This window comes from Capra hircus, chromosome 27 (assembly GCF_001704415.2).
Source record: "Capra hircus breed San Clemente chromosome 27, ASM170441v1, whole genome shotgun sequence".
Taxonomy (NCBI): domain Eukaryota; kingdom Metazoa; phylum Chordata; class Mammalia; order Artiodactyla; family Bovidae; genus Capra; species Capra hircus.
In genome coordinates, this window is record NC_030834.1 from 10,594,589 (window position 1) to 11,124,165 (window position 529,577).

Genomic DNA, 529,577 nt, shown 5'->3' on the forward strand with positions numbered 1-529,577 from the left:
AGCAGATTTTCCCTTCTTGAATCAGGTCGGTTAATGGTGAGTTTCTTGGTATATCTTTTCTCCACCATATGACTTTTGACAATATTGCTTAGCCACAATTCTAAAAGAAACATGGGAAAATTGAAATGCTACATTTTAATTGTTAATAAAAGCTGTGTAAATTTACTACACTGCTACAGGTATTTTAATAAATTAGTATAAGACAGCTTATATTGTCACAATCTATGCCTGTGCTCCACAGTTTCTAAACACAAGTTTTTTGTTTAATTTTTTCCTGAATCATTGGTGATAGCCACATTAAAAGGCAACGCTGTAATATATATATGTCTCATTTACACATGTTTCACATGGGTCAAAGGAAATCATTACAAAAAAAAACAGAGAGGAAAAGAGCAATGCTTTCTGTGATGAAGGAAATAATTACTACTTTCTCTATTTCTATCTACAGAGGAAGAGAACTTCCAACAGTCCTCTGTGCATTTCTGATAGGGTCCTACATACACATGTTCAAAACAAACTTCTTCACCCCCTTCCACTTCAGCACTCCTAAACGAAATTGGTTGTCACCTGCTGTACAATATGTCAGTAGTAAAATGTGTCATTATCCATTGTGTCAGAATGCTTATGTCTTTTATTGTTGCTGTTCAGACACTGAGTCGTGTCCGACACTTTGCCACCTCATGGACTGTAGTATGCAAGGCTTCTCTGTCCTTCACTATCTCCCAAAATGGCGCTTGCCTTTTTTATGGTCCGACTCTCACATCTGTACATGACTACCAAAGAAACCATAACGTTGACTATATGGACCTTTGTTGGTAAAGAGATGTTTTTGCTTTTTAATACACTGGGTAGGTTTGTCATAGCTTTCCTTCCAAGGAGCAGGCTTTTTTTTTTTTTTTTTTTTAATTTTAAGTCTTTGTAGTTCTCTTTTATTCTAACCCAAATACATCTATCCAGTCAGCACTTCAACCTAGCCTATCTCTGTTAGGTCTCTAAAACCTTTTATTCTTTCCTTATCATCCCCTATCCTGTCCTCATCACACTTTTACTGTGCATTCCATTTCATTCATTTCCAGTTCTGCCTGAAAATGACTGCATTTTCTCCTAATTTATCCCTGGGAAATTGGTTAAAAAAAAAAAAAAGTGGACCATATCATGTTAAATCTCTACCTTATCACTTCAAAAATACTTCAATGATGTTTGTATTCATATATGGGAAAATTTAAACTTTCTATCATGGCATATCAGACACCTGTCTTGGCTCATGCCAAGATCTTCTCTTTCATAATCTATAAATTATAAAGTAAATTGTTTAATATATTACGAGCACACATTTAGGAACAGAGAGCTCTGGGTTAACTATGTAGCCTCACTGTCTTCTTGCTCTAAAAGCAATGAACATCACATAAGCACTTTCTTACACTCTGCATCCAAACTGTCAACTCACTCTGTTGGTTCACGTTCGAAATGTATTTCTAAGACCATCTTTACTCTCCCTGGTCTTAGGTAACATCCTTTCTCTCCTGGATCAGTCCTGAGGGTTTTTCGTTAAATCATTCACGTGCTTGTAAATCTCCTACCTGGGTGCATGTATGGATAGCCCTGCCAGCTCAATGCCTGGGTGAGAGAGAGGTGGTCTACAGCTGCAGTGAAGCTGTGAATCTTTACCTGTGGGAAGCTCTCTCTTTACCTGTGGAAAAACCTGAGTACCTGGCTTCTATTTTTGCTGGGATAAGGGCAGTGGGATTAATGATGGGCTATTTAAAATTTAAAATAAAGAACCTCTGACCTTGTGCCTGAGGTGTCTCTCTGGCCCCCAGTGTATGCCTGCATTCCTCTCTTGCTGCCCTGCATCCTTTGTATTTAAATACAAGCCTTCTGTGAGTTGGCTCTGTGATCTCAGGTGACTCCTTTCAGATATATAAACTGGGTAATTATTTGTACCTCTTACAATTCTTTACTGATACATCACTTGCTCAAAGAGGCCTACTCAGCCCTCCATATTTAAAATCGCTCCCCAGTTCCTCCTTCTCTCATCTTTTCCATATAATGAGTTACCATTGTATCGTAACTCATTCAATACATATTGAACGAGCTCAACATCGGAAAATTCAATACACTTTCCAACCAACTTATAAAATATGCATATGGAATGAATGTGTCAAATTCTGGAGGTAAGTCCTTAATATAACTATAAAGTACTGTGGGCAGGAGAAGGCTATGAGAAATAGGGGGAAAAATGCAGATGAAAGCATGAGATTGAAGTTATGACGTAAGAGCTGGAGGGAAAAAACAGGGAGACAGTGTGCTCAGTGTATCACTCTAGGAGAAAATGACTGAAGTTGTGTGGAGCTGAGGAGTGCAGGTGAAGGCACTCAGCATGATGATTCATTGGAAAAGACTCTGACGCTGGGAGGGATTGAGGGCAGGAGGAGAAGGGGATGACAGAGGATGAGATGGCTGGATGGCATCACCAGCTCGATGGACGTGAGTTTGAGTGAATTCTGGGAGATGGTGATGGACAGGGAAACCTGGAGTGCTGCGATTCATGGGGTCGCAAAGTGTTGGACATGACTGAGTGACTGAACTGAACTGAACTGAAGAAATATGAAGGAACTCTGTCTTAAGTATTGGATTGCTGTATGCCCTAAAAGTGAGCCTACCAGGCAAATGGTGTTAGGCACAGACAACCAAGAGAAGGAAGCCCCTCGTGAAGGCTCACCTCCCATGGCTCCTGAGTTGCTTGGTGCTCCTTCATCATATCCAAACATGCCCCCATATCCAGGAGCATCCCCTCCACAAAAGCCAACTCAAGTATATCTCTTAGTTGAAACTGGAAGAGAAATCGGACCAATCCAGGTCAGTAAGCCCTTCTCCCTCTTAGAACTAAGACAGAACAAACAAGACCTGGGAAGCTATACAGATGACCCAGGCAAATATATAGATACATTCCAATACATTAACTTGGCCTTCGACTTGATGTGGAAGGACATCATGGTCATATTTAGTCAAATTTTATCTGATCCTGAGTATGCTAGCGTCTTAAAGGAAGCCTGAAGGTATGCTACAGGGCTTCACATGTCAAGCAATAAATACCCAGTCGGGGAAACTGTGGTCCCTTCCTTAGATCATAATTGGAATTATAATGACTCTGAGCACAACTGGGAAAGGGATCACCTTCTGATCTGTGTAAAGGCAGGACTAAAAGCAGCCCAGCAAAAAGTAATCAGCTATGCCTCGGTCTCACAAATAACTCAGGAGCCCAATAAGAACCCCATTGCCTTTTGGACAGGCTAAAAGAGGACCTCCAAAAGTTCACCATTCTGGACTTAGACTCTTATGAGGGACAGGTGATTTTAAAGGACAAATTCCTGTCTCAATGTATATCAGACATCAGGATAAAGTTACAACAGCTACAGCAGCAGGATCTTGCTGCCTCTTTAGATGAGATGGTCCAGACAGCTACCAATAACTTTTATAACAGAACAGGAGAGGGAGGCCAAAACCCAGGAAAGGGAGAAAAGGAAAGAGAAAAGGCATGTCCAGATGCTAGTCGCCCTCCAGGGATGCCCACAGCAATGCCTACTCTGTAGACAGCAGGGACATTGGGCCAAAGAGTGTCCAAACCATGACAAGTCACTTAAAACAGCTTGATACACATGCCATGAATTGGGACATTGGACAGCACTCTGCCCTGGGAACCCAAGAGCTTCAAGGTCAAGCACCAAGCTTTCTCTCACAATGGTTCAACAGGACTGAAGCAGCCCGCTGCAGCCAGCCAACCTGTCACAGATAACCATTATGGGGCTGAAGCCAAGGGTGCAACTGCATGTGGCAGGTAGGTCCAATAATTTTTCTTGGTTGACACAGGTGCTACCTACTCTGTCCTGACCTCCTACTCCAGAGAATTCTCTTCCCAAACCTGTACCATTTTGGGTGCCACAGGAAAAACAACAAAAAGATTCACCCAAGCACTTCTTTGTTGCTTGGATGGACAAATATTTTCCCACCATTTTTGGTGGTCCCTGAGTGTCTTATTCCTTTATTGGGAAGACATATGCTCACTAAACTGGGGACCACACTTGTGATAGGAAGCTTTTCAGTCCCTGGAGCCCTATCTTTTTAGCTTCTGGTTACTACTGAGAAACCCACTGCACCCTCTCCAATAGGGAGGGACCAAAAACTATGGGAGGCAAAATTAACCCCCAGGTGTGAGACCAGTGGACTCCTGGATGAGCCCACCAATCTGAACTGGTCGTCATTGTCCTCTGAGATCCCACTCGGGTTCCAAACTAGAACCAATACCCACTCAGAAGAGAAGCTCTGGAAGGACTACAACTGCTAATAAATAAATTCATTGCCTGTGGGCTATTGGTTCCCACCAATTAGCCACGTAACACCCCAATCCTCCCTGTAAAGAAATAGGATGGGACCTGGAGAATGGTTCAAGATCTCTGGATCATAAATGAAGCTGTAGTCCCCCTCCATCCCACAGTAACCAATCCCTACGTAATCTTGGGAGAAATCCTGCCCAGTGCCAAGTGGTTTACATTCCTGGATCTCAGGGATGCATTTGTTTGCATATCATTGACTAAAGAATCCCAATATCTTTTTGCCTTTGAGAGAGGATATAAAGTCTCCCATGCTAAGGCACAGATGGTCGAGACAAAGGTCACTCACCTGGGAGTTCAGATTACACACGGGTCCAGAAGGCTGTTCTCCGATCGAGTACAAGGACTCCTCCAGTTTCCCATCCCCATGACTTGAAAACAATTGCGAGCTTTCCTGGGCTAACTGATTATGGTAGAATCTGGTTACCCAACTATGGTCTACTTGACCAACCCTTATATGAAAGCTTGAAGGCATGGGATGATTCAATCCCATTAATGTGGGGGAACTCCTTAAAGAAGGCAGTGGCTACACCAAAAGGTGCTTGCCTTAATTCGCGCACCCACCTTGAGGTTGCCAGACCCAGAAAAAGCATTCCAACTTTATGTCCATGAAAAGGAAGGAATAGCCTTGGGAGTGTTAACTCAAAGATTGGGACCTGAGCCCTAGCCTGTATGTTACTTATCCAAGAGGCTCGACCCAGCTGCCCAAGGCTGGCCACAATGCCTTTGAAATCTTGCAGCTATTGCAGTCCTGGTAGAAGATGCTTTAGAACTCTTTTTTGGGGGACAAATTAACTATTTTTACCAACCACCAAGTGAAACAACTCCTGAAAGGGAGAGGCCATTTATGGATGTCTGATCCAAGGATCCTCAGATATCAAGTAGGGCTGATGGAAAATCCAGACCTGACCTCCCCTTGTGAGGTTCTTAACCCAGCAACCCTCCTTCCTACCCCCGAGGGCTCTCTCCCCTTTCATCTTTGCCTAGAAACTTTGGACCACTGGACAGAACTCTGAGAGGGATTGTCAGAAGATCCTCTGACCAATCCTGAGGAAATTTGGTACACTGATGGAAGAAGCTTTGTCATGGATGGAAAAAGAAGAGCCAGCTATGCAGTAATCTCCAATTTTGAGGCTAAACCTTTGCTACCAGCTACTTCAGCCCAATTAGCTGAGCTCATAGCCCTGACTCAAGCTTTAGAGCTGGGGAAAGGAAAAAGAGTAGCTATTTACATTGACTCCAAGTATGCCTTTCTGGTGCTACTTGAACATGTTGCTATTTGGAAAGAAAGAGGCCACTTGACCACCGAATGCCCCCAATCAAATACAGTGATCAAATCCTTAGGCCTTTAGAGACAGTCCACCTGCCCACTGAGGTTTCAGTCTCCCATTGTAAAGTACACCAAAAAGGGAGCCCGGAAGTGGCATGAGGGAACCAAGCAGCTGATCAGGCGGCTAAGAGAGCAGCATTACAGAACAATGACCTAATAGGGGTTGCCACCTTAGTTCCATAGACTAATTTGCCTGAAACTCCTTCATATATTGAAGGTGAGACTCTTAAAGCGAAAAGTGAGGCTTTCCAGAAGATCACATGGGGTGGTTCCAAAAGAAGGGACTCATTTTCTACCTGGGAACCTCTAATGGAAGTTGGTTAACTCCTTACATGCCACCACTCATCTAGGGGAGAAGGCCCTCCAAAGATTACTTTGAAGGACCTTCCTTTGAAAGGTCCTTCAGAGAAACAGGACTCAAAACTACTATAAGGCAAGTGGTCTCCTCTTGTCCACTTGCCAACTAGGAGTGCAAAGACCCCAGCTGGTCCAGCCCATCCAATGACATGGAACCTGCCTAGGAGAGAACTGGCAGATGGACTTTACCCAGATGCCAGTTTCTCAAGGGTATTAATACCTACTAGTAATGATAGATACATTCACAGAATGGATTGAAGGCTTTCCCACCCAGACTGAGAAGGCTGAGGAGGTGGTAAAAAACCCAAACAAACAAACAAAAAAAAACTGCTTCATGAAATCATTCTGAGATTTGGTCTGTCCAAGTCATTACAAAGTGACAATGGAACACCATTTACTTCTAAGGTTACCCAAGGGGTCTCTAAAGCATTGGGCATTACTTTTTATCTCCATTGTGCTTGGAGGCCTCAGTCTTCAGGAAAAGCAGAAAGAGCCAACCAATTGTTAAAATCAGCGATAAAAATGATAACCCAGGAGACCTCCCTGGGATGGAAGGAGGCTTTACCAATAGCTCTCCTCTGCACCCGTATTACCCCTAAGGAACAGGTTGGTCTTGGTCCTTATGAGATGCTATATGGGAGACCTTTGGTTTATGTCAGTGACCTCTTCCTAGATCAAGAGGCTCAGAACCTCTGGTCCTATACCATGGCCATTGGGCAATTTCAACAGGATATACGCTTGTGAGGTGTCAATCAGGACCCAAAAGATTCTAAAGAGCCACCACTATATGCTCCAAGGACTCAAGTTCTAATTAAGTCTGGAAAGATGGCTCCCCAAATGTTCAACTCCAGCCCATATGGAAGGACCTCTACTCTGTGATACTTTCTACCCCCACAGCAGTCAAGGTACCAAGACACAATTACTGGATTCACTACTCATGAGTCAAACAATGGAAGAAAACAGAAGAGGACACTCAAAACACCTGTCAACAAGCTACAACATGCAGTACCTGTTCGACAAGGATATATAAAACTACACCCGACCACAGAAAATATCACTCACCCTTAGACGGACACTGCTATAAGGACTCTGAGGCTTGATACCAGCAAGAGGGGGAGGCCCAATGCTCCTCATCATCCCAACTCAGCAGAAAGTAGCCAGAGAGACCTTAACACACCTACTCCCAAAGAATTGGACCTCCCGTCTCTTGAGGGGGCAATGTTAGGTGGTTACAATAGGAAAAAGAGTCCAAAATGGCGGTGGCTAAAAGACAAAGAAGGGAAAAGCTTGTGAAAATGGGACAAAGGAGGACCAGAGTGAGAACCTCAGGTGAAACAGCCCACATGGTTAGCACAATTTACACAGGACAGGTTCAGGAAGAAGAGAAAAAGCATATAAAAAGAGAAGCCAAAATTGAACCCCTCTTTTTTGGGTTGGTCCACCCTCATGCCTTGAGGATGTATTTTCCTTTGCTTATAAATAAAACTGAGCTGTAACAGAGCTGTAACACTGGTCCACTGTTTCAAATTTTTGCTGCAGTGAGACAGAACTGAGGAAATCACACACTCCCCTGACACTAAGAAAAGTATAACAAGGAAAATATACGAAAACACAATAAATGAATCATAATGTAATCTTAAAACTGTTCAAGTAAGTCAGTAGAAAGATCCCAGGAAAGTTTCCACATAAATAAGCTATCCTCTCCCAACTTTTTTTTTTTTTAAAGATGCAAGAGCAATTCAGTGCAGAAGAAAAGCACTTCCTATAAATGTTGTCAGAACACTTCTACATCCCCAAGTCAAGTGAGTGAACACTGATGTAAATCTCACACTTCATACAAAATCATCTCAACTGAATACACTTTTAAATGTAAATAAAACTATAAAATTTTTAGGGAAAAAAAAAACACATAGAATCTTCAGGAACTCTAGGGCTACACAGATTTCTTAGGTTTGACAGCCAAGCTACCATTCATAAAAGGAAACACTGATAAATTAATTCCTATTAAAATGGAAATATCAATCATAGAAATTACTATGAGGATGAAAGGACAAACTACAGACTGGGAGCAAATATATGCAAACCACATACCTGGCATAGGATTTATAATACATAAACTCCTCAAAGGTCAATAATGAAAAACCAACCCATCCAATTAAACAATGGGCAACAGACATTAACAGACATTTCACAAAAGGTGATAGACAGGTACAGGAAACTATAGTCAACATTACTCATCAAAGAAATATGAGTCAAAATTATATGAGGTAAATTACACATCTGTCACAATGGCTAAAGTTTACACAGCAAAAAATGGCAAGAATGCAGATACTCCTTTCTCTCTCATTCATTGCCAGAAGAAAGTTAAAATGGTTCCGCCACTATTCAAAAAAGACTGGTGATTTCTGTAAAAAATAAACATGTACTCATCATATAATCTGGCAATGTTATTCCTGGGTATGTATTCCAGAGAAATAAAAATTCACACTTACTCAACAAACTGTACATCAACATTCACAGAAGAAGAATTCTCAGTCGCTTAAAGATGGGAAAGTGCCAAAATACCTCCCAACTGCTGAAGTGAGAACCACAAAACCTGGTGTTTCTTTGTAGGAAAGTGGCTGTTGAGGAATTCAATTTTTAAAAAATATATTTCACGTGACTGAGATTTTTCTATTACTTCTCTCAATTTGGATAGGTTGTAGTTTTCAAGGAAGCTGTCCATTTCAACTAAATAATCAAATTCATTGGTATAAATCTCTGGTAATACTCCAAGCTATCATTTTACTTTCTTCATGACTAGTAATACCTCCTTTCACCCTTAATATTGGTGGAATTTGTTTCTGATCTAGATAAGTCTTATTGGGGGTTAGTAATTTTATTACTCCTTTTCAATAACTAAATTCAGAGCTGTAATTTTTCCATTCTTTCCCCTTATATATATCATTGATTTCTGAACTTCTTGCATTATTTCCTCAGTCTATTACGTTTCAATCCTCTATAGTATATCACAGTTTGTATCTGAAGGCAATGAATGCAATGGAACCTTCCTGCTAGGAAGGAATTCTAGGCTATGAGGTGGGGAGTGTGTTAATGATAGTGTCTCTTAGTCTAGAGCTTGATCCTTCCTTCAAAGACTTAGACTTTCTGCCTTAGCTGAATGCCTGGGGTTTTAGCAATATCACTCTGCACTGCCTGGATGAAAATCCAATATCTCCCAACACTGTTTCATCAGTAGCATTATCTCCAATTAACTCTCTACTCTTTACAATAGAGTCTTGCCTACCACATACGCAGTCTAATCTTCAGGGAAAAAAGGACAACTCCCCTCTCCTAAAAAAATGCACATCGATACATAGCCCTTCTTTATCTCTGGCCCTGTGTCCTTCAAGTTCCAGCTGCTTCAGCAACCCTAACTCTAAAAAACTCCTAAAACCCAAATTTGTAAGGAGTCTTAGTTGATTCAACTCTTGTACTATAGTTAAGACATTATTCCCAGTCAGAGGACAGAGTTCAATGTGAGGCTCACCTTGTCTGCTTTCTTTCTGTCAGAGGAAGAATCCCTGATTTTTTTTTTTTTTTAATTGTCAAATGTCTGAAACAAAGTTTCTCATGGTTTCTGTCCTGCTTTCTACTCGTAGATGGTGAGAAAGACAAATGATGTACCGGTTACTGCATTTTAAATTTCATTCTGTCTGAATTGCAGCACAGCAACAGATTCTGACCAATCACTTACATTTGTTTCTTCCCCATCATCTATTCTGGCAAAGTACATATCTTAAACTGAAGCTAACTTCCTTATATACTTTTAAACATTTCTTGACTCTTATCTGCATTTGAGAATAGAATTCAAATTTCCATGACTTTCATGTAAATATATTCAGATTCTGTACCCAATATGCTTTTGCAAATTTACTTTTCTGTGCTCTTTCTATGAAGTGGTTTTCCACTATTCCTCCCATTCTCAGGTGCTATGACACTTCCATCAAAACTTCTCCTTGTGTTTAGTAGCTTCTCAGTTCCAGTTCCTATTTTTCTCTCCTCTCAAGACTACTACTACTTCCAGAGAATGTAGATGACCTTTGCAGGAAAGTGATTCCTGAGTTCCAAATTTTAAAATACTCATTCTATTCAATATGCTTTCATACCAATTGCCACATTATATTTAGGTTTGGGATCAATTTATTTGCCTAACAATTGGGCTGAGTATAAAGCAGGCCACTTCTTCCCACCAAAGGCACTATAACCACATAAATATAAAAATCTACAAAACATAGAGCAAAACTTACCTGTATAAATGAAGAATCTGAAAGCAACATCCCTGACTTGCTCTATGAATACACCAGGAAATGAGAACCTAAAAATAACCTAATTCAACCAAAATAAAAACACTTTTTTTAACAACAGCATTAATAAAAAAAAACTTCCAGAGTCGTGAAATTAAACAACTTAACCTTCTACTTTATAAGCTTAAACATACAAAAATTAAATGGGTTCATTTTCCCCATTGTCTACATTTCTTTCTGATAGCATATTATGTATATAAGTGAAAACAAGAGCAGAATGACCAGATACAGGTGTGAGCACTGTAATGACACAGATTGATGTCTAATAAAATCCAGAACTTCCAAATTCCCACAGCAAATTTTTAATATAGGTTCAACCATCAATATATCTCATGGCATAAATCCTTTTGTTATAATTTGCTAATAAGTAGACATGGGTTGATAAATCACAAAAAATTCATGCTTATTTCATTAGCTTGTTTTCATGAAGTTCAGTACAGTTCAGTTCAGTCACTCAGTCATGTTTGACTCTTTGCAACCTCATGAACCACAGCACACCAGGCTTCCCTGTCCATCACCAACTCCTGGAGTCCACCCAAACCAATGTCCATTGAGTTGGTGATGCCATCCAGCCATCTCATCCTCTGTTTTCCCCTTCTCCTCCTGCCCTCAATCTTTCCCAGCATCAGGGACATTTCCAATGAGTCAGCTCTTTACATCAGGTGGCCAAAGTATTGGCGTTTCAGTTTCAATATCAGTCCTTTCAATGAACACCCAGGACTGATCTCCTTTCGGATGGACTGGTTGGATTTCCTTGCAGTCCAAAGGACTCTCAAGAGTCTTCTCCAACACCACAGTTCAAAAGCATCAATTCTTCAGCACTCAGCTTTCTTTATAGTCCAACTCTCACATCCATACATGACCACTGGAAAAACCATAGCCTTGACTAGAAGGACCTTTGTTGGCAAAGTAATGTCTCTGCTTTTGAATATACTATCTAGGTTGGTCATAACTTTTCTTCCAAGGAGTAAGCATCTTTTAATTTCATGGCTGCAATCACTATCTGCAGTAATTTTGGAGCCCAGAAAAATAAAGTCAGCCACTGCTTCCACTGTTTCCGCATCTATTTGTCATGAAGTGATGGGACTGGATGCCGTGATCTTAGTTCACGAAGTTATCCTGTGCTAAAAACAACCTCCAAATTCCCAGTGTCTTAAAATTCTTTACAAGGACTGTTTACAAGGTTACTGCAGGTTCAGCTCCACATTGCCTTCATTCTGGAACCTCGGAAATGGCATGGTCCCTCCATGGAAACTGTTTCTCATGTAGCTAAAGGAGAAAAATTGCAGAAACACTATAGATCTTAGAGCCTTTGCTTAGAAGCAGGATTCTAGTCTTTGGTTCAAATATCTTTAAGTTATTTCTATAGACAAATGTGATATAAATGGGGTATGGAGCTATAATCTTCTCATAAGGTGGATGGTGATTATCTTGGAACAATCTAACATCATATTTATGGTAGACATGAGATAGGTTGGAACCTGAACTCTTTACTGAAATGCTTGACCTGGACAAATGTCTCCTCAAGTAACAAGTGACAGAGGAACTATAAAAGACTAAAAGTAACTGCCTGCATGAGCAGTCTGGGCCAGTACGAACAGTAAGACAAAAAGGCCACAACGTGACTTCTGAGGTGCCAGGAGGAAAAACTGTGCGTGATGCAGTACACACCACCACCAAGGGAACCTGCAGACTGTTGCAGAGAAGCCAATTCTGACTTCATGTTGGAACTGTTTCTTTGACTTGCTTTTCATTGCTTTTGTTACTATAATCATACAGAACGGCCTGCCTCAGAGAATCCCACCCCTCTGCCTGACTTTTCCTTAAGTGCCTTTGTTCAGAATCAAGTGATGCAGATGGCAGGAAGGAAGAATTAACACATCCTTTGCCAGAGGCTTGGCATTGTAAGAGTTGTTTGCAAGATTAATGGCCTTTTTACTTTCCTTCCTCCTCTCCCCTCATCTCTGATCTATAAAGAATCTGGCATCCAGACCTCAATAAGACAGTTATTTTGAGGTGCTAGCCTGCCATCTTCTCGATCAGCTGGCTCCCTGAATAAAGTCTCTTCTTTGCCTCAACTCCTCATTTCTCAGATTCATTGGCCTTTTGTGTGGTGAGCAGACTGGGCTTGGACTCACCAATCACCCCTACTTTCACCCCACTTAAGGAACCAGCCCGCCCTCCTCAGAGAGTGAGCAAGGGGTTGGGGGCAGGAGGAGAAGGGGACAACAGAGGATGAGATGGCTGGATGGCATCACTGACTCGATGGATGTGAGTTTGAGTGAACTCCGGGAGTTGGTGATGAACAGTGAGGCCTGGCGTGCTGCAATTCATGGGGTCGCAAAGAGTCAGACACAACTGAGTGACTGAACTGACTGAACTTATCAATAAAAGAATCTGAAAAAAAAAATATATATATATATAAGCAAATTAAGTGGGACAGAGAAAGACATATATTCTATAATATTACCTTTATGTGGAATCTAAAAATGTGATAGAAAGGAACTCATTTACAAAACAGAAACAAACTCACAGAAAGGGAGGGAGGGATACATTATGAGTTTGGGATAAACAGATGCTTCCTATCATAAAACAGATAAACACAAAGGACCTACTGTATAGCACAGGGAACTATATTCAATATCCTACAACAATTTGTTTCTTTTCTTTCTTGAAAACTTTTCTTTAATTCAGATAACAAAACTAGAGAGCTTCTCAAGAGAAAAATTGATATTTGTCAGTTTATATTCCACACAAAAACTCTGAATGCCCTGGTTTAGTTGCAAGCATCTAGAACGTGAATTCTGGAACAACGGTGGAGCTAAGTTTTAATAACTGTGTTCAAATGGAGGTGGTGGAAGTGGGAATCTGAGGTACTTCCCAGAAGAAAGAAATTAGAGGCAAAAGCTTAACAGATATTTGACAAGAATTATTAAAAGGATGAAAACTTAGTTTGTAAGTTTATTCATCCTGGGCTCTTTTTCAATAACATATTTTTCACTTCTTTATGAAACAAGACACCAGTCTGCCTTAATCAGTGACATAAGGAAAATACAAAAAAGCACTGAAAGAAAAACAACATCCAATGAAATAAAAATAAACAACAAAAAATAATGCAACATTTAAATTTTAGTTTCTAATGAAGTAGCAATAAGGGACAAAAATCTTAATCTGAAGAAAAATTAATAAGTTTTCAAGGGAGATCATCCCAAGGGGAAAAAAAAAGATACCCTGAAACTGAAACACATGACAGTTAATATTCAATGACCCAATAAGTGTATCTAAAAGAATCTGCTTACTGGAAAAAGAATTATAGGTCTAGCCGATCAAGGGGAGAGTAAAGAATCTACCATCCAATGCAGGAGATGCAATAAATGCAGGTTTAGTCCCTGGTTTGGGAAGATCTTCTACACAAGGACATGGCAACCCACTCCAGTATTCTTGCCTGGGAAATCCCATGGACAGCTTGGAGGGCTATATAGTCCACAGGGTGCAAAGAGTCAGACACAAGTGAGCACACACACACACATCTCAATAAAGAGGGAAATACCTGGTAAAATGCACATCAAAAATAAATATTTGATCAAATTTATAGAATAAATTATGATATGGAGCACAGAGAAGTAAGACTCAGGATGAAAACACAGATTCCCCATAGAAGGAAAAAATGTGTAGGGGCTGAAATTAAAATGAAAAAATTAAGGCACTTGGGCTATATCAACAGGTATTATTAAAAGTTGGCTTAAAGCTCAACATTCAGAAAACAAAGATCATGGCATCTGGTCCCATCACTTCATGGCAAATAGATGCGGAAACAGTGGAAACAGTGTCAGACTTTATTTTTTGGGCTCCAAAATCACTGCAGATGGTGACTGAAGCCATGAAATTAAAAGATGCTTACTCCTTGGAAGAAAAGTGATGACCAATCTAGATAGTATATTCAAAAGCAGAGACATTACTTTGCCGACTAAGGTCTGTCTAGTCAAGGCTATGGTTTTTCCTGTGGTCATGTAGGATGTGAGAGTTGGACTGTGAAGAAGGCTGAGCGCCGAAGAATTGATGCTTTTGAACTGTGGTGTTGGAGAAGACTCTTGAGAGTCCCTTGGACTGCAAGGAGATCCAACCAGTCCATTCTGAAGGAGATCAACCCTGGGATTTCTTTGGAAGGAATGATGCTAAAGCTGAAACTCCAGTACTTTGGCCACCTCATGCAAAGAGTTGACTCATTGGAAAAGACTCTGATGCTGGGAGGGATTGGGGGCAGGAGGAGAAGGGGACGACCGAGGATGAGATGGCTGGATAGCATCACGGACTCAATGGACGTGAGTCTGAGTGAACTCCGGGAGATGGTGGTGGACACGGAGGCCTGGCGTGCTGCAATTCATGGGGTCTCAAAGAGTCGGACACGACTGAGCAACTGAACTGAACTGAACTATTGTCATACACACACACGAATTTGCACTCACCCACACATGAAAAAAATTAATATGCAATGCATCAATTTGCAAAAAATTAAGAAATATGACATAAATTCTACACATTGATAAAATGCTATTCAATTATGAGAACAGAAGACATCTGCAGATAGGCAATTCGGCCATCTGCACATCTCATCTGAAGAAAATAATCTGAAACTATTCTAACTAAACAATACCTGAGTCAAAATAAAGCTGCAATAAAAAGAAAAAAGCAAAACAGAAGCTTTGAGAAAAGCTGGAAAATGCAATGTGATAGGGCCCACATGGGGTCTCATTGATAAGATGGCTCTTTATGTCAACCTCACAAACAAAGAATAAAATCACAGTGATCTGTGAGACTGACCAAATTGCCCAAATGACATCCTGTTATCTCATTGGTGCCTATCATCTCAAAGACGCAAGACCACCAGATTTCAGACCTCCGGCTGCGTGACCATTCCTTCAGAGAATTTTTCATTGGTGGGGCATAAGAAGGACTCCGTCAGTAAGAGAGGACGCTGGTTCTCCTTAAGAACCAGTCACCCTCTCTTTTCCCTCTAACAAATTTCCCTTTTCTTGCCTGACTGCCTGGCTCACTTTCTTTTTCTCTGCACTCGCCATACACAATGCTGTTGTTGAAGAAACTAAAAGTGGTGTATTTATATCTTAAATGGAAAAAGAATTATAAAAAATATTATAGGATGTTATGCTATCACTGGAGAAGGCAATGGCACCCCACTCCAGTACTCTTGCCTGGAAAATCCCATGGATGAAGGAGCCTGGTAGGCTGCAGTCCATGGGGTCGCTAAGAGTCAGACATGACTGAGTGACTTCACTTTCACTTTTCGCTTTCATGCATTGGAGAAGGAAATGGCAGCCCACTCCAGTGTTCTTGCCTGGAGAATCCCAGGGACGGGGGAGCCTGGTGGGCTGCCGTCTACGGGGTTGCACAGAGTTGGACATGACTGAAGCAAATTAGCTGCAGGAGCAGCAGCAGCAGCAGCATGCTATCACTTCAGGATCTGAGAGACACAAAAGAGGAAGGTGAGAATCTATGAGAGAAAATATGAACAAAATGATTACCTGAAAATTTTGTTGTCTAGCAATGAATCCCAAAAACAAAGGAAGATAACAATCAGTAGTCTATGTAGCATATTTGCAACATATAGAAGCGATAGTGTTAATATCTACAGAAAACAAAATTTCCCACAGACTGATCATGGAACAAGAAACAGAAAAAGAGAAAGATAAAGAAATAGAAAATAAATAGATCAAATGAATGAAAACCAATCTCGCCCCCAAACAGCTTAGCATAAGCCAGTTAATGAGAATGGTCAGCAAACACCGGGAAAGATACTATGTGTTATTAATAACCTGAGAAATGCATATTAAAACAACAATAAAATAGCATTTGTTATCCACTAATTAACAAAAATGAGTGAAATTAACTGTTTTGTTGAGAATGTACAAAACAGAAATGCTTTTAAATTATCGTCATGAGTAAAAATTGGTTATGTGTTTTGAAGAAAAAAACTGCTAGTATATAGCAGTTGAGAATTTTCTTGTTTATAATCATAATTCATCAGTTTCACTGGGACCTGGGAAGTCGTTGCCAGGGATGTCCACAAGACAGCTCTTCTTGCTGTAAATAAGGGAGGATAAATAATTTATGAGATAAATAAATGTGATGACTACATTTTCTTTATCTTTAAAAAACTTCTATTGCACACATCAATATGAATAAATCTCAACAAGTGAAATTAGGCAAAATGTTGCATGACAGTTCAGTTCAGTTCAATCTTAGTTTTCTGAATGTTGAGCTTTAAGCCAACTTTTTCACTCTCCTTTTTCACTTTTATTAAGAGGCTCTTTAGTTCTTCACTTTCTGCCGTAAGGGATGACAAAAAACCACAAAACCAAAACCACATAAAATAAAACAGTTACGTATCTATTGCTCACATTTTCATGTGCCAGTAGCCATGACAACTCTGCTAACTGTAGCCAGGCTTGCTCAGTGGAATAGGATTCAGCTGAATATTGGCCGATGTAGGGATAAATAAAGCACTGTGGCTGTGATCCATATGTCTTTAACCTTCCAGCAAGCTAAGCTCAAGCATATTCTCGTGGGGATGACAGGCAAACAAGATGGAAAGTAGAAAAGCAGGAGAGCTCTTTTAAGCCTCTGTTGACATCAAGCCAGTCAACATCACTCTGCCCAAAATAAGTGGCATAGCCCCAAACTTGGCTAGTAATTTGCCAGGCACTTAGGTAAAATGAAAATGTGAGGTCTCTCATTCAAAAGTATTAAGAACCTCAGGTCAGCATCAGTAGAGCATGGATCCAAGCAAGGCCCTTCTAACCTTGGGCTCTTCACACCCATGATATTGGCCTTGTGTAGATAAACTCAGACCCACAAGACTGAGTGTGATGTGGACGTTGAATTTTACACACTCCACTTCTTGATGAGAGGAAATCAAAGTTATATGGCAAAGAGTGGAGACACAGGGAAAGATAAAAAAGTTGATGTCACTTTCAAGCTTCATCATATTAAGGAGCACGTTTTCTTAGCCTTCTGAACCATGAGTGCATGCATGTTAAATCGTTTTGGTCGTGTACGACTCTGGAACCCTGCCAGGCAGCTTTGTCCACGGGACTCTCCAGGCAAGAACACTGGCTTGGGTTGCCATGCCTTCCTCCAGGGCATCTTCCCAGCCCAGGGATCAAACCTACTTCTCTTATGTCTCCTGCATTGGCATGAGGATTCTTTACTACTAGTGCCACCTGGGAAGCTCTTTCTGAACCATAAAGAACTGTTAAAAGACTGTACAATACTGTGCCATTTATATCTATTTAAACAAATCATCAGAACATGATTTGTATTGATCTTTAGACATATGGATGAAAGACGTTTAAAATGTGGCAGAAGAATATGTATCAATATCATAATTGTAATTAGCACTGAGGATGGAGAGTGCTGAAGAGGTCTGTGCATGGAAATAAAAGATCTCACTATTGTGGCCATATACACTTTCTTTAACATGTAGGAAAAATGCTTATATGAGCATCATTCATGGCAAGAACTTGATTGTTTATATTATCCTCAGAAGTTTCCTTTTTAATTTTTATTCATTCATAGAAAAAAAACCACCAATATAAAAAACAGCATGATATAAACTATGGACTCTGGGTGATAATGAATGATTTGTCAATGTAGGATCCTCAATTACAGCAAGTATATAACTCTGGTGGGGAATGTTGATAATGGAGGAAGCGATGCTTGTGCTGGGGCTGAGGATATATAGACATCTCTGTGCCTTCCCACTCAGGAGTTGAAAACTGCTCTAAAAAATAAAGTATATTAAAATGATAATAAGGAATATTAAGAAAAGTAGGTGAAGAGCCAAACCAGATATAGGAAAACACAGTCAATCAATATTCAGAAAAATCATTTAGGGAAATACAACCTGACCTTAAGATGAGATACACTATATTAGCAGATCATGTATGCTTTTGAAAATCTAAAGTGCTAGTGTCTTTTTAGAAAGTAACTCCCAATATCTCTCAAAATCTTTACATGCTATAAAATGTTGGTAATAAAGAAGGCCTACGTTAGAGGTGGTTGTGAAAATTAACTGGTTACTAGGTACAAATTAGGTGCCTAGAAATACGTCTGGGAAATGGTACCTGCTCAATAAATGGCACAATGTTACTGTTGTCATTATTATTATTACTACTAATACTACTACTATTATCAACAACCATCCTTCTTGATCCAGAAGCTCATTTATTGATATCAAGTCTATGAAACAAAATCTCTATTATATAAGAATACAGAGATAAGGATATATATTGTCAGAGTTTATAGTGACAATCCCTGGAAATAAACTCATTTCCCGTCAATGGTACATACTATGAGATTTCGTCTATTAGAAATGAGTAAAAATATATACATAAAATAAGAAAATAAATGCTGTTATTAAATAAGACACTTGCAGAACACAATTTCCTTTTGTGAAAAGACACCCTTTTTTGGGGTAGGTTTCTAATGTTTTATTTCAGGTAAGGATGCAATTTAGAATAGAAAACAATAGAATGATAAACACGGGTTATTCATATTGGTTTCCTCAGAGTGAAAATAGAAATTGGAAGACATAAAAATATATACTATAGCAAAACAAGATCAAACAAGAATGTAATACCAAGTAAAATGCTTAAAGTAATAAAATTCTGTTAAATGACATGAAACAAACAAACTGAATTATAGGCAGATAAAACTAGTCCCTGAATAACTGCAGTTGTAGATATATTTTAAGGAGCTACATAAAATGATTTTCATGGATCTGATATTCTTTAACATTTACATCATTAAATTACAGTTGAGTATGAATATTAGAATGAAAGTCTCAAGATAAAGACTGGAAAATCTAGTCTGACATTTACATCATGAAATCTAGTCTTTAACATTTACATCGTTAAAGTACAGTTGAGTATGAATATTAGACTGAAAATCTCAAGATAAAGACTGGAAAATCTAGTCTGACATGAATCACCAAGACTTAACGTATTACATATAATCCTCATGCTCTTCAACATTTAGGCTCTAAATGTAGGCTCAGTCATTAAGAAACTAAAAGCAACTCTATGAAAAGAAGAATGGCCACTTACTGTTTTTCAAGCTGGACAGTGTATGTTTTCCTGCCAATTTTGATGGAATAGATAACCTATAGCAAAATATTCAGAGAGAAAGTAATGATTAGATATTTCAAAACCCTAAAAATACATCTCTTCCTTCTTTTCCTTTTCCTTAGTCTATCTCACCAAATGTTCTGGTTTTTTTACATTCTTCTCAGAAATCAGCTTTTGACAATGGGAAGCCAGGCTGCTTCAGCTTAATTTCTCTTTCATTAATTCTACTTCTTAAGCAGCATCATTAAGAATTTTAAGGTTACAATTATTTTTCTAATTTTTAAACTTCGACCCTTTTTTAGTACCAAATATCTGTGACTATGAATTATGCTCCTATACCATTTTCAGAGTGCAATTCAAATTTTTCTATGTAATTTCTTCATTCTAGTTCATTGTTTAATTATTTAGCATCCATTATGATTTATGATTTCTCCTTCAGCTCATGAACCATGTTCATTATTAAATTTCCAAATACATTTTTCAGTCTTTCTCTTAAGTTTAAACCTAATTGTATTATTCCCAAATAATGAGCTCTGTACGATCACTATATGCTTTTCATTTATTTTTCCTTTTTCATTTATTATGTGTGCATGCATGCTCAGCTGTGTCTGAGTCTTTGTGACCCTGTGGACTGTAGCCCACAAGAGTCTTCTGTCCATGGGATTATCTGGGCAACAATATTGGAGTGGGTTGCCATTTCCTCCTCCAGAGGACCTTCCCAACCTAGGGATCAAACCAGTGTCTCCTCTGTCTCCTGAGTTGGCAGGTGATTACCACTGAGCCACTTGGGAAGCCCCTTATTTTCCTTGTTGTGCTCAATTTTGTTGAGTGACACTGTATATACTTCAGAAGTATGAGAAGCATTCTTCAGAAGCATTATTTACAGTAGAGACAGAGCATAGTACATCTTGATTACAAAAGCTTTCTCTGTTTCTGGGGATGCTGACAAGTCTGGTTGTTTCTGATTCTTATCTAAGACAAGGACAGTAACACCCTGTTTAGGGTTCAAAACTTCCCTGGTCAAGGTTAGTTCTGTTGTTTTTCCCCAACTAGTTCAATGAGGCTGGCTTGGCTTCTTAAAACTTCACTGAAAACTTTGTAAGAAGTTCTCCCAAAGCCAAGATTCCTCCTATAAATCTTGTGATTTTTAGCCAGAGACTCAACATATTCCCAGAGCAGAGAGATTGGGTTCATGTGGAACTAGCTCATTGGGGATGCTTCACGGATTCTTGATATTTTCTTGAATTCTTTCTCTTGCTGCAATATAGGTTGTATCATTAAATAAAAACCTCCTATGTGACATCCATAGAATCAAGTGAGTCAAAACAAAGAGCAGAAAGAGAAAAACAATGCATAAGCTTCATTTGGTTCAATTTATTCATTGACAGAATGCTTATTTTTGTTGTTCAAATGTTTCTTAAAAATTTTATGATTGGCCAATCAACATTTGAGATAACCATTTACATATCTTTCTATGGAAATGATCTGAAAATTTCTCCTTGTCATGTTATTGGTTTTCATGTTATATATGCTGAGGATGTTTTATTAAATTCATACAAATTGGAATTTTTATCTGTTTCATTTGAACTGAATATTTTAAAGTAATGAGACTTTCTCATGTTGGGTGTGTGTGTCTGTGTGTATGTGTGTGTACCAAATGCTGTCTTTTTCCTGCTATTTTCATGGGTCCTCATGTTTTCTTTGTTAGCATTTCCCAGTGTACATTTGTTATACTCTCTTAAACATTTCAGCATCTCCAGCTATTCAATGGACGGGGGCTGTGATAGCTTTTATGAATACACAATTGCTGGTGTTTCTTGGTGCCACAAAGTGAGCCAGTCAGAAGTTGATGTATGGCAAAACCAATACAATATTGTAAAGTAATTAGCCTCCAATTAAAATAAATTTTTTTAAAAAGTAGACCATTCAGTCTATAAAACCTGCCCCAGTGTCTAACATAATTTTTCAGTTGACAATTGCAGATGTTCCTCTCAGAGCTTGCTGCTGCCGCTGCTGCTGCTAAGTCTCTTCAGTCGTGTCCGACTCTGTGCGACCCCATAGACGGCAGCCCACCAGGCTCCACCGTCCCTGGGATTCTCCAGGCAAGAACATTGGAGTGGGTTGCCATTTCCTTCTCCAATGCATGAAAGTGAAAAGTGAAAGTGAAGTCGCTCAGTCGTGTCCGACTCTTTGTGATCCCATGGACTGCAGCCTACCAGGCTCCTCCATCCATGGGATTTTCCAGGCAAGAGTACTGGAGTGGGGTGCCATTGCCTTCTCCATCAGAGCTTGCTACTGGGATTCTAATTGTTGGATTCTTATCCAATCCCTGTGCTTCTTTACATCAATATTTCTTTCCTCTTGAAAACAAAGTGTCCTATCCAAAGTTGCTAACTCTTATTAAAACAGAAGTCGAAACCAGAAAAAGACTGACAACTAACAAAATGATTCCAAGTCAACATGCAGAAAGGCATCTCTTGTTAAGGCTTAACCAGAAAATACCTGTTCGAACTGAAGTGTTCATTTAGGATGTTCACAGGAGCAGAAGAGGAGAAGCCTGACGAGGAGACATGGAGAAGCCTCAGGAAGACAGGCATCACTATTTTTGTGAATGGGAGTCAAATATAATGCAACTTTTCTGGTAGACCTTTTCAATATTTATCAATTGGTTTTTTTCTTTTTTTATAGTGGCTTGCCTGTTGATCCTACCAAGATGACTATTCAAGAAGGTTTATGAAACTATCTGCTGTGCTTAATCGCTCAGCTGTGTCCGAGTCTTTGCGATCCCCTGGACTCTAGCCTGCCAGACACCTCTGTCCATAGGAATTTTCTAGGCACGAATACTGGAGTGGGTTGCCATGCCCTCCTCCAGGGCATCTTCCTAACCTAGGGATCAAACCCAGGTCTCCAGTATTGGAGGCAGATTCTTTACTGTCTAGCCATCAAGGAAGCCCATGAAACTATCTACATGTCTAAAATGTGTTACACTATGTTACATATAAGATATCCAACAGTAAGGGAAAATAATGTCAGAGCTATATTATCATAAAAATAATCCTAACTCTACCCATAAGAGATAAAGTCAATTACAACTCTAATACATGCTCATTAAAAATATGTGTGCTTGTGTGTATGCCTGGCTCTAAACCTTCAGTCTCCTTCAAATTTACTGTCTTTAGAAAGTGAGGTGGCCATTCACCTTCTTAACAAGTCTCTGTACGGTCTACATTTCATTTTACAATGTACATCATGCACAGGTTTTACTATGTTAACCAAATAAAAAATAACGTTACAAAGATTTATATATGCTGCTGCTGCTGCTAAGTCACTTCAGTCGTGTCTGACTCTGTGTGACCCCATAGACGGCAGCCCACCAGGCTCCCCCGTCCCTGGGATTCTCCAGGCAAGAACACGGGAGTGGGTTGCCATTTCCTTCTCCAATGCGTGAAAGTGAAGTCACTCAGTCGTGTCCGACTCTTGGCGACCTCATGGACTGCAGCCTACCAGGCTCCTTCATCCATGGGATTTTCCAGGCAAGAGTACTGGAGTGGGGTGCCATTGCCTTGTCTAAATACAGGCATGAAGATATTCTTTGTATATTTTCATTTTAGAATCATGCTACAACATAAATATTGGTATGGTTTCTCTTACATAGAAGACATTTTTAAATGTACATCTTTTACAGAAAACAATCTGGTAGACTGTAGATGCCTTTTTGTGTGACAAGAACTCAAGGCATCTTTTCTCTCTGAGTCTATTTCATAACGTTCATCTATTACTTAAGAAATGAAAACAATAACACTGTCATTAGAACACAAAATTTCAACAAGGGATATGCATGCATTGATTTGGGTCTTGCACTCCAGTAAAAAATATATATTTTTTAAAAGTTATTTCTTAATTACATCCGTTTTTGAAATTCCACTGTCAATATCTGTCCCAGTCTTCTGTGGCACTGTAATGTGTAGAACCGATGTTTGAGTCAGCTGTAAAGAAGAGAGGAACGTGCATCCCCCAGTCCAGGGCAGCATTCATTCTTATTTGTCCTTTCCTATCACATAACTTGTGGATCGTCCAAGCCCCAGTGGGTGCGCGCACACACACACACACACACACAAATCATACTGTGTAGAGTTTTAAGAAGAGGTCCCCAGGACCCCATCCAGGATCCTCTCCCTACCCCCACCCCCACCCCATCTCCCTGGAAGACCTGTGTTCCCGTCAACTATCCCAGTCCTGCTCTGAGCCCTCCAACCAGCTGGCCTGGCAGAACCATGAAACTGGGCAGGACTCCAACCAAACCCGGGCTCCCTCAGCCTGACCTGGGCTTCTGGGGCCAGGAGAGCAACCCCCTTCACCCCTGCGCCAAGGGACACTGTGATGATGGGCCCCCCTCTTATCTGGCAGGGTCCTCACTTACTATGGCCCGCAGAGGCCAGCCGGCCCAGCCCTGTGAGGAGTAGCAGGAGAGACAACATTGCGTGACTGGCCTTGCCTCAGGGAGGGCGGTCGACTGGAAATGGCTTGCGCGGTTCACCAAGTGCGGGGAGGGGAGGGGGATTGGGAGTAGGACCTGGGAGGGGCGTGGCTGGGGCTGAGGGGCGTGGCTGGGGCTGAGGGGAGGGATGAAAGTAGGGGGAGGGGCGGGACTGAAAAGAGGAGGGGAGGGGCTGAGGCAGGGTGAGACTGGAGGGAGGAACAGGAGAAGGGAGGAGCATGCCTGAGGGACTGGCCTGGGGCAAGCTGGGCAGTCAGGTGGAGAGGCAGGTCTGTTGCAGGGTTGAGCAGAGTGAGGGATGGAAGTGCAGCTGTGCATTGGGCCTCTCCCCAGCTTGGGAACCAGGATTTGTGGCCCTCTGGAGGGGTTCACCAGCGGCTAGGTGTATTTGGGAGTCACAAGGGAGACGTTTTTGAACTGTGGTGTTGGAGAAGACTCTTGAGAGTCCCTTGGACTGCAAGGAGATCCAACCAGCCCATCCTAAAGGAAGTCAGTCCTGAATATTCATTGGAAGGACCAATGCTGACTCTGAAACTCCAATACTTTGGCCACCTGATGCAAAGAACTGACTCCTTGGAAAACACCTTGATGCTGAGAAAGATTGAAGGCAGGAAGACAAGGGGACGACAGAGGATGAGATGGCTGGATAGCATCACCAACGTGATGGACCTGAGTTTGAGTAAACTCCAGGAGTTGGTGATGGACAGGGATGCCTGGCATGCTGTAGTCCATGGAGTCGCAAAGAGTTGGACACAACTGAGCGACTGAACTGAACTGAAGGAAGACTTCCTCCTGCCCAAGTGCACTTTATTTTCGAAAATTTGACATTTTAAGTGTATTTAGGGATAGCATAAGGGTTACAAAACACTTTCTCCTCTTCACGTAAGCATTTTGTTGGCGAAGTGCTTAGCTATATTAGTTGTCCATGTCATAGCGTTCTGGTACAATGGCTGAATGACTAGGGAAAGAAAAAGAAAACACAAATTTACAATCTGTTTAGTAGTACACAGTTTCATACTTTAACTATATCTACTGTCAGATTTCTTTTTGAAGTCTCAGATCAAAATAGGCACTCAAAGGAACAGAGAGAGTGAAAAATAAAGAATCAGTGGATTCCAGATGTACAAGTTATACTTAGAAAATGCAGAGGAGCCAGAGATAACATCAGTTGTATCATAGAAAAAGCAAGAGAATTCCAGAAAAACATCTACTTCTGCTTCAGTGACTACCCTAAACCCTTTGACTGTGTGGATCACAACAAACTGTAGAAATTCTTAAACAGATGGAAATACTAGGCCGCTTTACGTGCCTCCTGAGAAACCTATGCAGGTCAAGAAGCAACAGTTAGAAATGGACATGGAACAACAGACTGATTCAAAATTGGGAAAAGAGTACATCAAAGCTGTATGTTGTCACCCTGCTTCTTTAACTTATGCAGAGTACATCATGAGAAGTACCAGGCTGGATGAATCAAAGCTGGAATCAAGATTGCCAGGAGAAATATCAATAACCTCAGATATGCAGATAACACCACCCTTATGGCAGGAAGCGAAGAACTAAAAAGCCTCTTGATTAGGGTGAAAGAAGAAAGCGTAAAAGCTGACTTAAAACTCAACATTCAAAAAACTAAGCTTATGGCAGCCGGCCTCATTACTTCTTGGAAAATAGGTGGGAAAAATGTGAAAAAAGTGGCAGATTTTATTTTCTTGGGCTCCAAAATCACTGCAGACAGAGACTGCAGCCACAAAATTATAAAAAGCTTTCTCCTTGGAAGGAAAGCTATGAGAAACCTAGACAGCATAGTAAAAAGCAGAGACATTACTTTGCTGACAAAGGTTATATAATCGAAACTATGCTTTTTCCGGTTGTCATGTACAGATGTAAGAGTTGGACCATAAAGAAGGCTGTTTTTTGCAGCCACTCAGTCATGTCCACCTCTTTGTGATGCTGTGGCCTGCAGCACACCAGGCTTCCCTGTCCTTCGCCATCTCCTGGAGCTTGCTCAAACTCATGTCCATTGAGCCAGTGATGCCATCCAACCATCTCATCCTCTGTCATCCCCTTCTCCTCCTGCCTTCAATCTTTCCCAGCATCAGGGTCTTTTCTAATGAATCAACTCTTCAAATCAGGTGGCCAAAGTATTGGAGCTTCAGCTCCAATTGGAGAATCCCAGGGACTGGGCAGCCTGGTGGGCTGCCATCTCTGGGGTCGCACAGAGTCAGACACAACTGAAGTGACTTAGCAGCAGCAGCATATATGAATACATATTTATATGTATAAATATATAGCTTTAGATTTATTACTTTACTGTTAATTTATCATTTAAGTATGAGGCAAAATAATTACAGCTATGAAATGATTGAAAATAATGAAAATTTGTTTATTTAGTATTGTATACTTTCGGTTCTTTGAAAAATCCATGGTTTAGAAAGACTAAAGTGAAAGGCTAAATAGAATATTTCCAGTCACTACAGAGAAAAGAATATGTCTGCCAATACAGGAGATGTGGGTTCCATCCCTGGGTCAGGAAGATCCCCTGGAGAAGGAAATGGCTACCCATTTCATTATTTTTGCCTGAGAAATCCTATGGACAAAAGTGCTTGGTGGGCCACAGTCCATGGGGTTGCAAAAGAGTCAGACATGACATAGCGTATTTAATCCGTGGCATGTGGAAAAGATAACATATCTTTCTTTTAGGCAAACTTATTTGCAAATGTGGATAAAGAGAATCATATTCTAGTATTTGAAACTTGGAAAAAGATATATTGCAGAAAAAAAAAACTTTACCCTATAAATAAGAAGATGCACTTAATATTAACAAGAAAATAAGAAATATCTAATTTCCTTCATTCAATATTAGACCTACATATATATGTTCAAGATTTTCAATGAAGGTGCAAAGGCATTTCGATGAATATAGTTCTTTCAACAAATGACACTGGACTATTTGGCATACATTTGCAAAAATACAAACTTTATCACATAAGTCATACTTTAAAATTTTACTTCAAATTTTGAACAAAAACTGCCTCAAAATGAATCATAGGTCTAAATGTACATTGCAAAGCTATAAATCTTTAAGATGAAAGCATAGGAGAAAATCTGAGTGACCTTGGGTTTGGTGGTGAGTTTTTAAATATAACAGCAAAAGCATAATCCAAGAAGGAAAACAATGATAAAGTTGAAAAATGTTTCCTCAGCAAAAAATACCGTGATTTGAATGAAAATATGACACATATCTGAATTAAAAAAAAAAAAAACTCAGTTTTTATCTGATAAAAGAAGAGGGCAACAGAGAATGAGATGGTTAGATGGCATCACCAACTCAATGGAAATGAAGTTCAGCAAACTCCAGGAGTTAGTGGGGAACAGAGGAAACCAGGCTTTGCTACATTTTGCTGTAGCAAACTTTGCTACAGTTTGCTACAGTTGGTTTGCTACAGTTTATAGGGTTGCAAAAATTCAGACCACCCAGCTACAACACATATGTGATAAAGGACTTATCTGCAGGATATCTAAGGACAATTGTGTGTATACGTGTGTTGTATACACATATCAGATTCATATATCTGTCTGTTATGAGGTTCTAGAAGCAATGAAACCCAAATAGCAAGGTGCAAACCTAGCATCTGGGTCTGTAATATTGTTTTCCAATAAAAGAAACCAACAATCCTTGTAGAAAAGGCTGCTTCTAGGGCTGTGACAGGAACGGTTGTGGTAAGGAGATACCCCTCATCCAAGGTAAGGAGCAGAGGCAGTGAAGAGATAACCCACAACCAAGGTAAGAGAAACCCAAGTAAGATGGTAGGTGTTGTAAGAGGGCATGAGAGGGCAGACACACTGAAACCATACTCAGAGAAAACTAGTCAATCTAATCACACTAGGACCACAGCCTTGTCTAACTCAATGAAACCAAGCCATGCCTGCGAGGCAATCCAAGACGGGCGGGTCATGGTGGAGAGGTCTGATAGAGCGTGGTCCACTGGAGAAGGGAATGGCAAACCACTTCAGTATTCTTGCCTTGAGAACCCAATGGACAGTATGAAAAGGCAAAATGATAGGACACCAAAAGAGGAACTCCCCAGGTCATTAGGTGCCCAATATGCTACTGGAGATCAGTGGAGAAATAACTCCAGAAAGAATGAAGGGATGAAGCCAAAGTAAAAACAATACCCAGTTGTGGATGTGACTGGTGATAGAAGCAAGATCCGATGCTGTAAAGAGCAATATTGCATAGGAACCTGGAATGTCAGGTCCATGAATCAAGGCAAATTGGAAGTGGTCAAACAAGAGATGGCAAGGGTGAACATCAACATTCTAGGAATCAGCAAACTAAAATGGACAGGAATGGGTGAATTTAACTCAGATGACCATTATATCTACTACTGTGGGCAGGAATCCCTCAGAAGAAATGGAGTAGCCATCATGGTCAACAAAAGAGTCCGAAATGCAGTACTTGGATGCAATCTCAAAAACGACAGAATGATCTCTGTTCATCTCCAAGGCAAACCATTCAGTATCACAGTTATCCAAGTCTATGCCCCAACCAGTAACGCTGAAGAAGCTGAAGTTGAATAGTTCTATGAAGACCTACAAGACCTTTTAGAACTAACACCCAAAAAAGATGTCCTTTTCATTACAGGGAACTGGAATGCAAAAGTAGAAGTCAAGAAACACCTGGAGTAACAGGGAAATTTGGCCTTGGAATACCGAATGAGGCAGGGCAAAGGCTAATAGAGTTTTGCCAAGAAAATGCACTGGTCATAGCAAACACCCTCTTCCAACAACACAAGAGAAGACTCTACACATGGACATCACCAGATGGTCAACACTGAAATCAGATTGATTATATTCTATGCAGCCAAAGATGGAGAAGCTCTATACAGCCAACAAAAACAAGACCAGGAGCTGACTGTGGCTCAGACCATGAACTCCTTATTACCAAATTCAGATTCAAATTGAAGAAAGTAGGGAAAACCGCTAGACCACTCAGGTATGACCTAAATCAAATCCCTTATGATTATACAGTACAAGTGAGAAATAGATTTAAGAGTCTAGATCTGATAGATAGAGTGCCTGATGAACTATGGAATGAGGTTCGTGACATTGTACAGGAGACAGGGATCAAGACCATCCCCATGGAAAAGAAATGCAAAAAAGCAAAATGGCTGTCTGGGGAGGCCTTACAAATAGCTGTGAAAAGAAGAGAGGTGAAAAGCAAAGGAGTAAAGGAAAGATAGAAGCATCTGAATGCAGAGTTCCAAAGAATAGCAAGAAGAGATAAGAAAGCCTTCTTCAGTGACCAATGCAAAGAAATAGAGGAAAACAACACAATGGGAAAGACTAGAGATCTCTTCAAGAAAATTAGAGATACCAAGGGAACACTTTATGCAAAGATGGGCTTCATAAAGGACAGAAATGGTATGGACCTAACAGAAGCAGAAGATATTAAGAAGAGGTGGCAAGAATACATGGAAGAACTGTACAAAAAAGATCTTCACGACCCAGATAATCATGATGATGTGATCACTAATGTAGAGACAGACATCTTGGAATGTGAAGTCAAGTGGGCCTTAGAAAGCATCCCTACGAACAAAGCTAGTGGAGGTGATGGAATTCCAGTTGAGCTATTTCAAATCCTGAAAGATGATGCTGTGAAAGTGCTGCACTCAATATGCCAGCAAATTTGGAAAACTCAGCAGTGGCCACAGGACTGGAAAAGGTCAGTTTTCATTCCAATCCCAAAGAAAGGCAATGCCAAAGAATGCTCAAACTACCACACAATTGCACTCATCTCACACGCTAGTAAAGTAATGCTCAAAATTCTCCAAGCCAGGCTTCAGCAATAAGTGAACCATGAACTTCCTGATGTTCAAGCTGGTTTTAGAACAGGCAGAGGAACCAGAGATCAAATTGCCAACATCCGCTGGATCATGGAAAAAGCAAGAGAGTTCCAGAAAAACATCTATTTCTACTTTATTGACTATGCCAAAGCCTTTGACTGTGTGGATCACAATCAACTGTGGAAAATTCTTCAAGAGATGGGAATACCAGACCACCTGACCTGCCTCTTGAGAAATCTGTATGCAGGTCAGGAAGCAACAGTTAGAACTGGACCTGAAACAACAGACTGGTTCCAAATAGGAAAAGGAGTACATCAAGGCTGTATATTGTCACCCTGCTTATTTAACTTATATACAGAGGACATCATGAGAAACGCCAGACTGGAAGAAACACAAGCTGGAATCAAGACTGCCGGGAGAAATATCAATTACCTCAGATATGCAGATGACACCACCCTTATGGCAGAAAGTGAAGAGGAGCTAAAAAGCTTCTTGATGAAAGTGAAAGAGGAGAGTGAACAAGTTGGCTTAAAGCTCAACATTCAGAAAACGAATCTCATGGCATCTGGTCCCATCACTTCATGGGAAATAGATGGGGAAACAGTGGAAACAGTGTCAGACTTTATATTTTGGGCTCCAAAATCACGGCAGATGGTGACTGCAGCCATGAAATTAGAAGACGCTTACTCCTTGGAAGAAAAGTTATGACCAACCTAGATAGTATATTCAAAAGCAGAGGCATTACTTTGCCGACTAAGTCTGTCTAGTCAAGGCTATTGGCTTTCCTGTGGTCATGTATGGATGTGAGAGTTGGACTGTGAAGAAGGCTGAGCGCCGAAGAACTGATGCTTTTGAACTGTGGTGTAGGAGAAGACTCTTGAGAGTCCCTTGGACTGCAAGGAGATCCAACCAGTCATTTTGAAGGAGATCAGCCCTGGGATTTCTTTGGAAGGAATGATGCTAAAGCTGAAACTCCAGTACTTTGGCCACCTCATGCGAAGTGTTGACTCATTGGAAAAGACTCTGATGCTGGGAGGGATTGGGGGCAGGAGGAGAAGGGGCTGACCAAGGATGAGATGGCTGGATGGCATCACTGACTTGAGGGATGTGAGTCTGTGTGAACTCCGGGAGTTGGTGATGGACAAGGAGGCCTGGAGTGCTCCTATTCATGGGGTCGCAAAGAGTCAGACACGTCTGAGCGACTGAACTGAACTGATGGCTGTGACAAAGAATATACAAGATAATTCTGAAACACCTTTTATAGAGCCTGAAAGTGAAGAACTACTCAAAATCAAAAACATATGGGGTACATTTAGCTGCTTTTTTAAATATAGATTTAAGTATAAAAAGAGAGAAATAATCTAACGGGTGTTTTCATGTTGTCAGGAAATACCTGACAAACACTACTTCCTCCAAGTTATCAAGATTGATATTAAGTTATCAGTTCATAGCATTTGTCTTTGATGTGATTTGATGAGAATGATGCTCCAGCTCTGTGAACTTATTAACTAAACCCAGAGCCCTAGCCTAATGCATGTTGGAAATAAATACAAGGCTATAAGATAACACAATTTTTTCCTATCTGGTAAAAATTATGTATTGAAAAGCTCCAGTATATACTTATAGCATAAACAAAGATGGAAAGCTTAATGGTACACATCCCAGGTGTGGTGGGAGAGTTTGTAAAGGAACAGTCATTAAGGCTGGGACAGCATGATTTTTTAGATATAGAGCTGTATTCAGCATGTACATTATTCAGGTTCCCTCAACAACATTTCCTGTCAGGGCTTTCTTTGAATTCTCTTCTTTTCTTTTCCTCTGTAAAGTCTCATGATGGCCAATTAAGTCACTTTCTCTTTCAGTGAATATGATCCAACATTTCCCTAAATGATATACATGTGATGTGTGTATAACTGAATATGTCTTCATAAAATGGGCTTCCCTGGTGGCTCAGATGGTAAAGAATCTGCCTGCAATGTGGGGGATCTGGGTACAATCCCTAGGTCAGGAAGAGCCCCTGGAGGAGGGCATGACAACCCACTCCAATATTCTTGTCTGGAGAATCCTATGGACAGAGGGGCCTGGCAGACTATAGCCCACAGGGTCACAAAGAGTCAGACAGGACTGAGCGACTAAGCACAACACACAATAATAGTTTTCAAAGAAAATGTCACATTGAGGCTAAAATCCTCATTCATGCTGTCACATATTGGGATTGATATAAAGGTTTCTTGCCTTCAATGAGTTAAAGAGTTAGGTCATCAGAAAGGAAGACGCACAAAAGTAAGAATATCATGCACAAGTTTGTAAGAAACAGTATCTAATTTCAGAGGAATTCTGCAGAGATTTTTTAACAACATTTGAGACTACTAAAGAGATAGGAATATTTTGAGGTTCAAGGATTTATTAATGACATTTTTGACATAAATTCTAAATTGGATAAAAAGGATTTCTCTGAAGGAAAGAAACAGTGCTACTTAATTTAGATCCACTTAGAAACTTAAAATGATATACCAAATATAGTTTTCTCATATTAAGTCCCTAGTACACTGTGGAATATTCATCAGGAAAACAGTTCTAGAGCAGTCAAAATTTTGATTTGTCTTAATATACTAATAGTGAACTATTGGGAAAACAGAATGGATAAAAGGACATTTGTTTAGATTTTAAAATAGCACACATTTCAAATAAACATAACAAATATATAATTATGAATTTATGACACTGGTTAATGACCAGCACAATTTAAGATACTAAATTATTTGTAAAATCTTACTTACCCCTCATATTCCACACTCTCTTTGTTGCATGATTTTCTCATTTCATTTCGCTTCATTATCATAATGGTGCAAGTTATGAAAAAGGGCAGAAAAATGTAGAAACTTAAAATAAGCCAGTTTTGATGTGTATTGTAGCCTTTTTTAGTAAACATTGTATCTGGAAGTGAAACACAGAAATAAGTGGATATTCACTGAATGTTTGAATAAATTTCTATTTATCTCACTTTAATCATATGCATCCTGGAGGAGGGAATGGCAGCTCACTGCAGTATTCTTGCCTGGAAAATTCCATGGGCAGAGGAACCTGGCGGGCTTAAGTCCATGGGGTCGCAAAGAGTTGGACAGCAGTCATATGCATACATGTAAAATCATATACATAATTGAAAGTTTAAGACCTTGCAAACTGTCATATATGAGGAAATAAAAGGGCATTTAAGCTCATACCCAAAACTACAATTGCATGGTTTTCATAGGCTTACTCAGTTCAGTCAGTTCAGTCTTTCAGTCATGTCCGACTCTTTGCAACCCCATGGACTGCAGCATGCCAGGCCTTGCTGTCCCTCACCAACTCCTGGAGCTTGCTCAAACTCATATCCATCGAGTCAGTGATGCCATTCAACCATCTTATCCTCTGTCGTCCCCTTCTCCTCCTGCCTTCTATCTTTCCCAGCATCAGGGTTTTTTCCCAATGAGTCAGTTCTTCACATCAGGTGATCAAAGTATTGGAGGCTTACTAGTCATCTTTTATGCATATTTTTAAAGTATTATAATACTGTATATACAGTTTGAAGTCTGTTTACTACATTCATCTTATTTATTTATTTTAAAGGTGACATATTAGTGGAGCTTAAGTTAAAAATTTAGCAATATGCTGTGAAAATCCCCCATCCACTACCTTGCCAAGTCACATAGTTTTGCTCCTCAAAGGAAACCATTTTTAAATGACTATGTTTCTCCATCCAGTATTTATATTTTATACATGTGAGTAAAATCCATTTCTATACCCATACTTGTGTCTGTGTCTACCTATCTGTAAAATGTGTGTTGTGTGTATTTTTTCTCTCTTGTTGACAGCCAACAATATAGTATGTCCTTTGCTGTCTTAAAAAATTCAAATATTACACAATTCCCAAAAGGAGACATGGAGAAGGCAATGGCACCCCACTCCAGTACTCTTGCCTGGAGAATCCCATGGATGGAGGAGCCTGGCAGGCTGCAGTCCATGGGGTCACTGAGGGTCGGACACAACTGAGTGACTTCACTTTCACTTTTCACTTTCATGCACTGGAGAAGGAAATGGCAACCCACTCCAATGTTCTTGCCTGGAGAATCCCAGGGATGAGGGAGCCTGGTGGGCTGCCGTCTATGGGGTCGCACAGAGTCGGACACGACTGAAGCGACTTAGCAGCAGCAGCAGCAAAAGTACACAATAAATAAATATATTGGCAAAGAATTAGAAAAATAATCCAGATCTCAAAACATACTCTGCTAGAGTCTCAAAAGCACACACAAGGACATTTTCTAATCATAATTCTCTTCTCCAGTTAAAATAAATAAATTTATATTAAAACAAAACAAAACAAAAGATATTGCTTCCCTCCATTACTATTTAGTTAGTAGATTTTTTACAGAAATGTAACAATACTAACAGATATGCATTCACTTCATCATTTTATAGCTCAAAGAATTTTCTAAATTGAACACATCTATGCAACCAGCACCAGATCCAGGAAAAGTAACTTTACCAGCATCTCACTACCTCCAATCTACTTTCTTTCAGCCACCATCCATGGAAAATCACTAATCCATGGATCATTTTTGACAGATTATAACGGAGAAGGAAATGGCAACCTCCAGTGTTCTTGGCTGGAGAATCCCAGGGATGGGGGAGCCTGGTGGACTGCTGTCTATGGGGTTGCACAGAGTTGGACACCACTGAAGGGACTTAGCAGCAGCAGCAGCAGCAGCAACCTTTATATAGAGTTATGTTGTATGTATTTATATCCTATCCGATTTTTTGGCTCAATATTCCTTATTTGGGGATTTGGCCAAATTATTGTTTATAATTGTAAAATATTCATTCTCATCACTGCATACAATATCTTTATATAGAAATAACAGCTATAAATATATTGCTTCTTATGAGCACTTGGGTAACTTGCAGTTATGAGTGTTATGAATAGTGTTGCTATGGATATTATACTACATGTCTCTTAGTCAATGTATGTGTGCATATCTCACAGGTATATGCCCTTGGGAATGTGATGCTTACTTATAGTGTGTGCCTAAACCAAACATTTGTAACTTTTCCAGTGATTTTCCTAAGTGGTTGTAGGAATCACATTCACATTAGCAATGGATGAGAGTCTTGGTATAACTGGTATTTTCCTTCTTTTATTATATAGTTATTCTTGCGAAGAACTGACTCATTTGAAAAGACCCTGATGTTGGGAAAGATTGAAGGCAGGAGGAGAAGCGGATGACAGAGGATGAGACAGTTGGATGGCATCACCGACTGAATGTACATGAGTTTGAGTAAACTTCAGGAGTTGGTGATGGACAGGGAGGGCTGGCGTGTTGCAGTCCATGGGGTAGCAAAGAGTCAGACACGACTCAGCAACTGAACTGAACTGAACTGATTCTTCGTATATGATGAAATGTGAACACTGTAACTGCACAATGGATAAGATATAGCAAATGAGGCATATACTTAAAAGATTATTTTTTGTTTTGATAGTTATGGATTTTCTTCAGTTAATGCAAAATTCTTATCAGTATTGGTAAGGAAAATAAGTTTAATGTCTGAGATTTGAGGATAAAATAGTGTGACTCTTGTCTTTGATGTCATTTCAATTTTATGATTTTAACAGATTTACTCTTATTTTAGATGCATAATACATGAATCTATTTGAGATGTATATTATATGTTGTATATGTATATATATATATGTTTATATCTATAAAACCACCACATCAGTCAAAAGACAGTCGACTCCTGAACATTGCAGGGTTGGGGGATCCACTCCAAGCAGTCTGAACACTCATGTTTAACTTGAGCATTGGTCCTCCATATCTGCGGTCTCTCTGTAGCGCAGGCTCCACCATATCTGCAGCTGCTCTCCCATGGATTTAGTCTGCTTCTGGTGCTATAGTACTGTGGTATTTATTGAAATACAATCTGTGTACAAGTGGAGGCACGTGTTCAATTGCCAAGTTGTGTCTGAGTCTTTGCAACCTCATGGACTGCAGCATGCCAGACGTCCTTGTTAATGCACAGAGCAGTTCAAATCCATGTCGTCCAAGGCTCAACTGGAGTGAATACATCCATCACCCACAAGTTTCTTCTAGCCCATATAATGCTGCTCTGCTGCCACTCCCAACACAAGCAACCACTGATCTGATCAGCATTCTCTATCAATTAGTTTAGGTGTTCTACAATTTAATATAAATAAAGTCATACAGTCTCTATTCATTTTAATCTTTTTTTTTTCACAGAGCATAAATGTTAACATCCATCCACATTTGTATTTTTAACAGTAGCTCATTCCTTTTTATTGTTCAATAGTATGCTGTGTTTTGAATATACCACACTTTGTTGATCCATCACCTGCTGATTTGTCTTTTGGTTGTTTTCATATCAATTACATGTACAGCTGTTATGAATGTTTATGTACAAAGTTTTGTAGGGGTGAAGGCATTCTATTCTCTTGGGCAAACAGTAAAGTGGCTGCATTACATGATAGGTGAAAGAAGCTAAAGGGCTTCCCTGGAGGCTCAGTGATAAAGAATTCACCTGCCACTGCAGGAGACACGGGTTCCAGCCCTGATCCAGGAAATCCCATATCCCAAGGAGCAAGTTAGCCCATGTGCTCTAGAGCTGGGGAGCCGCAGCTACTGAAGCCCTCATGCCCAGAGCTTGTGCTCTGCAGCGAGAAGTCGCTGCAGTGAGAAGCCCTCACACCGCACCTACTGAGGAGCCCCTGCTCCCTCCGGCTAGAAACGTGCAGCAACAAAGACCCGGCACAGCCAAAGATAAATACTAAATAAATGAGATTCTTTTAAGAAGCTGAAACTGTACAGTTTTCAACAATAGTGTACGAGACACTATCCTCCCATTTTGGCAAAACTTCATGTTTAAATAAATTTTAAAAGAATGTTAACAGTAACTGATTGTGATTTTAGTGTGCATTTCTTTGATGAACAATGATATTGGGCATCTTTACATGTGCTTATCTATCGCCTATATATTTTCTTTGATAAAGTATCCATATTTTGTCCGTCTTTATCGGGCTGTTTGTTTTCCATTATTAATTGTCAAAGATTATATTGTGAATATAAAATTTGTGTATATTCAGAATATAATTTATTAGTTATATACCTAACTCTGCTGCTGCTAAGTTGCTGCAGTCTTGTCTGACTCTGTGCGACCCCATAGACGGCTGCCCACCAGGCTCCCCCATCCCTGGGATTCTCCAGGCAAGAACACTGGAGTGGGTTGCCATTTCCTTCTCCAATGCATAAAAGTGAAAAGTGAAAGTGAAATCGATCAGTCGTGTCCGACCCTCAGCGACCCCATGGACTGCAGCCTTCCAGACTCCTCCATCCATGGGATTCTCCAGGCAAGAGTACTGGAGTGGGGTGCCATTGCCTTCTCCATATACCTAACTCTAGTTATATACAAAACTCTTCAAATGAGTTTTGAAGAGCAAAATCTTTTCATTGTGATGATGTCCAAATTTTCACCTTTCCCCCTTAGATTGTGCTTTTGGTATCACATGTTATAAAAATAATCCTTATTTAATCCAAAGGCACTTTAGGTTTTCTCATATATTCTCTTCTGGAAGTTTTATAAGTTTAGGCTTCACATTTTGGTCTGTGATCCACTCTGAGTGAATTTTTACACATGATGTCAAAACATGTACAGAATTCTTCTTTTCTGCATGTGAGTATATAATTGTTCCAGCATTTTTTGTTGAAAAAAGCTATCCATTATTCACTGATTTGCTTTGCACTTTATGGAAAATTAGTTTTCCATGCATCTGTGGCTCTACTTCCAGTGATTTATTATGTTCCATTGATTTACATGTCTATGTTAACATCAATGTTACACTGCACTGATTATTGTAACTTTATAGAAAGTTCTGGAATTGGGTGGTATATTTTCTCTAACATCACTCTGTTTCAAAGTTATTTTAACAACACTAGTCCCTTTGAAATTCTGTATAGTTTATAATCAGCTTGTCGATTTCTGCAAATGAACCTGATGGATGACTTGCAACGGGATTTTCCTGAGTGTATAGATAAATCTGGGGAGAATTGACCTTGTAACAAGTGTTTTCCAAACTCTGAACATAACTGTCTCTTCAGTTACTTAAATTTTCTTTAATTTATCTCAGCAATGGTTTGAAGTTTTCAGTGTACAAATCACATACTTTTCCACTGAATTTATTTCTAAGTAGTTTATTTTTATTCTGTCATGAATAAAATTGCTTCCTTAATGTCATTGTTGGATTGTCTCTTTCTAGTTTGTAGATGTACAATTGCTTTTTGTATATTGATCTCATTTTCTGCCACCTTACGCTTTAGGTTTTGGTGACTCGTTAGGATTTTCTGCATATAGGATCATATTACCTGTACAGAAACACTGATTTTCTTTTTACTTTTTAATCTGTATGCTTTGGGGGGAAGGATATACTGACTAGACCCTCGATATAATAAGTGGAAGTAATCTGCAGCAGGCTTCCCTGGTAGCAAAGTGTAAAGAATCTGCCTGCCAACGCAGGAGACACAGGTTCTATTCCTGGGTGGGGAAGATCCCCTGAAGAAGGAAATGGCAACCCATTCCAGTATTCTTGCCCAGGAAATCTCATGGGCAGAGAAGTTTGGTGGGCCACAGTCCATGGGGTCACAAATAGTCAGACACGACTTAACAACTGAATGATAAAACAACAACCTATAGCCACAGGTGAATGTATAGCCAGCCAGCCTTTCCTTTCTGCTGCTTTCCTTCCTGGCCACACACTGCAGTTTGTGGACAGTCAGGTCCTGTCTTCCATCACTGGCCAGTGTCACCATGTCCACCTGTGAATAGCCCCTGCAGTCATGCACTTGTATGTTCCCAGCCTGACTCTTGTCTCTGGCTTCCACTGCATGTCCTGGGGTGAGCGTCCAGCCACAGAAGAGCATATCAACACCCATGGCATCTGTAGCTGTTTGTCAGATCCCAATCAGGTTCTGCCTCTCTGACCGGCCCACACCACCGTGCCTACTTGTAACCAGCCCCTGCCTTCAGCTCTGAACCTGCACACCCCCAGCAAGACCTGACCTGCAAGAAAGTGCACACATCCAGGGGAGGAAGAGAACGGCTACAGGAGAGCATAATCTAGCTGTTTGTTGGATCCAGATCACAATTGGACTTCTGACAGTGGTGGGCATCACTGTGCCTACCTGGAGCTAGCCTGTCCGGTTGTGTACCAGCATGCCCCAGAAATTCCCTTGCCGTATGCATTTGCAGAAGAAGAGTGTGAAGCACTAGGAAAGCGTACTGACATTCACGGCCACTGGAGCAGCCAGTGAGCCTATAGTTGGCTCCAGCCATTGCCACCTACCCCAGCCCTGATCACTACAAACACAGCTTCAGCTGACATCTGCCACCACCTGGACACCTGCACTTGGGCCCCACAGCCAAGTGTATGCATACCGCTGTCTCCAGTCACTACTGTTGCCTGAGCTTGTCCTTAGCTATACTTTTAGACTTTAGGACTAGGAGCCATTTTGAGTTAATATTTGAAAGTTGTGAGGTCTGTGACTAGGATAATTCTTTTGCTTATGGGTGTCCAGCTGTTCCAGTGAAATGACACAAATACAAGAAAAATTTTACAAATGGATATAAATGAAACAATTTGGGCTTCGTAGTCCAATAAGAACAAAATGCTCTTCTCCGATTAAAAATAAATTAATTAATTAAAATGCCAACAAAAGTGTTGATATAGGCAGAAACCAACACAATATTGTAAAGCAATTATCCTCCAATAAAAATAAATAAGCTAATTTTTTTACAAAGAAAACACTTACCAAATACAACTAGAATCTAGGATTTATTTTATTTATTCATTTTTGTTTAATTGCTGTGACTAGGACTTTCAATTCTGTGTTGCAAAAAGTAGTGGCATAGGCATCCTTGTCTTATTCCTGATCTTAGAGGAAAAGCTTTCAGCTTTTAACTGTTGCATATGATGTTAGTTTGGAGTTTGCCATATGTGGACTCCACCTTGGTGAGGTATAGTCACTCTATACCCACACTGTTGACAGTTTTATTTTTTTAAGATTTATTTATCTGTTTTATTTTTGGCTGTGGTGGGTCTTCATTGCTGAGTGCAGGCTTTCCCTAGTTTGTAATGAGTAGTGGCTCCTCTCGGTCGCAGTGTGCAAGTTTCTCACTGAGTTGGCTTCTTTTGTTGTGGAGCTCAGGCTCTAGGGCATACCGACTCAATAACTGCAGTGAGTGGACTTAGTTGTCCTGTGGCATGTAGAATCCTCCCCGACTAGGGATCGAGCCCATGTCCTCTGCATTGGCAGGTGGATTCTTAAGCACTAGACCACAAAGGAAGCCCTATTGAGAGTTTTTTTAATCATAAATAGATGTTGAATCAATGAGCAACTTGCCTTCATTCATGGAAATGAGAGAAAGTATAAACTTGTACTTCATCACTCAAAATGTGATTTACTATTATTTCCTAGTAAATACGTATACTTATATTTTGTCATACATTTTTAATCTAAATTTCGTTCAAAATAAACACCTTATCCTACATGTGTTTTTTAATAACCTGCAAGTTTTTAATAACATGGAATGCAAATAATTTGCATGATGTTCATCCATCCATATTTATTTTTCATTCATGCTATGATGTTTATTAGGGTTTCACAAGTAGCATTAGTGGTAAAGAACCTGCCTGCCAATGCAGGACATATAAGAGACTTGGGTTCAATCCCTGGGTTGGGAAGATCCCCTGGAGAAGGAACTGGCAATCCACTCCACTATTTTTGCTTGGAGAATCCCATGAACAGTGGAGCCTGCTGGGCCACAGTCGATAGGGTCACAAAGAGACAGACATGACTGAGGCAACTGAGCATGCATGATGTTTATTGAAACTTGAGTATTATATTTTAGTAACTGAGTTGATTAAAACTGGGTGCCTCTGTGGAAAGCACATTGCAAATATTATTTAACATTAATTTAATGAAAGCCACTATTCAAAGTAACTCTTTTAGTCACTTGGGAGATCATGAAAGATTTTAGTTAGTAGTGTATTTCTTTATTTCATAAAGCATCCTATTTTGATACTTTATTTTAAAACATCCTAGAATTTAAAATTTTAATTTCTACTCACAAGATTTATGATCATTTCCATCATCAATACTTCCTCCTGGTGAACCAATTTGTAATTCACAATCTGGAGGTGTATAGTCAGGAATGCAATGGCAATTGCCTAAATTATTACATATCTGAAATAGAAAAATATGTAATTACTATGAATCATGATAGTCTCTGTATGTCATATATACTTACATTCAAAAGAATAAAATCCCTGATGTTCTAAGTTTGCTGTTGTTCAGTTGCTAAGCTGTTTCCAACTCTTTGCCACCCATGAACTGTAGCACAACAGACTTCTCTGTCCTTCATTATCTCCCTGAGTTTGCTCAAACTCAGGCCCATTGAATTAGTGATGCCATCCAACCATCTCATCCTGTTGCTCCCTTCTCCTCTTGCCCTCAATTTATCCCAGCATCAGGGTCTTTTCCGATGAGTCTGCTCTCCCCATCAGGTGGCCAAAATATTGGAACTTCAGCTTCAACATCAGTCTTTCCAATGAATGTTCATGGTTTGATCTCCTTGCTGTCCAAGGGACTCTCAAAAGTCTTCTCCAGCACCACAGTTCAAAGGCATCAATTCTTTGGGATTCAGCCTTCTTTATGGTCAACTCTCACATCTGTACATGACTACTGGAAAAACCAGAGCTTTGACTACATGGACTTTTGTAGGCAAAGTGATGTCTCTGATTTTTAATATGCTATCTAGAGTTGTCATATTCTTTTCCAAGAAGCAAGCATATTTTAATTTTGTGGTTGCAGTCACTATTCTCAGTGATTGTCCAAGAAAATGAAATCTGCCACTGTTTCTACCTTTTTCCCAGTGATTTGCCATGAAGTGATGGGACCAGATGCCATGATCTTAATTTTTTGAATGCTGAGTTTTAAGCCAGCTTTTTCATTCTCCTCTTTCATCCTTATCAAGAGTCTCTTCAGTTCCTCTTCACTTTCTGCCATTGGAGTGCTATCATTTGCACACCTGAGGTTGTTGATAGTTCTCCCAGCAATCCCGATTCCAGCTTGTGAGTCATCCAGTCTGTCATTTTGCAGGGTATGCTCTGCATATAAGTTAAGTAAGCAGGATGGCAATATACATTTTTGACATACTCCTTTCTCAATTTGGAACCAGTCTGTTGCTTCATGTTCAGTTCTGACTGGCCTTTCTTGATCTGCATACAGGTTCTCAGGAGGCAGATAAGGTATTCCACAGTTTGTTGTGATTCACACAGAAAAAGTGTTTAAGATAGTCACTGAAGCAAAAGGAGAATTTTTTTTCTGGAATTTTCTTGCTTTTTCTATGATCCAATGGATGTTGGCAATTTTACCTCTGGTTCCTCTGCCTTTTCTAAATACAACTCGCACATCTGAAGTTCTCGGTTCATGTACTTCTGAAGACGAGCTTGAAGGATTTTGAGCATAATCTTGTTAGCATGTGAAGTGAGTGCAATTATATGGTAATTTGAACATTCTTTGGCATTGTCTTTCTTTGGGACTGAAATGAAAACTCACCTTTTCCAGTCCTGTGGCCACTACTGAGTTTCCCAGACTTGCTGGTGTATTGAATGCAGCACTTCAACACAATCATCTTTTAGGATTTGAAACAGCTCAGCTGGAGTTCCATCACCTCCATTAGCTTTGTTCATAGGTATGCTTCCTAAGGCTCACTTGACTTCACACTCCAGGATGTCTGGCTCTAGGTGAGTGACCACACCATCATGGTTATCCAGGACATTAAGACTTTCTTCTACAGTTCTTCTGTGTATTCTTGCTACCTCTTCTTAATCTCTTCTGCTTCTATTAGGTCCTTGCCATTTCTGTCTTTTACTGTGCTTATCCTTGCATGAAATGTTCCCTTGGTATCACTAATTTTCTTGAAGAGCGCTCTAGTCTTCCTCATTCCATTGTTTTCTTCTACTTCTTTACATTGTCCACTTAAAAAGGCTTTCTCTCCTTGCTGTTCTCTGGAACTCTGCATTCAGTTGGGTTTATATTTACCTTTCTCCTTTTAGGCCATTCAGGAATGACATAAATCAAATCCCTTATGATTTACAGGGGAAGGGATGAATAGTTTCAAGGGACTAGATCTGGTATACAGAATGGCTACAGAACTATGGACTGAGGTTTGTAACATTGTTCAGGAGGTTTTGACCAAAGCCATCTCCAAGAAAAAGAAATGCAAGAAGGAAAAATGTTTATTATCTTATCTTTTAAGTTTATTAAAGACTATATAATTGATACATAGGGCTGCCCTCAGGCTTGACTGTAAATAATCTGCCTGTAATGCAGGAGACTCAGGTTTGATCCCTGGGTCAAGAAGATCCTCTGGAGAAGGGAATGGCTACCCACTCCAGTATTCTTGCCTGGAGAATTCCATGGACAGAGGAGCCTGGCAGTGATACTCCATGGGGTCACAAAGAGTTGGACCTGACTGAGTGACTAACACACAAAAGAAGGCCTTCATCCACTAATTAAGTCCCTCTCCACTGCTAAGCGCTTTCTGTTTTACATATATTCACAGACACCCACATCCACAAACATCACTAATGATATATTATGAATTTATTCCCATACCTGAAGGTATAAATATAGGGCTAGCACATTTTAAGAAATAGACATTTTTGGTTATTTCCTATCATTATATTGCAGACATTGTGTTTTGTCCACGTATGCTGATAATGATAAATTTGGGGGGTTTAAAGATAAAGCTGGGCTGGTGCCAGGAGCCAGCGTGAGGAAGTCTGCCCATGGTAAAGGTCATGAAGAAGGAGGCTCAACATACGCAAAGGTGGGATCGAGCCTCAGGAGTCCCCCTGGAAATTCTCGAGCATCTTCTCCTAAAACCAGAGTCTGCCTACTTTATTGCTTTATGCTTTCACTTACACTTTTGACATTTTGGGGGGCTGTCCCCCCCCAATCTCTCTCTGAGAAAGAGTTAACTTAAAGCTCCAGCTAATAAAATTCCTGGGCATGACAAGAGTGTTTCAGTTCACAAACTCCTCTGAAAGTTCTCTAGCCTGCCTGACAGGCTCGTCCGGCCACATGTGATTGTTCACAGCCTCCCAGCTGTGAGAGGCACAAGATGCTTTAAACTTTCTAAATACAGATTCTTTTGAGAAGTCAGAAAATTATTAGTATAGTATAGTGGGTTGATTAGGAATTATATTGGTGAAGGATTTTTTTATTTATTGGGCCAATGTTTGCTGCTAAGTCTCCATATCCCCTGCCCTTATACACATTAATGAATATAACTAGCATATAAGAGAAATAAGTATTAACCTTTGATATTAATTCATGTTAAACCTTAGGCTAAGTAAATTCCTTTCTTAATTGTAACCCACTGCACCTTCACCCTATAGGAATGCAACTTTATCTCATGCCTTCGGAGGGTGGCACTTGGTTTAAGAAAATTCACCCCAGGAAGAATAAGTTTTATGGTTGACTGACCGTTACCAGAAAGGGCCATAAAATTTCAGCAGGCCTCATGGCCAGAAGATGATGTAAAGCCCCCAAGACATTTGTATAAAGCACCTGATTTTGATAAGGGTCAGGTCTGTTGAACCCGTGTGACTCTGTATTCCATCTCTATGTGTAACAAAAGTATATAAGCGGATCTGAAAAATAAAGAGATGGACCAGTTCCTGGAAAGACTGGTTTCCCCCATGTGGTCTCTTTTCATTCTCTTTTTTTCTGGCTGAATTCCGATCTGGAGCGTGGAGGCTCACCATATCTACTTACTTGCCCTGGCTTCTAAGACCCACGCGAGAGGGAGCCCAAGGTGGGGCATCCTCCGCTATTCACGTGGATGCTGGTGGCCTACGTAGGTGGTGCAAACTCCTTGTCTTGGAGTTTTATTGGTTTTCTGCATAAACCAAGTTATTCAGCCTCTTTTCTCCACTAATTTTCCTACTACACTATTCTTTCCCAATCTCTCTTTATATCTCTAATCAAATAATTCTTTCCTAAGACACCGACTCTGTCCCCACTTCAAATTCCCTGGATCCACTGGGGCTGGACCCGGGCAGGCTGGAGGAAGCACAAGCTGGAATCAAGATTGGCGGGGAAAATATCAATAACCTCAGATATGCAGATGACACCAGCCTTAGCGCAGAAAGCAAAGAGGAACTAAAAAGCCTCTTGAGGAAAGTGAAAGTGGAGAGTGAAAAAGTTGGCTTGGCTTAAAGTTCAACATTCAGAAAATGAAGATCATGGGCATCTGGTCCCATCACTGCATGGCAGGTAGATGGGGAAACAGTAGAAACAGTGTCAGACTTAATTTTGGGGGGCTCCAAAATCACTGCAGATGTTGATTGCAGCCATGAAATTAAAAGATGCTTACTCCTTGGAAGGAAAGTTATGACCAACCTAGATAGCATATTCAAAAGCAGAGACATTACTTTGCCAACAAAGGTCCATCTAGTCAAGGCTACGGTTTTTCCAGTGATCATATATGGATGTGAGAGTTGGATTGTGAAGAGAGCTGAGCACTGAAGAATTGATGCTTTTCTTTAAAAAATTTTTATTTTTACTTTATTTTACTTTACAATACTGTATTGGTTTTGCCATACATTGACATGAATCCACCATGGGTGTACATGAGTTCCCAAACATGAACCCCGTTCCCACCTCCCACCCCATATCATCTCTCTGGATGAAACTGGAGAATTGATGCTTTTGAACTGTGGTGTTGGAGAAGACTCTTGAGAGTCCCTTGGACTGCAAGGAGATCCAACCAGTCCATCCTCAAGGAGATCAGTCCTGAGTGTTCATTGGAAGGACTGATGTTGAAGCTGAAACTCCAATATTTTGGCCACCTGATGCGAAGAGTTGACTCACTGGAAAAGACCCTGATGTTAGGAGGGATTGGGGGCAGGAGGAGAAGGGGACGACAGAGGATGAGATGGCTGGATGGCATCACCAACTCGATGGACATGAGTTTGAGTGAACTCTGGGAGTTGGTGTTGGACAGGGAGGCCTGGCATGCTGTGATTCATGGGGTCGCAAAGAGTCAGACATGACTGAGTGACTGAACTGAACTAAAAGATTATTGAAATATTAAATTTCTTTTCCCTACATATCAAAAGTGATTTCAATGAGTTTTATTTATAATACTGAAATCTGAAAGTGTTGTTCTAATTTACACATCAATATTTCTTCTTCTTCTTCTTTTTTTTTTTTTTTTTTTTTGATATTTAGTGTAGCCCAACTTCCCAGGTGGCCTTAGTGGTAAAGAATCTGCCTGCCAATGCAGCAGGCACAAGAGATGTGGGTTCAGCCTTGGTCTGGGAAGATCCCTTGGATTAGGAAATGGCAATCCACTCCAGAATTCTGGCTTGGAAAATCCCATAGACAAAGGAGGCTGGCTGGTTATGGTCCATGGGGTTGTAGAGTTGGACACAGCTGAGCACACATATACACACACAACGCACTGGTGATAAATATTTTAATGTAAAATTTTGAAATTAGGAGTAAAATATCACTTATTTCATATTTAAAATCTAATCCCCCAAATTTCCACTATCCTGATTTAACATAAATAACAGAGGTTACCATCATTACATTTTTACTAATGTAGTGAAAGAAAAAAGATGGCCAGCTAGAGCAGAAGCAATAAACAAATAAATATTATTAAATTTTATTAAGTGAAGAATGACTTGCTATTTCAGACTGGATATATAATTTGACTTTCTAGTGTTTAGTCTCTAAATTGTGTTTGACTTTTTGCAACCCCATGACTATAGCCCACCAGGCTCCTCTGTCCATGTCATTTCCCATGTAAAAATACTGGAGTGGATTGCCATTTCCTTCTTCAGGGGATCTTTCTAACCCAAGGAATTCTTAGCAGAAAAAATGAAATGAAAACATATACCTCAGCCACTTGTCAGTAATATTTTTAATGTCAGAAAATGAAGAAAAGTAATCTCACAACATTCAGCACAAATACAATGGAATTAAACTACCATCACATTTCTCTTTGACAGGACTGAAGGAAACAGAACAGCCCAACTGAGCTTACAAAGTTTTGGGAGAGCAGAACTAAAACTTAATAATTTTGTGCCAACAGAGTGAGCGGTTTTTTTTTTTTTTTAATGTGGAAAGACAACATTTTTGCATTGTTGATATGCTAGAACTCTAAATGCATACCGCACAAGATATATTTCTCTCTACTTTAAAGTGGTATTCCAGCACCCTATCTCTCCCATTAAAATAGATGAACAATGTCATGTCAGAAACAACATTTATCTAGAATATAAAATCTAAATAAATAAATTCCTTATAAAGTTTAGAAAAAAGTTAACATAATAGACCAAATCTCTTAGGAACATCAAAGTATTTTTAAAATAAAACTTTTTACTATAAAATAGAATATACATAAACCTAGTCTTACTGGAATGTTAATTTCATAATGTGTAAAATATCAAATTATGACAAAGGTCCTTCTAGTCAAAGCTATCATTTTTCAGCAGTCATATATGGATGAAAGAGTTGGACTAAGAAGAAAATTGAGCCCTGAAGAATTGATGCTTTTGAACTGTGGTGTTGGAGAAGACTCTTGAGATTCCTTAGACTGCAAGGAGATCCAACCAGGCCATCCTAAAAGAAACCAGTCCAGAATATGCATTGGAAGGACTGATGCTGAGGCTGAAACTCCAATACTCTAGACACCTGATATGAAGAACTGACTCATTTGTAAAGACCCTGATGCTGGGAAAGATTGAAGGCAGGAGGAGCAGGGGACGACAGACGATACAATGGTTGGATGGCATCACCGACTCAATGGACATGAGTTTGAGTAAACTCCGGGAGTTGGTGACAGGGTCTGGTGTGCTGCAATCCATGGGGTCCCAAAAAGTCGGACACAACTGAGTGACTGAACTGAACTGACACTTGAAACTAATATGATATTGTATGTTAATTACAGCTAAACAAAATCTATCAATAAACATCAACCTTTAAGTTTGGTTTGAGATTTTACAAAAAATATTGAGGCTGAAGGCTTAAAGCAGAGAATTGAACAAAGAAAAGCAAAAGATCAGACAAAAAATGATAACAATTAAAACGAACAACAATGAACGTAAAAAACAAAACATGAAAATGTAGCTAACCTTGTTTACAGAGAAGTTTCATAGAAAATTCAAGACAAAGCATCAGCATTCTATATCTTCTAAAACCAATCAAGTAAATTGTAATACTGAATATTCAGTTCAGTTCAGTTGCTCAGTCATGTCCGACTCTTTGCGACCCCATGAATCGCAGCACACCAGGCCTCTCTGTTCATCACCATCTCCCGGAGTTCACTCAGACCCATGTCCATCGAGTCTGTGATGCCATCCAGCCATCTCATCCTTGGTCGTCCCCTTCTTGTCCTGCCCCCAATCCCTCCCAGCATCAGAGTCTTTTCCAATGAGTCAACTCTTTGCATGATGTGGCCAAAGTACTGGAGTTTCAGCTTTAGCATCATTCCTTCCAATGAAATCCCAGGGCTGATCTCCTTCAGAATGGACTGATTGGATCTCCTTGCAGTCCAAGGGACTCTCAAGAGTCTTCTCCAACACCACAGTTCAAAAGCATCAATTCTTCGGTGCTCAGCCTTCTTCACAGTCCAACTCTCACATCCATACATGACTACAGGAAAAACCATAGCCTTGACTAGACGGATATTAGTCGGCCAAGTAATGTCTCTGCTTTTGAATATGCTATCTAGGTTGGTCATAAATTTTCTTCCAAGGAGTAAGCGTCTTTTAATTTCATGGCTGCAATCACCATCTGCAGTGATTTTGGAGCCCCCAAAAATAAAGTCTGACACTGTTTCCACTGTTTCCCCATCTGTTTCCCATGAAGTGATGGGACCAGATGCCATGATCTTCATTTTCTGAATGTTGAGCTTTAGGCCAACTTTTTCGCTCTCCTCTTTCACTTTCATCAAGAGGCTTTTTAGCTCCTCTTCACTTTCTGCCATAAGGGTGGTGTCATCTGCATATCTGAGGTGATTGATATTTCTCCCAGCAATCTTGATTCCAGCTTGTGGTTCTTCTAGTCCAGCGTTTCTCATGATGTGCTCTGCATAGAAGTTAAATAAGCAGGGGGACAATATAGAGCCTTGATGTACTCCTTTTCCTGTTTGGAACCAGTCTGTTGTTCCATGTCCAGTTCTAACTGTTGCTTCCTGACCTGCATACAGATTTCTCAAGAGGCAGGTCAGATGGTCTGGTATTCCCATCTCTTGAAGAATTTTCCACAGTTTATTGTGATCCACACAGTCAAAGGCTTTGGCATAGCCAATAAAGCAGAAATAGATGTTTTTCTGGAACTCTCTTGAATATTACAAAACTGAATACTGATAAATTTGATTTCATTTCTATAATGTTGACCAAATCATACACTGATTTTCTTTTTGGAAAGTAGTGAAACAAGGGACCCAAATTTTACATTTTTAAGAAGTAAATATTGAATGCAAAAGTAACTACAAATCTGTATTGCCAGATTAAAATGGATAAACAGTTGAGAAAAAGAATGTTTTTTGCATAAATATACTTTCTTATAGAAGCCTCTTCATAGAAACTTCAGAAATTCTCTAACATGTCTTTAAGAATATCTTCTGTAAAATACTATATAGCTTTAAATTTTAATTATTAAGAGTATGAAGAAGACATATGTTCACAATATAGTAAAATATGCATTTATTTGCATGAGAAAATGATTTTTTTAAATTTAAATGTGTTACCAATTCATAAGTTTTGAGTGCTTACAATAAATTCAGTACACATATAGTACAGTTCACTAAATAGTGTTTTGATTGGTTGGTAATCAGCTGATTTTCTTTGTGTTAGTTAGCTATTCCTAGGCAAGACTGGATAAAAGAGGAACATAGATTTTCATTTCTCCTAAACAGGATAGATTTTTTGCTTTGAATTACTCAAAAAATAACATAAAATTTAGAATTACCAAAACAAAAGTAGCTTACCCCATTTCCTCTGCATTTTATAGTGGCATTACAATTATATCCCATTAAAGGAACTTCTTTGCAGGTTTTATTTATACAATACTAAAACAAAAAAAGCAATATTTCATAGTTATTTACAAATCTGACACAAGGAAAGAATTAACTTTATCATGTGTATACAAAAGAAAAAAAGACATACTTGCTGAGACTTTATATTATGCATCACTCTGATTTTGGAACAAAGATTCTATCAATCCAATACAAAAAACTAAACAATAGTAAGAGTTAAAGCCAGAAAGAAAAACACCAATACAGTATACTAACACATATATATGGAATTTAGGAAGATGGCAATGACGACCCTGTATGCAAGACAGGAAAAAAGACACAGATGTGTATAACAGACTTTTGGACTCAGAGGGAGAGGGAGAGGGTGGGATGATTTGGGAGAATGGGAATTCTAACATGTATACTGTCATGTAAGAATTGAATCGCCAGTCCATGTCTGACGTAGGGTGCAGCATGCTTGGGGCTGGTGCATGGGGATGACCCAGAGAGATGTTGTGGGGAGGGAGGTGGGAGGGGGGTTCATGTTTGGGAACGCATGTAAGAATTAAAGATTTTAAAATTTAAAAAATAAAAAAAATTAAAAAATTAAAAAAATAATAATAAAATGCTGCAAGAAAAAAAAAATAAAATAAAATCTGAGCATGTTTGCCTTAACAGTTTATGCAGTGATGCCATATAATTTTGGTTTTAATACTTACAATTGGGAACTGAAATGAGAATCGCCATTATGGGAGTTAATGTTCTGCTATGAATAATTGGTTAGATTAATATTAATGATTTGTCTGCTCAAAAACTGGAAAATAATTTATTATTTTAGTTTCAGTGTAAATATAAATTACTATTTTGGATGGTAAATTATCATAAATCCTTGTTATAATACCAATTATAATAGTTCATCAAGAGAAATATTTTAACCTAATATATATGCATTGCAAAACGCTAGTTATGTTGAAGTGGTTAATCAGGGGTTAAATTAGTCATTTTTTCCCCTCATTTACTTTTCTCTATTTTTTAAGCTAAGGTTGTAACATATAGTCTCTTGGCATCTTTAAATATATCAGTGTAACACATGATGAAATCATTGAAAAGAAGAATGAAATTCAGCATTTTCCAATTATTTCCTGAAAATTAACATATAGCCAATGAGTAAATAATGCTGTGCAAACCATCTATCTTTGCTCTTTCTCTTGGATAAAATATTGGAAGTGTTAGCCAGAGCAATCAGGCAAGAAAATATGAAAAGTACACACATTATAAATAAACAAGTAAAATGATCTCTTTGCAGGTGATATAATCTTGTATGTCAACTCTAAAGACTCCACATACACAAAAGTTTGTTAGAACTAATCAACAATTCAGTAAAATTTCAGGATAAAATATTAACATAAAAAACTAAAGACATTTCTGTAACAATGGACATTCTAAAAAGGAAATTAAGAATATAGTTCTATAAAGAATAGCATCCACTATTATCAGACAATTAAAATTAACCAAGAAGCATAAACTAAAAACTGAAAGAAATACTAAAAAAATTTAAAACCAGAAAAATAAAATTTATCCTGTGTATATGGGCTGGAAGACATAATATTATTAATACATCAATACTATCCAAAGCTTCTATAAATTCAATGCAATCTGTCAAAATTTCAAGACAGATAGCTTTTTCATAAATAGAAAAACTCATCATAAAATGTGCATGGAATCACAAGAGATTCTATATAGCTAAAACAGTCTTTAAAAAGAACAAAATTGGAGGACTCACACTTCTTTATTTCAAAACTTACTGTAGTGTTCACTTCAGCTGCACATGTACTAAAATTGGAATGACACAGAGAAGATCAACATGGCTCCATGGTCAAAGCTATGGTTTTTCCAGTGGTCATGTATGGATGTGAGAGCTGGCCTGTGAAGAAGGCTGAGTGCCAAAGAATTGATGCCTTTGAACTGTGGTGTTGGAGAAGACTCTTGAGAGTCCCTTGGACTGCAAGGAGATCCAACCAGTCCATCCTGAAGGAGATCAGTCCTGGGTGTTCATTGGAAGGACTGCTGCTGAAGCTCAAACTCCAATACGTTGGACACCTCACGTGAAGAGCTGACTCACTGGAAAAGACTCTGATGCTGGGAGGGATTGGGGGCAGGAGGAGAAGGGGACGACCTAGGATGAGATGGCTGGATGGCATCACCGACTCAATGGACATGAGTTTGGGTGAACTCCAGGAAATGGTGATGGACAGGGGGGCCTGGCATGCTGTGATTCATGGGGTCGGCAAGAATCGGACACGATTGAGTGACTGAACTGACTGACTGACTGACTGATGCAAGAGTGACACTGAAATACATGAAGTGTTCCATATTTAAACAACAACAACAACAACATCAACTTTTGCACAGTGAGTCAACTCTTCACATGAGGTGGCCAAAGTACTGGAGTTTCAGCTTTAGCATTATTCCTTCCAAAGAACACCCAGGACTGATCTCCTTTAGAATGGACTGGTTGGGTCTCCTTGCAGTCCAAGGGACTCTCAACAGTATTATCCAACACCACAATTCAAAAGCATCAATTCTTCGGCACTCAGCTTTCTTCACAGTCCAACTCTCACATCCATACATGACTACTGGAAAAACCATAGCCTTGACTAGATGGATCTTAGTCGGCAAAGTAATGTCTCTGCTTTTGAATATGCTATGTATGTTGGTCATAACTTCTTCCAAGGAGTAAGCATCTTCTAATTTCATGGCTGCAGTCACCATCTGCAGTGATTTTGGAGCCCCCCAAAATAAAGTCTGATACTGTTTCTACTGTTTTCCCATCTATTTCCCATGAAGTGATGGGACCAGATGCCATGATCTTCGTTTTCTGAACGTTGAGCTTTAAGCCAACTTGTTCACTCTCCTCTTTCACTTTCATCAAGAAGCTTTTTAGCTCCTCTTCAATTTCTGCCATAAGGGTGGTGTCATCTGCATATCTGAGGTTATTGAGATTTCTCCTGGCAATCTTGATTCCAACTTGTGTTTCTTCCAGTCTGGTGTTTCTCATGATGTACTCTGCATATAAGTTAAATAAGCAGGGGGACAATATACAGCCTTGATGTACTCCTTTTCCTGTTTGGAACCAGTCTGTTGTTCCATGTCCAGTTCTAACTGTTGCTTCCTGACCTGCATATAGGTTTCTCAAGAGGCAGGTCAGATGGTCTGGTATTCCCATCTCTTGAAGAATTTTCCAGTTTATTGTGGTCCACACAGTCAAAGACTTTGGTATAGTCAATAAAGCAGAAATAGATATTTTTCTGGAACTCTCTTGCTTTTTTGATGATCCAGCAGATGTTGGCAATTTGATCTCTGGTTCCTCTGCCTTTTCTATAACCAGCTTGAACAACAGGAAGTTCATGTTTCACTTATTGCTGAAGCCTGGCTTGGAGAATTTTGAGCATTACTTTACTAGCATGTGAGATGAGTGTAATTGTGCGGTAGTTTGAGCATTCTTTGGCATTGCCTTTCTTTGGGATTGGAATGAAAACTGACCTTTTCCAGTCCTGTGGCCACTGCTGAGTTTTCCAAATGTGCTGGCATATTGAGTGCAGCACTTTCACAGCATCATCTTTCAGGATTTGAAATAGCTCTACTGGAATTCCATCACCTCCACTAGCTTTGTTCATAGTAATGCTTTCTAAGGCCCACTTGACTTCACATTCCAAGATGTCTGGCTCTAGATGAGTGATCACACCATCGTGATTATCCGGGTTGTGAAGATCTTTTTTGTACAGTTCTTCTGTGTATTCTTGCCACCTCTTAATATCTTCTGGTTCTGTTAGGTCCATACCATTTCTGTTCTTTATAGAGCCCATTTTGCATGAAATGTTCCCTTGGTATCTCTAATTTTCTTGAAGAGATCTTTAGTCTTTCCCATTGTGTTCTTTTCCTCTATTTCTTTGCATTGATCACTGAAGAAGGCCTTTTTTGCACAGTAAAAGAAACTATAAATGTGACAAAATGTCTACCCTCAGAATAGTTGAAAATATTTGCAAATGAAGCAACTGACAATTAATCTTCAAAATATACAAAAAGTTCATTAAGCTCAGTATAAAAAAAAAGTAATAAAAAAGTAAGACCTAAATGGATATTTCTCCAAATATAGATGACCAACAAATACATGAAAATATGTTCAACATCACTAAAAAATCAGTGAAATGCAAATCAAAACTACAGCAGGATATCACCTCACACAGGTCAGGATGGCCACCATCAAAAACCCAACAAACAATAAACGATGGAGACCTTTTGGAGAAAAGGAAACCTCTATACACATTGATGAGAATGTAAATTTATGGGGCAACTATGGAGAACAGTATGGAGGTTCCTAAAAAAACTAAAAATAGAATTGGCATATGATCCACCAATCCCACTCTTTTATATATATTCAGAGAAAACCATAATTTGAAAAGACATATACAATGTTCATAGCAGCACTCTTTACAATAGCCAGAACATGGAAGCAACTAAAATGTTGATCAACAGAGAAATGGATAAAGAAGATGTGATACATACATACAATGGAATATTATTCAAACATAAAAATGAACAAAATTCTCATTTGCAGAGACATGGATGGACCTCAAGAGCATCATGCAGAGTGAAGTAAATCAGAAAGAAAAAAAAAATCATATATCAAAGCATATATCTGGAATCTAGAAAAATGGTATAGATGATCTTATTTGCAAAGCAGTAAGAGAGACACTAGCATAGAAAACAAATGCATAAGTACCAAGGGTGAGGAGGGGTGGGATGTGTTGGGAGATTGGGATGGACACATAATACACTATGGATACTATACATAAAATAGAAAGCCAATGAGAACCTACTGTATAGCACAGGGAACTCTGCTCAGTGCCCTGTCGTGACCTAGATGGGAAGGAAATCCAAAAAAGAGAGGGTATATGTGTACATATGGCTGGTTCCCTTTGCTGTACAGCAGAAACTGACACAGCAGTGTAAAGCAACTATACTGCAGTTTAAAAAAAAAAAAGGTAAGCACTATATGAAAACCACGTTGTTCTGGCATAAATTCAGACAAACTGACTAGTGAAACAGATTATATATGGTCAAGCGAATGCACTTAACGCCACTGAATGGATACTTGAAAATGGTTAAAAGTGTGAATTTTATGCTATGTACGTGTTATCCAATTTAAAAAGTTAAGAGAAAAACTTGCACAGAGGTGTTTGGCACCCTTAAGTCTCCTAGATAACAGTCATGATCAAAGTCTCTGGCAATCTTGATCCATTTTCCAAAATTCTCCATGTGAATTTAATCACCTATGCTTCCTCATTTTTGTCAAACTACCTAACTAACCTATAATAAGGGAAAATGCCCTATCTTTACAAATTCCAATCTTTCTTAGGAATCTAGATTTCTCAAATACCATTAGTATTGCTTTTCAGATCATCTGGATGAAACAGAACTATAAAAAGAGTACAAGTCACATAGTTATATCAATTGACAAAGCAAAAGTATTTGACAACATTTAACATCTATTTGCAATTGCTAAGGGTCATATTCAAACCTACACCTAGTAAAATAACTGACTGTAAACGACAATGTTTTCCCCTTAATGAGGAAGAAAGCAAGTGTGTCTATTCTCAAGACTTTCATTAAACATAGTACATGAAGTTTTAGCCAGTGCAATAAGCAAGGAAACAAATAAAAGTTATGTGGAGAAGGCAATGGCACCACACTCCAGTACTCTTGCCTGGAAAATCCCATGGACGGAGGAGCCTGGTGGGCTGCTGTCCATGAGGTTGCTAAGAGTCGGACACGACTGAGATTTCACTTTCACTTTTCACTTTCATGCATTGGAGAAGGAAATGGCAACCCACTCCAGTGTTCTTGCCTGGAGAATCCCAGGGACGGGGGAGCCTGGTGGGAGGTTATCTATGGGGTCACACAGAGTCAGACAAGACTGAAGCAACTTAGCAGCAGCAGCAGCAGCAGAAAAAACAAACAAACAAAAAACAAAATAAACAAAAAAACCTGTCTTTATTTGAAAATGAAGTGATTGTCTACATACAAAATTCTAAGGATTCTACAAAAATGTTCTAGAAATAACAAAATAATTCAGCGAGGTTTTGGGTGCACGTTGAACATATTGAAAATTACATTTATATAAACACGTGAAAGATGAAATTAAAAACACAATGTCAGTTATACTTACTCCAAAGTGAATAAAATGTTGACATGCAGTCAAATAGAAGATACACAACATCTATACCTTAAAAATTATAAAATGCTGATGAAAGAAATCAATGACTACTTAAATAATTGAGGCAACTTACCATTTTCATGCATTGAAAAATTCAACATAATAAAGATATTCACTCTTCCCAAATTAAACTACAGTTTTAACATAATTCTTATTAAATTTCTGAAGAGTTTTATGTTGTCTCATAAAAGTTCATTTGAGCTTCCCCAGTGGCTCAGAGGTAAAGAATCCACCTACAATGAGGAAGCCGTAGGAGACATGGGTTCGATCCCTGGTTCAGGAAGATTCCCCTAAAGGAGGGTAGGGCAACTCACTCCAGTATTCTTGCCTGGAGAAATCCATGGACAGAGGAGCCTGGCTGGCTACAGTCCATGGCATCACAAAGAGTTAGACATGACTGAACAACTAATAGGGCTTCTCTGATAGCTCAGTTGGCAAAGAACCCGCCTGCAAAGCAGGAGACCTTGGTTGGATTCTTGAATGCGGAAGTCCGCTGGAGAAGGGATATGCTACCCACTCCAGCATTCTTTTGCCACCCACTTTAAGCAGTGCTAGCAGAAAAGAACCTGCCTGTCAATGCAAGAGACATAGACCCAGGTTCAAACCCTGGGTCAGGAAGATCCCCTGGAGGAGGGCATGGCAACCCACTCCAGAATTCTTGCCTGGAGAATCCCATGGATGGAGAAACCTGGCAGACTGCAGTCCACAGGGTCGCAAGAGTCAGACAAGACTGAAGCAACTTAGCATGGCATGGCATAAGTTTATTTTACAGTTTATATTGAAAAGTGCAGGGCCTAGAATAACCAAAACTATATTTTGAAAGAAAAGTAAAATGAGAAGAATCACTCTGCTTATTATTAAAGCTTACTAAGTCAAGTGGGCCTTAGAAAGCATCATTATGAACAATGCTAGTGGAGGTGATGGAATTACAATTGAGCTATTTCAAATCCTGAAAAATGATGCTGTGAAAGTGCTGCACTCAATATGTCAGCAAATTTGGAAAACTCAGCAGTAGCCACAGGACTGGAAAAGGTCTGTTTTCATTCCAATCCCAAAGAAAGGCAATGCCAAAGAATGCTCAAACTACCGCACAATTACACTCATCTCACACGCTAGCAAAGTAAATTATCCAAGCGAGGCTTCAGCAATATATGAATTGTGAAATTCTAGATGTTCAAGCTGGCTTTAGAAAAGGCAGAAGAACCAGAGATCAAATTGCCAACATCTGCTGGATCATCGAAAAGCAAGAGGGTTCCAGAAAAACATCTATTTCTGCTTTATTGACTATGCCAAAGCCTTTGACTGTGTGGATCACAAGAAACTGTGGAAAATTCTTCAAGAGATGGGAATACCAGACCATCTGACCTGCCTCTTGAGAAACCTATATGCAGGTCAGGAAGCAACAGTTAGAACTGGACATGGAACAACAGACTGGTTCCAAATAGGAAAAGGAGTACATCAAGGCTGTATATTGTCACCTTGCTTGTTTAACTTATATGCAGACTACATGGTGAGAAACGCTGGGCTGGAAGAAGCACAAGCTGGAATCAAGATTGCTGGGAGAAATATCAATAACTTCAGATATGCAGATGACACCACCCTTATGGCAGAAAGTGAAGAGGAACTAAAAAGTCTCTTGATGAAAGCGAAAGAGGAGAGTGAAAAAGTTGGCTTAAAGCTCAACGTTCAGAAAACAAAGATCATGGCATCTGGTCCCATCACTTCATGCGAAACAGATGGGGAAACAGTGGAAACAGTGTCAGACTTTATTTTTTGGGGCTCCAAAATCACTGCAGATGGTGATTGCAGCCATGAAATTAAAAGACGCTTACTGCTTGGAAGGAAAGTTATGACCAACTTAGACAGTGTATTGAAAACAGAGACATTACTTTGTCAGCAAAGGCCTGTCTAGTCAAGGTTATAGTTTTTCCAGTAGTCATGTATAGATGTGAGAGTTGGACTGTAAAGAAAGCTGAGCATCAAAGAATTGATGCTTTGAACTGTGGTTTTGGAGAATACTGTTGAGAGTCCCTTGGACTGCAAGGAGATCCAACCAGTCCATTCTAAAGGAGATCAGTCCTGGGATTTCTTTGGAAGGAATGATGCTAAAGCTGAAACTCCAGTACTTTGGCCACCTCATGCGAAGAGTTGACTCATTGGAAAAGACTCTGATGCTGGGAGAGATTGGGGGCAGAAGGAGAAGGGGACGACAGAGGATGAGATGGCTGGATGGCATCACCGACTCGATGGACGTGAGTTTGAGTGAACTTTGGAAGTTGGTGATGTACAGGGAGGCCGGGAGTGCTGCAATTCATGGGGTCGCAAAGAGTCGGACACGACTGAGCTGCTGAAGTGAACTGAACTGAAACTGCTAAAGTAATTAAGAGGACATGATATTTGTAGATATATAGACCTGCAGATTAATATAACAATCTAGACAATCCAAAAACAGACTCACAAATATACACTCAATTCATTTTTGACAAAAGTAAAAAAAAAAAAAGAACTTCAACCTAAATCTCAGGTTAAAGTAAATTAACTGAAAATAAACCAAATGTAAACAAACATAAATGTAAAACACAATATTACACATTTTTAGAAAAAAAAAATCTGTGAGACTATCTTCATGACCCAGGGTTTATAACTATAACTTATAACTAGGCTTATTAGACTTGACACAAAACACATGTTCTATGAAAGGAAAAATTGACAAATTGAAATGCTTTTCTATATGAGTTTCTCCACCATGTAAATTGCTTTAGCAAAGCAAGCAAGCTGAGAAGGTGAGAGAAAGAAAGTGTGCGTGCCAAACAGAAGTCACTGTCTTTTTTAAAACTAATCTTATAAATGACATTCCATAACTTTCACCATCTTCTCCTTCTTAGAAGCCAGTCAGTATATCCAGTGCACACACAGACGAAGAGCATTACATGGGGTGTGAATATCAGGAAGTGGGAGCATTGGAGCCATGTTAAAGATGCTGACCATAAGAGGCAAGTTCCCAAGGGGATAGGACTGCTCAACGCAGACAGAAAAACTGGCTGTTTGATTAACCGTCTTAAGCTTTTGTTTTATTTTTAATACATAAGGACTAAATGTCATTTACATAAAACACTGATTTACAACTGCTGCCTTATATTTTCTGGAATGTGTGCACTCATATTTCAGACTGACTCTCTGAGCTTCTGAATCACTTTTCTTCTCCCTTTATTTTTTAGCTACATAAATAGTACTACATGTACATCACAACATGAGCTCATACATCGCTATAGCTGTGCTCTCCCAGTGCAGACTTCTGCTTTGGGTCCTCTAAATTTCTCACACTTATATTTTGACAATACAGATAAAATATGCATACTCAATTATGATTTTTCTGAAGTACGAAAAATTAAAAACACAAAATTAGAATTTTATGATTTAAAGCCATCAGAATTCAAAGATCTAAAAAGAATCAACTGTCAGTAGACTCTTGTGCTTAAAAATGCATCTTCTCCCGTGAGGACTGATGACAGATTAATCCAAAAAGTCAGTGTGATTTGATAACCGAGGCTTGGTTTAATGATCTTTTCAATATCACACGGGAACTAAATGGCAGCGCCAGGTTCAAATCCTTTCTGTGTGATTGGGATAGTCATCGTGGAATACAGTGTCTGATAATTACATAATTTAACACAGGTAAATACAAGTGAATATGCTTGTTACCATCTGTGCACCACACGCGGTGCCATCAGCCACATAGGTATAATCTCCTCCACCTGATCTCACTGATGACGCAGTAGTTATGCACAGAAGTCCTTGGGAATATGAATAAACTGCAGATCGAACATCACTTCTATAAGTACTATTTTGTGGCCAAACACAAGCTAACTTTCCACAAAGAACATCCCTGGAGAGGGGGAAACAAAACTATGTCTTATCATTCTGTCCTTTAATGAAACTTAAGTTTTAAATAAGTATTGTATCACATCAATGCTAACATACATGTTGTTTAACCAATAGTAAAAAAAAAAATCAGAAAAATGCCAAATGTCACTGTACGCTAGGGTGCACATCTGAATGTGGTACGATTAATTGGCACAGCAGCAGCAGAACTGAAATCTACACAATGAACTGAGATGTTCAGACATGCCTTTGTTGCCCATTTAAGTACTCAGTTTTGTTATCTAGTCCATTACGCCGATCACACTCAGAAAATTCCCACTTTGATAAAGCTTGAGCAGTCTGCTGGTTTGTTGAGAGTGGCTGACTGCATTTATTTATACTTTGTGCATATTTTGAGACCCTTCTAATTATGCTCACTGTAATGGTCATGATCTTTAGTCAGTAAATCAATCTAATATACAGACTGTTCCTTTTGATCCCAAGATTCTTTGAATATGTTGCTATTTCCAGTCATTCTGTATTCCTTTCCTGAGAATCCAGAAACTTTTAGACCCCATATTTGGCATAAGCCCTACCAGAGTTTATCCCATAAATAGTTTATTTACTTATCAATGGGTAGAATACTGGCTTCTCTAAGAGACTTCCAATATTCCTAGTTTATGCCCTGGAAAATAATCGATGTCACTTCTTGCTCTTGGAATCACTCAAATCTACCAACTCTCATCCTCAACTGAAAAAGCAATTCTTAGTTATTGATATGTGTTTGTTGAGCATGTCACTGTTATCTCTTTAAATGTCTTTCATTTGAAAATTTATTAGATCAGTTAGACCTAATTGATATCTATAGGACATTTCACCCCAAAACAATGAATTTCACCTTTTTTTCAAGTGCTCATGGAACCTTCTCCAGGATAGATCACATCCTGGGCCATAAATCTAAATTTGATAAATTCAAAAAAATCGAAATCATTCCAAGCATCTTTTCTGACCATAATGCATTAAGATTAGATCTCAATTACAGGAGAAAAACTATTAAAAATCCCTTTGTTCTAAAAGACCATGGGGAGGCTTTTTTTTTTTTTTAATTGATCTATTTATTTGGCCTTGTGGTTTGCAGGATCTTAGGTCCCTTGACCAGGGATTAAGTCTATACTCTCGGCAGTGAAAGCATGGAGTTCTAACTATTGAACTCCTGGGGAATTCTCCATGGGAGGTCCTTTTAAAATAACAGATTAGTTTAATGGTATCAAGAAGTGAGGGCTTCTCAGGTGACACAGTGGCAAAGAATCTGCCTGCTAAGATGTGGGTTCAGTTCTTGGGTTAGGAATATCCCCTGGAGTAGGAATCTCAACCCACTCCAGTATTCTTGTATGTATAATTTCATGGACAGAGGAGCCTGGTGAGCTACAGTCCATGGGGTTGCAAAAGAGTCGGACATGACTGAGCAAGAATGCATCAAGACGTGAAGATTGAAATGAGAGTGGGATTCCATTTCCAAATCTTTTTCCAAGTTTCTCTCCTTCCAGTCTCATTTTTCTTGTTTCTCAGATTGAAATAACTTCTGTTTATTGTTGCTCTATTCTCTTTGTATAGAATGTATCTCAAAATATCTTAAACCAACTTTACATGATAGATCTTTTTTTAGTCTGGCTATTGAAATCCTCTTCCAAAGTACATTCTTTCAAAATTTACATTTATGGTTGAATTCTTGGAACTGGCAATCTGCTTGAATTCCTGGAATCTGCTGAAAGCAGATGAATTGAGCTATTGAATTCCAATCTCATCTAGTATATTTTGGGAGAATTCATTTACTACCATCATCTCAGATGAAGTCCGCTTAAGTCATGCTTGCTAACTTTCACAGTTCCTTCCACCTTTGCTTTTCCTTCTTCTGTATCTTAGACCAAGATATGTATGTATGGTGCACACATACCTCTGGTCATCAGAGAGAAATTGAGGCTGACTTACCACCACCTCCTGCCTCTGTGGGCATCCTCTGCGGTGTAACTCAGTCTGCTCTCAATTGCTTTCTAATATGGTGTGGCTGATTATATTCCATCTTTTAGAGATTATCAGCCTCTCTTCATGAGATCTCCCTTCATCAGCATTCACTTCATGATTCCAGACTTCCTCTTTTAATCTGTTAATTTTCCGGTGTTGGGGCACGTAGGAATTTCTGCATTCTCTACACATCATAATTAATCCGTAGCAGACTCATGTGGAGGCAGATGGTGCAGGATACTGTCTTAGTCCCATTGAACTAAACACCTTCTTCAGCCATTTGTATTTTTCATAAAGGAACCAAGTTGCTTTTTAGCCATGCTGAGTGTGGTACTTTCCTAAGGGTTTTACAAATTTTTTTCTGATTTTTTCCTAGGAGTTAAAGAAAGTCCTACTTCCCTCTGGAGCATTTGACTTTATCTCAGTTTTTTTTTAACATGTTCTTCCCACTTTCTGTCCTTTTTTTTTTTTTTTTTTTTTTAATCAACATTGTCTTTATGTCCTCTCTTAGTTCTTGAATGTGGCTCTGTTACTATTCTTTAAGGCATCTTAAGGTATCAGTCCAGTTCAGTTCAGTCACTCAGTCATGTCTGACTCTTTATAGCCACCACCAAAAAACTATACCTATGTGTAAAACTTGAATTTGGAGATAAGGACATGCCCACGAAATTATTAGCATCATCAAGGACATAGACATATCCATCACTTCCCAAAGTTTCCTCTTGCCCTTTGTATTATAATCATTTTTTTATGGATGTGGTGAGAACAGTTAATAAAAGGTTTAACTCTGGGGAAAAGTTTTAGTATACAATAACATGTTTTTAAAAGCTATAGGAATTAAGCTGTATAGTAGATTTCCAGAACTTATCTGCTGCTATCATTTTCTAGCTTTATTGAGGTATAGTTGACAAGATTATAAAGTATGTAAGTATACAAATTGATGATGTGATACATGTATACATTTTGAGGGTCTTCCCTGATAGCTCAGTTGGTAAAGAATTTGCCTGCAATGCAGGAGTGAAAGTGAAGTCCTGTCTGACTCCTTGCAACCCCATGAATGCAGGAGACCCCAGTTCAATTTCTGGGTTGGGAAGATCCACTGGAGAAGGGATAGGCTACCCACTCCAGTATTCCTGGGCTTCCCGTGTAGCTCAGCTGGTAAAGAATACACCTGCAATACGGGAGACCTGGATTCGATCCCAGGGTTGGGAAGATCTCCTGGATAAGGGAAAGGCTACCCACTCCAATATTCTAGTCTGGAAAATTCCACGGACTGTATAATCCATGGGGTTGCAAAGAATAGGACACAACTGAGTGACTTTCACTTTCACTTTACATTGTGAAATGATTCACCCTGTTAGGTGAATTAATACATTCAACATTTCACTTTTTATCCTATTTTTGTTATAAAAATCCTATTTTGAATACATTTAAGCTCTACTCTCAGCAAATTTCACTTATATAATAATTATATAATTCTATTGCCTAATTATATAATAATTATATAGTGTTTTCACCATGTTATACATTAGATCTTCAGATCTTATTCATCTTACAACTGAAAGCATGTATCATTTTACCAATTTTTGTTTTCCACTGGCAATTACTTTTCTACTCTCTGTTTCTATGAGTTCATTTTTATTATTACAGCAGTATTATAGCAAACAGAAGTGACAAGAGAAGGCATTATTGCCATGATCTTGATCTCAGGGGTAATACTACCAGCTATTATTTTTAAGTGTAGTGTTAATTGTGGGTTTTCATTTATTGCTTTCATTATGTTGAGGTACAGTCCTTCTACACTAATATGAAGAGAGTTATTATAATGAAAGGATGTTGAATTTTGTCAAATGCTTTTTCTATACCCACTGAGATGATCATATGATTCTTATCCCTTTATTTATTAATATGGTGTATCACATCGATTGATTTGTGGATATGAAACCATCCTTATACCTCTGGAATATTACCCACTGGATCATGGTTTATGCTCCTTTTAAAGTTTTGTTAAATTTGCTTTTTTGTCAATATTTTCATCTATGTTCATCAAGGATATTGGCCTCTTATTTCACTTCTGGTAATGCCCTTGTCTGTCTATGGTATTAGGGAAATGCTAGCATTAAAAAATGATTTTGGAAGTGTTCTCTTCCAAATTTTGGAAGATAAGAGATGGCAGGGAAGGTGTCTCTCAGTTTAGGAGATGAGTGATTCCATCTGTTCCCTCTGCACTGAGCCCACTTTCTACCTTCAGTAATAAACACCAAACTTCTCTTAGTCTCCTTATTAACAGGGAAAAAAAGATAAGTAAAAAAGAGTTAAATTGCATAAAAGGAAAATATACATAATGTTATTTGAAACTATTCTCCAGATACACAATTTATTGTCCATTACTATTTAGTGTCACTTGACAAGAAATAGAGACATTTTATAACTCAATGAAACAGTCATTTTCTATATACATACTTTTGCTCACAAGGTAATGGTTGGGAATTTTTAAAACCACAGTTTCCAAAACTGTTATGCAAAGAGTTAACTTCTTCAAAACAGGCAAATGGAGCACCTTGAGCACCTTAAAATGAAAAACATGTTCATTAAATTATTATTCTTGATGCAAATAAAATATTTCTCAATAAAAAGCTAATGAAACTCATGGCATAAATAAAAATATTGTGGTCTTGGTCATGCTTTTTTTTTTTTTTTTATTCCTATGTGTATCTTGTTGATGGGTTTCCCAGGTAGCTCTAATGGTAAAGAAACTTCCTGCCAACACAAGAGAGATAAGAGACAGCAGATTTGATAACTGGGTCAGGAAGACTGCCTGGAGGAGGACATGGAAACCCACACCAGTATTCTTGCCTGGAGAATCCCATGGGCAGAGAAGTCTGGAGGGCTACAGTCCATGGGGTCGAACAGAGTTGGATATCACTGAAGAGACTTAGCACACACCCTGTCAATGCAAGTATAAAGAAATGATTGTCTTATCTGATAGAAAATAGAAAATGATTATCTATATCATAGCAAAGTATCTTATAGTTAAAAACAATTTCCTGACCCCTCCCTGTGGGAATGCCTCTTTCCTAGTCCAATGTACATCAGGCTTGACCTTGTAACTTGCTCTACTTAATGAAATGAGAGATTTGAAACATCAGTTGCGGTAAAACCTTCAGAATTAGTAGATGGGGTGCCATATTCTTATCTTGCTTAATGCAAGATAAGCAAGGCTTTAAGTAGATGCTCTTTAATCAGTTTGAGTGTCTTAGTGAAGACAGAGCAGAATATAGCAGAGTAATTGTATTAGATATGTAAATCTCAGAGATTTGAGGTTCATTTCCATTTCAATAAACAGAAAGACAGGTACCTAGATGTGGAATTCTACTGTGAAATGCACCTAAAATGTGGCATTGCAATTGAAGCCTGCCAGTAGATGGCAAGAAAGAGAGTAATGCCCTGCATGCAATTTTGAAACTTCTTGAGAAACTATCTTCTCAATAATTTAAAGGTAAATAATGTCTTTAGTGAGCTTACTTCCCTGTGCAAGGTGGTCAGGAAACAGAATGTGTCTTAATTACTCTTGACTGAATTTAACCAAATGGTGCAAGTAGTCAAGAAAGAGATAAGGCAAACTCAGAAAAAAAATCAGTTATTTCAGAAACAGGAATAAAAGAAAATAAAGTTCATCCTACAGGTACTCGGGTGGATGATGACAGGTGCTAACTGATATAAACTAGAAAGTCATTATGTCCAGTTGGTTGTTCTGTGCCTAAACCATGGTGAGTAGGTTTTTGTTTGTTTTTTAATGACTATTAACCTGATTGATTAATACAAAGATCACATTCTTGTTCATGCCCATGTGTCTATCCCAGAATTCTTGTCTATAATCTAATCTCTCTGCATCCAGGTTCACCACCAACCACCTTGGCCCTTTGTCACTGTCCATAAATACATCTATAATCCAATCTCTGAACATTTCTTCTTCATAGGAAATGAATGATCACATGATCAAAATCTTTTAAGGCATCCTCCCAAGTGAGACTGCAGCGTGGCTACTATCTTTTTTCAACTTATAACCAGTTACTGAGCCAACACACCTATAAAACTAGCCTAGGCTTATTCCTTCTGCATCCACCAGTCATAATGAAATCCCATGTATCCATTGGTAAGAGCCAAGGAGAAGCAAAGGTATAAGAGGGTAGAAAGACAAACTGTTCTAGATTTCCTGTTCGTGAATTTTTCTTCTGCCTCTCTTTTTATTGAGCTTGAATCTGGATGAATGTATGACTTCTATCTATTGAGCCATCTGACTTAAGGGATCTGATATAACTGAGTTTATGATGAGTAGTTCTCAGCATACTGGATATCTGAAAGCCAGATTGTTTATCTCTACAGGGGCAAATAGTGTGCCCAGAGTTGTTTGTCAAGTTAGTGCAGTTTTCCAAAATGCAGCTAGAATGGGCTTCCCCAGTGGTTCAGAAGGTTGTTCAGCACAGCTTTGCTTCAGGAACCCCAGGGAACTACCCTGCTATTTTCCTAAGAAGCTTGGTAGAAACACCACATGGCATTTATTTTTCTCATAACCCACACCTCTAGTAATGGGTCTTCTGTGTTTTATGATTCAAAATGCAGGGCTGTTTGCATTGCAGCTTAGATATGCTGCAGGGGCTTATTCTGTTTTTTTTTTTTTTTTTTTTTTTTAACCTCCCTCGATATTAGCAACATTTCATGTCACCTGGTAAATGGAATCAAGCAGCACTTCCCCATCTACTGCCTCTGGAACCCAAAGAAGACCACCTTTGGTTTCCGTACTTGTTTCTTTTCATATGAAATGCAAGATACGTAGGGTTTGTCTTTTACTTTGCAGCGGGTGTCAGGTCATGCCCCTGATCACGGGACTCCTAAAACTTTGCTGATATGACAGGGTCCTGAATATTCCTTCAGTGTATCTCCTGCCCTTTTGTAGCACATGTATTTTACTTAGTCCTCCTACATTCTAGCTTGTTCTCGTTTAGTCACTAAGTGGTGATTGACTCTTTTGTGACCCCATGAACTATATACTATATACTAGCCAACCAGGCTTGTCTGTCCATGAGATTTCCCAGGCAAGAATACTGGAGTGGGTTTCCTTCTGCAAGGGCTTTTCCCAACCCAGTGATTGAACCTGCATCTCCTGCATTGGCAGGCAAGTTCTCTACCACTGAGTCACGAGGGAAGCCCATTCTAGCTACATTTTGCTTATCTAGCCAGGTTAGTACAAAATCAGTGACAGTGTGGATCAACATGACCTTTTCTGGGATGTCCAAATCTCTTCAACTACATGTGGCTGAATGCAGCTATATTTTAACCCTAAATTAATACCATCATCCATTCCATGTGAATGCAAGCTGCTTCTCTTTCTCTTTTCAGGTAGGAATAGAAAAGAATATATATATTTGCCAAATCAATGGCTGCACTCCTACTACATATCTAAGGTCATGTTGATCTGCTCTAGTATAGTCACCACACTGGCAGAGCAGGTGCAGTTACTTAATCTACTACTTGCTGATATTGGCAATAGATAGTTATCTTCCAGGGACCCTCTGGTTTCTGCAAGGGTCCAGTTGGTCATTCAGTGCAGATATTGTATAGCCAACAAGTCTGCATCCTTTACACCTTTAAGCAAAGCACTAATTTCTGGAAGGACTTTCTCTATGGCCTCCCCAAACTAACCAAGGAACTAATGATGCCATTGCACAAACTACCATGATGTGAACTCCAAGAATACACTCTAGGATGGAGAAAGAACTACCAAATGGACTTTTGAATCTAGGGGACCCATTATAAACTGAAACTTGGCAAGGGTTCTTAATCATTTCCTGACCCCTCTAAGTGCCCACTCTCATGGAGAGACCATGGTGAAACTGGGTTTCTGAAAGTTGCTTAGAATTTGAACAGGGAATATGATATTCAGTAAGGTAATCCTTTTTAGTCTCTCAGTCATCCATTCTTTATTTTCTTTGGTGGTACAAAGAAGACTATACCTTTGTAGGCTGCCCATATCACACAACAGAATAGAAACTATATTCTATAATATTAGCCATCTTTCTGACAGTTGGTAAATCAGGTATCCACATCTGCTACTCTGTCCCGTGCTTATTATAATAATTTTATCCAGCTGTTTCAGGCACTACTATCTGATTTTGATTTTTTCAAGAGCTTATCATGCCAATTACCATCAGTGAACCTCCTTCTATATTATCCCCTCCTACCATTATTGCCTTGGCCTACAGAGAAGGCCGTTATTGAAATTTATGGTGATTCTGATACCCTTCTCACCAGCACATCCCAAGGCCATGGTCCTTCCTGTTGGGCTTAATTATTTGGCCTTACATAAGTAGCATGTACATTACAGAATATCCACTTCCCTGAGCCTTTCCTTCCTTTACTCCACTAAGTGGTACAGCAATTCTTTCATTTAAAATTCACTTAGAATGGGCCACCATATCGTCACCGTGCTTATTTAACTTATATGCAGAGTACATCATGAGAAATGCTGGGCTGGATGAAGCACAAGCTGGAATCAAGACTGCAGGGAGAATTATCAATAACCTCAGATTTGCAGATGACACTACCCTTATGGCAGAAAGTGAAGAAGAACTTAAGAGCCTCTTGATGAAAGTGAAAGAGGAGAGTGAAAAAGTTGGCTTAAAGCTCAACATTCAGAAAACAAAGATCATGGCATCCAGTCCCATCACTTCAGGGCAAATAGATGGAGAAACAGTGGAAATAGTGGCAGACTTTATTTTTTGGAATCCAAAATCACTGCAGATGGTGACTGCACTCATGAATTAAAAGACAGTTACTCCTTGGAAGAAAAGTTATGACCAACTTAGACAGCATATTAAGAAGCAGAGACATTACTTTGCCAACAAAGGTCCATCTAGTCAAAGCTATGTTTTTTCCAGTAGTCATGTATGGATGTGAGAGTTGGGCTATAAAGAAAGCTGAGCACAGAAGAATTGATGCTTTTGAACTGTGGTGTTGGAGAAGACTCTTGAGAGTCCCTTGGACTGCAAGGAGATCCATCCAGTTCATCCCAAAGGAAATCAGTCCTGAATGTTCATTGGAAGGACTGATGTTGAAGCTGAAACTCCAATACTTTGACCACCTGGTATGAAGAGCTGACTCATTTGAAAAGACCCTGAGGCTGGGAAAGATTGAAGGTGAGAGGAGAAGAGGAGAACAGAGGATAAGATGGTTGGATGGTATCACTGAGTCAAGGGATGTGAGTTTGCATCAACTCCGGGAGTTGGTGACGGACAGGGAGGCCTGGCGTGCTGCAGTCCACGGGGTTGCAAAGAGTCGAACAGGCTGAGCAGCTGAACTAAACTGAACTGAAGTCACCTAGAATGGGCCATCATGTTATTTTCAATGTTTTTGAAAACAATCCCAGCAAAAATGTTTACTATCTTCTAGTATCCATACAGAATGTTGATTCCTCAACTTTGGGAGAATGATTCCTTAACAATAAACTCTCTCCTACCAAGTCTTATGGCCCTGATCCAGTCTTATTACAAAGGACTCTCAGAATCCAGTTCCATGCATATCCCTTGGTTTCAGCTGTAACTGCTAACTAGGACCTACAGCTCTGTTGGTGTAGATCCCTGCTGTTGTTCAGTCACTAAGCAGTGTCTGACTCTTTGTGACCCCATGGACTGCAGCACAGGCTTCCCTGTCCTCTGGAGATCCTGTAGTCTGCTCAGATTCATATGCATTGAGTCTGTGATGCTTTCCAGCCATCTCTTCCTCTGCTGCCCTCTCCTCCTTTTGCTTTCCATTTTTCCCAGCATCAGGTCTTTTCCAATGAGAGCTCTGTTACTCCCGTATAAGCTCCAGGACATCTGGGCTCTAGTTTAAAAGAGCTCTGTGTCTTAACTCTATCTTAAGTTAGTGCCCAAAATGTAGGGGCAGAAACTCAGGGGGATACATTTTGTGTGACAGGTGTCAACTACAACTTGGTGCTTGCCGAGAGCATTTGCCATCTGCCTCTGCATAGATGGAATCTTCTGCAGCTGCAGCTGTTGACCTTTGACCTGCTCTGAAGGGCGTTCAGGGTGGAGAATGAGGCACTCTCTGCTCCAGGAAAACTGATGGAACAGGTCTTTAGATAGTTAGATATTTTCAGGATTTGATTTCATGATCCCAAACCTTACATCTCCTCATATCTAGAAAAGTATGAAATCCCTTCATGGTGACATCAGCTCCTCATGATTAGCAGAAAACCTCTTGTAAAATATGCACTTGATTTCATGTACTCCACCTTTGCCATAATCATATGCATTAGCCTTCTTCCACTACATCTTTGGAGCAGTTTCTCAGAGCTATCTGAGGGGCTGTCTCCCAGGCTGCAGTCCCAATCTTGCCCCAGATAAAATAACTTGCACGCCCACATTGTTCATCTTTTCTTTAGCCAACACAGACTTCTGTATATTTTCAAGCAAGGGGAACATCCCTATGCCAGATTGGATGCAGGTGTTGGTATGACACGGGGCAGTTTGATATTTTATAGATTCAAAAGTTTCAGAGAAGTCTGGATGCTCAAAAGTTTAGGGGACATATCTTTAATTCCTCCCATCCTCAATGCAAAATTCTCATTTTCTTCCCAACCAGATCTTTAACATGGCAAAATAGATTTGATTGACAATTTAACCTTTTCTGGAGTTCCTTCAACTTGGGAAGTCTTCAACTTTCTCTATCCTCTGATTTTAACTATATAAGTTAATAGGGAGGCCCTTCCACTCAGTCTGAATTCAAATCATCCTATTGCAGGGAAGAGCCAATTCTGACTCCATGTTGGAACAGTTTCTTTGACTTGCTTTTCATTGTTTTGGCTATTATGAGTATACATAATGGTCTGCATCACAGAACCCTGCTACTCTGCCTGATTGTTAAACTAAAATGCCTTTGTTCAGCTCATAGACAACTAACATGACCCTACCCTCCTGTGAATGGCTGTGATAAAGAAGAGATTAATACATTCCTTCCACAAGCTTGTCATTCCTGGAGATGTTTTGGAAGACTGGTGGCCTTTTCTACTTTATTTCCTCACCACCTCTCTCTCTCCCATTCTACTTTTTTATTTCCTCACCTCCTCCATCTCTGTTCTATAAAAGAACCTGATAAGATGGTTATTCTGAAACATTAGTCTGCTACCTTCTTGGCTGGCTGGCTTTCTGAATAAAGTCATAGTCCTTACCTCAACACCTTGTCTCTGGATTGTTGGCCTGTTGTGTGGCAAACAGAGCAAGCTTAGACTCTGTACCAATATCTTTTTGCTATCTTTTCCCAGATTCCAATGTTGCTTTTTAATATTATTCAGTTCCATTGCCCCGGCAATTACTATTTCCGCATACAGTTCACTCATACCAGCTGATACAAGGTATACCCTGTCACTAGCATCCTATCCCTGTTCATTCTGTGAGCACATTGTCAGTTTCCACCAGTGATGAGGTGTTCATCAATTGCCTGTTAGTGAGTGATGTCATTCTGAAAATGTATCTTGTATTTTCTCGCACTGCTGTCAGTAACGAGAGTTAATGGCTGACCAGAAGTCAGCCTCTGGATGAGGTACAATATGTAAACTATTAGTGATCAGATCATCCAGACCATCAGGAAGTGAGAGGAAAGCAACAGGAGGGAGCAGAGAAGAAATCAAATTAAGATGCAGGCCCAGCAAAGATTTGACCCACTACAATTAGCTAGCCTTGGAGATCAAGGGGGTGAGTTGACAGCTGGAGGCTCTCTGATGACACACAGCAGTATTCTTCTTGTCCTCTACAACTCATTTTCCTTTCAACATTCTATTTTCTTTCCTTTAACTGCACTTTGTACAATTAGGAGCTTTATGTTTCTTTGGTGCATATGTATTTACTGTCTTTGTCTCTTGACTCTAAGCTCTGTGAGTACAGTAAGCATGCACATGTGTCCAACTTGAATATTATCAGCCCTGTGCACATACATTCTCACTATATATATATATTTAATGGACAAACATGATGACTATGATTGACTCTACAGATGCTTTAAAAGTTTAAGTTTACTTAAAGAAATAATGCAGAATGTAAGCAATTTTTGTTAATTTGTATGTCTCATATAGTAGGCTACTACAAGAACTGCTTTTTGCCCATAGTTTTGGCAACAACAACAAGAAAAAAAAAAATGCCTGCTTGAGATAAGAATCGAGTGAATGAATCAGCTCAGTTCAGTTCAGTGGCTCAGTCGTGTCCGACTCTTTGTGATCCCATGGAATGCAGCATGCCAGGCCTCCCTGTCCATCACCAACTCCTGGAGTTCACTCAAACGCATGAACATTAAGTTGATTATGTCATTCAACCATCTCACCCTCTGTCGTCCCCTTGTCCTCCTGCCTTCAATCTTTCCCAGCATCAGGGTCATTTCAAATGAGTCAGTTCTTCACATCAGGTGGCCAAATTATTGGAGTTTCAGTTTTAGCATCAGTCCTTCCAATGCATATTCAGGACTGATTTCCTTTAGGATGGACTGGCTAGATCTCCTTGCAGTCCAAGGGACTCTCAAGAGTCTTCTCCAACACCACAGTTCAAAAGCATCAATTCTTCTGCGCTCAGCTTTCTTTATAGTCCAACTCTCACATCCATACATGACTACTGGAAAAACCATAGCTTTGACTAGATGGACCTTTGTTGGCAAAGTAATGTCTCTGCTTTTTAATAAGCTTTCTAGTTTGGTCATAACTTTTCTTCCAAGGAGCAAGCATCTTTTAATTCATGACTGCACCATCTGCAGTGATTTTGGATTCCAAAAAATAAAGTTTGTCACTGTTTCCACTGTTTCCCCATCTAATTCCCATGAAGTGATGGGACCAGATGCCATGAGATTCGTTTTCTGAATGTTAAGCTTTAAGCCAACTTTTTCACTCTCTTCTCTCACTTTCATCAAGAGGCTGTTTAGTTCTTCACTTTCTGCCATAAGGGTAGTGTCATCTGCATATCTGAGGTTGTTGATATTTCTCCCGGCAATCTTGATTCCAGCTTGTTTTTCCTCCAGCCCAGCATTTCTCATGATGTCCTCTGCATATAAGCTAAATAAGCAGGGTGACAATATACAGCCTTGGCATACTTCTTTCCCTATTTGGAACCAGTCTGTTCCATGTCCAATTCTAACTGTTGCTTCCTGACCTGGATACAGGTTTCTCAAGAGGCAGGTCAGGTGGTCTGGCATTCCCATCTCTTTCAGAATTTTCCACAGTTTATTGTAATCCACACAGTCAAAGGCTTTGGCATAGTCAATAAAGCAGAAGTAGATATTTTTCTGGAACTCTCTTGCTTTTTCCATGATCCAGCAGATGTTGGCAATTTGATCTCTGGTTCCTCTGCCTTTTCTAAATCCAGCTTGAACATCTGGAATTTCATGGTTCACGTATTGCTGAAGCCTGGCTTGGAGAATTTTTAGCATTACTTTACTAGTGTGTGAGATGAGTGCAATTGTGTGGTAGTTTGAGCATTCTTTGCCGTTACCTTTCTTAGGGATTGGAATGAAAACTGACCTTTTCCAGTCCTGTGGCCACTGCTGAGTTTTCCAAATTTGCTGGCATATTGAGTGCAACACTATCACAGCATCATCTTTTAGGATTTGAAATAGCTCAACAGGCTGGAATTACATCACCTCCACCAGCTTCGTTCATAGTGATGCTTCCTAAGCCCATTTAACTTTGTATTCTAGGATGTCTGTTCTAGGTGAGTGATCATTGTGATTATCTGAGTTGTGAAGATATTTTTGTATAGTTCTGTGAATTCTTGCCACCTCTTCTTAACATCTTCTGCTTTCTTTATTTCATACTATTTCTGTCCTTTATTGTGCCCACCTTTGCATAAAATATTCCCTTGGTATCTCTAATTTTCTTAAAGAGATCTCTAGTCTTTCCCATTCTATTGTTTACCTTTATTTCTTTGCACTGATCACTGACTAAGGCTTTCTTATCTCTGCTTGCTATTCTTTGGAACTCTGCATTCAAATGGGAATATCTTTCCTTTTTCCTTTTCCTTTCACTTCTCTTCTATTCACAGCTATTTGTAAGGCTTCCTCAGACAACCATTTTGCCTCTTTGCATTTCTTTTCCTTGGGGATGGTCTTGATCCCTGCCTCCTATACAATGTCACAAACCTCTGTCCATAGTTCTTCAGGTACTTTGTCTATCAGATCTAGTCCCTTGAATCTATTTCTCACTTCCACTGTACAATCATAAGGAATTTGATTTAGGTCATACCTGAATGGTGTAATGGTTTTTCCTATTTTTTTCAATTTAAGTCTGAATTAAATGAATATTTTTGTATGAAGAAATTAATAAACTACATCAAAAGATTGATTTTGACCTATTTGAATAAGTTTTGTGGAGATATTAGAGTGTATATTCCAAGAGGAAATTCACGAGTGGTTACATCTTTACTAAGCATCCTTATTTTCATTAGAACTCAAGAAGATGTCAAATGTTAAGTAACTCGGTTTGGTGTTAAAGGTTCATTTAATTAAAAAGAGTGTGGGAAGGACTCTTTCAGTCCAAAGAGTATGGCAGCCAGTCCCCCATTTCTGCTTTGTGGAGACGGAGCCAAGCTTTTGAGGTAAGGGTTGCAGGGGTCTGATGGATAATCAAAGTTGATGCTGAAATTGCAAAACAATCTATGACTATCATTTGTATTGGAAGTCGCTGTTCATCAAGTACATGTTGAAAGAAAACTATGTTATGGTCACTAATAAAAAGAGTGTGAAAGCTATCCAAGTGCCATTAAAGGCGGATTTGGGAATAGACGATGAAAGAGATGATAATCCTGTCCCTTTGTCAAATGTTAACGCAGTAGTATTTTAAAAAACAAACAAACAAACAAAAAATGGTCATTCTGTGGTGCACCCATCACAAAGACAATCCTCATCATCCTGAGGACAATGAGAACAAAGAAAAATGGACAGATGATATCTCTGAATATCTGAACAACTTCCTGAAAGTTCACCAAGGAACATGATTTGATCTTACACTGGCAGCAAACTACTTAGAAATCAAAGATTTGCTTGATGTTACCTGCAAGGCTGTTGTCAATATGATCAAGGGGGAAAGTAAGGAGATTTGAAAGACATTCAATATCAAAAGTGATTTTACTGAAGAAGGGGAAACCCAGGTATGCAAAGAGAACCAGCCATGTGACGAGAAGTGAAATTGTGTGCCAGATGCTGCAACAGTGCAGCAATTATTCCAAATATTAGCTGCCCTGTTTTGTTTATAATTGTAATATTAGAGACACAGACAACAAAAGCAGCAGCAAGTCAATTGTATTGGCAGAATTTTGTCCTCATTGCATGTGTAGTTTCAGTAGAGATTCCAAACTTATGGCTCAGTTTCTTCTAGTATGGTTAAAAGTTTCCTTTTTCTTTGCTCTGAATAAAATTGCACTGTTGGTTCTCTATAGAAAAAGTTTTAAAAACATAAAAGGATTGTGTCCTAGATTCAACTTATTGGATCTTACAGAGAGTAAATAAGTAATAAGTAAATTATTTAATTTAAAAGTGATGCATTAAACATTGGTCAAAACTTACTGTGGCAAAGACAAATAATATTTTCAAATGCAAATGAGCATTGTAAAAATAACAACAAAGAACCAAGTAAAAAGCAACATCTTGAAAACATAGCATAGAGAAAATAGCACTGATCTGTGATTCATGAAAGATGAAAGCTCTGTAGCTCTGGAGTTTTGGTTGTCACCTAACCTGAAACTTGTTACTAAAGATGAGTTTCAAATAATTAGGAAGATTAAAAAAAACTTACAGGAAATTTTAAAAAAATAATAATTAGGAAGACAACATAAAGCAGGTACTGTGTAATTTGGTACAAACTATAAACCTTGTGTTACAGCTGGGCAAATAACTGAAATTTGGTGTTCTGCTACCTTTACTCAGTTAGCAAATGATTTTATTTGTATGTCACTGAGTAATTTTGATTTATTCTAAACTTAATTTACTTCTTTAAAAATATAAAATTATATTGAGGTATTATGAATAATCACTGTCTGGAAAGGAGGGATATATGTATTAGTCATGTGAATTATTCTCAAAAATTGTTTAAAAAGTGAAGTATAAAAACAAATTTTAATCAATTGCCTGAGACTACTGTTATCCTATCAGTTCTTCAGTGAGGAAATATAATTCTATACTTTCAGAATGAAGTTCATTCTGAACATTTAAAGTTTCAGGCCACTAAAATTAGGTTATGAATGGTAAAGTTAGAAGTTCAGTAAAATTATGGAATCTACTAACTTGCTATTCCAATCTCTATATACATATATATAGCTCCTAATTTGAGCTGTAAATATGGATCTTTTTGATGAGAAAGTTAAGATCCAAACCAAAAACCAAACCGTAAGAAAAGGAATGTACAATACTATCCTCAAAGTTTGAAACACTCCTACAAAAACTAATTTTCCTTCATTCAAATTTAATCTTTACTGACCTTGTGATTCAGTTCTTCCAATTCTAGAGTTGTGTGATATCTATTATATCTTAGAGAGGGATCTAAATTTAAGATAAATATATAAGACAGGAACCTCCAGCCCCTGCCCAGGTGCCCTGGGACCCAGCACCTCCCAGCAGTGGGCCCAGACCAGACCCAGGACCCTGCAGGCCCTGCAGTCCACATCAAGAGTACCCTTTGAGCACACAGCTCTGGAGAATGGAGAGCAGTGTGCTGCTGGGTTCCATAGAAAGTGTGCTATAAAATGAAATCAACCCACCTGAAGTGTGCTGCATGCTAAGTTGTGTCCAAATCTTTGCAAATATGGACTGTAGCCCACCAGGCTCCTCTGTCCATGAGATTCACCAGGCAAGAATACTGGAGTGGGTTACCATGCCCTCTCACCCAGGGATTGAACTTGTATCTCTTATGTCTCATGCATTGGCAGTTGGATTCTTTACCACTAGTGCCACTTGGGAAGCCCCCAACCCACCTAATACATAGAAATGTAAATAAAGAATCAGGCAAAATGAGGCAAAGGAGGAATATGTTCCCCAGAAGTAAAAGGAAACAAAATGGAGATAAGCAATCTACTTATAAAGAGTTCAGGTAACGATCATATTAATACTAATATTGTGTATGTTAGTCACTCAGTTGTCCCTGACTCTTTGCCATATCATTTACTGTAGCCCACCAGGCTCTTCCGTCCATGGGATTATCCAGGCAAGAATACTGGAGTGGGTTGCCATGTTCTACTCCAGGGCACCTTCCTCACCCAGGGATCAAACCTGGGTCTCCTGCATTGCAGGCAGATTCTTTACCATCTGAGCTACCAGAGAAACCCCAATACTAATGTTAATTTTAATTTAAATTTTTACACTTAACTTTAAGTGTGTGGGGAAGCTGTCAAGTCACAGAGGCAGATAATGTTTCTAAAACCCAAAGTTTTAGTTGAAAAGTTTTGAGTTTTATCCTTAGCAACAGATTCGGCCAGTTATTTTCCTTGAAATGACATGCTCACTTCATTCATTTGTGATGTCTTCCAAATACCCAACTCTTAATCAACATCATTTGTCTCAATCATTATCTTAAGTAAAAATGGTGTTCCATGTCAAAGGTGGCTAGTTCAGTTCACAAATCAACCAGTTGCAGAAGTGCTTTACTGTGTCCTCTGGTATGAAAGTGCTTTAAATATCCACCCCAAGGATCATGCAGGATATTAAGAAGATATGTACCCTGATATTGAGGCTTAATAAAAGTATTAATTTTCTCTGCTTCATCAAAGACAAGAAAAAGAGAAATATATATAAAAAAAGCAATACCTTTTCCAAATACCTCGGCACACTGGTTGTCAGTAGTTTGGCATCGTCCGTTGTAACAATATGCATTCCCCAACCTGCACAACTGGCCATTCATGGCATATGTGTCAGGAACGCAATTACTGGAAGTCCCATTGCAATACTCGGTAAAATCACACTCTGGATCCACACTCTTTCTACAGGGAGTGCCTGCTACTGATATCTAGGAGGAAAATGAAAATCATGTCCCATGAGTGACTATTCTCAATTTCTTACTGAAGAGAAAGTGAGATGTGCCTGATTACAGCAAGTCCCCTACATATCAATGCATTCTACTCCATTTGGAAATTCTATTTGTTCATAAATCCAACAAAGTTAGCCTAGGCACTTAACTAACACAATTGGCTGTACAGTACCATACTGTAACAGATGTATTGTCCTTTTCACACAAATAATACTTAAAAAAAAATATTTTAAATCTTATAATATCTTGAAAAGTACATTAGTACAGCACAATAGCTGGTATCCAGGGGCTGGCATTGAGTGAACAGGCAAGAATTACTGACTGGAGGAGGAAGACCAGGTGAGAGATGGTAGAGCTGAAAGATCATCAGGAATAGGAGATGGAGGATGATGTTTCGATCATGCTTGATGTTAATAGCACGGGTTCTGGTTCCTTGGGGAAGCAAATGCACATTTGCCATATTTGACAGTTTGTGAGTTGAAGGTTCATAGGTAGGGAACTTACCATATTGATACTAGAGAGGATTACAGAGCCCTATTGCTGAGTTCTCCGAAGGAAAGGGCAGGCAGAGTATTCATCATGAAGCCTGAGGAAAAGTAACTATCTCAAAGGCTAAAAGGATCCTCCACCAGAGTTTTGTGTTTTACATCAAAAGACCACCAGACTAACCAGCATTTGGATGGAGACAGATCAAACAGATGAAGCATACTTGCTCCTCAAAATTGGAGAAACACTGCCTCTACCATTTTCTTCTTGGAGATACCCAGGAGACAAACTCCCTGGTTTCATATACTCCATTATATTTAAAATAGATAACCTAATTTAATCTACTTAAAATAGATAGCAAAGACCTACTGTATAGCACAAGGAACTCTCCTCAATATTCTGTAATAACCTAAATGGGAAAAGAATTATGCATATATAATTTGTATAACTGAATCTCTTAGCTGTACACCCAAAACTAGTACAACATCGTAAATTAACTATAGTCTGATATAAAAGAAAAATTTTTTTTAAAAAGCTTCCTGGTTTTAATATCTTGCTTGGACTTTTACTAATTTACTTGTGTGAGTGAGACACATAATTCCTCATTTGTAAACTTGGGATAATAATCATTCTCTTGTAAGGTTCTTGTTAGTATTAAACTGAATTAATGTAACATGTGCTTGAACAACATATGGTAAACAATATGTGGAGTAGCCATTACCATTGCTGTCATCATCACCATTATATTTATCATTTGTGAGCTAAAATCCCCTTTTCATAGCTCAGATAAAGAGTACATTTATGATCATATCTTTAGTCCCTGTTGACTTAATCAGGCATCGTTGCCTTCTATGATGAAGTTCACCATGGCCAGAAGCTGACATTCTATGCATGTCGAAGTAACACACACACTCTACAATCCAGTTCCATTGACCTAATATTTAACAGACTGAGGCAAATGTGAGCAATACATGAATGAAATGCCATCTTATAAAGGACTGTATGAAGAAGAAACTCTTTCAACCTAGAATTCCATTCTTAGGAAATATATATTTCAATAATGACTGTGAAATAAAGACTTGCCCAGGAAAACAATAATTAAGACAATTGATTTCAGCAGATAGAAATTACAAGGAATAGTAAAGGAAGTCTTCAGATATAAGGAGTATGGTACTGAGCAGAAATTTACAGAAGGAAATAAAGAGACCCAGAAATGGAATAAATGATGCTAATTGCAAAATTCTGTTTTCTTCCTTTTACTTGTTCTAAAAAATAAGACTATATAAAGCAAAACAAGTAACAAAATATTTTGTGTTTATAATATGTGAGAAATGTTCTTTTATATAAGGTCCATCTCCATATATGAAGTGGTGTATTGTATGAAACCAAACTTTGATTGATCAAAGATCTGTAAACTCAGAGAAACTATTAATAGTAAAATGATTTTTTAAGGTTAAATAATAAACAAGTAGCAATGACAAAATCAAATCATGTTGTGCAGTTTTAGAGTCTATATTTAGTTTGCAGACCAATTGCAAGGCTCATTAATAGCTACTGGGAATTCAAAGTAGTACAGCCAGTTTAGAATTTGGGTTTACAGTTTCCTATAAAACTCCATATACACTTACTGTACAAACCAACAATTTCATTTATAGTTATCTAAGTGAAAAAAACCCTAATATTCATGCAAAATCTGCTTATGAATAATTTTATAGCAGCTGTATTTTCACCACCCCAAATGGAAAATGAACCAAATATCCCGCAACTGGGAACTGTATTAACAAACTGTGGTACATCCTTAAATTGCTTTCAATACTATTCAGCAATAAAAAAGGAATGAAATACTGATAAACACAACATAAATGAAGCTCAAATGCATAATGCTAAGAATTGTGGTGTTGGGGAAGACTTTTGAGAGTCCCTTGGACTGCAAGTAAATCAAACTAGTCAATCCTAAAGGAAATCAATCCTGAATAGTCATTGGGAGGACTGGTGCTGAAACTGAAGCTCCAATACTTTAGCCACCTGATGTGAAGAACTGATTCCTTAGAAAAGACCCTGATGCTGGGAAAGATTGTAGGCAGGAGAAGAACAGGACAACAGAGGATGAGATGTTGGATGGCATCACTGACTCAATGGACATGAGTTTGAGCAAGCTCTGGGGGTTGGTGATGGACAAGGAGGCCTGGCATGCCGCAGTTCATGGGATTGCAAAGAGTCGGATATCACTGTGTGACTGAATTGAGGATGCCTATTTATAATGTTTACACACATGAGATTCAATAAAATGCAATTTGCTTTTGCAAAACCAGAAATGCAGAAAACAGATCTGTAGTTACTAAGGCCTGTGGGTGGAGGTGTGAACTATCTACAAAGGGGCATGGAGGTAGGGGGGTTTGAGAGACCTGGTAATGAAATTGCCTATCCTTTGATTGTGGGGCTTGTTATAAGGTTGAATATGTTTGTCATAATACTCAGAAGCAGTCACTAAAATAATTTTACTCTAATGAATTATACTCTAATTGAAAAAAAATGAGCAAAAAGAATATATGGAATATTTGTGTGTATATAACTTACCAGAGTTGGAATTAAAGTATTTTGCATTATGAAACTTGCTTTCTAAGTGCATGCATATTGAGCCTGCACTTATTAACTCTTGTACTATATTCAATAATTTATGTAACCATTCCAACAACAGTAAACATTAAATTTGCCTTTAAGATTTGCTACTGCAAATTTTCCTGTAATTAATACTTTTTTTTCCTGAGCTTTCCACACATGGTCATGTTTCTAGGGTACATATGTAAGACATAAACTCATAATAATCAATTAACATAATAATTTATACTCTATTCGGAATATGCAAAAATTGCTCAGGAAAGGGATTAAAGTAATTCAAATTTCCAAAAACACCATGAAACAAAGATCTTTAGTCCCATTCCTTAGATAATATCTGGCATTGTTTTTAAAACTGCTATTTGGATAACTGCTCTATAATGTTATATTATCATTTTATTTGTGTTTATCTTAATTACTGCAGATGATCAGTGCACACACTGAACAATTATACTTTTCATTGTTGTAAATTGCTTGGGTACTCCATTTGCCAGTGTGTGTGGTGTGTGACTCAACTTTGATTTATTAATGTGTGAGGATTCTTTGTATTTTCACTACCCTACACTTTTGGACTTCACTTGTGGCTAAGCTGGTAAAGAATCCGCCTGCAGTGTGGAGGACCTGGGTTCGATCCCTGGGTTGGGAAGATCTCTTGAAGAAGGGAAAGACTACCTACCCACTCTTGCATTCTGGCCTGGAGAATTCCATGGAATATACAGGGCCTGGTGCACACAAGGTTCAGTATTCTTGCCTTGAGAACTCCATGAACAGTATGAAAAGGCAAAAAGATAGGACACTGAAAGACGAATTCCCCAAGTAGGTAGGTGCTAAATATGCTACTGGAGAACAGTGGAGAAATAACTCCAGAAACAAAGAAGAGACGGAGCCAAGCAAAAACAGCACCCAGCTGTGGATGCGACTGGTGATGGAAGTAAAGTCTTATGCTGTAAAGAGCAATATTCCATAGGAACCTGGAATGTTAGGTCCATGAATCGAGGCAACTTGGAAGTGGTCAAACAGGAGATGGCAAGAGTGAACATCGATATTTTAGGAATCAGAGAAAAAAAACAGACTGGAATGGGTGAATTTAAATGACCTATTATTACTGTGGGCAAGAATCCCTTAGAAGAAATGAAGTAGCCAACATAGTCAAAAAGAGTCTGAAATTCAGTACTTGGATGCAATCTCAAAAATGACAGAATGATCTCTATTCATTTCCAAGGCAAACCATTCAGTATTACAGTAATCCAAGTCTATGCCCTGACCAGTAATGCTGAAGAAGCTGAAGTTGAACAGGTTTATGAAGACCTACAAGATCTTCTAGAACTAACACCCAAAAAAGATGTCCTTTTCATTATAAGGGACTGGAATGCAAAAGTAGGAAGTCAAAAATACCTGGCTGCTGCTGCTGCTGCTGCTGCTGCTGCTGCTGCTGCTGCTGCTGCTGCTGCTCAGTTGCTTCAGTCATGTCCGACTCTGTGCGACCCCATAGACGACAGCCCACCAGGCTCCCCCATCCCTGGGATTCTCCAAGCAAGAACACTGGAGTGGGTTGCCATGTCCTTCTCCAATGCATGAAAGTGAAAAGTGAAAAGTGAAAGTGAAGTCTCTCAGTTGTGTCCGACCCACTGCGACCCCATGGACTGCAGCCTTCCAGGCTCCTCCGTCCATGCAAATCTGGCTTTGGAGTACAGAATGAAGCAGGGCAAAGGCTAATAAGAGTTTTGCCAAGAGAACGCACTGGTCATAGCAAACACCCTCTTCCAACAACACAAGAGAAGGCTTAACACATGGATATCACTAGACGGTCAATACTGAAATCAGATTGATTATATTCTATGCAGCCAAAGATGTAGAAGCTCTATACAGTCAGCAAAAACAAGACTGGGAGCTGACTGTGGCACAGACCATGAACTCCTTATTGCCAAATTCAGACTTAAGTTGAAGAAAGTAGGGAAAACCATTAGTCCATTCAGGTGTGACCTAAGTCATATTCCTTATGATTATACAGTGGAAGTGCCGGGAGCCAGTGTGAGGAATTCCACCCATGACAAGGTCATGCGGCAGAGCTCTGATGGCAAGGCTAATCAGACCTCAGGTTTTCCCCCTGGAATTTCCTGAGCATCCACCCCCCAAAAAATAATAATCTGCCTGCTTTTCCACTCTTCTGACATTCTCTGGAAAAAGTCAATTCAGGGCTTTAGTCTTCTGCATTTGAAAGAGTGTTTCAATCCAAAAACCCCTCTGATGGCTTTCTAGCCTGCCTGCAGGACTGGCACAGCTGCGCATGTGATTGTTTGAGGCCTCCTGACCACAGGAGGCACAGGAAGCTTAAAACATCCTAGGAATGTAGGGGCTTCCGAGGAGTCAAAATCATTAGAATAGGACTGATTAAAAGTTCCACTTGTTGAGCCAATACTTGCTGCCAAATTTTCATATGCTTTACTTTTAGATATAGTTGGTATATAGAAAAATAAGTAGTAGACCTGGTATTAGCAACATTAGATCTTTGAGTTAAGTACCTTCTTTGTTATAACCCACTGCACCTTTGTTCTATAGAGATGTAACTTTAGCACTTTAAGGAGATGCAGATTAAAGAAAAACACTTCAGGGGAAACAAAATTAACATTCATTAAGGAAGAGAGCCAAAAAATGTTAACAAGCCTCTTGGCCAGAAGATAATGTAAATCACCTGAGACCTTTTGTATACAAAAAGATATACAGAAAGAGTCTGGGCTGCTAACGCTACATAATTTTGTATTACCCATTGATCCCTCTGTATAATCAAAAGTATAAAAGGCATTGAAGGACAATAGAAGGAGAGCAAGTTGCTGGACTGGTTTCCCCCATGTCTCCTCTTTACTCTAATTTCAGGCTGAATTCCCATCTGGGACGTGGAGGCTCACTATGTCTACTTACTTGTCCCGGCTTTTAAGATTCGTAAGAGAGCCCAAGGCGGGGCACTCTCCGATATTCAAACAGGCGCAAGCTCCTTGTCTGGAACTTTATTGGTTTTCCACGTAACCCAAGTTAATCAGCCTCTTCTCTCCACTTAATTTTCTTACTCCACTATTTCTTCCTAATCTAATCTTATATTAATAAATAAAAAAAGTTTTCTTCGCCGACTCCGTCCACCCTTCGAATTCCCTGGATCCACCGGGGCTGGATCCCGGCAGAAGTGACAAATGATTCAAGAGATTAGATATGTTAGACAGAGTACCTGAAGATCTATGGATGGAGGTTCATGACATTGTACAGCAGGCAGGGATCAAGACCATCCCCAAGGAAAAGAAATGCAAAAAGGCAAAATGGTTGTCTGAGGAGGCCTGACAAATTGCTGTGAATAGAAGAGAAGTGAAAAGCAGAGTAGAAAAAGAAAGATATACCCATTTGAATGCAGAGTTCTAAAGAATAGCAAGGAGAGATAAGAAAGCCTTCCTCAGTGATCAATGCAAAGAAATAGAGGTAAACAATAGAATAGGAAAGACTAGAGATCTCTTCAAGAAAATTAGAGATACCAAGGGAACATTTCAGGCAAAGATGGGCACAAAAAAGGACAGCAATGGTATGGACCTGACAGAAGCAGAAGATATTAAGAGGAGGTGGCAAGAATATACAGATGAACTGTACAAAGAAAGATCTTCATGACCCAGATAATCACGATGGTGTGATCACTCACCTAGAGCCAGACATCCTGGAATGTGAAGTCAAGTGGGCCTTAGGAAACATCACTACAAACAAAGCTAGTGGAGGTGATGGAATTCCAGTTGAGCTATTTCAGATCTTAAGACGACGCTGTGAAAGTGCTCCACTCAATATGCCAACAAATTTGGAAAATGCAGCAGTGGCCACAGGGCTGGAAAAGGTCAGTTTCCATTCCATCCCAAAGAAAGGTAATGCCAAAGAATGCTCAAACTACCACACAATTGCACTCATCTCACATGCTAGCAAAGTGATGCTCAAAATTCTCCAAGCCAGGCTTCAACAGTACGTGAACTGTGAGCTTCCAGATGTCACACTGGATTTAGAAAAGGCAGAGGAATCAGATATCAAGTTCTAACATTCGTTGTATCATGAAAAAAGCAAACGAGTTTCAGAAAAACAACTACTTTTGCTTTATTGACTATGCCAAAGCCTTTGACTGTGTGGATCACAATAAAATGTGGAAAATTCTTAAAGAGATGGGAATATACGACTACCTGACCTGCCTCTTGAGAAATCTGTATGCAGGTCAGGAAGCAACATTTAGAACTGGACATGGAACAATAGACTGTTTCCAAATCAGGAAAGGAGTACATCAAGGCTGTATAATGTCACCCTGCTTATTTTACTTATAGGCAGAGTACATCATGAGAAATGCTGGGCTGGATGAAGCACAAGCTGGAGTCAAGGTAGCCAGGAAAAATATCAATAAATCTCAGATATGCAGATGATAACACCTTTATGGCAGAAAGCAAAGAAGAACTAAAGAGCCTCTTGATGAAAGTGAAAGAAGAGAGTGGAAAAAGTTGGCTTAAAGCTCAACATTCAGAAAACTAAGATCGTGGCATCTGGTCCCATCACTTCATGGCAAATAGATGGAGAAACAGTGGAAACAGAGACAGACTTTATTTTTGGTGGCATTGAAACATGTATACTATCATGTAAGAAATGAATGGCCAGTCTATGTCCGATTCAGGATACAGCATGCTTGGGGCTGGTGCACAGGGATGACCCATAGAGATGTAATGGGGAGGGAAGTGGGAGGGGGGTTCATGTTTGGGAACACATGTACACCCGTGGTGGATTCATGTCAATGTATGGCAAAACCAATACAGTATTGTAAAGTAAAATAAAGTAAAAATCAAAATTTAAAAAAATAGAATAAAAATTAAAAGCAGTGGAAGCACTGAGGAAAAAAAAAAAATCACTGCAGGTGGTGGCTGCAGCCATGAATTAAGACACCTGCTCCTTGGAAGAAAAGTTATGACCAACCTAGACAGCATATTCAATAGCAGAGACATTAATCTGCTGATAAATGTCCATCTAGTCAAAGCTATGTTTTTTCCAGTAGTCATGCATTGATGTGAGGTTGGATTATAAAGAAAGCTGAGCACCAAAGAATTGATGCTTTTTTTCTTTCTTTTTAATTTAAATTTATTTATTTTAATTGGAGGCTAATTGCTTTATAATATTGTATTGATTTTGCCATACATCAATATAAATCTGCCATCAGTGTACACGTGTTCCCCATCCAGAATCCCCCTCCCACCTCCCTCCCCGTACCATCCCTCTGGGTCATCCCAGTGCACCAGCCCCAAGCATCCTGTATCTTGCATTGAACCTGGACTGGCGATTCATTTCTTATATGATATTATACATGTTTTGAACTGTGGTGTTGGAGAGTCCCTTGGACTGCAAGGAGATCCAACCAGTCCATCCTAAAGGAAATCAGCCCTAACTATGCATTGGAAAGACTGATGCTGAAGCTGAAACTCCAATGCTTTGGCCAACTGATTCAAAGAACTGACTCACTGGAAAAGACCCAGATGCTGGGAAAGATTGAAGGTAGGATGAGAAGGGGACAACAGATGGAACGATGGTTGGATGGCATCACCGACTCAATGGGCATGAGTTCAAGTAAACTCTGGGAGTTGATGATGGACAGAGAGGCCTGGCGTGGTGCAGTCCATAGGGTTGAAAGGACATGCCTGAGCGACTGACCTGAACTGAACTGAACTGATACAGGGGCTATACATGGTCACAAAAAGTTTGACACGACTCAGTGCCTTTCACTTTCACACATTGTGTTTCACATTTGTCTGCTATTTCTGTTATATTTTTTTTGTTAGTCATTTGACTTTACAATTGCTTTAAGAGCTGATTATTATTATTATTTTTTGTACAGGACGGTACATGTTTCTTCTACTCTTTATCAGATAAATTAGAAGATGGTGAACTGAGGTTTCAGCATAATGAAAGAATCAGTACTAATCTTAAATGTCTTCTTTATCTCACCATATTTGTCCTTAATGCCCATGGTTGTTTATGTACTCTCTACTTTGTTCCACTGAATTTTTTCTGAAGTCTATCAATTCTACATTAATTCAATTTATATAGCATTCTATTATCACAATTCAATCATCAACATAAATGTTGGAAACTCACCTCACATTTTGACGTACAGCATGATCCAGAAGCACACTGTACTGGGCCTTTCAGTTTACATGTATTATAATCACAGCAATTCTTAAACTGACATTCCTAAAATTTCATAAGAAGAAATACCATTTTAGTTCCACCACTTAATAGTTCTTGTTTCTCAGCTTCTACTTAGCACTCTATTGTGTTCAACTTTTCAACTATATAATATACTTATGTTTAGTGAAACTTTATTATTTTACTATTTCTGGAATTCTCAAAGGCACATGCAACTATAAAAACTAAGTCAATAATATCTAAAAGAAAGTTGATCATTTGCATTCAATATTTAAAATATGTGGTAATTAATTAATCAGTTGGAATTATAACATGGAAATTATAATTAATTTGGATATAACTTGGACATAAATATAACATGAAAATGGAAATGTAACATTTGAATTTCTAAGAGAAAACTTTTCCCGGCCCTCTTTTTAGTGACTTGTTTACTAAAATTTCCTTTTATGAATAAAGCTAAAGAAAAGTTAGGCTATATATATATAACAAAAATATATTTAATATAGGAGTCATGTGCCACATTTTACTATAATGGAAATACATTGAAAAAAGGATATTTTGACATATATATTTTTACAAGGTAAATGGCAGTCAACTATTATTCAAATTAGATGATAATTTAAATAATGTTAACCAAATATTTTTCAAGTAAATGCATTGCATTTATATAATTTGTATATTCTTTAATATTTTTATATTCTTAAGAATTTCTAAAATTAAATATCTTCCATTTACTAAAAAATCAAGTTTTAAAGATTTTGTCCTTAATAAGATTCTTCTTCATTTAAAATTTTTTAAATGTTTCCAATTTTTCTTATGTTTATGTGAGTGGATATATATTTGTAAATATTCCCATCATAGAAATAAAATAGAAAATATGGAGTAAACTCTGAAGTTGTGATCATATCCTGCAGTTTCCTCAGGGTCTCACTGGGTATCTTATCCTTAAAAAATGAATTAGAGCGTATAACTTTTCTCTGTATTCTATTTCAGTGTTTAATGTTCCAAAGTTCAATATCATTACATGAGTGTATCTGCATGTATATATTCTTTCATGCAAAGGAAATAAGGATGCATGACCAAACAACGTTTGTCAAAACTAATTAGGAGCAATCACTTTAATTTATAACAAGGTAACTTGCAAATGGTGCCTTATTCTTATTATTAGTTCTCTGATTGCTAGTGTGTTTGAAAATGATTTTGCATTTTGTAAAATTTGGTTTATGAATAATCATTCCTTCTCACAATTTTCACCATTTTGCATAAGGATTTTTGTTTATTCATTTTCCTTTTTCCCCATCTAAATAGGAGTGGCTTTTTAAAAAATATATAAATTTATTTATTTTAATTGGAGGTTAATTACTTTACAATATTGTATTGGTTTTGGCATACATCAACATGAATCCGCCACAGGTATACATGTGTTCCCCATCCTGAACCCCCCTCCCTCCTCCCTCCCTGTACCATCCCTCTGGGTCATCTCAGTGCACCAGCCCCAAGCATCCAGTATCATGCATCGAACCTGGACTGGCGATTTGTTTCATATATGATATTATACATGTTTCAATGCCATTTTCTCAAATCATCCCACCCTCTCCCTCTCCCACAGGGTCCAAAAGACTGTTCTATACATCTGTGTCTCTTTTGCTGTCTTGCATATAGGGTTATCGTTACCATCTTTCTAAATTACATATATATGTGTTAGTATACTGTATTGGTGTTTTTCTTTCTGGCTTACTTCACTCTGTATAGTAGGCAACAGTTTCATCCACCTCATTAGAACTGATTCAAATACATTCTTTTTAATGCTGAGTAATACTTCATTGTGTATATGTACCACAGCTTTCCTATCCATTCATCTGCTGATGGACATCTAGGTTGCTTCCATGAGTGGCTTTTAAAAAATCTCTGATTACCCTTTTTTTCCTCTCTATGTTAATAACTTTTCCTTGAAGTTTATTATTTGTCTTATTAATGGTGTCTGTCCTTTCTTGTAACTTGCAACTTTCTTCTTCCTTTATGACTATTGCATTTTATATCTCATCACCAAGCCCTCCAACATGCCAAGACTATCAAATATTATCAATATTTTACTGATATTTTGTTGTTTTTTAAAACTTACAGATTTTTTTCTAGAAATATACCCCTCCATATTTTGTGGGATATTTACTCTAGTATTTATTACTCATCAATGTATTTGTGAATACGGGAATAAATAAATGCACATACCTGCACGTGTGTGTGTCAGTGCAAAAACAGAGCTTACACTTGTATAAAGTGGGGGATACTTATGAAGATATAGGTGCCAATGCCATTCTCCCAAAATCTACCTGGGACACATCTGAGTTGAACAAGCTGGATTTATTAATAGTTTCTGCAAAGGAAAACAAATGCCATGGGGAACTGCATATACCTCCATGAGAGTATGTAGTTAGAGGATTGAGGCTTAGCTAATTTGGGGAGGGTTTAAAGAGACTGGACTTTGCAAGACTAGATGCTGTCAGAAACCAGGAGTTCATCTATGATTGGGTATTTTAATAATTCTTATCTAGAAGAAGAAAGGGGCTTCCCAGGGGGCACAGTGGTAAAGAATTTTTCTGTCAAATGCAGGAGACACAGGTTTGATCCTTGGGTCAGGAAGATCCCCTGGAGTAGGAAATGGCAACCCATTCCAGTATCCTTGCCTGAGAAATTTCATGGACAGAGGAGCCTGGCAGGCTACAGTCCATGCGGTCACAAAAAGTCAGACACGACTGAGGGAATGGGCACACACAAACACAAGAATAAAGACAGTATTAATGCCAGGGTTGAAACTGGTAAAGAAGCAAGAATTACTCATTGGCCAGGAAAAGGGGGTGTTTGGTTACTATTATAACTTGGAAAATTTTCAGGTTTTACCCTTCTCAGAAATAAAGTGGAGGGCCTTGCTTAAAGAGTGGCTTTACTCTTTTTCCTTCATCCATTTTGATTACAGATGTTGATCTTGTATAAAATCATTCATTTTCAACAGGGGAACACTGCAGCCTGTCTGTGAGCATCAGGCCAGCTCCTAGCAACATGGAGGCTCAGCTGATAATAGTTCAGATTCTGCATTTTCAGGGCTTGTTTCTCCCTTCCTAGTAGGGAATGCATTGAATTGATAACTCTTATGACATTAACTATTTTCACCCTGGAAATTAAATGTTATATATCTATATAATTTTTTTCATATTTAGAAAATTATATCAGTTGATAGACATAAATGCTGACATATAAGTAGATACAGATGTATAGATGTCAACTTTCATTTCTTAAGCCAATGGCCCAATATCACAGTGAGCTGAATTTAATAGCCTCGTAGAATGTTTTGATATTTTGTAAGGCAAAATTGGAGAAGACAATGGCATCCCACTCCAGTACTCTTGCCTGGAAAATCCCATGGATGGAGGAGCCTGGTAGGCTGTGGTCCCTGGGATCGCTAGGAGTCGGACACGACTGAGTGACTTCACTTTCACTTTTCACTCTCATGCATTGGAGAAGGACATGGCAACCCACTCCAGCGTTCTTGCCTGGAGAATCCCAGGGACTGGGGAGCCTGGTGGGCTGCTGTCTATGGGGTCGCACAGAATCAGAAACGACTGAAGGGACTTAGCAGCAGCAGCAGCAGCAAAGCAAAATTACCCCAAAATGAACTCATTTTCTAAAATGTTCCTTTGTAGTTGTCATTCATATGCAAAATCTAAGAGAAAACAAATAATAGACATAACAAAACTGAAACATACAGCTAGGGGTGGTTGTTTAGTCACTAAGTCCTATCCAACTCTTTTGTTACCCCATGGACTGTCAGCCCTCTAGGTTTCTCTGTCCTTGGGATTTCCCAGGCAAGAGTATTGAAATGGGTTGCCATTTTCTTCTCCAGGGGATCTTCCCAACCCAGGGATCAAAGTCACCTCTCCTGCATTGGCAGGCAGATTCTTTACCACTGAGCCACCAGGGAAGCCCACAGCTAGTGGTTACCAGGTAGAAAAGGGAAGAGAGGTAAGGGTAAGATAAATAAACAACAAGGATATATTATATAGCACAGAGAAATATAGCCATTATTTTAAAATAACTTTAATGGAGTAGTCTATGAAAATGTTTAAAACATCAAAAGTCCCTTTTGTATTCTTCCCTAGTTCTCTTTAAGAAAAACTTTGGAATAAACCTTCCAAGTAACACTGTTCCTAATGGGATATTTCAAATGTATCAAAGAGTCACTCCTCACCCACTTGCACACATCCTATGTTATTATAATGAGAATTACATTATCCATGCATTCACTCAATCAACATGTTTGTTGAGCCTGGAATATATATCAGATACTATTCTGTGTGCTGGTGATGCAGCAATAATCAAGCCATGAACCATCTATTCCCTTTAATGTTATTTTGTTGGCATTCTTTTCCCATTATCACCTTGTGTATATGTGTGTATGTATATTTAATTTCCTATGGCCATTGCTCCAAAATATTAAAATAGATTCATGCACTTGTTTAACTTATATTTCTAGATTAAATTTTGGAATTGCTTTTGCAGAAGGGTAGTTCAATTCAGGTTAAAAGGGGTGTGTTGATTGGGATTTAATAAAGATTAAATTGAATGCAATTTGACTTTAAAAGAAACAGTTATCTATTTATTGCAATTTCTGTGTGTCTTTCAGTTTTGTTAAATCACTTAGACTTTCAATGTACTAGAAAGAGCTCATTAACTTTACACCAATTTGTTACATAGTTTGTTTTTTTTTAAGAGTGTAGTAAACACGTCTTTGTTATTTCATTCTCTAATTATTTATTGACTTTTAAAAACTAAAGACTATTACTTTTTGTCTCAGGTATTCCACTATTGTACCCTAACAGCAATAACACTTTTTTATTATCAAATATAATGGATCTGCTTCTAATGAGTCACTATTATATATTAAATTTATTGTAAATTACTGCTAGAAAGTTTCTTAAACCTGATACTAAATTTTATTCTGAAGTACATTTTTGAAGAAGGAGTATTTAGTGTTAAAGATTCTTCCTCAATTAGTTGTGATATGTTTTTATTTCTTTGTTTAGTATAATAATCACATGGATAAATTTAGTTTGTGTTCTTCCAAATAAACCTCAACTGGGTAGACTTTTCTTTTGATTATGTATGCAAGTCGTGTCCGACTCTGTGACCCCATGGATTCTAGCCTACCAGGCTCCTTTGTCCATGGGGATTCTCTAGGCAAGAATACTGGTGTGGGTTGCCATGCCCTCCTCCAGGGGATCTTCCCAACCCAGGGATCGAACCCAGGTCTCCCACACTGCAGGCAGATTCTTTACCATGAATTTATTTGTCAATATTTATCATAGAAAACTCGCATCTATGTTTGTTACACTAGGCTATAGTGTGTTTGTGTGTGTGACTTCGTAATACTGAATTTTTCTTTACTATTAAAATTAGTCAAAAATTTTATGTTTATTATCTGCCAACTAGCTCAAACTATAAGCTCTCCAAATGCAGTTGGCAGATCTTGGGAGATCTTTAAAATATGTTTAATGGTGTCTATAAGGCCAACAAATTCTTAATAATAATTAGACTTTGTCTTTTATATTGTGTTGATATTTGCATTGATCAGGTAAAAGCAATTTCATATGAAACTGCTGGAGGTCTAGTTTAAATCAAAGCTTTTGGTCATTGTATCATTCACCATCATGTACTCAACAGCTTCATTTAAGGAGGTCTTTGGTAAAGAAGTAAAAAACTACTAAATTTGCTGAATTTTAACCTTTGAACATTCTTCTAATATTGTGTGACAAATGGAGAGCATTCATAAGCGCCTTTTTTTTTTTTTCAGTTTAACACTGACACAGTTTTATATATATAGCTCATTAGAAGGGATTCAGTGATCTGGAATACACATGTACACATATATATTCATATATGATTGTAGTGTTGGAGCAGATATTGTTCCTGGCTTAACCAGCATCCAATACCCTCTTCTTACTGCCAAACAGAACCTGACTTTGTTCAACACTATATGCACATCCACACCTCCCCCATTCAGTTTATGCATAATCACAATATATTCTCCATTACTATAGATTCTCAAGGAAAACACTTTTATGATTTTTTGCATTACAGATTGACTAGTCACATTTACCATAGAAAGCATTTTTACTTGCGAGAACAACTGATGGACAAACCAGTTTTTCAGTCTTGGGTATTTGGCAGACATTTTCTTTCTTTCTTTCTTTCTTTTTTTTTAGATTTTTGAATTTTGAGTTCTTTTTTTTTTTATTGAAGGCTAATTACTTTACAATATTGTATTCGTTTTGGCAGATATTTTCTTAAAAGTGAATGAAATATGCCTGTTACTCCAAGGAAAACAACTGAATTTGAATCTTTCAAGTGAAAATTAGAATTTTGGAAAATTTTACCATCCACAGAGGCTTCATTTTTCATTACTTTTCTGATGATATTAGTGATGATATTAATGAATTAAGGTTGTAGTCTTTTATAATGAAAAGTGTCAATATTTAGAAACTGCATAATTCAGTGAAACAGCATTAGAAATTAGAAAGTTATATGCATGCAAAAGGTACACTTGAAGTGTGATATAGATCAGTGAGTTTTAGCATAATAGGATATAAATGATCCACTAATTTTGGTTTTACAATTAACAATGCAACTATTAGAAATTTTCACTTTTCAAGTTTGGTGTGCTGCTGCTAACTCGCTTCAGTCGTGTCTGACTCTGTGCAACCCTATAGACGGCAGCCCACCAGCCTCCCCCGTCCCTGGGGTTCTCCAGGCAAGAACACTGGAGTGGGTTGCCATTTCCTTCTCCAGTGCATAAAAGTGAAAAGTGAAAGTGAAGTTGCTTAGTCGTGTCCGACTCCTAGCGACCCCATGGACTGCAGCCTACCAGGCTCCTCCATCCATGGGATTTGCCAGGCAAAAGGACTGGATTGAGTTGCCATTGCCCTCTCCGATCAAAAGTAGAATATATACAATTTTCTGAAAAGCTAGTAAAATCCCCTTCTATTTTATAACTCTATATTTGTTTGAATTTATACACATTGGGATTGCATCTAGAGATGATAAATTTGAAGAGAAATCACAATCTCATCAATATCAATTCCTCCAATCTTACAATAAGGATTCTTTTTGAATTTGTTAAATATTTCCATGATTCTTCCTAGCAATGCTTTGCAGTTTTTTTTATTCCATGGTCCTGTACATATTTTACTGGACACATTCTTAAACATTTCGTTTGTTAGTTCTGTTGTAAATGGTGTCTTAAAACTTCTTTTTCTGATTTATTGCTGATATAAAGAAGTCTCTTTATTTTTGTGAACTATGTAAACAATGACCTTGATACATGCACTTATATAGACAAATTATAATTTATTTCTGGATTATTTCAGGTCTTAATTTTACACAATCAAATTATTAGGAATGAAGTTACACTTCCAATTGTTAAATATTTTCCTGCTTTGCTTTGCTGGCTGGTGCATCACATTCAAAATCAAGTATAAAAGATAATAGGGGCCTCATGCCTCATTATGGACTTCAGGGAGAAAGACCATCATGTATATGATGTTAATGATAAGATTTTATAGACACCTTCCCTTATAATGCAGTAAGTTCCCTTTTAATAGACGATTATTATCTCTCCACTGAGATAATCACTCTTTAAAATTCCTTAAATAAACCAATACAGTCTGTAATGTGTGTGCTAGTGCATGTGTGTGCAGGTTTCATTGCATTCAGTTTATAACTTTTACTGAGAATTCTGTGATCATAATTAGCCTCCAATTAAAATAAATAAATTTATATTAAAACATAAAAGTGAAAGGTAAAAAAAAGAAATATGAGCATACATAAATCCATCCTTGAAATAGTCTCATTAGATATTGTATCAAGGTTTTGTGCGTGCGTGTGTGTGTGTGTGTGTGTGTGTGTGTGTGTGTGTTTAGTTCTGTCCTACTGTTTTCCACCCCATGGACTGTAACATAACAGGCTCCCCTGTCCATGGGATTCCTCAGGCAATAATACAGGAGTAGCTTGCCATTTCCTACTCTAGGGAATCTTCTGGACACAGAGATAGAAGCTCCATGTCTTGCAACTCCTGCATTGGCAGGCAGATTCTTTACTACTGTGCCAGGGAAGCCCTTTAATTAAGGTTCTTTTATCCTTAAAAATGAATTACAGCACATAGCTTTGTTCTATACTCTAGGTAATGTTGCACAAAATCAGTATAATTTCTTAATTTTTAAATTTTACCAGTAAAGACAACTGGTATGAACTTTTCTAAGTTTTAAAATTATGCACATTATTTCCTTAAAATATATTATGCTATTCACATATTTATTTCTACTCATGTTGTTCTTTGTTCAGTTCAGTTACTCAGTTACTCAGTTACTCAGTCATGTCCAACTCCTTCGAGTTGAACTGCAGCATGTCCAACTCCTTGGACTGCAGCACACCAGGCTTCCCTATCCATCACCAATTCCGGGAGCTTGTTCAAACTCATATCCGTCAAGTCAGTGATGCCATCCAACCATCTCATCCTCTGTTGTCCCCTTCTCCTCTTGCCTTCAATTTTTCCCAGCATCAGGATATTTTTAATGAGTCAGTTCTTCACATCAGGTGGTCAAAGTATTGGAGCTTCAGCTTCAATATCAGTCCTTCTGATGAATATTCAGGACTGACTTCCCTTAGGATGGACTGGTTTTATCTCCTTGCAGTCCAAGGGACTCTCAAGAGTCTTCCTCAACACCACAGTTTAAAAGCAGCAAGTCTTCTGTGCCCAGCTTTCTTTATGGTCCAACACTCACATCCATACCTGACTACTGGAAAAACCATAGCTTTGACTAGTCAGACCTTTGTTGGCAAAGTAATGTCTCTGCTTTTTAATATGCTGTCTAGGTTGGTCTGAAGAAGGAAATGGCAACCCACTCCAGTATTCTTGCCTGGAAAATCCCATAGATGGAGGAACCTGGTAGGCTTCAGTTCATGGGGTCGCAAAGAGTCGAACACGACTTCACTTTCTTTTTCTAGACTATTGTCACAGAGGGAAATGGCAACCCACTCCAGTATTCTTGCCTAGAGAATCCCGTGGACAGAGGAGCCTGGTGGCCTGCTGTCCATAGGGTCACACAAGGTTACACAAAGTTGCTGCAGCAGCAGCAGCTTGGTTGGTCATAGCTTTTCTTCCAAGAAGCAAGCATCTTTGAATTTCATGGCTGCAGTCACCATCTGCAATGATTTTGGAGTCCACAAAAATAAAGTCAGTCACTGTTTCCCCATCAATTTTTCATGAAATGATGGGACCAGAGCCCTTGATCTTCATTTTGTGAATGTTGAGTTTTAAGTCAGCTTTTTCACTCTCCTCTTTCACTTTCATCAAGAGGTTCTTTAGTTTCTCTTTGCTTTCTGCCATAAGGGTGGTGTCATCTGCATATCCAGGATTATTGATATTTCTCCCGGAAATCTTGATTCCAACCTATGCTTCATCCATCCTGACATTTCACATGATATACTCTGCATATAAGTTAAATGAGCAGGGTAACAATACACAGCCTTGACATACTTCTTTCCCAATTTGGAACCAGTTCATTGTTCCATGTCCAGTTCTATCTGTTGCTTCTTGACCTGCATACAGATTTCTCAGGAGGCAGGTAAGGTGGTCTGGTATTCCCATCTCTTGAAGACTGTTCCACAGTTTGTTGTGAACCACACAGTCAAATGCTTTAGCATAGTCAATGAAGACACTTATCTGGAATTCTCTTGATTTTTCTATGGATGTTGGCAGTTCGGTCTCTGCTTCCTCTGCCTTTTCTAAATCCAGGTTGAACATGTGGAAGTTATCTGTTCATAGACTGTTGAAGCCTAGGCTGGAGAATTTTGAGCATTACTTTGTTAGTGTTTGAGATCAGTGCAATTGTAAATGCTGTTCATTTGTTTTTTCCTTGTTGTTAAATCAATGGTTTTGATGCCACACAGTGTTGTCTCATCTTTAAGTACTGTTATCCCTGATTTGTTTCTTTACTAATGCTAGTAGAGTCTCACCCATTTTATTTATTTATAACAAGAACTTGCACTTGGGTGTAGGATGCTTGGATACAGAAGCTATATTGACCATGAAGGTGTTTTGGGTCTTCTGATGTCAGCCCTGTTAGATCTGCTAACTAATCCTTTTGCAATGGTCTTGGTGTTCATTACATTCCATTGTAATCTGATTCAAATTACTTTCTACTTTGCCTATTGATTTCTTCATCCAGAATACATTCTGCTTGCTAATTTCTATTCTGGTAATTCCAGGTGTTTATATTTATCCTTTCCTATTCTTGTAGCTGTTACTCCACATATTGGGGAACCCAGGTGAGTATCTGTCACCTTCTCATTGTCACCTCAATGTGTCACAGAAGAACTAGCAACATGACCACAGGTTAGGCTAAGGAATCTACTGGATCTACTCTAAGATGGATTTTACCAAAGATGCCAGGTACCACTTGGATTCTCTACATGCCCATGCTACCCATGATGGTGTTTTGGGTCCTCTTTGTAAGCCTCTGGAGTAAAGATGCTCTGTTCATCATCCTATAATGATCTGGGTCTTCCCCAGTGAACAGCTACAGCAAACAGCTGGAGGTCACTATGGGGGGGGGAAATCACTGAGGAAACTGCTGCTTTATATCCTTACTGGGGCTACTGTAGGATCTCAACCTCAACTTCAACAATGAGCTCTGGCTCTGAAACTGGCTTGGTTGCATAAATTAGCAAGGAATTGTGAATTTCCATTAGAAATTTTTGACAACAGCCCTTTGTTCCCCTCTTGTTAGCTTTCAGCTACATACATCAAGGACTCTCATCATTGACCACCCAGATCTCTCTTAACCACAGCTGCTTGGCCTCAGCTATTTTGGAATTCAGCAATCCCTAGTGACACTGAATGCCCAAGTCCATAATGGTACTTCCAACCATCAATCCTAGTCTATAGAAGAAAGCTACCACTGAGATTTTCAGCAATGTTGCAATCTCCTTGGAAATGCATTTCTTCATTGCTTTAGTGAAAGGGGTGCACTCTGGGCCACTCAAATAATTAGGCGCTAGTTTTTGTATTAAAATATGGCCACTACTTAACTTTTGACTCTTCCTGTATTACTCCATTAAGGCAGTTCTGACATAACAACCTCATTTATTATAGCCCAGATTGTTTCCCATCTTCAAGGCTCCACCCAACAGCAAATCAAGGCTGGCCCTAGGTTATCTTGGATGAAAGAATGCTCGTGTTCACTCAGTCATGTCCAACCCTTTGCAGTCACATGGACTGTAGCCCACCAGGCTCCTCTGTCCATGACGTTTTCCAGGCAAGAACACTGCAGTGGGTTACCATTCGCTTCTCCACGGGATCCTCCCAACCAAGGGATCGAACTTGCTTCTCTTGCACCTCCTGCATTACAGGAAGATTCTTGACCAATGAGCCACCTGGGAAGTCCCCTAGTATGAAAGTTGCTCAGTCGTGTCCGACTCTTTGTGACCCCATGGACTGTATAGTCCATGGAACTCTCCAGACCAGAATACTGGAGTGGATAGCCTTTCCCTTCTCCAGGAGATCTTCCCAACCCAGGGGTCGAACCCAGGTCTCCTTCATTGCAGGCAATGAAGATTCTTTACCAGCTGAGCAACAAGGGAAGTCCCCTACCAAGGCATTAAATCCTAGTTCACTAGACAACATCCCCCTATCAATACCTTCAGTTCAGTTCAGTTCAGTTCAGTTCAGTTCAGTCGCTCAGTCATGTCTGACTCTTTGCGACACCATGAATCCCAGCACGCTAGGCCTCCCTGTCCATCACCAACTCCCGGAGTTCATTCAGACTCACGTCCACCGAGTCAGTGATGCCATCCAGCCATCTCATCCTCGTCGTCCCTTTCTCCTCCTGCCCGCAATCCCTCTGGGCTTATATTTCAGTATCTTGGGGCCAACATCCTTGATATCTCCCCCTGGCATGTTCTCCATGTTCTTGCCCATATGTATTAGCAAATTCTACAATTCATAGAAATAATCTCTTTATTCCAATATTCACTTGGGCTGCATTTAGACTTGACACTAACTGGTAGTCTGGTACCAACAAGGAAAGGCAGAGACAGATCTTGAGAAGAATAGGCATCCTCATGTAAGTCTCTGTGGTCCACACGCAATGTGATGCTCAGCTCCACCAGGAGGCGGGCAGTAACTTCACAGCCCAGGGGCTTCTGAGGAATCTGGAGGTTTAAGTTTCTCAAGTGCATCTATTCAAATGTGCCAAGTCCAGAAATGAGTACATGAGTACCTATTACTATGTGGCCAGCATGAAATACACTTTCAGAATCATATCTATATATCATTTTTCCTATTATCTTTGGCTTCGCTGGGTCTTCATTGCTGCACGTGGGCTTTCTCTAGTTGTGGCACACAGGCTTCTCATGTGGCGGCACCTAATGTGGCGGCATCTCTTGTTGCAGAGCTCAGGCTCTAGAGTCTTCGGGCTTTGGTGGTTGGGGCTACCGGGCTCTAGAGCACAGGCTCAGTAGTTGTGGTTCACAGGCTTAGTTGCCCTGTGGCATGTGGATTCTTTCTGAACCAGTGATGGAAACTCTTTTGCATTGGCAAGGGGATTCTTCACCACTGAGCCACCAGGGAAGCTCCAGAATCCTGAGTATCTGCTTCCCAGGACAATTTCTGATTCAGCTAATGTGCTTTGAGTTTCCCCAGAAAGAGACTCTGAAACAAGGATTGTTGTGGTGGTGGTTTAGTCGCTAAATTGTGTTCAACTCTTTTGCGACTGTAGCCCACCAGGCTCCTCCGTCCATGGGATTTCCCAGGCAAGCCTATCGGAGTGGGTTGCCACTTCCTTCTCCAGGGGATCTTTCCAACTCAGGGATCAAACGCACATCTTCTGTATTGGCAGGCAGATTCTTACCACTGAGCAACCTGGAAAGCCTGCAATAAGGATGTATATTAGTAATTTATTTGGAAAGTGTATTATTTCCCTACTGATGCTGTTACAAATGACCACAAACTTAGTGGTCAAACTTAAAATTATACAAGCTAATTTTCTCATACTTTCTATAGGTCAGAATTTCAGATAGGTAAACTAGGTCAGGTTATTTGCTTACAGTCTCACAAGTGTAAAACCACAATTTGGAGAAAAAGCATCCTGTTGCTTTGGCAGCCATTGGCCAAGGACTAGTCATTTCTCCAAGAAAATACCAACATTTCTTCTTATTCTTCCATGTGTCTTCCTCCAGCAGTAGCAGTTTGAGTCCCTCTCACTTTCCAAGGCTTTTTGAGCCCCTTTCTGTAACAGCTCTCTGATTTCACCTGGAGAATATTTTGTTTTTGAGGGCTCATATGTTTAGACTTGGCCCATGCAGATAATCCAGAATAATACCCCTTCTTTAAGGCCCATAAGCTTAATTACTTCTGCAAATTACCTTCTGCCATGTAATATGCACACCCACAAATTCCAGGGATTTGAGAGCAGATGTATTTGAAGGTCCATTCTGTTTAAACCAAAGAACTGGCATGGGATATTAGGGAAGGGAAGCAAGCCAACACATGCAAATTTGTGAGCTGGTTATGGCTCCTGTAAGATAAAGCTAAATCTCACAAGTATCATTCCATTGTGTCTATATACCACATTTTTTTTAATCCATTTCTCTGTTGATGGACATGTACATTGTTCCATGCCTTGGCTATTGTAAACAGGGCTACAATAAACGTTGGAGTACATATATCTTTTTAAATTATAATTTTCCCTGGATATATGCCCAGCAGTGGGATTGTAATGCCATGGAATATTACTTATCCATTAAAAAGAATGAAATAATGCCATTTGCAGCAACATGCATAGACCTAGAGATTGTAATGCTGAGTGAAGTAAGTCAAACAGAAGATGAAATATCATATGAAACATGATATGAAATATCCTGATATGTAGACCCTAAAAAGAAATGATACAAATGAACTTACATACAAAAGAGAAAGAGACTCACAGACTTAGAGAACCAACTTGTGGCTGTCAGTGCACACCACTATATTTAAAATGAATAACCAACAAGAACCTACTGTATAGCCCATGGAACTTTGCTCAATGTTATGTGGCACCTTGGAAGGGAGGGGAGTTTGGGGAGAATTAATATATATATACACACACATATCAGTTCAGTTCAGTCACTCAGTTGTGTCCGACTCTTTGCGACCCCATGAACTGCAGCACGCCAGGTCTCCCTGTCCATCACCATCTCCCGGAGTTCACTCAAACTCATGTCCATTGAGCTGGTGATGCCATCCAGCCATCTCATCCTCTGTTGTCCCCTTCTCCTCTCATTCCCAATCCCTCCCAGCATCAGAGTCTTTTCCAATGAGTCAACTCTTCGCATGAGGTGGCCAAAGTATTGGAGTTTCAGCTTTAGCATCAGTCCTTCCAATGAACACCCAGGACTTATCTCCTTTAGAATGGACCAGTTGGATCTCCTTGCAGTCCAAGGGAGATATATATATATATATATATATATATATATATATATATATATATAACTGAATCTTTTCACTGTTCACCTGAAACTATCACAATATTGCTAATTGGCTATAATCCAATGCAAAATGAAAAGTTAAAATCAAAAATATCCCACAAGTACCTCTGGGAAATGATACAGAGTTGGGGACAGAAAACATTTTTTGTAAAGGATGAAACAGCAAATAGTTTCAGTTTTGTAGAAATGCTATGCCATATGGTCTCTGTTGCAACCATTCAACTCCACTGTTATAGCACAAAAACAGTCATAGACAACATGCTAACATATAAGCATGGCTGCATTCCAATATAGTACCATTTACAAAAGTGTAGTCCATTGGCTACAGTTCATAGAACTCTGATGTAGAGCATGCTTTAGAAAATTTCCTCATGCAGAGCAAACAATTGGGGACATTATCCACAATCCTAATTATCTGAGGGCTGATTGCTAGTCCTGAGTACATTAAGTTCTCCTTGATAACTGCCCAAGTATTCTACTCTATTGGGGACAGAACAAACACTACAACACAAAGTATCAGGTACATGAAGCAAAAACATGCTGCAGGAATAATCAGTGCCAAGGAAATATGGCAGAGCACTGTCAGCATGTGCTATAGTTACCAGTCTATCTGTAGCCTGCAGTTGTGGAAACTCACACTGTGTAGATTTAGCCCTGGATTATGCTGCTTCATTTTATCTTTCATTAAAAATAATCAGATTTGTTAAGTAACTGGCACATATTCAGGGGTAGGTCAATGCAAGATGTGAATAGTGCTATTTGGCAAAAAACTAAGATGACAGTTCAAAATCTGAGATAGTCAGAAAACATATACATACATATGCACACACATATTCATACATACATACATACATACATATAAGGAAATGGTAGATGGTTAAGAGAATTTGTAAGGATTTAAGTTACATAAATGAGTAGTGGTTAGCTATTATGTTGGTGGATGAGAAAGTCATATAGCTGCAGGGGAGTAATCATGAAGAAATTTTATTTTATTTAAATAGGGGGGATTGTTAAATATTAGAGAATAATGATACTATAACAAACTAAATATTTGGTCCTATCAGTTGAGAATAGTGTTAATTGTACATTTGGTTGATGGAGATATAGTATAAGAGATTCTATATTTATCTTTAGAAGGATTATAAAGAACAAATTTTGATCATCCTGAAACCTGAAAATACACAAGTATTTGAGAATAATTAAGAAAAACACATTATAGTGCTTAGACAGTCTCACAATGACAAAAGACAGAAAAACGCCGGAACAAATTCATAAGTTTATAAAGAAAACAGAGACTGAAGTCATAAGATTTAGGTTAAAAGAGATTTCATTTAGTATACATACTCAAAAATTCTCTGCTGGCATAATTGGGAATGGTGTGTACAAATCCAGATTTCATGACTACTCACCTTCTCAATTGAAGAGGTATGTGGAAGTGATTCATACATCTTAATTTATCCTCATTTTTATATCTTAATTCTACTGAAGACTTAGTTGCATATAGTATTCCATATACACCATGGTTGCTTATTAGAAACATACAAAATTGTGCTCAGATTTCAGTCTTAATCACTCACCTGTTCACTGCCACAGTCACATTCTTCATGAGTTTCCAAAATTCCATTACCGCACACTGATTGATTTTGGTAGAATGGTTTCAATATTGAAAACTTCTGAAGACACTGAGCTTCAAATGTTGAAACAAAAGATCTATATTCATGCATGCTACAGTTGCTAAAAATCCTTACACCACTGGAAACTCTAAAATGAAATAATCCTCAGGTTAAATAAACCTATCTAATAAAACCACATCTAAACAATGCACCATATATAATGTGAATATTATATATATATATGAACCATATATCATATGCACCATATATAATATGAATTGTTAGATGCTCCAAACGAAAAACTCATGCTTTTTGGTGGAGACAATGTAAATCATGACTAATTTTTTAAAATTTTGTTTCTAATTGGAGGATAATTACTTTACAATATGGTGATAATTTCTGTCATACATCAACACAAATGAGCCACAAGCACACACATGTCCCCTCCTCTTAAACCTCCCTCCCAGTTCCCTCCCCAACCCACCCCTCTAGGTTGTCACAGAGCACCAGCTTTTGATTTTTCATTAATACAGCAAATTCCCACTGGCTGTCTTTTTTACAGATGGTAATGTGTATGTTTCAATCTACTTACTCCTAACATTGTATTACAATAACTGAATTTATCCAGCTCTATTAAAATCAGCCCCTCTACTTAAGCACTGGATCCTACATTCTCTCCTACATTACTCCGTGATTTTGCTCCTGTGTTCCTTATATCCAACATCATCATTTTTTCCTCCTCTTCTCTTTATTTTGTTCAGTCTATAGATATGTCATATGTCCCATCAATAAAATCTCTCCTTTGATTATAAATTCCACTCTATAATCACGAAAAGGTCATTTATGTCTATTATCTCCATTTTATGCCTTCCACAGAGTTCATCCAATTCCTTAAAAATAATCTAAAATGCATGGGGATGACCCAGAGAGATGTTGTGGGGAGGGAGGTGGGAGGGGGGTTCATGTTTGGGAACGCATGTAAGAATTAAAGATTTTAAAATTTAAAAAAAATAAAAAATTATTAAAAAAAAATAGAAAAAAAATAATCTAAAATGTTGACTGGAATTGTACTGAATGTATGAACTTCTGGAAAAATTAGACATTTTATAGTAAGTTATCTATTTCCTTAGTGCTGGTACACAGACTAGTTTTCAAGATTGATCACCCTGACGAATTTTCTGATGTTATTGTTCTGATGGTACGCTGACTGATTCTGCTGCCTTTGCATAGGTAGTCAATCATAATATCTGCAAATAAGGACATCTACATTTTTCTTCAAATATTTTCTTATTTTTTGTTCCCTTCAAAATAATAGCCAAAGGGACTAGTACTATGTTACATCACCAAAGGTGATTTTGCTTTGAACAACAGATACAACAACAATATAAACAGCAAAACTATCTGTGTGAATACAATATTTCATAGTCCTCATAAATCTACATTTTTCCTTGAATTCCCTTTAGTGAATATTTCATTGTTATGGGATCCACTACTTTCTGGAGTCTTGTGTCACATGGACAAACTCACTAGTGTGATTTCTCCTCTTGCACAACATTCCTTCCCAATTTTTGATGTGGGATTGAGTATAAAAAATAAATTCTTCATGTCTTGTAACCAACTGCACAAATATGTGCATGGCATTAATTTGAGAGGAAAAACAATGCTTACACTGCTTCATGGTTCATTATGCACTTAGCTGTTGGACAGGAACACTCCTGGATGTCATCATATGCTAACCCTATTTTAAGGCCAAGTAGTTGAGCTATAATAACTGAAAATCCCTCCAATGTTATTGTGCCTGGATACTGAAATAAAGAAAGTTGAAGAGAAAACCAACATATGAGAAGAAAATGAAAGCAAGAAATATATCAAAAGAGCTTTGTTCCTATAAAATTTTATATTTTAATACTTTTCCATGTTGCCCAGATTTCTACTTCATTTTGATAAATCATCAATCTGAATATCCATACTAGTTAATTTAATAAAGAGCATGAGATAAGGTAAAATGTAATCAAACACATTTAACTTTCTTATTAAATCAATACTTTCCATTAACAAATATAGTTCAATATAGACATAGGCCAGGCACTATGATTAAAAAAAAAAAGATGAGAATATAGTGGCATGTATGAAAAGAAGGGACTTTGTCCACACTTGGAGCATATTTTACAGAAGAGGGGAAAGAAAATTACTTGGAAAGTAACAACAAACCTACCAGATATAAAGAAAGCATGAAAAGTGCTCTAAAGAAATGGAATTCTTCAACAGAGAATTCTGAGGAGGGGTATAACTGTATAGATCAGATAGTTAGAAAAGTCTATTTTTGGCATTGATGCTTAAGATGAGATACAAAGTTTGGGAAATGACCCACCGTTATGAATAGTGGTAGCAAGCTTGTTTGGGAACCTGTTCAAGGGCTGTAGTATAATGAATGAAGTAAAGAAATGACAGGATGGAAGTTCAAGACACAGGCAAGGCCATGGTAAAGAATCTCGAGTGAGATGTCAGCACAAAAAGACTGACAATAGTGAAGAGTAGCATTTCATATGAATGAAATTTCATTCATTTCATAAATAAATGTGTATATTACATTTATTTAATAATTACATAATTTTTAGAACTTACAAATTACAAACAAAAAATTTTTAGAACTTCCTAGTTTTTCTATATCCAAAAAAATTATCATGAGTAAAATTTAATCCATACCCTAAATAAAGATATTGTGTGTGAATGTGTATGTGTATGGTATAAAGCATGGTGACTACAGTTGATGAGATGGCAATATATACTTGAAAACTGTCAAGAAAGTGGGTCTTAAGCACTTTCATAAATAAAGTGGATTGATGGATATATTGATTAATTTTTGGAACCATTCCATAACTAGTATCAAATTATCACACTGTTCAGTTCAGTTCAGTTGCTCAGTCGTGTCTGACTCTTTGTGACCCCATGAACTGCAGCGCACCAGGCCTCCCTGTCCATCACCAACTCCCATAGCCTACCCAAACTCATGTCCATTGAGTCGGTGATGCCATCTAACCATCTCATCCTCTGTCATCCCCTTTTCTTCCTGCCCTCAATCTTTCCCAGCATCAGGGTCTTTTCTAATGAATCAGCTCTTCACATCAGGTGGCCAAAGTATTGGAGTTTCAGCTTCAACATCAGTCCTTCCAATGAACACCCAGGACTGATCTCCTGTAGGATGGACTGGTTGGATCTCCTTGCAGTCCAAGGGACTCTCAAGAGTCTTCTCCAACACCACAGTTCAAAAGCATCAATTCTTCAGTGCTCAGCTTTCCTTATAGTCCAACTCTCACATCCATACATGACCACTGGAAAAACCATAGCCTTGATTAGATGGACATTTGTTGGCAAAATATAGTCTCTGCTTTTGAATATGCTATCTAAGTTGGTCATAACTTTCCTTCCAAGGAGTAAGTGTCTTTTAATTTCATGGCTTCAATCACCATCTGCAGTGATTTTGGATTCCAAAAAATAAAGTCTCTCACTGTTTCCACTGTTTCCCCATCTATTTGTTATGAAGTGATGGGACCGGATGCCATGATCTTTGTTTTCTGAATATTGAGCTTTAAGCCAACTTTTTTCACTCTCCTCTTTCACTTTCATCAAGAGGCTCTTTAGTTCTTCTTTACTTTCTTCCATAAGATTGGTGTCATCTGAACATCTGAGGTTATGGATATTTCTCCTGGCAATCTTGATTCCAGCTTGTGCTTCCTCCAGCCCAGCATTTTTCATGATGTACTCTGCATATAAGTTAAATAAGCAGGGTGACAATATACAGCCTTGACTACTCCTTTTCCTATTTGGAACCAGTCTGTTTCATGACCAATTCTAACTGTTTCTTCCTGACCTGCCTACAGGTTTCTCAAGAGGCAGATCAGGTGGTCTAGTATTTCCATCTCTTTCAGAATTTTTCACAGTACACTTTAGTTATATAAATATTTTATTTGTCAATTATGTCTCAATAAAGCTAGAAAGTGAAAGTGAAAGTCATTCACCTGTGTCTGACTCTTTACAACCCCATGGATTATACGGTCCATGGCATTTTCCAGGCCAGAGTACTGGAGTGGCTACCTTTCCCTTCTCCAGGGGACCTTCCCAACCCAGGGATAGAACCCAGGGCTCCCTCATTGCAGGTGGATTCTTTACCAGCTGAGCCACAAGGGAAGTCCAAGAATACTGGAACGGGTAGCCTATCCCTTCTCCAGGGAATCTTCCCTATCCAGGAATCGAACAGAGGTCTCCTGCATTGCAGGAGGATTCTTTATCAGCTGAGCTATCAGAGAAGCCAATAAAGCTGGGGGTGGGCAGGAAGAGTTGTGTGGTGTGTGTGTTTGTACATGCACATGTATTTGTGCATGTACACAAATACAGGAAAAAAATGGAGAAGAACAATGAATATGGTACAGTTTCAATAGAGACTTAGCATCTATAATATAGAATATAATAGATACTTCAGGTGGTGAAGAAGTTGGAGTCCACCTGGCATTAACAGAAGGTTTTAGCATTGGTTGGGAGTCTATGCTCAAAAGAAACTAAAAAGAGAAAGTTTGTATGACTTTTAGACTGAGGACAAGTATAACAGACATGGGATGTGGGTTCACAGGGCAACTCAGGGCAAAATATTTACTATTTCTAGCCTGGAAATATAAAATGTGAATATCAGGAAATTATGACTGCCAAATACACAAGCAGAAAACTTCAGAAAGAAGATAATCCGAATTCTGTCTCCCACATTTCTCGCTGATTCCTGAGACACTCGTACAATTAGCAGCCTCAAACTGAAGAGCTCAGCTGAGGCCAGAGCTGCCGTCTGTGAGGCTGAGTTGCTGTTCTGACTTTAATCAAGAGCACTGAACGACAAAACAAGCAAACAAAAATCAACCCTCGTCAGAGAAAAGCAGCAGAATCCACACTTCCTCTGAATGCTATAATGTCCAAGGTTTCAAAGAATATCATTAAAAAGGCCATGGAAACTAAACCAGGATGTGAGCAACAGTCCATAAAACTAGCCTAAAATGTGTATTTTAGAAAATGAACTGTCTTCAGAAATGGAAAATATAAAGAGAAATCAGTGCCTGATGACAATTCTCAAAAATATTCCAAATATAGCCCCAAATTACTCAAATACCAAGAACCAGGAATATCTTGACTGCAGTCAGAAATGGCAATCAACAGAAAGCAAAACCAAGATGCATTTCCTGACAAGCATTTTAAAGCAACCACCATAAAAATGCTTCAATGAGCTATTACAAAAACTCTTAAAGGAAATTAAGAAATAGAAAATGTGATCAAATAAATAGATGATATAAAAAGAACCAAATTAAAACTTCAGAAGAGAAAAAATACAGTAATAAGAAAATAAACTTCAATAGATGAATTTAGTAAAAAAAAAGAGATGACAGAAGGGAGTATCAGTGAACTTAAAATTCATTAGTATAAATTACCCAATCTCAAGACAGAGAGGGAATAGCTTTTGAAAAAATTAACAAAAATACAGAAGCAGTAGGACAATGATGACAACAACAAAAACCTAACATTAATATCATTAGTGGCCCAGAATAAAAGTGCACAGCTGAAATATATTTGAAGACAAAAATGGCTGAAAATCTCCTCAATTTGGCAAAAGACACAAATCTACATATTTAATAGATTCACAAAACTTCTAACAATAAACTCGAAATAATGCATGATCAGACACATCATAATTAGATGGCCAGAGAAAACTTCTAAATGTCTTGAAGTCAACCAAAGGAAAACAACAGATTGCTTACGGAAGAACAATGATTAATAAGAGTTCTCATCAGAAATAATGTCAGACAGAGAATGTAACACAATAGTTTTGAAGTGCTGAAAATGACTTTCATCCAGCAAAAATATCCTTAAATAATGAAGATGAAATAAAGACATTCTAAAATGAAGGAAAATTAAGAGACATATTGCCAGTAACCAAGTTTTAAAAAAATGACTAAAGGAAGCTCTTCAGACAAGAAAGAAAATGATAGTAAAAGAAAACCTGTAACATCAGTAGTGAAGAAAGAGGAACAGAAAATGTACTTTCATGGGTAGATAAAATAGACCATTTTTCATTTGATTTTTTAAAATTATGTTTAAAATTATAATTTAGTGTGTATACTTATTAATATGCTTAGAAGTAGTATTTAAGCAAACTATACTATAAAATTTCCCATTTTATGATTACACACATAATTTCAGATCTAAAATAAATATGGTATTAACATTCCCATATTCTACTTGAAATACTAAAATGCTGGTAAACAAATGTGTGTATGTGATTGTGTCAGTGTGTGTGTGTGTAATCTCACTACAGAACATATGAAAAATGTTTTACAAAGAGAAATATTGAAAAACACTAAAAAGAGATTGATAGTTTATATAAAGAGACAGGATATATTTGTGTGCTATACAGTATTTGTCACAACTATAATTACCTAGACACAGTGGGTTAATGTGTGGATAAAACTGTAAATAGAACTTTATTTACAATATAGCTGGTTGGCCAGATTTGGCCAATGGGTCATGCTTGCTTATTATGTCTATGATGAATAAATCAAAATAGAATACAAAAAATTGTTCTAGAAAAAATGAGAACTGTAAATGGCAACAGAGGACCAAAAAAAAGATAGATAAAACAGAAAACATATACTAAGTTGACAAACTGAAATATAGATGCATCAACAATTAGATTCAGTGCAAATTGTCTAAACATATTAGTTAAACAGATCGGTGAAACAGAGGAAAAAACACATGGTCCAGCTGCTGACTGCAAGTTCACATAATATATAAAGACCAAACCAGTTAAGAAAAGAGATATAACATAGGAACATTCATCATAAGAAAGCTGGAGAGGCTATATTGATAACAGATGAAGCTAGCTTCAGAACAAAGATTATCATGGACAAAGGATATTGCAGTAATAAAAAGTTCAATAATAATCTTAAATGTTTGCATATCAAACATAAGAGCTTCAAAAATATGAAACTAAAATAAATATAATTGAAAGAATAAACACACACATACATAATTTAGTTGGAGACGGCGACAACTCTCATAATTGACAAAAGCACTAGACAATAGGAAATTATTTAAAAGACATGAAAAATATTATCACACAATGTCTATAAAACTAGCATATATAGAACACTCAACTACAGCATGATATATGTCTTATGCAGTTTGTAACATATGTTGCTTAAACCAAGGTGTTCATGGACTTCAATAATTGCAAGGCTTCCCTGGTGGCTCAGTGGTAAAGAATTCACCTGCAATGCAGGAGACCCAGCTTTGATCCCTGGGTGGAAAAGATCCCCTGGAGAAGGAAATGCCAACCCACTCAATTATTCTTGCTTGGGAAATCCCATGGACAGAGGAGCCTGGTGGGCTACACACAGTGAATGGGGTCATAAGAGTCAGACATTACTTACCAACTAAACCACCACCACCCATGACATGGAGTAGCACAATTTTATGCCCTGGGAAAAGTTAAGCCAATTGCTCAAGGTTGGGAAAAAGGATTAAAAAGAAAAGGAAAAATTTAAAAAGAGAAAAAAAAAATAGATGATGAGTCAAAATGCTCTCACACATATTTAACAAAGTTTTACAAAGAAAAGGGAAACAAAAATATGATCAAGTAAACAATACAATAAAGCTTCTCGGGACAGATGTAAATTAGTGCCCAGACTGAAAGTGCTTTAATATAACAAGCATGTTGCATGATAAAAGATACCATGGAAGGATAAAAAGATCTTAAATGTTTCCATGAAGAAATCAGCTATTAGGATGTTGAATCCTGACTTCAATATAGGAAATCAATCAGTTCAGTTCAGTTCAGTCGCTCAGTTGTGTCCGACTCTTTGTGACCCCATGAATCGCAGCATGCCAGGCCTCCCTGTCCATCACCAACTCCAGGAGGTCACTCACATCCATCGAGTCAGTGATGTCATCCAGCCATCTCATCCTCTGTCGTCCCCTTCTCCTCCTGCCCCCAACCCCTCCCAGCATCAGTCTTTTCCAATGAGTCAACTCTTCGCATGAGGTGGCCAAAGTACTGGAGTTTCAGCTTTAGCATCATTCCTTCCAAAGAAATCCCAGGGTTGATCTCCTTCAGAATGGACTGGTTGGATCTCCTTGCAGTCCAAGGGACTCTCAAGAGTCTTCTCCATAGATAATGCCTAATTTTGAAGCATCACTATGAACAAAGCTAGTGGAGGTGATGGAATTCCAGTTGAACGACTTCAAATCCTAAAAGATGATACTGTGAAAGTGCTGCACTCAATATGCCAGCAAATTTGGAAAACTCAACAGTGGCCACAGGACTGGAAATGATCAGTTTTCATTCCAATCCCAAAGAAAAGCAATGCCAAAGAATGCTCAAATTACCACAAAATTGCACTCATCTCACATGCTAGCAAAGTAAATGCTCAAACGTCTCCAAGCCAGGCTTCAATAGTACATGAACAGTGAACTTCCAGATGTTCAACCTGGATTTAGAAAAAGCAGAGGAACCAGAGATCAAATTGCCAACATCCGTTGAATCATCAAAAAAGCAACAGAGTTTCAGAAAAACATCTACTTCTACTTTATTAACTGTGCCAAAGCCTTTGACTGTGTGGATCACAATAAATTGGGGAAAACTCTTCAAGTGATGGGAATACCAGACCACCTGACCTGCCTCCTGAGAAATCTGTATGCAGATTAAGAAGCAACAGAACTGGAAACAGAACAACAGACTGGTTCCAAATTGGGGAAGGAGTATGTCAAGGCTGTATATTATTATCCTTCTTATTTAACTTATATGCAGAGTATGTCATGAGAAATGCTGGGCTGGATGAATCACAAGAAGAAATCAAGATTGCTGGGAGAAATCTCAATAACCTCAGATATGCAGATGACACCACCCTTATGGCAAAAAGTGAAGAACTAAAGAGCCTCTTGATGAAAGTGAAAGAGGAGAGTGGAAAAGTTGGCTTAAAGCTCAACATTCAGAAAACGAAGATCATGGCATCTGGTCTCATCACTTCACGGCAAATAGAAGGGGAAACAATGGAAACTGTGACAGACTTTATTTTGGGGAGCTCCAAAATCATTGCAGATGGTGACTATAACCATGAAACTAAAAGACACTTGTTCACTGGAAGAAAAGTTATGACCAACCTAAACAGCTTATTAAAAAGCAGAGACATTACTTTGCCAACATAGGTCCATCTAGTCAAGGCTAAGGTTTTTTTCAGTAATCATATATGGATGTGAGAGTTGGACTATACAGAAAGATGAGTGCATAAGAATTCATGCTTTTGAGCTGTGGTGTTGGAGAGGACTCTTGAGAGTCCCTTGGACAGCTAGGAGATCGAACCAGTCCATCCTAAAGCAGATCAGTCCTGAATATTCGTTGGAAGAACTGATGCTGAAGCTGAAATTCCAATACTTTGGCCACCTGATTGAAGAGCTGACTCATTTGAAAATACCCTGATGCTGGGTGGGATTTGGGGGCAGGAGGAGAAGGGGATGACAGAGGATGATATGGTTGGATGGCATCACCTACTCAATGGACACGAGTTTGAGTAAACTCTGAGAGTTGGTGTTGGATAGTGAGGTCTGGCATGCTGCAGTCCATGGGGTTGCAAAGAATAGTACACAACTGCATGACTGAACTGAACTGCACTGAAATTTGAATACTCAAGGAATTCATTGGGCATATTACTCAGAAATATAGAGCAAAAGAATGAACAAACTATTTCTACACATATAAACATGAATCACCATCAAAGATGTAGTTTTGAGCAAATATGTTGTAAATACACACATTGAGAACACATACTCTGTTATTTACAGAAAGCTCAAAGAAAGATCAAGTTAACCAGTGAGTAAGTGTCAAGATAGTGGGAAGGAGGATTTATGAGTCTTCTGATTCTGGAGGAAGCACAAGCTGGAATCAAGATTGCCAGGAGAAATATCAATAACCTCAGATATGCAGATGACACCACCCTTATGGCAGAAAGTGAAGAGGAGCTAAAAAGCCTCTTGATGAAAGTGAAAGAGGAGAGTGAAAAAGTTGGCTTAAAGCTCAACATTCAGAAAATGAAGATCATGGCATCTGGTCCCATCACTTCATGGCAAATAGATGGGGAAACAGTGGACACAGTGTCAGACATTATTTTTGGGGGCTCCAAAATCACTGCAGATGGTGATTGCAGCCATGAAATTAAAAGACACTTACTCCTTGGAAGGAAAGTTATGACCCACCTAGACAGCATATTGAAAAGCAGAGACATTACTTTGCCAACAAAGATCCGTCTAGTCAAGGCTATGGTTTTTCCAGTGGTCATGTATGGATGTGAAAGTTGGACTGTGAAGAAGGCTGAGTGCTGAAGAATTGATGCTTTTGAACTGTGGTGTTGGAGAAGACTCTTGAGAGTTCCATGGACTGTAAGGAGATCCAACCAGTCCATTCTGAAGGAGATCAATCCTTCTTTGGAAGGAATGATGCTACAGTACTCCAGTACTTTGGCCGCCTCATGCGATGTGTTGACTCATTGGAAAAGACTCTGATGCTGGGAGGGATTTGGGGCAGGAGGAGAAGGGGACGACAGAGGATAAGATGGTTGGATGGCATCACCGACTCGATGAACATGAGTTTGAGTGAACTCCAGGAGTTGGAGATAGACAGGGAGGCCTGGCATGCTGCAATTCATAGGGTCGCAAAGAGTCAGACACGACTGAGGGACTGAACTGAACTGATCTGATCTATTGATAAGATTTTATTTCTTGACCTTTGTGATACTTATATCTATGTATAACTTGGCCAAAAACTAGTGTGCTGTACGCTTATGACTTGTGCAATATTCTCTATACATGATGCACATCAATAAAACTTTAATTTAAAAGGAAATATACACTATGTTATATGCCAGGAAGGAAAGTTTAAAAACAAAAGGAAAAGGATTAAAAAGTGTAGATTATGCAAAGAATTTATTTAGTGTTTTCAGTAGTCTCGTAAAACCATTTTTATTTGTAATAAGAATATTTGCTTTATTTGATAAGATGCAGTTTTGAAAGAAAAAGCAAGTAGTAGTATGTTTCAACTCGTATACACCTTTTAACAAGCTATTCAAAATGGTTCTGAAATGATATATAAAGAAAGAACAAAACAAAACATTAATACATAGTTAATGGTTACATGTATTTGTAACAATAGTATAAAATATGCAAAAACTAGCAAATATGAAGTCATGCCTTCTGTTATTTTCTGAATTTGAAGGAGACATAACAGAAGGCTTTGATTTTTCCCTAAGGTTATGTTCTTAGGAAATCTGATACAATGTTATCATCTTTTATGCCAGGCTGGTGAAGAGGTATAGTCATATCTCTTCGTATAATTTCCCTATATTTGAAATTTATAGTTAAATAACTGTCTGAGATTAAAATCCTGTTGTCCAAACAAAATAATAATACATACAGATATAGGGAAAAAAATCAAGTTTACTTCACTATGTAAAATAATATTTATAAAACACAATATAAAGTTTAGAAAAAAATATTCACAGAGAGGACACAAATTACATACCACAGCAACATCTGCATCATAGCTTCTATTGCATATTGTGCCAGGAAATGTTGCTCCCACATATTTAGGCTGTTTCCTGTAACTACATCATTTTAATGTTTCCTTTTGTATTAGCATGGTCATTCAGAACGATTCACAAGCTTATTTATTAATTTAAATCTCCCATAAAATTTAAAATAAGTTTTCAAACATACTATTTTCAATCTGAATAATACCTAATATATTATACAAAATGCTCAAATTTTTGAAAACTATAATTCACCTTAATATCAATTTTTTTTCTTAACCTAAGTCCTTGACTTGATATAATTTTATTATATCAAATTCTCCTCAATTTCCCTTATACAGCAACTTATTGTTTTGGTCACTAAAAATTAAAAGGAATTTTTAATTTATGGAAAATATTTCTTTTTTGATGATTAATTTTATTTATTTATTTTTATTTCTTGGCATCTAAATATAAGCAGTTTTTAAAATTATAGACAGGCATTTCTTCAGTCATGTCCTACTCTTTGTGACCCCATAGGCTGTAGCCCACCAGGCTCCTCCGTCCATGGAATTTTCCACAAGAATACTGGAGTGGGCAGCCATTCCCTTCTCCAAAGATCTTCCCAACTCAAGGATCAAACCTGAGTTTCCCAACTGCAGGAAGATTCTTATCATCTGAGCCACCAGGGAAGCCCTAACCATATTACCAAAAACCTAAATGTTTCTTTATCGAACAGTAGACATGAAATGCATTCACAAATCGTAGGTAATATTTATTAACTGAATAGTATCAGTTTTACATCATTAATAAGTTGGAGTTTGTATGTATTCTGTCATATAGCTGATATTATAAAAGCTCATGAAAGACAGATTTTTTTAATATAAATTATATTCCAAAATATTTTGGTCATATAAGTGATTCAGATTGTTTTTATTTTTATGTTTCCTACTACACTATCATCTCGATGGCAACATCTATATTTTACTTAACATTTTCAAAGGGGCCTACAGCAAACTGAAAAACACTATAAATGTTTTATAATATTGTTTATAATAAATGTTTAATAATATTATAAAATTAATGAAATTATTTATGTATATCTCTGTATTAATGCAGAATATTGTGCTTACATAAGTAAGAATGTTACATCGTGGGGCCGAAGGATAAGATAGTCCTGTTTCCATGCCAAAAATCTTTGTAATAAATCATCAGCCTCTCCAATGGTGGAAATTCGGTTTTTATCTGACCACAATTCCAAGGAGGATAATATCACAGTCAATTTGAACCGACTAAACATCTAAAAATAAGATTTATATTGTATATATTCAAATAAAATAAATCATTACATCAAAACAGTACATAAAAAATAAAGTTTACTTGATTACTTTGGATATTAACCCAAATAAAGGACTTGAGGTCATTAATCTGTCATGATATAATGAAAAGATTTTCAATGACTTTTCATAAATTTACACATGCAAAAATGTTAAAACTTACTGCATTGACAAGGCCAATAATCTGGATAATTTTCTGTGTTACAGCCACCATTTCTGATCCCATATAATCATACTGAAAAAGAAATTTTTTATGACTTTTATTTTCTATTTTTTAAAATTTTTATTTCTACTTTATTTTACTTTACAATACTGTATTGGTTTTGCCATACATTGACATGAATCCACCACGGGTGTACATAAGTTCCTAAACATGACTCTTTTAAAAATGTGACAGCAATTTTTCTTGTATGATGAATATCTCTTGATGATAGCAAGTAGGAAAACCATAGGACTTGTGAGATGAATTAAAATATACTAACATAAAGATAATAATATTTACCATAATGAAAACAAACAACAATAAAAAAAATCATACTTAGGCATTCAAAATAGATTCTCACTTGTTATATATTTTAAAGACACTGTCCAGCAGAAACAACTGAAATCATCGAGAGGTACTAAAATAACTTCACAGATCTGTCTATATTATAAAGGGATTTCTTGAAGTAGATATTTTCTAAAACAGAAGAAATTAGCCACAACATTTCCCATTGCATGCTTAGCAATTAAAGAAGAGTAAATAAATATTAAAAATCATCAACATGCTCAAATAAATCTTGAGGAAGAGAGAAATGTCAATGATGTAAAGTGAAAATTATGTGGCATGACTGATTCAAAAAGGTTTGATAAAGAACAAACTGAAATAGGGTAAAGGTGAAAAGAAAGAAAATATTTTTTTCTCTGAAGCTGATAAAAATATATTTTTAAAAACTACAGTCAATTTACAATATTACATTAGTTTCAGGTGTACACCGTGGTGATTCAATATTTTCATAGATTATACTCCATTTAAAGTTGAAAAAGGCTATCAATACCAATCACTTATGAGAAGATGGAAGAGGAAACTGCTACAGTCACTTCTGAAAGTTATCAATATCCTCTAACAGTAATTTACATTAACCTAATGTCAGTGTTCTTGCCTGGAGAATCCCAGGGACGGGGGAGCCTGGTGGGCTACCGTCTATGGGGTTGCATAGATTCGGACACGACTGAAGCGACTTAGCAGCAGCAGCAGCAATGACATAATAATTTCACTCTTATCTAGATACTCAAAAGACACTATGTTTACCAAACGGATATTTTTCCAAAAAAAAACTGCAAGTGACCAACAGGTACACAACAGGTTTTCAACATTACTAATCATCAGGGAAATGAAAACAAAATCCACAGTGAGATTTCACCTCACACTGGTCAGATGGCTGTCATCAAAAACAAACCAAAAAAAAAAAAAAAAACAGCTTACATATGCCTAAGAAATCTGTATGCAAGTCAAGAAGCAAAAATTAGAACCAGACATGGAACAACAGACTTTTTTCAAATCCAGAAAGGAGTACGTCAAGGCTGTATATTGTCACCTTGCTTATTTAACTTACATGCAGAGTACATCATGTGAAATGCTGGGCTGGATGAAGCACAAGATGGAATCAATATTTCCAGGAGAAATATCAATAACCTCAGATATGCAGATGATACCACCCTTATGGCAGAAAGCGAAGAGGAACTAAAGAGCCTCTTGATGAAAGTGAAAGAGGAGAGTGGAAAAGTTGGCTTAAAACTCAACATTCAAAAAACTAACCAGTCCCATCACTTCATGGCAAATAGATGAGGAAACAATGGAAACAGTGACAGACTTTTTCTTTCCAAAATCATTGCAGATGGTGACAGCAGCCATGAAATTAAAAGATGCTTGCTCCTTGGAAGAAAAGTCTTGACCAACCTAGTCTGCATAATAAAAAGCTGACATTACTTTGCCAACAAAGGTCCATCTAGTCAAAGCTATGGTTTTTCCAGTAGTCATATATGGATATGAGAGTTGGACTATAAAGAACGCTGAACACTGAAGAACTGATGCTTTAGAACTGTGGTGTTAAAGACTCTTGAGAGTCCCTTGGACTGCAAGGAGATCCAACCAGTCATACCTATAGGAAATCAGTCCTGAATATGCATTGAAAGCACTGATACTGAAGCTGAAGCTCCAGCATTTTGGCCACCTGATGTGACAAACTGACTCACTGGGAAAGACCCTGATGCTGGGAAAGGTTGAAGGCAGGAGGAGAAGGGGATGACGGAGGATGAGATGATTGGATGGCATCACCAACTCAATGGACATGAGTTTGAGCAAGCTTTGGGAGTTGGTGATGAACAGGTAAGCCTGGTTCACTGCAGTACATGGGGTTACAAAGAGTCGGACATGACTGAGTGACTGAACTGAACTGACAAATGCTGGTGAACATGTTGAGAAAAGGAAACCCTTGTACTCTGTGGGATTGGAAAACAGCATTATTCAAAACAATATAACAGTTCCTTAAAAATTAAAAAAAGAACTGCCATATGAATGACAATCCCACTTCTCAGTGTAGAGCCGAAGAAAGTGAAGTCAGTATCTCACAGAAATATCTGTATTCCCATGTTTGAAACATTATTCACAATAGCCTAGATTTGAAAACAACTTTAAGTGTCATCAACAGATGAAAGAACAGAAAAAAGTGGTATATATGTACAATGGGCAGAGAGGGCAATGGCAACCTACTCCAGCACTCTTGCCTGGAGTATCCCAGGGATGGCGGGGCCTGGTGGGCTGCCATCTGCGGGGTCGCACAGAGTCAGACATGACTAAAGTGACTTAGCAGCAGCAGCAGCAGCATGTACAATGGGAGGAAGGCCTGGCAATCCATCCAGTGTTCTTACCTGGAGAATCCTATGGACAGAGGAACCTGGTGGGCTAAAATCCATAGGGTTGCAAAGAGTCAGACACAACTAAAGTGACTTAGTATGGTACATGTACAATGGCATAGTATTCAGTCACAAAAAGGAGGAAATTCTCTCGTTTGCAACAACATGATAAACCTGGAGGGCATTGTGCTAAGTGTGCCAACCCAAGAAAGACAGAAACTGTGTTGTGTCATGGTATCACTAACATGTAGAATCTAAAACAAACAAAGAAAACCAGTCCAATTTCATAGAAACAAAGAATAGACTTTTGGTTGCCAGAGGAAGTAATGCAGAAATGTAAGTCAAAGGGTACAAACTTTTCAGTTATAGGTTCTGAGTATCTAATGTGCAGGACAGTGACTATAGTTAATGATATGGTATTGTATACTTGAAAGTTGATGAGTTCTCTTAAGTGTTCTTACCACACACACACACACGGAAAATAGTGTTAATGCTGTGAGGCAGTGAATATGTTAATTATCTTGGTCTTGGTAAACAATCTGCAATGTACATAGCCATCAAATCTTCACATTGTACAATTTAGCCATATACAATCATATTTATCAATTATTCCCCCCAAAATTGGAAAAAAATATTAAGCCAATTGGTCAGCTGGCAAATATCTATCACAGTTCAAAGAAAACACTGTGACTGGAGAGGGTACAGCAGGTTAAGGAGAGGGCAAGGCAGTTAGGAAGTGTGATCAGAGACCCCGGCCTGATCTGAGGATGAGAGGGAGGGTAGATAGTATTGTGTGTCCTAGGCTAGTTTGGGATGCTAATTACATACATTTGTTGTTTGATGTTCAGTCACTCAGTCCTGTCTGACTCTTCTGTGGCCATATGGACAGTAGCCCTCCAGGCTCCTCTGTCCACAGGATTTTCCAGCCAAGAATTCTGGAGTGGGCTGCCATTTCCTTCTCCAGGGGATCTTCCTGACTCAAGGATCCAATCCACGCCTCCTGCATTGCAGGCGGATTCTTTACCAGTGAGCCATGGGGGAAGCTTCTTAACCATATCCAAGTCACACCTAAAATTAAACCTTTTTACTTGGAAATAATCAGAAAACTGCATACATTATGTCTTTAAGGATGTTTTTCATAATGTTTAAAGAGAGAAGGCAAATAAAGCACAAGGTCCCAATTTATAGCACAGGGAACTGTATTCAATACCCTGTGATAAACCATAATGGAAAAGAATACTAAAGAGGAATGTTTATATGTATATAACTGATTCACTTTACTGTACAGCAGATATTGGCACAACATTGTAAATCAGTTATACTTCAATAAAAAATGAATTAATTAAAAATAAAATAAAAAATGTCTGGACTCTGACAGATAAATTGGTCCAAATTGGCAGTTCCATGTTTTAATTTTTCTATAAACATTTAGCAAAAAAAAGTGTAGCTACCATTCCATAATCATTAGAAATATTAATTTTGAAACCCTTTGTAAGAGAGCTAACAATATAAAAAATTTCCATAAACTGATTTCATAAATTTAATACTCAGAAATGATTAAACATTTTTGCTGATGTTCTCTAGGTGATAGCAATAAAACACTAAACTTTAAGAAAGGGGAAAAAAATGGGAAAGAAGAGAGAGAGCAAAGGAAGGAGGGGAAAGTTTGACTTACCAAAGCTTTTTCCACTATAATGTGCATTTCTAGATATTGGGGCAATAGTTCTGAAAAAGTTTTTTCCTGAAAAGAGAATTTATCAAATGTTAATATGTTTTGAATTTATTAAACACAGACAGTGGCATGTAAAGGAGGCAAGTTACCTCATAAAACCCTCATGAGGTCTTAACTATAAAAATTAATTGCAAATCAGAAAATTAACTTGAAAACAAACTCCAAGTTTAAAGGAATCCCAGTGAGCCTGCTAGAGTAAGGTAGAAGTCTAGGTATTCACTATTAATACTGAATAAGAGAAAGTGAATAATTCCATAGCTCCAGAGCATAGGCTCTGTGTCCCATTTGATACAATGCAATAATCCTTGATTGTGTCAAGTTCAGTTCAGTTCAGTTCAGTTTAGTTGCTCAGTCGTGTCCGACTCTTTGTGACCCCATGAATCACAGCACGCCAGGCCTCCCTGTCCATCACCAACTCCCGGAGTTCACTCAAACTCACGTCCATCAAGTCAGTGATGCCATCCAGCCATCTCATCCTCTGTTGTCCCTTTCTCCTCTTGCCCCCAATCCCTCCCAGCATCAGAGTCTTTTCAAATGAGTCAACTCTTCACACGAGGTGGCCAAAGTACTGGAGTTTCAGCTTTAGCATCATTCCCTCCAAAGAACTCCCAGGGCTGATCTCCTTCAGAATGGACTGGTTGGATCTCCTTGCAGTCCAAGGGACTCTCAAGAGTCTTCTCCAACACCACAGTTCAAAAGCATCAATTCTTCGGTGCTCAGCCTTCTTCACAGTCCAACTCTCACATCCATACATGACCACAGGAAAAACCAGAGCCTTGACTAGGCGGACCTTAGTCGGCAAAGTAATGTCTCTGCTTTTGAATATACTATCTAGGTTGGTCATAACTTTTCTTCCAAGGAGTCAGCGTCTTTTAATTTCATGGCTGCAGTCACCATCTGCAGTGATTTTGGAGCCCCCAAAAATAATGTCTGACACTGTTTCCACTGTTTACCCATCTACTTCCCATGAAGTGATGGGACTGGATGCCATGATCTTAGTTTTTGGGACATTGAGCTTTAAGCCAACTTTTTCACTCTCCACTTTCACTTTCATCAAGAGGCTTTTTAGTTCCTCTTCATTTTCTGCCATAAAGGTGTTGTCATCTGCATATCAGGTTATTGATATTTCTCCCAGCAATCTTGATTCCAGCTTGTGTTCCTTCCAGTCTAGCGTTTCTCATGATGTACTCTGCATATAAGTTAAATAAGCAGGGTGACAATATACAGCCTAGACGTACTCCTTTTCCAATTTGGAACCAGTCTGTTGTTCCATGTCCAGTTCTAACTATTGCTTCCTGACCTAGTCAGCTATAAATCATCAATTTATTACATCATTTAGTACTCTAATGGTAATTTTTACAAGAGATGTATATCTAACATGCTGAAATACCATTTCACACATGGATACTTTAAAGGACCTACAATTTCTTCCTTGACCCAAGTGCACTGGTAACTAAATCTAAGTGTAAGGAGGGAACAAAGATGGCATCTGTCATAAAACAGCTTTTTGTTGTTGCAATTGTTTAGCCACTATGTCAGGTCTGACTCTGCGACCCCATGGATTACAGCCCACCAGTCTTCTCTGTCCATGGAATTCTCCAGGCAAGAATACTGGAGTGGGTTGCCATTTCCTTCTCCAGGGGATCTCCCTGACCCAGAGATCAAACTCGTGTCTCCTGCATTGGCAGGTGAAGTCTTTACCACTGAGCCACCAGGGAAGCCTCACAAAATAGCATAGCTTACTATAAACAAACAAACAAACAAAGAAACTGGATTCAACTGGTAGAGCCTAGGTTTACATTTTCACAGGGAAGTAAACTGCATGCATCTTAAATGTGTATATACTGAGATGCTGATTTCTTTTCTTGGTGTTCAAAATTAACTTCAAAAATATTTTGTATTTTGGTTGCTCTTACTGTGCTTGTATAAAAATGTAAGCCACTGTTGACAACCATGGATTCTGAATTGCAGCCTGGTTGAATATAATCACAAATTATGTACACACCATAACCGATTTTCAGTATGTTTCTACACAGCAGATTTCATATTTTAATAACAGCTTTTTTTCCCCATTTTCCATTTCAAATTTATATTCTAATTTTCAAAATAATAAAACTGTATCTTTAATACCTGTGTTTTAAAATGAACTTATAGTACCGTTCATCATAACGTCACATGTCATTTTCAGTAACTGAACTTCAAAATCCATTCATTTCAATGGGTTACTTTTATTCTCTTCTTTAAAGTCTTTTGTTCAGTTTTTTAAAAATATGTATTGAATGATAGAATATTCCCAAAATAGATCACAGATCTCTTGTAATTCTCCCTGGTGGTTACATCCTACAAACTTACAGTACATTTTCAAAACTAGGGTATTCACCTGGTACAATGTGTATGTGTATAGCTCTACATCATTTTCTCATGTGTATGTTTATATAACCACAACTCCAATCAAGATACAAAACTATTTTGTCACCACGAAGATGTCCTTTCTTGTACCTCTTTAAAGTCAATTGAGATTATACAGTCTGAGGAAGAGAAAGAAATCAGAATGGATTTCAGAATGAACAGAACCTGTTCTTTTCCTGTGGGGCATTTTCAAGCAGACCAACATGTATACAATGGAGGTAATAGGGAGGAGATAGATAAAAGGGCAAAAAGGAGCTGCAAAGAACTAATGGCCAAAATGTTCCTAAATCTCATGAAAAAATTAATTTAAACATCCAAGAAGCTTAATGAACTCCAAGTAAGATAAACTCAAAAGGATCCAATCAAAGACACATCATAAGAAAACTGTCATATGGCAAAGACAGAGACTCTTGAAAGAATCAACAAAAAAGGGACACCGTGCACAAGGAATCCTCAATAAGACGACTAACATCTGATTCTTCATCAGAGACTATGGAGTCCAAAAGATAGTGAACTGAAATATCCAAGTGATTAAAGAAAAACACCTGTCAACTAAGAATTCTATATTCAGCCCACAAATTAAAAGCTTAATAATATACAAATGATACAGTATTTTAGAAAGACATGTCCCAGTAGTATGTAAACCTATATATCAAAATATTAAAAGCAATTTTACCAGGGAAGTGGTAACTAGTGTTTCTATATTCCTAACTTTATTAAATAATAAGCACTTTTGCTTGAATAAAAGTGAAAAACAAAAAATATTACATAAGACAACATACAACAACAAGCTTGAAATACATTATTGCATATTTCCATGTATTTTAGATGGAATATGGATGTTTTATATACCCATGAAGAAAAAAGATATCAAATGTTACATTGCTACTCAGCAGCTAGGTACCTCCTTTCCCTGATTAACATAATTCTATAGAGGTAATTTTATAGCGTGTCATGACATCAGAATTGTCTCAGTTACCTGTGAGCTTAAATGGATTGTATAGGACTGATCTTTCTGCCAAATATTGCTGTAATTTTCTGCCAACATTGGTTTATCTGTATGGTCATTTTTCACTTGATAAATTATGTGCTGAAATCTCGCTGAAGATTCCAAAGGCTCAATGCCATAGCTTATATTTTCAAACTGAAGGAATCCCCTGAATATTTAGAAAACAATGACATAAAAATACTGCAAATAATCCCATCATCCTGCAAATGATTCCATCAGATATATAATTCAAAATGCCATAAGAAATGAGCAACCATAGTGAGGAACATGTTTTAAAGTCACTCTCTTTTCCTACTTGTTTTTCAGCTACCACTAGTAACTGAGTAACCACATCTGCCTCAGTTTTTCTCATGTATTAAAGAACTAAGTAAACTGAGAAGTTTTTTTTTTTTTTTTCTCCCCCATATAGCAGTCACATTCATTCAAGGTGTAATAAGGCCATGCATGGGGTTGCAAAGAGTCGGACACGACTGAGCAACTGAATTGAACTGATTTGCTGGAAACCAAGGCATTTGTTGAGAATTTCCAAGAATAAAAAGTTCCTGTTCTTACAGAGGGACAGTGGATATATAGGGTGGAGGTCTAAAAAGGCTGATATGTAGGAAAGCCACATTCAGAAAATGTCAAGTTTCTGAATCAACAAATTCTGGTCATCAGGAGATGAAAAACAAAGGGAAGGTGGGAAGAATCTTTTTGCTCTTCTCTGGTCCTGTATCTTATAAACTGACCACCTTCTTCCTGCCACATCAATAATGAAAATCATCACCCTTGGCCTTTTACATCTGAGGTACCTTCTTAGCTCGTCGTCTTTCATCTGATACAAAGCACACCTACACTGAGAATGTACAGCTTGTGCTTAGTTAAGTAACTATTTAATGTAATTTTCCATAACTATTCCAGACAGCTGATACAAAATACAACAATAACATCCAGGAAGATGTTCTAAAGGATTTGGGGGGTGGGTGTGTTTGAATTTTTTCTTTAATGCATCTGTCTCTTTCTCTTCAATATCTTGAACATATCTTCAGTTAGGATTCCCTTGAGTGATTTGACTTCAATGGTTACTGCAAAGGCCCATTTATTAATATTAAAAACTAAGGCCATCATGAAGAAAACGTTCTGATTAGAATTCTCCTTAAATATCCCAGATTTGTGTTTTGCAGCCACTAAATTTTGTTTCAAAGTATATCCTAACTTTTCATGTATAAATAATCTCAAAGATTCTGTTGTGTGTTACTCGCTCAGTCATGTCTGACTCTTTGTGACCCCATGGATTGTAGCTCACCAGACTCCTTTGTCCATGGAATTCTCCAGGCAAGAATACTAGAGTGGGTTGCCATTTCCTTCTCCAGGGAATCTTTCCAACCCAGGGACTGAACGTGGGTCTCCTGCACTGCAGGCAGATTCTTTACTTTTTGAGCCAACAGGGATGGGCTGTAACCTGCCAGGCTCCTCTCTCCATTGGATTTTTTCCAGCAAGAATACTGGAGTGGGTTGTCATGCCCTCTTACAGGGGATCTTCCTGACCTAGGGATTGAACCCACTTCTCCTGTGTCTCTTGTATTGCAAGAAGATTCTTTACCCACTGAGTTATGGGGAAGCCCCAAGATTCTGTTACCTGAGTCCAGAACAGATGCTGAGTGTCACGACTGAATTTGGGAAACCTGCAATGTATCCTTGATAATGGCAATGCATCTGAAAAACAGTACAGTGAGGCCAATAAATAAATTATTTATGCATTAACTATATTGGCAAATGTTATATTCAAAACATTAAAAAAGTTGAAAGAAATACGTTTGTGTATCATAAAGATTTATTAAAAGTGGTTTTCAACTCAAACTCTTCCACAAAATTGCAGAGGAAGGTAAACTTTCAAACTCATTCTATGAGACCACCATAATCCTAATACCAAAACCTGACACAGATGTCACAAAAAAGGAAAACTACAGGTCAATATCACTGATGAACATAGATGCAAATATCCTTAACAAAATTCTAGCAATCAGAATCCAACAACACATTAGAAAGGTCATACATCATGACCAACTGGGCTTTATCCCAGGGATGCAAGGATTCTTCAGTATCCACAAATCAATCAATGTAATACACCACATTAACAAACTGAAAAATAAAAGCCATATGATTATCTCAATAGATGCAGAGAAAGCCTTTGACAAAATTCAACATCCATTTATGATAAAAACTCTCCAGAAAGCAGGAATAGAAGGAACATACCTCAACATAATAAAAGTTATATATGACAAACCCACAGCAAACATTATCCTCAATGGTGAAAAATTGAAAGCATTTCCCCTAAAGTCAGAAACAAGACAAAGGTGCCCACTTTCACCACTACTATTCAACATAGTTTTGGAAGTTTTGGTCACAGCAATCAGAAAAGAAAAAGAAACAAAAGGAATCCAAATTGGAAAACAAGAAGTAAAACTCTCACTGTTTGCAGACGACATGATCCTCTACATGGAAAACCCTAAAGACTCCATCAGAAAATTACTAGAGCTAATCAATGAATATAGTAAAGTTGCAGGGTATAAAATCAACACACAGAAATCCCTTGCATTCCTATACACTAAAAATGAGAAAATAGAAAGAGAAATTAAGGAAACAATTCCATTCACCATTGCAATGAAAAGAATAAAATACTTAAGAATATATCTACCTAAAGAAACAAAAGACCTATATATAGAAAACTGTAAAACACTGGTGAAGGAAATCAAAGAGGACACTAATAGATGGAGGAATATACCGTGTTCATTGATTGGAAGAATCAATATAGTGAAAATGAGTATACTACCCAAAGCAATCTATAGATTCAATGCAATCCTTATCAAGCTCCATTCTGTATATGTACCACAGCTTTCTTAGCCATTCGTCTACTGATGGACATCTAGGTTGCTTCCATGTCCTGGCTATTATAAATAGTGCTGTGATGAACATTGCGTTACAAGTGTCTCTTTCAATTCTGGTTTCCTTGGTGTGTATGCCCAGAAGTGGGATTTCTGGGTCATATGGCAGTTTTGGTATTTTTCAGAGCTAGAACAAATAATTTCACAATTTATATGGAAATACAAAAAAACTCAAATAGCCAGAGCAATCTTGAGAAAGAAGAATGGAACTGGAGGAATCAACCTGCCTGACTTCAGTCATCAAGACAGTACGGTACTGGCACAAAGACAGAAATATAGATCAATAGAACAAAATAGAAAGCTCACAGATAAATCCATGCACCTATGGACACCTTATCTTGGACAAAGGAGGCAAGAATATACAATGGAGAAAAGACAATCTCTTTAACAAGTGGTGCTGGGAAAACTGGTCAACCACTTGTAAAAGAATGAAACTAGAACACTTTCTAACACCATACACAAAAATAAACTCAAAATGGATTAAAGATCTAAACGTAAGACCAGAAACTATAAAACTCCTAGAGAAGAACATAGGCAAAACACTCCAACATAAATCACAGCAGGATCCTCTATGACCCACCTCCCAGAATATTGGAAATCAAAGCAAAAATAAACAAATGGGACCTAATTAAAATTAAAAGCTTCTGCACAACAAAGGAAACTATAAGCAAGGTGAACAGACAGCTTTCAGAATGGGAGAAAACAATAGCAAAGGAAGCAAATGACAAAGAATGAATCCCAAAAATATACAAGCAACTCCTGCAGCTCAATTCCAGAAAAATAAATGACCCAATCAAAAAATGGGCCAAAGAACTAAACAGACATTTCTCCAAAGACATACAGATGGCTAACAAACACATGAAAAGATGCTCAACGTCACTCATTATCAGACAAATGTAAATCAAAACCACAATGAGGTACCATTTCACACCAGTCAGAATGGCTGCTATCCAAAAGTCTACAAGCAATAAATGCTGGAGAGGGTGTAGAGAAAAGGGAATCCTCTTGCACTGTTGGTGGGAATGCAAACTAGTACAGCCACTATGGAGAACAGTGTGGAGATTCCTTAAAAAACTGGAAACAGAACTGCCTGATGACCCAGCAATCCCTCTGCTGGGCAAACACACCGAGGAAACCAGAATTGAAAGAGACACTTGTAAGCCAATGTTCATCACAGCACTGTTTATAATAGCCAGGACATGGAAGCAACCTAGATGTCCATCAGTAGACGAATGGCTATGAAAGCTGTGGTACATACAGAATGGAGTATTACTCAGCCATTAAAAAGAATACATTTGAATCAATTCTAATGAGGTGGATGAAACTGGAGCTGATTACACAGAGTGAAGTAGGCCAGAAAGAAAAACACCAGTGCAGTATACTAATGCATATATATGGAATTTAGAAAGATGTTAATGATAACCCTGTATGCAAGACAGCAAAAGAGACACAGATTTATAGAACAGTCTTTTGGACTCTGTGGGAGAGGGCGAGGGTGGGATGATTTGGGAGGATGGCATTGAAACATGCATAATATCATATGTGAAACAAATCACCAGACCAGGTTCAATGCATGATACAGGATGCTCAGGGCTGGTGCACTGGGATGACCCAGAGGGATGGTATGGGGACGGAGGTGGGAGGGGGGTTCAGGATGGGGAACGTGTGTACACCTGTGACAGATTCCTGTTGCTGTATGGCAAAACCAATACAATACTGTAAAGTGATTAGCCTCCAATTAAAATAAGTAAAATTATATTTTAAAAAATAAAAAATAAAAGTGGTTTTCAAGGAAAATAAGTTTTTGACACATTTCTTTATTTTATACCAATGAGGTGCCCTGACATGTTCTCTGGATCTGGATTTCATCCCTATGATACATGGAATATGAAATAAAATATTTGTATGAAACCACCAACATGGAACAAGCTTATCCCAATGGTAACGGTAAGCCCACTTTAATAAGGAAATATGTGGTAATGAATGTCTACAACATCTGGGTCTTACCTTAAAATATGAAGACTCAGAATGCAAAGATCCAGTTTCATTATAGGTATAAACCAAAAAGTTCTGGGATACAAATGAGCTAAGGAAAACAAAAACTAAAAGTGGTTGAGTCATGAATTTACTATGAACATAAACATTAAAATAATAAAAGTATGAGTAAAATATATAGGATTCATATAAGTGTATTCTTTAATTAGAGTCATTTTAGCATGCCACCACAGTGTAAATTCACTGACCTGGCATCTCAGAGAGTTTGGGCTTTCTTAACACCAGAATAGACTTTGAATCCTCCATATCAGATATTTGTGTGTGTGCCTACAAATGTCTTCATTCAACAGTATTTGCTGAGTGCCAACAATCTGACAGGTTCAATTCAAGGCACTGGGGTACAGCAATATAGAAAAGACAAAACCACAGTCTTCCTCACAATGAGAGACACATACTGCTAGAATGTTGAAAGTGAAAGTAAAAGTGAAGTCACTCAGTCGTGTCCGAATCTGCGACACCACGGTCAGTAGCCTGCACCAGGCTCCTCCGTCCATGGGATTTTCTAGGCAAGAGTACCGGAGTGGGTTGCTATTTCCTTATTCAGGGAATCTTCCCGACCTAGGGATCAAACCTAGGTCTCCCACATTGTAGACAGAAGCTTTACCATCTGAGCCAAGTTAGGTGATAATAAATAAGGCCCGAATGTTGGTTGCAAATGTAGACAGGATGGCAAGGAAAGGCTAAGTGATTTGATTACTGAAGACCTGAAAAACAAGCCACTTGGATCTGCACAGATCTAGGAGGAAACGCAAATATCCTGAGGCAGAGATAGGTTTTGTATCTATGAAGACCATCTAGAGGACAAAGTACCTGTGGTGAATTGTGGAGACAAGACAAGAGACAATAGTAAGAGGTGGTGTCCTAGAAATGAGAAGCCACCACTGGGAGATTCTGAGCAGGAAGAGTGCAGGATCAGACCAACATTTTAATAGAATCAGACTGAACGTCCTGTTGAGAACCTACTGTAGGACGATAAGCACAAACAAAGTGATCAGCTAGGCTGCAATAGCTGGATGATAGGCTATTATCCAGTAAAGACATGATGGTAGCTTGAACTAGGATTGTAGCAGTGGTGGAGGTCCAATTGCTGAATGCATTTTTTAAAAATATTTATTTTTAATTGATTAGTGATTACTTTAAAATATTGGTTTGATTTCTGTTGAATGCATTTTGAATGTAGATCACATGGGATTTAGTAATCCACTGGATGTGGAGGAAAACAAAAGAAAAACATAAGACGTCAAGAGCGACTCCAACATTTTTGTTCTGAGAAACTGAAAAAGTAGACATGCCATTTACTAAAATTCCTGAGGAAAAGACAAATTTTGAAAAATGACCAGAAGTATATTTTAGGCACATTAAATATGAGAATCACAGTAAACTTTGGTTATCAAATAAGAAGTCAAATACACAAATGTGGCATTCGTTAAAGAGAAATAAAGTAAAGATATAATAAGTTTGGGAGTAATCAATACACCCATAGAAGCAGATGAAAGAACCAGGTGATTGAGTATAGGTAGGGAGAAAAGGGGGACTGAAGAATAGCACCATGGAGTACTCCTAAGATGAGAGAGATAAGGTGGAATCAGAAAAAAAAAAAAAAAATCTGAGAAAGACTGAATACACTGATAAGAGACAAACCAAGAGACCTGCTGTGTCCTGGAAGCCAAATGAAGAAACTGTTAAAAGGAGGAGATGCTGCTCAGCTATACAAAATGCCACTGAATGATCAAGAAAAATGAAGAATAAAAAGTAACGGGCATTTAGAAACATGAGGATCATTGATGACCTTACCAAAGAATATTTTTAAATGGAATGGTAGTGACCCTAAAGACCAACATGAGTTTAATGATCATGAGTTAGATGAGAATCGTCATGAATTAAGTAAAGAAAATTTTCTCAGGCCTTACTCAACCACAAAAATACAGGCAGACAAAATACAGTTGTTGAAAATACATATTTTCAAAGATGTAGGCAAAGAAGAGGCTATTTGAGTATATAAAATGTTGAAAAACACAGATTGAGACAGAAAACAGATTGCTTGTTTTCCAGAGTAGTGGCTGATAACAGACATTAAATGTGAAATGGTATGACAGGTCTAATGTGGAGAACGAAATGTTTTAAAACTGATTTATGGTTGAAAATTGTGATACTATATTAAACTTTTAGTTATACAGTTGAGAGTTTTATGATTATATGTATATACACATAATTTACCAAATAAAGTTGTTAAAAATAAATACATATATAATTAAAACCTCCACACAAAGTATGCAACTAGTTTAATTTTCTGCCAATAACCACATAATATACACATGTTTGATTGTATACTGGATATACTTGATACATAACTTGCAGTTCTTGAGTCGTGGATTTAAATGCTTACTTATTTATGCATAGATTTATTTGAAACTAACAAGCTGGAAAATAAAAATTCAAAGTTCTCATAGACTTAATATTCAGGAACTAATGAATCCAAAACTGAAAAACTAATTAAACAACCTACATTTTGCTGCATTCTTAAATTTAAATAGTGTACAAAAACATTTTTTTAAAAAGTAAGTTCTTAGCTTTAAGGGAAAATTATTTCTTACTGTTTTCTGAGATGCAGAGTGTATGGTTTGTTATCAATGGTAATGATATAAGTCACCTAAAATAAAGCAAATAAAGGTAATTAAGTAAATCAAAAATAAATAAAAGAGTATTTTTCACTAAAGTCAAAAAAGACTCACCCAATCCATTTTTAAAAAGCATATATCCTTCAGAATATTTTGTTCTAACTATCAAGAATTTTAAATTTTTAAATAAATTCAGGATGAGGGTGATAAATGTAGGGAATGGCTTTTGAAAACAAGAGATGAAAGCTATATTTTGAAGAAATATAACTTTACTATGTATTAATGCTAGATTTTACTGTTTATGTGTATAAAAAACATACTCATTTTTAGCCAAAATGAATGAGGCATGACTGTAGGCTTACATGCTACACCAAATACAAGGAAACAGTAACATGTTTATAAATACATAAATACACACTCTCAAACACTAGAGCCGCTTTGCAATGCTTCACATATAAGCTAAAGACAGAGCTAAGAGAAGGAAGCAAGGGAAGAATGCTGCAGCTCCAGCAATACGAGCTGTGAGAGTCCAGGGACTAAGCTATAATGGTCCTCATCACCTTGACGGGAAGGGGTCCAGGAGCAGATGTGCACAGTACACAGTACGGCAGGCTGCTTTTAAGACACCATCCAGAGGGTGAGAGAATGTTTAGCAAAACATGTTTTATGTAAAAGAACAATACAGGCACGAAATCCAATCTTTGTCCTTTAACAAATATGACCCTCAGAGGTACCTCCATCTACTGGGCCATATCCTATTGGTTGGAAGGAAGCCACAGGTTTTTCCCATATTCACAGGTAGAGTTTGTTTAATGGTCTGAACACTAGATGGTAGGAATCACTTTGTGAATTTCGGGTCTGTCCAACACCATGGGCAAAGAACTGAGGAGCTGAGGAATAAAACCCACAGCTCATATAGTGCTGGGAGACATTCAAGGTCTGACCAACCAGAGGAGAAAAATGTCACTGAACATGCTCATGACATTCAGTAAAGATCACAGAAGGGTCAAATTTTAGTGTTAAGGAGAAACTAACCTAGAAATCCAGAAACTAGAGTCAGGGTTACTCGAGACATTCATCCTAAAGACATTGTGGTTTAGTCGCTCAGTCGTGTCTCATTCTTTACAACCCCATAGACTGTAGCCCGCTAGGCTTCTCTGTCCATGGGATTTCCCAGGCAAGAATACCAGAACAGTTTGTTATTTCCTTCTCAAGGGTATCTTCCTGACCCAGGTATTAAATCCGAATCTCCTGCACTGCAAGCAGATTCTTCACCACTGAGCCACCAAGGAAGCCTCGCCAAAGACATTACAAGCACATTTTCAATCTGGTTAGGTAACCAATAGGTAACCTAACTGCCTGCCAAAACAAAGTATAATACATTTTAAAGGAAAATCACAAAGTTAAGCAATCAACCAAATGGAATTAGCAGTGTTAATCCAATCAAAAATAAATATACCCAGGAACATGAAATAAACCTGATGACAGGATAAGAGGCTCTGGTCTTATCTTCCTCCCACAGGTATATCAAATATAAGCTTTGCATGGGTCAATTGCCTCTGAGAGAAATCCAGGAAGTAGCAGAGTGGCTCCTCAATACTGGGTGACTGAGAAAATATCCACCACGCAAAAGGGCAGGAAAGGCTGAACACACACACCATAAAACCCAGCCCTGGCAAAATAGGCTCCAACAAGGAGAGACGCCCCAATTTTCAGTATCTCCCTCAGCACCAAAAGGTTTGGACCAGGCATCCAGCAGCACAACTTTTTTTTTTTTTTTAACTTTTTATTTTATATTGGAGTATAGCCAATTAGGGCTTCCCTGGTAGTTCAGATGGCAAAGAATCCGCCTGCTGTGCAGGAGACCCAGGTTTGATCCATGGGTCAAGAAGATCCTCTAGAAAAGGTAATGGAAATAAACTCCAGGATTCTTGCCTAGGAAATCCCATGGACAGAGGAGCCTGGCAGGCTACAGCCCATGGGGTTGCAAAGAGTCAGATGCAACAAGCAACAAAGCAGGCATAGCTGATTAACAATGTTGTGGTAGTTTCAGGTGCACATCAAAGGGAATCAACCTTATATATACATGTATCCATTCTCCTGCAAACTCACCTGCCATCCAGGTTGCCACAGAACATTAAGCAGAGTACCATGTGCTATACAGTAGATCCTTGTTGGTTATCCATTTTAAATATAGCAGTGTGTACAGCCTATCCCAAACTCCCTAACTATCCCTTCCCCTCATCCTTATCCCTGTCCTTATCTCTCAGTCTGTGAGTCTCTTTCTGCTTTGCAAGTTCATTTGTATTGTTTCTTTTTAGATTCCACATATAAGGGGTGTCATACGATGTTTCTTCTCTGTCTGACTTACTTCTCTCAGTATGACAATCTCTAGGTCCACTCAGCAGCACAACTTTTAAGGCTGCCACCCAAGGGACTGGTTTCCAAGTAGCCTAGTTCAGACAGCCACTGGGACTTGGCATCCATGAGTCTCCCATTAGACAAAGAAGCAGATTTTTCATGTACCCATGAGCACATCTCATGGTTATTCCCAGGTGCATTATAGATGGAGCAGGCCAAAGAACCCAGCTCTCACTTTCTTCCTGGAAGGGGTTTGACTACTCACATTCTCAGCTGGAGCTTGAAGGTCCAGCTTCAAATCAGACTACACCTGTGCACTATTAGGGATACTGCCAGGATACTGCTATTAGGGATACCAGCCTGAAAGAGCTGGTGGGCGCTTCCCCTGACTACCCTCCCCCACTCTTTGCTCAATTCAACAAGAAAATCAAGTCTCCAGTTTCTTCCTAATAGGAGCTTCTCTATACAATGAGAATCTCATTTTTTTTTAATTGAAGTATACTGATGTCCCTGGTGGCTCAGCAGTAAAGAATCCACCTGCAATGCAGGAGATCCGAGGTTGATCCCTGGGTTGGGAAGATTCCCTGAAGAAGGAAATGGCAACCCGCTCCAGTATTCTTGCCTGGAGAATCCCATGGACAGAGGAGCCTACTGGTGGGCTAGTCCATGGGGTCACAAAGACTCAGACATGACTGAGTGACTCACACACACACTCACACATACTAATGTATAATATTATATGTTATGGATATATAATATAGCAATTCACAATTTTTAGAGTCTATATTCCATTTCTACTTAGAAAATATTGGCAATGCAACCTCAATTTTTAAGGCTGCCACCTGAATGTTTGGATCCCATATAACCCAAATCTGAAATCTGACAGGGTCAGTATTTATAGGTTCCCACTAGACCATTCAGGTATGACCTAAATCAAATCCCTTATGATTATATAGTGGAAGTGAGAAATAGATTTAAGGGACTAGATCTGATAGATAGAGTGCCTGATGAACTATGAAATGAGGTTTGTGACATTGTACAGGAGACAGGGATCAAGACCATCCCCATGGAAAAGAAATGCAAAAAAGCAAAACGGCTGTCTGGGGAGGCCTTACAAATAAGTGTGAAAAGAAGACAAGTGAAAAGCAAAGGAGAAAAGGAAAGATATAAGCATCTGAATGCAGAGTTCCAAAGAATAGCAAGAAGAGATAAGAAAGTTTTCCTCAGCCATCAATGCAAAGAAATAGAGGAAAACAACAAAATGGGAAAGACTGGAGATCTCTTCAAGAAAATTAGAGATACCAAGGGAATATTTCATGCAAAGATGGGCTTGATAAAGGACAGAAATGGTATAGAACTAACAGAAGCAAAAGATATTAAGAAGAGATGGCAAGAATACACAGAAGAACTGTACAAAAAAGATCTTCATGACTGAGACAATCACGATGGTGTGATCACTCACCTAAAGCCAGACATCCTGGAATATGAAGTCAAGTGGGCCTTAGGAAACATCACTATGAACAAAGCTAGTGGAGGTGATGGAATTCCAGTTCAGCTATTTCAAATCCTAGAAGATGATGCTGTGAAAGTGCTGCACTCAATATGCCAGCAAATTTGGAAAACTCAGCAGTTGCCACAACACTGGGAAAGGTCCATTTTCATTCCAATTCCAAAGAAAGGCAATGCCAAAGAATGCTCAAACTACCACACAATTGCACTCATCTCACATGCTAGTAAAGCAATGCTCAAAATTCTCCAAGCCAGGCTTCAGCAATATGGGAATGGTGAACTTCCTGATGTTCAAGCTGGTTTTAGAAAAGGCAGAGGAACCAGAGATCAAATTGCGAACTTCCGCTGGATCATTAAAAAAGCAAGAGAGTTCCAGAAAAATATCTATTTCTGCTTTATTGACTATGCCAAAGCCTTTGACTGTGTGGATCACAATAAACTGTGGAAAATTCTGAAAGTGATGGGAATACCAGACCACCTGACCTGCCTCTTGAAAACCTATATGCAGGTCAGGAAGCAACAGTTAGAACTGGACATGGAACTTAAGACTGATTCCAAATAGGAAAAGGAGTACATCAAGGCTGTAAATCGTCACCCTGCTTATTTATCTTATACACAGAGTATATCATGAGAAACGCTGGGCTGGAATAAACACAAGCTGGAATCAATCAGTTGCTGGGAGAAATCTCAGTAACCTCAGATATGCAGATGACACCACCCTTATGGCAGAAAGTGAAGAGGAACTAAAAAGCCTCTTGATGAAAGTGAAAGAGGAGAGTGAAAAAGTTGGCTTAAAGCTCAACATTCAGAAAATGAAGATCATGTCATCTGGTCCCATCACTTCATGGGAAACAGATGGGGAAACAGTGGAAACAGTGTCGGACTTTACTTTTGGGGGCTCCAAAACCACTGCAGATGGTGATTGTAGCCATGAAATTAAAAGACACTCCTTGGAAGAAAAGTTATGACCAACCTAGATAGCATATTCAAAAACAGAGACATTACTTTACCAGCAAAGGTCCATCTAGTCAAGGCTATGGTTTATCCAGTAGTCATGTATGTATGTGAGAGTTGGACTGTGAAGAAAGCTGAGTGTTGAAGTACTGATGCTTTTGAACTATGGTGTTGGATAAGACTGTTGAGAGTTCCTTGGACTGCAAGGAGATCCAGCCAGTCCACTCTAAAGGAGATCAGCCCTGGGTGTTCTTTGGAAGGAATGATGCTAAAGCTGAAACTCTAGTACTTTGGCTACCTCGTGTGAAGAGTTGACTCATTGGAAAAGACTCTGATGCTGGGAGGGATTGGGGTCAGGAGGAAAAGGGGATGACAGAGGATGAGATGGCTGGATGGCATCACTGACTCGATGGATGCGAGTCTGTGTGAACTCCGGGAGATGGTGATGGACAGGGAGGCCTGGCGTGCTGTGATTCATGGGGTCGCAAAGAGTTGGACATGACTGAACGACTGAACTGACTGACTGAGAATCTTCTTAAGAGAAGATGTTTATACAGAAATGCAAGCACATCCCAGGATTATTTTCCTGGGCTCAAGGCAGATGGGACAGGAAAAAACATAAAAGTCCCAAGTTCTCTGTGAAAAGGATTTGAGTACATACTTCCCAGGCTGCTGCCTGGGGGCTGAGCTTCTAAATAACTTGTACTTGGCAACTGACTGGGTACATAAAGAGTCGTCATCTGGGAACTTGGACAGATGTGAAGGCATTCCCTGTGCTTTCTTGCTCTGATTCATTCCAATGATCATTATAAAACTAACTCTCCAATTCTCCCTCAATGGTATTTGTCCACACATATTGCCCCACTTTATACAGAGGCACTGGAAGAAAGGCTAGGAAATCACCTAGTTACAGGAGCTTCCCTTAAAGAGAGAAAACAAAAGGGGTGAAAGAAGTAACATTGTGTCTGCAGATGACATGATCACATGTACAAAAATTCCTAAAGACGATGCCAAAAAGCTATCAGAATACATGAACTCAGAAAAGTTTTAAGACATAAGGCCAAAATACAAAAATAAGTGTTGTCTATATACACTTAACAATGGCACCCCAGTCCAGTACTCTTGCCTGGAAAATCCCATGGATGGAGGAGCCTGGTAGGCTGCAGTCCATGGTGTTGCAAAGAGTCGGACACGACTAAGTGACTTCTTTCACTTTTCACTTTCATGCATTGGAGAAGGAAATGGCAACACACTCCAGTGTTCTTGCCTGGAGAATCCCAGGGACAGCGGAGCCTGGTGGGTGGCCATCTCTGGGGTCGCACAGGGTCGGACACGACTGAAGTGACTTGGCAGCAGCAACAATGAACTACTAGAAAGAAAAATAGGAAACCAATCCCATTTGCAATAAGAACAAAAGAATAAAAGGAGATGAAAAACGTACATACTGAAAACTAAAAAGCAATCATGAATAAAATTAGAGAAGAAACAGATAATCTATGTCTACGAGTTGAAGGAAATAATACTTTTCCATACCACTCAAACTGATTTATAGAGTCAATGCATCCTTATGAGAATTCCAATGTCATTTTTCACAGAAATAGAGAAAACAATCCTATAACAGAACATTAATAGCTATAACAATCTTGAAAAAGCAAAGCAAAGCCAGAGACATCACACTCGGTGATTTCAAACAATATTACAAGGCTATAGTAAGACTCATCAAAAAAAAAAAAAAAGAATAGAAAGAGGGCCCAAATTAATAAAATTAGAAATGAAAAAGAAATGAAAACTGACATCACAGAAATATAGATGACCATAAGTTAGAACTGGACATGGAACAACAGACTGGTTCCAAAAAGGAAAAGGAGTACATCAAGGCTGTATATTGTCACCCTGCTTATTTAACTTATATGCAGAGTACATCATGAGAAACACTGGACTGAAGGAAGTACTAGCTGGAATCAAGATTGCTGGGAGATATATCAATAACCTCAGATATTCAGATGACACCACCCTTAGGGCAGAGAGTGAAGAGGAACTAAAAAGCCTCTTGATGAAAGTGAAAGTGGAGAGTGAAAGAGTTGGCTTAAAGCTCAATGTCCGAAAAACTAAGATCATGGCATCTGGTCCCATCACTTCATGGGAAATAGATGGGAAAACAGTGGAAATAGTGTCAGACTTAATTTTAGGGGGCTCCAAAATCACTGCAGATGGTGATTGCAGCCATGAAATTAAAAGATGCTTACTCCTTGGAAAGAAAGATGCTTTCCTTGGAAGGAAAGTTATGACCAACCTAGATAGCATCTTAAAAAACAGAGACATTACTTTACCAACAAAGGTCTGTCTAGTCACGGCTATGGTTTTTCCAGTGGTCATGTATGGATGTGAGAGTTGGACCGTGAAGAAAGCTGAGCACCAAAGAATTGATGCTTCTGAACTGTGGTGTTGGAGAAGACTCTTGAGAGTCCCTTGGACTGCAAGGAGATCCAACCAGTCCATCCTAAAGATCAGTCCTGGGTGTTCTTTGGAAGGACTGATGCTAAAGCTGAAACTCCAGTACTTTGGCCACCTCATGCAAAGAGTTGACTCATTGGAAAAGACCCTGATGCTGGGAGGGATTTAGGGGAAGGAGGAGAAGGAGACGACAGAGGATGAGATGGCTGGATGGCATCACCGACTCGATGGACATGAGTTTGAGTGAACTCCGGGAGTCGGTGATGGACAGGGAAGCCTAGCATGCTGTGATTCATGCTGTCGCAGAGAGTTGGACATGACTGAGCGACTGAACTGAAGAGACTACTGTTGTTGTTTAGTTGCTAAGTCATGTCAATCTCCTTTGCTCCTCAATCCATGGGATTCCCCAGGCGAGAATACTGGAATGGGTTGTTATCTCCTTCTCCAGAGGATCTTCCTGACCCAGGGATTGAATTGGCAGGAGGGTTCTTTACCACTGAGCCACCAGGGAAGACCATAAAAGACTATCAACAGCTATAAGTTAAGAAAATGGACAACCTAGATGAAATGGATTAATTCTTCAGTTCAGTTCAGTTCAGTCCCTCAGTCGTGTCAGACTCTTTGCGACCCCATGAATCGCAGCATGCCAGGATTCCATCACCAACTCCCGGAGTTCACTCAGACTCACGTCCATCGAGTCAGTGACGCCATCCAGCCATCTCATCCTCGGTTGTCCCTTTCTTCTCCTGCCCCCAATCCCTCCCAGCATCAGAGTCTTTTCCAACGAGTCAACTCTTCGCATGAGGTGGCCAAAGTACTGGAGTTTCAGCTTTAGCATCATTCCTTCCAAAGAAATCCCGGGGCTGGTCTCCTTTTGAATGGACTGGTTGGATCTCCTTGCAGTCCAAGGGACTCTCAAGAGTCTTCTCCAACACCACAGTTCAAAAGCATCAATTCTTCAGTGCTCAGCCTTCTTCACAGTCCAACTTTAACATCCATACATGACTACTGGAAAACCCATAGCCTTGACTAGACGGACCTTAGTTGGCAAAGTAATGTCTCTGCTTTTGAATATGCTATCTAGGTTGGTCATAACTTTTCTTCCAAGGAGTAAGCATCTTTTAATTTCATGGCTACAATCACCATCTGCAGTGATTTTGGAGCCCCCCAAAATAAAGTCTGACACTGTTTCCACTGTTTCCCCATCTGTTTCCCATGAAGTGATGGGACCAGATGCCATGATCTTTGTTTTCTGAATGTTGAGCTTTAAGCCAACTTTTTCACTCTCCTCTTTCACTTTCATCAAGAGGCTTTTTAGTTCCTCTTCACTTTCTGCCATAAGGGTGGTGTCATCTGCATATCTGAGGTTTTGAGATTTCTCCCAGCAATCTTGACTCCAGCTTGTGTTTCTTCCAGTTTAGCGTTTCTCATGATGTACTCTGCATATAAATTCTTAGAAAGGTACAAATCCCAAGGCTGAACCAGGAAAAAATAGAAAATGCGAACAGACCGATTACCAGTAATGAAACATAGATAGATTTAAAAACATGTAGACAGACACTGCACATTTCACATCCTGCATCGTCGCTATATACTTTGACATAACTGTGGAACAAGTGAACAACTTGAAGTTTAAAGTGATCATGCAATGACAATATACATACAAATGGAAGCAAATCAGAAAAAAAAAGCTTAAATCCAAATATTTTTTCAACAGTATGTAGTTTACTCTTAATGGAAAAATATTCATAAATTAAAGTCATGACTCCATGTCCTAAAACTGATAACTCTGACTACTTTAACATCTGTAATCCTTTCTCACATATATATATGAAAATACATATAAAATATTTCAAAAGGTTAATGTGAGAATTAAATGAGAGTAGTATAAAAAAAATACTTCTCTAAAGGAAATTTTATTATGATTTTCAAGTACAATTTTATACATTTAGTTTTTATTATAATTTTTCAGTAGTAGAACATAATCATAATATATTCTAATACTGTATGTCAAAATAGAGTTATTGGAGTCTAAATTTTTTTACTTAGCTCATTTCAAAAATTGTTCCTTGAAACTGAAAGCATTTTCTCAGGGTTTCTACATATTGACCCCATTTATTAACCATATGGAAATCTAAACCCCTGTATTATGACTTCTAGTTTCTGGTCTGCAATCTAAAACAGCATAACTATGCCAATTTAAAATATTTTAATCAGGAAAATATTCAAGATGGAATGTCTTCAACTTAATCAGTTTTTAGTAGTAGTGCACATTTTTCAACTTCTTTTTCCAATTAATATTTACTGACATGCTTTCATCATCAATAAATGTAATATCTATCACTTTAAACTTCAAGTTGTTTACTTCAGTTATTTAAATATCACATTTCAGGCAAATGTGATATTTTTAATTTTCTTTTTCTTTGGCCATTATTTCTAATAAGTCTGATGCTTCTGGGTCAAATTTGCAGGTCTAAATTTTGCTCAAAACCATTTGTTCTATCACTTTAACTGTGGCCATTAATAATGTTTTCTTTCCATACATTGCAGTCTGAACCATTGTCACACTTAATTAATGTTGTTTATTTCTACCAGTATGATTCATCAATAGTATTTAATATTTCTTGAAAATTGTGAACAAGTGCTTCAGAAGAGCCTGAGAGATGAAGGGAAGGGCCTAGGAATTAGCAATAAAAATATGTGGCTTTGCAAGCAAATACAAATCAGTATGATCTGATTCAATGCAAAGGTAAATAAAAAGAGTCTTAAACTTTTAAATTATAAAACTGATACTCTTTAACTTTTTATTTTATATTGCAGCATAGCCAATTAACAATGTTGTGAGAGTTTCATGATGGACAGCAAAGGGATTCAGTCATATATATATATATATATATATATACCTGTATCCATTCTCCCCCAAACTCCCCTCCCATCCAGGCTGCCACAAAATATTGAGCAGAGTTTCCTGTGCCATACATACCGTAGGTCCTTGTTGCTTATCCATTTTAAATAGAGCAGTGTGTACATGTCCATCCCACACTCCTAAATTATTCCTTCACTCCATCTTTAAAAGTAATATTCTTGATCATTTACCTGCTTCTCCCAATCTTCACTCTCATTTGACCTTATCTTCTGTGGAACTGTGACATATAGGAACATTCCCTCAGAATCTGCAGTAAGAAAACGGGATTATTTTTTGCAGCCGTCCTCTAAGACAAGCATGGATTCTTAAGCTTTGAGTCCATGGTGGGGGTCTACAATTGTAAATCTATCTACGTGTGTCCACCCTCCTTCTTGGTCCACAGATTTCAACAGATTTTCAATGGCCCACTGAAAATGGCTAGGAAACAAACAAATGAACAGAGAACAGATATAATGCTGCAGGACCATCCTGTTGGTTTCCAGAACCACGCTGAAGCCTTTCCCTGGGGTCTCTGAGGAATAAAGACAGGGCAGTACCGAACCTAGCTAAGTCCTCTGGCTACAGAGTGGGTGACCCAGAAAGACCTTCAGCAGCTGAGACATTGCATCCTTGGCTAACATCTTCCATCCCCTATCCTGGTCCGGGGGTGGCTGAGGGTGGAAGGAAGGCACCATCAGAGAATCCCAGGAAGGGGTGGCAGGTATCCTAGAGCTACAGAAATTGCTCCCCAGGAAGATCCCAGCTCTGCTCAGTACCCAGAGAGGGAGAAGGAAGTTGAGGCTCCGAAGTCTTACCCTGGCTGGCGAGCAGCCCTCCAAGCGCAGCAAGCCCTGCGAGGAGTAGGAACATGGCTGGGCCGGGGCGCAGGAAGCAGAGCCAGGTGAGAGACCGTTGGGTATACCTGAGGCTCGCGGGCAGAAGCCCTTCGGAGTACAGCATTCTGCCCCGAGCCCTGGGGGTGATGACCAGGGCCTCGAATTAGCTTTCAGCTGCACGGGCTCATCCTTAGGCATCCTGAGTGGTTGGGCGCTCAGGGCCGAAAGAAGGAACGGCAGACAAATGCTTGCGCCTGCGTACAGCAGGTCTGTGATGACAACGTGGACATCCTTCAAACCCTTCAGTAGGGATAAAGGGACAAATACACATACTGTCCATGAGGTCTTAGAGTCAGACACAACTGAAGCAAATTAGCAGGCACGCTCTTCTGGAGGAAGTTCCTGGTAATTTCCATTCTCCATGTGATGGTTTTCTAACAACTTTTATTTGCTATGGTGGCAGAGAAAGAGAAAACTAGCAATATTAACTATATTTTTTACAAGAAATTTTCTTCTTAAATTGTGCTACTGCCGACTTCATAATCTTTTTTAAAAAGTCTTTTCAAACAAGGAAAAAAATCAAGAATATGGAACTTGATCCTGGATACGACAATAGAAAGCACTTTTTTCAACTGTGTCCCATTCTTAAATACAGTGTTACGTTATAATCTGCTGAGGAAAGGGAAAGGAAACTTTGAAATGGAATCTAAGTGTGGTTTGTTAAAATTCCTTTTAGAACCATACAAAGGAAGCTGTAGAAATGAGACAGTCAGCAAGACAAACTAAGAGAAGAGAAGGGGCATCAGGGCAGAAGACAGAACACACAATTGTCTTTGAGTCTTCTGACAAATATCTTAATCTGCTCGGGCTCAAAAGCTAACTCACCTGCCCGCCACTCATCCTCATCTTCCTTTATCCCAGGACACTCCACAGCAAGGATGTATTGTACCAAAATTACAAAAATAAACTCTGATCAGGTCCAAAACTTGGACCTAGGAGGCAATAGTACTCCTGGGAAACTGATCCTGAGAAATTAGTTTTAAATAAGGCAGGACATGAATCATAATGGGTCAAAATAAGGTAGTGGCAAAGGGGGTGAGGGAAAGGTCCAATAGAATCATCCTGATGTGTATGATTTTTACCACAGAGTTCACCCACTGCAAGCACATAGGTGAATGACTGTAGGATTTTCAATATATTCACAGATATATGCAACCGTTACCACAGTAAAAGTTTCCGTTCTCTCATCTCAAAAGCAAGTCATTTCCTACCCATTTTTTATACCCCTCTCTCCCACACCCCCCACCCCACAAGCAGTTAATAATCACTATTCTTGGTCTCTCTAGATGTTCCTGTTCTGTATGTTCCATACAAATGCATAATATATGGTTTCTGTGACTGGCTTTATTCACAGAGACCATGAATAGCATAATGGTTTCAAGATTCATCCGCTTGTCACATATCAGTGCTTCCTTCTTTGTGGCTGAATACTATCCTATTGTATGGATGGACTACCTCTTGTGTAACCATCATCAGCTAGCTGCTCATTTGGAAAAGGAAACTCTTGGCCTTTGTGATTAGCTCCTCCCACAGCCCAGGATCACTTTCATTTATATTGATGGAAACTCTGCAGATCCTAGTTAGATTCCAGGTAAGATGATGGATCCCTAAACCACAAATAACACTTTGAAATGTGCAGAAGCACATCCGTCAAGAGAGACAGTAAGTCTGGGTCCTTCAAGAGAAAGATATATTCTAGAACTCAATTTTCCATGAGGCCGGGGAAGTATCACCTGGAGATAGAATAGCTACCTATGACCAGGAACTCAGTTTAATTCCTTGAAGGTAGAATGGAGGCCAGGGTCTCTCTGAGGGCACTGAGGCTGTCCTGACCTACAACACTCAATATCCTCTTAATCTTCCAAAGCTTGGAATGGGTAGCGCATGAGAATCACAAGCTACTGGAGACAGTGGACCCAGATGTCCTTTCTTGAGATGGGAGTGATTAGCAGGGCTGTGGGCATCTGAGCTCAGGCAGTCAGTAGCAGAGTGCATGATGGAATGTGTCTTTGGGACGGAACAACCTCCCAGGACCAACTAGACTGAAGCTGAGCAGGACTCTGTGAGGCCCTCCTGGACACCAGAGTCTTTCCATGTGTCCCATTTCTTATTTGAAGGAAAAAAGCTTGCAGCTTCCTCGACCTTCCACGAGTTCCAAAGGGCATATTCAAACAGCTGCTAACCGGGGAAGGGAGGGGAGGCAGGAGGAGACACTGCTGCAGCACGGGGCCTGGTGCTGGGTCCCTCCTCGGGTGATGGGCTAGCAGTCTGTGCGTGCCTTGGAGTTCTTCAGCAGGAACTAGGGCCCCCTCAACCCAGACAGAGGAGGTCACTGCAGGCTGAGCACAAGCAAGTAGACCCACACTGATTGGGAAGGCTGATGACTGAGATGGCTGGAACACGGCCCTGTTATCTCACCACCAGCCAGTCAGAGGGAAGTTCCACACGCTGCAGCTCTTGCCCCAAATTTTACCTATAACTCTTCCGCAAAACCCATTAGGGAGTTTGGGTTCTTTGAATATTAGCCTCCTGTTCTCCTTGGTTGGTCCCTACAATAAAACTTTCTCTGCTCCAAATACTGTGATTTCCATTTGTTTGGCCTCAGTGTGCATCAGGCACATGAACTTGGGTTTGAGAACAGAATCAAATGAGACAAGCCTACATGGTTTCACTCACAGCATTTATTTTGGCTTGTGAAATTGAAAACTTTAAGCCATCACAAAAGGAGAGAAAAGCAGATTTTTTTTCATTCTTGAATCAGGCCAGATAATGTTTTGTTTCTTGATAATATCTTTTCTCCAAGCTGTGTTTTTTTGAAATATTGTTTAGCAACTGTTGTAAAAGAAATATAGAAAAATAAAAATGTTACATTTTATAAACTAACATAAGCTAATTTTACTACAAAGTTATATCATTTAATTAGTATAATAAGAAAATTTATACTGTCACAATCTATGCCTGTGCCCCACAGATTATGTAAACCCAAGTTTTTTTGTTTATCTTTTTTTCTAGAAATGTCTGTGATAGTCACTAAGGATTGGGAACTCAGGTACACCCATGGCGGATTCATATCAATGTATGGCAAAACCAATACAGTATTGTAAAGTAAAATAAAAAATAAATGAATAAATAATAAAATTTTAAATAATAATAATAAAAAATTTTAAAAAATAAAATAAAAGGAAATGCTATAAACTGTATTTATGTATGTCTCTATAACATGAGTCAAAGAAAATCATGAACAAGGAAACAGAGAGGCAAAGAGCAATAAGTATGTGAAGAAGGAAATAATGACTATTTTCTCTATTTTTATCTATAGAGGAAGAGAACTTCTAGTCTCCTGTGCATTTCTGACAGGTGTCCCACATACACGTGTTCAAAACAAACTCCTTTTTCACTCCCCTCTGCTTCATCACTCCAATACCAAATGGGTTTTCACCAACTGTACAGTATATCCATAGTAAAAGGTATCATTATCCATTGAGTCAGAATATTTAAGTCTTCATAGTCCTCTTTTATTCTAACCCTAATACATCCACTCCATCACCACTTCAACCAAGTCTACCCCTTAGGTCTCAAAACTTGCTGTCCTTTCCGTATCATCCAATCCTACCTTCATAACACTTTTACTGTTCATTCCATTTTACTTGTCTCCAGTTCTGCCTGAATCTGACCACATTTTCTGCTAATATATCCCCACGAAATCTTCTAAAGGTGGACATTATCATGCTAAATCCCTCTCTTTACCACTTCAAAATTAGTTAATACTTCAACTGCATTCCTATTTGGGTTTCCCCAGTGGCTCAGCAGGTAAAGAATCTGCCTGCAATACAGCAGACACGGGAGATGTGGGTTCAATCCCTGGGTCGGGAAAAATCCCCTAGAGGAGGAAATGGCAACCCACTCCAGTATTCTTGCTTGGAGAATCCCATGGAATAGAGGAGCTTGGCAAGCTACAGTCCAAACAGTTGCAAACTGAGCAAGCATGTTCCTACTCATAAATGAGAAACTTTAACCTTTATATCATGGCATGTCAGATATCTGTCTTGGTTCATGATTACCTATGCAGATTCTCCTTTTTCATCATCCATAAATTTTCAAATAAAAATTTAAATATATTAAGAGCACACATTTAGGAACAGAGAGCTCTGGGTTAACTTTGTAGCCTCACTGCCTCTCTGCTCTAATAGAAATGAACATCACTTAAGCACTGTTTCTTATACTCTACAGCCAAACTCTTAACTCACTCTGTTGGTTCACATTCAAAATGTATTCCTAAGACCATCTTTACTACCCCTGGTATGAGGTAACATCCTTTCTCTCCTGGATCAGACCTGAGGTTTTTTTCATTGGATCTTTCATGTGCTTGAAAAGCTCCTGCCCAGATGCAAATAGGGATAGCTCTGCCAGCTTGATGCCTGTGAGATAGGAGTGGTTTACAGCTGCAGTGGAGCTGTGAGTCTTAACCTGTGGGAAAGCCTGAATATCTGGCTTCTATTTTGGTGAGATAAGGGCAGTGGGATTAATGATGGGATGGGCTGTTTAAAATTTAAAATAGGAAACCTCTGACCTTGTGCCGGAGGTGTCTCTCTGGCCCCCAGAGTATGCCTGTATTCCTCTCTTACTGCCCTGCAACCTTTGCATTTAAATACAAGCCTTCTGTGAGTTGGCTCTGTGATGCCAGGTGATTCCTTTCAAATATCTAAACTGCATAATTATTTGTACCTCCTCCAAGTCTTGGCTAACACATCACTTGCTCAACATGGCCTACTTAGTCGGCCATATTTAAAATTGCTCCTCAGTCCCTCCTTCTCTCATCTTTTCCATATAATGAGTTACCTTTCAGCACACTTTACAATCAACTTATAAAATATGTTTATGAATGAATGCGTCAAATTCTGGAGGCAAGTTCTTAATATAACCCTAAAGTAATGCTGGTGGGAAATGACTGTGAAAAATGGAAAAAAAAATGTAAATGAAAGCTATGATATTGAAGTTATGACTTAGAGCTGGGAAAAAAACAAAACAAAACAAAACAAAACAGGGAGATGGAAAGCTCAGTGTATCACTCTAGGAGAAAATGACTGAAGTTGTGTGGAGGTGAGGAGTGCAGGTGAAGGCACCCAGCATGATGACAAAACTATGATTGTAGGACATGAGAAAAAGCCAAGGGCCAAAATCTTCACCTAAGATGTGGGCTTTTAATAACATGATCTGAGAAGAGGTGGAGATTGCTCTAGGCATAAATAAGACTACTTTACATTGAGGAAGCGAGTTATAAACGTGTTCTTCACTGGAGAAAAGGAAATAGACATCCATTGATTTCACTCTCCATCACAGTTATATATGGCAGATAAGTAGAGAGATGAACTCACAATCTCATTCTTAGATGAGTTTCTCATTTTTTTCCCTATACTCCCAGTGATAAGTCTATTATGTGAAATATCATGATTTCTTTACACATTTGAGTTAGAAATTTGAACAACATATACAGAAGCCTTTGGTATCCCATCTTATAATAAAGAATGGTTTTTCTGCCCTACAGGGTGAGTGCACTTGACATTTGCCTGGCCTCTACTAGATCCTCAATAAATGTAAATTCCATTCCCCAGTCTTATATCAGAAAATATGTGGGAAAATTGTGGAATTTTTAAAGGTTTCAACCCTGGAGTCCGATTATCTTAAACTTGAACTCAAAAACTCCTTAACATTCTATACATGTGGGGAATAATTTACTCTCTTTGTCTGTTTCCTAATATCTAAAATAAGGAGAACTATTAGGTCTCCTAACTCTCCAGGGAGTTAGTGAGTAATAATACAAGTGTTGGGAGAAAATTTGCATAAACCTCTCAGTTAGAATCTTAAATCTACCGATCAAATGCATGATTGCTCACAAATATTTTAAGAACACATTTAAAATCTCTTTAAAGTCATTTCTTTTTACAAAAATGTTTGTTAATAAAACTGTGGCTAATGAGAGTAACATTAAATCTTTCCAGATAAATATAAAATAAAATTAAATCAAATACTTTGTTTTGATTTCTGACTTAGTATGTGAGAGTAACAAATAAAAATCAAAATGATGAAATCTGGAAATGATTAACTGAGGTAATGTTAAAAGTATTTTTTAAGTATTTAATGAATTATATCATATTGTCAATAACCTGATTCTTTTACTTTACCTTTAACTTGACTGGGTGCTGTTACTACTGCTGACTTCTGAGAAAGAACTATATGAAAGAAACAGAATTATTTCTAAGATTAGGAAATACTGTAATCTTAAAGTTACAAAACCCCAAAGAGCTAGATTTGTACTGATTATTCAATTAATAAGTAACAATATCCGCTTTGCTTCCTATATTCCATTCAGGGATCACATATTCTACTGTTTGGCTTTTTCCTAATGTTAGCCTAACTTTTACATATGTTAAGTATTTTTCAAATTTCAAACTTAAAATCTATCTATTACTTTTCTATATTTTGTCTGTTTGGAAAATAGGATAAAAATCTATGATGATGATATTTTTCATTTATCTATATTAAATGATAGATTTATCTGTGATTTAAATGATAAATCATATCATTTGTCTATGATAAATCATATTTTAATCATTTATCTGTCATTTATCATTTATCTATCATTTATCATTTATCTATCTATATTTTTACCATTTATCAATTATCTATGATAATGCTTCTCCAAAGTTAAGCAGATAATTTACATGTGAATTCTTAAGTTATCATAGCTTCAATTATATTACTTCTATAAAATAAATATGTAAATAGTTATTAGTTCAATTCTGTTAATGAGGTCTTTAATGAGGCCTCTCTTTCATTTATGCTTAATTACAAATTTTGGTATTTACACAATCTCCATTTTTTCCTTTGACTCCAATACACACTCAGTTCCTGTTGAAAGAGAATGTCATGGTATAAAAGTTTCTCCTAAATTCTTTGGCTACATGATTAAATCAGGCTTGAACACCTAGCTTGTGATTATAAATCCTGAGAGAACACTGGCTGAAACTAGAGACACTAGCACAGCTATTTACTTCTGTCTCTTGATAAAATGGGAGCTCTTTAATGGTTCAGCAGGTAAAGAATTGGCCTGCAATGCAGGAGACTGAGATGCCATCTCTGGGTCAGAAGATCCCCTGGAGGAGGAAATGGAAACCTACTCCAGTATTCTTGCCTGGGAAATCCCATGGACAGAGGAGCCTGGTGGGCTACAGTCCAAACAGCCACAAAGATTTAGATGCAACTGAGCATGCATGCACTTGATAAAATGAACTAATAGGCACTGGTTTTGAGAAATGGAGGTTTTTATTTGAAAATGAAACTAGGAAGGGTTGAGAGAGGTGCTCTGGGCATGTGTAACCCAATTAGTTATTTTGGACAGGGTAGTCATAGAGAAGAAGTATAAAAGTGTATATAAAGTGTATTAGTAATACTCCATTGTGTATATGTACCACAGCTTTCTTATCCATTCATCTGCTGATGGACATCTAGGTTGTTTCCATGTCCTGGCTATTATAAACAGTGCTGCGATGAACATTGGGGTACATGTGTCTCTTTCAATTCTGGTTGACTCATTTGAATCAGTTCTGATGAGATGGATGAAACTGGAGCCAATTATACAGAGTGAAGTAAGCCAGAAAGAAAAACACCAATACAGTATACTAACACATATATATGGAATTTAGGAAGATGGCAATGACGACCCTGTATGCAAGACAGGAAAAAAGACACAGATGTGTATAACGGACTTTTGGACTCAGAGGGAGAGGGAGAGGGTGGGATGATTTGGGAGAATAGGAATTCTAACATGTATACTGTCATGTAAGAATTGAATCGCCAGTCCATGTCTGACGTAGGGTGCAGCTTGCTTGGGGCTGGTGCATGGGGATGACCCAGAGAGATGTTGTGGGGAGGGAGGTGGGAGGGGGGTTCATGTTTGGGAACGCATGTAAGAATTAAAGATTTTAAAATTTAAAAATAAATAAATAAATAAATAAAAATAAAGTGTATTAGTAGCTTAGTCGTGTCCGACTCTTTGTGAACCCATGGACTATAGCCCATAAAGCTCTTCTATCCATGGCATTCTCCAGGTAAGAATACTGGTGTAGGTCTCCATTCCCTTCTCCAGGGGATCTTCCTGATCCAAGGATTGAACCTGGGTCTCCTGCATCACAGGTAGGCTCTCTACCATCTGAACCACTATAGAAAAGAAGAGATGATATCAATCATAAAGCCTTTGGGTGATAGAGAGAATGACTGAGTTCATAACTATAGAGTTCCTTACTGCCATTTTGGTTTCAGCTCTACATCATTTCTTGCCCTTGAAGACCTGAAACCACTCACTGATGCTCTAAAATTTAGGCTGTTGTGAGCACTATTCAGATTTTTCTAAGGTGTCTTAAGTAAGAGCCCAGGAAGACTTATGTTAGATATAATTCAATTAAGTCAGCTTGTAACAATTGAATGATTATGTAAATGTCCATATGAATCATGCAGAATACTACCCTGAATTTACTGGTTGCTGCTAACCTGTTCATAAAACTAAGTTGAAATGTAATGTTGATAGAAATTGTATATTATTATCTCTGATAAACAAATGAGGAATAGGAATTATTTCCTTTACAATGAAGAAATGAGACCCACTTCTTTACCCTTAACACTGCATTCTCAACTTGCTAATATTCACTGAGCAAATTGTGGCTTTTATTGGTATTACAGTGAAGAAAAAAGCATATGACAGTGAAATAAATCAGATAGACAGAAGTATGATACACCTATATGTGGAATGTAAAGATAAAAAGTAAAACACAACCCTCATGGATACAGAGATGAGATTGGTGGTTGCCAGGTATAAGAAACTTATATCTCATTTAAAAATTTTAAAAAAGACCTAAATAGGCTCTTATCTACACACACACAAAAGAAGGAAAAGCTGAATAAGTGCCTTAATTCTAATTTTAGAGACACATGAGCAATATTAATTTTGTGTAACATACACGTGTGCTCTCCCTCATTGTAACCATCTTATATTTTCTCATCTGTCCTGTATTCTATGCTGCCTTGTCTCTATTCATCTTCACTGGCTCCATATTCTATGTTTGTGTTCTTGCTTAGTCGTTCAGTCAAGTTCAACTCTCTGTGACCTTTTGGACAGGCTCCTCTGCCCATGGAACTCTCCAGATATGAATACTGGAGTGGGTTGCTGTTTCCTCCCCTGGGAATCTTCCCAACCCAGGGATCGAACCAGTGTTTCCTGTGCCTCCTCTATTGCAGGTGGAGTCCTTATCTGCTGAGCCATGGAGAAGCTGCCCTGTATCTATTCATCATCACTAGCCCCATATTCTGTGCTTCCTGGTCTCTGCTAATCTTGTCAAAACTGAATGTCACCACAAGATAATAGCATTGCTTAGGAAGTAGACAGAACTTTCTAGAGTAATTACAGCCAACTTGACTTTCTATTTGAAAGGTACTGAGGGTTTACTGTGTAACTTCCGTTGCTCTTAGATCTATATAGACATAAAGGATACCTATTTGCCTGAAATCGGAAAAAAATCTGGTACATTTCTAAACATTTGGTAGATATCTAAAGGTTAACTCAATCCATCTAAGAGTCCCCAATCATAATATTCTGAATAATATTTTAATTTTTCCATAGAGCATCTTCATTTATTAAATATAAAATATTGAGTTTACTTACTGTATCCTCTCTGTTCAGAAATATCTTTGATTTATTCCTCTTAAAAGCAATAATGGCACCAATAATGAGGAAAGGTAGGAAGACATAGGAACTGATCACAAGACCATTATTTCAAGAAGTATCATGTTGTTTTATCAAGAAGTCTGCACTTTTAACCAAAACATAACAGTACATTTTAACTCTTTCAACTATGATATTCAAAGCATTTTCATAATTCAAATCGTAAAAATTTGGGATACAAATAATATAATCATAGAATGAATAAATTTAAATTTATTCAAAAAATTCCCAAAATTCTGTGACTATGCCCCAAAGTGCGTTATGTATTTCTGTCAAATACATATATAAATATGTATGTATAGTGAAGTCGCTCAGCCGTGTCTGACTCATTGTGACCCCACAGACTGTAGCCTACCAAGCTCCTCTGTCCATGGGATTTTCCAGGCAATAGTCCTGGAGTGGATTGCCATTTCCTTCTCCAGGGGATCTTCCTAACATAGGGATCGAACCTGGGTCTCCTGCATTGTAGACAGATGCTTTACCATCTGAGCCAACAGGGAAGTCTATGTATGTATATGTATATATATATATATATATATTATTTTCAATGTTTATCCATATATTTAATGCTTATATGCTACACTCTCATCTATCGCATCCGCTTCTATGAACTGCCACTTAGAATAGATTAGATTGATATTATCATCTAACAGGTTTCTACAATTAAAAAAGCAAAATAAAGAATTTTAAAAAAATTATTTAGCAAAAATTATTGCTATATCAAGGTCAATTTATTTTTAATATAAATTTATTTTAATTGGAGGTTAATTACTTTGCAATACTGTATTTGTTTTGCCATACATCAACATGAATCCACCACGGCTATACACGTGTTCCCCATCCTGAACCCTCCTCCCTTCTCCATCCCAGTACCATCCCTCTGGGTCATCCCAGTGCACCAGCCCCGAGCATCCTGTATCATGCATCGAACCTGGTCTGGCAATTCATTTCACATATGACATTATACATGTATCAATGCCATTTTCCCAAATCATCCCACCCTCTCCCTCTCCCACAGAGTCCAAAAGAGCGTTCTATACATCTGTGTCTCTTTTGCTGTCTTGCATACAGGATTTCGTTACCATCTTTCTAAATTCCATATATATGCATTAGTATACTGCACTGGTGTTTTTCTTTCTGGCTTACTTCACTCTGTATAATAGGCTCCAGTTTCATCCACCTCATTAGAACTGATTCAAATGTATTCTTTTTAATGGCTGAGTAATACTCCATTGTGTATATATACCACAGCTTTCTTAGCCATTCATCTGCTGATGGACATCTAGGTTGCTTCCATGCCCTGGCTATTATAAACAGCGCTGCGATGAACATTGGGGTACATGTGTCTCTTTCAATTCTGGTTTCCTCAGTGTGTATGCCCAGCAGAGGGATTGCTGGGTCATCAGGCAGTTCTGTTTCCAGTTTTTTAAGGAATCTCCACACTGTTCTCCATAGTGGCTGTACTAGTTTGCATTCCCACCAACAGTGCAAGAGGGTTCCCTTTTCTCTACACCCTCTCCAGCATTTATTGCTTGTAGACTTTTGGATAGCAGCCATTCTGACTGGTGTGAAATGGTACCTCATTGTGGTTTTGATTTGCATTTATCTGATAATGAGTGACGTTGAGCATCTTTTCATGTGTTTGTTAGCCATCTCTATGTCTTCTTTGGAAAAAATGTCTGTTTAGTTCTTTGGCCCATTTTTTGATTGGGTCGTTTATTTTTCTGGAATTGAGCTGCAGGAGTTGCTTGTATATTTTTGAAATTCATTCTTTGTCAGTTGCTTCATTTGCTATTATTTTCTCCCATTCTGAAAGCTGTTTTTTCACCTATAGTTTCCTTTGTTATGCAGAAGCTTTTAATTTTAATTAGGTCCCATTTGTTTATTTTTGCTTTTATTTCCAGGATTCTTGGAGGTGGATCATAGAAGATCCTGCTGTGATTTATGTTGGAGAGTGTTTTGCCTATATTCTCTAGGAGTTTATAGTTTCTGGTCTTACGTTTAGATCTTTAATCTATTTTGAGTTTATTTTTGTGTATGGTGTTAGAAAGTGTTCTAGTTTCATTCTTTTACAAGTGGTTGACCAGTTTTTCCATCACCACTTGTTAAAGAGATTGTCTTTTCTCCATTGTATATTCTTGCCTCTTTTGTCAAAGATAAGGTGTCCATAGGTGCATGGATTTATCACTGGGCTTTCTATTTTGTTCTATTGATCTATATTTCTGTCTTTTTGCCAGTACCATACTGTCTTGATGACTGTGGCTTTGTAGTAGAGCCTGAAGTCAGGCAGGTTGATTCCTCCAGTTCCATTCTTCTTTCTCAAGATTGCTTTGGATATTCAAAGTTTTTTGTATTTCCATACAAATTGTGAAATTATTTGTTCTAGCTCTGTGAAAAATACCATTGGTAGCTTGATAGGGATTGCACTGAATCTATAGATTACTTTGGGTAGTATACTCATTTTCACTATATTGATTCTTCCGATCATGAACACGGTATATTCCTCCATCTATTAGTGTCCTCTTTGGTTTCTTTCACCAGTGTTTTATAGTTTTCTATATATAGGTCTTTTGTTTCTTTAGGTAGATATATTCTTAAGTATTATTCTTTTCATTGCAATGGTGAATGGAATTATTTCTCTTTCTATTTTCTCATTAGTGTATAGGAATACCAGGGATTTCTGTGTGTTGATTTTATATCCTACAACTTTATTATATTCATTGATTAGTAAGTTTCTGGTGGAGTCTTTAGGGTTTTCCATGTAGAGGATCTTGTTATCTGCAAACGGTGAGAGTTTTATTTCTTCTTTTCCAGTTTGGGTTCCTTTTATTTCTTTTTCTGCTCTGATTGCTGTGGCCAAAACTTCCAGAACTATGTTGAATAGTAGCGGTGAAAGTGGGCACCCTTGTCTTGTTCCTGACTTTAGGGGAAATGCTTTCAGTTTTTCACCATTGAGGATAATGTTTGCTGTGGGTTTGTCATATATAACTTTTATTATGTTGAGGTATGTTCCTTCTATTCCTGCTTTCTGGAGAGTTTTTATCATAAATGGATGTTGAATTTTGTCACAGGCTTTCGCTGCATCTATTGAGATAATCATACGGCTTTTATTTTTCAATTTGTTAATGTGGTGTATTACATTGATTGATTTGTGGATATTGAAGAATCCTCTCAAGGCCAATTTAAAATAAAACAGTAATAGCACATTAGGTTAAATTTACATAACAGATGTATAAAGTGATATTATTTAAATTAGAAAAAAAGATATTCCTCTTGGCGTTCTAAACATTACATAAAACTAGAAAGCTAAATCTATGGAAATGGTGCAATTAAGCAAAACCAATAAATCAGACAATTAAAATACAAAGAGCTTATATTAAGCAAGCAGAATTACCACCATAGCAATTATGATGATATTATGTGTAAGCAAATTTAATGCCCCCTCCAAAAGACAGAAGAATTGGTTATGTTGAAACATATACACAGTCCAATTATATGTCGATTAGAAGTAATTTACCCAAAAGATAGTGGTTTAGGAAGTTTTGTGTTTTCTAATAAATAAGTTAACATATATGCAAAAGTATTGGAAGTAATCGAACATGAAGCAATCTCACACTGCAATAGAACTCAACACTTTAAAGCTCTCCTTTCTTGGCCTCATCCATCAGAAAAGTTCAACTGCCCTTTGACACAGATGTATAGAACAGTCTTTTGGACTCCTGGAAGAAGGAGAGGGTGGGATGATTTGAGGGAATGGCATTGAAACATGTATAATATCATATATGAAACGAATCGCCAGTCCAGTTTTGATGCATGATACTGGATGCTTGGGGCTGGTGCACTGCGACGACCCAGAGGGATGGTATGGGGAGGGAGGAGGGAGGGGGGTTCAGGAGAACACGTGTATACCTGTGGCAGATTCATGTTGATGTATGGCAAAACCAATACAATATTGTAAAATAATTAACCTCCAATTAAAATAAATAAATTTATATTAAAAAATCATCGCATTACAAGTGGAGCTTCCTTCCCCTGTGCTTACTTACTTCAAAGACTGATTAAAGAAATTATTATTAGATGAATTGGGAGACATCCATTATTCTATGGAAGAGAGATAGGGAGTTTCCACTCTGGGGCATGGTAAAATTTTTCCATTAATTGTGTCAAATAATAAAAATATAAAACAGGACAAAAATATGAGGGAAATGGTTTCTGAAGGTCAATGGGAAATACAGAAATATAATATCTGAAGGAAAGGAAACATGATGTTGATTTCATGGAAATAGAGTGCTACCTATGGATAACTTGCTGATATCAGCACAGAGAATTGGAATCCTAGGCAAAGTACAGCATTCTCATGGAGGACAGAATTCACAGCAGAATTGCAGGACATAAAGGGTGGAGCACTAAACAGAGAGTTGCTCTGTAGATTAAGGGTTCTAAAAGTGTGAAGGGAGTCGTCCTAGGTGTCCTTGGCAGAAGAATAAGAAACATATAGATGTATGCGTATAGTATGAGACAACGTGAAGCTAATTAGACAGCAGTTCCTACTGGAGTAAGAGTGGAAAAAGAGATACTAGAATTTGAGTAGTGCTGGTATAAAGAACACCAAGAAGATCCCAGGTGCTTCATATCCTCACTGTGTTTTTTATTATAGCAGTCATCCCAATGAATGTGAAGTACTACCTCATCGGGGTTTTGATTTGCATTTTCCTAAGACGTTGAACATCGTATCGTGGGCTTTTTGTCCATCAGTCTATCTTCTGTGGAGATGAGCTTATTTAAATCCCTTCCCATTTTGAATTGGGTTATTTGTCTTTTTATTGTGGGCTTATAAATGTTCTTTATAGATTCTGGATACAAGTTCCATACAAGATAGAATATTTACAAACATTTTCTCCTGCTCTTTAGTTTGTTCTTCACTTTCTTGGTTGCTTCATTTGCAGCACAAAAGTTCTTAATTTTGATGGAATTCAATCAGTCTGCTAAAATCCTCATTTTAGCTCTACATTTAGATCTATGGTTCATTTTCAGTTAATTTTTGTGAATATTATTATGCAGTCATTTAGCTTCATTCTAACGTGGATATATATTTGCTCCAGCACTATTGTTTTAAAAAGATCATCTTTTTGCTTTGATGAGTTTCAATATCTTTGTCAAAAACCAATGGCTAAGCGTGTAGCTTTGTTTAGCACTCTCTCTTCTATTCCACTGAACTAAATGTCTATCCTTATTCCTGGGACAGTATTACACTGCCTTGATTATTTTAGTGTTGTAACATGTTTTGGAATTGTGTTTTATTTTTTTCAGTTTCAAGTTTTCTTGAAAATTATGGCTCCAAGATTGATTTTACTGTTCTGTGTTGCCGTAATTTCTGTAAGACTTTTAAGATTAGCTTGTCAGTTTCTGCAAAAGAGGCAGTTTGGATTTGTTAAGGATTGTGTTGAATTTGCAGATCAATTTGGAGAGTATTTCTGTTTTAACAGTATTGAATCTTTGAATACACTTGTTGGAGATGTCTTTACATTTATGTAGATCACTCGTTTAATAATGCAGTTTTAGCATTCAGTGTATAACTTACACTTCTTTTCATCAAATTATGTTTAAATATTGTATTATTTTTGTGGTGTAATAAAATGGAAAATTTGCCTGACAATTATGCTTTATTGTCATAAAATAATCAACACATAAAACTGATTACTTTAACATTTTTTTGTGTGTATAAAGTTGGTGGCATTAAGTACATTCACATCTTTGTGCAGCTATTATATTATCATTATCAAACTTTAGAACTTTTCTGAAAGTTGCTCAGTCATGTCCGAATCTTTGTGACCCCAAGGACTGTATAGTCCATGGAATTCTCTAGGCCAGAATACTGGAGTGAGTAGCATTTCCCTTCTCCAGGGGTCTTCCCAACCCAGGGATCGAACCCAGGTCTCCCACATTGCAGGCAGATTCTTTACCAGCTGAGCATCCTCTCCAAAAGAAACTATCCTTTAAACAGTGACTTATCATCCCCTCTCCCTCCAGTCCCTACCTTTCTACTGGGTCCCTATGAGTTGGTATCTGCAGGTACCTCATAAAAGCAGAATCATCCAATACTTGTCCCATGTGACTGGCTCATTTTATTTAGTATAAGGTTTTCAAGTTTCATGCCTATTGTACTGTTTGTCAGAATTTCAATTCTTTTTTAAAGCTACATAATTTTCCATTGTATGTATATATCATTGTATGTTCATACTGTTGATGGACACTCCAGTGTTCTCAGCTTTCGGCTATTTGTGAATAATTCTGCTAAGACCATGAGTGTATAAACATTTCTTTGAGTCAGTGCTATCAATGCTCTGGGGTATATACCTAGATGTGGAATTTGAGGATAATATAGTATTATATATTTTTGAGGAATCACCATACAGTTTTCCACATGGACTGTAGCACTTGTACATTTCCACCTGCAATGCACAGGTATTCCAATTTTTCTATATTCTCATTAATGCTTGATATTTTCTGAGTTTTTTCAATAATAGGCATCCCAATAGATGTGAATTGGTATCTAGTTGGAGTTTCAACCTGCAATAGCCTAAGAGTAATGTTGAGCAACATTCACGTGTTTATTGACCATTGATGTATCTTTTTCGAAGAAATGTCCATTCAAGTCTTTTGCCATTTTTAAATTGGATTATGTGTTTCTTTGTACCTGAGCTGTAGGAGTATTTTAAATGTTCTACATACAAATTCTTCATCAGATATATGATTTGTTAACATTTTCCTTTATTTTGTGGCTTAGCTTTTTACTTTACTGATAGTGTCCTTTGATGCACAATAGTTTTTAATTATGATAAATTCAAACTTATCTACTTTTTCTTCTGTTGCCTAGGATTTCAGTGTTATATTCAAGAAACCATTCCAAAATCAAGTGTTATGAATACTGCCGCCTTGTTTTCCTCTAAGAATTGTATAGTTTTAGTGCTTGATGTATAAATATTTGATTCATTTGGAGTTAATCTTCATATGGTATAAGTAAGAGTCCATCTTTGTTCTTTTGCCTGTTGACATCCAGTTGTCTCAATATAATTTGCTAAAAAAAAAACTGTCCTTCCTTCCCTTGAGTAGTCATGCATCCTAATTGAAAATCATTAGACAACATATATGAGAGTTTATTTCTGGACTCACTTTTTCCATTGGCATATTTCAATTTTCTAACTTTGTAGTCCAATGCATTGTTTTTAATTTTGGTTCCCTATATATCAACTTTCAGAGAAGGCGATGGCACCCCACTCCAGTACTCTTGCCTGGAAAATCCCATGGATGGAGGAGCCTGGTAGGCTGCAGTCCATGGGGTTGCAAAGAGTCGGACACGACTGAATCACTTCCCTTTCACTTTTCACTTTCATGCATTGGAGAAGGAAATGGCAACCCACTCCAGTGTTCTGGCCTGGAGAATCCCAGGGACTAGGGAGTCTGGGGGGCTGCCGTCTGTGGGGTCGCAGAGAGTTGGACACGACTGAAGTGACTTAGCAACAGCAGCAGCAGCAGCAACAGCAGCAGCAGCAGCAGCAGCAGCAGCAGCAACTATGAAAATTACTGGTATTTAATATGTTAAGATTGATTATGCTGCTTTTAAGGTATAGTGACTTCCTGATTGTCCATAACCTGGTCAAATTTTTTAAGTTGTTGAAAGCAAGATACACATGAAAATGTTGTTCTTGGTATAACTAAAAATCTGTGTTGTCAGTCAAATAACTTAGTGGTGAAATTATATTTGTTATTTAAATGCCTTCCTGTATTCATGTGATTGATATTAACTGCTCATTTTTTTTTTTTTCTTGTTCTGGTCCACCTAATAAATTTTATTTTTTTTGTTTGTTTTTTTAATTTTTATTTTTACTTTATTTTACTTTACAATACTGTATTGGTTTTGCCATACATTGACATGAATCCACCACGGGTGTACATGCGATCCCAAATATGAACCCCCCTCCCACCTCCCTCCCCACAACATCCCTCGAACATGATGGACTTCCCTGGTGGCTCAGATGGTAAAGCGTCTGTCTACAATGCGGGAGACCTGAGTTCAATTGTTGGGTTGGGAAGATCTGAAAAGGCAATCCACCCCAGTACTATTTCCTGGAAAATCCCATGGACAGAGGAGCCTGGTAGGCTATAGTCCATGGGATCGCAAAGAGTTGGACACGACTGAGCTACTTAACTTTCTTTCACTTTTCACTTTTAGTGAACATGGCTATGGACATCCAGATCATTTGTATTTAATTCAACAATTATTTTATATGCATATTGAAAATCTGAAACTAGGTCAATATTAAAATGTTTATGACACCATCCCTCTCTCCCACAGAAAAGTGGATATGGACAAGAGACGTCTTGGATAGAAAGGAAAAATTCTTCCTTAGTGGGATGTTCCAAATTCTCCAGGCATTCTGTAAAGATAATTTTGTTTTCTTTATAGATGTCAATTGAAGTTTAAAAGTGGATGTGAATCTGAGATCTCAGCCATAGAGTGACTTATATGGTTTACAACTTTATGCTTAATTTAAAATCATCAACAAAATTTAGCAAAAAATAATGAATTTTTCTGTTAGAATGATTTCTTGTAATAGCCTGGTTGTGGTGGTATTGAAATAAGAAGACCTGGAAGCAATAAATTCATTAAGGGGAATTTTACATAGGTTGAGAAAAAAAAAATTATCTACATACTCAGGATTAGAGGGTGGAAAGATAAACTAAATAATTAAAGATATCTCATGTATTTAGGAAGAAGGTAGGTTTGTTGAATAATTCAATATGAAGATTAACATGGAAGTTGATGAAATTGTTACGTTGGTTAAGCCACTGTGATGAGAGGGGTACCAATATTAGGAGAAGCAGATTTGAAAAGGGAATGGGAGCTAATGAGTTCATTTTAAATATATGTTTACCTGGAGGTGGTTGTGGAATAGCAGGTATATGTACTGAATGGGTAGTTAGAAATAAGAGTCTGGTGCCCCAGAGTTTGAGGTGAAATATATAGATTTATGAAGACATAAAAAAAGGAAATTCCAAGGAAAAATAGTGAATAAGATCAACTAAGAGATGCATATGAGGAAAAAGGTGATTCAAAATAGAATTGAACGTGACACAAATTATCTGGGGATTAGGAGAAAATAATTCAAATAGAAAATAAAACTGAAGTATAAGGTAAGTAGAAGATTATATAGTTATACTGATCAAAATAGAAATTCAGAGTGGACTATTAGTCAGCAATTTTAATACTACTCAGAGATCAGGTTGAATAAGAACAGAGAAAGAGATTACTGTGTTGGCAGTAATGAGTCAATTGTGAACATCTCTATTGTATTCTCCAAGAAGAAGAAGCTGAGGAAGAGCCAGAGTGTCTAAATGATTTTAGGTAGCAAAATGTGTGAAATGAAGAAGGAAGTAGCATTGAATAACAGAAGGTTGGGATCATAATGAAGACCTGACAAAGTTTCTGCCAACTCCAAAAAGTTGCTCCAGAGCAAAGGAGTTGGTGAGCAAAGATTGCACATTAAAGGAGACAAAGATTAGGTCTTTTTATCACCGTTTGCTTGGTAATTGATCTGCTAACATTTCCAAAAGTTCATGTAGTTGGCTCAAAAATACACAGACCTTAAATCAGCTAAGAATTTGAGGCTGCCATGTGGTTGCCCTCCTCCCTTGGGAAGCCAATCCTTTCTTTTTTTTCTTTTCTTTTTTTTTTTTAATTGAAGTATAGTTGATACATAGTGTTGTAACTGTTGCTTCCTGACCTGCATACAGGTTTCTCAAGAGGCAGGTCAGGTGGTCTGGTATTCCCATCTCTTTCAGAATTTTCCACAGTTTATTGTGATCCACACAGTCAACAGACTGGTTCCAAACAGGAAAAGGAGTACATCAAGCCTGTATATTGTCATCCTGCTTATTTATCTTATATGCAGAATACATTGTGAGAAACGCTGGGCTGGAAGAAACACAAGCTGGAATCAAGATTGCCACGAGAAATATCAATGACCTCAGATATGCAGATGACACCACCCTTATGGCAGAAAGTGAAGAGGAACTAAAAAGCCTCTTGATGAAAGTGAAAGAGGAGAGTTAAAAAGTTGGCTTAAAGCTCAACATTCAGAAAACAAAGATCATGGCATCTGGTCCCATCACTTCATGGCAAATAGATGGGAAAACAGTGGAAACAGTGTCAGACATTATTTTTTGGGCCCCAAAATAACTGCAGATGGTGATTGCATCCATGAAATTAAAAGACGCTTACTCCTTGGAAGGAAAGTTATGACCAACCTAGATAACATCTTGAAAAGCAGAGACATTACGTTGCCAACAAAGGTCCGTCTAGTCAAGGCTATGGTTTTTCCAGTAGTCGTGTATGGATGTGAGAGTTGGACTATGAAGAAGGCTGAGCACCGAAGAATTGATGCTTTCGAACTGTGGTGTTGGAGAAGACTCTTGAGAGTCCCCTGGACTGCAAGGAGATCCAACCAGTCAATTCTAAAGGAGATCAGTCCTGGGTGTTCTTTGGAAGGACTGATGCTAAAGCTGAAATCCCAGTACTTTGGCCACTTCGTGTGAAGAGCTGACTCATTGGAAAAGACTCTGATGCTGGGAGGGATTGGAGGCAGGAGGAGAAGGGGACGACAGAGGATGAGATGGCTGGATGATATCACCGACTCTATGGACATGAGTTTCAGTGAACTCTGGGAGTTGGTGATGGACAGGAAGGCCTGGTGTGCTGCATTTCATGGGGTCGCAAAGAGTTGGACACGACTGAGTGACTGAACTGAACTGAGATATATTGTTAGATTCAGGTGTACAGCAGCGTAATTAAGTTAAACATATATTCATATGCAAATTATATATATGTATATATATTTCAGATTGTTTTACCTTATATGTTGTTACAAAACAGTGAGTATAGTTTCATGGACTATACTGTAGGTCCTTGTTGGTTATCTGTTTTATATACACTAGTCTGTGTATGTTAGTCCCAAACTCCTACTCACTTTTTCCCTTTGGTAACCATAACTTTGCTGTTTATGTTTGTGGGTCTATTTCTGTTTTGTATGTTAATTCACTTGTATCATTTCCTTTAGGATCCACACATAAGTGGTATTATATATTTGTCTTTGTCTGACTTACTTCACTTACTATGATAATCTCTAGTTACACCTCTGTTGCTGTAAAAAGCATTATTTTATTCTAGTCTATGGCTGAGTGATATTCCATTGTATACATATATCACTTCTTTATCCATTCATCTGTCAGTGGGCCTTTCGGTTGCTTCCATATCTTGAAAAGGCTGTCTTTTCTCCGTTGTACATTCTCATCTCCTTTGTCATAGATTTGTTCATCTCCGGTGTGCACGGTTTATCTCTTGGCTGTCAATCTTGTTCCATTGACCTGTGTTTCTGTTTTTGTGCCAGTACCATACTGTTTTCATTACTGTAGCTTTGTATAGTCTGAACTCAAGGACTCCGATCTTCTAAATATACTTTTCTTTCTCAAGATTGCTTTGGCTATTTAGGGGTCCTTCGTGTGTCCATACAAATTAAAAGAAATTTATTACAGATATGTGAAAAATGCCATTGGTAATATGATAGGGATTGCATTGAATTTGTACATCGTCTTGGGTAGTATAGTCCTTTTAACAATGCTGATTCTTCCAATACAAGAACATGCTATCTCTTTCCAAACATCTGTGTCATCTTCAATTTCTTTCATCAGTGTCATATAGTTTTCAGAGTACAGGTCTGTTTGTCTCCTTAGGTAGTTTATCCCAAGGTATTTTATTCTTTTTAATGCAGTGGTATATAGAATTGTTTCCTTCATTTCTGTTTTATTGTTAGTGTTTAGAAAAGCAAAGATTTCTGTGCATTAATTTTGTATCCTGGGACTCTACCAAATTCATCGATGAGTTCTAGTAATTTTTTAGTAGCATCTTTAGCATTCTCCATGTATAGTATTGGTATCTATTGTCATCTGAGAACATATGTGTTGAGCTCAAATTCTGGGGATCCAGAATTTCATTCCATAAATACTTTCTAGTCTGAATACTTCCTGGCCCATACTGAAAGCAATGAAGCTTCAACCCAACATATTATCTCCCAGTTCAGTTCAGCTGCTCAGTCGTGTCCGACTCTTTGCAACCCCATGAATAGCAGCATGCCAGGCCTCCCTGTCCATCACCAACTCCCAGAGTTCACTCAGACTCACGTCCATCGAGTCAGCGATGCCATCCAGCCATCTCATCCTCTGTTGTCCCCTTTTCCTCCTGCCCCCAATCCCTCCCAGCATCAGAGTCTTTTCCAATGAGTCGACTCTTCACATGAGGTGGCCAAAGTACTGGAGTTTCAGCTTTAGCATCATTCCTTCCGAAGAAATCCCAGGGCTGATCTTCAGAATGGACTGGTTGGATCTCCTTGCAGTCCAAGGGACTCTCAAGAGTCTTCTCCAACACCACAGTTCAAAAGCATCAATTCTTCGGCACTCAGCCTTCTTCACAGTCCAACTTTCACATCCATACATGACTACTGGAAAAACCATAGCCTTGACTAGACGGACCTTAGTCGGCAAGGTAATGTCTCTGCGTTTCAATATGCTATCTAGGTTGGACATAACTTTTCTTCCAAGGAGTAAGTGTCTTTTAATTTCATGGCTGCAGTCACCATCTGCAGTGATTTTGGAACCCCAAATAATAAAGTCTGACACTGTTTCCACTGTTTCCCCATCTATTTGCCATGAAGTGATGGGACCAGATGCCATGATCTTCGTTTTCTGAATGTTGAGCTGTAAGCCAACTTTTCAACTCTCCTCTTTCAATTCCATCAAGAGGCTTTTTAGTTCCTCTTCACTTTCTGCCGTAAGGGTAGTGTCATCTGTATATCTGACGTTATTGATATTTCTCCCAGCAATCTTGGTTCCAGCTTGTGCTTCTTCCATGCAACTCTTTTTGAGAATACATTGTAACCCTTGCCAGTTTCACATTCCAGGGATGTTTTGCTTATCGGCTTTGTAGCCATCTATTTCAATCATAGGCTTCAAAGTTGATTCAGTGGTAAAGAATCCGTCTGCCAATGCAGAAGACCTGGGCTCTGTCCCTGGGTCCCATAAGATGCTCTGGACAGGGAAATGGCAATCCGCTCCAGTATTCTTGCCAGGGAAATCCATGGATGGAGGAGCTTACCAGGCTATACTCCATGAAGTCCGAGAAGAGTTCAAGGGAACTCAGAGACAAAATAAATTCTGCCTCAGACCCCACTTTGCCTGCCTTCTAGCCTCAACCGTCCGAAAGCTGTCCCATCCCTCCCCCTAAACCTCCCCTTGCAGCTCTAGACCCGCCTCTCCTCTCTGCCCTCCAGCCTCCCCCTTCTCCAGCCCCGCCCTTCTCCAGCCCCGCCCTTCTCCAGCCCCGCCCTTCTCAGCCCCGCCCTTCTCCAGCCCCGTCCCTTCTCTCCGCCTTCTAACCTTCCCCCTCAGCCCCAGCCCAGCCACGCCCCTCTGAGACCGAGTGCCCAATCCCCGCCTCTCTCGGCAAATCCCGCGAGCCATATCCAGTCAACCGCCTTCCCTGAGGCGAGGCCGGCCAGGCAATGTTATCTCTCCTGCTACTCCTCACAGGGTTGGGCCAGCTGGCCTCCGCCGGCCATCGTAAGTGAGGATCTGCTGGAGAGGAGGGGGCCCCATCATCACAGTGTCCCTTGGTGCGGTGGTGGAGGGCATTGCCCTCCTGGCCCCAGAAGCCCAGGTCAGGCTGGGGGAGCCAGGATTTGGCTGGAGTCCTGCCCAGTTTCAGGGTTCTGCCAGGCCCGTTGGTTGGAGGGCTCAGAGCAGGACTGGGATAGTTGTCCCTCACTCCCAGACGGGGACACAGGTTTTCTAGGGAGACAGCGTGGGGGTGGAGGTAGGGAGAGGATCCTGGATGGGGTCCAGTGGACCTCTTCTTAAAACCCTACACAGTATGATATTTTGGGGTGTGTGTGTGTGTGTGTGCGCGCGTGCTCACGTGCGCATATGTGTGCACGAGCGCACATGAGTGCAGACACGCCCACTGGGGTTTGGAATATCCACAAGTGATGTGATAGGAGAGGACAAGTAAGAAAGGATGCGGTCATGCCCTGGGGAATGTTCACTCTTGTTTTCCTTACTGCAGACTCTGAAACAGCACGTCTACAAATTACAGTGCCACGGAAGATTGAGACAAACACCAAAGATGGCAGTATTTCAGAAACGCATGTAATTAACAAATCACTTTAAAATAGAGAGTTTTATTTTTAATGGAGTGCAAGACCCCAACTGATGCATGCCTTCATGACATTTTGTATTCTACCAAGATTGTGTTCAAGAGACCTTTTGTCTGAGGAGAACAAGTGCTTTCTTTTCATTTCTCAAGTAAATGTAAACCTTATGGAACAATTTTAAAATACAGATACAAAGAAAAGAGATGCCTTGAATTCGTATCACACAAAAAGGAATCTATGATCTACTAAATTTTCTATTTAAATATATCTTGTATGTAAATGAAGCCATACAAATATTTAACTTGTAGCATGATTTTAAGATAACAGTATATAAATAATATCTTCATGCCTGTACTTAACATATATGTGCATATGTGTATCTTTGCAAAAATGAAAGTAATGTTATTTTTTTTCTGACTAACATGGTAAAGGGTGTCCCTTATGTACTTTGTAAAATGAAATCTAGGCAGTGCAGAGACTTGTTAAGAAAGTGAATGGCTATCTCACTTTCTAAAGGCAGTAAATTTGAAGGAAGTTTTAGAGATATGCATACACACACGCACATAAATTTTTAATGAGCATGTATGAGAGTTGTAGTTGGCTTTTCCTTTCATGGGTAGAGTTAGGAGTTAATTTTATGATAATTACTAACAGCCCAGTCATTATTTTTCTTATATGTAACATCATAAAATGTTTCAAATTATAGACGGCTAAATAGTGTCATTTCTTTTTTTTCTTGGAGGTGGTCTTGATCCCTGTCTCCCTGTCTCCCAGTGTCACAAACCTCCGTCCATAGTTCATTAGGCACTCTGTCTATCAAATCTAGTCCCTTAAATCTATTTTTCACTTCCACTCTGTAATCATAAAGGATTTGATTTAGGTCATACCTGGATGGTCTAGTGGTTTCCCCCACTTTCTTCAATTTAGGTCTGAATTTGTAAATAAGGAGTTCATGATCTGAGCCATAGTCAGCTCACAGTCTTGTTTTTGCTGATGTTATAGAGCTTCTGCATCTGTGGCTGCAAAGAATATAATCAGTCTGATGTCGCTGTTGGCCATCTGGTGATGTCCATGTGTAGAGTCTTCTCTTGTTGGAAGAGGGTATTTGCTATGACCAGTGCATTCTCTTGGCAAAACTCAGTTAGCCTTTGCCCTGCTTCATTCTCTACTCCAAGGCCAAATTTGCCTGTTACTTCAGGTGTTTCTTGAATTACTACTTTTGCATTCCAGTCCCCTATAATGAAAAGGACATCTTTTTTGGGTGTTAGTTTTAAATGGTCTTGTACATCTTCATAGAACTGTTCAACTTCAGCTTCTTCAGCGTTACTGGTCGGGGCATAGACTTGGATCACTGTGATATTGCTGATATTGTTTGCCATGTAAACGAACAGAGATCGTTCTGTCGTTTATGAGAGTGCATCCAAGTACTGCATTCCAGACTCTTGCTGACTATGATGGCTACTCCATTTCTTCCAAGGGATTCCTGCCCACAGTTGTAGATATAATGGTCTTCTGAGTTAAATACATCCATTCCAGTCCATTTTAGTTTGATGATTCCTAGAATGTCATTCCAATCCCAAAGAGAGGCAATGCCAAAGAATGCTCAAACTACTGCACAATTGCACTCATCTCACATATTAGTAAAGTAATGCCAAAAATTCTCCAAGCCAGGCTTCAGCAATATGTGAACTGTGAACTTCCAGATGTTCAAGCTGGTTTTAGAAAAGGCAGAGGAACCAGAGATCAAATTGCCAACATCTGCTGGATCATGGAAAAAGCAAGAGAGTTCCAGAAAAACATCTATTTCTGCTTTATTGACCATGACAAAGCCTTTGACCGTGTGGATCACAATAAACTGTAGAAAATTCTGAGAGAGATGGGAATACAGGACCACCTGACCTGCCTCTTGAGAAATCTGTATGCAGGTCAGGAAGCAACAGTTAGAACTGGACATGGAACAACAGACTGGTTCCAAATAGGAAAAGGAGTACGACAAGGCTGTAAGTTGTCACTCTCCTTATTTAACTTCTATGCAGAGTACATCATGAGAAACGCTGGGCTGGAAGAAACACAGGCTGGAATCAAGATTGCTGGGAGAAATATCAATAACCTCAGATATACAGATGACACTACCCTTAGGGCAGAAAGTTAAGAGGAACTAAAAAGCCTCTTGATGAAAGTAAAAGAGGAAAGTGAAAAAGTTGGCTTACAGTTCAGCATTCAGAAAATGAAGATCATGGCATCTGGTCCCAGCACTTCATGGCAAATAGATGGGGAAACAGTGGAAACAGTGTCAGACTTTATTATTTGGGGTTCCAAAATCACTGCAGATGGTGACTGCAGCCATGAAATTAAAAGACACTTACTCCTGGAAGAAAAGTTATGACCAACCTAGATAGCATATTCAAAAGCAGAGACATTACCCTGCCTACTAAGGTCCGTTTAGTCAAGGCTATGGTTTTTCCAGTAGTCATGTATGGATGTGAGAGTTGGACTGTGAAGAAGGCTGAGCACTGAAGAATTGATGCTTTTGAACTGTGGTGTTGGAGAAGACTCTTGAGAGTCCCTTGGACTGCAAGGAGATCTAGCCAGTCCATTCTGAAGATCACCCTGGGATTTCATTGGAAGGAATGATGCTAAAGCTGAAACTCCAGTACTTTGGCCACCTCATGTGAAGAGTCGACTCATTGGAAAAGACTCTGATGCTGGGATGGATTGGGGGCAGGAGGAGAAGGGGACGACAGAGGATGAGATGGCTGGATGGCATCACTGACTCGATGGACGTGAGTCTGAGTGAACTCTGGGAGTTGGTGATGGACAGGGAGGCCTGGCATGCTGCAATATATGGGGTTGCAAAGAGTCAGATGCGAGTGAGCGAGTGAACTGAACTGAACTGAGAAGGTCAACATTCACTCTTGGATCTCCTGTTTGACCACTTCCAACTTGCCTTGATTCATGGACCTAACATTCCAGGTTCATATGCAGTGTTGCTCTTTACGGCATTGGACCTTCTCTCCATCACCAGTTACATACACAACTGGGTGTTGTTTTTGGTATGCCTCCACCCCTTCATTCTTTCTGAAAAAGAAATGCAGAAAGGCAAAATGGCTGTCTGAGGAGGCCTTACAAATAGCTGTGAGAAGAAGAGAAGTGAAAAGCAAAGGAGAAAAGGAAAAATATAAGCATCTTAATACAGAGTTTCAAAGATTAGCAAAGAAAGATAAGAAAGTCATCCTCAGCAACCAATGCAAAGAAATAGAGGAAAACAATAGAATGGGAAAGAATGGAGATCTCTTCAAGAAAATTAGAGATAGCAAGGGAACGTTTCAGGCAAAGATGGGCTCAATAAAGGACCGAAATAGTATGGGCCTAGCAGAAGTAGAAGATATTAAGAGGTGACAAGAATACACAGAAGAACTGTGCAAAAAAGATCTTCATGACCCAGATAATCATGATGGTGTGATCATTTACCTAGAGCCAGACATCCTGGAATGTGAAGTCAAGTGGGCCTTAAGAAGCATCACTACGAACAAAGCTACTGGAGGTGATGAAATTCCAGTAGAGCTATTTCAAATCTTGAAAGATGATGCTGTGAAAGTGCTGCACTCAATATGCCAGCAAATTTGGAAAACCCAGCCATGGCCACAGCACTGGGAAAGTCAGTTTCCATTCGAATCTCAAAGAAAGGCAATGTCAAAGAATGCTCAAACTACTGCACAATTGCACTCATCTCGCATGCTGGTAGGTTAATGCTCAAAATTCTCCAAGCCAGGCTTCAGCAGTATGTGAACCGTGAACTTCCAGATTTTTAAGCAGTTTTTAGAAAACGCAGAGGAACCAAAATGAAGTTGCCAACATCCGTTGGATCATCGAAAAAGGAAGAGAGTTCCAGAAAAACATCTATTTCTGCTTTATTGACTATGCCAAAGCCTTTGATTATGGGATCACAATAAACTGGAAAATTCTGAAAGAGATGGGAATACCAGACCACCTGACCTGCCTCTTGAGAAACCTGTATGTGGGTCAAGAAGCAACAGGTAGAACTGGACATGGAACAGTGGACTATTTCCCAATAGGAAAAGGAGTACGTCAAGGCTGTATATTGTCCCCCTGCTTATTTAACGTATATGCAGAGTACATCATGAGAACACTGGGCTGGATGAAGCTCAAGTAGGAATCAAGATTGCCAGGAGAAATCAATAACCTCAGATATTCAGATGACACCGCCCTTATGGCAGAAAGTGAAGAAGAACTAAAATGCCTCTTGATGACAGTGACAGAGGAGAGTGAAAAAGTTGGCTTAAAGCTCAACATTCATAAAACTAAGACGATGGCATTTGGTCCCATCACTTCATAGGAAATAGATGGGGAAAGAGTGGAAACAGTGGCTGGCCCTGTTTTGGGGGGCTCCAAAATCACTGCAGATGGTGATTGCAGCCATGAAATTAAAAGACAATTAGTCCTTCGAAGGAAAGTTATGACCAACTTAGACAACAAATTAAAAAACAGAGACATTACTTTGTCAATAAAAGTACATCTAGTCAAGGCTATGGTTTTTCCAATGGTCATGTATGTATGTGAGAGTTGGACTATAAAGAAAGCTGAGAGCTGTAGAATTGATGCTTTTGAACTGCGGTTTTGGAGAAGACTCTTGAGAGTCCCTTGGACTGCAAGGAGATCCAGCCAGTCCATCCTAAAGGATATCAGTCCTGGGTGTTCTTTGGAAGGACTAATGTGAACCTTAACTCCAGAACTTTACCCACCTAATGTGAAGAGTTGACTCATTTGAAAAGACCCTGATGCTGGAAGATGAGGGCAGGAGGAGAAAAGGACGACAGAGGATGAAATGGCTGGATGGCATCACCAACTCAATGGACATGTGTTTGGGTGAACTCTGGGAGTTGGTGATGGACAGGGAGGCCTGGAGTGCAGTTCATTGGGTCTCGAAGAGTCGGACACGACTCAGTGACTGAACTGAAAATAGTTTCATAAACCTTCCTCAATAGAATCAAGGGTCAAGCCACTGTAAAAAATTGTTGATAAATACTGCAAAATGTCTACCAGAATAGTTGCATTATGTTTGACTCTTCTTCACAAAAATAGTGATACCTATCAACCTGAGGCCTCTCCAGGTCTCCTCTTCAATCTTCTTATCTTTGCTCTAGTGAACATCCTCAGTGAATGCTTCACGTCTAACGGGTATTTTTCAGCTAAGCCTTAACAAGAGATTGTGCATCTGTATATCAACTGTTTGAATCATTTTGATTTGTTGTCAGTCTTTTTCTGGTTTTGACTTCTCTTCTAATAAGAATTAACTGCTTTGGATAGGACACTTTGTTTTCCAGAAGGCAAAAGTTTTGATGTAAAAACACAGGGATGGGATAGAAATCAGATTACAAACCCAGTAGCATGATCTGAGAGGAAGGTATTCAAAATTTTGTTAAATTAAAAACTGTGTTAGACATTGGGGTAGGTTTTATAGACTGGGTGGTTTACTTCTGACTGGCTCACTTTGTGGCACCAAGAAACACCAGAGATTATATATGTATAAAAGCTATTGCATCCCCAAAATGATCATCAGGAGACACTGAAATGTTCAGGAGAGTATAATGTACACTGGGAACACGCTTCCAAAAGAAAGCATGAGGCTCCATGATAACAGCAGGAAAAAGAGAGCATTTGCTACACACACACGCATGCACACACACACACACACACACACACCCAATATTATGAGATAAACATCCGTTACTTTAAAATATTCATTTCTCAAGGAACATATAACGTTTCTAAATTTCTATGAATTTAATACAATGTCATACCATATATAATATGAAAACTGATGGCACAGCAGAGAGAAACTTTCTAATGCATTTCCATAGACAGACCTTTCTCACATGTTGATTGGCCAATGTTAAAATTCTTCATGTGGGGAAGGAACATTTGAGCAAGAAAAAAAAAAAATTGAAGAATAAAGTGACCCCAATGAAGTTTTCCCCTTTCTGCTCTTTGTTTAGACACACTGGACTTTATGGATATCACATATGAGGGTTTTATATAAAGATAAAATCTATGTTGCAGAAAGAAAAAGAGGATTCAAGTAAGTATCAGGAATCCAGGAAGCTTCCCCTGTGAGCTAGCTCCATGTGAGCCTGTGCTCTGGGAATACATTGAGACTCTGGCTTTAAAATCACAAGATTTATAGGAGGAATCCTGGCTTTGGGAGACCTCCTTACAAAGCTTTCAGTGACCTCTTAAGTAACCAAGTCAGCCTGTTTGAACTAGTTAGGGAAACACAACAGAAGCTAACCTTGGCCAGGGGGGTTTTGTACTGTCAACTGCATCAATTTTTTATTATTATTATATTTTTTTACTTTATTTTGCTTTACAATACTGTATTGGTTTTGCCATATATTAACATGAATCCGCCATGAATCCGTACATGAGTTCCCAAACCTGAACCCGCCTCCCACCTCCCACCCCATATCATCTCTCTGGATCATCCCCGTGCACCAGCATCAATTTTAAGTCTCAATGCCCTTGTTTTAGCCAAGAGTCAGAAACATCCAAACTTGTCACTATTTCCAGAAACAGAACTTAAAAAAATTTTAATCTAAATGTATTCATTTTAATTGGAGGCTAATCTCTTTACAATATTGCATTGGTTTTGTCATACATCGACATGAATCTGCCACAGGTGTACACGTGTTCCCCATCCTGAACCCCCCTCCCACCTCCCTCCCCAGGAACTTTTCTAACCAAGCTGCACGTATGCTCTGTGTCCATTTTAAATAATGCTTCTGAAGAAGACTTCTTATACTTTTCAAGAATATATGATGTCATTAAATGAAATACCACAGCAAGGAAAATAAATAGATGAAAAACATATAGGGATAGAATAGCACTGATTATCTGGGAACAGCACAGTTAGGTTAAAACTTAACAAAAAGACTGAGAAATGTATTTGAAAATTTAAAAATATATTTGTATGTGGTTCATGAGTTGATGGAGAGATCATAAACTGTAACCAATATTAAATAATAAACAATGAATGAGAATGAAAAAATTGCAGAGAAAAACTTAAATCATGTTCTGAAGTTCATATAATAGCATAATATATACTCCTATCCCCTAATAAATAGGTGACAATAAATGGTTGGAAATTTAAAAATAGAGAAATAACTATATCCTTAAAATTCTTACAGATTCTCCTTCAATGAAGAGGTAGAATTAATGAAAAATTACATAAACTGAAGTAGCTCAGATTCCCAATGTCAAAAGTTGATTTCTGAGAAGCAGGTAAAACAAAACATTTGGTGAGACAGACTAAGGAAAATGAGAAGGACGAGATGTACTGTTAGAAGTGAGACTCACACAAATGTGAACTGGCCAATAGGATATGAATTCCAGATATCATCCTTTAGTAGAACTGCCTTTTAGCTTTCTGAATGGTGCCTTTAGGTGGACATCAGATTTTAGTGTAATTTTAGTTTTATCTTAGAAAGAAACTTGCTTTGTATTCTTTAATTTTCCTTTTATTTTCTCTGGCAACTGCAAAGTAAGGAAAGATCAGAAAACTCAAATTTCTTCAAAGTTTACTCAACATTTCTAAATCTAACATTTTAAGTGAAAATTTGTTTATGAGACTTTAATGCTAATAACTAATGCTCTTACATTTGCGGTAGATTTATAATCCTAGATTTTATGTAACTTGGATTATGATTAACCCTGTCAGATGTTCCAAGATTGAAGAAAAATAACTGTAATTGTATATCTATGTAGAAGTGGAGATAATATAGTTTGTTTTTGTTGTTTTTAGTCTCTTAGACATTTCTGACTGTTTTCAGACTCCATGGACTGTGGCCTGCCAGGTTCCTGTCCATGTGATTTCACAGACAAGAGTACTGGATTTGGTTGTCATTTCCTTCTCCAGTATACATAATTTTGATACATGATATCACCCCTGTTTATATGAAAGAGTACATTTTTTTTAAAATTGGACTTTTGACTTTCAGAGATTTGAAATATCTAATAATTACTTTTTCTCTGAATCCTTTGCTATAGGTCTCCTATTCCATCCAAATTGACAAGAAAACATACACTTTCCCACTTGAAAAACAGTAAGTGGACATTCTTCTTTTCATAGAGTTGTTTTTAGTTTCTTAAGTTTTTAATGGCTTCCTATAACTGAGTCTACATTAAAGCCTAAACATTCAAAAGCATGAGTATTTTATTTAACATGTTAAGTCTTCTTGTTAAATCATGTCAGATTAGACTTTTGAGTCATTATCATTAGACCTTAAGTCTAATATTCAGATTCAACTATAATGATATAAATATTAGAGCATATGAAATACATGCACATCATTTTATGTAACTCCTTACATTTAATTACATTACAATTGTAAATGAACTAATGTTATCTGCCCATAATTCAGTTTGTTTGTTTCATGTCATTTTACATAATTATGTGACTTTATGCATTTTGTTTAATGTTACACTCTCAGTTTGTCTCATTTTGCTATAGTGTATACTTTAAATGTCTTCAGATTTCTGCTTTCATTCTATGAGGAAACCAACATCAATAACCTGTGTGTATCACTCCATGATTTTCAAATCTAAATTTCATCTTTATCTGAAATAAAACATACAGAAACCTACCCAAAAAAGGATTTCTTTGCTCAAATGCAAATTGTCTTCTGCAAGTGTCTTATTTAATAACAGCATATATATTCTTTCTCTGTATGTATATTTTCACTCATTTTTAGTAGTGAGAATGCATGGTATATAGTATTGATGGGTAATGCGGTTATTTCCAGGGATTGTCACTATAGACTCTGACAAGAAGCATCCTCATCCACCTATTTTTATATCATTGAGATTTTGTTATATAACAGACTTGGTATAAATTAATGGACTTCTGTATCAAGAAGGATGAATGCTAAAAATAGTCATCAGTTCAGTTCAGTTCAGTCGCTCAGTCTTGTCCGACTCTTTGTGACCCCATGAGTCGCAGCACGCCAGGCCTCCCTGTCCATAACCAACTCCCGGAGTTCACTCAGACTCACATCCATCGAGTCAGTGATGCCATCCAGCCATCTCATCCTCCATCGTCCCCTTCTCCTCCTGCCTCCAATCCCTCCCAGCATCAGAGTCTTTACCAGTGAGTCAACTCTTCGCATGAGTTGGCCAAAGTACTGGAGTTTCAGCTCCAGCATCATTCCCTCCAAAGAAATCCCAGGGCTGACCTCCTTCAGAATGGACTGGTTGGATCTCCTTGCAGTCCAAGGGACTCTCAAGAGTCTTCTCCAACACCACAGTTCAAAAGCATCTATTCTTTGGCAATCAGCTTTCTTCACAGTCCAACTCTCACATCCATACATGACCACTGGAAAAACCATAGTCCTGACTAAGACGGACCTTTGTTGGCAAAGTGATGTCTCTGCTGTTCAATATGCTATCTAGTTTGGTCATAACTTTTCTTCCAAGGAGTAAGTGTCTTTTAATTTCATGGCTGCAGTCACCATCTGCAGTGATTTTGGAGCCCCCCAAAAATAAAGTCTGACACTGTTTCCACTGTTTCCCCATCTATTTCCCATGAAGTGATGGGACCAGATAACAGTAATAATAATAAAGACAAGAACAACAGTAACTGACATTTACTGAGCAAGTACCATTTTCCAAGTGCATTTCTAGCGATTTGCATGTTGCTGAGTCACGTATGACTCTTTGGTACTTCATAGACTGCAGCATCAATCTGTGTCATTACAGTGCCCACACCTGTGTCTGGTCATTCTGGTTCTTGTTTTCTCTTATATACATAACACGCTATCAGAAAGAAAGGTAGACAGTGGAGAGATGAACCCACTTCAGGTCAGTTCAGTCCCTCAGTCTTGTCTGACTCTTTGCAACCCCGTGGACTGCAGAACGCCAGGCCTCCCTGTCCATCATCAACTCCCAGAACTTACTCACACTCATGCCATCCAACCATCTTATCATCTGTCACCCCCTTCTCCTCCTGCCTTCCATCTTCCCCAGCATCAGGGTCTTCTCCAATGAATCCATTCTTTGCATCAGGTGGCCAAAGTATTGGAGCTTCAGCTTCAGCATCAGTCCTTCCAGTCAATATTCAGGACTGATTTCCTTTAGGATTGAATGGGTTGATCTTCTTGCAGTCCAAGGAAGCCATTTCGTTTTTGCATATTTAAGCTTATAAAGTGGAAAGTAATGTTTTTCTTAAATGTCATAACTCTGGAAGTTACTTTTATTAATGCTGTTATTAAAACAAAGTTTATTGTTTTGGTTGAATTAGGTCATTTTTAGACTCTAATCTCCTGGTGTATTCATACAACAAATCGGGGGTGTTATATCCAGATTCTTCATTTATAAAGGTAAATTTTACTTTATGTTTTGTAGATTTTTATCCTTTTGTGGTAAAGGTATCATTGGTGGGAAGAATGAGCCTCCCTTATGCTCAGCTAGATTGTTGGGCAAGCAGATTGATCACAAACCCAAACATAATGTGGCTGTTGCTATGAAAACATGTTGAATAGAATGAGCATTTTAGAATGTGAAACTCAGGAATCACTTAATTGAAAAGGTCATTTACATTCACTGGAAGTAGTTGTAGGAATTTGAGAGGAGAAAGAAGTGGGGAAAGGAACTCAGAAGCCTCTAAACACAGGGAGAATTTTTGTTGACGGTGTCATAGGAGCTGAGCAGTGGAGGGAACAGTGGAAACCACTTCACAGAAAGAGCACAGAAAAATAAAGCTGCTATAGCATATGGAGTACTAAATCCTAATATGTTTACATGAAAACCATGGAAATTTGAATTATATCCCCCAATGCAGATAAGAGTCCAAAAAGTTTAAAAGAATATGAAGAAGTTAGCTTTAGTCTAAGATATGTAGTTTGCCAGAATAGATGATGAAGATACGAATGCAAGTGTTTGTTCAAATTCTGTTGCTGTGCTACGATTCAGAGAGAATGATATTTAAAATATGGTAACCGGTACAACATTTCTCTTTCTCACCATCTGCAAGTAGAAAGTAGGACAGAATTCATGAGACACTTGGTTTCAGACATTAGACAGTTAAAAGAAAAATCAGGAATTCTTCCTCTGACATAAAGGAAGCACAGAGGGTGAGTCTCACATTGAACTTGGTCCTCTGACCAGGAATAATGTCTTAACTATGGTACAAGAGTTGAATCAAATAGGACTTCTTATGAGTTTGGATTTTCTGAATTGTAGGGTAACGTATTCAGTCATTCACCACTAAGGATAATGTTAGAAATAGGTTTGGGTTTTTTGTTTTTTTTTTAATATGGTCTTTACAAAGTTAAGGAAATTCACTGTTCCTAGATTGGTAAGAATCTGTTTGTTTTTCTGCCCCATGATGGGGAATGTAATTAATTGTATAAGATGTCTTTTCTGTATTAGTTGATATGATCATATGATGTTGAGATAGTGTGTTGCTTTGACTGATTTTCAAATATTGATACAATACCTAGAAAATACCTTTCATACCTATAAAAATCCAAACTTGGTTTTGTTGTATGAAATTTTTATTCATGCCTGGATTTGACTTGCTAACAATTTCTTGAGAATTTTTGGGGCCTAATTTCATGAAAAATATTGGTCTATGATTTTCTTTTTTTGTAGTGACTTTGTCTAATTTTTAGATTAGAGTAATACTGTCTGTCATGAAGTCACTCAGTCGTGTCCGACTCTTTGCAACCCCATAGACTATAGCCTGTCAGGCTCCTCTGTCCATGGGATTTTCCAGGTAAGAGTGCTGGAGTGGATTGCCATTTCTTTCTCCAGGGGATCTTCCCGACCCAGGAATCGAATCCGGGTCTCCCACATTGCAGGCAGATACTTTACCATCTCTCATTCCTTTATTATTCTTTAAATGTACATGAGGCTATAGTTAAGATACTTCTTTTATACTACTGATATCAGTAATTAGTATCATCTCTCTTAGCACACCTGGAAAGAGGTTTATCAATTCTAAATATTTCTTTTCTGTTGCTTACTTTGGATTTAACTTGCTTTTCTTTTTTTCTAGTTTCCAAATTGGAAACTTTAATTACTATCCCATAACTCCTGTAAGATTTGATCACTTTCTACTGTCTTCCTTTGCTCCTTTGATCTGTTGGAGTTGAATTGAGTCTTTCTTCTGTCTGATGTAATCTGCTGCTGAAGACTTCTACTGAATTTTTTCAGTTCAGTCATTATGGCTTCCCTGGTGGCTTAGTGGTAAAGAACCTGCCAATGCAGGGGACGGGTTCAATTTATGAGTTAAGAAAACTCCTTGCAGAAGGAAATGGCAATCCACTCCAGTATTCTCATCTGGAAAGTCCCATGGGCAGAAGAGTCAGGTGGGCTACAGTCCTTGGGGTAGTGAAAGAGTTTGACATGACTTGGCAACTAAACAACAACAGCAATTATTCTACAGCTCCATGATTTCTGTTTGATACTTTTAATATTTTATCTGGTTGTGTTTTTTTTTTTTCAAACTCTCACTTGGTTCATGCATTGTTCTCCTAACTTCAATGAGCATCTTTATGGGAACATCTTTATTTTTAATTTTTTATTAGGTACATTAATTTTATTCCTCTAGTGTCAATTCAGCCTATACCTTTTTCCTTTGTTTGAGATAGCATTTCCTTATTCCTCATTTTACTTAACACTCTACTTTGGTGTCTGCTTATTAGGAAAGCAGTCCCCTCACAGGGTTTTCATGAGTGGCCGTGTCCAGAAGGACACCCCCACAAACCAGCCCGGCCAGTGATTCGGGGGTCCTCTACCAGCTGTTCTTCTCTTCAGGTAGAAGTAGACCTCGGGGGGGGTTTCCTTGCACTGGCTCTGTCTCAGAAGGGATGCTCACTGTTCTCTGTCATCCCAGGTCAGTGCCTCTGTTCTCCCACAGACTGTACCGTGGCTATAGTGCTGCAAGATCTGAGAAGCCAGATGCTGGTCCTTGGGGCAGTATTGGTGAAGTGGGAGCACTGCATTCAATCCGTCCACTATTGTCTCCTGCCATTTTTCTTCTTCTCACTCTGTAATGAGTGTGGACAAGCAGGGAAGGGAGTCAGTGGTGTCAAGTAACCCAAGCCACCATCTCCATTGTGCTCTGGGTGACTAGACTGCCCAGGTTTGGTGACCCTGTTGCTTGGGTCTTCTCCTCAAAAACACTGGGGTACTGTTTGCTTGAACAACACCTTCTCCTGCCCTGGTCAATCTGGAAGCTAGATTATCTCTTTCTAATCTAATCAAATCTCTGGGGCGGACTCTCTGGTGAACAGGCATCCCAAATCTCCCTACTGGCTTTGGTGCATCTGATGTTGCATTCACCAAAAGATGTGCACGAGCCAGTCTGTTATTTCATGGTCTCTCACAGATGGAATTGGTGCATTAATTGCTACTCACTTGGTGTATTTGTTGAAGGATGGCAGATCCAGGGATTTCTAAATCACTGTCTTTTGACCAGGATTAAGCCTTTATTTCTTTGAATATTTTTTCTACTCTGCTAATTCTTTCTGGTACTCCTTCATGGATTCTGACATATATTTTTAATAATTGGTAATGTTCCATGTGTTCTTGAAACTCTATTTATTTTCTTTATTTTCCTGTGATTTATATATTGGGTAAATTTTTTTCTTTTCTGTCTTTTTTTTTGTTTGTTTCATAGGTGATATTATACATCTTTCAATGCTATCCTCCCAAATCATCCCATCCTCTCCCTCTCCCACAGAGTCCAAAAGACTGTTCTATGCATCTGTATCTCTTTTATTTACGCATCTGTCTCAGGTTCACTGATTCCGTCCCTTGCCATCTGCACTCTGCGTTTGTTCCTACCCAGTTTGGGTTGTTTTCTTTGTTTGGGTTTTTTTTTTAATTATATTATTTGGTTCTAATTTCTTAGTTGTTATTTTTAATAGCTTCTATTTCATTTCCGAAATTTCCTTATTCTTTCAGTTGTTTCAGGATGCTTTTAAAATGTTCATTGAATGAGTATTTTTACAGCTGCTTTAAAATCCATTGAATCATTCCAGTATGTGGATAATCTCAATATGCAGCATCTGGTGTCTTTTCACATTTTGTTGTGATATTCTTGGTTCTTGATATAATATATAGTTTTAGATTGTATCCTTGTCATTGAAATCTTCTATTGTTGAAGGCAATCACCCTGTTTAAGTTCAAATTTAGTGTGGTTGTTGCTCCAGTGACCATTTAGCTTTCTTGGAACGGAGCTCACTGGATCTCTGCCAGGGCAGCCCATGGCAGGAAACATTTCTTTCTTGGGCCACCCTCTGTTACTTGGTAATGTTGGTTGATGAGGGAACCATATAATGGAGAACATTTCCTCCAGCTGTATGTCAGTCACCGGCTATCAATATGCTTCTCAGTCTGTCTCTGCTAGTGCCCCTGAGAGAGGAAAGTTTTTCATCTAGGCCACTCTTTGCTGCTTTGAGTTTGGAGTGTTGAGAGTTATCTCACGAGGATCATTTTCTCTTATTGGGCATGCAAGGCCAGGAGATGCATAAACTGTGACGCTGTCTTCTGCTGGGTAAAATGTTGGGACCTGGTTTGCATTCTACGTCCTTGTGAAGGTTTGTGGCATAGTTTACTGACACCACTGTGGGCAGAATTGGCTGCTACTGTTATCTGACAGTAGAGTGTGTATGCTCTGCCACTATCAGTGGGAGATAGGAGTTAAGTCAAGTATTGAGATGAGTGAATGCTTACTGATGGGTTTGTATGTCTGGACACTAATGCCATAGAATCATATTCGTACATGAGAATGTGATGATAATAGTGTGTTCATAGTCCGGGATTAACTGAAGAACAAGGCTGATTCTAGATATCACTACACTTCTTAAGGAAGAGGAAATATCCAGTAAAAGACTGTATCAGTGGAGAACATAGGAAGAGTAATGTTTTAAATGTCCATTGAGAAGAGACTTTCAAGTAAAGATGATCAACATGGTGAGATATGAAAAAATAGTGAAGAAATGTCAGTTAAGATATTTTGATCTTACTTAGAATAAAACAAATGAAATGCCCAGAGTGGAAGTCAAATTAATACCAGTGATTACCTGAGGTAGAATTTTTAGACTATATATTCAAAATGTAGACTGAGAATGACAAGATATAGATCAGAATGTTATTTATGGAAAGTTCAGATTTACAGCAAAAATCCTTTGGGAAAGAATAGGAGTTGTGAATATTCAAAGTCAGAAGAGTGTCAAGGGGAAAAGACTGTAGAAAGATAAAAAGGAAAGGAAATGTCTGTTGAACTGTATAATGGAATGCTTAAATTTGATCTTTGATGATGTCTAGAATGAGAGTTATCAATAAAATCAAACTCTTTGTTTGCTAATCATTACCGATGTATCTTTATATTACTCCTGTGCAGGGCCATTGCTTTTATCAAGGATATGCCACAGAGATTCCAAATTCAGCTGCGACACTTAGTACCTGCTCTGGACTCAGGTAATGACATATTCCAGAGATGTACCATAGTCGATATCTAGTGCACCCTTTAACTTTTAGAAACTTCTTGAAGGGTAGATGGAAGACAAAGAAAATAGGCACTTACACTGTGTTTCTCCTCATCTACTTTCTGTGCCTGCTTGTCTTATCTTTTCCACTATACTCTTTGTCTCTGCCAGGCTTGCAATTATAAATTCATTCAGAAATAGCTGTCATCAGAATGGGAAATATCCGTATTACTGAGCCACTCTGGAACTGCAATGACTCTTAAATGCTATAATAGAGGGAGGTAGAAAATTGGGTTTACACATTGATGGAAGTAGGTTGGGGCTATTATTAGATATTAGGGGACAAACTCATTATCAAATTTCTACTTAATGTTTTCTTTTAATATTTATGTTTATTATTGAGAAATCCATATTTTTAATTTCTTTTTCATGTGTTTCAATATTCAGGGGATTATTACAGTTTGAGAATGTCAGTTATGGAATTGAACCACTGGAATCGTCAACTACATACGAGCATGTGATTTATCCGTTCAGGGATAAAAAAAGTGATTTTTCTCCCATATCAGAGAACAGTTCTACCACTCAATTTGCAGATCAATCCTACAAAATTCTTGTGAAATCAAATGTAAGTAACTCGTGTATACAAATTGTGATAAACATATTCACATTGATATCTGTTACATTTGGAAAACAAATTTAAAGTGATACTGGTTATAATAAAGCCTTCTCTTATAAGGTATTTAGTTTAAATATATTTTGATTAGTCATATAATATTAAAAAACTTAACAGCTGTAAATATGTAATTAAAAATTCTCACATATACCTAATTTTAAGTATTTTATGCAGATATGCCTTTTTTTTTACCTTTTTAAAAAAATTTTATTTTTACTTTATTTTACTTTACAATACTGTATTGGTTTTGCCATACATTGACATGAATCCACCACGGGTGTACATGAGTTCCCAAACATGAACCCCCCTACCACCTCCCACCCCATATCATCTCTCTGGATCATCCCCGTGCACCAGCCCCAAGCAGCCTTTTAAGTATTTTTATGCAAATATACACAAATGTTAAATGAAAGCATTAAGTAGAAATTTGATCATGACCTTTGTCATTTCCACCAGGACTTTTCTGGTGGCTTATACGGTAAAGCATCTGTCTACAATGAGGGAGACCTGGGTTCGATCCCTGGGTTGGGAAGATCACCTGGAGAAGGAAATGGCAATCCACTCCAGTACTATTGCCTGGAAAATCCCATGGACAGAGAAGCCTGGTAGGCTACAGTCCATGGGGTCGCAAAGAGTCAGACACGACTGAGTGACCTCACTCTCCATTGTCATTTCATATCTAAGAATAGTTCCATCTTGCTTGATTAACATGTAAATCCAGTTTTCTACCTTCTTCTATCTATTATTGCATTTAGGAGTCATTGCGGTTCTAGGGTAGCACAGTTCCACTTTTACTGAATTTTCATCCTAAAAATATAGAGGTACTCAAATTTGCTGATTGTAAGTGTCATGCATTTTGCCATTTAGTAAGTTTATTAACTTTGCAAAAATAAATGTTAATTTTGATAGAAAATACAAAAGTACAAACGAGGCAAGAATTGTTCCATATCTCATTGTCTAGACATAGTGTTCTTAGAACTTTGAGGCATTAGTTCTAATTATTTTACTCTTTCGAGTTATAAAAATGATTTATAAAGGAAGAATTAAGAAAAAAAATTACCTTATCATGTATTTTTCTTTGAAATTTGATTTGTGTTATTAAAAGGATAAGTTTTCACTTATCATTAAGTTACATTGCATTTATTATCATTTTAAATTAATGTTAGTTAATATTATTAAAAATTTAAATATAAGCAGAAGGATAATAAAAATTGACCATAATACTATTCTCTAGACAAAAGGCTATTGTGAAATCCAGGACAATCATTTCGATATATTGTTTTTCATATACTTGGCAACCCACTCCAGTACACTTGCCTGGAAAATTCCATGGACAGAGAAGCCTTGAGGGTACAGTCCATGGGGTCACAAAGAGTCGGACACGACTGAGCAACTTCAATGTATTATATATATATATAAATTTAAAACATATGCTTTCATTATGGTATATTTTGCATATTTATGTTTTTAACTTCAAGCAAGAAATACTGCATGAATGTATCAGATTTTTGAACAGTCACACTTTTCTTAAAATTGGTTTTATCTAGAAATAGGCATATTTCCAAGATTTTTAGATATATATATTCTAACTTCCTCCTTAAGAATGTTTGCACAACTTTACATTTTGCCATCAAAAGTTAAGAAAATGAAACTGTGTCCACATATTCATAGCAAAATTGGATATCTTGTTTAGAGAGGCAAACCAAAATTATAATATAAAATGTGAATTTAATTTTTTATGATCTCCCATCTCATTGTTGCTTTAACATTTTTTATTTTGCCAAAAATATTGGTATAAATGCAGATTTTTTAAATGACCCTTTCAGAGTATCATAAAAATATAAAATATAGTTTTGTATAGAAATGAAAATTTCCTTTTTAATAGAACTGAGATGTGACTCCCAACCCTATGCCATTTGCCTGTTGCAGTACAACCCTGACACAATTGAAGACCATTTCAAAACTGAAGCAGAGCATTGTCATATAAAATAACTTTAAAGGTTTCCATGAACCCTCTTCTATGGCAGTGAGAAAACCCAAATGGATTGACATGTTATGGCAAAGACAAATAGCCCTGCCCTTGAAACCCCCAACTTGACTTGAAGAGTCAGCAATAAGAGAGGGGTTGATAGAGGCAAAGGCAACATACAGTTCCAGCCCCATAGCTTGAAGTTCTAGTCAATTAGGCTGTAGCCACAAGTATTTGGCTGAGTAATAAGGCAATGGCACCCCCACTCCAGTATTCATGCCTGGAAAATCCCATGGACAGAGGAACCTGGTAGGCTGCAGTCCATGGGGTTGCTATGAGTAGGGCACGACTGAGCGATTTCACTTTCTCTTTTCACTTTCATGCATTGGAGAAGGAAATAACACCCCACTCCAGTACTCTTGCCTGGAGAATCCCAGGGACGGGGGGGGCCTGGTGAGCTGCCATCTATGGGGTCTCACAGAGTTGGATGCGACTGAAGTGCCTTAGCAGCGGCAGCATATCATCTTTTTATATTTAAATCTTCTCATCTGTAAAAATCCAATAATAAAAATAATACCCAAGTCACACAGGTACTCTAGAGTTTCCATAAATTTGTAATTGAAAATTACTTAGCATAGTATGTCAGAAATGTAAGTGATTGATGAATATCAATAAATATTGCTCCTACTACTACTATTTGTATTTGCTATCAATAGTTTCTCATGTACTGAAGCAAGGTAATTGGAACTAAATATGGAAAATTTGGACACAGAATAGAATGCAATATGAAATAAAAGACACTAAAATTTCAGAACTAAGAAGAAACCAGGGATATCACTGCTGTTACTGATTGGTGGCCCAAGACTGGGGACCCTTGCACAAGGGAACTACTGAAATGTCTTTTTAACTGTGAGTCCAAATACCAAAGGAAATGATATTAAGGGTGGGTTTAGGGAGACAGGTGGTTGAAAATCAGTTTAAAAATATGTATAAAACCTAATTTCCTCTCCTAAACAATTGTTTCTGCTGTAAACTCACAACTGGTCTAGGACTCTTCTTGGGTGGAATGTGTGAAGTGGGGTCACCAGGCATAGATGTCTTTGTAAATCATAATAGAAGGTGGTTATGATACCAAAATTAGTGTGAATATATTAAACTTGACACACTAGATGTTGGGAAATGAGTTTAAACATTCTAAGATGTTCATGAGAATCCAGGAGGGAATTGAACCACCCCAAAGAATCAAAACCAAGCATGTTGACAGCAAGGTTTTCCCATTAATCATTCCAGATAATTTACACTCTCTGAAGACAGCAGACCATAAGCTCCATATGTGTTCATAGATGTTGCAATATGCTATCAATGCCTAATATGAAGAAGCACTAGACATAGGATGAAACAATGTAATATGGTAGATGTTGTCATGGAAAAATTCAAAGTGTTTAACAATACAGGTGATATGGTATGAGTTCTAATACAGATGAAATTGAGAATCAAAATGATTTAAGCAGGGGTTCTGAACCAATATTTTTAAACATCTGATTTCTTCTGTATAAACACAATATAGAATGGCATGAAACTATTTAGCACCAATATTGAAGATTGAAAGGCAACACAAAAATTACTTAAAATAAGGTAAGGTAGTTTTCAGCCTGTAATTATTTACCCAGTCAGAACTATATAACTGATATTTTTCATTAAAACCAGTTCTTTCCTGCCTATTTTGTATACCTTTCCTAATGAGTAAAACAAACCACACTTAGAATAACAGAGAGAGACTCACCAGGAATGAGAAGATTAGCAGACCACAACACAACCAAATTTCTAAGGAGTAGTTGCCAAATACACTGAATTTTCTGTCAAATCAAGAGATGGAACAACTTTGTAAGCTGTTATCCTCAAACTGTATTCTGCATGAGTAAACACTATTAGGTCAAATACCACGAGATTTTGAGGTGAGGAATTCCTGTCAGTGGTTTACCATGATGTGTGGGCTTTGCTCATGCAAAGACCAAGGTAGATGAAAATGCTAGCTGTTTCCTTTTCCAGCTTCAACTCAGGGCCTCAAAGTGTCCCCAATAGTATTGGAATTCAGATAGGAGTAAAGGGAGGAGAGTGTCTGAATCCCCATCTTGATAAACCTGAGCTGAACAGGTATCTCTCATGAACTTCTTTTCTCTCAGAGAAGGAGCAATATCATTCTTGAAAAATTGGTCATTTCTTATGAACCACATAGAGTGTAAGTCACTTGTCCCCACCATTTGTTCCACAAAAGTTTCACATGAAAGAAATGAATGTATTCTGAAAGAAGAATACAAAAGTAATAAACATGGGACATAAAAACAAATATAAATATAAAATATAATGCAAATTACATGACCCAAAATGAGTTAAAAACAATATTGATATTGTTATATATTTATGTACTAGGTGACAAGACTTGTTGTAAGACCTTGACAGTATTCCCTGTCTTTCCAATTCTTTCTACAATTCTGAGTGAGGGCAATTATTCCTCTCTTCAGAAGGAAGCAGAGACCTAGAGAGTTTAAATTATTCTTGTAAGTTACAGCATTAAAATAATAATACATAAATAAAATTCTAATCTAAATAATACAACCCCAGAGAACCATTCTTTAGTACTCACAAGTCTACCCTTTCCGTCTGTTAAAGATCCTGGAAGGACTCAAGAAATAGACATAATAGAAAAACAAAGCCATTTTGAAAATGAAGGACGTTGACAATAGAACTGGTAAATAACAGAATAGACATTATCATAAAACACTAAGGTAACTAAAATGGGCTGGAGTGGGTGAGTTTAATCAGATGACCATTATATCTACTACTGTGGGCAAGAATCCCTTAGAAGAAATGGAGTAGCCATCATGGTCAACAAAAGAGTCTGAAATGCAGTACTTGGATGCAATCTCAAAAACGACAGAATGATCTCTGTTCGTTTCCAAGGCAAACCATTCAATATCACAGTAATTCAAGTCTATGCTCCAACCAGTAACGCTGAAGAATCTGAACGGTTCTATGAAGACCTACAAGACCTTTTAGAACTAACACCCAAAAAAGATGTCCTTTTCATTATAGGGGACTGGAATGCAAAAGTAGGAAGTCAAGAAACACTTGGAGTGACAGGCAAATTTGGCCTTGGAATATGGAATGAAGCAAGAGAAGGTACTGGTCAAAGCAAACACCCTCTTCCAACAACACAAAAGAAGACTTTACACACGGACATCATCAGACGGTCAACAATGAAATCAGATTATATTCTTTGCAGCCAAAGATGGAGAAGTACTATACAGTCAGCAAAAACAAGAATGGGAGCTGACTGGCTCAGATCATGAACTCCTTATTGCCAAATTTAGACTTAAGTTGAAGAAAGTAGGGAAAACCACTAGACCATTCAGGTATGACTTAACAAATCCCTTATGATTATACAGTAGAAGTGAGAAATAGATTTAAGGGACTAGATCTGATAGAGTGCCTGATGATATATGGACGGAGGTTCATGACATTGTACAGGAGACAGGGATCAAGACCATCCCCATGGAAAAAAAATGCAAGAAAGCAAAATGGCTGTCTAGGGAGGTCTTACAAATAGCTGTCAAAAGAAGAGAAGCGAAAAGCAAAGGAGAAATGGAAACATTTACGAGTATCTGAATGCAGAGTTCCCTAGAATAGCAGGAAGAGATAAGAAAGCCTTCTTCAGCGATCAATGCAAAGAAATCGAGGAAAACAACAGAATGGGAAAGACTAGAGATCTCTTCAAGAAAATTAGAGATACCAAGGGAACATTTCATGCAAAGATGGGCTCGATAAAGGACAGAAATGGTATTGACCTAACAGAAGCAGAAGATATTAAGAAGAGGTGGCAAGAAAGAATACACAGAAGAACTGTACAAAAAAGATCTTCACAACCAAGATAATTACAATGCTGTCATCACTCACCTAGCCCCAGACATCCTGGAATGTGAAGTCAAATGAGCCTTAGAAAGCATCACTGCAAACAATGCTAGTGGATGTGAAGGAATTCCAGTTGAGCTATTTCAAATCCTGAAAGATGATGCTGTGAAAGTGCTGCACTCAATATGCCAGCAAATTTGGAAAACTCAGCAGTGGCCACAGGACTGGAAAAGGTCCGTTTGCATTCCAATCCCAAAGAAAGGCATTGCCAAAGAATGCTCAAACTACCGCACAATTGCACTCATCTCACATGCTAGTAAAGTAATACTCAAAATTCTCCAAGCCAGGCTTCAGCAATACATGAACTGTGAATTTTCAGATGTTGAAACTGGTTTTAGAAAAGCAGAGGAATCAGAGATCAAATTGCCAACATCTGCTGGCAAGTGAGTGAGTTCCAGAAAAATATCTATTTCTGCTTTATTGACTATGCCAAAACCTTTGACCTTGTGGATTACAATAAACTGTGGAAAATTCTGAAAGAGATGGGAATACCAGACCACCTGACCTGCCTCTTGAGAAACCTATATGCAGGTCAGGAAGCAACAGTTGGAACTGGACATGGAACAACAGACTGATTCCAAACAGGAAAAGGAGTACGTCAAGGCTCTATATTGTCACCCTGCTCATTTAACTTGTATGCAGGGTACATCATGAGAAACGCTGGGCTAGAAGAAACACAAGCTGGAATCAGATTGCCGGGAGAAATATCAGTAACCTCAGATATGCAGATGACACAACCCTTATGACAGAAAGTGAAGAGGAACTAAAAGGCCCTTTGATGAAAGTGAAAGAGGAGTGTGAAAAAGTAGGTTTAAAATTCAACAGTCAGAAAACTAAGATTATGGCATCTTGTCCCATCATTTCCTGGCAAATAGATGGGAAACAGTGTCAGATTTTATTTTGGGGGTCTCCAAAATCACTGTAGATGGTAATAGCAGCCATGAAACTAAAAGACACTCACTCCTTGGAAAGAAAGTTATGACCAACCTAGATAGCATATTGAAAAGCAGAGACATTACTTTGCCAACAAAGGTCTGTCTAGTCAAGACTATGGTTTTTCCAGTGGTCCTGTATGGATGTGAGAGTTGGACTGTGAAGAAAGCTAATTGCTGAAGAATTGATGCTTTTGAACTGTGGTGTTGGAGAAGACTCTTGAGAGTCCCTTGGACTGCAAAGAGTTCCAACCAGTCCATTCTAAAGATCAGTCCTGGGTGTTCTTTGGAATGACTGATGTTGAAGCTGAAACTCCAATACTTTAGCCACCTCATACGAAGAGCTGACTCATTGGGGAAGACTGATGCTGGGAGGGATTGGGGGCAGTAGGAGAAGGGGACAACAGAGGATGAGATGGCTAGATGGCATCACCAACTCAATGGACATGAGTTTGGGTGAACTCCGGAAGTTGGTGATGGACAGGAAGGCCTGGCATGATGCAATTCATGAGGTCGCAAAGAGTCAGACATGACTTAGCGACCAAACTGAACTGAATGTTATATTCAACGCTGAGCATGGCAGGATTGATGCTTTTGAACTGTGGTGTTGGAGTAGACTCTTGAGAGTCCCTTGGACTGCAAGGACATCCAGCCAGTTAATCCTAAAGGAAATCGGTCCTGCGTGTTCATTGGAAGGACTGATGTTGAAGCTGAAACTCCAATACTTTGGCCACCTGTTGCAAAGAGCTGACTCATTAGAAAAGACCCCGAAACTGGGAAAGATTGAAGGCAGGATGAGAAGGGGATGACAGAGGATAAGATGGTTGGATGGCAGCACTGACTCAATGGACATGAATTTGGGTAAACTCCAGGAGTTGGTTGTGGACAGGGAGGACTGTCGTGCTGCAGTTCATGGGGTCCAAAGGGTCGGACACGACTGAGGAACTGAACTGAACTGAGGAGGGTATACCATAGGCTATAGTTTGCTGACCTCTGCTCTGGAGATACATGCTGTGGTATTGGTTTATTTTTTTTTTAATGTTTTATTTTTTATTTATTTATTTTTTTAATTTTAAAATCTTTAATTCTTACATGCGTTCCCAAACATGAACCCCCCTCCCACCTCCCTCCCCATAACATCTCTCTGGGTCATCCCCATGCACCAGCTCCAAGCATGCTGTATCCTGCATCAGACATAGACTGGCGATTCAATTCTTACATGATAGTATACATGTTAGAATGTCATTCTCCCAAATCATCCCACCCTCTCCCTCTGAGTCCAAAAGTCCATTATACACATCTGTCTCTCTTTCCCTGTCTTGCATACAGGGTCGTCATTGCCATCTTCCTAAATTCCATATATATGTGTTAGTATACTTTATTGGTGTTTTTCTTTCTGGCTTACTTCACTCTGTATAATCGGCTCCAGTTTCATCCATCTCATCAGAACTGATTCAAATGAATTCTTTTTAACGGCTGAGTAATACTCCATTGTGTATATGTACCACCGCTTTCTTATCCATTCATCTGCTGATGGACATCTAGGTTGTTTCCATGTCCTAGCTATTATAAACAGTGCTGCGATGAACATTGGGGTACATGTGTCTCTTTCAATTCTGGTTTCCTCGGTGTGTATGCCCAGCAGTGGGATTGCTGGGTCATAAGGTAGTTCTATTTGCAATTTTTTAAGGAATCTCCACACTGTTCTCCATAGTGGCTGTACTAGTTTGCATTCCCACCAACAGTGTAGGAGGGTTCCCTTTTCTCCACACCCTCTCCAGCATTTATTGCTTGCAGATTTTTGGATCGCAGCCATTCTGACTGGTGTGAAGTGGTACCTCATTGTGGTTTTGATTTGCATTTCTCTAATAATGAGTGATGTTGAGCATCTTTTCATGTGTTTGTTAGCCATCCGTATGTCTTCTTTGGAGAAATGTCTATTTAGTTCTTCGGCCCATTTTTTGATTGGGTCGTTTATTTTTCTGGAATTGAGCTGCAGGAGTTGCTTGTATATTTTTGAGATTAGTTGTTTGTCAGTTGCTTCATTTGCTATTATTTTCTCCCATTTAGAAGGCTGTCTTTTCACCTTGCTTATATTTTCCTTTGTTGTGCAGAAGCTTTTAATTTTAATTAGATCCCATTTGTTTATTTTTGCTTTTATTTCCAGAATTCTGGGAGGTGGATCATAGAGGATCCTGCTGTGATTTATGTCTGAGAGTGTTTTGCCTATGTGTGGAACAGTGGAATACCATAGAGGAGAGGTATAGCCATGGGCTCTTGCCCAAACGGTTATGAGCAAAGATGCTAAGGTCTTTGGAAAGTAAAAAATGACATCTTCGTCAAATATGTAAGAAGATTGGATTTCCACATGGAAATCCTTATTCTAGATGATTGAATTAGAGGGTAAACTTAAGTGTCAAACCAAACAAAATTTCTAGTAGGGGATTAATGAGCCATAAGACTGTGAAAAGATGTTCAACATCATTAATCATACAGGAACTGCAAATGAAAATCTCAATGAGTTCTCAGCACATACTGACAGGAATGGATGCAATGCAAAAGAATGACAATACCAAATGAAAGAAAGAGTGTGGAACAGTTGACATTAGTTCTTGGCAAAAAATGCAGAATGATCAAACTATTGAGTTGGCCAAAAGATCTGTTCAGATTTTTCTATTTGATGTAATGAAAAGACCTGAACAAACATTTTAACCAACCTAATAACTTTAGAAAACTATCAAATTTTTATATTTCTATATACATATACAAGTATCGTGAATCAGATTTTCCAGTTCTAAACATTGAACCGAGAAAAATGAAAGACTATAACTATTCAAAAACCTGTACATGGATATTCACATCTACATCATTTACAACAGCTAAGATGTTTAAACAATCCAAATGGTCATCAAAGGTTAAATATATTAACAAATTATTCTATGTTTCTAAAATCTCACACTTGGTAACAACAAAAACAAATGAATTACCAATAATCACAGCAACACGGACAAGTGCTGAGTTAAAGAAACCAGATATAGAAGAAGACATATCATACGATTTCACTTATATAAACTTCTAGGGTAAATTATTGTAACCTATGGTGAGAGAAAGTAGGTCACTGGTTACCTTGAACCTTATAGGCTATTAACTTTATAAGGTAATGGAAACATTCTTTATTTTACTGATAGTAATGGATGCATGGTTGTATACATTGCTACCAGTTCGTGTAACTGTGTTCTTAAAATACATGCATTTTATTGAGAGTAGGCCATGGTAAATAATTTCAAGTACAAAAATGATGATAAAATAGACCGACATTTGGGGGTAAGTTGATGGGAATTTGTTTAGCTTGAAGGTTAAATTAGGGACCTAGAAGAAGTTTTTGAGGGGAAAGAAACAAGAATCCTCCCTCATTTCAGTAACTTTTTTTGAGGATTCTAATTATCAAGAGTATAAGGCAAAAGCTTCTGATTTGTCCTCAAGATGGTTATGCAACATCTCCCAGATTATTTACTCAATGGGCATTGATCCTTATATTTCTTGTAATTATATCTCTACATGTTTGCATCTGTACCTATAATCTATCTATCTACCTAGCTACATAGCTATACCTGTGTGTGTGTGTATCTATATATAAAATTATATAATGTACCTGATAATTGCAAACAAGATAAGATTTTTTTAATGTTTTATTCAATTCTTGTCCTCTGTTTTGCAGAAAGATTCAGGTGTGCTGTTGAAAAGAGTTCTGAAAATACGTGTCATTATTGATAAAGCTTTGGTAAGCATTATTGATACATTTTCCTTATACTCTTTTATTTAAATTGAAAAGGAATATAAAGATAATCTTTGCAATGCAGAAATACATTAATCTGTTCAAAATATATGTATCAGTGTGACAGGACATAAAGACACATTATCAGTTGGCTTTCCAACGACATAAGAGGATCAGTAACAATATTTATTAGAACTAATGTAAAATTTTATATTTAAGGGGAGATCCAGTAATCTATTGGATTATAACTAGTTGCATATATTTCTGGTTCACCCCCAAATTGTGGCAAAACACTGCCTTAAGTCAATTTTCATTTTAAAGTGTTTTATTATTAAATTGAAGAAGATCCTTCTATTAAACATAATCTTTTATAAGAATATTTTGTGTTGTGTAATTGCTTGGGTATTCTGGTGGAAATACTCATTTTGTAAATGTCTATAGTAGTTTTATTCATATTTATAAAACTTGGAAAGAACATAGATTTTCTTTAATAAGTGAGGGGATAAGTTGTGGTACATACAGACTGGGACATTATTTAATGCTAAAAAGTTTACTGCTAATTAACTATGAAAAACGTAATGTTGCTGAGAGGGAGGCTATAATTTGAAGGTAAACATTCTGTAGGACACACTGGGTAAATATCTAGTAAATTGTAAAGGGAGAAGAAGAATACATAGGAACACATTTGATTTTTGAACTTTTCATTTAAACAATTAGTTTTAGCAAAAACTTACAGGCAATAAGTTTTTGTTTTTTTTTTTAAAAAAACCTGTTTTGTCCATTATTACAAGTAATTTTGTATAAGCCAGTAAGTGTCATGATGTTCTAAAATTTTTGCATAAAATGAAATTTTCAAATCTTTAAATAATTTTTATAAAAGCAATAATAGAAAATGATGACATCAGTTCTGGGATCCCTGGGCCCTACAACCAGGCTCCAGGCCCCAGCTCTGCCTATCAATAGCTAGGCACTAGCCCCAGGACCAGGCTTCACTCAGCAGTGGAAGTGCTATAGCCTTGGAATGTTCTGCATCTTTACTCCATACAGCACTGAGCCAGCACTATCCCAGAGCTCCCTGGAGTTTCACAGTCAGCTGCCTTACGACCTTGTCCTGCCAACCAGCACCTGGCAGCAAATGCATGAGGCAGAACTGCCAACCAACTGGACCAGGGGCCAAACAAGACTAACAGATGTCTCACCTACTCAGCCTTCAGCAACAGAAAGACCCACACAGCCACACAGGGGAAGCCACTAGAGTATACACCAAAGGTGATGAAAGTTGAGTCAGCTGCTGAAACACATAGTGCCTGCAAAAGGCCACATTTCCAGCATTAAGAAGCACAACCAATCTACCAGGTACATACAAATGCCAATACTTAGGCAGACATGTTCCAGATGAAGCAATAAGTAAAAAGCCGAAAAGAATGTTTAAGTGAAATGGAGATAGGCAACCTACTCGAGAAAGAGGTTAGGGTAGTGCTTGTAAAGACAATCAAAAACCTCAGAAGAAGAATGCATACACAGAGCAAGAAAATATTAATATGAAGAATGACCAAACAAAGATGAAGAATACAACACTGAAATGAAAAATACACGTGGAGGTACCAATAGTAGACTAGATGATACAGAAGGATGGATCAGTGAGCTGGAAGGCAGTGTGATGGCAAGTACTGATGTTGAACAGAAAACAGAAAGAATGACAAGAAATGAGAACCTTGAAAGAGAGCTCTGGGACAACATTAAGCACATTAATATGTACATTATAGGCCCCCCAGAAGGAGAAGAGAGAGAGAGTAATTAAAATGACAAAAGTTAAAGATGAAAAGAGGACAGTGAAGGCAGGAAAAGAAAACAGCAAAAGGAATATCCTTAGAGCTATCAGCTGACTTTTCAGCAGAAACTCTGCAGTCCAGAAGGGAGAGGCACCCTGTATTTAACATGTTGAAAGTGAAAAATCTACAGCCAAGAATACTCTATCCAGCAAGGCTCTTCAAATTTGATTTAGAGATCAAAATCTTTATAGGCAAGTAAAACTCAAAAGAGTTCAGGAACTAGCATTACAAGAAATGTTAAAGCAGTTTTACTAAGAAACAAAAAGTCCAAAACTGGAAATACAAAAATTAAGAAAGGAAAAGATCACTAGTAGGAGCAAACATACAGTAAATGTAGGAAATCATCTCGTATGCAAAGCTAGAAGGAAGGTAGGAAGAATGTTGTCTTTTAACAAAAGCATCTATATCTACAATAAGGGGTTAGGAGATACTTAAATTAGATGTAAAATAAGATATTAAAAGCAGTAATTGTGAGGGGAGAAGAATATACATACATGGTTGTTAAAAATGTATTTGAAATTAAGAGATCAGCAACTTAATCATATATAAATACGTATGTGTATGTATAGATTGATACATAAAAACATCATGGTAACTGCAAAAGAAAAATGTATACTATATACACACAAGAAAAGTAAAAGATACCCAAATATAATATTAAGGTAGCCATCAAATCATATGAGAAGGGAACAAAAGAAAAAGAAAGGAACAAAAAGGACATACAGAAAGAAATCCAAAGCAATGCACAAAATGGAAATGTGAACGCACATATCAACAATTGCTTTAAACGGAAATGAACTAAATGCTCCAAGAAAAAAGAAATAGAGTAGTTAAATGGATACATAACAAGACTCATATATGCACTGCCAAAAAACAACTCACTTCAGATCTAAAGACTCACAGACAGAAAGTGAGGGAATGGAAAAAGGTATCCCATGCAAAAGGAAATCGAAAAAAAGTCAGAGTACCAATACTTATATCTAACAAAATAGGTTTGAAAAACAGGTTGTTACAAGAGACAAGGACACTACATAATGATAGGCATCAACCCAATAAGAAGGTATAACAAATGTAAATATCTGTGCACCCAGCATAGAAGCATCCAGAACCATAAAGTAAATATTAATGGACATAAAAGGGGAAATTAACAGTAACTCAATAACAGTAGGCAATTTAGCACCTCACTTACATCAATGGACAGATCATCCAGACAGAAAATCATTAAGAAACCAAAAGCCTTACATGACACATTCTATGTATATGGAACATTCCATCTGAAAAATGCAGGTTGCAGATGTTTCCAGCTGCACATGGCACAGTCTACAGAGCAGGTCACATGCCAGCCTATAAAGCCAGCCTTGGTGAATTTCAGAAATCATGACAAGCATCGTTTCTGAACACGTACAATGAGACTAGAAATGAACTACAAGAAATATATTCCAAAAAAAAAAAAAAAAAACTAAACACATAGAGGCTAAGCAATGTACTGCTTAATAGTCAGTGGGTCACCACAAAATCTAATCTCTGCCTGGAGACAAATGAAAAGAAAACACAACCATCCGTAAATCTTAGATACAACAAAAGCATTTCTAAGAGAGAAGTTTTTGACACAGGTTTTGATACAGGCTTATCTCAGGAAACAAGAAAAGTCTCAGATAAACGACCTAACCTTACACCTAAGGGAATTAGTAAAAAAACAAATAAAACTCAAAATTAGTAGAAGGATAGAAATCATAAATAACAGAACTGAAACTAATGAAATAGGTACTAAGAGAAGAATAGAAAAGAGGCAGACTAATAAGGAAAAAGAAGAGAGGTCCCAAGTGAATACAACCAGAAATGAAAGAGCAGATGTTACAACAAACACCAAGAAATATAAAAGATCATGAGAGACTACTCTGAACAACTATACACCAATAACATGTACAACTTGGAAGACGTAGGAAAATTCATAAAAATGTACAATCTCCCAAGACTGAACCAAGAAGAAATACAAAATGTGAACAGAATAATCACAAGTAATGAAATTGAATCTGCAATTATAGAACTCCCCAAAATCAAACGTTCATGGCTTTATGAATTTGGGTGAATTTCCCCAAATATTTAAGAGTAGAGTTAGCATCTATCCTACTCAAACTATTCCAAAAAATTGCAGAGGATGGAACGATTCTGAACTTATTCTCTGGGGACAGCATCAACCTGACAGGAAAGTCAGGAAAAGATATCCTAAAAAGAAAACGAAATTGCAGGGACTCCCTGGTAATTCAGTTCAGTTCAGTTCAGTTCAGTCACTCAGTCATGTCCAAATCTTTGTGACATTATGGACTACAGAACTCCAGGCTTCCCTGTCCATCACCAATGACCGAAGCTTACTCAAACTCATGTCCATCTAGTCAGTGATGCCATCCAACCATCTCATCCCCTATCGTGCCCTTCTCCTCCCATCTTCAATCTTTCCCAGCATCAGGGTCTTTTCTAGTGAGTCAGTTCTTCACATCAGGTGGCCAAAGATTTGGAGTTTCAGCTTCAGCATCAGTCCTTCCAATAAATATTCAGGGCTGATCTCCTTCAGAATAGACTGGTTGGATCTCCTTGCAGTCCAAGGGACTTTCAAGAGTCTTTTCCAGCACCACAGTTCAAAAGCATCAATTCTTTGGCACTCAGCTTTCTTTCTAGTCCAACTTTCACCTCCATTGATGACTATTGGAAAAACCATAGCTTTGACTAAATGGACTTTGCTAGTAATGCCTCTGGTTTTTAATACACTGTCTAGGTTGATCATAGCTTTCCTTCCAATGAGCAAGCATCTTAATTTCATGGCTGCAGTCACCATCTGCAGTGATTTTGGAGCCCAAACCGATAAAGTCTTTCACTGTTTCCATTGTTTCCCATCTATTTGCCAAGAGTGATGGGACTGGAAGCCATGCTCTTAGTTTTTTGAATGTTGAGTTTCAAACCAACTTTTTTGCTCTCCTCTTTCACTTTCATCAGGAGGCTCTTTAGTTCTTCTTCGCTTTCTGCCATTAGGGTAGTTTTATCTGCATATCTGAGATTATTGATATTTCCCCTGGCAATCTTGATTCCAGCTTGTGCTTCATCCAGGCTGGCATTTCACAAGAAGGAAATGGTAACCCACTCCAGTATTCTTGCCTGGAGAATCCCATGGACAGAGGAGCCTGGCAGGCTACAGTCCACGGGGTCGCAAAGAGTCAGACATGACTGAGCAACTTCACTTACTTACTTAGTCTGCATATAAGTTAAATAAGCAGGGTGACAATATGCAACCTTGATGTACTCCTTTCCTGATTTGGAACCAGTCTGTTGTTCCAAGTCCAGTTCTAATTGTTGCACCTTAAGTTGCATACAGATTTCTCAGGAGGCAAGTCAGGTGGCCTGGTAATCCCATCTCTTTCAGAATTTTCCACAGTTTATTGTGATCCACACAGTCAAAGGCTTTGGCATAGTCAATAAAGCAGAAATAGATGTTTTTCCGGAACTCTTGCTTTTTCGATGATCAGCGGATGTTGGTAGTTTGATCTCTGGTTCCTCTGCCTTCTCTAAAACCAGCTTGAACCTCTGGAAGTTCATGGTTCATGTACTGTTGAAGCCTGGCCTGGAGAATTTTGAGCTTTACTTTACTAGTGTGAGAGATGAGTACAATTGTGCGGTAGTCTCAGCATTCTTTGGCATTGGCTTTCTTTGGGATTGGAATGAAAACGGGCCTTTTCCAGTCCTGTGGCCACTGCTGAGTTTTCCAAATTTGCTGGCGTATTGAGTGTAGCACTTTCACAGCATCATCTTTTAGGACTTGAAGTAGCTCAACTGGAATTCCATCACCTCCACTAGCTTTGTTCATAGTGATGCTTTCTAAAGCCCACTTGACTTCACATTCCAGGATTTCTGGCTCTAGGTGAGTGATCACACCATCGTGATTATCTTGGTCATGAAGATCTGTTTAGTAGAGTTCTTCTGTGTATTCTTGCCACCTCTTCTTAATATCTCTGCTTCTCTTAGGTCCATACCATTGCTGTCCTTTATTATGCCCATCTTTGCATGAAATGTTCCCTTGGTATCTCTAATTTTCAAGAAGAGACCTCTATCTAGTCTTTCCCATTCTGTTGTTTTCCTCTTTTTTCTTTGCATTGATCACTGAGGAAGGTTTTCTTATCTCTCCTTGCTATTCTTTTTGGAACTCTGCATTCAAATGGGTATATCTTTCCTTTTCTCCTTTGCTTTTTGCTTCTCTTCTTTTCATAGCTATTTGTAAGGCCTTCTCAGACAACCATTTGCCTTTTTGCATTTCTTCTTCTTGGGGATGGTCTTAATCACTGCTTCCTGTCCGATTTCACAAGCCTCTATCCCTAGTTCTCTAGGCACTTTCTCTATCAGATATAATCCCTTGAATCTATTTGTCACTTCCACTGTATAATCATAAGAGATTTGATTTAGGTCATACATGAATGGTCTGGTGGTTTTCCCTACTTTCTAAAATTTAAGTCTGAATTTGGCAACAAGGAGTTCATGATCTGAGCCACAGTCAGCTCCCAGTCTTGTTTTTTCTGACTGTATAGAGCTTCTCCATGTTTGGCTGCATAGAATATAATCAATCTGATTTTGGTATTGACCATCTGGTGATGTCCATGTGTTGATTCTTCTTTTATGTTGGAAGAGGGTATTTGCTATGACCTGTGTGTTCTTTGGCAAAACTCTGTTAGCCTTTGCCCTACTTTGTTTTGTACTCCAAGTCCAAATTTGCCTGTTACTCCAGCTATCTCTTAACTTCCTACTTTTACATTCCAGTCTCCTATAATGAAAAGGATATCATTTTGGGGTGTCAGTTGTAGAAGGTCTTGTAGGTCTTCAACTTCAGCTTCTTCAGCATTATTGGTTGGGGCATAGGCTTGGATTACTGTGATATTGAATGGTTACTGGTACTTCATGGATAAGAATTCACCTGCCAATGCAGGGAACATGTGTTCAGTCCCTGCTCTGGGACCATCCCATGTCTTGGAGCAACTAAGCCAGCAAGCCTCACCTACTGAGCCCACATCCTGCAACTACTGAAGCCTGCTGGCTGAGAGCCTATGCTCTGTAACAAGAGAAGCCACCATAATCAGAAGCCTATGCACTGCAGAGAAACTCCATACATAGCAATGAAGATTCAACATAACCACAAATAAATCTTTTTTAACAAAGGAAAGAGCAAGCCAATACCACTGATAAACATAGATACAAAAATTCTCAACAAAATGTTAGCAAACCAGTTTCAACAGTATATTAAAAGGATCATACACCACAGTTTAGTGGAATTTATCCCAGAGATGCAACAGTTTTTCAGTATCCACAAAAAAATTAATGTGGTACACCTACAGATGGCCAACAGGCACATAATAACCATCTGATCATCTCAGTAGATACTGAAAAAGATTTTTACAAAATTCATCTTCCCTTTATGATAAAAACTCTACAGAAAAGAGGCATAAAGAGAATGGTCCTCAACATAATATAGCTCATATATGACAAACCCACACCTAATATCATACTTAATGGTGAAAAGCTGAAAGCACTTCCTTGAAGATAAGGAACAATACAAGAATGTCCTCGCCTGCAAATTTTATTCAACATAGTGCTGGAAATCCTTGCCTTAGTAATCAGTAAAGAAAAGGAAATAGAATCCAACTTGGGAAGGAAGAAACATAATAGTCAATGTTTTCAGATGATATGATACTATACATAGAAAATCCTAAAGTGAAAAGAAGTCAAGTTGTTCAGTCATGTCCAACTCTTTGTGCCCCTATGAACTGTAGCCTACCAGGCTCCTCCGTCCATGGGATTTTCCAGGCAAGAGTACTGGAGGGGGTTACCATTTCCTTCTCCAGAAAATCCTAAAGACAACACCAAAAACTACTAGAACTAATCAATGTATTCGTAAAGATGCTGGATGCAAAATTAACACACAGAAACTTGTTGCATTTCTGTCTCCTAACAATGAACTGTCAGAAGGAGAAATTAAGAAGACTATCTCCTTTACTATTGCATCAAAAAGAATAATACCTAGGAAAAAATCTAAAGAAGTAAAAGACTTGTACCTAAACAGATGGAAAGACACACTGTTTTCATAGATCTCAGGAATTCCTGTTGTTGAAGTGCCCATACTCCCAAGGCTATTTAAGGATTAAGTGTAATCCGTGTCAAAATACCAATGGCATTTTTCATGAAACTAGAACAAGTAACCCTAAAATTTGTATGGAAACATGAAAGACCCCCAAATAGCCAACTCAATATTGAGAAATAATAGAAGAAAGTATCACAGTCTATGACTTTAGACTATACCACTAAGCTGCAGTAATCAAAATTGTATGATACAAGAATAAACACAGACACACAGGTCTATGGAATTGAATAAAGAGCCCAGATATAAAAGCATGCACTTATGGTCAATTAATCTACAACAAAGGAGGTAAGACTATACATTGAAGCAAAAAGCAGTCCTGAAAATAAGTGATGCTGGGAAAACAAGACACCTATGTATGTGGGACTGAAAGTAGAACATTTTCTCACACCATATACAAAAATAAATTCAAAATGAAGTAAAGACTTAATGTAAGACAGGAAACCATATTACTCCTGGAAGAAAATATAGGCAGAACACTCTCAGTCACTAATCATAACAGTGTGATTTTATCTGTCTCCTCAGGCAAAGAAAGTGAAAGGAAAAATAAGCAAATAGTAACTACTTAAAAGCTTTTGCACAGCAAAGGAAACCATAAACAAATGAAAAGACAGCCTGTAGAATGGGAAAAGAGTAGTTGCCAATTACGACTGATAAAGGGTTAATATCCAAACTATATAAACAGTTAATACAACTGAATATCAAAAACAACCCAATTTAAAAGTGTGCAATATTGTAAAGTAATTAGCCTCCATTTAAAATAAATGAATTTTAAAGAAATATAAAAGGACGTATATACAAAATAAATAAATAAAAGCGTGCAAGAGAACGGAACAGTTTTTCAAGGAAGACCTACAGATGGTTAATAAGCACAGAAAAGATGTTCAACATCTCTGAAATGCAATCAGAACTACTAAAAGATATCACTTCACACTTATCAGAATGGGTATAGTCAAATAAGCCACAAATAACAATTGATGCCAAGGATGTGAATAAAAAGGAACCCTTATTAATTATGCAATCTTGGAATCGTAACTTTTGATCCTAAATAACTGCATGTGTAAAGAGGAATATAATCATCACCATTCATTTTAATATTGTTATTGTTGTTTAGTCAGTCACTAAGTCATATCCAACTGTTTTGCAACCCCGTGGACCGTAGCCTCCTCAGGCTCCTCTGTCCTTGGGATTTCCCAGGCAGGAATGCTGGGATGAGTTGCCATTTCCCTCTGCAGGGGATCTTCCTGACCCAGGGATTAAACCCACATCTCTTGCATTGGCAGGTGGATTCTTTAGTACTGAGCCAGTTGGGAAGCCTTATTTTATATTATTGGTTGCTATATAATGTCCCTATGGAAGAATGGAGAGGGAAATGGCAACCCACTCCAGTATTCTTGCCTGGAGAATCCCATGGATGGAGGAGCCTGGTGGGCTACAGTCCATGGGGTCGAGCCTGGTGGGCTACAGTCCATGGGGTGGCAAAGAGTTGAACACGACTGAGTGACATAAAGTCTAAAATATAAAGTCCCTAGGTTTAAGTCTAGAACTTATTAGTACTCATTAAGTCTTAATTATAATTTTGTCTTTTTGTTTGCATGCTGCATTATTTTAACATTTTTATATCCATTGAAATGTGGTAGTTTAGTCATTTTCACTGATGATTAAAATATAAAATTTGCCTTTCAGTATGATTATATGGGTTCTGAAGTGACACTTGCATCTGAGAAGATTATCTATGTTTTTAGTCTAATCAACACTGTGAGTATTTATGTTTGATTTAAATAAGAAGCATTCATGTAAATATAGTAGCATTGTTTGAATAACTAGCATGTGCACTTTTGAAAATGCTCATGTACTTACTTGGCTGCAATGGTCCTCAGTTGTGGCACGTGGGTTTATCCCTTGTGCCTCTCTGGCTCAATAGTTGCCATGCATGGTCTTTGTTCCTCTGCGGCATGTGGGATCTTCCTGGACCAGAAATGGAATCCACGACCCCTGCAGGGAAAAGTAGATTCTTAACTACAGCCCACCAGTGAAGTCCAGCATGTGCAACTTTATAAAATGTATACTCCTTGAAACTAACTTCTTCCACCAGTGAATTTCATCTGAAAAAAAAATTTAGTTAATCAGAAAATTGGCATTGCATATAAATGTATAGTATTATATTTATGATTACTTATAGCCATATATCATGAATCTCCTATTTTTAGATGTATTCTCAGCTTCAAGTGTCTGTTATATTAACTTCTCTGGAGATCTGGTCAGATCTAAATAAGATTTCAACTGATGGGGATGCACATGAAGTGCTACAAAGATTTGTGTCCTGGAGAGAAAAAAACTTATTACAAAGCTCCCATGATTTGGCATACTTATTAATGTAAGTAATTTATTTTCATTGGTATAAAGTTTATCAAACTATTTGTAAGTGAACTATCAAAATTGTACACAAAATTTATTATTTAGAATAACAAAGATAGCTCAAAAAATGACTATGAGAGTACTGTGTTGGCAGAATGAAAGCTATAAAAATCTGATGATTCAATGTAAGACACTAAACCATGGTAGGCCATTATCCTGAGTGGTCTGCTTACTTCTGAGTTTAAAGAACTGAAAATATGTAAAGCCATGGGACAACATAGGGCCTCTATTGTTTTAAAGAATTCCGCAGAGGTAAATAACCAAGACCAGCATTTTAACATTAAATAAAGCATACATTGGTTGACAGAATGCAACAAATCCATATAAATCTGCTTACATTAGAAAACATAAGTATGGTAATGTGATGATCTTATGAAATGTCTTTCCTGACCTAAGGATGTAGCTATTTAGCTGCTTCCACTGTAACTTTCAAGAGTCTTTCTATATGCTGATTTGATTATTTTGGATGGAAAAAAACAAAAACATGATTCCAAAAGGCCTTAAGTAATATGGATATATCTATAAATCTCTGATGTCTCTGTGAAATTTAAGGTCAGGTATGGAGGTTCAGGAGCAGCTTTAACTAAGGATTAACGTGTGTGTGGACATTTAATGCATCCCATCTCTGTTTTTCCTGATGACTGTGCTGCATACATTCTCTCTTTTGTCCTCCAATTCAACACTTTTTCTGCCATCTGAGCTTTTCAGTTCAGTTCAGTTCAATCGCTCAGTCGTGTCTGACTCTTTGCGACCCCATGAATTGCAGCACGCCAGGCCTCCCTGTCCATCACTAACTCCCGGAGTTCACTCAAACTCAACGTCCATCGAGTAGGTGATACCATCCAGCCATCTCATCCTCTGTCGTCCCCTTCTCTTCCTGCCCCCAATCCCTCCCAGCATCAGAATCTTTTCCAATGAGTCAACTCTTCACATGAGGTGGCCAAAGTACTGGAGTTTCAGCTTTAGCATCATTCCTTCCAAAGAACACCCATGGCTGATCTCCTTTTGAATGGACTGGTTGGATTTCCTTGCAGTCCAAGGGACTCTCCAGAGTCTTCTCCAACACCACAGTTCAAAAGCATCAGTTCTTCAGCACTCCTCTTTCTTCACAGTCCATCTCTCACATCCATACATGACCACTGGAAAAACCATAGCCTGACTAGATAGGCCTTTATTGGCAAAGTAAAGTCTCTGCTTTTCAATATTCTATCTAGGTTGGTCACAAGTTTTCTTCCAAGGAGTAAGCGTCTTTTAATTTCACAGCTGCAATCACCATCTGCAGTGATTTTGGATCCCCCCAAAATAAAGTCTGACATTGTTTCCACTGTTTCCCCATCTATTTCCCATGAAGTGTTGGGACCAGATGCCATGATCTTCGTTTTTTAAGCCAACTTTTTCGCCCTCCTCTTTCACTTTCATCAAGAGGCTTCTTAGTTCTTCTTCACTTTCTGCCCTAAGGGTGGTGTCATCTGCATATCTGAGATTATTGATATTTCTCCCGGCAATCTTGATTCCAGCTTGTGCTTCTTCCAGCCCAGAGTTTCTCAGGATGTACTCTGCATATAAGGTACATAAGCAGGTTAAATAAGCATTCTGTCAGATCATGAACTCCTTATTGCCAAATTCAGACTTAAATTGAAGAAAGTAGGGAAAACCACTAGACCATTCAGGTATGACCTAAATCAAATCCCTTATGATTATACAGTGGAAGTGAGAAATAGATTAAGGGACTAGATCTGAGGTTTTACTACATTCAAATTCATGGCAGTAATCTATCTTGACTTTTATGTCTTAGAACCTTGTCCATCCAGTGTTGACAGCAGTGGTGATTAATTTCTGGAAGGATGAGGCACTGCTGGATTTTAAGCTGTGCATCATACAATGTTAAAGTTGACTTTTGAACTTAATTTGGACGCACCAGGGGAGACTACCCAACTACAAAATGGCTGAGGCATTAGACATGATACACAATATTCATGTATTAAAGAAAGCAGCTTTATTGAGGAATCTAATTCTTAAACATCATTAAGTTATTGATAATTTAAAGTGCATTTATCCACAAGGAAAATGTTATTCTTTAGTTACAGGGACCATCCTAATTATGTAGGAGCAACATACCATAGAATGGCATGTGATCCAAAGTTTGCTGCAGGACTTGCTCTGGTATGTCCCTTCTCTTCAGTAATTATATCATTTTATTCCTTTCTCTTCAGTAATTATATCATGTTTTGAAAGTTAATATCTTCTTTAAGAACAAAAGTGTGTATAGTATATCTAACAACTTATTAAATTAATATTTTAATACAGTCCTTTATTTTTTACTTTTAACCTCACATTGTCATTTTAAAAATTTTTTATGTTGTTAAAATACACATTGTGTGAAACTGACCATCTTAAGCATTATATGTTCACTGTGCAGTAGTGTTAAGTCTGTCTGCATTGTTGTGATGTAGATGTATAGAATCTTTATCTTGCTTTAATGAAACTTCATACACATTGGCCAATAAGGCCTCACTTTCCGTACCTCCACCCCCTGGCAACCACGATTCTCCTCTCTGCTTCTGTGAGTATAATATGGTAGACCATACAATATTTGTCTTTCTGTGTCTGGCTTATTTCCCTTTGAATAATACATCCAGCTTCATCCATGTTTTTGAAAATGGCAGGATTTCATTCTTTTATGGCTGAATAATATTTCATGTTACTCATATACATATATAAATCATATCATATTATCCATTTGTATATATAGACACTTTCTTTATGCATTCATATGTTAGCAACCACTTAGTTTGGTTCCATATCTTGGTGATTGTGAATAATGCTACAACTAACATGAGAGATGAGAATGCAGATATCTATGTGAGATAGTAGCTTCAGTTATTTTGGAGATATACCTAGAAGTGGGTTTGCTGGATCATATGGTATTTCTATTTTTAATATTATGAAGACTCATAATACTGAGGTCCAGAGTGGTTGCACCATTTTATAATCCCACCAGCATTTCACATTTCATATTTTATTCATCCCACCCTCATTAACAGCTGTTATTCTTTGTGGTTGGTAATTATTTTAAGGGGTATGCTGTGATATCACATTTTGGTTTTGACTGTAGCTTTACAATCACTAGTGATAATTGAGCCACCTTTTCATATCCTTTTTGGTGTTTTGTACATCATCTCTGGAGAAATAGATGTTTATTCAAGACCTTAAGCCATTTTTTACCTGCATTACTTGATTTTCATATTTAGTTAAAGCAGTTCTTCTTCTGAGTATCAACACCTTTGGATATCCTTCATCCAGTTCCCCTCCTCTCAAGCTCTGCCCCCCGTATCCATAAATCTAATCCCTGTTTTTAGTTTATTTGTTTTGAATTATAATTGACCTATATCCCTATGTAGACTTCCCTGGTGGCTCAGTTCATAAAGAGTCTGCCTGCAACGTGGGAGACCTGGGTTTGATCCCTGGGTTGGGAAGATGCCCTGGAGAAGGAAATGACAACCCGCTCCAGTATTCTTGCCTGGAGAATTCCATGGACAGAGGAGCCTGGTGAGCTACAGTTCACGGGTTCACAAAGAGTCAGACATGACTAAGTGACTAACTTCACCCCATGTTAGTTTCTGTTATACAAAATATTAATTTAATATTTCTATACTATTCAAAATGATTATCACAATAAGTCTAGAAATGATATATCATTATACAAAGATTGTTTCTCAGTCACTCAGTCGTATCTGACTCTGCAAACCCATGGAACTGCAGCATGCCAGGCTTCCCTGTCCTTCACCATCTCCCAGAATTTGCTCAAACTCATTTCCATGGAATCAGTGATGCCATCCAACCATCTCATCTTCTTTTGTCCCCTTCTCCTCCTGCCTACTATCTTTCCCAGGGTCAGAGTCTTTTCTAATGAGTTGACTCTTTGCATCAGGTGGCCAAAGTGTTGGAACTTCAACTTCACACTCAGACCTTCCAATGACCATTCAGAATTTATTTCCTTTAGGATTAACTGTTTTGACTTCCTTGCTGTACAAGGGACTTTCTTTTTTGTTTTACCATTTACCATTTATTTATTTTTTTTCTTACTTTACAATATTATATTGGTTTTGCCATACATCAACATGAATCCACCACAGGTGTACACGTGTTCCCCATCCTGAACCCCCCTCCCACCTCCCTCGTCGTACCATCCCTCAGGTTCATCCCAGTGCACCAGACCCAAGCATCCTGTATCCTATATCGATCCTGGTGATTCGTTTCTTATATGATATTATGCATGTTTCAATGCCATTTTCCCAAATCATCCCACGTTCTCCCTCTCCCACAGAATCCAAAAGTCTGTTCTATACATCTGTCTCTTTTGCTGTCTCACAAACAGGGTTATCGTTACCATCTTTCTAAATTCCATATATATGCGTTAGTATACTGTATTGGTGTTTTTCATTCTGGCTTACTTCACTCTGTATAATCGGCTCCAGTTTCATCTACCTCATTAGAACTGATTCAAATGTATTCTTTTTAATGGCTGAGTAATACTCCATTGTGTATATGTACCACAGCTTTCTTATCCATTCATCTGCTGATGGACATCTAGGTTGTTTCCATGTGCTGGCTATTATAAACTGTGCTGCGATGAACATTGGTGTACATGTGTCTCTTTCAATTCTGGTTTCCTCAGTGTGTATGCCCAGCAGTGGGATTGCTGGGTCATATGGCAATTCTATTTGCAATTTTTTAAGGAATCTGCACACTGTTTTCCATAGTGGTTGTACTAGTTTGCATTTCCACCAACAGTGTAAGAGGGTTCCCTTTTCTCCACACCTTCTCCAGCATTTATTGCTTGCAGATTTTTGGATCGCAGCCATTCTGACTGGTGTGAAGTGGTACCTCATTTTGGTTTTGATAAATGCATAGAAACTAATGAAAATGAAAATACAACAACCCAAAAAATGTGGAACACTATAAAAGCGGTGCTAAGAGGAAAGTTCGTAGCACTACAGGCATACCTCAAGAAACATGAAAAAAGTCAAATAAATAACCTAACTCTACACCTAAAGCAACTAGAAAAGGAAGAATTGGAGAACCCCAGAGTTAGTAGAAGGAAGGAAATCTTAAAAATTAGGGCAGAAATAAATGCAAAAGAAACAAAAGAGACCATAGCAAAAATCAACAAAGCCAAAAGCTGGTTCTTTGAATGGATAGATAAAATTGACAAACTATTAGCCAGACTCATCAAGAAGCAAAGAGAGAAAAATCAAATCAATAAAATTAGAAATTAAAGTGGAGAGATCACAACAGACAACACAGAAATACAAAGGATCATAAGAGACTACTATCAGCAATTATATGCCAAGAAAATGGACAATGTGGAAGAAATGGACAAATTCTTAGAAAAGTACAACTTTCCAAAACTGAACCAGGAAGAAATAGAAAATCTTAACAGACCCATCACAAGCACGAAAACTGAAACTGTAATCAGAAATCTTCCAGCAAACAAAAGCCCAGGTCCAGACGGCTTCACAGCTGAATTCTACCAAAAATTTTGAGAAGAGCTAACACCTATCCTACTCAAAGTCTTCCAGAAAATTGCAGCGGAAGGTAAACTTCCAAACTCATTCTATGAGGCCACCATCACCCTAATACCAAAACCTGACAAAGATACTACAAAAAAAGAAAACTACAGGCCAATATCACTGATGAACATAGATGCAAAAGTCCTCAACAAAATTCTGGCAATCAGAATCCAACAACACATTAAAAAGATCGTACACCATGACCAAGTGGGCTTTATCCCAGGGATGCAAGGATTCTTCAATATCCGCAAATCAATCAATGTAATTCACCACATTAACAACCGAAAAATAAAAGCCATATGATTATATGAATAGATGCAGAGAAGGCCTTTGACAAAATTCAACACCCATTTATGATAAAAACTCTCCAGAAATCAGGAATAGGAGGAACATACCTCAACATAATAAAAGCTATATATGACAAACCCGCAGCAAACATTGTCCTCAATGGTGAAAAATTGAAAGCATTTCCCCTAAAGTCAGGAACAAGACAAGGGTGCCCACTTTCACCGCTACTATTCAACATAGTTCTGGATGTTTTGGCCACAGCAATCAGAGCAGAAAAAGAAATAAAAGGAATCCAAATTGGAAATGAAGAAGTAAAACTCTCACTGTTTGCAGATGACATGATCCTCGACATAGAAAACCCTAAAGACTCCACCAGAAACTTACTAGAGCTAATCAATGAATATAGTAAAGTTGCAGGATATAAAATCAACACACAGAAATCCCTTGCATTACTATACATGAATAATGAGAAAGTAGAAAGAGAAATTAAGGAAACAATTCCATTCACCATTGCAATGAAAATAATAAAATACTTAGGAATATATCTACCTAAAGAAACTAAAGACCTATATATAGAAAACTATAAAACACTGATGAAAGAAATCAAAGAGGACACTAATAGATGGAGAAATATACCATGTTCATGGATCAGAAGAATAAATATAGTGAAAATGAGTATACTACCCAAAGCAATTTACAACTTCAATGCAATCCCTATCAAGCTACCGGCGATATTTTTCACAGAACTTGAACAAAAGTTTCTTTAGTTCCTCTTCGATTTCTGCCATAAGCGTGGTGTCGTCTGCACCTCTGAGGTTATTGTTTTTTCTCCCAGCAATCTTGATTTCAGTTTGTGCTTCATCCAGCCCGACATTTCATGTGATGTACACTGCATATAAGTTAGATAAGCAGAGTGACAATATGCAACCTTGACATATTCCTGTCCCAATTGTGAATAAGTGTGTTGTTCTGTGTTCAGTTCTAACTGGAGGCAGGTAAGGCGGACTGGCACTCACGTCTATTGAAGAATTTTCCACAGTTGGTTGTGATACACACAGTCAAGGGTTTTAGAATAGACAATGAAGCATAAGTAGAGGTTTTTCTGGAATATTGCTTTTTCTATGGTCTAATGGATGTTCGTTAATTTGATCTCTGGTTCCTCTGCCTTTCTAAATCGAGGTTGAACTTTTGGAAGTTCACAGTTCATGTACTGTTGAAGCCTGGCTTGGAAAATTTTGAGCATTACTTTGCTAGGGTGTGAGATGAGTTCACTTGTGTGGTAGTTTGAACATTCTTTGGCATTGCCCTTCTTTGGTATTGGAATGAAAACTGACCTTTTCCAGTTCTGTGGCCACTGCTGAGCTTTCCAAATTTGCTGGCATATTGAGTGTAGCACTTTCACAGCATCATCTTTTAGGATTTGAAATAACTCAACTGGAATCCATCACCTCCACCAGCATTGTTCATCATGATGCTTCCTAAGGCCCCCTTGACTCCGCATTCCAGGATGCCTGGCTCTAGGTGAGTGATCATACCATCGTGGTTATCTGGGTCATGATGATCTTTTTTGTATAGTTCTTCTGTGTATTCTTGCCACCTCTTCTTAATATTTTCTGCTTCTGTGAGGTCCATACCATTTCTGTCCTTTATTGTGCCCATCTTTGCATGAAACAGTCCCTTGATATTTCTAATTTTCTTGATTCCAAATATACTAAATAAGTATTGATTAGATTCCCCACATCTTGCATTTCATACCCATGACTCATTTATTTTGCAATTGGAAGTTGTATCTTTTCATCTTTTTCACCTATTTCTTTCCTTCCCCAGATGCCTTCATTCTGGAAGCCACCTGTTTCTTCTCTATATTTATAACTCTTGTTTCTGTTGTATGCTTTTTCATTTGTTTTTGGATTCCACATATAAGAAAAATTATAAGGTATTTGTGTTTCTCTGTCTGACATATTGTGTGTGTGTGTGTGTGTGTGTGTGTGTGTGTGTGCTGACTTGTGTCCAGCCCTTTACAACCTCATGGACAGTAGCCTGCCAGGCTCCTCTACCTATGGAATTTGCCAAGTAAGAATAGCGCAGTGAGTTGCCATTTCTTTCTCCAGGGGATCTTTCCAACTGAGGGGTCTAACCTACATCACTTGTTTTCCCTGCATCAGCAGACATTTTCTTTACATGAGAAGCCCATTTGACATATTATACTTCGCCAAGGGACTCTCAAGAGTCTTCTCCAGAACCAAATTTGAAGGCATCAGTTCTTCAGCATTCACCCTTCTTTATGGTCCAACTCTTACATCCATACATGACTACTGGAAAAACCATAGCTTCGACTATACAGACCTTTGTAGGCAAAGTGATGTCTCTGATTTTTAAGATGCTGTCCAGGTTTGTCATAGCTTTTCTTCCAAAGAGCAAGCATCTTATAATGTTGTGACTGCGGTCACCATCTGGAGTGATTTTGGAGCCCCCCAAAATAAAATCTCTCACTGTTTATACTTTTCCCCCATCTATTTGCCATGAAGTGATGGGACAAGATGTCAAGATCTTACTTTCTTTAATGTTGAGTTTTAAAAAAGTTTTTTCACTCTTCTCTTTCATCTTCACCAATAAGTTCTTTCGTTCCTCTTCGTTTCCTGCCATTAGAGTGGTATCATCTTCGTATCTAAAGTTGTTGAGTTTTCTCCTGACAACCCTGATTCCAGCTTGTGTTTCATTGAGCCTGACGTTTTGCATGATGAATTTTCCACAGAAATTAAAGAAACAGGGTGACTATATACAGCCTTGACATACTTATTTTGAATCGGTCTGTTGTTCCATGTTCAATTCTGATTCTGTTGCTTCTTGCCCTGCCGTGGAATTCCTCAGAATTCCACAGCAAGAATACTGCAGTGGGTAGCCATTCTCTTATCCAGGGGATCGTCCTCACCCAGGGATTGATCCCAGGTCTCCTCCACTGCAGGCAGATTCTTTACCATCTGAGCTACCAGCGAAGCCCTTGGTGGTCTTATTCCTATGTATTTCATTCTTTTCGATGTGATAATCCATGAAACTTCTTCTTAAATTTCTCTTTCTCATTTTCACTGCTAATGTATAGAAGTGCAACAAATTTATCCATATTAATTTTGTAGCCTGCAACTTAACCAAATTCATTGATGATTTCTAGTAGTTTTCTGAAACCATCGTTAGGATCCTACATGTACAATATCATGTCATCTGCAACCAGTGACAGTTTAACTTCTTCTTTTCCAGTTCGGATTCCCTTTACCTTATTTTCTTTTCTTATACCTGTAGTTAGGACTATCATGGCATCATGTCCCATGACTTCATGGCAAATAGATGGGGAAACGCTGGAAATAGTGCCATGCTTTATTTTGGGGGGCTCCAAAATCACTGCAGATGGTGATTGCAGCCATGAAATTAAAAGACACTTACTCCTTGGAAGGAAAGTTACGACCAACCTAGATAGCATATTGAAAAACAGAGCCATTACTTTGCCAACTAAGGTCCGTCTAGTCAAGTCTATGGTTTTTCCAGGGGTCATGTATGGATGTGAGAGTTGGACTGTGAAGAAAGCTGATTGCTGAAGAATTGATGCTTTTGTACTGTGGTGTTGGAGAAGACTCTTGAGAGTCTCTTGGACTGCAAGGAGATCCAACCAGTCCATTCTGAAGGAGATCAGCCCTGGGTGTTATTTGGAAGGAATGATGCTAAAGCTGAAACTCCAGTACTTTGGCCACCTCATGCGAAGAGCTGACTCACTGGAAAAGACTCAGATGCTGGGAGGGATTGCAGGCAGGAGGAAAAGGGGATGACAGAGGATGAGATGGCTGGATGGCATCACCGACTCGATGGACATGAGTCTGAGTGAACTCCGGGAGATGGTGATGGACAGGGAGGCCTGGTGTGCTGCAATTCATGGGGTCACAAAGAGTCAGACGCGACTGAGAGAAAGAAATGAACTGAACTGAACTGAGGACTTCCAAAGCTATGTTGAATATATATGGTGAGAATGGACATCCTTGTCTTTTTCCTGATTGTAGAGGAAATGCTTTCAGCTTTTCACAATTAAGTATGATGTTAGCTGTAGGTTTGTCATATATGGTCATTATTATGTTGAGGTACGTTCCCACTCTGCCCACGTTCTGGAGAGCTGTTATCATAAATATTGCTAAATTTTATCAAAAGGTTTTTGCATTTATTGAGATTATCATCGGTCTTTATTCTTCAATTTGTTGATGTGATATATCACATTGATTAATCTGTATATATTGAAAAATCCTTCCATCCCTTGGATGAATCCCACTTGATCATGGTGAATGATCTTTCTAATGTATTAGTTGGATTTGAACTGATAGTATTTTGTTGAGCATTTTTGCATCTGTACTCATCAGTGATATTGGCCTGTAATTTTGTTTTTTGTGATATCTTTGTCTGGTATCAGTGTGATAGTGGCCTCATAGAAAGAGTTTGGAAGTTTTCCTTCCTCTACAATTTTTGGAACTGTTTCAGAGGATAAGTGTTAACTTCTCTAAATGTTTGATAGAATTTACCTGTGAAGCCATCAGGTCATGGACTTTTGTTTGTTGGAAGTTTTTAATCGTAGTTCCAATTTCAGTGCTTGTGATTCATCTGTTCATATTTTCTGTTTCTTCCTGGTTCAGTCTTGGGAAACTGTATCTAAGAATTTGTCATTTCATCCAGGTTTTCCATTTATGATCCTTTGTATTCCTGTGGAGTCAGTTGTATCTTCCCTTTTTTCATTTCTAATTGTATTGTTTTGAGTCCTCTCACTTTTTTCTTTTTTTTAATTTTTATTTTTACTTTATTTTACTTTACAATACTGTATTGGTTTTGCCATACATTGACATGAATCCACCACGGGTGTACATGCATTCACAAACATGAACCCCCTCCCACCTCCCTCCCCATAACATCCCTCTGGGTCATCCCCGTGCACCAGCCCCAAGCATGCTGTATCCTGCATCGGACATAGACTGGTGATTTGATTCTTACATGATAGTATACATGTTTCAATGCCATTCTCCCAAATCATCTCACCCTCTCCCTCTCCCTCTGAGTCCAAAAGTCCGCTATACACATCTGCTTCTTTTTTGCTGTCTTGCATACAGGGTCATCATTGCCATCTTTATAAATTCCATATATATGTGTTAGTATACTGTACTGGTGTTTTTCTTTCTGGCTTACTTCACTCTGTATAATAGGCTCGAGTTTCATCCATCTCATCAGAACTGACTCAAATGTATTCTTTTTAACGGCTGAGTAATGCTCCATTGTGTATATGTACCACCGCTTTCTTATCCATTCATCTGCTGATGGACATCTAGGTTGTTTCCATGTCTTGGCTATTATAAACAGTGCTGCGATGAATATTGGGGTACATGTGTCTCTTTCAATTCTGGTTTCCTCAGTGTGTATGCCCAGCAGTGGGATTGCTGGGTATATGGCAGTTCTTTTTGCAATTTTTTAAGGAATCTCCACACTGTTCTCCATAGTGGCTGTACTAGTTTGCATTCCCACCAACAGTGTAGGAGGGTTCCCTTTTCTCCACACCTTCTCCAGCATTTATTGCTTGCAGATTTTTGGATCGCAGCCATTCTGACTGGTGTGAAGTGGTACCTCATTGTGGTTTTGATTTGCATTTCTCTAATAATGAGTGATGTTGAGCATCTTTTCATGTGTTTGTTAGCCATCCATATGTCTTCTTTGGAGAAATGTCTATTTAGTTCTTTGGCCCATTTTTTGATTGGGTCGTTTATTTTTCTGGAATTGAACTGCATAAGTTGCTTGTATATTTTTGAGATTAGTTGTTTGTCAGTTGTTTCATTTGCTATTATTTTCTCCCATTCAGAAGGCTGTCTTTTCACCTTTCCTGATGTGTCTGGTTTAAGATTTTTTCAATTTAGTTTTATCTTTTCAAATCAGCAGCTTTTAGTTTCATTAATATTCACAGTTGTTTCCTTTGTCTATATCTCATTTATTTCTGCTGTTTTCTTCATGATTCTCTTCCTTCTACTAAATTTAGGTTCCATTTCTTCTTCTTTCTCTATTTGTTTTAGGTTTAAGCTTACATTGTTTTTTTCTTTTTCTTTTTTTTTTTTTTTTTTTTGAGGTAGAATTTCTATAAACTTACCTCTCAGAACTGCTTGTAACTGATCCCATAGGTTTTGGACCATTGTGCTTTCATTTTCATTTGTCCCTAGGTAACTTTTTATTTTGTCTTTGATTTTTTTAGTGATCCATTGGTTGTTTAGTAGCATATTGTTTAGCTGTCGTATGTTTCTGTTTTTTTTAATAGATTTTTATTGTAGCTAACTTCTAATCTCATAGCATTGTGATCAGAAAAGATGCTTGATGTGATATCAGTTTTTTATATTTACCAAAGCTCACCTTATGGCCCAGCATGTGGTTGTTCCTGGAAGATGTTCCCTGTGCACTTGGGAGGAATGTGTAGTCTGTTGCTTTTGGATGGGATGTTCTAGAAATATCAATTAAGTCCTACTGATTTAATGTGTATTAGAATTGGAAGCCTTTGTTTCCTTATTAGTTTTCTATAGGCATTATCTGTCCACTGAAGAAAGAGGGGTGTTAAAGCCCCCCACTATTATTTTGTTACTGTCAATTTCTTCCTTTATGATTGTTTTTATTTGCCTTACATGTTCAGGTGCTCCTAAGTTGGGTGGGTACATATTTATAATTGTGTCTTTTTTTTTTTGAAATCGAACTCTTGATTATTGTATAAGGTTCTTCTTTGTCTCTTATAACAGTCTTGATTTTAAAGTCTATTTTTCTGAAAATATCATTCCTTCCCCAGCTTTTTTTAAATTCCTATTTGTGTGGAATACCATTCCCTTACTTTCAGTCTGTAAGTTTCCCTAGCTCTGACAAGGGTCTCCTGTAGATAGCATATATACAAGTCTTATTTTTGTATCCACTCAGGCAATCTTTGTCTTTTGGTTGATGCATTTGATCCATTTACATTTAAGGTAATTATCAACATGTATTATCCTATTGCCATTTGGGCTTATCTTTTCTAGATCTTTTCCTTCCCTTGTGTTTCCTGCCTAGAGAAGTTCCTTTAGCATTTATTGTAAAGCTGGTTTTGTGGTGCTGAATTATCTTATGTTTTCCTTGGCTGTAAACCTTTTGATTTCTCCATCTAACCTGAACCTAGAGTCTTGCTAGGTAGAGGATTCTTGGTTGTAGTTTTTTCCTCTTCATCACTTTAAATATACTTTTCCATTGACTTTTGGCTTGTAGAGTTTCTGTTCAGAAATCAGCTGATAACCATAAGGGAGTTTGCTTGTATGTTATTTGTCACTTTCCATAGTTGCTTTTAATATATTATCTTTGTTAGTTTGATTATTATGTGTCTCAGTGTATTCCTCTTTGGGTTTATCCTGCCTGGGGCTCTCTTTGCCTCTTTGACTTGGGTAACTGTTTCCTTTCCTATGTTAGGAAAATTTTCAGCTACTATCTCTTCAAATGTTTTCTTAGGTAGCTTTTTCTTTTCTCCTGTGATCCCTGTAACATGATGTTGGTGCATTTGATGTTGCCCCAGAGGACTCTTTAGGCTGTCTGCATTTCTTTTCATTCTTTTTTCCTATGTTCTGATTTGCATCACTGATTTCCACCATTTTGTCTTCCAGAGCCCTAATCCGATCTTCTGTCTCAGTTAATTCTGCTGTTGATTGCTTCTATGGCATTGTTCATCTTTGTTTATTCTTTAGTTCTTCTAGGTAGGTCTTTGGTAAACATTTCTTGCATATTCTTCATTCTTTTTTCTGAGATCTTGAGTCATCTTCAATATAGTTGTCCTGAATTCTTTTTCTGTAAGGTTATCTATCTCTACTTCATTTAGTTGTTTTTCTGGGATTTCATCTTTTCCTTCATCTGGAGATGTAATCCTCAGCATTTTCATTTTGATTAACTTTCTGTGATTGTGATTTTTCTTCTGGAAGCTGTGGGATTGCAGTTCTACTTTCTTCTTCTGGCTGCCTTCAGGTTGTTGAGGAAGGAACTGATGGGAGGAACTGGTGGTGTGAAAAACTGAGTCTTGCTCTGATGGGTAGGGCCTGCTTGGTTACACTTGATCCCGTTGTCTTCTGAAGGATGAGCCTGTGCTCCCTCTTTGCTAGTTGTTTGGCCTGAAGTGATGTAGGCCAGGAACCTACAGGCTCTATGGTAGGGCAAATGGTGACCTCCAAGAAGGCTCTTGCCAAGGGGCACCTCCTAGAACTGCTGCTTCAAATGTCCCTTTCCTGGCAATGAGCCACTGCCAACCCATATCTCAGCAGAAACTTTCCAAACCTAGCTGGTAGGTCCGATTCAATCTCCTATGTGGTCACTGCTCCTCTCCCCTGGGTCTTGTTGCACACAAGGTTTTGTTTGTGCCCTGTAAGAGTAGAGTCTCTGTTTGCCCCAGTCCTGTGCAAGTCCTGCAGTCAAATCCTGCTCTCCTTCAAAGTCAGATTTCTTGGGGATTCCTAGTCACTTGGCTAGATCCCTGGGTTGTGAAGCTTGACAGAACAAGGTTCACAAGGGGCTCAGAACCTTCACAGCAATGGGAGAACTTCTTTGGTATTGTTGCTCTCCAGTTTGTGGGTCACCAAGCATCAGCTGGATATGGGATTTCATTTTGTCATGATTGAGCTCTTCCTAACATCTTGTTTGAAAAATCAAAACAAACAAAACACAACAATCAACAAGAGAAAACTCCTTTGTCTCTGGACATGGAGTATCCATTTTTGTTGGTTCCATCATCCTCCTGTTGATGTTTGTTCAACAGCTAGTTGTGATTTTCTTTGTAGGGTCCCTTTGGATTTTCCTAGTTTGAGTTCCTTAAGCTTCTTAAATCTGCATGTGTTCAGATTCCTAACATTTGTGACACTGATTTTCTTGAATAAGCTCTCTATCCCTTTCTCTCTTCACTTTCTGAGACACCCATAGTGCATATGGTGGTTATTTGGTCACAGTCTTCTTTTCTACATTTTGTTTTTGTTTTTCACTTCTGTGAAAAAAAATGTTTCATTTGACTTGTCTTCATTTCTGATTGCTTCCTTTGCCTGAAAAAGTGTCATTTTAATTACCCTCAGTAAATTTTTAAGTTTATAGTTTGCATTGTTATGTAATCAGGATTATTTTTTTAATATTTTATTACTCTATCGATATTTATTTCGGATATTTTCAGATACTTCAGTTCAGTTTGCTCACTCAGTCATGTCCGACTATTTGCGACCCCATGAATCGCAGCACGCCAGGCCTCCCTGTCCATCACCAACTTCCAGAGTTCACTCAGACTCCTGCCATCGAGTCGGTGATGCCATCCAGCCATCTCATCCTCTGTCGTCCCCTTCTCCTCCTGCCCCCAATCCCTGCCAGCATCAGAGTCTTTTCCAGTGAGTCAGCTCTTCATGTGAGGTAGCCAAAGTACTGGAGTTTCAACTTTAGCATCATGCCTTCCAAAGAAATCCCAGGGCTGATCGCCTTCAGAATGGACTGGTTGGATCTCCTTGCAGTCCAAGGGACTCTCAAGAATCTTCTCCAACACCACAGTTCAAAAGCATCAATTCTTCGGCACTCAGCCTTCTTCACAATCCAACTCTCACATCCATACATGACCACTGGAAAAACCATAGCTTTGACTAGACGGACCTTTGTTGGCAAAGTAATGGCTTGCTTTTCAATATGCTATCTAGGTTGGTCATAACTTTCCTTCCAAGGAGTAAACGTCTTTAATTTCGTAGCTGAAATAACCATCTGCAGTGATTTTGGAGCCCCAAAAATAACATCTGACACTGTTTCCACTGTTTCCCCAACTATTTCCCATGAAGTGATGGGACCAGATGCCATGATCTTCATTTTCTGAATGTTGAGCTTTAAGCCAACTTTTTCACCCTCCTCTTTCACTATCATCAAGAGGCTTTTTGGTTCCTCTTCACTTTCTGCCCTAAGGGTGGTGTTATCTGCTTATCTGAGCTTATTGATATTTCTCCCAGCAATCTTGATTCCAGCTTGTGCTTCTTCCAGCCCAGTGTTTCTCATGATGTACTCTGCATATAAGTTAAATGAGCAGGGTGACAGTATACAGCCTTGATGCACTCCTGAGGCTTGACACGCCTTGGCATTGCCGGGGACCAGCGTGAGGAACTCCGCCCATGGCACACTCCTTTTCCTATTTGGAACCAGTCTGTTGTTCTATGTCCAGTTCTAACTGTTGCTTCCTGACCTGCATATAGGTTTCTCAACAGGCAGGTCAGGTGGTCTGGTATTCCCATCTCTTTCAGAACTTTCCACAGTTTATTGTGATCCACATAGTCAAAGGCTTTGGCATAGTCAATAAAGCAGAAAGAGATGCTTTTCTGGAACTCTTTTGCTTTTTTGATGATTCAGCAGATGTTGGCAATTTGATTCTTGGTTCCTCTGTCTTTCTAAAACCAGCTTGAACATCTGGAATTTCACGGTTCACATAATGCTGAAGCCTGGCTTGGAAAATTTTGAGCATTACTTTACTAGCATGTGAGATGAGTGCAATTGTGCAGTAGTTGGAGCATTCTTTGGCACTGCCTTTCTTTGGGATTGTAATGCAAACGGACCTTTTCCAGTCCTGTGGCCATTGCTGAGTTTTCCAAATTTGCTGGCATATTGAGTGCAGCACTTTCACAGCATCATCTTTCAGGATTTGAAATAGCTCTACTGGAATTCCATCACTCCACTAGCTTTGTTCGCAGTGATGCTTTCTAAGGCCCACTTGACTTCACATTCCTGGATGTCTGGCTCTAGGTGAGTGATCACACCATCGTGATTATCTTGGTCAAGAAGGTCTTTTTTGTACAGTTCTTCCATGTATTCTTGCCACCTCTTCTTAATATCTTCTGTTTCTGTAAGGTCCATACCATTTCTGTCCTTTATCAAGCCCATCTTTGCATGAAATGTTCCCTTGGTATCCCTAATTTTCTTGAAGAGATCTCTCGTCTTTCCCATTCTGTTGTTTTCCTCTATTTCTTTGCATTGAACACTGAGGAAGGCTTTCTTATCTCTTCCTGCTATGCTTGGGAACTCTGCATTCAGATGCTTATATCTTTCCTTTGCTCCTTTGCTTTTCACGTCTCTTCTTTTCACAGGCATCTGTAAGGCCTTCTCAAACTGCCATTTTGCTTTTTTGCATTTCTTTCCCATGGGTATGGTCTTGATCCCTGTCTCCTGTACAATGTCACGAACCTCATTCCATAGTTCATCAGGCACTCTATCTATCAGATCTAAGCCCTTAAATCTATTTCTCACTTCTATTGTATAATCATAAGGAATTTGATTTAGGTCATACCTGAATGGTCTAGTGGTTTTCCCTACTTTCTTCAATTTAAGTCTAAATTTGGCAATAAAGAGCTCATGATGTGAGCCACAGTCAGCTCCCATTCTTGTTTTTGCTGACTGTCTAGAGCTTCTCCATCTTTGGCTACAAAGAATATAATCAATCTGATTTCAGTGTTGACCATCTGGTGATGTCCATGTGTAAAGTCTTCTCTTGTGTTGATGGAAGTGGGTGTTTGCTATGACCAGTGCGTTCTTTTGGCAAAACTCTATTAGCCTTTGCCATGCTTCATTCTGCATTCCAAGGCCAAATTTGCCTGTTACTCCAGGTATTTCTTAAGTTCCTTCTTTGCACTCCAGTCCCCTATAATGAAAGGGTCATCTTTTGGGGGTGTTAGTTCTAAAAGGTCTTGTAAGTCTTCATAGAACCATTCAACTTCAGCTTCTTCAGCTTTACTGGTTGGGGCATAGACTTGGATAACTGTGATATTGGATGGTTTGCCTTGGAACCAAACAGAGATCATTCTGTCGTTTTTGAGATTGCATCCAAGTACTGCATTTTGGACTCTTTTGTTGACCCTGATGGCTACTCCATTTCTTCTAAGGGATTCCTGCCCACAGTGGTAGATATAATGGTTTCAAGATACTTCAGATACTTAAGGATAGGTAATTATGTAAAGCCAATTAAGTTAGTTGATTCTATCATTACACTAAAATGGAAAATTATTTTATTATATCAATAGATGCAGAAAATGCATTTGGCAATTTTAAGACCTTTTATGATTAAACTCACCAAAATTGTAAGAGCAGCACACTAGAACTTCACAAAGATCATTTAGAAAAAAATAGAATGTACATCAAATTTAATGTTTAGAGATGAAGTGCTTCCCACTAAGATTTGGAACAAGGCAAGAATTTAACTTGCTGTTCTTATTCAGTTTTGTGCCCATGTGCAAACCTGATGATACCAAATATTGTGAGGACTTGGAGCAATAGGAACTGTCATTCATGTTGATGAATTAGAGTTTAGACAGTTTGGTGATCTCTTATAAAATTCAACATTGCCTTACTTCATGATCTAGTAGTTATCCCCTATAACATGTAGAAAATTTCGCTGAAAACTTGTATCCATAGAAAGTTGGGCCTGATTGCATATAGCAACTCTATTTATAATTGCCAGAAATTAAAAGCACACAACATGTTCTTTAATACATGAGTGGATAAAGAAACAAGTTGAGACACAAAGAGAAATTTTATTCAGTATTCAAACAATTAGTCATCAAGCAATATAAAGACATGGAGGAATTTTCAATGCATAGTGGTTAGTAAAAGAAGCCAGTTTGAAAAGTCTACACACTGTATCATTTCAAATCTATTACACTCTGGAAAAGGCAAAACTATGGAGATAGTTAAAAACATCATTGATTACCAACCAGGGCTTTGCGTGTTGCTTTCATCACTACTCGTTTTATTTTTTAATGCTAGTATTTTTCCTTTAGGAAAACATTGATTTTATCCTACAACAATTTCTGACATTAAAACTGACTGTCAGTTAAACTCTTAAGAATCTGTGTATTTTCAAAGTGTTTAAATAAAAGTGTTGTAGTTACTGAAACAATGATGAATCTTCGAATCTTCTCAGAATATTTTTTCAGTTTATTATAATTAAATCAGTAACATGTAATGAAAACATATATTATTAATAGTATTGTTTATATATGAATGCTATTTGTATTGAAAGTACTATTATCCTAAAAGAATAACAAAATCTAACTTTGCCAATGTTCTTAAGAAAATAATGAGCTTTATATAAAAGTTTATTAAATTAGTATTTGCATTTAGATAATATAGCCACAATTACATGAAAAAACAGGGATTGAAAAAAATAACTTGAACAACCATTCTGTTTTTTATTTCATTTAGTATTCAAAGATGATAACTTTAGAGGCATTTTCAGTTCTTTTCGCACAATTACTTGGAATTATGCTGGGATTAAAGTATAATAATAACATCTATGAATGTTCCTGTCCAGGAATTGCATGCATAATGAATCCTGAAGCAATGTAAGATGTGACTTTTATCAAAACTTTGTCTTCTTTTGGGAGATATTTATAGCATTTCTTGATGTACGATATCTTTGATATAACGTAGATAAAAGCATTTTTACTAAATACCTATGAATTATTTTAATGTTTATTAAAAGGAATGAGTATTTGATATTGTAGAAAATGTGCTTCTTGTTTCTATGTTCAGCGCTGTAGTATCAAGTCTTTGATGATGAGTTCTTGTGAAGCACTGGAATCTTGATGTGAGATTTATTCATCCTATCAAAAAAATTTTAGCATGTACAGTTACAAGAATTGTGTTAGTCTATCATGTGAATGATTAACAAGATAGAAAAGTGTTATATATTTTATATTAGTCTATCAGGGACAGAATTTTAAAGTCAACATGAGAATCAGCAAAATTTAAATGATTTACATTAAGTGCCTAGAGAAAATAAATAGGGAATACATGGAGAAGAGAAACTTTATGATAAAAAAGGAGGGTCTAGGAAGCTTGTTTGGAGAAAGCAATGGCACCCCACTGCAGTACTCTTACCTGGAAAATCCCATGGATGGAGGAGCCTGGTAGGCTGCAGTCCATGAGGTCACTAAGAGTCGGACACGACTGAGCGACTTCCCTTTCACTTTTCACTTTCATGCATTGGAGAAGGAAATGTTAACCCACTCCAGTGTTCTTGCCTGGAGAATCCCAGGAACGGGGGAGCCTGTTGGGCTGCCGTCTATGGGGTTGCAGAGTTGGACACGACTGAAGCGACTTAGCAGCAGCAGCAGCAGGAAGATTTCTATGAGACAAACTCATGTTGGAGCCTGAAAGAGAAGAAAGAAGTCTGGTCACATGATGAACTTCTGGAAAACTTTTCAGGGAAAGACAGTGAAGTGATACATGGATATGAAGAAATGTCTCAAAAGACTGGAAAGGATAAAACAAACCAAAAGAAATGACTGAAATTATATGGAAGAATGTTAAAAGCATAGAATATTTTTTTTAAGATGGTAAAATACAATCAGGTTAACGAATCATGATTCAGAGAAAGAGGTCCAGGAAGGACTAGAAAATGTAGGAAAGGAGCTAAGCAAGCAATCATGATGCAGTGATGCCATGATCTTCGTTTTCTGAATGTTGAGCTTTAAGCCAACTTTTTCACTCTCCTCTTTCACTTTTGTCAAGAGGCTTTTTAGTTCCTATTCACTTTCTGCCCTAAGGATGGTGTCATCTGCATATCTGAGGTGATTGATATTTCTCCTGGCAATCTTGATTCCAGCTTGTGCTTCTTCCATCCTGGCGTTTCTCATGATGTCCTCTTCATATAAGTTAAATAAGCAGGGTGACAATATACAGCCTTGATGTACTCCTTTTCCTATTTGGAACCAGTCTGTTGTTCCATGTCCAGTTCTAACTTTTTCTTCCTCGCCTGCATATAGGTTTCTCTAAAGGACTCTACCAAAAACTGTCAGAAGTAATAAGCATATTCAGGGAAGTTACAGCATGCAAAGTTAATATATAAAATACTTTGTATTGCTATATACTAAAAACAAATTATCAGTAGTAGAGATTAAGAATGCAATCCCATTTACAATAGCATCAAAAAGAATAAATTACTTAGAATAAATTTAAAAGCCAAGAAAGTGAAAGATGTGTATGGAGAAATATAAGACATTGAGGAAAGGAATTAAATAATATGCTAGGAAACAAAAAATACTTCATGCTCATTTATTGGAAGAATTAACATTGTTAAAGTATCCATATAAGGACTGGAAAAGGTAAATCCTTACCCCAAATTCCAAGAAGGGTAGTACTAAAGAATGTTCCAACCATAGAATAATTGCACTCATCTCCCATTCTAGTAAGGTCATGCTTAAAATCTAGCATGCTAGGCTTCAGTATTATACAAACTAGGAACTCTCAGATATTCAAGCTGGGTTTAGGAAAGGCAGAGGAACCAGAGATCAAATTGTTAACATTCGCTGGATCAGAGAGAAAACAAGGGAATTCCAGAAAAATATTAACCTCTGTTTCATCAATTGGGCCAAAGCCTTTGACTGTGTGGATCATAATAAACTGTGGAAAGCTCTTAAAGAGACAAGGATACTAGACCATCTTACCTGCCTCCTGAGAAACCTTATGCGGGTCCAGAGGCAATAGTTAGAACCCTGTATGGAACAACTGATTGGTTCAAGGTGGAGAAAGGAGAATGACAAGACTGATTGCTGTCACCCTGTTTGTTTAAACTATAGGCTTAGCACATCATGAGAAATGCCAGGCTGAATGAGTCACAAGCTGGATCAAGATAGGCAGGAGAAACATCAACCGCCTCAGATATATGGATGATACCACTCTAATGGCAGAAAGTGAAGAGGAACTAAGGAACTAAAGAGCCTCTTGTTGAGGGTGAAGGAGGACAGTGAAAGAGCCAGCTTAAAATTAAATATTAAAAAAACTAAGATCATGGCATCTGGCTCCGTGACTTCATGGCAAATACAAGGGGGAAAAGTGGAAGTAGTGACAGATATCCTCTTCTTGGGCCCTAAGATCTTTGTGGACAATTGCTTCTAGGCAGGGAAAAAGTGAAGTCAGTCAGTCGTGTTCAACTCTTTGGAACCTCATGGACTGGGGCTTACCAGGCTCCTCTGTCCATGGGATTTTCCAGGAAAGGGTAACTGGAGTGGGTTGCCATTTCCTTCTCCAGAGGATCTTCCCAACGCAGGGATCGAACCCAGGTCTCCCACATTGCAGGCAGATGCTTTACCGTCTGAGCCACCAGGGAAGCTATGTCAAACCTAGACAGTGTGTTGAAAGCAGAGACATTACTCTGCTGACAAAGGTCTGTATAGACAGGACTATGGTCTTCCCAGTGGTCATCTACACTTGTGAGAGCTGGGCCTTAAAGAAGGCAGAGCACCAAAGAATCGATGCCTTCAAACTGTGGTGCTGAAGAGTCCGTTGGACAGCTAGGAGATCAAACCAGTCAATATTAGGGGAAATCAACCCTGAATAGTCATTGTAAGGACTGAAACTGAAGCTGACGCTCCAGTATGTTGGGCATCTGATGCACATATCCAGCTCATTGAAAAAGTCCCTCATGCTGGGAAAGATTGAGGGCAGAAGGAGAAGAGGGCATCAGAAGATGAGATGGCTGGATGGCATCACCAATACAGGGGACATGAACTTGGGCAAATTTCGGGAGATGGTGAGGTACAGGGAGGCCTGGCATTTTGCAGTTCACAAAGAATTGGACACAACTGGCTGACTGAACAGCAAAAATCTATATTATCCAAATCAGTCTGTACATTCAATATAATTCCTATTCAAATTGCAATGATACCTTTCCCAGATATAAAATCAGTTCAGTTCAGTCGCTCAGTAATGTCTGACTCTCTGCAACCCCATGAACCACAGCACACCAGGCCTCCTTGTCCATCACCAACTCCCGGAGTTCACTCAAACTCACGTCCATCAAGTCGCTGATGCCACCCAGCCATCTCATCTTCTGTCGTCCCCTTTTCCTCCTGCCCCCAATCCCTCCCAGCATCAGAGTCTTTTCCAATGAGTCAACTCTTCGCATGAGGTGGCCAAAGTACTGGAGTTTCAGCTTTAGCATCATTCCTTCCAAAGAACACCCAGGGCTGATCTCCTTTAGAATGGACTGGTTGGATCTTCCTGCAGTCCAAGGGACTCTCAAGAGTCTTCTCCAACACCACAGTTCAAAAGCATCAATTCTATTGTGCTCAGCTTTCTTCACAGTCCAACTCTCACATCCATACATGACTACTGGAAAAATCATAGCCTTGACTAGACGGACCTTTGTTGGCAAAGTAATGGCTCTGTTTTTCAATATGCTATCTAGGTTGGTCATAACTTTCCTTCCAAGGAGTGTCTTTTAATTTCATGGCTGCAGTCACCATCTGCAGTGATTCAATCCTAAAATTTAATAGACCCTGAATAGCTATGGTAACCTTGAGAAAGAACAAAGTTGGAGACACCACATGCCTGATTCCAGGACTAAGATAGACAGGATACAAATGATCAGTGAGCATTTGTGTCAGAATATAAAAAGATGTTCAAAGAATTTGGATATACACTTATGGAAACAAAACAGTTTGAAGGAGTCTTCCAACAGGCAAATCTAGGACAATCTGAAAGTCATATGTAATGTTCAGTTCAGTTCAGTTCAGTTGCTCAGACGTGTCCGACTCTTTGCAACCCCATGAATCTCAGCACGCCAGGCCTCCCTGTCCATCACCAGCTCCTGGAGTTCACTCAGACTCACGTCGATCGAGTCGGTGAAGCCATCCAGCCATCTCATCCTCTGTCATCCCCTTCTTCTCCTGCCCCCAATCTCTCCTAGCATCAAAGTCTTTTCCAATGAGTAAACTCTTCCCATGAGGTGGCCAAAATACTGGAGTTTCAGCTTCAGCGTCATTCCTTCCAAAGAAATCCCAGGGCTGATCTCCTTCAGAATGGACTGGTTGGATCTCCTTGCAGTCCAAGGGACTCTCCAGTCTACTCAAACACCACAGTTCAAAAGCATCAATTCTTCGGCGCTCAGCCTTCTTCACAGTCCAACTCTCACATCCATACATGACTACTGGAAAAACCCTCGCCTTGACTAGACGGACATTAGTCGGCAAAGTAATATCTCTGCTTTTCAATATGCTATCTAGGTTGGTCATAACTTTTCTTCCAAGGAGTAAGCGTCTTTTAATTTCATGGCTGCAATCACCATCTGCAGTGATTTTGGAGCCCCCCAAAATTAAGTCTGACACTGTTTCCACTGTTTCTCCATCTATTTCCCATGTAATGTCAATTAAGGTTTAAAACACCTTTTAGTGTACTAGGAAAATTTGAGTCCATATTCATATAAATACATGAAAATATTATTTTGAAGTGAATAAATATATTGAATGGATATATTAAAATAAGGTTATAAGAGATATATATACATAGTGAATATATTGAAAATAGAACTAGAAAGGTTATATGTACATAAAACTTCTGCCCAAATAATTATTAAGAGATAAGTAGAGAAAGAGATATTAAAGTATAGACTTTAATCACCTAATCAAAATGACTTTTTTCAAAAACATAACAAGTTAGAATCATGTGCTGTTAGGATGCAATGGAGCACACAGACTCAGCAATATTTCTGTGGTGCGTTTAACAAGATACATAACCTCAGTCTAAGCATTGGGAAACATTACATAAACCTAAACTGAGGCACATTTTCCCAAATAATTAGCCTGAGACTATAAAACTTTTGAATGTCAAAAATGACACCAAAAAAATGTAGTCAATTAAACTAAGGAGATAGGAGTACTAAAGGCAGTGGTTGGTTCTGAATTGGATCTTTTTGCTGTAGAGTGCCAGTACCGTGATGAAGGGGAAATTGGAACCTGATAAAAGAATTAGATGTTAACAACATATCTTTGTTTCATGTTATTGAAGGTCTGTTTTAAGAGAATTCAGTTTTCTGTAAGAGTTATACATTGAAATTATTATTATTCAACTGGTTTAGGAAACAAAATTTGTTTCTCATGTCATTTCTCTAAGTATGAGTTTGTTACTAATTTAAACAAAAACCCATTAGACAGTGTACTAGAAATATGAAAATATCAAACTAGAGAGAATCTAGAGTTTATGTATTCTATATGCTTCATGTTGAGCTGTTTTAAGTTTGTTACCAAAGTAAAAACAATTCTGACTTTTAATTAACTCAATCAACCATTGTGTTTATTCTTTCAGTTTTCTATATTATCCCTAGTATGTATCATTTTCTTAATAATAATTAGTTGTTCTTATTATAATGATTATAATCTTGACAGTGCTGTAAATAATAAGGATAGTAATAAAGAGTAAGTTGTACTTAAATAGAGCCTTTTTGTCAACAAGCACTCTTTTGTTTATTATATTCTCAATCATGCAACCTCCTTAACATCCTCTACTTATTAGATGTCTGTTATACTGAATTTGTGGAGAAGGCAATGGCACCCCACTCTAGTACTCTTGCCTGGAAAATCCAATGGACGGAGGAGCCTGGTGGCCTGCAGTCCATGGGGTCGCTAAGAGTCGGACACGACTGAGCGACTTCACTTTCACTTTTCACTTTCATGCATTGGAGAACAAAATGGCAACCCACTCCAGTATTCTTGCCTGGAGAATCCCAGGGATGGGGGAGTCCGGTGAGCTGCCGTCTCTGGGGTCGCACAGACTTGGACACGACTGAAGCGAATTAGCAGCAGCATGCTGAATTTGAATAGAAATGGGCTTATTCTTTTATTACTAACTGAATTAAAAATAGAGCACTCTCCACTTTATAGCCACTTGACAATAGCCAAGCACTCTTCATGGCTATTCTGTAAGTGAAGAAGTAAATAATTCACAGCATGTTATCGAAGAGTGTTACTTTGATACTGATTTTATTCCTTTTAACTAAGAAATACAATATTATTTCAGACGTTCCCATGGCATAAAGTTTTTTAGCAGTTGCAGCATAGATGAATTTAAACATACAACTTCACAGCCTAAATTGGAATGTCTTCAGAATCAAACAGTTCCAAAAGTGTTTCCACAAGGAAGATCATCAATTTGCGGCAATGGAGTTTTGGAACCATCTGAACAATGTGACTGTGGTTCCAGGCAGGTTAGTGAAAAAGACTGATATTTGTTTTTGTGTTTGTCACATAATCTTACAAATGTAGATGTGACATAATTTTTTTAATTGTTCCATATAGTCAAACATCTAAGATGGGAAGCTGTGGGGCATGTGATAACTGGCTCATCCAAAATTTGAAGTTGAATAATTTAAGAATAGGGTAAATGCAGCATGGGTTGAATGAAGATTTTCCTTACTGCACAAATATTACCCATCTTTCCATATCATAAACATCAGTTCCAACAGGAGTATAATTATCACCTAAATTATCCATGAATTCCTTTAAAGTGACTGATTTAAATCACTGAGTTATTAAATGTATGCCGTTGTTCACATCTTCATCTTCTAATTCCAGTCCTTGCATTGGGGGAACTTCATTTATTTTAGCTTGGTTTCAAATTGAATTAAAGAACAGAGACATCACTGTGCCCACAAAGAATCATATAGTCAAAGCCTTGGATTTCCCAGTAGTCGTGTATGGATGTGAGAGCTGGACCATAAAGAAGACTGAATACCAAAGAATTTATACTCTCGAATTATAAAGTTGGAGAAGACTCTTGAGAGTCCTTTGAACTGCAAGGAGATCAAACCAGTCAATTCGAAAGAAAATCAACTCTGAATAGTCATTGGAAAGACTGACACTAAAGCTGAAGTTCCAATACTTTGGCCACCTGATGCAAAAAAACCAACTCGCTGACAAATACCCTAATGCTGGGAAAGATTGAATGCAGGAGGAGAGGGGGACAACAGAGGATTAGATGGTTGGATGGCATCACCAACTCACTGGATATGAGTTTGAGCAAGCTCTGGGAGATGGTGAAGGACAGGGAAGCCTGGCGTGCTGCAGTCCATGGGGCTGCAAAGAGTCGGACACGACTGAGCAACTGAACTGAACTGATAGGTTAATGGATTATAATAAATGCACCACCACATCTGTTACATTCCAGTGTCATGTTATTTTTGGTCAACTCTCATCTCTCATTTTGGAGTCACTTTTTATGAACATTCTTGAGCATATTAACCACCTCAGTCAGTTCAGTCACTCAGTTGTGTCCGACTCTTTGAGACCCCATGGACTGCAGCACACCAGGCTTCCCTGTCCATCATCAACTGCAGGAGCTTGCTGAGACTCATGTCTATCGAGTCGTGATGCCATCCAACCATCTCATCCTCTGTTGTCCCCTTCTCCTCCAGCCTTCAATCTTTCCCAGCATCAGGGACTTTTCCAATGACTCATTTCTTTGCATCAAGTGGCCAAAGTATTGGGGTTTCAGCTTCAGCATCAGTCCTTCCAATGAGTATTCAAGACTGATCTCCTTTAGGATGGACTGGTTGGATCTCCTTGCAGTCCAAGGAACCCTCAAGAGTCTTCTCCAGCACCACAGTTCAAAAGCATCAAATCTTCGGTGCTCAGCTTTCCTTTTTTTTAATATAAATTTATTTATTTTAATTGGAGGTTAAAATTACTTTACAATATTGTATTGGTTTCTTTTGGACTCTGTGGGAGAGGGAGAGGGTGGGATGATTTGGGAGAATGGCATTGAAACATGTATAATATCATATATGAAATGAATTGCCAGTCCTGGTTTGATGCATGATACTGGATGCTTAGGGCTGGTGCACTGGGATGACCCAGAGGTGCTATGGGGAGGGAGGACGGAAGGGGGGTTCAGGATGGGGAACACGTGTATACCTGTGGTGCTCAGCTTTCTCTATAGTCCAACTCTCACATCCATACATGACTACTGGAAAAACCATAGAGTTGACTACATAGGCCTTTATCAGCAAAGTAATATCTCTGCTTTTTAATATGCTGTCCAGGTTGATCATAGCGTTTTTTCCAAGGAGCAAGAGTCTTTTAATTTCATGGCTACAGTCACCATCTGCAATGATTTTGGAGCCCAAAACTGTAAAGTCTTTCATTGTTTCCATTGTTTCCCCCATCTATTTGTCATGAAGTGATGGGACAAGATGCCATGATCTTAGTTTTCTGAATGCTGAGTTTTAAGCCTACTTTTTCACTCTCCTCTTTCACTTTCATCAAGAGGCTCTTTAGTTCTTCTTCTCTTTCTGCCATAAGGGTGGTGTCATCTGCATATCTGAGGTTATTGATATTTGTCCCGGCAATCTTGATTCCAGCTTGTGCTTCATCCAGCCCAGCATTTCTCATGATGTACTCTGCATAGAAGTTCAATAAGCAGGGTGACAGTATAAAGCCTTAACGTACTCCTTTCCCAATTTTGAGCCAGTCTGTTGTTCCGTGGTTGGTTCTAAGTGTTGCCTCTTGACCTGCATACAGATTTCTCAGGAATCAGGACAGGTAGTCCAATATTCCCATCTCTTTCAGAATTTTCCACAGTTTGTTGTGATCCACATAGTCAAAGGCTTTAGCGTAGTAAATGAAGCAGAAGTAGATGTTTTTCTGGAGTTCTTGCTTTTTCTATGATCCAGTGGATGTTGGCAAATCTAGGTCTTTAGTCTAGATTTCCATTATACATTGAGTGCTGTCAAAATATACTGTCTACTGCAGGCTCTCTCCTTGATTCTAGATTTTCGATATTAGGCTATCACATCACTGATTTTGTTTTATTTTCCCCAATATTAATATTTAGTGCGGGTTTAATATTCCATCTTCAGTAAATTCACTTGCTGTTTTTCATTAACATGTTTATATGTGAAGCATAACACATTCTTCTTGATGAAACATGAAAAAGAAAAAATGATTATTATCTGATTCTTATAGATTTACAAGTGTTAAATAAGAATAGAATCTGGAATATACTTTAGTAATATGCCATTAGTGTAACTGCATTATGTTTCCTTTTATAAATGACATTATACAAGTATCCAGGTATAATAAAATATCAGTAATAAATTACTATTCTATAAGAAAATAAAAACTTAATTAATTTTGGCAGAAGACATATATTCCCCTTATAGTTACATTTACAACATACTGCTCAAAATACTTAATGTAAAATAAAAATACATATATGTAGATATATATTTATATATATAACAGAAACATTTTACCCCTTCACGTATTTACTGGGATTAATGTGGAAGAAAATATTATACAGAAGCTCTTGGAACAAAATCATGAAAGAAAAGTGGCAATTTTCAGATTTCAGAATATCACAGTAATAAAAATATTTTTTAAAACCTGCCAAAATAGAAATAAGTTGTCATGACAAACTGCAAAACAATATAAAATATATTAGTGGCTAGGGGCTAATATTATTAATACAAAAGTGCTTAGCAATAAAAAAATAATAGAATATCTCAAAGAAAAGTATGCATAAACATATAAAATAAACTAAATTGTGAAGATACATGAAATTGAAACAGATATAAACATGTAGTTCTTTGTGCCTATTCACTTTATTCATTTTAAAATATTACTTATCAATATTGTATTGGTTTAACCTCCAATTAAAATAAATAAATTTATTTTTAAAAATAAAATAAATTTTTTTAAATATATTACTTATCAGTCTTATATCACTCTTACACTACTAGACAACTCTATAAAGAGAAGGAAATAAATGTGTATTATGAAAGAGTTCTTAATATTTTTTAATTCTTAGAACTAATAACTTTTAGAATCAATCTTTAATATTCAAGGGCTAAAAAGTGAAAAAAAATTTCTTTGAAAAGACACAACCACAATATGCTGTTGTTATTTGGAAACCTCTATTTTGTCACATCCAAAAACATTTAATAGTCACAGAATATCTTGAGGAGAATTGATAAGACAGATAAGTAGTTTACTAGTGGCTCAGACGGTAAAGAATCTGCCTGCAATGTGGGAGATCCAGGTTCGAAACTGGGTTAGGAAGATCCCTTGGAGAAGGGAATGGCTACCCACTCCAGTACTCTGGCCTGGAGAATTCCATGAACAGAGGAACCTGGCAAGGCTACAGCCCATGGGGTCACAAAGAGTTGGACACGACTACACACACACACACACACACACACACACACAAATGAGAAAAATCTCAAAATATATTGTCCATATATTTATGAACTCAAAAAGATTGAAGTAAATTGCATTACATTTTTAACAGTCAAATTCTTGAACATAGAATCATGAATGATTTCATTACCACATTTTTCTATATCAAAATACACTGTCTAGGTGAAGTGGTGTTAAAAATAGATAGACATAAAAATTATACTGCGATTGTAATTAGAGACATGGCTTAAGATATTATAACAATAAGTAAAATGATTTAGTTCAAAATTACTTAACTTGATTACCTTTGCTTTCAGACATGTGAGCATTTTAAATGCTGTGATCCTTTAAACTGTGTACTGAAAGGAAAGGCAAACTGTGGTTCTGGACCATGTTGTGGAAAAAACACTTGTAAGGTAAGTTTTCGAATATCACCTTATTTTCTTCCATGAAATTCCTGCTTTTATGGGCTTTTTAGCTTTTTTTCACACAATTTTTACTCATCTTTCAAATATGTAACCATATGTTCCTGATTCATCCACTGTTGAGTTCAGAATTGAGAAGTCTTTAGGTCTTTTCCAATCAAATTTTTAGCCCTACCTCTAACCTTATTGTTTCAATCCCTACTCAGAACTCATCCTATTATGCCATTTAATAACAACTTCAGGTAATCTGGGTGTTGTGAGTTCCTCTTGGTCATAATTGAATGTAGCTCCTCACAATCTACTTATGACAAAATTATGAATAAGCCACCCCACACACACTTGAGATACAATATTTGAATAAATAGACAATTATAATTGTATACAATTATACAATTATAAGTAACCCCTCGCTTTGGAAGTAGCAGAAAAAAGGAATCCATAGGGAATAGTCAGCAATATGTAGCATATCTAATACTGAAGATTAACTTTGTGAATCACTCACTGAATCCTTGACTTCCCTTGGGAAGTTTTCCCTCAATTTGCCTTCATAACCACCTCTGATAGGACCCTGGATAAGAGCTCTGTTCTATGGAGGGCTTCATTTCAGCAACTCGCCTTTTTGCGTGTTACTTTTAGGAGGCTAAGACACACATGAACGCTGATTGACGAGAGGTTTTGTCATCAGGTCTGTTTTTCCACTGTCAATGAAAATCTCTCCCCACACCATTTCACCCTGTTCCCTGCATGCTCTTCTTCACTCAGTGGGCTAGTTCTTAAGCCAATGTTCATTTGTTTCAAGGCATATTAATGTAGAGGCCAAGCTAGGATTTCCACTTCTTAGCAATAAACTGTGTTGTTCTTTCCTTCCCCAGAACTCACATCTTTGTCTTTGTCTCCAAATCAGTGAGACAGAGCAGTTGAATTTTCTAAACAGTCCATTTCCATCTGGACTCCCCAGGTGGTGCTGAAGAGCCTGCCTGCCAGGAGAATCCCATGGACAGAAGAGCCTGGCCCCTGCAATCCGCAGGGTTACAGAGGGTTGGAGATGACTGAAGTGACTTAGTACACACCCACCATTGCCCTCTATCTGCATCTCAAAGGATAATTCTTTGCAACAGAGACAATTCCTGTATTTGGTCCAGTGAAAATTCATAGTATAAGTTTCTAGGGAGAGATTTGGGGTAACAGCATTGAATTCTGTAAAGAAGTTCCAACTAAAACCTGTAACTTCAGCTATCATCTTTTGTTTTTAACATCCAGGACTGCATTTATTGGTCTGTAGAAGGTAGCCCTGGACAGCCATTTCATTTTTCACACTTGAAGGCACCTGTGACTCAATTCTAGTTCTGGGAATATGCCCACTGCCACCATCTGCCCAGGACCTCTCCTTCTCACTGTTGAAGCATGCTTCAATGTCCTATGTTAGTTCCCATTAACTTTCTTACATATTATAGTATAAAATCTAGCTTTTGCTGTCTTTTGAAGGGTCACAGGTGCCTCTCTTATTACTGACCATAAGCTTAAAAGGCTTCTTATTTTTTTCTGTCTACTTTCCATTCTACTTTCCACTGACATGGTCTGAAATGTACTGCTTTGAACCAGCGTTTTTTTCTTATAAATTTTCTGTTTAGATGGACAGAAGTCCAAGTACAAAGATATTGAAGACCAATACTCTAACCTGCTATTATCTGACACATAACAGGGACTAACATGTTTTAGCCAGTACCCAGACTTTCCTCTCTGAAGTTTTAAGGAGCTGTGTCTGGTACTGCACACCAGCAATTATCATGGGTCAGTTGTACTTGATGATGAACACACAAGCAAAGAATAAGAAACAAGCACTCAGGAAGCTTACATATGACATGAGTTCAGCGTCATGCTCAAGTGAATCTTTGTTTAAAACTGGAGCAACAAGTTTCTTATGCTACACATCAGTTGGATACCCTTGCTTTTCCTTGGCAGTTCTCAGACAAGCTTTTCCTGTGTGCAGGACTGATAGCTCAGTGCAGATCCTGGCTTTTCTAGTCTATACTGTATGGTATATCAGAAGAGCAGAGGGATCCCCTCTTTCCTGGCACCTATGTCCACCCCTGGTAGTGGCAGAAGCTCTGACTCAGCACTACATTCTAAGTTAAATTTCCCACCACTGTGTCTAGGGAGAAGTGTTCCGATTGTCATCCTGGGTCAGAAGCAGTTTCGTAGTAGAAGTGGAGTTCATCCTGAAAAGAAAACTACTTGAAGGGCAAAAAGGACAAGGGTGTCCACTAAGAAACATTTTAGAAACCTGGAAAGACCAGCATCTGAGTTAGTTAAAATATTTCAGGAGTGCAATGGATTAGTTCTCAAGAATCAAAAGTTGAAAAACAGATATGCATAGTATCATCTCAGATATTTTCTGTTTATCTTGAAGTGAATATTCAGGATAACCAAAGCATTGTAACTACAAAACATTCACTAGGGCCATTTTTATTATATATATATATTTTTTGTTTGGTTGGTTTTTTAATATAAATTTATTTATTTTAATTGGAGGCTAATTACAATATTGTATTGGTTTTGCCATACATCAACATGAATCCGCTATGGGCCATTTTTAAGTTGAAGTTTAAGTCACACAGTGGAAGTTAGCCGTTGTCAAGGGCTTTAGTGCGCCGAGCAGCATTTAGAGCATTCACAGTGCTGTGCAGCCGCCGCCTTGACCTGGTTCCACAGCCGCTTCCTCAGCCAAACAGGAGACCCCGACCCATGATGCACCTGCTCTCCTCTCTATGGATTTCCCTACTCTGGACATTCCATAGAACTAGAACCATACAGTGGGAAACCTTGTGTCTGGTTTCGTCACTAAATACAGTGTTTCCGAGTTTCAGTCGCCTTGCAGCATACATCAGTACTCCATTCCTTTATGTGGCTGACACATTCCATTGTCCACACCACAGTTTGTTTACGCATTAGTAGGCATTTGTCTTCTTTCCAAACTCTTTCACTGGAACTTTAAGCAAATTTAGAGTTTAAACACTTACAAACGTCACAGTAATGAAAATGATAGCTACAAATTCAATGCTGTTATTTAATGTTTTTACATTTGTTATACTACTTCAAAGCAAATATGTGTTTTTCCTTTTGTCACAGATATTTGAAAGAGGAAGAGTGTGTAGGAAAAGCACTGATCCATGTGATTTTCCAGAATTTTGCAATGGGGTGTCTGAATTTTGTGCACCTGATATGAAAGCTGCCGACTTACAAACGTGCAATAATAAATCTTCCTATTGCTTTAGAGGAATATGCCGAGATAGAACAAGGCAGTGCATCGGTTTGTTTGGAAAATGTAACAATTTATTTTTTCTTCTGAGCTTTATTTTTAAGCTATTGTTTTTCTAAAGTCAGTAAAACACCAAAAGAAAAAGGACTGTTTGTTAAATCCAAATTTGAACATAAAATTGAAATCATTGTAACTTTGAACAATGTCAAGAGGTAAAACAGACCCAATAAGAACAGGAGAAAATGAATAGGATATTAGTGAAATCTGAGGTGGTTGGGAGAAAGTGAGTAGAATTTAGAATTGAAGATGAGAGAGTGCAGAAGACTGTAGAATTTCTCAATTATTTCTGCTCTGACATGCCAGCTCTCCTGTTTTTAAGTGGGTAGTTTTCAGTGTTTCTTTTTCTTGTATATCCAGTAGACAATACTGAAATTTGTAATAAATGACATTGACTAGGCATTGTTGTTTAGACATTTCAATATTAATTTACCACAGTTTTAGTTTTTAATTTTTTAAAGATGAGTAATTGGAAATTTGTTTATGTTTTTAGTTGCTAAAGAAGCTAGTTATCAGTGTACAGAAGAAGTGAATTTTCAATCTGATGTGTTTGGAAACTGTCAAGGAAAAGGTTGTTCTTTTCGGTATGTATTTAGAAATTTTTACATTTTTCAAATGCCTGCGTGAGTGTTTGTGTGTTTGTATACTGTCAAGAGTAACTTAGTGCAAATGAAAAATTAGCCTGGTTTATATAGATGAATTTATATGTTGCACTTTATTAGTTGGTGTACATTCTGAATAGCTTTATGATCTCAGTAACATTTTGAATTATCCTCATATTTGGTACTGTTTTTTTTTTATCTAATCTCTTGTGTCTATAAGAGACCTCTGGGCATTAAGAGATTTTTTTTTAATATATTGATAGCCAACTCCTTTGTGGAAAGTTAGTTTGCCACTGGACACATTCAGGTATAGCATTACACAATGACGTTCAGATTCAATATACCTACCTTGGAGGCCATATATGTATGTCAGCAACTTTAAGACGTGAAAGATATGCGGACCCTACTGTGACGGCTGATGGAACCATGTGTGATGAAAATAAGGTAAATAAAATTTTACTTGCTTCTGTATAGGGTGTATGGATGTCTCAGTGTGTGTGTGTGTGTGAGAGAGAGAGAGAGAGAGAGAGCTTAAGGTTTTTAAATTTGTAATTAATGGTACAAATTTTGGTTACTATATCATCGTAAAATTAAAAGGTCACTTTCTATTGGCTAAAGTAGCCTTTACTTCACTGTCTATCATTTTACTGTGAATTTTGCTATAGTTAGTTGAATTTGTTTTGTCACATTTGAGAATCTAATCTTGTCCAGTAGGCAAGGATCTGGCCTGTGACAGTTTGTGTAATCAAAGAACAGAAAATATCAAATAATACATGGAAAAAAATAGGTCAGAACAAACTAAATAATGAGAAAAACAAGGAAAACCAAAAAAAAAAAAAGTACAATGTGGTTTAACATGCACAAGAAAATTAATTTGGCCTTTTCTCTTGGTTTCTGGCCCTGAGCTCCTAAACCTTAGAATTTCCTGACAGGAATATTTGGTGTTATTCATAATGAGATTCATCCAGAGAAACCTAGGTTTATGCTAATGAGGTAATAGGGTGATGCCTCTTGATGCTTCAGAGTATACTGGTCACCAGAAAGACCTATTGATTAGTGGAGTGGAGCTTTAAGCTCCACTCACAGCATCAATGAAGGGAATGATATGGCTGGAGACTGGACTCTGTAAAAATTTTTCAGTGATCAGACTCAAGATAGTTTGTAAGTTGGTGAACACAATGTGTTGTAACGAGGATGTGCCTGGAGAGGACATGGAGACAATGTCACTTCCTCTTGCCCGACAACATAACTTGACCTGTGCATCTCTTCCATTTGGCTGTTCCTGAGTTATATTCTTTCCCATAAATTAGTAAACATAAGTGAGGTCTTTCCCTGAGTTCTGTGAGCCAATTTAGGAAATTATCAAACCTGAGAGGGAGCCATGGGAACCTCCAATTTGTAGCCAGTTGGTCAGAAGGATAAAGACTTGAATCTGGTGTCTGAAATGGGAAGAGTCTTGTGGGACTGAGCCTTTTAACTTTTGGAATTTGATTCTAACTGCAGATAGATTGTGTCAGAATGAGTTGAATTGAATTCTTGGACACTCGGTTGGTATAAGAGTAATAGGTATAAGGTTATCATAGTGGGTATACCCCCACTATGTATGTGTGTATATGTATGTGTGTATATATATAAATATACACATATATGTGTATGTATATATATATATATATATATATATATATATATATATATATATATATATATATATATGTCGGAGAAGGCAATGGCAGCCTCTCCAGTACTCTTGCCTGGAGAATCCCAGGGATGGAGGAGCCTAGTAGGCTGCCGTCTATGGGGTCACACAGAGTCGGACACGACTGAAGCGACTTAGCAGCATATATATATATATATATATATGTATATATATGTGCACATCTATGTGTACCCCAGTATATATGTACATGTGCATACACACGTACCTCAATATACATATACATATGTGGACACACATATCCCAATATGCATGTACATGTGCACACAAACACATATCCCAATATATATGTACCTGTGCACACACACACACGTACCGCAGTATATATGTACCTGTGCACATACACACGCGTACCCAGGTTTATATGTACCTGTGCACATACAGATACCCCAGTATATATATACATGTGTACACACACATATCCCAGTATACATGTACCTGTGCACACACACACATACCCCAGTGAATATATACATGTGTACACACACATATCCCAGCATACATGTATATATGCGCACACACACATACTCTAGTGTTTATCTGTACAAAAAAAATCATGAAATTGAACACATGACTAAGAAACATGAAAATGTTCTAACTTAACCTGTGATTAAATGAATTCAAAATAAGTGAATATTCAGCTATTTTTTCTGTTATCATTTTGACATCAAAAATAACATTTGATGGAGAAAAGATGAAGATGTCATCATAGGAAGATGTTAAACTCACCTCTCCCCAGGAACACATTAAAAAATACAACTACATGTGAAGCAATTCTCCCTGAAAACAAACTGGATACTTGTCAGGTAGGCAGGGAGGACAAACAATCACTACGGCACCTGTGCCTCTAGGAGGGAGCATAGAGGAAGGGTGAGGGGTGTGTGTGTGTGTATGGTTCAGAGATCCTCCCTGGGGAGTGAGTGGTTTAAACTGATTACTGGATACCCCAGGCCTGGGATCTGACACTGGGATTTGATCCCTTATCAAGTTTGAAAATCAGTGGGGCTTACAAGTGTCAGTGCAAGTCGCTCAGTCGTGTCTGACTCTGCGATCCCATGGACTATACAGTCCATGGAATTGTCCAGGTCAGAATCCTGGAGTGGGTAGCCTTTCCTTTCTCCAGGGGATCTTCCCCACCCAGGGATCGAACCCAGGTCTCCCCCATTGCAGGCGGATTCTTTACCAACTGAGCTATCAGAAGCTGAGCCACAAGGGAACCCCAAGAATACTGGAGTGGGTAGCCTATCCCTTCTCTAGAGGATCTTCCCAACCCAGGAATTGAACCAGAGTCTCCTGCATTGCAGGCAGATTCTTTACCAACTGAGCTATCACAAGCTGAGCCACAAGGGAACCCCAAGAATACTGGAGTGGGTAGCCTATCCCTTCTCTAGAGGATCTTCCCAACCCAGGAATTGAACCAGAGTCTCCTGCATTGCAGGTGAATTCTTTACCAACTGAGCTATCACCAGGAGGCTGTGAAGAAAAAAACAAAAAAAAACAAGACTCTGCTTGTAAAGAACTGGCTTTACTCCAGGGAACAAGGCAGAGGAAGCTGATTGAACCTGCCTAGAGCTCTGGCTCTTTTCCTGAAACCATGCAAGGTGCACCCCAGGCCATGCTGAATATCTGCCCTGGCCTCACTAGCTGCAGCACTGCTTTGCAGTAGGGCAAAGTCTGTCATTGCTGAGGAGAGTGTGCACTTGGGAAGGATGGAGCTGAATGGGGCGAGGGCAGCTATTTCTGCTGCTTATAGAGGGAGTGGATCAGGAAGTGTCTAGAATTCTGGCTGACATTCCAGAGTCATACCAGGGCACATGCCCCAACCACATCAGGCACCCACTCCAGCACCCTCTTGCTTCAGGGATCATACCCTCTGGGGCAGAAGTGCCCTTCCCAGGATGGAGGGGGAAGGTGCATACTTAAAATGAACTGGACCAACTTGGACCCAAGCTTATACCATAAGGTTGTCCTTATCCATTCACCATCAGCAGCTTGGGACCTGATGCCATCTCCTCAGTAGGGTGGTGATAGCCACGGATCATAGGAGAAGTCTCAGCTCACACCTGGTGCTGGCTCTATCCCTTTGTCATCAGTCCTGCGTCTCACCAAAGTGACAGCAGGCAGCACACCCTGGGACAGGATGCGACCCATGATCATGTCAGATCTAGCTCTCCCACAAAAACCACTGGGTACACACAGACAGTATAGGGATGCTGGGACACAAAGACGTTCCCTCAAGGCTAGGATAGCTAACTCTTTCACTTAATTTCATAGAGACGAAGTCAAACAAAATGAGAAGAGAAAAGAATTATTTCAAATGAAAGAAAAAAAACTGAAAAAACAAAAAAAGATAATTTACCAGATAAAAAGTTTAAAGCATAAGCAATAAGAATGTTATCTGAACTTGGGAAAAGAAGAAAAGAACACTGAGAATTCTAGTGAAAAACTAGAAATATAAAAAATAACTAGTCAGAGGTGAAGAATACAATAACTAAAAGAGGTTCATAGATACAGAGAACAAGTTAGTGATTACCAGTGGGACGAGGTTAGCAGGGAGAGATTAAGAGATACAAAGTGCTGCTGCTGCTGCTGCTATGTCACTTCAGTCGTGTCCAACTCTGTGCAGCCCCATAGACAGCAGCCCACCAGGGTCCCACGTCCCTGGGATTCTCCAGGTAAAAACACTGCCATTTCCTTCTCCAATACATGAAAGTGAAGAGTGAAAGTGAAGTCACTCAGTCGTGTCCGACTCTTAGCAACCCCATGGACTGCAGCCCACCAGGCTCCTCGGTCCATGGGTTTTCCAGGCAAGAATACTGGAATAGGGTGCCATTGCCTTCTCTGAAGAGATACAAACTAATATATATATAATAAATAAGCTATAAGAATATATCGCACAGCACAGAGAACATAGCCAATATTTTATGCTAACTTTATTATTTTAATTTTTAATTTATATTGGAGTACAGTTAATTAACAATATTGTATTAGTTTCAGGTGTACAGCAAAGTGATTAAGTTTTATATATCCACTTTTTTCAGATTCTTTTCCCATTTAGGTTATTACAGAATATTGAACAGAGATCCCTGTGCTATATAGTTAGTCCTTGTTGGTTATCTGTTTTAAATATAACAGTTTGTGCATGTCAATCCCAAACACCCAATCTATCCTTCCCCCTCAACCCTTCACCCTTAGTAGCCATAAGTTCATTTTCTAAGTCTATGAGTCAGTTTCTATTTTGTAAATAACTTCATTTCAATCATTTTTCTTTAGGAATACACATATAAGTGATATCCTGTGATACTTATCTTTCTCTGTCTGACTTACTTCACTTAGTTTGATAATCTCCAGGTCCATTTATGTTGCTACAAATGATATTAATTCATTCTTTTTAGTGGCTAATATCCCATTGTATATATGTACCACTTATCCTTTATCCCTTCATCTGCTGAGGGACATTTAATCTGCTTCTGTGTCTTGGCTATTTTGAATAGTGCTGCAGTGAACATTGGGGTGCATGTATGCTTTTGAATCAAGATTTTTCTCTGGTTATATACCCAGGAGTGGGACTGCTAGATCATACGGTATTTCCATTTTTAAGGAATTGTTCTCCGAAGTGGCTGCACCAATTTACATCCCCACAAACCTCATAGGAGAGTTCCTTTCTCTGCACACCCTCTCTAGCATTTACTGTTTGTAGATATTTGGATGATGGCCATCCTGACCATATGAGATGATACCACATTGCAGTTTTGGTTCACATTTCTCTGATAATTTGATGGGCTTCCCTGGTGTCTCAGATGGTTAAAAATCTGCTGGCAATGCAGGAGACCTGGGTTTGATCTCTGGATTGGGAAGATCTCCTGAAGAAGGGAATGGCTGCCCACTCTAGGATTCTTTGCCTGGAGAAATTCCACGGACAGAGGAGCCTTGTTGTTGTTCAGTCAGTAAGTCCTGTTCAACTCTTTGTGACCCCAAGGACTACAGCATGCCCGGCTTCCCTATCCTTCACCATCTCCTGGAGTCTGCTCAGACTCATGTCCTTTGAGTCAGTGATGCCATTCAACCATCTCATCTTGTTGTCTCTTTCTCCTCCTACCTTTAATCCTTTCCACCATCTGGGTCTTTTCCAGTGAGTTGACTCTTCCCATCAGGTGGCCAAAGTATTAGAGATTCAGCTTTAGCATCAATCCTTCCAATGAATGTTCAGGGTTGATTTCACTTAGGATTGACTGGTTTGGTCTCCTTGCAGTCCAAGGGACTCTCAAGAGTCTTCTCCAGCACCACGGTTTGAAAGCATCAATTCTTCAGTGCTCAGTCTTCCTTATGGTCCAACTCCCATCCATACATGACTACTGGAAAAACCATAGCATTGACTAGACAGACCTTTGTCAGCAAAGTGCTGTCTCTGTTTCTTAATACACTGTCCATATTTTTCATAGCCTTTCTTTCAAGAAGCAAGTGTCTTTTAATTTCATGGCCTCAGTCTCCACAGTGATTTTGAAGCCCAAGAAGATAAAATCTGTCACATTTCCATTGTTTCCCATCTATTTGCCATAAAGTGATGAGATTGGATGCCATGATCTTAGTTCTCTGACAGTCCACGGGGTTGTAAAGAGTCAGACACAGCTAATTGCCTAACACTTTCATTTTCAATAATTAACTATGTTGAACATCTTCTCATAGGTCACTTACCCATCTGTATGTCTTCTCTAGAGCATTGTCTCTCTTTAGGTCTTTTGCCCATGTTTTGACTGGGTTGTGTGTTTTTATGATGTTGAGCTGGATGAAATGTTTGAAAATTTAAAAGGCTAATTCTTTGTCAGTTGCATCATTTGCAAATATCTTCTCCCATCCTGTGAGTTGTCTTTTTGTTTTTGTATATAATTCCCTTTGCTGTGCAACAGCTTTTGATTTTATTTAGGTACCATTCATTTTTGTTTTTATTTCCATTACTCTGGGAGATGGGTCAAAAAAGATATCGCTGCAATTTATGTTAGGGAATGTTTGGTCTTTTTTTCCTCCAGTCTTACATTTAAGTCTTTAATTCATTTTGAGCTTATTTTTGTGTATGGTGTTAGAGTTTTCTAACTTCTTTTTGTTTTTTTTTTTAACATGTAGCTGTCCAGTTTCCCAGCACTGCTTATTGAAGAGGCTGTCTTTCCTCCATTGTATAGTCTTGCCTGCTTTGTCATAGATTAGGTGACCATAGGTGTATGGGTTTATCATGAGCTTTGTGTCCTAGTCCACTGATCTATATGTGTTTTTGTGCCAGTACCTTCCTGTTTTGATGACTGTAGCTTTGTAGTGTAGTCTTAAGTCCAGGAGCCTGATTCTTCAGCTTCATTTTGCTTTAGATTCCTTTGGTTACTCAGGGTCTTTTGTGTCTGTTTACAAATTTCATGATTTTTTTTCTAGCTCTGTGAAAAATTCCATTGGTAATTTGATATGAATTTCATTAAATCTGGAAATTTTCTTGGACAATGTAGTCCTTTGGACAGTACTGATTCTGCCTGTTCAAGAATGTGGTGTGTCTTTCTGTCTGTGTTGTCTTCCAAATAAGCTACAAGAATATATTACACAGCTCAGAGAATATAGCCAATATTTTATATTAATTTTAAATGGAGTATAATATATAAAAATATTGAATCAATATGTAGTATATCCGAAACTAATATAATATTGTAAACCAGCTATACTTCAAGTAAAAAGAAAATTTGATGGTGAGAAGCATAACTTATAACCTTCCTAAAAATAAGTATAAATCAACAGATACTTTATGGAAAGTGATTTTGAAATGTTTAGGAGTCAAATTTATCATCACACTTTTTATCTATTTCTGATGTAATTAAGTTTAATTTTCAAATATTATGAAATAGACATTGATATAGAGCAATTATGATGTGAGTTATAATAGATCAAATAAACAAGACAAACTAAATGCCAATTATAGGTTGATCAGATAAGTTAAGCACAGTGAAGTGAAAGTGAATGTCACTCAGTCATGTCCGACTCTACAACCCCATGGACTCTAGCCTATCATTTTTCTCTGTCCATGGGGGTTCTCCAGGCCAGAATACTGGAGTGGGCAGCCATTACCTCCTCCAGGGGATCTTTCCAACCCAGGAACTGAACATAGGTCTCCCACATTGCAAGTGGATTCTTTACCGTCTGAGCCACCAGGAAATCCCATACCCAATACAAATAATTTTTAATGACATAGAGATATGTAATATTATGGTGATAGAGAAATCAGGGTTAAACCTGCAAGACATTATTTCTACCTTTTAATTTTTTTTAATTGAATATAGTTGAGTTACGGGGCTGTGTTAGTGTCTTGTGTACAACAAAGTGATTCAGTTATATATATTCTTTTCCATTGTGGTGTATTACAAGATATTGAATATCGTTTCATGTGCTATACTGTAGGACCTTCTCATTTATCTATTTTGTATATAGTGGTTTTTATCTGCTAATCCTAACTCCTAATTTATCCATCTCCCATCCCCTTCAGCTCTACTTTTTTGACTACACATGAAAATTATGTGGGTTGTTATCACTATTTAAGCATAGATTGTGTCTTTGACTTGGAAGGCAATATTGTTAAAATGGTACTGTTCTCAAAATCAATTAATGAATATGATCCAAAAGAATCCAGAAGAATCATGATTCCATCAGGTTTCTTTTCTGTGGTGGGGGGCAGGGAATGAGTTGCTGGTGGAAATTGAAAAACTAATTTAAAAGTTATATTAAAATGCAAAGAGCTAAATGTACAAAATAGCCAATGCAATTTGAAATAAAATGGAAATTGGGAATTCATCTTACTAAATAACAAGACAGAAGATAAAGTTGAAATAATTAAAATAAAAGCCAATAGGTACAAGGATAAATTAGCCTATAGACAAAGGTATAAAATATTATTTCAAAGGAATTATAGATCAAAATGCTTTAATAAAAACTCAAGGAAAACTTAGGGATAGTATCTGTGAGTATCCAAGTATCTCAGAGTTATCTCCAATGGTACAAAGTCAGTTACAGATAAGGGGAAATATTGATAAATATATTATATCATGGTTAAAACTACTGGATAGAGATTTGAAGTTCCAGGGCAGACTAGATATACTTTTCTCTATTCTTCTGATTAATTGTAGCTAGGAGACCTGGATATTAAATGTAAAATAAACATAAGAAGATTCCAAAACCTGAAAGATTCTTTCAGCAGATCAGCTAGGCACCTCAGTACCTGTGGAGAAACATAACAATGTGATCTCTTTGCTTTTAGCCTTATATCTCCCAAACTGAGTGCCAGAGAAGCCAGAAACTCAGAAATGTCAAATGAAACAGACAGAAACAAGTCATAAAGGAAAGCCTGACTTTAGCCAAGTGAACAGCTTAGCAAGATGGTACACTTTTAAACAATGGATTCTCTACTGCAGCCAAAGGATATAGATAAAATTGTAGCTACACTTCTACTCTCACCAGGGTGGTAGAACAGAGGATTTGTGGAGAGCCTGTTCTCCCCAGCCACTTGCAGTAATAAGGAGCCCTTCTCATTCCAGATATTAGTGGATTCTGTACTTCCAATGCTGAGTGAATGATAGTCGCTCAGTCTTGCACAACTCTTTGTGACTCCTTGTACTGTAGCCCACCAGACTCCTTTGTCCATGGCATTGTCCAGGCAAGAATACTGGAGTGAATTGCCATTCCCTTCTCCAACCTTCAGTATTACCTGGCAAAAATGAGGCAGTGTTCCTTTCCCCTACTTCAGAGTTGTAACAGAGGAGAACTGCTGAACCAGAAGGTTTAACCAGGTTTAACCACAAGGTTTAACCAGAATCTCATAACACAGTAATCAGAATTGAGGTTTCAATCAAAAATCACACACTTCATACCATGAACCAGGAAAATCTCAATTCCAAAGAAAAGAAAAGAAAATCAATAAGCATTAACAACAAAATTATATTGCTGTTAGAAATAGCCAGGGGTCTCCAACCCTTAATAGGAACCAGGTCACACAGCAGTAAGTAACTGCCAAGAAAGCAAGCAAAGCTTTGCCTGCCACTCCCCATCGCTCCCCATCACTCACATTACCTGTCCCTGGTGCCAAAAATATTGGGGATCACTGCTTTAAGCAATATGAAGCAGCCATCAGAATAGTTTATCTAACTGATTCTAGTCCCCATAGGAATATGAAGGATGATAACCACATCTCAGCACATTCGTTTCAAACTTGAAAAGGAATGTGTTTGGGGCATGTGCCTGTCCAAAAGTAGATAAGTTAATCAATGAAAAAGTAAATGAAATTTCTCCCTTTTTCTCACCCATTCTTACCTCAGATCAGTTCAGTCTCTCAGTCATGTCCATTACCAACTACCAAAGTTCACCCAAACTCACGTGCATCTAGTCGGTGATGCCATCCAGCCATCTCATTGTCTGTTGTCCACTTCTCCTGCCCACAATCCCTCCCAGTCCTGAATATTCATTGGAAGGGCTGATGTTGAAGCTGAAACTCAAATACTTTGGCCACCGGAATGAAGAGCTGATCCATTTGAAAAGACCCTGATGCTGGGAAAGATTGAAGGCAGGAGGAGAAGGGGACGACAGAGGATGAGATGGTTGGATGGCATCACCGACTCAATGGACATGGGTTTGGGTGGACTCCAGGAGTTGGTGATGGACAAGGAGGCCTGGCGTGCTGCAGTTCATGTGGTCGCAAAGAGTCGCACATGACTGAGTGACTGAACTGAACACATCCTACATGACTGCAGGAAAAACCATAACTTTGACTAGACGGACCTTTGTCCATATATTTACTTACCAATAGTGATAGAAAATAATGAATGTTTTAGACTTCATCATCCGTTGGATATTCTATCAGATAACTTGAGAAAAGTGGGCAGATAATCTTAGAACATGTCCCCCAGAGTGTTCAAATTAAATTAATATTTTGATAGAGGAATATTAACATGCAGTCTACATCAAAATCAGGTTAAATAAATAAAAACACAAATTTGCATTTAGTGAGCATTTACTATGTCCCAAACTATTTTTGTTCCTTTTTGTGTAATAAATTATTTCATCCTTATAACCTATGACTTGGGTATAATTTCTCTTTCAAACTCAAAGATAGATAAAGCTAGGTATGAAGGAGAACATTGCTTTTGTGAAAGACAAGGGATACTGTTATAAAGTTAGGAGAATGTAAAAATGACTGGTTGAAGCACTGGTATTGAGCACTGATCAATGGGCTCTATGATTAAAGTAGTTCTTGCACTGAATATTGGCTCTGTCAGTCAGTGGTGACATGACCTAAAAAGCGTACATTTAATTCTCATCAAATGAAAAATGTGGATAAAAATATCTCCCTCTCAAGGTCAATGTGAGCATATATATAGAAATGCATAGAAAGTTCAAAGGCCCATTTCAAATGCTCGTAAAATTTGGCTTGCTTTGTTCTTATACCAGTTATAATTTTTAACTTCATAATTTCTATGCCTTGTAGAAAAGACGTTGAAAAGTTTGATGTTTTCTGGTATATCAAGAATGTTGTCTACTTTTATTGAGGAGACAAATTAGAGAAAATCTCTATGGCACTTGAAAAGCACTGAATGGACTTTTTCTCGTATTTTATTTTTAAAATCCTTTTCCACATTAAAATAAAACCCTCTGTAACATACCAAATTACAATACTTTAATAATTTTCATTGGCTATTAGTAAACTCACAAGCCTCCTCCTTCAATGGAAGCAATGCTGCTGCTACTGCTGCTACGTCACTTCAGTTGTGTCTGACACTATGCGACCCCATAGACTGCAGCCCACCAGGCTCCCCTGTCCCTGGGATTTTCAAGGCAAGAACACTGGAGTGGGTTGCCATTTCCTTCTCCAATGCATGAAAGTGAAGAGTGAAAGTAAAGCCGCTCAGTCATGTCCGACTCATAGCGACCCCATGGACTGCAGCCTACCAGGGCTCCTCGGTCCATGGGATTTTCCAGGCAAGAGTACTGGAATGGGGTGCCATTGCCTTCTCCGAATGGAAGCAATATCTTATTGTAAAAACTTGATGTTTGATAAAGTAATAATGTACCATTTTGACTTCAAGTTTTTTATCAGAATGAGTAGATGTTATGAAATTCAAGTTCATCCTAAGTATATATCATTATTGTGTATCTAATTTCTTATACTAAGTACAGTTAATGAATTCCTGACTTTAAAGTTGATGGTTGTTTCATCATTTTAGTTTTGTCAGCGAGGAGCTTGCAAAGTTACTTCATGAATACGATCAGTTACTTCATGAATACGATCAGTATCAACATTGTGACCCACTTGCCAAATGTAAAGGACATGGGGTATGTAATTGTTACTCTATTTTATGTATAGTTTTAAAATACATATCATAACATTTTACAAGATAATAATAAGCTTCAGATTTATGGATGTGGAAATTTCTTTGGAGAATTTCAGTTAAATGTAGAAACCAAATTTCATTATTTATACATGTGTACATGTTCTATGTATTCTATCAGATCATTGCACACTTCATGAGTTAAAAACTTTTAAACTTTGTACAAAAATGCAATATGAAACATAAGCTATTATAATGTTTGGATAGAGACTGCATACTTTTGGAAATAGATATATTTAGTGTTACATCTATATCAGTTCAGTTCAGATCAGTCACCTCAGTCATGTCCAACTCTTTGTGACCCCAAGGGACTGCAGTATGCCAGGCCCTCCATGTCCATCACGACTCCCAGAGTTTACTCAAACTCATATCCATTGAGTCAGTGATGCCATGCAACCATCTCACCCTCTGTCATCCCTTCACCTCCCCGTTCAATCCTTGTTAGCATCTGGGTCTTCTCCAGTGAATCAGTTTCTTCGCATTAGGTGGCCAAAGTATTGGAGTTTCAGCTTCAACATCAGTTNNTTCTTTTAATTTCATGGCTGCAGTCACCATCTGCAGTGATTTTGGAGCCCCAAATAATAAAGTCTGACACTGTTTCCACTGTTTCCCATCTATTTGCCATGAAGTGATGGACCAGATGCCATGATCTTCGTTTTCTGAATGTTGAGCTTAAGCCAACTTTTTCACGAATATGCTATCTAGGTTGGTCATAACTTTTCTTCCAAGGAGTAAGCGTCTTTTAATTTCATGGCCTGCAGTCACCATCTGCAGTGATTTTGGAGCCCCAAATAATAAATCTGACACTGTTTCCACTGTTTCCCCATCTATTTGCCATGAAGTGATGGACCAGATGCCATGATCTTCGTTTTCTGAATGTTGAGCTTTAAAGCCAAACTTTTTCACTCTCCTCTTTTACTTTCATCAAGAGGCTTTTTAGTTCCTCTTCACTTTCTGCCCTAAGGCGTGTCATCTGCATATCTGAGGTTATTGATATATTCTCCCCAGCAATCTTGGTTCCAGCTTGTGCTTCTTCCATGCAACTCCATTTGAGAATACAGTACAAGCCTTGCCAGTTTCACATTCCAGGGATGTTTTACTTAACGCTTTGTAGCCATCTGTTCCAATCATAGGCTTCCAAAGTTGATTCAGTGGTAAAGAAATCCGTCTGCCAATGCAGAAGACCTGGGCTCCATCCTGCGTGTAAGATGCTCTGAACAAGGAAATGGCAATCCACTGCAGTATTCTTGCCAGGGAAATCCATGGACAGAGGAGCTTAGCAGGCTATACTCCATGAAGTCCGAAAAGAGTTCAAGGGAACTCAGAGACAAAATAAAATTCTGCCTCAGACCCCCACTTTGCCTGCCTTCTAGCCTCAACCGTCCGAAAGCTGTCCCATCCCTCCCCTAAACCTCCGCTTGCAGCTCTAGACCCGCCTCTCCTTCTGCCTCCAGCCTCCCCCTTCTCCAGCCCCGCCCTTCTCCAGCCCCGCCCCTTCTCTCCGCCTTCTAACCTTCCCCCTCAGCCCCAGCCCAGCCACGCCCCTCTGAGACCTAGTGCCCAATCCCGCCTCTCTCAGCGAATCCCCCGAGCCATGTCCAGTTAACCGCCTTCCCTGAGGCGAGCGGCCACGCAATGTTCTCTCTCCTGCTACTCCTCACAGGGTTGGGCCAGCTGGCCTCCGCAGGCCATCGTAAGTGAGGACCCTGCCGATAGAAGGGGCCCCATCATCACAGTGTCCCAAGCTGGCGTGTGGTGGACGCGTTGCCCTCCTGGCCCCAGAAGCCCAGGTCAGGCTGGGGGAGCCAGGGTTTGGTTGGAGTCCTGCCCAGTTTCAGGGTTCCGCCAGGCCCGTTGGCGGAGGCTCAGAGCAGGACTGGGATAGTTGTCCCTCACTCCCAGACGGGGACACAGGTCTTCTAGGGAGATGGTGTGGGGTGGGGGAAGGGAGAGGATCCTGGATGGGGTTTCTTAAAAACCTACACAGTATTGATATTTTGGTGTGGTGGGTGTTGTGTGTGTGTCGTGCACATGAGTGCAGACACGCCCACTGGGGCTTTGAATATCCACAAGTGATGTGATAGGAGAGGACAAGTAAGAAAGGATGCGGTCATGCCCTGGGGAATGTTCACTCTTGTTTTCCTTACTGCAGAGTTTGAAACAGCACGTCTGCAAATTACAGTGCCACGGAAGATTGAGACAAACACCAAAGATGGCAGTATTTCAGAAACGCATGTAATTAACAAATCACTTTAAAATGAAGTTTTATTTTTAATGGAGTGCAAGCCCCCAACTGATGCATGCCTTCATGACATTTTTGTATTCTACCACGATTGTGTTCAAGAGACCTTTTGTCTGAGGAGAACAAGTGCTCTTTCTTTTCATTTCTCAAGTAAATGTAAACCTTATGGAACAATTTTAAAATACAGATGCAAAGAAAAGAGATGCCTTGAATTCGTATCACACAAAAAGGAATCTATGATCTACTAAATTTTCTTTTTAAATATATCTTATATGTAAATGAAGCCCATACAAATATTTAACTTGTAGCATGATTTTAAGATAACAAAGGCAGTAAATTTGAAGGAAGTTTTAGAGATATGCATACACACACACACATAAATTTTAATGAGCGTGTATGAGAGTTGTAGTTGGCTTTTCCTTTCATGGGTAGAGTTAGGAGTTAATTTTATGATAATTACTAACAGCCCAGTCATTATTTTTCTTATATGTAACATCATAAAATGTTCAATTATAGACGGCTAAATAGTGTCATTTCTTTTTTTTCTTGAGAGGTCTTGATCCCTGTCTCCCTGTCTCCCAGTGTCACAAAACCTCCGTCCATAGTTCATTAGGCACTCTGTCTATCAAATCTAGTCCCTTAAATCTATTTTTCACTTCCACTGTGTAATCATAAAGGATTTTATTTAGATCAAAACCTGGATGGTCTAGTGGTTTCCCCCACTTTCTTCAATTTAGGTCTGATTTTGTGATAAGGAGTTCATGATCTGAGCCATAGTCAGCTCACAGTCTTGTTTTTGCTGATGTTATAGAGCTTCTGCATCTGTGGCTGCAAAGAATATAATCAGTCTGATGTCACTGTTGGCCATCTGGTGATGTCCATGTGTAGAGTCTTCTCTTGTTATTGGAAGAGGGTGTTTGCTATGACCAGTGCATTCTCTTGGCAAAACTCAGTTAGCCTTTGCCCTGCTTCATTCTCTACTCCAAGGCCAAAAATTTGTCTGTTACTTCAGGTGTTTCTTAATTACTACTTTTGCATTCCAGTCCCCTATAATGAAAAGGACATCTTTTTGGGGTGTGTTAGTTTTAAATGGTCTTGTACATCTTCATAGAACTGTTCAACTTCAGCTTTTCAGCGTTACTGGTCGGGGGAATAGACTTGGATCACCGTGATATTGCTGATATTTTTGCCATGAAAACGAACAGAGATCAACGCCTGCCCACAGTTGTAGACATAATGGTTTTCTGAGTTAAATACACCCATCCATCCATTTAGTTTGATGATTCTAGAATGTATTCCAATCCCAAAGAGAGGCAATGCCAAAGAATGCTCAAACTACCGCACAATTGTACTCATCTCACATATAGTAAAGTAATGCCGAAAATTCTCCAAGCCAGGCTTCAGCAATACGTGAACCATGAACTTCCAGATGTTCAAGCTGGTTTTAGAAAGGCAGAGGAACCAGAGATCAAATTGCCAACATCTGCTGGATCATGGAAAAAGCAAGAGAGTTCCAGAAAAACATCTATTTCTGCTTTATTGACTAGGCCAAAGCCTTTGACTGTGTGGATCACAATAAACTGTAGAAAATTCTGAGAGAGATGGGAATACCAGACCACCTGACCTGCCTCTTGAGAAATCTGTATGCAGGTCGGGAAGCAACAGTTAGAACTGGACATGGAACAACAGACTGGCTCCAAATAGGAAGAGGAGTACGTCAAGGCTGTATGTTGTCACCCTGCTTGTTTAACTTATATGCAGAGTACATCATGAGAAACGCTGGGCTGGAAAAACACAGGCTGGAATCAAGATTGTCGGGAGAAATATCAATAACCTCAGATATGCAGATGACATCACCCTTAGGGCAGAAAAGTGAAGAGGAACTAAAAAGCCTCTTGATGAAAGTAAAAGAGGAGAGTGAAAAAGTTGGCTTAAAGCTCAACATTCAGAAAACAGAGATCATGGTATCTGGTCCCATCACTTCATGGCAAATAGATGAGGAAACAGTGGAAACAGTGTCAGACTTTATTATTTGGGGCTCCAAAAATCACTGCAGATGGTGACTGCAGCCATGAAATTAAAAGACGCTTACTCCTTGGAAGAAAAGTTATGACCAACCTAGATAGCATATTCAAAAGCAGAGACATTACCTTGCCGACTAAGGTCCGTCTAGTCAAGGCTATGGTTTTTCCAGTAGTCATGTATGGATGTGATACCTTGCCGACTAAGGTCCGTCTAGTCAAGGCTATGGTTTTTCCAGTAGTCATGTATGGATGTGAAAGTTGGACTGTGAAGAAGGCTGAGCGCCGAAGAATTGATGCTTTTGAACTGTGATGTTGGAGAAGACTCTTGAGAGTCCCTTGGACTGCAAGGAGATCCAACCAGTCCATTCTGAAGATCAGCCCTGGGATTTCTTGGAAGGAACGATGCTAAAGCTGAAACTCCAGTACTTTGGCCACCTCATGCGAAGAGTTGACTCATTGGGAAAGACTCTGATGCTGGGAGGGATTGGGGGCAGGAGGAAAGGGACGACAGAGGATGAGATGGCTGGATGGCATCACTGACTCGATGGACATGAGTCTGAGTGAACTCCAGGAGTTGTGTGAGCGACTGACCTGAACTGAGAATGTCAACATTCACTCTTGGATCTCCTGTTTGACCACTTCCAATTTGCCTTGATTCATGGACCTAACATTCCATATTCATATGCAGTGTTGCTCTTTACGGCATTGGACCTTCTCTCCATCACCAGTCACATACACAACAAGGTGTTGTTTTTGGTATGGCTCCATCCCTTCATTCTTTCTGAAAAAGAAATGCAGAAAGGCAAAACGGCTGCCTGAGGGGGCCTTACAAATAGCTGTGAGAAGAAGAAAAGTGAAAAGCAAAGGAGAAAAAGGAAAAATATAAGCAGCTTAATACAGAGTTTCAAAGATTAGCAAGGAAAGATAAGAAAGTCATCCTCAGCAACCAATGCAAAGAAATAGAGGAAAACCATAGAATGGGAAAGAATGGAGATCTCTTCAAGAAAATTAAAGATAGCAAGGGAACATTTCAGGCAAAGATGGGCTCAATAAAGGACTGAAATAGTATGGGCCTAGCAGAAGTAGAAGATACTAAGAGGTGACAAGAATACACAGAAGAACTGTGCAAAAAAGATCTTCATGACCCAGATAATCATGATTGGTGTGATCACTTACCTAGAGCCAGACATCCTGGAATGTGAAGTCAAGCGGGCCTTAGGAAGCATCACTACGAACAAAGCTAGTGGAGGTGATGGAATTCCAGCTGAGCTATTTCAAATCCTGAAAGACAGTGCTGTGAAAGTGCTGCACTCAATATGCCAGCAAATTTGGAAACCCAGCCATGGCCACAGCACTGGGAAAGTCAGTTTTCATTCCAATCTCAAAGAAAGACAATGTCAAAGAATGCTCAAACTACTGCACAATTGCACCCGTCTCACATGCTAGTAGAATAATGCTCAAAATTTTCCAAGCCAGGCTTCAGCAGTACGTGAACCATGAACTTCTAGATTTTTAAGCCTGTTTTTAGAAAACGCAGAAGGAACCAAAATGAAGTTGCCAACATCCGTTGGATCATCGAAAAAGGAAGAGAGTTCCAGAAAAACATCTATTTCTGCTTTATTAACTATGCCAAAGCCTTTGACTATGGGATCACAAAAACTGGAAAATTCTGAAAGAGATGGGAATACCAGACCACCTGACCTGCCTCTTGAGAAACCTGTATGTGGGTCCAAGAAGCAACAGGTAGAACTGGACATGGAACAGTGGACTATTTCCCAATAGGAAAAGGAGTATGTCAAGGCTGTATATTGTCCCCCTGCTTATTTAACTTATATGGCAGAGTACATCATGAGAACACTGGGCTGGATGAAGCACAAGTTGGAATCAAGATTGCCAGGAGAAATATCAATAACCTCAGATATTCAGATGACACCACCCTTATGGCAGAAAGTGAAGAAGAACTTAAAATGCCTCTTGAGGACAGTGACAGAGGAGAGTGAAAAAAGTTGGCTTAAAGCTCAACATTCATAAAACTAAGACGATGGCATCTGTCCCATCACTTCATAGGAAATAGATGGAGAAACAGTGGAAACAGTGGCTGGCCCTGTTTTGGGGGGCCTCCAAAAATCACTGCAGATGGTGATTGCAGCCATGAAATTAAAAGACAATTACTCATTGGAAGGAAAGTTATGACCAACTTAGACAAACAAATTAAAAAGCAGAGACATTACTTTGTCAATAAAAGTCCATCCAGTCAAGGCTATGGTTTTTCCAGTGGTCATGTATGTATGTGAGAGTTGGACTATAAAGAAAGCTGAGAGTTGAAGAATTAATGCTTTTGAACTGTGGTTTTGGAGAAGACTCTTGAGAGTCCCTTGGACTGCAAGGAGATCCAACCAGTCCATCCTAAAGGTATCAGTCCTGGGTGTTCATTGGAAGGACTAATGTGAACCTTAACTCCAGTACTTTATCCACCTAATGTGAAGAGTTGACTCATTTGAAAAGACCCTGATGCTGGGGAAGATGAAGGCAGGAGTGGAAAAAGACGACAGAGGTGAAATGGCTGGACGGCATCACTGACTCAAATGGACATGTGTTGGATGAACTCTGGGAGTTGGTGATGGGACAGGGAGGCCTGGCGTGCAGTTCATTGGGTCTTGAAGAGTCAGACACGACTCAGTGGCTGAGCTGGAAAATAGTTTCATAAACCTTCCTGAATAGTCATCTCAATAGAATCAAGGGTCAAGCCACTGTAAAAAATTGTTGATAAATAATGCAAAATGTCTACCAGAATAGTTGCATTATGTTTGACTCTTCTTCACAAAAATAGTGATACCTATCAACCTGAGGCCTCTCCAGGTCTCCTCTTCAATCTTCTTATGTTTGCTCTAGTGAACATCCTCAATGAATGTTTCACGTCTAACGGGTGTTTTTCAGCTAAGCCTTAACAAGAGATTGTGCATCTGTATATCAACTGTTTGAATCATTTTGATTAGCTGTCAGTCTTTTCTGGTTTTTGACTTCTCTTTTAATAAGAATTAACTGCTTTGGATAGGACACTTTGTTTTCCAGAAGGCAAAAGTTTTGATGTAAAAACACAGGGATGGGATAGAAATCAGATTACAAACCCAGTAGCATGATCTGAGAGGAAGGTACTCAAAATTTTGTTAAATTAAAAACTGTGTTAGACATTGGGGTAGGTTTTATAGACTGGGTGGTTTACTTCTGACTGGCTCACTTTGTGGCACCAAGAAACACCAGAGATTATATATGTATAAAAGCTATTGCATCCCCAAAATGATCATCAGGAGACACTGAAATGTTCAGGAGAGTATAATGTACACTGGGAAAACGCTTCCAAAAGAAAGCATGAGGCTCCATGATAACAGCAGGAAAAAGAGAGCATTTGCTACACACACACGCATGCACACACACACACACACACACACACACCCAATATTATGAGATAAACATCCCTTGCTTTAAAATATTCATTTCTCAAGGAACATATAACGTTTCTAAATTTCTATGAATTTAATACAATGTCATCACCACATATAATATGAAAACTGATGGCACAGCAGAGAGAAACTTTCTAATGCATTTCCATAGACAGACCTTTAAATTTTTTCTCACATGTTGATTGGCCAATGTTAAAATTCTTCATGTGGGGAAGGAACATTTGAGCAAGAAAAAAAAATTGAAGAATAAAGTGACCCCAATGAAGTTTTCCCCTTTCTGCTCTTTGTTTAGACACACAGGACTTTATGGATATCCCATATGAGGGTTTTATGTAAAGATAAAAGCTTTGTTGCAGCAAGAAAAAGAGGATTCAAGTAAGTTATCAGGAATCCAGGAAGCTTCCCCTGTGAGCTAGCTCCATGTGAGCCTGTGCTCTGGGAATATGTGGAGACTCTGGCTTAAAAATCACAAGATTTATAGGAGGAATCTTGGCTTTGGGAGACCTCCTTACAAAGCTTTCAGTGACCTCTTAAGTAACCAAGCCAGCCTTTTTGAACTAGTTAGGGAAACACAACAGAAGCTAACCTTGGCCGGGGCGGGGTGGGGGGGTTGTACTGTAAACTGCACCAATTTATTATTATTATTATTATTTTTACTTTATTTTGCTTTACAATACTGTATTGGTTTTGCCATATATTGACATGAATCCACCACAGGTGTACGTGAGTTCCCAATCCTGAACTCCCTTCCCACCTCCCACCCCATATCATCTCTCTGGATCATCCCCGTGCACCAGCATCAATTTTAAGTCTCAATAGAGTCAGAAACATCCAAACTTGTCACTATTTCCAGAAACAGAACTTAAAATTTTTTAAATCTAAATGTATTCATTTTATTTTTTTTTTAATTTTATTTATTTATTTTTTTTTTAATTTTTTATTTTTTTTTTAAATTTTAAAATCTTCAATTCTTACATGCGTTCCCAAACATGAACCCCCCTCCCACCTCCCTCCCCACAGCATCTCTCTGTATTCATTTTAATTGGAGGCTAATCTCTTTACAATATTGCATTGGTTTTGCCATACATCGACATGAATCTGCCACAGGTGTACACGTGTTCCCCATCCTGAACCCCCCTCCCACCTCCCTCCCCAGGAACTTTTCTAACCAAGCTGCACGTATGCTCTGTGTCCATTTTAAATAATGCTTCTGAAGAAGACTTCTTATACTTTTCAAGAATATATGATGTCATTTAATGAAATACCACAGCAAGGAAAATAAATAGATGAAAAACATATAGGGATAGAATAGCACTGATTATCTGGGAACAGTACAGTTAGGTTAAAACTTAACAAAAAGACTGAGAAATGTATTTGAAAATTTAAAAATATATTTGTATGTGGTTCATGAGTTGATGGAGAGATCATAAACTGTAACCAATATTAAATAATAAACAATGAATGAGAATGAAAAAATTGCAGAGAAAAACTTAAATCATGCTCTGAAGTTCATATAATAGCATAATATATACTCCTATCCCCTAATAAATAGGTGACAATAAATGGTTGGAAATTTAAAAATAGAAAAATAACTATATCCTTAAAATTCTTACAGATTCTCCTTCAATGAAGAGGTAGAATTAATGAAAAAATACATAAACTGAAGTAGCTCAGATTCCCAATGTCAAAAGTTGATTTCTGAGAAGCAGGTAAAACAAAACATTTGGTGAGATAGACTAAGGAAAATGAGAAGGACGAGATGTACTGTTAGAAGTGAGACTCACACAAATGTGAACTGGCCAATAGGATATGAATTCCAGATATCATCCTTTAGTAGAACTGCCTTTTAGCTTTCTGAATGGTGCCTTTAGGTGAACATCAGATTTTAGTGTAATTTTAGTTTTATCTTAGAAAGAAACTTGCTTTGTATTCTTTAATTTTCCTTTTGTTTTCTCTGGCAACTGCAAAGTAAGGAAAGATCAGAAAACTCAAATTTCTTCAAAGTTTACTCAACATTTCTAAATCTAACCATTTTAAGTGAAAATTTGTTTATGAGACTTTAATGCTAATAACTAATGCTCTTACTTTTGCGGTAGATTTATAATCCTAGATTTTATGTAAGTTGGATTATGATTAATTCTGTCAGACTTTCCAAGATTGAAGAAAGATAACTGTAATGGTATATCTATGTAGAAGTGGAGATAATATAGTTTGTTTTTGTTGTTTTTAGTCTCTTAGACATTTCTGACTGTTTTCAGACTCCATGGACTGTGGCCTGCCAGGTTCCTTGTCCATGTGATTTCACAGACAAGAGTACTGGATTTGGTTGTCATCTCCTTCTCCAGTATACATAGTTTTGATACATGATATCACCCCTGTTTATATGAAAGAGTACATTTTTTTTAAAATTGGACTTTTGACTTTCAGAGATTTGAAATATCTAATAATTACTTTTTCTCTGAATCCTTTGCTATAGGTCTCCTATTCCATCCAAATTGACAAGAAAACATACACTTTCCCACTTGAAAAACAGTAAGTGGACATTCTTCTTTTCATAGAGTTGTTTTTAGTTTCTTAAGTTTTTAATGGCTTCCTATAACTGAGTCTACATTAAAGCCTAAACATTCAAAAGCATGAGTATTTTATTTAACATGTTAAGTCTTCTTGTTAAATCATGTCAGATTAGACTTTTGAGTCATTATCATTAGACCTTAAGTCTAATATTCAGATTCAACTATAATGATATAAATATTAGAGCATATGAAATACATGCACATCATTTTATGTAACTCCTTACATTTAATTACATTACAATTGTAAATGAACTAATGTTATCTGCCCATAATTCAGTTTGTTTGTTTCATGTCATTTTACATAATTATGTGACTTTATGCATTTTGTTTAATGTTACACTCTCAGTTTGTCTCATTTTGCTATAGTGTATACTTTAAATGTCTTCAGATTTCTGCTTTCATTCTGTGAGGAAACCAACATCAATAATCTGTGTGTAGCACTCCATGACTTTCAAATCTAAATTTCATCTTTGTCTAAAATAAAACATACAGAAACCTACCCAAAAAAGGATTTCTTTGCTCAAATGCAAATTGTCTTCTGCAAGTGTCTTATTTAATAACAGCATATATATTCTTTCTCTGTATGTATATTTTCACTCATTTTTAGTAGTGAGAATGCATGGTATATAGTATTGATGGGTAATGCGGTTATTTCCAGGGATTGTCACTATAGACTCTGACAAGAAGCATCCTCATCCATGCATTTTTATATCATTGAGATGTTGTTATACAACAGACTTGGTATAAATTAATGGACTTCTGTATCAAGAAGGATGAATGCTAAAGATAGTCATCAGTTCAGTTCAGTTCAGTCGCTCAGTCGTGTCCGACTCTTTGTGGCCCCATGAGTCACAGCATGCCGGGCCTCCCTGTCCATAACCAACTCCCGGAGTTCACTCAGACTCACATCCATCGAGTCAGTGATGCCATCCAGCCATCTCATCCTCCATCGTCCCCTTCTCCTCCTGCCTCCAATCCCTCCCAGCATCAGAGTCTTTACCAGTGAGTCAACTCTTCGCATGAGTTGGCCAAAGTACTGGAGTTTCAGCTCCAGCATCATTCCCTCCAAAGAAATCCCAGGGCTGACCTCCTTCAGAATGGACTGGTTGGATCTCCTTGAAGTCCAAGGGACTCTCAAGAGTCTTCTCCAACACCACAGTTCAAAAGCATCTATTCTTCGGCGCTCAGCTTTCTTCACAGTCCAACTCTCACATCCATACAAGACCACTGGAAAAACCATAGTCCTGACTAGGTGGACCTTTGTTGGCAAAGTAATGTCTCTGCTGTTCAATATGCTATCTAGGTTGGTCATAACTTTTCTTCCAAGGAGTAAGCATCTTTTAATTTCATGGCTGCAATCATCATCTGCAGTGATTTTGGAGCCCCCCCAAAATAAAGTCTGACACTGTTTCCACTGTTTCCCCATCTATTTCCCATGAAGTGATGGGACCAGATAACAGTAATAATAATAAAGACAAGAACAACAGTAACTGACATTTACTGAGCAAGTACCATTTTCCAAGTGCATTTCTAGCAATTTTCATGTTGCTGAGTCACGTATGACTCTTTGGTGCTTCATAGACTGCAGCATGCCAGGCTCTCCTGTCCTCCATTTATCTAACCATCTCCTCTTCCATCACCCTCATCTCCTTTTGCCTTCAATCTTTCCCAGCATCAGTGTCTTTCCAATGAGCAGATTCTTCACACCAGCTGGCCAAAGTATTGGAGCTTCAGCTTCAGCATCAGTCCTTCCACTGATTATTCAGGTTTGATTGCCTTTAGGATAAACTGGCTTGATCTCATTGCAGTCCGCAGGACTCTCAAGTGTCTTCTCCAGAACCACAGTTCAGTGACATCAGTTCCTCAGCACTCAGCCTTCTCATGGGCCTATTCTCAAATCTGTACATGACTACTGGAAAAAGAATGACTTTGACTATACAGACCTTTGTCGGTGAAGTGGTATCTCTGCTTTCTAGTACACTGGCTATGTTTGTCGTAGCTTTACTTTGAAGAAGCAAGTGTCTTTTAATGCCACGTCTGCAGTCACTGTCTTCAGTGATTATGGAAACCAAGAAAATAAAATCTGTCACTGATTTTGCTTTTTCCACATCTATTTGCTATGAAGAGAGGGGACCAGAAGCTATGATCTTAGTTTTTTGAATGTTGAATTTTAAGCCAGCTTTTTCACTCTCCTCTTTCACTCTCATTGGGAGGCTTTTAGTTCCTCTTCACTTTCTGCCATTAGAATGTTATTATCTGCACATGTCAGGTTGTTGATATTTCTCCAACAGTCTTCATTCAAGCTTCTGCTTCATCCAGCCCATCATTCCACATGACGTACTCTGCTCATAAGTTTAATAAGCAGGGTAACAATATACAGCCTCTTACTCCTTTCCCTATTTGCACCAGTCAGTTGTTCCATGTCTGATTCTAACTGTTGCTTCTTGACACACATATAGGTTTCTCAGAAGAGAGGTAAGGTGTTCTGGTATAAGCATTTCTTTGAGAAATTTTCCACAATTTATCGTGATCCATAGTCAAAGGCTTTAGCGTAGTCAATGAAGGAGAAGTAGATGTTTTTCTGTTTCTCCCTTGCTTTCTTCATGATCTAACGAATGTTGGAAATTTGATCTCTGTCTTCTCTACTTCTTCTAAACTGAGCTTGTACATCTGGAATTACATAGCTCTTGCACTTCTGAAGTCTAACTTGAAGGTTTTGAGCATAGCCTTGCTAGCATGTAAAATTAGCACAATGATAAGGTTGTTTGAGCATTCTTTGGCATTGCCCTTTTTGGAGGTTGGAATAAAAACTGACATTTTCCACCCCTGTGACCACTGCTGGGTTTTCCAAATTTGTTGATTTACTGAGTGCAGCACTCTAACAGCATCATCTTTTAGAATTTTGAATAATTCAGCTGTAATTCTTTTACTTCCATTAACTTTGTTCATAATAGTGCTTCCTAAGGCCCACTTGATTTCACATTCCAGCATGTCTGGTGCTAGGTGAGTGACGACACTATCGTGGTATTTTGGGTCATTAAAACCTTTCTGGTATAGTTCCTCTGCATATTCTTGCCACCTCTTCTTAATATCTTTTTGCTTCAGTTAGATCTTCAGTGTTTCTGTCCTTTTATCAGGCCCATCTTTGCTTGAAATATTCCCTTATCTCCAGTTTTCTTGAAGAGATCTTTAGTCTTTCCCTTTCTATTATTTTTCTGTTTTTGTTTGTTTGTTTTTTTTTTTTTCATTGCTCAAGTAGTCTTTCTCATCTCTCCTTGCTATTCTCTGGTACTCTGCATTCAGTTGAGTATATCTTTTCCTTTCAGCCTTGCCTTTCACTTCTCTTCTTTCCTCAGCTATTTTTAGCACATCCTCAGACAACCACTTTGCCTTCTTGCATTTCTTCTTCTTTGGGATGGTTTTGGTCATTGCCTCCTATACAGTGTTACAAACTTCCATCCATAGTTCTTCAGGCACTCTTCTACCAGGTCTAATCCCTCGAGTCTATTTGTCACCTCTACTGTATAATCATAAGGGATGTGATTTATATCATACCTGAATGGCCTAGTGGCTTTCCTTGCTGTCTTCAACTTTAGCCTGAATTTTGCAATAAGGAGCTCATGATCTATGCCACAGTCAGCCCCAGGTTTTGTTATTACTGACTGTATACAGCTTCTCCATCTTTGGCAACAAAGAACATAATCAATCTGACTTCGGTATTGATCATCCTTTGATGACCATTTGTAGACTGATCCACTGGATTGTTTGGAAAGAGTGTTTACTATGACCAGTGTGTTCTCTTGACAAGACTCTGTTAGCCTTTGCCCGCTTTCATTTTGTACTTCAAGGCCAAGCTTGTCTGTTATTCCAGGTTTTTCTTGACTTCCTTCTTTTGCCTTCTAATCCTCTATGATGAAAAGGGCATTTTTAAAAATCTTTGTTCTAGAAGCTGTCCTAGGTCTTCATAGAACCAGTCAACTTCACTGTCTTTAACATCAGCCATTGGGGTGTAGACTTGGGTTACTGTGATGTTGAGTGGTTTGCCTCAGAAACGAACTGAGATCATTCTGTCATTTTTGAGATTGACCCAATTACTGCATTTTGAACTCTTTTGTTGACTATGAGGGCTACTCCGTTTCTTCTAAGGGATTCTTGCCCAAAACAGTGGATATAATGGTCATCTGAATTAAATACACTCTTTCCCATCCATTTTAGTTCACTGATTCCTAAGATGTTGATGTTCAATCTTACCATCTCTTGCTTGACCACTTCCAGTTTACCTTAATTCATGGAGCTAACATCCCAGGTTCCTATGCAATATTGTTCTTTACAGTATTGGACTTTCATCACCAGACACATCCACAACTTAGCTTTGTTCCTGCTTTGGCCAAACTGCTTCTTTCTTACTGTGCAAAAGTGCAGTCGCTCAGTCGTGACTGACTCTTTGCGACCCCATGGACAGTAGCCTACCAGCCTCCTCTGTCCATGGGATTTTCCAGGCAAGAGTATTGGAGTGGGTTGCCATTTCCTTCTCCAGGGGATCTTCCCGGCCCAGGGATTGAACTTGAGTCTCCTGCATTTCCAGCAGATACTTTAACATCTGAGCCACATTATTAATTGCCATCCATTCTTCCTGAGTAGCATATTGGATACCTTCAATCTGAGGGGCTCATCTTCCAGTGTCATATCTTTTTGCTTTTTTCATATGGTCTGTGGGGTTTTCCAGGCAAGAATACTGGAGTGGGTTGCCATTTCCTTCTCCAGTGTACTACATTTTGCCAGAACTCTCCACTGTGACCCATCCATCTCGGGTGCCCCCTCACGGCATGGCTCATAGCTTCATGTAGTGACACAAGCATCTCTGCCAAGGCAAGGCTGGAATCCACGAAGGGGATTTTACCTGGGGGTCTGGCAAATTACCAGCCCAGTTTGAGACTATGCCACTTGTTTTGCTGGGGCCTTTCCAGGTGGCTCAGTGGTAAAGAATCCTCCTGCCAAAGCAGGAGATGCAAGAGACTCATGTTCAGTTCCTGAGTGGGGAAGATATCCTGGAGGAGGCAGTGGCAACCCACTCCAGTATTCTTGCCTGGAGAATAGCGTGGACAGAGGAGCCTGGTGGGTTACAGTTCATGGGGTTTCAGTATCGGAAACACGAGTGAGTGACTGAGCACCACTGCACACTTACTTTTGCCAAAGTGATGTTGGGTGAATTGATTTCAACAGAGGCTTCAAAAGGCTCTCCTGGGTTTCTGCTGTCCATCTTTACCTGTCATCCCCACGAAAACATGTTTTGGCTAAGCTTGCGGAAAGATTAAAGACATGTGGATCATAGCCAAGGTGTTCTATTTATCCCTACATCAGCCAATATTCAGCTGATTCCTGTACCACTGAGCAAGCCTGGCCAGTTAGCAGAGTTGTCATGGCTACTGGCACATGACCCAAAAGTGTGAGCCGTAGGTACATTTGTTTTCCTGTATGTGGTTGTGGTCGTTCATAATGCAACATTGTGCATAATATTATTTGTTGAGATTCATTCATATTGATGTGTGCAAAATGATTTTTAATGCATATGTCACCATCAAATTAATATATCTCATAAATTATCTATCCTCCCTTATTGCAGCAAGAAAGCTCTCTAGTTGACATCCCTGGACATGACTTCCCAGGCCTCAGTGTAGCTATTGAATTATAAATAAGAAAATTCTCAAGTGTTATATACTGCCAGGTTTTTTTCTTCAAAACCCTTATAACTAACTTTTATGACAATAAATTAAAGGATATTTGTTTTCTACATTCTCAACCAAATGCACATATTCACTCATTTTTGTTAATTAGTGGATAACAAATACTATTTTATTGTTGCTTTAATATGCAGTTCCCTGGTTATTAATAACATGTAGAGTCTTTCCAAGTGAAAATGTACAGTTCTCATTGACTTGCTTCCCTTAGGATTTTAAGGTAATTAGTTTTTATTCAGATTAGTCACTCAGTAGTGTCCGACTCTTTGCGATCCCATAGACCACAGCATGCCAGGCCTCCCTGTCCATCACCAACTCCAGGAGTTTCTCCAAACTCATATCCATTGAGTTGGTGATGCCATCCAACCACCTCTGTCATCGTCTCTGTCATCGTCTTCTTCCGCCTTCAATCTTTCCCAGCATCAGGGTCTTCTCTAATGAGTCAGCTCTTCGCATCAGGAGCCGATTATACAGAGTGAAGTAAGCCAGAAAGAAAAACACCAATACAGTATACTAACACATATATATGGAATTTAGAAAGATGGTAATGATAACCCTCTATGCAAGACAGCAAAAGAGACACAGATGTATAGAACGGACTTTTGGACTCTGAGGGAGAGGGAGAGGGAGAGGGTAGGATGATTTGGGAGAATGGCACTGAAACATGTATACTATCATGTAAGAAACGAATTGCCAGTCTATGTTCGATACAGGATACAGCATGCTTGGGGCTGGTGCACAGGGATGATCCAGAGAGATGATATGGGATGGGAGGTCGGAGGGGGGTTCAGGATTGGGAACTCATGTACACCCGTGGTTGATTCATGTCAATGTATGGCAAAACCAATACAGTATTGTAAAGTAAAATAAAGTAAAAATAAAAATTAAAGAAAAAAAATAATGAGTCAGCTCTTCACATCAGGTGGCCAAAGTATTGTCTTTTATTCATTAGTTTTAAGTTATTTATATTCTAGGTATGGCTTTATCTCTCTGTTTTTATACTTTTGCTCCATCATCAATTTGTGAGAAGTTTTGTTTTCTCTGGCTATTACCACTTTATCTTTTCTGTAGTTGTGAAAATAGCATGTTGAATATTGATGTTTTCTTCCTATATTTTGGGGGTTTATTGCTTTAAAAAAGAATTTTCAAATAATCCTTATATTCATATTTTTTCTCATAGATTCTCATGTTCTCATGTTCTTCTTAAAGATCCGAAAGTGATACCATAACATCTTATATTTTTAAAAATTCTCTTTCCATTTGAGATGTAAATCCACTACTTTCAGTTTCTTTATTGGCTCTATTTGCATTTTCCCTCTTTTTTGAAGCTTTTTTTTTTTACTTGCAGTTTTCTGCTGACTCAGGTATTATTTAGTTAGAATATTTTCTTCAGAAGGAATATGTAAATACTATGCGTCCCTAATCACAGATCTGTGGATGTCTTTTTGTTCTCATAATTAAATAACATTTTGGCAATGTGTAGAATTTTGAGTCGTATTTCTTTTCTATACATTTTTGTAATTTGATATGGTATATTTTAAGTTTTCCAGTATATTTTCTTTGTATGGGTGAGTGTGAGTTTCTATCTATATGTCTGTATACTACATTAATATTCCCTGAAATATCCAAAGTCCCTTAATGTTTTCTTTTTAATTTTCAGCCCGTATACCTTATTTTCTTCCATGGGGAATCTATGCTTTCATCCTGCATCTTATTTCTCTGTGCTGTATATCATATTCTATAACTATGATCAAATCTTTATTTTTGATGTGCATTCTGCCAACATCTTTCTTCTTTATTGGCTAAACCTTTAATTATGTTTACAGCAAGCAAATTTTCTTGGATACATTTATTCGATTCTTTAATATTAACTGCCTGCCAATGCAGGAGACAGAAGAGATGTGGATTTGATTCCTGAGTCGAGACTGTCCCCTGGAGGAAGGCATGGCAGCCCACTCAAGTAATGTTGCTTTCAAAATTTCATGGACACTGGGGTACACATGTCTCTTTCAATTCTGGTTTCCTTGGTGTGTATGCCCAGCAGAGGGATTGCTGGGTCATAAGGCAGTTCTATTTCCAGTTTTTTAAGGAATCTCCACACTGTTCTCCGTAGTGGCTGTACTAGTTTGCATTCCCACCAACAGTGTAAGAGCGTTTCCTTTTCTCCACACCCTCTCCAGCATTTATTGCTTGTAGACTTTTGGATCGCAGCCATTCTGACTGGCGTGAAATGGTACCTCATTGTGGGCTGGTGCACTGAGACAACCCAGAGGGATGGTACAGGGAGGGAGGAGGGAGAGGGGTTCAGGATGGGGAACACATGTATACCTGTGGCAGATTCATGTTGATGTATGGCAAAACCAATACAATATTGTAAAGTAATTAACCTCCAATTAAAATAAATAAATTTATATTTTTAAAAAATCTCATGGACACAGGAGACCAGTGGACTATAGTCCATAGAGTCAAAGAGTGGAACACAACTGAAGGGATATAGCATTCACATGTCGTGTATTTTAATTTCATAGTATCTTTTTTTTTTTTTCTCCTTCTCCAAATGGTCTGCTTGGAAAGCTTATTAATTTTTCTTGAACTTAAGATTGTTCTTGTCCATCAACGCTACTTCATTAGAAGCTAGCTTTTAAATTTTGCCTTTGATTTGTTTTTCATTTCCTTTCGTTGGATATTGTTTTTCTTTCAGTGCTCACTTGTATTTCCCTTATGTGCTTAGTTGCTCAATCATGTCCGACTCTTTGCAACCCCATAGGCTATAACCCAGCAACCTCCTCTGTCCATGGGATTCTCCAGGCAAGAATACTGGGGTGTGTTGCCATTCCCTCCTCCAGGGAGACTTCCCAACCCAACGATCAAACCCAAGGCTCCTGCATTGCAGGTGGATTCTTCACCATCTGAATTACCAAGGAAGCCTGATTTTCCTTATATCACTGATAAAGGCAGACTGGTGTGTTGTCTCATATAAAAAAGTAAAAGGTGTGGTTTTGATAAAGAGCCTAGGATGAATAAACTTACAAACTAATTTTTTCTCATTTTAATAATTCTTGTCAAATATCTGTGAAGGTTTTTACTTCTAATTTCTTTTTTCCAGAAATTACTGTTGGATTCCCACTCTGCAACCTCCATTTAAATTCTTACAGTTATAAAATGTAGCTCTGTCCTTGTTCCAGAATTCATGTTTTAGATGCTTTTGCCTAAACCCATCTGGGCCATTCAGATTCTTTAATCATTATATACACTGATATATAAAGATATACATAGTATATCACTATATGTATATGTGTGTGTATATATATATAATATATTTGAATCTTTTTGTCTTAGACATCCTTAAAAATTAACTATACTTCACTAACAATTATTTTTTCAAAAAAAGAATGAGAGCAAATAAAGCAGATATGAATAGAAAAGTAGTGACGAATAAACACTCTGTTAATGCTTTAGTTTCTCTCTATCGTGGTGTTCAGAGGCTTCTTGATGTTTGGAATCCTTGAGAAATCTAGGGTCCTTGGACTCTTTAGTCAGTAGAAATTGTTAAGTGGCCAGACAGGAATTCAGGCAAGGCTTTGTTGAGACTGGTGCTGCAGCAGGAGGGAGTGAAAACAAGCGACAGGTTCCCTTGCTCACTCTCTGAGGAGGATGGGCTAGTTCCTCATGTGAGGTAAAAGTCAGGGTGGATTGGTGGTCCAAGGCCACTCTGCTCACCACAGGAGAGGCCAATGAATCCGAGAGACGAGGGATTGAGACTTTATTTGGGGAGGCAGCTGACCGAGAAGATGGCAGACTAGCGCCTCAAAATAACTGTGTTATTGGGGTCTGAATGCCAGATTCTTTTATCGATCAGAGATGAGGGGAGGTGAGGTAGCAAAGTAAAAAGACCTTGACTCTTGCAAACATCTCCTAGAATGCCAAGTCTCAGGCAGAGGATGTGTTAATTTCTTCCTTCCTGCCATCTACAGCTCGTGGTTCTGAACAAAGGCACTCCAGTTTACAGTCAGGCAGAGGGGCAGGATTCTCTGAGGCAAGCCATTCAATTATAGTAACAAAAGCAACAAAGAGCAAGTCAAAGAAACTGTTCCAACATGGAGTCAGAGCTGGCTTCTCTGCAACAGTCTGCAGGTTCCCTTGGTGGTGCTGTGTACAGCATCACACACAGTGCCTTGCTGTGAGAAAATTCCTGGCACCTCAGAAGTGGTAGAGTCACTCTGTGGCCTTTTTGTGTCTTATTTGTTCATACTTACCCAGACTGCTCATGCAGGCAGTTATTTTTAGTCACTTATAGTTCCTTTATCATTTGTTACACAAGGAGACACTGGCCTAGGTCAAGCACTCGGTAAAGAGTTCAGGTCCCACCCTATCTCATCCCTACCTAAACATGTTAGATTGTTCCAAGATAATCAACATCCACCTAGTAAGAAGCTTATAGTGTTAAACTCTATTTATATCGCATTTATGTAAAAATAACATATGATATTTGAGCCAAAGACTAGAATCCTTCTTCCAAGCAAAGACTTTGAGATGTATTGTGTGGTTCTACAATTTTTCTCCTACTGCTTCAAGAGAAGCAGTTTCCATAGAAGGACCATGTCTTTTCCTAGGTTCCAGAAGGAAAGCGTTGTGGAGTTGAATCTGCAGTTACCTTGTAAACCACATTTGTTTTAATTTTAAAACACCTGGAATTTGTAGGTTGTTTTTTAGCCTAGGATACATTATGAAAAAACTTAATGAAATAAGCATGAATTTTTTCTCATTTATCAACCCATGGCTGCTTATTAGCAAATTATAACAAAAGCATTTATGCCATGAGATGTATAGATGGTTGAATCTATAAAAACTTTGCTTTGGGGTATTGGAAGTCCTGGATTTTATTAGACATCAATCTGTGTCATTACAGTGCCCACACCTGTGTCTGGTCATTCTGGTTCTTGTTTTCTCTTATATACATAACACGCTATCAGAAAGAAAGGTAGACAGTGGAGAGATGAACCCACTTCAGGTCAGTTCAGTCCCTCAGTCTTGTCTGACTCTTTGCAACCCCATGGACTGCGGAACGCCAGGCCTCCCTGTCCATCATCAACTCCCAGAACTTACTCACACTCATGCCATCCAACCATCTTATCATCTGTCACCCCCTTCTCCTCCTGCCTTCGATCTTCCCCAGCATCAGGGTCTTCTCCAATGAATCCATTCTTTGCATCAGGTGGCCAAAGTATTGGAGCTTCAGCTTCAGCATCAGTCCTTCCAGTCAATATTCAGGACCGATTTCCTTTAGCATTGAATGGGTTGATCTTCTTGCAGTCCAAGGAAGCCATTTCGTTTTTGCATATTTAAGCTTATAAAGTGGAAAGTAATGTTTTTCTTAAATGTCATAACTCTGGAAGTTACTTTTATTAATGCTGTTATTAAAACAAAGTTTATTGTTTTGGTTGAATTAGGTCATTTTTAGACTCTAATCTCCTGGTGTACTCATACAACAAATCGGGGGTGTTATATCCAGATTCTTCATTTATAAAGGTAAATTTTACTTTATGTTTTGTAGATTTTTATCCTTTTGTGGTAAAGGTATCATTGGTGGGAAGAATGAGCCTCCCTTATGCTCAGCCAGATTGTTGGGCAAGCAGATTGATCACAAACCCAAACATAATGTGGCTGTTGCTATGAAAACATGTTGAATAGAATGAGCATTTTAGAAAGTGAAACTCAGGAATCACTTAATTGAAAAGGTCATTTACATTCACTGGAAGTAGTTGTAGGAATTTGAGAGGAGAAAGAAGTGGGGAAAGGAACTCAGAAGCCTCTAAACACAGGGTGAATTTTTGTTGACGGTGTCATAGGAGCTGAGCAGTGAAGGGAACGGTGGAAACCACTTCACAGAAAGAGCACAGAAAAATAAAGCTGCTATAGCATATGGAGTACTAAATCCTAATATGTTTACATGAAAACCACAGAAATTTGAATTATATCCCCCAATGCAGATAAGAGTCCAAAAAGGTTTAAAAGAATATGAAGAAGTTAGCTTTAGTCTAAGATATGTAGTTTGCCAGAATAGATGATGAAGATACGAATGCAAGTGTTTGTTCAAATTCTGTTGCTGTGCTACGATTCAGAGAGAATGATATTTAAAATATGGTAACCGGTACAACATTTCTCTTTCTCACCATCTGCAAGTAGAAAGTAGGACAGAATTCATGAGACACTTGGTTTCAGACATTAGACAGTTAAAAGAAAAATCGGGAATTCTTCCTCTGACATAAAGGAAGCACAGAGGGTGAGTCTCACATTGAACTTGGTCCTCTGACCAGGAATAATGTCTTAACTATGGTACAAGAGTTGAATCAAATAGGACTTCTTATGAGTTTGGATTTTCTGAATTGTAGGGTAACGTATTCAGTCATTCACCACTAAGGATAATGTTAGAAATAGGTTTGGGGTTTTTTTTTTTTTTAATATGGTCTTTACAAAGTTAAGGAAATTCACTGTTCCTAGATTGGTAAGAATCTGTTTGTTTTTCTGCCCCATGATGGGGAATGTAATTAATTGCATAAGATGTCTTTTCTGTATTAGTTGATATGATCATATGATGTTGAGATAGTGTATTGCTTTGACTGATTTTCAAATATTGATACAATACCTAGAAAATACCTTTCATACCTATAAAAATCCAAACTTGGTCTTGTTGTATGAAATTTTTATTTGTGCCTGGATTTGACTTGCTAACAATTTCTTGAGAATTTTTGGGGTCAAATTTCATGAAAAATATTGGTCTATGATTTTCTTTTTTTGCAGTGACTTTGTCTAATTTTTAGATCAGAGTAATACTGTCTGTCTGTGAAGTCGCTCAGTCGTGTCCGACTCTTTGCGACCCCATAGACTATAGCCTGTCAGGCTCCTCTGTCCATGGGATTTTCCAGGCAAGAATGCTGGAGTGGATTGCCATTTCCTTCTCCAGGAGATCTTCCCGACCCAGGAATCGAATCCGGGTCTCCCACATTGCAGGCAGGCGCTTTACCATCTGAGCCACCAGGGAAGCCCAAATACATCAAAAAGGAATGCATTCTTTCTTGTTTTTCAGGAGGACATTGTATAAATACTTGTTAATTCTTAAGGTACTTGGTAAAATTCTACAGTGAAATCCCTGGGCTTTGGGATTTTGCATGTGTGTGTGTTGAGAGCTATTAAATTAGCAATTCAATTTGTTTAATAGTCATAGGCAATTTTATTTGTCTTTTTTTTTTTTTGGATTGCTTTGGTAGGTTCTAGTGTTTTAAGTAATTGGTCTGTTTCATCTCAGGGGCATTTCTGCATGGAATTTTGTAATAGTCTTTATTATTCTTTTAATGACTTACAGGAGCTTTAGTGATGTGTTGGTTCATTTCAGTCATTGATGATATGTGACTCCTCTTTTCTAACTGTCAGTCTTACTAGAGATTTTTCAATTTATTGCACATATCAAAGAACCGACTGTTTCTTGCTTTGATTTTCTTTGCTGTTATCTTCTTTTCAATGTCACATCTTTTTCTGTATTTCTTTTCTCCCTGATACCTTGCTGCAGGTTTATTTTGCTCTTCTTATTCTAATATGTTAAGGACAAAACTTAATAGGTGACCATTCTTCTGGAAAAGATTGAGGGAAAGAGAAGGCTTAATGTCATTTGAATCAGGAAATGTGATACCTCAGCCTTATCAAGATTATGGCCTATTTGGATTTGTGTGTGTGTGTTTGTGTGTGGATACATAAGAATTTCAGGATCATTTTTTCTGGTTCTGTGAAAAATGCTGTTGGATATTGTGTAGGAAGCACATTGAATTTGTAGATTGCTTTAGGTGGTATGGGAATTATGACCATAAGAATTCCCCCAATCCATGATCATTGGATCTCTTTCCATTGTGTCATATTTCTTTCATCAGTGTACTATAGGTTTAGAGTACAGGTCTTTCTCTTCCTTGGTTTAATTTAATCAAAAATATTTTATTCTTTTGGATGCTATTGTAAGTGGAATTGTTTTGTTAATTTCTCTTTCTGACAGTTTGTTAGTTTGTAGAAACACAAATGATTTTTGTATGTTAACTTTATACTCTGTAGCCTTGTTCAATTTACTAATATTTTTCTTCTTTAACCTATGTAGTAATTGCTTTTATTACTTGAATTTTGAATGTGGAACCTCCTTTGCATATCTGGGATAAATCCCACTTGGTTTTGGTTTACAATTTTTAAATTTATTGTTGATTTTTATTTCCTAATATGATGTTGAGAATTTTTGCATATATGTTCATGAGAGATTTTAATGTGTACCTCTTTTGTTTTTTTAAGTGTCATTGGTTGTTTTGGTTTTAGTATAATATTGGCCCACATAGCATGCATTAGAAGAATTTGTTCTGTTTCTATATTTTGAAGGAATGTATAGAGATTTGATATGGTTTTACGCAAATGTTTGGCAGAATTCAACAGTGACAACATCTGGGCCTGCTTGCTGCTTTGCAATTTGGCCGGTGATCAATATTATTCAACTTCTTTAAGAGAATCAGACTAGTCAGATTGTCTATTTCCTCTTACATGAGGTTTGACAAATAGTGTGTTTCAAATAGTTGGACCATTTTATCCAGGATTTAAAATTGGTAGACATAGAGTTGTTTATCTCATTCCTTTGTTATTCTTTTAATGTACATGAGGCTATAGTTAAGATACTTCTTTTATACTACTGATATCAGTAATTAGTGTCATCTCTCTTAGCACACCTGGAAAGAGGTTTATCAATTCTAAATATTTCTTTTCTGTTACTTACTTTGGCTTTAACTTGCTTTTCTTTTTTTCTAGTTTCCAAAGTGGAAACTTTAATTACTATCCCATAACTCCTGTAAGATTTGAGCACTTTCTACTGTCTTCCTTTGCTCCTTTGATCTGTTGGAGTTGAATTGAGTCTTTCTTCTGTCTGATGTAATCTGCTGCTGAAGACTTCTACTGAATTTTTTCAGTTCAGTCATTATTCTATGGCTTCCCTGGTGGCTTAGTGGTAAAGAACCTGCCAATGCAGGGGACAGGTTCAATTTATGAGTTAAGAAAACTCCTTGCAGAAGGAAATGGCAATCCACTCCAGTATTCTCATCTGGAAAGTCCCATGGGCAGAAGAGTCAGGTGGGCTACAGTCCTTGGGGTAGTGAAAGAATTGGACACGACTTGGCAGCTAAACAACAGCAGCAATTATTCTACAGCTCCATGATTTCTGTTTGATACTTTTAATATTTTATCTGGTTGTGTTTTTTTTTCAAACTCTCACTTGGTTCATGCATTGTTCTCCTAACCTCAATGAGCATCTTTATAGGAACATCTTTATTTTTAATTTTTTATTAGGTACATTAAGTTTATTTCACTAGTGTCAATTCAGCCTGTACCTTGTTCCTTTGTTTGAAATATCATTTCCTTATTCCTCATTTTACTTAACACTCTACTTTGGTGTCTGCTTATTAGGAAAGCAGTCCCCTCACAGGGTCTTCATGAGTGGCCTTGTCCAGAAGGACACCCCCACAAACCAGCCTGGCCAGTGATTCAGGGGTCCTCTACCAGCTGTTCCTCTCTTCGGGTAGAAGCAGACCTCCGTGGGGTTTCCCTGCCCTGGCTCTGTCTCAGAAGGGATGTTCACTGTTCTGTCATCCCAGGTCGGTGCCTCTGTTCTCCCACAGACTGTACCGTGGCTATAGTGCTGCAAGATCTGAGAGTCAGATGCTGGTTCTTGGGGCAGTATTGGTGAAGTGGGAGCACTGCATTCAATCCGTCCACTATTGTCTCCTGCCGTGGAGGCAGAGAGGTGGGATTTTTCTTCTTCTCACTCTGTAATGAGTGTGGACAAGCAGGGAAGGGAGTCAGTGGTGTCAAGTAACCCAAGCCACCATCTCCATTGTGCTCTGGGTGACTAGACTGCCCAGGTTTGGTGACCCTATTGCTTGGGTCTTCTCCTCAAAAACACTGGGGTACTGTTTGCTTGAACAACACCTTCTCCTGCCCTGGTCAATCTGGAAGCTAGATTATCTCTTTCTAATCTAATCGAATCTCTGGGGCGGATTCTCTGGTGAACAGGCATCCCAAATCTCCCTACTGGCTTTGGTGCATCTGATGTTGCATTCACCAAAAGATGTGCACGAGCCAGTCTGTTATTTCATGGTCTCTCACAGATGGAATTGGTGCATTAATTGCTACTCACTTGGTGTATTTGTTGAAGGATGGCAGATCCAGGGATTTCTAAACCACTGTCTTTTGACCAGGATTAAGTCTTTATTTCTTTGAATATTTTTTCTACTCTGCTAATTCTTTCTGGTACTCCTTCATGGATTCTGACATATATTTTTAAAAGTTGGTAATGTTCCATGTGTTCTTGAAACTCCATTTATTTTCTTAATTAATTTTCCTGTGATTTATATATTAGGTAAATTTTTTCTTTTCTGTCTTTTTTTTTGTTTCATATGTGATATTATACATGTTTCAATGCCATCCTCACAAATCATCCCATCCTCTCCCTCTCCCACAGAGTCCAAAAGACTGTTCTATGCATCTGTGTCTCTTTTATTTACGCATCTGTCTCAGGTTCACTGATTCTGTCCCTTGCCATCTGCACACTGCATTTGTTCCTACCCAGTTTGGGTTGTTTTCTTTGTTTGGGTTTTTTGTTTTTTGTGTTTTTTTTTTTTTGGTTCTAATTTCTTAGTTATTATTTTTAATAGCTTCTATTTCATTTCTGAAATTTCCTTATTCTTTCAGTTGTTTCAGGATGCTTTTAAAATGTTCATTGAATGAGTATTTTTACAGCTGCTTTAAAATCCATTGAATCATTCCAGTATGTGGCTAATCTCAATATGCAGCATCTGGTGTCTTCTCACATTTTGTTGTGATATTCTTGGTTCTTGATATATAGTTTTAGATTGTATCCTTGTCATTGAAATCTTCTATTGTTGTTGGCAATCACCCTGTTTAAGTTCAAATTTAGTGTGGTTGTTGCTCCAGTGACCATTTAGCTTTCTTGGAACGGAGCTCACTGGATCTCTGCCAGGGCAGCCCATGGCAGGAAACATTTCTTTCTTGGGCCACCCTCTGTTACTTGGTAATGTTGGTTGATGAGGGAACCATATAATGGAGAACATTTCCTCCAGCTGTATGTCAGTCACTGGCTATCAATATGCTTCTCAGTCTGTCTCTGCTAGTGCCCCTGAGAAAGGGAGGTTTTTTATCTAGGCCACTCTTTGCTGCTTTGAGTTTGGAGTGTTGAGAGTTATCTCAAGAGGATCATTTTATCTTATTGGGCATGCAAGGCCAGGAGATGCATAAACTGTGATGCTGTCTTCTGCTGGGTAAAATGTTGGGACCTGGTTTGCATTCTACATCTTTGTGAAGGTTTGTGGCATAGTTTACTGACACCACTGTGGGCAGAATTGGCTGCTACTGTTATCTGACAGTGGAGTGTGTATGCTCTGCCACTATCAGTTGGAGATAGGAGTTAAGTTGAGTATTGAGATGAGTGAATGCTTACTGATGGGTTTGTATGTCTGGACACTAATGCCATAGAATCATATTCGTACATGAGAATGTGATGATAATAGTGTGTTCATAGTCCAGGATTAACTGAAGAACAAGGCTGATTCTAGATATCACTACACTTCTTAAGGAAGAGGAAATATCCAGTAAAAGACTGTATCAGTCGAGAACATAGGAAGAGTAATGTTTTAAATGTCCATTGAGAAGAGACTTTCAAGTAAAGATGATCAACATGGTGAGATATGAAAAAATAGTGAAGAAATGTCAGTTAAGATATTTTGGTCTTACTTAGAATAAAACAAATGAAATGCTCACAGTGGAAGTCAAATTAATGCCAGTGATTACCTGAGGTAGAATTTTTAGACTATGTATTCAAAATGTAGACTGAGAATGACAAGATATAGATCAGAATGTTATTTATGGAAAGTTCAGATTTACAGCAAAAATCCTTTGGGAAAGAATAGGAGCTGTGAATATTCAAAGTCAGAAGAGTGTCAAGGGGAAAAGACTGTAGAAAGATAAAAAGGAAAGGAAATGTCTGTTGAACTGTATAATGGGATGCTTAAATTTGATCTTTGATGATGTCTAGAATGAGAGTTATCAATAAAATCAAACTCTTTGTTTGCTAATCATTACCGATGTATCTTTATATTACTCCTGTGCAGGGCCATTGCTTTTACCAAGGATATGCCACAGAGATTCCAAATTCAGCTGCGACACTTAGTACCTGCTCTGGACTCAGGTAATGACATATTCCAGAGATGTACCATAGTCGATATCTAGTGTGCCCTTTAACTTTTAGAAACTTCTTGAAGGGTAGATGGAAGACAAAGAAAATAGACACTTACACTGTGTTTCTTCTCATCTACTTTCTGTGCCTGCTTGTCTTATCTTTTCCACTATACTCTTTGTCTCTGCCAGGCTTGCAATTATAAAATTCATTCAGAAATAGCTGTCATCAGAATGAGAAATATCCGTATTACTGAGCCACTCTGGAACTGCAATGACTCTTAAATGCTATAATAGAAGGAGGTAGAAAATTGGGTTTACACATTGATGGAAGTAGGTTGGGGCTATTATTAGATATTAGGGGACAAACTCATTATCAAATTTCTACTTAATGTTTTCTTTTAATATTTATGTTTATTATTGAGAAATCCATATTTTTAATTTCTTTTTCATGTGTTTCAATATTCAGGGGATTATTGCAGTTTGAGAATGTCAGTTATGGAATTGAACCACTGGAATCGTCAACTACATATGAGCATGTGATTTATCCGTTCAGGGATAAAAAAAGTGATTTTTCTCCCATATCAGAGAACAGTTCTACCACTCAATTTGCAGATCAATCCTACAAAATTCTTGTGAAATCAAATGTAAGTAACTCATGTATACAAATTGTGATAAACATATTCACATTGATATCTGTTACATTTGGAAAACAAATTTAAAGTGATACTGGTTATAATAAAGCCTTCTCTTATAAAGTATTTAGTTTAAATATATTTTGATTAGTCATATAATATTAAAAAATTTAACAGCTGTAAATATGTAATTCAAAATTCTCACATATACCTAATTTTAAGTATTTTATGCAGATGTGCCTCTTTTTTTTACCTTTTTTTAATTTTTATTTTTACTTTATTTTACTTTACAATACTGTATTGGTTTTGCCATACATTGACATGAATCCACCACGGGTGTACATGAGTTCCCAAACATAAACCCCCCTCCCACCTCCCACCCCACATCATCTCTCTGGATCATCCCCGTGCACCAGCCCCAAGCAGCCTTTTAAGTATTTTTATGCAAATATACACAAATATTAAATGAAAACATTAAGTAGAAATTTGATCATGACCTTTGTCATTTCCACCAGGACTTTTCTGGTGGCTTATACGGTAAAGCATCTGTCTACAATGAGGGAGACCTAGGTTCGATCCCTGGGTTGGGAAGATCACCTGGAGAAGGAAATGGCAATCCACTCCAGTACTATTGTCTGGAAAATCCCATGGACAGAGAAGCCTGGTAGGCTACAGTCCATGGGGTCGCAAAGAGTCAGACATGACTGAGTGACTTCACTTTCCTTTGTCATTTCATATCTAAGGATAGTTCCATCTTGCTTGATTAACATGTAAATCCAGTTTTCTACCTTCTTCTATCTATTATTGCATTTTAGGAGTCATTGTGGTTCTAGGGTAGCACAGTTCCACTTTTACTGAATTTTCATCCTAAAAATATAAAGGTACTCAAATTTGCTCATTGTAAGTGTCATGCATTTTGCCATTTAGTAACTTTATTAGCTTTGTAAAAATAAATGTTAATTTTGATAGAAAATGCAAAAGTACAAATGAGGCAAGAACTGTTCCATATCTCATTGTCTAGACATAGTGTTCTTAGAACTTTGAGGCATTAGTTCTAATTATTTTACTCTTTCAAGTTATAAAGATGATTTAAAAAGGAAGAATTAAGAAAAAAATTACCTTATCATGTATTTTTCTTTGAAATTTGATTTGTGCTATTAAAAGGATAAGTTTTCACTTATCATTAAGTTGCATTAAATTTATTATCATTTTAAATTAATGTTAGTTAATATTATTAAAAATTTAAATATAAGCAGAAGGATAATAAAAATTGACCATAATACTATTCTCTAGACAAAAGGCTATTGTGAAATCCAGGACAATCATTTTGATATATTGTTTTTCATATACATGGCAACCCACTCCAGTACTCTTGCCTGGAAAATTCCATGGACAGAGAAGCCTTGTAGGCTACAGTCCATGGGGTCGCAAAGAGTCGGACACGACTGAGCAACTTCACTTCAATGTATTATATATATATATATATAAATTTAAAACATATGCTTTCATTATGGTATATTTTGCATATTTATATTTTTCACTTCAAGCAAGAAATACTGCATGAATGTACCAGATTTTTGAACAGTCACACTTTTCTTAAAATTGTTTTTATCTAGAAATAGGCATATTTCCAAGATTTTTAGATATATGTATTCTAACTTCCTCCTTAAGAATGTTTGCACAACTTTACATTTTGCCATCAAAAGTTAAGAAAATGAAACTGTGTCCACATATTCATAGCAAAATTGGGTACCTTGTTTAGAGAGGCAAACCAAAATTATAATATAAAATGTGAATTTAATTTTTTATGATCTCCCATCTCATTGTTGCTTTAATATTTTTTATTTTGCCAAAAATATTGGTGTAAATGCAGATTTTTAAAATTACCCTTTCAGAATGTCATAAAAATGATAAAATATAGTTTTATATAGAAATGAAAATTTCCTTTTTAATAGAACTGAGATGTGACTCCCAACCCTATGCCATCTGCCTGTTGCAGTACAATACTGACACAATTGAAGACCATTTCAAAACTGAAGCAGAGCATTGTCACATAAAATAACTTTAAAGGTTTCCATGAACCTTCTTCTATGGCAGTGGGAAAACCCAAATGGATTGACATGTTATGGCAAAGACAAATAGCCCTGCCCTTGAAACCCCCAACTTGAAGAGTCAGCAATAAGATAGGGGTTGATAGAGGCAAAGGCAACATACAGTTCCAGCTCCCATAGCTTGAAGTTCTAGTCATTAGGCTGTAGCCACAAGTATTTGGCTGAGTAATAAGGCAATGGCACCCCACTCCAGTATTCATGCCTGGAAAATCCCATGGACGGAGGAACCTGGTAGGCTGCAGTCCATGGGGTTGCTACAAGTAGGGCACGACTGAGCGACTTCACTTTCTCTTTTCACTTTCATGCATTGGAGAAGGAAATAACACCCCACTCCAGTACTCTTGCCTGGAGAATCCCAGGGACAGGGGGGCCTGGTGAGCTGCCATCTATGGGGTCTCACAGAGTTGGACGCGACTGAAGTGCCTTAGCAGCGGCAGCATATCATCTTTTTATATTTAAATCTTCTCATCTGTAAAAATCCAATAATAAAAATAATACCCAAGTCACACAGGTACTTTAAAGTTTCCATAAATTTGTAATTGAAAATTACTTAGCATAGTATGTCAGAAATGTAAGTGATTGATGAATATCAATAAATATTGCTCCTACTACTACTATTTGTATTTGCTATCAATAGTTTCTCATGTACTGAAGCAAGGTAATTGGAACTAAATATGGAAAATTTGGACACAGAATAGAATGCAATATGAAATAAAAGACACTAAAATTTCAGAACTAAGAAGAAACCAGGGATATCACTGCTGTTACTGATTGGTGGCCCAAGACTGGGGACCCTTGCACAAGGGAACTACTGAAATATCTTTTTAACTGTGAGTCCAAATACCTAAGGAAATGATATTAATGGTGGGTTTAGGAAGAAAAGTGGTTGAAAATCAGTTTAAAAATATGTATAAAACCTAATTTCCTCTCCTAAACAATTGTTTCTGCTGTAAACTCACAGCTGGTCTAAGACTCTTCTTGGGTGGAATGTGTGAAGTGGGGTCACCAGGCATAGATGTCTTTGTAAATCATAATAGAAGGTGGTTATGATACCAAAATTAGTGTGAATATATTAAACTTGACACACTAGATGTTGGGAAATGGGTTTAAACATTCTAAGATGTTCATGAGAATCCAAGAGGGAATTGAACCACCCCAAAGAATCAAAACCAAGCATGTTGACAGAAAGGTTTTCCCATTAAGCATTCCAGATAATTTACACTCTCTGAAGACAGCAGGCCATAAGCTCCATATGTGTTCATAGATGTTGCAATATGCTGTCAATGCCTAATATGAAGAAGCACTAGACATAGGATGAAACAATGTAATATGGTAGATGTTGTCATGGAAAAATTCAAAGTGTTTAATCTTGAGGCACTAAGGAATGGAGAGAGAGAGTGAAGAAAGCAATATGACAATCTACTCAGAGAGGTGTGCTATGCTTAATCTCTCAGTCATGTCCGACTCTTTGTGACCCCATGGACTGCAGCCAGTCAGGCTCCTCTGTCCATGGGATTCTCCAGGCAACAACACTGGAATGGGTTGCCATGTCCTCCTCCAGGGGATTTTTCCAACCCAGGGATCGAACCCCGGTCTCCCACATTGCAGGCAGATTGTGTACTGACTAAGCCCCTAGGGAAGCCCATACTCAAAAAGGGTGAAGAAAATATTTCATCCACAAATTAAGAACAGAGCACTGTTTAAAAAATGAAATTCAGCAGACAACAGTTCTTGGGAATTAAAAGCATGCCACACATGTGTAAAACCTCAAAAGTTCATCACACAAAAGTCCAGAAATAACACACAACTAAACTATAAACAAAAATGACAAGAAAATTTGAGAGATAAATATGCATTTAAAATAACAATACAGGTGATGTGGTATGAGTTCTAATACAGATGAAATTGAGAATCAAAATGATTTAAGCAGGGGTTCTGAACCAATATTTTTAAACATCTGATTTCTTCTGTATAAACACAATATGGAATGGCATGAAACTATTTAGCACCAATATTGAAGATTGAAAGGCAACACAAAAATTACTTAAAATAAGGTAAGGTAGTTTTCAGCCTGTAATTATTTACCCAGTCGGAACTATATAACTGATATTTTTCATTAAAACCATTTCTTTCCTGCCTATTCTGTATACCTTTTCTAATGTGTAAAACAAACCACACTTAGAATAACAGAGAGAGACTCACCAGGAATGAGAAAATTAGCAGACTACAACACAACCAAATTTCTAAGGAGTAGTTGCCAAATACACTGAATTTTCTGTCAAATCAAGAGATGGAACAACTTTGTAAGCTGTTATCCTCAAACTGTATTCTGCATGAGTAAACACTATTAGGTCAAATACCACGAGATTTTGAGGTGAGGAATTCCTGTCAGTGGTTTAACATGATGTGTGGGCTTTGCTCATGCAAAGACCAAGGTAGATGAAAATGCTAGCTGTTTCCTTTTCCAGCTTCAACTCAGGGCCTCAAAGTGTCCCCAATAGTATTGGAATTCAGATAGGAGTAAAGGGAGGAGAGTGTCTGAATCCCCATCTTGATAAACCTGAGCTGAACAGGTATCTGTCACGGACTTCTTTTCTCTCAGAGAAGGAGCAATATCATTCTTGAAAAATCGGTCATTTCTTATGAACCACATATAGTGTAAGTCACTTGTCCCCACCATTTGTTCCACAAAAGTTTCACATGAAAGAAATGAATGTATTCTGAAAGAAGAATACAAAAGTAATAAACATGGGACATAAAAATAAATATAAATATAAAATATAACACAAATTACATGATGCAAAATGAGTTAAAAACAATATTGATACTGTTATATATTTATGTACTAGGTGACAAGAGTTGTTATAAGACCTTGACAGTATTCTCTGTCTTTCCAATTCTTTCTATAGTTCTGAGTGAGGGCAATTATCCCTCTCTTTAGAAGGAAGCAGAGACCTAGAGAGTTTAAATTATTATTGTAAGTTACAGCATTAAAAAAATAATACATAAATAAAATTCTAATCTAAATAATACAACCCCAGAGAACCATTCTTTAGTACTCACAAGTCTACCCTTTCACTGTCTGTTTAAAGATCCTGGAAGGGCTCAAGAAATAGACATAATAGAAAAACAAAGCCATTTTGAAAATGAAGGACATTGACAATAGAACTGGTAAATAACAGAATAGACATTATCATAAAACACTAAAGTAACTAAAATGGGCTGGAGTGGGTGAATTTAACTCAGATGACCATTACATTTACTACTGTGGGCAAGAATCCCTTAGAAGAAATGGAGTAGCCATCATGGTCAACAAAAGAGTCTGAAATGCAGTACTTGGATGCAATCTCAAAAACGACAGAATGATCTCTGTTCGTTTCCAAGGAAAACCATTCAATATCACAGTAATTCAAGTCTATGCTGCAACCAGTAACGCTGAAGAAGCTGAAGTTGAACGGTTTTATGAAGACCTACAAGACCTTTTAGAACTAACACCCCAAAAAGATGTCCTTTTCATTATATTGGAATGCAAAAGTAGGAAGTCAAGAAACACTTGGAGTGACAGGCAAATTTGGCCTTGGAATGCATAATGAAGCAGGGCAAAGGCTAATAGAGTGTTGCCAAGAGAACGTACTGGTCAAAACAAATACCCTCTTCCAACAACACAAGAGAAGACTTTACACATGGACATCATCAGATGGTCAACACTGAAATCAGATTATATTCTTTGCAGCCAAAGATGGAGAAGCACTATACAGTCAGCAAAAACAAGAATGGGAGCTGACTGGCTCAGATCATGAACTCCTTATTGCCAAATTTAGACTTAAATTGAAGAAAGTGGGGAAAACCACTAGACCATTCAGGTATGACTTAACAAATCCCTTATGATTATACAGTAGAAGTGAGAAATAGATTTAAGGGGCTAGATCTGATAGATAGAGTGCCTGATGATATATGGACGGAGGTTCATGACATTGTACAGGAGACAGGGATCAAGACCAAACCCATGGGAAAGAAATGCAGAAAAGCAAAATGGCTGTCTAAGGAGGTCTTACAAATAGCTGTGAAAAGAAGAGAAGTGAAAAGCAGGAGAAATGGAAAAATTTATGAGTATCTGAATGCAGAGTTCCCTAGAATAGCAGGAAGAGATAAGAAAGGCTTCCTCAGTGATCAATGCAAAGAAATAGAGGAAAACAACAGAATAGGAAAGACTAGAGATCTCTTTAAGAAAATTAGAGATACCAAGGGAACATTTCATGCAAAGATGGGCTCGATAAAGGACAGAAATGGTATGGACCTAACAGAAGCAGAAGATATTAAGAAGAGGTGGAAAGAAAGAATACACAGAAGAACTGTACAAAAAAGATCTTCACAACCAAGATAATTACAATGGTGTGATCACTCACCTAGCGCCAGACATCCTGGAATGTGAAGTCAATGGGCCTTAGAAAGTATCACTGCGAACAATGCTAGGGGAGGTGAAGGGATTCCAGTTGAGCTATTTCAAATCCTGAAAGATGACGCTGTGAAAGTTCTGCACTCAATATGCCAGCAAATTTGGAAAACTCAGCAGTGGCCACCGGACTGGAAAAGGTCCGATTTCATTCCAATCCCAAAGAAAGGCAATGCCAAAGAATGCTCCAACTACCACACAATTGTACTCATCTCACATGTTAGTAAAGTAATACTCAAAATTCTCCAAGCCAGGCTTCAGCAATACATGAACCGTGAACTTCCAGATGTTGAAACTGGTTTTAGAAAAGCAGAGGAAACAGAGATCAAATTGCCAACGTCTGCTGGATCATGGAAAAAGCAAGAGAGTTCCAGAAAAACATCTATTTCTGCTTTATTGACTATGCCAAAGCCTTTGACTCGGGGATCACAATAAACTGTGGAAAATTCTGAAAGAGATGGGAATACCAGACCACCTGACCTGCCTGTTGAGAAACCTGTATGCAGGTCAGGAAGCAACAGTTGGAACTGGACATGGAACAACATACTGGTTCCAAACAGGAAAAGGAGTACGTCAAGGTTGTATATTGTCACCCTGCTTATTTAACTTATATGCAGGGTACATCATGAGAAACGCTGGGCTGGAAGAACACAAGCTGGAATCAAGATTGCCGGGAGAAATATCAGTAACCTCAGATATGCAGATGACACAACCCTTATGACAGAAAGTGAAGAGGAACTAAAAGGCCCTTTGATGAAAGTGAAAGAGGAGAGTGAAAAAGTAGGCTTAAAACTCAATATTCAGAAAACTGAGATCATGGCATGTGGTCCCATCATTTCCTGGCAAATGGATGGGAAACAGTGGAAACAGTGTCAGATTTTATTTTGGGGGTCTCCAAAATCACTGTAGATGGTAATAGCAGCCATGAAATTAAAAGACACTCACTCCTTGGAAGGAAAGTTATGACCAATCTAGATAGCATATTGAAAAGCAGAGACATTATTTTGACAACAAAGGTCTGTCTAGTCAAGACTATGGTTTTTCCAGTGGTCCTGTATGGATGTGAGAGTTGGACTGTGAAGAAAGCTGATTGCCGAAGAATCGATGCTTTTGAACTGTGGTGTTGGAGAAGACTCTTGAGAGTCCCTTGGACTGCAAAGAGTTCCAACCAGTCCATTCTAAAGGAGATCAGTCCTGGGTGTTCTTTGGAAGGACTAATGTTGAATCTCAAACTCCAATACTTTGGCCACCTCATGCGAAGAGCTGACTCATTGGGAAAGACTCTGATGCTGGAAGCGATTGGGGGCAGTAGGAGAAGGGGACAACAGAGGATGAGATGGCTAGATGGCATCACCGACTCAATGGACATGAGTTTGAGTGAACTCCGGGAGTTGGTGATGGACAAGAAGGCCTGGCATGCTGCAATTCATGAGGTCGCAAAGAATCAGACACGACTTAGTGACTGAACTGAACTGAATGTGACATTCAACGCTGAGCATGGCAGGATTGATGCTTTTGAACTGTGGTGTTGGAGTAGACTCTTGAGAGTCCCTTGGACTGCAAGGACCTCCAACCAGTCAATCCTAAAGGAAATCAGTCCTGCGTGTTCACTGGAAGGACTGATGTTGAAGCTGAAACTCCAATACTTTGGCCACCTGTTGCAAAGAGCTGACTCATTAGAAAAGACCCCGAAACTGGGAAACGTTGAAGGCAGGATGAGAAGGGGATGACAGAGGATGAGATGGTTGGATGGCATCACTGTCTCAATGGACATGAATTTGGGTAATCTCCAGGAGTTGGTTGTGGACAGGGAGGACTGGCGTGCTGCAGTTCATGAGGTCCAAAGGGTCGGACACGACTGAGCAACTGAACCGAACTGAGGAGGGTATACCATAGGCTATAGTTTGCTGACCTCGCTCTCAAGATTCATGCTGTGGTATTGGTTTATGTGTGGAACAGTGGAATACCGTAGAGTAGAGGTATAGCCATGTGCTCTTGCCCAAATGGTTATACGCAAAGATGCTAAGGTCTTTGGAAAGTAAAAAATGACATCTTCGTCAAATATGTAAGAAGATTGGATTTCCACATGGAAATCCTTATTCTAGAAAATTGAATTAGAGGGTAAACTTAAGTGTCAAACCAAACGAAATTTCTAGTAGGGGATTTAGGAGAAACCAAATTAATGAGCCATAAGACTGTGAAAAGATGTTCAACATCATTAATCATACAGGAACTGCAAATGAAAATCTCAATGAGTTCTCAACACATACTGACAGGAATGGATGCAATGCAAAAGAATGACAACACCAAATGAAAGAAAGAGTGTGGAGCAGTTGACATTAGTTCTTGGCAAAAAATGCAGAATTATCAAACTATTGAGTTGGCCAAAAGATCTGTTCAGATTTTTCTATTTGATGTAATGAAAAGACCTGAACAAACATTTTAGCCAACCTAATAACTTTAGAAAACTATATCAAATTTTTATTTCTATATACATATACAAGTATCATGTGAATCAGATTTTCCCGTTCTAAACATTGAACCAAGAAAAATGAAAGACTATAACTATCCAAAAACCTGTACATGGATATTCACATCTACATCATTTACAACAGCTAAAATGTTTAAACAATCCAAATGGTCATCAACAGTTAAATATATTAACAAATTGTTCTATGTTTCTAAAATCTCACACTTGGTAACAACAAAAACAAATGAATTACCAATAATCACAGCAACACGGACAAGTGCTGAGTTAAAGAAACCAGATATAGAAGAAGACATATCATACGATCTCACTTATATAAACTTCTAGGGTAAATTATTGTAACCTATGGTGAGAGAAAGTAGGTCACTGGTTACCTTGAACCTTATAGGCTATTAACTTTATAGGGTAATGGAAACATTCTTTATTTTACTGATAGTAATGGATGCATGGTTGTATACATTGCTACCAGTTCGTGTAACTGTGTTCTTAAAATACATGCATTTTATTGAGAGTAGGCCATGGTAAATAATTTCAAGTACAAAAATGATGATAAAATAGACCAACATTTGGGGGTAAGTTGATGGGAATTTGTTTAGCTTGAAGGTTAAATTAGGGACCTAGAAGAAGTTTTGGAGGGGAAAGAAACAAGAATCCTCCCTCATTTCAGTAACTTTTTTTGAGGATTCTAATTATCAAGAGTATAAGGCAAAAGCTTCTGATTTGTCCTCAAAATGTTTATGCAACATCTCCCAGATTATTTACTCAATGGGCATTGATCCTCATATTTCTTGTAATTATATCTTTACATGTTTGCATCTGTAGCTATAATCTATCTATCTAGCTAGCTAGCTAGCTAGCCATACCTGTGTATGAGAGTGTGTGTGTATAATTATATAATGTACATGATAATTACAAGCAAGATAAGATTTTTTAAATCTTATCAATTCATGTCGTCTGTTTTGCAGAAAGATTCAGGTGTGCTGTTGAAAAGGGTTCTGAAAATACGTGTCATCATTGATAAAGCTTTGGTAAGCATTATTGATACATTTTCCTTATACTCTTTTCTTTAAATTGAAAAGGAATATAAAGATAATCTTTGCAATGCAGAAATACATTAATCTGTTCAAAATATATGTTTCAGTGTGACAGGACATAAAGACACATTATCAGTTGGCTTTCCAACCACATAAGAGATCAGTAACAATATTTATTAGAACTAATGTAAAATTTTGTATGTAAGGGGAGATCCAGTAATCTATTGGATTATAACTAGTTGCATATATTTCTGGGTTCACCCCCAAATTGTGGCGAAACACTGCCTTAAGTCAATTTTCATTTTAAAGTGTTTTATTATTAAATTGAAGAAGATCCTTCTATTAAACATAATCTTTTATAAGAATACTTTGTGCTGTGTAATTGCTTGGGTATTCTGGTGGAAATAATCATTTTTTAAATGTCTATAGTAGTTTTATTCATATTTATAAAACTTGGAAAGAACATAGATTTTCTTTAATAAGTGAGGGGATAAGTTGTGGTACATACAGACTGGGATATTATTTAATGCTAAAAATTTACTGCTAATTAACTATGAAAAACGTAATGTTGCTGAGAGGGAGGCTATAATTTGAAGGTAAACATTCTGTAGGACACACTGGGTAAATATCTAGTAAATTGTAAAGGGAGAAGAATACATAGGAACACATTTGATTTTTGAACTTTTCATTTATACAATTAGTTTTAGCAAACACTTACAGGCAATAAGTTTTTTTTTTTTTTTTTTAAAAAAAACCTGTTTTGTCCATTATTACAAGTAATTTTGTATAAGCCAGTAAGTGTCATGATGTTCTAGAATTTTTGCATAAAATGAAATTTTCAAATCTTTAAATAAATTTCATAAAAGCAATAATAGAAAATAATGACATCAGCTCTGGGATCCCTGGACCCTACAACCAGGCTCCAGGCCCCAGCTCTGCCTATCAATAGCTAGGCACTAGCCCCAGGACCAGGCTTCACCCAGCAGTGGAAGTGCTATAGCCTTGGAATGTTCTGCACCTTTACTCCATACAGCACTGAGCCAGCACTATCCCAGAGCTCCCTGGAGTTTCACAGTCAGCTGCCTTATGACCTTGTCCTGCCAACCAGCACCTGGCAGCAAATGCATGAGGCAGAACTGCCAACCAACTGGACCAGGAGCCAAACAAGACTAACAGACGTCTCACCTAGTCAGCCTTCAGCAACAGAAAGACCCACACAGCCACACAGGGGAAGCCACTAGAGTATACACCAAAGTTGAGTCAGCTGCTGAAACACATAGTGCCTGCAAAAGGCCACATCTCCAGCATTAAGAAGCGCAACCAATCTACCAGGTACATACAAATGCCAATACTTAGGCAGACATGTTCCAGATGAAGCAATAAGTAAAAAGCCAAAAAGAATGTTTAAGTGAAATGGAGATAGGCAACCTACTCGAGAAAGAGGTTAGGGTAGTGCTTGTAAAGACAATCAAAAACCTCAGAAGAAGAATGCATACACAGAGCAAGAAAATATTAACATGAAGAACGACCAAACAAAGATGAAGAATACAACACTGAAATGAAAAATACACGTGGAGGTACCAATAGTAGACTAGATGATACAGAAGGATGGATCAGTGAGCTGGAAGGCAGTGTGATGGAAATTACTGATGGTGAACAGAAAACAGAAAGAATGACAAGAAATGAGAACCTTGAAAGAGAACTCTGGGACAACATTAAGCACATTAATATGTACATTATAGGCCCCCCAGAAGGAGAAGAGAGAGATAGTAATTAAAATGACAAAAGTTAAAGATGAAAAGAGGACAGTGAAGGCAGGAAAAGAAAAACAACAAAAGGAATATTCATAGAGCTATCAGCTGACTTTTCAGCAGAAACTCTGCAGTCCAGAAGGGAGAGGCACCCTGTATTTAACATGTTGAAAGTGAAAAATCTACAGCCAAGAATACTCTATCCAGCAAGGCTCTTCAAATTTGATTTAGAGATCAAAATCTTTATAGGCAAGTAAAACTCAAAAGAGTTCAGGAACTAGCATTACAAGAAATGTTAAAGCAGTTTTACTAAGAAACAAAAAGTCCAAAACTGGAAATACAAAAATTAAGAAAGGAAAAGATCACTAGTAGGAGCAAACATACAGTAAATGTAGGAAATCATCTCACATGCAAAGCTAGAAGGAAGGTAGGAAGAATGTTGTCTTTTAACAAAAGCATCTATATCTACAATAAGGGGTTAGGAGATACTTAAATTAGATGTAAAATAAGATATTAAAAGCAGTAATTGTGAGGGGAAGAGAATATACATACATGGTTGTTAAAAATGTATTTGAAATTAAGAGATCAGCAACTTAATCATATGTAAATACGTATGTGTATGTATAGATTGATACATAAAAACATCATGGTAACTGCAAAAGAAAAATGTATACTATATACACACAAGAAAAGTAACAGATACCCAAATATAATATTAAGGTAGCCATCAAATCATATGAGAAGGGAACAAAAGAAAAAGAAAGGAACAGAAAGGACATACAGAAAGATCCAAAACAATGCACAAAATGGAAATGTGAACACACATATCAACAATTGCTTTAAATGGAAATGAACTAAATGCTCCAAGAAAAAAGAAATAGAGTAGTTAAATGGATACATAACAAGACTCATATATGCACTGCCAAAAAGCAACTCACTTCAGATCTAAAGACTCACAGACAGAAAGTGAGGGAATGGAAAAAGGTATTCCATGCAAAAGGAAATCGAAAAAAAGTCAGAGTACCAATACTTATATCTAACAAGACAGGGTTGAAAAACAGGTTGTCACAAGAGACAAGGACACTACATAATGATAGGCATCAACCCAATAAGAAGGTATAACAAATGTAAATATCTGTGCACCCAGCATAGAAGCATCCAAATCCATAAAGTAAATATTAATGGACATAAAAGGGGAAATTAACAGTAACTCAATAACAGTAGGCAATTTAGCACCTCACTTACATCAAGGGACAGATCATCCAGACAGAAAATCATTAAGAAACCAAAAGCCTTACATGACACAGTCTATGTATATGGAACATTCCATCTGAAAAATGCAGGTTGCAGATGTTTCCAGCTGCACATGGCACAGTCTACAGAGCAGGTCACATGCCAGCCTATAAAGCCAGCCTTGGTGAATTTCAGAAATCATGACAAGCATCGTTTCTGAACATGTACAATGAGACTAGAAATGAACTACAAGAAAAATACTCAAAAAAAAACTAAACACATAGAGGCTAAGCAATGTACTGCTTAATAGTCAATGGGTCACCACAAAATCCAATCTCTGCCTGGAGACAAATGAAAAGAAAACACAACCATCCGTAAATCTTAGATACAACAAAAACATTTCTAAGAGAGAAGTTTTTGACACAGGTTTTGATACAGGCTTATCTCAGGAAACAAGAAAAGTCTCAGATGAGCAAGCATCTTAATTTCATGGCTGCAGTCACCATCTGCAGTGATTTTGGAGCCCAAGCCAATAAAGTCTTTTACTGTTTCCTACTTTTACATTCCAGTCTCCTATAATGAAAAGGATATCATTTTGGGGTGTTAGTTGTAGAAGGTCTTGTAGGTCTTCAACTTCAGCTACTTCAGCATTATTGGTTGGGGCATAGGCTTGAATTACTGTGATATTGAATGGTTACTGGTACTTCAGTGGATAAGAATTCACCTGCCAATGCAGGGAACATGTGTTCAGTCCCTGCTCTGGGACCATCCCATGTCTTGGAGCAACTAAGCCAGCAAGCCTCACCTACTGAGCCCACATCCTGCAACTACTGAAGCCTGCTGGCCGAGAGTCTGTGCTCTGCAACAAAAGAAGCCACCACAATCAGAAGCCTATGCACTGCAGAGAAACTCCGTGCATAGCAATGAGATTCAACATAGCCACAAATAAATCTTTTTAACAAAGGAAAGAGCAAGCCAATACCACTGATAAACATAGATGCAGAAATTCTCCACACAATGTTAGCAAACCAGTTTCAACAGTATATTAAAAGGATCATACACCACAGTTTAGTGGAATTTATCCCAGAGATGCAACAGTTTTTCAGTATCCACAAAAAAATTAATGTGGTACACCTACAGATGGCCAACAGGCACACAATAACCATCTGATCATCTCAGTAGATACTGAAAAAGATTTTTACAAAATTCATCTTCCATTTATGATAAAAACTCTACAGAAAAGAGGCATAAAGAGAATGGTCCTCAACATAATATAGCTCATATATGACAAACCCACACCTAATATCATACTTAATGGTGAAAAGCTGAAAGCACTTCCTTGAAGATAAGGAACAATACAAGAATGTCCTCGCCTGCAAATTTTATTCAACATAGTGCTGGAAATCCTTGCCTTAGTAATCAGTAAAGAAAAGGAAATAGAATCCAACTTGGGAAGGAAGAAACATAATAGTCAATGTTTTCAGATGACATGATACTATACATAGAAAATCCTAAAGTGAAAAGAAGTCAAGTTGTTCAGTCATGTCCAACTCTTTGTGCCCCTATGGACTGTAGCCTACCAGGCTCCCCTGTCCATGGGATTTTCCAGGCAAGAGTACTGGCGTGGGTTACCATTTCCTTCTCCAGAAAATCCTAAAAACAACACCAAAAACTACTAGAGCTAATCAATGTATTCATAAAGATGCTGGATGTAAAATTAACACACAGAAACTTGTTCCATTTCTGTCTACTAACAATGAACTGTCAGAAGGAGAAATTAAGAAGACTATCTCTTTTACTGTTGCATCAAAAAGAATAATACCTAGGGAAAAAATCTAAAGAAGTAAAAGACTTGTACATAAACAGATGGAAAGACACACTGTTTTCATAGATCTCAGGAATTCCTGTTGTTGGAGTGCCCATACTCCCAAGGCTATTTAAGGATTAAGTGTAATCCCTGTCAAAATACCAATAGCATTTTTCATGAAACTAGAACAAGTAACCCTAAAATTTGTATGGAAACATGAAAGACCCCCAAATAGCCAACTCAATATTGAGAAATAACAGAAGAAAGTATCACAGTCTATGACTTTAGACTATACCACTAAGCTGCAGTAATCAAAATTGTATGATACAAGAATAAACACAGACACACAGGTCTATGGAATTGAATAAAGAGCCCAGATATAAAAGCATGCACTTATGGTCAATTAATGTTCAACAAAGGAGGTAAGACTATACATTGAAGCAAAAAGCAGTCCTAAAAATAAGTGATGCTGGGAAAACAAGACACCTATGTATGTGGGACTGAAAGTAGAACATTTTCTCACACCATATACAAAAATAAATTCAAAATGAAATAAAGACTTAATGTAAGACAGTGATACCATATTACTCCTGGAAGAAAATATAGGCAGAACACTCAGTCACTAATCATAACAGTGTTATTTTATCTGTCTCCTCAGGCAAAGAAAGTGAAAGGAAAAATAAGCAAATAGTAACTACTTAAAAGCTTTTGCACAGCAAAGGAAACCATAAACAAATGAAAAGACAGCCTGTAGAATGGGAAAAGAGTAGTTGCCAATTATGACTGATAAAGGGTTAATATCTAAACTATATAAACAGTTCATACAACTGAATATCAAAAACAACCCAATTTAAAAGTGTGCAATATTGTAAAGTAATTAACCTCCAATTAAAATAAATAAATTTTAAAGAAACATAAAAGGACGTATATACAAAATAAATAAATAAAAGTGTGCAAGAGAACTGAACAGTTTTTCAAGGAAGACCTACAGATGGTTAATAAGCACAGAAAAGATGTTCAACATCTCTGAAATGCAAATCAGAACTACTAAAAGATATCACTTCACACTTATCAGAATGGCTATAATCAAATAAGCCACAAATAACAATTGATGCCAAGGATGTGAATAAAAAGGAACCCTTATTAATTATGCAATCTTGGAATCTTAACTTTTGATCCTAAATAACTACATGTGTAAAGAGGAATATAATCATCACCATCTCATTTTAATATTGTTATTGTTGTTTAGTCAGTCACTAAGTCATATCCAACTGTTTTGCAGCCCCGTGGACTGTAGCCTCCTCAGGCTCCTCTGTCCTTGGAATTTCCCAGGCAGGAATGCTGGGATGAGTTGCCATTTCCCTGACCCAGGGATCAAACCCACATCTCCTGCATTGGCAGGTGGATTCTTTAGTACTGAGCCAGTTGGGAAGCCCTATTTTATATTATTGGTTGCTATATAATGTCCCTATGGAAGAATGGAGAGGGAAATGGCAACCCACTCCAGTATTCTTGCCTGGAGAATCCCATGGATGGAGGAGCCTGGTGGGCTGCAGTCCATGGGGTCGAGCCTGGTGGGCTACAGAACATGGGGTCGCAAAGAGTCGAACACGACTGAGTGACTTAAAATAAAATCTAAAATATAAAGTCCCTAGGTTTAAGTCTAGAACTTATTAGTACTCGTTAAGTCTTAATTATAATTTTGTCTTTTTGTGTGCATGCTGCATTATTTTAACATTTTTATATCCATTGAAATGTGGTAGTTTAGTCATTTTCACTGATGATTAAAAAATAAAATTTGCCTTTCAGTATGATTATATGGGTTCTGAAGTGACACTTGCATCTGAGAAGATTATCTATGTTTTTAGTCTAATCAACACTGTGAGTATTTATGTTTGATATTTAAATAAGAAGCATTCATGTAAATATAGTAGCATTGTTTGAATAACTAGCATGTGCACTTTTGAAAATGCTCATGTACTTACTTGGCTGCAATGGTCCTCAGTTGTGGCACGTGGGTTTATCCCTTGTGCCTCGCTGGCTCAATAGTTGCCATGCATGGTCTTTGTTCCTCTGCGGCATGTGGGATCTTCCTGGACCAGAAATGGAATCCACGACCCCTGCAGGGAAAAGCAGATTCTTAACTACAGCCCACCAGTGAAGTCCAACATGTGCAACTTTATAAAATGTATACTCCCTGAAACTAACTTATTCCACCAGTGAATTTCATCTGAAAAAAAATATAGTTAATCAGAAAATTGGCATTGCATATAAATGTATAGTATTATATTTATGATTACTTATAGCCATATATCATGAATCTCCTATTTTTAGATGTATTCTCAGCTTCAAGTGTCTGTTATATTAACTTCTCTGGAGATCTGGTCAGATCTAAATAAGATTTCAACTGATGGGGATGCACATGAAGTACTACAAAGATTTGTGTCCTGGAGAGAAAAAAATTTATTACAAAGCTCCCATGATTTGACATACTTATTAATGTAAGTAATTTATTTTCATTGGTATAAAGTTTATCAAACTATTTGTAAGTGAACTATTAAAATTGTACACAAAATTTATTATTTAGAATAACAAAGATAGCTCAAAAAATGACTATGTGAGTACTGTGTTGGCAGAATGAAAGCTATAAAAATCTGATGATTCAATGTAAGACACTAAAGCATGGTAGGCCATTATCCTGAGTGGTCTGCTTACTTCTGAGTTTAAAGAATTGAAAATATGGAAAGCCTTGGGACAACATAGGGCCTCTATTGTTTTTAAGAATTCCGCAGAGGTAAATAACCAAGACCAGCATTTTAACATTAAATAAAGCATACATTGGTTGACAGAATGCAACAAATCCATATAAACCTGCTTACATTAGAAAACATAAGTATGGTAATGTGATGATCTTATGGAATGTCTTTCCTGACCTAAGGATGTAGCTATTTAGCTGCTTCCACTGTAACTTTCAAGAGTCTTTCTATATGCTGATTTGATTATTTTGGATGGAAAAAAACCAAAAACATGATTCCAAAAGGCCTTAAGTAATATGGATATATCTATAAATCTCTGATGTCTCTGTGAAATTTAAGGTCAGGTATGGAGGTTCAGGAGCAGCTTTAACTAAGGATTAACGTGTGTGTGGACATTTAATGCATCCCATCTCTGTTTTTCCTGATGACTGTGCTGCATATATTCTCTCTTTTGTCCTCCAATTCAACACTTTTTCTGCTATCTGAGCTTTTCAGTTCAGTTCAGTTCAATCGCTCAGTCGTGTCTGACTGTTTGCGACCCCATGAATTGCAGCACGCCAGGCCTCCCTGTCCATCACCAACTCCCGGAGTTCACTCAAACTCGCATCCATCGAGTAGGTGATGCCATCCAGCCATCTCATCCTCTGTTGTCCCCTTCTCTTCCTGCCCCCAATCCCTCCCAGCATCAGAATCTTTTCCAATGAGTTAACTCTTCGCATGAGGTGGCCAAAGTACTGGAGTTTCAGCTTTAGCATCATTCCTTCCAAAGAACACCCATGGCTGATCTCCTTTTGAATGGACTGGTTGAATTTCCTTGCAGTCCAAGGGACTCTCCAGAGTCTTCTCCAATACCACAGTTCAAAAGCATCAATTCTTCAGCACTCCTCTTTCTTCACAGTCCATCTCTCACATCCATACATGACCACTGGAAAAACCATAGCCTGACTAGATAGACCTTTGTTGGCAAAGTAGTGTCTCTGCTTTTCAATATTCTATCTAGGTCGGTGACAAGTTTTCTTCCAAGGAGTAAGCATCTTTTAATTTCACGGCTGCAATCACCATCTGCAGTGATTTTGGAGCCCCCCAAAATAAAGTCTAACACTGTTTCCACTGTTTCCCCATCTATTTCCCATGAAGTGATAGGACCAGATGCCATGATCTTCATTTTCTGAATGTTGAGCTTTAAGCCAACTTTTTCACCCTCCTCTTTCACTTTCATCAAGAGGCTTTTTAGCTCCTCTTCACTTTCTGCCCTCAGGGTGGTGTCATCTGCATATCTGAGGTTATTGATATTTCTCCTGGCAATCTTGATTCCAGCTTGTGCTTCTTCCAGCCCAGAGTTTCTCAGGATGTACTCTGCATATAAGGTACATAAGCAGGTTAAATAAGCATTCTGTCAGATCATGAACTCCTTATTGCCAAATTCAGACTTAAATTGAAGAAAGTAGGGAAAACCACTAGACCATTCAGGTATGACCTAAATCAAATCCCTTATGATTATACAGTGGAAGTGAGAAATAGATTAAGGGACTAGATCTGAGGTTTTACTACATTCAAATTCATGGCAGTAATCTATCCTGACTTTTATGTCTTAGAACCTAGTCCATCCAGTGTTGACAGCAGTGGTGATTAATTTCTGGAAGGATGAGGCACTGCTGGATTTTAAGCTGTGCATCATACAATGTTAAAGTTGACTTTTGAACTTAATTTGGACACACCAGGGGAGACTACCCAACTACAAAATGATTGAGAGCATTAGACATGATACACAATATTCATGTATTAAAGAAAGCAGCTTTATTGAGGAATCTAATTCTTAAACATCATTAAGTTATTGATAACTTAAAGTGCATTTATCCACAATGAAAATGTTATTATTTAGTTACAGGGACCATCCTAATTATGTAGGAGCAACATACCATGGAATGGCATGTGATCCAAAGTTTGCTGCAGGACTTGCTCTGGTATGTCCCTTCTCTTCAGTAATTATATCATTTTATTCCTTTCTCTTCAGTAATTATATCATGTTTTGAAAGTTAATATCTTCTTTAAGAACAAAAGTGTGTATAGTATATCTAACAACTTATTAAATTAATATTTTAATACAGTCCTTTATTTTTTACTTTTAACCTCACATTGTCATTTTTAAAAATTTTTTATGTTGTTAAAATACACATTGTGTGAAACTGACCATCTTAAGCATTATATGTTCACTGTGCAGTAGTGTTCAGTCTGTCTGCATTGTTGTGAAGTACATGTGTAGAATCTTTATCTTGCTTTAATGAAACTTCATACACATTGGCCAACAAGGCCTCATTTTCCGTACCTCCACCCCCTGGCAACCACGATTCTCCTCTCTGCTTCTGTGAGTATGATATATTTTAGATCCCACATATAAGGTAGACCATACAATATTTGTCTTTCTGTGTCTGGCTTATTTCTCTTTGAATAATACATCCAGCTTCATCCATGTTTTTGAAAATGGCAGGATTTCATTCTTTTTATGGCTGAATAATATTTCATGTTACTCATATACATATATAAATCATATCATATTATCCATTTGTCTATATAGACACTTTCTTTATGCATTCATATATTAGCAACCACTTAGTTTGGTTCCATATCTTGGTGATTTTGAATAATGCTACAACTAACATGAGAGATGGGAATGCAGATATCTCTGTGAGATAGAAGCTTCAGTTATTTTGGAGATATACCTAGAAGTGGGTTTGCTGGATCATATGGTATTTCTATTTTTAATATTATGAAGACTCATAATACTGAGGTCCAGTTGGTTGCACCATTTTATAATCCCACCAGCATTTCACATTTCATATTTTATTCATCCCACCCTCATTAACAGCTGTTATTCTTTGTGGTTGGTAATTATTTTAAGGGGTATGCTGTGAGATCACATTTTGTTTTTGACTGTAGCTTTACAATCACTAGTGATAATTGAGCCACCTTTTCATATCCTTTTTGGTGTTTTGTACATCATCTCTGGAGAAATAGATGTTTATTCAAGACCTTAAGCCATTTTTTACCTGCATTACTTGATTTTCATGTTTAGTTAAAGCAGTTCTTCTTCTGAGTATCAACACCTTTGGATATCCTTCATCCAGTTCCCCTCCTCTCAAGCTCTGCCCCCCGTATCCATAAATCTAATCCCTGTTTTTAGTTTGTTTGTTTTGAATTATAATTGACCTATATCCCTATGTAGACTTCCCTGGTGGCTCAGTTCGTAAAGAGTCTGCCTGCAACGTGGGAGACCTGGGTTTGATCCCTGGGTTGGGAAGATGCCCTGGAGAAGGAAATGGCAACCCACTCCAGTATTCTTGCCTGGAGAATTCCATGGACAGAGGAGCCTGGTGAGCTACAGTTCACGGGTTCACAAAGAGTCAGACATGACTAAGTGACTAACTTCACCCCATGTTAGTTTCTGTTATACAAAATATTAATTTAATATTTCTATACTATTCAAAATGATTATCACAATAAGTCTAGAAATGATATATCATTATACAAAGATTGTTTCTCAGTCACTCAGTCGTATCTGACTCTGCAAACCCATGGAACTGCAGCATGCGAGGCTTCCCTCTCCTTCACCATCTCCCAGAATTTGCTCAAACTCATTTCCATGGAATCAGTGATGCCATCCAACCATCTCATCTTCTTTTGTCCCCTTCTCCTCCTGCCTACTATCTTTCCCAGGGTCAGAGTCTTTTCTAATGAGTTGACTCTTTGCATCAGGTGGCCAAAGTGTTGGAACTTCAACTTCACACTCAGACCTTCCAATGACCATTCAGAATTTATTTCCTTTAGGATTAACTGTTTTGACCTCCTTGCTGTACAAGGAACTTTCTTTTTTGTTTTACCATTTACCATTTATTTATTTTTTTTCTTACTTTACAATATTGTATTGGTTTTGCAATACATCAACATGAATCCACCATGGGTATACACATGTTCCCCATCCTGAACCCCCCTCCCACCTCCCTCCTCGTACCGTCCCTCTGGTTCATCCCAGTGCACCAGACCCAAGCATCCTGTATCCTATATCAAACCTGGTGATTCGTTTCTTATATGATATTATGCATGTTTCAATGCCATTTTCCCAAATCATCCCACCTTCTCCCTCTCCCACAGAATGCAAAAGACTGTTCTATACATCTGTCTCTTTTGCTGTCTCTCATACAGGGTTATCGTTACCATCTTTCTAAATTCCATATATATGCGTTAGTATACTGTATTGGTGTTTTTCTTTCTGGCTTACTTCACTCTGTATAATAGGCTCCAGTTTCATCTACCTCATTAGAACTGATTCAAATGTATTCTTTTTAATGGCTGAATAATATACATTGTGTATATGTAGTGCAGCTTTCTTATCCACTCATCTGCTGATGGACATCTAGGTTGTTTCCATGTCCTGGCTATTATAAACAGTGCTGCGATGAACATTAGGGTACATGTGTCTCCTTCTATTCTGGTTTCCTCTGTGTGTGTGCCCAGCAGAGGGATTTCTGGGTCATAAGGCAGTTCTATTTGCAGTTTTTTAAGGAATCTCTACACTGTTCTCCATAGTGACTGTACTAGTTTGCATTCCCACCAACAGTGTAAGAGGGATCCCTTTTCTCCACACCCTCTCCAGCATTTATTGCTTGTAGATTTTTGGATCACAACCATTCTGACTGGCATGAAATGGTACCTCATTGTGGTTTTGATTTGCATTTCTCTGATAATGAGTGATGTTGAGCATCTTTTCATGTGTTTGTTAGCCATCTGTACGTCTTCTTTGGAGAAATGTCTATTTAGTTCTTTGGCCCATGTTTTGATTGGGTAGTTAATTTTTCTGGAATTGAGCTGCAGGTGTTGCTTGTATGTTTTTGAGATTAGTTGTTTGTCAGTTGCTTCATTTGCTATTATCTTCTCCCATTCTGGAGGCTGTCTTTTCAGCTTGCTTATAGTTTCCTTTGTTGAGCAGAAGCTTTTAATTTTAATTAGGCCACATTTGTTTATTTTTGCTTTTATTTCCAGTATTCTGGGAGGTGAGTCATAGAAAATCCTGCTGTGATTTATGTCAGAGAATGTTTTGCCTATATTTTCCTCTAGAAGTTTTATAGTTTCTGGTGTTACGTTTAGACCTTTAATCCATTTTTAGTTTATGTTTGTGTATGGTATTAGAAAACGTTCTCGTTTCATTCTTTTCCAAGTGGTTGACCAGTTTTCCCAGCACCGCTTATTAAAGAGATTGTCTTTTCTCCATTGTATATTCTTGCCTCCTTTGTCAAAGATAAGGTGTCGATAGGTGCATGGATTTATCTCTGGGCTTTCTATTTTGTTCCATTGATCTATATTTCTGTCTTTGTGCCAGTACCATTCAACAGTCTTCTCCAACACCACAGCTCAAAAGCATCAGTTCTTTGGCATTCAGGCTCCTTTATGGTCCAACTCTCACATCCATACATAACTACTGGAAAAACCACAGTTTTGACTCTACAGACCTTTGTCAGCAAATTAATGTCTCTGCTTTTTAATACGCTGTCTTGGTTTGTCATAGCTTTTCTTCCAAGGAGCAAGCGTCTTTTAATTTCATGGCTGCAATCACCATCTGCTGTGATTTTGTAGCCCAAGAAAATAAAGTCTCTCACTGTTTCCATTGTTTCACCATCTATTTGCCATGAAGTGATGGAATTGGATGCCATGATCTGTTTTTTGAATGTTCAGTTTTAAACCAACTTTTTTACTACTCGCCTCTTTGACTGTCATCAAAAGGTTCTTTAGTTCCTCTTCGATTTCTGCCATAAGCGTGGTGTCGTCTGCATCTCTGAGGTTATTGTTTTTTCTCCCAGCAATCTTAATTTCAGTTTGTGCTTCATCCAGCCCGACATTTCATGTGATGTACACTGCATATAAGTTAAATAAGCAGAGTGACAATATGCAGCCTTGACATATTCCTGTCCCAATTGTGAATGAGTGTGTTGTTCTGTGTTCAGTTCTAACTGGAGGCAGGTAAGGCGGACGGGCACTCACGTCTATTGAAGAATTTTCCACAGTTGGTTGTGATCCACACAGTCAAGGGTTTTAGAATAGACAATGAAGCATAAGTAGAGGTTTTTCTGGAATATTGCTTTTTCTATGGTCTAATGGATGTTCGTTAATTTGATCTCTGGTTCCTCTGCCTTTCTAAATCGAGGTTGAACTTTTGGAAGTTCACAGTTCATGTACTGTTGAAGCCTGGCTTGGAAAATTTTGAGCATTACTTTGCTAGGGTGTGAGATGAGTTCACTTGTGTGGTAGTTTGAACATTCTTTGGCATTGCCCTTCTTTGGTATTGGAATGAAAACTGACCTTTTCCAGTTCTGTGGCCACTGCTGAGCTTTCCAAATTTGCTGGCATATTGAGTGTAGCACTTTCACAGCATCATCTTTTAGGATTTGAAATAACTCAACTGGAATCCATCACCTCCACTAGCATTGTTCATCGTGATGCTTCCTAAGGCCCCCTTGACTTCACATTCCAGGATGTCTGGCTCTAGATGAGTGATCATACCATCGTGGTTATCTGGGTCATGATGATCTCTTTTGTATAGTTCTTCTATGTATTCTTGCCACCTCTTCTTAATATTTTCTGCTTCTGTGAGGTCCATACCATTTCTGTCCTTTATGGTGCCCATCTTTGCATGAAATGGTCCCTTGATATCTCTAATTTTCTTGATTGCAAGTTTACTAAATAGGTATTGATTAGATTCCCCACACCTGCATTTCATACCCATGACTCATTTATTTTGCAATTGGAAGTTGTATCTTTTCATCTTTTTCACCTATTTCTTTCCTTCCCCAGATGCCTCCATTCTGGAAGCCACCTGTTTCTTCTCTATATTTATAACTCTGTTTCTGTTTTATGCTTTTTCATTTGTTTTTGGATTCCACATATAAGAAAAATTATAAGGCATTTGTGTTTCTCTGTCTGACATATTGTGTGTGTGTGTGTGTGTGTGTGTGTGTGTGTGTGTGTGTGCTGACTTGTGTCCAGCTCTTTGCAACCCCATGGACAGTAGCCTGCCAGGCTCCTCTACCTATGGAATTTGCCAGGTAAAAATAGCGCAGTGAGTTGCCATTTCTTTCTCCAGGGGATCTTTCCAACTGAGGGGTCTAACCTACATCACTTGTTTTCCCTGTATCAGCAGACATTTTCTTTACATGAGAAGCCCATTTGACATATTATACTTCGCCAAGGGACTCTCAAGAGTCTTCTCCAGAACCAAATTTGAAGGCATCAGTTCTTCAGCATTCACCCTTCTTTATGGTCCAACTCTTACATCCATACATGACTACTGGAAAAACCATAGCTTTGACTATACAGACCTTTGTAGGCAAAGTGATGTCTCTGATTTTTAAGATGCTGTCCAGGTTTGTCATAGCTTTTCTTCCAAAGAGCAAGCATCTTACAATGTTGTGACTGTGGTCACCATCTGGAGTGATTTTGGAGCCCCCCAAAATAAAATCTCTCACTGTTTATACTTTTCCCCCATCTATTTGCCATGAAGTGATGGGACAAGATGCCAAGATCTTAGTATTTTTAATGTTGAGTTTTAAGAAAGTTTTTTCACTCTTCTCTTTCATCTTCATCAAGAAGTTCTTTAGTTCCTCTTCGTTTCCTGCTGTTAGAGTGGTATCATCTTCATATCTGAAGTAGTTGATTTTTCTCCTGACAACCCTGATTCCAGCTTGTGATTCATTGAACCTGACGTTTTGCATAATGAATTCTCCACAGAAATTAAAGAAACAGGGTGACTATATACAGCCTTGACATACTCATTTTGAATCGGTCTGTTGTTCCATGTTCAATTCTGATTCTGTTGCTTCTTGCCCTGCCGTGGAATTCCTCAGAATTACACAGCAAGAACACTGCAGTGGGTAGCCATTCTCTTATCCAGGGGATCGTCCTCACCCAGGGATTGATCCCAGGTCTCCTCCACTGCAGGCAGATTCTTTACCATCTGAGCTACCAGCGAAGCCCTTGGTGGTCTTATTCCTATGTATTTCATTCTTTTCGATGTGATAATCCATGAAACTTCTTCTTAAATTTCTCTTTCTCATTTTCACTGCTAATGTATAGAAGTGCAACAAATTTATCCATATTAATTTTGTAGCCTGCAACTTAACCAAATTCATTGATGATTTCTAGTAGTTTTCTGAAACCATCGTTAGGATCCTACATGTACAATATCATGTCATCTGCAACCAGTGACAGTTTAACTTCTTCTTTTCCAGTTCGGATTCCCTTTACCTTATTTTCTTTTCTTATACCTGTAGTTAGGACTATCATGGCATCATGTCCCATGACTTCATGGCAAATAGATGGGGAAACGCTGGAAATAGTGTCATGCTTTACTTTGGGGGGCCCCAAAATCACTGCAGATGGTGATTGCAGCCGTGAAATTAAAAGACACTTACTCCTTGGAAGGAAAGTTATGACCGACCTAGACAGCATATTCAAAAGCAGAGCCATTACTTTGCCAACTAAGGTCCGTCTAGTCAAGGTATGGTTTTTCCAGTGGTCATGTATGGATGTGAGAGTTGGACTGTGAAGAAAGCTGATTGCTGAAGAATTGATGCTTTTGAACTGTGGTGTTGGAGAATACTCTTGAAAGTCTCTTGGACTGCAAGAAGATCCAACCAGTCCATTCTGAAGGAGATCAGTCCTGGGTGTTATTTGGGAGGAATGATGCTAAAGCTGAAACTCCAGTACTTTGGCCACCTCATGCGAAGAGCTGACTCACTGGAAAAGACTGATGCTGGGAGGGATTTCAGGCAGGAGGAAAAGGGGACGACAGAGGATGAGATGGCTGGATGGCATCATGGACTCGATGGACGTGAGTCTGAGTGAACTCCGGGAGATGGTGATGGACAGGGAGGCCTGGTGTGCTGCAATTCATGGGGTCACAAAGAGTCAGACACGACTGAGAGACAGAACTGAACTGAACTGAGGACTTCCAAAGCTATGTTGAATATATATGGTGAGAGTGGACATCCTTGTCTTTTCCCTGATCATAGAGGAAATGCTTTCAGCTTTTCACAATTAAGTATGATGTTAGCTGTAGGTTTGTCATATATGGTCATTATTATGTTGAGGTACGTCCCCACTCTGCCCAGGTTCTGGAGAGCTGTATTCATAAATATTGCTAAATTTTATCAAAAGATTTTTTGCATGTATTGGATTATCATTGGTCTTTATTCTTCAATTTGTTGATGTGATGTATCACATTGATTAATTTGTATATATTGAAAAATCCTTCCATCCCTTGGGTGAATCCCACTTGATCATGGTGAATGATCTTTCTAATGTATTGCTGGATTTGAACTGATAGTATTTTGGAGGATTTTTGAATCTGTACTCATCAGTGATATTGGCCTGTAATTTTGTTTTTTGTGATATCTTTGTCCGGCATCAGGGTGATAGGGGCCTCATAGAGTGAGTTTGGAAGTTTTCCTTCCTCTACAATTTTTGGAACGGTTTCAGGGGATAAGTGTTAACTTCTCTAAATGTTTGATAGAATTCACCTGTGAAGCCATCAGATCATGTACTTTTGTTTGTTGGAAGTTTTTAATCATAGTTTCAATTTCAGTGCTTGTGATTCATCTGTTCATATTTTCTGTTGCTTCCTGGTTCAGTGTTAGGGAACTATCTAAGAATTTGTCATTTCATCCATGTTTTCCATTTATGATCCTTTGTATTCCTGTGGAGTCAGTTGTATCTTCCCTTTTTTCATTTCTAATTATATCGTTTTGAGTCCTCTCACTTTTTTTCCTGATGTGTCTGGTTTAAGATTTTTCAATTTAGTTTTATCTTTTCAAATCAGCAGCTTTTAGTTTCATTGATATTCACAGTTGTTTTCTTTGTCTATATCTCATTTATTTCTGCTGTTATCTTCATGATTCTCTTCCTTCTACTAAATTTAGGTTCCATTTCTTCTTCTTTATCTATTTGTTTTAGGTTTAAGCTTACATTGTTTTATCTTATTTTTTGAGGTAGAATTTCTATAAACTTCCCTCTCAGAACTGCTTGTAACTGATCCCATAGGTTTTGGACCATTGTGCTTTCATTTTCATTTGTCCCTAGGTAACTTTTTATTTTGTCTTTGATTTTTTTAGTGATCCATTGGTTGTTTAGTAGCATATTGTTTAGCTGTCACATGTTGCTGTATTTTTTAATAGATTTATATTGTAGATTAATTCTAATCTCATAGCATTGTGATCAGAAAAGATGCTTAATGTGACATCAGTTTTTTTATATTTACCAAAGCTCACCTTATGGCCCAGCATGTGGTTGTTCCTGGAGGATGTTCCCTGTGCACTCGGGAGGAATGTGTAGTCTGTTGCTTTTGGATGGGATGTTCTAGAAATATCAGTTAAGTTCTACTGATCTAATGTGTATTGGAATTGAAAGCCTTTGTTTCCTTATTAGTTTGCTATAGGCGTTATCTGTCCCCTGAGGAAAGAAGGGTGTAAAAGCCCCCCACAATTATTTTGTTGCAGTCAACTTCTTCCTTTATGGTTGTTTTTATTTGCCTTACATGTTCAGGTGCTCCTAAGTTGGGTGGGTACATATTTATAATTGTTATATCTTTTTTTGGAATTGAACGCTTGATTATTGTATAAGGTCCTTCTTTGTCTCTTATAACAGTCTTGATTTTAAAGTCTATTTTTCTGAAAATATCATTCCTTCCCCAGCTTTTTTTTAATTTCTATTTGTGTGGAATACCATTCCCTTACTTTGAGTCTTTAAGTTTCCCTAGCTCTGACAAGGGTCTCCTGTAGATAGCATATATACAAGTCTTATTTTTGTATCCACTCAGGCAATCTTTGTCTTTTGGTTGATGCATTTGATCCATTTACATTTAAGGTAATTATCAACATGTATTATCCTATTACCATTTGGGCTTATCTTTTCTAGATCTTTCCTTCCCTTGTGTTTCCTGCCTAGAGAAGTTCCTTTAGCATTTATTGTAAAGCTGGTTTTGTGGTGCTGAATTATCCTATGTTTTCCTTGGCTGTAAACCTTTTGATTTCTCCATCTAACCTGAACCTAGAGTCTTGCTAGGTAGAGGATTCTTGGTTGTAGTTTTTTCCTCTTCATCACTTTCAATATACTTTTCCATTGACTTTTGGCTTGTAGAGTTTCTGTTCAGAAATCAGCTGATAACCATCAGGGAGTGTGCTTGTATGTTATTTGTCACTTTCCATAGTTGCTTTTAATATATTATCTTTGTTAGTTTGATTATTATGTGTCTCAGTGTATTCCTCTTTGGGTTTATCCTGCCTGGGGCTCTCTTTGCTTCTTTGACTTGGGTAACTGTTTCCTTTCCTATGTTAGGAAAATTTTCAGCTACTATCTCTTCAAATGTTTTCTTAGGTAGCTTTTTCTTTTCTCCTTCTGTGATCCCTGTAACATGATGTTGGTGCATTTGATGTTGCCCCAGAGGACTCTTTAGGCTGTCTGCATTTCTTTTCATTCTTTTTTTCTATGTTCTGATTTGCATCACTGATTTCCACCATTTTGTCTTCCAGAGCCCTAATCCGATCTTCTGTCTCAGTTAATTCTGCTGTTGATTGCTTCTACGGCATTGTTCATCTTTGTTTATTCTTTAGTTCTTCTAGGTAGGTCTTTGGTAAACATTTCTTGCATATTCTTCATTCTTTTTTCTGAGATCTTGAGTCATCTTCAATATAGTTGTCCTGAATTCTTTTTCTGGAAGGTTACCTATCTCTACTTCATTTAGTTGTGTTTCTGGGATTTCATCTTTTCCTTCATCTGGAGATGTAATCCTCAGCATTTTCATTTTTATTCTTTCTGTGATTGTGACTTTTCTTCTGGAAGCTGTAGGATTACAGTTCTACTCTCTTCTTCTGTCTGCCCTCAGGTTGTTGAGGAAGGAACTGATGGGAGGAATTGGTGGTGTGAAAAACTGAGTCTTGCTGTGATGGGTAGGGCCGTGCTTGGTTACACTTTGATCCCGTTGTCTTCTGATGGATGAGCCTGTGCTCCCTCTTTGCTAGTTGTTTGGCCTGAGGTGATGTAGGCCAGGAACCTACAGGCTCTATGGTAGGGCAAATGGTGACCTCCAAGAAGGCTCTTGCCAAGGGGCACCTCCTAGAATTGCTGCTTCAAATGTCCCTGTCCCAGCAATGAGCCACTGCCAACCCATATCTCAGCAGAAAACTTTCCAAACCCAGCTGGTAGGTCTGATTCAGTCTCCTATGTGGTCACTGCTCCTCTCCCCTGGGTCTTGTTGCACACAAGGTTTTGTTTGTGCCCTGCAAGAATAGAGTCTCTGTTTGCCCCAGTCCTGTGCAAGTCCTGCAGTCAAATCCTGCTCTCCTTCAAAGTCAGATTTCTTGGGGATTCCTAGTCACTTGGCTAGATCCCTGGGTTGTGAAGCTTGACAGAACAAGGTTCACAAGGGGCTCAGAACCTTCACAGCAATGGGAGAACTTCTTTGGTATTGTTGCTCTCCAGTTTGTGGGTCACCAAGCATCAGCTGGATATGGGATTTCATTTTGTCATGATTGAGCTCTTCCTAACATCTTGTTTGAAAAATCAAAACAAACAAAACACAACAATCAACAAGAGAAAACTCCTTTGTCTCTGGACATGGAGTATCCATTTTTGTTGGTTCCATATCCTCCTGTTGATGTTTGTTCAACAGCTAGTTGTGATTTTCTTTGTAGGGACCCTTTGGATTTTCCTAGTTTGAGTTCCTTAAGCTTCTTAAATCTGCATGTGCTCAGATTCCTAAGGTTTGTGACACTGATTTTCTTGAATAAGCTCTCTATCCCTTTCTCTCTTCACTTTCTGAGACACCCATAGTGCATATGGTGGTTATTTGGTCACAGTCTTCTTTTCTACATTTTGTTTTTGTTTTTCACTTCTGTGAAAAAAAATGTTTCATTTGACTTGTCTTCATTTCTGATTGCTTCCTTTGCCTGAAAAAGTGTCATTTTAATTACCCTCAGTAAATATTAAAGTTTATAGTTTGCATTGATATGTAATCAGGATTATTTTTAATATTTTATTACTCTATCGATATTTATTTCGGATATTTTCAGATACTTCAGTTCAGTTTGCTCACTCAGTCGTGTCCGACCCTTTGCAACCCCATGAATTGCAGCACACCAGGCCTCCCTGTCCAACACCAACTCCCAGAGTTCACTCAGACTCCTGCCATCGAGTCGGTGATGCCATCCAGCCATCTCATCTTCTGTTGTCCCCTTTTCCTCCTGCCCCCAATCCCTGCCAGCATCAGAGTCTTTTCCAGTGAGTCAGCTCTTCATGTGAGGTAGCCAAAGTACTGGAGTTTCTGCTTTAGCATCATACCTTCCAAAGAAATCCCAGGGCTGATCTCCTTCAGAATGGACTGTTTGGATCTCCTTGCAGTCCAAGGGACTCTCAAGAGTATTCTCCAACACCACAGTTCAAAAGCATCAATTCTTCAGCACTCAGCCTTCTTCACAATCCAACTCTCACATCCATACATGACCACTGGAAAAACCATAGCTTTGACTAGACGGACCTTTGTTGGCAAAGTAATGCCTTGCTTTTCAATATGCTATCTAAGTTGGTCATAACTTTCCTTCCAAGGAGTAAACGTCTTTAATTTCATGGCTGAAATAAACATCTGCAGTGATTTTGGAGCCCCAAAAATAACATCTGACACTGTTCCCACTGTTTCCCCAACTATTTCCCATGAAGTGATGGGACCAGATGCCATGATCTTCATTTTCTGAATGTTGAGTTTTAAGCCAACTTTTTCACTTTCCTCTTTCACTATCATCAAGAGGCTTTTTGGTTCCTCTTCACTTTCTGCCCTAAGGGTGGTGTTATCTGCTTATCTGAGCTTATTGATATTTCTCCCAGCAATCTTGATTCCAGCTTGTGCTTCTTCCAGCCCAGTGTTTCTCATGATGTACTCTGCATATAAGTTAAATGAGCAGGGTGACAGTATACAGCCTTGATGCACTCCTGAGGCTTGATCATGCCTTGGCATTGCCGGGACCAGCGTGAGGAACTCCACCCATGGCACACTCCTTTTCCTATTTGGAACCAGTCTGTTGTTCTATGTCCAGTTCTAACTGTTGCTTCCTGACCTGCATACAGGTTTCTCAACAAGCAGGTCAGGTGGTCTGGTATTCCCATCTCTTTCAGAACTTTCCACAGTTTATTGTGATCCACATAGTCAAAGGCTTTTGCATAGTCAATAAAGCAGAAAGAGATGCTTTTCTGGAACTCTTTTGCTTTTTTGATGATTCAGCAGATGTTGGCAATTTGATTCTTGGTTCCTCTGTCTTTCTGAAACCAGCTTGAACATCTGGAAGTCCACGGTTCACATATTGTTGAAGCCTGGCTTGGAAAATTTTGAGCATTACTTTACTAGCATGTGAGATGAGTGCAATTGTGCAGTAGTTGGAGCATTCTTTGGCATTGCCTTTCTTTGGGATTGTAATGCAAACGGACCTTTTCCAGTCCTGTGGCCATTGCTGAGTTTTCCAAATTTGCTGGCATATTGAGTGCAGCACTTTCACAGCATCATCTTTCAGGATTTGAAATAGCTCTACTGGAATTCCATCACTACACTAGCTTTGTTTGCAGTGATGCTTTCTAAGGCCCACTTGACTTCACATTCCAGGATGTCTGGCTCTAGATGAGTGATCACACCATCGGGATTATCTTGGTCAAGAAGGTCTTTTTTGTTCAGTTCTTCTGTGTATTCTTGCCGACTCTTCTTAATATCTTCTGTTTCTGTAAGGTCCATACCATTTCTGTCCTTTATCGAGCCCATCTTTGCATGAAATGTTCCCTTGGTATCTCTAATTTTCTTGAAGAGATCTCTAGTCTTTCCCATTCTGTTATTTTCCTCTATTTCTTTGCATTGATCACTGAGGAAGGCTTTCTTATCTCTTCCTGCTATGCTTGGGAACTCTGCATTCAGATGCTTATATCTTTCCTTTGCTCCTTTGCTTTTCACTTCTCTTCTTTTCACAGCCTTCTCAGACAGCCATTTTGCTTTTTTGCATTTCTTTCCCATGGGTATGGTCTTGATCCCTGTCTCCTGTACAGTGTCACGAACCTCATTCCATAGTTCATCAGGCACTCTATCTATCAGATCTAGGCCCTTAAATCTATTTCTCAATTCTACTGTATAATCGTAAGGAATTTGATTTAGGTCATACCTGAATGGTCTAGTGGTTTTCCCTACTTTCTTCAATTTAAGTCTAAATTTGGCAATAAAGAGCTCATGATGTGAGTCACAGTCGGCTACCGTTCTTGTTTTTGCTGAGTGTATAGAGCTTCTCCATCTTTGGCTACAAAGAAAATAATCCATCTGATTTCAGTGTTGACCATCTGGTGATGTCCATGTGTAGAGTCTTCTCTTGTGTTGTTGGAAGAGGGTGTTTGCCATGACCAGTGTGTTCTCTTGGCAAATCTCTATTAGCCTTTGCCATGCTTCATTCTGCATTCCAAAGCCAAATTTGCCTGTTACTCCAGGTGTTTCTTGACTTCCTACTTTTGCATTCCAGTCCCCTATAATGAAAGGGTCATCTTTTGGGGGTGTTTGTTCTAAAAGATCTTGTAAGTCTTCATAGAACCATTCAACTTCAGCTTCTTCAGCTTTATTGGTTGGGGCATAGACTTTGATAACTGTGATATTAGATGGTTTGCCTTGGAAATGAACAGAGATCATTCTGTCATTTTTGAGATTGCATCCAAGTACTGCATTTCAGACTCTTTTGTTGACCATGATGGCTACTCCGTTTCTTCTAAGGGATTCCTGCCTACAGTGGTTGATATAATGGTTTTAAGATACTTCAGATACTTAAGGATAGGTAATTATGTAAAGCCAATTAAGTTAGTTGATTCTATCATTACACTAAAATGGAAAATTATTTTATTATATCAATAGATGCAGAAAATGCATTTGGCAATTTTAAGACCTTTTATGATTAAACTCACCAAAATTGTAAGAGCAGCACACTAGAACTTCACAAAGATCATTTAGAAAAAAATAGAATGTACATCAAATTTAATGTTTAGAGATGAAGTGCTTCCCACTAAGATTTGGAACAAGGCAAGAATTTAACTTGCTGTTCTTATTCAGTTTTGTGCCCATGTGCAAAACTGATGATACCAAATACTGTGAGGACTTATAGCAATAGGAACTGTCATGCATGTTGATGAATTAGGCTTTAGACAGTTTGGTGATCTCTTATAAAATTCACATTGCCTTACTTCATGATCCATTAGTTATCCCCTATACCATGTAGAAAATTTCACTGAAAACTTGTATCCATAGAAAGTTGGGCCTGATTGCATATAGCAACTCTATTTATAATTGCCAGAAATTAAAAGCACACAACATGTTCTTTAATACATGAGAGGATAAAGAAACAAGTTGAGACACAAAGAGAAATTTTATTCAGTATTCAAACAATTAGTCATCAAGCAATATAAAGACATGGAGGAATTTTCAATGCATAGTGGTTAGTAAAAGAAGCCAGTTTGAAAAGTCTACACACTGTATCATTTCAAATCTATTACACTCTGGGAAAGGCAAAACTATGGAGATAGTTAAAAACATCATTGATTACCAACCAGGGCTTTGTGTGTTGCTTTCATCACTACTCAAGTTTTATTTTTTAATGCTAATATTTTTCCTTTAGGAAAACATTGATTTTATCCTACAACTATTTCTGACATTAAAACTGACTGCCAACCTCTACTCTAGATTTTTAATCTTTGCTCTTAGGTTTTTGTTGTCAATTTTGTACATTTAAAAACCCAAACTTCACTACCCAAGTTTACCTGAGAGCGAGATTACAGGCTTGACCACTCTCTCTTCCTCTGGACTCTCCTTTTTCTCCACCAGGTGGCCTCTGTCTCTTTTCTCCCCCATCTCTTCTCTATCCAACTCTGTGAATCTCTGTGTTCCAGACGGTGGAGAACACCTAAGGAACTGGTTACTGGCAGGATTTGTCTCTCTCCTTCTCATTCCTCTCTCTTATCCTCCTGGTCACCTCTGTCTACTTCCTCCCTCTCCTCTGCCCCGTATAACTCTGTAAATACCTCTGAGTGGTCCAGACTATAGAGCGCACATAAGGAAGTGACTACTGGCTAGCTTGCTCTCTCCTCTTTTGATCTCACCGCATCTCATTCCAGTCACCTCTAACTACCCCCTCCCTCTTCTCTTCTCCTTGTAACTCAGTGAACCTCTCTGAGTGTCCCTCAATGTGGAGAAACTTTTCATCTTTAACCTAGATGTTTTATCATCGGTGCTGTATAGATGGAGAAGCCTAGAGGCTACTGTAAAAATAAAACTGAAAACCAGAAGCAGGAGGCTTAAATCCAAAGCCTGAAAACATTAGAGAACTCTTGAATTCAGGGAACTTTAAGCAATAGGAGCTCATCAAATGCCTTCATACCTACACCGAAACCAAGCTCCACCCAAGGGCCAACAAGTTCCAAAACAAGACATACCACGCAAATTCTCCAGCAACACAGGAACACCCCCCTGAGCTTCAATATACAGGCAGCTCAAAATTATCCCAAAACCTTTGATGTCTCATAACCCATTACGGGTCACTCTACTGCACTCCAGAGAGAAGAAACCCAGCTCCACCCACCAGAACTCCAACACAAGCCTCCCTAACCAGGAAACCTTGACAAGCCACTGATAGAACCCCACCCACAGTGAGGAAGCTCCATAATAAAGAGAACTCCACAAATTACCAGAATATAAAAAGGCCACCCCAAACGCAGCAATATAACCAAGATGAAGAGACAGAGGAATACTCAGCAGGTAAAGGAACAGGAGAGTTGCCCACCAAACCAAACAAAAGAGGAAGAAGTAGGGAATCTACCTGAGAAGGAATTCTGAATATTGATAGTGAAAATGATCCAAAATCTTGAAATCAAAATGGAATCACAGATAAATAGCCTAGAGACAAGGATTGAGAAGATGCAAGAAAGGTTTAACAAGGACCTAGAAGAAATAAAAGAGTCAAAACATAATGAATAATGCAATAAATGAGATCAGAAACACTCTGGGGGCAACAAATAGTAGAATAACGGAGGCAGAAGATAGGATTAGTGAAATAGAAGATAGAATGGTAGAAATAAATGAATCAGAGAGGAAACAAGAAAAACGAATTAAAAGAAATGAGGACAATCTCAGAGACCTCCAGGAAATATGAAACGCTCCAACATTCAAATTATAGGAGTCCCAGAAGAAGAAGACAGAAAGAAAGATCATGAGAAAATCCTTGAGGAGATAATAGTTGAAAACTTCCCTAAAATGGGGAAGGAAATAATCACCCAAGTCCAAGAAACACAGAGAGTTCCAAATAGGATAAACCCAAGCCAAAACACCCCAAGACACATATTAATCAAATTAACAAAGATCAAACACAAAGAACAACTATTAAAAGCAGCAAGGGAAAAACAACAAATAACACCCAAGGGGATTCCCATAAGGATAACAGCTGATCTTTCAATAGAAACTCTTCAGGCCAGGAGGGAATGGCAAGACATACTTAAAGTGATGAAAGACAATAACCTACAGCCCAGAATACTGTACCCAGCAAGGATCTCATTCAAATACGAAGGAGAAATCAAAAGCTTTACAGACAAGCAAAAGCTGAGAGAATTCAGCACCACCAAACCAGCTCTCCAACAAATTCTAAAGGATATTCTCTAGACAGGAAACACGAAAAGGGTGTATAAACCTGAACCCCAAACAATAAAGTAAATGGTAACGGGATCATACTTATCAATAATTACCTTAAACGTAAATGGGTTGAACGCCCCAAACAAAAGACAAAGACTGGCCAAATGGATACAAAAACAAGACCCCTCTATATGCTGCTTACAAGAGACCCACCTCAAAACAAGGGACACATACAGACTGAAAGTGAAGGGCTGGAAAAAGATATACCACACAAATAGAGACCAAAAGAAAGCAGGAGTGGCAATACTCATATCTGATAAAATAGACTTTAAAACAAAGGCTGTGAAAAGAGACAAAGAAGGCCACTACATAATGATCAAAGGAACAATCCAAGAAGAAGATATAACAATTATAAATATATATGCACCCAATATAGGAGCACCGCAATATGTAAGACAAATGCTAACAAGTATGAAAGGGGAAATCGACAATAACACAATAATAGTGGGAGACTTTAATACCCCACTCACACCTATGGACAGATCAACTAAACAGAAAATCAACAAAGAAATGCAAACTTTAAATGATACATTAGATCAGTTAGACCTAATTGATATCTATAGGACATTTCACCCCAAAACAATGAATTTCACCTTTTTCTCAAGTGCTCATGGAACCTTCTCCAGGATAGATCACATCCTGGGCCATAAATCTAAACTTGATAAATTCAAAAAAATCAAAATCATTCCAAGCATCTTTTCTGACCATAATGCAGTAAGATTAGATCTCAATTACAGGAGAAAAACTATTAAAAATTCCAACATATGGAGGTTGAACAACTCACTTCTGAATAACCAACAAATCACAGAAGAAATCAAAAAAGAAATCAAAATATGCATAGAAACTAATGAAAATGAAAACACAACAACCCAAAACCTGTGGGACACTATAAAAGCAGTGCTAAGAGGAAAGTTCATAGCAATACAGGCACACCTCAAGAAACAAGAAAAAAGTCAAATAAGTAACCTAACTCTACAACTAAAGCAACTAGAAAAGGAAGAATTGGAGAACCCCAGAGTTAGTAGAAGGAAAGAAATCTTAAAAATTAGGGCAGAAATAAATGCAAAAGAAACAAAAGAGACCATAGCAAAAATCAACAAAGCCAAAAGCTGGTTCTTTGAAAGGATAAATAAAATTGACAAACCATTAGCCAGACTCATCAAGAAGCAAAGAGAGAAAAATCAAATCAATAAAATTAGAAATGAAAATGGAGAGATCACAACAGACAACACAGAAATACAAAGGATCATAAGAGACTACTATCAGCAGTTGTATGCCAACAAAATGGACAATGTGGAAGAAATGGACAAATTCTTAGAAAAGTACAATTTTCCAAAACTGAACCAGGAAGAAATAGAAAATCTTAACAGACCCATCACAAGCACGGGAATTGAAACTGTAATCAGAAATCTTCCAGCAAACAAAAGCCCAGCTCCAGACGGCTTCACAGCTGAATTCTACCAAAAATTTCGAGAAGAGCTAACACCTATCCTCCTCAAACTCTTCCAGAAAATTGCAGAGGAAGGTAGACTTCCAAACTCATTCTATGAGGCCACCATCACCCTAATACCAAAACCTGACAAAGATGTCACAAAAAAAGAAAACTACAGGCCAATATCACTGATGAACATAGATGCAAAAATCCTCAACAAAATTCTAGCAATCAGAATCCAACAACACATTAAAAAGATCATACACCATGACCAAGTGGGCTTTATCCCAGGGATGCAAGGATTCTTCAATATCCGCAAATCAATCAATGTAATTCACCGCATTAACAAACTGAAAAATAAAAACCATATGATTATCTCAATAGATGCAGAGAAGGCCTTTGACAAAATTCAACATCCATTTATGATAAAAACTCTCCTGAAAGCAGGAATAGAAGGAACATACCTCAACATAATAAAAGCTATATATGACAAACCCACAGCAAACATTATCCTCAATGGTGAAAAATTGAAAGCATGTCCCCTAAAGTCAGGAACAAGACAAGGGTGTCCACTTTCACCGCTACTATTCAACATAGTTCTGGAAGTTTTGGCCACAGCAATCAGAGCAGAAAAAGAAATAAAAGGAATCCAAATTGGAAAAGAAGAAGTAAAACTCTCACTGTTTGCAGATGACATGATCCTCTACATGGAAAACCCTAAAGACTCCACCAGAAAATTACTAGAGCTAATCAATGAATATAGTAAAGTTGCAGGATATAAAATCAACACACAGAAATCCCTTGCATTCCTATACACGGATAACGAGAAAGTAGAAAAAGAAATTAAGGAAACAATTCCATTCACCATTGCAACGAAAAGAATAAAATACTTAGGAACATATCTACCTAAAGAAACTAAAGACCTATATATAGAAAACTATAAAACACTGATGAAAGAAATCAAAGAGGACACTAATAGATGGAGAAATATACCATGTTCATGGATTGGAAGAATCAATATAGTGAAAATGAGTATACTACCCAAAGCAAATTACAACTTCAATGCAATCCCTATCAAGCTACCAGCCATATTTTTCACAGAACTAGAACAAATAATTTCAAGATTTGTATGGAAATACAAAAAACCTCGAATAGCCAAAGCAATCTTGAGAAAGAAGAATGGAACTGGAGGAATCAACTTGCCGGACTTCAGGCTCTACTACAAAGCCACAGTCATCAAGACAGTATGGTCCTGGCACAAAGACAGACATATAGATCAATGGAACAAAATAGAAAGCCCAGAGATAAATCCACACACATATGGACACCTTATCTTTGACAAAGGAGGCAAGAATATACAATGGAGTAAAGACAATCTCTTTAACAAGTGGTGCTGGGAAAACTGGTCAACCACTTGTAAAAGAATGAAACTAGATCACTTTCTAACACCGCACACAAAAATAAACTCAAAATGGATTAAAGATCTAAATGTAAGATCAGAAACTATAAAACTCCTAGAGGAGAACATAGGCAAAACACTCTCCGACAAAAATCACAGCAGGATCCTCTATGATCCACCTCCCAGAATTCTGGAAATAAAAGCAAAAATAAACAAATGGGATCTAATTAAAATTAAAAGCTTCTGCACAACAAAGGAAAATATAAGCAAGGTGAAAAGACAGTCTTCTGAATGGGAGAAAATAATAGCAAATGAAGCAACTGACAAACAACTAATCTCAAAAATATACAAGCAACTAAGGTAGCTCAATTCCAGAAAAATAAATGACCCAATCAAAAAATGGGCCAAAGAACTAAATAGACATTTCTCCAAAGAAGACATACGGATGGCTAACAAACACATGAAAAGATGCTCAGCATCACTCATTATTAGAGAAATGCAAATCAAAACCACAATGAGGTACCACTTCACACCAGTGAGAATGGCTGCGATCCAAAAATCTGCAAGCAATAAATGCTGGAGAGGGTGTGGAGAAAAGGGAACCCTCTTACACTGTTGGTGGGAATGCAAACTAGTACAGCCACTATGGAGAACAGTCTGGAGATTCCTTAAATAAATTGCAAATAGAACTACCTTATGACCCAGCATCCCATTACTGGGCATACACACCAAGGAAACCAGAATTGAAAGAGACACATGTACCCCATTGTTCATCGCAGCACTGTTTATAATAGCCAGGACGTGGAAACAACCTAGATGTCCATCAGCAGATGAATGGATAAGAAAGCTGTGGTACATATACACAATGGAGCATTACTCAGCCGTTAAAAAGAATACATTTGAGTCAGTTCTGATGAGATGGATGAAACTGGAGCCGATTATACAGAGTGAAGTAAGCCAGAAAGAAAAACACCAATACAGTATACTAACACATATATATGGAATTTAGGAAGATGGCAATGACGACCCTGTATGCAAGACAGGAAAAAAGACACAGCTGTGTATAACAGACTTTTGGACTCAGAGGGAGAGGGAAAGGGTGGGATGATTTGGGAGAATGGCATTCTAACATGTATACTATCATGTAAGAATTGAATCGCCAGTCTATGTCTGACGCAGGATACAGCATGCATGGGGCTGGTGCATGGGGATGACCCAGAGAGATGTTGTGGGGAGGGAAGTTGGAGGGGGGTTCATGTTTGGGAACGCATGTAAGAATTAAAGATTTTAAAATTTTAAAAATAAAAAACTAAAAAAAAATAAAAATAAAGATAAAACTGACTGCCAGTTGAACTCTTAAGAATCTGTGTATTTTCAAAGTGTTTAAATAAAAGTATTGTAGCTACTGAAACGATGATGAATCTTCTCAGAATATTTTTCTGGTTTATTATAATTAAATCAGTAACATGTATGAAAACATATATTATTAATAGTATTGTTTATATATGAATGCCATTTGTATTGAGAGTACTATTATCCTAAAAGAATAACAAAATCTAACTTTGCCAATGTTCTTAAGAAAATAATGAGCTTTATATAAAAGTTTATTAAATTAGTATTTGCATTTAGATAATATAGCCACAATTACATGAAAAAACAAGGATTGAAAAAAATAACTTGAACAACCATTCTGTTTTTTATTTCATTTAGTATTCAAAGATGATAACTTTAGAGGCATTTTCAGTTCTTTTCGCGCAATTACTTGGAATTATGCTGGGATTAAAGTATAATAATAACATCTACGAATGTTCCTGTCCAGGAATTGCATGCATAATGAATCCTGAAGCAATGTAAGATGTGACTTTTATCAAAACTTTGTCTTCTTTTGGGAGATATTTATAGCATTTCTTGATGTACGATATCTTTGATATAACATAGATAAAAGCATTTTTACTAAATACCTATGAATTATTTTAATGTTTATTAAAAGGAATGAGTATTTGATATTATAGAAAATGTGCTTCTTGTTTCTATGTTCAGCGCTGTATGTAGTATCAAGTCTTTGATGATGAGTTCTTGTGAAGCACTGGAATCTTGATGTGAGATTTATTCACCCTATCAAAAAAACTTTTAGCATGTACAGTTACAAGAATTGTGTTAGTCTATCATGTGAATGATTAACAAGATAGAAAAGTGTTATATATTTTATATTAGTCTATCAGGGACAGAATTTTAAAGTCAACATGAGAATCAGCAAAATTTAAATGATTTACATTAAGTGCCTAGAGAAAATAAATAGGGAATACATGGAGAAGAGAAACTTTATGATAAAAAAGGAGGGTCTAGGAATCTTTGTTGGAGAAGGCAATGGCACCCTACTCCAGTACTCTTGCCTGGAAAATCCCAGGCGGAGCAGCCTGGTAGGCTACAGTCCATGAGGTCGCTAAGAGTCAGACACGACTGAGCGACTTCCTTTTCACTTTTCACGCATTGGAGAAGGAAATGTCAACCCACTCCAGTGTTCTTGCCTGGAGAATCCCAGGGACGGGGGAGCCTGTTGGGCTGCTGTCTATGGGGTTGCAGAGTCGGACACGACTGAAGCGACTTAGCAGCAGCAGCAGCAGGAAGCTTTCTATGAGACAAACTCATGTTGGAACCTGAAAGAGAAGAAAGAAGTCTGGTCACATGAAGAACTTGTGGAAAACTTTTCAGGGAAAGACAGTAAAGTGATACATGGATATGAAGAAATGTTTAAAACTCAAAAGACTGGAAAGGATAAAACAAACCAAAAGAAATGACTGAAATTATATGGAAGAATATTAAAAGCATAGAACATTTTTTTAAAGATGGTAAAATACAATCAGGTTAACGAATCATGATTCAGAGAAAGAGGTCCAGGAAGGACTAGAAAATGTAGGAAAGGAGCTAAGCAAGCAATCGTGATGCAGAAATTGGGATTTTATGATAAATGTAACAAAATACATTTGAATAGATTTATGCAGCATGGATAATAAAATATGTTTTGTAACATGAATGTTAAAAATTTCACATAGAATAACAATAAGGTAATACAGTTACTGAATTAAGTCCTATGGACCCTAGCTTCTCTGCCTGGACAGGGGACGGTTCTTGTTTTGCTTTATTCAAGAAGCAGAGTAATGAAACGGAAGCTGAGATACCTCAACAGATAAAATTTCTTCAATGGACAAAGAATGAGGAAGTTCACAGATGAACTTCTCACCCACGTGGTGATAGGGATTTACTCTTAAAAAGTAAAGACGAAGGAAGGAAGAGTGAGGCTAGTGATACAGAAGCATATGCATTAGTCCTCCAGGGAAGGGGCAGGGCTTTTTCAAAGGAGTGGGGTGCCTACATTTATCAATCCTTTTTGAACAATAATGCCCATTTATGGGCACTGGTAGGTGTGTCATTTAACACTCTAGGTAGTAAATAAACATACAATGAGACTCACAGTCTCTTGGAGTTCTGATTGCTCACCATCTTGGACCCAGCTATTTCTTTCTTTCTTTTATTATTTTTGTTTGTTTACTTTTTTTCATTTCTTTGTTGCTTCCTTTCTTATCTCTGGACCCTTTACTTTAGAGATTTATGGTAACTCTTGCTAAATGTGCAGGGTGATAGGTTTTGAGCAAAGACTGGAGCAAATTTTGAGCAAAGATTGGGGCAGCTTTGCCAATGGTATTTGGTAAATGATGATTCTCATAGTATACAGCAGTTTTGTAAGTTTGAGAGAAAGGGAGATGAGAAAGCTCTGGTCAGAGGGACTTGCTTGCTGGGTCCCATGGGACTCTAATAATCACAATTGAAGAGGTAAGTTCTTGGCCAGCTGTCTCCCCAGGACACTGCACAGAGAGGAGATTGAAACACACACCAGACTTCCTGTGCAAGTGGCCTATTACCATGTCCAGGGGATTTTGTCTGAAAGGGAAATTTCCTGTTTGGCACACATCTTACAGCCTTTGGTGATTCTCTCAACAAACAGAGCCCAGTGTCCCTAATGTCACCCTCCCATTTGCTTTCTCCAGTTCCTGAAGAAAGCACCCCAAATTTTGAGAATGCCACCCATCATTCTTCTCTATCTTGTCTTCCTCTGTTGACCTGCAGAACATGCGCTTGCACTCAGAGGCGTCTGTAATTTGCATACTTTAAAGGCTGCTAACTGAAGGTCGGGTTTCCAATCATCTCAATCTTAGGTGCTAAGTCAGGTCCTTCATTTTAGGACATTGACAGATCTGATCATACGCTTAACAACTCAAAGACACTGATAATGAAATTTGCTGATGCTTGGACAATATGAAAATTTTCAAAGAAAAGCAAAATCTAGGATCGTCTTAAAATGACTAGATTCATCTTGTTTATCACCACTCTTTCAAGACTGGGAGAGATGACTGTTTTGTCTAGAGTTAGATAAACAAGAGACAATTAAGTTAAATGCAGAAACAACAGAATAGATTCCAAACAAAAGAATAAGATAATATATCATAAAATGACCATAATCAAATGGATATAAATTAATTACCCAGTAAAGAATTCAAAATAATATACTGAAAGATGCTCACCAAGATAAGGAGAAGACTGGATGAACAATGTGAGAACATAAAACCACAGGAAGTATAAAGAAATACTGCATGGAAGTCAGAGGACTGAAGAATGCAAAACTGAACTGAAATATACAATAGACTATTGTAGTGATAAACTAAAAAGAGCATAGAAACGATTAACAAACTCAGCAAAAGCAAAAATGACTGCACAAACATTAAGGTAAGGGAATTATAAGACAACATCATGTGGACCAATAATCACATTATATAGGTTCCAGAAGAGTGAGAAAGGGACAGAAAACTTTTTTGAAGAAATAATGGCTAAATTGTTCCCTAACTTGGGAAAGGAGACAGACATCCAGATTTAAAGAGCCCAGAATTGTAAATAAAATTAATTCAATGAGACCCACACCAAGAAACATAATTAAAACATCAAACGTTAAAGACAGGAAGCGTCTTAGGAGCAGCAGCTTGTTACATACAAAGGAACCTGTTATAAGAACAGGAGGAGCTTTGACAACGGTCACATTGCAGGCCAGTAGGTAGTGATATGGTAAATTCACAATGCTGAAAGAAAAAGACTACTTTTACCAAGCAAAGCTGTCATTCAGAATTGAAGAGATGAGAGTTTTACAGACATGCAAAATCTAAAGGAGTTTAACACCATTAGTCCAACCTTAGTATAAATAGTAAATGGAGTTCTTTACAGTTTAGAAGAGGTACTAATTAGGAAAAGGAAAACATAATAAGTATAAGTCTCAATGGTAAAAGTAAATATATACTGAAATTCAGAATAATTGAATAAACAAAGTAGGCAATTGGGCTTCCCTTGTGTCTAAACTGGTAAAGAATCTGCCTACAATGTGAGAGACCTGGGTTTGATCCCTGGGTTGGGAAGATCCCCTGGAGAAGGGAATGGCTACCCACTCCAGTATTCTGACCTGGAGAATTGCATGGACTATATAGTCCACGGCGTTGCAAAGAGACAGACATGAATGAGTGGCTTTCACTTTCACTTTCAGAGCAGGTAATTAAAGATAACATGGTTTGCATAAAAGTCAAGAGTCATGAAAATTACAACTATAATATTGTGATAAGCTATATGTAACATTAAAAGTTATCAAATGTCATACAAAGCATAAAACCTGTTGAGGAAAATAAAGTCAAAATATAGAGTGCATTCAAATCTTTGTTATCTACTTAGACTGTGAGAGATATATATTGTTATGTGCAAGCCTCATGGTAACCATAAAACAAAAACAAAACAAAAATCAAACCAAATCCATAACCAAATAAAAAAGTGGAAGCACAAAAGAGAAAAACAGAAAAGAAGGAATTCAGGAAGAGAGCAAGAGCAGAGCAAAGCATCAGAGGAACTACAAAGTGGCCAGAAAAGAAGGAGCAGAATGACCATAAGTCCATGCATCAATAATCACTTTTAAAGCAAATGTATCAAATTTTCCACTCAAAAGACAGGATGGATGATGAATGAAAAGCAAGACCCACCACTCTCATACCTACAAGTGATTCCAGGCAGGTGTAAGGACACACAAACTAAAAGTGAAAGATGGAAAAAGATATTCCATGTAAATAGAAACCCAAAGAAAGCTGGAGTGACTATACTAATATCAGATAAAATGGACTTTAAAACAAATACTGATAGTAAGAGATAAAGAAGGGTACTGCTTATTGATATCAGGAAAAATACAGTAAGAAGAAATAACATTTATTAATATGTATACACTCAACATTTGTTGTTTTTATTGTTTCATTGTTTAGTTGCAAACTCATGTCCAACTCTTTTGCAGCCTCATAGACTATAGCCCACCAGGCTCCTCTGTCCATGGGATTTCCCAGACTAGAATACTGGAATAGGTTGCCATTTCCTTCTCCAGGGTATCCTCCTGACCCAGGGATCAAATCCACGTCTCCTGCTTGGCAGACAGATTCTTTACCAATGAGTCACAGGGAAGCCTCCACTCAACACAGAATCAACTAAATACTTTAAGCAAATATGGACAGGAATAAAAGGAGAAACAGACAGTAATATAATAATAGTAGGAAACTTTAAGTACCTATGTATTTCATCAGATAGACCATCCAGGCAGAATGTCAAAAAAGAAACATTGGCTGTAATGAAACCTCAGGCCTGATAGATTGACCCATATTACAGAACATTCCACCCAACAGAAATAGAACTCACATTCTTCTCAAATGTATTTGAAGCATTCTCCTGAATAGATCATATATTACACCACAAAACAAGTTTCAACCAATTAAAGAATTTCAAAACCATATTCAACATCTTTACTAAACCAAATAATATTAACCTGGACATAAATTAAAAGAAGAAAATGGGAAAAAATCAATAATATGTGAAGACTAAACAAGGTACCACTAAATAACCGTGTGCCAACAAAGAAATAAAACTCAAAAAGGACCTTGAGAGCAACAAAAATGGAAATACAACATACTGAAATTTATGCCATGCAGACAAAGCAGTTGTAAGTAGAAGTTTATGGTGATAAATCACGATTTCAAGGAAAAGCTAAAAAACAAAAACAAAAAAGAAGGACAAGTGAAGTCCAAGTTAGTAGATGAAAGGAAGTATCAAAAGTCACAGTGAAAATAAATGAAATAGAGACTAAAAAGGTAATAGAAAAAGATCAGTGAAGCCAAGAAATCGTCCTCTGAGAAAATAAACAAGATTGACAGACTTTTAGTTCAAAACTCTTCAAAAAAAGAGCAAAAAGATTCCAATTTTAAAAATTAAAAATTAAAGACAATATGTTGCAGCTAATACTACATAAAACAAAAGATTATAAGAGACTATTATAAACAAGTATACATGAACAATTTGGAAAATCTAAGAGAAATGAATAATAATCTAAGAACATAGAACCTTCCAATACTGAATCATAAAGAAATACAAAACTTGAAGACTGAATCAGGAATCAAAAAGCTTCCAGCAACCAAAAGTCCAAGACCACTAGTTTCCCTGGTGAGCTATACAAAACATTCAAGAAGAATTCCTATAAATCTTCAAACTCTTCTGAAAAATAGAAGAGGAGGGAAATTTTTCAATCATTTTATGAGGTCAGCACTGTTTTCATACTGAAACAAACAAGAATAGCACAAAGAAAAATAAATGTTATGGTTTTGATGAATTTTGATGCAAAAGTCTTCAGCAAAATATTAGCAAGCCAAATTCAACAGTACACAGCCATAGGTAAGGTGTTGGAGGAGTAGGTGGGTGTGGAGTACATCTGTCTCCATGGATGATGCATCAGGAATACATCTTCAGTTGCAGAAGTTCTCTCAGAACACCAGTTGAAAGTGGGCAGGAGTCCCTGACCACTGAAAAGGAATGTATAGACTGATGCAAAACTTGGCAGGACAAAAGAAAGAGGAGAGTGATAAAGACTGAGCCTGCATCCAGAGCATAAGGGAACTGAAGCATCAGTCAGATCCTCACAGCAGGGCAGTATGTTGGGACAGTGGAGGCTGCAGGAGAATGCAGCAGCTGATCTATGACAGTCTGAATGGAATGAGAACCACACAGACAATCCTTGGGGCAGCCCCTCCCTTCCCTGGACAAGGACACAAGTCTCCTGGAATGTGTGGCAGCTGGGAGCTGGAGCCTATAGACTGGAGAGCAGTCTCAGGGTAAGGTCTGTTGTTGACTATGGGGAAACAACTTGACGGGACGTCAGGGAGGAGATTGTGGTGGAAAAGGCCAGACAGCTGTGGAGGCAAGGCGATACTGCTGAGTCATGGGCAAGGGGTGGAAGCCATCACTGTGGCCACTCTCCCCACATGCCAGCACCAGCAGCTGACCAGTTGGGGAAGACCCAGGGAGGGTGGCCTTTTAAGTACCTCATGCAGTGAGCAATAGAGAAGGACCCCAGCCAGGGGAGCCCTTTAAGTACCTGGTACACCAATAGAGAAAGGACCCCAGTCAGGGGAGGCACTTAAGTGCCTGACATGCTGAACAACAGAGAAGGACCAGCCAGAAAGTCTCTTTGAGCGCCAGCTGCCTGAGGCTAGAAAAAGTCTATAAGTGCCAAAGCTCCTGCTCCTGAGTCTGCCAGGGCCCCTGCACACTTGGCACTGCCAGAGTCCCTGCAATCCAAGCAGCTGCACCACCTCCATTCTTAATTCTCAGTGAGGCAGAAGTGCCAGAGGCTTGAAAAAATCCTAGTAGCACCATATCTCCTGTACCAATGGCTTCTGGCTCCCCTGGGTACCTGGCACTGTTAGAGGCCCTGTGTTCCAAGCTGCCACACCACTGCCACAGTAGATTCCCACTGCTGCAGAGCTGCCAGAGGCTAGAGAAAACCCAAAGAGAACCGTGTCTCCTACTCCCCTGACCTCCAGCTCCCCTGCACACCTGGAGCTGCCAGAGCACCTGCGATCCAAGCAGCTGCACCACTTCCACACCTGGGCCTCCCTGGAGCAGAACCCAATCCTCCAGGGCAGCCTCGGGAGCAAACTCCTGAGGACAACCCACATGTGGAGGTGGAGATAAAACCACAATTGAACCCCAGGGGCAGTGTGGCTAGGGAAGTGGATTGAAAACTCTTCTATCAACTGTACAAGCTGCAGATTAAAGCCAAAAATTCAACTAGGCAAACTCTGTGTCTTTGAAATGTATAAAGGGACAATGAGAATTCCCACAGAACAGAAGACACTAACTCTGGCAGCTGTGGACATTGGAGGCAAGAATACGCAGCTATAGGGCCAGAATCTGAGCTGTCCTGATAGCAGTTTCAGAGACCAGCTCAGTATTGGAGGGCATCCTAGGGATGCAGAGGTGGACTGTAACTCACAGCAAGGAAAAGGACACTTGACAACCAAGATCAGAGAAAAACTATTATTATTATTATATTTTGATTTGTTCTCCAAAGAAGACATACAGATTGCTAATAAACACATGAAAAGATGCTCAACATCACTCATTATGAGAAAACTGCAAATCACAACTATAGTGAGATATCACCTCACACTAGTCAGAAGGACCGTCATCAAAAATCTACAAATATTATAAATGGATGTTGAATTTTGTCAAAGGCCTTCTCTGCATCTATTGAGATAATCATATGGCTTTTATTTTTCAATTTGTTAATGTGGTGAATTGCGTTGATTGATTTGCGGATATTGAAGAATCCTTGCATCCCTCGGATAAAGCCCACTTGGTCATGGTGTATGGTCTTTTTAATGTGTTGTTGGATTCTGATTGCCAGAATTTTGTTGAGGATTTTTGCATCTATGTTCATCAGTGATATTGGCCTGTAGTTTTCTTTATTTGTAGTATCTTTGTCAGGTTTTGGTATTAGGGTGATGGTGGTCTCATAGAATGAGTTTGGAAGTTTACCTTCCTCTGCAATTTGCTGGAAGACTTTGAGTAGGATAGGTGTTAGCTCCTCTCGAAATTTTTGGTAGAATTCAGCTGTGAAGCCGTCTGGACCTGGGCTTTTATTTGCTGGAAGATTTCTGATTACAGTTTCAATTCCCGTGCTTGTGATGGGTCTGTTAAGATTTTCTATTTCTTCCTGGTTCAGTTTTGGAAAGTTGTACTTTTCTAAGAATTTGTCCATTTCTTCCACATTGTCCATTTTATTGGCATATAATTGCTGATAGTGGTCTCTTATGATCCTTTGTATTTCTGTGTTGTCTGTTGTGATCTCTCCATTTTCATTTCTAATTTTATTGATTTGATTTTTCTACCTTTGTTTCTTGATGAGTCTGGCTAATGGTTTGTCAATTTTATTTATCCTTTCAAAGAACCAGCTTTTGACTTTGTTGATTTTTGCTATGGTCTCTTTTGTTTCTTTTGCATTTATTTCTGTCCTAATTTTTAAGATTTCTTTCCTTCTACTAACTCTGGGGTTCTCCATTTCTTCCTTTTCTAGTTGCTTTAGGTGTAGAGTTAGGTTATTTATTTGACTTTTTTCTTGTTTCTTGAGGTATGCCTGTATTGCTATGAACTTATACCTCAACATAATAAAAGCTATATATGACAAACCCACAGCAAACATTGTCCTCAATGGTGAAAAGTTGAAAGCATTTCCCCTAAAGTCAGGAGCAAGACAAGGGTGCCCACTTTCACCGCTACTATTCAACATAGTTCTGGAAGTTTTGGCCACAGCAATCAGAGCAGAAAAAGAAATGAATCCAAATTGGAAAAGAAGTAAAACTGTCACTGTTTGCAGATGACATGATCCTCTACATAGAAAACCCTAAAGACTCCACCAGAAAATTATGAGAGCTAATCAATGAATATAGTAAAGTTGCAGGGTATAAAATCAACACAGAGAAATCCCTTGCATTCCTATACACTAACAATGAGAAAGTAGAAAAAGATATTAAGGAAACAATTCCATTCACCATTGCAGTGAAAAGAATAAAATACTTAGGAATATATCTACCTAAAGAAACTAAAGACCTATATGTAGAAAACTATAAAACACTGATGAAAGAAATCAAGAGGACACTAATAGATGGAGAAACATACCATGTTCATGGATCAGAAGAATCAATATAGTGAAAATGAGTATACTACCCAAAGCAATCTACAGATTCAATGCAATCCCTATCAAGCTACCAGCCGTATTTTTCACAGAACTAGAACAAATAATTTCAAGATTTGTATGGAAATACAAAAAACCTCGAATTGCCAAAGCAATCTTGAGAAAGAAGAATGGAACTGGAGGAATCAACTTGCCGGACTTCAGGCTCTACTACAAAGCCACAGTCATCAAGACAGTATGGTCCTGGCACAAAGACAGAAATATAGATCAATGCAACAAAATAGAAAGCCCAGAGATAAATCCACACACATATGAACACCATATCTTTGACAAAGGAGGCAAGAATATACAATGGAGTAAAGACAAACTCTTTAACAAGTGGTGCTGGGAAAACTGGTCAACCACTTGTAAAAGAATGAAACTAGATCACTTTCTAACACCATACACAAAAATAAACTCAGAATGAATTAAAGATCTAAATGTAAGACCAGAAACTGTAAAACTCCTAGAGGAGAACATAGGCAAAACACTCTCCGACAAAAATCACAGCAGGATCCTCTATGATCCACCTCCCAGAATTCTGGAAATAAAAGCAAAAATAAACAAATGGGATTGAATTAAAATTAAAAGCTTCTGCACAACAAAAGAAACTATAAGCAAGGTGAAAAGACAGCCTTCTGAATGATAGAAAATAATAGCAAATGAAGCAACTGACAAGCAACTAATCTTAAAAATATACAAGCAACTTATGCAGCTCAATTCCAGAAGAATAAACGACCCAATCAAAAAATGGGCCAAAGAACTAAATAGACATTTCTCCAAAGAAGACGTACAGATGGTTAACAAACACATGAAAAGATGCTCAACATCACTCATTATTAGAGAAATGCAAATCAAGACCACAATGAGGTATCACTTCACACCAGTCAGAATGGCTGTGACCCAAAAATCTACAAGCAATAAATGCTGGAGAGGGTGTGGAGAAAAGGGAATCCTCTTACACTGTTGATGGGAATGCAAACTAGTACAGCCACTATGGAGAACAGTGTAGAGATTCCTTAAAAAACTGCAAATAGAACTGCCTTATGACCCAGCAATCCCACTTCTGGGCATACACACCAAGGAAACCAGAATAGAAAGAGACACGTGTACCCCAATGTTCATCGCAGCGCTGTTTATAATAGCCAGGACATGGAAACAACCTAGATGCCCATCAGCCGATAAATGGATAAAAAAGCTGTGGTACATATACACAATGGAGTATTATTCAGCCATTAAAAAGAATACATTTGAATCAGTTCTAATGAGGTAGATGAAACTGGAGCCTGTTATACAGAGTGAAGTAAGCCAGAAAGAAAAACACCAATACAGTATACTAACGCATATATATGGAATTTAGAAAGATGGTCATGATGACCTTGTATGCGAGACAGCAAAAGAGACACAGATGTGTAGAGTGGACTTTTGGACTCTGAGGGAGAGGGAGAGGGTGGGATGATTTGGGAGAATGGCATTGAAACATATGTATACTATTTTGTAAGAAATGAATTGCCAGTCTATGTTCGATGCAGGATACAGGATGCTTGGGGCTGGTTCATGGGGATGATCCAGAGAGATCTGGGGTGGGAGGTTGGAGGGGGTTCATGTTTGGGAACTCATGTACACCCGTGGTGGATTCATGTCAATGTATGGCAAAACCAATACAGTATTGTAAAGTAAAATAAAGTAAAAAGAAAAATTTTTAAAAATAATAAACAAAAATTAAAAATAAATTAATTAATTAAAAATTAAATGAAATTTTATAACACACACAAAAAAATATCTACAAATAATAACTGCTAGAGAGGGCATGGAGAAAAGAGAAGCCTCTTCCACTGTTGGTGGGAATGGAAATAGATACAGCTGCTATAGAAGGCATTATGGAGATTCCTTAAAAAGCTAGGAATTAAACTACCATATGACCCAACAATCCCACTACTGCGCATATACCTTGAGAGAGCCATAATTGAAATCGACCCATGTACCCCAATGTTCACTGAAGCACTATTTCTGATAGCTGGGACATGGAAGCAACCTAGATGCCCATTGACAGATGAACAGATAAAGAAGCTGTGATACATATATACAAATGAATATTACTCAACCATAAAATGGAATGCATATGAGTCAGTGCTATTGAGGTGGATGAACATAGAGCCATTAAAACAAAGTGAATTAAGTCAGAGAAAATGAAGTATCATACATTAACATATATATATGGAATCTAGAAAGATGGTACTGATGAACCTATTTGCAGAGCAGCAATGGAGACACAGACATAGAGAACAGAATTATGGTCTCAGGGAACAGGGACGAGGAGAGGGTGGGACAAATGGAGAGAGTAGCAAGGAAACATATTCACTACTATATGTCAAAGAGCCAGCCAGTGGGAATTTGCTGTATGACTCAGGGAGCTCAAACCAGGGCTCTGTGACAACCTAGAAATGTGAGATGGGGTGGGAGGTGGGAAGGAGGTTCAAGACGGAGGGGACACATATATATGTGGCTGATTCATGTTAATATATGGCAGAAACCAACATAATATTGTAAAGCAATTATCTTTCAACTAAAAATAAGTAAACTTAAAAAAATTCAACAGCACATTAAAATGATCATGTATCATGATAAGGGCTTCCATGGCAGTGCTAGGTGTAAAGAATCCATCTATCAGTGCAGGAGACTTATGAGATGAGAGTTTGATTCAGGGTCAGGAAGATCGCCTGGAGAAAGGCATAGCAACCCGCTCCAGTATTCTTGCCTGGAGAATCCCATGGATGGATAAGCCTGGTGGGCTTCAGTCCTTGAGGTCACAAAGGGTCAGCCAAGATCGAAGTGACTTGGCATGCACACACACATAACATGAAGAGAGGGATTTGTTTCAAGGGTGCAGGACTGAGTCAACATCTGTTACTCAATATGTTACACCCCATTTACAAAAAATGATAAAAATATATTCATCTCAATAAATTTAAAAATATTTGAAAAAATTCAAATTCATTTATGATAAATACTCTTAACAAAGTAGACATGGTGGAACGTACTTCAACTTAATATGGTTATATATGACAAACCACAGTTAACATCCTACTCAACAGTGCAGGGACTTCCCTGGCAGTCCAGTGGTTAAGATTCTGAGCTTCTAGTATAGAAATCATGGGTTCAGTTCTGGTCAGGAAACTAGGATCCTGCATGCTGCATGGTGTGCCCAAAAACAAAAAATATGCAAAACAAAAAAAAGCAAAGTAAAGACGAATGATTTCCTTCTAACATCTGGCAAGAAGACAAGGTTGCAAATCTTGCCACTTTTATTCCAAATAGTATTGAAAGTCCTAGGCAGAGCAGTTAGGTGGTAGAGATAAGTTATCTAAATCAGAAAGGAAAAGTCACTATATGCAGAAGACATGATTTTGCACATAGTAGAAAACCGTGAAGTTCAGTTCAGTTAGTTCACTCACTCAGTCGTATCTGACTCTTTGCGACCCCATGAATCCCAGCACACCAGGCCTCCCTGTCCATCACCAACTCCCAGAGTTCATTCAGACTCAAGTCCATTGAGTCAGTGATGCCATCCAGCCATCTCATCCTCTGTCGTCTCCTTCTCCTCCGCCTCCAATCCCTCCCAGCATCAGTCTTTTCCAATGAGCCAACTCTTCGGATGAGGTGGCCAAATTACTGGAGTTTCAGCTTTAGCATCATTCCCTCCAAAGAAATCCCAGGGCTGATCTCCTTCAGAATAGACTGATTGGATATCCTTGCAGTCCAAGGGACTCTCAAGAGTCTTCTCCAGCACCACAGTTCAAAAGCATCAATTCTATTGTGCTCAGCTTTCTTCACAGTCCAACTCTCACATCCATACATGACTACTGGAAAAACCATAGCCTTGACTACATGGACCTTTGTTGGCAAAGTAATGTATCTGCTTTTCAATATGCTATCTAGGTTGGTCATAACTTTCCTTCCAAGGAGTAAGCGTCTTTTAATTTCATGGCTGCACCATCTGCAGTGAATCAATCCTAAAATTTGAATAGACTGTGAATAGCCACGGTAACCTTGAGAAAGAACAAAGTTGGAGACACCATATGGCCAATTCCAGAACTAAGATGGACAAGATACAAATGAGCAGTGAGCATTTGTGTCAGAACATAAAAACATGTTCAAAGAATTTGCATATATGCTTATGGAAACAAAACAGTTTGAAGGAGTCCTCCAACAGGCAAATCTAGGACAATCTGAAAGTCATATGTAATGTTCAGTTCAGTTCAGTCGCTCAGTCGTGTCCAACTCTTTGCGAACCCATGAATCGCAGCACGCCAGGCCTCCCCGTTCGTCACCAACTCCCAGAGTTCACTCAGACTCAAGTCCATTGAGTCCGTGATGCCATCCAGCCATCTCATCCTCGGTCGTCCGCTTCTTCTCCTGCCCCCAATTCTTCCCAGCATCAAAGTATTTTCCAATAAGTCAACTCTTCGCATGAGGTGGCCAAAGTACTGGAGTTTCAGCTTCAGCATCATCCCCTCCAAAGAAATTCCAGGGTTGATCTCCTTCAGAATGGACTGGTTGGATCTCCTTGCAGTCCAAGGGACTCTCGAGTCTTCTCGAACACCACAGTTCAAAAGCATCAATTCTTCGGTGCTCAGCCTTCTTCACAGTCCAACTCTCACATCCATACATGACTACTGGAAAAATCAGCCTTGACTAGACGGACCTTGGTCGGCAAAGTAATATCTCTGCTTTTCAATATGCTGTCTAGGTTGGTCATAACTTTTCTTCCAAGGAGTAAGCATCTTTTAATTTCATGGCTGCAATCACCATCTGCAGTGATTTTGGAGCCCCAAAAAATAAAGTCTGACACTGTTTCCACTGTTTCTCCATCTATTTCCCATGTAATGTTAATTAAGGATTAAAACACCTTTTAGTGTACTAGGGAATTTTGAGTCCATATTCATATAAATACATGAAAATATTATTTTGAAGTGAATAAATATATTGAATGGATCTATTAAAATAAGGTTATAAAAGATATATATACATAGTGAATATATTGAAAATAGAACTAGAAAGGTTATGTATACATAAAACTTCTCCCCAAATAATTATTGAGATAAGTAGAGAAAGATATATTATAGACTTTAATCACCTAATCAAAATGACTTTTTTCAAAAACACAACAAGTTGGAATCATGTGCTGTTAGGATGCAATAGAGCACACAGACTCAACAATATTTCTGTGGTGCATTTAACAAGATACATAACCTCAGTCTAAGCATTGGGAAACATTACATAAACCTAAACTGAGGCACATCTTCCAAAATAATCAGCCTGAGACTATAAAACTTTTGAATGTCAAAAATGCCACACACAAAAATGTAGTCAATTAAACTAAGGAGATAGGAGTACTAAAGGCAGTGGTTGGTTCTGAATTGGATCTTTTTGCTGTAGAGTGCCAGTACCGTGATGAAGGGGAAATTGGAACCTGATAAAAGAATTAGATGTTAACAACATATCTTTGTTTCATGTTATTGAAGGTCTGTTTTAAGAGAATTCAGTTTTCTGTAAGAGTTATACATTGAAATTATTATTATTCAACTGGTTTAGGAAACAAAATTTGTTTCTCATGTCATTTCTCTAAGTATGAGTTTGTTACTAATTTAAACAAAAACCCATTAGACAGTGTACTAGAAATATGAAAATATCAAACTAGAGAGAATCTAGAGTTTATGTATTCTATATGCTTCATGTTGAGCTGTTTTAAATTTGTTACCAAAGTAAACACAATTCTGACTTTTAATTAACTCAATCAACCATTGTGTTTATTCTTTCAGTTTTCTATATTATCCCTAGTATGTATCATTTTCTTAATAATAATTAGTTCTTCTTACTATAATGATTATAATCTTGACAGTGTTGTAAATAATAAGGATAGTAATAAAGAGTAAGTTGTACTTAAATAGAGCCTTTTTGTCAACAAGCACTGTTTTGTTTAATATATTCTCAATCATGCAACCCTCTTAACATACCCTATTTATTAGATGTCTGTTTTACTGAGTCTGTGGAGAAGGCAATGGCACCCCACTCTAGTACTCTTGTCTGGAAAATCCAATGGATGGAGGAGCCTGGTGGCCTGCAGTCCATGGGGTCGCTAAGAGTCGGACACAACTGAGCGACTTCACTTTCACTTTTCACTTTCATGCATTGGAGAAGGAAATGGCAACCTACTCCAGTATTCTTGCCTGGAGAATCCCAGGGATGGGGAAGCCCGGTGGGCTGCCGTCTCTGGGGTCGCACAGAGTTGGACACGACTGAAGCGAATTAGCAGCAGCATGCTGAATTTGAATAGAAATGGGCTTATTCTTTTATTACTAACTGAATTAAAAATAGAGCACTCTCCACTTTATAGCCACTTGGCAATAGCCAAGCACTCTTCTTGGCTATTCTGTAAGTGAAGAAGTAAATAATTCACAGCAAGTTATCGAAGAGTGTTACTTTGATACTGATTTTATTCCTTTTAACTAAGAAATACAGTTTAATTTCAGACGTTCCCATGGCATAAAGTATTTTAGCAGTTGCAGCATAGATGAATTTAAACATATGACTTCACAGCCTAAATTGGAATGTCTTCAGAATCAAACAGTTCCAAAAGTGTTTCCACAAGGAAGACAATCAATTTGTGGCAATGGAATTTTGGAACCACCTGAACAATGTGACTGTGGTGCCAAGGAGGTTAGTGAAAAAGACTGATATTTGGTTTTGTGTTTGTCACGTAATCTTACAAATGTAGATGTGACATAATTTTTTTAATTGTTCCATATAGTCAAACATCCAAGATGGGAAGCTGTGGGGCATATGATAACTGGCTCATCCAGAATTTGAAGTTGAACAATCTAAGAATAGGGTAAATGCAGCATGGGTTGAATGAAGATTTTCCTTACTGCGCAAATATTACCCATCTTTCTGTATCATAAACATCAGTTCCAACAGGAGTATAATTATCACCTAAATTATCCATGAATTCCTTTAAAGTGACTGATTTAAATCACTGAGTTATTAAATGTATGCTGTTGTTCACATCTTCATCTTCTAATTCCAGTCCTTGCATCGGGGGAACTTCATTTATTTTAGCTTGGTTTCAAATTGAATTAAAGAACAGAGACATCACTCTGCCCACAAAGAACCATATAGTCAAAGCCTTGGATTTCCCAGTAGTCGTGTATGGATATGAGAGCTGGACCATAAAGAAGACTGAATACCAAAGAATTTATACTCTCGAATTATAAAGTTGGAGAAGACTCTTGAGAATCCTTTGAACTGCAAGGAGATCAAACCAGTCAATTCGAAAGAAAATCAACTCTGAATAGTCATTGGAAAGACTGACGCTAAAGCTGAAGTTCCAATACTTTGGCCACCTGATGCAAAAAAACCAACTCGCTGACAAATACCCTGATGCTGGGAAAGATTGAAGACAGGAGGAGAGGGGGACAACAGAGTATTAGATGGCTGGATGGCATCACCAACTCACTGGATATGAGTTTGAGCAAGCTCTGGGAGATGGTGAAGGACAGGGAAGCCTGGCATGCTGCAGTCCATGGGGCTGCAAAGAGTCGGACACGACTGAGCAACTGAACTGAACTGACAGGTTAATGGATTATGATAAATGCACCACCACATCTGTTACATTCCAGTGTTGTGTTATTTTTGGTCAACTCTCATCTCTCATTTTGGAGTTGCTTTTTATGAACATTCTTGAGCATATTAACCACCTCAGTCAGTTCAGCCACTCAGTGTGTCCGACTCTTTGAGACCCCATGGACTGCAGCACACCAGGCTTCCCTGTCCATCATCAACTGCAGGAGCTTGCTGAGACTCATGTCTATCGAGTCGTGATGCCATCCAACCATCTCATCCTCTGTTGTCCCCTTCTCCTCCAGCCTTCAATCTTCCCAGCATCAGGGTCTTTTCCAATAACTCATTTCTTTGCATCAAGTGGCCAAAATATTGGGGTTTCAGCTTCAGCATCAGTCCTTCCAATGAGTATTCAAGACTGATTTCCTTTAGGATGGACTGGTTGGAACTCCTTGCAGTCCAAGGAACCCTCAAGAGTCTTCTCCAACACCACAGTTCAAAAGCATCAAATCTTTGGTGCTCAGCTTTCTTTTTTTTTTTAATATAAATTTATTTATTTTAATTGGAGGTTAAAATTACTTTACAATATTGTATTGGTTTCTTTTGGACTCTGTGGGAGAGGGAGAGGGTGGGATGATTTGGGAGAATGGCATTGAAACATGTATAATATCATATGTGAAATGAATCGCCAGTCCCGGTTTCATGCATGATACTGGATGCTTGGGGCTGGTGCACTGGGATGACCCAGAGGGATGCTATGGGGAGGGAGGAGGGAGGGGGAAGGGGGGTTCAGGATGGGGAACACGTGTATACCTGTGGTGCTCAGCTTTCTCTATAGTCCAACTCTCACATCCATACATGACTACTAGAAAAACCATAGAGTTGACTAGACAAGCCTTCATCAGCAAAGTAATATCTCTGCTTTTTAATATGCTGTCCAGGTTGATCATAGCGTTTTTTCCAAGGAGCAAGAGTCTTTTAATTTCATGGCTACAGTCACCATCTGCAATGATTTTGGAGCCCAAAACTGTAAAGTCTTTCATTGTTTCCATTGTTTCCCCCATCTATTTGTCATGAAGTGATGGGACAAGATGCCATGATCTTAGTTTTCTGAATGTTGAGTTTTAAGCCTACTTTTTCACTCTCCTCTTTCACTTTCATCAAGAGGCTCTTTAGTTCTTCTTCTCTTTCTGCCATAAGGGTGGTGTCGTCTGCATATCTGAGGTTATTGATATTTGTCCCAGCAATCTTTATTCCAGCTTGTGCTTCATCCAGCCCAGCATTTCTCATGATGTACTCTGCATAGAAGTTCAATAAGCAGGGTGACAGTATAAAGCCTTAACGTACTCCTTTCCCAATTTTGAACCAGTCTGTTGTTCCGTGGTTGGTTCTAAGTGTTGCCTCTTGACCTGCATACAGATTTCTCAGGAGGCAGGACAGGTAGTCCAGTATTCCCATCTCTTTCAGAATTTTCCACAGTTTGTTGTGATCCACATAGTCAAAGGCTTTAGTGTAGTAAATGAAGCAGAAGTAGAAGTTTTTCTGGAGTTCTTGCTTTTTCTATGATCCAGTGGATGTTGGCAAATCTAGGTCTTTAGTCTAGATTTCCATTATACATTGAGTGCTGTCAAAATATACTGTCTACTGCAGGCTCTCTCCTTGATTGTAGATTTTCGATATTAGGCTATCACATCACTGATTTTTGTTTTATTTTCCCCAATATTTATATTTAGTGAGGGTTTAATATTCTATCTTCAGTAAATTCACTTGCTGTTTTTCATTAACATGTTTATATGTGAAGCATAACACATTCTTCTTGATGAAACATGAAAAAGAAAAAATTATTATTATCTGATTCTTATAGATTTACAAGTGTTAAATAAGAATAGAATCTGGAATATACTTTAGTAATATGCCATTAGTGTAACTGCATTTTTTTTTTTTTGCATTTCTTTTCCATGGGGATAGTCTTGATCCCTGTCTCCTGTACAATGTCACGAACCTCATTGCATAGTTCGTCAGGCACTCTATCTATCAGATCTAGGCCCTTAAATCTATTTCTCATTTCCACTGTATAATTATAAGGGATTTGATTTAGGTCATACCTGAATGGTCTAGCGGGTTTCCCTACTTCCTTCAATTTCAGTCTGAACTTGGTAATAAGGAGTTCATGATCTGAGCCGCAGTCAGCTCCTGGTCTTGTTTTTGTTGACTGTATAGAGCTTCTCCATCTTTAGCTGCAAAGAATATAATCAATCTGATTTCAGTGTTGACCATCTGGTGATGTCCAGATGTGTAGAGTTTTCTCTTGTGTTGTTAGAAGAGGGTGTTTGCTATGACCAGTGCGTTCTCTTGGCAAAACTCTATTAGTCTTTGCCCCGCTTCATTCCTCATTCCAAGGCCAAATTTGCCTGTTACTCCAGGTGTTTCTTGACTTCCTACTTTTGCATTCCAGTACCCTATAATGAAAAGGACATCTTTTTTGGGTGTTAGTTCTGAAAGGTCTTGTAGGTCTTCATAAAACCATTCAACTTCAGCTTCTTCAGCATTACTGGTTAGGGCATAGACTTGGATAACTGTGATATTGACTAGTTTGCCTTGGAGACGAACAGAGATCATTCTGTCGTTTTTGAGATTGCATCCAAGTACTGCATTTCAGACTCTTTTGTTGACCATGATGGCTACTCCATTTCTTCTGAGGGATTCCTGCCCACAGTAGTAGATGTAATGGTCATCTGAGTTAAATTCACCCATTCCAGTCCATTTTAGTTCGCTGATTCCTAGAATGTCGATGTTCACCCTTGCCATCTCTTGTTTGTCCACTTCCAATTTGACTTGATTCATGGACCTGACATTCCAGGTTCCTATGCAATATTGCTCTTTACAGCATTGGATCTTGCTTCTATCACCAGTCACATGCACAACTGGGTATTGTTTTTGTTTTGGCTCCATCCCTTCCTTCTTTCTGGAGTTACTTCTCCACTGATCTCCAGTAGCATATTGGGCACCTACTGACCTGGGGAGTTCCTCTTTCAGTATCCTATCATTTTGCCTTTTCATGCTGTTCGTGGGGTTCTCAAGGCAAGAATACTGACGTGGCTTGCCATTCCCTTCTCCAGTGGGCCACGTTCTGTCAGACCTCTCCACCATGACCCGCCTAACTTGGGTTGCCCCGCAGGCATGGCTTGGTTTCATTGAAGGCTGTGGTCCTAGTGTGATTAGATTGACTAGTTTTCTGTGAGTATGATTTCAGTGTGTCTGCCCTTTGATGCCCTCTTGCAACACCTACCATCTTACTTGGGTTTCTCTTACCTTGGGTGTGGGGTATCTTTTCACAGCTGCTCCAGCAAAGCACAGCCGCTGCTCCTTACCTTGGACGAGGGGTATCTCCTTACCGCTGCCATTCCTGACCTTCAACGTGGGCTAGCTCCTCTAGGCCTTTCTGTGCCTGTGCAGCCACCGCTCCAGGGTTGCTCCTCCCAGCCGCCAGCCCTGGCCTCCGGTGTGGGTAGTTCCTCCCAGCGGCTGCCCTGGCCTTGGGCTTGAGGTGGCTCCTCAGGGTCACCGCCCCAGGCCTCTTGCGAGAGGTGGCTTCTCCCGGCCGCCCCTGACCTCAGACGCGGGGTGTCTCCTCCCAGCCACCACTGGCCTCTGACACGGGGTAGCTCCTCCCAGCCGCCCCTGACCTCGGACGCAAGGTGTCTCCTCCAGGCCGCCACTGGCCTCAGACACAGGGTAGCTCCTCCCTGCAAAATGGCTGTCTGGGGAGGCCTTACAAATGGCTGTGAAAAGGAGAGAGGCAAAAAGCAATGGAGAAAAGGAAAGATATAAGCATGTGAATGCAGATTTCCAAAGAATAGCAAGAAGAGATAAGAAAGCCGCCTTCAGCGATCATGCAAAGAAATCGAGGAAAACAACAGAATGGGAAAACTAGAGATCTTTTCAAGAAAATTAGAGATACCAAGGGAACATTTCATGCAAAGATGGGCTTGATAAAGGACAGAAATGGTATGGACCTAACAGAAGCAGAAGATATTAAGAAGAGGTGGCAAGAATACACAGAAGAACTGTACAAAAAAGATCTTCACGACCCAGATAATCATGATGATGTGATCACTCATCTAGAGCCAGACATCCTGGAACGTGAAGTCAAGTGGGCCTTAGAAAGCATCAGTATGAACAAAGCTAGTGGAGGTGATGGAATTCCAGTTGAGCTGTTTCAAATCCTGAAAGATGATGCTATGAAAGTGCTGCACTCAATATGCCAACAAATTTGGAAAACTCAGCAGTGGCCACCGGACTGGAAAAGGTCCATTTTCATTCCAATCCCAAAGAAAGGCAAAGCCAAAGAATGCTCAAACTACAGCACAATTGCACTCATCTCACATGCTAGTAAAGTAATGCTCAAAATTCTCCAAGCCAGGGTTCAGCAATACGTTAACCGTGAACTTCCTGATGTTCAAGCTGGTTTTAGAAAAGGCAGAGGAACCAGAGATCAAATTGCCAACATCCACTGGATCATGGAAAAAGCAAGAGAGTTCCAGAAAAACATCTATTTCTGCTTTATTGACTATGCCAAAGCCTTTGACTGTGTGGATCACAATAAACTGTGGAAAATTCTGAAAGAGATGGGAAAACAGACCACCTAACCTGCCTCTTGAGAAATCTGTATGCGGGTCAGGAAGCAACAGTTAGAATTGGACGTGGAACAAGAGACTGGTTCCAAATAGGAAAAGGTGTACGTCAAGGCTGTATATTGTCACCCTCCTTATTTAACTTATATGCAGAGGACATCATGAGAAGCTCTGGAATGGAAGAAACACAAGCTGGAATCAAGATTGCCAGGAGAAATATCAATCACCTCAGATATGCAGATGACACCACCCTTATGGCAGAAAGTAAAGAGGAACTAAAAAGCCTCTTGATGAAAGTGAAAGAGGAGAGTGAAACATTTGGCTTAAAGCTCAACATTCAGAAAACAAAGATCATGGCATCCGGTCCCATCACTTCATGGGAAATAGACGGGGAAACAGTGGAAACAGTGTCAGACTTTATTTTGGGGGGCTCCAAAATCACTGCAGATGATGACTGCAGCCATGAAATTAAAAGACGCTTACTCTTTGGAAGAACAGTTATGACCAACCTAGATAGTGTATTCAAAAGCAGAGACATTCCTTTGCCAACTAAGGTTCGTCTAGTCAAGGCTATGGTTTTTCCTGTGGTCATGTATGGATGTGAGAATTGGACTGAGAAGAAGGCTGAGCGCCGAAGAATTGATGCTTTTGAACTGTGGTGTTGGAGAAGACTCTTGAGAGTCCCTTGGACGGCAAGGAGATCCAACCAGTCCATTCTGAAGGAGATTAACCTTGGGATTTCTTTGGAGGGAATGATGCTAAAGCTGAAACTCCAGTACTTTGGCCACCTCATGCAAAGAGTTGACTCATTGGAAAAGACTCTGATGCTGGGAGGGATTGGGGGCAGTAGGAGAAAGGGACGACAGAGGATGAGATGGCTGGATGGCATCACGGACTCGATGGACATGAGTCTGAGTGAATTCTGGGAGTTGGTGATGGACAGGGAGGCCTGGCATGTGGCAATTCATGGGGTCGCAAAGAGTCGGACACGACTGTGTGACTGAACTGAACTGAACTGTAACTGCATTATGTTTCATTTTATAAATGACATTATACAAGTATTCAGTATAATAAAATATCAGTAATAAATTACTATTCTATAAGAAAATAATAATTAATTTTGGCAGAAGAGATATATTCCCCTTATAGTTATATTTACAACATACTGCTCAAAATACTTAATGTAAAATAAAAATACATATAGGTAGATATATATTTATATATATAACAGAAACATTTTACACCATCACATATTTACTGGGATTAATGTGGAAGAAAATATTATACAGAAGCTCTTGGAACAAATCACAAAAGAAAAGTGGCAATTTTCAGATTTCAGAATATCACAGTAATAAAAATATTTTTTAAAACCTGCCAAAATAGAAATAAGTTGTCATGACAAACTGCAAAACAATATAAAATATATTAGTGCCTGGGGCTAGTATTATTAATACAAAAGTGCTTAGCAATAAAAAAATAAATAGAATATCTCAACAAAAAGTATGCATAAACATATAAACTAAATTGTGAAAATATATGAAATTGAAACAGATATAAACACGTAGTTATTTGTCCCTATTCACTTCATTCATTTTAAAATATTACTTATCAATATTGTATTGGTTTAATCTCCAATTAAGATAAATAAATTTATATTAAAAACCAAATAAAATAAATTTTTTTAAAATATATTACTCATCAGTCTTATATCACTCTTACACTACTAGACAACTCTATAAAGAGAAGGAAATAAATGTGTATTATGAAAGAGTTCTTAATATTTTTTAATTCTTTGAACTAATAACTTTTAGAATCAATCTTTAGTACACAAGAGCTAAAAAGTGAAAAAAAAATTTCTTTGAAATGACACAACCACAATATGCTGTTGTTATTTGGAAACCTCTATTTTGTCACATCCAAAAACATTTAATAGTCACAGAATATCTTGAGGAGAATTGATAAGACAGATAAGTAGTTTACTAGTGGCTCAGACGGTAAAGAATCTGCCTGCAATGTGGGAGACCCAGGTTTGATCCTGGGTTAGGAAGATCCCTTGGAGAAGGGAATGGCTACCCACTCCAGTTTCTGGCCTGGAGAATTCCATGAACAGAGGAACCTGGCAAGGCTACAGCCCATGGGGTCACAAAGAGTTGGACACGACTACACACACACACACACACACACACACAAATGAGAAAAATCTCAAAATATATTGTCCATATATTTATGAACTCAAAAAGATTGAAGTAAATTGCATTACATTTTTAACAGTCAAATTCTTGAACATAGAATCATGAATGATTTCATTACCACATTTTTCTATATCAAAATACACTGTCTAGGTGAAGTGGTGTTAAAAATAGATAGACATAAAAATTATACTGCGATTGTAATTAGAGACATGGCTTAAGATATTATAACAATAAGTAAAATGATTTAGTTCAAAATTGCTTAACTTGATTACCTTTGCTTTCAGACATGTGAGCATTCTAAATGCTGTGATCCTTTAAACTGTGTACTGAAAGGAAAGGCAGACTGTGGTTCTGGACCATGTTGTGGAAAAAACACTTGTAAGGTAAGTTTTCGAATATTACCTTATTTTCTTCCATGAAATTCCTGCTTTTGTGGGCTTTTTAGCTTTTTTTCACACAATTTTTACTCATCTTTCAAATATATAACCGTATATTCCTGATTCATCCACTGTTGAGTTCAGAATTGAGAAGTCTTTAGATCTTTTCCAATCAAATTTTTAGCCCTACCTCTAACCTTATTGTTTCAGTCCCTACTCAGAACTCATCCTATTATGCCATTTAATAACAACTTCAGGTAATCTGGGTGTTGTGAGTTCCTCTTGATCATAATTGAATGTAGCTCCTCACAATCTACTTATGACAAAATTATGAATAAGCCACCCCACACACACTTGAGATACAATATTTGAATAAACAGACAATTATAATTGTATACAATTATACAATTATAAGTAACCCCTCGCTTTGGAAGTAGCAGAAAAAAGGAATCCATAGGGAATAGTCAGCAATATGTAGCATATCTAATACTGAAGATTAACTTTGTGAATCACTCACTGAATCCTTGACTTCCCTTGGGAAGTTTTCCCTCAAGTTTCCTTCATAGCTACCTCTAATAGGACCCTGGGTAAGAGCTCTGTTCTAGGGAGGGCTTCATTTCAGCAACTCGCCTTTTTGCGTATTACTTTTAGGAGGCTAAGACACACATGAACGCTGATTGACGAGAGGTTTTGTCATCAGGTCTGTTTTTCCACTGTCAATGAAAATCTCTCCCCACACCATTTCACCCTGTTCCCTGCATGCTCTTCTTCACTCAGTGGGCTAGTTCTTAAAGCCAATGTTCATTTGTTTCAAGGCACATTAATGTAGAGGCCAGGCTAGGGTTTCCACTTCTTAGAAATAAACTGTGTTGTTCTTTCCTTCCCCAGAACTCTCATCTATGTCTTGTCTCCAAATCAGTGAGACTGAGCAGTTGAATTTTCTAAACAGTCCATCTGGACTCCCCAGGTGGTGTTAAAGAGCCTGCCTGCCAGGAGAATCCCATGGACAGAAGAGCCTGGCCCCTGCAATCCGCAGGGTTACAGAGGGTTGGAGATGACTGAAGTGACTTAGTACACACCCACCATTGCCCTCTATCTGCATCTCAAAGGATAATTCTTTGCAACAGAGATAATTCCTGCATTTGGTCCAGTGAAAATTCATAGTATAAGTTTCTAGGGAGAGATTCGGGGTAACAGCATTGAATTCTGTAAAGAAGTTCCAACTAAAACCTGTAACTTCAGCTATCATCTTTTGTTTTTAACATCCAGGACTGCATTTATTGGTCTGTAGAAGGTAGCCCTGGACAGCCATTTCATTTTTCACACTTGAAGGCACCTGTGACTCAATTCTAGTTCTGGGAATATGCCCACTGCCACCATCTGCCCAGGACCTCTCCTTCTCACTGTTGAAGCATGCTTCAATGTCCTATGTTAGTTCCCATTAACTTTCTTACATATTATAGCAAAAAAATCTAGCTTTTGCTGTCTTTTGAAGGGTCACAGGTGCCTCTCTTATTACTGACCATAAGCTTAAAAGGCTTCTTATTTTTTTTCTGTCTACTTTCCATTCTACTTTCCACTGACATGGTCTGAAATGTACTGCTTTGAACCAGCATTTTTTTCTTATAAATTTTCAGTTTAGATGGACACAAGTCCAAGTACAAAGATATGGAAGACCAATACTTTAACCTGCTATTATCTGACACATAACAGGGACTAACATGTTTTAGCCAGTACCCAGACTTTCCTCTCTGAAGTTTTAAGGAGCTGTGTCTGGTACTGCACACCAGCAATTATCATGGGTCAGTTGTACTTGATGATGAACACACAAGCAAAGAATAAGAAACAAGCACTCAGGAAGCTTACATATGACATGAGTTCAGCGTCATGCTCAAGTGAATCTTTGTTTAAAACTGGAGCAACAAGTTTCTTATGCTACACATCAGTTGGATACCCTTGCTTTTCCTTGGCAGTTCTCAGACAAGCTTTTCCTGTGTGCAGGACTGATAGCTCAGTGCAGATCCTGGCTTTTCTAGTCTATACTGTATGGTATATCAGAAGAGCAGAGGGATCCCCTCTTTCCTGGCACCTATGTCCACCCCTGGTAGTGGCAGAAGCTCTGACCCAGCACTACATTCTAAGTTAAATTTCCCACCACTGTGTCTAGGGAGAAGTGTTCCGATTGTCATCCTGGGTCAGAAGCAGTTTCATAGTAGAAGTGGAGTTCATCCTGAAAAGAAAATTACTTGAAGGGCAAAAAGGACAAGGGTGTCCACTAAGAAACATTTTAGAAACCTGGAAAGACCAGCATCTGAGTTAGTTAAAATATTTCAGGAGTGCAATGGATTAGTTCCCAAGAATCAAAAGTTGAAAAACAGATATGCGTAGTGTCATCTCAGATATTTTCTGTTTATCTTGACGTGAATATTCAGGATAACCAAAGCATTGTAACTACAAAACATTCACTAGGGCCATTTTTATTATATATATATTTTTTGTTTGGTTGGTTTTTTAATATAAATTTATTTATTTTAATTGGAGGCTAATTACAATATTGTATTGGTTTTGCCATACATCAACATGAATCCGCTATGGGCCATTTTTAAGTTGAAGTTTAAGTCACACAGTGGAAGTTAGCCGTTGTCAAGGGCTTTAGTGCGCCGAGCAGCATTTAGAGCATTCACAGTGCTGTGCAGCCGCCGCCTTGACCTGGTTCCACAGCCGCTTCCTCAGCCAAACAGGAGACCCCGACCCATGATGCACCTGCTCTCCTCTCTATGGATTTCCCTACTCTGGACATTCCATAGAACTAGAACCATACAGTGGGAAACCTTGTGTCTGGTTTCGTCACTAAATACAGTGTTTCCGAGTTTCAGTCGCCTTGCAGCATATATCAGTACTCCATTCCTTTATGTGGCTGACACATTGCATTGTCCACACCACAGTTTGTTTACACATTAGTAGGCATTTGTCTTCTTTCCAAACTCTTTCACCGGAACTTTAAGCAAATTTAGAGTTTAAACACTTACAAACATCACAGTAATGAAAATGATAGCTACAAATTCAATGCAGTTATTTAATGTTTTTACACTTGTTATACTACTTCAAAGCAAATATGTGTTTTTCCTTTTGTCACAGATATTTGAAAGAGGAAGAGAGTGTAGGAAAAGCACTGATCCATGTGATTTTCCAGAATTTTGCAATGGGGTGTCTGAATTTTGTGCACCTGATATGAGAGCTGCTGACTTACAAACGTGCAATAATAAATCTTCCTATTGCTTTGGAGGAATATGCCAAGATAGAACAATGCAGTGCATCAATTTGTTTGGAAAATGTAATAATTTATCTTTTCTTCTGAGCTTTATTTTTAAGCTATATTTTTTCTAAAGTCAGTAAAACACCAAAATAAAAAGGACTGTTTGTTAAATCCAAATTTGAACATAAAATTGAAATCATTGTAACTTTGAACAATGTCAAGAGGTAAAACAGACCCAATAAGAACAGGAGAAAATGAATAGGATATTAGTGAAATCTGAGATGGTTGGGAGAAAGTGAGTAGAATTTAGAATTGAAGATGAGAGAGTGCAGAAGACTGTAAGATTTCTCAATTATTTCTGCTCTGACATGCCAGCTCTCCTGTTCTTAAGTGGGTAGTTTTCAGTGTTTCTTTTTCGTGTATATCCAATAGACAATACTGAAATTTGTAATAAATGACATTGACTAGGCATTGTTGTTTAGACATTTCAATATTAATTTACCACAGTTTTAGTTTTTAAGTTTTTAAAGATGAGTAATTGGAAATTTGTTTATGTTTTTAGTTGCTGAAGAATCTAGTTATCAGTGTACAGAAGAAGTGAATTATCAAGATGATGTGTTTGGAAACTGTAGAGGAAAAGTTTGTTATTTTCGGTATGTATTTAAAAATTTATATATTTTTCAAATGCCTGTGTGAGTGTCTGTGTGTTTGTATACTGTCAAGAATCACTTAATGCAAATGAAAGATTAACCTAGTTTATATAGATGAATTTATATGTTGCACTTTATTAGTTGGTGTACGTTCTGAATAGCTTTATGATCTCAGTAACATTTTGAATTATCCTCATATTTGGTACTGTTTTTTTATCTAATCTCTTGTATCTCTAAGAGACCTCTGGGCATTAAGAGATTTTTTTTTAATATATTGATAGTCAACTCCTTTGTGGAAAGTTAGTTTGCCACTGGACACATTCAGCTATAGTATCAAGGAATGACATTCATGTTCAGTATACCTTCCTTGGAGGCCATATATGTATGTCAGCAGATTTAAGAGCTCATAGATATCCAGACCCTACTGTGACGGCTAATGGAACCATGTGTGATGAAAATAAGGTAAATAAAATTTTACTTGCTTCTGTATAGGGTGTATGGATGTCTCAGTGTGTGTGTGGGGGCGGGGGGAGAGAGAGAGAGAGAGAGCTTAAGGTTTTTAAATTTGTAATTAATGGTACAAATTTTGGTTACTATATCATCGTAAAATTAAAAGGTCACTTTCTATTGGCTAAAGGAGACTTTACTTCACTGTCTATCATTTTACTGTGAATTTTGCTATAGTTAGTTGAATTTCTTTTGTCACATTTGAGAATCTAATCTTGTCCAGTAGGCAAGGATCTTGCCTGTGACAGTTTGTGTAATCAAAGAACAAAAAATATCAAATAATACATGAAAAAAATGGGTGAGAACAAACTAAATAATGAGAAAAACAAGGAAAACCAAAAAAAAAAAAGCCAACATATAGCATTGCAGTATTTGACTAGAATTAAATTGCAATGAAACTAAAACATTTTCTCATTAGCCTACTCCCCTAGTTCTTTCTTCAAAAACATAACATGCTTGTTTAAAATTGGACCTTTCTACAAGATACAATAATAAAACAGAGTTTAAATTTTACGTATTTTTCTTAAATACTTTGATAAACATAAAGAATTTTTAAAAACAGTGCCATTAAAGCTAGTACATGAAAGTAAAAAGGGAAACAATTATTTCACATTTTAATTAAAATAATTATATTGATACAGTATTTTTAAAAAGTGAAGAATAGAGGAAATTGGAAGTGGATAGTAACCTTACCTCAGAATGGCAAAAGACAGTCTCACATAAATATAATGGCTTCCCTGGTAGCTCAGCTTGTAAAGAATCCAACTACAATGCAGGAGACCCCAGTTCAATTCCTGGGTTGGGAAGATCCCCTAGAAAAAGGGATAGGCTACCCATTCCAGTATTCTTGCCTGAAGAATTCCATGGACAGAGGAGTCTGGAAGGCTACAGTTGACCTCTGGGTTGGGAAGATCCCCTGTAGAAGGGAACAGCTCTCCGCTCCAGTATTCTTGCCTGAATTCCATGGACAGAGGAGTCTGGAGGCTGCAGTCCATGTAGTTGGCAAAGAGTTGGACAAGACCGAGCAACTTTCACTTTCAATCATAAAGGAACATACTGATGCTGACTGCATTACGAAGTAATATGTTATCCCTCTAAGCATCATTTAAAACAAAATGCAATCATGTTTACCATAAATATGGCAGAGTAAATATGTAAAATTATGAACTAATTCAATTATTCATTAATTAGAAAAAAAGTAATATAATGGTATAATAGTACAATGTGGTTTAACATGCACAAGAAAATTAATTTGGCCTTTTCCCTTGGTTTCTGGCCCTGAGCTACTAAACCTTACAATTTCCTGACAGGAATACTTGGTGCTATTCATAATGAGATTCATCCAGAGAAACCTAGGTTTATGCTAATGAGGTAATATGGTGGTGCCTCTTGATGCTTCAGAGTATGCTGGTCACCAGAAAGACCAATTGATTAATGGAGTGGAGCTTTAAGCTCCACTCACAGCATCAATAAAGGGAATGATATGGCTGGAGACTGGACTCTGTAAAAATTTTTGAATGATTACACTCAAGATAGTTTGTAAGTTGGTGAACACAATGTGTTGTAATGAGGATGTGCCTGGAGAGGACATGGAGACAATGGTACTTCCTCTTGCCCGACAACATAACTTGACCTGTGCATCTCTTCCATTTGGCTGTTCCTGAGTTATATTCTTTCCCATAAATTAGTAAACGTAAGTGAGGTCTTTCCCTGAGTTCTGTGAGCCAAATTAGGAAATTATCAAACCTGAGAGGGAGCCATGGGAACCTCCAATTTGTAGCCAGTTGGTCAGAAGGATAAAGACTTGAATCTGGTGTCTGAAATGGGAAGAGTCTTGTGGGACTGAGCCTTTTATCTTTTGGAGTTTGATTCTAACTGCAGATAGATTGTGTCAGAATGAGTTGAATTGAATTCTTGGACACTCGGTTGGTATCAGAGTAATAGGTATCAGGTTATCATAGTGGGTATACCCCCGCTACATATGTGTGTATGTGTGTATACATATATATATATATATATATATATATATATATATACATGTGTCAGAGAAGGCAATGGCAACCCACTCCAGTACTCTTGCCTGGAGAATCCCAGGGTGGAGGAGCCTAGTAGGCTGCCGTCTATGGGGTCATACAGAGTTGGACACGACTGAAGTGACTTAGCAGCATATATATACACATATATATATGTATATATATATGCATATCTATGTGTACCCCAGTATATATGTACATGTGCACACACATCCATACCCCAGTGTATATATACATGTGTACACATACATATATCAGTACACATGTACATGTGTGCGCATACACACATACCCCAGTATATATGTACATGTGCACACACATGTACCCCAATGTACATATACATGTGTAGACACACATATCCAAGTATGCACGTACATGTGCACACAAACACATATCCCAGTATATATGTACCTGTGCACACACACACATACCCCAGTGAATATATACATGTGTACACACACATATCCCAGTATACATTTATATATGCACACACACACATACTCTAGTGTTTATCTGTACAAAAAAATCATGAAATTGAACACATGACTAAGAAACATGAAAATGTTCTAACTTAACCTGTGATTAAATAAATTCAAATAAGTGAATATTCAGCTATTTTTTCTGTTATCATTTTGACATCAAAAATAACATTTGATGGAGAAAAGATGAAGATGTCATCATAGAAAGATGTTAAACTCACCTCTCCCCAGGAACACATCAACAATACAACTACATGTGAAGCAATTCTCCCTGAAAACAAATTGGATACTTGTCAGGTAGGCAGGGAGGACAAACAATCACTACAGCACCTGTGCCTCTAGGAGGGAGCATAGAGGAAAGGTGAGGGGTGTGTGTGTGTGTGTATGGTTCAGAGATCCTCCCTGGGGAGTGAGTGGTTTAAACTGATTACTGGATATCCCAGGCCTGGGATCTGACACTGGGATTTGATCCCTTAACAAGTTTGAAAATCAGTGGGGCTTACAAGTGTCAGTGCAAGTCACTCAGTCATGTCTGACTCTGCGATCCCATGGACTATACAGTCCATGGAATAGTCCAGGTCAGAATACTGGAGTGGGTAGCCTTTCCTTTCTCCAGGGGATCTTCCCCACCCAGGGACTGAACCCAGGTCTCCCGCATTGCAGGCGGATTCTTTACCAACTGAGCTATCACAAGCTGAGCCACAAGGGAACCCCAAGAATACTGGAGTGGGTAGCCTATCCCTTCTCTAGAGGATCTTCCCAACCCAGGAATTGAACCAGAGTCTCCTGCATTGCAGGCGGATTCTTTACCAACTGAGCTATCACCAGGAGGCTGTGAAGAAAAAAAAAAACAAAAACAAGACTCTGCTTGTAAAGAACTGGCTTTACTCCAGGGAACAAGGCAGAGGAAGCTGATTGAACCTGCCTAGAGCTCTGGCTCTTTTCCTGAAACCATGCAAGGTGCACCCCAGGCCATGCTGAATATCTGCCCTGGCCTCACTAGCTGCAGCACTGCTTTGCAGTAGGGCAAAGTCTGTCATTGCTGAGGAGAGTGTGCACTTGGGAAGGATGGAGCTGAATGGGGCGAGGGCAGCTATTTCTGCTGCTCTTAGAGGGAGTGGATCAGGAAGTGTCTAGAATTCTGGCTGACATTCCAGAGTCATACCAGGGCACATGCCCCAACCACATCAGGCACCCACTCCAGCACCCTCTTGCTTCAGGGATCATACCCTCTGGGGCAGAGGTGCCCTTCCCAGGATGGAGGGGGAAGGTGCATACTTAAAATGAATTGGACCAACTTGGACCCAAGCTTATACCATAAGGTTGACCTTATCCATTCACCATCAGCAGCTTGGGACCTGATGCCATCTCCCTAGTAGGGTGGTGATAGCCACGGATCATAGGAGAAGTCTCAGCTCACACCTGGCGCTGGCTCTATCCCTTTGTCATCAATCCTGCGTCTCACCAAAGTGACAGCAGGCAGCACACCCTGGGACAGGATGCGACCCATGATCATGTCAGATCTAGCTCTCCCACAAAAACCACTGGGTACACACAGACAGTATAGGGATGCTGGGACACAAAGACATTCCCTCAAGGCTAGGATAGTTAAGTCTTTCACTTAATTTCATAGAGATGAAGTCAAACAAAATGAGAAGAGAAAAGAATTATTTCAAATGAAAGAAAAAATAACTGAGAAAACAAAAAAAGATAATTTACCAGATAAAAAGTTTAAAGCATAAGCAATAAGAATGTTATCTGAACTTGGGAAAAGAAGAAATGAACACAGTGAGAATTTTAGTGAAAAACTAGAAATATTAAAAATAACTAGTCAGAGGTGAAGAATACAATAACTAAAAGAGGCTAATAGATACAGAGAACAAGTTAGTGATTACCAGTGGAAAGAGGTTAGCAGGGAGAGATTAAGAGATACAAACTGCTGCTGCTGCTGCTGCTATGTCACTTAGGTCGTGTCCGACTCTGTGCAGCCCCATAGACAGCAGCCCACCAGGGTCCCACGTCCCTGGGATTCTCCAGGCAAGAACACTGGAGTGAGTTGCCATTTCCTTCTCCAATGCATGAAAGTGAAGAGTGAAAGTGAAGTCGCTCAGTCATGTCAGACTCTTAGCAACCCCATGGACTGCAGCCCACCAGGCTTCTCTGTCCATGGGATTTTCCAGGCAAGAGTACTGGAATAGGGTGCCATTGCCTTCTCTGAAGAGATACAAACTAATACATATAAAATAAATAAGCTATAAGAATATATTGCACAGCACAGAGAACATAGCCAATATTTTGCTAACTTTATTATTTTAATTTTTAATTTATATTGGAGTACAGTTAATTAACAATATTGTATTAGTTTCAGGTGTACAGCAAAGTGATTAAGTTTTATATATCCACTTTTTTCAGATTCTTTTCCCATTTAGGTTATTACAGGATACTGAACAGAGTTCCCTGTGCTATATAGTTAGTCCTTGTTGGTTATCTGTTTTAAATATAACAGTGTGTGCATGTCAATCCCAAACACCCAATCTATCCTTCCCCCTCAACCCTTCACCCTTAGTAGCCATAAGTTCATTTTCTAAGTCTATGAGTCAGTTTCTATTTTGTAAATAACTTCATTTCAATCATTTTTCTTTAGGAATACACATATAAGTGATATCCTGTGATACTTATCTTTCTCTGTCTGACTTACTTCACTTAGTTTGATAATCTCCAGGTCCATTTATGTTGCTACAAATGACATTAATTCATTCTTTTTAGTGGCTAATATCCCATTGTATATATGTACCACTTATCCTTTATCCCTTCATCTGCTGAGGGACATTTAGTCTGCTTCTGTGTCTTGGCTATTTTGAATAGTGCTGCAGTGAACATTGGGGTGCATGTATGCTTTTGAATCAAGATTTTTCTCTGGTTATATACCCAGGAGTGGGACTGCTAGATCATACCGTATTTCCATTTTTAAAGAATTGTTCTCCGTAGTGGCTGCACCAATTTACATCCCAACAAACCTCATAGGAGAGTTCCCTTCTCTGCATACCCTCTCTAGCATTTACTGTTTGTAGATATTTGGATGATGGCCATCCTGACCATATGAGATGATACCACATTGCAGTTTTGGTTCACATTTCTCTGATAATTTGATGGGCTTCCCTGGTGTCTCAGATGGTTAAAAAATCTGCCGGCAATGCAGGAGACCTGGGTTTGATCTCTGGATTGGGAAGATCTCCTGAAGAAGGGAATGGCTGCCCACTCTAGGATTCTTTGCCTGGAGAAATTCCACGGACAGAGGAGCCTTGTTGTTGTTCAGTCAGTAAGTCCTGTTCAACTCTTTGTGACCCCAAGGACTACAGCATGCCCGGCTTCCCTATCCTTCACCATCTCCTGGAGTCTGCTCAGACTCATGTCCTTTGAGTCAGTGATGCCATCCAACCATCTCATCTTGTTGTCCCTTTCTCCTCCTGCCTTCAATCCTTCCCACCATCTGGGTCTTTTCCAGTGAGTTGACTCTTCCCATCAGGTGGCCAAAGGATTAGAGATTCAGCTTTAGCATCAATCCTTCCAATGAATGTTCAGGGTTGATTTCACTTAGGATTGACTGGTTTGATCTCCTTGCAGTCCAAGGGACTCTCAAGAGTCTTCTCCAGTGCCACGGTTTGAAAGCATCAATTCTTCAGTGCTCAGTCTTCCTTATGGTCCAACTCCCATCCATACATGACTACTGGAAAAACCATAGCATTGACTAGACAGACCTTTGTCAGCAAAGTGCTGTCTCTGTTTCTTAATACACTGTCCATGTTTTTCATAGCCTTTCTTTCAAGAAGCAAGTGTCTTTTAATTTCATGGCCTCAGTCTCCACAGTGATTTTGAAGCCCAAGAAGATAAAATCTGTCACGTTTCCATTGTTTCCCATCTATTTGCCATAAAGTGATGAGATTGGATGCCATGATCTTAGTTCTCTGACAGTCCACGGGGTTGCAAAGAGTCAGACACAGCTAATTGCCTAACACTTTCATTTTCAATAATTAACTATGTTGAACATCTTCTCATAGGTCACTTACCCATCTGTATGTCTTCTCTAGAGCGTTGTCTCTCTTTAGGTCTTTTGCCCATGTTTTGACTGGGTTGTGTGTTTTCATGATGTTGAGCTGCATGAGCTGCTTGAAATTTTTAAAGGCTAATTCTTTGTCAGTTGCATCATTTGCAAATATCTTCTTCCATCCTGTGAGTTGTCTTTTTGTTTTTGTATATGATTCCCTTTGCTGTGCAACAGCTTTTGATTTTAATTAGGTACCATTTATTTTTGTTTTTATTTCCATTACTCTGGGAGATGGGTCAAAAAAGATATTGCTGCAATTTATGTTAGGGAATGTTTGGTCTTTTTTTCCTCTTCAATCTTACATTAAGTCTTTAATTCATTTTGAGCTTATTTTTGTGTATGGTGTTAGAGTTTTCTAATTTCTTTTTGTTTTTTTAACATGTAGCTGTCCAGTTTCCCAGGACTGCTTATTGAAGAGACTGTCTTTCTCCATTGTATAGTCTTGCCTGCTTTGTCATAGATTAGGTGACCATAGGTGTATGGGTTTATCATGAGCTTTGTGTCCTAGTCCACTGATCTATATGTGTTTTTGTGCCAGTACCTTCCTGTTTTGATGACTGTAGCTTTGTAGTGTAGTCTTACGTCTGGGAGCCTGATTCTTCAGCTTCATTTTGCTTTAGATTCCTTTGGTTATTCGGGGTCTTTGTGTCTCTTTACAAATTTTATGATTTTTGTTCTAGCTCTGTGAAAACTTCCATTGGTAATTTGATATGAATTTCATTAAATCTGGAAATTCCCTTGGAAAGTGTAGTCCTTTGGACAGTATTGATTCTGCCTGTTTAAGAATGTGGTGTGTCTTTCTGTCTGTTTGTGTTGTCTTCCAAATAAACTACAAGAATATATTACACAGCTCAGAGAATATAGCCAATATTTTATATTTATTTTAAATGGAGTATACTATAATAAAATACTGAATCAATATGTAGTATATCCGAAACTAATATATTGTAAACCAGCTATACTTCAAGTAAAAAGAAAATTTGATGGTGAGAAGCCTAACTTATAACCTTCCTAAAAATAAGTATAAATCAACAGATACTTTATGGAAAGTGATTTTGAAATGTTTAGGAGTCAAATTTATCATCACACTTTTTATCTATTTCTGGTGTAATTGAGTTTAATTTTCAAATATTATGAAATAGACATTGATATAGAGCAATTATGATGTGAGTTATAATAGATCAAATAAACAAGACATACTAAATGCCAATTATAGGTTTATCAGACAAGTTAAGCACAGTGAAGTGAAAGTGAATGTCACTCAGTCATGTCCGACTCTACAACCCCATGGACTCTAGCCTATCATTTTTCTCTGTCCATGGGGGTTCTCCAGGCCAGAATACTGGAGTGGGCAGCCATTACCTCCTCCAGGGGATCTTTCCAACCCAGGTATTGAACACAGGTCTCCCACATTGCAAGTGGATTCTTTACTGTCTGAGCCACCAGGAAAGCCCATACCCAATACAAATAATTTTTAATGACATAGAGATATGTAATATTATGGTGATAGAGAAATCAAGGTAAAACCTGCAAGACATTATTTCTACCTTTTAAATTTTTTTAATTGAATATAGTTGAGTTACAGGGCTGTGTTAGTGTCTTGTGTACAACAAAGTGATTCAGTTATATATATTCTTTTCCATTGTGGTGTATTACAAGATATTGAATATCGTTTCATGTGCTATACTGTAGGACCTTCTCATTTATCTATTTTGTATATAGTGGTTTTTATCTGCTAATCCTAACTCCTAATTTAGCCATCTCCCATCCCCTTCAGCTCTACTTTTTTGACTACACATGAAAATTATGTGGGTTGTTATCACTATTTAAGCATAGATTGTGTCTTTGACTTGGAAGGCAATATTGTTAAAATGGTACTGTTCTCAAAATCAATTAATGAATATGATCCAAAAGAATCCAGAAGAATCATGATTCCATCAGGTTTCTTTTCTGAGGTGGGGGGCAGGGAATGTGTTGCTGGTGGAAATTGAAAAACTAATTTAAAAGTTATATTAAAATGCAAAGAGCTAAATGTACAAAATAGCCAATGCAATTTGAAATAAAATGGAAATTGGGAATTCATCTTACTAAATAACAAGACTTACGATATTAAGTTGAAATAATTAAAATAAAAGCCAATAGGTACAAGGATAAATTAGCCTATAGTCTAAGGTATAAAATATTATTTCAAAGGAATTATAGATCAAAATGCTTTAATAAAAACTTAGGGATAGTATCTGTGAGTATCCAAGTATCTCAGAGTTATCTTAAATGGTACAGTCAGTTACAGCTAAGGGGAAATATTGATAAATATATTATATCATGGTTAAAACTACTGGATAGATTTGAAGTTCCAGGACAGACTAGACATAATTTCTTCTATTCTTATGATTAATTGTAGCTAAGAGTCCTGGATATTAAATGTAAAATAAACATAAGAAGATTCCAAAACCTGAAAGATTCTTTCAGCAGATCAGCTAGGCACCTCAGTACCTGTGGAAAAACATAAATAACAATGTGATCTCTTTGCTTTTAGCCTTATATCTCCCAAACTGAGTGCCAGAGAAGCCAGAAACTCAGAAATGAAACAGACAGAAACAAGTCATAAAGGAAAGCCTGACTTTAGCCAAGTGAACAGCTTAGCAAGATGGTACACTTTTAAACAATGGATTCTCTACTGCAGCCAAAGGATATAGATAAAATTGTAGCTACACTTCTACTCTCACCAGGGTGGTAGAACAGAGGATTTGTGGAGAGCCTGTTCTCCCCAGCCACTTGCAGTAATAAGGAGCCCTTCTCATTCTGGATTCTGTACTTCCAATGCTGACTGAATGATAGCCGCTCAGTCTTGCACAACTCTTTGTGACTCCTTGTACTGTAGCCCACCAGACTCCTTTGTCCATGGCATTGTCCAGGCAAGGATACTGGAGTGCATTGCCATTCCCTTCTCCAACTTTCAGCATTACCTGGCAAAAATGAGGCAGTGTTCCTTTCCCCTACTTCAGAGTTGTAACAGAGGAGAACTGCTGAACCAGAAGGTTTAACCAGGTTTAACCACAAGGTTTAACCAGAATCTCATAACACAGTAATCAAAATCGAGGTTTCAATCAAAAATCACACTCTTCATACCATGAACCAGGAAAATCTCAATTCCAAAGAAAAGAAAATCAATAAGCATTAACAACAAAATTATATTGCTGTTAGAAATAGCCAGGAATAGCCACCCCAACCCTTAATAGGAACCAGGCCACACAGCAGTAAGTAACTGCCAAGAAAGCAAGCAAAGCTTTGCCTGCCACTCCCCATCGCTCCCCATCACTCACATTACCTGTCCCTGGTGCCAAAAATATTGGGGACCACTGCTTTAAGCAATATGAAACAGCCATCAGAATAGTTTATCTAACTGATTCTAGTCCCCATAGGAATATGAAGGATGATAACCACATCTCAGCACATTCGTTTCAAACTTGAAAAGGAATGTGTTTGGGGCATGTGCCTGTCCAAAAGTAGATAAGCTAATCAATGAAAAAGTAAATGAAATTTCTCCCTTTTTCTCACCCATTCTTACCTCAGTTCAGTTCAGTCTCTCCGTCATGTCCATTACCAACTACCGAAGTTCACCCAAACTCATGTGCATCAAGTCGGTGATGCCATCCAGCCATCTCATTGTCTGTTGTCGCCTTTTCCTGCCCACAATCCCTCCCAGTCCTGAATATTCATTGGAAGGACTGATGTTGAAGCTGAAACTCAAATACTTTGGCCACTGGAGTGAAGAGCTGACTCATTTGAAAAGACCATGATGCTGGGAAAGATTGAAGGCAGGAGGAGAAGGGGACGACAGAGGATGAGATGGTTGGATGGCATCACCGACTCAATGGACATGGGTTTGGGTGGACTCCGGAAGTTGGTGATGGACAAGGAGGCCTGGCGTGCTGCAGTTCATGTGGTCGCAAAGAGTCGCACATGACTGAGTGACTGAACTGAACACATCCTACAAGACTGCAGGAAAAATCATAGCTTTGACTAGATGCACCTTTGTCCGTATATTTACTTACCAATAGTGATAGAAAATAACATGTTTTAGACTTCATCATCTGTTGGATATTCTATCAGATAACTTGAGAAAAGTGGGCAGATAATCTTAGAACATGTCCTCCAAAGTATTCAAATTAAATTAATATTTTGATAGAGGAATATTAACATGCAGTCTACATCAAAATCAGGTTAAATAAATAAAACACATATTTGTATTTAGTGAGCATTTACTATGTCCCAAACTATTTTTGTTCCTTTTTGTGTAATAAATTATTTCATCCTTATAACCTATGACTTGGGTATAATTTCTCTTTCAAACTCAAAGATAGATAAAGCTAGGTATGAAGGAGAACATTGCTTTTGTGAAAGACAAGGGATACTGTTATAAAGTTAGGAGAATGTAAAAATGACTGGTTGAAGCACTGGTATTGAGCACTGATCAATGGGCTCTATGATTAAAGTAGTTCTTGCACTGAATATTGGCTCTGTCAGTCAGTGGTGACATGACCTAAAAAGTGTACATTTAATTCTCATCAAATGTAAAATGTGGATAAAAATATCTCCCTCTCAAGGTCAATGTGAGCATATATATAGAAATGCATAGAAAGTTCAAAGGCCCATTTCAAATGCTCGTTAAAATTTGGCTTGCTTTGTTCTTATACCAGTTATAATTTTTAGCTTCATAATTTCTATGCCTTGTAGAAAAGACATAGAAAAGTTTGATGTTTTCTGGTATATCAAGAATGTTGTCTACTTTTATTGAGGAGACAAATTAGAGAAAATCTCTATGACACTTGAAAAGCACTGAATGGACTTTTCTCGTATTTTATTTTTAAAATCCTTTCCACATTAAAATAAAACCCTCCTGTAACATACCAAATTACAATACTTTAATAATTTTCATTGGCTATTAGTAAACTCACAAGCCTCCTCCTTCAATGGAAGCAATGCTGCTGCTACTGCTGCTACGTCACTTCAGTTGTGTCTGACACTATGCGACCCCATAGACAGCAGCCCACCAGGCTCCCCTGTCCCTGGGATTCTCAAGGCAAGAACACTGGAGTGGGTTGCCATTTCCTTCTCCAATGCATGAAAGTGAAGAGTGAAAGTGAAGCCGCTCAGTCGTGTCCGACTCTGTGCGACCCCACAGACGGCAGCCCACCAGGCTCCGCCGTCCATGGGATTTTCCAGGCAAGAGTACTGGAGTGGGGTGCCATTGCCTTCTCCGAATGGAAGCAATATCTTATTGTAAAAACTTGATGTTTGATAAAGTAATAATGTACCATTTTGACTTCAAGTTTTTTATTAGAATGAATGAGTAGATGTTACGAAATTCAAGTTCATCCTAAGTATATATCATATTGTGTATCTAATTTCTTATACTAAGTACAGTTAATGAATTCCTGACTTTAAAGTTGATGGTTGTTTCATCATTTTAGTTTTGTCAGCGAGGAGCTTGCACGTTACTTCATGAATACGATCAGTATCAACATTGTGACCCACTTGCCAAATGTAAAGGACATGGGGTATGTAATTGTTACTCTATTTTATGTATAGTTTTAAAATACATATCATAACATTTTACAAGATAATAATAAGCTTCAGATTTATGGATGTGGAAATTTCTTTGGAGAATTTCAGTTAAATGTAGAAACCAAATTTCATTATTTATACATGTGTACATGTTCTATGTATTCTATCAGATCATTGCACAATTCATGAGCTAAAAACTTTTAAACTTTGTACAAAAATGCAATATGAAACATAAGCTATTATAATCTTGGATAGAGACTGCATACTTTTGGAAATAGATATATTTAGTGTTACATCTATATCAGTTCAGTTCAGATCAGTCACTCAGTCATGTCCAACTCTTTGTGACCCCAAGGATTGCAGCATGCCAGGCCTCCCTATCCATCACCAACTCCCAGAGTTTACTCATACTCATATCCATTGAGTCAGTGATGCCATGCAACCATCTCACCCTCTGTCATCCCCTTCACCTCCCACGTTCAATCCTTGCTAGCATCTGGGTCTTCTCCAGTGAATCAGTTCTTCGCATTAGGTGGCCAAAGTATTGGAGTTTCAGCTTCAACATCAGTTCTTCCAATGAACATTCAGTACTGATTTCTTTTAGGATGAACTGGATCCCCTTGCAGTCTAAAGGACTCTCAAGAGTCTTCTCCAACACCACAGTTCAAAAGCATCAATTCTTCTGCCCTCAGCTTTCTTTATAGTCCAACTCTCATATCCATACATGACTACTACTAAAATCATAGCTTTGACTAGATGCTCCTTTGTTGGCAAAGTAATGTCTCTGCTTTTGAATATGCTGTCTAAGATGGTCATAACTTTTCTTCCAAGGAGCAAGAGTCTTTTAATTTCATGGCTGCAATCACCATCTGCAGTGATTTTGGAGCCCCAAAAAATAAAGTCTGACACTTTCCACTGTTTCCCCATCTGCTTGCCATGAAGTGATGGGACCAGATGCCATGATCTTCATTTCGGAATGTTAAGCTTTAAGCCAACTTTTTCACTCTCCTCTTTCACTTTCATCAAGAGAATTTTTAGTTCCTCTTCACTTTCTGCCATAAGGGTGGTATCATCTGCATATCTGAGGTTATTGATATTTCTCCTGGTGATATTGACTCCAGCTTGCGCTTCATCAAGTCCAGCATTTCTCATGAGGTATACTGCGTATAAGTTAAATAAGCATGGTGACAATATACAGCATTGACATACTCCTTTCCCAACTTGGAACCTGTGTGTTGTTCCATGTCCGTTTCTAACTGTTGCTGTCTTGACCTGTATACAAATTTCTCGGGAGGCAGGTCAGCTGTTCTGGTTTCCCCATCTCTTGAAGAATTTTCCACAATTTATTGTGATTTACACAGTCAAAGGCTTTGGCATAGTCAATAAAGCAGAAATAGATGTTTTTCTGGAACACTCTTGCTTTGTCAGTGATCCAACGAATGTTGGTAATTTGATCTCTGGTTCCTCTGCCTTTCTAAATCGAGGTTGAACTTTGGAAGTTCACAGTTCATGTACTGCTGAAGCCTGGCTTAGAGAATTTTGAGTATTACTTTGCTAGGGTGTGCTGCTACTGCTAAGTCGCTTCAGTCGTGTCTGACTCTGTGCGACCCCATAGATGGCAGCCCACCAGGCTCCCCTGTCCTTGGAATTCTCCAGGCAAGAACACTGGAGTGGGTTGCCATTTCCTTCTCCAATGCATGAAAGTGAAAAGTGAAAGTGAAGTCACTCCTTCGTGTCTGACCCTTAGAGACCTCATGGACTGTAGCCCAGCAGGTTCCTCCATCCATGGGATTTTCCAGGCAAGAGTACTGGAGTGGGGTGCCGTTGCTCTTGCTAAGGTGTGAGATGAGTTCAATTTTGTGGTAGTTTGAGCATTCTTTGGCATTGCCTTTCTTTGGAACTGGAGTGAAAACTCACCTTTTCCATTCTTGTGGCCACCGCTGAGTTTTCCAAATTTGCTGGCATATTGAGTGCAGCACTTTCACAGCATCATCTTTTAGGATTTGAAATAGCTCAACTGGAATTCCATCACCTCCACTAGCTTTGTTCATAGTGATGCTTCCTAAGGCCCACTTGACTTCACATTCCAGGATGTCTGGCTCTAGGTGAGTGATCACACCATCGTGATTATCTCAGTCGTAAAGAACTTTTTCGTATAGTTCTTCTGTGTTTTCTTGCCACTTTTTTTTTTTTTTAACTACAAGGCCTCCAGGTTGGTCCTCTCCAGCTTCATCTCCGGCACCCTGCAGCTATGCGTCCGGCACACTGAACTAGTTGCCGCTCCTCTCTCCGCTTTTCTTAATATCTTCTGCTTCTGTCAGGTCCATACCATTTCTGTCCTTTATGGAGCCCATCTTTACATGAAATGTTCTCTTAGCATCTCTAATTTTCTTGAAAAGATCTCTAGTCTTTCCCATTCTGTTGTTTTCCTCTATTTCTTTGCACTGATCACTGAGGAAGGCTCTCTTACTTCTCCTTGTTATTCTTTGGCACTCTGTATTCAAATGGGTATATCTTTCCCTTTCTCCTTTGACTTTAGCTTTTCTTCTTTTCTCAGATACTTGTAAGGCCTCCTCAGACAATCATTGTGCATTTTTCCATTTCTTTTTCTTCGGGATTGTCTTGATCACTGCCTCCTGTACAATGTAAGGAGCCTTCATCTATAGTTCTTCGGGCACTCTTGTCTCTCAGTCTAATCCCCTGAATCTATTTGTCTCTTCCCTTGTACAGTCATAAGGGATTTGATTTAGGTCATACCTGAATGGTCTAGTGGTTTTCTCCACTTTCTTCAATTTCAGTCTGAATTTAGCAATAAGGAGCTCATGATCCCAGCCACAGTCAGCTCCCCGTCTTGTTTTTGCTGAGTGTATAGAGCTTCTCCACCTTTGTATGCAAAGAATATAATCAATCTGGTCTTGGTATTGACCATCTGGTGATGCCCATGTGTAGAGTCTTCTCTTGTGTTGTTGGAAGAGGGTGTTTGCTATGACCTGTGCAATCTCTTGGCAAAACTCTCTTAGCCTTTGCCCTGCTTCATTCTGCTTCATTCCAAGGCCAAATTTTCCCATTACTCCAGGTATTTCTTGACTCCTTTCTTTTGCATTCCAGTCCCCTATAATGAAAAGGACATCTTTTTTCAGTGTTAGTTCTAGAAGGTCTTGTAGGTTTTCATAGAACTGTTCAACTTAAGCTTCTTCAGCATTACTCTTTGGGGCATAGACTTGGATTACTGTGGTACTGAACGGTTCACCTTGGAAACAAACAGAGATCATCTTGTCATTCTTGAGACTGCATCCAAGTACTGCATTTCAGACTCTTTGTTGACTATGATGGCTACTCCATTTCTTCTAAGTGATTCTTGCCCACGGTAATAGGTATAATGGTCATCTGGGTTAAATTCACCCATTCCAGTCTATTTTAGTTCAGTGATTCTTAAAATGTCAACGTTCTCTCTTGCCATCTCCTATTTGACTTCTTCCAAGTTGCCTTGATTCATGGACCTAATATTCCAAGTTCTTATGCAATATTACTCTTTATAGCATCAGACTTTACTTCCATCACAAATCACATCCACAACTGGGTGTTGTTTTTGCTTTGGCTCCATCTTTTCATTCTTTTTGGAGTTAGTATATACATATATTTATATATGTATACAGAAATATAAATACTGCTTATAATTGAGTGCATGACTCTGATGCTGGGAAAGATTGAAGGCAGAAGAAGGGGATGACAGAGGATGAGAGGGTTGGAAGGCATCACCAACTCGATGGACATGAGTTTGAGCAAGCTCCAGGTATTGGTGAAGGACAGAGAAGCCTGGTGTGTTGCAGTCCATGGGGTTGAACATGGCTGAGTGATTGAACTGAACTGAATTGAACTGATAACTGATATATACAAAACACTCACAAACTTTATTTCTATTACACATTACTCATAATCTAATACATTTTTAACAGCAGAGATCTCTGTCCATTGAAATCTGTCTCAGATCAGTGACTTCAGTTTTTTTTCTCTATGGTTCTTTCTGTATTTGAAGTCATTCACTGATGGACTTTTGTATAATACTGAATTTTTATTTAACTGTTGTAAATAGTGGTACAGTGGACGCTGCTGTACATTCACTTTGCAGAGTTATTTGATTTCATAAATTGATTGCATTGATATCTGATGGGCCAAATATATGCATAATTTGAATTTTAATAAATATTGCCTGTCTTCAGGAAATATTATATGTTTTTCTGCACCTATCAGGAATGAAAACATTTCTTCAAATTCAGGCCAGATGGGCTTCTTAGTTTACTAATATCTTCTAACATGCTGAATTTATTGCTAATTTTCATTTTTTTAATTAATAATAGCATTTCAGTGTGTCTGGTCACATTTTCCATTTGCGCTTTTATTTGTCTAGCCATTGTGAAATCATCACCTGAATTATAGAAATTCTGTGCCCTATTTAGGATTTTCTAAATATGTGTTTAGCTTTAAAAGGGTAGTTAGTATCTCCCATTATCTTGATGCTTCATATTTTCTATAGCAATCCTGGAAAAATTGATCTGTGTGTCTTGTATCAAAATTTACTTCCTATTTACACATCCTGTTATTTACAGTTTCTTTTATGTTCCATTCCTTTATTGTTTAATTTCAATTTAATTTTGCTTGAACTTATCCCTAGATTCCTTATTCTGCTTCTGACCCATCTTTTGATTCATCCATAAGGTCATATTTATAAATATATTCTAGCCTTCCTGTGCTGTGCTGTGCTTAGTCGCTCAGTCGTGTCCGACTCTTTGCGACCCCATGGACCATAGCCTGCCAGGCTCCTCTGTCCTTGGGGCTTATCCAGGCAAGAATACTGGAGTGAGTTGCCATGACCTCCTCCAGAGGATCTTCCCAACCCAGGGACTGAACCCAGGTCTGCCGCATTGCAGGCCAAATTCTTTACCATCTGAGCTACCAGGGAAGCCCAAGAATACTAGAGTGGATAGCCTATCCCTTCTCCAGGGGATCCCCTCAACCTAAAAAATTGAACCAGGATCTCCTGCATTGCAGGTGGATTCTTTATCAGCTGAGCTACCAGGGAAGCCACCTAGCCTTCCTATTTTCTAGCAAAATCAATTTTTCCAACTGTACCTGAATAAGTAAGCTTCACCCTTTAGATTTCTCCCCATGTTTTGTAAAAGCTGACTCTTACAACAGTTTTATAAAATATCTGGCACAGTTCACAATAAATTTCAACTTCTGCTATAACTTTTAGCTTCATAATTTCTATGCCTTTTTAGAAGAGACAGTTACATATTTTCAGGTGTATCAAGAATGTTGTCTACTTTTATTGAAGAGATAAATTAGAGAAACCCTCTAGGCAAAACCAATACACTATTGTAAAGTAATTAACCTCCAATTAAAATAAATAAATTTATATTTTAAAAAATAAAATAAAAAGCATTGAATTGACATTTCTTGCATTGCATTTTATCTTTATAATTATTTTCCACGTTAAAGTAAAAACAGCCTGTAACATAACATTGCATTACTTTAATTATTTGCTTTGGCTCACAATCAATACTAATCCATTTAATTTTTATATGACATATAAAATGGTCTTCTTTATCTTTGTTTCATTCAAGATTTGCAATTCTCGCCTACATTGTCAATGTGATGCTGGATATGTGCCCCCAAATTGTGCGGAATTCAACTCATCACCAGGAGGAAGTATCGATGATGGATTTTGGGATATACAGGAGATGGAGGAGGAATGTTAGTAACTCTCCAACACTGCTCCAACAGAGCCTTCTGTATCCTTACAGCCCCACTGTCTATGTGGCTATTAAGCACTGGACATGTGGAGAATGCAATTAAGGAACCAACATTTTCATTTTATTTTACCTAATTAAATGTAAACGGTCACTTTGTAGTGCTATTATAAATAGCACACCTATAGATTATGTTATCAATCAAAATGTTGTATGTGCTTTTAACTCAAATCTAGCCATGAACATTTAATGTGTCATCTTAATCTTAACCATGGTTTCCCAAATTTTTCGATTTATACAGCGGTTTTCTAGCTTTGTTGCTGTTCAGTCACTAAATTACATTTGACTCACGTGATCCCATGAACTGCATCACTGCCAGGCTTCCCTGTCCTTCACTATCTCCTAGCGTTTGCTCACATTCATGTCCACTGAGTCAGTAATGGCATCCAACCATCTCTTCTTGTGTTGCCCCCTTCTCCTTTTGCCTTCAATCTTTCCCAGCATCAGAGTCTTTTCCAATGAGTAGGTGCTTCACATCAGGTGGCCAAAGTATTGGAACTTCAGCATCAGTCCTTCCAGTGAATATTCAGGGTTGATTTCCTTTAGGATTGACTGATTTGATCTCCTTGCTGTCCAAGGGGCTCTCAAGAGTCTCCTCCAGCACCACAACTTGAAAGCATCAATTCTTCAGCACTCAGCCATCTTTATGGTCCAACTCTCATATCTGTACATGACAACTGGAAAAACAATTGTCTTGACTAGATGTACATTTGTCAGCAAATTGATGTCTCTGCTTTTTAATACCCTGTCTAGGTGTGTCATAACTTTCCTTCCAAGGATCAAGTATCTTTCAATTTCATGGCTGCTGTCACCATCCCCAGTGATTTTGGAGTCAAAGAAAGAAAATCTGTCACTGTTACCACTTTTTCCCCTTCTGTTTGGCATGAAGTGATAGGACCAGATGCCATGATCTTTGTTTTCTGAATGTTGAGCTTTAAGCCAACCTTTTCACTCTCCTTTTTCACTCTCATCAAGAGGCTCTTTAGTTCCTCTTCACTTTCTGCTGTTGGAGTGGTATCATCTGCATAGGTGCGCTTGTTGATATTTCTCCCAGTTAGAGAGATTCTTGATTCCAACTTGTGATTCATCCAGCCCAGCATTTTGCATGATGTACTCTGCATATACGTTAAAAGTTGTTTGTTTTTTTTTCACTTGTTTTAATATTGCAAGGTATTTAAAATGTCATGCTACACACGGGAAAATAAAATTTGGATTCATATACAAAAGTTATTGAAAACCAGATGTTTTTTAATTCATTTTTTAACTGGAGTATAATTGCTTTCCAATGTTGCGTTAGTTTCTGCTGTACAACCATATGAGTCAGTATACATATATCTCTTCCCTCTTGAGCTTCCCTCTCATCTCCACCCTTCTAGGTCATCACAGAGGCCCGAGCTGAGCTCTCTGTGATATACAGCAGCTTGGTAAATTACTTTGAATAAACATATAATTGGACTGTACCTGTGTTTCAGTGGCACAGATTCTCTTGTTGTTTTGAGAGGGCATTAAATTTGTTTACGCTTAATATCATGAGATGGTGCAGTGGTAAAGAATCCACCTGCCAGTGCAGGAGATGCAAGAGATGCGGGTTCGATCCACGAGAGGGGAAGATCCACTGAGAAGGGAATGGCAACCCACTCCAGTATTCTTGCCTGAAAAATTCAATGGACAAAAGAACCTGGCAGGCTACAGTCCATGGGTTCACAAAGATTTAGACAATTGAATATGTCCATGAAAATACACAATATCATCATAATTGGTTTGGTGGTAATTCTGATTGCTTGATTTATATTTTTTTTAATTTTAATTTTCTGGTTTGTTCCTTTCGCTTATTTGGACCAATTGGCCATAGATTTACTTTTCTAGTTTTATGCAATATCTTTATAATACCAATGGGAATATCAACTTTTTAAATTAATGCAATCAAAATTAAAACAATATCACTTTTTACATTTGTTATGTAAATTTAACCTCATCTACTATTACTGTTTCTTTTTAATTAGCCTCAGTTATATCTGTAATTTTCACTAAATAATTTTTTAAATAATTTTTTTTGGTCTTAAGTACTAGTCTTTATTTTTACACAAAGCAGTGCAAAATGAGGCAGTTCCCCAAAGGGTGACTTGAAACTAGAAAATCCACGCTGAGAGCGAGAGTGTTAGTTTTAGCTGCTGAGTCGTGTCTGACTTTTTGCAACACCATGGAGCTTGCCAGGCTCCTGTGTCCATGGGATTTCCCAGGCAAGAGTACTGAAGCGGGTAGCCATTCCTTTCTCCAGGGGAGCTTTTTTTTTTTTTTTTTTTTTTTGCTCTTTTTTTAAATAGAAAAATCTGTTAGATGGTAATATCAACCTAATATATTCTAAGTAGCAGTGCAGTATGACAGGAATATGATAGTAGGATAGAATGAAATAAGTTAGAATGTAACACATAAATATTAAATATACATATAAAGATTAAATTATATATATTTAAAAGAAATATATAATGCACTTTGGGGTATAGACAAAGAAGTTTGGGAAGCACTTTTAAGTTTAAATGTATTTATTCTATGATTATATTATTTGAATTGCAAATTTTTATAATTCAAATTACTAAAATGATATCTATCATTTTTAAAAAGTTAAAAGATATTGTTATGTCTTCAGCTAAAACTGCAGCCTTGATAAAACGACGTCGTGCCTCTCAAAAAAATAACCTGATGATAAGTTTCTATGTCTTCTTACCTTTCTTCATTTTAATGGCTATCGTTGCTCTTAAATGGAATAAAATGAAGATATTTTGGAACAAAGAGGGAACACTAAGTGGGGAGTAAGTAAACACATTGTTTTTTATATTCAATATTTGAAAGGCTTTATGAGAAAATTCAAATGTTATTCAGAATATTTTAAATAGGGACTCGTATAGATTGGTGTAATGTGTGTGTGTGTGTGTGTGTGTGTGCATTCTTAGTCTCTCAGTCGTGTCAGACTCTTTGGACCCCATGGACTGTAGCCCGCCAGGCTCCTCTTTCCATAGGGATTCTCCTGGCAGGAATACTGGAGTGATTTGCCATGCCCTCCTCCAGGGGATCTTCACAACCCAGGGAACTGAACAGGCATCTCCAGCACCAAGGGCTTCCCTTGTGGCTCAGCTAGTAAAGAATTCGCCTGCAATGCTGGAGACCTGGATTCGATCCCTGGGTTGGGAAGACCCCCTGGAGAAGGGAAAGGCTACCCACACCAGTACTCTGGCCTGGAAAATTCCATGAACTCTCTCAGAGTCAGACATGACTGAGCGACTTTCACTTTCACTCCTGCACTGCAGGCAGATTCTTTACCCTTTGAGCCACCTAATGGAGGCTTATAAGTCACTGATAATGCTTATAATTCTACCAAATGTTTACAAATATACCAGATTTTTTTTTCAAACTTAAGGCACATGGGTATCCCTCATGCCCATATACGCCCAGGAACAACTGAATTTACTCAGTAAATCCTCAGTATCTTTCTAGTAGAACATCATGTTGGCTATAATTGCTTTAGACGGCGCTGTCTACTTCCTAAGCAAACCCATTTGCCTTGTCTTGACATTTGGTGGTGCGAAGAAGCTAGAATATGCTGGAAGGTAAAAGAGTTCCAGAAAAATATCTGTTTCTGTTTTATTGACTATGCCAAAGCCTTTGACTGTGTGGATCACAAGAAACTGTGGAAAATTCTGAAAGAGATGGGAATACCAGACCACCTGACCTGCCTCTTGAGAAACCTGTATGCAGGTCAGGAAGCAACAGTTAGAACTGGACATGGAACAGCAGACTGGTTCCTAATAGGAAAAGGAGTACGTCAAGGCTGTATATTGTCAACCTCCTTATTTAACTTATATGCAGAGTACATCATGAGAAACGCTGGGCTGGAAGAAGCACAAGCTGGAATCAAGATTGCTGGGAGAAATATCAATAAGCCCAGATATGCAGATGACACCTCCCTTATGAGTGAAGAGGAACTAAAGAGCTTCTTGATGAAAGTGAAAGAGGAGAGTGAAAAAGTTGGCTTAAGCTCAACATTCAGAAAACTTAGATCATGGCATCCTGTCCCATGACTTCATGGCAATAGATGGGGAAACAGTGGCTGACATTATTTTGCGGGGGGTGCACTCCAAAATCACTGCAGATGGTGATTGCAGCCATGAAATTAAAAGACCTTACATCTTGGAAGGAACGTTATGACCAACTTAGAGAGCATATTAAAAAGCAGAGACATTACTTTGTCAAGAAAGGTCCATCTAGTTAAGGCTGTGATTTTTTCAGTAGTCATGTATGGATGTGAGAGTTGGACTGTGAAGAAAGCTGAGCACAATAGAATTGATGCTTTTGAACTGTGGTGTTGGAGAAGACTCTTGAGAGACCCTTGCTCTGCAAGGAGATCCAACCAGTCCATCCTAAAGGAGATCAGTCCTGGGCGTTCATTGGAGGGACTGATGTTGAAGCTGAAACTCCAATACTTTGGCCACTTAATGTAAAGAGCTGACTCATTTGAAAAGACCCTGATGCTGGGAAAGATTGGGGGTGGAAGGAGAAGGGGACGACAGAGGATGGGATGGCTGGATGGCTTCACCAACTCAATGGACATGAGTTTGGGTAAACCTGGGGAATTGATGATGGACAGAGAGGCTTGGCATGCTGCAGTTCATGGGGTCGCAAAGATTCGGACATGACTGAGCAGCTGAACTGAATTGAACGATGAATAGAGATGGGGCAGCACAGAATATGGGGCCAGAGACGAGAAATAGAGATGGGGCAGCATAGAATACATGGGGCCAGTGACAATGAATTGGAATTGGTGATGGACAGGGAAGCCTGAAGTCCATGAGGTCGCAAAGATTCGGACATGACTGAGAGGCTGAACTAAACTGAATGACGCCGAATAGAGACGGGGCAGCATAGAATACGGGGAAGGTGAGAAAATATAAGATCACAAAGAGTGAGGGAAAGCACATATAAAGGACTTGGCCTATGTTACATGAAATTAATATTGCTCATGTGTTTCTGAAATTAGAGTTAAGGTACTTGCTCAGTTTTTTCTTTTTCTGGAACAAAATTTAATTGCTTCTTTTTAAAAAATGAGGTATAAATACCTTATATGATATTAGTTTCTTGTGTATAATACTTTGTATATAATGTAAAATGATCATAGTAAGTCTAGTTAACATTTGTTATACATAGTTGCAAATTTTTTGTTTTCCTCCTGATGAGGACTTTTAAGATCTACTCCTTTAGAAAGTTTCATATATGCAGTTAGTTATTACTGACTATAGTCAGCATGCTGTCCATTACATCCCCATGACATTTATTTTTTTATATAGAAGTTGTCCCTTTTGAACTTACTTACCCGTTTTGCTCATCCTCACTCCAACCCATTACATATGGCAACACCAATTTGTTCTCTGTATCTATGAGGTTTTTGTTTGTTTGGTTTGGTTTTTTCGATCTACATATAAATGGGATCATACATTGTCTTTCTCTGTCTGACCTTATTTCACATTCATACAGCTTTTTCTTTACTGTAGCACAAATATTGTTCACAATTTGCTTAGTAAATATTTAGGACGACGAGAATGCAGAAGTAAGTGTAAAGATTGGGTCTCGTTCCTTCATTGTAAAGTAAATCATTTTTGTTTCTCATATGTTTATTGGAGATAAAATGATATAAAATTTCTATCAGCACCTCTGCTTACCAAGTAAGTTAATCTTAGTTATGAACAAGTTAGCAGCAACCAGTAAATTCAGGGCAGTATTCTGCATGATTCACATGGACATTTATATAATCATTCAATTGTTATAAATGATTTAATTGAATGATATTTGGCATAAGTCTTCCTGGGCTCTTATTTAAGACACGTTTGAAAAATCTGAATACTTGCAAAGCTGAACCTGACTTCTGGAAGAAATGGTATACTTAGATATCACTGACCATAAATAACAAAATCTGCCTAAGTTTTAAAAGCATCAGTCAATTGTTTCAGGGCTACAAGGGCAATAAATGATGTAGGGCTGAAACGCAAAAGGGTAGTAAGGAACTGGATGGCTGTGAACTTGGTCATTCTCTCCATCACCCAAAGGCTTTTATGATTGACATCATCTCTTTTTGTCTATGTTCATTCTCTCCAAAAGAACTGCTCTGCTTACACACGGCCCAGAGTACCTCTCTCAACCATTCTAGTTTCATTTTCAAGTAAAAATTCTAATAATCTCTCAAAACCAGTATCTGTTAGTTAAGAGACATCAACAGACAGAAATAGCTGTGCAAGTGTATCTAGTTTAAACAAGTGTCCTGTCAGGATTTATAATCCCAAATTGGATGTTCAAACCTGATTTTTACCATCTGTAGCCAAAGAACTATAGCCATTACAAGGAAACTACACCATAATATTACTCTTCAACAAGAACTGAGTGTGTATAGGAGCCAAAGGGAAAATGGAGGCTGTGTGAATACCACAAAGTGTAAACAGACATAACTGAAAGAGAGGCCTCATTAAGGAGCTCATTAACAGAATGGAGATGACTATTCACATAGTTATTTGATAGAAATAATATAATCAAAGTCATGATAATTTAAGAATTCATGTGTAAATTGTCTTTAACTTTGGAGAAGCATTATCATAGATATTTTAATATTTCACCCTGTCTTCTATGTAGATAACATAGAGAAAAGTAATAGATGGATTTAACTTTGAAATTTTTAAAAAACTTAACATATTAGTTTTTAACTTTTTATTTTATGTTGGAATATAGCAGATTAACAATGTTGTAATAGTTTCAGCTAGACAGCAAAGGGACTCGGCCATACATATGTATGTGTCTATTCGCCCCCAAACTCCCCTCCCATCCAGGCTGCCACATAACATTGAGCAGAGCTCAGTGTGCTATACAGTAGGACCTAGTTGGTTATCCATATTAAATATGTGTGTACACATCCATATCCAGTGTGTACATATTCATCCCAAACTCCCTATCTAAGCTTCCCCCTCATCCTTCCCCCTGGAAGCCATAAGTTCACTCTCTGAGTCTGTAAGTCTGTTTCTGTTTGTAAATAAGTTCATTTAGATACTGAACTTAAAAGATGTCGTACAATATTTTTCCTTCTCTGTCTGACTTACTTCACATAAGATGACAATCTCTAGGTCCATCCAAAATGCAGCAAATTGCTTTATTTCTTTCTTTTTGATGGCTGAGTAAAATATTCCGTTGTATATATGTTCCACATTTTCTTTATCCATTTTTCTGTTGATGGATATTTAGGTTGTATTCATATCTTTGCTGTTGTAAATAGTGCTATAGGGAAAGTCTCCCGCATTGCAGGCAGATGCTTTAACCTCTGAGCCACCAGGGAAGCCCACTATAAGGAAAAATATCTGCAAATCAATCAGTGTGATGTACCATAGTAACAAAGCAAAGAATAAAAGCCATATGCTCATCTCAATATATGCCACAAAAGCTTTTGACAAACTCAACACCATTTATGATAAAAACTCTCCAGAAAGTGGGGATAGGGGGAACATATCTCAAAATAATAAAGGCCATATATGACAAACTTACAGCTAACATCATACTCAGTGGTTAAAAGCTGAAAGCCTTTCCTCTACGATCAGGAGGAAGACAAGGATGTCCACTGTCACCACTTTTATTTAACAGTTTTGGAAGTTCTAGCTACGGCAATCAGAGAAGAAAAAGAAATAAAGGGAATCCTAGTTGGAGAAGGCTATGGCACTCCACTCCAGTACTCTTGCCTGGAAAATCCCATGGGTGGAGGCATTCCATGGGGTCGCGAAGAGTCGGACTCAACTGAGCGACTTCACTTTTACTTGTCACTTTCATGCATTAGAGAAGGAAATGCAACCCACTCCAGTGTTCTTGCCTGGAAAATCCCTGGGACGAGGGAGCCTGGTGGGCTGCCGTCTATGGGGTCACACAGAGTCGGACATGACTGAAGTGATTTAGCAATTGGAAAGCAAGAAGTTAAATCGTCACTGTTTGCAGATGACCTGATACTCTACATAGATTTTAAAGATGCCACCAGAAAACTACTGGAGCTCATCAATGAATCTATTAAATCTGCAAGTTACAAAATTAATACACAGAAATCTCTTGCATTTATATACACTAACAATGAAAGATCAGAAAGAAAAATTCAAGAAGCAATTTCATTTACTATCACATCACAAACATAAAATACCTAAGAATAAACCTATTTAAGGAGACAAATGACCTATACTGAAACTATGAGATGCTAATGAAAGAAATTGAAGAAAACAGAAACAGATGTAAAAACATACCATGTTTATGAATTGGGAAAGTCAATATTGTCAAAATTATACTAAAGCAGCCTATAGATTCTGTGCAATCTCTATCAAATTTTCTGTGGCATTTTTCACAGAACTAAAACAAGAAAACCTTAAAATTTTTATGGTGACACAAAAGACCCCAAATAGCCAAAACAATCTTGAGAAGGAAAAATAGAGCTGGAGAAATCAGGCTTCCTGACTTCAGATTATACTACAAAGCTATAGTCAGCAAAACAGTATGGTACTGGCACAAAAATAGAAATATAGATCAGTGGAACAGGATACAAAGCCTTGTAATAAACCCATGCACCTATGATCAAGTAATCTACAACAAAAGAAGCAAGAATATACAATGGAGAAAAGACAGTCTCTTCAACAAATGGTGCTAGGAAAACTGGGAAGCTGCATGTAAAAAGCAAATAAGATTTTAGATAATTCTTTAAATCATTCACAAAATTAAGTTTAACATATTTTAAAGTTAGGCTACCATTGGTAAATATACCCCAGTAGGATATGTGATTCTTTAATGGGATATAGGAAGAAAAGTGGATATTGGTACATATTAACTAGTAATTAGTAAAAGACTAGCTGTTTTTGTCTTCTTGAGTTCATTGAAGATTACAGTGTTTCCTAACCTTAAAACAATCTATTTCTTTCATACAGATCTCCATCAGAAAACAGCAATAGTAACAGCAGTCAGTCGCACAGGTAAAGGTGAAGTAAAATAATCAAATTAGTGACAAAATTATATAATTCATTAAATATTTTTCAAAATATTTTAACAGTACTTCAGTATAGGAAATATATTATTTCCATTTATTGTTTCCAATTATTTCATCATTTTGATATCTAGTCATTACTATCATATACTAAAAGAAAGACTAAAACAAAGTATTTGGTGTTGATATTACTTTATACTTCTATAGAAACGTTTCATGTTAACTAACATTATCCAGATTTATTAGCCACAATGTTTGTAAAAAGAAATTGTTTTAAAGGGGTTTTAAATGCATTCTTAAAATATTTATGAGCAATCATGTATTTGTTTGGTGTACTTAAGACACCAATCTGCGTTAACAGATTGTCTAAATGAGAGTTTTATACACATTGCCTCCCAACACTTGTATTTCTTCCTCATTGACTCCCTGGTAATTGGTCTCCTTATTTTAGATTTAAGAAAACAGAACCCAGGGAACTGAACAGGCATCTCCAGCACCAAGGGCTTCCCTTGTGGCTCAGCTAGTAAAGAATTCGCCTGCAATGCTGGAGACCTGGATTCGATCCCTGGGTTGGGAAGACCCCCTGGAGAAGGGAAAGGCTACCCACACCAGTACTCTGGCCTGGAAAATTCCATGAACTCTCTCAGAGTCAGACATGACTGAGCAACTTTCACTTTCACTCCTGCACTGCAGGCAGATTCTTTACCCTTTGAGCCGCCTAATGGAGGCTTATAAGTCACTGATAATGCTTATAATTCTACCAAATGTTTACAAATATACCAGATTTTTTTCAAACTTTAGGCACATGGGTATCCTTCATGCCCATATACGCCCAGGAACAACTGAATTTACTCAGTAAATCCTCAGTATCTTTCTAGTAGAACGTCATATTGGCTATAATTGCTTTAGACAGCACTGTCTACTTCCTAAGCAACCCCATTTGCCTTGTCATGATATTTGGTGGTGCGAAGAAGCTAGAATATGCTGGAAGGTAAAAGAGTTCCAGAAAAATATCTATTTCTGCTTTATTGATTATGCCAAAGCCTTTGACAGTATGCAGCACAAGAAACTGTGGAAAATTCTGAAAGAGATGGGAATACCAGACCACCTGACCTGCCTCTTGAGAAACCTGTATGCAGGTCAGGAAGCAACAGTTAGAACTGGACATGGAACAGCAGACTGGTTCCTAATAGGAAAAGGAGTATGTCAAGGCTGTATATTGTCAACCTCCTTATTTAACTTATATGCAGTGTACATCATGAGAAACGCTGGGCTAGAGGAAGCACAAGCTGGAATCAAGATTGCTGGGGGAAATATCAATAATCTCAGATATGCAGATTTCACCACCCTTATGGCAGAGAGTGAAGAACTAATGAGCCTCTTGATGAGAATGAAAGAGGAGAATGAAAAAGTTGGCTTAAGCTCAACATTCAGAAAACTTAGATCATGGGATCGGGTTCCATCACTTCATGGCAAATAGATGGGGAAACAGTGGCTGACATTATTTTGGGAGGAGGGGGGCACTCCAAAATTGCTGCAGATGGTGATTGCAGCCATGAAATTAAAAGACGCTTACTTCTTGGAAAGAACGTTATGACCAACTTAGAGAGCATATTAAAAAGCAGAGACATTACTTGTCAAGAAAGGTCCATCTAGTTAAGGCTGTGATTTTTTCAGTAGTCATGTATGGATGTGAGAGTTGGACTCTGAAGAAAGTACCTCTTCTCTATTGGACTGAGCACAATAGAATTGATGCTTTTGAACTGTGGTGTTGGAGAAGACTCTTGAGAGACCCTAGGACTCAAGGAGACCCAACCAGTCCATCCTAAAGGAGATCAGTCCTGGGTGTTCATTGGAAGGACTGATGTTGAAGCTGAAACTCCAATACTTTGGCCACCTAATGCAAAGAGCTGACTCATTTGAAAAGACTCTAATGCTGGGAAAGATTAGGGGAGGGAGAAAAAGAGGATGGCAGAGGATGAGATGGTTGGATGGCATCACCAACTCAATGGACATGAGTTTAGGTAAACCCCAGGAGTTCGTGATGGACAGGGAGGCCTGGTGTGCTGCAGTTCATGGGGTCGCAAAGAGTCGGACATGACTGAGTGACTGAACTGAACTGAATTGAACGATGAATAGAGATGGGGCAGCACGGAATATGGGGCCGGAGACATTATCCAGATTCATTGGCGACAATTTTTGTAAAAAGAAATGACTTTAAAGGGATTTTAAATGCATTCTTAAAATATTTATGAGCAATCATGTATTTGTTTGGTGTATTTAAAACACTCATCTTCATTAACAGATTGTCTAAATGAGAATTTTATACACATTGTCTCCCAACACTTGTATTTCTTCCTCATTGATTCCCTGGTTATTGGTCTCCTTGTTTTAGAAATAAGAAAACAGATATAAAGCATGTAAGTAATTCCCCATGTGTATAGAATGGTAGGAAGTTTTTGAGTTTGAGACTAAGATAATCATATTCCAGGGCTGAAACTCTTAAAAGTGAAAGTGTTAGTCTCTCAGTTGTGTCCGACTCTTTGCGACCCCATGGACTGTAGCCTGCCAGGCTCTTCTGTCCTTGGAAATCTCCAGGCAAGAATACTGGAGGGCTAGCCATTCCCCTCTCCAGGGTGTTCCCTACCCAGGGATCAAGCCCAGGTCTCCTGCATTACAGGTGGATTATTTACCATTTAAGCCACCAGAAAAGTCCTGAATCTCTTAAGAACTCCACAGTTTTGCCACATATTTTCTGATATAAGACTGGGGATGGGAATGATATGTACATTTATTGAGGACCTAGTAGATGCCAGGCAAATGCTAAAAGGCACTCACCCTCCAAGGCAGAAGAATAATTCTTCACAATAAGATGAGATAAAGAAGGCTTCTGTATATACTGTTCATATTCCTATACCAAATGCATATAGAAATCATGATATATGATATTTCACATATTAGACATCACTGGGAGTAAAGGAAAAGAATCAGAAACTCATCTAAGAATGAGATCACAAGTTCATCTCTTTACTTACCTGCCATATGTGACCATGATGGAGCATAAAGTCATTGGATCTCTATTTCCTTTTCTGCCACCAAAGAAAATATTCATAACTCGTAGCCTCAAAGTAAAGTAGTCTTATTTCTGCCTAGAGTAGCCTCTACCTCTTCTGTCAGCAAGTTATATTAAAAGCCCACATCTTAGGTGAAGACTCTGGCCTGTGGCTGTCCTTCTCATCTCCTACAATCATAGTTTTGTCATCATGCTGAGTGCCTTCACCCACACTCCTCACCTCCACACAACTTTGCTCATTTTCTCCTAGAGCAATACACTGAGCTCTCCATCTCTCAGATATTTTTTTTCCAACTCTTAAGTCATAGCTTCAATCTCATGCTTTCTTTTGCTTTTTTTTTTCCTGTTTCTCATAGCCTTCTCCTGCCAGCAATACTTTATGATCATATTAAACACTTGCATCCAGAATGTGACACATTCATTCCATAAACATATTTTATAAGTTGATTGTAAAGGGTGCTGAAAGGTAATTCATTATATGGAAAAGATGAGAGAAGGAGGAACTGAGTAGGCCCTGTTGAGCAAGTGATGGGTCAGCGATGAATTGAAGGGAGGTACAAATAATTATGCAGTTTAGATGTTTGAAAGGAGTCACCTGAGTCAACTCACAGAAGGCTTTTATTTGGATGCAGGGCAACAAGAGAGGAATACAGGCATACACTGGGGGCCAGAGAGACACCTCCGACAAAAAGTTCCTTATTTTAAAAAAAACAGTCCAGCATAAATCCAACTGCCCTTATCTCAGCAAAAAGAGAAGCCAGGTATTCATACTTTCCCAAAGGTAAAGAGAGAGCTTCCCACAGGTAGATTCACAGCTCCACTGCAGCCGTAAACCACCTCTCTCTCACCCAGGCATCGAGCTGGCAGGGCTATCAATGCATGAACCCAGGTAGGAGCTTTTCAAGCACATGAATGATCTAACAAAAAAAAAAAAAAAAGAACCTTCAGGACTGATCCAGGAGAGAAAGTATGTTACCTCATACCAGGGATAGTAAAGATGGACGTAGGAATATATTTTGAATGTGAACCAATAGAGTGAGTTGACAGTTTGGATATAGAGTGTAATAAACAGTACTTCAGTGATGTTCCTTGCTGGAAGACAGCAAGGCTACATAGTTAACCCAGAGCTCTCTGTTCCTAAATGTGTGCTCTTAAAATATTTTAAAAAATTTACTCTACAGCTTACGGATGATGAAAGAGAAGGTCTGCATAGGTAATCATGAGCTAAGTCTGATATGCCATGATCCCGAGGTTACATTTTCTCATTTATCTGAATAGGAATGTAGTTGAAGTATTTTTGAAGTGGTGAAGGAGGATTTAGCATGATATGGTCTGCTTTTTACAAGTTTCACTGGGATAAATTAGAAAATGCAGTCAGATTTAGTCAGAATGGAGACTAGTGAAACGAAATGAACAGTAAAATTGTGAAGAGGGCAGGACTGGATAAGACGGAAAGAATAACAAAGAGAGACCTAACAGGAGTAGACTTGGCTGAAGCGCTGACTGGCTCGATGTATTTGGTTTAGAATAAGAGAGATCGGCAAAGACTTAAACAGTCCGACACAATGGATAGTGATACTTTTTACTATTGACATACTGTATAGCTGGTGAGAACCAGTTTGGTGTTGGAGTGAGGAAGTAGAAGGGAGTAAAAAAGGAGTTTGTTTTGAAGATATGTACGTGGGACACCTGTCGGAGAGGCACAGAGGACTATTGGAAGTTCTCTTCCTCTGTATATAAAAATTGAGAAAATAATCATTATTAATAATAATGATTATTATTCCCTCTTCCCATGATGTATTCCTCATGATTTTCTTCAACCCATATAAAACTTGTGTAAATGAGACATATATTAACACTAGTTTAACCATTGCCTTTTAATGTGGCTATTACAGATGACTTAGGGGAAAAAGTTAAAAGAACTTTGGGTTTGCAAACTGTATGGAGCACAGACATAAATTGTGACAGTATAAATTGTCTTTGTATACTATTTAATGGATATGCATGTAGCTGTGAAGTGAAATGAGAAAGCCTTTATTAACAACTTATAAAATGTAGCATTTCTATTTTTCCATATTTCTTTTACAGCAATGACTAAACAAACAAACAAACAAACAAAAAACGAAACAAAGCTTGGAGAAAAGATATTAGCAAGAAACTGGTATGATTCAAGAACGAAAAAAAATAATCTTCTCTTCTCCCTGTTGTGATGACCCCAAAGCTTTCAGTTTCACAAAACAAAGTAAATCCTGTGAGTGAAAGTATGCAGGCTTGTGTCTATTGATTCTGTTCTCGAACCCAACTTCATGTATCCGACTCAGAGTAGAAACTTAAGAGCTTGGAGCAGAGAAAGGTTTATTGTAAGGGGCAAGGAGAACCTTCAGCTGATGTTCAAAACCCCAAGCTCACTGATATATTTAGGGGAAGAGTTTTTTCTTTTTTTTTCTTGTCTTTTTTATTTATTTCTTTTTAATTTTTATTTTTACTTTATTTTACTTTACAATACTGTATTGGTTTTGCCATACACTGACATGAATCCGCCATGGGTGTACATGAGTTCCCAATCCTGAACCCCCTTCCCACCTCCCACCCCATATCATCTCTCTGGATCATCCCCGTACACCAGCCCCAAGCATCCTGTATCCTGCATCAAACATAGACTGGCGATTCGTTTCTTACATGATAGTATACGAGTTTTAATAGGTAAAATCTGGGGCAAGGGCTGCAGCGTGCGGAACTTCCCTCTGACTGGCTGGTGGTGAGTTAACAGGGCCGTATTCCAGCCATCTCAGTCATCAGCCTTTCCAATCAGTGTGGGTCCACTTGCTTGTGCTCAGCCTGCAGTGACCTCCTCCATCTGGGTTGAGGGGGCCCTAGTTCCTGCTGAAGAACTCCAAGGCATGCGCTGACTGCTAGCCCATCACCCGAGGAGGGACCAGCACCAGGCCCCTTGCTGCAGCAGTGTCTCCTCCTGCCTCCCCTCCCTTCGCCAGTTAGCAACTGTTTGAATATGCCCTTTGGAACTCGTGGAAGGTCGAGGAAGCTGAAAGCCTTTTTCCTTCAAATAAGAAATGGGACACACGGAAACACTTCTGTGTCCAGGAGGGCCCCACAGGGTCCTGCTCAGCTTCAGTCCTTCTACCTCCATAATCCTCTAGTAGGAGACAAGAAAGTTGGTCTCTTTCGAACCTGGAAGGTTGTTCCATCCCAAACCTTCCATCATGCACTCCTGCCACTGACTGCCTTCAGATTCCCAAAGCTCTGGGACTCACTCCCATCTCAAGAGGGGACCCCTGCGTCCGCTCTCTGCAATAGCTCATGATTCTCACACGCTCTCCTTCCAAGTTCTGGGATATTCCGGGGAAGGCTCTACAACTTCTACACAACTTAAAAGGATGATATGGGAGAAGGGTCTTTGCACAACTCTGGCCAATAAAACCAACATCTTAGAAGAAGTGGACCATTTCCATTAGAAACATAATTTTTCCTAGTAAATATAAAGACAATATCCAAGTATTGGTAAAGGAAGGAGATGTATAAGTAAAAATCAAAACATAGCAAGAACGCAACAGTAAAAATCTGTCTCATAAAGAAAATCCTAAATCCAAATCACTCTACTTCTGGAAAGCAGCTTATATGTATAAGAAGGTTGTTTTAAGTTGCTCGTCTCTTTCCTGCCTAGAGAAGTTTCTTCAGTGTTTGTTGCAAACCTAATCTGCTGCTGCTGTTGCTGCTACATTGCTTCAGTCGTGTCCGACTCTGTGCGACCCCAGAGACGGCAGCCCACCAGGCTCCCCTGTCCCTGGGATTCTCCAGGCAAGAACACTGGAGTGGGTTGCCATTTCCTTCTCCAATGCATGAAAGTGAAAAGTGAAAGTGAAGTCGTTCACTCGCGTCCGACTCTTTGAGATCCCACAGACTGCAGCCTACCAGGCTCCTCCATCCATGGGATTTTCCAGGCAAGAGTACTGGAGTGGGGTGTCATTGCCTTCTCCTAAAGCTAATCTGGTGGTGCTGAATTCTCTTATTTATATTTTGCTCGTCTGTACAGCCTTTGATTCCTCCATCAAATCTGAATGAGAGCTTTGCTGGGAAGAATATTCTTGGTCATATGTTCTCCAATAACCCTCCAATAATTCCAATATTCTTGCCTAGAGAATCCCTCAGACAGAGGAGCCTGGTGGGCTACAGTCCATGGGATCATAAAGAACTGGACATGATGGAAGCAACTTGGCATGGCACAGCACAGGTTCTTCCCTATCCTCCCCTTTTTTTTTTTTTTTTTCTTTATGCCATACATTGACATGAATCCACCACGGGTGTACATGCGTTCCCAGACATGAACCCCCCCTTCCACCTCCCTCCCCATAACATCTCTCTGAGTCATCACCGTGCACCAGCCCCAAGCATGCTGTATCCTGCGTTGGACATAGACTGGCGATTCGATCTTACATGATAGTATACATGTTACAATGCAATTCTCCCACATCATCCCACCCTCTCCCTCTCCCTCTGAGTCCAAAAGTCCGTTATACACATCTGTGTCTTTTTTTCTGTCTTGCATACAGGGTCGTCATTGCCATCTTTCCAAATTCCATATATATGTGTTAGTATATTGTATTGGTGTTTATCTTACTGGCTTACTTCACTCTGTATAATCGGCTCCAGTTTCATCCATCTCATCAGAACTGATTCAAATGAATTCTTTTTAACAGCTGAGTAACACTCCATTGTGTATATGTACCACAGCTTTCTTATCCATTCATCTGCTGATGGACATCTAGGTTGTTTCCATGTCCTGGCTATTGTAAACAGTGCTGTGATGAACATTGGGGTACATGTGTCTCTTTCAGTTCTGGTTTCCTCGGTGTGTATGCCCAGCATTGGGATTGCTGGGTCATAAGGTAGTTCTATTTGCAATTTTTTAAGGAATCTCCACACTGTTCTCCAAAGTGGCTGTACTAGTTTGCATTCCCACCAACAGTGTAGGAGGGTTCCCTTTTCTCCACACCCTCTCCAGCATTTATTGCTTGCAGATTTTTGGATCACAGACATTCTGGCTGGTGTGAAGTGGTACCTCATTGTGGTTTTCATTTGCATTTCTCTAATAATGAGTGATGTTGAGCATCTTTTCATGTGTTTGTTAGCCATCCATATGTCTTCTTTGGAGAAATGTCTATTTAGTTCTTTGGCCCATTTTCTGATTGGGTCATTTATTTTTCTGGAATTGAGCTGCAGGAGTTGCTTGTATATTTTTGAGATTAGTTGTTTGTCAGTTGCTTCATTTGCTATTATTTTCTCCCATTCAGAGGCTGTCTTTTCACCTGGCTTATATTTTCCTTTGTTGTGCAGAAGTTTTTAATTTTAATTAGATCCCATTTGTTTATTTTTGCTTCTATTTCCAGAATTCTGGGAGGTGGATCATAGAGGATCCTGCTGTGATTTATGTCGGAGAGTGTTTTGCCTATGTTCTCCTCTAGGAGTTTTATAGTTTCTGGTCTTACATTTAGATCTTTAATCCATTTTGAGTTTATTTTTGTGTGCGGTGTTAGAAAGTGATCTAGTTTCATTCTTTTACAAGTGGTTGACCAGTTTTCCCAGCACCACTTGTTAAAGAGATTGTCTTTACTCCATTGTATATTCTTGCCTCCTTTGTCAAAGATAAGGTGTCCATATGTGTGTGGATTTATCTCTGGGCTTTCTATTTTGTTCCATTGATCTATATTTGTGTCTTTGTGCCAGGACCATACTGTCTTGATGACTGTGGCTTTGTAGTAGAGCCTGAAGTCCGGCAAGTTGATTCCTCCAGTTCCAGTCTTATTTCTCAAGATTGCTTTGGCAATTCGAGGTTTTTTGTATTTCCATACAAATCTTGAAATTATTTGTTCTAGTTCTGTGAAAAATACGGCTGGTAGCTTGATAGGGATTGCATTGAATTTGTAAATTGCTTTGGGTAGTATACTCATTTTCACTATATTGATTCTTCTGATCCATGAACGTGGTATATTTCTCCATCTATTAGTGTCCTCTTTGATTTCTTTCACAGTGTTTTATAGTTTTCTATATATAGGTCTTTAGTTTCTTTAGGTAGATATATTCCTAAGTATTTTATTCTTTTCGTTGCAATGGTGAATGGAATTGTTTCCTTAATATCTTTTTCTACTTTCTCATTATTAGTGTATAGGAATGCAAGGGATTTCTGTGTGTTGATTTTATATCCTGCAACTTTACTATATTCATTGATGAGCTCTAGTAATTTTCTGGTGGAGTCTTTAGGGTTTTCTATGTAGAGGATCATGTCATCTGCCAACTGTGAAAGTTTTACTTCTTCTTTTCCAATTTGGATTCCTTTTATTTCTTTTTCTGCTCTGATTGCTGTGGCCAAAACTTCCAGAACTATGTTGAATAGTAGCGGTGAAAGTGGGCACCCTTGTCTTGTTCCTGACTTTAGGGGAAATGCTTTCAATTTTTCACCATTGAGGATAATGTTTGCTGTGGGTTTGTCATATATAGCTTTTATTATGTTGAGGTATGTTCCTTCTATTCCTGCTTTCTGGAGAGTTTTTATCATAAATGGATGTTGAATTTTGTCAAAGGCCTTCTCTGCATCTATTCATATAATCATATGGCTTTTATTTTTCAGTTTGTTAATGCGGTAAATTACATTGATTGATTTGCGGATATTGACGAATCCTTGCATCCCTGGGATAAAGCCCACTTGGTCATGGTGTATGATCTTTTTAATGTGTTGTTGGATTCTGATTGCTAGAATTTTGTTGAGGATTTTTGCATCTATGTTCATCAGTGATATTGGCCTGTAGTTTTCTTTTTTTGTGACATCTTTGTCAGGTTTTGGTATTAGGGTGATGGTGGCCTCATAGAATGAGTTTGGAAGTTTACCTTCCTCTGCAATTTTCTGGAAGAGTTTGAGGAGGATAGGTGTTAGCTCTTCTCGAAATTTTTGGTAGAATTCAGCTGTGAAGCCGTCTGGACCTGGGCTTTTGTTTGCTGGAAGATTTCTGATTACAGCTTCAATTTCCATGCTTGTGATGGGTCTGTTAAGATTTTCTATTTCTTCCTGGTTCAGTTTTGGAAAATTGTACTTTTCTGAGAATTTGTCCATTTCTTCCACATTGTCCATTTTATTGGCATACAACTGCTGATAGTAGTCTCTTATGATCCTTTGTATTTCTGTGTTGTCTGTTGTGATCTCTCCATTTTCATTTCTAATTTTATTGATTTGATTTTTCTCTCTTTGCTTCTTGATGAGTCTGGCTAATGGATTGTCAATTTTATTTTTCCTTTCAAAACCAGCTTTTGGCTTTGCTGATTTTTGCTATGGTCGCTTTTGTTTCTTTTGCATTTATTTCTGCCCTAATTTTTAAGATTTCTTTCTTTCTACTAGCTCTGGGGTTCTCCAATTCTTCCTTTTCTAGTTGCTTTAGTTGTAGAGTTAGGTTATTTATTTGACTTTTTTCTTGTTTCTTGAGGTGTGCCTGTATTGCTATGAACTTTCCTCTTAGCACTGCCTTTATAGTGTCCCACAGGTTTTGGGCTGTTGTGTTTTCATTTTCATTAGTTTCTATGCATATTTTAATTTCTTTTTTGATTTCCTCTGTGATTTGTTGGTTATTCAGAAGTGAGTTGTTCAACCTCCATATGTTGGAATTTTTAATAGTTTTTCTCCTGTAATTGAGATCTAATCTTAATGCATTATGGTCAGAAAAGATGCTTGGAATGATTTCGATTTTTTTGAATTTATCAAGTTTAGATTTATGGCCCAGGATGTGATCTATCCTGGAGAACGTTCCATGAGCACTTGAGAAAAAGGTGAAATTCATTGTTTTGGGGTGAAATGTCCTATAGATATCAATTAGGTCTAACTGGTCTAATGTATCATTTAAAGTTTGCGTTTCTTTGTTGATTTTCTGTTTAGTTAATCTGTCCATAGGTGTGAGTGGGGTATTAAAGTCTCCCACTATTATTGTGTTATTGTTGATTTCCCCTTTCATACTTGTTAGCATTTGTCTTACATATTGCGGTGCTCCTATATTGGGTGCATATATATTTATAATTGTTATATCTTCTTCTTGGATTGTTCCTTTGATCATTATGTAGTGGCCTTCTTTGTCTCTTTTCACAGCCTTTGTTTTAAAGTCTATTTTATCGGATGAGTATTGCCACTCCTGCTTTCTTTTGGTCTCTATTTGTGTGGTATATCTTTTTCCAGCCCTTCACTTTCAGTCTGTATGTGTCCCTTGTTTTGAGGTGGGTCTCTTGTAAGCAGCATATAGAGGGGTCTTGTTTTTGTATCCATTTGGCCAGTCTTTGTCTTTTGTTTGGGGCATTCAACCCATATATGTTTAAGGTAATTATTGATAAGTATGATCCCGTTACCATTTACTTTATTGTTTTGGGTTCGGGTTTTACACCCTTTTTGTGTTTCCTGTCTAGAGAATATCCTTTAGAATTTGTTGGAGAGCTGGTTTGGTGGTGCTGAATTCTCTCAGCTTTTGCTTGTCTGTAAAGATTTTGATTTCTCTTTCGTATTTGAATGAGATCCTTGCTGGGTACAGTAATCTGGGCTGTAGGTTATTGTCTTTCATCACTTTAAGTATATCTTGCCATTCCCTCCTGGCCTGAAGAGTTTCTATTGAAAGATCAGCTGTTATCCTTATGGGAATCCCCTTGTGTGTTATTTGTTGTTTTTCCCTTGCTGCTTTTAATATTTGTTCTTTGTGTTTGATCTTTGTTAATTTGATTAATATGTGTCTTGGGGTGTTTCGCCTTGGGTTTATCCTATTTGGAACTCTCCGTGTTTCTTGGACTTGGGTGATTATTTCCTTCCCCATTTTAGGGAAGTTTTCAACTATTATCTCCTCAAGGATTTTCTCATGGTCTTTCTTTTTGTCTTCTTCTTCTGGGACTCCTATAATTCGAATGTTGGAGCATTTCATATCATCCTGGAGGTTTCTGAGATTGTCCTCGTTTCTTTTAATTTGTTTTTCTTGTTTCCTCTCTGATTCATTTATTTCTACCATTCTATCTTCTATTTCACTAATCCTATCTTCTGCCTCCGTTATTCTGCTATTTGTTGCTTCCAGGGTGTTTCTGATCTCATTTATTGCGTTATTCATTTTATATTGACTCTTTTTTATTTCTTATAGGTCCTTGTTAAACCTTCTTGCATCTTCTCAATCCTTGTCTCTAGGCTATTTATCTGTGATTCCATTTTGATTTCAAGATTTTGGATCATTTTCACTATCAATATTCGGAATTCTTTCTCAGGTAGATTCCCTACCTCTTCCTCTTTTGTTTGGTTTGGTGGGCAACCCTCCTGTTCCTTTACCTGCTGAGTACTCCTCTGTCTCTTCATCTTGATTATATTGCTGCATTTAGGGTGACCTTTTTATATTCTGGTAATTTGTGGAGTTATCTTTATTATTGAGCTTCCTCACTGTGGGTGGGGTTGTATCAGTGGCTTGTCTAGGTTTCCTGGTTAGGGAGGCTTGTGGTGGAGTTCTGGTGGGTGGAGCTGGGTTTCTTCTCTCTGGAGTGCAGTGGAGTGATCAGTAATGGGTTATGAGATGTCAAAGGTTTTGGAGTAACTTTGAGCTACCTGTATATTGAAGCTCAGGGGAGTGTTCCTGTGTTGCTGGAGAATTTGTGTGGTATGTCTTGTTCTGGAACTTGTTGGTCCTTGGGAGGAGCTTGGTTTCAGTGTAGGTATGGAGGCATTTGATGAGCTCCTGTTGCTTAATGTTCCCTGAATTCAGGAGTTCTCTGATGTTTTCAGGCTTTGGACTTAAGCCTCCTGCTTCTGGTTTTCAGTTTTATTTTTATAGTAGCCTCTAGACTTCTCCATCTATATAGCACCAATGATAAAACATCTAGGTTAAAGATGAAAAGTTTCTCCACATTGAGGGACACCCAGAGAGGTTCACTGAGTTACAAGGAGAAGAGAAGAGGGAGGGGGTAGTTAGAGGTGACTGGAATGAGATGCGGTGAGATCCAAAGAGGAGAGAGCAAGCTAGCCAGTAGTACTTCCTTATATGTGCTCCATAGTCTGGACCGCTCAGAGGTATTTACGGAGTTATACAGGGAAGAGGAGAGGGAGGAAGTAGACAGAGGTGGCCAGGAGGATAAGAGAGAGGAAGGAGGAGAGAGACAAATCCTGTCAGTAACCAGTTCCTTAGGTGTTCTCCACCGTCTGGAACACACAGAGATTCACAGAGTTGGATAGAGAAGAGATGGGGGAGAAAAGAGACAGAGGCCACCTGGTGGAGAAAAAGGAGAGTCCAAAGGAGGAGAGAGTGGTCAAGCCAGTAATCTCGCTCTCAGGTAAACTTGGGTAGTGAAGTTTGCGTTTTTAATTGTACAAAATTGACAACGAAAACTGAAGAGCAAAGATTAAAAATCTAGAGAAGAGGTTGGATTTTCAAAAATACAATGTTAAAAAAAAGAAGCAGAAGGAAAAAGGAAAAAAGAAAAAAAAAGCCACAAGAATTATTAAAAACAAACAAACAAACAAACACCAATAACCACCCAAAGACTATATATGGTGTTTGCCTTTAAAAAAAAGTCTTTTTTTTAATATTAATAATAGGTTATAGAAATAAAAATTAGAGGAGAAATAGAAGAGTTAACTATTAAAAAAAAAGTCAGAAAAAAGAAAAAAAAAAAGGAATGATTTTAAAAATAGTAAAAATATCTGGCCCTTCTCTGATGTTGTGGGCATTGTGGGGTCACTTCCAAGGCGGTTCCCTCTGTTTAACTTCTTCTTTATGCTGGTTTTTTAGGCTCACTAGTTTAGTCGCGCTGTGGGGAGGGGGGATGCTGCAAACAAATAGCTCTGTCGTGTGCACACAGTGTCTCAGCCCTGCTGGACCTGTCCCTTCTCGCGGCGTACAAACTGCTCCGGCTCTACGATGCTCAGCCGGGAACCGTCTGAGGCCGGCCCTAGGCTGCGTGCACTTCCCCGGTCTAAGCTGCTCAGGTTGGGCGCTCAGGTAGCCCTCAGAGGCACAGATTCGGCTGGGACTGCGCTTTGTGCCCTTCCCAGGTCCGAGTAGCTCAGGAGTTTGGCGAGCGTGATCGCCGCGGCTTGTCACCTTTTCTGCCTCTGCTGCTCAGCTTTCTGGGTGGACCGCTGGTGCCCCCCGTGAGGCAGATGGTGACTGTCCAGCACCCCCAGAAGTCTTAGCAAAGAAGCCTGCTTATAGTTTGGTAAGTGAAGTCTCTCCGGGTCTGCAATTGCCCCTTTCCAGCCCTTACGGCTCTGGCTGCCTGTCCCCGGCAGGGGATGATCTGCAGCCAGCTTTTTCCGCTCCGTCCTTTGTTCTGTGCTCGGTCCTGGCGGTGTCTTATGTTCGAGCTTTTCGCGTGGTAGCTATCCCACAGTCTGGTTTGCTAGCCCAAGTTAGATCGTTCTGGTTGTGCGTGGGGCGTTCCTGCCCGATTCTTACAAAGCACTGCAGCCCGCGCCTCCCACGCGTCCCTGCCCTGCCCCCACTTCCCAATGGCGGATGCAGGCATCTGTGCTGCTTTTCCGCTGGGGGAGTTACTGTTGGGCTTGTAATCTCTTGGTTTTAATTATTTATTTATTTTTCCCTTCCTGTTATGTTGCCCTCTGTGTTTCCAAGGCTCGCCACAGACTCGGCAGGGAGAGTGTTTCCTGGTGTTTGGAAACCTCTCTTCTTAAAATTCCCTTCCCAGGACGGGCTTCCCTTCCCTGGACAGAGCTCCCTCCCCACCTCCTTTGTCTCCTTTTTCGTCTTTTATATTTTTTCCTACCTGTTTTGAAGACAATGGTCTGCTTTTCTGGTTGCCTGATGTCCTCTGCCAGCCTACAGAAGTTGTTTTGTGGAGTTTGCTCAGTGTTGAAATGTTCTTTTGAGGAATTTGTGAGGGAGAAAGTGGTCTTCACGTCCTATTCCTCTGCCATCTTAGGACCGCCCCCCCTTTCCTCACTTTAAATACATCATGCCACTCCATCAGGCCTGCAGTTTCTGCTCAGAGATCATCTGACGACCTTATGGGAATTCCCTTGTATATTATCATTTTTTACCTTGTTGCTTTTAATGTATCTTGGCATGTTCCTCCTTGGGTTTGTCCTGCCTGAAACTCTACACATCCTGTACTTGGGTGCCTATTTCCTTTCTCATGTGAGGAAAGTTTTCAGCTGTTATCTCTTCAAATATCAGGGATGTGTGTAATATGAATACTGATGCCTTTAATGCTGTCCCAGAGATCTCTTTAAAAAGTCTTCATTTATTTTCATTCTTTTTGCTTTATTTTGTTCTGTAGCAGTAATTTCCACCATTCTGTCTTCCAGGTTACTTATCCATTCTTCTGCCTCATTTGTTCTGCTATTTATTCCTCTATTTTTTAATTATTTCAGTTATTGTATTGTTCATATCTGTTTGCTTGCTCTTTAGTTCCTCTACATCTTTGTTAAATAATTTTTGCATCTTCTCAGTCCTTGCCTTCGCTCTTTTTCTGAAATCTTGATCATCTTCACTATCATCATTCTGAATTCTTTCCCTGCAAGTTGGCTAGCTTCACTTCACTTTGCTGTTCTTCTGCAGTTTCATCTTGTTCCTTCATCTAGGACCCATTCCTCTGCCAATTTTCACTTAACTTTCTCTGATCGCAGTTTCCATTCTGCAGGCTCAGGGTGGTAGTTGTTGCTTTGGCTGTCTGCCCTCTCATGGATGAGGCTAAGATGCTAGAACAGGGTTCTTGATGAGAGCAACTGATTCCTGCTCAGTGATGGGTATAGCTCTGTTTTGTCCCTCTTGTAGGTAGGGCTGTGCTCAGGGAAAGTCTAAGCCACTTGTCTGCTGATAGGTGGCGCTGTATTCCCACCCTGTTGGTTGGTTGACCCAAAGCAACCCAGCACTGGAGACCACAGGCTGCTTGATGGGCTCATGGCAGCCTCTTGGAGGGCTCACATCAATAGATTCTTTCCCAAACTCCTGCTGCCAGTGTCTTCCCTGCAGTGAGCCACAGCGGCTCCCACCTCTGCAGGAGACCCTCCAATACCAGCAGCTAGGTCTGGCTTGGTGTTTTATGGGGTCACTGCTTTTTCCCCTGGGTCCTAGTACAGATGAGAGTTGTGAGCACCCTCCAATAGCGGAGTTTCTGTTTCCCTCAGTCCTGTGGAAGTCCCGGGATCAAACCCCATTGGCCTTCAAAGCCATATTCTCTGGGGACTTTTCCTCCCATTGCCAGAACCCCCAAGCTGGGAAGCCTGATATGGGACTCAGGAATTTCGCTGCTGTGGTATAACTTCCGTGGTGCTATTGTTTTCTGGTTTGTGGGGCGCCCACCTCGCTGATACAGGATTTAATTTCACTGTGATTGCTCCACTCTTGCCATCTTGCTGTGGTTTCTTTTTTTCTTTGGATGCAGGGGACCCTTTTTTGGTGGATTCCAGAGTTTCGGGAGGAGTTTCCAGGTGGTCAATCTGCCTGCCACTGCAGGAGCTACAGGAGATGGGGATTTGATCCCTAGGTTGGGAAGATCCCCTCGGGGAGGAAATGTCAACCCACTCCAATATTCTTGCTGGGAAAATCCCATACATAGAGGAGCCTGCCAGGCTACATTCTGTAAGGCCACAGAGTCTGACATGACTGAGTGACGGAACACACACAGAATATTTTGACAATGATTGTTCAGTAGTTTGTTGTGATCTGGGTGTTTTTTTAAGAAAGAGGTGACATCACATCCTTCTTTCTACCATTTTGAGCTAATTATCCAAATCACTCCATTCCTAAGTTTCAAGAAATATTAAAAGAAAAAAAATCATAACATTACACTAACTCAAAGACTAAAGGGATAATATAGCCCAATTTATTTTATAACTCCAGCACATCTCTGATACCAAAGACAATAGCTTCATTAAAGTGAAAATTACAGGCAAATATTTATGAATTTGAATGCAAAAATTCTAAACAAAATGATGGCAAATCAATCCAGAAAAATATAAAAAGGATAATGTATCATGACAAAATAGGATGTATTCTAGGAATACAAGTCTGTTCAACACTGGAAAATCAGTAAGTTTAATTCACAACATAAATAGAATATGGAAAAAAATTTATGATCAATTTACACAAAATGAAGCTTTAGATAAAATCCAACTTCCCTGATAAGATATTTATCATGCAAATCCCAGAAAATTGGGGAAAAGTAAATTTCTGATCTCGAATGGGTATCTACAAAAGTCCAATGATACAAACTCCAGTGAAGAAGATATTTGTGACTATTATATCCAATGAAGGCATCATATCTAGAATCTATTAATAAGATCTACATATAATAAATAAGATCTATATGGCCACTTAATTGGAAAATAGACCAAGTTTTCAAACAGGCATTTACCAAAACTATATAAATAGCAAATAAACATACAAACTTGTGCTAAAACTCACTAACAACCATGAAAATAAAACTTAAAACAAAAATGTACAACATCTACAGGTCCTCCAAAATGACTAAAATGAAATGAGCATTAAAACAAAAACAAATGTAAGCATTGATATGACATGTAATTCTTGTACATTTCTGGTGGGAATACAAATTAGTACAGTAATCTTAGAAAACTTTTTGAATGTACCTACTAACATATACACTGTGATCCAGCAACTTTACTCTAGAAATACACCCATTGTAAATCACCAAATGGCATATACCTAAGTAAAAAGTGGTATTTGTAATGATAAAGCTCAATTTATCAAGAAGACAAAATATCCCTAAATGGGCATATTAAAAAATGATACATCTTCAAAATATAAGAATCAAAAATTGACAGACCTCAATGAAATAGAAGGGCCAAACATAGTTTGTTTTGGTTTTGGTTTTGATTTTGGATTTTGGTTATTTTCACTTATCCAAAATATTTTTTTAATTGGAATATAGTTGATTTACAATATTATATTAGTTTGAGGTGTAAAACATAGTGATTCAAGAATTTTTATAGATTATACTCAATTTAAAGTTATTATAAAATATTGGCTATATTCTCTCTGCTGTGCATTATATCCCTGTAGCTCATTTATTTTATACAAAGGAGTCTATACCTCTTAATCCTCATACCCCATTCACTCTCTTCCCCCTTTCTTCTCCCCACTTTACATTTTGCTTGCTATATCTGTGAGTTTGCTTCTTTATACTCATTTGTTTGTTTTATTTCTTAGACTTCAAATATAAGTGACAACATACAGTATTGTATTTTTCTGTCTGACTTATTTCAGCAAGCATAATATCATTTGCAACAACAGATATGGACCTGGAAGGTATTATGCCAAATATGTTTTCTAATAGCTGCAACTATAATGAATAAAATTATAATCAATAGTAAAATAGAAAAAAAAACAGATAAACATATTCATTCAATGTGTGATATACAGCAACAAGAGAAAAAAATAGCTATTACTATTCACAATATGTATGGATCTCCTAATAATGTTGAAAGAACTTAAAGATAAAAAGAATACATGATGATTAGCTCCATTTATATAAGTTCAAAAACAGACAAAACTATTGTGTTAGAAGTAGTGATTGTCAGGGGCTGCTGACAGTTGTCACAGTCTGGCAGCTTTAGTATTTCTATATTTTACTTTTTGATCTGGATCTAAGTATTAATTATACTGGTCTGTTCACTTGAATATTGAGCTGTATGTAAATATATTATTTATTATGTATATAATATGATTATTTATAAATATATATATTTGTACACAATATATTGGACTTCCCTGGTGGCTCAGATGGTAAAGTGTCTGTCTACAATGTGGGAGACCCGAGTTCAATCCCTGGGTTGGGAAGATCCCCTGGAGAGGGAAATGGCAATCCACTCCAGTACTATTGCCTGGAAAATCCCATGAACAGAGGAGCCTGGTAGGCTACATACAGTCCATGGGGTCGCAAAGAGTCGGACATGACTGAGCGACTTCACTCACTCACTCACTCAGTCACACAATATATTATGTATAAAAGTTCAGTTAAGGTACAAATGAACCTTTCTGTTCATTAGCTCTTCAACCTTCTATTTCAAAACGGATGCTACACTTTCTTAACCAGAAGGCAGAGTCACGCTGGGTTGCAGCCTCCTGCATAGGCTTAGGGGCCCAGGTCGCCCTTATTGAAGAGCACACAGCATCCGGAGTCTGGACCCAGGGCTCTCCCAGCCACCCGCCTCCTGCAGTGTGCGTGGCCCTGAGGCGCCTCCTCGCGCTCCCCAACCGTCCTGCAGGCAAGCCAACGGCCGTCATTCGGCCGCCATCCAGGACATTAAGCCATGTTGTGCCTTCTGTCTCTGCTCCTGGGGCTCACAGGGCTTCAGACAGAGGACAGTAAGTACAAAATCCCTCTTCTGACCTGTTGGGAATGTCAGGGCTCTCTTCCGTTTCCCTCTTAAGAGGCCGGCTGTCTGTGAAAATGCTTTCTTGACGGGAGCTCCAACTATGTAAGTCTGAAAACACTCTCGCATTGCCTCCTTCCCCAGTCAAAATCCACTTTGGTTGCGAGGGTCTTGACCACTCGTCTTGAGACCGTAGTAAATATGTGCGATGCCGATGCCAGGGCTGGAGCACATGCCTTAAGATGATCTCTGGGTTCTGTTTTTGGAAAGTCCGAAGGATCTGACTTTCTTTGTTCTAATAATGCTTGGACTTATTGCCTCAGGGTTACCGGAACCTGCCCACAGGGCAATATTCCTAAAGCAGCATACTTATTTCTCTTGAAAAGATTTGTAATTCTAGAAAAAGTGGATATTGAGGGTATTTGAAAAGAGAGCAGAAATGAGGGGTAGCATGTAGAATATTATGGGTTTAGATGAGGAAATAAATAATGAGGGAAGCTGTGAGGTGATGGAGGTTGCCCCAGTAAAACATTTTGAACCTTGCAGATTCTGAAAGACTACGTGTGCAGTTTACAGTTCCGGAGAAAATACGGTCAACATCAAGTGGAGGAGTAGAAACACATGTAATTAAAGCACTAACATTTTCCACGAACTAAAAAAAAAAAAGCATGTGAATATTTTGTTCCTAATAAGTAAACCTGGTGTTTTTCATCCTTGCACACTTCCTGAATTTATGTATCCCTAATTTTTCTTAAGCGAAAAAGCCCTTTTGAAAATGAACCAAGATTAATGGTGTTTCATAGAAATATGGTGAAGTGATGCTTATATTAAAGTCCCAAGGCCCATCTTCTAAATGTTTCCCTTTTGAGTGTCTGAATAATCTCTGACTTGATCCATTTAGAGTCTCTTGACCCTCACTCACCATGCAAGATTTGGAGGATTTTTAGTTGTTGTTTAGTAAACCTATGGCATCCTTATATGGAATGATAAGCATTTGATTTAATGAAATGTTACATGAATAATTTTTACATCTTGATTGCAAACATGTTAATCATTAAGAATTTTTTTCATGCCATCTTAGTTTGTCTTGGTTCAGGTATTAGTTTTCTCTTTTTTATTCTTTGAATCAATTAGAAAGATTCTTATCTTTTTTTTTTATTAATTTCCAGAATAATTTCTAAAGAAATGAAGTATGATTTTTGAAACACTACCCCTGAATCTTCTTTTTGATTGAGTAGTAAATGTTTAATTTGAATGCACATACTTACTTAGTAACTACTTACTGCTCACCCTAACAAATATTATAAGCTTAAAATTGTCAATATATAATTTATAAGGGAATATGTATTTAATGAAAACTTTAAATTATTTAAATAGAAAACAAGACATTTAACAGCATTTAAAGAGTGTTTTATCTTTTATGAAAAAAATCTGTGGGATTACTTGGTCATATTAGAAAATATACCCAGAATCTACTTAAGAGGGAACTGTCTTTAACCAGGTTTCACCAGATTCTATGACAGTAATTCCCATAAGAGAAGCAGAAAAAAAATCTTTCCTCAACTGTCACATTCATGAGGGAAAATTTTTGACTATTTTGTTAATATATCTAATTCCAATGCCTAGAACAGTAATGAATACATAACAAGGGATTAAAAGTATTTTTGAACTGATGAGGTTATCATACCTACTGATTTCAAAAATGCTACAAACACAGTATTCAATGTGTTACATTTATAATTATTATAATTAAGACATTATCATAAGAGAATATTTAGTCTTAAAAAGACTAAAAGATTTTTAAAATAACTGAGTGGAATTTCTATGTGAAAGATATGTGTGTAAAATCAAGAATTAACGCAATCCCATGGACTGTAGCCTACCAGGCTCCTCTGTCCATGGGATTTTCCAGGCAAGAATACTGGAGTGGGTCGCCATTTCCTTCTCCAGGATCATAAGAGAATATTCAACTTAAAAAGACTAAAAGATTTTAAAAATAACTGAGTGGAATTTCTATGTGAAAGATATGTGTGTAAAATCGAGAATTAACAGTAGACCAGAAACAGCAGAAGAAATAAACAGATACAACATATAAATGGCTAAACAAAAAAGGGAGAATTAGAGGCTTATAGATACAGAATAATTAGAATTCCTGGAAAAGAGAGAGAAAAAGTCTGGAGAAGAAGATACATTAAACATAGATGAACTGAGATCAGGTATCACAACACAGAATAAATGCAGTTTATTAGAAATTAGATTACATTAACACTTTCAGATTACAAGAGAAGAAAATATTTTAAATAATGTACTTTAGCAGGTAGACATTGAAACTGAGACAAGAACAACATAAAAGCAGGAACTGGTGAAAAGTATGAATATGTATAACTCAAAATAAATTGAATATACAATTGTAATTGTAACAAATAAAAGAATACAAAGCATACATATGTCTTGATACAATGGTGAATTAAATTTTAAATTAAACTTTATAATTTGATTAAGTTTATCAGAAATCACATACATTTCAAATTGGATTTTAAAATATATACCTACAAGAGGAACACCTAAATCACAAGGGAGCAGAAAGGTCTAGCACAAAAATAAGAAAAATTGTACAAAGCAAATAATAAAGTTAGCATTTACTATACAACCATTATTTATCAGGCAAAATTTATCAGTATTAACAAACTCAATGAATATTGCATCCAAACTTGGAACAGATTTTTATAAAATCTGTAAATATTAAATATGTGCAGTTAATTCTTTGCTATACTACATAAATTTTCAATTGAGTAGTTATATTATTTTAAGTACAAATTTTGCAATGACTTCATTATTAAACAAACACACTATGGATTAAAATGATCAGTGTTTTAGGTTCTATCTTATTGGCTAAACATTAAACATTTTAAAAAAAACTATACAAATGAAGCAAATATTTTAATGTTTGATTCCATTGGAATAAGTCAATATAAATTATAAATTGTCCTCTTTTTATGTTATTAGTGTGCTTTAGGATGTGATTATTGGTAGCATAAAAGGTAGTTTTCCTTTATAACATTTTTCTCACTTTTCTTTTGCCTTTTTAATCCACTCTCCTGCCAGGTATCTTACAACATTTTAATTGAAGGGAAAACGTACACTGTGAACCTAATGCAAAAGTAGGTGACCTACATTATTTTATCACCTTTTCTTTGTTCTATTTATAATTACTATTTATATTTATTCAGAAAGTAATTAGTTTTCATTCTTTAATATTTTCAGTTGCTGGATATTTGTCTCTTATTTTATGCTTCAGGACAATCTTTTAAACATATATATTAATTATCTTGAACTTTTCATTAATACATAAATATGACTTGTTTTCAAGTTATCATATTCAACTATACTTGAAAGAACATAGTGGATTTTTGAGTGGAAAGAACAGTGATTTTTAAATTATAGATCAGAATGTATTAAGGACTTGGAATGTAACTGTAATTACCCAAACTCAATCCCATACAAGCTGAGGAAATTAGTTTTAAAAAAAGCACACCATATTTGGGAATAAGGAAAAATCAAAACTGTAGTGTTCTTTTTTTCTATGGGTCCTTAAAAGTTTTAGTCAGTCTGTCTCTTTATATTATCTTCATCAAGAATATTCTGGCTTTTCTTACCACTTTCATTTTCATATATTTTACAAAAAACTCTTCCACAAAGAAATGTCCATAGATATTGATTGTGACTTCATTGAATCTACATAGTACTTTCAGAGGAATTTTTCCTGTCATTCCCTTTCAATTTTTTATTCAGTCAGGAATTTTTTTAATTGAGTCTGAAACTCTTTTAATGCAATTCAAATTATTATTTTGTTTGTAGGTATTATTATTTTCATATTTTAAAAGAAATCTTTGTCTCCATAAAGTCATGAATTCAAGCTGCCACTTTTGTCTAATAGTTTTTATTGTTTTCACTTTCATACTCAACTCTAGGATTCATCCAGAATTGATGTTTGTGTGTTTTATGAGCATGGGAATCCAGATTTGAATTTTTTTTGTATTAGCCTCCAATGAATCCAGCACATGCTACTGAAAAAATAATTTTCCCATTTCAGTGTAATGAAATGTTTGTCATAATTCAAAAGAGTGTTTATGATGGGGATCTCTTCCTGGACTATTTTCTCTAATTTTAGGTTTACTCCCGACCCCTATTTATCTGTACAGATATCACACAGTATTAAGTACTGTACTAAGTCTAGCTGTGTTCAACAGTTTTAAGATGCTGTTGTTTTCCTTGATCCTTTGATTTTCCATATTACGTCTGAAGTCATTTTTGTCTTTTGTACATTTTATTTTATATTCCTTTTTCATTTGTTGTCTCCACTTTAATGAATCTATTGTTTTATATGATACCATTTTCTCTCAGTTAAATTCTTGTTATATATCTTTTTACTATTCTTTAGTAGTTTCTCTAGACTATCATATTAGTTCCTGAATTATTGAATCTAATATAAATTATTCCTTTTACAAGTTACTCTATATTGCTGGTGGCTTCCTTGGTGTCTCAGATGGTAAAGAATCTGCCTGCAATGCAGGAGACCCTGGTTCAATCTTTGGGTTGCAAAGACCCCCTGGGAAAAAGTGGCTACCCACTCCAGTGTTCTTGCCTGGAGAATTCCATGGACAGAGGAGCCTAAGTGGGCTGCAGTCTGTGGAATCAAAGAGTCAGACACAACTGAGGAACTAACATACATACATTGTTAGATCATTAAGCCACTTTCATTTCACTTGTCTTCTACTTTTTCATTATTTTTCTCCTATGCTTTTAAGCCCCAATGTACTATTAGAATTATTCTTGTACAGTCAATGTCCCTTTATAATTAAGCATGAATTTACCCATTCTGGTGCTCTTCGTTTTTCCTACATTTGTTTCTATCTGCAGTTAGTTTCTTTATGTCTCAGGAATTCTCTTCACTTCTATTGTAGGTCTGCTTGTTTTTGATTAGCTTGCATTCAGTGTTAAACATTAGCTTTATTCTTTTTCTTACTTTAAATATTTCAATTTATTGTATATCAAATTTACTTAAGTTGAAAATATACAAAAATGATTTTATATATATATATATTAAGTAAAAGATTTAGAAAGAAGTTCACAAAAAAAGTTCACAGTAAAATTCCTGAGCAGTGAGATTGCAAGTGATTTTTTGTTCTATGTACATTTACGCATTTTTCTAAATTTTCTAGAACACATACATACAGTTTCCTGTGTCACTTGTAACTAATCACCACAAATGAAGTGGATTACAACAACAGAAATTTATGGCCTCACATGTTTGGAGGCCAGAATTCTGAAATTAGTATCGCTGAGACAAAATGAAGATGTCAGCAGGACTAGGCTCCCTGGGCGTTATGAGGCATAGCGTGTCTTCCACGCCTCCCTGCTTCTGATGGTTGCCAGCTTTCCTTGGCCTGTGACCTTATCATTTGAATCTTCAGGATCAGCATCTTTCAGACCGCTGCTCCATCTTCACCTCACCTTTCCCTTTGTGGGCAAAAGGGAAAAAAAAAATAGATGAATTGAGAGAGTAGCAGTGAAACTTATGCACTACCATGTGTGAAACAGATAGCTAGTGGGAAGCTGCCGTGTAGCACAGAGAGCTCAGCCTGGTGCTCTGTGACGACCTGGATAATGGGCTGGAAGGGGCTCAAGGGGGGCTTTCAGGAGGGAGAGGGATATATGTGTCCTTATGGCTGATTCACATTGTACATCAGAAGCCAACCCAACATTGTAAAGTAATTATCCTCCAATTAAAAATAAATCTTAAAAAATCAAAAAATGAAAGAAGATAATTTTTATGTGAGTATAGTTGGTTTACAATATTGTGTTAGTTTCTATTGTACGACGAAGTGAATCAGCCATACATATACATATATCCCCTCTTTTTCAGATTTCCTTCCCGTGTAGGCCACCACAGAGCACTGAGTAGTTAGTTCCCTGGGCTATACAGTAGGTTCTCATCAGTTATCTATTTTATACATGGTGTCAACAGTGTATGTACATCCATCCCAGTCTCCTAAATCATTCCACCCCTCTCTTTTCCCTCTTGGTGTTCATATGTACATTTTTCTTTTTTTTTTTTTTTCAACTGTGTCTAACCTTATTCTTAAAAACTTTTTTGCTGAAATAACTTCTGGGATGACCTTTTTAAAATGACTTTTGTCCTTTAAAAGTATTTCATTGTCTCCTGGCTTTCTTTCTTCATTTGTATTGACAACGTAAGCTCTCAGTCTTACTGCCCCTTAGTTTGGTTTAAAACCTTTAAAACCTGAGCCTCCATGCTCCAGATGGGAATTTAGCCTGAAAAGGAGAGGGAAGGAGAGGCAGAAAGAGAGAGAGAGATTTGACACGAGGGAAACCAGTCTTTCCAGTGGTTCTACAGCCTTTAAAACTAGTAATGTAGGTGTAATTTTCTTTGCTTTTATCATGCTTAAATAAAATAGGATTTATTGAGTCTATACCATCAATTTTGAAAAAAAAAATTGGTCTTATTTTCAGAGATTTAAATTTAGCTCCTTGGCTACTCTGTGCAACTTCAAAATTTGGCAACTGATTTTACAGGGAAAGAAGCTATGTGTTTGATACAACTTAAATATTCATATGTTTATTCCAGAACTGCATGGCCACCAAAAGTTCTGCTGGTTTCTAGATTCCTCAGTAATAGCTTCCTCCCTCGGCCAAGCATAGATATATGACTTCTTTCTTTGCCAAAAAGATAAAACAGTACCTGCATATCACTAGCTAAGTCTCTTCATAGGGCTTTCAACCCAGAATCTGTGCATTCCCTAGAACTCCCCTCCATTATGTGTTACTTTCTTTTTTTGATACAGGAAAGAGAAAAATTTTGTCCTGCTTGTCAGTCCTTTGGCTCTTTGAACTTTTGCTTTAACAAATCCAGACTGCCGTGACAGTCACCAATCTTTATACTATACATATTCAAAATGAAATACCTACACCTACCTTTTCTTTCTATAGAGACTTTTAACATCCTCTTCCCATGTCTACAAATAATGCATTTTAAAGTGACTTCATGTCATGTTAGTTCAATATTTGTTGGCTGTTATTTTCCAGATATTTTTAAAGAGCTTGAATTACATGAGTAAACAAAATGCAGATGAATTTTATATTATCAGATGAGACTAATAATAATGTGATTTTAAAAGGGGGATTAGAAAGAATATTACAAAGTGACACATGCTTAAGCAAAATTATAGAGCGAAGTAAGAAGTGTCATCTGAAAACCATATGCTTCGATAATTGGGAAAGTTGTCGAGTTTTATAAACTTGTCAAGAGAAGCCTCAGGGAGAGGAGATGAGGGTATATAAGCAAAGACTCGAAGTAGGTGAGACAACCAGCTATGTTGAAAAACATCCCAGGAAGAGGCAACAGCTAGTGCAAATACCCTGAGATGAAAGTTTTCCCATTGTGTTTAAAAAACAGCAGGGAGGACAGTGTGACAGTAAGGTGAATGAGGAGAGGTCTGAAGACTAGAAATTTTGAGCCAAATTAGAACTGTGTGTGTGTCTGTGTCTGTGTCTGTGTTGTGTTTGTGTGTGTGTGTGTTAGTCACTCAGTTGTGTCCGACTCTCTGTGACCCCATGGACTGCAGCCCACCAGGCTCCTCTGTCCATGGAATTCTCCAGGCAAGAACGCTGGAGTGGCTTGCCACTTCCTTCTCCAAAATTAGAACTAAATTCTTGTATTCAGAGAATCTGTCTCCTTTCTCTCCCTTTCTCTCTCTCTGTCTCCTCTTCCTATCTATAATAAATATAATGAAAGAAATATCTTTTCAAAATAAAATCTAGGAAACACATTTTCCCTTAGATACATATTTAACTTCCCATGAAAATCTTCTTTTACAGAGCTTTCTTACCTCATAATTTTAGAGTTTATGGTTACAGTGGCACAGGAAGTATGAAACCTCTTGAACAACAGTTCCAGGTATGTTTCATTGTCTTTTTTGCCTTTATTATGTGAGCTTCTGTGACCATCTTACTTAGGGTCCACACAGTGCTAGAATGTGAAGGGCTGGAGTTTTGTTTTGGCATAAATATAACCATTTCCTTTTGATGATGTATTTTCCGTTAGCTTTGTGACACAGGTGGTTAAACAAACCGCTTATGACCGTGATGCGTTTAAGCTACTGTTTCATGATGCTGCACATGGATGTGGTAAAAGGGTTGAATATGGAGTGAGATACTTACAATGAGAGAACATGACATGAGTCAAAAAAGCTAACTCTGGAAGAAAAGGAGAATGCAAAGACTTATCTGAAGTATGTTCAGGGACCAAAGAAGTACACACATTACATTTCATGCACATTAAGGAATATACTAAGTGTTCATCTATTTGCAATATTCAGAGCTTCATTTAATAAAGCTTGTGATTTGTTCTAAAAATAATGTAGAAGGATGCATAGAATTTCAGGGATTACCCATTCCTGAAATGCTGTTTTTCTGTTTTCCATTTACCATGCCTCACCAATACCTGAAACATATGGTGATATCTAGTCTCAGAGAAATCCACACAGAAATGGTTTTGAGCCAAGCCTTCAGTAGAAGAAGGTGGCCCAGGAAATGGGTTTTAAGATGGCAGGAGGCATATCTCCATTCCCCATGGGGAATGGGTCTAGGACCAGTGACTCTGAGATAGCTAAGTATGTCCATAGTGTGAAACACCTGGGCAGGAACACAGCAAGCAGGAGAAGAATATGAGTGGGCCAGGTCATGAAAGATATGCTGCGCCATGGAAATCCATGTGGACTCCATCCCTGCTGACACAGGGAGCTGCTGGGGAAATATCAGCCAGAACTAGCCTAGCCATGTTCACACTCGCCAGTGGCTGTTTCTGTTAGCAGTATAGAGGGTGAACCAGGGAAAGAAGTGGAAGGCCTTGCTAGCCTGGGAAAGCAGAAAAGAGATGACCACAAGTGCTGTGCACATGTGGCAACCGGGGAATGAAGAGGCTCGTCCAGTGCACCTCTAACACCCGCACCAGAAGGTCTGGTTAACTAAGGTGGTGACTGGTAAGACTGGATGAGCACCATCATCCTTAATCACTGCTTTCTCTTTCCCTGGTTTCAGTTACTTGCTGTCAGCCAGGTGGCACTAGTGGTAAAGAACCCGCCTATCAGTTTAGGAGATGCTGAAGATGTGGGTTCGATCCCTTGGTCGGGAAGACCTCCTGGAGATGTTCATGGCAACCCACTCCAGTATTCTTGCCTGAGAATCCCATGGACAGAGGAGCCTGGCGGGCTACATAGACCATGGGGTCACAAAGAGTCAAACACGACTGAGCGACTTAGCATGCACCAATACCTCTTTGATTTTTTTGTATGCAATCCTGATTTCTGTGTAGCAAATTATACCACTATGTTGAAGTGAAAGCATTTTTATAGACTAAGCTCTTAACAGGGAAAATAATAAATATGGTGTGTTCTTTAACTTTTGCCAAACAGAGTAGACAAATACATGTGAATCATCTATGGAGTTGGCTATACAAATGTATAAATAATGCATACTGTCTAGAAGTCTTGTGATATATACACTTATGCATATATACATATATAATAGACATACTGTGTGGCATTTTGTGTGTGTGCATGTGTGTGTCAGTGTGGTAAAGGAGAGTGTGTGCATGCTCAATTATGTCCAACTCTTTGTGACCCCATCAACTGTAGCCCGCCTGGCTCCTCTGTCCATGGGATTCTCCAGGCAAGAATACTGGAGTGGGCTGCCATTTCCTTCTCCAGGGATCGAACCCACATCTTTGCTGTCTCCTGCACTGGCAGGTATATTCTTTACCACTGAGCTACCTGGGAAACCTCGAGAGGGAGAGAGACACATCTAAAAAGAAAAAAATAGAAACAATAATACGCACGTGGCCACAATGTCCCACACCTACTTTTTATGTGATTCTATATACCAGACTATCCTAGTGGCTCAGATGGTAAAGCATCTGTCTACAATGTGGGAGACCTGGGTTCGACCCCTGGGTCGGGAAGATTCCCTGGGGAAGGAAACGGCACCCCACTCCAGTACTCTTGCCTAGAAAATCCCATGGATGGAGGAGCTTGGTGCAGCTACTGTCCATGGGGTCGCAAAGAGTCAAGCATGACTGAGCGACTTCACTTCACTTCATATACCTAACACCTAACTCTATTTCCTCCCTCCCCAGGAGATAGTCATGAAAGACAAATGTGTAATTAAGAAGACAAATCAAAAACTGTTTTAGTAATAACCTGAATGTAGTAAGTTATTGAATGCTGGCCTCAAATGCCATGTTGGCAAAGTATGTTTGCCAAAGCTTCAAGCCTATCTTCAGTGTAAGAAAAATCAGGAGAGTTTATTAAATTAAGTTAGAAGCATATAAATCTGTTTTTCATGAATTCCACAAATGATTTTCATCCCTTAAATCTTGCTAATTAAAGGCTTATCTACAAGAAACCAAATCAACCTATCAGACACAGAATTTGTTCCCTGATCATTTCAGTTCAGTTACTCAGTCATGTCCAACACTTTGTGACCTCATGGACTGCAGCATTCCAGGCTTCCCTGTCCGTCACCAACTCCCAGAGCCTACTCAAACTGGTGTCCATTGAGTGGGTGATGCCATCCAACCATCTCATCCTCTGTCGTCCCCTTCTCCTCCCACCTTCAATCTTTCCCAGCATCAGGATCTTTTCCAATGAGTCAGTTCTTTGCATCAGGTAGCCAAAGTATTGGTGTTTCAGCTTTAACATCAGTCCTTCCAATGAATATTCAGGACTGATCTCCTTTAGGATAGACTGGTTTGATCTCTTTGCAGTCTAAGGGACTCTCATGAGTCTTCTCCAACACCACAATACAAAAGCATCAATTCTTCAGTGCTCAGCTTTCTTTATAATCCAACTCTCACATCCATACATGACTACTGGAAAAACCATAGCTTTGGCTAGACAGACCTTTGTCAGCAAAATAATGTCACTGCTTTTTAATATGCTGTCTAAGTTGGTCATCACAGGGTTGTTCCCCATGTCTGCAGCTTACTTTATGATCTCTTCAGGACAGAGAGATACTCATACTGGTTAAAAATAAAATTACAAGATGGCATAACAATCTGAAATATGTGTGCATGTAAAAATAGATGTCAAACTATAGGAGGCAGAAATGGACAGAAATGAAAAAATAAATAATTAAATTATTATTATTGAAGATTTAGACTTTTCTCTCTATGGTGCCAATGATAAAGAATCCACTTACCAATGCAGGAGACCCAAGAGACGAGGGTTTGATCCGTGAGTCGGAAAGATCCCTGAAGTAGGAAATGGCAATCTGCTCCAGTGGTCTTACCTGGAGAATCCCCTGAACAGAGGAGCCTGACAGGCTACAGTCCATAGAGTCACAAAGAGTCAGACACAACTGAATACACGTGCCCACACAAACACACATACACACACACACTCTCTCTCGATAATCAATAGGTGAAGTAGGAAGAAACTCAGCAAATATGTTGATGACTTGAGCAGAACTATAAATCAACTTGATCAAATCAAAATTTGTAGGAGACACACACAACAGCAACATTCTTACTGTTGCTAAGTTTATACACATTCATTTTGAGTGCTATTAGAAGACCAAACAAGGTATGGTAAAGGAAAACAGTGCAGAAAAATGACAATGAAAAAATTATGAAAAAACTGGGAAAGGAAATTGTATAAAAATAATAAACTTTTGATTACTCTATCAAAATTTCATTCTCTGCTGACATAAAATGATTTATTTATTGTTTTTCAATCAACTTATGTATAAGATTGATATAATTTACTGATAATTTTGGAGAATTAGATATGTTATCAGTCTGGACCATATAAACCACATTTGCAGGAAAGTAGTCAAAACCTGGAGGAAAGGAAGAGATATTTTCTCTTGATTGTATAAAGTATGATTTATGTAGATGAAGCTGTATATGAACCCACAGTCAAGAAATACAAATATGATGATAAATCAATGAAGTATCTGAAGAATGTAAGAAACTGTGTTAGTCTATGTCTAAAGAAATCACTCAAAAATTTGCACATAGAAAGCTTAATATAGAGAATTATTAACTGTAACAGGGATTAGAGTAAAAAATAAGAAGTAAAGAGAACTTTAAAGGACATAGGAATATCAGATACAAGAAGCAGTTGGCAACCTTAGGATGGGTTCAAGAAGCCTGTTTCTTTACCGAGAGTTGGGATTGCTGAAAGTGGCATGACCGTGGATCTTCGAATAGCAGAAGTCACTGTGGTGCTGTTCCAGATGCTGCTGCTGTGAAATTTCTTTTCAGAACCATCCAAGGGAAATCTGCCCTTTGGGTAGCCAGGAGAGCTGCTCACGAGATATCTCACCAAAGTCACTTTACTGTGGAAGGAGAGGGGCCTGGACAGATGGAAACTACTTGCTGAAGGGTGTTAGTGACCACCAGTCACTGAAGCATCCTGGCTTTGCCACAGCTGTACTGTCTGTAGGAGCCTACCAAGCTAGCACCCTGGAACCAGACAGCAAAGCTGTCTTCCCATGCTCACCAGCACCCCTTACTAGCAAAGCTTGCTCTGTAGCAAAGGAAAAAATAATTAAGGGACCCATATTCATTTGCACAAAGCAGGCAAAAGGTTAATTTGAAACTGAGTTGCAACGCATTGATAATAAACAGAGCCTTACAACTTAGACTATTCAGTTTCCATATGCACTCATTTAAAAAAAAATCTTTTTTTTTTGGCTGTGCCAGGTCTTCGTTGCTGTGCAGGCTTTTCCCTAGTTGTGGCGAGAGAGGGCTACTCTTTGTGGTGGTGTGCAGGCTTCTCACTACTGTAGCTTCTCTTGTTGAGGAGCACAGGCTCTAGGGCACAGGCTCAATAGTTGTGGCACGCAAGCTTAGTTGTTCTATGGCGTGTGGGGTCTTCCCATACCAGAGACTGAACCCGTGTCTCCTGTATTGGCAGGCAGATTCCTTACCACTGAGCCACCAGGGAAGCCCCCCATATGTATGCATTTGAACTCTGAAAAAAACACCAGAATCATCTATTTCTAGTTAACAACATTTAAACAAACTTTTCACAATCAAAGCGATTTTCTTTCTTCCACAAATTGATGAGACACACGATCACGTGTCATTGTGTCCGTTGGTAGCAATATTAAGCTCTCCACAAATTGTCACAGTCCTGCTGAATACTGTGTTAACATGAGGTTAAATTAACTTGTAAAGTTAACCTCCAACCACTTGTATGTAAGCCGATAATAGGAAGAGGGGGGAAAGAAGAAAATGGTTGGTACATACAAATAAAGATACATACGCATGTGACAAGCCAAAAGAACATATGCAAAGCTGCTAGAGTCTTCGCTTCTGTGATCAGTTATGATTGCTGTGTATGACTTCTTTTTCCCACCACCTGCTCCCCATTTGCATTGCTCTCAACAGGACCTACCTAAGCTTCTTATGGATGTTTACCTAGCAGAATAGCACAAATCTTCATTCCCAGAGGGTCTGGATCCTTAATCATATCTTATTTTGGTTACTGTTATATTCAAGTGGATTGAAGACATAGCACTTCTTTAAGCAACAGTTTTCCCTACTGTGTTCAGAGTCAGTCACTCCAGCCACTGGATTAGCCTGCTCATTTGTACAGTGTCAGAAGTGGCTCAAAATATCCAGGTGGAAGTTTCATCTTCCAAAGTAGTAGAATCATTATTGTGTCCCCTGGTGAACAAATCCCCCACTGGTGGCTGGGGGCTAAAAGTTACTATGGTAGAAAGCAAAAAAGCTACAAAATAGTTATTAGGTATAATGTTGGGAAGGTGAGACTCCCATTTCAACACCTTATATCTGGACAAATGTATTGAGGCTCTCAGTGAAACTTGCCACATACTGGTCTCTGATGCAAACAGAACCCCAGCCTTTCAGAGTAATGTCTCCCAACTACCATGGTAAAAGAGTGTTCAGTAAGCTAGTCTACCTTTAAATTAGATCAGCCACTTCCAGATGATAGAATATATGGTTAGATATGTACATAAACCAATGGTGGTGATGGTAGTTTAGTTACTAAGTCATGTCCGACTCTTGCAACCCCAGGGACTGTACTGGCCAGGCTTTTCTGTCCATGAGATTCCCCAAGTAAAAATACTGGAGTGGGTGGCCATTCGTTCTCCAAAGGATCTTCCTGACCCAGGGATCAAACCCAGGTCTCCAGCATTGCAGGCAGATTCCTTACTGACTGGGCTATGAGGGAAGCCGACATAAACCAATGGCTACACTTAATTCACTGAAAAATAAGTTTCTGTGTGAGACACAACACTGTGTAGAATCCACAGCAGTGGATAAGGCTCTCTGTGAGTTCGTGAGTGCTGATGCTAGAAGAGGCACCATGGACAGAGAAGGTAGTTTGTGCTTTTCTATAGATATATTGATTTACCAACATCATGTAATGTTGGTGTATGATGATTCTTAGCACTCCCTAAATAATCCTGCTATAAGGGTGGTAGTAACACCCCACTTTTATTTCTGATTTAGTAATTTGGTTCTTTTAGTAGTCGATGTAGCTTAAGAATTGTCAATTTTAAATTTTCAAAGAACCACGTTTTGCTTTCATTGATCTATTTATTCCTATTTAATTTCACTCTAATCCTCATTAGTTCCTTTCTTCTGCTTAATTTAGATTTAACTTGTTCTTCCTTTTCCTGAGTTATAGGTGGTTGGATTGGTGTTACTTTATCTTTTTTCATTATTAATGTATGTGTCAATCTATATACATTTATCAAAAGCACTAGCTTTCGCCACATCCTATACTTTTTAAGTATGGAGTTTCTTCATTTTTATTTTCCTCAAATATCTCCTGGTTTCATATTTGATTTCTCCCTTAATCCATAGGTTATTTAGAGATACGATGCTTGATTTCCACATGTCTGTGAGTTCATCCAAATGTTTTCTGTCAGTTATTTCTAAAAAATGTCATTCTTATCAGAAAGCATACTTTTACTAGTTCTGTATTTTTAAATTGAGGCTTTTTTAATGCATGAGCATATCATCTATCCTGGAAAATATGTATAGACTAAGAAGAATGCTTGCCTTGTTTTTCTTTGGTGGAGCATTTTACAGATGTCTGCTAGGTTTACTTTTTTTTCAGATTTTATTTTATTTTATTTTTTACTTTACAATATTGTATTGGTTTTGCCATACATCAACATGAATTTGCCACAGGTGTACAGCTTTACTTTTGTTGTTCAGTTACTCAGTAGTGTCTGACTCTTTGTGACCCCATGGACTGCAGCACACCAAGGCATCTCTGTCCTTCACCATCTCCCTGCATTTTCTCACATTCATGTCCATTGCGTGGATGATGCCATCCAGCCATCTCACCCTCTGATGCCCCCTTCTCCTCCTGCCTTCAATCTTTCCTAGCATCAGGTCTTTTCCAATGAGTCAGCTCTTCACATCTGGTGGCCAAAGTACTGGAGCTTTAGCTTCAGCATCAATCCTTCCAGTGATTATTCAGAATTGATTTCCTTTAGGATTGACTGGTTTGCTCTCCTTGCTGTCCTAGGGACTCTCAAGGGTCTTATCCAACATCACAGCTGAAAAGCATCAATTCTTTGACACTCAGCTTTATGGTCCAACACTCGCATCCATTCATGACTACTGGAAAAACCATAGCTTTGACTATACAGACCTTTGCTGACAAAGTGATGTTTCTGCTTTTTAATACACTGTCTAGGTTTGTCTTAGGTTTTCTTCCAAGGAGCAAGTATCATTGAATTTCATGGCTGCAGTCACCATCTGCAGTGATTTTGGAGCCCAAGAAAATAAAGTCTTTGACCGTTTCCTTTGTTTCCCCATCTATTTGTCATGAAGTGGTGGGACCCGATGGCCTGATCTTCCTTTTGTGAATGTTGAGTTCTAAGCCAGCTTTTTCACTCTCCCCTTTCATCTTCATCAAGAGGCTCTTTAGTTATTCTTCACTTTATGCCATAAAGGTGATGTCTTCTGCATATCTGAGGTTATTGATATTTCTCCTGGCAAGCTTGATTTCAGCTTGAGCTTCATCCGTTTCACATGAGGTACTCTGCATAAAAGTACTCCGCATAAAAGCAGAGAGATAATATAAAGCCTGACATACTCCCTTCCCAATTTGGAACCAATTCATTGTTCCATATCCAGTTCAAACTGTTGCTTCTTGACCTGCATATAGGTTTCTCAGGAGGCGGGTAAGGTGATCTGGTATTCCCATTTCTTTAAGAATTTTCCATAGTTTGTTGGATCCACATAGTCAAAGCCTTTATTGTACTTAAAGAAGAAGAAGTAGCTGTTTTTCTGGAATTTTCTTGCTTTTTCTATGATCCAATTGATGTTGGTATAAATTAACTGGGTTCTCTTAATTTATTTTTTAAAATCTTGTATTCTCTTGCTAATCTTCTACCTAGTTGTTCCATGGATCACCGAAAGTGGAATAGAAAGAAAAAGAAAGTCTTCAGCTATAAGTGTTGAACTATTTCTCCCTTCATATCTACCAATTTTTAATGTACTATGGTGCTGTTACCTGTGTTTACAAGTGTTATATCTTCCTGATGTGTTGAACTTTTTATCATTATAAAATATTGCTCATTATCTACTAACATGTTTTTTTGTTTTTAAAGTCTGTTTTGTCTGATATACACTATAGTGTTAGGTCACTAGTTGCATACAACTCTTTGTGATCCCATGGACCAGTTTCCTCTGTCCTTGGATTTCCCAGGCAAGAATACTGGATAGGTTGCCATTTCCTCCTCCAGGGGATCTTTGACCCCAGGAGATCCAGGAATTGAACCCATGTCTCCTGTACTGGCAGGCAGATTCTTTACCATCTGAGTCACCACCAGAATAACTTGGTATAAATGTAGTCAATTCCATTTGCTCAAGATTGCTATTCACATGATACTCTTTTATATTCCTTTAATCAGCCTATGTCTTTGAACTTAAAGCCAGTTATCTAGTAACAGTTTACAGTTGTGTCTTTCTTTTTAACCTAATAAGACAATCTTTACATTTATTTATTGGTGTTTATCATCTGAGCCACCAGGGAAGTCTCATGAACTCCTTATTGTCAAATTCAGACTTATATTGAAGTAGGGAAAACCACGAGACCATTCAGGTATGACCTAAATCAAATCCCTTATGATTATACAGTGGAAGTGAGAAATAGATTTAAGGGACTAGATCTGATAGGCAGAGTATCTGATGAACTATGGATGGAGGTTCATGACATTGTACAGGAGACAGGGATCAAGATCATCCCCATGGAAAAGAAATGCAAAAAAGCAAAATGGCTGTCTGGGGAGGCCTTACAAATAGCTGTGAAAAGAAGAGAAGCGAAAAGCAAAGGAGAAAAGGAAAAATATAAGCATCTGAATGCAGAGTTCCAAAGAATAGCAAGGAGAGATAAGAAAGCCTTCCTCAGCAATCAATGCAAAGAAACAGAGGAAAACAACAGAATGGGAAAGACTAGAGATCTCTTCAAGATACCAAGGGAACATTTCATGCAAAGATGGGCTCGATAAAGGACAGAAATGGTATGGACCTAACAGAAGCAGAAGATATTAAGAAGAGATAGCAAGAATACACAGAAGAACTGTACAAAAAAGATCTTCATGACCCAGATAATCACGATGGTGTGATCACTCACCTAGAGCCAGACATCCTGGAATGAGAAGTCATGTGGGCCTTAGAAAGCATCACTATGCACAAAGCTAGTGGAGGTGATGGAATTCCAGTTGAGCTAGTTCAAATCCTGAAAAATAATGCTGTGAAAATGTCGTACTCAATATGCCAGCAAATTTGGAAAACTCAGCAGTGGCCACAGGACTGGAAATGGTCAGTTTTCATTCCAATCCCAGGGAAAGGCAATGCCAAAAAATGCTCAAACTACTGCACAATTGCACTCATCTCACACGCTAGTTAAGTAATGCTCGAAATTCTCCAAGCCAGGCTTCAGCAATATGTGAACCATGAACTTCCAGATGTTCAAGCTGGTTTTAGAAAAGGCAGAGGAACCAGAGATCAAATTGCCAACATCCGCTGGATCATTCGAAAAGCAAGAGAGTTCCAGAAAAACATCTATTTCTGCTTTATTGACTATTTCATGGGAAACAGATGGGAAAACAATGGAAACAGTGGCTGCCTTTATCTTTGGGGGGCTCCAAAATCACTGCAGATGGTGATTGAAGCCATGAAATTAAAAGACATTTACTCCTTGGAAAGAAAGTTATGACCAACTTAGATAGCATATTGAAAAGCAGAGACATTACTTTGCCAACAAAGCTCCGTCTAATCAAGGCTATGGTTTTTCCAGTGGTCATGTATGGATGTGAGAGTTGGACTATAAGGAAAGCTGAGCACTGAAGAATTGATGCTTCTGAACTGTGGTCTTGGAGAAGACTCTTGAGAGTCCCTTGGACTGCAAGGAGATCCAACCAGTCCATCCAAAAGGAGATCAGTCCTGGTTGTTTGTTGGAAGGACTGATGCTGAAGCTGAAACTCTAATACTTTGGCCACCTGATGCAAAAATTTGACTCATTGGAAAAGACCCTGACGCTGGGAAGGATTGAGGGCAGGAAGAGGAGGGGACGACAGAGGACGAGATGGCTGGATGGCATCACCGACTCAATGGCCATGGGTTTGGCTGGACTCTGGGATCTGGTGATGGACAGGGAGATCTGGCATGCTGAGGTTCATGGAGTCGCAAAGAGTCGGACACAACTGAGTGACTGAACTGAACTGATGCAATTTTATATTTATATTACCTTAATTCCAGTGAGACACATGGACATTTTTCCTATAAAACTGTTTATTTCCCTCTCTTCTATGGTATTATTGTTGTACATATTACATCTATTAATGTACAATCCCAACAGTTCACTGTTACAGTTACTTTACTATCTGCAGTCCTTTCCTTAACCTAGTACTTCATTGTTTCCACTCACCTTCTATATGCTGTTATCGGCAAATATATTCTATTTCTTGGACCAGATAATATGCTATATACATTTAGTGGTTCAGTCACTAAGTGGTGTCCAACTCTTGTGACCTCACGGACTATAGCTGCCAGGCTCCTCTGTCCATGGATTTCCCAGGCAAGAATACTGGGGTGGATTGCCCTTTCCTTCTCCAGGGGATCTTCCCAACTCAGGGATCAAACCTGGGTCTCCTGCATTGTAGGCAATATCCTGCATTCAGGCAAAGGCAGGGAAGCATACATACATATTACTTTACTCAATTGATTTTTAAATCGGTTAAGAGAATGAAAGGGAAAATATGCCCTTATACTATGCTTTTTAAATTACATAGTAACCTTCTTGAGCTCTCTTTGAAATTTTATGTGGATTTGAATTACTATCTGAAATCACTTACTTTCAACCTGAAGAATTTCCTTAAGTGTTCCATGTAAGGCCGGGCAAGTGATAACAAATTCTCAAAGTTTCTGTTCATATGGAAATAAATTTATTTTATTTTATTTTTAAACATTGCCTTGCTTGATATAGAACTCCTGAGTAATTTTTTTTTCTTTAAGTACATTATGTTAGCCTCTGCTTCCTAAACTTTGTAGTTTCTACAGCGAAGTCTGATGCAAATATCACTGGAGTACTCTTTTAAGGTAATTAGTTTTCTCATGCTGCTTTCAAGATGTGATTCTTTGATTTTTAATGTTTTTGCTTATATGTCTATTTATGGATCTCTTTGTGTTTGTACTCTGAATTCACTGAGCTTTCAAAATGTGTGAATTAGTTTTTCAGTAAATTTGGGAGTTTATAATCCAATATAATCTACTCTGCCATTATAATAAAGTAATTTTTAATTTGATAAATTTGGAAGTTTTTGGATTTATTTATATTTTTATATCTACCTTTAAAAAATAAGTCAGAAGAATTAGAAAAAATAAGTTTTGATGATTTTTGCCTTGATCCTAATGATAGGGGCTCTCATGTTTAATTTATAATAGAAAAGATCATGGAAGTACACTTATTCTTAGAAACTTTGAGGCACAGTTTTGGAAAACTGAGGTTAAATGTCCATCTAATAATCTTATACATCTGTCTCGGAAATAGTAAGAGTTTGATGCATACACTATATGTATATATGTTTTAAATATTTGAGGATAATGTATTTAACATGAAGTATTCTAATAAAAATATGTTTTTCTTTATTTTTCAGAATTTTTGCTACTACCAAGGGTATATTGAAGGTTATCCAAATTCAGTGGCGATCATTAGCACGTGTAGTGGACTGAGGTTGTGATATATAATTTTACAGTTGCAAAATGGAATTTTTAAGAAATAATTTTCAAATTTAGAAATTATATTCAGAAGTTTTACTTTTATTTTTAATTAATTTTTATTGAAATACAATTATTTACAAAGTTATGTTAGATTCTACTGTACAACAAAGTGAGTCAGGTACATGTGTGTGTGTGTGTGTGTGTGTGTGTGTGGCTCAGAGGTTAAAGCATCTGCCTGAAATGTGGGAGACCCGGGTTCAATCCCTGGGTCAGGAAGATCCCCTGGAGAAGAAAATGGCAACCCACTCCAGTATTCTTTCCTGGAGAATCCCATGGAGGGAGGAGCCTGGTAATTCCATGGAGGGAGAAGCCTGGTAGGCTACAGTCTACGGGGTCGCAAAGAGTCGGACACGACTGAGCTACTTCACTTCGCTTCAATCTTCTTTAGATTATTCTCTCATATAGATATTACGGAATATTGAGTGAAGTTTCTTGTGCTTTTCAGGAGATTCTTATTGGTTATTTATTTTATATATAGTAGTGTATATATGTCAATTCACATATACCAATTTAATCCCTCCCTCCACCCATCCCCATTGGTAACCCTAAGTTTGCTTTCTACATCTGTGACTCTACTTCTATTTGGTAAATATGCTCACTTGTAACATTTTTTAAAATTCCACATATAAGTGGTATCAGATAATATTTGTCTTTCTCTGACCAACTTCGATCAGTATAACAATCTGTAGGTCCATCCATGTTGCTACAAATGGCATTATTTCATCCTTTTAAGGCTTTTATGGCCTTTATATCCTTTTTATCTACATCTTTCAATGTAGATATGTAGCACATATTCTTTATTCATTCCTCTGTTAGTAGACATTCTGGTAGCTTCCATGTCCTGGCTGTTATACATAGTGCTGCAATGAATATTGGGGCAGAAGTATCTTTTCAAATTATGCTTTTCTCCAGATATATACCAAAGGATCAGATTGCTATACCCCACTCCAGTACTCTTGCCTGGAAAATCCCATGGACAGAGGAGCCTGGTAGGCTACAGTCCATGGGGTTGCTACTAGTCAGACACGACTGAGCGACTTCACTTTCACTCTTCACTTTCATGCACTGGAGAAGGAAATGGCAACCCACTCCAGTGTTCTTGCCTGGAGAATCCCAGGGACGGGGGAGCCTAGTGGGCTGCCGTCTATGGGGTCGCACAGAGTTGGACACGACTGAAGCGACTTAGCAGCAGCAGCAGCAGATTGCTATGTCACATTGCTCTATTTTTAGTTTTTTAAGGAGCTACCATACTATTCTCCATAGTGGCTGTACCAATTTATAATTTGACCAACAATGTAGGAGGGTTCCCTTTTCTTCACACCCTCACCAGCATTATTTATTTGTACGCTTTTTAATTATGGCCATTCTGAATAGTGTGAGGTGGTTCCTCATTGTAGTTTTGATCTGCATTTCTCTAATAATTAGTGATATTAAACATTTTTTAGTTTGAGTGAACTCCGGAAGTTGGTGATGGACAGGGAGGCCTGGAGTGCTGCAATTCATGGGATTGCAAAGAGCTGGACATGACTGATCAACTGAACTGAACTGAACTGAATAATTAGTGATATTAAACATTTTTTCATGTGCTATATGTATATCGTCTTTGGAAAAATGTCTGTTTAGATTTTCCATCCCTGTTTTTGATTAGTTTGTTGTGTTTTTTTATATTAAGCTGCATGCACTATTTATATATTTAGAAGATTAATCCCTTACAGATATTTTCTCCTATTTTGTGAGCTTATATTTTTGTTTTGTTGATGGTTTCTTTTGCTGTGCAAAATTTTTAAGTTATATTATGTTCCATATATTTTTGGTTTTATTTTCATTACTCTGAGAGGTGGATCAAAAAAGATCTTGCTTCAATTTATGCCAGAAAGTGTTTCTCCTGTGTTTTCCTTTAAGAGTATTATAGAATCCAGTTTTATATTCAGGTCTTTAACTCATTTTGAGTTTATTTTTGTGTATGGTATTAAAAAATGGTCTAGTTTTATTCTTTTACATATAGCTGTCCAGTTTTCTTTTCCCCAGCACCAGTTATTGAAGACATTATCTTTTCTCCATTGTATATCTTGCCTCCTTTTCATAGATTAGGTGACCATAGGTCATAGGTTTAGCTCTGAAATTTCTATCCAGTTTCAATATTTCTATTATTGTGCCAATGCCATACTGTTTTGATGAATGTAGCTTTTCAGTATACTCTGAAGTCAGGTAGCCTGATTTCTCCAGCTCCAGGTTTCTTTCTCAAGATTGCTTAGGCCATTCAAGGTCTTTTGTGTTTTCATACAAATTTTAAATTTTTTTGGTTCTAATTCTGTGAAAAATGCCACTGGAATTTGATAGTGATTGCATTTAATCAGTAGATTACTTTGGATAGTATAGTCATTTTGACAATATTGATTCTTCAAATCTGAGAACATGATATATCTCTACATCTGTTTGTGTCATCTTTGCTTGGGTCATCTTTGCTTTCTCATCAATATCTTAGAGCTTTCTGAGTACAGGTCTTTTGCCTCCTTAAATAGGTTTATTGCTAGTTACTTGGTTATTTTTTATATGATGGTAAGTAGATTTTTTCATTAATTTCTCTTTTGGATCTTGCATTGCTAATGTATAGAAGTGCAAGAGATTTTAGTGTATTAATTTTGTATCCTACAACTTTACCAAGTTCATTAATGAGTTCCAGTAGTTTTCTGGTGGTATCTTTAAGGATTTTCTGTGTATAGTAACATTAATCTGCAAACAGGACAAATTCACTTTTTTTCCAGTTTCTACTCCTTTTATTTCTTTTTCTTCTCTGATTGTCCTGGCTAGGACTTCCAAAACTGTGTTGAATAAAAGTGGTGACAGTGGATATCCTTGTCTTGTTCCTGACCTTAGAGGAAATGCTTTCAGTTTTTCACTGTTGAGAATGATGTTTGCTGTGGGTTTGTCATATATGGCCTTTATTATGTTGAAGTATGTTCCCTCTATTTTCACTTTTTGGAGTGTTTTTATCATAAATAGGTGCTGAGTTTTGTCAAAGCTTTTTCTGTGTGTGTTGAAATGATCATATGACTTTCCCTCTTCAGTTTGTTAATATGGCATATCATAGTGATCAATTTACATATATTCAGGAATCCTTCCATCCCTGTGATAAATCCCACTTGCTCATGAAGTGAAAGTGAAAGTGAAGTCGCTCAGTCATGTCTGACTCTTTGCGACCCTGTGGACTATAGCCCACCAGGCTCCTCATGGTGTATGATTATTTTAATGTGTTGTTGGATTCTGTTTGCTAGTATTTTGTTGACGATTTCTGCATCCATGTTCATCAGTGATATAGGCCTTTAATATTCTTTATTTGTGACATCATTGTCTGGCTTTGGTGTCATGGTCGTGATGGCCTCATAGAATGAACTTGGGAGTGTTCCTCCTTCTGCATTTTTTTGGAATGATTTGGGAAGAATAGGCATTAACTCTTCTCTAAATGCTTGAAATAATTCACCTGCTAAGTTTCCATCCCTAGCTTTTTGTTTGAAAGTTTTAATCACAGTTTCAATTTCAGTACTTGTCATTATTCTGTTCATATGTTCCATTTCTTTCTGGTTCACTCTTAGAAGCCTGTATCCTTCTAAGAATTTGTCCACTTCTGAGTTGTCCATTTTATTGGCATATAGTTGTTTGTAGCAACTTGTAGTGTCAGCTATAACTTCTTTTTCATTTCTAATTGTATTGATTTGAGTCCTCTTTTTTTTGTTGTTGATGAGTCTGGATAAAGGTTTATTAATTTTGTTTATCCTCTGAATGAATCAGCATTTAGTTTTATTGACCTTTGCTAAGTTTTAAAGTGAGGCATGGCTTATTATGGGAAGCTGTCATTAGAAAAGCATGGTATGAAAACTCTTGCAATGTCTCCTACTCCCCTCCTGAATTAAGGGTTTATTTTTAGTATATGTGGAAACCATTAGTATTAATTATAGCTAGATAAATGCCAATAGCATTACTACTGCTCATTCCACTTAGTAAATTTGTGGATTATTGGTAATGTTTTCCTACTTCACCACCCAAGGCTAAGACTGAAAATAATCTACATACTATTAAAAACTAATTGTTTCATTTTATTGACTTTGAGAAAAATGAATTATTTTATTTATTTGCTTTTTTTTTGAATTTGTAGGGGCTTACTACAGTTTGAAAATGTAAGTTATGGAATTGAGCCCTTGGAGCCTTCAATTGGTTTTGAACATATGGTTTATCAAGTAAAACCTAGGGATTCAAGTTCTTCTGTGTATACTGAGAAAGAAATTGAGCCAAGAGAAAAGCCCTATAAGATACAAAATGTAGAGGTGAGTGATCAGTTGAGTAAACTATGTGGTTATTACTATGCAGCCATATTAACAATGTATTTTTATTATAAACCAGTTGCTTACAAATTATTGAGAGAGAGCAAGACATACCAGATACTTCAGAGCTTGTGTTGTAAGCCTCAAAATTAGTCACTCAGTTTTCCAGAACTCCAGGCTGGCATTTTCTACCATTAATGGCATTTTCCCCTGTGATCCAGACCTTTGTTGTCTGCAGATGCACTCCTTTCTCCATATCCATTATGTCTGAATTTTGATAAAATAAGCATGAGTGACATCCACATAAATACTGAAGACACCCTGAAGACACCTATCTAGGATCCTGAGAAGAATCCCAAGTGTCTTTTATGGCAACTGCCTTAGGGTAGGCCATTATACTTTCCTTATATCCTTATCCAGAGATGGAGAGACTGCTTCAATCAACAAAGACTCGCCAGAGTTTAGAAGGTTAATGACTCCAGCTTCATCAGAGTTTCTCATACACCCACATTCCAATTTTTAGGATCTTACTTCTTTCAGCAGACACCCTGTGAGGGTAGAAGTTCAACCTGTGTTGCAGTCCATTCACTTACAAAGTGAGATTCTGTGTTTGGTTTTCAACAATCTCAGCTCCACAGCTACCATAGTGAAAATGGTGTCTTTCATGACAAACATTTCTCTAGAAAAGCAGAACCAACAAGATATATGTGTGTGTGTGTGTGTGTGTGTGTGCGCGCATGCGTGTATACACACATGTACATATATTTGATATAAATACACACAGAGAGAATGAGAAAATTTAAAGTAGACTGCAGACTGGCAGACTGGCAGGCTGGAGACCATGGAAAAGTTGTGTTCAAGTCTGAAGGCAGTCAGTTGGAAGGAATTTTTTTTTAACTTTTTATTGTGTATTGGAGTATAGCTGATTAATATGTTGTGATAGTTTCAGGAGGATAAGCAACGGGACTCAACCATACTTACATATGTTACCATTCTCTCCAAAACTTCCGCCCTCTGGCTGTCCAAGCTGCCACATAACATTGAGCAGAGTTTCCTGTGCTGTACAGTAGGTCCTTGTTGGTTATCCATTTTAAATACAGCAGTGTGTACATTCTTGCTTACAAGGTAGTCCTTGTTCTGTTAATACTTTCAACTGACCAGATGAGGTGCATACATATTATGAAGGATAATCTACTCCACTGAAAGTCCACCAATTTAAATGTTTATCTTATCCAAAATTATTTTCACATAAATATCCAGAATAGTTTTTGGACGAATACCTGGGCATTTGTGGCTGAGTCAAGTTCATGGATAAAATTAACTATCACACTAGATTTACAAAATTTATTTCATATTTCCTCTAAAAGTTTTATTCTTTAATCTCTTACATTTCAATATATGATCCAACTTAATTTTTTGTAAAAAGGGAGGAAGGGCTCTAAATCCATCATTTTTCATGTGCATATCTAGTTTTCCCAACACCATTTGTTGAAGAGACTCATCTTTTATTCACTGAATTTTCATGGCCCAGCCCTTTTCCTTCAAAATCAGTTGACTATAGATTTAGGGATTACTTCTGCACATGCAATAATATTCCATTGATCTTTATGTCTATTCTTATGACAGAGTCACTTTTTATTCACTGCAATATTTTTGAAATAAGTTCTGAAATTAGTAAGTGTACATCCTTCAGTACTATTGTTTTTTGGGTTTTTTTTTTAGTTTTTTATTTTTTAAATTTTAAAATCTTTAATTCTTACATGCGTTCCCAAACATGAACCCCCCTCCCACCTCCCTCCCCATAACATCTCTCTGGGTCATCCCCATGCACCAGCCCCAAGCATGCTGTATCCTGAGTCAGACATAGACTGGCGATTCAATTCTTACATGATAGTATACATGTTAGAATGCCATTCTCCCAAATCATCCCACCCTCTCCCTCTCCCTCTGAGTCCAAAAGTCCGTTATACACATCTGTGTCTTTTTTCCTGTCTTGCATACAGGGTTGTCATTGCCATCTTTCTAAATTCCATATATATGTGTTAGTATACTGTATTGGTGTTTTTCTTTCTGGCTTACTTCACTCTGTATAATCGGCTCCAGTTTCATCCATCTCATCAGAACTGATTCAAATGAATTCTTTTTAACGGCTGAGTAATACTCCATTGTGTATATGTACCACAGCTTTCTTATCCATTCATCTGCTGATGGACATCTAGGTTGTTTCCATGTCCTGGCTATTATAAACAGTGCTGCGATGAACATTGGGGTACATGTGTCTCTTTCAATTCTGGTTTCCTCGGTGTGTATGCCCAGAAGTGGGATTGCTGGGTCATAAGGTAGTTCTATTTGCAATTTTTTAAGGAATCTCCACACTGTTCTCCATAGTGGCTGTACTAGTTTGCATTCCCACCAACAGTGTAGGAGGGTTCCCTTTTCTCCACACCCTCTCCACCTCCCAAAATTCTGGAAATAAAAGCAAAAATAAACAAATGGGATCTAATTAAAATTAAAAGCTTCTGCACAACAAAGGAAAATATAAGCAAGGTGAAAAGACAGCCTTCTGAATGGGAGAAAATAATAGCAAATGAAGCAACTGACAAACAACTAATCTCAAAAATATACAAGCAACTTATGCAGCTCATTTCCAGAAAAATAAACGACCCAATCAAAAAATGGGCCAAAGAACTAAATAGACATTTCTCCAAAGAAGACATATGGATGGCTAACAAACACATGAAAAGATGCTCAACATCACTCATTATTAGAGAAATGCAAATCAAAACCACAATGAGGTACCACTTCACACCAGTCAGAATGGCTGCGATCCAAAAATCTGCAAACAATAAATGCTGGAGTACTATTGTTTTTCAAGATTGTTTTGGCTATTCTTGATGCTGTCAATTTCCAAATAAATGTTAGCATTCATTTATTTTCATTTCCCAAAAATGAAAGCTGAGATTATGTTGAGTCTGTGTTGTTTCAGTCCACTACCATGGAGTAAAATGTTAAGGGTGAAATAACATAAAAACTCCCCGGAATTTTCGACTCACTTTACCCTCTGATAAAATTCTCCTGCCTCTCTCTGTGTATCACCTTCTCTCTCTTTTCTTTATACACTCATACTCTACATAATGATATTTACTGTGTTGTGCTCAGTTGCTTAGTCGTGTCCAACTTTTTGTGACCCCAGTAACTGTAGCCTGCCAGGCTCCTCTGTCCATGGGATTTTCCAGGCAAGAAGAGTGGAGTGGGTTGCCATTTCCTTCTCCAGTATTTCCTGTGTAAAGTCTCAGGTTTTTGTTTGTCTTATATATTATTTTGTATATTTTTTCATGGTTTTATCTACTGTAATTTATAGATCTCCCACTCTCATTCTTTTTTTTCTTAGTTATTGAGCTGATGTAGCACATGATAATTGCCCAAGTTAAACAAAATACACACACACACACATTAACTATCTACCTACTTACATGTTTTTCTATCTGTATTGTCTGTCTGTCATCTATCAACATCTTCATGTCCCTTCTCACTCCCTGAATATTCTTACCAGTGATCTTTGTCATTTTCTAATTTTAATTTTTCACTCCAACTATATTGCAATTGGATTACTTAGCAGTGTTCTCTAGTCTTCTTCCCTAGATCCAATTCTTTAGTGATTCCTTTACCAAAGTAAATTTTCAGGAAATTGGTGTCAACCTCATATAACACGTATCCAAGAAATTGGTTTTATTTATTGACTGCTTTCTTTCACTAAATAAAATAGCTTTTGAGGTCTTCTGAACTCTTAGCACCTACCCACCTTTCCAATACACATTTCTTGGCATTATTTTATGCACCTTTGTCTTAAATTTTGATTGTTTTTCTAAAATAGACTATCTTATCTTAAAGATACTTATGTATCTTTTCTCTTGAAAGTTTATTGTCCAGCAAATAAATGAATAAATTATTATCAACTAAGTATCATCAGTCCTTATCTCAAAGATGAAAATAAATAAGGATTACTTCAGGAAATGTAAGTCAGCTAACCCTTATGTTGGGCTTCCGAGGTGGTGCAATGGTAAAGAACCCGCCTGCCAATGCAAGTGACGCAGGAGACACAGTTCAAACCCTGAGTCAGGAAAGTCCCCTGGAGAAGGAAATGGCAGTCCATACCAGTATTCTTGCCTAGGAAGTCCCATGGACTGAGGAGCCTGGCAGGCTGCAGTCCATGGGGTCACAAAAGAGTCGGACACGACTTAGCAACTAAGCAGCAGCATCAGTAGCAACTTACGTTGATTAAAACAAAGAAATAACTTTGAATCCTTCAAATCATTAATATAACCCTAACATAATTAATATAAATGCTTGTGTTTATCCTCCAGTAAAGTAGTGTCTTTTCCTTGTTTCATCTTAAATGAAAGGATGGAGTCCTATAAGCAAAACTATCATGAAACATTTCGTGCTTACCTTTGGATGGAAATTATAATAAATCAGTTAGACTGTAAGGGGATTTCATTTGCATTGTTTTGAAAAAAAAAAAACCCAAGTCTTCAAGGCTTTAAAAGAATTTTTAAAGGTGGAAAAAATGAATGATCATGCAGCCCTGAATTTGTCTTAATGACCTTATTAACTTTTTCTCTTTAAATTACTATAGTCTTCATTCTTCTCATCTTTGCTAAGTCCCAGATTAGTTTTTCCGTCTTTATTGCTCCTCCTTATGTTAAGGAAAATGGTTTAAGTAAAATGTGATAGTTTTGAACTTTCAAGGATTTAAATGTCAATGTAAAAAGAAAAAAAATGCAGACTTCAAACATAATAAACGTTTTCTCAATTTTTGAAATTTGATTCTCCTTTTCTGCTTCTATATATTTGTTCATTGCTTGTTGATGGTATTAGTAACTATTTTGAGTTAAATACACTACAATCTTAGCATGTCCACAAAGACTGTCTCATAAGTTTTCCTTAGAATATTCCTCCTAGGTTAAATTCATATAAAAATAATGATGGAAACAAGTAATATTTTACTGATGGTAGTTAAAACAAGTATTACTTTGTCCCTAGAAAGTGGCAGGGTGTAAATCACACAGATCATAAGCCCACTGGGCCTCACATTTGTGCCTAAGTTATCCACTGTAGTCTGTGATGACACTGTAATCAGATTCCACATCCTGAGATATCTATGGCGCAGTTTAAGAAACTCAGTCATTTTGTTTCTCTGTTGCTCACATTTTTCTGAGGTCATTTATACAAGGATTAGCTTTATCTTCAGATGAAATTCCACCCCTCCAAACAGAGAGGTGCCCTTACTCTTTCAAGGTCACAAATAAAATCATAACACATAATAATGTATGTGTGATGTATGATGGAATCATTATGTATGATGGAATCAAATGAGTAGCCCTGTACCAATGGAAGGTAAAGTTATTTTCTGAGTAAATTAGTTGATTGTTTTCTGAGTAAATTAATTGATTGAACAGATGCAAAAGAGGCTACAAAGACAATAGTCTGAAAATGACTTCTATTTTCATATATAAAATTGAATTTCTAACATTGAATTTGTGAAGTAGTGATATTACTTAAAATATTTAAATAGCTCTTCAATTTTTACCTAAGTTTGTGATTTTTTTAGCCTCTTCCAGACTTCTCTCAGTATATAGAAATGCATATTGTAGTTGAAAAAGACTTGGTAAGTATACTCTCATTTATTTGTCTCATGTTAATTTATATTAGCAATGGGAGGTTATAAAAAATGTTGGGATAAATTTTTAACACGGAACAATAAATAATAACTTCTGCTTTAATGAATTTAAATTTTTGGTATTGGTAGTAAACAGAAAATCATATCTCTATTAGTTTATTTTTCATTTTATATAATTAATATAAATGAAAACATCTGTTACATACACAATAGTTTCTGAGTAATTTTTATTCACCATTCTCATACTCATAACCAGAGACGGAATGGCAACCCACTCCAGTACTCTTGCCTGGAGAATCCCATGGATGGAGAAGCCTGGGATTCTTCCCATGGATGGAGGAGTCCATGGGGTCGCTCAGAGTCAGACACGACTGAGCGACTTCACTTTCACTTTTCACTTTTCACTTTCATGAATTGAAAAAGGAAATGGCAACCCACTCCAGTGTTCTTGCCTGGAGAATCCCAGGGATTGGGGAGCCTGGTGGGCTTCCGTCTATGGGGTCACACAGAGTTGGACATGGCTGAAGTGACTTAGCAGCAGCAGCAGCAGCATACACGTAACATCTAGTAACCTTTGATCTTTTTACTGTCTCCATAATTTTGCCTTTTTGAGACTGTCACATAGTTGAAATGTGAGGTTTATAGCCACGACAGATTGTCTTCTTTGCCTTGGTAGCATGCATTTAACTTTACTATGTGCCTTATCATGGACTTAATTTCTAATTTCTTTTTACAACTCAATAACATTGTATTGTCTGTATATACCACAGTTTGTTTATCCATTCACCTTCTAAAGGGCATCCTGGTTGCCTCCACATTCTGGCAGTTATGAATCAAGCTGCTGTAAATATCCCTGCCCAACTTTTTTCAAGGACGTATGTTATCTCCTTTGGGTAAACATCTAGCAGCATGATTGCTACATCATACGATAACAGTCTTTTTTTTCTTGTTTGGTGGTTTGTGTGTGTGAGAAATTGCCAAGCTGTCTTCCAAGGTGCCTTTTCCATTTTGTGTTCAGTACTTTAAATATAATATCTTCTGGCCCCTGAAGTTTTTGCTAAGAAATTGGCTAGTAATCTTATTATCATCCCTTTTACATGGTTAGTTGCTTTTTTCTTATTGTCTTCAATATTAGTATTCTTTTTGTTTTTAGCTTTAGATAATTTGATTATAATGTGTCTTGGTGTGAGTCCCTTTGGTTTTATCCTTCTTAGAATTTCTTAAGCTTCCAGGATTTGTGGGTTCATGTGTTTAATCAAATTTGACAAGCTTTTGGCCATTATTTAGATAATTTCTCTTTTTTTTCTGAGATTCTCTTTATTTGTATATTGTACTACATAATGGTATCCCAGAAGTTCCTCCCTTTCTTTTTTCTTTTTTGTTCTCAGACTCAACAATTTCAATTATCCTTTTCTCAAGTTTACTGATTCTTTTTTATGCACCTTTAAATCTGCTGTTGAATCCTTCCACTCAACTTTTAATTCAGTTATTGCGTTTTCAATGCCAGAATTCTGTTTGATTTCTTTTATAATTCTATATCTTTGTTGATATGCTCGTTTTATTCATACATCATTTTCCTGACTTCCCTTCATTCTTTTCATCCTTTAGCTTTTTTAAAACAACTTTTTATTTTGGAGTATAAGCAATTAACAATATTGTGATAGTTTCAGGTGCAGCAGATCGACTCAGTCATACATGCACATGTATCCATTCTACCCCAAGCTCCCCTCCCATCCAGGCTGCCACATGACATTGAGCAGAGTTCCCTGTGCTGTACAGTAATCCCCTGTTGGTTATCCATTCAAAATAAAGCTCTGTGTACATGTCCATCTCCTTTAGCTCTTTGACCATATTTTAGATAGTTGTGTTAAGCCCTTTGTCTAGTAAGTCTCCAAGTTCTAAGGACTGGTTTCTGCCCATTTATTTCATTCCCTTGAGCTATGCTTTTGTTTTTGTTTACTAGTTTGCCTTATAATATAGATGGAATGTTCATTTTCTGTTCAAATGTATACTGATGAATAATGATGGTGGGGCTTCCCCAGGGGCTCAGCAGTAAAGAATTTGCCTGCAATGCAGAAGCTGCAGGAGACATGGGTTCTGTCCCTGGGTGGGGAAGATATCCTGGAGGAGGGCATGGCAGCCCACTCCAGTATTCTTGCCTGGAGAATCCCATGGACAGAGGAGCCTGGTGGGCTACAGTCCATAGGGTTACAAAGAGTCTGACATGACCGAAGCAACTGAGCAAGAAGCAAGAACATGCACATAGTGATGTTATTTGTCAGTGGAGCCTTTGGGAATGGCTTAGGTCATGAAAGTGGAGCCCTCATGAATGGGATTAGTGCCCTTATGAAAGAAAGGCCACCTGTTCTACCCTGTGAGGACATAGCATGTTCTCATCAACACAGAATTGATGTCTGTGGCTAGGGACTTAACCTTTAAACTTTCCAGCCTTCAGAACTGTGAGAAACAAATGGTTGTTGTTTGAAACCAAGTTTTATGGTGTTTTTGTTATAGTAGCCCAAACTGACTAAGGTATCTTGTGATTTTTGTTGAAAATTCAGCATTTAAAAAAATAACCACTTTTTAAACCATTTTGGGGGACTGGCTCTATGTCAGGGTAGCCTTTCACTGATTAGCTGGGTTACCTCTTAGTCCATGTGGTGAAAGTTTAAGATGTTCTCAGGTCTCTCTGACCATATGTCTTGCCTGGGCTTGTGGGATTCACTATATATATATATATATACATGGCTACTTTTCAATATCTCAATTTCCAAAAAGTCTCACCCCAGCTTCTTTTTAGGGCTTTATATGTATATATTTCCACCTGTAATCTCTTGCTCCTATATTTCCAGCTGTAATCTCTTGTTCCAAGTATCTGTGGGTCTGTCATAACCTTGAAGTTTTAACAAGCAGTGACCACCCCTATCTGCTACCTGAAAACTGAGTTAAGTAACACAGAAATCAGTCATTTGGACACTTTCCAGATACATTAGAAAATTGCAAATAAGGTCTTCCCTGCTCCACCTGGTATAAGAGAGGAAACTGGGAAACAGATGGGCCTTTCCTCCAGACTAAACCATGCTATGCTGGGGAGGAAGTAGGGCATAGGAGAGTAAATACCACACAATTTCCTGTCATTTTCAAGGTGGGTTTTTCTTGGTTGGACATTGACTTGGCTGCTGTAGACCTTTGGATGTTTGCCAGAGGTTTGCCAGAGGCTCCAATGGGTTATTATATCAACCATTTTCTGATTGTCTTTTGATATTTCCAGAAAAAAACAAAGGCTTGGTGTTTTCTGGTTCTCCCTTTTGCTGATTTCACTTCCATGAAGAATATTTTTAATTATTTTACCAAGGCTGCTTCAAAATCTTTGTCATATATATTTCTAATAAATGATGTACTTCGGTGTTGACATGTATTGACTGACTTTTGTTCCTCACCATAATTCAAAGTATCAATTCTTCAACACTCAGCCTTCTCTATGGTCCAGTCTCACATCTCTACATGACTATTAGAATAACCACAGCTTTGACTATATGGACCTGTGTCAGAAAAATGATATCCCTTCCTTTGAATATACTGTTTAGGCTTGCATTAGTTTGTCATAGCTTCCCTTCCAAGGAGCAAGCATCTTTTAATTTCATGGCTGATTATTGGTTGTATGCCTGTGTGTGTGTGCTAAGTCACTTTAGTTGTGTCTGACTCTGTTTTGGCCTTTTTCCCACACTTTGATTAGGTTGTTTGCTTTTCTGGTATTGAGTTGTATGAGCTGCTTGTGTATTTTGGAAAGTAATCCTTTGTCAGTTGTTTCATTCCCTATTATTTTCTCCCTTTCTGAGGGTTGTCTTTTCACCTTGCTTACAGTTTCCTTTTCTGTGCAAAAGTTTTTAAGTTTAATCGGGCCTCACTTGTTTACTTTTATTTTCATTTCCATTACTCTAGTGGGTGGGTCATAGAGGAACTTGCTTTGATTTATATCATCGAGTATTCTGCCTATATTTTCCTCTAAGAGTTTTATAGTTTCTGGTCTTACATTTAGGTCTTTAATCAATTTTGAGTTTATCTTCGTGTATGGTGTTTCATTCTTTTACAGGTAGCTGTCCAGTTTTCCCAGCACCATTTATCGAAGAGGCTGTTTTTGCTCCATTGCATATTCTTGCCTCCTTTGTCAAAAATAAGGTACCCATAGGTACATGGGTATATTTCTGGGCTTTCTATCTTGTTCCATTGGTCTATATTTCTGTTTATGCACTAGTACCATACTGTCTTGATGAATGTAGCTTTGTAGTATAATCTGAAGTCAGGAAGGTTGATTCCTCCAGCTCCATTCTTCTTTCTCAAGACTGTTTTGGCTATTCAGGGTCTTTTGTGTTTCCATGAATTGTGAAATTTTTTGTTCTAGTTCTGTGAAAAGTGCCATTGGTAATTTGATAGACATCGCATTGAATCTGTAGATTGTGTTTGGTAGTATTGTCATTTTCTCAATATTGATTCTTCAAACTCTGCAACATTGAATATCTCTCCATCTGTTTATTTCATCTTCAACTTCTTTCATTAGTGTCTTATAATTTTCTGTGTACAGTTCTTTTGTCTCCTTAGGTAAGTTTATTCCTAAATGCTTAATTATTTTGTTGCAATGGTGAATGGGATTGATTGCTTAATTTCCCTTTCTGATTTTTTGTTGTTAGTATATAGAAATGCAAGTGGTTTCTGTGCATTGATTTTGTATCCTACAACTTTGCTAAATTCACTGATTAGCTCTAGTAGTTTTCTGATACTATCTTTAGGGTTTTCTGTGTACAGTATCATGTACATCTCACTGTTCGTCATCTGCAAACAGTGAGAGCTTTATTTCTTCTTTCTTTTTTTTTATTTTTATAACATTTTATATATTTCTTCTTTCTTGATCTGGATTCCTTTTATTTCTTTTTCTTCTCTGATTGCTGTAGCTAGGACTTCCAGAACTATGTTGAATAATAGTGGTGAAAGTGGACACCCTTGTCCTGTTCTTAATCTTAGAGGGAATGCTTTCAATTTTTCACATTGAGAATAATGTTTGCTGTAGGCTTATCACATATGGTCTTCACTATGTTGAGGTAGGTTCTTTCTATGCCCATTTTTTGAAGAGTTTTAGTCATAAATGGGTACTGAATTTTGTCAAAGGTTTCTTCTGCATCTATTGAGATGATCATATGGTTTTTATCTTTCACTTTGTTAATATGGTGTGTCACATTGATTGATTTCTGTATACTGAGGAATCCTTGCATCCCTGGAATAAACCCAGTTTGATCATGGTATATGAGCTTTTTGATGCATTGCTGAATTCTGTTTTCTAAAATTTTGTTGAGGAGTTTTTCATCTATGTTCATCAGTGATATTGGCCTGTAGTTTTCTTTCTCTGTGTTGTCTTTGGTTTTGGTATCAGGCTGATGGTGGCCTTGTAGAGTGAGTTTGGAAGTGTTCCTTCCTCTGCAATTTTTTGAAAGAGTTTTAGAAGGATAGGCACTAGCTCTTCTCTAAATGTTTGATAGAATTCTCCTGTGAAGCCATCTGTTCCTGGGCTTTTGTTTTGGGGGAGATTTTTTATCACAGCTTCAATTTCAGTGTTTGTAATTGGGTTGTTCATGATTTCTGTGTCTTTCTGGTTCAGTATTGGAAGATTGATCTTTTCTAAGAATTTCTTTCAGGTTATCCATTTTATTGCCATATAATTGTTCATAATAGTCTGTTAATATCCTTTGTATTTCTGCATTGTCTGTTGTAACCTCTCCTTTTTCATTTCTAATTTTGTTGATTTGCTTCTTTCATTTTTTTTGTGATGAGTCTGGCTAAAAGTTTATCAATTTTGTTTATCTTCTCAAAGAACCAGCTTTTGGCTTTATTAATCTTTACTATTGTTTCATTTCTTTTATGCTTATTTCTGCTCTGGTCTTTATGATTTATTTACTTCTACTAATTTGGGGATTTGTTTGTTCTTCTTTTTCCAGTTGTTTTAGGCATAAAGCTAGGTTGTCTATTTGATGTTTTTTCTTGTTTTGTGAGGTAGGATTGTATTGCTATAAACTTCCCTCTTAGAACTACTTTTGCTGCATCCCATAGGTTTTGAGTTGTCATGCTTTCATTGTCATTTTTTTCTAGAAATTTTTTTATTTCCCTTTTGATTTTTTCAGTAACCAGTTGTTCTGTAGATACATATTGTTTAATCTCCAAGTGTTTGTGTTTCTACAGTTTTTTTTTTTCTTATAATTGATATCTAGTCTCATTACGTTGTGGCCGGAGAAAATTCTTGATATAATTTCAATTTTATTAAATTTACTGAGGTTTTATTTGTGACCCAAGATGTGGTCTATCCTAAAGAATGTTCCACGTGCGCTTGGGAAGAATGTGTATTCTTCTGCACTGGATGGAATGCCCAGAAGTTATCAATGAGATCCATCTCGTCTAATGTATCCTTTAAGATTTGTGTTTCCTTATTTTTTGTTGTGATGCTCTGTCCATTGGTATGAGTGGGCTGTTAAAGTCTCCTACTGTTATTGTGTTATTGTCAGTTTCTCCTTTTATGTCTGCTAGTGTTTGTCTGAGGTACTCAGGTACTCCTGTGTTGGGTGCATCATCAGTTCAGTTCAGTCGTGTCTGACTCTTTGCAACCCCATGAATTGCAGCACTCCAGGCCTCCCTGTCCATCACCAAATCCTGGAGCTCACCCAAACTCACGTCCATCGAGTCAGTGATGCCATCAGGCCATTTCATCTTCTGTCATCCCCTTATCTTCCTGCCCCCAATACCTCCCAGCATCAGGGTCTTTTCCAGTGAGTCAACTCTTTGCATGAGGTGGCCAAAGTACTGGAGTTTCAGCTTTAGCATCATTCCTTCCAAAGAACACCCAAGACTGATCTCCTTTAGAATGGACTGGTTGGATCTCCTTGCAGCCCAAGGGACTCTCAAGAGTCTTTTCAAAAACCACAGTTCAAAAGCATCAATTCTTCGGTGCTCAGCTTTCTTCACAGTCCAACTCTCTCATCCATACATGACTATTGGAAAAACCATAGCCTTGACTAGACGAACTTTTGTTGGCAAAGTAATGTCTCTGCTTTTGAATATGCTATCTAGGTTGGTCATAACTTTCCTTCCAAGGAGTAAGCGTCTTTTAATGTAATGGCTGCAATCACCATCTGTTGGATATATCGATATTTACAATTGTTATGTCTTCCTCTTGGATTGGTCTCTTTATCATTATGTAGTGTCCTTCCTTATCTCTTGTAAACTTATTTATTTTAAGGTCTATTTTGTCTGATATGGGGATTGCTACTCCAGCTTTCTTTTGCTTCCCATTTGCATGCAATATATTCTTCCATCCTCTCACTTTCAGTCTATATGTGTCTTTAGATCTGAAGTGAGTTTCTGGTAGACAGCATATATTTGGGTCTTGTTTTTATGTCCATTCAGCCAGTCTGTGTCTTTTGGTTGGAGCATTTTATCTGTTTACATTTAAAGTAATTTTCATATATATGTTCCTATTGCCATTTTCTTAACTGTTTTCATTTGTATATCTTTTTCTTCTCTTGTATTTCTTGACTATATAAGTCCCTTTAACATTTGTCCTAAAGCTTTGGTCATACTGAATTCTCTTAACTTTTGCTTGTCTGAAAAACTTTTTATCTCTCCAACAATTTTGAATGAGATCCTTGTCAGTTACAGTAATCTTGATTGTAAATTTTTCCCCTTCAGTGCTTTAAAAATATCCTGCCATTCCCTCCTGGCCTGCAGAATTTCTGCTGAAAGATCAGATGTTAAACCTATGAGATTTCCCTTGTATGCTACTGTTGCTTTTCCTTTGCTGCTTTTAATATATTTCCTTTGTCTTTAGTCTTTGTAAGTTTGATTAGTATGTACTTGATGTGTGTCTCCTTGGGTTTATCCTGTATGGGACTCTTTGCACCTCTTTGAACTTGATTGACTATTTCCTTTTCCTTGTTGGGGAAATTTTCAACTATAATCTCTTCAAATTTTTTCTCATGCTCTTTCTTTTACTCTTCTTCTTCTGGGACCTCTATAATTCAAATGTTGGTAAATTTGATATTGTCCCAGGGGTATCTGAGGCTATCCTCAGTTCTTTTCATTCTTTTTACTTAATTCTGCTCTTCAAAAGTTATTTCCACCATTTTATCTTCCAGCCCACTGATTTATTCTTCAGCTTCAAATATTCTGCTCTTGATTCTTTTTAGAGTATTTTTAATTTCAGTCATTGTGTTGTTTGTGTGTTTATTTTTTAATTCTTCCAGGTCTTTGTTAATGGATTCTTGCATTTTCTCCATTCTGTTTTCAAGGTTTTTGATCATCTTTACTATCAGTATTCTGAATTCTTTTTCAGGGAGCTTGCTTATTTCCTCTTCATTTATTTGGACTTCTGTGTTTCTAGTTTGTTCCTTCATTTGTGTAGTATTTCTCTGCTTTTCTTTTTTTTTTTTAATCTTCTTGTGTTTGCGGTCTCGTCTTCCCAGGCTTCAAGGTTGAATTCTTTTTTCCTTTTGGTTTCTGCCCTCCTAAGTTTGGTCCGAGTTTTGTGCTGAGTTGTTTTTTTGGTTTTTTTTTTTTCCCCTCTGATTGGCAAGGTTGAGTGAGGTGATAATCCTATCTGCTGATAATTAGGTTTGTACTTTTGTTTTGTTTGTTGTTTAGAAACAAATGCTAATGCTTGTTGGGTAATGCTGGGTCTTATATTCAGGTGGTTTCCTTTGTGTGAGTTCTCACTATTTGATACTCCCTAGAGTGAGTTCTACAGTAGTCTAGGATCTTGAAGTCAGTGCTCCCACTCCAAAGGCTCAGGGCTTGATCTCTGGTCAGGAATGAAGATTCCACATGTGGTTTGTTATGGCATTAAGTGAGGTTAAAACAAATACTCAAAAACGAGAAACCAAAGGTGAACCTCAGACAAATGGCAGTTACAAAATCAGGCAAAGACTAATTTATATAAAAAAATATATACATATGCACCCATAAGCAAATTCAAAACAGTTAGACAAAAGTACAGTAGATTTCCCTGGGAAACAAAGGAAACCAAAAATTATGTCTACCAGTTAAGAATAAAACTAGCTAAAGCATAAACTGGAAGACAGAACTAAAGCAAGGTGCCAGGTGGGGAATAAAGCAATGAAGACAAAGCTAATAAATATGTCGAATGGAAAGGAAAGAAAGAAAGAATAGATATGCAAAGTTAAATAGAGGTAGATAAAGAAAATTTATATACATTAAAGATTAACTGCAAGGGGAAGAGAACAGTAGGAAAAGCAAACAAAGGTATAAATGTATAAAAAATAATAATAGGTTTTAAAGAAATTAAAATTTTAAAAGGAGGGGAAAAAAAGGAAAACTCCATAGAACTACAAAAGCACAACATAGAGGCAGGGGTTTATAACAACAATTTTTTAAAAATGTGACTGAGAAAAGAGAAAAAAAGAAGCTCCAAAAGCTTAATTAGATTTCATAGTGCCAAAAAAGTTGGCAGCCAGGGCAGCATGAAATATAGTGCTCTAGAAGGGTATGGCAACCAGTATTGGCCAATAAACTCCAGTATTCTTGCCTGGAGAACTCCCCTGACAGAGAAGGCTGGCAGACCACAGTCCACAAAGTCACAAAGAGTTGAACATGTCCGAAGGGACCCTGCGTGCATAGACGCAAGACTTTATGCCTGTGGCAGCTTTGCCCCAGTGAGGGTTGATCCTGAAGGTGGTGCAGCTGCTTGGCTTTCAGGGACCCTAGGTGCCAAGTGTGCAAGGGCACAGACTGCCTCCGTCACAGGACTTATGACCCTATCAGAGTCTTTCTTCAAGTTTCTTGTAGCTGGCGATCAGAAGGCCCCTGTAGCCAGTGTTTCTCTGCATCTCTGACTGTTCAAGCACTTGCCTGGGGTCCATCTCTGTTGTTCAACCCATTAGGCACATAGAGGGCACCCCTCCTCCAACGCTGGCTGGAGCCCTACTGTGTAGTCTTGCACATCAGTCACTTAAAGGAGCACCCTGGGTGGGGTCCTACTCTGTAGTTCAGTGTGTCAGGTGTTTGAGGGCCAGCCTCTCTATTGTTCAGCTGCTGATGCAGGCATGTGCAGAGAGAGGGTATGATGATGGCTCCACTCCCTCCATGTGACAGCCGTATTGCCTTGCTTCCATGGCTGCCTGGCTTTCCTCTACAGGCTTTTCCCATCACAATCTCCTCTCTCACATCTCCTTGATCCGTCTCTCCACAGTCAACAGCACCCCTTGCCCTGGGATTGCTCCACAGTCCTTAAACTTCAAATTCCCACCCAATGCGCCTTCTAGGGAACCTACATCCCTGTCCCAGGTAGGTATGGCTGTGGCAAGCACTGTCTTAATTCTCATTCCATTTAGGTGCCACAGTTCAGTTGTTTCAGTATCAGCCTTAAATGTTTCTCTTCTGACTCAGACAATTGCCCCGATGTTGGGATTGGACCCCTGCTTCACTTTCCCCACCCACTGAGGGCAGGTCCAGTCCTAGTAACACTCCTATTTTTCTCCCTAGTTCCTTCATCCTACCAAATTTTGCATGGTTCTATAAATTCCTTTCCACTGGTCAGGTACTCTTGTCCACTCTCAGCTGGTGTTCTGCATGTATTTCTGTGTCTGACGGTGTATTCTTGATGTATCTGTGGAGAGAGATGTACTCCAGTCCATCTACTCCTCCGTCTCCTTGTTCTCTCCCTTCTTCAGTTTCTTTAATCAATGTCTTTATATAGTTTTCAGTGAAAAGATCTTTCATTTCCTTGGTTAAATTTATTCCTAGGTATTTTATTCTTCTGATGCAATTGTAAATGGTATTGTTTTTTCAGTTTTGCTTTCTGATAGCTTATTATTGTTGAGAGATAATATAACCGATTTTTGTAAATTGGTTTTGTGTCTTGCAACTTTAGTGAATTTCTTTCTAGTTCCAACAGTTAATGGGCTTCCCTGGTGGCTCAGATGATAAAGAATCTGCCTGCAATGCAGGAAACCCAGCTTTGATCCCTGGGTTGGAAAGAACCCCTGGAGAAGGAAATGGCTACCCAATCGAGTATTCGTGCCCAGAGAATTTTATAGACAGGAGCCTGGTGGGCTACAGTCCAAAAGAGTTGGACACAACTGAGCAACTAACACTTTCATTTTAGGGTTTTCTATTTATGTCACCTGCAAATAGTGACAGTTTCATTTCTTTCTTTCCCAGTTTGAATATCTTTTAGTTGTTTTTCTTGCCTAATTGCTCTGACCAAGGCTTCCAATACTATGCTAAGTAAAAGTGGCAACTATAGGTATCCTTCTCTTGTTTCTGGTCTTATTGGGAAAGTTTCCAACTTTACACTGCTGAGTGTGATGTTGATCATGGCCTTTATTATGTTGTGGCGTATTCTCTCTATATTCACTTTGGTGAATTTTTATCCTGAAAGCAGATTGAAATTTATTAAGTGCTTTTTCTGCATCTATTGAGATGATCATATAATTTTTTTTATTCTTCATTTTGTTAACGGGGTTTATCACACTGATTGATTCAGAGAGATTGAACTATTCTTGGATCCCTGGAATATATCTCACTGGATCATGGTGTATGATCCTTTCAGTGTGTTGTTGAATTCATGTTGCCAATATACTCTTGAGGATTTCTCCACCTATATTCATTAGGAATTTGGCCTATAATTTTCTTTTATTCATGCTATTTTTGAGTGGTTTTGATATTAGGATAATGCTGGCCTCATAAGTCAGTTTAGAAAGTTTTCTTCTTTTTGTGAAAGCTTGTAGTGTCTTTTTTGCTTGTTTTTCATTTTCACACTAATATATATCATGTTATCTATAATAATAGATAATGTTTCAGTTCAGTTCAGTTGCTCAGTCATGTACGACTCTTTGAGACCCCATGAATCACAGCCAGGCCTCCCTGTCCATCGCCAGCTATCAGAGTTCACTCAAACTCATGTCCATCGAGTCAGTGATGCCATCCAGCCATCTCATCCTCTGTCGTCTCCTTCTCCTCCTGCTCCCAATCCTTCCCACCATAAGGGTCTTTTCCAATGAGTCAACTCTTCGCATGAGGTGGCCAAGGTATTGGAGTTTCAGCTTTAGCATTAGTCCTTCCAGTGAACACCAATGAACATCTTTTTTTTTTGTTTTTCATTTTCACACTTAATATATATCATGCTATCTATAATAACAGATAATGTTTAAAAACTAATAAATTGGTAATTTAAAAAATTTCTTAACTCATGCTTTTACAATTTAAGTATAATAACCATCGTTAGATAGTAAGAAATATATATGTATGTATTTAGATCTAAAATGCAAGTTATCTTTTTCAGTATAATCATATGGGTGCTGATACGACTATTGTCATTCAAAAGATTTTCCAGTTGACTGGATTGACCAATGCTGTAAGTGTTTACTTATGCATTTGCTTGTGTTACCTAAACAGTTTTCAGAGTTTGGTTTTTTTGTTTTTTTGTTTTTTAATGAACCTGCCTGAATACACATGTTGTGTGAAAGAGGACAAATATGTAACCATTTTAAGTTTTCTAGCTCTTTAATTGCAGTAATAATTATAAATACCTACTTAGGGTTTTGTAAGGATTAAATTAGGTAAAGCACTTGACATTGGCCTGGCTTAATTAAGTACAAGCAAATCAAAGTGTTCCTTATTACTTGTTTTATTTGTGATATTTATTACTCACTAATAGAATTTATAAGATCCAATCCAGATTTGCAGTTTATATTTTTAATGTGTATGTCATATATAGTGTTTATTTTTGCAGATAAATTCCCAAATTTATTTAAGCCATATAGTTTGAACATATTTTCTTTATGTCTCCTATTTTAGATTTTTACTTCATTTAATATTACAGTAATTCTATCTTCATTAGAGCTTTGGATAGATGAAAATAAAATTCCAGTAACTGGAGATGCTAATGAATTATTACACAGATTTTTAAAATGGAAACGATCTTATCTTGTTCTACGTCCACATGATGTGGCGTTTTTACTTGTGTAAGTATATCTTGTCATTACTAAATCTTGCACATTAGAAAGCATATGTAATTTGACCTAATTTCTGACAGGCCGTTAAGGAAAAAATATCTTGTCATTTCTTTATATACAATACCCTGTGAATAGTATTTTTCACAACATACTTTTTATAGCAGAATTACTAATATCAATTACTCTGTATATTGGCTGATAGTTAAAACTCACTTCAACCTTACTAAAGTATGTCTTCTTACACTGAGTATATAACATATCATTAAATGTGCCTAAGTGGTGGCACTAGTGGTAAAGAAACTGCCTGCCAATGCAGGAGACTCAAGAGATGCGAGTTCAGTCCTGGGGTTGGGAAGATCCCCTGGAGTAGGAAATGGCAACTCACTTCAGTATTTTTGCCTGGAAAATACCATAGGCAGAGAAACCAGGTGGGCTACAGTCCATGGGGTCACAAAGAGTTGGACACAACTGAGTAACTAACACTTAACTAAATGTAAAATATTAGCAATATCTATTTGAAGAAATGTATTCTATGAATTTAGAGATGTAGCCTTCTTTTTATGCTTTGTTTCTATAAAACAAAAGCAAATAATGATAAAGTGGAAACACTATTGTACATTTCAATATCTCTAATGTACTATATTCACAATCAACCACATTTTTAAAAATACAAGCCTCCATTTCTATTTAATAATCTCTTTGTTTTTATCTTATCAATATTCAGGACCCATATGTATTATATATTATCATATTATGTAAAAACCATATATATAATTATAAAATTTTAACCTTTTATATTATTTTTCTTCCCCAAATACACATACCTTTGCATGGTTAGACCAGGCTAATTATATCTGATTAAGAGGAGGTTTCAACCCAGAAGCTTACTCTGCCCATTTGTCAACTAAATTATCTTAGCTTTCTAGTTTTAAGGAATTTTATTTATTTTTATTATGTTTACTTTTTAAGAATAAGCAAATTTTGAAAATAAAAAAGAATTTTCATTATTGTCTAAAAATTAATGATAATTCACTTTTTATTATTTTTAATCTATATTACTATTTTAAAAATAAGCAGGCATGTATCATCCATTTCTATGCTTTCTTATCCTAGTGTTAAGTGGAAATATCTGAAATTGTTGTTTGAGTATGCAAAACAACAAAGTACTAGTTAAATTTAATATTAATTGTGCTTAATTTTGCAAAGTTATATGATCATGCTTTTTTAAACTTAAGTTACAGAGAAAAATCAAATTATATTGGTGCAACCTTTCAAGGGAGGATGTGTGATAAACACTATGGAGGAGGTGTTGCTCTGGTATGGTATGATTTAATTTACTTGGCTAAGATGTATAAATGAGATGCTATTTAGATTAATATGCAATTAACTTTCTATAGTTTATTATGGCTAAGTATACATGAACTGTGAACTTCCAGATGTTCAAGCTGGTTTTAGAAAAGGCAGAAGAACCAGAGATCAAATTGCCAACATCCATTGGATCACTGAAAAAGCAAGAGAGTTCCAGAAAAACTTTTATTTCTGCTTTATTGACTATGCCAAAGCCTTTGACTGTGTGGATCACAATAAACTGTGGAAAATTCTGAAGGAGATGGGAATACCAGACCACCTGACATGCCTCTTGAGAAACCTGTGTGCAGGTCAGGAAGCAACAGTTAGAACTGGACATGGAACAACAGACTGGTTCCAAATAGGAAAAGGAGTACGTCAAGGCTTTATATTGTCACCCTGCTTATTTAACTTCTATGCAGAGTACATCATGAGAAATGCTGGACTGGATGAAGCACAAGCTGGAATCAAGATTGCCAGGAGGAATATAAATAACCTCAGATATGCAGATGACACCACCCTTATGGCAGAAAGCAAAGAAGAGCCTCTTGATGAAAGTGAAAGAAGAGAGTGAAAAAGTTGGCTGAAAGTTCAACCTTCAGAAAACTAAGATCATGACATCTAGTCCCATCACTTCATGGCGAATAGATGGGGAAACAGTGGAAACAGTGAGAAACTTTATTTTCTTGGGCTCCAAAATCACTGCAGATGTTACTGAAGCCATGAAGTTAAAAGACACTTACTCCTTAGAGGAAAAGTTATGACCAACCTAGACAGCATATTAAAAAGAAGAGTTTGCCAACCAAAGTCCATCTAGTTAAGGCTATGGTGTTTTCAGTAGTCATATATGGATGTGAGTGTTGGACTATAAAGAAAGCTCAGGGCCGAAGAATTGATGCTTTTGAACTGTGGTTTTGGAGAAGACTCTTAAGAGTCCCTTGGACTGCAAGGAGATCCAACTAGTCCATCCTAAAGGAAATCAGTCCTGAATATCCATTGGAAGGACTTGATGTTGAAGCTGAAACTCCAATACTTTGGCCACCTGAAGACCTGACTCTTTGAAAAGACCCTGATCCTGGGAAAGACTGAAACAGGAGGAGGAGGGGATGACAGAGGATGCAGTGGCTGGATGGCATCACTAACTTGATGGACTTGAGTTTGAGTAAACTCCAGGAGTTGGTGATGGACAGGGAAGCCTGCAGTGCTGCAGTCTATGGGGTTGCAAAGAGTCAGACATGACTGAACAACTGGAATGAACTGAACTGAACTGATATTAAAATTTGCATAATGATTCTAGGGATCTTTTCCTGCTGCTGACAAAAATGTGTGAACTATTAAAAGTCCTCATTTAACTTAATATATATATATAACTTTTAAAATTTTCCTCTAATGAGTTCAAATTATCCTCTTTAGAAAGTTAGGGTAGTGATCTATTTTATAGTTTTATAAGATGCTCATAATTTTTTCATATACTCAATATTTAATAATTTTAATATCAATTAATTTTATATAAATAATTTTAATTTTGAGCTTTTCTCCATTGTTTAGCTAATTTAATTATGAACTGGGTTAAAATTAAACTCCTGTAACTATCAATTGCCTCAAAATGCTTCCTGGGATATGGGTGAAGAATAATAACATCATCAAATGCACTAATTAGCACTTCTAGTAGAAAATCTTGATGTGCTTAATATTGGCATGTTTTTGCTTCTATTGCATAATACTTTGATTATTCCTGACATACCAAACTTGCCTTTTTAAATTTTTTGTTTGTTTGTACACAGTCATCTGGAGTTTTAGAAAGGCAATGCATCATGCACTTCTTCAGTACATAAGTGAAGATATAAGAAGAATCAATGAAATGGAGAAATAAATTTCATACTTTAAATTCATAATTCATGAAAATATGGCTTATCTTTTACAGCAAATGATTATCTAGTCTCAAAAGCTAGAATTTGCTTCATTTACCCAGTCATAGGCAACTCTGAAAAATCTTAAGACTTTCCAATGCAACCGGTTTAGCTACCAAGTGGAAGGATATCTCCTTGTTTACTGGTCTCTGTACTGAAAGGAGCAATCAGAGAACTCTTCTAGTATTCTTCTTTCTTATTTTCCACACTTCACTGGGGTAATCACTGCCTAACCCTTCGCTGGAAAAATTAACAACAGCTGATATTCACAAAAATGCAATACTGAAGAAAATAGTCAAAGCTCATGTCCTCTAATACTTAAACACCCACCACCCTCTCCCCTGCTTAACCCCCAGAGTTGTGGAATAAATTCTAAGAACCAAATTTTTTCTATGCTGCTTCTTCCTAAAAGCTTATGGGTGAAACCAATCCAGGTAGTTCTGGGGTGAGTAAAAGCAAGTAAATATAATCAGCAGAAAATTTTTGATGTCTGCAGCTCTTTGCCCTTGGGTTCCTCCGCTCATCTATCCTAACACAAGTTCACTCACAAGGATGGACACAAATTAGCTCTTGGCAGCACAAGTTACATACATTACATGCTACCAGACATGTCATCTGTTGACTTCAGTTTGTGGACTATACGATCCCAAGTGTTAAACTTTCTCAGAATAAAACACACTACACAACACTGACAACGTGAGGCAGAACTGTGAGTAGCTGTAGGCAAGGAACTTTAAACAAAACAAAGTGTTCAGTATCAAAGATGCAGACTCGTTGGAAACATTAAATGTGAACAAGAAAATAGCCATAATAAATTGCATGAAAAGTACATATGAAGATAAATTATCAAATTGGGAAGTCAGAACTGGGACCTCTCTCAGAAGACACTGGAGAAGTTACAGACAACATTAAAAGACATGGATGACTGAAGCAACGGAGATAAAATTTTTAAAGTCAAAAGAACACTTTTGAAGAAAAAAATGGAGATAATTTCACAGAATGATAGTCATGACACACTGTGTCTAGCCACTACCAGATCAACAAGATTCCTGCACCAGCAAAGTCCCCCTGGAGTAGGCCCATGATCCCTGGCAGTATGGGATGAAAGTGGGTTGTCTGATGAAAAGGATACATGGAAAGCCAAAAAAGAAGAGATAAAAATGCATACCTATAATGGAATTAAAATATCAAAGAAAAGCTATGTTTCTAAAAAGAAAAAAGTAATATAACAATGTGTAACAAGGAAGACATTCCATAGGGTAAAAAGCCACATGGATGCAAAAAGACTTTTTTCTTAAAATATTGAGCTAAAAGTACTTTGAAGGCAAGATTCATATTTTTAAAAAATGTTTTAATTCAAACATAAGGAACAATAAAAATATTTTCAGTCACATAAGTCCTCAAACAATTTGTAAATAAGACTAACATTCATAACATATTTGTATAAATTATTTATGAAGAGCCACAAGGATTATGAAAACTGCTTCCCTAGTGGTTCAGATGGTAAAGAATCTGCCTGCAATGTGAGAGACCCGGGTTCAATCCTGGGTAGGGAAGATCCACTGGAGAAGGGAATGGAAACCCACTCCAGTATTCTTGCCAGGAGAATCCCATGGACAGAGGAGCCTGGAGGGTTACACTCCATGGGGTCACAAAGCGCTGGACAGACTGACTAACACATATGCATGCATAAACTGAGTGAATGTTGCTAAATGTTATTGTTACCTTAAAAGGAAAATTGAGAGCTTCCCCGGTGACTCAGTGGTAAAGAACCCACCTGCCAATGCAGAGGACATGGGTTTGGTCCCTGGTGAGGTTGGGAAGGTCCCCCAGAGAAAGAAATGGCAACCCACTCCAGTATTCTTGCCTGGGAAATCCCCTGGATAGAGGAGCAGTGGTGAGCTACAGTCCATGGGGTTGCAAAAGGGTCCCACACGACCAAGCAATTAAACAGAAACCGAAAGGAAAATAGCTGAAACTGGGCTAGGATTGAGGTGCATGGCAAAGAAAAGTCTGTACAAAACTAGAACTCATAGCTTCTGTGATAGAGTGGAGAGGATTGTGCGTGCTCCATCACTCCGTTGTTTCTGACTCTTTGCGACCCCTTAGGCTGGAGCCCACCAGGCTCCTCTGTCCATGAGATTTCTCAGGCAAAAATACTGGAGTCGGTTGCCATTTCCTACCCCAACAGGATCTTCCCAATAGAGGGATCAAATCCTTGTCTTCTTGTCTCCTGCATTGGCAGGCAGAGTAAAGAGGAGATAAAAATGAAATGAAAGCATATGATAGGACTTGTCTTCTTAAGAAAACAGGAAAGATATTAATATGTTCTAGAAAGAAGTAAGGGTATATGAAATGGAAGTTAGTCTTAAAAGCAACCAAGAAGAGAACTATACCAAATAATAGTCTAGTAGAAGAAATGTAAATACAGTCAAGGAAGAAAAAGCATGAAAACAATAATGTAAAATAAAATGACCAGAAAATAATCAAATTAAATGGTTTAAATAATGGGGTCACACAGTCGGACACAACTGAAGTGACTTAGCAATAGAATGACAATCATGTGAATGTAGATGAATTAAACCAATTAAGTGAATCTCTGATGGATTTTTTAAAAAGTTAAGTTCAAATATTAGTTCTTTATAAGAAATACATTAATAAGACAAAGTATTGGAGAAGGAAATGGCAGCCCACTCCAGTGTTCTTGCCTGGAGAATCCCAGGGACAGGGGAGCCTGGTGGGCTGCCGTCTATGGGGTCGCACAGAGTCGGACACGACTGAAGCGACTTAGCAGCAGCAGCAGCACATGCTACAGCATGGATGAAACTATTATGCTAAGGAAAAGAAAACAGGCCAAAAAGATCATATAGGAATCTATTTATAAGAAATATGTTAAATAGCCAAATGTATACAGACAGAAAGTAGAGAGCTCGGGGAAAAGGAGAATGGAGGGTGACTTCTCATGGGGATATTTCTTTTAATATATTCTAAAATTATTTGGGAATTTTGCATAGTTCTGTGAATATATTAAAACCATTGCATTATACATGTTAAGTGGCTATGTTCCATTGGCATATGAATTTTATGTCAATAAAGTTGCTTTTAAAAATTGTAAAAAAAAAAAAGAAATACATTAATAAGACAAAGTGAAGGTGAATATAAGATAACAAAATATACCTCAGTTAAATAAGTAAACGTGAGAAAATGAAGTTTAGATTACAATACACTATAGATATAATAGCAAACAGGCATAAACATCAGTGTAGTTTTCCATGTAAAAGTTTTATAAATATTTTGTTTGATTTATTCCTAAGCATCCCAGTAAATACTATATTGTTTGATGATATCAGTAAATACTGCATTTTAAGTATAATTTATGAGTTTCTGTTATATTGAAAAAAAATGTATTGACTGATTGGTATAAAATTATATATATATATTTACTTCTAATAGTTTTAGAGATAAATTTTGTGTCCAGTTTTGCCATATGTGAATAAAACAATTTTATTCTCTTTTCTCTTACCAATATGTATATCTTTTATTTTTAGTTTTGTTCTCCTATTGAATTGCCTAGGATCCCAAGAGCAATTCAAGTTAACAATGTTTAATTGAATTTATAGTAGACACTTTTGTATTATTTCCTCAAGGAAAAATCTCTCAATATTGTACTATTAGATATTATGTTTGTTCTAGATATCATAGACATTTTTCACATAAAAAAATCTCGTGTACTAATATTTTTAATCTTCTAAACTTTAAGTGATGTATTTTTTATACTATCTTTATTTTTGAAGGGAAATTAACTCCATTTAAACACATGATTTTTTTTCTAAATGTCCCATTTTAGTAGCAGAATTTTTTACTATAGTTTTTGGTATGCTTATATAGATCTTTTCTTACTCTGTTGAATTGTTTCCTCTTTCACATAGAATTCAATTTTCTTTTTCAATATTGTAGTGATGTCAGTGCAATCCTAATGAAAATCTCAGCAACCTTTTTGGGGTAAAATTGACAAGCTTATGTTGAAATCTTATACATATAAACATAAAAAAAGGAAATAGATAAAGCAAGATTGGAAATTGAGGATATTTTTAAGATATAAACTTATTATAAAACTGTGGTAATTCAGATATTACAGTGTAAATAAATTTATCAATATAACAAAATAGGAAGTCTAGATATAGACCTCGACATATATAATCAAATGATTTTCAACAAGAAAAATACATTCATGTACTAAGAAAAATGAAATATAAAATTAAACTTTAATATTTATAATAGACTTCCAGTCGAAAGCACTGGTAAAGAGAGTCATAATGGGAAGTTGTGAATGTCTAAAGACATTACTATAAAATAATTCATGCTAAACCTTGAGGAGTGGGAGTCTTCAGGCAGAATAGTTAGGGAAATTAGTATCTAGTGAATTTGACAAAAAATAAAGCTGAAAATCGGTGAGCTATTTATCCAACCAGAAATATGTGGAAAGATGGAAACAACATTGTTCTAAAACATGTGGAACACAGGAAACAGTGAAGACAAAAGCAGAAATCAAAGAAAGAGATGACAGGTAGAACAGAGATATTCTAAAAGGATATTAAGTCCTTGAAAATGCTTTTAGAAAAACAAATTTGAGGGAACTGGTTATTTAATTCTTATATTTGCATTTCCTAGTAATATCTGGAGCAAGAAATGGCAGCCCACTCCAATATTTTTGCCTGGAAAATGGCATGGACAGAAGACAGTCACACGGTCACAAAGAGTCAGACACAACTGAGCATGTGTGCAATAAAAAAGATATATCAGGATAATATAATAAAAATTGAAAGGACTCAATGCAGGCTATTTTGGGTGGGATCATGAAATAAAAACTTTGAACCAGAGAAGGGTTTTAAGAAGAGGAATGAATGATAAGACAAAAGCCGTCATGGGAAATCAGAACCCATGAGAATGATCATTAAATTCGAGACTTTCAGGTGGGAATGAATATCAGGAAAGAAGATGATTGTGAAAATATTGTCAAAGGAAGGAGCAGTCTATAAGCACATAGAGCCTTATTGATCTTAGCAAATAGTTTTGAATATTATCCTCTTTGCAATGAAAAGGCATTGGAAGTTTTGAAGCCACAGAGAAATATTTTTCTGGTTATATAGAAAAGTGAATGTGAGGACTGGAGATCCACAGCAAGTAGCCTAAGGAGACAGTTCTGAATGATTGGTATTTAGTCAGTTCAGTTCAGTCGTTCAGTATGTCCAACGCTTTGTGACTCCCATGAACCGCAGCATGCTAGGGCCCCCTGTCCATCACCAACTCCAGGAGTCTACTCAAACCCATGTCCACTGAGTTGGTGATGCAAACCAACCATCTATCTCATCCTCTGTCATCCCCTTCTCCTCCTATCCTCAATCTTTCCCAGCATCAGAGTCTTTTCAAATGAGTCAGCTCTTCGCATAAGGTGGACAAAGTATTGGAGTTTCAGCCTCAACATCAGTCCTTCCAATGAACACCCAGGACTGATCTCCTTTAGGATGGACTGGTTGGATCTCCTTGCAGTCCAAGGGACTCTCAAGAGTCTTCTCCAGCATCACAGTTCAAAGGCATCAATTCTTCGGCGCTCAGCTTTCTTCACAGTCCAACTCTCACATCCATACATGACCACTGGAAAAACCATACCCTGGACTAGACAGACCTTTCTTGGCAAAGTGATGTTTCTGCTTTTCAATATGCTCTCTAAGTTGGTCATAACTTTCCTCCCAAGGAGTAGTGAAGTTTCTCAGTCGTGTCCGACTCTTTGCGACCCCATGGACTGTAGCCTACCAGGCTCCTCTGTCCATGGGATTTTCCAGGCAATAGTACTGGAGTGGATTGCCATTTCCTTCTCCAGGGGATCTGCCCAACCCAGGGATTGAACCCAGGTCTCCCGCACTGTAGAGAGACACTTTACCATCTAAGCCACCAGGGAAGTCCCAAGGAGTAAGCGTCTTTTAATTTCATGGCTGCAATCACCATCTGCAGAGATTTTGGAGCCCAAAAAAATAAAGTCTGAGACAGTTTCCACTGTTTATCCATCTATTTCCCATGAAGTGATGGGACCAGATACCATGATCTTAGTTTTCTGAATGCTGAGCTTTAAGCCAACTTTTTTACTCTCCTCTTTCACTTTCATCAAGAGGTTCTTTAGTTCTTCTTCACTTTCTGCCATAAGGGTGGTGTCATCTGCATATCTGAGGTTATTGATATTTCTCCTGGCAATCTTGATTCCAGCTTGTGCTTCTTCCAGCCCAGCATTTCTCATGGTGTACTCTGCATATAAGTTAAATAAGCAGGGTGACAATATACAGCCTTGACGTACTCCTTTTTCTATTTGGAACCAGTCTGTTGTTCCATGTCCAGTTCTACCTGTTGCTTCCTGACCTGCATATGGACATCCTAAGAGGCAGGTCAGGTGGTCTGGTATTCCCATATCTTTCAGAATTTTCCACAGTTTACTGTGATCCAAACAGTCAAAGGCTTTGGCCTAGTCAATAAAGCAGAAATAGATGTTCTTCTGGAACTCTCTTACTTTTTCGATGATCCAGCAGATGTTGGCAATTTGATCTCTGGTTCCTCTGCCTTTTCTAAAACCAGCTTGAACATCTGGAAGTTCACGGTTCATGTATTGCTGAAGCCTGGCTTGGAGAATTTTGAGCATTACTTTACTAGCGTGTGAGATGAATGCAAATGTATGGTCATTTGAGCATTCTTTGGCATTGCCTTTCTTTGGGATTGGAATGAAAACTGACCTTTTCCAGTCCTGTGGCCACTGCTGAGTATTCCAAATTTGCTGGCATATTGAGTGCAGCACTTTCATAGCATCATCTTTCAGGATTTGAAATAGCTCAACTGGAATTCCATCACCCCCACTGGTTTGTTCATAGTGATGCTTCCTAAGAACCTCTTGACTTCACATTCCAGAATGTCTGGCTCTAGGTGAGTGATCACACTGTCATAATTATCTGGGTCATGAAGATCTTTCTTGTACAGTTCTTCTGTGTATTCTTGCCACCTCTTCTTAATATCTTCTGCTTCTTTTAGGTCCCTACCATTTCTGTCCTTTATTGAGCTCATCTTTGCATGAAATGTTCCCTTGGTATCTCTAATTTTCTTGAAGAAATCTGTAGTCTTTCCCATTCTACTGTTTCCTCTATTTGTTTGCATTGATCACTGTGGAAGACTTTCTTATCTCTCCTTGCTATTCTTTGGAACTCTGCATTCAAATGGGCATATCTTTCCTTTCTCCTTTGCTTTTCGCTTCCCTTCTTTTCACAGCTATTTGTAAGGCCTCCTCAGACAGACATTTTGCTTTTTTCCATTTCTTGTTCTTGGAGATGGTCTTGATGCCTATCTCCTGTACAATGCCATGAACCTCCATCCATAGTTCATCAGGCACTCTGATCTAGTCCCATAAATCTATTTCTCAATTCCACTATATAGTCATAAGCGATTTGATTTAGGTCATGCCTGAGTAATCTAGTGGTTTTCTCCACGTTCTTCAATTTCAGTCTGAATTTGGCGATTCTGAGTTCATGATCTGAGCCACAGTCAGCTCCCAGTCTTGTTATTGTTGACTGTATAAAGCTTCTCCATCTTTGGCTGCAAAAAATATAATCAATCTGATTTCAGTGTCGACCATCTGGTGATGTCCATGTGTAGAGTCTTCTCTTGTGTTGTTGGAAGAGGGTGTTTGCTATGACCAGTGCGTTCTCTTGGCAGAACTCTATTAGCCTTTGCCCTGCCTCATTCTGTATTCCAAGGCCAAATTTGCCTGTTATGCCAGGTGTTTCTTGACTTCCTACTTTTGCATTCCAGTCCCCTAGTTCTAGAAGTTCTTGTAGGTCTTCATAGAACTGTTAACTTCAGCTTCTTCAGCGTTACTGGTCGGGGCATAGATTTGGATTACCATGATATTGAATGATTTGCCTTGGAAATGAAGAGAGATCATTGTGTCATTTTTGAGTTTGCACCCAAGTACTGCATTTCGGACTCTTTTATTGACTCTGATGGCTACTCCATTTCTTCTAAGGGATTCCTGCCCACAGTAGTAGATATAATGGTCATCTGAGATATTAGCTAGTGTCTTATTCTTGGATATGCGAAAAGTAATTTTTATCTGGTATATATCATGAAAGCAGAACATATAGGGCTTGCTAACTTACTGGATACATACCATGAATGGTGGAAATATCTATGATTATTCTTAAGACTTTTCTTTAAAAACTAGGTAGAGGGAAGTGGTGCAGCTGGCCTTGGAGGCAGAGGGGAAGTGGAAAGGCAAAAGAAAAGTTACATTTGGAACCTCAACCTCTAGTTTGAGAGATTTTTGTGGTGCTTAACTTTATATGTCACTTTGGAGAGGTTTGATTAGATTAATATTTAAATCAGTGAAATCTGAGTAAAGCACCTTGCCTCATCCAATGAGTTGAAGGCCTGAAGAGAACAAAAAGACCATCCCCTTCAAGCAAGAAGAAATTCATCAGCAGAGTGCCTTCAGGTTTCACCTGCACTATCAGCTCTCCCGTGTCTCCAGGCTTCCAGCTCACTCTGAAGGTTTGGACTGCCAGTCTTTATATTTGTCTGAACCAATTCCTTATTATAAACTCCTTCATATATGATATTCATTATTATATATATGCTATTGGTTTTATTTCTCAAAAGAAGTCTGATTAATACAATGGCTAGTACTTAAGTATAAATATATACTTAAACATTAAAAGATATGTGCATGATAGAGATGATGAATAGATGATACATAGATAGATAGACAGCTATATGTCTTTCCTTTCTCCAGTACCTCCTTGTCTCAATATAAATAAAAGTTGCTGTAGTTTTATGGCAAATTATAAAAAATGATAGTGTGAACCCTACTACTGCCTCTTCAGACTGATTTAGCTTTTCTAGGTTTGCTAACTTTCTCTTTTAAAATTAGCTTGTCAATTTCAAGAAAAATTTTAGGTCGATTTGAGGGAGATTGACATCTTCACAATATTGGTTATCCATGATATTGATAAATATGTTTTTTATTGCTTCATATAATGCTTCATATACTATAAGCAATAAAAAGAAGTATTGTTATATTTACCATTGTTGAGTCTCAAAACATGTATATTGGGCAAAAGAAGCCACAAACAAGGCTATATAACAGATGTCAGGTGCTGTTCTTTTTTTAATATTTTAGCTGGAGGATAGTTACTTTATAATATTGTGTTAGTCCTGCCATACAGCAATAAGCATTAGCCATAGGTATACTTGTGTTCCCTCCCTCCTGAACCCCCATCCACCTCCCTCCCCACTCTACCCCTCCAGGTTGTCACAGAGCACCAGCTTTGGGTGTCCTGCTTCATACATCAAACTCACGGTTCAGTTCAGTTCAGTCGCTCAGTCATGTCCAACTCTTTGCAACCCCATGCACTGTAGCACGCCAGGCTTCCCTGTCCAACACCAACTCCCAGAACTTGCTCAAACTCATGTCCATCAAGTCGGTGATGCCATCCAACCATCTCATCCTCTGTCATCCCCTTCTCCTCCAATCAAACTCACACTGGTTTTCTATTTTACATATGGTAATGTATATATTTCAAAGCTATTCTCTCAAGTCATCCCACCCTCTCCTGCTCCCACTGAGTCCAAAAGTCTGTTCTTTATGTCTGTGTCTCCTTTGCTGCTCTGCATGTAGGATCGTCAGAACCATTTTCCTAGATTCCATATATATGCGTTAATATACGGTAATTGTCTTTCTCTTTCTGACTTACTTCATTCTGTATAATAGAACCAAAGTCCATCCACCCCAGTCCCACTACTGGGCATATACCCTGAGGAAACCAGAATTGAAAAGGACACATGTACCCCAATATTCATTGCAGCACTATTAACAATAGCTACGATGTGGAAGCAACCTATTGATAGGAAAGTTGTGGTACATACGCACAGTGGAATATTACCCAGATGCTGTTCTTATCTGAAAACTATTGCCCTAACTAAGCAGATATTATGCACTAAAAGAAACAAGTCTGCTTAGTTGCAAATCTTTCCTAAAAAGTATTTTTTAAAATCCAATGCTAAATATAATTTTTCTTTTTCTATGAATTTATTTCTGTTTATTTTACAATAGAATTAATCATAACATTATCCTTTAGAAAATTCTTATACTCCAGTCTGTATAGGTTTCAGGGTTTTCATACTACTCTGTTATAGACTGTGTCTCCCTAAAATTTATATACCAAAACCCTAACCCCCAATGAGGCTGTATTTGGAGAAGAAGGCTTTAAGGGGCTTTTTGAACTGTGGTGTTGGAGAAGACTCTTGAGAGTCCCTTGGACTGCAAGGAGATTCAATCAGTCCACTCTAAAGGAGATCAGCCCTGGGATTTCTTTGGAAGGAGTGATGCTAAAGCTGAAACTCCAGTGCTTTGGCCACCTCATGCAAAGAGTTGACTCATTGGAAAAGACTCTGATGCTGGGAGGGATTGGGGGCAGGAGGAGAAGGGGATGACAGAAGATGAGATGGCTGGATGGCATCACTGACTCGATGGATATGAGTCTGAGTGAACTCCGGGAGTTGTTGATGGACAGGGAGGCCTGGCGTGCTGCAATTCATGGGGTCGCAAAGAGTCGGACACGACTGAGCGACTGAACTGAACTGAACTGAACTGAAGGTTAAAGGAGGTCATAAGCCTGTGCACCTGATCCAATAGGATTGGTGTCTTTGTGGGAAGAGAAGGAGACAGCCCTCCAGAAACCAGGAGAGAGACCTTACAAGAAACTAAACCCACTGGCATCTTGAGCAACTTTAGGAAGATACTTAGTCTATAATGTTCCTGAGGGCAGCACAAGCTGACTAATATAAGTAAAATTGTCAGAAAAGAAATATAATGAAATGTCATCTCAAATGTGAAACCATGTCTTTGATTCTATCATACAAGGAAAGGAGAGACCAGAACATATGCACTAATCAGAAGATAAGGAATAAAAGAGTAATTGCATATTGGGATTTTTATACAAATAACTTGGAGAAGGGAACGGCAACCCACTGCAGTATTCTTGCCTGGAGAATCCCATGGACAGAGGAGCTTCGTGGGCCACAGTCCATGGGGTCGTCAAGAGTCAGACATCGCTGAATGATGAACACACACACACACAAATAACTAAAGTGAGATGGTTTGGATGTTGTTATTTCCCTCTTACTGAGCTATAGATGCTAATGGGGAACAAGAGAAAAAGAAACAATTGTAAGATATACTGATTGAGAAATTACAGGCATTTTCTACATTATCCTGAAACCTAGAAAGTCTGAAAACTATGCTAATAAAACTGTCCTATCATTGAATTTTTATAATATCCTATTATTTATATCCTTGAAATTTAGCAGAATCCTTCATTTTCTTCCCCACAGCATCAATCATTCCTCCTCCTCTTCTCTCCTCCTGTTCCCTGGACCTCTCTCCCTCTCTCCCTTATTTTATTTTTAAAATAAATTTTAAAAACTGCAGAAGGTCAGTATTCTTATTTTCAGTCATTATTCAGTTCAGTTGCTCAGTCATGTCCGACTCTTTGTGACCCCATGGACTGCAGCATGCCAGGCATCCCTGTCCATCACCAGCTCCCAGAACTTGCTCAAACTCATGTCCATCAAGTCAGTGCTGCCATCCCACCATCTCATCCTCTGTTGCCCCCTTCTCCTCCTGCCTTTAACCTTTTCCAACATCAGGATCTTTTACAGTGAGTAAGTTCTTCACATCAGATGGCCAAAGTATTGGAGTTTCAGCTTCAACATCAGTCCTCCCGATGAATATTCAGGACTGATATACTGTAGGATTAACTGGTTAGATCCCCTGACAGTCCAAGGGGCTCTCAAGAGTTTACTCCAACACCACAGTTCAAAAGCATAAATTCTTCAGCTCTCAAATTTCTTTATGATCCAACTCTCACAACCATACATGACTATTGGGAAAACTATAGCTTTGACTAGATGGACTTTTGTTGGCAAACTCTTCTTTTTAATATGCTGTCTAGGTTGGTCATAATTTTCCTTCCAAGGAGTAAGCGTCTTTTAATTTCACAGCTGCGGTCACATTTGCAGTGATTTTGGAGCCCAAGAAAATAAAGTTTCTCACTGTTTCCACTGTTTCCCCATCTATCTGCCATGAAGTGATGGGACCAGATGCCATGATCTTAGTTTTCTGAATGTTGAGGTTTAAGCCAACTTTTTCACTCTCCTCTTTCACTTTCATCAAGAGGCTCTTCTTCTTTGCTTTCTGCCATAAGGATGCTGTCATCTGCTATCTAAGGTTATTGATATTTCTCCCGGCACTCTTGTTTCCAACTTGTGCTTCATCCAGCCCGGCATTTCACATGATGTACTCTGCATATGAGTTAAATAAGCAGAGTGACAATATACAGCCTTGACATACTCCTTTCCCAATTTGGAACCAGTCTGTTGTTCCATGTCCATTTCTAACTGATGCTTCTTGACCTGCATACAGATTTCTCAGAAGGCAGGTCAGGTAGTCTGGTATTCCCACCTCTTTAAGACTTTTCCACAGTTTGTTGTTATCCACACAGTCAAATGCTTTGGTGTAGTCTATAAAGCAAAAGTAAAAGATATTTTTCTGAAACTCTCTTGCTAATTTAGACTATGGTAAAAATGACTCTTGCTTTTTTCTCTTTTCTTTTCTGCTTTTACTTGCTATTCTTTAAAAAAAATGGAAAAAAGCAAAGAAAAAGTAAGAGTCATTATTACTATAATCTAAATTAATATAAGGGTTAATTTATGATTTTTGAAAATGTGTGAAACATCATATAAAATATTATCTCAATAAATTATAAACAAACACTATTCATTTATAACTGGCATTGTGTGTATATAAATGGGTATCTTTTTTGACTTTCTTTTAAAAGTAAAACATTTTTACTTTATTTTACTTTACAATACTGTATTTGTTTTGCCATACATTGACATGAATCCACCATGGGTGTACATGCATAAAAATAAAAATTTTTTAAATAAATAAATAAAAGTAAAACATTTCCCTATTGTTATATATGAATAACAAGTTATTGCTACAAATATTTTCTTGGCCTGATGCCATCAAATGAACTATATATTTGCATTTTGGTAAAATTTTACACTTTGCTTTTTATATTTTCCCTTATATTGATAATAATACCTTCTGTGATTGACATATTTGATGTCTCAATTGCATGTCATCATGTGATTGTTTCTAATAATTATATTATACATCATATATGTGAATGTATAAGCGTGTGTTTTTTTTTCCCAGCACTCCAACACCATAAGCCTGGAATCACTTGCCGTTATTATAGCTCAGTTATTGAGCCTTAGTATGGGAATACCTTATGATGACATTAACAAATGCCATTGCCCAGGAGAGGTCTGCATAATGAACCCAGCAGCTGTGTAAGATGCTTCATTTTTATATGCTGTACATACATAGTTTATGTGAAAACAAGCTTTGTGCATTTTGTTTATGAAATCTGTGCTATCAAAATAATTAGTAATAGTTAAATATAAATTGTGGTCACTGATCCCAGATGGAAATATAGAATCCAATGCCCCTGCTGCATGTATCTCTCAGTACTTTTTGTAATCTAATGTCACACTTACTTTCTCACATGTGACCTATGTGCTTAGTCACTCAGTCCTGTCCATCTCTTTGTGACCCCATGGACTGCAGCCCACCAGGCTGCTCTGTCCATGGGGATTCTCCAGGCAGGAATACTGGAGTGGGTGTCTATGCCCTCCTCCAGGGGATCTTCCCAACCGTGGGACTGAACCCAGCTCTCTCACATTGCAGGTGGATTTTTTACCATCTGTGCCACCAGGGAAGAGCCCTATGTGACCTACTTACCATTTCTGGCTTACCAAATTATGAATGAAGCTATGAAATCATGCAAGTAAAAAAAAATGATAAATGTAGAAGTAGGTCACCCTTTACATTCATCACTTTTGTTACTTGCATGATTTTATAGCTTCATGCATGATTTGATAAGCCAAATACAGACTTCTGATTATACAAGAATAACTTCAGTCAGTCAGTCAATTCAGTCGCTCAGTCGTGTCTGACTCTTTGCGACCCCATGAATCGCAGCACGCCAGGCCTCCCTGTCCATCACTAAGAATGACTTAGTAAGGCCTTTTAACATGAATCTTCTTCATTCTACCTGGCTCAGCCTGAAATCTTGGCATCGACTGGTTTCAAAGATGCTTTTCAGCACCTCACCACCACATGCACAGGGCTTTGGTAGAAAAGCCATACGTTACACCATGAGAGCTGCCAGACACAGGCTCCATTTCAGATAGAGTTACTGGGAAAACCCATAGACAATAGGTAGACAACAGAAGACACCTGAAGAATCCGAAGCCTCTGACATCTACCACAAGTCCAACTTTCAACACAAAGTTACAAGTCAAACTAAGGTCAAGGAAAAGCAGAGTATGAGAAGGCATGAGAAAAAGCAGGCATGAGAACTTGGTTCAGATATGGCAAAGACTTTGCAATTATTAGACTGAGAGCTTGACTATGATTAATATGCTAGTCTGGGTGTTCTTTGGAAGGACTGATGCTAAAACTGAAACTCCAATACTTTGGCCACATCATGTGAAGAGGTGACTCATTGGAAAAGACTCATGCTGGGAGGGATTGGGGGCAGGAGGAGAGGGGACAACAGAGGATGGGATGGCTGGATGGCATCACTGACTCGAAGGACATGAGTTTGAGTGAACTCTGGGAGTTGGTGATGGACAGGGAGGCCTGGTGTGCTGCAGTTCATGGGGTTTCAAATAGTCGGACACGACTGAGTGACTGAATTGAACTGAACTGAACTGGACTGAACATGTTAGGGGCTTAAATGGAAAAAAAGTGGACAACCTACAAAAAACTGATGGATAATATAAGCAGGGGCTTCTCTGGAAGCTCAGTGGTTAAGAATCCACCTGCAATGCAGAAGACACAGGTTTGGCTTTTTCTTTGTCACTAGAGAAGGCCTTTTGCAGTACTTATTATGCCTCAAAGACCTAGTGAATTCTTTGCTATTATCCTCAATATTCTTAGAATATGCTATGAGATTTTATAGAGTTAGAACCAAATAGTCAGGAGATTTATGGAAAACATCATCCAATCAGTGACTGAAGCCAGACTTTTATCCTTTTTTTCTTGGACTGTAAACCCAACAGTACATAATTTTATTTAACAATACATTTAATTTCTTCTATATTATCTCAAATATTTTGCCTTTTTTCACCTTCCAGTTTCTCTCCCAAAACAACTTAATCAACAAACAAACTTTAATTTGCAATAGTAATGAGTATCAATTTTTTTCATTAATTTTTTGATATAATAGAACTTTGATTCTTGTGTAGATATGAAAAAATAGAAACTTTACTTAAAAATATAAAATGATGGCCTGTATAAAATTGGTGAAATTATCAATACACATATAGAAACCATGCATCTGTGGAAAGCTTTTTTAAAAAGCTTAACTTGACAAATTACAATATTGCAAAAAAATGCTTCATAATCTTATCTTTCAATGCATTGCATCATTTTAATAGCATGATTCTGAAATTTTGGAGGACACAGACATTTTGATCATTCAATTTAGTCGCTCAGTCATGTCTGACTCTTTGCCACTCCATGAACTGCAGCACGCCAGGCTTCCTTGTCTATCACCAACTCCCTGAGTTTACTCAAACTCATGTCCATAGCATTGGTGATCCCATCCAACCATCTGATTCTCTGTCATCCCCTTCTCCTTCTGCCTTCGATCTTTCCCAGCATTAGGGCCTTTTCAAATGAGTCAGCTCTTCACATCAGGTGGCCAAAGTATTAGAGCTTCAGCTTTAGCATCAGTCGATCCAATAAATATTCAGGACTGATTTCCTTTAGGAATGATTGGTTTGATCTCCTTGAAGTCCAAGGGACTATCAGAAGTCTTCTCCAACATCGCACACAGTTCAAAAGCATCAATTCTTTGGCGCTCAGCTTTCTTTATAGTCCAACTCTCACATCTGTACATGACCATTTTAATCATAATTGACTGGCAAAAAATTGATGTGAAAAATCTATCACCATTTAAAGGTAAATCTGAATAAACAGCATATTTGAAAAAAGATTTGTTGGTAGTCTTTAAATTGATGGGAAACATGTCCTAGAATTACTCATGTTTAATGACTTTTGGCAAAATTACATTCAGTGATTTACATAGAACTGAGTCCTATCCTTGTTAAACACATGCCTTTCTGAGGCAGTTGTACTCAGTCTTAACCTTAAAATGTGGCTTATTATAAACCAAAACTTAAGGAGTTTAACATGTTATTTTGTTTTTATAATCCATAGAAAGTACATGTCACACACTGGTTTTTTTTAAGCCTGCCATTTTTCTGGGGGCTTCCAATCAATAGTCCATGGTTTATACAGTCTAAGTCTCCAGCAACTCAGATGTGCATACATGATATGCCTGAGAATTTTCATTTTCTTTGAAATTTTAATATTTTAACCAGGAACTTTGTTTCTTTAGACAAAGAAGTTGTCTTTATGAAATTGTGCTTTTTTGGCTCATTTGAAGGTAGCAACATATCTGAACTTTGAAAACAATATCTTGGGGAAAATACATAGAGATAGAAAGAGAATGATGGTTCCCATATACATCCACAAATTGTTGATATTTCTCCCTTTAAGAGGTAGAGTTTTAGTTAAGTTCAGTCGCTCAGTTGTGTCTGACTCTTTGCAACCGCATGAATTGAAGCACACCAGGCCTCCCTGTCCATCACCATCTCCTGGAGTTCACTCAGACTCACGTCCATCGAGTCTGTGATGCCATCCAGCCATCTCATCCTCTGTCGTCCCCTTCTCCTCCTGCCCCCAATCCCTCCCAGCATCAGAGTCTTTTCCAATGAGTCAACTCTTTTCATGAGGTGACCAAAGTACTGGAGTTTCAGCTTTAGCATCAGTCCTTCCAAAGAAATCCCAGGGCTGATCTCCTTCAGAATGGACTGATTGAATCTCCTTGCAGTCCAAGGGACTCTCAAGAGTCCTCTCCAACACCACAGTTCAAAAGCATCAATTCTTCGGCACTCAGCCTTCTTCACAGTCCAACTCTCACATCCATACATGACTACTGGAAAAACCCTCGCCTTGACTAGACGGACCTTAGTCGGCCAAGCAATGTCTTTATTTTGAATATACTATCTAGGTTGGTCATAACTTTTCTTCCAAGGAGTAAGCGTCTTTTAATTTCATGGCTGCAGTCACCATCTGCAGTGATTTTGGAGCCCCCAAAAATAAAGTCTGACACTGTTTCCACTGTTTCCCCATCTATTTCCCATGAAGTGATGGGACTGGATGCCATGATCTTAGTTTTCTGAATGTTGAGAGCTTTAAGCCAACTTTTTCACTCTCCTCTTTCACTTTCATCAAGAGGCTTTTTAGCTCCTCTTCACTTTCTGCCATAAGAGTGGTGTCATCTGCATATCTGAGGTTATTGATATTTCTCCCGACAATCTTGATTCCAGCTTGTGTTTCTACCAGTCCAGCATTTCTCATGATGTCCTCTGCATACAAGTTAAATAAGCAGGCAGACAGTATACAGCCTGATGCACTCCTTTTCCTATTTGGAACCAGTCTGTTGTTCCATGTCCAGTTCTAACTGTTGCTTCTTGACCTGCACACAGATTTCTCAAGAGGCAGGTTAGGTGGTCTGGTATTCCCATCTCTTTTGGAATTTTCCACAGTTTATTGTGATCCACACAGTCAAAGGCTTTGGCATAGTCAATAAAGCAGAAATAGATGTTTTTCTGGAACTCTCTTGCTTTTTCCATGATCCAGTGGATATTAGCAATGTGATCTCTGGTTCGTCTGCCTTTTCTAAAACTAGCTTGAACATCTGGAAGTTCACCATTCACATATTGCTGAAGCCTGGCTTGGAGAATTTTGAGCATTACTTTATAGCATTTGAGATGAGTGCAATTGTGCAGTAGTTTGAGCATTCTTGGCATTGCCTTTCTTTGGGATTGGAATGAAAACTGACCTTTTCCAGTCCTGTGGCCACTGCTGAGTTTTCCAAATTTGCTGGCATATTGAATGCAGCACTTTCACAGCATCATCTTTCAGGATGTGAAACAGCTCAACTGGAATTCCGTCACCTCCACTAGCTTTGTTCATAGTGATGCTTTCTAAGGCCCACTTGACTTCACTTTCCAAGATGTCTGGCTCTAGATTAGTGATCACATCATCATGATTATCTGGGTCATGAAGATCTTTTTTGTACACTTCTTCCATGTATTCTTGCCACCTCTTCTTAATATCTTCTGCTTCTTTTAGGACCATACCATTTCTGTCCTTTATTGTGCTCATCTTTGCATGAAATGTTCCCTTGGTATCTCTAATTTTCTTGAAGAGATCTCTGGTCTTTCCCATTCTGTTGTCTTCCTCTATTTCTTTTCATTGATCACTGAAGAAGGCTTTCTTATCTCTTCTTGCTATTCTCTGGAACTCTGCATTCAGATGCTTATATCTTTCCTTTTGTCCATTGCTTTTCACCTCTCTTCTTTTCACAGCTGTTTGTAAGGCCTCCCCAGATAGCCATTTTGCTTTTTTGCATTTCTTTTCCATGAAAATGGTCTTGATCCTGTCTCCTGTACAATGTCGCAAACCTCATTCCATAGTTCATCAGGCACTCTATCTATCAGATCTAGGCCCTTAAATCTATTTCTCACTTCCACTGTATAATCATAAGGGATTTGATTTAGGTCATACATGAATGGTCTAGTGGTATTCCCTACTGTCTTCAATTTATGTCTGAATTTGGCAATAAGGAGTTCATGATCTGATGATTTCTCTCTATTGAACGTGGGTTGGATTTGGTGACTTGATTTCATCAAATAGACCTTGGTAGAAATGATGGCGTGCGACTTTCAAGATTATATAATTAAAGAGTTTGCAAATTTCTCTGTATTCTCTCTTTGATCAGGCGCTCAGGTTGGAGGTAGGTGCAATATCATGAGGACCCTCAAGTAACTTTCTATAGAGAGCCATATGACCGGGAACTGAGGCCTCTTGCCAGTAGAATAAAGGCGCAGATAAAAAGCATGGCTGTAAACATTACCTCATGTAACTTAAGTTCATGATTTCTTTTTTTTTTAGTTTTTTATTTTTTTTAATTTTAAAATCTTTAATTCTTACATGCGTTCCCAAACATGAATCCCCCTCCCACCTCCCTCCCCATAACATCTCTCTGGGTCATCCCCATGCACCAGCCCAAAGCATGCTGTATCCTGAGTCAGACATAGACTGGCGATTCAATCTTAAAGATAGTATACATGTTAGAATACCATTCTCCCAAATCATCCCACCTTCTCTCTCTCCCTCTGAGTCCAAAAGTCCATTATACACAACTGTGTCTTTTTTCCTGTCTTGCATACAGGGTCATCATTGCCATCTTTCTAAATTCCATATATATGTGTTAGTATACTGCATTGGTGTTTTTCTTTCTGGCTTACTTCACTCTGTATAATCGGCTCCAGTTTCATCCATCTCATCAGAACTGATTCAAATGAATTCTTTTTAACGGCTGAGTAATACTCCATTGTGTATATGTACCACGGCTTTCTTATCCATTCATCTGCTGATGGATATCTAGGTTGTTTCCATGTCCTGGCTATTATAAACAGTGCTGCGATGAACAATGGGGTACATGTGTCTCTTTCAATTCTGGTTTCCTCGGTGTGTATGCCCAGCAGTGGGATTGCTGGGTCATACGGTAGTTCTATTTGCAATTTTTTAAGGAATCTCCACACTGTTCTCCAAAGTGGCTGTACTAGTTTGCATTCCCACCAACAGTGTAGGAGGGTTCCCTTTTCTCCACACCCTCTCCAGCATTTATTGCTTGCAGATTTTTGGATCGCAGACATTCTGGCTGGTGTGAAGTGGTACCTCATTGTGGTTTTGATTTGCATTTCTCTAATAATGAGTGATGTTGAGCATCTTTTCATGTGTTTGTTAGCCATCCGTATGTCTTCTTTGGAGAAATGTCTATTTAGTTCTTTGGCCCATTTTCTGATTGGGTCGTTTATTTTTCTGGAATTGAGCTGCAGGAGTTGCTTGTATATTTTTGAGATTAGTTGTTTGTCAGTTGCTTCATTTGCTATTATTTTCACCCATTCAGAAGGCTGTCTTTTCACCTTGCTTATATTTTCCTTTGTTGTGCAGAAGCTTTTAATTTTAATTAGATCCCATTTGTTTATTTTTGCTTCTATTTCCAGAATTCTGGGAGGTGGATCATAGAGGATCCTGCTGTGATTTATGTCGGAGAGTGTTTTGCCTATGTTCTCCTCTAGGAGTTTTATAGTTTCTGGTCTTACATTTAGATCTTTAATCCATTTTGAGTTTATTTTTGTGTGGGGTGTTAGAAAGTGATCTAGTTTCATTCTTTTACAAGTGGTTGACCAGTTTTCTCAGCACCACTTGTTAAAGAGATTGTCTTTACTCCATTGTATATTCTTGCCTCCTTTGTCAAAGATAAGGTGTCCATATGTGTGTGGATTTATCTCTGGGCTTTCTATTTTGTTCCATTGATCTATATGTCTGTCTTTGTGCAAGTACCATACTGTTTTGATGACTGTGGCTTTGTAGTAGAGCCTGAAGTCAGGCAAGTTGATTCCTCCAGTTCCATTCTTCTTTCTCAAGATTGCTTTGGCAATTCGAGGTTTTTTGTATTTCCATACAAATCTTGAAATTATTTGTTCTAGTTCTGTGAAAAATACGGCTGGTAGCTTGATAGGGATTGCATTGAATTTGTAATTTGCTTTGGGTAGTATACTCATTTTCACTATATTGATTCTTCCGATCCATGAACGTGGTATATTTCTCCATCTATTAGTGTCCTCTTTGATTTCTTTCATCAGTTTTATAGTTTTCTATATATAGGTCTTTAGTTTCTTTAGGTAGATATATTCCTAAGTATTTTATTCTTTTCGTTGCAATGGTGAATGGAATTGTTTCCTTAATTTCTTTTTCTACTTTCTCATTATTAGTGTATAGGAATGCAAGGGATTTCTGTGTGTTGATTTTATATCCTGCAACTTTACTATATTCATTGATGAGCTCTAGTAATTTTCTGGTGGAGTCTTTAGGGTTTTCCATGTAGAGGATCATGTCATCTGCAAACAGTGAGAGTTTTACTTCTTCTTTTCCAATTTGGATTCCTTTTATTTCTTTTTCTGCTCTGATTGCTGTGGCCAAAACTTCCAGAACTATGTTGAATAGTAGCGGTGAAAGTGGACACCCTTGTCTTGTTCCTGACTTTAGGGGAAATGCTTTCAATTTTTCACCATTGAGGATAATGTTTGCTGTGGGTTTGTCATATATAGCTTTTATTATGTTGAGGTATGTTCCTTCTATTCCTGCTTTCTGGAGAGTTTTTATCATAAATGGATGTTGAATTTTGTCAAAGGCCTTCTCTGCATCTATTCATATAATCATATGGTTTTTATTTTTCAGTTTGTCAATGTGGTGAATTACATTGATTGATTTGCAGATATTGAAGAATCCTTGCATCCCTGGGATAAAGCCCACTTGGTCATGGTGTATGATCTTTTTAATGTGTTGTTGGATTCTGATTGCTAGAATTTTGTTGAGGATTTTTGCATCTATGTTCATCAGTGATATTGGTCTGTAGTTTTCTTTTTTTGTAGTATCTTTGTCAGGTTTTGGTATTAGGGTGATGGTGGCCTCATAGAATGAGTTTGGAAGTTTACCTTCCTCTGCAATTTTCTGGAAGAGTTTGAGGAGGATAGGTGTTAGCTCTTCTCGAAATTTTTGGTAGAATTCAGCTGTGAAGCCGTCTGGACCTGGGCTTTTGTTTGCTGGAAGATTTCTGATTACAGTTTCAATTTCCGTGCTTGTGATGGGTCTGTTAAGATTTTCTATTTCTTCCTGGTTCAGTTTTGGAAAATTGTACTTTTCTGAGAATTTGTCCATTTCTTCCACATTGTCCATTTTATTGGCATACAACTGCTGATAGTAGTCTCTTATGATCCTTTGTATTTCTGTGTTGTCTGTTGTGATCTCTCCATTTTCATTTCTAATTTTATTGATTTGATTTTTCTCTCTTTGCTTCTTGATGAGTCTGGCTAATGGTTTGTCAATTTTATTTATCCTTTCATAGAACCAGCTTTTGGCTTTGTTGATTTTTTCTATGGTCTCTTTTGTTTCTTTTGCATTTATTTCTGCCCTAATTTTTAAGATTCCTTTCCTTCTACTAACTCTGGGGTTCTCCAATTCTTCCTTTTCTAGTTGCTTTAGTTGTAGAATTAGGTCATTTATTTGACTTTTTTCTTGTTTCTGAGGTATGCCTGTATTGATATGAACTTTCCTCTTAACACTGCTTTTATAGTGTCCCACAGGTTTTGGGTTGTTGTGTTTTCATTTTCATTAGTTTCTATGCATATTTTAATTTCTTTTTTTATTTCTTCTGTGATTTGTTGGTTATTCAGAAGTGTGTTGTTCAACCTCCATATGTTGGAATTTTTAATAGTTTTTCTCCTGTAATTGGGATCTAATCTTAATGCATTATGGTCAGAAAAGATGCTTGGAATGATTTTGATTTTTTTGAATTTATCAAGTTTAGATTTATGGCCCAGGATGTGATCTATCCTGGAGAAGGTTCCATGAGCACTTGAAAAAAAGGTGAAATTCATTGTTTTGGGGTGAAACGTCCTAAAGATATCAATTAGGTCTAACTGATCTAATGTATCATTTAAAGTTTGCGTTTCTTTGTTAATTTTCTGATTAGTTGATCTGTCCATAGGTGTGAGTGGGGTATTAAAGTCTCCCACTATTATTGTGTTATTGTTGATTTCCCCTTTCATACTTGTTAGCATTTGTCTTACATATTGCGGTGCTCCTATATTGGGTGCATATATATTTATAATTGTTATATCTTCTTCTTGGATTGTTCCTTTGATCATTATGTAGTGGCCTTCTTTGTCTCTTTTCACAGCCTTTGTTTTAAAGTCTATTTTATCGGATATGAGTATTGCCACTCCTGCTTTCTTTTGGTCTCTATTTGCGTGGTATATCTTTTTCCAGCCCTTCACTTTCAGTCTGTATGTGTCCCTTGTTTTGAGGTGGGTCTCTTGTAAGCAGCATATAGAGGGGTCTTGTTTTTGTATCCATTCGGCCAGTCTTTGTCTTTTGGTTGGGGCGTTCAACCCATTTACGTTTAAGGTAATTATTGATAAGTATGATCCCGTTACCATTTACTTTATTGTTTTGGGTTCGGGTTTTACACCCTTTTTGTGTTTCCTGTCTAGAGAATATCCTTTAGAATTTGTTGGAGAGCTGGTTTGGTGGTGCTGAATTCTCTCAGCTTTTGCTTGTCTGTAAAGCTTTTGATTTCTCCTTCATATTTGAATGAGATCCTTGCTGGGTACAGTATCTGGGCTGTAGGTTATTGTCTTTCATCACTTTAAGTATGTCTTGCCATTCCCTCCTGGCCTGAAGAGTTTCTATTGAAAGATCAGCTGTTATCCTTATGGGAATCCCCTTGTGTGTTATTTGTTGTTTTTCCCTTGCTGCTTTTAATATTTGTTCTTTGTGTTTGATCTTTGTTAATTTGATTAATATGTGTCTTGGGGTGTTTTGGCTTGGGTTTATCCTATTTGGAACTCTCTGTGTTTCTTGGACTTGGGTGATTATTTCCTTCCCCATTTTAGGGAAGTTTTCAACTATTATCTCCTCAAGGATTTTCTCATGGTCTTTCTTTCTGTCTTCTTCTTCTGGGACTCCTATAATTCGAATGTTGGAGCGTTTCATATTGTCCCGGAGGTCTCTGAGATTGTCCTCGTTTCTTTTAATTTGTTTTTCTTGTTTCCTCTCTGATTCATTTATTTCTACCATTCTATCTTCTATTTCACTAATCCTATCTTCTGCCTCCGTTATTCTACTATTTGTTGCCCCCAGAGTGTTTCTGATCTCATTTATTGCGTTATTCATTATATTTTGACTCTCTTTTATTTCTTCTAGGTCCTTGTTAAACCTTTCTTGCATCTTCTCAATCCTTATCTCTAGGCTATTTATCTGTGATTCCATTTTGATTTCAAGATTTTGGATCATTTTCACTATCAATATTCGGAATTCCTTCTCAGGTAGATTCCCTACTTCTTCCTCTTTTGTTTGGTTTGGTGGGCAACTCTCCTGTTCCTTTACCTGCTGAGTATTCCTCTGTCTCTTCATCTTGGTTATATTGCTGCGTTTGGGGTGGCCTTTTTATATTCTGGTAATTTGTGGTTCTCTTTATTATGGAGCTTCCTCACTGTGGGTGGGGTTCTATCAGTGGCTTGTCAAGGTTTCCTGGTTAGGGAGGCTTATGTTGGAGCTCTGGTGGGTGGAGCTGGGTTTCTTCTCTCTGGAGTGCAGTGGAGTGACCAGTAATGGGTTATGAGACATCAAAGGTTTGGGGATAATTTTGAGCTGCCTGTATATTGAAGCTCAGGGGAGCGTTCCTGTGTTGCTGGAGAATTTGAGTGGTATGTCTTCTTTTGGAACTTATTGGCCCTTGGGTGGAGCTTGGTTTCGGTGTAGGTATGAAGGCATTTGATGAGCTCCTATTGCTTAATGTTCCCTGAATTCAAGAGTTCTCTAATGTTTTCAGGCTTTGGATTTAAGCCTCCTGCTTCTGGTTTTCAATTTTATTTTTACAGTAGCCTCTAGACTTCTCCATCTATACAGCACCGATGATAAAACATCTAGGTTAAAGATGAAAAGTTTCTCCACATTGAGGGACACTCAGAGAGGTTCACTGAGTTACAAGGAGAAGAGAAGAGGGAGGAGGTAGTTAGAGGTGACTGGAATGAGATGCAGTGAGATCAAAAGAGGAGAGAGCAAGCTAGCCAGTAGTCACTTCCTTATGTGTGCTCCATAGTCTGGACTGCTCAGAGGTATTTATGGAGTTATACGGGGAAGAGGAGAGGGAGGAAGTAGACAGAGGTGGCCAGGAGGATAAGAGAGAGGAATGAGAAGGAGAGAGACAAATCCTGCCAGTAACCAGTTCCTTGGGTGTTCTCCACCGTCTGGAACACACAGAGATTCACAGAGTTGGATAGAGAAGAGATGGGGGAGAAAAGAGACAGAGGCCACCTGGTGGAGAAAAAGGAGAGTCCAAAGGAGGAGAGAGTGGTCAAGCCAGTAATCTCGCTCTCAGGTAAACTTGGGTAGTGAAGTTTGGGTTTTTAAATGTACAAAATTGACAACAAAAACCTAAGAGCAAGATTAAAAATCTGTTTTTGAAGACAATGGTCTGCTTTTCTGGTTGCCTGATGTCCTCTGCCAGCCTACAGAAGTTGTTTTGTGGAGTTTGCTCAGCGTTGAAATGTTCTTTTGAGGAATTTGTGAGGGAGAAAGTGGTCTTCCCGTCCTATTCCTCCGCCATCTTTACAGTTCCTCATGGTTTCATTTTAAGGCCAGTGATCAGCACTTATGGTTTACAAAAGGGAAATGTAGGTTTCATACAGGGAAGTCATGTATTCAACTGAAAATCAGAAGTTCTATTATCAAGGAAAAACAAGAGAAAGGAGAATGAGAACATCCAGCTAATCTGTGAAAAGTTCAAGCTGCAAATAAATTATCCAGTTGGGTATAATTATGATTGGCCATCTCTTTCTAACGACAACATTGCTTTCATTGTCAGAAATTGTACCCTCAATGAGCCAGTTCACACAAAATAAACATCTTGCACTGCCTGCTTCTCAGTAATATTCAAGTTCTATCAACTTTTCTTCTTTTGTTTTCTAGCATTTAGATAGAAATTATCTGAATTGTTGGCAATATAATAATTTATCTCTCATTTGTGGTTAATATGACTAAAGAGTATGACCACCTGGGTGCAACCACAAAATATAAAAACATTGGTAGTTTGTCCAAAATTCTCTAATTTTTTCATGATACTCATGTAAATAACATTTTCGTGTAATAATCCACATAACTAAGGTTTGAGTCCATTACCTTAAAATTTAGTAATTTTATATTAGCTATATTTATTGTTAAATTATAGACTTGTATTCTGAGGCTAGGCAATTTTCAGGAAGCAATGGTTACATAAAAATGTAATGTTGATGTGTTTTTAGTCATTCCAGTGGTGTGAAGTTCTTTAGTACCTGCAGCGTGGAAGATTTTTTACATTTTATTTCAAAGCCAAAGTCCCAGTGTCTTCAAAACCATCCACGTTTAGATCCAACATACAAAGTTGCAGTTTGTGGTAATGGAAAAGTTGAAGAGGGAGAACAATGTGACTGTGGCAGTCAGCAGGTTGGTACAAATTTGGAAAACTATATACCAGAATTACATCAAAAAGTATTAATTTTATAGTGTAATACTGCTATTTCATCTAATTTGTCAAACTTGCTTTTTAACAAAGGCCTTAAGAATGCATACTGGGATTATATTAAATTAATGACTACACATGTATTTTTATATGTGAATTCAGCAGTTTGTAGATTATTCATACTGATGATTTTCAGGGTCTTAATCCTTTAGCTGAATTGACCAAGGTTTATGTTTCCCCTCTTGTGTATACACTTCCTTAGTATTTCTTCTTTGTAAAAAGTTTTCTTTTTATTGCAGTATAGCTGATTTACAATATTAACTTCTGTTGTACAGCAAAGTGTTATATATATATAATATATATTCTTCGGGCGTCCCTGGTGGTTCAGTTGTAGAGAATCCATCTGCAATGTAGCAGAGACAAGGCAGGAGTCTCGGGTGAGATCAGTGGATTGGGAAGATCTCGTGGAGAAGGAAATGGCAACCCATGCCAGTATTCTCGCCTGGGAAATCCCATGGGCAGAGGAGCCTGGAGGCCAGGGGTCGCAGAGTCAGACATGCCTTAGCAACCAAAACAATAACATGATTGGCTTGTGGAGCTGCAAATTACAGCTTCTAAACATAGAACTCTTTATGAAAACAACTGTTGAAGTATATCTGATTTACAATGTTGTCTTAAACTACTGTTGTACAGCAAAATTATTCATTTTATATATGTGTGTATATAAATGCATTCTTTATTATATTCTTTTCCATTATAGTTTATTATAGGATACTGAATCTAGTTTCCTGTGCTATACAATGGGGCTTCCCTGGTGGCTCAGATAGTAAAGTCTGCCTGTAATGCAGGAGACCCATGGACCTCGTTATTTATCCATTCTATAATGTAATAGTTTGCATCTGCTAACGCAAACTCCCAACTCATTCCTCCTCCACCCAGACCCCTTGGCAACCACACCCCTGTCCTCTGTTCTGTGCGTCTCTTTCAGTTTCATAGATCGGTTCATTTGCGTTATATTTTAGATTCCACATAGAAGTGATATCACATGGCGTTTGTCTTTCCCTTTCTGACTTACTTCATTTGGTATGAAATTTTCTAGGTCAAAACATGTTGCTGTAAGTGGCATTATTTCATTCTTTTTTATGACTGAGCAGTATTTCATTGCATATATGTACCACATTGTCTTTATCCATGCATCTGTTGATGGACATTTAGGTGGTTTCCATATCTTGGCTACTGTGACTAGCACTGCTGTGAATATAGGATTTCATGATATATTTAAATGATAGTTTAATGCTAGTTTTAATTTTAAATGATAGTTTTTCCAGATATGTGTGCAGGAGTGGGAATGCTGGATCATATAGCAACTATATTTTCAGTTTTTCAGGAATCTTTATGATGTTTTCTGTAGTGGCTGCACTGACTTACAATCCCACCAGCAATGTGGAAGGGTTCCTTTTTCTCCAAACCCTCTCCAGCATGTTATTTATAGAGTTTTGTTGTGTTTTTTTTTTTTAAATGATGACCTTTCTGAACGTGTGAGGTAATATCACACTATAGTTTTGATTTCCATTTCTCTAATAACTAATCATGTTGAGTATCTTTTCATGTGTCATGTATGTCTTCTTTGGGGAAATGTCTATTTATGTCTTCTGCCCATTTTTCAATTGGGCTTATTGCTTTTCTGTTTTGAGTTGTATAAGCAGATTGTATATTTTGGAAATTAAGCTCTTGTCAGTCGCATCATTTGTAAATATTTTCTCGCAGTCTGCTAGTTGTCCTTTGGCTTAGTTTGCTTCCTTTGTGGTGCAAAAACTTGCAAGTTTGATTAGGTCCCATTTATTTATTTTTGCTTTTATCTCTATTGCCTTCAGAGACTGACCTAACATTGCTATGATTTATGCCAGAGAATTTTTTGCCTATGTTCTCTTCTAGGAGATTTATGATGTTGTGTCTTTTATTTAAGCCATTTTAAGTTTCTTTTTGTGTATGGTGTAGAGGAATGGTCTAACTTCATTGATTTACATGCATCTGTCCAGTTTTCCTGGGGCTTCCCAGGTGGCACAGTGGTAAAGAATCCACCTGCCAATGCAACAGATGCAGGTTGGATCCCTGGGTCAGGAAGATCCCCCGAAGAAGGAAATGGCAACCCACTCCAGTATTCTTGCCTGAGAAAATTTTACCCTCTGGAATCTCATAGAGATAGGAATGACATTAATTAAGCAAAATAGTTCTGGAAAATAATTCAAACTTTGTGTGCCCTAGGAAGTATCATGCCATAAACCATCTAAGACTACTAAAATCCATGATTTATTTTTTGTAACTTATAGAAAATTTTTGCCCAATTAACTCTATTTCAAATCCCCAGGTATTTAAAAATGTGCGTGTGTGTGTGTGTGTGTGTGCCTGTGTGTCTGTCTTCTGTCTCTCCATCCTTATTTCCTATCAGTTGCTTTTTATTAACCCTAAAAATGGAATTTTAAAACACAGAACCACCAGTTACAGATGAATTATAACATAAAACAAGACATAATACATATGGATGAACGATTAAAGGTGATAATTTCAATTAAGTTCAGAAAAATCATTTTGTATCTCTTCATCTTTAGAGAATTATAAGCAAACTTTGAATATCCTTTAAAAGGTAAAGACATCAAAATACAGTAGATTCATAAAAGTTGACTAAGAACTAATCAACTTTTAAAATCATAACTTCTGTTTATTTCACATCTTGTGAAATAACTTTGTTATAAGAGCCAAAGATCTCAATTTCTTAGCTTTTTAGTTTTATTTTACTTTTTTTAATTAAAAAAAAGTTGGGAATGTATAGCTGATTTATAGTGTTGTGTTCATTTCTGCTGTACAGCAAATCAGCAGTCAGTTTGTTCAGTTCAATCGCTCAGTCGTGTCTGACTCTTTGAGACCCCATGAGCTGCAGCACGCCAGGCCTCTCTGTCCAACACCAACTCCCAGAGCCCACCCAAACCCATGTCAATTGAGTCAGTGATGCCATCCAACCATCTCATCCTCTGTCGTCCCCTTCTCTTCCTGCCCTCAATCTTTCCCAGCATCAGGGTCTTTTCCAATGAGTCAGCTCTTCGTATCAGGTGGCCAAAGTATTGGAGTTTCAGCTTCAACATCAGACCTTCCAATGAACACCCAGGACTGATGATATTTAAGATGGACTGGTTGAATCTCCTTGCAATCCAAGGGATTCTCAAGAGTCTTATCCAACACCACAGTTCAAAAGCGTCAATTCTTTGTCTCTCAGCTTTCTTTATAGTCCAACTCTTACATCCATACCTGACTACTGGAAAAACCATAGCCTTGACTATATATCCTGTCTTTTTAGATTTTGTTCCCATATAAGCCATTACAGAGTATTGAATAGAGTTCCCTGTGCTATTCAGTAGGTCCTTATTGGTTATCTATTCTATAAATAGTAGTGTATGTGTCAATCCCACGTTCCAATTTTCTCTCCCTCCTCCCGAAATAAACTTGTGGTTATTTATGTCTTGGCTTTGGTGGACTCCAGGACCTCAGAAAATCCTACTACCAAAATAGTCAAGCTTAGCGATATACAGAACACTTGGTTTAGCACATTAGGTAATGAATAAATATTAAATGAATGAATAAATGGCTTTATATTTTTCCGTTTGCCAACATTTAAGTTAAGCATCTGTCTGTATATTATGTAATATGTTGTCCTTGTTAAATATCTGTTTAACGTAAAGTTGAAAGGTATTTCAGAGCATTTGATTTGCCTTTCAGGCTTGTGATGACCAGACAAACGTGTGCTGTAACCCTGGCACATGTAGACTCCAGCCTGGGTCAGCTTGTGATACCGGAGTGTGTTGTGATGCTTGTGCTGTAAGAGCCTTTAAACATTTTAATACCTACATTAGTAAAGCTATCATTTTTTATAATATTTAAATGCTCACATTCTGCTTTACTCAATATTGTTTAAATCACCTCACCAGTTTTTACCAAAAGGACGCATATGTAGGGGTTCCACTGATGAATGTGATCTCCATGAATACTGCAATGGTTCATCAGCAGCATGTCAAGAAGATTTGTATATTCAGGATGGGCATCCGTGTGGACAGAATCAATGGCTCTGTATCAGAGGAAAATGTGTGGATGGGAGAAGACAATGTGTTGAATTATTTGGTGAAGGTATTTATTTTAATTTGACTGCCTGTATATGTATTTTTCTGGAAACTGACTAATATACCTATCTTTATATGTATATATTAGAAAGGACAAAGGATATTATGAAATGAAGCAATTAAAATGTCAAAAATACTTAAAATTAATTTTAAAAATAAAATAATAAAATGTTAAAAATTATGTTAACCTCTAGAAGAATAAAAATAGAAAAAGATAACATCACCAGGAAAAATAACTGAAATAAAACTCAGTCATTTCAATAAAATGCAGCACCCAGAATAATCAAGTATTGATATGTCAAATATTTGTTTTATAATCTAAGATAAATACAAGAATAATAATATAGTAATTATAAACTAAAAGCTAATAAAGAGGAGAACAACAAAAATATTTAACATATTTGATTAACCCAAAAGAAGGCAAGAACAGAGTAAACTAAAGAACATAGGATGTGAAAACAAATAGTAAGGTTGGTTATTTATATTTACATACTTATAAGTTACATTAAATATAAAACCTGTGTTCAGTATTAAATTGAGAGAAAGAATATATCAAGTAGTGACAGAAGCAATTACAAGAAAATGACTAGAAAAATCAAGGCATGTTGCATTAATGATATATTTTTAAAGGCTGTAGAATATAGTGAAACCAATGACAACAAATTTAAATCTCTGTAGCAGAGAAACTTTGCCTGCCTTAGGGAACAACTGACAGCCATTTATGTTCCTAGGGGCATATGCAGCTTCTGAATGTTGAAAATCAGTCTTGGCTTAGCAGATATCTTCAAGGAAAAGAAAAGGAGATCAAATATAAAAGTTTTAGCAGTTGGAATTTAAGGAGAGGGAGCTGTCAAAACCATAGACTATTTTTCGTTGAGGCATCCTCATCCTTGGAACTCAATAGCTGCTCAGAAATTTGGTTAATTAGATTTAAAAAATTAGAAAGGCATTATGAATTTTCATACAACCACAAGATGATCAAAGACCAAATGCCAGAGGAGTTTTGCCTAAAAAGTACTTAGCCTTCCTCTACAACATTTTGCTTCATTTAGAAGTGCCTTTGCTGGTAGACTTTCCAAGGCCCACTTGACTTCACATTCCATGATGTCTGGCTCTAGATTAGTGATCACATCATCATGATTATCTCAGTTGCGAAGATCTTTTTTGTACAGTTCTTCCGTGTATTCTTGTCACCTCTTCTTAATATCTTCTGCTTCTTTTAGGTCCATACCATTTCTGTCCTTTATCAAGCCCATCTTTGCATGAAATGTTCCCTTGGTATCTCTAATTTTCTTGAAGAGATCTCTAGTCTTTCCCATTCTGCCGTTTTCCTCTATTTCTTTGCATTGATCACTGAAGAAGGCTTTCTTATCTCTTCTTGCTATTCTCTGGAACTCTGCATTCAGATGCTTATATCTTTCCTTTTGTCCTTTGCTTTTTGCCTCTCTTCTTTTCACAGCTATTTGTAAGGCCTCCCCAAACAGCCATTTTGCTTTTTTGCATTTCTTTTCCATGAGAATGGTCTTGATCCCGTCTCCTGTACAATGTCACGAACCTCATTCCATAGTTCATCAGGCACTCTATCTATCAGATCTAGGCCCTTAAATCTATTTCTCACTTCCACTGTATAATCATAAGGGATTTGATTTAGGTCATACATGAATGGTCTAGCGGATTTCCCTAATTCTTCAATTTCAGTCTGAATTTGGTAATAAGGAGTTCATGATCTGAGCCACAGTCAGCTCCTGGTCTTGTTTTTGTTGACTGTATAAAGCTTCTCCATCTTTGGCTGCAAAGAATATAATCAATCTGATTTTGGTGTTGGCCATCTGGTGATGTCCATGTGTAGAGTCTTCTCTTGTGTTGTTGGAAGAGGGTGTTTGCTATGACGAGTGCATTTTCTTGGCAAAACTCTATTAGTCTTTGCCCTGCTTCATTCCGCATTCCAAAGCCAAATTTGCCTGTTACTCCAGGTGTTTCTTGACTTCCTACTTTTGTATTCCAGTTCCCTATAATGAAAAGGACATTTTCTTTGGGCGTTAGTTCTAAAAGGTCTTGTAGGTCTTCATAAAACCATTCAACTTCAGCTTCTTCAGCGTTACTGGTTGGGGCATAGACTTGGATAACTGTGATATTGAATGGTTTGCCTTGGAGACGAACAGAGATCATTCTGTCATTTTTGAGATTGCATCCAAGTACTGCATTTCCGACTCTTTTGTTGACCATGATGACTACTCACTACTCCATTTCTTCTGAGGGATTCCTGCCCACAGTAGTAGATATAATGGTCATCTGAGTTAAATTCACCCATTCCCGTCCATTTTAGTTAGCTGATTCCTAGAATGTTGACGTTCACTCTTGCCATGTCTTGTTTGACCACTTCCAATTTGCCTTGATTCATGGACCTGACATTCCAGGTTCCTAAGCAATATTGCTCTTTACAGCATCAGACCTTGCTTCTATCACCAGTCACATCCACAGCTGGGTATTGTTTTTGCTTTGGCTTCATCCCTTCATTCTTTCTGGAGTTATTTCTCCACTGATCTCCAGTAGCATATTGGACACCTACTGACCTGGGGAGTTCCTCTTTCAGTATCCTATCATTTTGCCTTCTCATACTGTTCATGGGGTTCTCAAGGCAAGAATACTGAAGTGGTTTGCCATTCCAGTTGAGCTGTTTCAAATCCTGAAAGATGATGCTTTGAAAGTGCTGTACTCAATATGTCAGCAATTTGGAAAACTCAGCAGTGGCCACAGGCCTGGAAAAGGTCAGTTTTCATTCCAATTCCAAAGAAAAGTCAAGTCGCTCAGTCATGTCTGACTCTTTGTGACCCCATGGACTCTAGCCCACCAGGCTTCTTCCTCCATGGGATTCTCCAGGCAAGAGTACTGGAGTGGGTTGCCATTTCCTTCTCCAATTCTGAAGAAAGGCAATGCCAAAGAATGTTCAAACTACCGCACAATTGCACTCATCTCAAATGCTGGTAAAGTAATGCTCAAATATCTCCAAGCCAGGCTTCAGCAATTCATGAACCGTGAACTTCCTGATGTTCAAGCTGGTTTTAGTAAAGGCAGAGGAACCAGAGATCAAATTGCCAACATCCACTGGATCATGGAAAAAGCAAGAGAGTTCCAGAAAAACATCTATTTCTGCTTTATTGACTATGCCAAAGCCTTTGACTGTGTGGATCACAAGAAACTGTGGAAAATTCTGAAAGAGAAGGGATTACCAGACCACCTGACCTGCCTCTTGAGAAATCTGTATGCAGGTCAGGAAGCAACAGTTAGAACTGGACATAGAACAACAGACTGGTTCCAAATAGGAAAAGGAGTACGTCAAGGCTGTATATTGTCACCCTGCTTATTTAACTTATATGCAGAGTACATCATGAGAAACGCTGAACTGGAAGAAACACAAGCTGGAATCAAGATTGCCAGGAGAAATATCAATCACCTCAGATATGCAGATGACACCACCCTTATGGCAGAGAGTGAAGAGGAACTAAAAAGCCTCTTGATGAAAGTGAAAGAGGAGAGTGAAAAAGTTGGCCTAAAGCTCAGCATTCAGAAAACGAAGATCATGGCATCTGGTCCCATCACTTCATGGGAAATAGATGGGGAAACAGTGGAAACAGTGTCAGACTTTATTTTGGGGAGGCTCCAAAATCACTGCAGATGGTGATTGCAGCCATGAAATTAAAAGACGCTTACTCCTTGGAAGAAAAGTTATGACCAACCTAGATAGTATATTCAAAAGCAGAGACATTACTTTGCCGACTAAGGTCCGTCTAGTCAAGGCTATCGTTTTTCTGGTAGTCATGTATCGATGTGAGAGTTGGACTGTGAAGAAGGCTGAGCGCCAAAGAATTGATGCTTTTGAACTGTGGTGTTGGAGAAGACTCTTGAGAGTCCCTTGGACTGCAAGGAGATCCAGCCAGTCCCTTCTAAAGGAGATCAGCCCTGGGATTTCTTTGGAAGGACTGATGCTAAAGCTGAAACTCCAGTACTTTGGCCACCTCATGCGAAGAGTTGACTCATTGGAAAAGACTCTGATGCTGGGAGGGATTGGGGGCAGGAGGAGATGGGGATGACAGAGGATGACATGGCTGGATGGCATTACAGACTCAATGGATGTGAGTCTGAGTGAAAACTCCGGGAGTTGGTGATGGACAGGGAGGCCTGGCATGCTGCGATTCATGGGGTCGCAAAGAGTAGACACGACTGAGCGACTGAACTGAACTGAACTTGTTGGTGGGCTAGGAAGCTATCCTGAGGACTAAAGAGTATGTATTTATCCCTAGCAAACTTTCAGTGAAGAAAAGATAAATATCTGCAAGGTTCTGAATCAGTACAAGGGCCACACCCAAGATAACAAGGTGAATCCAGAATAAAACAGCCTTTGCTCATAGAATTGCCTGGTTGTACTTATGCGATCCCTGTCTTGCCCAATCTGCCTGACTGTTCCAACCTTCATATAGTTGCATCATGTTTTGTGATTTATTCTGCCAATAGCTTCTTTTTGATTGCAGTGCTTATTCATATAAGGTAGCAGTTCCATTGCTATTTTGCTATGTGTTTTCAATATTTTATTTTACCTTCTGTTCCTCAATAACATCTGTGTTGAATAGAGATTTTCTAGTGTAGTAGTTCAATCTCTGTGTGATTTATTTTACTGTATGTATTTAGTTATTTCTGAGTGGTTTGCTTGGTTGTTACAACTACTATCTTAAGACATTCAATTAATATGTATTTCATTTCAACAGTAAACCAAAACTTAGCTTATGTTCTATTTTTGGTGAGTAACTTCACATAAGTCTAAATGACAAAGTTTTATAATAATTGTTTTTATGCAATGGTCTTTTAAAATCTACCGAAGAGAGTCCAAACAATAAGTATATTTGCATTACCCACTATATTTTCTTTTACTTTATTTGATAGTTTACTATACTAGCATGAAGTGTCACTTCATGTGGATCCTAGTTACCTCCTATTGTTCTTTGATTTCAGCCTTAAGGATGCACTTTAGTAGATCTTACTGGAGAGGTTTGCTATAGGTCTTTCTCATTGTGTTTGTCTTGGAATGCTACAATTTCTCCTTTATTTTTTTAGGAGAGTTTAGCTGAATATAGAATCTTTAGTCTTTTCCTTTCAAAGTTCTGTAGTATCATCCCACTGTCACCTGGCTTCCTTCATCCCTAATAAAGAGTGTAATTAATTTGACCTTGATCTGTGGATCTCTTTAAGATTATTCTATGTGTATTTTTTAAACCTTCTTGTAAATACATAGATAGATATAGATACATCATTAAATATGAAAAGTTTTAAGTCATTTCTTAAAATATTTTACCACCCTTCTCTATTTTTTCCTCATTTTTGGGATCCCTATGTGCCAATATTTCATATGCTTGATGTTGCCCCACTGATCCATTAAGCTCTCTTTACTTTTCATTATTTGATTTTCTTTCTTTCTTCATACTGGATAAACTCCACTGATCTATCTTTAGGTCAATAAAGCCTGCCAGATTAAATCTATTGATTTTAAAATTTCTGTAGTGAAGTCTTTCATTTTAGTTAAAGATAGTTTTCAATTCAGAATTTCTATTTGGTTCCCTTTTTTATTTAAAAGTCTATATTAGAATTTCCCATTTAGTTTTTAAGAAATGGTTTCCTCTGGTAAGTTAACATATCTGTAATAGCTAGTTTAAGTCTTTGTCTACTGGATTCAAAATTTGAGATCTGTGAGGATATTTCCCATTGGTTGTTTTTTGTTTTTTTTTTTTCTGGGTATGTAGCATATTTTCATTTTTTTGCATGTCATGTAAAATTATTTTTTAAAGCTTTTTAATTTTTAGAAATTTTAGACGATATATTTTAACAGTTTTGATTCAGATTTCTCCAAGGGTTTTTGTTGTTCTTATTGTCTTACTGACTATTTGTTTAGTCCTGGACTAAATTTTCAGGTTATGTATTCTGTACTATGTGCAGCCACTGAGTTCTTTGCTAGTTTTTTCTTTTTCTTTTTTTTTAATCTCCCCAAACTCTTCTTTTCATTTTTAAGTCAGGCTTCCCAGGGAAAACTCCTAATTCGCACAATTTAGTGCCAAGCTGAAACCTGTCAGATACCCTTCAATGCTTTGACTGTTTATTTTCTATCCACAATGCCAAGGGACAGTTTCAAGCTTCAGGTGGTTTGCAAGACAGGCATAGCTTTCACTTCTTCCTGGTTCAGAACTTAAATATAATCCAGAGGAGTGACTGGGGACTTCTCTTTCCTAGAATTGTTCTTGGAATGTGTACATCTTTTCAGATCCAGTTGCGTATTTGAGCTTTTCAACATTCCTTATGATCATCTAGTTCTCCAAAGTTTCCTTTTAAATTCCAAGAAGGCTCTTGTTTGCCTCAACGGATGCAGTGTTGCTGTCGTATTGCTATTATTTCAGTATTTCCCTCAGTGTGAGGCTCTTTTTCCCACTGAGCTGAGCTTTTTTTCTTGTTGTTTTTCAGTCGCTATATTGCTTTCAAATCTTTGCAGCCCCATGAACTACAGCTTCCCTGTTCTTCACTATCTCCAGGGGTTTGCTCAGATTCACATCCACTGAGTCGGTGATGCTGCCTAACCATCTTATCCTCTACTGCCCTCTTTTCCTTTTGCCTTCAGTCTTTCCCAGCATCAGGGTGTTTTCCAATGAATCAGCTCTTCACATCAGGTGGCAAGCACCAGTCTCTCCAAAAAATATTCAGAACTGATTTCCTTTAGGATTGACTGATTTGATCTCTTTGCAGTTCAAAGGATTCTCGAGAGTCTTCTCTGGCACTACAATTTGAAAACATCAATTCTGCAGCACTCAGCCTTCTTTATGGTCCAGCTCTCACATCTGTACTTGACTACTGGAAAAATTACAGCTTTTACTATACAGACCTTTGCTGGTTAAGTGATGTCTCTGCTTTTTGATACTCTATCTAGGTTTGTCATAGCTTTCCTTCCAAGGAGCAAGTGTCTTTTAATTTCACAGCTGCAGTCACTGTCAGCAGTGATGTTGGAGCCCAAGAAAATTAAATCTGTCACTGCTTCCAGTTTTTCCCCTTCTATTTGCCATGAAGTGATGGTGCTCGATGCCATGTTTTTTGTATTTTGAATGTTGAGTTTCATGCCAGCTTTTTCACACTCCTCTTAGAAAAACACCCTAGGAATAGAGATTTTCTAGGTAAGTAAAAGTTTGAATAATTGTCTGACTATGTTCTGTTGCTTTTAAGAAAGCTCAAAATAGGCCAGACCTCTTCATTAGCTGTAAGGCTTTTGGCTACCATGCCGCTGAAGAAAGATGAGAATATCTCCACGGTAAAACATCATAGAGCCCTCTGTCTTAAGAACTGTATCCACCAGGATTCCATCAGAGAAACAGAATCTCACTCCAAATCTGATGCCATCCCTTCAAGCCAGAGCTTCAGACAAACAAAGGTCTCTTTCACAGGAAGACTGAGTGTGCATTTCAGCCAGTTATCTGTGCCATGTTCTGGGGCCATTAACTAGCTAGAAACTCTCTTTCCCATTATTACTGTTAACTTTAAAAACATCCACAACCTAAAAACTGAGAGTTTTGTTTTATTTGGTTGTTTTAGGACTTCAAGCTCAAGAGAGAGCATCTCAAGTAACCCTGAGAAAACTACCCCAAAGAGGCGAGGGAAGGGGCCAGGCTACATGGAACTTTTGCAGCAAATGACAGGAAGACCAAATACCAAAAGATTATTGTTAATTAAAGAAAACCAGATAACCCAAGTTAATGAATTTAGCACTTTTCTATGTATGGGAAGATGTAAGAGTCTGGGCTCACTGAAATCATTCCTTTGATTTGCACCTCAGCTATCTGGAGCCAGAATCATGTGTCTTTGACATCCTGAGCTTCCCTGGGGTTTACTATAGGGTACGGCTATAGTCTGATGACTGCTAGATCACAGGTATTCTCCTTCCTGAGTTCCCTCAAGGTTCACCTGCTCACATTGGAGGGCTGCAGTCCCCAAAGACTGTGATATCCTTAGTTACTGATACAGCAGGAAATATTCCATTTCTCATTACCATCCCAGGGGACCCCAGAACGCAAGTGCCTCTGGTCACTAGAATCAGATGACCAAGGAATGTCCCTGGGCAGAAGCCACAGAAATGAGAGCACCACATGTAAAAAGCCAGAGCCCAGGATGTATGTGAAAGCTCCCTTCCAGGAAATTCTGGCACTCTGAGGTGTGACAGGTTGAGAACCGAAATATAGCGCTCACCCTCCAAAGTCTCAGTGAAGGATTCCAGCAGGTCCCTGTTTAATCAAAAGCCTGACCCTCAGGCCACAGCTCCTGAGGTAAGCTTACAGACCTCTCTTACAGAAAGACTGGGCTCCTCTAACTGTTCCCTCTTGTCCTGCCCTGGATATGGTAGCCGGTTAAGAACTCTTTCTCCCTTAGTTACAGTCTTGTGGGAGCCTTGAGCATAAACCACACTGGCCATCAGAATCATTTCACAATTCTCTACAACCTTGTAGGTCTCATAGACATGAGCCTCTGTTTGTTATCAAAGTTGGAGGTTTCGGGGGCTCATCTTTCAGGTACAGGATTTAAAAGCTGTGGCGCCTGATGTGAGTTAAATACTTTGCCCCCTCAGGGAGGAGCTCTTGGTTTTGAGTTCCCTCCCAATTGTGGGATTGGTGTGCTGGGGTGAGTTTATGGCAAGAGCATGTCTCAGCCTTTCCTTCCTGCTTCAGTGTGGCCTTTCTCTTGTTTGCTCAGTGTAAAGTGGTCATTCCACCAGTTTTTAGCTTTTCTTCACTAGAAATTGTTTCATATGTAGCTGTAGATTTGATGTGTTTGTGAAAAGTTGCAAGTTCAAGATTTTTCTGTGTGTACTTCACCATCTTGAAATGGAACCTCTATTTCCATCAGCATTTTAAAGAGATTGCTCCATTGTTATATGACTTTCATATTTCTGAAGAAAAATCTGTCAATATTGTGTCTCTTATCTCTTTAAGCCGTGAAGATTTTTTTTGGTCTTTGATTTTTATCAGTCTCCATATTACATATTTGAATGTGTGTTTGTGAGCCTGTAAGACTGCTTAGCATTCCTAAGTGTCTTGTGACTGTGGTGTAAACACTGTACTATTATACAGATTTCTAAATTTCAAATTATGCTTGTTTGTCTCTCCATAATTATTTCAATGTATTTATTTTTGATGCCCTGCCCTCTTAAACATTTATATCTTTATAATTAATTTTAGTGTACACGTACCTTGGTTCTCGTAATTATTTTAACATATGTAGATGTCTTTGTATTTTTTTCTTGAATGCTTTATATAAAGACATATTGTTAGTTAAAAGTTTTTTTCTCTGTCTTCATCTTCATTTTTGACTTACAGAAACTGTGTTTTCAGTTTAAATGCTTCTCATATAAACACTACATCTTATATGAATACATCCACATTTTTCTTCTGCTAAGTATATGAAGTAAGAGACCAATCACTTTAATTGAATTAGAAACCAAAATTGTTAAGGTTCTGTTAGAGTTTTTATTAGGTTCACTCTATATCTAGTTCACTCTTAATTCTAAGGCACAACTCTCCAGGGCTTTCAATTGAGAGATTGTATGTATGTAACCACAATGCAGAAACTGCAGACAAATCATGATCTGCTTTCTGGAAGTCACCTATTTACATTTTAATTTCCTTCTCTTCACATGTTTCAGTTCAATTCAGTCGCTCAGTCATGTCCGACTCTTTGCGACCCCATGAACTGCAGCACGCCAGGCCTCCCTGTCCATCACCAACTCCTGGAGTTTACCCAAGCTCAGGTCCATCGAGTCAGTGATGCCATCCAGCCATCTTATCCTCTGTTGTCCCCTTTTCCTCCTGCCTTCAATCCCTCCCAGCATTAGGGTCTTTTCCAATAAGTCAATTCTTCACATGAAGTAGCCAAAGTATTGGAGTTTCAGCTTCAGCATCAGTCCTTCCAATGAACATCTAGGACTGATCTCCTTTAGGATGGACTGGTTGGACCTCCTTGCAGTCCAAGGGACTGTCAAGAGTCTTCTCCAACACCACAGTTTAAAAGCATCCATTCTTCGGCGCTCAGCTTTCTCTGTAGTCCAACTCTCACATCCATACATGACCACAGGAAAAACCATAGCCTTGACTAGACAGACCTTTGTTGGCAAAGTAATGTCTCTGCTTTTGAATATGCTATCTAGGTTGGTCATAACTTTCCTTCCAAGGAGTAAATGTCTTTTAATTTCATGGCTGCAATCACCATCTGCAGTGATTTTGGAGTCCAAAAAAATAGTCTGACATTGTTTCCACTGTTTCCCCATCTATTTCCCATGAAGTGATGGAACCAGATTCACATGTTTAGAAGGAGGAAAATGTCTTAAGAGTGGGCTGTACTATATGTTGAGGCCCCCCAAGTCTCTAATTTTATCACTATAGTAAATGATCCTCCAAATTTGGCCTTCTTTATATTCTGTTTCCCCTGGGTTAGCTTATAATTTTGATCCTCTCACACAGAACTAGGTTTGCAAATGACCTCTGGGATGAAAATCAATTGCTTATTTGCGGTTTACCACTGCCTCTAGGACTTTCAACTGAGATCCAGATGCTGGGGCTCCTTTTATGTTCTCATATTTCTTTGTGGTTAAATCAAAGGTTTTTGGCTTAATCTTCCCATTAGAGTAATAGTAAACTGCTTTTTAAGTAGATAGAATCCTGTGAGAATTAAGCACATAATGTGTGTGGATTGGATAGTAAATATGAAAATGAATCAGTTATGATTCCAAGATTTTTTGCTTTAGGTAAAGTAAGATTAAAACAAAAGATGTCATTTTAATGATTTGTCTTGAAAACACATTTACACAGAAACACTATTGACCGATAAGTCAATTATTTGTTTAAAAATGTTTCTTATATACATATATGTTTCAGGTTTACTAAAAGTTAGAAGATAAACTGCATACTGTAGTTAATCCTAAGGTATCTGTTTGGGTAGTAGACAAGATGCTTTCAATATTTAAATATTTCATTAAAGTGGTTTTTTTGTGTGTGTGACTTTAAAAATTGTTGTATGGCAAAACCAATACAATATCATAAATTAATTAACCTCCAATTAAAATAAATAAATTTATATTTTCAAAAACTATTTTATTTTCAAATTTTGTATTGTGCTCTTATGTTGTGCAATATTTTAGGCAATCTCAGAATAAATGTACTCATTAATTATTTTAAATGCAGCAGCAGTATGACTAACCACACATTGTTTTTTTCAGGCTCATCTTTTGCTCCTCTAGAGTGTTTCCAGCAGCTTAACTCTATGAACGATCAATCTGGGAACTGTGGCGTAACTCCTACTGGGTTCACACCGTGTAGCTCTGAGTATGTTCCAGGAAATCTATCTGAGAAATGTTATTTATTGTCTTAAATTTGAAAATACCATGAGATAATTTACTTTATACATAAGCAAAATGTCACTTTATCATGAAAGAGACTATATTTAACCAAACTATAAATATCTTAAGTACAGAATGTCTGTACTTATCTTTTTTAATATAAATTTATTTATTTTAATTGGAGGTTAATTACTTTACAATATTGTATTGGTTTTGCCATACATCAACATGAATCCACCACAAGTATACAAGTGTTCCCCATCCTGAAGCCCCCTCCCTCCTCCCTCCCCGTACCATCCCGATGGGTCGTCTCAGTGCACCAGCCCCGAGCATCCAGTATCATCACTTGTACCGTCTGTCCCACAGAGCATTTCATTTACATATAAGTACATTAACTGCCCATTAGTTTGAAAGGTAATTTTCATTTTTGCATGCTATCACTTTAATTTTACAAATGATGACCATTGTTTAGTAATCTAATAAAAATGCATGAATTTATGCTATCCCGGAAGTAAAGCACTGTGTTTAAGAACATGCGCTCTGCAGGCAGCCATCTTGGTTTCAAGGACTAATCCCAATGGTTACCTACTGTTGTGGCTTTGGACATGTGCCTCACGTTCCTGAGGTGTAAAACATGAATACCAGTTTCACTAACGTCTCTGGGCTTGTGCCAGTGTGGAATTTAGATACTCTAATAAACACAGCTAAAATGGGACTAACACAGAGTATGCACAATATGAGTGTTAATTGTTAATTACTATGTTCCTGCTATGTCACTTTAGTCATGTCCGACTCTTTGTCACCCTGGACTGTAGCCCACCAGGCTCCCCTGTCCATGGAATTCTCCAGGCAAGAATACTGGAGTAGGTAGCCATGCCCTCCTCCAGGGGATCTTCCCCACCCAGGGATCAAATCCAAGTCTCTTATGTCTCCTGCATTGGCAAGCAGATTCTTTACCATTAGCACCATCTGGGAAGTTCTAATCACTATGATTATTATATATATATTAGAACTAGAATGTTACTGTTATATCTTTATGCTATTTCAAACATGGTTTGATATCTAAAATAAAAATTCTATTTAAAAAATTTGTTTGCATGATTAGCAGGAAGATTTCTCATATAACCTTTACTCATATTTGCCAGTGGCTTGCATTTTGCCCAGTTGCTTTGTCCTTCTGTTTTTCAAATTCTCCTCTCCTTTCCTCCTTTCAAAATTATTTTCCTAAACCATTTGAATGTAAATTGAATACTATGCTTTATTATCCTTAAATAAATCATTGTGTCTTTCTTGGGGACAAAATTTTTTAATGGCTATATTGTAGCTGTCAAAATTCACAATAAAACTTCATTATTATCTCAATAAAGTATTTACAGTTCTTTGCTTGGTTCAGGAGCCAATCTAGAGTCACATGTTTGCAAGAGCCATAATGTATTTTTAAACTTTAATCTAGAACATTTTATTTGTTTTATTTGTTACTTTTACTTTTTAAAAAAATACTGCAGGCCAATCATTTTGTAAAATTTTTCTCAAACTGGGTTTGATAGTTAGTTAGATTCATGTTATAAATTTTGTCATACTTGCCACTAATGTGGTATTGTACCATCAAGTACAATTTTCAAAGGGCGCATCCCGATTTCTCTCAGTGTTGGATATGTTAGGTTAAACTATTTGGTAAAGTTAATTTTCTTTAGGTCTCTCAATTGTAAAGTTACTCTTTCCCTTTGTGTTTAATGCATAAACTGAGATTATAGGCATATTCTGTTCTTCAAACTTTTGCCCTCTAGTTTTAAAGTTCACTGATAATTTTCTAACTCCATTATTGCCTCTGTCTTTAAGCTAAAAATGTATTGTAGAAAGAAGTATTCCCTCCTACTTATTGATTTCTGTATTTGTCTACATCAGTTCAGACTCAGCAATTGTTACTTGACTCAATAGTATAGAATATATTACTATCATTTATTTTAATGCTTACTTTCTCAAATTGTCTCACTTTTGGCTAGTGAGAGTTTACTTTAACTGGCCACAATGTTTTTTCAAAAGTCTGTATGATACTTTAAAAACTTACAAATTTCTCTAGCACAAAAAAACAGACATCCTAGGACACTTATTATATATATATATATATTTTTTTTTTTTACCCTTGCTGTGGATTCAGCTATTTCTCTAAATAAACAAAGGAATTTCCTATTGCCTTTTATCAGAGAAGAGTACTTAGAAAACAAACATCTCAGCACCAGTTGTGCCCATTTCTACTGTTTTTCATGATCTCTAAGTCTTCTCAGTGAACAAAGGTGGAACATACAAGTATCACATAGTTATTTCTATATCCACGTGTTGTATCTCTGTTTTTAAAACATGAACTTATAGTGATCATTTTATGGCAAAATACATCTTGCATTTATGAGCTGCTTTCTTATATGCTCGAGCCCAGAAGCACAAAAATTTGTTTCACAATTGCTAAAACATATTCTGACTAAAGGAAACTTTCTAGCTCTTGTGCTTATATTCTCTTTTAAATCATTGATCTTTTTATATTAGCTGCTGTGAGGTGCTTATCTGCTAACTACATTATCTGGGTCATTTTGCCATTGATATCTAGTGCTTTATTTGCACCTATATTGTGTTTTAAGTGTTGCATACATTTATGATTTTCTTTATGAAGGTGAAGGTGAAGTCGCTCAGTTGTGTCCAACTCTTTGCGACCCCGTGGACTGTAACCTGCTAGGCTTCTTGGTCCATGGGATTCTCCAGGCAAGAATACTGGAGTGGATTGCCATTTCCTTCTCCAGGGGATCTTCCCGACCCAGGGATCGAACCCGGGTCTCCCGCATTAGAGGCAGACGCTTTAACCTCTGAGCCACCAGGGAAGCCGATTTCCCTACTTACAAACATTATATTATTTTCAGATGTAAAACATAATAATTCAATATTTTTATAAATTACACACCATACAAAGTTATTAGACAATACTGACTATACTCCCTGTGCTGCACTATTACATCCCTGCGGCTTATCTATTTTATTATACCCCTGGTGGTTTGTACCTCTTAATCCCCTTCACCCATTTGGTGCTTTCCATATCCCTCTCCGATCTGGTAACCACTAGTCTGAATCTGTGAGTATGTTCCTGTTTTTCTCACCTTTGTTTGTTTTATTTTTAGATTCCACATACAAGTAAAAGCATACGATATTTGTTTTTCTCTGTCTGATTTAGTTCAAATGCATGAATCAATATGCTCTCCAGGTCTACCCATGTTCTTGCAAACAGCAAGATTCCATTTTTTGTGACTAATATTGTCATTTATATATATATATGTATATGTATAATATACAAATAACATAAATGTATCTCACATCTATATACATTCATCTAATGGTGGGTACTTAGGTTGCCTCCATATCTTAGTCTTAGTTGCCTCCATATCTTAGTGTTAGTCTCTCAGTCATGTCTGACTCTTGGCAATCCCACGGACTGTAGCTTGCCAGGCTTCTCTGTTCATGCAATTCTCCAGGCAAGAATACTAGAGTGGGTTGTCATTTCTTCTCCAGGGGACCTTCCCGACCCAGGGATCAAACCCAGGTCTTCCGCACTGCAGGCAGTTTCTTTACCATCTGAGCCACCAGGGAAGCCCATATCTTAGCTATTTTAAATAATGCTGCAATAAACATTGGGGTACCTATATCTCTTCCAAGTAGTATTTTCCTTTTTTTCAGATAAATATCTAGGAGTGGAACTGTTGGATTGTATGGTATTTTAATTTTTTTGTTTTATGAAACTCCATACTGTTTTTCATTTACCTGTAAAAATTCCCACTAAGAGTTTACTACAGTTTCTTTTCTCTGCATCCTGACCAACCCATGTTTTTATTGTCGTTGTTTTATCCTCTTTGGTCTCTTTGAAAATAGCCATTCTGACAGATGTGAGATAATACCTCACTGTGGTTTTGATTTGCATTTCCCTGATGATTAGTAATGTTTAGTGCCTATTCATGTACCTTTTGGCTCTCTGTATGCCTTTGGGAAAATGTCTATTCAGGTCCTTGTTGTTGTTGCTGTTGTTTAGTTGCCAAGTCATGTCCAACTCTTATAGAGTTACTCTGTAAGTTACTCTTATAGACTGTAACCTGCCAGGCTCCTCTGTTTATTGGATTTCCCAGGCAAGAATACTGAAGTGGGTGCCATTTCCTTCTCCAGGGGATCTTCCCGACCCAGGGATAGAACCCATGTCTCTTGCATTGCGGGTGCATTCCTTACAACTGAGCCACCAGGGGAGCCCTATTCAGGTCCTATGCCCATATTTTAATTGAATTGGTGGGGTTTTCTATTGACTTGTATAAGTTCTTTATATATTTTGGATATTAACCCCTTTACAGATATCTTCTTCCACATTGCTTTTGTGTTTTGACCATGGTTTCCTTTACTATGTAAATTCCTTTTAGTTCAGTTGGGTCCCATTTGTTTCTCTGCTTCTTGTTGCCTTTGCCTAAGGAGATCAAAAAATATACAAATTATTAAGGTGAATGTCAAAGGACATACTGACTATGTTTTCTTTTTTAAAAAATCTTTTTATTTTATTGTATTGGCATATAATTTATGATTAACAATCTTGTAATAATTTCAGGTGGACAGAAAAGGGATGCAGCCATTCATATACATATATTAATTCTTCCCCTAACTCTCCTCCCATTCAGGCTTTCAATAGCATTAAGCAGATTTCTCTGTGCTATACAGTAGAATCTTGTTGGTCATCCATTTAAAATATAACAGTGTGTACATGTCCATCCCAAACATCTTAACTATCCCTTTCCTCCATTCTCCCAAGCCTAGCAACCATAAATTCATTCTCAGAGTCAATAAGGCTCTTGTTTCTATATTAGTTTTCTGTCTGAATGATATGTTCATTGATGAAAGTGAGTTGTTAAAGTCCCTCACTCTTATTGTGTTACTGTCTATTTCTCCCTTTAATATTGTTAGTATTTGCTTTACATGTTGAGGTGCTCCTATATTGGGTGCATATATACTTTCAATTATTGTATCTTCTTTTTGGATTGATCCCTTGATCATTATGTAGTGTCCCTCTTTGTCTCTTAAGTCTTTGTCTTAAAGTCTATCATGTGATGTGCATATTGTTACACCAGATCTCTTTTATTTTCCATTTGTATGGAATACCTTTGTTCCATCCTGTCACTCTGTGTGTGTGTGTGTCCTTAGTTCTGATGCGGGTCTCTTGTAGACAGCTTACATATATGTCTTATCTTTGTATCCACTCAGCCAGTCTATGCGTTTTGGTTGGTGCATTTAATCCATTTACATTTAAGGTAATTAACAATATGTATGTTCCTACTTTGTTATTCAGTCACCATGTCATGTCTAACTCTCTGGGACCCCATGAATTGCAGCATTCCAGGTTTCCCTGCACTTTACTATCTCCCTGAGTTTGCTCAAACTCATATCCGTTGCCTGGAAAATCCCATGGACAGAGGAGACTGGTGGGCGACATTCCATGGAGTTGCAAAGAGTCAAGCAACTGAGTACACACACACACACACACACACACACACACACACACACAGCCACAGAAGTAGCAGTAACCTGTCTACAAGGGAAGGATTCAATCCAATGAGAAAAAATACAATCCATTACCAAGACATGTTTGTGTCCATTAGATAGAGAAAGCTGAATAAAATCTATTTGCTGATCTACAAGTGGTACATTAGGCAGTTTAAAGTTTCCAGGAGAAATGCAGACGGATTTTCCTGAATTGTGTTTCAGACGCATGGGGCAAAGTAGGCACTCTTTGCATTAATGTTTCCATCAGTTCATAAAGTGGACCAATGATTCAATGCATGTCTGGTAGTCAGTAATGGAAATTTCAGAGCCTCTGGCAGTACTGAATTCAGTATTCAAACTGAAGTTTTCTATTTTTATTGGGTCATCAGTTATTAGATTTCCAATATTGTTTTTCTTTTTTCTGAGGCAAAAATAATATTATTATTTCTTGTCATCCTTTTTTCTCCATTCCCCACACTTTATTAGCTTCCATCCCTACCTAAAGTAAAATATTCACTATATTTGAGATGCATAGTGTCTTCCTTAGCATCTCTGTGGATAAGCCCAGGCAATATATTTTGGCCTTTACTTGGGAAGGAAGGCAATACACCTGGACAGTATATGCCCCACAGTTTTAACAAAAGTCCCCCCTACTCCCAAGCCATAAAAGCTGATTTAGATGCTATACCATTCCTTGGAGGCTCTACTTAATTACAATATATAGACAATTTTCTTCTCTGCTCCCTAACGCAGGCCTCTTCATAAGAAGATAGCATCTATCTGTTAAAACTTTTAGCCTTAGAGGGACACAGTCTCCAAAGAAAAGTTCAGTTTGCTCAAACTCAGGTTTGATATTTGGGGCACCTAATCTCAGAACAAGGGCTACATTAGATCCAGTACTCCAAACTAAGTGCCACTTGTGAGGTTTTCTTAGACTACCTAGGTAATGTTGAAATGAGAATTCCAAACTTCTCTCTTCTGCCCAAACTTTGTATATTTGACTAAAAATAACAAACCTTATCCTATTATTTAGGAAGATCAGGGTGACATAGCCTTGAAAGCCTAAAAGAAAACTGTAAATCTCCCTGCCCTTAGACATCCCAACTATCAACTTTTCTCCTCCCCCTCTCCGCCCCAACCACCTTTTTTTTTAATTTAAAAGGAAGGAAGTGTCCTTGGGATACTGACCCTAAAACACTAGGGAAACCGTTGACTCATAGGATATCAATAGCCAACAGCTAGACCCTGTAACATGAGGATAACTCTTTTGCCTCAGTGCCAGGCCACTATCCTCTTAGTCAAGGTGACCAAGACATAGTCTTGGAATCCTTTTTAACATCTTTGTACCTCATAAAAGAAGTCCTTCTGAATTCTCATCACACTCAACATTCTCTGGCCAGTCATCGCATCTCCTATAAAATTGTCTTAATAACCACTTCCCATATAACTTCTCATATAGCTTTTTTTACTGTAATAATCTTGTCTTAAAACACTACCTCTTTATTCATATAAAGTTTGTTAAAGTAGAAAACAGCATACTAATAACAGAGTGTATGGATTTTCTTGTTGAAGCTTTTATCATTTTCCTTAATTTTATTTGATTTTTAAATTTACATAGACTATAAATATTGAATATACAACTTGATAAATAATTCCATTTGCAGAAATGTTTCCTCCAGTCTGTGCCCCATACAACCTATGTTGTTTTCTTAATGGTAATAGATAAATGTATTCTGTTCAAAAACTCCATACTAATAGAATGCTACAGTATGCTTTTTTTTGTATGCCATAATACGCCCAGGACAATTTTTTTGTGATTAAAATAAACTGCTCTTGTCATAGTATTTCAGTTTTTATTACTGAGTAATTATGAATATCACTAAAATTATATACAAAATTATACATGTATTTATAATTAATACAATATATACTTATATATTTATATATTATATTTTTTATGATCAATTATGCGGTGCATTTTGTTGTTGTTCATCTTGGCTATCATGAATAAAGCTGCTCTTTTCAGGATCAGGTCTTTGCAGCAAATATATTTCCACTTATATTGGAAAGATACATACATACATAGGAATATAATTGCTAATTCTTGTAATTTCATATTAACATTTTAAAAAATTTACCAAATTGCTTTCCAAAGTGGCTAAGCACTTTTAAATGCAAACTAGCAGAGTCTAAGAATTCTATTTCCTCCATAATTTGTTACTACTTGGTAACATCAGTCATTTTTATTTTAGCCATTCTACTTCTAACTTGCTTTTGTTTCCATTTGCATTTGTCTAACTGATATTTAGAGCATTTTCTAAGCCTTTTATGTTACTGTGTGTGTCTTTCTCTATGATGAATCTTAAATTTTTTCCAGTTTATTTGGAATGGTTTAGGATCAGGAAGCAACAGTTAGAACTGGACATAGAACAACAGACTGGTTCCAAATAGGAAAAGGAGTACGTCAAGGCTGTATATTGTCACCCTCCTTATTTAACTTCTATGCAGAGTACATCATGAGAAATGCTGGGCTGGAAGAAGCACAAGCTGGAATCAAGATTGCAGGTAGAAATATCAAGAACCTCAGATATGCAGATGACACCACCCTTATGGCAGAAAGTGAAGAGGAACTAAAAAGTTTCTTGATGAAAGTGAAAGAGGAGAGTGATAAAGTTGGCTTAAAGCTCAACATTCAGAAAACGAAGATCATGGCATCTGGTCCCATCACTTCATGGGAAATAGATGGGGAAACAGTGGAAACAGTGTGAAACTTTATATTTGGGGGCTCCAAAATCACTGCAGATGGTGACTGTAGCCATGAAATTAAAATACACTTACTCCTTGGAAGAAAAGTTATGACCAACCTAGGTAGCATATTGAAGAGCAGAGACATTACTTTGCCAACAAAGGTCCGTCTAGTCAAGGCTATGGTTTTTCCAGTGGTCATGTATGGATGTGAGAGTTGGACTGTGAAGAAAGCTGAGCGCCAAAGAATTGATCCTTTTGAACTGTAGTGTTGGAGTAGACTCTTGAGAGTCCTTTGGACTGCAAGGAAATCCACCCAGTCCATTCTGAAGGAAATCAGCCCTGGGATTTCTTTGGAAGGAATGATGCTAAAGCTGAAACTCCAGTACTTTGGCCACCTCATGCGAAGAGTTGACTCTTTGGAAAAGACTCTGATGCTAGGAGGGATTGGGGGCAGGAGGAGAAGGGGACGACAGAGGATGAAGCTGGATGGCATCACTGACTCGATGGACGTGAGTCTGCATGAACTCCGGGAGTTGGTGATGGACAGGGAGGCCTGGCGTGCTGCAATTCATGGGGTCGCAAAGAGTCGGACACGACTGAGCGACTGAACTGAACTGAACTGAGCCTTCTTATCGCTGAATTTTACCTATGAATGTTTTTATTCTGAACTAACTGCAGATTCTTGGGAAATTTCAAAAGTAACCTAGAAAGAATACAGAGGACCCTGTATACTTCAGCTGTTTTCCCCAAATGGTAACCTCAAATGACTTATATATCTTATCTGTAGTAAAATATCCAAGCCAGGAAATTGACACTGGTAAATTCACAGACATTACTCCTCATATTGGAGAAGGAAATTGCAACCCACTCCAGTATTCTTGCCTTGAGAATCCCATGGACTGAGGAGCCTGGTGGACTGCAGTCCATGGGGTCACAAAGAGTCGGACATGACTGAGTGACTTTACTTACTTACTTACTTACTCCTCATATATCATCAGTTTCCCATGGATTTATTTGTGGTGTGTGTGTACGTGTATGTGGGTTTGAACTGCCGTCTTGTCAATATTGCATTGCAAAGTGATAAATATAGAATGTCTGGGTTTATTTCAGTGTTCTTTCCTTTTTCTCAATCAGGTTTTAGTTTTCAGTGTTCAAGTGTTGCATGTATTTTAAGTATATTGCTGTATGTTTTGCTTTTGAAAATATTGTGAACAGAATGGTTTTCTAAATTTTATTTTCTCATTGTTCACTGCCAGTATCTACTAAAAATAACAATGCAAATCATATATTGATCTTTTATATTGTGTGAACCACATAAATCCTCTCTTTCTCCTTTTGTGTGTGAGCTTCTTAGTATTTCCATGTCCAGGATCATGTAATCTGCAAATGAAGTCTGAATTATCCTTTTCTAATTAGGATCCCTTTATTTTGTTTTTCTTGCTTGACTGTGTACATATCTACCGAAATGTTGAACTGTAAGTGGAGAAAGAAAAGATTTACTTATTACCAATTTTATGAGACAAATTTAGCCATTACAAGGAAGTTTATTGTTAGCTGTAGGTTTTTTTGTTAATACCCTTTATCTGATTTGGAAATTCCCCCTATATTTCTACTTTTCTGAGAATTTTTAATCTTACATGGTGGTTGTATTTTTAGTGCTTTTCATACATCTATTTTCATGAATCTGTTTTTGATGCATTTTCCCTATTGATATAATTTATTACAGATGTTAAAAATCATAAGCCATGTTCTTATTATTCACTCTAACAATGTCTGGCTTTTAACTGATTGTTTATAGACCATTTCCATTAAAAGTGATTACTGATGTACTATCTTCAGATAACAGAGTAATAGTTCACATTCAAATGCTGTAATTATACACTCCTTCATGTGTGGTGAAGGTGTACTATAATGGTTTCCCAATTCCTCCATCCAGTCCCTTGTGAGGCTTCTTGTTGCTTACTTTGCTTATACATATACAGTAAATATCCAATACATTCTTTGTATTATTTTTAATATAAATTTATTTATTTTAATTGGAGGTTAATTATAATATTGTATTGGTTTTGATATACATCAACATGTATCTGCCACAGGTATACATGTGTTCCCCACCCTGAACCCTCCTCCCTCCTCCCTCCTCGTACCATCCCTCTGGGTCATCTCAGTGCACCAGCCCCAAGCATCCAGTATCATGCATTGAACTTGGACTGGCGACTCGTTTCATATATGAGATTATACATATTTAAATGCCATTCTCCCAAATCATCCCACCCTCTCCCTCTCCCACAGAGTCCAAAAGACTGTTCTATATCTTGTTCGTATTATTGCTTTGAGAAGATAGTTATCTTTTAGCTCAGTTAAGAGTAAGAAAAATAGACACATTTTTCTTTCAATTTTTTTCATTTTCTGATGCTGTCCCTTTTTTTCGTAGATCAAAGTTTCTGACACAAATTTCTTTTCTGTGTAAAGGACTTTTTTAAAAAATATTTCTTGCAAGTAAGATATGCTTGCAAAGAATTCTATCACTTTTTGCCTGAAAAAAATCTCTATTATTTGAAAGATAATTTTACTGGACAGAGAATTCTTTGTTAGATTTTTCTTTTCTTACAGCAGTCAAAAATTCCTTCCAAATCTTAACTGCATGATTTTTAAATGAAAAGTCTGCTGTAATTCTTATCTTTGTTCCTCTAAGTAAGGTGTGCCCCAACCTAGTTGCCTTCAAGAGTTTCTCATTGATTTTGATTTACTTTAGTTTGAATGTGATATATTTATAGATGGTTTTTATTTTGATATTTATCCTGCTTGGAATTTTCTAAGTTTCTTGTATTTGTGTTTTCATGTCTGTCAATAGTTTTGTGAAGATCTTGTTCATTATTTTTTCAAGTTTTTTCCTATTCTGTTTCTTCTCCTTCTGCTGCTCTTATTAAAAGTATGTTACACTTTCTTTAATTGTCTTACAGTTCTTGGGTTTTTCTATTTTTTTCTCCATTATTTTGTTTTATTGTGGTTCAGTTCAGGAAGTTTCTATCAATCTATCACTGAGTTCTCTTAAGTTTTTCTTCTGTTGCTTAGATTGAGTGTTATTAATGAAAGCTTGGAAGCCATTTTTAAATTTTTGTTGGGTTTTTTATGCTTTTATTTTCTCTTTTGTCTTATAGTTTGTTCTTACAGTTTTCATATCTCTGTTGATATTGTTTCTCTGGCCTTTCATGTTGCTGTCTTTTGCTTTTTAAACCTTTAAAATATTAACTAAAGTGATCTTAAATTTCATATCTAATAATTCCAAGATCTGTTTTGTATTTGATTTGTTTCTGATGCTTATTTTATCTCTTTAGACTGTTTTTGTTTTCTTGCCTTTTAATATAACTAGTACTTTTTTGTGTTGAAAGTTGGTCATGTTATATAGGGTAGTAGGCACTGAAGCAAATAAGCTTTTAATGTGAGAATATATGTAAATATTTTTAGGGGATAGGTTGTATCTAATGTTTGTTGTAGCTATGGGCACCAGAATCTTCAGAATCCATTACTGAAGTAATTTATTTCTCTCTTCTTAAATTTGGAACTTCCTTTCATCCCAGCCCTCAAAGGGAATATGTGTCTTGGAGCTCTCTCAGTTGTAATTTACTTCTATTTCTGCTGGAGACTTGTTACTATGCTTTTACAGTTGGTGGGGGAGGGGCGGGTGGCCCTTCTCTAGTTTTTACATAAGCTTTTCTTTTAATGAGTTTGTGTCTCTGGGGTATGGATAACAAAAGTGCTTTTTTTCCTCCTCCAGGTGTAGAGTGCCCCATCCCATGCCCCCATTCTCTAGTCCCCATTCTACAGCTACCATCCCCAACCTATATTCTTAAGCCTTTTCTGTTATTGATCATAACTATATTTATTATTCTTTTAGGTGAGTCAAGACAAGTGGAGTTGGCAAGAGTGGGATGAAAGTCTTTCTACCTAGAGATTAAGCCTTTGTTAGACAGCTGGGTCTGGGAATTTCATAATGATTACTCTTCACTTCCCCCTGCAAGTGTATATGGAGAGCTTTCACGTATACTCCCCAAAAGAAATGTATAGAGTTTCTGGAGAAAAGGCAAATGAAAATATAACTGTATTACTCAAGAGTTTCACATTTTCATGGTAGTCCACACTCAGTTTCCAGCAATTTGTCAAAATTTGTATTTAAATATTATTAGTGTCTTACGTAGTTCAGTGGCTTATGCTCCAGATAAGCAAATTACAAGTGGTATACTTGTTGTTTTTGCAGGCACTTAGCTTTCCAGATACATGTAAGTGGTTTTTTCTGCAACCGCAATTCTCTGATGGGTCCAAAAAAAGTCATTGATTTCCGTTTACTCAGCATTTTCTTGTAATGACTGGAAAAACAAAGCCTTCTTAAGTAAACAGAGCAAAGAAATAGAGGAAAACAATAGAATGGGAATGACTAGAGATCTCTTCAAGAAAATTAGAGATACCAAGGGAACATTTCATGCAAAGATGGACACAATAAGGGACAGAAATTGTGTGGATCTAACAGAAGCGGAAGATATTAAGAAGAGGTGGCAAGAATACACAGAAGAACTATATAAAAAGGTCTTAATGACCCAGTTACCACAATGGTGAATTTACTCATCTAGAGCCGGACGTCCGAGAGTATGAAGTCAGATGGGCCTTAGGGAGCATTACTATGAACAAAGCTAGTGGAGGTAATGGAATTCCAGCTGAGCTATTTCAAATCCTAAAAGATGATGCTGTGAAAGTGCTCTACTCAGTATGCCAGCAAATTTGGAAAACTCAACAGTGGCCACAGGACAGGAAAAGGTCAGTTTTCATTCCAATTCCAAAGAAAAACAATGCCAAAGAATGTTCAAACTGCCACACAATTGCTTTCATTTCACATGCTAACAAGGTAATGTTCAAAATCCTTTAAGCTGGGCTTCAACAGTACAGTGCTCTATACTTTGAATCCCGTACCTCTTGCAGGTAGCCTTAGAAACTGGCCTCAAAATAGTTATTAACCTTCTGAACTCAAACCAGTTTAACACCACCCATATCACTTTGCCAACGAGGGTCCACAGACTGAAAGCTATGGTTTTTCCAGTAGTCATGTATGGATGTCAGAGTTGGACCATAAAGAATGCTGAGTGCTAAAAAATTGATGCTTTTGAACTGTAGTGTTGGAAAAGATTCTTGAGACTCCCTTGAACAGCAAGGAAATCAAACCAATTAATCCTGAAGGAAATCAACCCTGAATATTCATTGGAAGGACTGATGCTGAAGCTCCAATACTTTGGTCACCTGATGTGAAGAGCCGGCTCATTTGAAAAGACCCTGATGCGAGATAGTCACGATGGTGTGATCACTCAGCTAGAGCCAGACATCCTGGAATATGAAGTCAAATGGGCCTTAGAAAGCATCACTGCGAACAAAGCTAGTGGAGGTGATGGAATTCCAGTTGAGCTATTTCAAATCTTGAAAGATGATGCTGTGAAAATGTTGTACTCAAAATGACAGCAAATTTGGAAAACTCAGCAGTGGCCACAGGACTGGAAAAGGTCAGTTTTCATTCCAATCCCAAAGAAAGGCAATGCCAAAGAATGCTCAAACTACTGCACAATTGCACTCATCTCACACGCTAGTTAAGTAATGCTCGAAATTCTCCAAGCCAGGCTTCAGCAATACGTGAACCATGAACTTCCAGATGTTCAAGCTGGTTTTATAAAAAGCAGAGGAACAAGAGATCAAATTGCCAACATCTGATGGATCATCAAAAATGCAAGAGAGTTCCAGAAAAACATCTACTTCTGCTTTATTGACTATACCAAAGCCTTTGACTCTGTGGATCACAAGAAACTGTGGAAAATTCTGAAAGAGATGGGAATATCAGACCAACTGACCTGCCTCTTGAGAAACCTATATGCAGGTCAGGAAGCAACAGTTGGAATTGGACATGGAACAACAGACTTGTTCCAAACAGAAAAAGGAGTACGTCAATGCTGTATGTTGTCACCCTGCTTATTTAACTTATATGCAGAGTACATCATGAGAAACACTGGGCTGGAAGAAGCACAAGCTGGAATCAAGATTGCCGGGAGAAATATCAATAACAATCTCAGATATGCAGATGACACAACCCTTACGGAAAAAGTGAAGAAGAACTAAAGGGCCTCTTGATGAAAATGAAAGAGGAGAATGGTAAAGTTGGCTTAAAGCTCAACATTCAGAAAACTAAGATCATGGCATCCAGGCCCATCACTTCATGGGAAATAGATGGAGAAACAGTGGAAACTGTGACAGGCTTTATTTTGGGGGGTTCCAAAATCACTGCAGATGGTGATTGCAGCCATGAAATTAAAAAGACGCTTACTTCTTAGAAGGAAAGTTATGACCAACCTAGATAGCATGTTCAAAAGCAGAGACATTACTTTGCCAACAAAGGTCTGTCTAGTCAAGACTATGGTTTTTCCAGTGGTCATGTATGGATGTGAGAGTTGGACTGTGAAGAAAGCTGAGCGCTGTAGAATTGATGCTTTTTAAACTGTGATGTTGGAGAAGACTCTTGAGAGTCCCTTGGATTGCAAGGAAATCCAACCAGTCCATCCTAAAGGAGATCAGTCCTGGGTGTTCATTGGAAGGACTGATGCTGAAGCTGAAACTCCAATATTTTGGCCACCTTATGTGAAGAGCTGGCTCATTTGAGAAGACCCTGATATTGGGAAAGTTTGAAGGCAGGAGGAGAAGGGGACGACAGAGGATGAGATGTTTCGATATGACTAAATGGACATGAGTTTGGTTAAACTCCAGGAGTTAGTGATGGACAGGGAGGCCTGGTGTGCTGCAGTCCTTGGGGTTACAAAGAGTCGGGTACGACAGAGTGACTGAACTGAACTAAACTGATGCCAGGAAGGATTGAAGTCAAGAGGAGAAAGGGACAACAGAGGATGAGATGGTTGGATGGCATCACCACTTCAATGGGCATGAGTTTAAGCGAACTCCAGGAAATAGTGAAGAACAGGGAAGCCTGGTGTGCTGCAATCCATGGGGATGGAAAGAATCACACATGACTGAGTGACTGTAAACCAACAACAGCAACAACTTTACGTAGAAGCTCATAAATAATTTGTAACAGACAATAATACTTAAAATATTTAACTAATACATAATCAATCTACTTTAACAGAATAACTTATGTACTTTGTGATAAATTTATAAAAGTACAAAAGTCACTAGAATCCAAAGTCATTTTAAAGTGATCCCAGTTCCTAGCAACCAGTGATATACTTTCTCTTCCCTTAGGTTTACCTTTTCTGGAGTTTTTATATTAGAAAAATTACATCCTATGTGGTCTTTTTACTTGGTTTATGTTACTTGTTTTTTGAGTTTTATCCATTTTGTAGTCTATAACACTGTTTGTAGCTTCTTATTACTGGATAATATTATATCCTAAAATTATGTGCCAGCTAATGGGCATTTAGAATGTTTCTAATAGTTTTGGGTCATTAAAAACAATGCTGCTATGGATGTCTCTATTATACAGAGAATGGATAAACAACAAGGTCCTACTGTATAGCACAAAGAACTATATTCAATATTTCAATATCTATAGTAAGCCATAATGGAAAAGAATATTAAAAACTATATATATATATGTATATATAACTGAATCACTTTGCTCTAAGTAGTAATTAACAGAACACTACAAATCAAGTATACTTCAAATAAAAAAATTAAGAACAATGGTGCTTTGAACATTCTTATGCAGTATTTTGTTTGCTTTCTTTGTAAAGCCATGTATTTTTTTTCCCTTGAGATATAACAAGTGACAATTTCAATCAGTTCTAATGAGGTGGATAAAACTGGAGCCTATTATACAGAGTGAAGTAAGCCATAAAGAAAAATACCAATACAGTATACTAACGCATATATATGGAATTTAGAAAGATGGTAATGATAACCCTGTATGTGAGACAGCAAAAGAGACACAGATGTATAGAACAGTCTTTTGGACTCTGTGGGAGAGGGAGAGGGTGGGATGATTTGGGAGAAAGGCATTGAAACATATATAATATCATATATGAAATTAATCGCCAATCCAGGTTTGATGCATGATACTGGATGCTTGGGGCTGGTGCACTGAGATGACCCAGAGGGATGGTACGGGGAGAGAGGAGGGAGGGGGGTTCAAGATGGGGAACACGTGTACACCTGTGGTGAATTCATGTTGATGTATGGCAAAACCAATATAATATTGTAAAGTAATTAACCTCCAATTAAAATAAATAAATTTACATTTTAAAAAAAAACAAGTGATGAAGGTGCAAGTCTTTATGTAAACACATATTTTTAAATTTCCCATGGATGCACACTTAGAAGTGGAGTTGCTGAGTCATGTGGCAAGTTCAGGGCTTACCTGGTGGCACAGATGATAAAGAATCTGCCTGCAATGCAGAACACCCAGGTTCATCCCTGGGTTGGAAAGATCTCCTGGAGAAGGGAATGGCAACTCCTGTGAGTATTCTTGCCTGAAGAATTCCATAAGCAGAGGAGCCTTGTGGTCTATGGTCCATGGGGTCACAAAAGAGTCAGACATGACTAAATAACTTTCACTTACATGGCAATTTAAACATTTTAAGCAATTGCCCACATAATCTCCAAAGTTACTATACCATTTTACATTTCTAACAAAAGTGTATCAGAGTTATAGCTTCTCTGCATCTGCAGCATTTGGTACTGTCACGACTTTGTTGCCTGGTTTACGTGTCGTTCTAAAGCGGTATCTTACTCTCTAATTTGCATTTCCCTACTGATTTATGAAATTACCACTCTTTCATGTGATTATTAATGCTTTTTTTTTTTTTTTTTCATCTTCGGGTTGCCTTCCCTGTGGCTCAGCAGTAAAGAATCTGCATGCCAATGGAGAAGATGCAGGAGATGCTGGTTTGATCCCTGGGCCAGGAAAATTCCCTGGAGAAGGAAATGGCAACCCACTCCAGTATCCTTACCTGGAAAAATTCCGTTGACAGAGGAGCCTGACAGGCATAGAGTCAGACACAACTGTGCACACACACATACACACATACACACACACACACTTGATTTTCTGATTATTTTTGTCTGTGGTTTAGACAGTATCATCATGATGTATCTTAGTGATTCAACATTAATATTTATTCCATAAACTGCTTCTTAAGTGTATGCCTTAATGTCTTGTCAGTTTGGGACCCATGATGTGGAGAATATGTGTTATGTTTGAAAAATAGAAAAGGAAATGTAAGTAGATTAGTAATTTTTAAAATTTTACTAATTTTTAGATAGAATAAGCTCAGAATCATGTTTAAGAACAACAGCCAAAAACTAATAATAATAAAGAATTGTTAAAAAGTGATGACTGAATAGGAAGTGGGGCTTCCCTGGTAGCTCGGCTGATAAAGAATCCACCCGCAATGCAGGAGACCCAGATAGGATTCCTGGGTTAGGGAAATCCCCTGAAGAAGGGATAGGCTACCTACTCCAGGATTCATGGGCTTCCCTCATGGCTCAGACAGTAAATAATCCACCTGCAACGCGGGAGACCTAAGCTTGATTCCTGGATTGGGAAGATCCCTGGAGGAGGGCATGGGTAATCCACTCCAGTATTCTTGCCTGGAGAATTCCCATGGACAAAGGAGCCTGGTGGGTCACAGTCCAAGGGGTTGCACGGAGCCGGACACAACCAAATGACTAAGCACAGCACAGCACAAAGTAAGAAGAAGCTCATAATTACTAAGATGTTGTTTTTGTTAATAACACAGGAAAGACCCTCATAATTTTCAGTTTCACAGTTAATTGCATAATCTCTTAGCAAGCCTTAATACTTAATTTCAGAGAAGTCAATGGCACCCCACTCCAGTACTCTTGCCTGGAAAATTCCATGGATGGAGGAGCCTGGTGGGCTGCAGTCCATGGGGTCGCTAGGAGTCGGACACAACTGAGCAACCACTTTCACTTTTCACTTTCATGCACTGGAGAAGGAAATGGCAATCCACTCCAGTATTCTTGCCTGGAGAATCCCAGGGAAGGGGGAGCCTGGTGGGCTGCCATCTGTGGGGTCGCACCGAGTCAGACACGACTGAAGAGACTTAATAGCAGCAGCAGCAGCAGTAGTAACGCTTTATTTGGGCTTTCCATGTAGCTCAGTTGGTAAAGAATCTACCTGCAATGCTGGAGAACTGGGTTTGATTCCTGGGTCGGGAAGATCCCTTGGAAAAATAAAATGGCAACCCACTCCAGTATTCTTGCCTGGAGAATCCCATGGACAGAGGACCCTGGCGGGCTACAGTCCATAGGGTTGCAAGAGTCGGACCCAACTTAGCACAATCTTTCTTTCTCTTCATGCTTTATTTAAATCTTTTTCCTTTAGAATTGATATTCTAATATTCCTCTGTATTGACAACTAATGATTTTTATTTGTTGCTAAATTATAGGAATGTGAAATGTGGAAAATTACTATGTACATATGATAAAACACAGATCATTTATGTTGAAAATGCCTCTGTTTTGTATTCCAACATAAATGGAAAGCGCTGCGTTGGACTGGATTATGCTCAGGGTACTGAAGGCTCAGAAACGATGTGGGTAAAAGATGGAACTGTTTGTGGTGAAAGTAAGGTGTGTGGTCTTTTATTACCAGGTAATATACTAATTTCAAATTTTAAATGCATACATGGTATTTTTCTCAAGTTAAATGTGTATTTAATTTCAAAAAATAGGAAAATAGAAAGTTTTGAATGAGAGAAATTTTAAAAGAAAAAACATAACCTGCTATTTACTATTCTTTCACATATGTTAACTGAATTGAGAATCATACTGTTCATTGACAGTTTTATTATTTCATGTATTTTTAATGTCATGAATTATATTTTTACATAATTACTTAAAAATAATAATTAAAGTAAAAAAAATTAAAGAAACATATGCTCGTTTTAGTGATGAAAATGATACAGGATTCACAGAGTAAAGGAAAGATCAATCAAAGGGACGAAAATCTGAAATACAATTACTCTCCATTTTCTATAATGAACTTTCCATTAATTCTTTTAAATTGAAATAATTGATTTACAATATTGTGTTAGTTCCCAGTGTACATCATAGTGATTCAGTATTTTGCAGATTATATTCCGTTATAGGTTATTACAAAACAATAAATCCCTGTGCTATGCAGTATATCTTTGTCACCTATCTACATTATAAATAACACCTTATATACTATACCATTTGTCAGTATTTGTATACTATACAATTTGTACTATACTATACAATTTATACTCCTAATTTACCCCTCCCCACTTGAATCTCTCCTTTGGAGAGTTCTGTTTCAATTTTGCATATACATTCATTTGTATCCTTTTTAAGTTTCCACATATAAGTGATATCATATAGTATTTGACTTCCTCCATCCAACTCATTTCACTAAGCTCATCCACATGACTGAGAATGACAGTATTTCCTTATTTTTATGCCTGAGTAATATTCCACATTCATATTTCTAAATATTACATATTATTTATAAATATTCAATTATTTATAAATATATTTATATAGATTTTATAGTTTTAAAATCGCATTTATAATCCAGTAGTCTGCTGATAGGCACTTAAATTGCTTCTGAGTCTTGGATATTATAAATAGTGCTGCTGTGAACATTGAGGAATATATATATTTTTTCAGATTTTTTTTTTAATTTTACAATATTGTATTTTTTTGAATTAATGTCTTTCTTTTTTCCAGTTGTATACCCAGGAGTAAGATAGCTGGGTTGTATGGTAGTTCTAGTTTTACTTTTTTAAGGAAATTCCATAGTGTTTCCCATAGTAGCCGTACCAATTTATATTGCCAGCAAAAGTATACAAGGGTTTCTTTTTCTCCACATCTTCCCCCAACATTTGTTATTTGTAGAGATTTTGATGAAACTCATTCAAACAGGTGTGAGGTGATACCTCATTGTAGTTTTGATTTGCATCTCTCTAATAATGAGAAATGTTGAACATCTTTTCATAGGCTTATGGGCCAAGTTTATATTTCATGTGGAAATATGTGTATTTGGCCTTCTGGTTTTGTTTTTATTTTTGTTTTGATATTGAGTTGAATAAGCTATTTATATATTTTGGATGGTCTTCCCTGGTGGTTCAGTGGTAAAAACTCTGCCAATGCAGGAGACGTGGGTTTGATTCCTGGGCTACGAAGATCCCTTGGAGAAGGAGATGGCAACCCACTCCAGTATTCTTGCCTGAAAAATCCCATGGACAGAGGAGCATGGCAAGCTACAGTCCATGGGATCACAAAAGAACCAGACATGACCTAGCTACTAAACAACAACAGTGTTTTGGATATTAACATCCTGTTGGTCACATCATTAGCAAGTATTTTCTCTCATTCCATAGGTGTCTTTTGCTTTGTTGATAATTTCCTTTGCTGTGCAAAAGCTTTTAAGTTTAATTAGGTCTCATTTATTTTTTTGTTTTTTTTCTTTTGTCTTAGGAGATTTATCCAAGAAAACGTTGCTACAATTTATGTCAGAGTATCCTGCCTATGTTCTCTTCTAATAGTTTTATGGTTACTGGCCTTACATTTCGGCCTTTAAGCCATTTTGAGTTTATTTTTATAAATACTATGAGGGAATGTTTCAATTGTATTGCTTTTTGTGTTGCTATCTAGTTTTCCCAGTACCACTTGTGGGTAAGACTGTCCTATCTCCACTGTATAGTCTTTCGTAGTTTTTCTCCTCTTTTGATAGGATGTGACTTTTTTGTTGTCGTTGTTAAAAATTGGACTTCAGAAAACACAGCCACTTCTCCCCAAGTTTACAGTCTGGCTCTGTGCTCAGGTAGTCCTTTTGTAATTTCTTGGGTGCTCTGAGCCTTGAGAGTAGCCTGAGGAGAAAACTTGTTTTCTCTGAGGGTTTTGTGAATATGCATCTTTCCTGTGAATATGCATGTCTTTATGGCTTTTCTCATTGCCCATATACATGGACATTTCAGATGCTTTATTTTTCCAAACAGTCTCACCATGGTTGCCTTGGAGCCTTATACTGTCGACAGTATGTCTCCATTCATTCTCCGCCCCCCATGTCTGCAAGTCTTAGCTTTCCTGAGCAGTGTCTAGCTGAGATTTGAGTCAAGTGGAACAGAAACCAGTCTTTAAGCAGCTCCCAGACAGATGAGAATATGAAAAATAAGATATCCTCTGGAAACTCTGCTGCTGCCTTCTCCACACCTAGACTGTGCCATATACCAGAGGTAGTGGGACAGCGTGAACAAAATGCTACAAAGTTTTCTAATGTTTTGGTGTGGCTATTTGTTTGGTCGTTTGCTTAGCTGTTGTGGTCCTCTGACTACGTCCAGAGCTCCTGTGGGTTGCTTTAGCGGTTCTTCTTCCCCTCCCCCTCTTCCCCTTCCTCCTCTTCCTCCTCCTCCTCCTTCTTTATCTTCTTCCTCTAACATCTCTAAGGGAGAACAACAATTGCGGTGCCCAGTGCACCATTTGGCTGATGTCACACTCCAGATTAATTTTTCAGGATTTGGTAAAAATCTGCTTTTAATTCTGTCACTGGTGTATGGTGCATATAATCGCTTAAATCCTACGTCCTTTGCCACTGATGACCACAGCGGGAATCGTTGGCTTCAGGTTTGGGTTACTTTTGTGAAATCACATTATCTCACATTTTCTGTGCAAAAATGATTTTCATTTTATCTCAAGTACACAGCATTATTTGACAGTACAAGTAAAATGAAGTCTCAAAAAATAATATTTCTATAATTTGCGGCTTTATGTTAGCTTTCTTATCTCATCAGTTGTACCACAACCAAGAAAGTTAGACATGCCAGAAACCCCAGTGTCATTGCCTATCTCTCTTTTCATTCTTTATATACAATTTATCACTAAACTTGGTGAATTAACTCTATCTCAAATACAACCGCTGTTTTTGGTCAACACCACTATGCTCTCAGTTTCACTCTAGGTTGTCATTTTTCTAGACTACTGCAATGTTGCTCTAGTTTGTCTCTCTATATTTTCTCTCACTTTTGCATTCTCTTTTTCAAAACTTCCTTTTTATCATCCTTCCATCTTCCAATTAAATCTCTAAATATGACTGATTGTTTACAAGTTGTAGACCAACTTTCTGATCACGATTACAAGACACAAACATATCCCCCATAATAACTTCTGTCACATCACATGTAGATTGTGTGTGTGTGTGTTTCTTTACCTTTTACAGCAATATGAGCAATATAAGGTTTTTTTGTTATTGCTATTCACTGCTGTGTTGTCAGGGCGAAGGGCATTGCAAGACTCAAATATTTAGTTAATGTTTGAATGGATGTTCTTTGTGTAACAGTTGCACTGCCCTTATTATTTTTTAAAAGTTACGTAGTAGATATGATATAATCATTTTGAAGATTTATTCTTTTTCTACAAGTACTTTGCCTTTCATTTCTATGCTCGATTGAGTCCTGTTCAACATCAAGGTTCAGTAAAAATGTTTTGCTATCTTCATATATTCTTGGTTTTTTATTATTTCATAAAACTACTCTATTATAGTATTTTATGACGTATTACCTTTGCTTTTATTTCATGTCTGTACTTCCTATCCTAGTATAAGCATAGAAGATGCTTTTATTTCTTGTTTTACTTTCAGATAATCAGTCTCATCTAGTGCTAGAAACTCAGTAGCACTATGAATTAACCACTTAGTAGTAGTATGTTAATATTTATTATGAAATGGATACCTCTTATGTCTGTACAATACGGAATCCTTTTAGTTAGATGCCAAGTACAAATGGTGGTTCAATTAACTTACTTTGGGACATTCCTTTTTTAGGTTTGCCGCAATAAGCAATGTGTAGATTCTTCATACTTGAATTATGACTGTACTCCAGAAAAATGCAACAATCAAGGTGTAAGTATCAGTACTATGAGACACAGAGTATATATCATTGAGAGTGATCTTCAGAAAGCAAACACATAGATAAACACACAGATACATACACACACACACACACACACACACACACACACACACATTCATAAACCAGGTAAGAAAATCAGCCTTATCTGACCTGTGTATTTTTTCAAAATTTTAATGAACACAAATAATTGTAGCTACTTACTTTATAAGGTGATATTTCTCCTGTTTCAGGTGTGTAATAATAAAAAGAACTGTTACTGTAACCCTTCATATTTACCTCCAAATTGCCAACATTCAGTTCCAGGATGGGAAGGTGGGAGCGTTGACAGTGGCAACTTTCCACCCTCGGTACCTGGTGCACCTGGTATGCGTTCTTTAACTGATGGACCTGATACTCTTAGTGCACTCGGTAAGTATTGATAACAAATTGAAATTATAATGCAGACAATATTTTAATGTGTTAAATTTGACAAGGTAAATATTGTGTCTACTAATTTATATTTAGATTATGCTTGGACATCAAATAATAAACCACAGATGGCTATTTTACTTCCACAGATGGTTATACAAAATATATGTTATAAATAAGATATGCCAGTAGGGACCCAGGCAAGAAAACAGAAATCACTTTAGTCTTTCATACAGAAGGAATTAAGTACAAAACATGAGGTAGGGTAACACATAAGAGCAGATATGAAAGCTAATCAGAGAACAGTGAGGCAATGCAGAGATTAGCAATGCAGGAATCCATTACCATTTCATAGGGCTGAAAGGACAATAAATGGAGATGGTATTACTAGAACCGGAATCTAAGCCATCTTTCATGACATATGACTATGGTTAGGGATACCAGGATCCAGAAAACAGGTAGAGTACAGAGACACAACTGCAGATGCTGGAGATGGAAAGGGATCAATACCATGAGAACTTCAGTCTGCCTGCTCTCCAAATTGTATCCAGTGAATCCGTGAATCCCATCAGCTAAATCTAACCACAAGACAGAAGGATCAGGAGCATAGGAAATGTAATTTCCTACAATCTTTTGTTGAAAGTAGAGGTGGATTTTAGAGCACACCAGTATATCCAGTATTGCTTAGGACTTTTATACAAAAATTTATATTTACAGAAAAGCAAAGCCGGTTTCTCCAGATTTTGAGCCAGACTTAGTTCTTAACATTTCCACATTTATTCCAACTTTTGAAGTATAGTATTTAAGACCATTTATTAGGGACTATGTTAAAAAATTATAACATGTATTATCAAGCTATTTCTATTTTAGCGGGAACAATTAGCTTATCTTCAGATTCACTGTAATTAACTGCTTCTATCCATACACACACATGCCTTTTCCCCCATGAGAAGAGGAGAGTATTCTTTCTTAGCATCCAAGTTGGCCTTCTGATTGGGCTTTTCAGAATACTAATTCTTGGAACTCTCATTAATGGAATACTCATTCTGTTGAAGATGATTGGCTGTATTTGAAATTTGACTTTGAGACACAAAAATACAACCATGCAACTAAACCCTGCACAAACTCATGCCACACAAAATTCAAATGAAATGATTGTTTAAGTTCCTAAATTTGGGGGTACTTTCTTGCACAAGTGCTCTCTAGATGGTGTATTTATATTTGTATAACAAGAGTCTAAAACATGCTCCGTTATCTTTGGAATTGGATGGTTTGTGGAAGGCAGAACAGGAAACCTTTGAAGACTATCAGTATATGTTGACATTGTCTCAAGAGGACTGTTGGTGAGCAATTCAAGGACAGCTTAAAACACATTATTAGAATTTGGAGAAATGAGAGCATTTATTATGAAATGGTGAATTGTGAGGCACCTTTGCTGCCTGTGATAATGTGAAAAATAGAATTCATGGTTCTTGTCAACAAAATTTCTAGGTAGATTGTAATGATTTCCAGGTTGGGCAACTGAAGTTACCTATGATAAAATGCAAGGAGACTAATTAATAATGAAGGAAAAGTTAAATTTTCAAGTAAAATGTATATTTATATTCATAAAAGAGTTAGAATTTTTGGCATGAAAATAGAACATTTTTATTCCTGAAATCTTCCAGAAAAACATTTTTAAAAGTAAGACGTGGCTAACAACTAAACTTAAGATATTTAGTAATAAAATTGGATCTCAGATAAAGCTTTTCAAGCATATGTTAAACCCCTCTGTTAAGACCTCAGAAAAACCTTAAAGTGATGCTTCTTAGATGCCTTCATCTATACAAAAAGCCCTTTTAAGTATTGTATTGGACTGCCTTATGAAACTCACAAACAATAAGGCTACAATAGGTTATTTTATGGCAGCCTCACAAGAGTCTAGTATAGACAGACATATGTCAGAAAGATTTGTGGATGTGGTCTCATTTAATGAAGTGTATTTTTCATTTGATACATAAGAAATCCACACATTTTTCAAGGAATTACATCAACTCAGGCTGAAAATGATCAAAATACATATGTTCTTCAAATCCTAATTGAGTATGGGTAACAAGTATACTGATAAAGCTACTCAGCTGTGAAAAGTGTTATAAGGGCTATTTCATGTAGAAAAGGAATTCTAAATCATAGTATAATATAAAGAGTATAATCAAGAAATCAAAAGCCAAAATTTCATGTTCTGTGTATTTGTGATTTTAAAAACCAACAAAATTAACAGCAGCATGATATACAGTTTTCACAGGTTAATTCTGACATGGTTTTGCCAGGAAGAAATATCATTTTAAAAAACAGTGGTGAAAGTGACACCTATCACCTCATTGGTTGAGGAAAACATATCCCTAATGACAAATCCAGAAAAGAAAGTTAACAAAGAAAAAATTACATAACAATATACTTAATTAACATAAATGCAAACACTCATTTGAAAGTCAATCAGCACCATTCATAAAATTAATAAATATTTTAAAGTATATCATTTTCTCATTTGTTGCATGAAAGTCATTTGACAAAATTCAACAACTATTTATGAATTTTTAAAAGGCAACAAACTGTCAACAGAAGTAAACTTAATATAAAATCAATATAAAAAAGCATCAACAAAAAGATTTTAGCTAATATATCTTATATTTTATAATTATATTTTTTTCCAGAAAACTGAGAGCAAGGCAATGAAGTGCGCTCTCACCCTGTCAGTATTGTACTCTAAGTCCTAGCCAGTGCAATAAGTAAAGAACAAAATATCAGGAGCATAAAGATTAGAAAGAATGAGATTAGACTGCAGACAATATGATTAGTTATATCAAAAATCCTAAGGATTCTACAAGAACACTTTTTTTTGTGTGTGGTGTTATTTTATTTTATTTTATTTTATTTTTTATTTTTTATTTTTTTTTTTAATTTTAAAATCTTCAATTCTTACATGCATTCCCAAACATGAACCCCCCTTCCACCTCCCTCCCCACAACATCTCTCTGGGTCATCCCCATGCACCAGCCCCAAGCAAGCTGCACCCTACATCAGACATGGACTGGCGATTCAATTCTTACAGGACAGTATACATGTTAGAATTCCCATTCTCCCAAATCATCCCACCCTCTCCCTCTCCCTCTGAGTCCAAAAGTCCGGTATACACATCTGTGTCTTTTTTCCTGTCTTGCATACAAGGAGGCAAGAATATACAATGGAGTAAAGACAATCTCTTTAACAAGTGGTGCTGGGAAAACTGGTCAACCACTTGTAAAAGAATGAAACTAGATCACTTTCTAACACCGTACACAAAAATAAACTCAAAATGGATTAAATATCTAAATGTAAGATCAGAAACTATAAAACTCCTAGAGGAGAACATAGGCAAAACACTCTCAGACATAAATCACAGCAGGATCCTCTATGATCCACCTCCCAGAATTCTGGAAATAAAAGCAAAAATAAACAAATGGGATCTAATTAAAATTAAAAGCTTCTGTACAACAAAGGAAAATATAAGCAAGGTGAAAAGACAGCCTTCTGAATGGGAGAAAATAATAGCAAATGAAACAACTGACAAACAACTAATCTCAAAAATATACAAGCAACTTCTGCAGCTCAATTCCAGAAAAATAAACGACCCAATCAAAAAATGGGCCAAAGAACTAAATAGACATTTCTCCAAAGAAGACATACGGATGGCTAACAAACACATGAAAAGATGCTCAACATCACTCATTATTAGAGAAATGCAAATCAAAACCACAATGAGGTACCACTTCACACCAGTCAGAAGAACACTTTTAGAAGTAATAAAAAATCCTTTGAAAGGTCAAATAAAATGTTTAAAAGTCAGTAGTATTGCTATATACTAGCTGCAGTAAAATGAAAATCAATTTAAAATCAGTCCCATCTATAATACTATCAAAATATAAAATATTAGGAATAAGCTCAACAAAAGATGTGCAATACTTTTACACTGAAACAAACAAAAATGCAGATAGATACTAAACACACAAATAAATGGATTAATATCCCATGTTCATCTGTGGAAAAGTTCATTATTGCCAACATGTCAATTCTCACCAAATTAAATCTATAGATCAAAATACCTAATAATAAAAGCATGCAATATTTTAGATATCAACAATTTGATTCTAAAATACACACAAAAGTGCTAAAATAACCAAAGAGCTCTGGAAAAGAACAAAGAAGGATGATGTAGTCTACTTGCCTTATATCAAACTTAGGATAATATAGTTTTATATATTATCCTATATCCAGTGAGAGACTATTTTGGGGGGTAGAAGCAAGGATGTGGGGAGTTTAAGAGCCTTTACTAGAGTTTCTGAAGTAAGCCAGAAAGAAAAACACCAGTACAGTATTCTAATGCATATATATGGAACTTATAATGATGGTAATGATAACCCTGTAAGCTAGACAGCAAAAAAAACAGAGATGTATAGAACAGTCTTTTGGACTCTGTGGGAGAGGGCAAGGGTAGGACAATTTGGGAGAATGACATTGAAACATGTATATTATCATATGTGAAATGGATCACCAGTCCAGGTTCAATGAATGATACAGGATGCTCAGGGCTGGTGCACTGGGGTGACCCAGAGGAACGGTATGGGGAGGGAGATGGGAGTGGGTTTCAGGATGGGGGACATGAGTACACCCATGGTGGATTCATGTTGTTGTGTGGCAAAACCGATACAATATTGTAAAGTAATTAGCCTCCAATTAAAATATATAAATTTATATTTTTAAAAAAAAGAGCCTTTAGTAGAGTTTCTAGTAGTCATGTATGGATGTGAGAGTTGGACTATAAAGAAAGTTGATCGCCTTAGAATTGATGCCTTTGAACTGTGGTGTTGGAGAAGACTCTTGAGAGTCCCTTGGACAGCAAGGAGATCAAACCAGTCAATCCTAAAGAAAATCAGTCCCGAATCTTCATTGGAAGGACTGATGCTGAAGCTGAAGCTCCGATACTTTGTCCACCTGATGCAAAGAACTGACTCATTGGAAAAGACCCTGATGCTGGGAAAGATTGAAGGCAGGAGGAGAAGGGGATGACAGAGGATGAGATGGTTGGATGGCATCACCAACTTGATGGACATGAGTTTGAGTGAGCTCTGGGAGTTGGTGATGGACAGGGAAGCCTGGCGTGCTGCAGTCCATGGGGTTGCAAAGAGTCAGACATGACTAAGCAGCTGAACTGAACTTAATATAGATTTAGTATACAGTTACTATATACTAAAGGACAAAAATAGTTCAAAAGGGAAGGAAAGTCAGTTCAAAACATTGTATGTTAACAACTGAATGTCTACATAAGACCAAATGAATCTCAGAATTATAACTTACTCCACAATTCATAGGGGATTGATGATAAATCTAAACATAGAAGCTAACACTGTTCTTGAAAGAAACATGGGAAATGTCTACATGACCTTGAGATAAGCAGTTTCTTAGATAAAGCATGAAAATGCATATCAGTGCAATGAAAGAATTTGCAATATTTCTTCCAAAAATAGAGCACTGAGGGAAAATTCAATTCTTAATTGAATCACTATAATTCTTTTCATCTATATTATGAGACTGATCTGTAAAGAGAACCACATGGAATAGGAGGTTCTTAATAAATAAGCAAGGAATAGAGGACTGTTATGTAAGTGTTATTATAGAGGAGTCTAACTTTACGCACTTATGATGTCAACTTATCCGTTTCATATAAAAATTTTAATTGTAAAATTATTAAATGCTTTAAATTCTTATTCCAATAGTTATAATAAAATGCAGAAATGGTTTTGCTATATTCCTGGTAGTTACTTTCAAATCACTGGTGTTTTCTCTCCTAGATAGTCGCTACATTGAGAATGTTTACCGTTCTAAACCTACAAGATGGCCATTTTTCTTATTCATTCCTTTTTTCATTATTCTCTGTGTACTAATTGCCACACTGGTAAAAGTGTATTTCCAAAGGAAAAAATGGAGAACTGAGGATTATACAAGCGATGAGTATATTAATTTCATATTTAAGATCCGTTACTTTTACAGTTAGTTGGCCTACATAGTAACTTATCAATATATAACATTATGGTGATACAACCAGTAGTAATTCAGATTATATATTTATCTTTCCATGTAAATTTAATATGCAATATATTAATGATCAATATAATGAATAATAATAATGTTTTTTAATCTTAAAACAACTTGGACTCTGTTAAGAGTAAGTTTAAGTAGCAATGATTTCTGGTTAATGATTATCTTCTTTTACTATTTTATCTTAATTATTAAGTATGTATTAAATATCATTATTTTCTTTTTAATATTTATATATTTCAAAGAGTTTTGCAAACGCATTTTATTAAAAGATAGCATGGAAATTTAGGAGAGGAGTTAGGCTTTAGGGAACTTCAATAGAGGCAGCCAGAGGTGGAAAAGGTTAAAATATAAATAAAAATATATTAAAGTAAAATATATAATAGTAAAACTGAAAAATCTAGGTTATAGCCATGGCTACTCTACAGAAAAAAATTTTTTTATTTAATAACCTAATAAATATCTGAAGATATTCTTCAAGAGTAAAACAAATATTAAAATTGGTTTACTTCTTTTTCATGGAAATCGCTATGAAATAATTTCTGCCTTTGAGTTTTATATCTATGCTTTTCATTTTACTCAAGATGAAATGAATTTTATTAGAAAATTTAAAGAACTTTATTAACATATTTAAAATTGATAATACAAATTAAAACAGAATACATTTCATAGAAATATTTTGAAAAGTTTATGTAAAACTGCTGAAATAATATGTGGCACATAAAATAGTCTCATAATTCTGGTAATACTTAAACATATTAAAGGAATTTTCTTATATTGGAAGAGTTTATTGTGGGAAAATGAGCAGAATGTGAATGGTAAAAAAAAAGTAAAGATATTTAGCTAATAATGTTTTATATATATAAATATGATCTGAGTTCATTTCCAGGCAAACTTTTATTGCTGTTCTTTTTCTCATATTAGCCTTGCTTATCATTGAAAAATACTCTCAGGGGTGAGACATTCTTAAGTAGTGGCTGCTCCCAAATCTCAGCTAGGGATTCAAAACTGTTTCAATACTGCTAGATACTATAGAGTGTTGTAGAACTATTTTTGAAGAAAATGCAGTTTTAAATGATCATTTTTATTTTTAAATATATAGGCAACTGGAAAGTGAGAGTGAGCCCAAAGAGTAGCCTGGAAAACAAAGAGTCTATGACATCACAGTAAGTATCAACTAATTTTAGAATGAGAGGGAGGAACAGAAACAGAAAATTTAAAGTATTATGTAGATAGAAATAGTATAAGTGTATATTAAATGAAGATAGTAATATAGCTGCATATAAGAAAAATCAAATTGAAGGATATTATAGACATGATAAACTTGTCATTTAAAACATTTCTTGCAGTGCTATTTTTTTTTCTAATAATGCTTAATTCTTTAGCATTTGTGTATTCAAATGCTGGTTACAAGTGGATAACATGATAGAACTCTACTTCAAAATAAGTACCTCATACCATTTGCTGAATTAATCATCATTTTTAACTTGATTGATCATACAGATGATGTTTTCCCCTTCATTTATTCTTCCAGAGTAATTATCTTTGATGAAAAGGAAAAATGGAAAAGAAAACAAACATGCACTGATTATCTGGGATTCGAAACTTGCACATTATGGCTTTCATCTGTCAAGAAGAGATAGTTTTCATATATAAATTATATAATACCATAAATAACTTATTTGTAAGGAATACATGTTTATGAGTTTGCATGTTACATATTTCTTATTTTTAAAGTTACCTCATATTAATTTTGTTAGTAAGCATTAACTCTGTTAATGAGTAGGCATGAGACAAGGAAATTTTACAATATAAGACATGCAATACTGTGATTAAAGACCACTGTTTTATTTTAAGTTGCAATGGTACATAGTGATGTTATAGCTCAGGTCCACAACCAATCAAAAGACAAAAACCTTAGGATCTGGAAAAAAATTTTCAAATATGTGCTGCTTATACAATATTGTAAAGTAAAAATAATAATAATAATAAAAACAAAATAATAATAATAAATAAATAAAAATAAAAGACAATTTCCGATATATAAAGGTTCAAAGTACAAGATATATATACTGTGAAACTCTATACAAAAGAAAGTTGGATAGACTTTAAAGAAGAACATATCACAGTGGTGGCGCTAGTGGTGGAGAATCTGCCTGCCAATGCAGGAGACATAGGAGATGTGGGTTGATCCCTAGGTTGGGAAAAGCCCCTGAGGGAGGGCATGGCAACCCACTCCAGTGTTCTTGTCTGGAGAATCCCATGGACAGAGGAGCCTGGCAGGGTACAGTCCTTAGGATCACAGAGTCGGACATGACTTAAGTGACTTAGCATGCACACACAAAAAGAAGCTTTGTTATTCATTGTTCAGTTACTCAGTTGTGTCTGACTCTCTGTGACCCTGTGGACTGCAGCACACCAGGCTTCCCTGTCCTTCATCATCTCCCAGAGCTTGCTCAAACTTGTGTCCATTGAGTCGGCGATGCCATCCAACCATCTTGTCCTTTGTCATCCCCTTCTCCTCCTGCCTTCAGGAGGAGAGCTTCAAGAAGAAGCTATAGTAATACAAATGTGTGAGTCAGGGTTTCCCAGAGAAACAGAAGCAACAGGAGTCATATAGATAGGTGGGAGAGAAAGGAGGGGTGAGGAAACTTATTATAGGAATAGGCTCTCATGATTATGGAACCCAGGAAGTCCCAAGATCTGCCATCTGCAGTGGAAGATTCCCAGGGGAAGAACTGGGAAAGAATGAATAGTGTAATTCAATACAAGTCAATACCTGAGAAATGGGAGTCCAATTATGTAAGTCTCGATCTGAATCCAAAAATTGAGGACCAAGAGTGCCAATGGGTGTCTGAAGATAGGAGAATTTAGATGTCTCAGCTCAAGCAGAGAGCAGATTGACCTTTTTCCATCTTTTTGTTCTACTCAAGCCCTCAACAAATTGAATGGTGCCTACTAAAATTGCTGAGGGTAGACTGCTTCACTCAGTCTAATGATTCAAATACTAACCTCTTCCCAAGACACACAAACACATTCAGAAATAATATCAGACATTTGGACATCCCCAAGTTGACACGTAAAATTAACCATGACAAGTCATCGCCCTTGCCAACTTGGCACCCATATGCATCTCCTACAGCCATAATCAATCTCCAAATAAAATTCATAACTGCCTAAAGTGATATAACTACCCTGCATACAACCCAAAATGTCCTAATTTCTTTCCAGAAGAGAGAAAATCCTTGAGTGATATTTACTCTTCTGATATTTTATAACTTACATACTATGAAGTAAAATTAAAAATATTTAGGGGGACTGGAGTCTTAACGACATGAGCACATGAAAGAAGGAAGGAGCTGAAGTGATAGAGTCCTGCAACCTTCCAAATGATTGAGTAATGATGTCAACAAAGGTCTGTCTAGTCAAGGCTATGGTTTTTCCAGTAGTCACGTATGGATGTGAGAGTTGGACTATAAAGAAAGCTGAGCACAGAAGAACTGATGCTTTTGAACTGTGGTGTTGGAGAAGACTCTTGAGAGCCCCTTGGACTGCAAAGAGATCAAACCAGTCCATCCAAAAGGAGATCAGTCCTGAGTGTTCATTGGAAGGACTGATGTTGAAGCTGAAACTCCAATACTTTGGCCACCTGATATGACGAGCTGACTCATTGGAAAAGACTCTGATGCTGGGAGGGATTGAGGATAGGAGGAGAAGGGGACGACAGAGAATGAGATGGCTGGAGGGCATCACCGACTCAATGCACGTGGGTTTGGGTGGACTCCGCGAGTTGGTGTTGGACAGGGAGGCCTGGTGTGCTGTGGTTCATGGGGTCGCAAAGAGTCGGACACGACTGAGCGATTGAACTGAACTGAACTGAATGATGAAGATGGATCCAGAATGACTTCCCTACTGAAACATAAGATTCCTACCTTCTGTTAACTCAGTTTCGTCTTCAGGAGTGGGCAGAACAAGTGAAATACAGACAACTGACAAGAAGAAAACCTCACTTTGGAACTCTTTCCATGACTATTCTTAAGCCCTGCCCTTCTACTTGCTTTAATTTCGCTGTGAATTTATAAACAGTGAAGACCAAAGAAACAGAAGAAGCATCTGGGAGCTTTCTACCAAGAAATTTGCCTTGAAAGCTGGTATTCTAGGAAGGAAAAGCATATCAAGTTCCTGTCTGGTTTTGTTTTTTTTTTTTTAAACAAGTTTTCTTATGTCCTTAGATTTTGAAGGATAAGACAAATATAAACTCATACCTGGAGACTATTTTTAGCAGCTATGTAAGAATAATGAGATTTGTAAATTAAGGGCTTTGTAACGTGGATGTTTTGCTAACTAGAGTTGACTACTCAGAAGATCTTTTATAGTTCTTCAGTGTTTTATTTTTTGACCAAACAGAAGTCCATCTGTCTTTCTAAGCTATGGGAAACATGTCAGGAACTAGATAGGTTAAGATGAGCAATTGAGGGGATTGAGAGATTGATCCACACAGAGCCTGGCTTCTTTGTGCTTCATCATAAGGCGTTCTGTTGGCCAGCCTAATTAAGTACCCTTTTAACAAGAAAACCTCATGGAAATCCAGCTGGCAACTCAAGAGGTTCAGGAAGCAGGACCACAGAGGTTATACTCTGGGATCTTGGCCATGAGGTTGGATGCCTCACCTTGTTGAAAAGAGACACTGGACCTAAATGGTACAGCATAACTTTGTTCCTGCTTGGCTAAATTTCTCAACACCACAGTCAGCTAAGTCTCCTACAGTGACTTGAAAAACACGGAGAGCACCTACCCCAAGGAGATGGTAGATTTGGAGTAAGCCATAGTAGACATAATTCCTCTGATGGCTTTTTCAACAATGGACCTCATCAAACGACAGGAGGTTCTTGGCACCAGCCCTCCCTGTTCCACCATGATTCTATGGATTCTGGTGTCTCTAAGAGGGTATATGCTGGAATCACAGGGAACTGATCTGGTTGGCATGGCTCTTCATGAGATCATGATGGCATAAGCCAGCATAGTGCGGGTGGCACAGAAAGCCATCGCCACTGGAATGGCAGCTTCCACTCCCAGAAAGGCTGTACCTTTCAGGAAAAGCCACCTACAGATATTAGGGAAGAGGAGAAAGAAGATAAAGTGGAAAAATTGCAGTTTAAAGAGGAAGACTTTCCTTCTTTGAATCCAGAAGCTGGCAAACAGAATCAGCCATGCAGACCCACTGGGACACCTTCTGGAGTGTGGGAAAACCCACCTCGTGCCAAGCAGCCCTCCAAAATGCTAGTCATCAAAAAAGTTTCCAAAAAAAGATCTTTCTGCTGCCTTCTCAGCTGTACTCACCTCACCAGGATCTCGCCATGCAAATGGAAGCAAATTGTCAACCATTGTGCCAAGTGTCTATAAGAACCTGGTTCCCAAGCCTGTACCACCTCCATCCAAGGCCAGTACGTGGAAAGCTAACAGAATGAAACACAAATCAGGACCCCTTTCCTATAGCCGGGAGTCTGCTTTTAGCAGTCCAATCTCTGTTGGCAAACCAGTAGCACTGGCTGGTGATGTAGTTTTAAGTTCTCCCAAAGAGAGCCCCACCAGCACCACCCCTCCGATTGAGATCAGCTCCTCTCATCAGACCAAGCTGACCTGCTGAACTACTGACAGGAAGAGGAAGCTCTGGGAGATTCAGAGGACGACGGGAATGGAGACTTCTCAGAGAGCAGAGCCTGTGACAAGTCAGAAGGTTTGGAGGATGACAGCACACCTGAACCAAAGGAAAATGGAGAGGAAAGCTGTCATCAGAATGGCCTTGCTTTCCCTATAGAAGAGGAAGGGGAGGTCCTCTCTCACTCTTTGGAAGCAGAGCACAGGTTACTGAATGCAATGGGATGGCAGGAAAATTCTGAAAATAATGAGAACTGCATTTCCCTCGCAGACGATGAGCTCAGAGAGTTCCACAGGAAGACAGAGCAGCTGAGAAGAAATACCTCTGGGAAGAATGGCTTCTTGCAGAGTCAAAGTTCCAGCCTATTCTCCCCTTGGAGAAGCACTTGCAGAGCAGAGTTTGAGGACTCAGATAACGCAGACAAGTAGCTGTGAAACATCTGATGATGATGCCTGGAAGCAGGCGTATAAAATGCTCACAGTCAAATCTGACCCAGTAAACTCAGCGTGTGTGCTTAGGGGTTATACAGAAGAAATTGTTCTTTTCCTTTCCCTTTTCTTATGTTATTGTTGAATACTTCATGCACAAGGGAGATAACCATATCCTAAAGAGAGAGCAAGTGATTGGCTTGTTTAGCTTGTGTTGTTGCTCTTCCCTGTTATCTGCTTAGTAGAGAGAACTTTGTGTGGTGGGAAGGATTTTTAAAACGCACACATACACAGTATTTATGGGCATTGCACAGGTGGGAGCTGGCAGTGCAGAGAGGAGACGCCGGTCTGCAGCAACAGCTTCTACTACCAGCCCTTGGGGCACTCACCCCTGTGCTCAAGCAATCATTGTCAATGACACAGTGACTATTGAAGCTATAATTGTATTAAATTAATGCTAATAATTTAGATATTTTATTTTATTTCTGGCCGCTCAGGTGATGTTAAGCCCTTTACCAAGCTTATGAGGCTTTTTCCCTTTTTTTTTTTTTTTTCTTTCTGGGTACAGCTGTAAAATATTTGGATATAGGAAGTGTGTTATTCTTGCAGCCTTGATATTCAGGGCGTATTTTAAAATATAAAATTTTGTGAGATTTCAAAGATTAAAATTTCAAAGATTAAGATTATTTTGATAATGCTATTTACAGATTTAAAAGATGTGGTTATCACAACTATGTTGAGGGAGAAAACTGCTGCATAAAATAACTAACTTGGAATAAATCTTTTGCATTAATAAAATAAAAAATATTTAAATACTTATAAAAGTCAATACATCTTATCTTACATGATAAAGGAATAAGAGATGAAAGAAAACATATTTTTGCTTAATATATGCTTGCTGCTGCTGCTAAGTCCCTTCAGTCGTGTCTGACTCTGTGTGACCCCATGGATGGCAGCCCACCAGGCTCCCCATCCCTGGGATTCTCTAGGCAAGAATACTGGAGGAGGTTGCCATTTCCTTCTCCAATGCATGAAACTGAAGAGTGAAAGTGAAAGTGAAGTCGTGTCCGACTCTTAGCGACCCCATGGACTGCAGCCTACCAGGCTCCTCCATCCATGGGATTTTCCAGGCAAGAGTCCTGGAGTGGGGTGCCATTGCCTTCTCCATAATATATATGCTTGCTGCTGCTGCTGCTGCTGCTGCTGCTGCTGCTAGGTCACTTCAGTCGTGTCCGACTCTGTGCGACCCCATAGATGGCAGCCTACCAGGCTCCCCTGTCCCTGGGATTCTCCAAGCAAGAACACTGGAGTGGGTTGCCATTTCCTTCTCCAATGCATGAAAGTGAAAAGTGAGAGTGGAGTCGCTCAGTCATGCCCAACTCTTAGCAACCCCATGGACTGTAGACCAGGCTCCTCCGCCCATGGGATTTTCCAGGCAAGAGTACTGGAGTGGGTTGCCAATGCCTTCTCCGATATATATGCTTACATATAGGCAAGTGTATTCATAACAAAATAAGGAGAATATACTCATGAAATTACACTCTGCATTTCTATAACTGGTCACATGGTTGTAGCTGGTGCTACTCTGATGCTTTGGTGATCCAAACTTTCATTTCTGAAAGGTCTGTTCCATTAGTAGTCCTTTCTGGGTCATAGTTCTTCATTGACCATAATTACAGAGCATGCCAATGCTGGGAGATGTTCCACAGGCTTTCCTTAATTCATACAGACTCTTCTTTACCTCCATTGTTGAATAGTAGTCCAGTTGCTCTTTGTACTCAAGATCATTAACTACAGCCAGTACCTTACCTCCCTTGTTTTCCTATTGATTCAGAGGTACAAAGAACAAAAGTGGCCGTGTAGCAGTTTCAATTCCAATTGAGGTATCACTGTTGTGTTTCCAGGTGAAAACATTCTTCCCTCTGGGACTAAGACTTCTAGGCCAACACAGCTTAAAGTCTGGAAACAGGAAGCAAAAATTCTTCTAGTGGATCATTTGGGATGATAGTGAAGATGCCACTTCTATTTCTACCCTCAATTCTAGGACCCATAAATTCTGACTTGGAGAAACAACATTATATGTTGGACACTGATTTAGAGCCTGCCCCCAGACCTGAAAAATACTGCCACCTAGCCAGCATTGTAATTGAGTGTTCAAAAGGCCACGCCACCATTCTATCAGGCCAGCAGCTTCAGTATGCTGGGGAATGAGTGAATTCCATGAGCCCAGGTTGTATTGCTGCAATACTTTTGCTGTGAAGTTAGTTCCTTGATCAGAAGCAGTGCTGAGTAGAAATACCATGATCATGGGTGAGTCATTCCGTCAGTCAATGGATGGAAGTTCTGACAGCAGCATTGCATATAAGGAAGGTAAATCTGAATCCACAATATCTATTCCAGTAAGGAAACAACCCTGCAAACCCTTGATGGAAATGGCCCAATGTAATCAACCTGTCCCCAGGTAGCTGGCTGATCATTCTGGAGAACGGTGCCATACTGGGCTGCTCTGGGCTGGAAGGCTAGGCACGCAGCAGTGGTGCCACCAGGTTGAGGTTGGTGAGCGGAGGTCCACATTGCTAAACCCATCCTGCCACCATCATCACCTCGGTCATGAGCCCTGTGGGTGAAAAGGGGCATGGTTAGGAAAAAGGCTGACTGGTATCCACAAAATGGGTCATCCTCCCCACTTGGGCTACGAGAAACTGTTCCCTGCTGAGATCACCCTTTAGTGAACATTCACATGAGACACAAACCTCTTTCTTACCCTTTCAGAGAGTTCTGGCTATTTCTTCTTCCAAACAAAGGCACTCACAAGTCTATTGCTCTTTTGTGACCTGCAGGGTTTGCGGAAGTAAGAGCTTTAGTCTGCACAAATGTATTCAAGAAGATATCCACCCCAGTTTGACAGCAGTTGGGGGTGGCTACCACTACTTTATAGGGGCCCCTCCATTTTGGTAATAGTTGGTCTTCCAGGGATCTCTATACTTAAACCCTGGGGTTTATTTTTGAAGAAAGTGACCCTCTGCTGTATATTTAGTGGGAGCTGGCAGTTGCCTTGTGGGCAGAGTCCTGGATTGCCTTCTGAACTTGTCCATGATTAATAGTGGGCTGCCATTATACAGGCTCAGTTTCTTATCTAGCAGCAAGTCAGTGGTAAAAACATAAAAATAAAAAAAGGCCTCGCATGAGCCATTTCAAGTGGGCTAAGCCTCAGACCCCTCCTAGGGTTACACAGACGCTGAGGAGTGCAATAGGAAGCAAGGTCATCCCAGGCTCATGAGTCTCTTGACAGAGCTCTGCTAAGATTTTCTTTAAAAGAGGGTTCACTGTCTCTACCTTCTCTGAAGATGGGGGGTGCCAAGAGGTATGTCGCTTGTAGTCTATCTCTAAGGCCCCTGTGAGCCCTCTGTGATTTTGGCTATAAAAGAAGGCCCATTATAGCCCTGGAGGGATTTGGGGACTATTTATATCCTGGTATTGGGATCATTTGGGTGAAATGTAACTGCCAGTCTCTCCCCCACTCCCACCCCAGGTATGTCCATCAGCAATGAACTGGCCCGAGTAACAAAGAGAGATTTGATGGGTCTGTGAGTTATTGGATTGGATGGGTCAGTGGATTACTACACACACAGAAATCACAGGCAAAGGTTACTTGTTTTACTGTTCTTTTAAGCCCTTCCTCTGAAAAAGCCTTTGGCCTCACGTTCCATAGTGCATCCTTCCCATGGTGGGTGGAGTCAGGTAAGCTCTTGGTCTCCATTTTTGGGCCTCAGGGATTAGAACCTTGCCCTCCTTTTTATACCAGCCTGTGTTCCCTTTCTCAGAGCCCCATTTCTTAGCATTTTCTTGTTCCTGTGGCAAATTGTGGGGGAAGCTAGGGAGTTCAAGGAAGGGTGGCCAATCACTAGGGCCGTAACTTGCCCAGGTTCTTTCAGTGGAGCTCATTGGAGCTCCTGTTTTTCAGTGGAGCTGCCTGTTTCCCCGTTCCATCAGCTTTGCTGTTTCCTTGGCTCACAAAAGATCCCTCCCTCTGGTAGCCCCTACAGTGAATTACTGCTACACAGGTCAGGAGCTGTACTGCTTCTAAAAGAGCCAGGATCAAATCTGTATGTTTTGTGGGGGGTTATATCTATCGGTTAACATTTCCCTTTTTTCCACATGTCAGCATGAGCATGTATCACATATCACGTGAAAGCCATATTTAGAGTCAGTAAAAATATTTAATTTCTTATCCGTTTTCATTGCAAAGCCCTCAGTAATGCAGTTAGTTCAACCTTCTGGGCCGATGCCCAGCAGGGCCTTGGTTTCCATGACTTCATCTAGACTAACTGTGGCATACCCTGCCTTTTGGGTTCCCATTACTACAAAACTGCTCCTATCAGTAAATCACTAGACCTCAAGGTTTCATCTAGAAGATCAGACTCACTAGAGTAAGTTTATTCTATGGTCTCTACACACTGATGCACAAAATCTCCACTCTCAACCACTTAACACAGAGTTGCCAGGTTCAGGGTTTAGCACACCTTAAGGCCAGCAAAGGTCCATCTAGTCAAGGCTATGGTTTTTCTGGTGGTCATGCATGGATGTGAGAGTTGGACTGTGAAGAAAGCTGAGCACTGAAGAATTGATGCTTTTGAGCTGTGGTTTTGGAGAAGACTTTTGAGAGTCCCTTGGACTGCAAGGAGATCCAACCAGTCCATCCTAAAGGAGATCAGTCCTGGGTGTTCATTAGAAGGACTGATGCTAAAGCTGGAACTCCAGTATTTTGGCCACCTCATGGGAAGAGTTGACTTATTGGAAAAGACCCTGATGCTGGGAGGGATTGAGGGCAGGAGGAGAAGGGGACGACAGAGGATGAGATGGCTGGATGGCATCACCGACTCGATGCACATGAGTTTGGGTGAACTCCGGGAGTTGGTGATGGACAGGGAGGCCTGGCGTGTTGCAATTCATGGGGTCACAAAGAGTTGGACACGACTGAGCGACTGAACTGAACTGAAGGTCATGTCAGACAAAGGAGCCTGGCATGCTGCAGTCCATGAGGTCTCAGAGTCAGATACAACTTAGCTGAACAACAACAACAAGGTAATGTCAGGGTGTCCTTTAGGAGGGACTGATATATTGTTAGCCTTTCCCCAGACAACTAATAATGTCCCTTAACTTTCAGCAGAGAATGTACATGGTGAGGGTTAACACATCTCAGTGTTGTCACGGTGAAATTGGAAGCATCATAACCAACAGGGCTGAGACTATTCCTGCCCACAGGCAGCCTGGCCATCCCAGGGCCACAGAGTTGAGTTGTGTCAAGAAGTCAGTCCCTGGTGTCCGATTCAGCCCCAGCTTTTGGATCAGGACTCCTAGTTCTACCCCTTACCTCTCATTAACATATTGGGGGCTTGTCCAAATTTGGAAACCCCAGCACTGGTACTCTACTCAACTGTCTTAAAGCTGCAAAAGCCCACAGGTGGTCCCTATTCATTGAAGGGGCTCTCTTTTGTCTCTTTAGAGCCTCATTATTGGGGTTTTGCTGGAAAGCCATAATTTGGAACCCAGATAGGATAGAATCCTGGGAAAGCCTTGGAGCTGTCAACTTGTGGTCAGAAAAGGTAATGCACTAATTGCTGCTTTTGATCAACAATCAGGACTCCTGCCCTTGGGGTCAAAACAAACCCTAAACACTGAGCCCCATGACTGTGAGATCTGAGCTATGGTTGGCAAGACATTATTTCTTCTTTCTGCCACAAAATTTGGAACTTTAACAGTATTTGGATCTAAATCCTGTTTTGTCTGACTCTTTGTGACCCCCATGTGCTGGGGGCCAACATGGGGAATCCCACCCATGGCAAAGGTCATGAGGAAGAGGCCTGACAGGCAAAGGTGAGATCAGGCCTCGAGGGAACTCCCTGGACCTTCTCAAGCATCCACCCCTAAAATAGAGTCTGTCCGCCTTATTGCATTATGCCTTTCACCAACTCTTCTGACATTAACAGGGGCTATCCCCCACCACCTTTCTCTGAAAAGAGTTAACTTAGAGCTCTAGTTAATAAGTCTCCTGGGCGTAACAAGAGTGTTTCAGTCCAAAAACTCCTCTGATGGCTCTCTAGCCTGCCTGACAAGTTTATCCAGCCTCTTACAACCACACATGTGATTGTTCACAGCCTCCCAACTGTGAGAGGCATGAGACGCTCAACTTTCTACATACAGAGTCTTTTGAAAAGTTAGAAATTATTAGTGTAGTATTAGTGGATTGTCACAAATATACCGGTGGAGGGTTTCATTGTTGAGCCAATATTTGCTGCTAAGTCTCCATATCCCTTGTCCCTTATATACATTAACTGATATAACTGGCATATAGGAAAACTAAGTAATAACCTTTGATATTAATTACATTAAACCTTAGGCTAGTAAATTATTTTCTTGATTATAGCCCAGTACACCTTTGCCCTGTAGAAATGAAACTTTATCTGGTGCCTTCGGAGGGTGGTGCCTGGTTTAAGAAAAATCACCCTTGGAAAAAATAAGTTTTCTGGTTGACTGACCATTATCAGAAAGAAAGGGTCATAAAATGTTAGAAGGCCCCCTGGCCAGACGATGATATAAAACCACCTAAGACCTTTGTATGCATGCATAAAGAGTGCCTGGTCTCGATAAGGGTCAGGTCTGTTGCCCCTGCATGACTTTGTATTATCCATTGATCTCTATGTACAACTTAAAGTATAAAAGCTTTCCTGAAAAAGAGATGGACCAGTTCCTGGAAAGACTGGTTTCCCCCGTGTCTTCTTTACTTTCTCTCCTTTTCAGGCTAATTCCTGTCTGGAGCACAGAGGCTCGCCATGTCTACTTATTTGCCCAGGCTTCTAAGACCCGCACGAGAGGGAGCCCAAGGTGGGGCACCCTCCGCTACTCAAGCGGGCACCTGTGGCCTACATAGACGGTGCAAGTCCCTTGTCTCGGGGCTTTATTGGTCTCCTATGTAAACCAAGGAATACAGCCTCTTTTCTCCTCTATTTTCTCCACTACACTATTCTTTCCTAACCTCTCTTTATACCTCTAAATAAATAATCTTATCTAATCCCCAACACAGTTCCTGCTTCAAATTCCCTGGATCCACCGTGGCTGGACCCCGGCACCCATGGACTGTAGCACACCAAGCTTCCCTGTTTCTCACCGTCTCCTGGAATTTGCCCAAATTCACGTCCATTGAGTCAGTGATGCCATCCAAACATGTCATCCTCTGCCACCCTGTTCTCCTTTTGCCTTCAATATTTTCCTGCTCTCAGGGTCCTTTCCAATGAGTCCCCTGTCACATCAGGTGGCCAAAGTATTGGAACTTCAGCTTCAGCATCAGTCCTTCCAATGAGTATTCAGGATTTATTTCCTTTAGAATGGACTGGTTTGATCTCCTTGCAGTCCAAGGGACTCTCAAGAGTCTTCTCCAACAACACAGTTTGAAAACGTTAATACTTCGACACTCTGTCTTCTTTATGGTCCAGCTCTCACATCCATACATGACTACTGGAAAGACCATACCTTTGAGTGTATGGACCTTTGTTGGCAAAGTGATCATTGCTTTTTAGCACACTATTTAGTGTCACTAAATATCAATAAATCATCAATCTATGCATGAATTCTCTCATTTCCCTTGCTAACATGTTTCCAAAAAAATGGACGCTATCCCCAAAACCATGCAGAAACATTGTCCAGGTATATTGCATAGCCTCCAGGGTGTCAACGACCTATTCAAAGACAAAAAGGTACAAGGAGTATGGATGTAGGGGAATAGAGAAAAATGCAGCTTTGAGGTCCAAAACAGAAATACTGAGTGTCTGCCGGCAGGCATTTGGGCAAGAGGGTGTGTGGGTTTGACACCACTGGGTGAATAGGGATGTCAACCACATTTAGTGCTTGCAAGTCTTGCACAAACTGATATTCCTCATTAGGCTTATGAATGGGAAGGTCTGGGGTGTGGCAAGAGGATTGGCAGGGCTTAATGAGTCTGTGTTTGAAAAATGTGATGAGTAGTGATTGTGTCCCCATCAGAGTCTCAGATTTAAAGATATGTCCTTCCAAGGGTATTTTTCCCCAGGCCTTAATCATTTTTATTGTGTGTGTGTTGGGGGGGTGGTAGAGGGGGAGGTCAGGGAAATGACATATTTTGTCATCCTGGAACCAAGGTATCACAAAATCCAAGATTTAATTATTTTTAAATTTGAGGGGATGCCTGGGGAGTATCTTGATGAGCAGAAGGTGGGTCCCCTGGGGCTGCTAACAGATGCAGTCTCTGTTTGAATTCTCTGCCTCCTTGGACTTCACCTTGTCCTAAGCACATCAGTTCAGTTAAGTTCAGTTGCTCAGTCATGTCCGACTCTTAGTGACCCCATGAACCGCAGCACACCAGGCCTTCCTGTCCAACACCAACTCCCGGAGTCCACCCAAACCCATGTCCATTGCATTGGTGATGCCATCCAACCATCTCATCCTCTGTCGTCCCCATCTCCTCTTGTCCTCAATCTTTCCCAGCATCAGGATCTTTTGAAATGAGTCAGCTCTTCACATCAGGCGGCCAAAGTATTGGAGTTTCAGCTTCAATATCAGTCCCTCCAATGAACACCCAGGAATGATCTCCTTTAGGATGGACTGGTTGGACCTCCTTGCAGTCCAAGGGACTCTCAAGAGTCTTCTCCAACACCACAGTTCAAAAGCATCAATTCTTCTGCACTCAGCTTTCTTTATAGTCCAACTCTCACATCCATACATGACTACTGGAAAAACCATAGCCTTGACTGCTGCTGCTGCTGCTGCTGCTAAGTCACTTCAGTCTTGTCCGACTCTGTGCGACCCCATAGATGGCAGCCCACCAGGCTCCCCCATCCCTGGGATTCCCTCGGCAAGAACGCTAGAGTGGGTTGCCATTTTCTTCTCCAATGCATGAAAGTAAAAAGTGAAAATGAAGCTGCTCAGTCGTGTCCAACTCTTCGCGACCCCATGGACTGCAGTCTACCAGGCTACTCCGTCCATGGGATTCTCCAGGCAAGATGGACTGGGGTGCCATTGCCTTCTATGATAGCCTTGACTAGACAGACCTTTCTTGGCAAAGTAATGTCTCTGCTTTTGAATATGCTGTCTAACTTT

The 529,577-nt window shown here is 38.2% G+C and overlaps 4 protein-coding genes and 2 pseudogenes across 5 annotated transcripts; 5 read left to right on the forward strand and 1 right to left on the reverse strand.

The window, feature by feature from the left end:
* Positions 24,981–166,741, reverse strand: ADAM18 (ADAM metallopeptidase domain 18). Its single transcript, XM_018041761.1, has 20 exons — positions 166,658–166,741; positions 143,314–143,634; positions 132,292–132,347; positions 129,650–129,728; positions 126,337–126,413; positions 124,689–124,866; positions 121,244–121,309; positions 116,837–116,908; positions 116,470–116,636; positions 115,351–115,432; positions 105,414–105,550; positions 103,710–103,893; positions 87,508–87,603; positions 78,039–78,237; positions 64,674–64,779; positions 60,030–60,213; positions 50,024–50,104; positions 41,082–41,196; positions 32,689–32,845; positions 24,981–25,023 (listed from the first exon to the last, which is right to left on the reverse strand). The coding sequence occupies exons 1-20, from the start codon at positions 166,739–166,741 to the stop codon at positions 24,981–24,983; spliced, it is 2,484 nt and encodes an 827-aa protein (XP_017897250.1).
* On the forward strand, positions 71,905–75,427 carry LOC102174625 (annotated as a pseudogene).
* Positions 166,783–252,611, forward strand: LOC108634067 (disintegrin and metalloproteinase domain-containing protein 18-like). Its single transcript, XM_018041762.1, is given in 19 exon segments — positions 166,783–166,840; positions 167,343–167,425; positions 175,495–175,550; positions 177,743–177,821; positions 182,855–182,931; positions 183,387–183,564; positions 194,201–194,263; positions 203,948–204,019; positions 204,472–204,638; positions 206,761–206,842; positions 223,798–223,937; positions 230,392–230,578; positions 234,863–234,961; positions 238,100–238,295; positions 238,780–238,870; positions 239,152–239,332; positions 250,841–250,867; positions 250,869–250,953; positions 252,379–252,611. Coding segments are annotated over 19 exon segments (2,154 nt in total).
* On the forward strand, positions 252,612–381,926 carry LOC102186109 (disintegrin and metalloproteinase domain-containing protein 18-like). Its single transcript, XM_018041817.1, has 21 exons — positions 252,612–252,698; positions 253,158–253,240; positions 261,209–261,264; positions 272,494–272,572; positions 279,244–279,320; positions 279,777–279,954; positions 289,960–290,022; positions 296,629–296,700; positions 297,154–297,320; positions 299,458–299,539; positions 320,901–321,040; positions 336,855–337,041; positions 345,052–345,150; positions 348,283–348,478; positions 348,963–349,053; positions 349,332–349,512; positions 361,649–361,735; positions 367,367–367,496; positions 370,200–370,362; positions 376,534–376,578; positions 381,751–381,926. Exons 1-21 carry the CDS (start codon positions 252,641–252,643, stop codon positions 381,758–381,760), a joined length of 2,244 nt encoding a protein of 747 aa, XP_017897306.1. The 5' UTR covers positions 252,612–252,640; the 3' UTR covers positions 381,761–381,926.
* On the forward strand, positions 395,966–515,494 carry LOC102168418 (disintegrin and metalloproteinase domain-containing protein 2). 2 transcript variants are annotated; one of them, XM_005698846.1, is made up of 20 exons: positions 395,966–396,020; positions 396,575–396,651; positions 399,134–399,189; positions 403,928–404,006; positions 416,262–416,338; positions 420,539–420,707; positions 426,316–426,372; positions 438,722–438,793; positions 439,237–439,403; positions 440,630–440,711; positions 455,964–456,100; positions 468,824–469,004; positions 472,792–472,890; positions 473,001–473,196; positions 484,480–484,585; positions 503,355–503,538; positions 507,749–507,826; positions 508,067–508,244; positions 514,112–514,271; positions 515,461–515,494. In XM_005698846.1, exons 1-20 carry the CDS (start codon positions 395,966–395,968, stop codon positions 515,492–515,494), a joined length of 2,244 nt encoding a protein of 747 aa, XP_005698903.1. The 2 variants fall into 2 exon arrangements, with proteins under 2 accessions (XP_005698903.1, XP_005698904.1); XM_005698847.1 differs by having other exon boundaries at positions 508,067–508,199.
* Positions 518,945–520,590, forward strand: LOC102191763 (annotated as a pseudogene).

What these genes read in the sequence shown, in the direction of transcription:
- ADAM18 (XM_018041761.1), bottom strand. Translation starts at nt 166,741, where the DNA reads ATGGCTCGCGGGATTTGCCGAGAGAGGCGGGGATTGGGCACTCGGTCT. An exon ending in ACTCTGCATCTCAGAAAACA is followed by an intron (nt 129,729 to 132,291) that starts GTAAGAAATAAT and finishes TGTTTTCCTTAG; the next exon opens with CTCATTTGTATCCCAGAACT. An exon ending in TTATAGTGGAAAAAGCTTTG is followed by an intron (nt 116,909 to 121,243) that starts GTAAGTCAAACT and finishes TTTCTTTTTCAG; the next exon opens with TATGATTATATGGGATCAGA.
- LOC102168418 (XM_005698846.1), top strand. Translation starts at nt 395,966, where the DNA reads ATGTTGTGCCTTCTGTCTCTGCTCCTGGGGCTCACAGGGCTTCAGACA. An exon ending in ATAATGAACCCAGCAGCTGT is followed by an intron (nt 456,101 to 468,823) that starts GTAAGATGCTTC and finishes ATGTGTTTTTAG; the next exon opens with TCATTCCAGTGGTGTGAAGT. An exon ending in GTGACTGTGGCAGTCAGCAG is followed by an intron (nt 469,005 to 472,791) that starts GTTGGTACAAAT and finishes TTTGCCTTTCAG; the next exon opens with GCTTGTGATGACCAGACAAA.
- LOC102186109 (XM_018041817.1), top strand. Translation starts at nt 252,641, where the DNA reads ATGTTCTCTCTCCTGCTACTCCTCACAGGGTTGGGCCAGCTGGCCTCC. An exon ending in AAATTCTTGTGAAATCAAAT is followed by an intron (nt 279,955 to 289,959) that starts GTAAGTAACTCA and finishes TCTGTTTTGCAG; the next exon opens with AAAGATTCAGGTGTGCTGTT. An exon ending in TCATCATTGATAAAGCTTTG is followed by an intron (nt 290,023 to 296,628) that starts GTAAGCATTATT and finishes TTTGCCTTTCAG; the next exon opens with TATGATTATATGGGTTCTGA.